Here is a 576,716-nt window from a genome sequence, read left to right as displayed (position 1 = left end):
TGAAATTATTGTGGGGGTCCTCCGTTTGTGGAGGCCCCGGGGCTTTCGCCCCGGTTGCCCTCCCCTAGATCCGGCCCTGCATGTACGTAATGCTTATAAACATCATCTTCTTAATCAATAACAACTGCCGTTATTATGACGGTGTTCCTTCAAATTATCTTTAAAAATCAACGATTGCGCTTTAAGAGGTCTCCAGTAAAATACACTAGGTTTGTTTATGAACAAACAATAAAAACGAAGGGTCGCTTAAAACACTCGAAATCTTTTGAAATTGTTATTGTGATTTGTTATGCAGGCTCGTACTGTACAGTTGGACGTAACGTGAGGGGAGAAGATAAGATGAATGTTAAAGTCTTCTATGTAATCAGGAAAACGTAATTTGTAAATTGGGTGTTCGCTGTTAATGTACGGAAGGGTATAGCAGTCATCCCTACTTTCGCAGAGAAGGAAAACTAAACTGTAATATATATATATATATATATATATTTTTTTTTTTTTGCAAAATTACACATTTGGTGTTAGTATGTGTTTACATTTTGGTCGTGTTTTCCAAAAAATTTTACACAAAATGTAGTTTTATATTTTTTAAGTTTTACATTGATAGCTATAAAAAACACGCCTGTAAATTACCGATTCCTTTAATAATTTTACACTCACACAGTCATAGTAAAATTTAATTAACATAAAGTAAAATAACACGTTGTGTTGTAATAACGTGTGCACAGAAACTTTATCATCACAGTACGACTGTACCACAAGAATCAGTGTACGAACCATAGAACGTGGTCAATGTACATGTTTGTTAGAAATTTAATTTTAAAATAAAATTGTATGTACGCAAAGCATTTCCCTCGTTCGGTATTAAAAACTACCGTCAAGTGTTTTGCCTCGTGGGATACAGCACTGGGCGAGAAATGTATGTGTAAAGTCGCACATACATACATATTACACATTTTGTATGTACACTGAAGTAGTATAAAAACACTTACGTCATTGAAGAAGTGCATAATACTTGTCACAATAAATTTACCACAACAAATGAACTACAAAAATTCAATTTGTTTTACCAATTATGTTGGAACAAACAACGTCCTTAGAACATCACTAGGAGGAGCTGGAACGCCGCAGAATCCATAATCCAGTTGCGTGGCACGCACTCGAGACGGAAAAGAAAGAGGTGAAATATCACAGCAAATACTACATAATGCGGGGAAAATCTTTGGGAAAGTCTCTCAAACGCAGGCGACTGCATATAGGTGAAGAGGTCGGCACTTCAAACTCTGACCAACAAACCTAACCGGACGGAAACAAGTAGCTCGCGTGTAGACGCCATGATGGTCCGTATATTTCTCGTGCCACAACTTATCGTCGACAGCCAAGGATCTAGGGAGCTTAATTGTATCTGTCCGCCGGAAGGCGAATGTAGTACCGGAGGGTGGATCGTACATTCTAGTGTAATAATGGCCAGCAGGGAGGGGAAGCTATATTTCGTAGGAAGTAGTTCGCGGAGGGATACGAGTGAGCCGTCCTGCGGTGCTGCTGAGTACTTGAAAAGATTGGTGAGGGGGGGGGGTAGTAAGGAAATACATGGTGCACTGTAGACTAAAGCAAGACGATACATCAACCGGGCTCTACGGCTGTGTGCAGCAGACAATAACTGGCGTGGGTTTAGCTGAAGGGAAGGCTGAACATGCATGTGATAGGAAATGAAGTGGCACTGTTTTTTGGGGCCCACATACCACTAAAGTAGGCAGAAACCGCAAAGACTACTAAAACCAAATTCAAATTTTAAAACATGAATGTGGTATCATGTTACTAGAACATTACTAAGCCTTATCATTTCAATGGTATATGTAATGCATGTAGTGCCACAAAACTAACCAATTCGTGGCTATTTATTTAGTTCAGATTTGTCAATTTTTTTTTAAATTTTTAAAACAATAATTTTTCCTGGTGAGACCATATGCTCCGCATTCCAGCGGAGGAGTATGTGCCACTAATTAGTTAGTTTTGTGGCACTACATATAGGGTACAATGGGTACAGTTGTGACAGGGTACGATAGTGGCAGTCGTTATAACCGCGAAACTATACGGAATATGGCGAAAAGTATAAGGGAAAAGAGGCGCAGCGTGCAACTCTGAACACGTTCCCTAGGATTGCGTAAGTCAGCGCGCGACATTAACCTAAGCAGGAGCCTACATTGCTTTTCAACAGCCAAAAGTAAGTTTCTTTGTTTGATTTCTTTTAATAATTACTGTTTTTTATATACAGATAGATTACCTCTTATTTTTTCTTGTTATTAGTTGAACATTAGTAGTTTACTGCGAGTGATTACTTTTTTATGTAGATTGTTTGGTTGATTCATGGCGATTTTTTGTTTTCGAAATTGTGCGTTGGGTACGGTTGTGACAAATTTTGTGGGTACGGTTGTGACATATATTTCTTCGTATTTTTCTTTTAGAAGCCCAGAACACGAAGAAAAAGAAAAACGTTTGAAGGCTAAGCAGGTAAAGAAAAATCTAACTGAACTAAAACGAAATAATAAAGGGAAAGGAAAAGGAAAAACCAATTCCAAGAAAAGAAAGACTTCACAATCGTCATCCGATGAAGTAGACTATTTCTGTCTAGTTTGCGTAGGCGCATATTCTGAAAGTAGGGCTTGGGAAAAATGGATCAAGTGCCAAGGAACATGTGGACTCTGGTCCCACGTAGAGTGCGCAGGTAATAGTTACCATTACATTTGTCGCAACTGTGATGATGAATCTGACTAGATCTCAGTTTAGAAACTTTTATTATCTTATTTTATTATTATTTTAAACTATAATTATTTAAATTATACTAGAACGTTTTACAGTCACCTACAGTAAATTTAAGTTTAGTTAACGTTCTGACTGATTCTAAGACTGTTAAAATATTACATAGTTGTTGCAGTGCCTTATTAATAAATTATAAGAACAAAAGTGATGTCAGATTTTAGTTCACTTGCTATGTGAATGTTAGCTTTGTTTAGAAGAAGTTTATGTTTTGTTATGGTACATATTTCTAACAATAAAAGTAACTATAAACCATTTTGCTGTATGTTTATGCCTGTCACTACCGACCCCAACAACTGTCACAACCATCCTTGGGGCGTGGTCGGTTGTGACACTTTCCTTTTTTTAATTTCATCCTATGACTAATACAGCGTATTTAAGGCCAATATATTAGTATTTTTACGTAGACAAATAAACAAATTACAAATCGTGTTACTTTTTTCCCAGCTAACTGATAAATTAACAGAATTATTGGCGAACAAACCAAAATTGTCACAACTGTACCCAATCTCCCCTACCTATGACTTAATGATGACTTAGTATTATTCTAAATATTATGAATTCTTCGGCACTCCAGCTTCTCCTCGGATGTCCTAAGGACATTATTTGTACCCACATAATTGGTAAGTGTAATATAATGTTGTCCTAAGGGGGGGCCCCCCATTTTGTTTGAAGTAATAACCTTACATCGCTTTGGTATAGAAAATTTTGATGTTAATTTTATTGCAGTATTTTGTGCAGTGGGTATATTAAACGCCCACTGTGGTCTATTCGCTTCCGACGGTTAACTGCACCTTCCTAACGTCGGTCTCTACTTCACACGGTTTCCAGAACATCTACCCAGCTACTGGTTTGAAAGGACGCATCAAAACGTATTTGATAATATTAACTGCACTGAAAAATTCTGATCTGATATCTCTTTCAAAGTCGACGATCTAGTCGCTAATTTCTTCCAATAAACAAATGATGTACAAGGTAGCCTACCATTTTTTAATGTTTCACTACAGTTTTGAATAATGTAGTCTAATCTATGTTTTTCGATATATATATATATAAGCAGAACAATAGAAAGATGAATTTTTATTTAATAAATAGAAAAATATAGTTCATAAAACTTTAAGTCGATTTTAATTTTTATAGCTTTTATTCCTGATCAATATAAAGACTCCGATCTACTTAACTAAATTTCATTTGTAACTGATCCCTCAGCCTCTGTCAGCACGCATCCAATGTACTATAAACCCATTATCAATAACAGAGGGACGTCACAGTCGAATATTTTAGCAAATGTTTTCCATCCAAACACTAAAGCATAAAATATTTAAGTTAACATCTCATGTGTGTAGGCTGTGTAATGAGTAACGGGAAAATATACAAATCACTAATTAAGTAGTATCCAAACCAAAATTTTAAAGGAAGTTATACATTTACAGAAGCAGATTCGAATGTGAACTTTTATTTGTATTTCTTTTTTTAAACTGCCTTTTAAGGTTTATTTTAAAAACGGTGCACATTTTTACTAATATTTACGTTTACTCTCACTATTTCCCTATAAAGTATTTTGTTCTCGGTCAGCTTGTGAAAATATTTTTGTTTAGCTAGGATACTGCAATTGCTTCTGGTCATTCCTAGCGAATATTCTGTTGGTTTTCTCCGAGTGTTTCTGGTTATTCCTGAGAAATCAACCTATTAATGCAATTTTTTTCATAATGAGACAACCAATTTTATTCAGAGTTTTGTTTAATTAGAAAATTCCTGTTACCATATCAGCACTTACAATACTTATTTTTTTATGAATTGGACTTCAGAAAAAAATATTCATTACTCAGACTATTACTTTTGCCTTAAAATAAATGAGAAACACTATCATGCAAGACAAATTTCCGCATTCTTGATGTCTAGCGAAGCCTCCTTCTTTTGCGATAGTGAGTAATCATTCCGCATCCCACATAAAAAATTTATATTTACCTCCACGCAACATGAAGCGACATCTGTTGGCAATAATTGAAACTATTTGCGACAAGTTTCTTGTATGAGATCAATGAACCCTCACTGATGAAATATTAAAAATTATATTTAAGTAATTGTTCCAAATTTAAACTCTCAGTTTGCATCTGGTATTTGTCTCAATGGCTAAAATGGATCCTGGTTCGTTGCTTGAAGCTGTATCGAAAAGACACAGGCATAAGTTTTCAGCAAGGAATTTATCTTTAGAAAAAATGCTATACAAGACGATAAAAATGAATGTGTTAAAAAAACACTACGCAAATTAATAAGTTGTGTTTGGTGTAGCAAGTCGTTTACGCGAAGGGAGAGCTTAAATCGACACAGTCGAACTTGTAAAGTCAAGCCAACTTAAAGCAATAGAACAATGCTGAAGCTACTACTCTAAAGAAGAGTGATCTGCATGACAAAAATAATTTTCCTTTTCTTGAATATAATTATGTTCATAGCTCTCCTGATCTCGATAAAGGACTTTAATTGAATTACGTTGATGATTTAAGGAAGACTGAAGACAATGGAAGTATAATTACGATAAAAAGTGAGATTATATTCAAGCCAAATTCAGATAGATCCTCCGTACTTTCTTCAAATTATGGACACTTAAAAGGAAGCTTGTTGATGATGAAGAAGCTTCAACATCAACGATTTCGAATTCTTACAGAAATCTGGGTGAAGACGCTGACTTCTACGATGATGGCAACAGTGACTTTGAAGCTGGTGAAAAGAGGAAAGACTGTGATGAAACATCGAAAATTGACCAGATCGAAGACTGTGATGAAGTCCTGAGACCGAAATGATGGAAACGACGTGAGTAAATAAATTATTAATATCAAGCTTGCGATGATCACTGGGATGATAGTGATCCTAAAAATATTAATAATAAACACTCCAGGAAGATGACGATAGCAGAACAAATTGATGAAACATCATGGGAAGATCCTAACATATTCGTCATTCGCCTGTGACTTGTTTGCATAGATTAGTGGAGGAAACTATTCCCACATCAACGAAGTCGCCTTCATACTAAAAAAAACTGAAGAAAGCTGGCTACATACAAAAATGTCTTGTTTCACCTGAAAGTGTATAAAATTAAAAAATATATTTCTTTTTTGGATTTCAAAAATTATTGTTTTATTCCTAGAAATCATATTTCTGAGACAGTTCTCGTAATACAGCTTCCTTTTTTGATTAGGCTTCCAAGTATACTTTCTTTTTTATTGTGCTTTCAAATATGCTTCCTTTTCTTAAATTTGATTCCAAATGTGCTACCAGTTCGTCGATTGTGCTTCCCATTGTGCTTCCTTTTCGTTGATTGTGCTTCCTATTGTGCTAACGTTTTGTTAATTGTGCTACCCAATGTACCTTCCTTTTATTTATGCTCCCTATTGTGCTTCCTTTTCGTTGATTGTGCTTTCTATTGTGCTTCCTTTTTAGGTTGTGCTTCTAATTGTGCTTCCATTTCTTTTATTTTGCTTCCGATTGTGCTTCCTTTTTTTGAATGTGCTTCCAATTATGCTACCTTTAATAATGTGCTTCCAATTGTGCTTTTAATGTCCTTTCAAATGTGCTTTCTTTTCGTTGGTTGTGCTTATTTCCTTATTTTATCTAACTTTGCTTCCTTTTATTTGATTGTCCTTCCGAATGTTCTACCTTTTAATTGGTTGTGGATCGTTAAGTCTCTACTCAGGACATGATTGGTCTCGTGTTCTGGAGATGCTTTGTATAAGCACCTGACATTGGACTTGGCCTGTTTAAAATGTTCGTTGAATATCGTCGAAAAATAACTCTTGGTTCGGGAACGCTTGGCCTATGCGCATGACTTTGTATATGAGCTGTTTGAAATGTTCACCGAGTATCGAAAAAAAAAATATCTCGTGGTTCCAATTCGCTTGGCCTGTATGAAGACTTGTTTCTTACTATTCGTGGCATTGTCCTTTTGCGGCATATAGTCTGGATTCGAATCAGTAAAAAAAATTTCGGGGAGCACATGTTACTTTGGCAGGCTCGTTTTCTACTAGCCTATCGTTCCTTTTTTTTGTACTTTGAAGCCATTCTAACAAGTACTTTTCATGTAGTGGGTTATGATTTCAAACATGTTTTTGCATATTGGCGTGATGGTCGGGAAGCAACGTCCTGTGTGCCTCGAGTGAGCAGCTGGACTGCCTCCCGCCACTTCTGCTAGCTTGCACCACTCGCGCGCGGGGTCAAGTTCATTATTTGCAGGTGCCGGCAGACGGGTCTCGTCCGGGCTATGTTTCTAGCCTTGAGAATTTTTTAAAAACTTTGTGTTCAACGAGCTTGTATTTAGGTACTTTGACTAGTCGTACGTGAATACTTTTAACTTCACATGTAATGGAATTAATTTTTAACACAAGGCAAAACTGATGATGTTTTTTAGTTATTGTATCCCAGACCTTACACTGTTGAATATAATACTAATCGATTTAATCATTTATGTACTGCCTGGTATCAAAATGAGGGCCAGGATCTTTCGAATCAATCAGTAAATTAATTGTTGATTTTTGATGAATTTTTGAATTTTTTTCCGAATTTCTAGATTAATAATTACGAACTTTCAAGATGGTGACCATTATGTCATCATTGGTTTACGGTAGGTTGTAAGATGAGGAACCTAGAATGATTTTATGATTTTGAACATGATTTATTAAATAAGTGTTATTAACCTAAAATTATCTTCTTTTTTTTTTTTTGCATTGGTCAAGGTTAGAACCAAGCACTGTAATAGGCTAATTTTGACTCTTATCTCTTCTTGGCGAGTGTGAACGCATAGCCACGAGACAGCTGAAGGTCCTGGATAAGAAAGACCTCTCTCCAAGCGTCGGAAAGAACCATTCAGGTTAAGATTATAGTTGCATTGCATCCACGTATTAGAATATCAATGATCCCTGAAACAAATACTCGTATTTCTGCAAACAGTCCGCTGTGATGAAATGTGTAAGACAGGATTCTTATTGATGACTCCAATGACATAATTTATTGTAAAATATCAAACTTGCTTGAATTTAAAAAAACATATTATTTTATTTACATACTTAATAAACAGTGCAAGATTTTTTTTTTTTACTACGGTAAACCCACATCGTAGCTTTTCTCAACAGCATGCGAAAATTTCGTTCGTGTGTTTTTTGCTCCACGATATAACCCTCTAGATAAATTTAGAATTTACATGGCAACACAACGAAATAATAAACAAAAAATGAACATACTGTAATTTAGGCTGTCTGAAAAAGTAAGCTGGTAAACAAGCGGGTAATAACGAAGTGAATCGTGATGCGGACGGGAACGCTGCGGAACACCAGCGCCGCTGGCGGCGGGTTCTCGCGTTACGCCCCTGCACGAAGGGGGGGGGGGGGAGGGGGGAGGGGCGTAGCTCGGTCTGGGGCTGTGTTTACTCTGGCAGGGATAATTACCGAGAGACTCCGGCGTATCAAAAGCCCGCCACGAGGCAGCGGGAGGAGGAAGGCCGGTCCCGCGGGGATATAACCCTGGGCGCATCCCCCATCACAAACACACACTGCGCTCCGCACGCCAAACATTGACTCGGCGAGAGCCGTGGTTAACCTCGCCGGAGCTCCTGGGAGAGCCATCCCCTCCCCGCGCTGACCCCCGCCCGCTACGCCGTCTCCCGTACTTCGTGCACCTCAAACTGTGCCCGCAAGTTAACAGCGTCCACGGTGGACACTCTGCTGTTGCGATCCCAGCATCCATCATCACTGGGTCGGCACAGCCCGAAGACCATTACCAAGATTCAGCTTCAGAGCGTAGAGATCAACACTGCGCTTGAGGCTCAGGTTCCCCATGGAGTCAATGGTCTCAGCAGCGTCGCAGAGACGTCCTGGCCGTAGCTAGCCGCGGCTTCATTCGTGTCGACAGAAGATTTCAAACTGGTTATTTAGATGGAAAACATTAGAAAAAGCTAATGGTTTTTAGACCAACAACTTAAATTCCTTAATAATAACAGTTATTCAATGGGATTCAGATATCAACTAACAAGGACAGCATTATTTGATGTATTTTTTAATTTAGTTTTACAATTGACGTAGAATTTGTGACTGCCAATAAAAAAGTGAAGCCTTGGAGTTATTCTGTTATTTTTCCTACAAAGCCATGTAATGCAATATTTTTATTTGTTAAGTCTTTTATTGCCAATTTAAGTATGAAAAAAATATTTTAGTATACTTGATGACCTCGACCTTTGACATTTACCCTTGACCTTACATTTGACTTTTACCCTGGCCGCTATCGACCTTGAACCAGGGAACCCTGTTGGATTTCACCATTTTGGATATGACATCAAAACCACAACTTGGATTTCGCCATTTTGTATTATGATGTCACAGCCTCTTTCTTGGATGCTGACGTCACAGCCATCATCTAGTTTTCGTTTGCTGAATTCCACCATCTTGGATTCCGAATTAAGTTACTATCTTGGATCCTGATCTCACAAGCCACCATATTTCGCCTGATGGAGGCCGCCATATTGGATTACATAACTTCATCATATTGTTTATTCGGTTTTGGTAGCCATCTTGCATTATATAATGCCCACCACATTTATTTCGTCTGCTGGAGATTGCCATCTTGAATTACGTAATTCACCATATTGCATAGCCAAACAATGAGTCATTCTTTGTCAATACTAAGTATGCAATACATCCAAGTAAAAACCAGTGACTAGCATGTAAAACGAGTTTCTCAGAACCACGAGGCCTTAATTTTGATACTTGGCATTCCTTACAACCAATTCATGTCCAATGCCAGGCCTATAGGCAAAGCGTAATACTAACCATGAGCGCTTCTTTTTTTCGATACTTGTCATAACTATCAAACAAGGCATGACATATGTCAAGCCTACAAGGCAAAATTCTCAGAACTGCCAGACCTACAATATGAGTGTAACCTATTACAAGTATATAGAATAATTAACTAAACAAGTTTTACACTTACTAGAGGACCAAGCACCCCTAAAATATGTTTTACGCTTACTACAAGACCAAGATGTTCTGAACCATTAAATCGTTAGTCCTAACTACTTGACTAAACCCATTCATCTAGGGCAATATTTGGACTCACATGCAACAAAATTGCACACGTTCGTCATCTAGGGAATTTATTTGGACACACATTGAGATACACATTCGTCATCTAGGACATATATTCAACAAAAAAGACACATATTAAGCGAACAGGATGCACATTTAGATGCACACTTAACGAAAAGTGCTCATATTTGAAGCTTCATTGATCACGTGGATAAACATGAAAAAAATAATAATACTGAGTTATTATTTTTATTCGCTCCCCAAATATAGAGAGCTTTATAAATCTTTCAACCAACATATCAATCATTTATTTTCTATGAGTTCCGCTTCACTCAGGACTTTCATTATGGAGAATATCTCATCTATGCAAGAATAGTCTAAAAAAAAAAAAATAATACTATGGATAAATCAAACAACATGTGGGGAAATCTGTTTTTAATAAGTTAATATCTTTGAAACATGTATTATTTGAGATGGAAAATTAATCCTAGCTGATGAATTATTAATAACGCATTTGTTTCAATTTAAAACTCTCATTATGCATCTAGTATTAGTCACAAAATGTAAAAAAAAAAAATTCCGGATCGTTGCCTGCAACGGTATCGAAAGGTCACCGGTTTAGTTATGGCAGCAAGGAGTTTACCTTGAGAACAAATGCCAACATACATGGGAGGACTGAGTGTATTTTGGGTCCTCGCCAACAAAAAAAATTATTTAGTTGCAGTCAGTGCCATAAATTTTAGGCTGAAGATATATCTTGAATAAACATTGGAAGATCAGAACAACCAAGTTGACTAATGATAACGAGGACGAGTATACATCACCATGTCAAAATATTAGACGACAATTATTATCTCGAAGAAGGTGAAAATGCTGACGCTAACAACGCTATCCCAGTTCTCCCCAATGATTCGTAATTGAAAGCTAACGAAGAAAGTAGCATAGTAACATCTTCATGGGAAATGATATAATTTTTACATCAAGTTCTAGTCGCCCCTACGAAATTGAGAACAATATTCGAAAATAGTTTGAATCCAGCTGAATGCATTGTAGACGAAGTTACAATTTTTTTTTCCTTCTATGCAGGTCTGGTAACAGATAAAGAAAACAATCATGAAAAATTTTGAGTAGCATGATATCACATATAAGAGCAGTAGAGGTTAACGTTTTTGTTTATTTGAGGTGTAATATTGTTACTAGTGTGGAAAAAAGGTTTCGTAAGAATAGCCCAATTAATTTTATACAATTTTATTTGCTACTAATATTTACATTACTAATTAAATCACCACACTTGATGTCTGTTCACAAATCACTAAGTATCTGTCCAGTCCACAGTTCGCACTCCTCACTGGAGCCAGGCTCGACAGTGGTTCGCCCCTTACCTCGCGCCTGTCCACTCACAGTCTCACGCCACTCAGTCGCACTCTCTCGGTCCCGTCGCTCCCGTCGCGCCACTCGCCGAACTCACACTTCACTCTCTCGCCTGTTGAAACTCCCGCGGAGGCCGGCGTCGCTGCTTTTATACCCTTGGCAGTCTTTCTGGAACCGACTGAAGTGGTTGTGACTTGTCGCGTCATCCCTGGTTGACCCGAAGCTTGAAGCAACCAAAACAGAGGCTAACTAAAAACTAGTACTACTAACTAGTACTCAATAGAAATTAACAATCCTAGTTTACTTAACCGTGTTATTATCATTTTTTTTTTAAATTACACACACTATTTTACTACCATTCCTTCAAACCTGGAACTTCATTATATATAGTGTCATGAAAGTCGTATTTTTTAATGAGTTGTTTTATTCCTGTTGAAGCTGTGAGTTTGTGAGTTCAATAATGATACATTTTAGTCATTTTTCTCCCTCTGGCATGCCGTTATTTATATTATTTATGAAAATTCATATCTCGTTTGAAACGTTGGTTATTTTCTTTTGCTGTTAAAAAACACATGGGTACACGGATACCACGCTCGTTAGAAGTAAAAATTAGGAAATTTGTAAGTAGTCACAAATATATAAAATGCATTATATAACGTATTGAAAATATAACTTTATTTACTGCAGTCCATGTCATTAATTGAGTCTAAGAAAAAAACATAGATGGGTTTATGATAGCTAAGATACTGTACAAAGCCCTATTAAAAATAGCTGATAAAATTTTCACAATTCTTATTAAATTTCTATGGTTAATAAGGTTTTGATGATTCCAGCATAACGGTAAATGCAGCACGTCGCGTCACTTAGCAAACGCTTGCTTAGAGTGAGGAGTGGCCGCTCAATACTACCCCCCTCCCTCGCTCAGTACTAACCCCCTCCCTCATCTTCGCTGAGTGAACCAACCCCCCCCCCCCCCATATCCGCAATCGAGCACCCTACTCATGAATCTTGCGAATTTCGTTACGCTCTAAGGAGAAATCGTCTCTGCTAACCCTACGGACTGTAAAGAAGTTTCAATTAAAAAATTAAAATCGTGTTATTATTACACATTTTATCACCGCATAACATGACTATAAAATAGATATCCTAATATCTCAAATACGTACAATATTTAAAACGATATATAGATTTTTTCTCCTTTTAACTCTTGCAATTTATAACATAAGTGCCAATTAGTAAATGCGTTTTTGTAAACAGGACTGCCCAGCAAAAACAACCCTCGCTCATCGCTGACTGTGTTTTAACACTGGATAGGCCGTAACGAGGCCTCCACATGAACTCGTGCTTTGTTGTTTTACTCGAAAAGAATATCTGAGACGACTAATGCATATTTTTCTCATTTATCTTGTGTGAAATTAACAGAGAAGCTATGCAAATAGCCTGATTAGCAATTTTGACAATTTTTAATGCAATAAATTAAATAAAATACAAACATTGAAAAGTAAAATTTTAATAATTTTACATCTTTAATAAGAATTCGCTTCTCCATTTATATTATACCCAGAGATATATGCCAAGTTGCAAATGAAATAATTATTATTTTACTAGAAAGTCCTTTAAATATACCACAGCGTTGAAACAAAAACAAATAAAAAGTGAATATTTTTGTATGAATCTGTTAAAAGCACAAACATATTTTTTTTCACCTCGTTAGTAAACATGACTATCGAAATAAAGTTTTCAAGCTCAAAAATGTTTAATTACAGAGTGGTCTGCTTAAAATTGGCCGTCTTTAGATCATATATAAAAATTCAAAAGTATTGTTTCGTTAAAATTTGTATGATGCTATGGCTAAACCACGTTATTCCAAAAAACTCACAACTGAAAAAAACTAAAGTAATAATTTCTATATTCATTTTGCTTAAACTTGACGCAAGAATGAGACTTATCTACACTTTTCACTTTTTTATTAGGTGTTTACTTAAATTGACTGTTATCATTACATCAGTATGTCAAAGCTCGTTATTTTACTTTTTCCTGAATATAGAAACAAATAATGGAATACAAATGCAGTGAGCAGGAGCAAAACTTTGCGATTGGGAAGATAAGAATGAACATTAATGATTAGTCGTGTACGAAATATATGAGACTATGTATACTACTGTAATGGTTCACGAATGTCATAAAGGGGTATTGACGGGTTGACTTAAGTATTAACATAAATATTATAGCATAAAGGCTTTGTCTACTCTCCTTCTGTATCCCAAAGCGCAAGTGATTGTAAGAATGTCACGCTCATGGGCTCGATCCCAACACCTCGGCATGTCTCAAACCTATTAGCACTGAGTCGGTCTCAAGGGTTTTGGAGCAAACACCACGTGTGACGTTAAGATCTTGCCTCAACTTAATTTCAAGTCTAAATTTTTCAAAAATATATAACAAATACTCTAACAAAATATAATTTGGTTGATTTCTTTACCAGTACTTCGTAGGTAATTAACATTTAAATGCGGTATGTTCTGACCATGTCGTATTTTGCGGGGATGTAATTCTTGAGGGATTGCATTTATTATTTTATGATTTCTTATTTTAAAGAAAATTAAAATATTTTTAATTCACCTGGTAGCTGTCTTTGTATAGTTCTTCCTTTTCCTTAATTTGGCTGGTGTAATAAATTTGCAAACATTACCTAAATGTTATGTTAACTGATAAACGTAACACAAAGCTAGAAGCATTTGTGAAAATAATTGCTGCTCCCTTAAGATTTTAGTGTTACGTATAAATACGAGGGTTATTTTTTTTCAACATCCGATCGGCTGTAATAAAAAAACGGGAATGAATTGGGAAATTATTTTAATGTCAAAAGAAACGTACATATTTACTCTATTTTTCCACATAATCACCGTGCAGATTGAGGCATTTGTCGTACCGATGCACCAGCTTCCAATACCCTCTGCATAAAATGATGCCTCCTGCCTATTCAGCCACGTTTTAACAGTGCCCTGCAGTGTGATTACAGTTTCATTTCTCCATGGCATGCCCACTAATCGATACCCTAATCGCTCGTACACGAATTGACACGTCTCGTAGTGTTTACCCCCTTCCACCAACCATGTGGAGCGGCCAACTCACACCTCAGTTGAAGCTTGGTTATGGGAAAGTCAACATGGCTGCAACGATAAACTGTACGGCGAAATGCGAGCTGCGTGGAGTCATCCGTTTCTTACAGGCAGAAGGGCACACTGCAGCAGAAATCCATCGCCGAATGAGTGTTGTGTACGGTGAAAACTTTATGAGCGATGGCGTTGTGCGAGAGTGGTGTCGGAAATTCCGCGAAGGCCGTATTGATGTTCATGATGAAGGTGGCCAAGGAAGGAAGTCGGTAGCAACAGATGAAACAGTTCAGAGAGTTGATGCAGTTGTTCGTAAGAGACGTCGATTCACGATTTCAGAACTGTCTGAACAATTTCCGCTCATTTCAAGGTCAGCCCTATACGCCATTGTTACAGACAATCTCGGATACAGGAAAATCTGTGCCCGATGGGTACCCAAGATGTTGACTGACATCAACAAGGAGCGGCGAATGGCATCAGCCTTGTCGTTTTTGCTGCGTTACGCAGACGATAGTGAACACTTTTTGACTCAAATTGTGACAGGTGATGAAACATGGATTCATTTCGATAATGAAGAAACAAAACTTCAATCACAACAGTGGATGCACACCCATTCTCCAAACAAGCCGAAAAAGTTCAAACGGACATTCAGCACCAAGAAACAGATGGCTACAGTGTTCTGGGATCACCAAGGTGTGCTACTGGTTGATTTCATGGAGCCAGGGACAACAATCAATGCTGCTGCATACTGCGCGACACTTCGACGGCTAAGACAGTCGATATGCAACACGCGGAGAGAAATGCTGACATCTGGTGTTGTCTTGCTTCATGACAACGCCCGACCGCATAGTGCCGCCGTAACACAACAACTCCTTGCAAGATTTCTATGGGAAGTGTTTGATCACCCTCCTTACAGTCCGGATTTGGCACCAAGTGACTATCACCTTTTCCCCACGTTGAAAAAGTGGCTTGGAGGACGACGCTTCAACACCAATGATGAACTGCAGAGCACTGTTAAAACGTGGCTGAATAGGCAGGAGGCATCATTTTATGCAGAGGGTATTGGAAAGCTGGTGCATCGGTACGACAAATGCCTCAATCTGCACGGTGATTATGTGGAAAAATAGAGTAATGATGTACGTTTCTTTTGACATTAAAATAATTTCCCAATTCATTCCCGTTTTTTTATTACAGCCTATCGGAGGTTAAAAAAAAAATAACCCTCGTACTATATTATAATATGTAATTTGAATTCCAGAAGATAGTTATTCAAAAAAAATAAAGTGGATTATTCCGGAGACTACATTAGAGCAACAGCAATAAAACTGTAACAACGAGGCGAGACCTGTCTTTAGACGAAGACGTGGCCGGTAGTTTATTCTTGGCCAATGATTGGCCGCACTGCCGTCCAGCTCGGCTGTCTAGTTAACGTGGGTGGCTGGAGCTCGCGGTAAACAGGGTGGCTTCGCGTCTGGATGCTTAGGCAATCTGAGCTTGCGGCAGTCTCCTGAAATGGGTCCGGCCCAACTAGGTACGTAGGTTGCAGTTGGCTGGTTTTTTTTTTTTTTTTTTTTTGTGGTATATTTTGTATTCCGGTTTTTCCCAATAATGCAACCGTCCCGTCACTGCTTCACCTCACCGTAGTACCTTTCAACCGTCTCTTAAGACTTCATGAGGCGAAATTTTATAAATAAAAACCATAATTCATTTATTTCATAAATCGTACCCAGCCCCCATCTCGGGCTCTCGGACGTCTAGTCCGGAAATGCGCATAGCTTCACCGACCAACTCAAAATGATAGGCTTTTTTTTTCGGGAGTGCAGGACGTTGTACACACATTTCCGTGTATGACGTCTGTGTCGACAACTTTCATTTTACCATACCCTTCTGTAAAGCAACTTTTATAATCTCATTCTAAATTTACCGTTTTAAAACCTCTTTAGCCATGATATTAGATATCACTTCGTATCCATCATACTGTTACTATCGCGGGAGACAAGGCTAGGACGCGCGCCATGTACCTGAGCTGCCTGCCGGCCCTGCATGGCCACTGACGTCACGTGCGCATGCTTTTGTGCTTTTGGGGATTAGAGCGGCCCAGCCTCACCACCCTCCTACCCCCGCGCCCTCCTTCCTCGGTGCTGGGAATTCCGCGGGCTTACTATGACCGCCGCGTGGTGTGGCGTGAATAAGCGCTGCTGTTCTGGATGCTTCGAGCGTCGGGTCGGCCCGGGATGACGCTACACTTCACAACCACTCCAGTCGGTTCCAGAAAGACTGCCAAGGGTATAAAAGCGGTGACGCCCGACTCCATGGGAGTTCCAGCAGGCGAGAGAGTGAAGTGCTAGTTCGCCGAGCGGCGCGAGACTGTGTGTGTGGACAGGTGGGCGGTAAGGGGCGTATCACTGTTGAGCCTAGCTCCAGTGAGGTAAGTCAACTGTGAACTGGACAGATACTTAGAGATTTGTGATCACTAATTAAGTGTGGTGGTTTAATTAGGAATGTAAATATTAGTAGCAAATAAAACTGTATAAAATAATTTGGGCTATTATTATGATCCCTTTTTCGCCACTCATAACAATTCAATTTGTCCGCAAACCACAGAGAAAGTATGGTGTAAATAATAATTATTATTCTCCTATGCAAAAAAAACTTTTTTTATTTTACTTTATTTTATTTTTCTACTCGCGTGTTTTTCATAGAGAGAAAGAACAATACTTTGAGGTATTTCTCCTGCTCACCGCACAACGGCGTCACCAACTTGATGACACTGTTGCAATGCCATTTCGTGTTGGGCAGTCCTAATAGCTTCAAAAGTGTAATGAAAATTTATTTTGACTTTTTGCCCTTTATAAGTAATTTTTTTATATTCAATGGTACCATTGAAAATAAATAATATGTACTTGCGGAATCGCCAAGCCATAAGAGATATTTTGTGCACTTTTGAAGCTAGTAGGACTGCCCGACACGAGATGGCATTGTAATCGCCTCGTCAAGCTGGTGGCGACGTTGAGCGGTCAGCAGGGAAAAGTATTAATACATGCATTGTTCCGTAATTTTTTTTTTGTCTTAGTCAGCTGGTTTCATAAATGGCCCTGGAGCAAACAGACCACGGAACAAGCTGCCCGCTTTCTCCTTGGGAATCTGAGGTCATATTAATTAGCTTGACATTTAATGATCCACATTTAGCTAGTTATTGTATTCTTACAACGGGAACACATCAATCACTAATGTTGCTCGTGTCTTGCTAGTTTGGATGTGCTGTTTTTATTTTTAAACCAAAATTGATTAAAAAGAGCTAAACTATAAGCTGGCTAATAATTACTTCAAAGGTTAAAGACATTTACAAATTTCATCATAAAATAAAACAACCAAAACTTTCTACATATCAATCTAACTAAATATTAAATTAAAATGGCTCATTACATTAATATATCGTTTCAGATGTTATTCTTTCCATTCTAGCGATAATAACTTAACACATTTTGTGGTTGAAGATATCGTCACCTGGAATTCGAAAGAATAACGATTAACACAACAAACACAATCCGATGTCAAACAACATATAAAAATCATTTTTCTCACAATTATGCTGTGAACTTTAAGCCGCTTTGCTTACTTTTTAAGCCGTTGAAATTTTTAAGGACTAAAACGGGAAATTTTCCCTCAAAACGGGAAATTTTACCTTCAAATAGAGATATTTTGTGTCATTTTTGAGGTAATTTAACCCCTAAATGGCCACCGTGACGTCAGAATCCGATAGGCCGTCGACACCACCGCCACCACTTCCCGACTCCTGGCGCCGGAGGAACATTTTCATACTAAACATTTACATGAATACAGCTGTAACTCTGGTCTCGGATTCTTACCCAGTACAAGTACCTCTAATAATTAAATTATTTTTAAACTATTCCCTAAATAACTTTCCTGTATAAACTGCGCTCATTAATAAGTATAATCTAACAACACAAAGTTCAAATATTGAATATTCGGATAATTTTTCCTCGGTTTAAAAAAAAACACGATGGTTGAATGAAACATCAATTAATAAAAAATATGCTCTAATTGTCGTAAGAAATACTCAGTATTATCTTGAAAAACGTACTACATATATCATATATGCGAAAATAATTATAGTTATTGTGACGTCACCATCACAGTCATTACTGCATATCTGTGCAGTTTGTGATTACTTCTTTTATTTATTTTATCTTTGTCGTATTTCTCTCAGCATTTAATTTTTTTTGATCGTTGTTGCTGTGTTATAAGCTAAGTACCTCTATGGAAATGGGATATGAGAATGTATTAAAAAAAAGAAGGAAAGGTTTTGGAAATGCCATGCGTATTTAATTTGTTTTTTTGTGAATAATGCTTGATCAATATAGGACGATTGGATGGATTTTAAGTAAGTGTACAGATATGATTTGTTTTTAATTAGAATGAGAGTTAAATTTATATACTATAATGTAATAGCATACGCATTCTGGACGCAAATGAATTGAAGTTATTAATATTTTTTTTTATCAATAATAAGCACAATATAAATCGTCTCACACCCAGAGGTTGAGCAAGTAGTTTCAAAATTTTCTCCCTGAGCTAGAAAAAAAAACTGGACATTGAAAATTAAAATTATTATTTATTACTATTATTCCAACATACCATGTCACAAACCTAATGACTTTTGATTAAGCCATGTCCAACGTAAATCCAGGACATTAACAAGTTAAAGGTTGTACCGTCTGGCTTATTAATAAACTTACCTTTGATATGGTTGTTGATGATAATAAATGGTAATATTTAATGAAATAAGGCGTCACATTATAATATTTGTCTTGTTACTTCTTGGCGACTGGTTTCCACAGGAATGTTCTGTGTCGTGGCTTGTCGTGAGCCGGGCCCGTGCTCTGACGGCGTGGCTGCGTGGGTCCGTCCCGCAGGAGAGGGTGGCTCAGAGCGGCAGCCCCCAGACCCGGAGCGGCGACGCTCGCTCCAGGGCCCATTGTTTAGGTGCTGCGGGGAAATTGCGCTTTCCCTCCACTTCACGACGACCCCGCGCACTTACCCTAATGACCCCGTGCGCAGCGGGTGTCGCGCGCCTCGACAACCTCCTCCTCCCCCACCATTGTCTAGGGGGGGGGGGGGAACCAACCAGATGCAACATTTAATTTTCAATTACCTCGCGGGCCCGGCAGCTAACTCAATCGCCGGGCGGACCTGGGTCTGGCTCGCGGGCAATGAGCCGTGCGGTGATTGTCCTAGCGCCGGCGGGGAGCCCGGTGATCGCGTCAGGTTCCGCCTGGCAGTCGTCGGGGTGCGCGAGCTGCTGGGAGGGTCGTGTTTGCTTATCTAGTTGAGTGTGCAGGACCCGGCGACTCGTCACGGGCCTCCGTCTGGAAGCCTCGCTTACACTGGACCCCCCGTCGGCCAGCGGGCTGTCGCCAGATCAGGGACACGGCCACGACATTTATATATCTATAGCCCGTCCCACTCTTAGATTGCAGTACACGGCTTGTGGCGCGCGCTGTTGCCAAATCTCTTACACATTACGACTTTCAGTAGATGTGTGTCTTTGTTATTCGGATCGAACAAGAAGCATTTTAAGAAATCATATCGTAATTTATAATATTTTATACTATTACTGATATAAATATGTAATAATGCCACTTTTATGTAAATTTCAAATAAAAACTACGTATTGTAGACGAAAATTTCTTATAGTTTTCTTTTATGTTCTAAAAATCCCATATATACATCACATTTTCATGGGCCCGATAAATGCCGTATTTTTTGTCAAGTCATGTCCAAAATGATAAATAAAATACGGTAATGGAAATTCTCGGTCGAGTAAGTTATGGGAAAAATCCGAACAATTGGGTCTAAATGGGGAAGATTTTTTGAAAAACAGTAAAATCGCAACAACTCCCATAATATGAATAATATCGCATCCGTTTTAACGTATGATAACTCGGAGTACCTAATGCCAAAAAATAAATTTTTGATACGACCAGTAATAATAACTGCATGGGTTCGAAAATATTTTTACCGGACAAAAAAAAACGTAACTGCCTTAGTAGATACCTTATCAAATCTGTTTAAATTGTTTGTATATATCATAATTATTTTCCAAAACTTTGTCTAAAACAATATTTGATAAGATGCTTAGTGTTGACAAGGATAGAAAAATAATTAAAAATGTTGTACCATGATCGCTATTAAATTCCTTCGTATTTATTTCATACATTTTACATATTATGTTCAAGATTCGATTAAAATATATTTATAGCAACCATTACTGCAAGGGGAAGAAAAAACTATGGGTTTAAGGATATAAAAATCCCTTTTTTTTCTAATGTAAAGAAATATAATCATCAAAATCTTCCTGCGCCTTAAGGCAGTGCCGATAATGATTTTTTTTAACTTTAACTTACAACAAGAATCTGTTTAAACACATTTCATTCATAGGAATTCGTACGATAAATGTAACGTTATCTTGATTAAGAAATTAATAACATCACATACCTTTTAATCACTATCGCTACCGCTGACCAATGTTGATACCCCTTCCATAAGAGTAGCACAGAGCTGACCAGAAGAATGGTGTTGGGGCGATGGAGATGACTGGGATGAATTGGACGAGGCTAAACTTATCAAAAATCTTTAATCGTCATCTTGAAGTTCGTCAGCTCTCCACAGCTCTTCTTCCATGATTTTCACAGTTTGTACATAATTTTTCCAGTTTTCTTTTGATACGTGGTCATAACCCTTTGTTATTAAGGACTCCATATCACGTGCCTTGAAAGTTGTGTTATGCAATCTTACGAACGATTTCACTTGGGCCCATACCATTTCAATAGGTTTTAGCTCACAATGATACGGGGGCAAGCGAAGTACAGTTCGACCTACGCATTTGGCTATTTCTTCAAGTTTGTATTTCTTGTACTTGTGCCTTTCTAGTCTTACTATGTGAAGCAATTCCCGCTTAATCATACTGGCATCATAAGGAATGCTTTTCTCCGTGAGCCACTGTCTTATATCCCCCACACGCCAACGTTGCACGGGAATCGGTTCACACATCCTGCTATGGTATGACGCATTATCCAAAACAATAACAGATCCCTCTGGAGTGTTTGGCAAAAGTTGTTCGGCAAACCACTTTTCATACCCATCTGCAGTCATTTCATCATGAGCGTCAGCTGTGTTCTTTTTGCACAAGAAAGTAAGGGCAGCATTTTGAACAAAACCGTCCTCATTACCTGCATGCACTAATGCAAAACGTGCACTTCCTGTAGGAGGTTTAAGGCCTGAACTAAGGCCTTCAATGGCTGCCTGCCGAGCGCTCTTCACTGTTGTATCTTTCCATGCCTTTTCCACACTGAACCCCACATTTACCCAAGATTCATCTGTATAGATAACTGGTTTTCCTAAATCCCTAAATCTTTTTACTTCTCTCAAGTAGGTATGCCACCACCTAATTAATTCGTCACGTTTTATGAATGCTGCCTTGTTTCCTCTTCTTAAATACTCAAACCCAATGTCGTTAAGGAACCTATGCAGAGTGTTACGAGAGAAATCTGTCAGTGATTCGTCACTATTCACTTATGCTAAAATGACATTTAAAGTGGGAGGAATGTTAGCAAACAAAAAAGTGTGAACGATCCGCCGTAGCCCACTCTGCACAATGCCATCGTAAGTTTGTTTTCGGCAATTTTTATGTTTGTCTTTCCTTTTTGATTTTACCTTGCCAGGCGTACTTAGGGTACCATGTCGCTGCAGTTCCGTCCTAATGTTGTATATGTTTCGTTCGGAACAGCCGGTTGCTTTGGAAGCTTCCTTAATTGCATTGCACACACTCATATTTTTTAAAAAAATACTCAAATACATTCAACACAATCTTGCGCTCCCTCCCGCATAGCCTACCGATATAATTTCTTTTCGGTGTTCTATCATCCATATTTTATATGTACGTAATAAAAATAAATGTAGAAAATAAAATCACGTATGTTAATATATAATTTGTCAAAATTATAACTGTAACGAGTCACCGGATACAACGCGTTGCTTCGTCGCGAGACGCGATACTAACTGGCAGTCTGGTTTTCAGAAATGCGTGTGTAAGGAAATACATGGTTGACCAAGGAAGCCATGTATTTGAAATTGCTTGCAGGAGAGAACCCTATTTATCTAAACACACGACCCTGTTTCCTCTTACGACGGCAGCTTGTGAGAAAAACCTCTATTGCAGCGCGCTCTTGTACTGATATGACACATCTTTAACAGCTATTTACACAGAAACTGTAGAAGCAATTGAAATGGAGCTGCTTTTAAAAACTAATTCAATTCATTGTGACCATTTTTCACGCTTTCGTCCCACATCTATCTTTAATAGAAACATATTTTCCGCTGGTCAACTTTTTGATGTGTCAGTTTGTGAGAAAATGCATTTGAATATATTTAAAAAAATATTTAAGTGAAACCTGTAGAGTTTTTGTCTTAACATTTGTTCGGTGGCGTCCTAAGGCATTAAATTATTAATAAAAAAATCTGAATGAAATACCTACACATGTAGGTTTTTTTATGTGAAACATCTCGGAATACTTCAAAACAGTTCGCAGTGAATAAGTTATGTGTTTTAATTTTTTGATAACTTAAAATATTGTTAAGTATTCAAAATAAGCATTGCCTGATGCGTATTTCGATGCTATACAATATGAAAAAAGCTTGGTCCAAAAATTAAAATTTTAATTTCATTTGATATTTGGCAAAAACGCACGGAGAAATAAGGACAGAGCTAGCGGCAATCGGCGTGTGTTAGAGAGAGAGAGAATGCGCCCATTTACTTCCACTTTACAATCTAAGAGTGGGATGCTCTTTAGTAGGATGTTCGGAACCGTAACCGATTTTTAGAACAGGGAATTTCGATGCTAGTCTTACGACGGAACTGAGAGTTCCCGGTACTTTCGGTACTAGGTTTTTTTAAAATTAATTAATGATGCAGCGTTAGTAGTATAGGAATGACGGACCGAGGACAGGGTCCTGGGTGTGGAGCCTGTGGAGACGGTCCGCCATTTTGGATTGTGACGTCACGGCGGCCATCTTGGATGGTTGTGACCTTGACCTTTGACCTTGACCTTGAATTTGACCTTCAAAATGTGTCAAAAATGGGCAAAATTTACCCAAAATTCCTCAAAAATCGTAAAAATTTCCATTTATGTGGAAAAAAATTCCGCCAAAAAATCTCAAAAAATTCCACAATTCAAAAATTAGGATTTCGAAAATCCTCAAAAGCCGTTTTGCCTTAGAAAGAACCCAAATTCCTGAAAGTGGCTTAAGCATCCTTAGAGCTAGCCGCTTTAAGCCGCCAAGGTCATGACCTTGAAAATTAGGATGCCATGGTAGCCATATTGGATGATGACGTCACCGTTGCAATTTTCGTTACGGTCGCCATCTTTAAAATCTTCATTTATTAAATGAATTTTAATGAAAAAATTTTAAAATTTATTAAAAAATTCATTTAATAAAATTTTAATAAAAAATATTAAAAAATCATACATTAACGGCACGGAGCTCGGAGTCCTCGGTTCGAACCCGACGAGTGCAAAAAAAAATTAAAAATGACGACAGGTCCTTCCCCCTAGGTGGCTGCTGGCAGACTGACCCCCACCACTTTTTTCAAAGCATATATAACATCATCTAGTATGACGTCATGACCGTCATCTTGTCTGCGATGCTGGAAGCCATCATCATTGTATCGTCGACTAGAGTGCACCGACGCCATGTTAGTTTAATTCTTACCCGCTAGAGTGCAGTAATCATTTATTACTGTGACACCCGCCATCTTGAAATTTGGACACCATCTTGAAAATCCGTAATTATTTAGCTAGAAATTCGGGAAAAAGTTCAAAATTCATTAAATAAATTTGTAATCTATATACTGATTGAATAGATCGACTAAGGTCCTTGGTTCTATCCCTGACCGATACCAAACAACTTTAATACTTTAAAAAAGTACCACTAAAGTGACAGGTTTGAGAAAATAAAAACGCAGCAAGTTCCTTTAAAAAATACTTTTATTACATACATACTACACTACTACAAGTACAAAAAAAATACACAGACAAATTACTAAAGCCTTGTGGATTTCTCGACGTCTGCATCTGCCACCCACGAATTGAAGCGAGGTGGAAAGCCCCACCACTTGACGTAGGACAGTCCATTTCTTCGTTTTATAATCTTCTCCACCAAGTACGTATCGGGATACAACGTAGGCTGAATCTCTTCGGCATAGAAGCCGCCATGGATAGGTTTGTGGTCCAAATCTTCGAGGTAGTAGGTCCTAGGCTCTGATTCACGAACATGTGTCACACGGAAAAGTTCGGGACTCCAGTTCGCAGTGAAACCTTTCTCGAAGATACCTTTCTGCTTGGAGATTCGCACAATGTCGTCGACGTTAGCTTTACGCTTTCGTGGATCTTTCTTCTTCGTGTTGGGAAAAACTGTTTGAAGCAGGCGATTATCCTTTACGTCCTTTGGCTTCATTTTCGTGGTAGAATGCACCGTGGAATTATACTCGCTTATTAGTTTCGGCAAGATGTCAAGCCACTTGTAATTTCCGTTAGCCGTGAACTGCCGCCACATCTTGGAACGCAAAGTTCTGTTAAACCTTTCGACAACGGAGGCTTTGACGTTACTAAATGTAGAGTAGTGTTTGATGCCATACTTCTTCATCAAAGCCTTGAAGGTCGCATTGTAGAATTCTTTCCCGAGGTCCATTTGCAGGTGCGACGGTACACGTCCATCACGCAAAATATTGTTCATGGCCTTGGCTACGTCAGTTGCAGTCTTTGATTTGACAGGTCTAGCCCAAGCGAACTTGCTATAAACATCGATGACTGTCAACATGTACTTGAAACCTTTATTCAATCGGGAATACGGTATCATCTCAACAAGGTCCGCCTGGAATAAATCATCAATTCCACGAACTATGACTTTGCGACGAAGGTATTTCCGTCTAGCAGGAGCATGAAGTTCGCGAGCGATTCCGGTTAGACTCATTGTATGTAGCCGGCTTCCTTCAGTTCTTCAAGTATGGAGACTATTTCGTTGATGTGCGAATAGTTTCATACACTAAGCGATGCATGTAGAATTCTAAGGCGATCAACTAATTCATTAGGGTCGTCCCAATATACATAGTCAAATGTCTGACCACTTTCTAGCTTTTTTAAACCTTCGCCATGTATTGTTAGTTCACTGAAGAGATTAGCGAGAATGTCGATTTTTTCATGATCTACGTCTTTATATACACCACTATCTGGATCGTTATCGCGAAAATGTGCATTGGTTAGCTCTAGCAGTTTTTTGTACTCTTGTAAGTCGTTGTGAGAATATCCTTTAGGCTCCCTGCGAAACAGCAATTCGTACAGACCCGGAGTCCCGCGCGTTTTGAACTCTGCTACGCGCACGATATTTCCTGGTAGAAAGTCTATTTCTTTAGCACCGAGGAACCATTTATTATGTTTTCTGTACACTCCGTAGGTCGTGTCATTATTCCGGCTCGTAAACGATATCAGGTATGGTCGGACCATTGCATTAACTTGATGTCCCTTTTTCGGTATTTTTTTCTTGTGCATGGACTCTGTACTTGTTAAGTCCTCTTCTTCTCGATCTGGTTCATACTTTCTCTTCTTTACAGTCGGCATTTCATCTTCAACTTCTGTCTTCACAATGAAGGCTGGTTCTTCCTTGTTTTTAAGTTCGTCGAGGCGACTAGTGATTGGTTTAAATATCTCCTCATTTTCCATCTCACGTGCAAGCCTGGTTCGTCTAGCAAGTAAATATTTTTCGCGAACAGACTGTATAGCTCGATGAAGGTCACTGGCCAGGTCCGACATCGTACTGGCTGAAAACTTATTGCAAGACCTCCTTTTATACTTTTCTATTCGTTCGCAGAAACTTCTTTCTTGTGTTTGGCCAAATCTGAATTTGTTGACGATTGAGATAGTGATGCTTTCAGACTACTTTGAAAAGTCCTCAGATCGTCCCGTCTTTGTGCATTCGAAACTTCGATCATGTCGCGAATGTGAGAATCCGAAGCTTCCACGCGCTGGTCTATGGCTACGAGGTACTCAAGTAATTCCTTTTTCACCCCGTCTATTTTTTGAGCCAGTAGCGAAATGTATTTGCGGATAACGTCGTCATGAGACTTGAGAGCAGTACGTAAGTCTCGACTGCTACGACCGAATTTCGAAATGCTATGACTCATGTTTGGTGATAAACTGATCGAAACCTCGTCTGTACCTGCCCTTATATAGAGGCCAGTCTTTGACTATAATTAGGAATCCTTGTTCTTCTTTCCAACACAAGGAGCACATGTCTTTGAATTCCTGGAATGTCATGTCGGTGTTTACGTGATCATCATAAGCGTGGCGTAAATTAAGTTCGTCCATGCGAAACAAAACTATGACATTTGCGTTGTCTCGTAGGAGATGTTTTGGAATACGACTGTACGTCTGACACAGGTAAACGCAGTCTACCTTGGCGTGTCTGCCCATGGAAAAGTACTCTTGTATTATGCCTTGTTTCTCGCACATTACATCGTCGAAAACAAACACGTAATTGGCTTTTGCTTCGCTTGGAGGTACAACATCGGTATTATCGCTAAACGGAAAATACTCCAGACCATCCACAGATCGTAGAACAGTTGCTAGGCGCTGGTACTTTGGCTGTTGCAACGACTTGGAATACAAGTAAACGTTCTCGAACCGAAGACCATTTGGTTCCTCCAGTAAACTCAGTAAAACACACGTTTTACCGCAGTTGGACGGACCCGCCATTATGCAACGTACGGCAGAAGGCAACAGTATGCCATGTCGTGATTCACGCGCACTAAATACATCGTCTTGCGTAATGCGCACGGGCAAACACACGTCTTGCTTGACGACCTGCATTGTACTAAAGTAATTGTATAAAATCAAACACATTTATACTTTCTGGTCAGTTGTGCGTAATGACTCGAAGAGGTAAGAACAAAAAACACATCGGCGCAGGACTCGTGAACTCTCTGATAAACAATCTACCATTCGAGCTACACATTCCTGGCTACAGATTTTGCGGCCCCCGGCACGAAACTAGCGAAAAGGTTAGCTCGTGGTGACGTGGGCATTAATTCTCTCGACGAAAAGTGCAAGCAGCACGATATCGCATATTCATTAAGCAAGGATCTGGAATCCAGGCACCGGGCCGACGAGATATTGGCACAGGAAGCCGAAGATATAAGTAAATCGTCGAACGCGGGACTAGGAGAGAAAATCGCAGCGTGGGGCGTATCTAAGATCATGAAGGCAAAGACGAAATTAGGACTGGGTGCTCGTCGAACCAGCTACATCAAGTCAAAGACTAACTCACGCAAGACCAAGAAGCGCAAGATCGGTGCAGGCGTGCAAAAAGCCAAGCAAAAACTACAGACTCTCGACAAGAAGATTATAGGAGGATTTCTTCCTTTGCTTTTGCCTGCATTGGGTGCTCTCGGAGGCCTTATCGGTGCAACGAGTGGTATAGTGCGGGCAGTAAACACTTCGAAGAATGAGCGCAAGCAGTTAAAAGAAGCACAGCGACACAATGCCAGCATGGAAGCCATTGCCATCGGTAAAAAAAACGGCGCAGGACTGTACTTGCATTCTCACAAGACAGGACGAGGCATGAGAAAGAAACGTGTAAAGAGAAAATCCTAAGTTCCCTACCGAAACGACCGCTCACCAACGTAGATTTAATAAAGTACGCAAGCAAACTGAAAATACCAAATTTCCGTGGCGTGTTTATGCGAGACACTTTGCCCAGCAAGCCAAACAGACGCGAGCGCGCCATAATTAATTTAGACACGTCATCGGGTCGCGGCACGCACTGGGTGGCCTATGTAAAGATGGGGAAAAAAGCTACTTACTACGACAGTTTCGGTAATTTACGCCCTCCACCCGAACTGCGACAGTACCTGGGCCGGGCCACTACGATGTTTTACAATTACGAAACGGAACAGAGGCCTAATCAAACAAATTGCGGACACCTGTGTCTTCGCTTTTTAACAAACAAAAATTAGCTGACAAATAAAAATTGCTACTTAAAGGTTGTGCAGTGATGTTAATTTATTAGTCATGTCGATAACACTTACCCTGACAGGTCACGCATCTGAGCTGCGGGCGGTTCATTTCCCGCCTCTGGATTTAGACGGAGAATGGTGTATCGGACTCGTAGATTTTCAAACGTATAATGCCATACCGAACATTGACGAAGAAAATTGCAAGATCTGCTTCCTGAAAAGTGATGGGACCGCTCATGAAATACGGTTACCTGTTGGCTCTTACGAAATTGACGACATTGCAAATTACATCAGGGATATGTTACCACAGGATGTAGACTTTCAACTGCGTGGAAATCCAAACACTCAAAAAAGCATTCTAACATGCAGTGAAAATGTCGACTTTACGAAACCTGGCACCATAGGTACGATGCTCGGATTCGAATCAAAGGTTTATGATACGGGAAGAACGTACGAATCTACACGCGCAGTAAACATTTTGCCTGTGAATGTCATAAGAATAAACTGTAATTTGGCAAGTGGAACGTATCTCAACGGAAGACTAAGCAACATGCTGCACGAGTTTTCGCCGATGGTCCCGCCAGGATATAAACTGGTCGAAGTACCGCAAAGTATCATTTACGTTCCAGTCGTTGTGAAGTGCGCACACGAAGTCGTCGTCCGAATCGTTGACCAGCGAGGACGATTGGTGAATTTTCAAGACGAAGAAATTACATTACGTCTGCACTTGAAGCGATGGGCATAAAGTTCGTAACACCGAACAGTTATAAAAGAAATCGTATTGGCGTGAACAAGAACAGTTCTCTACCGGACATCGGTGCATTAACACCTGACAACATAAAGTATCTTCTCAGTATTGGACAAGTGCCGAATAAATATGGAAGACGAAATCCTCAACGTGGAAGATCCAGTCATTTTTGATGACAGCATTACGAAAATGGAATTGCACGAGTACCAGCCTTTCCTGCTCGGACCGTACGCACTACCATCGGAAGTACGCATTGCAGTACAGCACCAAGATATTTGTACTTTACCTTCGCAGTCATTTCTACGTATAAGAGGCACGCTTACAAAAGCGGATGGTACACATCCGACAACGACGTCAATATCCTGCAATGGTATTCTTCACCTAATCGAGCGCATTACTTATGTACTCAATGGCGTCGAGGTAGACCAGACGAGAGATGTAGGCATAACATCTGCTATGAAAAATTACCTTTCGCTCACGCCAAATGAACTGTCTGCTGCAAAGATGGCCGGTTGGGCTCTCGAGGATGAATATAAGCTTCCGGTTTATGCCGAAGGGAAGTTCGAAGTTTGTGTTCCTCTGTCCATGCTTCTTGGATTCGCTGAGGACTACAAGCATATAATCATTAATTCGAAACAAGAGCTCGTACTGCTTCTAGCCAACACGCACATTAATGCAATTGTCGCTGCTGCAGAAAACCCTCAAGATGTCTCGCTAACACTACAGTCTATCGAGTGGATGCTGCCCCACATCCAAGTGAGCACCGTTGAACGAGTCAAGATGTTGAAGAACATAGAAAATGGCAAGAATTTCGATGTGCCATTCCGATCCTGGAGCCTGGAAACTTATCCTGGCTTGCCTCATAGTCAGCGTATCAATTGGATAGTAAAGTCCAGCTTCGCTACGGAAAAACCAAGATACATCATCGTCGGGCTTCAGACCGGAAGACAGCTCAATGCAGGAGTAAGTCGCTCCGTATTCGATAACTGTCAAATACGTAATGTAAAAATATTTTTAAACAGCGAAAGTTATCCGTACGTTGACATGAACATGGACTTTGAAAGTGGAAGATTCCTTCTAGCATATCAAATGTATGCCAAGTTTCAGCAAGCTTACTATGGGCGGAGACAGTCACCGATACTGAGTCCCGACAGTTTCAAGAACAAGGCACCGTTAATGGTGTTTGACGTTTCCAAACAGGATGATCGAATAAATTCAAACATCATCGACTGTAGGATCGAGATAACGACTAGCGGAAATATTCCACCAAACACCTATGCTTTTTGTCTGATACTTCACGATCGGCTTGCTTCGTACAATTGTCGAGACAAACTTGTGAAAATTCTGACATAAATACTGTTTCGTTTTCGATAATAATTTAGTTACGACCGAGCATTGCTAGCGACAAGATGTACTGCAACCTGCAAGGTTTCCAGAGTCAAAATGGATTCGTGCTCAAGGAAATTAGCGTCACCTCTGGAGACAAGACTCGAACCCGCAGCTTCCGACCTCCGTATCCGTGGAAACTACTAGACGAAAAAAGTAAACGGTCGAACGAATGGCTATGTAAATATTATCACGGACTAGAGTGGGACGAAGGAAAAATTCCGTACCACCAAGTGAAAAACACTATTGGAGATTTACTAGTTCAAAACGAAATAATCTACGTTGCCGGACCCGAACAGAAGAAATGGCTACGAGAACTGTGCGACGTTGGAGCAGCTGAAATCGTAGATATACAGACCGACTACGGCTGTCCTTCCCTGCGCAAGCTTAGTGCAATATACGACATGCAACCATTTGACAAGTTTGAACGTGTCTCTGCCTGTACAAACTCGCAGCTAATGCAGAAATGGCACACACAATGTTAGTAGGAGCCTGCATATATAAATGGCGTACATACGTACGTGCCTTCAGTTGACGTTCGACCTGCAAGAAGATGTTTACGTTTCATCCTGCTAACGTGTACGTGAGCGCAATACCTAGCTTCAGCAGTGTCGAGTACAGCTACTGGGATTCCGGATATCTACGTACATATACAGAAACCTGTGATGGAGGTGCTCAGCATTGGCGGTTTGCGCACTTTCCTGTGTCCTACGAACCGACTCAGCAGCTGGTAGCTTGTTGCGAACCTGGAAACTGTGCCGTCTATCACATGAGACCACACACAATCCTTCCTGCCAGCATCGCTGAGGTAGTCGCCTCGTCTGCACGTGCAACACCAAACATGGACGTGTTGCAACCTGTTGCGACCTGTGATGCTTCTACGCAGACGTCCAAACGGTGTGTGTCTCGTCGTCGCAGTTCAGGCAGTGAATCTGTCCCAATTAGCACTGAGCCAAAGCCCAGGCGTAGACGTGGTCACAGACGTCATCGACCATGTCTTGTCGGAGTTGTCAACGTCACAGAAGATGACCAGCTGGAAACCTGTGTTCCTGATCCTGTGGCCTGCGAACCAGTTGGAACCGGAGTCAACGAACCAGTTGGAACCGGAGTCAACGAACCAGTTGGGACCGGAGTCGACGTGTCAGTTCGTGCGGCATTAAAGACTTTGCTTGTGAAAATGCTTGATTCCTTAACCTAATATGTATTTGTGTAATTTTTATAAATAAATGTGTAAAACTTGAACTCGTATGCTTTTTATTTCTACAATTTTTAGGTACCTAATAGGAAAAAAAAATAATTTTAAATACAGACATTATTTTGACTCATGAGGTATACCAGTAGACCACGGGTATATAAGCGAGGTTCAGACGACTGGACCCGCAGTTCACCTCTGGTCGCGGTGCAGTACGGACGTGCTCTCTCCATTAAGTTTCGTGAGATTTAGTTATGTCGACCGGTATAGAATGTTTACCGACAGCAGCTGGGACCTCGATGGCAGCAACGATGATGGAGTCGGAGATCCCGATACCGACTGCAGAGGAGACCACGGCGGCGGTGGAGATCCCGATACCTGCTGCAGAGGAGACAACGATACGTGCTGTTCCATCATCAGCTGAAGTTTCACCATCTGCATTCCAGACATCAATTAATGAAGAGCGTACAGCGCATCAATGCAAATATTGTGACGCATCTTTTACTAAACCTACGAATGCGCGCAGACATGAAAGAAGCAGCTGTCAGAATAATGCTCAAAGAATACAATTTCAGTGTATAAAATGTAATAAACTAATTTCACGTCTCGATAGCTTACATCATCATTATAAAAAATGCTATCGAGAAAGTTAAGTGCGAGTATAATTCCACGGTGCATTCTACCACGAAAATGAAGCCAAAGGACGTAAAGGATAATCGCCTGATTCAAACAGTTTTTCCCAACACGAAGAAGAAAGATCCACGAAAGCGTAAAGCTAACGTCGACGACATTGTGCGAATCTCCAAGCAGAAAGGTATCTTCGAGAAAGGTTTCACTGCGAACTGGAGTCCCGAACTTTTCCGTGTGACACATGTTCGTGAATCAGAGCCTAGGACCTACTACCTCGAAGATTTGGACCACAAACCTATCCATGGCGGCTTCTATGCCGAAGAGATTCAGCCTACGTTGTATCCCGATACGTACTTGGTGGAGAAGATTATAAAACGAAGAAATGGACTGTCCTACGTCAAGTGGTGGGGCTTTCCACCTCGCTTCAATTCGTGGGTGGCAGATGTAGACGTCGAGAAATCCACAAGGCTTTAGTAATTTGTCTGTGTATTTTTTTTTGTACTTGTAGTAGTGTAGTATGTATGTAATAAAAGTATTTTTTAAAGGAACTTGCTGCGTTTTTATTTTCTCAAACCTGTCACTTTAGTGGTACTTTTTTAAAGTATTAAAGTTGTTTGGTATCGGTCAGGGATAGAACCAAGGACCTTAGTCGATCTATTCAATCAGTATATAGATTACAAATTTATTTAATGAATTTTGAACTTTTTCCCGAATTTCTAGCTAAATAATTACGGATTTTCAAGATGGTGTCCAAATTTCAAGATGGCGGGTGTCACAGTAATAAATGATTACTGCACTCTAGCGGGTAAGAATTAAACTAACATGGCGTCGGTGCACTCTAGTCGACGATACAATGATGATGGCTTCCAGCATCGCAGACAAGATGGCGGTCATGACGTCATACTAGATGATGTTATATATGCTTTGAAAAAAGTGGTGGGGGTCAGTCTGCCAGCAGCCACCTAGGGGGAAGGACCTGTCGTCATTTTTAATTTTTTTTTGCACTCGTCGGGTTCGAACCGAGGACTCCGAGCTCCGTGTCGTTAATGTATGATTTTTAAATATTTTTTATTAAAATTTTATTAAATGAATTTTTTAATAAATTTTAAAATTTTTTCATTAAAATTCATTTAATAAATGAAGATTTTAAAGATGGCGACCGTAACGAAAATTGCAACGGTGACGTCATCATCCAATATGGCTACCATGGCATCCTAATTTTCAAGGTCATGACCTTGGCGGCTTAAAGCGGCTAGCTCTAAGGATGCTTAAGCCACTTTCAGGAATTTGGGTTCTTTCTAAGGCAAAACGGCTTTTGAGGATTTTCGAAATCCTAATTTTTGAATTGTGGAATTTTTTGAGATTTTTTGGCGGAATTTTTTTCCACATAAATGGAAATTTTTACGATTTTTGAGGAATTTTGGGTAAATTTTGCCCAATTTTGACACATTTTGAAGGTCAAATTCAAGGTCAAAGGTCAAGGTCACAACCATCCAAGATGGCCGCCGTGACGTCACAATCCAAAATGGCGGACCGTCTCCACAGGCTCCACACCCAGGACCCTGTCCTCGGTCCGTCATTCCTATACTACTAGCGTTTGGTGATTGAAGTAGTAATAGTTAATTTTGAAAAATTAGTGACCAAAAGTAAAAACATACACATTTATGATACAATTTTTTTTTGCAAAAATTCTCCACTTAAGTGAACAAATAACTATATTTTCAGCCTTACTCAATCTTTAACTTTAAAAAATAAAAATAAAAGTTTTGACGCAAGGAAAATCACAAAATTATTAACTTAAATCGACATATTTTTATTTCTTTTCGTAACAAACTGAAATGAAAACTGGTGGTTATTTGAAGAGTATTGCCTGGACAACCACAGGATGCGGCACACAGCAGTCCGGACACCAACTGCCGACTGAGGAGCGACACTCACTCCCCTAACCCCCCGCATGATCGCGAATATATTTTAAATTCCAGGTTCTTTTACCGGGTATTTCCAGTACTTTCGGGACATGGATTTTCCTGTTCTGAACCCTAGTGCCAATGCAGCCGAACAGTAGGGATATCACACTGGTTGTTTGATTGGCATGTCAACTGACGGAATGTGTGAAAGTCAAAATGTGGCTTCTTCCTGTACCTAGTTCAAGGTCATATAATAACGGTTCGACCTACGCAAAGTGATAAAACAGTGCAAAATGTAACTGTTGGCTCATACCCTACGGGTTTTTGCTCAAATTTCTAACATGATAATTTAAACACCAGCTCTCACGCTTGGCAAATATCGAAACTTGTATAGTCCAATGTAGAAAGTTATAAAACGATAACATTATTTTAACACTAAAACATTTCAATTAATATGTATTTACAAGGAAAATTCATTTTAATTATTATAACTTACCTCTTAATAAACATAAATTGCCATGGGCTAAGACAGTTTATAAAACCAGTCGATATTTTACGATATTCAGGATTTGTGTCAATGAAAAAATGTTACCAATATAAAGTAAAAAAAACTCCAGCTTAATTGCAGTTAACAATACATTCCACAATAACCAACCAAAATTTTTATTTCAACAAAATATTATTTTATCAGCAAGATTTACACAAAACTTTTCTCTTTTATAATTATTTAGCTATCTAAAGAAATGAATTATTTAAATATTGTTCTTAATTGTTTTGTATATAATTGAGCGTTCCGGAGATTTTAAAAACTGTTCACCACTTTGAAAAATTAGGTTCAGTAAACCATTATGAGAAAAAAAATTCTTTAAACAATCAATTTGTGAAGTAACGAAACAGTTTTCAACGTTTAGGAAGCAGAATTTATTTACACGAAACCGTCTACTGTGGTTAATTACTGCCAGAAAGTGTTAATAACCGGTGATGGTCTACAAATTACATAGCGAACTTTTAATTAGATATCGAAACGGTTCGTTTGCATGCTCGTTAAAAACTAATGGAAACTTTTAGCCGTGGCTTTGAGCGGAGAACTCTTTTATTTTACTTTTTCATTAGCGCGCGCACTGCGCAGTCAGTGCACTGGACTGTTGACGATGGAGGTGTATAAAGGATGTCGCCTTTGTACGTTTTCTTGGTACAGCTTCAGTTTTGCAAAGTTCCACAACAAGGGCTTAAGGGTCAACAGCGGGTCGGTCACCTTAAGAGTTGCTGGTCCCACGACCCGCTGCCCTACACGGAAGGATAATCATTAGGAAACAACATATTCGTAGACTAGCTAGTCTCAATGTATACACTAACCTGGTTCCTTAATTATAATAGAATGATGCATAAAAAATAACTAAAAAAAATTTACCCGGGCAAACTGCGAAAGTAAAAATATCCCTTTCGGCACAGCCTAGGTACAAGCGTAGGTAGATTTCGAAGTACTTATTGATACAGTAAATATTTGGTAAACGTATATAAACTTCTCGAACATTTTAAGAACTTAATGTACATAACATATTATGTTCTTCAATATTACAAAATGATCGATTAAATATTTGCCCATTTTTCATGCAGCGAAAATATTACGAATATTTTTAACTCAATGTTTACAACACAGCTTTAAATAACGTAGTACGAATTTTATATTTTATGCCAACTAAGGTAATTATTTAATTTTTTGACCTTGAAACACTATTTTTTTTATCCCTTGCACTAATAACGTGGTCGTATAAAAATTTTATTTGCACCAAGTTTTAAGATAATATTAAGATGGTTTAAAATAAATACAAACGAAATTGATACTAAACAAGTTTAAATTTTTTATAAAATTTCAACCCAGGTTTTTACGGTAATAATTTGTTTCATCAAAAACTGTTTCAGACAAAATTTTAGATTAAGTTAAGGATTCATAAAATCAATTATAACGTATATGGTTGTATATCTATTTTTAAAAAGTAATGATTGTTTTTTTTACTTTCAAACCTTGTTATTTAGACTCCTTGCAGTAATGGTTGGGTAAACAAAACAAATTTTAAGAATAGGTTTATTTAATATTTAGACAGTTAAACAAAAATTTGAACGGATTCGATAGTGTACCGGGTAGGAACCTTTTTTGTTTATTTTCTCATTCCAACCCCAGGTTTTTTCATCCCCTTGCAATAAAGGTTTGAATTATATAAAATTGTTTCAGACAAAAGTTTAAGATAAAAATTATATGATTTACAAACAATTTGTATGAATTTGATAGTGTGTCTACTAAGATATTAATGAATTTTTTTCTTATTATACCCCTGTTTATTCAACCTCTCATAGTAATGGTAGGTCGTATAAAAATTATTTCTGACAAAAGTTGTAGATAATAATTCAAGGTTTTACAATAAATTATAATTAATTTGATTATGTACATAGTACGGAAATTATGAATTTTTAACAATCTACACTTGCTTCTTCAACCCTGTGCAGCAATCGATCATCTTATCAAAATTGCTCCAGACAAAAGTTTTAGATAAAAACTATAAAATTTACAAACAATTCGAACGGATTTGATTGTGTCCTTACTAAGAGAGTTATAATTGTTTTTTTTTACTTCCAGCCCTTGTAAAATTCAAATGGATTTAATAGTGTAATTAAGCGAGTTGTGAATATTTTTGTCTCTTCAAACCATATTATTTTCCACCCCTTGCAGTAATGGTTTGTCTTGTAAAAATAATTCTGGACGAAAGTTGTGGATAATATATTTAAGGTTTATCTTATCAAAAATTGTTTGAGACAAAAGTTTTAGATTAAAATTATAAATTTACAAAAAAATTCGAATGGATTTTATAGTGTACCTACTAAGAGACATATGATTTATTTTTTTTATTTTTATCTATCGTTTTTTTCAACCCTTTGTAGAAATGGTTCGTCAAATCAAAAACATTTTCAGGCAAAAGTTTTAAATAAAATTATAAGATTAAGACAACAATTTGCTTAAATTCGATGTTGTTCCTATGAAGGGAGTTTTGAATTTTTTGTCCTTCAACCCTTGTTTATTTAACCCCTTGCAGTTATAAGTAGTTGGACTATCAAAAACTTATTCAGACAAAACATATTGGTATTACTCCTACGAATTATAATACGTTCAAAAGGATGTAACATTTTCCATACTATAGTAGTTACAGCGATTTTACTGTTTTCCAAAAAACTTTCCCTACTCACCCCTCTTGTCAGATATTTCCCATCAACGAAATCGACCGAGATTTTCCACTACTAGATTCTATGTATGTTTGGATGTGATTTGTGAAAAATTGCGACACTTATCGTGTCCACAAAATTGTGATGTAAATAGATGGATATATAAATACGGATAACCTTTGAGCTGACGATGGTTTTGGGGTCTATGGACAATTTTACGAATGTCGCACCACAGTAACGGCTACAGTAGGCAGTATTTCTTTGAAATCTGCCTAAACAAACTACCAAGTCCGCTGCCGCACGTGATCTCTAACCAGCTATCTTCTGCAAATAAAAGTAAGCTTTAGATGAGAATTTGTGATACCTTTCTAGTTGAACTTTCCACTAAACATTACATTCCAACTAAGCGTTGTAAGATCCGAATTTACCACGCGTATTTATTTGACTTAAGAAGTATTTTGCCACTGATTATTATGGCTATACATACTAAAGTCGTGTACTGGCTTCAATTTACGGGGTCATAGACTTGCCCTGCTAGTTCTACGTGTGGCCTTCGCTGAACGGACAGCTGCATACGTTCCCGTCGGACAACTGCTCATGTTCGATGACGTGGGCGACTCCACAGTAACAAGTAAAAAGTATTTTGAAAATAATATTTCCAAAAAAAAAAAAAATTAAAAATATGTTTATTGGTTAATTATACAGATTACAATAATAATACTTTTAAATAATTCTGTGATAGTGGTGTGGCTTTGAAACACTGTCTTCTGGCAACTGCATTCTACATACATGAAACAAAGAAACTTGAAAAATGTATTTGTTGGTCTAAATGAACATAATATTTTTAAATCAATAGCTTACAGTAAAAAAAATTATTATTATGTCAGGGGAGTTAAAATTACAATGAACTCTGTGAGAGGACATGCAAGATAGTGTTTTTTTTTTCTTTTTTTCTTTTTCTTTTCAGAAAGTGAGATGATCATTACATAAGAGTTCCATCGACAATTTACAAGATACCAGAAACCAAACTTCAATTCCAGAAACAGAATATTCTGTATTTTATTGAAGTTTTTTTTTTAATAGGAACTTTAATTTGCCCACAGAATAGCTGAAATCTTGGCGAAGTTAAACGTGTCCTTGTAGAGGAACGAAGTTTTAGCGTTTGCTTCATGAATCATTAGACCTACATTTCAAACTTGATGTTCTTCAGCGGTTAGGAATAAAATAAACTTCGCTGGAATGGTTATTCTTGTCCAGATGCAGTTTACAACTGATAATCCAGCTTCCCATCAAACAATCCACTTTTAGTCTAACAAAGCACGAAATGACATATGAATCTCATTCCTGCATACTATTTTCGTCTCAGCGAACCGCAAACTCCAGAGGTTACGAGAACTACTTCTTCTTCGAGGAAGTTCATTGTTTTCTGTGGCTGCTCCTGTGGATTCCTGTTGCACTTTGTTGTTCTCTTATCTGACAAGCACACACATACTAGCAAGTTTGTATGTTTAGAACTTACTATTTGGAATAAACATATTTGCATTTATTTTTGTGTGACTTTATTTTCAACACATTCCTAAAAATGAAAACCTAATTTTTTTCGGTATATGTATAAATACTATGTTAATACTATAAATATATGTAGAATTATCATAAATGTAGGATATAAGGATCATTCTAGTGGCTACAAAGCTTTAGTTTAATCTATCCCACATCAATAAACTGTGTACAATTAACACAGTTACATGTAGTGTTACAAAATATTTTGGTAAATAGCTTCCATAGAATGTGCTTTCTAGAAGAAAAAAAATGGGCACGTGCGTTAAAAGTAAGGAACAAACTGGAAAGATCGAACAAAATATTCAATAATTCACTTGAACGATAAAACTAATCGATAGAGTACACACCATGGGCCTTGGGGGTCCACCCCCACCCCCATAGAATTAAGAAACACCTCACTGAGAGGGGCCGCTTGTGCTTGCAAAAACGTCACTGCGAAAAAGGCTTGATTAACACAAACATCAAAACTATGTTTAATGGAAAACCACCGGTATATTTTAAATGTTTTGCATATTGCATGCACACAGGCCAGAATATGGGCAGTGTACAGCATCACGTGCAAAACTCTCGTGCCACCCCCTACCTTCCCTGCAGATTTGCGCCCCTGGTACACACTGAAGGTTCACAGTTTAACAATCATGTCTTACTGTTGTCTCCCTCTACTTTAACCGTCAATCCCTCCCCCCACTCTCACTTGGCATGCTCTGGTGAGTCATCCCCGACTTGCCCTGCCGGCTGTGAAGAAGTTTCACTTGAAAGAAACACATTTGGGAGCCGGCTCCCGGGCCCGGGGGAGGTAAGCGATACGCGGCCTGGAAGGGTTGTTGCGCAGGGAGCATGTTGAGAGGGTTGGGGGGGCACACACCCCTCGTCGCCCACAATGCGCGCGCCGGGGCTAATCCATTAACCCTGATCCCCGTGTCCGAGCGCTCGTTACTTCCGGTCCAGCGCGACCAACCCTTCAGCAATATGCGCGCGCTGATCAGCATTCACGGCGCCCGGCCGTGATCCGGTTACACGCTGCCTGGGGCCGCGGCCGGCACCTGCCCGCACTCGACTCAGAGCTGTTACAGGGAACTGTCGAGAGCCATGACTTAGAAAACGTAACCTGGGAACACGCAACGCCAGACCACACAACTTAGAACTGTCTGAGCTTATAGTTCTCGGGAAAATACAGTTCCTTGGAACTGTCCTAAGCTAGAACTATCATAACCTAGAAACAGGTAACCTAGCTACACACAACGCCAAACCATACAACTAAGAAACAGCGTAACTTAAACACACAACTAAGAACTAACATAACTTTGAAACACACAACCTATAGCTGTCATAACTAAGAAATGCGTAAGATTTAAACGCATAGTTCCAAACAACGTAACTTAGAATCGCCATAATTTAACAACACCACGCTTAGAACAGTCATGACTTAGAAAATGTTATATTGCGTGTTTCTAAGTGATGACACAACCCGAATCGGGCACTGATGCCACGATAGGTAGCGCCGCAGGCCGGAGGCCTCTAGTGCCGTTGAGTTTTAGAGAGCAGGGGCGTGCGGGGAATTCAACCACTTTTTCCGCTGTCAACTTTCAGGTTATTTCCTCTTGTGTGTGGGAATGCAGTGTCTGCAATCACTTTCTTCCTCCGCATCGGCCTTTTGCATCACCCAAAAACACGGCTTGATCACACCTGACACTTCCATAAAACACGGTCCACGTCAACAAACTCAAGGTCGTATCAGCGAGCTGACTATATGCGATCAATAATGACCCCGTACTACCGACTCTAAGACTAACAGTTAGGGAATTAATATCGTAAGAAGATATACACCTTTTCGTTACGGTGCAAATTTCTGTTCTGCTACCCGTATGATTGTGCGGTTTTAAAGACGTCTCACGTCAGAATAATGATTATTGAAAGGCGTTGTTACGACACACCCGCAGCGACGTGCGGGCCGGCCTCGTTGCGGCGTCAGCGCAAGTACTGGACCGAGGCTGGCCTCCGGGGCCGAGAGGGGGTGGGAACGAGGACTGTGGAGGTCTCAAACACGGCAGGCACGCCCGGTGGGGGAGGGGGTGGGGGTGCCGAGACGGAGCCCGGTGCGCGTCGCTTGAAGCTCATCGCCAACTACGCTCCGCTCGAGGCACGTAGATTGTCTTAAGTGTATTTTATAGATTTAACTGAACGGGTGACGGCGTTGACAGTTGTAATAGTTAGTAGTTAATTGAAGTGGAACCGAAGTTGATGTCGAGACCTTATTTTATAACCCCTTATTCCCTTCAAGCCCCATTAGAGAGAGAAGGTAATAAGGCTTTCCTTAGGAGAGAACTCGTCATAACAGCGTGTTGCGGGGCCGTGGGGCTGGACTCCAGCGGCCAGGCGGTCCTGGAGCGGCGAGACTCGCGCGATTGCGGTGGAAATCTGACCGAGCCACGCGGGAACTATCACGGAGGGGAGGCCAGCGCCGCATTCCCGGCACGTACCTCACTTAGCGAGATTTCCCGCGAGAGAGGGCGTCCGTCGCCTCCTCCAGGGCCGCCGACATTAGCAGATGAGAACCTCTGCACACTCTGCCTCGTCGCGGCCATCGGCGACGTCTTACCCGGCAGTCCGCTCCCCCTCTCAGCCTCCCTTTCCTGCGTGTCAGTGGGGACTGTCGCGGTCCTGAACACCTTCAAGATAGACTACACAGTCATCTATACACTCGGTTCATTGGCTGCTGACTTGCGAGTCATTCCAGTTGGTTTTCCTGTGATTCGATACTTCTTTGGTTAGGGTTTCTCTTTGGCCCACAGTCGTGCAGACAAACAGAGAGCCAATAGCAAAAACAGCTAAATGGTGTGTATATATATATATATATATATATATATATATATATATATATATATAATCAGTAGAGGCAGTAGGTGGCCTGCAGCAGACGTCAAAAATATTTCGAACATGACTTTACAATCGAAAAAAAAGTGTTTGAAAAATTAGATTCAAGATGGTGGGCGTGACACTAGGATTCAAGATGATAACCATGACTAAATTTGCAAAGTTGTAAAATCCAAGTTGGCGACTGTAACGAAAATTGCAACGATGATGTCATGCATGTCCAAAATGGCGAGTGTAACGAAAAGTGCAATTTTGAAGTAATTTTTTTATAACTTTTTCATTTTTTCGAAATTTTTCGGTAAAAAAATTAAGGAATTTAAAATTTACTATCAAGGTCATTGTAATGACCTCAATGGTTTAGTCTTAACCCACTTTTAAGAATTTACGTTTTTTCTAAGGCATTTTTATTTTGAGGCATTTCGAAGTTCTAATTTTGGAATTTTTGGGAAATAATACCGGGAATGTTTCCTCAAAATGGAAATTTTTATCTCAAAATAGGGGAAATTCTAGCAATTGTGAGGAATTTTGTGTAATTTTTAAGGAAATTTCGAGGAAATTAGACACCAAAAATGGCCACCGCGATGTCACAATCTAAGATAACGGTCGGCTCCTTGCTCCTTGTCTTAGAATCTGTGACCGGGAGAATATTTTCATGTGTAGGCTACTCCCGTATTTGACATGATTTTTGTCAAGCAATTTTATTAATTTTTTTCCTCCTTTTTTAAAATTCATTAAAAAGTTAATAGTACATCCCCCCAAGTTTTATCTATAAATTATTAAGTTTTAAAAGATAGTTGTATTATTATAACACACTGAACACCAAATCGTCAAAAAAGACACACACTGGACACACTTTTTTGTCAAAACGGAACACACACTGGTCATGCAATGGACTCACACCAGGCATGCAATGGTCACACACTGGACACACACTGGATACACTTGACACACTTTCGACAAAAAGGACTGCGGTTTGTATAAGATAGGGCCAGAGGTACTATTCTACATAGATGTTTCACGGCCGGGTCCTAGGCTTGCTTGATAATGCGGCACATACTGCAGTCTTGACTACGCACATTTAACGAAAAGGACGTAAATTTACACGAATATTCAATTCGGTAGGATACTATAGACAATTTACGTTAGGCTACAATGCTTCCAACTCTCTTTGGTTCCAATTTTCTTTGGCTCCAACTGTTCCAACGACATTTGGCTACAAGTTACTTGGCTACAAAGCTACAATGTTCGCAGGCTTTCACGGCCATTGTCTGAAGTACCTTGGCTTCTGGGTTGTAGCCGTGTCCTTGGCGAAAATTTCACCGACGTTTCTGTCGACATTACAGTCGCCATCATCAGATATCAATTACCTACTCAGTAGGTAACTACTCCCTGATGATGGCGACTGCAATGTCAACCGAAACGTCGGTGAATTATTCGCCAAGGACACGGCGAAAACCCAGAAGCCAAGCTACTACAAAGGTTCAAGTGTGTGAGGTGACATGGATACATGGCTATGAAGCTACAAGTCAACAAGACTACAGGCCCACAAGGCTAGGAGACTACAAGTCTACAAATGTCCAACTGGCTACAATAGCTCAATTCAAACAGCGAAAGTTAATTTATCTCATGCAAAAAAAAACTTGTTGCAAGTAGTAGTGGCTCTTGTCAAAACATGTAGTCGCAATTTGTGTGGAGTTATTTTTTTTTTAATGTTGTATGCGGGCTGCTCACTTATGATCGTGAGAGGTGGGCTTCGCTATACTTCAAGCGGAAGGGAATTCGTCTCTCATGAAAGTTTTTCTCACATGTCTCAAGAGAAAATAATCGTTTGAGTAATGAAAACTTTTTTTCTGAATTCCACCCTTTAAAAATTTTCTAAACGCTGATTTGGTAACAGGACTTCAGCAATCAAACCAAATTCTGAATACATCTGCGTATCACATATAGAAAAAAATCATGGAGCTATTGTTTTTAAGAAATAACCAGAAGCACTCGGGAAATACTAGCACAAGTCTCACCATGAATAACCGGAAGCACTCGGAGAACATAAACAAAATATTGACAGGAATAAACAGGAGTGCACGGAGAAAACCAACGTTCGTCTTAATAAATAAAACTCATTGAGTCACGTAAAACTATATTTAAAAAAATTACATAACCACTTGTGTCGCTTGTGAACCTCTCCTTTTTTTTCAGCAAGGATAAAGTTCAAGTACCTACAAGGCGGCTCTAGAAGCGCTCTTGGGTAACATTAGCTCGGCACCACGCGTCTTTGTTAAAACACCTTAATTATAACATTTCTCTGTCTTAAACCTACAAGTCAAAAAACGAAGAGAAAAAAATGAAATTGGTGTAGGCAACTGTAAAATATTATTAATGACATGCAAAATGAGACACCTTCAAGAAATCGTTAACCGTTTCTAAATGGTGACTGACCCTTCTGGTGCTCTTTAGTGACACGCAGACTTAGTTCGCAAACACCTTATGGGATAAACAATTTTAGTTGACCGTTGGATTCAACCTTAAACTAAGAGCTACTTACACAAACACAAGCCTTATATTTTCTTAAAACAGTGAAGTAATTATTTTCAAAGAATAAACTAACACTTTGTCCTTATTGATAGCACTTCCGAATTGTTGGTTATATCTTTTAGATATCGTGCGCACAGGATAAAAAACACATTCGCGGTTGGACTGGCAGGCTGGACTTGAAACTACTTTAGCCTAAATATATATATTTCTAGAGCTTTATTGGACCATTGCATCACATTGCGCAAAAGACCAGTAGGTCTGCACAACTATTTGTTGTGGTAGTAATATATTACACAAAATAGTAACCTCACTAATTAGGGATAGGCTTAGAGTACTCAAGAATTCAGAAGCGAAGCATGCTTTGCTTATCACGAACTCTAACTGCAGGCGCCAACAAAATATCCGGACAAAATATCCACGTCACCTACAGCTGTTACCTTTGGCCCTTACGTCAGCGTGTTAGTGTCGATACTAACGTAAGATTTTTAAATTCAAGTGAATAAATTTTTTAAAATTTTTTTTTTTCAAATTCAGTTCACTTTCCCTCCCCCCTCCCCCAGAAAAATTACAGAATGCGTCCCTGTAAAATTAAATTATGTCTTTAAATTAAGGAAGACATACGTATTCGTAAGCAGTGCACTTTGTAAATATAAGTTTAAAAAATGTTATTAGTGTACACGCACGACATGCTAGACCGTGTGTTGCAGGAGCAGTGTACCCCTGGTATGGGGGGTCGTGGGGGCAGGGCAGCAGAGGTCAGTGGAGGGCCCTCTAGCCAAGGAGTCGCGAGTCCCTGGAGACACACGCAGTGTTTGCCCGGCGCACGGGGCGGTGTGCATGCCGCCCAGCAAGTGGCCCTGCTCTGCCACAGCCTGCCTCCTCCTCTCCTCTTCCTGGGGTCGCGCGCACACACACACACACTCGGTGTACGGCACTTGGCAGGGGTCGTTTCCTTCAATGGGACAAGTCGATGAACGGAAATGTGACATAAGATTTGTGAACCCACATGTAGCAAAATAAACCTGTAAATAGTCACGATCGTAAACATCAGAGTGCATGATTAATGTATTGGTGTGAAAAATGAATGAAACTTTACGAAAATGAAAACTACCGTGGAATATATTTGCTAAACTAAAATAGCAATCTCTAGTTAAGAATACCGAAGAAAACTGGCACTTCAATGTTTAAAATATATATTCTCCTTGCAATAAGTAGACTGGCTCGGTAGCACAGCGCTAAAGCGCTCACTTGTTAACCTCAAGAAATGTTGTTCTAATATCATCAATTCAATTTGTTTTTCTTATTTAATTTAATGATATTATAATATAATAATGTTATATTGTAACTTTTAATCAGCTCAATAAGGTAAATATTTGTTTGTAGTAATTATTTACATATTTTATTCAAACCTATACTTAGTGTTTTAATGTTGTTTTAAATGTTGAAGGTTGACATTTCAGTAATTTAATAAAAGTGTACCTTCTAACGTGTGCAGAAATTTATAAGTATTAGCTGGTTAGTGTATTTTAACAAGATGAACAGTATTTTAATACAATTTCTTGTTGGAAAGTTTATTTGCAAGATGAAAAACATGAGAACATATGAATTTGCTCTTTACCAAGATTAGATGTTTACACATGACTTGCTAGTACTTAAAGCTCGCTCGCATTTTTTTTAAGATATGATGTAAGGAAATAAGATTGCTGTAAAATTAGTCGGTTGAAAGGGTAAAAAAAGGGCAGTACATTATCATATACAGGAAAGTATTGAATAATCTATTAAAGTATACCAATAAATGAGAGACAGGCTAGTTTCGCAGATTCAGTATAGTCTTTGTCACATTAAACGTCTCAAATATTACAGTTTTCAAATACAGTGCCACTGGTACCTTTTTGCCATGTGTCACTTGCAAAGTAAAATGTATGGTTCTTGATTGATTGATTGATTGATTGATACACTTGCGATTGGGTTTCCGCCTGGTAGCAAGGAGTTCTCCCCCCTACCACCCCAATTTCTGAAGCCTCTTTCCCAAGTCCTTTCCTCTTCACACATCCAGTATCTTTCCCTCAATCCCATTCCACTCCGGCCTCATCCTCACCATCTTTCCGTTCGTCTCCACTCTCTCTGAATCTTCCACCCATGATCCCTCCTTCCTCTATACACCTGTCTCTCAGCATCCCCCAACCCCTCTCGCCCCTTGTCACCTTAAAAAACTTCACAAATCTTTCTACTTTCCTCCTTCTATGTAGTTTGTCCCAACCTAGCTCCTTCGTCCTCGCAGATGGCCTATGCATCTCACCCTTCCCCCTTCCCTCCTCCTCCACATACCCATCACCCATCTAGCCGCTCTATATGGCACACTTTCCAGTTGCTTAATTTCTATCCCTAGGTATGGGTCCCAAATTGCCGCTGCATATTCAAGCACTGACCTCACCAACATTGAATACGCCTTCTCCTTTACCCTCTGTTCTGTCCCCTTCAGTGTCCTAGAAATCACCGCCAGTCCCCTCACAACCACATGATGTTAACAAATATGTTGACGAAACAACAGTGGCAAAACAATAAATATTGATAATAAATACACTTAATAACTGCCAAACTAGAGACAAGGGGACCAGCAGAGCGGAGGATTTTAATTCCATCAGGTCAGTGATATGGGTAAAGAATGAAGCAATCAAGTAAAAACCCATCACAGCCAGATATTCCTGGATGGTTCCAGGTAGCCATGGTAAACTATTTTGTGAATATCTGGTCCAGGTTACGAATCCATGTGCGTTTCTAGTGATTCACCTCTGTGCCTACTAATTTGGCTAGAGGAAGAATTCTATTGATACAAATCATTGACAACAGCTTTGGCTAGAAGATGAATTATAGTGCTTCACCGCAGTGCCAACTCGGGTGTTAAAGTATGAATTAGGTATATTAATTCACTGCTTGGCTAGAGGATGCAGCATAGTGATACACAGCAGTGCCAACTCAGTGGCTAGCGGTCAAAATATTTGATGATTCACAACTTGTCAAAGCACTTCGCTAGATGACGAAATCTAGTGATTATGTTGTGCAAATACCCTTGACTAGAGAATGAATTAGGTATAGTATTTAACCGCTGTCCCAACTAGCTTAGCTAAAGAATGAAGTAAGTGATAAACCACTGTCCCAACTCTCTTGGCTAGAGAATGTAGTAGGTATAGTGATTAACCACTGTCCCCATTTACTTGGGTTTGTTAGAAAATTAAGTGGGTTTAGTGATTAACTGCAGTCCCAACTCTCTTGGCTAGAGAATGAAGTAGGTATAGTATTTAACCACTGTCCCCATTTACTAGGTTTTGTTAGAATATTAAGTGGGTGTAGTGATTAACTGCAGTCCTAATTCACTTGGCTAGAGAATGAAGTAGGTATAGTGATTAACCACTGTCCCCATTTACTTGGGTTTGTTAGAGAATGAAGTTGGTGTAGTGATTAACTGCAGTCCCAATTTTCTTGAATAGAAAATTTTGTAGGTATTGTATACTACATTGCTTTCCACCTTCTCAAAAATTCAAGCTAAAGGAAGGGTGAGCAAAATAGTAATACCAAATTTAAAAAAATTGTGTTTTTCTCAAAAACTTTCTATCTCTTAACTCAACAATATGAAAGCTCTCCATGGAATCATTAACATTTACTTTCAAGTAAAAGCTGAACTCACAAAAATGCAAATGTGTTATTAAATAACTCAGATAGTTTATCATTAAAACAGGAAATTCTTATGCTTTAACCATATAAAACTATGTAAATATAAATAATCTCATGTATGAATATAAATACATAAAACAAGAATTGATTAAAATTATAATATTTATTAAATAATAAAACACTCAATTGTGAGCCCTTATACCAAACAATAACCTCTTAAGAATTTTTTGTTTATCACCATACGTATTAATGAGCTCATGATACAAGCATATCTTACTATAATGTCTTTCCAACAAACGTTTACTTTATCACAATAAGTATTAAAGAGCTCAAGATATAATAAAATATATAATTCTCCTGTCTTTCAAACAAATAATTACTTTATCAGAAGATATAATAAGATCTCATTCTCGTATCTTTCAAACAAATAATTACTTTAATACAATACATATTTATGAGCTCAATAAATTAGAAATTTTCAATATAATTAATATATTTCCAACAAACTTTTACTTTATCACAATAAATATTAAAAAACTCAAATATAAGAAATTATTACACTCTCTTTCAAACAAATAATTACTTTATCACACTAAATATTCATGAGCTCAAGATATAAAACATTCTCACAATAATTAATTTTGAAAAATTGTTTAAAATGATAACGTTTTGCTTGTGAGCACCTACTACTTGATAATTTCCACTCAGTAAATTTATTCTTTACTATGACTTCACTTTAAAAATGTTGTTTACAAAAACATTCTCGTTATCTAGGATTTTATAACCAACCATAACACAATACAAAATATTGTATTTAACTAACATGTTTATTATTCAACACAATATTATGAATAAATCTTTTTATGATAGCGCAGATTTAAATACTAGTACCAGCAGGCATTTAGCTTTGTTTGACACGATATCTACGTACGGCAGACATTATTTTTGCAAAAAAAATGCGATAATTTCTTTTCATTGTAAAACTCGACAAAACCAAAACAGTTTTGCGAAACCCATATAAACAATTTGGGAGGAAAACTTAGAGTTTAAATCTCCAAACGAAGAATCTCACATGAAATAATATCATGCCCGCATAATTATTCATCAGCTGAAGCTAATTAATATGAAATTGCAGGCACTGCAGCTTGCCATTTAGTTCGAGCACCAACATGACCAGCTGTTGTACACAACAATACAACATTCCCTTCCGACGAAAACTCCAAAATGTCGGTGTAAAATCACGTTTTTGGACAGTACAAAAGTGTTTAAATTTTATAAATATTATAAAATGTTGTCTGAAGAGGTAAATTGGAGAATACCCATACAGCAATATCTCTTACATTCATATCTGCCTGAACAATTTTTTTTTTGGTTCGGTGTTCGGTGATGTCTTTTGTCTTATTCCAGCACTCCCCCTCTTCCCCGCGACATGCCAGCCACTTCAAGATGATGACTTCGGAAGCCACCGACGCCATGACGCAACTTCATGTTCGTCTGGACTTTCCTCCTCCCAGCCGTGCCACGACCCGGACCGCGTGGGGTGGCCCGAGAACGTCTGCACATCTCTGGTTGGATCGAGAGACACCTGTCTGCACATCTCTGGTTGGATCGAGAGACACCTGTCTGCACATCTCTGGTTGGATCGAGAGACACCTGTCTGCACATCTCTGGTTGGATCGAGAGACACCTGTCTGCACATCTCTGGTTGGATCGAGAGACACCTGTCTGCACATCTCCGGTTGGATCGAGAGACACCTGTCTGCACATCTCCGGTTGGATCGAGAGACACCTGTCTGCACATCTCCGGTTGGATCGAGAGACACCTGTCTGCACATCTCCGGTTGGATCGAGAGACACCTGTCTGCACATCTCCGGTTGGATCGAGAGACACCTGTCTGCACATCTCCGGTTGGATCGAGAGACACCTGTCTGCACATCTCCGGTTGGATCGAGAGACACCTGTCTGCACATCTCCGGTTGGATCGAGAGACACCTGTCTGCACATCTCCGGTTGGATCGAGAGACACCTGTCTGCACATCTCCGGTTGGATCGAGAGACACCTGTCTGCACATCTCCGGTTGGATCGAGAGACACCTGTCTGCACATCTCCGGTTGGATCGAGAGACACCTGTCTGCACATCTCCGGTTGGATCGAGAGACACCTGTCTGCACATCTCCGGTTGGATCGAAGAGACACCTGTCTGCACATCTCCGGTTGGATCGAGAGACACCTGTCTGCACATCTCCGGTTGGATCGAGAGACACCTGTCTGCACATCTCCGGTTGTATCGAGAGACACCTGTCTGCACATCTCTGGTTGGATCGAGAGACACCTGTCTGCACATCTCCGGTTGGATCGAGAGACACCTGTCTGCACATCTCCGGTTGGATCGAGAGACACCTGTCTGCACATCTCCGGTTGGATCGAGAGACACCTGTCTGCACATCTCCGGTTGGATCGAGAGACACCTGTCTGCACATCTCCGGTTGGATCGAGAAACACCTGTCTGCACATCTCCGGTTGGATCGAGAGACACCTGTCTGCACATCTCCGGTTGGATCCAGAGACACCTGTCTGCACATCTCCGGTTGGATCGAGAGACACCTGTCTGCACATCTCCGGTTGGATCGAGAGACACCTGTCTGCACATCTCCGGTTGGATCGAGAGACACCTGTCTGCACATCTCCGGTTGGATCGAGAGACACCTGTCTGCACATCTCCGGTTGGATCGAGAGACACCTGTCTGCACATCTCCGGTTGGATCGAGAGACACCTGTCTGCACATCTCCGGTTGGATCGAGAGACACCTGTCTGCACATCTCCGGTTGGATCGAGAGACACCTGTCTGCACATCTCCGGTTGGATCGAGAGACACCTGTCTGCACATCTCCGGTTGGATCGAGAGACACCTGTCTGCACATCTCCGGTTGGATAGAGAGACACCTGTCTGCACATCTCCGGTTGGATCGAGAGACACCTGTCTGCACATCTCCGGTTGGATCGAGAGACACCTGTCTGCACATCTCCGGTTGGATCGAGAGACACCTGTCTGCACATCTCAGGTTGGATCGAGAGACACCTGTCTGCACATCTCCGGTTGGATCGAGAGACACCTGTCTGCACATCTCCGGTTGGATCGAGAGACACCTGTCTGCACATCTCCGGTTGGATCGAGAGACACCTGTCTGCACATCTCCGGTTGGATCGAGAGACACCTGTCTGCACATCTCCGGTTGGATCGAGAGACACCTGTCTGCACATCTCCGGTTGGATCGAGAGACACCTGTCTGCACATCTCCGGTTGGATAGAGAGACACCTGTCTGCACATCTCCGGTTGGATCGAGAGACACCTGTCTGCACATCTCCGGTTGGATCGAGAGACACCTGTCTGCACATCTCCGGTTGGATCGAGAGACACCTGTCTGCACATCTCAGGTTGGATCGAGAGACACCTGTCTGCACATCTCCGGTTGGATCGAGAGACACCTGTCTGCACATCTCCGGTTGGATCGAGAGACACCTGTCTGCACATCTCCAGTTGGATCGAGAGACACCTGTCTGCACATCTCCGGTTGGATCGAGAGACACCTGTCTGCACATCTCCGGTTGGATCGAGAGACACCTGTCTGCACATCTCCGGTTGGATCGAGAGACACCTGTCTGCACATCTCCGGTTGGATCGAGAGACACCTGTCTGCACATCTCCGGTTGGATCGAGAGTCACCTGTCTGCACATCTCCGGTTGGATCGAGAGACACCTGTCTGCACATCTCCGGTTGGATCGAGAGACACCTGTCTGCACATCTCCGGTTGGATCGAGAGACACCTGTCTGCACATCTCCGGTTGGATCGAGAGACACCTGTCTGCACATCTCCGGTTGGATCGAGAGACACCTGTCTGCACATCTCCGGTTGGATCGAGAGACACCTGTCTGCACATCTCCGGTTGGATCGAGAGACACCTGTCTGCACATCTCCGGTTGGATCGAGAGACACCTGTCTGCACATCTCCGGTTGGATCGAGAGACACCTGTCTGCACATCTCCGGTTGGATCGAGAGACACCTGTACAGCTCTGGTTGGATCGAGAGACACCTGTCTGCACATCTCTGGTTGGATCGAGAGACACCTGTCTGCACATCTCCGGTTGGATCGAGAGACACCTGTCTGCACATCTCTGGTTGGATCGAGAGAAACCTGTCTGCACATCTCCGGTTGGATCGAGAGACACCTGTCTGCACATCTCCGGTTGGATCGAGAGACACCTGTCTGCACATCTCTGGTTGGATCGAGAGACACCTGTCTGCACATCTCTGGTTGGATCGAGAGACACCTGTCTGCACATCTCTGGTTGGATCGAGAGACACCTGTCTGCACATCTCTGGTTGGATCGAGAGACACCTGTCTGCACATCTCTGGTTGGATCGAGAGACACCTGTCTGCACATCTCTGGTTGGATCGAGAGACACCTGTCTGCACATCTCCGGTTGGATCGAGAGACACCTGTCTGCACATCTCCGGTTGGATCGAGAGACACCTGTCTGCACATCTCCGGTTGGATCGAGAGACACCTGTCTGCACATCTCCGGTTGGATCGAGAGACACCTGTGTGCACATCTCCGGTTGGATCGAGAGACACCTGTCTGCACATCTCTGGTTGGATCGAGAGACACCTGTCTGCACATCTCTGGTTGGATCGAGAGACACCTGTCTGCACATCTCTGGTTGGATCGAGAGACACCTGTCTGCACATCTCCGGTTGGATCGAGAGACACCTGTCTGCACATCTCCGGTTGGATCGAGAGACACCTGTCTGCACATCTCTGGTTGGATCGAGAGACACCTGTCTGCACATCTCTGGTTGGATCGAGAGACACCTGTCTGCACATCTCTGGTTGGATCGAGAGACACCTGTCAGCGCTGTGGGCAGGGCCCGCCCGCACAGCTGACTGCCCGTCCATCTCTGTGTGGAGCAGGAAGTGTTTGACATCACCTCAGACACACTGCTAGACCAACTGCTTCATCTCGGCAAAGGATGCTGCTCTTCGGTTCGAGTCGGGCCTTGGCCCACAGCCATGCATAGTCGGACCCCTCGCCTCAGCCACCTTCCGCCTGTTCTTGCGGACTTGCTTGATACTGGTTTCCCCTGGTGGCCGACCACCCGCCCAGCGCGGGCGATACACGGGTATCCGCAATTTCTTCGCCCTTCTGGGAGACGCTGGTTGCTGTAGCTGGGCCACCCGTGCTGTGCTGCGGTCTGCCCTTCGCTGGTGCTTGTTTGCGATCGAGCCCAGCCGTCACCCCTGAGGGCCGACCGCCCGCCGTGCACTGGCGATGACCGGGTAGTGACTCGCCCCTGCTTCTCGGCTGTTCCTGGGGCCTCGATGGAGGCCTGTTGTCATCGTACACCCTGAGGATGCTCATGTTACCCTAGCGTCCATTGAAATTTTATTCTTCAGCTCTGAATTTTTTTCTAAATCTTTCGGAAAATTTCGTGTTATATTTTTTTAAGGTAATGAATGACACTCTTGACTCCGGGAGTTGCGTCGTCCCTTGGTTCGTTGGTGGCTAGTTATCGGCTAGCATCGAACAATCCCGTTTCGCTGCGTCATGTTCACCCTTCCCCTTCTTTTTTCCCTACTCCCTCCCCTTTTCAACCATGTAACCCCTCCGTTTTACAGGGAACTATTTTGTGTTCGCGGAGTCATACCTTGTTAGGCCTTATTAAGCTCGCGCACCCTGCGCCTCTTACCTATTATCTGCAGGGCCGGTGCAAGGTAAATTGGCGCCCTAGGCGAAAAACCTTAATGCCCCCCCCCCCCCCACCCCCTTCCCGGGCCGGACACCCCAAAAAAAAATCTCCTTGCCTCAAAATACATCACGTAAGCCTAATATTTTGTCAACAATCAAATGTAAGCAGGCTTGTGTTTTTTTTTTTTTTTTTTACTTATTACAAATCATAGACAGGTCACCGTGGACTTTAAATAATTACTTATATCAATATAAACATTCCAAACTGTTACAAAAATCCATTTTCATCTAGTCCCAATAATCGTTAAACATATTATATCAACTGTTGTGTCGTGCTGCGCCGCCCCCAGCTACTTGGCGCCCTAGGCGATTGCCTAGTTTGTCTATATGGACGCGCCGGCCCTGATTATCTGTTTCATATAGCTAGGAATGAAGAGTGCCAATTCAATTATATAACAAATGTTTTTTTTTTTTTTGGAAATACTAAAACTAAAAGTCGTTAAATATTCGAAAGTATTTGCTGGGAACCTTAATTTTCATGACGATAATGACTATTCAGCAGGTGTTAAAACAAAAGATTATTATGATTTTCAGAATAATGGCAGCAGAAGAGATATATGTATCTTGGGATGGTCTTAATGATTTGGTGGGCAGGGTGATACATTTATTTGTTTCTTTTTGTGTAGGAGCCTATAATATTATGGATGAGATAACCTCCATACTTGAACTCATGCATATTTTTCGACTTGTAATTTTTACATTGGTAGTATTTGAGTGACTTTTATGTAAGATTGAATTCAAGGGGCGGTGGGGGTGGCTGCAATATGCTAACTTTCAGATTAATTTGATGGTGTTGTGGGTTAGTTTGATAATTTATCACTATGAATTATGGATTTAATGTGGGTTTGTAGGTATGCAGTTATTTACACAATATGTTTCGTGAGCAACTAATGTTTTCGCTTGAGTGTCATACTCAGTTTCACACATGCATGTGTAAGTATGTTCTGAATATAAAACGAAGGATTAAATTATTTCAATTATTTCCATCTCTTTCCTCTCATAAATATAACATTTACCATGTCAAGTATTGCCATGCAGAAATTTAGCAGTGTGAGTAGATAATGCCTGTGTGCTGAGTGACACTTGGGTCCGCGATGTTGTGAATTGGTTGAGTCTGTTGTGACCAGCTCATGCTCCCAGACATTCTTGAGCCATGAGTCATGATTCAGGAAGTAGCTCACCACCATATCTCTAATTGTGAAAGTCAATAGTGGTTGTACTTGCTCCTTGCTGTACAGGTTAATCATACTTGCATTCAGGCTGCTAACATATTTTTACCCCATACCCTTTCACACACCACAGACCTACCACAAGTCACGAGTTGTTTTGAACACCTGAACATGAGCCATGTTGATCGCTCAGATTTGAGCGATTTTTTAGTTTGGCATCATCATGCCACTGGCATATATTTCTTTGTTGTTTAATGTTGTTGTGTTAATTTTAAGGTATCTTAATTCCCTTGTTTTTATAAAAACATTTTGTTAGGGAATTTAGTTTCATTTATTTTACCTATAGGTAGTATTTTAGTTTACCACTTTCTTTGCGCTTTAGTTACCTAAGATCGACTAGAGCGCTGGTAGGCGCTAAAAGATTTATATTTTATTATTTTAACTAGTGTGTGAGTTTGTAACTCATTAAATGAGTATTTCGTAATATTATTATTATATTTTATAATTATCTATGTGGGACGCAGATCACTGTTTGAGTATTTATTCTACGTTTGAGACCTTTGATTCGAGTCTTCAACGTGTGACGTGCGACACCAGCGCTCGGGCGCAGCGGTGGCAAGAGAGAGAGACTGGAACGGGGAGTCAAGTCGCGCCGGACGGGCTGTACACATCGGTCTCCGCGCGGTGCGAGCAGAACTGTTGCACTAGGCGTGCCTCTTGTTCGGTTCTCATGAAAATGTGTTAAACTGTTCCGGAGCCGCACGGTGTTTCAGGACTTCACGAGTGCGCGAGAGTTTATGGTGCCAGAGCATCGGCTGTTCACGAGGTGTGTGTGCTGTGTACTGGTGGTGCAGTGGAGGGAGGGCCAAGTTGCCTTCGCCATGGCTCTACTCGCAGGCACGCTAATCAAGGATCGTTAAGTGTGAGGGCGTAAGAAAACGGACCATGCTGCGGTTCGTAAGCACGATCTGCACCACGCAGACAGCCCTGGACTGCAAGTACGTGGATCGCCGTTAAAAAAACGTTGCTCCAGCTTACCCATGCGCTCGCCCTTCGGACCTTTTGTTTGCTCGGTCAGTGACGTCATCTGTGCCCGAACGTCTTCAATGGGAATCGCAGAACTGTCAGCATGGTGCAGGACTGTGTACGAATCTACTTTTTGCGAGAGACTGTTTTCAAATTTATTTTGCTGGCCAGCTTCATGTCTCGTTTTAACTTTGGAGAATTTAAACTGCTGTTTTTTTGACGTCACAACGTCTAATAAATCGATGAACGCCGGCTGCACGCACGAAAAAATGTCCCGTTACGCACATTGTTCCGTTACACTGTGTCCCGTTACGCTCATTGTTCGGTTACGCTGTGTCCCGTTACGCTCATTGTTCCGTTACGCTGTAGGCTAGTGCAGTAATAATAGGTTATGTTAAAATTGACTAAAAAAATTATGGTGATTCATATAATTGATGATAGATATTTTATTACAGTTTATTTACGTATATGAAAACTTGTTCATAATTAGATTTAAACTTTATAGCTAAACGCCAGTTTTTAAAATTAATTACAAGTCATCTACACGTGAACTGTTTCGTCGACTGTTTATAAAGTGAAGTGAAAAGTTAATGTGGTTTTCAATGGTTATTACAACAACAATTTCGGCAATAAAGGTTAATTATTCTTGCATTTTAAAAATCTGATTACAAGTATAATTTCAAGTATTTATTCTTTTATTATTAAAATAAAAATGATTCAGTTTTATTCATAAATGTATGCAATCATTTCATCAATGTTTTGTTATGACGTTGTCACGTTAAACTATCGTCCGTAAACCGACTTTACAGACAACCAATTTTTTTTGTATGTCTGCCCCATAGGACTCTTATTACATAATTAAAAGTCTTTATCATATGCTATTATTAAATTAATACTAATGTGGTTTTTTCGAGTGGTTATTAATCTATGTTCTTTGCTTCAGTATTTGGGGGCCCGTTACTTTTTTTATGGGGAGATCACTCTTGTGATCAGTTTGCACGTTTTATTAGTAAAAAAAATTTAACTTTGTCATAATTTAGCTGTAATTTTTTATTATTATTATTATTCATGCGCCTTTTACATTGCCATGTTTGTGTATTTGTTCGCGCGTCAGCGCCTGGAAAAATAAATTTTATGAACATTTTAAAACATTTGCTGGCTTGGAATTACTTCTCATATCTCACTGCTAATCGCGCAGACTTAAAGTTTGATTACTCTATTAACTTTTGCTCACTCTCGGCATTTGGTCGGAGATGTATCTTTTTTATGGAGGACCGGCCTATTCGGGGAGCAGGGACGGGGGTAGCTAAATGTGTGTAACAGTAGCGAGATATTGTTTACTCTCAAATGCGTAACTCTGCTATGCTCGCGATAGTAGTAGCTATTTGTTTGATTTACCGTTTCTTACCGAACATGGCAACGTGTGAAATATTTTTAGCTATCTAAGGACGAATGCGTGGGCTTAGAGACTCGTGATAATGTTGACTTCGATTTTCTCCAGTTACAGTTAATCCGCCATTTGGTTATTAAAGAAAATGAAAATAAATAAATGGAGATTGGGCAACTAATTTGTCCCTGTTGTAAAATATTGCGCGTATTCTTGAGTTGGGGACATTTCGCCTGAAAAATGAATGAAATTTTGTGTAGAGGTGGATTTATTCAAAGAATCGGCCCCCTTCATGAATGATTCCGTAGAAGTCAATTATTTAGTTGGTAAACCCGCTCTGGAGTAGCGCGCATCGTGTTGGGTAAATGTGACGTGGACAACCTGGGTTGGGAAATAACTAAACAGATTTAAAGGAAAAATGTATGTCCCCGAAGACAAAGACAATGGTTAATTTAAGAGCAGGTTTACAATTTTCAACGAGTCGATGAATCCACAGGTAACTTTATTTTTAGTATTATAATTAGGGAGAGTGCATTGGCTCTGGAACTGAAATAAGAAAAATTAATAAATTTAATTTTAGGCAATGTGTATCCTAACATAAGACGAGAAAGCTCGTTTGTAGTAAAGCCACAACATGTGAGGGAGTTATTCACCTGGGTAGCCAAGGTGGAGAACGTTTAGTGTGCGTGACAAGAATTTGAAATATGCAATAAGCAGGGCAGATCAGGTAATACCCCACAGGATAAAGGGGATGAGGACTGTTGTTTGCACAAAATATTGTGGAAGAAGGGAAAGGATTTTTGGGCGGTGTGGATAAAGAAAGTAGTTTGGAAAAGTTGGAAGGCAAGGAAAGGCATGTGCTGGTTTTTGCTCGTGCGCGGGATAAAATAAATCGTAGGCAAATTGGTTTTGAGTGTGGTGGTTGGGGCATCGATAGAGACATTGCATTTGGACTAAGAGTATTGATTTTCCAGGTGGTTTTTGCAGCAAAGTAGGGCACTCGGGCAGGTCCTTTCACTCTAAGAAATAAATGAATAAATTATGATATGGTAACAAGTACTTTCTGGTAGTGTTGAAGGAATCTAACAATTTATGTATGCAAATTGATTTGACCAAGAAGGCAAAGGCGTTAGTGGACATGTGTGCCACGAAATGTTTTTTTGACCAGAGTTTTCTCAGAAAATTTGTTCAAAATAAACCAAGTCTCCAAAATAGGCTTAAAACTGAAGCTAGGGTCTAAGTAGTGCAACTCGATGATGGGAAAAGCAAGCAGGTGTCACATATGGTTTGACTCCACATTAAGATCCAAAAATTCTCCTGGGATAGAATTTTTTGGGTAGTACCTGATTTGATTCACGACATCATTTTGGGCATAGATTTTCTGGAGGTTACCCAGGCAAGCATAAATTGTAAAAACAGATGCTTACAATTTTTGAGCCCAAGATATGGGTATATTTACAGAAGTACAGGAGAATGAAGAGGGTGGTGTGCAGTGGCATAGAGGGGGTGCGCAACAACTTTAGTGAGGAGAATTTAGGGAAAATACAGGACATTATTGGTGAAAACCGTGACGTTGTCACCACCAAGATAGGGAGGTGTGATTTGGCACTGTATAAAATTGAGATTTCAGATAATGAACCAGTCAGATGTGCTTCATATCAATGTACATCTCCCAAAATGTGTGCATTTCAGGCCATTATTAATGATTTTCTGGAGGCAGATATAAACACGCCATCTAAGACTTCCTAGGCCGCTCCCCCCTACTTAGTGAAAGAGAAACTGAACGAGTATAGACTTGTACTGGACTACCGTCTTCTTAATTCTAAGATGATACTAGATTCCTTCCTGCTGCCCTAGATTGAGATATTTTTCTAGTATTTAAGTGGTGCTAAATACTATACCAACTTTGACTTGAATGCCGCCTTTCACCAGTACACAAAAGTTGCGAGAGGCAATGTTAATAATCAACCCCCACAAGGTCGTTTGGGCGCGCAAATATATAGCTAAAAGCTTGTATGTGTCGCCATGTGTAGTCGAATGAGTAGCAATGTGTAGCCAAATTTGTAGCCAGTTACTAAAAATTCACTGTTCAGAGTCTCTTGTTCTTACAGTAGTTTTAAAGTGTACAAAATATGCCGGACTTCTTCGATTAACAGCTATCAAACAGTCAAATATCTGAATGTAAGCATGTGATAGTGATCTAGTGACCACGTTTTTACATGTTTTGGTGGCCTAAGTGATGTATGTAACCATATAGAGAGTTAAATGTCTGTTAAAATGCACGATGGTTGCCTAATAATACTAAGTTGACATAAGTTGGTGGCTTACTGTCTGCATGTATATGACTGGCGGTGACCTGTTCATGTGTTGGTATATCGTGATCGTATTTTGTTGGAGATGTTTGGAGACGACTGTGAATATATTTGACGAAAGTGCGGCGAGAGTTGAATATGTACATTATGTCGAATTGCCGTAATAATATAGAGTATGGGCTGCATATGATTGTAATATGCCCTTTAGTAATAGTTATAATGCAACAAGAGGCTTATCAGGGAGTCATGTTTGGCTACATCGGGTTTTTCCCGTACAGAATTCCTGGTGGTTCGGAGACTCTCTTCCTATATTCGTGTCATTGGTGTTTGCTTGGGCATAATGCACACCAAGTATCTCATTTAACGCCTAGTGGTTTGGTGCGCTTGATAAATTTGTTAGCATAGTGTTTTGAAAAGAGTAGCGATTATTGTCCTAAAGAATACCTAATTATAGCATCAATAATTAGTCGGGACAGATGCAGTGTTAAGAGTCCTTGATCGTAGTGAGGATTATAGGTATGCTCAATGAAAATGATTTGCAAATATATATGCTAATATTTGCATTTGTATTCTTTCGTAGTATTGAACTATGTAAGAGCCTTGTCATTTTATGGTAGTCATATATTTTAATCATAAAGATATATTTGGTTACAAATACACAAGAGCACGCAGCTGACAGTGTCAGTTGTTCTGCCGGGAGCAGCCACACTATAGCCCAGGAAAAAAAGGTTTCAACCTGTGAAAAATTTGTCCAAAGCTGAATTTTTGCACAGTGGTAGAGTCGACTATGCTCAATAACATACCGAAAGTTTACCGCTGTAGACCTTGTGCGTATCACTGAAAATTTGCAGTTAAGTCCTAGATGACAGCGACTTGCAGCAGTTCATTAAAATGCTTCCCATTTTCGCACTTTTTACCGTAGACTCTCGATAGTTATATGAAAATAATCTTAAAGCACTACTACTCACATTTAAAATGAATAAAGTTCTAAAAGTTAATATTAAAGGTAAGAAAAAAATGTTAAATTAATGAAATAATTTTTTTACATCAGTCAAGGCAATAAAAAGACAGTTCACTTAAAAATAAAGGGTCTTACGCAAATATTTCTTTAACAAAAGTTGTTGTATAGTTCTTAAGCTTTACAGGGACATATCTCTCAAAAGTCTAGCTTAATTTATAGGATCACTAGAGACTCCCGAGCTTATCAATGTCGTCTACGCACTGCGACAGAGCCACAGCCGCAAGCGCTGTGGCCACTCTCACTCCCACGAAATCGAAGATTTTTAATCTTTGTAAAATTTGCTCCTAACTGAAATTTAAAACAGTGGTAACATTCAAGTTTTCTAGCAACATTTGAAATGTTTACCTCCGCAAACCTTGCGCGGAACACCGAAAACGAGAAGTTAAGTCCTAAATAATACTTTATTGACCACTCAACAATAAGGCACTATAATGTAATTACTATAGTATACTTTCAGAATAGCAAACCAAAACTTACACAAAACATTATTCTCAATTATTAAATTTAAAAATCTTTCACTACGTTTGACTAAATATGATATTTATTCAATAATATTAGAAGAGAGGTGTTCTGAAAAAAAGGGCACAAATGAAAATACGTATTACAAAAACACGTAGAGCCCGATGTGCAAACATTAAATAAAAGTAGTTGTAAATATCTTAAACTTTAAATTAGTTTATTTGTTGAGAGCTTGGTACAATGTGTCTGACCGCTAAAGCGATCCGAGCCGCGTAGTGTATACTACTGCGAGGTTGTCGAAGTAGGCTCGGGTCGGGACGAATTTCGCCGTAAAGAAACAAAGGTTTTTAATACATGTAAAATTATCCCAAAGAAAAAACTTTGTACAATTGCAGAATGAACGTATCTTAGTAACATATCAAAAGTTTACCGATGCAAACCTTGTGCGTCACACCAAAAACGAGCAGTTAAGCCCAAAATGTCAATTTTTTGCAACGATCCACAATAATGGATATTGCAAATGCAGTTTATGGAGTAGACTGACAGTATGGAACCCAAAATAATCTATAAACATTGCCCTATCTGAGGATAGTGATAAAAAGTACAAAGTTTAAACATCTTTCTATAAATTAGACAATTTAAATCATTAAAGTTAACGAATTCACTTTCATTCAATTTTAAGGAAATATAAATACATTTTACATAAACTTAAAGAGCCCAAAATGGAAATCGCTTAATGTAAAAGTTGTTGCATATTTATTCATCTTTAAATTGATATATTTTTTAAGTGTCTCATACAATTAGTCTGACCGCTGAAGCGATCCGAGCCGCGTATTGTATACTACTGCGATGTTGTCGAAGTAGGCTCGGATCGGGACGAATTTCGCCGTAAAGAAACAAAGGTTTTTAATACATGGAAAATTATCCCAAAGAAGAAACTTTGTACAGTTGTAGAATGAACGTTTCTTAGTATTATATCAAAAGTTTACCGATGCAAACCTTGTGCGTCACGCCAAAAACGAGCAGTTAAGCCCAAAATGTCAATTTTTTGCAACGATCCACAATAATGGATATTGCAAATGCAGTTTATGGTGTAGACTGACAGTATGGAACCCAAAATAATCTATAAACATTTCCCTATCTGAGGATGGTAATAAAAAGTACACAGTTTTAACATCTTTATATAAAATAGACAATTTAAATCATTAAAGTTGAGAAATTCATTTTCAATTAATTTTACGGAAATGTTAATACATCTTACATAAATATAAAGAGCCCTACGTAAAAATCGCTTTCAATAAACGTTGTTGCATATTTATTCTTCTTTAAATGAGTATATTTGTTAAGGGTCTTATACAATTTGTTTGACCCCTGAAGCTATCCGAGCCGTGTAGTGTGTACTACTGTGAGGTTGCCGAAGTCGGCTTGGGGTCGGGACGAATTTCGCTGTTAAGAAACATGGAAAATTATCCCAAAGAAGAAACTTTGTACAGTTGTAGAATAAACGTTTCTTAGTAACATGTCAAAAGTTTACCGATGATCTCTTGTGATCACACCAATAACGAGCAGTTAAGTCCTAAATGATAATTTCCCAAACGATCTACAAAATTGTGTTTCGTAAATAATTTAATAACTCTATAAATACTTTTTTAAGTGGGCTCCCAGTATACAGCAAACTTGGTTTGTCCTCAAACGACATACTACTACGGTAATAGGAATATGAAATCACTACAGACAAGATTTTGTTCCGTTTACTATGGTGAAACCAGAGCTAACCGAGAAATGACCGAACGTCCCGTAAAGTTGTGATATTTGACGATATTGCGCGAGTAGCACACCCGTACGTGACTACAGAGAATGGATAGTTTCCTTAACCGTTAGGATTTCTGGTACGAACACCCTCTCACAGGTAGGGTCATAAAATACGGTCAAACTCTTGCAAAAACATCCACCACCGCTCTTTGCCACTAGCAATCCAACGACGTCAGCTAGACGCAGCACTCAAATACATTAACTTATTTAAAAAAAATCTGAATATGTAATGCTACCTTTACGTTTTACAACACAACTCGTGTTTTATTTATTTTCTGGAAAAAAAAACCTATTATTATAGGAATTATGTTGTAAAAGTGAAAAAAAAACTCAGAGTACATTTACGATGTATCGTTTTATTCAATTTTTATGTAGTAAACTGATTTTAAAGAAGTAAATATATAATTTTTCATTTTGTCGAAAACAGGCTACATTAAAATTTTGCATTGTTCTGATCGAAAATAAAACGATGTATCAGAAATAAAAAAAATTGTTGCTAAAAAAATAATTTTTAATAATAAAATTTTTGAAACAGAATAAATCCATGCAGATATAAAACCAGAGGTCCTCTAGGGTTTTTCATTTACAAGTTCCAAGCAGAAATCGTTTATTGTTAATTTTATTGTATCAAAAAACATTCATATAAGAAAAAAAATGCATATCTCATTACATGTAACATACACCCTCTCATATGAATTAGCTATGTTTTAAGTAATCCCTAAATAAGACCCAGTTGAATGAGTGTCGCAGTACGCAGTGTGTCGCAATGCCGCGCCGACGCGGCGGTGGCCGTGAGAGATCAGTACGGCCGCAGTACACTGCAACGCTCGGGCCGCTTTAATGAGCCAACTAATTACGTTAGACTCTTTATAAATATACTGTCTTAAAGCTAAAGGTATAACCGAAAACATTTATTTGGACATTTTTCGTATTGGACTCTTCAAATTGGTGTAAATAGTATTTTTATCTGAGTGGCAAAGATAAAAAATAATATGTCATGAATTAATCGCTTAATATCACATCTTTAATATTAAAATTTTATGCTTTTTACAACATTAATGGCTGTATTATAGTCTCAAGATTATTTTGGTAGTTTTATGGACAGTCTAAATTAAAAACTGTACAAATGGGTAGCATTTTAATGGACTGATGTAAGTCGCTGTCATCTAGGACTTAAATGCAAATTTTCGGTGATACGCACAAGGTATACAGCGGTAAACTTTCGGCATGTTATTAAGCATAGTCAAATCTACAACTGTGCAAAAATTCAGCTTTGGACAAATTTTTCACAGGTTTGTGCCTTTTTAAGTCTTGGTTTCCTGGACTACTAGCGAGACTCGCAGGTCCGCACCGGGCCACGGGGGTCAACTCCTCGTGTGACGGTTATTCCCCGGGTTTTAATAACCGAGCATAGGCTCTCAGGGGGGAAGGGGGAGCCCGGCCGGTGCATTAGCGGGATTAAAACACGACCCCCCCCCCCCCCACTTCCCCTCCTTCAGCAGGTAGGGCGCAGCCCCGAGTGATTGCACTTGTTGAAGGCGCGGCCTACACCTCCTCCCCCCCCCCCCCCTCACCCCTCGCTAGAGTCACCAAGGCCACGAGAACAATATCCGCCCGAGCACTAATAGCCGATTCCTCCCAGGCAGCTAGCTACCTTCCCGGACCCCGGTGGGTTCCGAACCACGCGGCTGAAGCAGGGTCCCACGCGGGCCCTTTCATTTTTATCTTCCTTTTTTTTCTAGTTTTATGTCAAATATTATGGACTTAACTGAAAAAAAAATTAAATTATTTATTGGTATCTACATATCTTAAATGGGTAGCCAAAACCATTAGATTTCAATTGAGTTTAATGATTTCACACTGTAAGAACTTACAAAATTTTTATTCCCTTACATAATGACGTAGTGTCGTCGGAATTTGATCGTTAAAATTTATAAAACAAATCCAAGTGTAATTTATGAGGTAAAGATAGACCAACGTTCTTAAGATAAATTAGAAAAACATTGTCGAAATTTATGATTCAGATTGGCTTAAAAATGTACTTATTTTTGAGATCTCCCTTAGAAGGAACCCAGAGCCACAACTCTTTACCTCTGGAAGTTAATTTAATACTTTTATTATTCAGAAATCTTAGATACTGTTAGTGTTAGTTCAATTTAACATTTCGTTCAAATATTTTATGCATAAACTTTATTTCATAGGGAATATTAATTTTAAACAGAAAGTGTGTTAATAAAATGTGTAATAGCCATGAAATAATATTAAACATAATCTAAATACATGAGCCCTGATTGTAGTATAAGAATTGTAAAACAAAATATCTACGGTTTTTGAGGCAATGGTATAAACACAATTTTGTAAACTAGATTGTGCTGTAAATATATTTTAATGAAAACTGTTAGGCATAATCTTTCGGACTCTTGATAGCGGCTCGATCGCTACCTACCATCTTGTGAAGTGCCATATTTATGAAAGTGTGCACAGCAGTAGTAGCAAATACCAAATTCAACCACAAAGTTGTAAAGAAATTAATCTAAAATACGGTTTTAATAGTTTCAGAATGCCTTAATATATATTATTGGATGTATTAATGTTTCCATTTTGTCATGTGTTTATGTTTGCGTTGTCCCATTTTATTGTTGTTATTATTGTGTTTTGTGTATGTTATTGTTATTTTTTGTAATATTTGTTAAGTGCCCACCTGTTAAAGGCTCTGACTGTTGGTAGGCACTCAAATAATTATAATAAAATAAAATAAAAATTTAGTTTAGTTACTACACTTAAGTGCTTCTACAGCTATTTATATATGAGAAGGACCCTCTCAATCTTCCTATTTCAAGATTGTACACATGCAGGTAGTTGTGACTGAAGGCAGGTCTTCAGGGAAGTGTGCAGTAGGAGCACTTGCGCCTCTCTTGCAGACGAGGAGGGCCACCTCACCTTCGCCGGCAGCCAGCAGCCCCTGGGGAGCCAGTGGCTTGCGAGGGAGCGGGGAGCGGGGGGCGGGAACGCGCGTGTTCCAATCACTTCCCGAGGAGACTGCGGTGCCGCGCACTTGACCTTTGTCCCCGGCCCGCTGGAGGTCATGCTCTCCTCCGCAAGGGCGCGGGGGGCGGATGAGGACATCTTGGGCTAGCACTCGGGCACCAGTGTTTGGTCCCTCCGCCACAAGCTCTGTGTTCGTCTCGCACATCGCACGGGCGTTCACAATAACCAGTATTACAACGAGGAAAATAAAAAAAAAATGGGTGCGTGTACTTAGGTACGCGCGTGAGAAGTTATGTATACTTCTTTGGCATCATTAAAAAATAGTTTTTCATTGCATGCAAATAATTCTCTGTGGTAGCGTTATTCTCCATGGTAGCGTTAAACGTTTAACGAAACCTTGTTGGAAGTCGCATTAGAAGTATAACTTCAAAAAACAGAACGGACACTAGGGTCAGTGTGACATCTCCGAACAGACCAAGCTCCGAGGTGGTGCCTACCATCATATCGGAAAAAAAGAGGGAAACGTGCAGGAAAAATGAACTGAAAAGGAATTTACTGTGACTCTTCATGTGCTATCTTTGAGCATCAGATTGTGACACCGGCCGTTGTGAGGCGCTGTTGATAATATCAAGAGAGCACAATCTGTTGGCGGGTGGAACTTCCTGCAGGAGCGCTTCTGCAGCCGTTCAGACCCACGCGTCTCTGCCTGTCCGGTCCAGTTCAGCTTCACACCCCGATTGACAGTCCTTGTTTCGCCAGACCTTCTTTAGCTGGAGACCCCGTCAGTCAACGCAGGAGCCCAACTAAGAGCTGTGCGGCATGACGAGCCCACTCACCCACTGTCTGCGCGTCTGTGCAGTCTGTGCAGTCTGTGTGCTTGGATGGAGCAGCGTTGGAGTGCAATGTTGAGGGAAACAGGAGTGGCCAATGCAAGCCTGTAATATTGTATCAGGGGCTCATGTCTCTCATCCATGATGGGATACTCTTCACAGAGGCAAAAGGAAAGCATAGCCATCGTGAGACACCTGTGATAATGTGTAATCACGTTGAATGTGCATGATGAAGGCTCACTGAGAAATTGTTTGAGTCAAACAACCAAAGTTACAGTTGTAATTGCAGAAAATATTTGCTTCAGGCCAAAAAAAGATAGTCTTGTTTTTGAGAATATCACAGACTTTCACTGTTTTAATAGAAGAAACCCCTTTCAAATATCTTTGATTAGTAAATAATTTTTTTTATATAAATTGATAGAACTAATTTTAAGTTCATTATAGAGTAAACACATAAATACATGTATGCACATATGATACTAAAATAGGTTTTCACAAATTAATATTTTTTGAGATGACCAGGTCGACCACTGAGAAAGATTTAACTCATTTTCTTTGGTAGACCTGTACAGGATGAGTTTAATTTACACCGAAACACTTCGACTGCAAGTTCATAGTAAGTTGAAAACATATATAAAACTTATTGTCTCAAGTGCTCCCAATGGCTGGTATACATCTTTGAAGTTGGGGATGAAAAACATTTTTATTGTAAATAATAGAGACATTATTTAAAATTGAACTTTGAGCTCTGGATAACATTTAGTGGAATGATGTTCTACAAACACCTAAAATGTAGTCACTCTCGCAAAATTCGCAGTGTTTGTAGAACTTAATATAATTAAATCCAGTCTCTCGTATTCAAACTTAAATACTTTCTTTATTATTTACAATGAGAATGGTGTTCAACTCCAACTTTAAAGACGTATACCACGCTTGGGAAACACTTTAGGTTTAACGTAGTGTACATGCTTTCAACTTATTTTGTCGTTATGAACCTTGTGCCGAATTCAGACTCACTCTGTGTGGACTGTACAGTTCGCCTTAAGCGCCAAGCTTTATAAAAGTAGCATCGGAACTGATATAATGATTGATAAAAGCAAGACTCGGTCTGTCTGTGTCTGCGTCTCCCCGCGCGCTAAGACAGATGGCGCTCTGCACTATTCACTGTCAGCTTTGCTAATGCGTATCAGAAACTGCATTTAACCCGACTGAAGCTGGTAATCTACTTAATAGAACTCAGACACTGACTGACAGAAAGCGCACAGATTAAACCGGTGGGTCTAGATGCATTAACTTTTGCGTAGGAGTTCCTTATATAATTTAGATGAGGCCTAAAAAAGGATTTTTGAAAATGCATCTCCTAAAGGGTTTAAATAGGGGATGAAGGTTTGTATGAAAGTTGATCCTTTTTGAAGTTATAAATATATAAATGGTGTTTAGGCTTCTATTTATAAATACACGTCAGTTCTAACAACACTTTGGTAATTCATTAACAATAAGGATATAATACTTTCCCATCGGGCACACAGCTAGTAGGTATACAATTAGTGTTTGAATACGCATGAGCAATGGTGAACAGCGCGTGACGCATAAGACGCTTGTTACGTATTGCGTTATTTATTCTTCGCCAAATGATTTTCAAAATGAGTCCAGCTACTTGACCAATTATGGTCGTGGAGTCAAATATCCCGGGTTTAGATCCGAACGAGGGATGGGAATTTTTTCTTCAGAATTAGATGTGGTATTTTCCTTTCAGTTCCATATTTCAAAAGCCAACGGTAAACAACCGTAGAATCGCCATGTCATTGAAACCTAAGATGCTTCGCGCCAGCCACTACCACGACGCTACCTGTAGAAGTTGAGCGAGAAGGATGCATCGCTATCACCACAAGAAGTCCTGGCCGTGGACGTGGAGAACAGTCAGTACGCGATGAAAGGAGGAAGAATGGCAGCTCCTGACGGCAGCGACGAGTGAGCGGCTCGCAGCTGGAGTCGTGGTCGCCCCAGACGACCCTCGTCGGCGGGAACGAAGCACCTCCGCCGCCCGCCCGCCTCGCCCGGCGCGCGTGCGTGGAGGGGCGGGGATATCGGGGTATCACTCCGCGCCGGGTCTGATTGGACGTGGGTCAACAAACCACCGCATCAAGAGGAATGCCTAATAGCGGCTGGGCCGGCGGGCAAGAGCCGTCCTTGTGGCCGCAGGCGACCGCCTGTGTGCCCGTGTTGTCAGCCGAGATGCGCGTGCTGGTCATTCACGAGCACAGTTTAAAAACTTATAAATACATCACGTAGAAACACACAAGATAGAAATTTAAAAGTTTTGTGGTTAGGCGTTGTGGGTTTATAAGTTACGTGTTTCTAAGTTATGACAGCTCTAAATTCTGTGTTTCTGCGTTATGATCGCTATACTTACTACTGTTCTAACATTTGTGACAATTCTAAGTTAAATGTGTTTGTTGAGAATTCCAGATTTTGACTGTTTTAAGTTGTGTGTTTCTAATTTATGTGTAGATCTCTATTAATAGTAGCTACAATGTAAGAATATGATGATTTATTGTAACATTTGATGTAGTGGGGTGAAACAGCTGAAAATAATACCAAAATATTTCAAATCTGGTAACCAGGATACCAGAGATAACTTTTCTTGTAACGTTATTATTGAATAACGTTTTGATATCGACTTTGCTAAGCCGAGTATTTTTTTAAATAATGTTATTCAAGTGTTTGAAGTAGAGGATTTTGTCGACTCAAACTGATATAGGTATAACGTAAAGATGTCAACAGTCTTGTATTGATATCTGTCTCATAAATTTCACTTCTACAATAGTATAGCATTTGAATGTTAGCTTTATTTAACTAGCATATAAACCCATACTTCAAATAAGTATTTTATAACTAAATTTTCTTTTGCGTAAAATAATGTCATATTCTGTGCAGATTGAGATATAAAATCATAAAGCTGTTGTTTACTGAACGAATAATGTTAAATTCATTTCCTTATGCGTAAAGTAATTTTTGTTAACATTAAATATCTTCAAGGGTCTGATTACCACTTTCAATCACTGACGAGTTTAACATATTTCTGTGTGTTTAGCTGGTATCACTAAATCTTTATCGGAGACATAGTGCACTTACGCAGCTGCTTCTTACTTGTAGGTGTTAAACGCTCACTTTCGTGGCTGAGATTCTACAATCAAAACAAAATAGCGATGACCTGGTTAATTGTTATGTAGGTGTAGTTGAGTCTGAGGAATTGTGATGTCCTCTCTGATTCTTTTCACCAGATAGTCTTCCTGCCTTTTGACAGTCGTATTTGTTCTTGCAAGATATGTGATATCTTGCTGCATGAGCCACTATATAGTGTTTGTGAAAGACCACTTCCATCGTTCGACTGATCCAGATGTCTTATAGCTACAGACCTGCAAAATTCGCGGTTTCGATTGCCTTCAGGATAGACTGCACATTATCCTGTACACTGGTCAAATAACGCAAGATCATTGGTTGTTGACTTGTAAGTCGTCTCAGCTGGTTTGTCTGTGATTCGATCATTCTTTGCTTGAGGGTTTATAATTGGTTGAGATTAGCCAAGATGAACAGTAAGCCAATATCAAAATTATCTAAGAGGTATATGTGTTTGAATTCTAGCCTATCACCGAATGAATCCGCGAATTTTGCAGGTCTCTACTTATAGCACTTGGGAGCTCACCGTTTTCAGCAAAAGTTGCAAGATTCTTTGGCCATTGTTTAATAACCTTCATACTTCGGAATGATTAAATGCTCTTTTTAAAAGCTTCTGGCATAACAAACACAGGTCCCATACACACGGAGCCACCGCTGGGTCAGTCGTGGCAACCACATGCTTCCTATTCACTGACATGATTAGGTAATTACTGTCTTTCTATGAGGTACACGAAAGCAATATATTATTTACACGTTTGCAGTTCCTCACATTACATCTGCCTGAAAAAGAAACATATTTAGTTTTACTGAATGGACTCTTATTTATTTGATCTGTGTTAGTTATTATTACATTTTGAAGTCGCTCTCCCTCCCCCCCAAACCACCAATTTAATTTTAGAGTGACATAGGATTAAAAATAAATAAACCTTAAAAAAGCTAGGATTTATTTACATATAAATCAAATATAACAATAATTGAATTTCCTACTGAAACAGTTATAAAGCCACTCTATTACTTTTCGGAACCCATATAAATTACATTGTTGCCATAACGACTCGCTGTGCAACGCTACACTGTTTTGGAAAATTTTCAACAACTGTTTGTGATGAAATATAAGTCATTTATACAGTTCAAAATGAAGTTTTCTGACAAACAAAAAAGTATATGGTATGTTTTCAGCTACATGTAACGGATTCCAATTTATATAGCAAAATATTTCGAAAAAAAAAAATTCAATATCAAAAATCTTAATAAAGTTACAAATATTTATTTTATTATGAAACTAAACAATGATGTCAAATATACCATTGGAACACGCGTTTTCTTCTGATTTATAATCACAGGCCTACAAAAAATGTCGCTAGCATACTCTAGCAGACGAAAAAAAATATGGTGGCCTCCCACAGATGCAAACAAGATGGCGGACATGACGTCATATTAGATGGCGATATATATTTTGGCATTAGTGGTGGGAGCTCAGTCTGTCGATGGCTTCTGTGGAGGAAGGCTATGTCGTCATTTTTATTTTGTTTTCACAAGGTTCGAACTGAAGAATCCATGTTGTAAGTGCTTTTAAAAATAATATTTTATTAAAATGATATAAATTATTTCTTTTAAATTTCAAATTTTCTCAAATATTTATGATAATAATTACGGCTTTTCAAGATGGCGAATTGTTATTTATTAAAAAATTTATTAATTTTTATAAAAATTAATTTTTCTCTCGATTTCCTAGCATAAAAATACAGGAGTTTCAAGTTGGCAGTTGAGATGTTATAAAACAAGAGGGCGGATATTTTTACATTATTTTTTAATTACCTTTTTATTAATTTTGAAAGTTTTCCCGAATTTATAGCTTTATATTTACGAATTTCTAATTTGGCGACTGTAACGAAAAAGTAACATTCCAGAATATAATATCGCCGATGCGACGTAAGCAAGGATATTTGTAATTTTAATTGAAATATAATATTAATTTTTAAAAAATAAATTATATGTTTTCAAGTTCTTGAATAATAATTTAGGTTTTACAATATGGTGGCCGTATGTTTTATATTAACAATTTAAAATTAATTATTGTTTTTATAAATATTAAATATTTCCCGATTTTCTAGCATAAAAAATAGGGATTTTCAAGTTAGTGGCCGTTCCGAAAATTGCAACGGTTAAGTAACAATTTAAAATGGCGTCATTTCATTCTAAATATCAAGGTCATAACCTCAGCGGCTTAAGGTGGCTTGCGTTTAGGACTCTTAGCTGTTTTTAGGAATTTTCAAGCCGTTGCAATTTTGGATGACTAAAACAGGAAATTTTCCCTCAAAACGGGAATTTACCATCGTAACACGGAATTTTATTATTTTTCGAATCTGTTTCAGATTTTTGGCGGAATTATTTAAAAAATAAAAATATATTTTGGCGGATTTCGGCTAATTTTGAAAGTCAAAGTCAAAGTTCAAGATCAAGGTCATCTAAGATGGCCGCCTTGACTAAAGGGTGGTCGGTCATTGACCCCATCCTCAATCCTCGCCCAGAACCCAGTCCCCGGACTGGCCAATATATACATACTACTTATGTAATATCAAGGCTCATTGATCCATCATGAACATCATATTTGCCCGGATCAGGGGTCGGCAGACCGCGGCTCTTTTCATAGGATGCTACGTCTCTGCAGCTCCCTGCGCTGCCTCAGCACAAAGGAAAAGCCTACTAAATCAAGCGGAACAAACACAAGGCACATCCTCTACCACCATACTCGCCCAGGTGATTTTTTATTTTAATAATTAAAACCTATTTAAAAACGTTAAGTGTATTTGCTTTATCAGTGGAGCTCCACTTATGACTACCATTTTTTTTATACATTTGCGTTTTTTCCTAATTAGCCTTTATTTTTAAGGCTTTATGTTTGAATTTGTTAATTAAAAATTCTGATTCTATCTCCTTCTTTACATTCTTAAAATTCCATTTACATACAGAGAAACACATTTTACGGCTCTCTAAAAAAAAATTGGTTTTCTGTAAAGTGGGTTTACGGACGATAGTTTAACGTGACGTCATAAAAAAACATTGTTTAAATGATTCCATACTTTTATGAAGAAATTTGAATCATTTTTATTTTAATAATAGGCCTAAAAGAATAAATAATTGAAATTATACTAGTAATCAGATTTTTAAAATGCAAGAATAATTAACCTTTATTGCCGAAATTGTTGTTGTAATAAAGAATGAAAACAACATTAACTTTTCACTTCACTTTATAAACAGTCGAAGAAACAGTGCACGTGGAGATGTAAGTTGTGTGCTGCCGCTGTCTTTCTTCTCCTCGGACGCATAGGCCAATCGAGTGGAAGAGAGATAGATGCGGGGCAAGCGTACAATGAGTGTAACGGGACACAGCGTAACGGAACAATGTGCGTAACGGGACACTTTTTCGTGCGTGCAGCCGGCATTCATCGATTTATTAGACGTTGTCACGTCAAAAATTGGAGAATCATTTTAATTAATATTTGGCTCATCTGACTCGAAAGTCTGCCGCCCCCGGTCTGGATTATTCTGTGAAGTATTCAGCGTGATGATGATTCCAGGAAGGCCCCAAATCGTTATAAATCAGGCGGAGTAGATCATGCTACTGTTCGGAAGGGCAGCACTAAAATTAGCAGTCTTTGAAACAGAACATAGCCTGAAACCTCAGACAAGATTCACCCTTTGAATCAAAACTACTTCATTTCGGGTAATCGGGTGTTCGGTTCATTTCTTGACTTTGATTCAGTTCTCGATTGTTGTATCGAGTCTAATAACCAGGAATTGTTTTTGAAATAACCACTTAATCAAGATTTTTCAAGTACACTATAAACACTAAAATAATTAAAATTCTGTGACTCGGTTATATTACATTGCTTACAAAACCAATACTGTAGCCATTTTAACAGTTATTCAGATAAAAATCACTGATTGGCTGTAGTTTCCACAGATTCGTACTAAATGTGTGAGTTCGCGAACCAAAAACCCTGGAATGCGTATGTGGTATAATAGCAGTCACCGAGTAGGGATAGTTATTACCCTAACTAATAAGTCACACGTACCTGTGGTTGCTGCGTGTAGTCGACTCTACGGCATTTGCTACACGGTGTGAACTAAGGATGGCGGTTGTAACGGCGTGAAAACTTTTATTACACGCATGAGGGTCGATACTTTCGCATTTTGTTTTTTTGATGCTCAAGACACTCCGATGGATGCGGGCCTCTTGACTAAACAACCCCCCCCCCCCCCCCTCGGCCATAATGCTTGAACTGCGGCGTGGCTGTTGCAACCACACGTGTGAAGCAGCCCGTGTTCACCAAATGTTTATTTACGCCAAGAACGCATTTCATTCTATTTATATTCATTCAAATTGCCACATAACGTACTTGCAAATCTTGGGCATACCCCTGCACGGATCAAGTAAAATGTCACAGTCGGGGAACGGAAAAATTCGCGCGTTCATTTCGTGATAGGCTAGAATTCAAAAACGTTTACCTCTTGGCTGAAAGTTTTTATGGAGTACTCTGGGCCAATGAGAAACGCTCGACTGAAGAAGTGTCGAACCACAGCCTACCCGATTGAGACAACACAATTCGGCAACCAATGGACAGGTGAAATCTGGCCGAGTATGTAGAGGAGTTTGGAGTCTATTTTACCGAAATGTCCTAGTGACTACCCATAGTTGCATGCCACGCATGTAAATGCATCACAGCCGGCGGCTCGACTACACCACCGCACCTGCTGGTGGGCGGGGCCTCTGATGGAAGATTGATGCTGCAAACAAGAATAAAGGTGTAATGAGATTGCCTTTGGCCGCTGAGGCTCGGGGCGTCTCAGTGCGGGTGAGAATTCATTACGGCGGGGAGTAGTGATGGGTAGAGACCTGAAAAATTCGCGGGTTCATTTCGTGTTATGCTAAAATTCAAATAATTATATCTTAGTGCTGCTTCTGCCATTGGTCCACTGTTAATCTGGAGGACTGAGGGCGAATTAGAGACCCTAACTCATTGAAGTGTCGAATCACAGGCCACCCAGTCGAGACGACTCACAAGTCAGCAGCCAATGAACAGTCGGCATTTTCCCGAGTGTGTAGAGGATATTGGAGTCTATCCTGGAGGTCATTGAACCCGCGAATTTTTCCGGTCTCTAGTGATGGGCAGAACGATTCTTTTTACCGAATGGATTCATTTGAATCAAGGCCATTTAATGATTTGTTCAAAAAATTCGTTCTTTTATTTCTTGTACGGGATGTGGCTCTTATCAAGAATCATAACTCGTTTACTCCCCTGTAGTATTAGCATTGAATATATTTAATGTATATGTATATATAATGTATATATATATTCAATGGTATTAGTTAGATTTTTGCGCCTGGCTGGTTGTCGTAATCTGCTCGGCTCTATAGCTGGAATTCCACACGTCATGATGTATACAAACTGTTACAAAAATATTGACTATATCGTTGCAAATGTTTCCTGCAGTGATGCATAAACAATTCGGGAGTATTTGCATACATTATCGCATTGATGATAATTATTTTACACTCGTGTCCGAGCGCGATTACCCCAGGTGACGTCACGGTGTGCAGCTGCGGTTGTACTTAGGTTTTTTTTGTAGCAGGTTGATCGTGCGATGGTTTACCATTGCTTTCCGAGGAAGACTCGGCCGAAAATACAAATTTGTCCCTCGACCAGGAGCTCGAACCACTGAGTGAAACATGTCAGACATATTTACATTAGATAATGACATATTAGCGAGTGCTTGCAAAATTACATCAATATTCATAAAGTTCGACAGCTGATGACCATTTTAATATTAAAATTTTTTTCTAAAACTAACACAATTAATTATATAAACATTTTTCACATGTTATTTTGATTTCTATGATATTTATCATTTAATAAAGATAAAAGTAAAAACTAAACAATCTGGTTTTGGACCGCACTTAGGTAAAGGCCAGTTCAAGTAATGTGAAATAAATAACATAAAAATGGCAAGTGTGGTGCATGAATTTCTTGTTGTTACTTTCCCGGTTTTTTTTGTTCGCATCTTATTGTTAGTTTTTTATTTCCAAAGTTTATGTTTGTGTATGTGAAAAATAAATTTTAAACTACTACTTAACCGTTGACATTGACAGATGTAGATACTTTCCCTGTGACCCTATTTTATTTTATCAAATATCGTTTGCTCTTGTGTATACGCACGCTTACGCAGCGATTAATGATTACTTTGACTCCCTACGTCATGATTCTTTTCACGAACGAATCCAAGGAACGGATCAGACTGGCCGCGTGGCCATTTCTCGTCTCGTTCTTTCGCCGTGTAGTTCTTCTGACTCGTGTCCAGCTATCAAGGAATCGACTCTCAAAGAACCGATTCCTTGCAACGCGATCGAATCACATGATTTCGTACGCTCAAAGATCTGTTCGTTTTGAACGAATCGTTCACAAACGACACATTGACTAGCGGAAAGCGACACAGGCGGCGTGAGCGACCAACTAGGGTGTTTTTGACCACACGTGTTGTGAACATACTCTGAACACGAAATATGAAGAAAAAAAAAGCAATAGTGGAATACGAATGATTGCAGAATGATCCAGGCCTTATTTCGCTTTTCCCGAATCAAAAAAATATGTGATTCGAACGTCGGCGTATTTTTGGCGGCAAAGAAAAGGCGAAAGTATCGACCGTCATGCCGTTACAACCGCCACACTCAGTTCACACCGTGTAGAAAATGCCGTGGAGCCGACTACACGCAGCAACCACAGGTACGTGTGACTTATTAGTTAGGGCAATAGCTATCCCTACTCGGTGACTGCTATGGTACCACATACGCATTCCAGGGTTGTTGGCTCGCAAACTCACGCATTTAGTACGAATCTGTGGAAACTACAGCGAATCAGTGATATTTATCTAAATAACCGTTAAATTGATTCATTACTGATACGTTAAGAGCAGTTTTACAAGTTTTTCATTTAAATCTCAATGTTTTATGGTATAGTTTTAAAAAATTAATTACTTATAGAGTGTAATTGAAAAACTTGTGGTAAGTAGATGGAAATTGCCTACGAATTCAGTCAGGAAGTCAGGACTCGTGAATTCCTGTGACATGGCAGCTGACCGACGCACAGATTGCAGAGCCTGACGAGCCTGGCTCGCACTCCCCCCGCACACTAGCCTGGCTCAGCCCCTACTACATACACGAGCCTAGCTCGCATTCCCCCTCACACGAGCCTGGCTGCCTTCCCCCATACGACCCTGGCTCTCTCTCTCTCACACGAGCCTGCCTCAACCTCTCCCCTACATGAGGCTGGCTTTCCTGCCCCCCACACGAGCCTGGCTCGCACTCCCCCCGCACACTAGCCTGGCTCAGCCCCTACTACATACACGAGCCTAGCTCGCATTCCCCCTCACACGAGCCTGGCTGCCTTCCCCCATACGACCCTGGCTCTCTCTCTCTCACACGAGCCTGCCTCAACCTCTCCCCCACACGAGCCTGGCTCGCCCTCTCCCACACACGAGCCAATGGCGAGTCAGGCCCTGTCCAGCCACACACGTGCGCACTTCCTTGCTTGGGGAGGGACTCGCGAGCCAGACACGCACGTGTGTGAGTGACTCTAGGCGAATGGCAGCTGAACAGGAGTGAACCTAAGGACCGCTTGTAAATTAAATAAGAAAATAACTAAACCAAAGCTTTGCAGGTAAATCAAATGTAGAAATACTTTACTCTGCCTCAAGTCAAGACCTGCATGCCGTGGGGCCTAAAGGTCCCCACATGCGATCAGTCCAGCTCCAGACTAGGACCGCTCAGTCTCCGTGACTGAGGATCAGGGGTGAGTAAGAGGGGCACTCCCACCACACGGACAGAGGTCGGGCTCGCCACGTCCAGTGATCACAGCGGCGAGGCGAATGTCAGTCCCCCAACAACACTCAGTGACCGTGGCAATGATGCTTCTTTTTTCGTTTTTACACTGTTGCAATTTTTCATCTTATATTTACGAAGAACACAGGTTACAAATTATCCATGATCATTGAAAAATTACGGATATATTTGTAACATTTACAAGTAAGCCTGCTGGAGTTACTTATTGTGAGCACAATCTCCCAAGAATCACATTGCTTTATTTACAAAATCTTCCACACGAGCACACTCTTTTTTCCTCCTACTTACAACAGAGCATCGAACACAGAAGTTTGAAAAAAGTGTAATTTCACAAAGATCCGATTGATCTGAAACTGCGAAGAGCACTTCGTTCGTTCGATGTAGATTCTTCTTTGGAAATTCCGCAAATTTACTCTCATTTCTAACGACGAAGAAATTGACATAGCCCAAAATCTACAAACATGTTATCGTAGTCGCATATCTATGGGCGCGGGCGACATTGGTGTTCAAGATAACGGATAACATTTTTATCAAATAAACTTAAAATATATTTTTAAAATGTGTTTTATAATAGAGGCAGTTCGGGAGAAAAGTAAGTTCAAAGAAAACATGCATCTCTGATTTAGTTTGATGATTGGACGACAGTTCCATTGACACACAATGGTACACGCTGAGACCAATAAAATCAGGGAGAAATATAGTCACGGAAACACTCCATTCCGAAGTAACAAAGTCTCAGCCCTTGATATGAGCCAACAGGAGCACTCAAGGGGTTGGAGTATGTATATTACAGTTCAGTTTCGCCTGAAAAGATAAGAAATCACTCTACTGATTACTAAAACACATTCAAGAGTATATATATGTTTAAAAGTTTTGTACTTCCGTTTTGATTCCATGTGTTTTGTCGATTGTGTAGTGGTACCATTCGAAATATCTCAACACAACTTGAAATTTTTTTATTGAATTTCACAAATAAATTCATAAGAAACTAGTTGCCAAAATATTTTCCTGCAAATTTTCCAAAAGAACGTCGTAGATTGTACAAACAATTCCTGTGCAATCTTGAAACTAATATTTTATCCGAACAAGCAGGTATCGTAGAACTCCAAAGTATGATGAACATGAATTAACAGAGTACCTTTTTCAAGAGTTTTTCTTTACTGTGTTAGAAAATCTGTGTTTTGTAAAACGTGCCAAACATCTTAGCTCTCGGTATATATTTGGTAGGAGAAATTTCATTAATGAAACGGAAATAACATGGAACAGAAATGTGTAACCACGGTGCTGCCATTTGTGGCGGGTAGCACTAACTAAAGTTCGCAAGACAAAGGAAAGCTTAGTTGTATTAACTGTTTAGTGAATTTCAACTAGATATGCAGTATTTTAAGAAAATTCCTTGTCGCTTTCATTAAAGCTATTTACTATAAGGTTCAAATTTTGATTCACGTAAAGAAATGTAGTAGAAAACATAATTTCATTATATTTTACCAAGCACAGCAGAATTTTAAAAAATTCTACTTTAAATTTTGTGTAAGAGTTTCGTATTATACATCAGTCTATTTGCAACATGAGAAAATATGAAATCACTGGCGAGTACTGAAAGACACGCACACGTGGTTTTTAGTGTGCGATATTCAAAATGGCATAGAGGGTTTAGCTAATTTCATTATTAACACGGTGCCATAAGATATGAGATCCACAATAAAGAAAGAGTACATAACTACACATGTTGTGCATAGAGTTGAACATGAACCTTATGCGCTGCCACTAGTGACCCTTTGCGCAGCTGCGGCTGTTGAACTGGAACGCGTGATGTACTAGCGGCAAGGCGGACACCAATGATATTGACTTGTAGTATGATAGACTGTCTTAAGCAGGTTCCAGTAACCTTCTCTGACTGATTGACCTGGCTCCAAGGTTACAGCCAAACTCTTCGTACTATTAGCAGAGACGACAACTATGTAGTATGTAACTTTCTCCTGAATTTGCTTGTGTTGCTAACGACCTACTGAGTTAGATTTAGTTGCTAACTACCTCCTGAGCTAGCTTGTGTACCTAACTACCTCCTGAACTATCTTGTGTTTCTAACTACGTCATGAATAACTTGTGTCGCTCACTATCTCCTCAACAAGCTTGTGTCTCTCACTACCTTCTCAACAAGCTTGTGTCGCTCACTACCTTCTCAACAAGCTTGTGTCACTCACTACCTTCTCAACAAGCTTGTGTCGCTCACTACCTTCTCAAAAAGCTTGTGTCGCTCACTACCTTCTCAACAAGCTTGTGTCGCTCATTACATCCTCAACAAGCTTGTGTTGCTCACTATATCGTTTACAAGCTTGTGTTTCTAACTACCTCCTGAGCTAGTTGGTGTTGCCAATTAAATCCTGAACAGGCTTGTGTTGCTTGAGGCCCTGCCAAACCGTCGAACTTTCGCTTCCAAGACACGGAGAAGGAAGCACAGTTGGGCTCAGCTTGGAGGCGAGCGAACGGGTCTGGTCAGTAGCGAGTTGTTGCAGCGAATGCGAGAATGTGATGGGCAGTGGAGGGTTAACTGGAGGGGTGGGGGGAATACCATGCACGCGTATTACAGCAAGTCACTAGAACTAAACCAACAGCTTACTAATGTCGGTCGATTGCGCGCCGCTGAACTTCATGAATATCCAGATTTAATCCTACGGGGACCCTCCCCAGCCCCAGTTGACACAAGGAACAAGAGGGTAGCAAGAGAAAAGCCACCCCTGGCACGCCATCTCATGCATAGCGGCGGGGGAAGGAGGGTCGAGGGTTTTCATTGCGAACGCGGAAATATGGAATCAATCTGGCGGAGGGGGCTCTCGGTGATCAACATAAGCCGAGTCCGGGCCAAGTGATGAATTGCGGAAAATTACGACTGGCGCGCGACTGCAATTCGTGAACTGGGTGGCGCGGCGGGGTGGATGCGGTGATAATCCTGGTTTTGTGCAGCGCGCTGGTTTGTGGGCAGTCCTGGTAATGTCGAGCCGAAGCCACAGTGAGCGTATTTAAGGCTTTGCGACACGGAAGTCCGCGTGATGTGCCGGCCGTATTACATTAAATATTTATGAACTTTAAGTGATAAATTATTTATTACTAATCGGGTTAGCTTTGAATCTGAAGTTTTATTTTTGATATCATTCTTATTCAATTTTTTTTTTAGCGGGTTAGGATATGTCCTGTTAAAAAAAATTTATAAATATATGAAGGGGACGCTTGGTGTTACTATGTCAAAACCTTTAACAACCAAGTTATTGTGCTATAAATGAAAATTAAATAATAGATTAAAAAACTAAAAAAAACACGCTTTTATAGAAAATCCAACTAAAAAATAGAAAATAATTTTTAATTAATTTAAATTAAGAATAGTGTAAATAAGAAAAAATGTATTTAATTGTAAAAAAAAGCATGGGGTGATTTTTAAGATACTATCAAAATGATCATCCTTCTACTCATATCTGTCAATAAAATATTTATAACTATTGACACCATGCATCGCATCCTTTTTTTACAATAAAATAACTTTTTTCTTATTTACACTATTCTTAATTTAAATTTATTAAAATTTATTTTCTATTTTTAAGTTGGATTTTATATAAAAGCGTGTTTTTTTAGTTTTTTATATTTATTATTAATTTTTCGTTTTTTAAGTTGGATTTTATTAAAAGCGTGTTTTTTTAATTTTTGAAATTATTGTTTATTTTAATTTTTAAGTCGGATTTTCTATAAAAGCGTATTTTTTTAGTTTTTTAAAATATTATTTATTTTTCATTTTGTAGTTAGGTTTTCTTTATTACATCAATTTACTATTAAAGTGAGTTTGAGAAGATATTGGCTGCTTTAAAATATATATTCGTTATAGCGTGTTGAAGACCTATAGTACCTATACAATATTTTCAATATCCTACTATGAAAATGAGCAATTTGGGCGCCTGCTGCCTCCCTTGGATGAGATAGCCGGTTCTCAGGTTCCCTCTCCGAAAATTTCATCTTATTAAAAGTCGCGGTAACTTATCCGAGAAATAGGTGATCGGCGCGCCTGGTAGTTTCCCTTCTTGATCTTGGCGCAAAGACACAAGTTTTAGGAAAACAAAAAATCGCTAATCCTGATTATCCTAGTAAGGATAACGGGTCTAACTGTTTAAAATATTGAATTGTCATCGGTCCTTGATAAGTATGCCAAATTTCTAGTTAATCCGACCTTTTGAAGGGGGTCATAATCATGTTCAACGTTTCCGTTACATACTAACATACATACGTATGAAGTTAATAAAAGCGTGTTAATAAATAATAGTTTAAAAAACTAAAAAACACGCTTTATATAGAAAACCAAACTAAAAAAATAGAAAATAAATTTTAATAAATTTGAATTAAGAATAGTGTAAAATGTTTAATAAATATAAATTAATAATAGTGTATATAAGAAAAAATGTATTTTATTTAAAAAAAAAGCGTGGGGTGCTTTTTAAGATATTATCGAAATGATAATACTTCTACTCATATATGTCAATGAAATAGATATAACTATTGACACCACGTACCCCACGCTTTTTTAAAATCAAATAAATTTTTTATATACACTATTATTAATTTATATTTATTAAAAAAATTTACACTATTCTTAATTAAAATTTATTAAAATTTATTTTATATTTTTTAGTTTGGTTTTCTATATAAAGCGTGTTTATTAGTTTTTTAAACTATTATTTATTTTCTACTTTTTAGTTTGGTTTATTTATAATTTAAAGTGATACTTCTTTATCGACGTATGCAAGAAATTTTATAACAATGTAAAAAAACTTGAAAGTTATTACATCAATTTACAATTAAAGTAGATTTTGAATAGATATTGGCTGCAGTTAAAATAAAATCGATAAATATTATATTTGAAAGATTTGTGCAATGGGAATGCATGACTTGATGTAGGCTTTTGGACATACGCCATTGCTTAGCACATGTATGTCTGCAGAAGAAAACTACAAAAAAACACAAATGACAAAAAACACAAATTAAGCAAAAATTGCTGTTGTCAGGATTTAACGCCACACAATATTCCACAACAGGAATATGGTCAACAAACAAGGAAAAAACAAAGAAAAATGGACTAACAGAACAAAAAAAAACCACAAATGATGACAGCACAAAAATTCCGAACCCAAAAAAATTCAACACAACAGTTGAAACGAGACAAAAAAACACAGCAAAACGAAAAGACGAAACAAACACAATAGTCGATAAATATTGTTTTATCAAAAAAGTGTCTCTAGATGTGGCTCAATTTTTTTTTATTAAATGACTTTGCTATTAAAGTGAATTTGAGTAGATATTGGCTGTTTCTAAAATATATATCCAATATAGCGTTTTGAAGAACTATCGTACACAATAATTTCAATATCCTGCTATGAAAATCTATATATTCGGGAAGTCATTTATGTTTATTCTAATTCAGCATATCTGATGGGTGACCATCCTTTTTTTGCAAATGTCTCACTAAAATGTTTCTCCCATTTGTTCCAGTCCGATTCCACTGTAAGTTTCATTTGCATGCAGTTGTACCAAACTACACTGGAGTATTCTAAGAAATGTTTTAAAATTTATATTTTCTTTTTGTCTTCTTTGATTAGGAAACGTTCACATTCTTTGTTGAAAACTTTAATCCACTGGTAAGCATTTGAGTTTCTGCCCGTGAATTTTTCAATCATGAAATCTTTTGCAAATTTCCATAAATTTTGAGTTTCAGATATAGTTTTTTTTTTTGACGTGACAACGTCTAATAAATCGATGAACGCCGGCTGCACGCACGAAAAAGTGTCCCACTACGGATGTCCCACTACGGATGTGTTCTGTTTGCTCATTGTACGCATGCGTGGCATCTCTCTTCATGCTCATTGTACGCATGCGTGGCATCTCTCTTCATGCTCATTGTACGCATTCGTGGCATCTCTCTTCCACTCGATTGGAACAACCATCGATTTGACTTTTCAATCATATTTTCGTCGTTTGAATTAATAATATTATGTAATTTAACGATCGTCCACCGATTTTAAGCACAATCGGTACGGTTATTTAAAAGTAATGTTGAAAATTCAAATACGTTTTGAACCAACAATGGTTTTTTACAGTTATCTACACATAATAATTCAAATTACACCCGGGATCTTTTGCACAATGTTTTAAAAAATATTGTAACACATGATAAATAAGTTTGGTGTATTTGGGATGCGTATTTGGGATGCGTATTTGTTATAAAATCGTGTTAATATTATACCACTACCATGAACAAAGTTTTTATAAAAATATATATATATATAACATTTGAAACTATATTATCTTTTTATGGCCTCGTGGGCGTGTGGTTAGCGTAACTAATTCATAAACTAAAGGTTGACGGTTCGAAACCCAGAAGCTGCGAATTTTGTTTTGTACTTGTAAAAATAAATATGGTGCACGCAACATTTCAAAAGTAATAAATATATTTGAATTAATGAATGCAAATAAAAGTAAATTTATTAATTCAATTGCACATTTCATTTCACTCCTTTGTAACAATACAAAATAGTGATAATTCAATAAAAATGATTCAATTTTATTCATAAAAGTATGCAGAGGTAGATTTTATCATGCAAAAGATTGAAAAATTAAAAAAAAATTCTTCCTCAAAGAATATAATATTTTTAATGCCTAAATGGTTTGTTTGCAAAAACCTATTACGGCTCAGTCTCAGGCTGAATATGATATTTCCTTTTCTTCTGGATCAATCATTTCATCAATGTTTTGTTATGACGTTGTCACGTTAAACTATCGTCCGTAAACCGACTTTACAGACAACCAATTTTTTTTTATTCAAGAAATTTTTCTAACAGTTTTTCCAATTTTTTATTTGATCCTCTAGCTATAGATTCAGCACTTTTATTTCCTCAATTTCTTCCAGGTAAAAATCCTTAAACTATAAATTTTTCTCTCTATCCAAATATGTTTTGATATATCTTCTGTCAAACTTAGCCATATTTTCCGTGTTTTATGTCTTTTATTTAATGATTTACTGACCTTGGCATAGTTTGGAGTATTTGTAACTGCTTGGTGTAGATTTGCAGGTTGGTATTCGAGTGGAATTTGAAAAATCTGCCCATCAGGTGTAGCTAATGAGGTTATGCATATGGTGTTTGATTTCCCATCTGCTGTTGGTTTCACAGCAAAATCAAACCTCAATTTTTCCATGTTTCGTGAAATATATGAAGAAAATAATGTTTTATAATAATGTTTCACCCTTGGTTAATTGGTAAAATGAAGCAAAGACGTAATTGTGTTTCTCTATTTATCGAAAGAAAAAACATTTAAAGTCCTTATTTCAGGGTATTTTTTCTCATATTTTTACAAATATAGATAATATTCTCTTCAAGAAAGTATATTGTTCACAATAATCATAACCCATTCTCACTTTTCATTTAATTAAATTTCACAATATTTAGTAGGCTTTGTTTATATCGCGCCAAAGACAAACTGAAAGAAAAGAGTTCCCACATTGTAAAGAAAACCATTTTGTTCATGTGCGAACTCTTTCTTGTGAAATTATATAAATTGAAAAAATCTTATGTCGCAAATTTAATAATGGAATAATCTTATCAAATTAGTGTATTGTCATCGGTCCTCGATAAATCTACAAAGTTTGAATGGAATCTAGCAATTTAAAGTGGGTCAAAATCGTACCCAAAGGACTCGGTTACAAACTTACAAACAAACATACAAACAAACAAACATACAGGTGAAGCTAATATAAAACGTGTAAAAAGAGACGGGCAGTATTTTAATAAAATTCCTTGTCGAAAATCAACTCCAGTAGTTTCGAATTTCCTGTTGTGTCGTTCTGCTGATTGCTATCTGCGTTTGATGGTGGCAAGCAACGTAAACTGGTTCAATATAATATCAGTAGCGTGAAAAAAAAAATCTTTTTTGTAATCATATTTTAAATTATATATATTTAATTTAACTAAAAAAAATCCACTCTACAGCTGGAACCCAGAGTTCAGACGTATCCAGGCGTGAAGCGCCGCTGGACGAGGCAGCTCCCTGGCTCCGCCAGCTGCCTCGCCGCCGGGAGGTCGAAGCACGGGGCGTCCCACGGGGTGTCCCACGGGGCGTACAACTGGCGCTGCGGTTCCACGACGATGTCCACGCCGGCCAGCTTCAGCCCCGCCATGATCGCTGCCACTGCCACGACGACGGGGATTGACGTGTATAGCATCAGCACCTCTGGTCTCCAGGACTCGGGCTTTGTCTTGTCCGGGGCTCCCTCGTCGGACACCACCTCCACCTCCTGGGACGCCCGGGTCCTCCACAGCGCCCACAGGAGTCGCGAGTTGGCCGGCACCTCCACCTCCTGGGACGCCCGGGTCCTCCACAGCGCCCACAGGAGTCGCGAGTTGTCCGGCACCTCTACCTCCTGGGACGCCCGGGTCCTCCACAGCGCCCACAGGAGTCGCGAGTTGTCCGGCACCTCTACCTCCTGGGACGCCCGGGTCCTCCACAGCGCCCACAGGAGTCGCGAGTTGGCCGGCACCTCCACCTCCTGGGACGCCCGGGTCCTCCACAGCGCCCACAGGAGTCGCGAGTTGGCCGGCACCTCCACCTCCTGGGACGCCCGGGTCCTCCACAGCGCCCACAGGAGTCGCGAGTTGTCCGGCACCTCCACCTCCTGGGACGCCCGGGTCCTCCACAGCGCCCACAGGAGTCGCGAGTTGGCCGGCACCTCCACCTCCTGGGACGCCCGGGTCCTCCACAGCGCCCACAGGAGTCGCGAGTTGGCCGGCACCTCCACCTCCTGGGACGCCCGGGTCCTCCACAGCGCCCACAGGAGTCGCGAGTTGGCCGGCACCTCCACCTCTTGGGACGCCCGGGTCCTCCACAGCGCCCACAGGAGTCGTGAGTTGGCCGGCACCTCCACCTCCTGGGACGCCCGGGTCCTCCACAGCGCCCACAGGAGTCGCGAGTTGTCCGGCACCTCCACCTCCTGGGACGCCCGGGTCCTCCACAGCGCCCACAGGAGTCGCGAGTTGTCCGGCACCTCCACCTCCTGGGACGCCCGGGTCCTCCACAGCGCCCACAGGAGTCGCGAGTTGTCCGGCACCTCCACCTTCTGGGACGCCCGGGTCCTCCACAGCGCCCACAGGAGTCGCGAGTTGGCCGGCACCTCCACCTCCTGGGACGCCCGGGTCCTCCACAGCGCCCACAGGAGTCGCGAGTTGGCCGGCACCTCCACCTCCTGGGACGCCCGGGTCCTCCACAGCGCCCACAGGAGTCGCGAGTTGGCCGGCACCTCCACCTCCTGGGACGCCCGGGTCCTCCACAGCGCCCACAGGAGTCGCGAGTTGGCCGGCACCTCCACCTCCTGGGACGCCCGGGTCCTCCACAGCGCCCACAGGAGTCGCGAGTTGGCCGGCACCTCCACCTCCTGGGACGCCCGGGTCCTCCACAGCGCCCACAGGAGTCGCGAGTTGGCCGGCACCTGAACCTCCTGGGACGCCCGGGTCCTCCACAGCGCCCACAGGAGTCGCGAGTTGGCCGGCACCTCCACCTCCTGGGACGCCCGGGTCCTCCACAGCGCCCACAGGAGTCGCGAGTTGGCCGGCACCTCCACCTCCTGGGACGCCCGGGTCCACCACAGCGCCCACAGGAGTCGCGAGTTGGCCGGCACCTCCACCTCCTGGGACGCCCGGGTCCTCCACAGCCGCCACAGGAGTCGCGAGTTGGCCGGCACCTCCACCTCCTGGGACGCCCGGGTCCTCCACAGCGCCCACAGGAGTCGCGAGTTGGCCGGCACCTCCACCTCCTGGGACGCCCGGGTCCTCCACAGCGCCCACAGGAGTCGCGAGTTGGCCGGCACCTCTACCTCCTGGGACGCCCGGGTCCTCCACAGCGCCCACAGGAGTCGCGAGTTGTCCGGCACCTCCACCTCCTGGGACGCCCGGGTCCTCCACAGCGCCCACAGGAGTCGCGAGTTGTCCGGCACCTCCACCTCCTGGGACGCCCGGGTCCTCCACAGCGCCCACAGGAGTCGCGAGTTGTCCGGCACCACTACCTCCTGGGACGCCCGGGTCCTCCACAGCGCCCACAGGAGTCGCGAGTTGTCCGGCACCTCCACCTCCTGGGACGCCCGGGTCCTCCACAGCGCCCACAGGAGTCGCGAGTTGTCCGGCACCTCCACCTCCTGGGACGCCCGGGTCCTCCACAGCGCCCACAGGAGTCGCGAGTTGTCCGGCACCTCTACCTCCTGGGACGCCCGGGTCCTCCACAGCGCCCACAGGAGTCGCGAGTTGTCCGGCACCTCCACCTCCTGGGACGCCCGGGTCCTCCACAGCGCCCACAGGAGTCGCGAGTTGTCCGGCACCTCTACCTCCGGGGACGCCCGGGTCCTCCACAGCGCCCACAGGAGTCGCGAGTTGGCCGGCACCTCCACCTCCTGGGACGCCCGGGTCCTCCACAGCGCCCACAGGAGTCGCGAGTTGGCCGGCACCTCCACCTCCTGGGACGCCCGGGTCCTCCACAGCGCCCACAGGAGTCGCGAGTTGGCCGGCACCTCCACCTCCTGGGACGCCCGGGTCCTCCACAGCGCCCACAGGAGTCGCGAGTTGGCCGGCACCTCCACCTCCTGGGACGCCCGGGTCCTCCACAGCGCCCACAGGAGTCGCGAGTTGGCCGGCACCTCCACCTCCTGGGACGCCCGGGTCCTCCACAGCGCCCACAGGAGTCGCGAGTTGGCCGGCACCTCCACCTCCTGGGACGCCCGGGTCCTCCACAGCGCCCACAGGAGTCGCGAGTTGGCCGGCACCTCCACCTCCTGGGACGCCCGGGTCCTCCACGGCGCCCACAGGAGTCGCGAGTTGGCCGGCACCTCCACCTCCTGGGACGCCCGGGTCCTCCACGGCGCCCACAGGAGTCGCGAGTTGGCCGGCACCTCCACCTCCTGGGACGCCCGGGTCCTCCACGGCGCCCACAGGAGTCGCGAGTTGGCCGGCACCTCCACCTCCTGGGACGCCCGGGTCCTCCACGGCGCCCACAGGAGTCGCGAGTTGGCCGGCACCTCCACCTCCTGGGACGCCCGGGTCCTCCACAGCGCCCACAGGAGTCGCGAGTTGGCCGGAACCTCTACCTCCTGGGACGCCCGGGTCCTCCACAGCGCCCACAGGAGTCGCGAGTTGTCCACACTCCTCAGCCCTGCCACACACAGTTGTCGTCTCAGACCACGTCCTGGGACACGTTACTCAAATGACTCGTGCAATTGGGGAATTTTCTTGTACATACGCCACTGCAGTTTAGCGCTTTTTGTCATGGGAAAAATTTATAAATGCAATATACGAATTTAAAATATAAACCTCCTTTTTTCCAGTCTGCCAGTTCCCGAAACGTCGCAACTGTTTTGTCATCGAAAATTATTGTGTTCGTTGGTGTGTCATCGTTGTATTGTCCATAATATCAGGTTTGTCTTCATCTTTGTGTTCGTATATTTGCCGCGTTCTCCAAGTTTGTTGTCTGCCTGCATTTACTTTTATTGTTAAAACTATGGTTCGTCTGTGCTGATTATATTTTTTTATGAGTAAATTCCTTCGACGGAATTAGTTAGCCCGTACCTGTAAGTCCAGGTGAATCAGGCCTGTAGGCCTGCCTAGTATTTACACAGTATTTATAATTGCTGATTGGCCAGACCGTGGCCCCCTCCCCTTTCCACCCTTGCAGCTGGCAAGCCATGACCACGAGCACTTATTGGGTTACGGTCTAAATCCAAAAGCCAAGAAGCTGAACACTCCGACCCGTAAGCTCACGATCAGAATGTTGCTATAAATCAGGATGCGAACAAGTTTGCCACCGTGCTGCTACGGTGATCGGCACAGCGCGTTTCTGAAGGATCACGAGCCAATGGAAACAGCGAGGGGCCACAGGCATTTCAGCCAGCAGACGTCACAGTTACCCGGTTACTGTCAGGCCATCGAACCCACGGGTGTCTCCGGTCTTTAGCTTCAACCAGCGACCCTGAGCAGACCACACTTCTCCTGATACGCCCTGGGCGGCCCTGGCCAGTTACGAACGAGAGAAGAGTCTGAGACCTTTGTACACCGTTAGGCCTGTGTCACACCGCGGGTTTCTGCCGCTGCGACTAGCTTCCGCAGCTTTTATGGGCGAATGTTCTTTCGACCGCTTTTCTTAAGAGTGCGCAATGCAGGTTTCTCAAGGATGCACTACCTATAATAAATTTTAGAAAAAACGAACTTGTAAACAATAGATCTAGAAGAAATCACCGAGTATAAAAGGCCCAACCTCTGCTTAGTGTGAAACCGGCCTTAGTAAACTCAAAGTTTTAGTATAAATTGTAGACATGTCACTGGTTTGCAGTAGTTGCTAACATTTTCATGTTTAAAAAGTATGTTATGTCGTATACGCGAGCGAAAGAAAAGGGAAATTTTCTAAAGTACCAACTTTTCCGAGAGAAAACAAAAATCCGGAAATAGTTATCCTTTATTTATTATAATTACATTCTTTCCAGGTTCTGTAATGCTTTGATTAACGCCAAAGTTAAATTCTTAATTAGCTTTTTTATTGCACGTAAACGTGGACGTTTCGAGATACAAATGTGACATTAGAAAATTTCACAATCGAGTAGAAATTAAAAAATCAATTCGGAAAGATAATAAATGAACATTAGTTGGTTTAAAAAGTACGGTTTCTGGTGTTGAAAGTGGCGACTGTGGGCTACACCAACCACAGCAGCGAGGTACCTGGTTCGCGTTTCTCCGAGGCAGCCTCGTCGTCCAGGACGGGTCGAGGCCCGTGCAGACACCGCGCCTCCACACACACCATCGCTGCACACGTGCACACCACTAACAACTTCACATCTAACAGCTTCATGACTCGGCTCAGAGTTCTGAATGATATAGTTGCCTGGCGTTCTCTCAATAATGCTCTCTGTGTGTCCTGAATGTTAAGGTAGGTCATCCACTAGAAGCGTATTCAAGCGTCTTCACGCTCGCGCGTACTCGAGAGGCAAGGAGCAACTACAAGCTGAGCAGCAACGAGCGTAGAACTCTTCCACTGCAAGCGAATATGCAGTGTACGTGAGTTGGCATTTACAGACAGATGTGTGTTTGTTGTGTTATGTTTTAGTTACAGTATCTAGTTTGGTAACCTTTTTAGTAATAGATGTCGAGGAGTTATACTTGTTCGACAGTACTTACCTTTTGAGGCGTCGGATGACAGCTAGAAAGAAAAGGTCTTGTTGGATGAGTCCAATTTATAAGAAGAGGAAAACAATGGGCGAGTACAACCATTTGCATAAAGATTTGGAAAGAGAACCCGCAAAATTTTCTGACTATTATAGGATGAGCAAAGACACTTTTGATTACATTTTAAATAGTATAGAGAACAGTATTTCAAAGGAATCAAATTTTAGGGAGACGATTTCACCTAGTGAACGTCTGAGTGTAACTTTAAGGTGAGTAGACCTAATATTTCAACTATATTGTGACGTGACTCCGTCAGACGTCCCGCGTACACCTATACACAAAATAATAAATAACCTATAACATTGGGGGGGGGGGTGGTACTGTAGCTCGTTGGTAGGCATGGTACTCGAGACCAAGTCTTCTCCCTATACAGGAAGTGTAGGGTATAATTTATGCACTGAAAAGAGACATGATTAGTTCATTCAAGCACAGATTTTATTTACTAGACCAAATACTAGAAACACAATAAACAAACTCTGAGAAATAAAAAAAAAAAAGTTTAACAAAAGAATTAATAACAAATAAGTTAACAAATAGATTCACGAATAAATAAATACATTAAATACACATTAAAGAGACGTCAGCCGGCAAACAATTATCGCTACGACAACATGGCTGTTCTCTCGTCGTCGCAGCTCCGCTGAGGAATAGTCTACTTCCCAGTTACCACTACATACATGCTTATAACCAGACGTCGATTTTTCCCAAAACAAAAAAATAATAAATAATAGGGATGGAATAATACTACATTATTTCTTAAAAGATTAAGTACAGGATGAAGATCGTCCAGCCCGAAGCTTAGTCTCCCTATCCATCACTGCCAATCACTTACCCTCTGACTTGAGACGGAGAAAAGTTGTTCCAAACCGACGTGGACCCGGCTTCCAGAGAGGTCCCCAGGCAAAAAGCCTCGGCCCCTCCCTGGAAGGAGGTTTTAACTACAAAATTAAGCCACTCAAACAAAAAAAAAACACGAACACCGGGAAAACTTAGCCACGGGGCAACTGGCGGTCCCCCCTTCCCACAAGGAAAAAAGAAAACAAGCGAAGTCGGCTGTTCCTTCTGCGCAGGCGCGAGCGAGTTTCCCCCTCTCCCTCTTGCGCTGCTCGATTGTTTTTTTCAGTCTACGTTTCCAAACTCGGACGCAAGATGGCAACACTAATCAGGACAGAGTCCTCGAAACGAGTACACAAAAGCCTCGCGTGGCAGAACAAACAGAACGACAAACAAGAGACTAGCATAGCGCAGCGGGTTTTTTGGAACAACGTGGTGCAATCCCTCGGCGAGCCCTGGCCAGCGGCCCGCGAGAAAACGCAAACCACGCAGCTTCGCAAAAGCCGCGGTGCCAGTAAACTTCTATCGCAGTAACCTATATTCCAATACCCGCGTGTCGAAATCAACCGGCCGAGCCTGGAAACGCGCACGTACACCAACACGTTAACCTAACGAGAAACAAAAGTAAAATAAATTTAAGAAAAAAAAGTAACGAAATTTTCAGACCGCGACATTACTCCGGTCTACAAGGGCTTGTGCCCCACAAGCCATACAAAAAAAAATTCCTGACAATGAATAAAACCAAGGGGCAAAGAATTACAAGTTAAATGCCTACAGCGCACGAAGGTTGGGTTTTACCACAACAATTAAATTCAAAGTCTAAACTGAAAAAGTTAAACCAATACATAATACAATTTTAGTAAATAGCCCAGGAAACAATTCTTTCCTGTAAGAATCGCTGGTGGCTGGCACATCGTAAAACTACTCGTACGACATACAACTAGGAGAGGCATGAACCGTGGACAGATCAGCCCTAGATGAAGCTGGAGAGAAGAGTCCTTGAAGTGTGATCTGCAGCTCACACCCAGGATCCAGCCTTCAGAGCAGTTCTGCCCTCAGCCCGCCTTCCTCGCAGCATGTCATTGGAGATGTCTCCCCAGTGAAACTGAACAAACATTTCAACACCAGTATCAAAATCTCACCAAAGAACATACACTACACTGTCAAGCCTATTTCAACAAGTTAATTAGGGGGGGAGGGTTTATTTTTAACGTCATATCCAAACATTATGTTAGTACAAGGTTGATAACAAAAAAAAGTTAATTATTCCATTAAGTAAAACTGTGAAGTGACCCTATTGAATAATTAGCAAACAATGTTGTCAAATATTTTACATCTGAATAAAGTGACTGATTAACACAAAAAGATCCACCCTACATTTAATCTTTATCAGTTCCATAAACAGCATAACTAACCAAGGATGAGTCCAGGGGCATGTTATTCTCTAACAACAACAACAACAAAGATGATCACAAATACGTCAATAAAATGAAAACAAACACAGCTAAATTAAAATTATAGCTTGGCCTCCAAGAGAAAAGGAATGCATTATACAAGTCAGGGAAAACAAAGGATAAACATCAGGAAAGGAACCTGTAATGTCCATAGGGTTAGGTCCAAGATCTTCAAAACACGCCTCTGCAGCTACTAGCTACAGAACAGAAAAAAAAATAGCATTGTCACTGGTTGGCCGAGAGTAACTGATTTCTTCGTTCGGCACAAGTCGACGAAAACGAGCCCCATGCTGATCAGTTTCTTCATTCTTTTAAGACAGAAAGTTCACATACACACAGCAACCGATTTGGGAAGGGGCTTCCACAGTATAACTCCTCATGAGTTATAAGCAGCCCACCACACAACAGGGGAGGAAACAGTAGTCCATCTCCCACACAAGTTCCATGGCTGCACAACACCTGGTCCTCAGTCAGGAGGACATACATGGTGAAGGAAAGTTCTTCACATAATTCACGTAACGTAATCGTTGAAGTCTCTGGATGTGGTGAATCGGAGAACTATCTCTTCTTCATGAAAGAAAAAGAGAACGTAAACACTTGTTGCTAACAACACTGCCTCACTTGAGTCTGTGGACAATAAATTATACTGTCTTCAGAGGCACAAGTGCACACCGGTTTGGACAGGGGAGGGAATAGATCAGGAACAAGGTATCCCTACCCAGGTTAAGTCAAAGTCGAGCGTAAACAAATGAATTAAAAAAATTTTAACCCTAGGTTAATAATTGCTTGTACCCCTAGATTCATCCTCGAGTGTTGTTTTTTTTTTTTTTTTTAACAAGAAGTAAGACCTCTGAACTGAACAGTTAATTACAAAAACGTTATAAATCCTAACCACAAGAGTGTTTACAATTATGTGCCCTTAATGGGGTGAACAAAACAAACATAAACAACAGTTCTGTTAATTAATCACACAGGGTGAGGTAAACATGAAATTCCTCACCTGACTCACTATCCAACTTAGATTTTAATCGACAATTCTCAGAAAATTTCTCATGTAAGTTAAAGGTTTTACTTGTGGTCGCAACAACAGTCTGTACAGTAGGTGAAATGTCCTCAGTTTTTCGTAATTTCCACTTGAGTGACAACCATTTCCATAGCAGAAAAATAATCATACACATTATGACACCAAGTATAAATACAGTTATGCTTATCTCCATTGTTAACATGGCATTTTCACTAAAAGCTGATACACAGGGTAAGGTACCAATCCCCACGAGATAAGGGTTTCTTACAACAATTAGTAATAAAGTACCACCAATCACAAATAAAGATATACTATGTAAATGTTTTAACAAAAAGCTTACAACTTCCACCGGGTCTCGCAGCTGTAATTCTTCGGGCCTCGCAAAGGAACGTGAAACGACCAAATTCAAGTGAGGAATAACAGAAGGCCAATCCTCGTCTAAACAATCTTCTAATGAAGGAAAAACTGTGTGTGAAGATGCTGTTAAAGGTAAAATCTTTAATTTTTTTAATTTTGACCAAGCAGCTGGAATCACATGAATCATTTGGAATTTAGCTTTAGAAAGAAAATCACACGGATAAAGTTCATTAATTTTAAGCTCATCATTCATGTACAAGCGACAATCGCAAGGGACCTCAATGTCCACAGCGCCAGGTCGATCCGCAGCAGCTAAAAACAAGGTTTGGTTCTTATTCACTAAACATTGTACTTCTAGTTTACCAACAGGGTTAGTTAGAAAATACCGTTCAGGACCAGCCTGCGTAATCATGAGGTGGGTTCCCGAATGGCATCTGTAAGCACACAGTTCACCAAGTTTCTCTGCAGTCACTCCCTGAAATAAAGCTTTAGGACATAGAGAACTTCCCATGGCATCACCTGAAAATCTGGGAACAAAACATAAACTGTCTTCGAAGGGACGACAATCCAACAAATTTCTACCCTGAATGGTCACCAGTTGCTCATTATTTACTGCTAAAAAGTTGGGCTCGTGCTCTAAGTGGCAAGTGTTATTTTTCCAGCGGAAAGGTACCGCAACAAACTGAAATAGTTTCCAATTGGAATTAACATGAACAATAGGTATCTTAAGTTTGACATACAAGTTCTCCTGATAAATGTGACAGCGACAAATAGGCAAATGAAAATACTTTTGTACTTGGGCAACACTAATAGTTAAACGATTCTAAACAAAGATGGGTATAGGTTAACTATTTGAACAGTCTTAAAAAAAAATATTAAACATACCCACATGGACAAAAACCTCAATACCGAAACTAAATAATTTTACAAATAATCTCATCAATCAAAATTTAAATTATTCTGACGGTCTGACCTCTGGCACCTGGTTCACGAATGACTCCAACCCGAAATCGATGACTAGCAACATGCTTCTAACTTTTTCAAAACAACAAAAGCCAATAGATGCCCAACATCCACCTCCTGTGGACACACATTGTGGGACTCTAACCCAACAACAACAAAAAAAAAAATTCTCAGCGGCAGGATTGGCTCGACCAATCATCCCTGTGGTGCCAATTCCCTGGCAGGTACACTAACTCACTTATGTTTCTCATTACCCCTCCTTCCTAAATTTTAACACAATTCCATTAACTTAACCCAGGGAATTTACCTCCAGGACAACCAAAAATTTCGCTGTAGTGCCTATCTCCTATAGGCCCACTACACAACAGGGGACTCTAACCCCACCAACAAAATTAATTGAAGTGGTACCCTTATCCCATACGGGATAGCCACTTCGGTACTACCATGGGGAACTCCTGCCCCAAACTACTAACAACTCAGGGTTCTCCCGACCCTTAACCAGTAGCCAGCCCATCTCCTATGGGTCTGCGCTACAGTCCCTACTCTCCCAGGGACACCTCAAATTGTCCCAGCTCAGCTCCACTGGCTGGACAATCACAACAACTCTCTCATCTCAAAGACAACACCAATTATACCTTACTGTTCCCCTGGAGTTCATTCCCTTAACATACACAAATAAACCAACCTCACACTTTTCTCAGAGCTAATCCATTCTACTGTGTACCTCCTACAATTTAAAACGGAAAGTTAAAAAAAAAATTAATTATTATTACAACAAAAATAATTATAATGACAAATAAATACTTTAAAATTATTACTCTCAACATTATTAATAACGCACATAAACCAAATCATTAAAAAAAATAACTATGAAAATCTTATCTGTGTCCTTGGAAGACCAGCCGGCCGGTAAACACCGGGCCGGAACGAGCCTTGCCGCGCCGTGCCGAGCCGGGCCGCGCCAGGCCGGCAACCGCTCAAGGTCAGCGCACAGCTGACTGTCGCGCTCGTCACATAGCACGCGATGTCTTGACTAGGCAACGCTCTCGTCGTTGGTAGCAAGCCAGCTCCACGACACATGACTTTCCTCGTCCGCAACAAGCACTGTCTACAACATTACTTAACACAAGTTTTAACATCGTTCCTAAACCTAAAGTCCACACAAACTCTTAACCAAAATTGTATTATGATAATTTTCAACATTAATTAAATAATCATTAAACCGGGATTAGAGTTTACGTAATTAAAATTAATAAACTTTTATTGGTGACCTGATCAAAAAAAAAAAAAGAAACCCATGACTGACTGACTGACTGACTGAGTGACTAACTTAACTAAACCAAAAACTTTTTATTCATAAAATTTAAACAAAACAACAGTAACATTACTAATAAAAATACGTGAAGCACAACGCAACGCGTCCGCCGCGTGCTCCCACACGACACTGCTTCCACTGCTCTGGAATAAAACATGATTAAATTCGAAAGAAAAAGAGAAGATAAAAAAAATAAATAAAGCACAAACAACCCTACAAAAGACTTCTACCCGGCGCCTCCACCACTTGTGATGTGACTCCGCCAGACGTCCCGCGTACACCTATACACAAAATAATAAATAACCTATAACATTGGGGGGGGGGGGGGGTGGTACTGTAGCTCGTTGGTAGGCATGGTACTCGAGACCAAGTCTTCTCCCTATACAGGAAGTGTAGGGTATAATTTATGCACTGAAAAGAGACATGATTAGTTCATTCAAGCACAGATTTTATTTACTAGACCAAATACTAGAAACACAATAAACAAACTCTGAGAAATAAAAAAAAAAGTTTAACAAAAGAATTAATAACAAATAAGTTAACAAATAGATTCACGAATAAAAAAATACATTAAATACACATTAAAGAGACGTCAGCCGGCAAACAATTATCGCTACAACAACATGGCCGTTCTCTCGTCGTCGCAGCTCCGCTGAGGAATAGTCTACTTCCCAGTTACCACTACATACATGCTTATAACCAGACGTCGATTTTTCCCAAAACAAAAAAATAATAAATAATAGGGATGGAATAATACTACATTATTTCTTAAAAGATTAAGTACAGGATGAAGATCGTCCAGCCCGAAGCTTAGTCTCCCTATCCATCACTGCCAATCACTTACCCTCTGACTTGAGACGGAGAAAAGTTGTTCCAAACCGACGTGGACCCGGCTTCCAGAGAGGTCCCCAGGCAAAAAGCCTCGGCCCCTCCCTGGAAGGAGGTTTTAACTACAAAATTAGGCCACTCAAACAAAAAAAAAACACGAACACCGGGAAAACTTAGCCACGGGGCAACTGGCGGTCCCCCCTTCCCACAAGGAAAAAAGAAAACAAGCGAAGTCAGCTGTTCCTTCTGCGCAGGCGCGAGCGAGTTTCCCCCTCTCCCTCTTGCGCTGCTCGATTGTTTTTTTCAGTCTACGTTTCCAAACTCGGACGCAAGATGGCAACACTAATCAGGACAGAGTCCTCGAAACGAGTACACAAAAGCCTCGCGTGGCAGAACAAACAGAACGACAAACAAGAGACTAGCATAGCGCAGCGGGTTTTTTGGAACAACGTGGTGCAATCCCTCGGCGAGCCCTGGCCAGCGGCCCGCGAGAAAACGCAAACCACGCAGCTTCGCAAAAGCCGCGGTGCCAGTAAACTTCTATCGCAGTAACCTATATTCCAATACCCGCGTGTCGAAATCAACCGGCCGAGCCTGGAAACGCGCACGTACACCAACACGTTAACCTAACGAGAAACAAAAGTAAAATAAATTTAAGAAAAAAAAGTAATGAAATCTTCAGACCGCGACAATATTAACACATTATAATATTTTATTGATTTGAATTTGATGTTTTAATTTTAGTAAAATTGTTGTTCAATTATTTTTTTAATAATAATTTGTTTTGTTTTGTATGTCAAACGAAAAAATAATTAACATAAAGTACAGAATCACCAAGAACATCAGAAGTAAATCAAGTGTAACAGGATACAACATTCAATGTTCATTTTATTTCAGATTGTTTTTTGCAAAATATAATATGATATGTACACTCAAGATTTAGTCACAGTTTAATTTGTATAAAATAAGTAGTTACTTTATTTTTTGTGGTTTATACATCAAACAAATCAAGAATAAAAAAATAATAATTTGTGAATTGTAACTTTAGCTACATTGGTGGCAATATTTGATCTTTGAGACATTTACTTAAAATTGGTTATAAAACTTTGCAATGGAGAGTTTACTGGTGTAACATCCCACGACGATTCGGAGGTAGTATCGGAACTGCATCCTGTGTACGCACTATTACTCCAAGATGAATGTCCAGGTGATTGATTCACGGTTGAAGGCAAGGGATCCTTGTAATTGATTGCGACAAAACTGTTGCGTTCTTGTTCGTCGATCAAAACCTGCTGAAGTTTATTCCTTACTTGGAGTTGCCGGCTGGCTGGAATATTTTTCAAATAAGGTAGCAGGCTAACAAGAAACTGATATTCACTATCATTTTTCGATGAAGCAGATGTTTCTAACAATTTCAGCTTGGCTTTCTCAATTTCTAAGAAATGAGTATCACTGACATCTACTGACCTCTTCGTTTTATTCGAGCTGCTCTTTCCTGGAGATCCTCGGTCTCTGTTCTTTCTGTCGATATCCAATCTTGTGGGTTTTCTGTTAGTCGGAGTTGTTAGGGTCGGACCCATTGTTTGAAGAGCAGTTGGCGCTAGGTGTGGTTCGCTGTGATGAACTGCGGAGTTGCTGTTGGAGTTTTCAAGGAATGAATCGTCTTTTTCGCTCTCTAATTCTAGGTCTTCTTCAATTGCATCTTCACTTACAGTTTCAGTTTCAGTATGTTTTACTGGAAGAGGAATGTTCCCCTTGAGCTGCCTAGGTTCCATAACATCACGCAAGAAAAGCATTTGATCAAAAAATGGCCACGAGGATTCAAATTCATCAGGTGCCTCTTGACCTGATTTCAACAATTTTTTGTATTCTCTTCTGAATGCATCTCGAAGTCCCTTCCACCTCCTTTTCAATTCAGCCACTAAAACAAACAAAAATATTCTACTAACCATAGGTTGATATAAAAGTAATGTCATTTAGCTAATTCCAACCATTGGCACTCTTTGCACTATCCGATGTAGGATTCCCTGACATAGTTGTTTTACCTGGCGTGCGTTAATGGTTTGTTTCATTACAGGTACTTCGCAACAGGATCATCTTTCAAGACATTGGGGTACACCTATAGGATGTCTGATGTAACAGTCGGGAGGATTGTTAAGGAAACAAGCAAGGCAATCCTGGACAAACTACAAGCTGCCCACATGACTTTTCCCTCAACAGACCAAGAGATTGAATCAATCAAACAAAGATTTTGGGAAAGATGGAGATTCCCAAACTGTGTAGGCTGTGTTGACGGTAAACATGGACGTATACGAAACCCACGACATTCTGGCAGCATGTTTAGAAATTATAAACAATATTTCTCGATTGTATTGCAAGGTGTTGCCGGACCTGACTATAAGTTTATTGCTGTCGATGTTGGCGGTTATGGCAAAGAAAGTGACGGGGGAATTTTTTCTCATTCAATTCTTTCAGAAAAACTTGAAAAAGGGGGGTTAGGTTCACAATTATTTGTTGCATTGCCAGGAACGAACATAAAGGTTCCCCATGTTATTCTTGGCGATGAAGCATACCCACTCAAAACTTATCTCATGCGACCGTTTCCAGGAGATAATTTGGATCCGGCTAAAAGGCTGTTCAATAGGCGGCTCTCTAAAGCTCGTCAGGTTATTGAATGCACATTTGGCATAATTAGCAGCAAATGGAGACTGCTGCAGAAAAGCATTGAAGTGGAGCCAGACTTTGTTGACACCATAGTTCAATGCATATGCTTGTTGCATAACATTGTCATCGACAAAGAAGGCGAACAACAAGTATCACCTGGACAAGAAGATAGTAATGATGACAACACTACTAGCAGACCTGTTAGATTTACTTATTTGGGTGAAAATAGGGGCTCTAACGCAGCCTATACAGTAAGGGATAAGTTCGTGGCATTTTTTTCTGAAATGGAAACTGTATAGGGCCTAAGTTACCAAGTGTTAATCCACATTGTGAATTAGGAGTATTGTACATTCTGTTACTTGTACTATGAAATAAAGTAAATAATGAAGAAAAATTATTGTTATTTGTTTATTTGGCAATTTCATAAGCTATTAATAACCTTTTAATCCTATTTTAAACGAATTTGCTTAAGAATTTACACTACGGTAAGGGTTTTTTTTACTTTGCTGTAGACATTTTTTTAAATCGTTCTAGCACCAAATTTAAGTGATACCGACAAATTTTTAATGTTTCTTAACGTTTCTAGACCCATTTTAAGTAACATATCTTAATAGTAAAACTGTCAAGTTTGACAATTCTTAAAAGTTAACTCATACCAAATTATTTCATTATTTAATTTATCAAATTAATGTTTACTGAAGTAAATGTTGTTACGAAGTACACAATGACAATTTGTTCATGGTATTACAAGCCAATTCATTACATCTTAATAATGCATTTATAATACAGTAAAATATTTGATACAAAATCATTTATCACACCTTTTGGATCGATAATATTTTTTACATAGCAATATAATTTCTTTTAAAGTACAAATCAAATTTTGAAATGTTATTATACTTCTCATTGTGGCGGTTAGGTTACGTTATAATACTTCCTTTGTTATATTATTGGTATAACATATTTATAATAATGTAGGCTAGGTTTACCAAACCCAAGCTAACTTTCTTTAACCTAACATAGGCAAATTATAGTTATTATAGTTGATGAAGCATACAGTATATTTATATATTACAACAAACTAGTCAACAAACGTACCTTCTTCTCCCAGTTCTTGAGCTACTTTTGCCCACAGGTTTCTTTGGATATCTCTTGAATGATACCGCTTGTCCTTCATATCCCACAACGGTTTAAACAATCTTACTGTGTTTATAAACTTGTCGGTATTGTCTTCCATTTTTGTAATAAAACCACTATTGAACACAACACACACAGCAGACGACTGGCTTTGTCTCTCTAGGCGCACTAGCGTATACGAGCGACAGATCCCATCCAGACGGGACGTGTAGCGCGAGCGTGAGTACGCCTGAAGCTGCGCAGGAGTCGGCGCCTGCAGTGGACGCCGTTTTACGTGACTCATGGTTGTGGGATCTGTCGCGCGAAGCCGCTTGTTTACGCTTGTGTCGCGCGAGCGTGAACACGCTTGAATACGCTTCCAGTGGACGACCAGCCTAACGCTCTGTTGGCGGGAACATGGAGAAATAGCTTGCAAGGAACACGAAACGAGCAATGAACTAGCGTTAAACTTCTTTGCAACCTAACCTAGGGGCCGCTCATTATTACGTAAGGTCCCGATAGGAAGGCCGAGTTATAAAATCTCTACATGACCTTACCTCGTGGTGGAAAAAGGGGTGGAGGGGTAAAAGCCATTCTTACGTAATTTGCCTGCACGGAAAAAGAAATAGTAAAGTGTTTCAAATCCAGTGGTTCATTATGTTACAAAAAGTATTCCTCATTTGTAGTTTTTTGACTGATTAGTATCCTTACTTTATTATTGTTTCAGATCTTACATTTAATCATAATAAACATTTTCCAAAGACTAGATAATTACTTTTTTCATTTATGTCAAGTAATATATATTTTTAGTATAAGTGAACATATTCTAACGACATTTAACTATTTAACGCTTTTTTTAAAGGGAAATCCTAGATAAAAAAATCTTACGCAAGAAAAAGAGGAGAAAAAAAGGGGAGGGGTTGAACAATCTTTTGTGTCCTTACATGGGGGTGTGGTGGTCAAAAATGGCCAAAATAGTCCTAAATTAACGGCCCCTCACACACTGGGTTGTTATTTCATTTACTTGTCATTGCCTTTAGTTAAGGGAGTTATTCCTGTAAATTAATTCCGTTTTCATTCTGACATCTATTGTTGGGTCACAAACACTTCCCCCGGATATTTACTAAATTTTATTTTATATACGTAAAAGGCCACGCAAGTGATCGTGTGATAATTTTAACTTGCGTGACTTTTTACCGCTTTTAGAAAATATCGAGTGAATATCCGTTGAGAGAATTTGAGATGAAGCATGAACTGCACGAGAGCCATCGTGACGAACACAGGACACGTCCTGACACTCGGCGAGCGAGCTCTAGAAGCGCGCGGACGGTAAGGGCGACTCTGGCTTGCCCAGCAGACGCCTCCTCGCCTCTACGCGCCGGGCAACGAGCTGGAGCGCAGTGTTTATCGCCGGAAACGCGCCTCTATAGTTCTGTGGTGGAATATTGGAGACAAAAGCACCCTGCACTTTCCTATACACAGTGGCGGATTTACCAGCAGGCTGAGTAGGCTTGAGCCTAGGGCGGCAGATTTTGAGCGGCAAATTTGGGGACCGATTTTTTTTTTTTTTTTTTTTGCTACTTCATAGAAATCAAAAAGATTTCTGGATGATGGTTTTCTGTTTTCTAATGTTTTACAGATAGAAGTCTGCAACAAATTTTGCCGATGACTTTCCCCTCTCCCTTGTCTTTGTACGTTCCTCTGCCCACACTTTGAATGAGTGAAAAGAGCGAAATTATAGAAAATGTATTTCTCTCTTCCCACTATCAACCCATACATGCTAGTCCTACTACTGGTTGGAGTCTGCGAACTGGATGGTTTGTATATAATGAACAAGATTACTTACGACGATATCATCGATGATTTTGCCAACAAAAAATTGCGCAAAAAGGTATTGTAACGAACTTTTATAACTTCAATGAGTTGATTATTTTTAAATATTTGTAAGCGCAATAAAGATTATTTATTCACGTTTACCAAATGTACATTATTGTGTAAGTAGCATGCATTACCCCGCCTTATTAATCGTACATGATTGAGCTTTGATTAGCTCAAAAATATACCAAAAAATTATTTTACGTGCAATTTCAACGAAATTGTTGGATTGCAAAAATAATCTAGGACATGAAAATTGTAGAGGCAAGGGCGGCCAAAACTTTACAGCCTATACCTTGAAAATTTGTAAATCCGCCACTGCCTATACAATTTACAATACTGTGTGCAGAGTTTTTCATAGCTAAAAACGTCAGTGAAAACATTCGTTCCAGCCTTTTCCACTGTCCGAAACTTACGCGTTAATAGATGGAATGAAACATGTATAGGCAAGTGCAATGGCTCTTAAATACTACTCCTAATCAGACACTTTTCATACATGTACGGTTTGTAAATGGCGCTTTCAGACCCGGAGATCTGTACGCTGTTTGGGAACCTAGCCAGGTGGCAGCCTTAAGGGGGTGCCTTCATTTCAGGTCATGATTTTATATTTACTTTAATCACAGATAAACTCGTAGCCTTTTGAATAGTTTAACTTTAACGAAATATAATAACATAGCATACTTTTTGCATGGTTAGCTGCCAAAATTACATTTTTTTTGTTTTTGGGGGCGTACAAATAAAGAGTCAACTAGAATACTGGACTAAAACATTCTAGGCTTAAAAGCAATTATACTGACAACTTCGTGAAATGATTTTTATGTATATTCCAAAAACTAATTCCAGTTTGCTTAGATGGCAAAACCTCACAAACTTGAGGGTTTTAAAAGGCCAGCAACCGTTTCATGACGTAGCCACTAGTATTTCTGTTAAACCTAAAAAATGGATTAGTCATGTTGTCCAGTTGATTCTTTTTATTTGAACGCCCAAAAAAACCGTTAAAAATCCATGCATGCGATGTAAATATTTCTCGTTTCTTGGAAGTTAAACCATTAAATAAATTTTAATAAATTTGAATTAAAAGTAGTGTAAAATAAAAAAAGTACCTATGTTATTTAAAAAAGCGTGTGGTGCATGGTGTCAATAGTTATAATTATTTTATTGACAGATATGAGTAGAAGCATTATCATTTTGATAATATCTTAAAAAGCACCCCACGCTTTTTTTAAATAACATACTTTTTTATTTTACACTATTTTTAATTCAAATTTATTAAAATTTATTTTCTATTTTTAATTGGATTTTCTATAAAAGCATGTTTTTTTAATTTTTAAAGCTATTATTTATTTTCAACTTTTTAGTTTTATTTATTTATAAAAACGTGTTGTTTAAATTTTTTTAACTGTTATTTGTTATAATCTACTATTAATTCCGTGATAACTATAAGTAACTGTAATTATTTTCCAAATTATTAATGTGTACAGCTGTATTGATAGTCAGTGAAGCGTTCCACATTTACGTAACAGGAATTTTGGGAAGGATAAGGATTGAGAGTGTATAGAATATGTGAGAAAAATTCGGATAGCCCGGACTGGGATTCGAACCCAGAGCCTTCCAATGACATGTCGGCTGCTCTACCATCGGGCGCTCGATGTACGATAAATATGGAACAAAGCGCCCCATGCTTTTTTCACAATATTACTAGTACTTTTCATTCAATATTGTTTTAAGCTTATTTTAAAAATTATTTTTCACTTTTTAGTTTGATGTGCTTTAAAAGCGTATTTATTAGTTTTTTTAAGCTATATTTATTTTTCACTTTTTAGTTTGAATAGAAGGATTGGCGAAGTCCCAGACGAATTACAGTTGGATTTACGGCACCAATCCCAAAATTTGTTGAAAATAAAACAACAAAATATTTTTTTTTTCAGCCGTGGACCGGACCCGCGCCTTAATCCGCTCGGCCAACAAACCAACTGTCAAGGATATATTGCAATAATACTAATACCCCGAGTGCTCGAGCTGGAAAGTAGGTAGACGGTACGCATGCGCCGACTGCACGGTTGTCTCACTTGCTCTCACACAGAGGCTGGGTGGGGAAATTATATAATTCTGTCGATCCTAATCAGGATAATGAGATAAACTTATTAAATTAGTGTATTGTCACCGGTCCTCGATAAGTCTACGACGTTTAGATTGAATCTGTCCGTTTAAAGTGGGTCAAAATCGAGCGCAAAGGAGTCGGTTACAAACATACAAACAAACATAAAGGTGAAGCTAATATAAAGCGTGTAAACGAATCGTGTAAAAACTCCCGCGCCTTCGTCGACGAGGCAAAGTTTTACACGCCGTTGTTTCAATCAACGCCAAATTGGAAAAACATTTTAACCAAGAATTATTTTTAAAAATTTGATTGTCTGTAAAGTCGGTTTACGGACGATAGTTTAACGTGACAACGTCATAACAAAACATTGATGAAATGATTGCATACTTTTATGAATAAAATTGAATCATTTTTATTGAATTATCACTATTTTGTATGGATACAAAGAAGGAGTGAAATGAAATCTACAATTTATTTGATAAATTTACTTTTATTTGCACTCATTAATTCAAATATATTTATTACTTTAATGAAGAGATTATTTTAACTATAACTTTTATACTTGTTTGCTATTTAACTTCTTCCAATCGTGTTATTCTGTTAAGGATAGGACGATGATAGGAAAAGTTAAGAAACGAATGGGAGTGTTTCAAGTTTAATGTGCCTCGAAAAAGTCAAATCGATGGTTGTTCCAATCGAGTGAAAGAGAGATAGATGCAGCGCAAGCGTAAATGCGGGACACCGCGTAACGGGACAATGTGCGTAACAGGACACTGTTTCGTGCGTGCAGCCGGCGTTCATCGATTTATTAGACTGTCACATCAAAAATATAAAATCTATATATGTAGACATTTTACACACGTTAAAGTGTGTTATTTTTTAAAAGAGTTTTGTGCAATTCTGATAGATTCACAAGCTTAGTTAAAATAATCGTAACTCACTCTCACTTTTCATTTAATTAAATGTCACAATATTTAGTAGGCTTTGTTTATATCGCGCCAAAGACCAGCTGAAAGAAAAGAGTTCGCACATGAGTGAAATGGTTTTCTTTACAATGTGCGAACTCTTTTCTTTCAGTTTGTCTTTGGCGCGATATAAATAAAGCCTACTAAATATTGTGAAATTATATAAATTGACAAAAATCTTATTTTTCAAATTTAATAATGGAATAATCTTATCAAATTTGTGTATTGTCATTGGTGTTCGATAAATCTACAAAGTTTGAATGAAATCTGGCCCTTTAAAGTGGGTCAAAATCGCACCCAAAGGAGTCTGTTACAAGCATACAAACAAACATACAGGTGAAGCTAATATAAAGCGTGTAACAAAAAATGTTTCAACCACAAACATTTTTATCATGACAAGTCATTGAAGATAATTATCAAATAAATGCATGTAAAAACAGTGATTGATTTTATGAATATCTTATGTGGAATAAATGGAAACAAATCTTTCGTTTGTTTCCAAAAATTTCAACAACAATATTGTCAAAACATATTGTTTCGACCTATGTGGAGAGAACTGAGTTCGTAAGGGATAGCCCAGTGAAGTATTATTACAGTTTTATTAATACTAATATTTAAATTAATAATAAATAATCGTATATAAAAATGCCCGATCAAAAATCACTGGCACTTAAAAATGTTTATTCTCAAGTCACTGAATGTGTGTCCAGTATCGCAGTTTGCACTGCTCACTGGAGCGAGGCTCGACAGTGGTTCGACCCTTACCACGCGCCTGTCCACTCACACAGTCCCGCGCCACTCGGTCACACTCTCAGGAGGGGGGTCTCTACCCTCTTCGCCGATGTCGCACTGCCCTTCACTCGCGGAACTCGCTCGGAACTCCCATGGAGGCCGGCGTCGCTGCTTTAAGTACTCGTGCGTCGTCCTTCCAGAACCGACGAGAGCAGCTGTGACGAGTCGCGTCAACCCGGGCTGACCCGACGCCCGAACAGTCCAGAAGGACGACGTCCATTATCGCCACTCTGCGCGGCGGCCGCGGGATTCCCAAGACCGCTCAGCGACGGATGACGCCGCCGAGACAGGACGATGCGCCGGGTTGCGGGGGAGAGGGGAGGGGGTTGCGAGGACCCTTGTAACCGGGCCAAGCACGCGTGGCATGTCTTACGTCAGTGGACGGCACGTGACACGGCGCGTGACGCCAGTGGCCGTGCAGGGCCGCCAGCCAGCTCCGAACCTGGCACGTGTCGCGGTCCTGTCTGCGTTCGTAACAATATATAACTATAAAGAATTACAATATCTTAATATATTCATATTTCAAGATGTTTTGGTCTTGCTAAAATATATTGAATTTTGAATTGAAATCATCTTTAGCGGCGTTGAGCGATTTTTGGTAGGGGAAAAACTTATGGGTTCGTATCAACGAAATGCAAGTGACGTGTTGCGCCAGACTGGCGACGCCCAGCGGCCTGTGTACATGCATACGCATATATACACACCAATACATTGTATATACTCGACTGTATCATGTGGGTGTTGGACTCTTTTTGGATGGGTAAAATCTTGTGAGTTCGCGTCACCGACATGCTGTAGTAGCAGTAAGTGAAATTACCGATTTTCTTTTGTTTATTTATGTAGTGAATGTTGATTAATTGTGGATTTAAGTTCATTTTCTTTCAAGGATAAAACTTCAGTTATTCTTATTTTAAAGTTATAAGTTTTGCATTTTATTTTTATTTTCCAAGGAAATTTTAACGTTATTGTATGGTACATATTGCGAGAATTGGTTACTTTTTAGTAGGTAGTTAAGTTGAGGTTATGCTTTTTTCTTTTGTTTATTTATTTAGGTAGCGAATTTCTTCAAATGTCAGGTTATTGATTTATGAGAGGTAATGTTGATTATTTGTGGATTTATGTTCATTTGTTTTAATGATAAAACTTCAATTCTTCTACTTTTAAAGGTACCTATTATTGGTAGGGGCAAAACGTATGGGTTCGCGTCACCTGCATGCTAGTGATACAATACCAAAATCATTTTCTTACGTACATTTGACGTAGAAATGATGTCATATTACACGTTTAAAAACAAAGTTTTCAGTTTTCAGTTCTGTTGACAGTCCCCGTGACTGCCTTTTTTATTTATAAATATTAAATATTTTAAAATCCATAAATCAAAGTTTACATACATTTGACACAATTCAGTTATTATTCCACCACAGCAATCGCAATTGATCTGGTAAGGGTAATATCATAAACAGTATCAAACCAATGCTTCAACTAACTTTTTCAACTTACTTATGATCAGCGAAGAAGTATTGAGTATCGTAAAATATATAAAGAGGTTATCTACGCACGGTCTCCCGAGATAACAAAGACGACTGCCACTTCCTAAACAAAGCATTTATTAAGTTTTGAATTGTTACCAACCTAACGAAACAAATAATTGCCTGATAAACCTTTTACATTAAGACAGTTTAGATCCCATCACTACACATCATAAGACTGTCACGATGGTAGCTCAATCGCTTCATTAAATTTCATGAATGTAAATGATAGTTATTGTCTCCTGTACCGCAAATTTTAAATAATTAGCACAATTTTTTTTCACCTAAAACCCCTAATATAAACTTTGTTAGCCTATTGTTCATCCTGATCAAATCTTTCCTACAAGAGTCCCGCAACGTTTTCCCAGCGCCGTAACTAAGAGCCTGGTGTAATTTCGCCAGCCAAGTATTAGATATAATTTTTCTTCCCGCCTCAGGCCACGAACGCGACTTAAAATAATAATAATAAACTCGATGGATTCCTGTTCTTGCTTTGGTATTTAACTGATGCAAAAAATATATTTAAATTGAATATCACATCTATTTACAATAAAAATGAGAATTTGAGGTAAAAAAACACAAAATTACAAATATAAACATTTGTTAAATAATTTCTACTTTACTACGAGGGAAAAAAAAGAAATTTAAAAACGTTTCACGCTTCCTACAGTCTTCATAGAAGGCTAACATAGTCCTTTACATGCCTTGACATGTGTTATCAGACCATTTCCATATGCCAGTCGATTAACTAGGTACATCCTGTAGGTGGCAAGGCGCATCCAGTTTTTGGTCAGGCTAATACGATCAGTAGTTGGTGGTCAGACACGTTGATTTAATGGCTATACGATCAGATGGTGTTCAGACACATCCAGTTGTTAACTAGGTACATGCAGTAGGTGGCAAGGCACGTCAGATAGGTTCGTCAGACATATCTAGCTGGTTGGTCAGGCACAAACTGTCAGTAGACAAGAGGTCTAATTTTTCGATACTCGGCAAACATTTTAAACAGTTCATGTACAATGTCAGGCGTATAGACCAGGCATCTCCAACCACGAGGTCAATCATGGCCTGAATACAGTCTTGTCGATGTGCGATCAAAGAATTAAAAACTTTGGAAGCACATTTGGAAGCACAATAAACGAAAAGGAAACACATTTGGAAGTACATTCGACAAAAAGGAAGCACATTTGGAAGCACGTTAAAAAATAATCACATTTGGAAGCCCAATCAAAAAAGGAAGGACATTCGAAAAAAAGGAAACATATTTGGAAGAAAATTCAAAAGTGGAAGCACATTTGACAAAAAGGAAGCACATTTAAAAAAAAAAGAAAGAACATTTGGAAGCACATCAAAAAAAGTAAGCACATTTGGAAGCACATTTACTAAAAGGAAGCTACATTATAACTCAGTCTTAGTTATAAATCAAATTATAAGAAGTAACAAAATTGGAAGCACATTTGACAAAAAGGAAGCACATTTGGAAGCACATTTACTAAAAGGAAGCTGTATTATGAGAACTCAGTCTTAGTTATAAATCAGATTATAAGAAATAACAACATTTTTTGAAATCCAAATTATTTATTTATTTTTCACATTTATACAGAAGCAGGTACAAACATGTTATTACTTTATGTAGCCTGCATTTCTCAGGTCTTTGAATATCGTGGCTACTTCGTTGAGGTGCGAATAGTTTCCTACATTAAGCGAAGCAAATAGAACTCTTAACGTGTCGACTAATATGTCAGGATCTTCCCATGGTGTGTAATCTATCTCTTCTGCTGCTGTCATATTTCTTGCATGTTTCTTATTATTTTTATGTTCACTATCATCCCAGTGATCATCGTAAGCTTGATCAGAATAATTTATTTTATCATGTCAGTTCTATCATTTTGGTTACATTCTTCGATCTTGCCTCCTTTAGGTGCTTCATCACAGTCTTTGGTCTTATCCCCAGCTTCAAAGTTACTGTTTCCATCATTGCAGAAGATGGCATCTTCACCTGGATTCCTGTTAGAATTCGAAATCGTTGACATCGAAGCTTCTACATAGTTTACAAGCTTCCTTTTTAAGTGTCCGTCATTTGTCCAAAGTACGAATGATCAACTTGTGATGGGCTTGAATGCATTCTCACTTTTCATAATAATGATACTTCCAATGTTTCTGTCTTCCTTAAACCATCAGCATCCTTCAATTTAACTTCATGTCGAGATCAGGAGAGCTATGAAAATAATCATATTCAAGACAAGGAAAATTATTGTTGTCATGCAGCACATTCTTCGTCAGAATAGTAGCACCATTGTTATTCTGTATCTTGTAAGTGGGCTCGGCTTTACAATTTCTGTATGTTTTTTTTAAGCTTTATCTTCACATAAACGACTTGCTACACCGAACACAACTTATTTTTGCGTAGTGGGTTTTTAACACTGTCATTCTTCTCATGTTGTCTAGCATTCTTTCACAGGAGAAACACTTTGCTGCAGTATCTACAGCAGTCTCATTTTGATACAGCTGCAGGCAATGATCCAGGATCAATGTGAATTCCTGCAACTAATATCAGATGTAAACTGAGTGTTTTCAATTGAAACTATTACTTAATTAGAATAGTTATATTTTGTAAGCGAGAGTTAACTTATACTATACAAAAAACTTGTCGCAAGCAGTTCCTATTCCTGACAACAGATGTCACCACATGTTGTGTTGAGGTAAATATTATTTATTTTCCATGTAAGATGTAGGATGCTCACGCACGATGGCAAGAGAAGGAATTCGCTAGACATCAGGGAGATGGAAGTTCGTCTTGCATGATAGCATTTCTCAGCTGTTTTAAGGCATAGTGTTTGAATGAGTAATTAATATTCTTTTCTTGAAGTCCAGATGATATGTTCCTCAATTATTATTAAGACAAAGTCGTCTGAGTAATGAATCTTTTTTTATAAATTTCACCTGATAAAAAAATTATGTAAGTGATGATTTGGTAAAAGAAATTCACTAACTAAACGAAATTCTGAATAAAATGACTTGTCACGTTGCGAAAAAAAATACATGCAAGGATTGGTCTTTTCAGGAATGAACAGAAGCACTTGGAGAAAACCAACAAAATACTATCAGGAATAATTAGGAGCACATGGAGTAAACAAACAAAATATTGACAGTAATAATCAGGAGCACAATGAGAAAACCTCCAACATATTGACTGCAATAATCAGGAGCACACGGAGAAAACCAACGCGAGTTTTTATAAATCAAGATAAGTGAATTAAAACATTATATTTAAAAAAAATTAAAAAACTTTTGTCAGCTTTTGAAATTCCCCTTTGTTCAGCAAGAATAGAGTTCTATCAGAAGCCAGAATGGAGTATCGAAAAACTAGACATCTTGGTTACTGACTGTATGTGCCTGACCAACAAATGTATTTGTCTGACCAATCTACTAGTTGGGTCTGGCCAACCTGCTAGATGTGTCTGACCAACTTATCTGCTGTGCCAGACCTCCAACTGGGTGTGCCTTGGCCACCGACTGGTCAAGCACAGGCCACTGAATATAACAGCAGAAACAAATATATCTGTATCCAATATAGCGGCCTCCAGTGGAACAGAAAAAAAAACAAGATGGCAGTCTTGATATCCAAAATGGCAGCCTCTTGAAGAAGACAAAAATATGGCGGTCAAGACATTAGAATCAAAATAATGAATGTGACATCAGATCCAAGATGGCGGCCATGTCGTTAGGATTAAATATGGCGGCTGTAACGAAAAGTGCAACATTCGGGGTGTGGCTCGTTAGATTTCAAAATAGCGGAATTCAAGATGATTACTGAGGTAAAAGGTCAAGGTTAAGGACGAGGTTAAGGCCAGAGTAAAATATCAATGGTCAAGGTACCAAAGGTCACATTATATGTCAAGGTCATAGGTCGAAGTCAAGTTCTGTCAAAATGGCCTCCATGACATCACAATCCAAGATGGCTGACATCGGCTCTAGTTCCTGATCCTGGACCTTGGACTATGAGCCCCCAATATATATATATTACTCGTACTAATTTATATAAAAAATACGGTTTTTTTACAAAAGAGCATTAAGTGTTTATTTAAATTAATTAAGTGTTCTGTTACTAAGCAATTAGTCGTCAAGTAGTTAATTAACATTATAAACCTAACACTCTGGATATGAACCTCCCGTCGAAGTTTCTTAGCTAGTATGTAGCTACTGGCCCACCCAATAGAAAGCGTCACATGTCACATGTCAGTTTCCGCTGTAAGAGTCGCACTTGTGTGTCAGCTGCATCGAAGGACCTGGCGGTATGCGCTCCGCGGACAGGAAGCTGGTAGGCGGGGCGTGGGAACCTGCGACGCGCGCGCCGCGACACAGCGACACTCGCGAATGTACCGCGCAGGAAACACGGGGCCTGCTGCTTCCTGCCCCCCTCCCCCCCCCCCCCCCTTCCTGTACACACCACCTTTATAAACCGCGTGGTCGTCGCAAATACACTATAGGACAGCTCCCTACCAATACAGGCGAGTGTGTGGAAAATAACCTAGCGGCAAGAGGTGTGACCACACAATATTTTATACATAAATCGTTAAATTACATATTATATTATCTGGTGTCAAACAACCAATTCACTTATTTTTAATGCACCTAGCTCTAAAATTAATCCACAAAGAAATATTTAAAATTCAACATGGATGATACATATGCACCTTAGGGCAAGGTCTACCATAACCACATGAGTAGGGGCAGGAATTTTTCGCGAAAAAAAATCTGAACGCTTAATAGACTGCAAAAAGGTGTACCCGCGCCAGCGGTTTCTTCCTTGTGATTGGCGGCCGTCTGCGAGAGAAGTCATTGCCATATTTGACCGAGTCACTCAGGCCGCGTTTGCTTGCGCACTGAATTACTGTGATTGGTTACTAAACTATCGACATCAATCGGAAAGAAACTACCCAATCACGAAACACAAATCATGCTACAGTGTTTTAACTTTAAGCTGGTCTCGGAATCTTTTCGCGAAATATGCATGACCCTACGACATGAGTACCAACTTAGATTTTAATCGTAATTAGATCATTTCAAGGAGTTGGACGTGTCACCTCAGCAATGAAGGCCATTGCAGTGACTAGCAGAAAGAAGGAAAAAATCTACCAAGTTTTCTCAAACATCGTGGAACTTGATAGCCGAGGAGGTTGGAGATGCGCCTCTTTAGATGCGTCATTAGCGAAAAGTTAATTGATCGAGAACTTGAAGTTTAATAGCTGGGGTAAAACCTTCCGGCGGACTATTCTTTCCCCATCAACTTCGAAGACAAACAGTAATTCATCATTGCCACGAATGATAAAGGCAAAAAAAAAAAACGAATATTATACCGTAGAAGTTATAAAAAAATAAAACTTGCGATTGTTTACTGAAAGAACGGTTTTTAATTTATTTCTTTTTTCAGCTACTGGCTGTTTGTTTTGATAAATTCATTACGAAGAACAACTTCATCTTCTGAAGACGTTTTATCTATCCATCAAGCAGTTCCGATTTGTGTACCACTCTACGCGGTTGACTTTAATTGCTTTCCATACTTTCTACTCCAGGAAGTCTAATATTCCACAGACAGCTAGGTCAACATGAAAGAATGAGTGATTATATTATGCACTCAAGAACCCAGTATCTCTAGACATTGGGAAGACCAATGACCAATCAAAACACACAGTCGTATTAACGGTGCTTAGTAAACTTATAAATACATTCCACGTCAACCGTTTTCATATTCTTATCTGTTAAGCTGAGAGTTATTATAATTGAAGGAACATTTTATTGTTTTGAGACAACGTGGAGAACAGTAACGATTGGAAAAACAGTTATTTTTATATTAAATTGATTTCAGATATCAATATACTTCAAAGTTGAGAAATACAACTTGTGTATATAGAAAATAATATTTTTTTACATTTTTAAGGTTAATTATTTGGGCATTTGAGTTAATATTGCTAAATTGAAAAAAAATTGTGTTGTTTGACATTTATATTATGAGTTGTCGTAACTATAGACATGGCGATACTGCAGTTGGCAAATATTTTATTGTACACTATCCTACCCCCTGCGCTTTCGCTTTTGCAAATTTCAGCATAGTGCTGGTGCTGTGAAATTGCAAGAAAAGTACGTAATGAACATCCTGAAGTAAAGCAATAAACCCAATAAAAGGTGTTGTGTGTACATCTATAAGGTTTCATTTCTATCAACAACACTCACGATAGGAATGTAAAAAACGGTAATAAATAAGTCCATTATTTAACATCGATCACGTGTCACGATAGCGTATCTGGATTTAAGTTTTTTTGGAGATGTTTCCTCCATCTAATTTAATGATAAACACGTATTTATTTCTCTTTTTTATGAGAATGATGCCTTCTCTCACGTAATTAGCTTAATTGTTGTTTGCAGTTGTGTGTAAGTGTCTTTAGTGGACTCGAGACACGAAAAAAAATAGCTGATTCTCACAAACAAAGTGCAGATGTAAGTTTTGTTTTTCACTTGGCAAGAACGCAGTGGAAACTACACTCATCTTTTTCGGGTGACGCCACTTGGCAGACTGAGTCAGGAGAGTCTTACAACATTTACAAGTACGTGAAGCGCAACAATATGATTCCGGTTATTTTTGGGTCCCTCCTCGTAATCTGGTAACTTTCGGTTGTTTAAATAAATTGGGAAGGCATCGATAGTTCTGAAAAGGGTTTCCCTAGAAGTCTCAAAAGAGTGAGCAAGCAACAATGAAAGCGTAAGGCTGCCCTCAAGACTAAATAGGTTTCTCTGCAAATGTAGTCCATCTAATGTAATTGGTATTGAATTCGATGGTTGTCAAAAGTAGTACCAGTGGGCTGCGTATCCTTCTGTTGCTGTTGTTATGTCAACAGTGTTTGTTAACAACTGTGTTTTTGTCAATGTTCGTAAACAAGCATAATGTGAATCTTTTTAAATGTCAGCTGGAAACCGGCGCTACTTCTGAGAACTGTCTTTTGAGACAAACTTGATGACGCAGACTTCTAAAGGTGTAAAATCTGCATTCCTCCCCCCCAGGTTGTGGTTAAAAGCAGGAAACTAGGCAATATCTCGTGACAGGTAATCATTAAAGTTTCACCCCCCACCACGCGGCCTCGCGGCTCGCTTGTTTTCGTGCGGGCGTGATCCAAGGTCAGCTCGATCGGCTAGCTCCTTGTTTTGCCCGCGCTTCCTGCCCAAACACTGGCACACTCCCCCCAGCGCGCATTGTGGCAAGTGCAGGCGGGCGGGGAGGGGGCGCAGTTGAAAATGAACTCTGTCATCCTGTCAAATTTCCCATGCTAGTCTACTTGTCATCTCTTTCTTGCCGCGCGCCGTAATGAAAGGGTCGCGCCCCGAGCCAGACCCTTGGCCTCTCTCCATTAGCGACAATACCCACCCCTCTTTCCACTACCGCCCCCTCCGATTCGAAAATAGCTGAGATTGCACGTCACAAAAAAAATATAACGCGAGGGAGAAATATATTTTTTTTCTTTTTCGAATCGATCGGAGAGGGTGCCGATGAATGGGGAGGCGAATATTTTTAAAATTTGTTCCTCGTTTCAGGGTGAGTTGCTGCCTGGGGCTGGCGAGTCTTGCCACTCTGCCTCCAGCTTGCTCGCGCCTTTCCCCGCGGCGACGGCAGAGAGAACACGTGGCTCGCGCGGGAAGGGCTTCACTCGAGCGGGGAGGGAGGCCATCTGACAAACCACATTTAACAAATAACGGTTACGTACTTTGAATTCTACAAGCGTGGCAGGGTTCATGAAACATACTTGTATGCTGACACTTGGGTCGTTACCACAACGCCGAAATACCATAACGCCGAATGTCAAAATTGACCACAAAGCCGACAGCTAGAAAACTGCTGTGTACCACAACGCCGAAATAACAACTGAATGAATTTGTGTGTGTTTCTTAAATGTACCTTAACGCCGAAATACCACAATCAAACCTAACCTTACCTAACCTAACCTAACCTAGCGTAATATAACCTAACTTAACCTAGCCTATCCTAGCCTAGCCTAACCTAACCCAGCCTAACCTAACCTAGTCTAACCTAACCTAGTCTAACCTAACCTAGTCTAACCTAACCTAGTCTAACCAAACCTAACCTTTGTGGCAGTCCTGCAATGACATTTTTCGGCGTTAGTGTATTTCAGCGTTGTGGTAATTCGGCGTTGTGATACACAGCAGTTTTCTAGCTGTCGGCGTTTTTCGGCGTTGTGGTCAATTTGGCATTTCGGCGTTGTGGTATTTCGGCGTTGTTGTGCGTCCCCCTGACACTTCACATCTTGCTAGGCTTCCAGGCCATTCACGACTCCTTAGAAGACTTAGCTTTAACCGCCATGTTAGGCGGCCATTGTGTTTTTTGTATGAACTAAAATTTCTTCGGGTGTTTTATTCTGAATAAGCATTATAGCAAAACTATCTGTGTTACACGTCGTTCACGGGATAGATTACAGTTTCGTCGCATAGTGTTCTGATGCACTAAGCTCTCCATATAGCTACATCACTATGCATACGAGGTATGGCTATTAAACAACCGGACTGAAGTCATAACTAGGGACCGGAAAAATTCGCGGGTTCAGTGGCCTGTAGGATGAACTCCATAGTTCTACGTACACTCGGTCAAATGTCATCCACTCATTGGCTGCTGTCTTGTGAGACGTCCCAACGTAGCAGCCTGTGATTCGATAAATCTTTGGTCGGGTGTTTCTCGTTGACCCAGAGTCATCCAGGGGAGTTGTGAGCCAATAGCAGAGGCAGCACTGAGGTATAACTATTTGTATTTTATCCTATTGCGAAATGAATTCGCAAATTTTTCCTGTCTCTAGTCATAACACTTTTTATTCGTCACCAATTACAACAGAAGTTCTATCGCCTTCAATGTATTCCTCTTGGCGATCCCAGCACCGCTCTATACGACGTGTCCATTGTTGAAAGCAGTGCTGGAAGTCCTCTTCTGTCAGCTGGTTGAGAACCTCCGTCGCTTTTGCTTTAATCGCTTCCACACTCTCAAATTTTGTCCCCTTCAGTGCCGACGTGACCTTGGGAAACAGAAAAAAAAGTCACAGGCGAGTACGGTGGATGTTCCAACACGGCGATGCCGTATTTTGCGAGGAACGCTCTCACAGACAAGGCAGAATGGGTTGGTGAAGGATCCAGGACTTGGTCTTCCACAAATCGGGTCTTCGTCTTCTCACGTGCTCACGTAGGGCCGCCAGAACCTCTATGTAGAAATGTTGATTGACCATCTGACCCTCGGGTACCCAGTGAACGTAGACAATGCCACGAATGTCCAAAAAAGATAATCATCATTGCTTTGAATTTGGATTTGCTCATCCTTGCTTTCTTTTTTTTTTTTGCCTTGGCGAGCTTGGTCTCTTCCAAAGCATGGATTGCCTCTTTGTTTCATAATCTTTATTAAAAAACCAAGATTCATCACAAGTAATCACCTTGTCTAACAAATCTGGATCAGTGGCGATGTTGTTTAGGAAGTCAGTACAAATGTTCTGTCTCGATTCCTTTCGCTCGGGAGTGAGGAGTTTCGGCACCATTTTTGCGCAAACATTCCGCATGTTAAATGATTCATGCAATATCTGCCGAACACTTTCTTTGTCGATTCCTGTCATTTCAGCAAGCCCTCGGATGCTCAGACGACGATCAGCGCGGATTAATTTACCAGTTTGTTCGATGTTTTAGTCCGTTTTTGACGTTGAGGGCCGTCCTGGCGCCGATCGTCTTCGGTCGTTTCACGCCCTTCTTTAAACCGTTTAAACCACTCAAAAACTTGAGTGCGGGATAAACGTTCATTCCCGTAGACTTCTTTCAACATCTCATAAGCTTATGTGTCAGTTTTCCCCAGTTTAACAAGAAACTTGAGGTTAACCCGGTGCTCCGTCTGACCACTTGGCATTTTCCCGACGCGTCACTAGTGCGTAGACTAGTTCACTCAACTGCTACAGCCAAACTGAGCGACCTGCTGGCTTGTCTAGCGAGCTCAGGGTGGGGGAAGGACCATCAGACACGGTCATGTTCAAACATGTCGCGGCACGCTCGCAGTTTGCTGGGAGCAGCATCAGTCCGGTTATTTAATAGCCGCACCTCGTACACTGACACAAATGGTATAATCACCATATAGTGGTACGACAAAAAAAAAATTACCGATTTACTTAAAATTTTAAATAGAAAACCCTTTGTTGGGTCCAGCATAACGAAAAATGTAGCTTTGTAGCGCCACTTCACCAAACCATTGAGTTCCTCACTCTTGACGCCTCTCCCTTTCTCCATCATCGAAGGCCCCAGTCTTGAAAGCCCCATATGGAAGTATGGCAGAGAATGTGAAAGTGCACAACATTTACGAAAGTGTTCAAAAGAAGATAAAAATATGCGAAATAATGAAAAAAAAATATGTTAGCGTATGTTAATGAATTATAATGTAGGAGAAAGTTTGGAAACAAATGTACAGTATGCAAAAGTATGTATGAGTATTCGAAAGTATGTGAAAGATTGCTTAGTATTTTTTCTATATAGCTAAATTTCTACATTTGCCCCAATCCAGCAAATTCTTAAATTCCACCAATTTTTTACCTTCACTGTTAGAAATTAAAGCAAATTTACGGATTCTTCTACGAAAACTGCACATCAAATAAACCAATAATTCTTCATGGTGCCAATTAAATGGATCTTTGTAAAAACTAAACAGAATATAACTTCAGACATGAGAGTTAAAAGGTAAGTGCTTTTAATTGTGTGTTGAAAAAATATGGAAAAGTATGTAAGAGTATGCATATGTATGGAAAAAAGAAGCAAAGAAGCAAAAAGTGCAAAAGTAAGCAAAATATGGTTAAAGTATGCTTAGAAGCATGAAAAATATGTTAAATTACGAAGAAGTATGTAAGGTATTCGAGATAAGAATGCGAAAAACTGCACATGTGTGCAAAAGTATCATAAAGAATACAAATGCAGAAATATGCAAATGATAAGCAAACGTACGCAAAGATATGGTAAAGCGTTCAATCGTATGCAAAGTAATTTTAACGTGCGGATAATTATGAGAACGAATGAAAAGGATGCACACGTAAGCGAAATTAAGCATTAGAATAAAAAAGTACGCTTGCGAAAAATGTGGGTAAAAGAAAGAAAATGAACAAAAATATGCAAAATATGTGAAAGTAAGCTCATAAAGGCCTATATAAAAGTATGAGGAAACATGAGCAAATATGTGAAAGTAAGTTATTTTATGTAAAAGTATTATGAAACCGAATTTTTATTCCAATTAAAAACAGTTTTTAAAATATACAATAAAAATATAGAGCACCATTATTTAAAAAAATCCATCTGCAGTACATAGTCATACTAGGATACAAGTTGAAAGTACTGAGATGAGTCATACTGCTTAAAATATGAGCGATGCAAGTGAGTTGAAAACAGGTCAAAGGAAACTATTCGTATGCTGGTTATGCACGATTAGGGTTACCAGACGTCCAGCAAAAGGAGGACATGTCCTCTTTTTTATGTATTTTTTTGCGTCCGGCCGGATTTTCCTTAATGCTTCAAAATATCCGGCTTTTTTTATAAAGTGAGATAATTCCTGCAGTTACACTCTGAGTGAAGCGCGCGGTGCGCGCTAATGTGCTGTCCGCACAGTCACCCCACTAGTAAGTAGTTCTATGACAGTTTGACAGGTAGCAGCACATGCAGAAGCACGTGTTATTAATATGCTGTACATGCGTAGTTTGTTTGATTCTTTATACTGAAACTGTATTAAATGCCAAAACATTGTAAAATATCGTACTCCATTGAAATTAATTCATGGGTTTTTAAAAAAATATATTGTCCTCCTTTTTAGTGAAATGTCCTCCTTTTGCGAGGTGAATGTCCTCCTTTTTTGTTATCAGTGTCTGGTAACCCTATGCACGATGCAATATTAAACTATAACTTTTTTTTTTAGAAAAAAAACATCATACATGGAAAAAAAAATTAATCTATAAAACAATGAAACGCGATAGGATTAAACCACGGGGTGGATGAGGAAAAATAACTTATTATTGGTAATTATTTTTTAAATATTGTTAATTAAAAAAAACTTAACTGTTTGGAGAGTGTTTCTGTACAGTCTTGCTGAATCACAGTTAACATCCACTTGCAACGAACGGTCTGTGCGCGGGAAAAATGATCGATACCACTGCAACCATGCTTACACCTAGATGCGCCATCAATTTAGCATGTTATATTTTGCCGAAACCGAGGCAGCTAAGTGCGGAACCTGTAATGAGCACCGAGAGAAATGTAAGGAGGGAAAGTGTGTGAAGCTCGTGAAGAAAGCTTATGGGCCTCAGGTAGGTGGACCTTAAGTTGCGCGCTTACGCCGGAGTCTGCTGGCGTCGGTAAAGTTTGCCCGGGGAGTTTGGTAAACTAATTAAGGGGGTTGCGCGCCGCGCGGGAGACGGGGTGGAAGCGATTGCCATTGGCGTAAGTTGCAACGTGAACCAGGAGGGGAGGGGGGTCTGGCGAGGGAAGTGCGTTAAGGCGTAGGGCATTAGGGGAAATTACCGAAGGCGCGACCACCTGCGTTCCAGGGGCCTAACTCGGGTAATGGTGGCCGTATTGTACAGTTCCTGTCCCCCCCTCCCCTCGTCGTGCAGGCGACACGGGTCACCCGCCAGCTCCTTGTTTACACGACAAACTCCCAACTGCCGGCTGCACTCGGCGCTCGTTAACTCCGCGAGCCGCCGCGCGCCGCGCCACTGGCGGCTGACGGTCGCACCGCCGCCGCTGCGACCTCTAGCTCCTGCGGCTGGCATCTCTACTGTAGTCTGCCTGACGTTTAATACATGGCAACAATTGTTCCCTCATTCAAACTAATTGGCTTGTCAACTTTGTCTTATTTCACACACCATTGTCAAGTTCAAGTTTCAAAAAATTTTATAATATTTTACATTTTTTTTTTTAATTTTCTAAGACCACTAAATTGTATTAATACCTACAGTTGTAGTCATTCTGACAGAAAAATAATTCAATATTATTGAATTTAAAAAAAATATTTCACAGGATAACTTATTTGCAGCATCAAGTCTCTATTAAAAACAAGACATTCCATAAAATTGTGTGCTATGCTGAGAAAAAGGCCAAAAAATTTTATATCAAAGAGTATAATTTTTTTTGACAAAACCAGCAGAATATAAATTGGCGTCTTTCAATTATGTCTCCTTATAAATGAAAAAAAATTATAATAATATGATGCTCTGGATGAAATACAACAGAACATGTATTTCCAAAATTTTCATCACAAATTTTGCTTTACAAAATAAAATGCTTCAGATACAATTTAAAAATTACAATATTGTTTTTAAAACTGTTGTGACTGTTGGCTTATAACTGGCAAAAGATCACACCGAAACAAGTTCATCGCTAATGGCATAAATCATGCAATGGAGGGAGACGGGGGGGGGGGGGGGGGCAAATGCGCTCTGCAAACTGAAGATGAGACATGTTATAGGCCTACTTGGATAAATGTCTCTATATCTTTGGCTGCTCACTTGATATATGCCACTGATCCGACACTTCTATCGTCGGGGGTTACACATAGACTCACGAAGTGAAACCGCGAGTTGTTTCGACCCTTATACATACTGCAACATCTTCGTTCTCATTGGCCCAGGCAAGTGCGCGCCAGCTGCCCAGCCTGACCACAACCAGTCACGAGAACAGCTGAACTCACGAACTGTATGTGTTGACGGTACAACATAGTCCCTTTCCCGCAGTAAATCAGCACGTCCAGAATAACAACTCTAAACTAACAAACATATTATACCTACAACGCGCAAATTCTTCATTGCCGTCTCTTGTCAGTGTCCACGAAACTTTAAAACCCAATAAATGAAGAATAACTTGCCCATCTTCCTTAGTGTTGTTCAGACATGTATAAAATTTTATTGTTAACGCAAAATTTAGACAAGTGAGGTTCATTTTTATATGGACATCGATAATTAAGAATAAACTCAGAATATAAGAAAGGATATTTACCACTCTGCAGGCCCAAGACTGTAACACCAGAAAAACCATAGAACAAAATATACTAGGCAAATTAATTTTTGACGTGACAAAGAAAAAAAAATAACCTGCACGTTCAACAAGTGTAGTGATTAATTGTTCATAAACATTAGACAATAGATGAAACAGCAGATAGATTCCATCCAGCTGCTGCCAAGCATGTTTCGAACAAAATCAGTATACTGTTTTTTTTTTTTTTAATCTTTGACCAATATGCAAACATTAGATTTAGACTAAGCTTGAAACCTGATCAACACATTGTAAGCCTAGTACAGCTTTTAAAAGTGCACAGTAACGAGTATAGAATGTGTAGTTATGTACTGACAGATGAGGGTCATAGAAGAGACGTCAAGGTGAGTTAGGCACGTCGACCTGCGCGATCTCGCTGGTGTAGATGGGCAGCACGGCGAAGGTGGCGCCCATGGCCAGCCCCAGGACGAACCTCCCGACCAGCAGCACCTGGACGGAGCGCATGGCCGCCACGAGGACCCAGCCGCAGGCGTACACGGCAGCCGCAGAGCCGCACCAGGAGCACGGCCGGGGCGGGGCCCAGCACGCTCGCCAGCAGCAGCATCGAGCCCAGCCACGACTGGTCGGCCGTCCTCAGCACCAGCGAGGTCTGCTGCGCCAGGGAGGTCAGCGCCGGGGACACCCACGTCACGATGCAGCCGCCGCACAGCGTCGCCAGGTTCGCTGCGGTCAACATGCCAGCCCTCCGGTAGGGAACCACGACCTCCCTCACTAGCGCGTTGTTGACCCATGCCATGCCTTCATCAACCCTCTCTCCGGTAGGAGGCTATTTTTGTACCACGACCTCCCTCCCTAGCGTGTTGTTGAACCATGACATGCCTTCATTAACCCTCTCTCCAGTAGGAAGCTATTGTTGTACCACGACCTTCCTCCCTAACGTGTTGTTGAACCATGACATGCCTTCATCAACCCTCTCTCCAGTAGGAGGCTATTGTTGTACCACGACCTCCCTCCCTAGCGTGTTGTTTGAACCATGACATGCCTTCATCAACCCTCTCTCCAGTAGGAGGCTATTGTTGTACCACGACCTTCCTCCCTTACGTGTTGTTGAACCATGACATGCCTTCATCAACCCTCTCTCCAGTAGGAGGCTATTGTTGTACCACGACCTCCCTCCCTAGCGTGTTGTTGAACCATGACATGCCTTCATCAACCCTCTCTCCAGTAGGAGGCTATTGTTGTACCACGACCTTCCTCCCTAGCGTGTTGTTTGAACCATGACATGCCTTCATCAACCCTCTCTCCAGTAGGAGGCTATTGTTGTACCACGACCTTCCTCCCTTGCGTGTTGTTGAACCATGACATGCCTTCATCAACCCTCTCTCCAGTAGGAGGCTATTGTTGTACCACGACCTCCCTCCCTAGCGTGTTGTTGAACCATGACATGCCTTCATCAACCCTCTCTCCAGTAGGAGGCTATTGTTGTACCACGACCTTCCTCCCTTACGTGTTGTTGAACCATGACATGCCTTCATCAACCCTCTCTCCAGTAGGAGGCTATTGTTGTACCACGACCTTCCTCTCTTACGTGTTGTTGAACCATGACATGCCTTCATCAACCCTCTCTCCGATAGGAGGCTATTGTTGTACCACGACCTCCCTCCCTAGCGTGTTGTTGAACCATGACATGCCTTCATCAACCCTATCTCCAGTAGGAGACTATTGTTGTACCACGACCTTCCTCCCTAGCGTGTTGTTGGACAAGGCCTTCACAGGAATATACTGTTATGTCACAGTCATCCATCGGCCAGCCTACCCAAGCTTGGCCGACTTGGGAATTAATTGAAATTATTTTCTTTTAAAATAGTTTTATTTCATTAGAATTGGTTTCTTTTGATTCTGTTTCATGTAATTTCACTTCATTTCATTTATCTCATTACATTTGGATATATTTCATTTTTTTTATTTGTATTGTAATAATTCATTTTGTTGGATACATTATGTTTCAAATCATTTCGTTTTATTTGGTTTTATTTCAAATCCATTTGTTTCTATTCAGATTATTTCGATTGTTTCACTTTGATAAGAAGACCCCTCCAGAATGACATGTGGCGTAATCGCATGTGTCCTATCAGTGAATTCTACCCCTTTCCTCGGTACATGCAGGGCCGGCGCGTCCATATAGGCGAACTAGGCAACCGCCTAGGGCGCTAAGTAGCTGGGGGTGGCGCAGCACGACACATAACAGCTGATATAATATGTTTAACGATTATTGAAACTAGATGAAAATTGATTTATGTAACAGTTTGGAATATTTATATTGATATAAGTAATTATATATAGTCCACGGTGACCTGTTTATGATTTATAATAAGTAAAAAAGTAAAGTTGAGAGTGATTTGGGTGGCTATGAATAGCAATATGCTTGAAAGACGATGAGGGTAGTAATTCTAGCAGGAAGCGGCGCCGGAAAGCAAGGACGGGGGAAACTATGAACTCTTGTTGCTTATTTTACTCATTTACCCTGGTAGGTATCAATTGACTGGGGCATGGTGTAACTTAGAGGATGGGCGCCAAGGAGGGCAATACCTCCAGCCTCCTCACTCCACCACCTCAACGGTTGTGACTTTAAATGTGCTGTCCTTTGTTGCAGCAGCAGGTGTGCCGGCGAGGCACCCCACTACCTTTCTTTTTCTCGTGTTTCTCGTGATAGAGTATCACACATTTCTATCAGAATCTTGAATAACACCCTTCAAACAGTACCTAACTGTATACGTGTTATCATCACTTCCAGGCTGCCAGCTACACAAGACTCAGTCTGTATTTTGAAGTGAATGCGCATCCAGTTTTCTCAGTTGCCGATGAGCTTTGTTCTTCCTAAAAGGTACATTTAGGTGCCACTGGTTGACCTAAGGCAATTTTGACATCCACAATGTTTTTGTTTAGGCTGTTTTCGTATTTTAGTGTGTATTAAGCCAATATGGAAGTAGCTCTGAAGACGTGACATTTCGTACAGTGGAAAAGGTATGATTGGTTTAAATTTTACTCATTATGCATGGTTGGTTAAAACATTTTCAATTTATTGTTGCACTTGAATTTATTAATTTATAACATAAAGGTGTGCCGTTGGTCGTGCTGGTTTTCTCGGGGATCTCCCTATTTCCCCCAACCCTTTCATTCCAGTGCTGCTCCATACTTAATCTCATGTCACATCACACCAACGCTACAGGCCTAAGACCTGCCTCCCTCGTGCTGTTTTACACGTTGGAGGCTCAGATACGAGGCAACAATAAGAACCACCAGACGCGCGCGCCTAGTGTCTTTTCGCCCCTATGCGCAAGGTGCTAAACTGGCACGCAGTGTTGCCATTGTATCGCTGGGAAAGCGGTCATACTATAATTTTATTACTGGAAAAAAAGTATGTACTAAAGTTCACTGTAGGTTTTAATTATTTCGTATCAACCTGAATAAGATATTTTGTGATATAGCTGTGCGAAAGGTAATTTTTAGTCATGTTGGAGGGCTCGGAAATAGCATTTCCAATGCCCATTAAGTGTTTTCAATGTACTTAACAACCCTTCTCTAGAATGTGTTTTATCTTTATATACAGGTATACATTGAAAAAAAGTATAGAAACTCTCCAAATAAACTGATATTCCTAACCAACTGCAACGCAGTTCAAAAGCAAGGGAGGCGGGCCGCTTAGGCACTGACCAAATTCTGTCATTCACTCACATACTTAAATAGACTTAATGTTTTCTAGTGGAATATTTTTAAATAATACATTTATTTAATTTTCATTTTCTGTTACTAAGAGGGAGAGTCGATATAATATTGTGATTTTATACAGTTTTAAACTAACGTTACGGTTGTTGGAACATGAAAAATGGATCATTTTAATTTTGCACGTAATCGTGTTAGTAATTTAAGAGTTCAACCATTGATGTACTGCCACTACCTTTACTGTGATTCTCTGGCAGTTAATATGTTATAATTTTTTTTTTAAATTATGAAGTTGTAAAAAAAATTACTATTTTCCATTGAAGTGTGTAAAAAATATAAAGCTAAATAATAAAACAACACAAGCCTGCTTACTTTTGATTGTTGACAAAATCTTAGGCTTACGTGATATATTTTGAGGCAAGGTAAATTTTTTGGGGTGGTCGGCCCGGGGTAGGGGGTGGGGGGGGCTTAAAGTTTTTTCGCCTAGGGCGCCAATTTACCTTGCACCGGCCCTGGGTAGGGCTACATGCGTGCGACATCACCCGCATGCTACTTGTGTCATCGGCTCCTTGGGGACGCCAATAGGTGTCTTGGACGGTTTTGGCCATCGCCTCGTGATGCAATACAATTGGAAGGTTACAGGACATTTATGCGGGCTTTCAAAAAAGGGTGTATTAATTATAAGGCCCTGGTCGACGAGACTCAGTGAGACCAGCCGAGATGCCCTTGGCGACACCAGCGGGTCTGCGATACTGGCGAGTGCGGGCCATCTGCCGAGAGGAATTAAGGGCCCCGGGTAGGGTTACCAGACACTGATAATAAAAAAGGAGGACATTCACCTCGCAAAAGGAGGACATTTCACTAAAAAGGAGGACAATATATTTTTTTAAAAACCCATGAATTAATTTCAATGGAGTACGATATTTTACAATGTTTTGGCATTTAATACAGTTGCAGTATAAAGAATCAAACAAACTACGCATGTACAGCATATTAATAACACGTGCTTCTGCATGTGCTGCTACCTGCCAAGCTGTCATAGAACTACTTACTAGTGGGGTGACACTCAGAGTGTAACTGCAGGAATTATCTCACTTTATAAAAAAAAGCCGGATATTTTGAAGCATTAAGGAAAATCCGGCCGGACGCAAAAAAATACATAAAAAGGAGGACATGTCCTCCTTTTGCCGGACGTCTGGTAACCCTACAAATCATTAGGTCGGCCTCTCTTCCTATTACCTAGTACACGACTCTTCAAACACAACCCCCCTCTCCCAAATCACTGCAAACATTTAAGAGATTATCATGCTGTATAAATAGGTTAACGCTAACTGATTTTTAACCGCATTTATAGAATTTTTATTATTTATATTAATGAAACATAATTTTAATTCCTTTATATCTTTTTAAAAAAAAATATGACAATTTTTTTTTTTAAATTTAAAAACTTAAAAATGTATGTAAAACTGGAAAATATGCACAAGCTTTTAGACAAGACACACACTTGTAGGCACACACACTACACAAACTCATATAAGACATACACACACACACTTGTAGTTTTAATATATATAAATCCAGTGTTCTGATGTTTTTTTCCAGTGAACTCTTCACCAAGTCAACCGATTTCGATGAAAATTGGCATTTATGTGTAATTTTTTCCAACTTGAGAGATAGGATAGTTTTTATTTCGATTAATGGTCTTAATAATTTATAATTAATAATAAGCTGATTATCAATGTTGATTGGTGTTATTAATCATAAGTTTCATAAGTCTCAAACAGATGGCGCCTTAAATCAGTTTTTTACAGACAACTGCTGTACTGTCTGACATAAATATCTCATAGATGGCGCTACGTTTCAATTCGAATTTTTTTTTTCTCCATCTTTTGCACATTTTCGTTGATTAATGTACTACGTAACCTCGCTTTTTTTGTATTATTTTTGATTTTATTCTCACGTGTTTACAATTATTGATACATATCTTCAGCTGTCAATCTACAGATATAATAATAAAACAAATAATATTAACTAGAGAATCAGAGTTCATCAAATTTTAATTCATGTTAAACAATTTGTAAGTATTGATTAATTGTACCTTTCCTGCAAATTTTATAATCTTAGTTTATAAAAATTACAAAAATATCTATGTATTAAGTGCTTGCTTTTTATTTTCTCATTTTGATTGAATTTTTTATTATTTTCAGTAAAATGCCACAGCAACGCGTGGCCGGGTCTGCTAGTCTGTTATAATTTTCTTTCAGGCAGATTAACCTATACAAATACAAAGTTACCGCGGCCACGACTGTAAACGTGATATGAAGATATCGCATAACGTAAGGTTTCCAAATTTGTAAATTTCGTCCTGCTATCAGGGTAAATTTAAACAATATAAGTTTTGCAATGTAACCGGGGCCCTTGCGATGTCCGCACCCTGGGTTTTTTGTCCTCCCAACTACGGTCGTGGTTTTGGAGTTGGAGATGTTGGTAGGGATACCAGCGAGCTGCGGTTTGCGATAACAGAGAGCAGGGGATTTTCCCGGCGACAAGCGACTGTGGCTTCAGGGAGAAGAGCGAAACTCAAGGTGAGAGTGGTGCCATGGTGTTTGGGACAGTGTTGCGCTCACACGCCCCGACGTGAGGCGTGCGTTGTTCTCATGTTGCAGACCGACACTGATGTAAATATTAGTGAATACATCAGGCTATCTTTTCAAACCCTATTCCCACATTTTGTAACAAAGGTCTGTTAGTTTCTAAATATCCAGTAACCGAAACAAAAATCTTTGTAGAACATTTTAATTTTATATTAAAATTTACTTGCATAGTATTTGATGGTCTATAACCGTGAAAAAGAATCAGATTCACTAGTCTCGAACCATTACTGAGTTTCCCTCTCTCACCTGTGAAGGCGCGGTAATCATAACTATCAACTGGGATTGGGAAATTAAAAAATAATAATAATAAGTTTAAAAACATTTATATGCATTAACACCAAAATTCGTGACTGTATCTGTTGAGCACGCGGTGTCCTCAGAGAAACTGTAGTCCATTTCGCAGCCTTGAGCATGTAGGTAAGATGTTATTGAGATGTGTGATGTTAATAATTAAAATCAAAATTAGAACGACCCTTTAAAAAAATACTTTTTCTTCTAGTTACAATCACGTTTAAAGATAATTTCTTGCCCATATGTTGTTAAAATGTTTGTTTAACTATACCCACTCCATGATTACATTTTTTGAAATATATATATTTTTAAAGAGTTTCTCACAAGCTATTAAAAAAAACTTCTAGCATTTGCTTTTTCACAACAATAATAATGAACTTCACCCTGTCCTTCGTCACGCCCTTCTGTGACAGTCCCCCCACGGGAAAGAACTACTTATTGCTGAGGCCGAAGCCTGGTTCCCTGAAGTTGTCTCGGGCCCACCTGCTAATGTATTACTAACATAGCGACATGTCACATTTAAAAATATTTTATCATGTATTTTACATTTAGTTTCAAAATAAGTGACTTGAAGTTTCAAAATGCTCAAGTATAGTCGCTTTTAATTAGTAATATTGTTGTCAGCCAGATAAAAAATATGTCCAAACTAAAAGGCCAATATTTATGACAAAAATAAATGTAGCCGGCATACGCGTTGGAAGTGAAACATTACACTTCCAGTAATCTACTCGAACAATAAAAAAACTAAATACTGAGAAATACACGTATAAAATTAAAACTAAACAATGAAGTACACAATAACGCAATGAACACTATCATGTGTAGGTGAGGCTCCACAACTTTGCTCTTTTCATTATGCTCTGATTATTAATCGCATTGACTTACTATACTATATGGAAAAAAAGTTACACTTAAATAAAATAAGCATGAGCAACCATACACGCAGCTATGCTTAGGTAGTCGAAGACATAAAAAAACTCAAGTAAATATTTATACAATTTTGTTTACTAGACACGAGATTATGTATTTATTTATGAATGATACATTTTCCTTCAAAAACATAGTTGTTACAAAAATATATAAAAAAAAGTCAAAATCGACTGTTCTAATGCAGAATGTTTTTCACTGAAATTTTATATGCATAATGCCTCTTATATGTCCAAAAATAAAATATTTCAATAACATGTACTTCTACCAATGCAACTATCAGATCCAACAATGATTTTTTTCGCTATTATTATCTTGAAACCATGCGCATTGCAGTGTAAATTATATTAAGTAACATAGTGTGTGCACAAATTTGTTTTCTGATATCTTACTCTTTTCCAAGTACTAAATATATTTCAATGTTAGTGACAAATAACTGCCAACGAATAAGCAATACAAGTATCTATAGTGGGAATTCCTATATAGTAATCCGACCGAAAATAAAAATTCATAAGAGCTTGGACGGATGAGATTCTATATGAATAACACATAATGCTAGATTTTTTTTAGTCAAATTTCTTTCCTTGGTGTAGCACTTGAAGTGGCATGAAAAGTTTTTCCGGAGAGTATTTTCAAGATTGACTGGATCGTGATCAACAACATGCTCCTCAGTTACGTGATGTGTAGGAGCCGGGGGTCCTTAGCGTGCACTGCCTCAGGGACCACATGCACTGTTTCATTTCTTCCTGCACCTGGCGCACAGACTTGCCGTTCGTCTCCGGGACGATGAAGTACACGACGACGATGGCTAAGATGCAGCAGGGGAAGAAGCACCAGTAGACGTACCGGTGGGCATCCCTCGCCAGGGAGTAGAACGGCCAGGACATGATCAGCTTGAGCAGCCAGAAGTACATGCCGACCAGCGCCGCTCCGAGACCCCGCACGTTGGGCGGCATCAGCTCCGCCATGAGGGTCCACAGCAAGGGGCCGAGCCCGACGTTGAAGGCGAGCGAGAAGACCAAAGCGCAGAGGAACGGCACCCACGTGTGCGCCGGCTCGTCGGGCCGGAAGTACACCCCGAGGACCAGCAGCGAGACCGTCACGGCGAGTCCCGTCGTCAGCAGCAGGACCCTGCGGCCCAGACGGTCGGCGAGGAGCAGCCCGAGACACGAGCCCGCCACCGGCACCGCCACCACCACTAGGGTCGTCTCTTTGGACCAGCTGCTGCCCGCCAGCACTAAGTACATCATGGACAGGGACCCCACGAGGTCGTGGCCGCTCAACTCCTGGAAGGCCACCAGGGCCATCGAGATGCCGAGCGCCTTGGCCGCCACGGGACTGCAAGCCAGGTCCCTCCAGGTGCCCACCGGTCGGGCAACCTCGTCGACGGAGGCCTGGAGGCACTGCAGCTCGCCCGCCACGTCGCGATGTCCCCCGCGCAGCCAGCGCAGGGACTCCGTCGCCTCCTGCCGGCGGTTCCTCGCGAGCAGGTGGAGCGGGGACTCGGGCATCCAGAAGAGCACCGCCGTGGAGGCGAGAGGCACCACGAAGCAGCACGCGGCCAGGAGGACGTAGCTGCCCGCGAGATTCAGCAGGTGCACGAAGAGATGGCCGCTTTTCAACATGAGCTGCGAACAGTGCAGTCTGGCTTCAATGTCTCAAGTCCAGTAAGCAGAAATAGCAAGGTTCAACAAAGCTCAGAAATAAATTTAAAAAAAGTAAATGGAAAAGTACTTTCGAAAATGTGGAATAATACTTAGCCGAGTATTGACCAAATATATATGAACATATTTTTTTGGATGGGAAATACAATTAATCATATAATACCAGGCATCAGTCCACCTCTGATATATAATGGGAATATTTAAGTCTAGCTGCCAACCAGGACATCACACGGTTCAAGGTCACTAGCGCCAACTCTCAGAACCAGAGAGATTCGTGAATGGCGAGTCCACTTACACACATGAAGCAGCCCAGTTTCCCGCGGTGGGAGTCTTCCAGGATCTCGACGAGGTAGACGGGCGCGGCGACGTGCATGGCCCCGCTGGCGACGCCGAACAGGAACCTCGCGAGGAACAGCCACGCGCGGTGCGTGTGCAGGGCCAGCACCACCGCGTGGCCCAGGGCGAAGGGCACCACCAGCAGCAGCAGCATCCCTCTGGGGCCGCGCCACTGCAGCAGGCGGCCGGCCACCAGCGCCCCCAGCATCGCGCCCAGGAGCTGCAGCCGATACGCCGACTTCTGCTGCCCGAACGTCGGAGCTGCTGATTCCTCCAGCATGCCCGTCGCGAGGCTGAGCCAGACCCGGCTCGAGCCGCTGCAGAATGACGTCAGCGTGGCTGCAAAGTCAATCACGTGCCATCAGCGGGCATGCCCGGTTCAACATGAGCGACTGCTATTACCAACATATTAACGCTTTTCGAACAAATGCATTGAAAAGAATCACACAAAATATACAATTAATGGCATGATACATTTAACAATGGAAAAAGTCAGAACTGTAACGCCCCTCGTGCCTCAAAATTGAATTATTTTAAATTAATTAAAAAGAGAGCCTTGGAAACTGCTGGGGAAGAAAAATGAGACAATTAAGTTATTGACCAGAGGTGGCACGAGGTGGAGAACAAGATAATTTGGAACTCCCTGACACAAGCAACTGGGGAGTTGGTGGATCTTTTAAGGGAACAAGGTATATCATAAATAAATTAACACTACACAAGTAGCTTGGTCTATAGGTTCCCTGTTTTATTATTAAGGAATTTTGTGTTCGTATTATTCAAAACTGACAATAAAAATCTTAGTAAATAACAAAGTTAAAGGGGGCGCCCCAGGAGTAATTAAAACAGTACATGTTACACCTTAGCAAAAATTATTACATAATTAAAATTTAAAAATTGCACCAAATTTGAATGTCCCAACAATTACATCGCTGATTAGTTTTATTGATTCTACATATTCTTGAGGAAAGCACTGTTCGCTGGTAGGCTATTCATTCGATTAATGTAGTTCGTAGCTAGAAAGTGGGGGGGGGGGGATGTTGATTTCACATTACCACCCGGGTCTTCAAAAAATAACGTCGGGTCGCGGAAACCTCTCTTCTAACGTGACCCGCAGTGGAGGTGCAGGACCACGAGCTGGGAGCAATTTGTCTTTCCAGCACTTCGACCCTGTCTGAAACCCAAATCAAATCCAAAACGAATTAAACTTGCTTCCAGACAGTCCTATACCGTCGGCGCAAAAGGCCAACAAACGGGAATGGGGGGGAAAAGAAAAAAAATTACTCACCAACTAGGGTGTAGAGTTCGGAGCTCACTAGGTGTCTCGCGCCGACATCAGGATGCCGCGGACCGAGAAATCAGGATGCGCGGACGAAACCGAAATTTTTAGAATTAAATAAGAAGAAATAAAAATTTAACTACGCATGACTTTTCTAAAAACTACCTCTGCCTGGCTACTGTACAAACGGGATTACATCCCTTAAGCAAACTGACTACATTCTCGTGCACGCGAAAATCACCGTTCCCGCAAAAAGCCTCTTAGCGCAGAGGACGTAGATGAGACGAGGTCAGTAGCCGAGGTCAGAGGGCTGAGTGCCCCGCAATCGGCCAAAACCCCTAATTAAATCGGGCGGTAAGGCCCCGGGTCAAAGGAGGGGGTAGGTTCGGTTCTAAGCCGAAAATTTCCGAAGGAGTCCGAGGCGGTCGTGGCAACAACACGACATGCGCGCTCTCTACCGGACCGAAACGAAAACAAAGAACAATCGACTTCTCCGGGCCGCGAGAGGAAAGCATAGTGCCTTATGGCACCGCGACGCTGCCTTCTAGCGGCGTAAGGGGGAACTACTTGAGGTGGTGAGCAGACTTGCCACCAGGTGTCATGAGGGTAAGCTCTGCACGCTGGCGACCAGGCCCGCGGTTACTTTTTTTGCCGCTAGATGTCAGGGATGTGTCTGTCGGACCCGGGAGAAGGTTTTTGCATCAGGTCATCGTCCCGTCCGGTCACTGCTCTTAGCTTAATTTCTCAGAACTAAAGTGAGGAGGAGAGAGAGGAAGGGGGGCAGAAATAGCCACTAAGGTGGGAACGCAGCTCCACTGGAGACTGCTTCGTGACGAGACATGCTTTTCTCAGCAGGCCTCTACAAGGTAGCAGCTTGCAGCCCAGGAGCTGCTCAAAGCAGTTTTGGTCATGCAGGGAATTAAAATTACAAACTCGGGGCGTGACTGCAGGCGAGAGAAATTTCAACCGGGCTGACCATGTCCACATTAGACAGCAAAATATCAGATTGGCCCCCTGGGAAGGGGCTTCGGTCCACTGGCACAAAGTTTAAATCGGCGGCGTACACCCGCCTAACAAAAAGTAAATCACCCCCATTAACCACCAGATAAATTAAAAAAAATGGAAACCCCAAAAAATTTTAAAATTATAGAAAAAATTAAAAAAAAAAGTTACGAAATGCCTAATTTCCGGCACATACTCCCCCGCTTGAATGCGGAGCATATAGGGAAGAAAAAAAACAACACTTACACTGCTCAGTAAAACTAGTACCAGGTTCGCCTGTATCCTACTACTTATATTCTAACACCTTTGAGACGCGTCCGCCTCTCAGGCACAACATATCGATAACCCTTAAACAAACTTATTAACTAAGTGGCCACTTAAAACTAATACAACGTAAAGCTAGCATTCTTATTTCTAGTACCATGGATTTTTAAGACCTCGAGGATTTCTGGCATGCCTAATATTAGAGAGTTCCCTATGTTAGGGTAAAGAAATTAAACACATCTACTTTAAGTCAGCATGTGTTTTCTTTAGATGGGAGATGTGCGCTCTGGTCACGAATTCTCCTGAACTGGGGTCAGCTAGGCTAACCGTCACTGGCGTTAAAAATCGCTGTATTTGAAAAGGACCTCTCCAGCGGTACGCCAGCTTGGCGGAAAACTTATCCACTGCCTTGCTGAGTGGGTGTGCCATACAAAGCACAAAATCGCCTACCCTGTAAGGGTTAGGAGATCGGTTTTCGTTGTATTTCTTTTTTCTGCTCTCATGAGCCAGGTTGAGATTTTTACGAGCTCTTCTCCAAATCTCCCTGATGTCTCTCGGATCATCGGGCAATAGGTCATTCAAAGACCAAAGATTTGAAAGAGGGGTATTAGGTCGGTAAGTGAACATGAGTTCGAAAGGAGTACTTTTGTGTCCTTCATGATGTGCATAATTAAAGGCCATTTGCAGCCACACCAAATTCGAATCGAATCCCATTTATCCTGCTCCTGCGCATGGTAAGCTATTAAAGCAGACCGGAGATTGCGGTTGAATCTCTCAGCATGCGAGGGCTGTGGATAATAAGGCGAGGTTGTGACGTGCAGAATGCCATGTGAGAAGCACATGTTCTTAAAAATCCTAGCCGTGAACTGGGTTGCATTATCTGACACTACTATCATTGAATATATATAATGTATAGAAGTCGCGAGCCCAGGTTAAATTTTCTGTCCGGTTTCTTAGAAGAATTGTTGTAGTTCCAAGCTCCGCCGCTGCGATCGCTTTCATCGCTGGGTATCGGCCGTATACGCCCCTGGCGGTATTTGGCAGAACTAGGTTAACCAGCCCAGTCGTGACATCATCCTTCACCCCCCCCCCCCCTCGAAAATCCCAGACCAACGATTCAAATTACCCGGCAGGTCTTATCAACATCGTTAGGCGACCTTGAAGAGGAGCTTCCCTTACCGTCGTTTGAGAATGATGAAATCCCAAAAGAAGCTAGCCACGGAAATCACTGAATGATGGGATTCTGTACCCGAGTGAAGTGAAAATTAGCTATTAAAACTTTGTATTGGGCCAATAGTCAGTGTTACGTTCAAAATATGGTTTTATTTTAAAATTAAAATACTTATTTAAACTATATTTCGCGTTTGTGCAAATTTACTTTTAGATATTGGCAAGGAAAATCAACATACCTTAAACAACCTTCTCTTATTCAACGTTATCTATTAAGTAGTAAAAGGGGTAGATATTATTTTTAAAAATAAAAAAAAAATTATATAACCCACTAAATCAGTATTGGCAAGATATATATAAATTCAATATTAAAATACGCACATTAAAAATTTTTGTAATTAACTTTTTTCGGTAATAAAAATTCAGGATGATTTCGGTTTAATTGGTTTACGTATATTGCTATATTTTCTAAATCACATAGAAAAGGGAAAACAGTGCATCAGTGAAAATTCAAAAATTTAGTTTAAGTAATACTAGCCATACCAAAAGATCAATATGCGAGATAAGAAATTTGGTAACTGCTCTACATTTCAAATAAAAATGCACTGGTTTCATGAATACTGAAATGTATGCGTAATAAGGCATATTATGTTATTATACTAAGCATGACTATAACTAAAAAAATTACAGTAATTTAAAACGATGGCATTCTTAACATACAATAAGTGCGCGAGTCTTAGTTTATTTTTTAATTGGCTTCTTCGTCAGATGGAAAAGAGTTAAAATTTCATCAAGGAAAAATATATTCTCAAAGTCACTAAACCGGGAGATAGAAAATAAGGTAGGTACTTAATTTTAAATAAAAGTTAAAATAGACTTACGCTAAACCAATTAAAAATAAGTCGTAAAAATATTTTTATTTATTAAATATGTTCTATACTTGACAGTTCTTTGTGTATAATTCTTCAAAAATATTTGAAATTTAATACATATTTTCTTAAAATGGTAGAATATCAGCAATACCCGGAAATTACGTGAGCAAAGCCACGGGTTATTAGATACACTTTTATTATAAAATAAAAACAATTATGCATTTGTAGTTCACGAATGTGATATTTTGTTTATTGCTTCACAACATTCATTTGCCAGTCTCAAATTTCATTGTACCACTTGTCAGAAATGTCACCAAAAATGAGAGATAGTTTTTTTGACGAATTTCAATTACGAGGAAACCTTTCGCAAGACTTTTTTCTTCGCAGTAGTCACTGGGACACCATTAATTTAAATCCACTAAGATAATAAAATTGTATGTATAATGATTTGTTTTTGTATATTTATATAACTTTCCAACCAATTTTTAATGATTTTCATGTGAATAAAAACTTGTAAATCAATTTAATTAACTGTGTCATAATACTTCTGATTAGATGGAAATACAAACTTTTCATCAGTAATATACGATGATAAAAATATTTATTATTGTAAAATAATATTCACTGTTCAAATGCAAATTTAAATAGATTATTCATACATGTTTCCTGCTAATTAATGGTTTAAAATAATAATTTTTTAATATAAAATCATTTTTCTCTTGTGTTAAAATGGGTTGCTAAAATGAGGAATTATAAATATGTCACTTACTAAGTCCGTGCACAGATTTACACAAAACAGCAATGTAAATAATCTTTTTTGGTAGTTTCTAATTTTGTGCCCTGGATAACATGAATTTGGTTTAATTCATACCAAAGTGAATTTTTTGAACAACTTAAATTGATGTCATAAACAAATATTTATTTTATATTAAAAATCCACAAACAGTTTTTAAAATATAATATTTATCACGCCAGATGGAATAATAAACAAAAAATAGCTCTTATATGTTGTCTGTGTTTAAAGAATAGTATTATATTTCATGGAAATAATATTTACCTTTCGGTTATTAAAAGAAAATATATTTGTATTCAAAATACTTGCGCATCGTTTTTACGAGCATAAAGGCCGGGATACATTCGCAATAGCACGCAAACAGCACACAGATAGCACACACGCACAGAGATAGCACAGAGCTTGATGCTACATTCACGCACAACACAACACAAAATAATACCGGAAGCATTCAAAAAAGTTTTTTAAATGTAAAACTCCCGTTCACAATTTTGGTCACTGAAGTTGGCATACGTGACGTTTGTTTAGATTCGTGTGTTGTTATTGTGGTACGGTTTTCGTTAAACCCAGAAATATTTTAAATATTTCAAAGTTTACGTACAAAACACAATGAGCATTCAAAAATATATATCACTGTTTATTTCAAATCCGGCTTCTTTAACACATTCAGACACAGACTTCCAAGCATTTAATTTAGCTTCTTCATTTTTGTATCCTGCGGATCCCCTGTCATACAAAATATTTTTACTTTCTATTACAGCTATCAAAAAGCTATCAAATGTGCCTTCCATTTTTATGTTATCGCGTGTTTGAAAACAATAACAAACTACTCAAGTCAAGAGCACCAATACTTTCGTGACAATTGTTCTTTTATAAGCCCACTCGAGTAGTACTTAAACTGTTTGCTGATTGGCTACCACCATGGTCGCGCACAGAAAATAACCTAAAAGTTAAAAGTTAATGAACTTTCTGTGCGCCGATCCTGTGCTATTTTTCTGTGCGCGTGCTATTTGCCAATGTGGCAGCTCATATCTAATAGTGTATGTTGAACTTCTGTGCGTCTGTGCTGTTTGCTTGCTATTGCGAATGTAGCCCGGGCTTAACTTGTGTATCTAACCTCAAAGCAAGGAATATAAAGAGTGGGAACTCAATGCTATAACAAACACTCTTATTTTCTTTGGAGATCCGGGAAATGTGCTTTATTTATAAGCAACTTAACATAGTAAATCGTTAACTTTTCAGATCTATGTTGGCAAAATTGATTTTTTTTGTGGTCATTCGCTACTGGGAATATTCACCATATAACGTTTAAGATTATTTATTTTGAATAACGAAACAACCAAAACATTATGTAAAAATGCTTCATCTTATGTTAAAAAAATTATAAACTGCATAGTCACAAAGTATGACATCATACCATTAGTTTCTGTTACTAATAACAACACGTGCACGCGTTTGAACAGTCATCGCAGCCATAGTTGTTTCATAGCTACCAAAATCATTCAACGTTGTCAAGAATTATTCCAAATTATGTTTTGCCATTTTACTCAATGCGCCACTCCGTTAACACAACATTTTATAAATTCTGAACTACGAATGTCAGTGGGAATGTACACTATACTGTACATTCCAATCTGATACGCTTTAAGAAATTTCTGTAGTTTTCTTATTATTAAAACTTAATTTTTGATGTTGGCATCTTTTAACCGCACTTTTTTTTTTTTTTTTTTTTTTCGGTGGCCGTACTCCTCCAATTCAGTTGCGCCCGCCGATATCTAAGCGCTCGGATTTCAACAAAAGGCACCGCCTCTCGATAGAGTGAAACAGAGATTTACGCGCACGACCTTGAAAAAAGCGACGCTACAGCGCTCTGGCGTGGAAGCTGGTAACTACGAGTACCCTCTTGTGGAAAGAAGAGCTGTCTAGCGGCGGAGCTAACAACTACCTCAGTTTTGGATCCGAAAATTGGAATAATAAATCCTATCCCCTCGCGACTTCTATAAGTTATATATATTCAATGCTACTATAGACTGGACTCCCGACGTCTTGAAGATCTGATTACGTAGCGCAGATACAGTGTTTTCTGCGGTGGCTTTTCGCATGGGGATGAGCCAGACAAATTTTGTGAAGGCGTCAATACACACCAGCAGCATAGTGTTTCCTGTCTTTGAGCGCGGGAAAGATCCGACAAAGTCTATAAACATCTTTTGCATGGGGCGCTCGGCCACATCTGAAGTTAAATAACCGAAACGAGTATTCTGCGCTGGCTTACTCAGCGCACAGATTTTGCATAGTTTCACCTGCTCGGTGATGTCCTTGTGCATGCCGATTCACACGAAATGACGTCGGATAGCCTGAATGGTCTTGTATATACCGAGGTGTGCGCCCACCGGCGAGGTGTGATAATAATGGAAAATCATATTACGCAGATTTTGTGGGAGCACAATTTTGTATGTTTTTGATTGGGGGGTGCGTTTTTGCAACAGCCCCTTAGACATCCTAAAGTATTTTGGCGCCGTTCCTGAACTAAAAAGTTTAATAATACTGGAAATGTGGGGATCAGCTTCCTGCTGGCTCTGTAAATCCTGAAATGCCAACGGAAAGTCTGTCAATAGGGCTTGACATAAGAGTGGTGTTCCTTCGGGCGGAGTCTGAGTTGGGTTTTCGAACATGCGAGACAGTGTGTCCGCTACTATATTCTGTGTGCCACGAATATGTTGGATTTTGAACTTCAAAGAAGAAATTTTCGCAATCCATCGCCCGAGTTTCCCTAATTGTTTCGGGTGTGCCAAAAGCCAGGCTAATGCCTGATTATCTGTCTCCAACAGGAATTCCCTGTGTTCTATAAATTGGCGGAATTTGTCAATGCCAAAAACCACGGCGAGGCATTCTAATTCGTAGATCGAGGAGGCTTTCCTCTCGGCGTGGGTAAGTGTCCGCGATGCAAACGCAATAGGCTGTCTGCAGCCTTCGACTTCCTGTGACAGTACTGCGCCAATAGCCACACTGGACGCGTCAGTCTGTAAAATGAAAGGTTTGGTGAAGTCTGCCATGCGGAGTACAGGCGAGGAAGAAATCGCCTGTTTCAGGAAATTAAAAGCTTTTTCTTGTTCCAGACCCCATATGAAAGGTGTGTTTTTCTTGCGCAAGGTATTTAGTGGTGCTGCGTGCTCAGCGAAGTTAGGAATATATTTTGAGTAAAAATTTGCCATCCCAATAAAACGTGAAATACCCTTAGGGTTTGTGGGAGGCGGAAAATCACGAATGGCTTGTGTACGTGAAGGATCAATGGTGACTCCCTTGCTAGAAACCAGGTGTCCTAGAAAAGACAGTTCTTGGACTGCAAACTTAACCTTTTTTGTGTTGACAGTTAACCCTGCTTTACGAAATCTACTTAGGACTTCCTCTAAATGTTTGATGTGTTCTTCGAATGTTTCTGAATATACGACGACATCGTCTAGGTAGTTGTACACTGTTTTGAATTTTAGATCTCCTAGTATCTGATCCAGGAGTCGACTTAGTACTTGGGCTCCCGTGGCAAGTCCGAACGGTACTACTGTGTATTGGTACAAGTTCCAAGGGACACAGAAGGCTGTGATGGGTTTTGAATCCGCAGTAAGGGGAATTTGGTGGTAGGCAGAATTTAGATCAAACACACTAAAATATTTGGCCTTACTGAACCAATGAAAAGCAGTGTTTAGGTCTGGCAAAGGTATGTTTTGTATGACTATTTTCTCATTAACTTTTCTGTAATCAATTACACATCGTTGTTGATCCTTGCCCTTAGGCACCAGAAAAGCTGGGGAACTGTAGGCGGAGGTCGAGGGTTCGATTACCCCTTTTTCCAAAAGCTCCTGAACATGATTGCGCATCGTCTGCATCTTAGGGCCTAAAAATTGATAAGGGTGAGATCTCACTGGTATTTTATCCGCTAACTCAATTTGGTACTCGACTAATTTTGTGCGACCTAATTTACTAGTCAAGACATCTGGAAAAGTACTGCATAATTTATCAATGGCGGCCCGCTGTTGTGTATTAAGGTGCTCGTGTGAAGTGGTGTTACCCTGATCCAAGATGGCTGCCGTTGGCTCGGCCGGAAATGAAACTATTTGTTCAGGGGTCCCACAAGGAATAGGATTACCCATGTTGAATTTGAAAACGAAATTCTTCGCCTGAAGATTAATGATTAGACCTGTCTTGGCAATGAAATCAGACCCGTAGATTAGGTCTGTAGCAAGTTGATCAGACACCAAAAATGGGAAATTCCATGAATATAAATCAATCTTCACCTTGATCACAACTGCTAACGTAATATTTAATGGCTGCTCTGAAGCTGTGAAACATTGTAACTTAGTGGTCTCAGTCCTTAGAATTAATTTGCTCTGTTTTAACTTGTTAAACAAACGTCCAGAAATTAGGCTGCGCGCTGATCCCGTATCAATTAGTCCCGGTACAGTGTGTTCGCCAATCGTTGTTACTGCATACGGAATTACTGTAGGAATATTGCCAAAAATTTGGTGGCACTTTCTCTTGCCCTTATTTGTAGGATCAACACACGTTTTACATGAGTACGTGTGCGTTGAATTACCATTTCCCTTATTTTTGTTATTTCTCCTGCTATTGTGCTTTCTTTGTTTATGTTTGTGAGCTCGCTTGTTACTTTTATTCCTGGACTCCTTGTTGTTAGGATTCTTGTTTTTGTGTAATGGTGTTTCTTGTGTACGGCCATTACTTGGCGCAAGTTGAACTTCCCACTTATAAGAAAAATTTTTAACACTTGAATTTTTCGGTGGCCCTGAATAAGGTTGTTCAGGCCACCGCGTTATGCGTTTTTTGGAGTGTCGCCATTTTGTTTGTTGTTTTTGTGGTAACACTGGGACAGGGAATGTCCGTCTCTTTTACAGAAAGTACAATGTGCATTTTGTTGATATCTCCCTTGTGGCCTTGAAGAGAAAAATGTATTGCCCTGATGTTTCTGTGCTGCATTCTTATGTTGCGAATTACTGCGCTCCGTTCCCGCGCTGCTACCTTGTTGACTAGCGAATGTGGCTTGTTTATTTCGCTGAAAATCAGCGTATTCTATGTTTGTGGCGTGTACGCAAAGTTTGTCTAGTTCAGCATAATTTTGGGGGCGTGCCTGGAACACTGAGCGCGAGCGCTCCGCTGGGTTCAAACCGTCTAGAATAGTACTCACGACCTCTCTCTCGGAAACCTTTAACCTGAGTACCTGGTTGGCTTCGCGTATGTCAGCCACGTAATTTGGCAAGGCTTCATTACGCTGCTGCAGTCGGTTAAACCACTCCAACCGAATGTTTGTGAGTAGCCTACTCGGTATACAAAAATTTAACACGTCTTCATGAAACTCATCGAAAGTGAGGTCATTCTCAATGGCTGCCATGATCCGCTCACTTAAGGGAGCTTGGGTGTATGGGTAAACAATTTCAAAAATTCGTTTGTCGGGAATCCCTCCCTTTTGTCGTAGCTTTAACAAGACTCGAAGGAAATCAATTAGTTTGTGTGCGTCCAGACCCGACGCCTCTGGCAAATCCCTGAGTAGCCTTTCAACAGGATGGGTGATTTTTCCGTAGAAACTGTAGCCAGTTTCTGGGGCTGTCGTGCTCCTCAATACTGAGTCGTGGGGCTGAGCCGCGGCTCCTGCCGGCTGAGGTGAAGGCTGGTGTGACACCGGGTGCGACTGAGTCTGTTCCCGAGTCGCACCCGAGGGACTGACCTGTGGTGGAGTGAGCTGAGGCGTTATGAGTGGCGGCTGCAAAATACCAGCACTCGGAAGTGGGGTGGTTTGCCATGAAGGAAACTGTGGTTGAAATTGCGCATAAGGGTTAAAATATCCCTGAGCGGTCGGATACGGGAAAAACATGTTTGGTGGGTACGGTTGCGTCATTTGGTGTGCCAAGGTTGGTAATCCCTGTGAAAATGTCACACTAGTGATGGGGTGGGTTGTCACATGACCCGTTGTAATGTTTGTCGCCGCTGTCATCAACTGCACAAGCGGCTCTGAATGAGTGGTAGATACGGGTATCGGTTGATTTGGAAACGACGTTAGTGGCTGAGCGTCAGGGGCTGCGTCTGGTAATCTGCTCGTTTCCGTCTCCTGTCTGTTTACCGTCGCCCGCACTTCTGATTGTCGCGTGTCGGGTTGCTCTACTCCCAGGGGCAAGCTAGGAGCGTCCCCTTCCGGGAAGGCGGGACAATCGATGCCTAAAGCCTTTGCCTCAGCCACATAATGCTGACTGCGTCGTGTGCCTTCCAAAACGGCTGCTCTCGCCGCCAATTTTGTATGGAAACCTGCCGTCTGTTGCAAACATCGTTCTATCTCTTTTATATAAATTCCATGGAGAAGGTCTGCCGAAAGCTGTTTCAGGTTTTGCAAACGTCGGGTAACATGTTTTAGCCTGACTATATGTCGCTCGACATTGGGTAAATTTTCCTCCACATCTAGATAGCTTACGAAAGCCGATATATCATAAAACTTGGCGCAAGCAAGGTTGAATTCTTCAGTTACATCTAAATCCAAATTCGCTACACTAGTGGGCACACCATCATGAAGGGCGGCCCTGAGTCTCTTCCTGAGGACTTGGACATTGCCACTGGAGGGCAAATTGCGTAGCTGTAACTCATAGGTCAGCTCGTCTGACAGCAATAACTCCGGCTTAAACATACTGCTCGGACGTAAATTACTGCTAATTAAAACAAAAATTTAACATACATGTACGATTCAAACGTACACCATAAATACTCCTCCCTTAAAAACTATCTTAATTTTAAATACCTCCTAAGGCTTCCTATATTAATATAACCTACAAACTAGCCCCAATGCGCGGGGAGTAAGCCACACTTTCAAGGTGGGGGGGTATGTGCCCAAACTTATTTGCGTATAAAGTCGCCGTGCTACTCAAACAACTGCGCGAACATCCCCTGTCAGGTTGACCTGCACCACCTGTATATGTCCACAAGGGGATTGACCTGCCGCTCACAAGGTCGTCTGCCACGACGGACAAGGGAGAGGGGTGTGCGGGAGGAAACGGCTGTGTCGTCGCCCTCAGATAACGGGCGTGTCGCTGGCTCAAGCAGGATGATGGGGGGGGGGGGGGGGGGGGGGAACGCCAGCTGAGCCGAGTGATAAGACACGTCTTGCTGCCGGCCTGCTAGCGGACCGCACGCCGCGACTTCTTGCGCCGCGCGCAGACTAAGTCCACACGGGCCTTTAAAACTCAATCATAACTTTAAAATAGAAAAGCAATATAACTACCGGGTGTACCAGCGATCAGTTCACAATGTTATTATTACAAATTTGCTATCACAAAAATTTAATTAATTTTTTTTTCTATATTTATTATTATTATTTTTTTATTTTTTTAGGTATGCCTACTCGATTTAGGTATGCCTATAGACCAAACCATGCTCTGCTACCAATTGTAACGCCCCTCGTGCCTCAAAATTGAATTATTTTAAATTAATTAAAAAGAGAGCCTTGGAAACTGCTGGGGAAGAAAAATGAGACAATTAAGTTATTGACCAGAGGTGGCACGAGGTGGAGAACAAGATAATTTGGAACTCCCTGACACAAGCAACTGGGGAGTTGGTGGATCTTTTAAGGGAACAAGGTATATCATAAATAAATTAACACTACACAAGTAGCTTGGTCTATAGGTTCCCTGTTTTATTATTAAGGAATTTTGTGTTCGTATTATTCAAAACTGACAATAAAAATCTTAGTAAATAACAAAGTTAAAGAGGGCGCCCCAGGAGTAATTAAAACAGTACATGTTACACCTTAGCAAAAATTATTACATAATTAAAATTTAAAAATTGCACCAAATTTGAATGCCCCAACAATTACATCGCTGATTAGTTTTATTGATTCTACATATTCTTGAGGAAAGCACTGTTCGCTGGTAGGCTATTCATTCGATTAATGTAGTTCGTAGCTAGAAAGTGGGGGGGGGGGGGGGGGGGATGTTAATTTCACATTACCACCCGGGTCTTCAAAAAATAACGTAGGGTCGCGGAAACCTCTCTTCTAACGTGACCCGCAGTGGAGGTGCAGGACCACGAGCTGGGAGCAATTTGTCTCTCCAGCACTTCGACCCTGTCTGAAACCCAAATCAAATCCAAAACGAATTAGACTTGCTTCCAGACAGTCCTATACCGTCGGCGCAAAAGGCCAACAAACGGGAATGGGGGGGAAAAGAAAAAAAATTACTCACCAACCAGGGTGTAGAGTTCGGAGCTCACTAGGTGTCTCGCGCCGACATCAGGATGCCGCGGACCGAGAAATCAGGATGCGCGGACGAAACCGGAATTTTTAGAATTAAATAAGAAGAAATAAAAATTTAACTACGCATGACTTTTCTAAAAACTACCTCTGCCTGGCTACTGTACAAACGGGATCACATCCCTTAAGCAAACTGACTACATTCTCGTGCACGCGAAAATCACCGTTCCCGCAAAAAGCCTCTTAGCGCAGAGGACGTAGATGAGACGAGGTCAGTAGCCGAGGTCAGAGGGCTGAGTGCCCCGCAATCGGCCAAAACCCCTAATTAAATCGGGCGGTAAGGCCCCGGGTCAAAGGAGGGGGTAGGTTCGGTTCTAAGCCGAAAATTTCCGAAGGAGTCCGAGGCGGTCGTGGCAACAACACGACATGCGCGCTCTCTACCGGACCGAAACGAAAACAAAGAACAATCGACTTCTCCGGGCCGCGAGAGGAAAGCATAGTGCCTTATGGCACCGCGACGCTGCCTTCTAGCGGCGTAAGGGGGAACTACTTGAAGTGGTGAGCAGACTTGCCACCAGGTGTCATGAGGGTAAGCTCTGCACGCTGGCGACCAGGCCCGCGGTTACTTTTTTTGCCGCTAGATGTCAGGGATGTGTCTGTCGGACCCGGGAGAAGGTTTTTGCATCAGGTCATCGTCCCGTCCGGTCACTGCTCTTAGCTTAATTTCTCAGAACTAAAGTGAGGAGGAGAGAGAGGAAGGGGGGGCAGAAATAGCCACTAAGGTGGGAACGCAGCTCCACTGGAGACTGCTTCGTGACGAGACTTGCTTTTCTCAGCAGGCCTCTACAAGGTAGCAGCTTGCAGCCCAGGAGCTGCTCAAAGCAGTTTTGGTCATGCAGGGAATTAAAATTACAAACTCGGGGCGTGACTGCAGGCGAGAGAAATTTCAACCGGGCTGACCATGTCCACATTAGACAGCAAAATATCAGATTGGCCCCCTGGGAAGGGGCTTCGGTCCACTGGCACAAAGTTTAAATCGGCGGCGTACACCCGCCTAACAAAAAGTAAATCACCCCCATTAACCACCAGATAAATTTAAAAAAATGGAAACCCCAAAAAATTTTAAAATTATAGAAAAAATTAAAAAAAAGTGACGAAATGCCTAATTTCCGGCACAGAACATATGTGGTTAATTGCATTAACAGAAACAAAAAAAAAATAACTATATCAGAATTCGAAAAACGAATATGTTTACACTAACACAGGATAAAATAATTGATTTTACGGTCGCAATGTTTGCCAAGGTTCTCAGCTAGTATGAAAGTTTACCTAAAGACAGTAAAAATTCCCAGTTTTTAAAAAAACCACCAAAGGTAAAACAATTGGGATTTTTAAGTCAGGGTTGTGCTATATAGGGTTAGGCCTACAAGACCACAGAAGGCTCTAAAACAATTCGATAACCAAATCGGTGCTCAAGAATTATTCAAGCGGGTGGTTGGGATGGAACCCACAATCTTGGACACTTTGACCATAATGCCCAATCCTTACAGTTTCCATATGTATGATTGCGGCTTTAAGGACATGTTCACGCACCTCGTGGGTCCGTCCATGGAACTCTAGCACTTCACCAAGCGGTACACCAGAGAAAGGAGAACTGCGCACATCATGGACAGGTTTCTCGAGAGGAAAAAGTTATTTCTGTCTGACACTTTGCCTTTAAAATTAGTTATAGCTTCAGTTTATCAGCCATGGTGGGTGTAGGGACAAGCAAGTGTGGAAGTGGTAAGGTGGGTAGGTACTCAAATATACTAATTAAATCTCCTCCTTATCCTGATAGTTGTAACTATGTTTCCCATGCTGCGAATTCTCACTCCTACAAGATCTATCTGTCGATGGAAAGGAGTATCATGCAACTATATACCCTCTCTTAACCAATACACTCCCCACACCAAGTGCTATGGACTGGAAAATTTTGGTCTTCAGTGGCTAACATTGTGAGGAAGAATTGGCATATAATGTTCTTGTTTGCAGAAGAACAGAATACTCTTGTGCAATGTTCGACTGAGGTCATTATGTTTGCGACCCCTTGCCCTTTGCTGAACGATGGCCGACAGGGGTCACTATATGCCTGATTGAATAAAGGCTATCTGGTGTCCTCTTGAGCAGTGGAGTCTCGTTAGGGTGAAAACACTAAGTGCATAGTAGTCACCGGTGCCTTGGGTAACTGTATCTTTTTGAAATGTGGCCAGGGCTCGGTAGATACAAGCTTGGATAAAGGCTGTCTGGTATCCTCTGGAGCTGTGGATTCCAGTTGGGGTGAAAACATAAGAATGCTTAGTAGAGTCGCCGGTGCCTCGTGTGACGCACGAGAATCCATGGCTCTTTCATCTAGAATCATTCTGGTAAGTCTTTAGGGGACAGGTGGTTAAAGTGTCCTGCTTAAGGCAGGCTCTGGTGGTTAACGGTACAGTGCAGACTGGGAAGAGTCCCGCGAAAGGCTATGACATCGTTTACAGGAATAAGACTCGTTTTGAAATATGTCTGTCTGTAGAGGTGGGATACATCTCAGTCCAATTCATTTAGCTCCTGCAGGTTTAACCCTGTAGTGTTTTGTGGAACAGTGAGTGGGTTCAATGCCCTCGCGTGGAGCGATATAATTTTTCTAGTTTCACACGCAAGTATGGACATGACATAGCACGACATTGGGAACTGCAATTGCCTAGAACTCTACGCTGACGGGGCACTGACATTAAGCTCTTGGATAAAGAGGGCATCAATGACTAGGACCAACCGGGGAAATAAAGGCTGTACTCTTACCTTCGAGTCGTTTGCATGGATCTTAGTCGTAAAAAAATAGCATTAACCTTTTCAATGAGCTATGGCGGAATTTTCGTCACATCTTTAATTTTACTGGCCTTGGTTGTTTGAGGTACAGCATGTCTGTCTAGAAGTCTAGTGGTCGTTTGTTCCAGTTCCACCTCAAACATGGGTGTCTCTAGGAACTGTTTGTAAGCCAACTCCTAATAAACTTCTTGATATGAGATGGCAATGCATGAAGGATGTGGTTGAAAAGGGTCACGTGATCGTTATACTAGCTTTGTCTGCGACTTAGTTCGCATAGAGTAGTTTTAGAGCGACGTGGTGCGAGATCAATGTTGTGAATCCTGCAGAAATGATATAATTTATTAAGTACAATTTTTTAATGTTACTTTAAAAACACATATATTATTATTGTGCTAGTTTCTCCCCAAATTCATTGGGTAAGATTCTGTAACAGATAAACAGACAACCAGGCAGACCAAAACGTAAAACATGCTGTTTTAGATTTTAATCACATTTTATTACCAATCCTACAGATATTTTGAAACTGTATTCTATGCACAGACACAAAAATTCTGGTTTTAATGTAAGGTAAAATATAATTTTTATAGATGAATAATAAAAAAGTCATTATTAATTTATTAAAAATGTGTCAATGCAGGCATAAAACTTTTATAACATAATTTTTGCTCTTCGGAAACTCAAAGTGATTTTCTTATCAATTTGCGAACACATGCCATTACCAAAAAAATCATCCTGAATACAAAAAAAAATAATAATTGAACTATTTAGAGACAAACATATGTAATCGACTGCAAAATGCTCATGGCATGTGTACGACGAGATTTGTCTTCTGCACCTCTCGAGCCAAGCTGGTATAGTGACCATCATTCCACAGTTGTCATTCCTGGGTCGTGGGTTTCTTTCCAACAGCGGGCATACATAGGCGTGACGAGGTGACCCTTCAGGTCTGACAGGTGACACTTGTACAGGTGAGTCCACTTGCGGTGGCCAACATCAAGTGTGCCTACAAACATGTGGCACTGCCATTGACTAAACTGTATCAAGGATTAATGCCGAATCGCAAAGGGCGAGAAAATGACAATAATTTTCATGCAAACACAACCATTGAAACACACAAAACCTGAATGTCAAAATTGCTTTTAAAATCGCCGTTATCTTACATCTGCATTTCACCTTGTTAAAACATAGCTAAAAACAGGCGAACTAATATATAATTATTAACTCATTCGTAAATAACTAGAGGCTATATTAATTGAAATGTAGTTTATACTATTTTACGAGTAATAATAATGTGTTTACATCTAACACTGATATCCTGTTATTATATTGTAACATATTTAATAAGAATTTTTCTGCTTAAAAGAATATACAGATACCAATTCTTTCTTTCCCCTTATTTTTTATTTTCAACTATAATAATAATCTATATATAGAAAAGAAAGTCGTGTTAGTTACACTATTTATAACTCAAGAAAGGCTGAACCGATTTGGCTGAAAATTGGTAGGGAGGTAGCTTAGAACCAGGAGACGGACATAGGATACTTTTTTATCGTGTTCCCGGGGGGGGGGGGAATAAATAATAGTTTTAAAAAACCTAAAAAAAACGCTTTATATAGAAAACCAAACTAAAAAATAGAAAATCAAAAATATATATTGTTCACAATAATCATAACCCCGTCTCACTTTTCATTTAATTAAATTTCACTTTTAATTTAATTAAATGTCACAATATTTAGTAGACTTTGTTCATATCGCGTCAAAGACAAACTGAAAGAAAAGAGTTCGCACATGAGCGAAATGGTTTTCTATACAATGTGCGAACTATTTTCTTTCAGTTTGTCTTTGGCGCGATATAAACAAAACCTAATAATATTGTGAAATTATATAAATTGACGAAAATCTTATTTTGCAAATTTAATCTATATATATATATATATATATATATATATAAAACAAAGACGGGTTAGTTACACCATTTTTCACTCAAGAACGGCTGGACCGATTTTAATGATCTCTGATTTTTTGGATTCATCTCCGCACCGAATAGCAGAATAACTATTAAAATGTTGATAAAATTCACAGAAAAATAAATTATTTTTAAATAAATTAGGTTTGTAACTTCGCCATATTCCGCAATTGACAACTCATGTCACGCAGGTTGGCCATAGACATACAAAGTTACAGACGTACAAACTGTGAGTGTTATTTCTCTATGTCCGCCAAGCAATAGCCGCGAAGCTATTCAAACGAATAAAGAAGAGAGAGTAAGAAAAACTAAATCTTTAAACCTTTTGTCGTCGCCATGTTTGGGGCAATTGTTCTTACCCATTTTGTGATTTATTGTTTACTTTTATCTTTAAAATTAATTAAAATGAATCACCCAATCGCATTAACACTACAGCAACACCACATAAAAAACAGATTGACAGCATCTGGGCCGAATGCACAATGGCGCCTAAACGTGCATTGGAAGCACTTAACCGAACATTAAAAGTTCTACGCAATGACTCGAGATGTTTTGGAGGCGCAATGATTTTACTGTCTGGCGATTTCCGTCAAACAGTGCCAGTAATTCAAAGATCAATTGCTGCCGACGAAATAAACGCTTGCCTCAAATCATCGAATCTATGGTGCTATGTGAAGAAACTTCAGCTGACAACAAACATGAGAGGTGCATTGCTGAATGATACATCTGCTGAAGATTTCTCTGAGCAATTGCTGACTATCGGTAATGACCGTGTTCCTGTCGACGAATCACGCGGATTGATTTCATTTCCTCAGAATTTTCGCGTTTTCGTCTCATCGATAGACGAGCTCATCAACAAAGTGTTCTCGAACTTTATTGCTAAACACAAAAATAAAAAAATGGTTGAGTGAGCTAGCAATTTTGGTGGCTAAGAACAAATTTGTGGATGACTTAAACTTCGTAATTCAGAATCAAATCGTTGGTACTCTGCATTCATTCAAATATATTGATTGTGAAACAAACGAAAACGAAGCCATCAACTATCCAAATGAATTTTTAAACCGCTTGGATGTGCCTGGCTTACCACCGCACAATTAATAACTGTCATCGGTAGTCATCATGCTTCGAAATCTAAACCAACCAAAACTATGCAATGGAACGCGTTTAGTGATAAGAAAACTGATGATCAATCTGATTCACGCCATGATACTCAAAGAAAAATTCAAAGGTGAGGAAGTTCTCATTCCGAAGATTCCGATGATTCCAACCGATATGCCCTTTTAGTTTAAACGATTTCAATTTCCGATTCGTCTTGCATTCGCCATGACTATTAACAAATCACAAGGCCAATCCTTAAGTGTTTGTGGTCTGAATCTAGAAAATGCGTGTTTTTCTCATGGTCTATTTTACGTGGCATGTTCACCTGCCGGCAAACCATCCGCTTTATTTGTTCTTGCGCCTGATAACAAAACGGAAAAATGTCGTATATAACAAGGTGCTTCACTGAAGAGAATCAACCCGAGTGCAACCAATGCAGCAAAATACATAGCTCCAATAAAGCAAATGTCTTGCTGACACGCCATTGAAATACTTGATTTTTGTACTTTTATTGAATTTTGAGTATTCATTTTATAATGTTAATAAAATCCTAAATTAGGTTTAGCTAAAAGTTAACACGACATTCATTGACTGTTAGGCAGTACGAAGTTCGCCGGGTCAGCTAGTAATAATATATGCTGGGACTTTATCACGCTATATAATATATCAAGGGGTTTTCACTTCGATTCTAGGAATTAGACCACCCATTGGCAAAAATTTAGTCACATCTATGTGTGCGAATGATTATTTGGCTTTAAAGCAGGCTTACTGTGGCCTCCATCATTGTATAAGGAATTTAAAACACTCCGAAGTTATAAAGAGTTTGTGATTGGGCAGTAAAAGAGGAAAATGGAGTTGACCACTGGAATTCCTTGAGGAATTCCTGCCTCCTCCACCTATAGAGGCCAGAGCCATGAACTGCAAAGTGTAGAACATAATTTCGTTTTTCCCGTCGCAGGATGATGGATGACAGAGAGTCTAAAACACTCCATGTCCAGGTGGTTACTGCCATCACAGCCTTCACCAGCAGATGCCTCAAGAGGCAACACGGGGCACCTACCTGAGAGAGCTGCCAGGAACTGGGGCAGCGATCTGCTTCTGGACCACGGTCTGACCTCAGGCTCTTCACACTCCATCTGTTCCATCGCCTTCCAACAGAGCAACACACTTTAGATGGTGGACAGGAAGATGAGAAATGATTAACGGTTTATGATAAACTATTCATGGTTACTAACTGAAATTGCATCACGATGAAAAATCAATATCCGACTGTTCGGATTTCATTATAGTCGCCATCTTCAAGAGTCGGAATTACCTAAAGGCGTTACGCTGGTGCGAACAGTAAAATACGTGAAACGAGCAATCCATCTATGAACTGTGTGGTATATTGTATATTTTTATCTTAAGTTTGGGACACGACCTAAAACGTGGTGGGTAGATTTCCCCCTCTCCTCCCGCCACAGACAAGAATGTGGTGATGATTTGGGGATTACCCCATGCCTTTTTTCACCAAACTTAACCGAAGTATTCTTCGAAGAATGAACCAGGGACAGAAGGCGACATAAACCAGAAAAGGTGTAGGGGTGGGGGTAAAAAATATATATTTCATAAAAAAAAGGTTTTTCACTATTACTAGAAATGCATAGCAAGGAATATTTTATAGTAAGAGACACAGCATACCCGAAGTGGACTGATGAACTTTAGTCCAACTGCAATTTAATAAATATGAAAACTAAATTTTAAATTGAACATAATCTCTGTAAGTTAAGTATGTAACATGTTATTTTAAATATTTTTATACATAATGCTTAAGCTCTGCTTTGCATTTTACGTGGATGAAAGTAGAGCCTTGGTAGTTCACCAGGTCCAGTGACATGCGGTGACATAAGACTTCATCCTTAGTTAGCAGAGTGCATTTTCATGGACATTTACTTTCTCTTTCCAATGCCCGATTTCTTCCATTAGCGCTTTTATTTCGGCGTTCTCTGATGCATTATATATATATATATATATATATATATATATATATATATATATATATATATATATATAAAAGTTTTACACACAACTTGAAATTATAATTTTTTTAGATGTATCTATGAGATATTCTGCTGTGGAGTTCCAGCACTTTTGAAGTACAATGTTAAAAACGCCTTGTTTAAATTCTATAAATGTTTTTTTATTGTATCACATTAGATCACCATCTTGGATAAATAATTTAAAACTTTTAAAACCATAGCATTACTAAAGTCTTCAATAATTTGAATATAATTTTTGGCATGCGAATTTTTGAAGAAAAATTAAAAATGAGAATTGTGATAATACGTTTTCTTTTTGTAATTCATCAAAACCTTCACCTAATAATATTCAATTTTTAATTCTTAAGTGACTAAACTGAAAAACATTATCTTGAGTTTCAAATATTTTTGTCAACAAATTTGTTTATATATTTAATATTAAAACCGTGTGCTGTGTTTCAGCAAATAAATTAATTTAATCGAAGGCCTTGTTATTAATAGTGACCAACTGCTACAAATAATAGACGTGAATTATTTTTTTTTAGAATTGCATTTTTGTTTCGGAATGATAACAGCTGAAATAATGCTGTAAACAGACAATATTTATGGTCCTAGAAAAATAAACAAAATAGAAATATATAAAAAAAATATTGACAATAATTATAATTATTTAAAGATTTAAATGTTAACACCTGGCAACAGTGGATGCCATTTACACTGCACTGCATTCTAATCTGTACTGCAACATACTCTGTACTGCAATCTACTCTGTACTGCAATCTACTCTGTACTGCAACCTACTCTGTACTGCAATCTACTCTGTACTTCAAGCTGCACACAGCTTTAGAAGAGGGCATGTTGTTCATTCTGGTGTTACTGACTGACCGAGCAAATACTTGAGTCTGTGAAGGCCGGACTTCATCCAAATTAAGTCCGACCGTGGGATAGGCATTTAGAAGCCAACAGACTCTTTCACGCGATTGCCACAATTCTTTTAATAACAGCGTCAAACAAAAACCATATTGTAGTTTTTGAAAACCTTAGTAATGCTATGGTTTTAAAAGTTTTAAATTAATTCTGTAAGAAGGCGATATAAAAAAACTTTCTACTTTTTTTACTATGTGTTTTTAACTCTACTTCAGAAATGCTACAATTGGTACCTATGTTTGAGTATAATACTTATGTAAAAAAAAATGTGTAACAGCTATTTGTACTGTTGTGTTCAATAACACGTCTTCGTTTGTACCAACACCCGTTTACTTTTTTCTATTCGTCTTCAAAATGTCATTTTTTCCAAATTTTTAAAAAATGGAATGCCACACAAAACGATTAGCCGCGCACTGCCAAATTCCGCACGGGTCGACTAGTTATTTGTTTACTTGATTTCTTTCCCGAACACGACGACCGGAAATAGTTACTATCATAAACAAAACATGGAAACCCGAATGACTTCTCAGTGTTCAAACATGATTATAAAATAAATAAAATATCGTATTTTACTTTTTGTTTAGAAAATACTACTTGTTACGTACACGTGTTCACGTACAACACACGGCCGTGTCCATGACACAGCCACACCCCATTTGTTTTCTTAAACTCCGACCACTGATGTCGATTTGACGCCATATATCGTAACATTTGAGTATAATCACACAATATCGTACGGTAGCATTTATCGTACCGGTGCTACTTTATTTACTACGTGTGTATCCGTTGATAATGTGAAACGAATAAGAGGTTAACAATGTATTGTAACTTTAGCTAGTATTAAATAATGTTGCACGGTTGTCTTTTAATATAGTTGTGTGCGTTAGGAGCCACACAAACATATTTACAATGAAGTTTAACGTAAAGAATATTTAAGGTTAGGAACTTGTACAGTATTTTTTTATATAATTTTATGTTTGCTACGGCAATACACGGGTTTTGAAATCATTGAAGAGACACATTTATTTTAATCTATCTTTAAATTAAAAGTAAAGTTATTAAAGAAATCATTGATGAATTTATGTTGAAATAAAATAAAAAAGAATTGTAGTTTATCATGAATCAAACTGTTCGTATTTCGCTGACACAATAGTGTATTTTACGCACACGCTGATTATTCAGTGGTTGCTTACCTTCGACGTCACCGATTCACACCGAGGCGCTCACGAGTGCCGTAACGGAACGCACTCCGCGTGTTGGTGCGCAGTCAGAGAATTACGGTACGTTTTCCGTTGGAGCGTGGAGAATACCGTTATCAGCCCGCAGTCCCAGGTCTGTAACCCGAGTTGGAAGCACAGTAACGAGCTCACACAGCTGGTGACTGATTAGAGTCGCGCAGGCGCCCACGGCGCGCTGAACTACATAGTTATGGGACGCGCCGTTCGAGCGTACAATCGCACTACAAATACGCTCGGGCGTTATGGGGCCCGCCTACATGCAGTGCAAAGAGAGCTGCAGAGGTTTAACAATTAATTGTTTTTATCGAAACTATTTGACATGCGATTACCGATTTCGGATATAAAAGAGATTAAGGTACCGGGCATGATCCTAAAGTTGTTTAAGATGTCTCAGACATATAGTCGATTAGTAAATGCATGCCGAATAAGCCTAATTAGCGTATTTTCAGAGGCACGCCAAGCTCACAGTTTTCATTACTATTGCGTAAAACCACTTTTGGATAGTGCACCAATCCTTTCTCTTTCGCTGCGTATATAATTTGCACTAGGTCACAACGGAAAATTTTGAGGAAACCCGTGATTTCTACGACGTGTACTGCGCCTAGCATGTACCTAGCATGTGGCGCCGCCACGGCCGCTTGACCTTGGCTGACGTGGCGGGAGGAAGGGGGGTCTCCGCGCTGCCTCTTCTCGTCCTCCTTCAGTTGTGCTTCGCTCGCCCGGACTGAATTAAAGGTGGGTTGTTACAGCAATTTTCGGTATCTGTTCCAACCTGATACTGATACAGTAATGTACCTAGTTACAAGTATCTGATACTTTTGTATCAGAGCAGTAGCGGTCCCAGGAAGTGACAAGGTATCAGCATTCTCGTTACAGGGTACACATCCTCCGTGCCGTCATCACCAGCGTAAAAAGGTATCGGTTTCTCTGATACATTATTTATCACGCCCGGTAATTCTCTACCTCTGTTACTCTCATGCCCACCTGATACAGCCAGTATCAATCCGTTCAACATTCACTACAGTTCGTCCTGGCCGTGTATTAATTATCACCATGTACATTGTTGCGGGCTGTCATGCTTTGTAGTTAGTATCTTTATAGTGAAATAAGGAATGGATAAGTGCAGGAAAAAGACTTCATTTGTGTGGAATTTTTTTACGGAAAATAATGAGTTTGCTAATTGTAATTTGTGTAAACAAAAACTGAGTTATAAATCATCATCGACTAATCTGAAGAAACATTTGAAACGTAAACATTGATATAGTATGCTCACTAATGTACGTATCTGTTTTTTTTTATTTTTTATTTTTGATAAAATCGTAATCTTTTAATGTATGAAAACACTAGTTACTAATTGTTTTCGGGAAAAAAAAGTCCTAATGTTGATTACATCTGTTATTAGTGTCAACTGAGAATTTATTTGCATTTTCATAGATGTTAGGTGCACAAATATAAATATTATATCTTGTATTAATGTACTTTTTAATATTAAAATTTCATTAGTTTTATTATTGAACGAGACTGTGCACGCACTGCGCACTGAGCGTACTTTGATGTGGGACAATAACCAAACGACTCGTAACAATTTCGCTTTGCGCCTCTCCTTCAACGCCTTCCCCTGCGCTTCCTCCCCTACATTATTTCCATTCTTTATCCCTTATTCGTCGTTCCTGCTCCCTCCCCTTTCACAAGCTCCGCCCAAGTGACCGTCATCTGCGATCGGGTTCTGCGCACATTGGACGTGGTGTTATTCCAGGCGAATTCTGAACTGATACTAAAGTACTTGATACTTTTCAAGTGTACTCGTTTGCCGTTCCTGATACAGGCGCGTATCAGTGCCAAAGTAACAGGTTGATACTTTTCGACCCACCTCTAGACTGAATACTCTTACTAGGCCGGGCCTGTGGACACCACACCGGGCCAAGTACACGCGTATTCCACAGTTAGTTGTGTTGAGGCCGAACGGCATGGGAATTCAGCGTGACTGCAGGCGGGGTCATAAGGCAAGGTTACGACAGAATGCACCTCGGAAGAAGAACAAAACCATTAAAGGAAGTAAACGCCAAATCGTTGGGAATAAGTAATATTTCATTATACAAGTGATATATTCAAATCGATTTTATATGGCTTTGTTAGTTACGTATTCATTAATTTTATTTTATATGTGGCCATTAGTATTTTTAATGGTATACATTTATATGCAATTAACACTTTTAACCAAAATATGCATTTAACCATTTTAAGAACGTCAAGTTGAAATAAAGAATTTCACGTAACATTAAAAAAAGTATTTTTTTTTTAACAGCAATGGTGAATAAACGTAAGAATAAGAAGAGCCTTTTTTCGGGGGGGGGGGGGGGGGTTCTTATTTGGTAAGCAGAATTTGGTGCCCAAAGCAATTAGCTACAAACTGTTCGGTGTGTGCAAACATGCATAAATGTTGCAGTATTTGAGACAGTGTAAGTTTAATTTGGACATAGAAGCTTGTCATTATAGTCACAATTAAAACAAATGGTATTTTGCCGGCTGTCCGTGGCTGGCTGTGATGCTTTATAGTGGGAACACCTCTACACATTTGAAAACTTTTATACAGCAAACAAGAATAATAAAAGTTATAAATAGCATTTGTTGCATGTTAATATTGGGCGTACGATTAGTACACACTTCTATGTTTTTTAACGGTGATTCAAACCATAAACGTCGGAGTCTAGCAACATACGTGCGGTTCTAGAAGTTGGAAGCGTATGCTTTCGGAGACGTTCACGTGTCAATCTCACTAAGCTCAGACTCACAGTTGACAAACGGAACTCCGTGAGAGCGGTTCAAAAAAAGTATCATATTTCATTATTGCCGCTGCTACTTGTAAAACCTTGACGAATTCCACAGGTTACTGAGAGACGTGTAATGTGTAGCAGCCGCTAAAATAAGAAAAAAAAAAGACGCTGTGTTTATACTAATATCTCGTGTCACTTAAACCTCTCTCTGCGCTGGCGTGTTACGCATTGCGGAAAAAGTTATCGTCTGTGCACATACCGTTCCACTCGTCTCACGTTACATTCTCATCAAGCACCCGAGCCCGGCAGTCGGACTGCATGCCTGAGTAGATTTTTGTCATTATAGCCCGCAGAATAAAACCATTTGGATATAAATGTTCAATTTTTAGTTTCTTTTGCTTACGAAGAGGCGACGCCGGACGTTTCGGCGTCTAGGACCTTATTCACAATGCGCAGTCCGCAGTTTGACAACTGGCATGACTGTTCCACAGTCAGCAGTCCAGCAGTCGCCAGTGGAGCATTGGGATATCATCGAACTTCATTTCGGACTGCCAGACCACCAGCTGCCAAAATATTTTCACCTATCAGAAAATCTTTCGCGATGATATGGTTTAATCAAATACTCCCTTGATCATATTATGTAATTTTGACTGGCGACTCCGGACTGCTGACTATGAACTACGTGTTGCCTACCGATGCTACGCTAACTGCAATCCTAAATTTTGCTTTGGAATTATACAAAAAACATTTACTACCTAAAACCCTGCAATCAAAATATTTAGCTAATATCTCAAATTTTAAAATTGATTTTTTTATGTTACCTTCTTTAACATCGATATTCATAATAATACAATTTTAAAGGTTTAATAAAACCGGCCCGTTGTCGTATATCATGTTTATTCTATTTACGATATTCATGAACACTGTCGTTTTTACATGTTTTAAGTATAACGTATTCTATACAACTAATATTAAACAATCGAAGGATTATCAGCATTTGTTGTGAAACTTTCCTATAATGTAATAATAACACGTGTACGGCCTATTGACGAAACAATCGTTCGTTAAATTATTGTAATACGTATATATGGGGAAGGGAGGGTAAGATGACGAATGTAAGGTTCATACTTACTTTATAGCCTTTGGGATGTACAAAGATTTTATATTTCTATAGAATATGAAAGTATAATTATAACTCTTGTAAATTTTAATGGTTCAAACAGCATAGTGTAAGAATTAAAAGGCAAAAATGATTTTATAAAATTATGCATATTCGTCATCTTACACGCACAGGTGGGTAAGATGACGAATGTGATTTTAATGCAGAAAACAATATTTATTAAACAAAAGACATTTATATATTAACTAAAAACAGTTCAAATACTCACATAAATGTATATTGAAGTAGGCATGACTTGTAAACTGAAAATAAAATGGTTGGACTTATAACTTTTAGTGTTACATATTCATTCGTGATTTTTTTCTAATAAAAATACAAATCAAATTTAAATATTTGACAACTATAATTATCATAATGAATATGAAAACAAAAATCACATTCCCATGCTCGAACTTTCGCAATATCTCTATCCCAACCAGTACACTGTGCATGAGCCCAGTCTTTACATATAGAACATTGATTCCACAGTTCTTTCTTCCCACTCTCCCCACACAGAATACAGTCACTATCCTTATAAAGTTCTTTTTCATCTTCTGTTTCCATGTAGACAACACTTTCATTGTCTGAGGTCTCCGAGTCATTCTTTTGGCTGGCTAGTTTCTTTGCTTTTGCTGATAATTTGTTCCTTGGAGCTCTCTTGTTTTGTTTTTTCTTTTCAAGACGATCATTTTTCTTCCTTGCAGTTTCTTCTTTACTGGCTTTTATTTCTTCTAATACTCGCTTTACTGGTGAACTGGATATTACCAATGAAGGGAGCTTCCTGCGTTTACGCTTAGTCTTAAGGTCAGCAACAGGGAGAATAGGCAATGAATAGCTGCAGCTTGGTTGGGAGATGGCTTCTGATATGTCTGGAGTATGCAATGTGTCTTCTGTAGCAGGTGTTGCTGGCACTGGTTGGTTAGATGTGGATGTTGATTTTGCTTCAGTAGATTGGGAGGAAAGTTTTTGTTGCTTAGCCACTGGTGAATCCTCTGCTACTACAGCAGCCACTCCTGGTGAATCCTCTGCTACTACAGCAGCCACCCCTGGTGAATCCTCTGGTGCTACACCAGCCACCACTGGTGTGTCCTGTAGTTCTACAGTAGTGCTGATCGATGCGGCTGGTTGATCAGACATGAATATAGACTTGTCTGTATTTTTTGAAGCTCAAAAATCTTCATCTGTAAAGATGTTATCGTTAAAAGGCTCGATCCCTGTTGCTCTGAACCCATTCACAGCCACCCCTACAGAGGCAACTTTGTTGTATGCTGAGCAAAACAACGATGCCACGTCTTTGATGGTTATAATAGTTCCAGGCCGAGAAACCATAAAATTTTCGCATTCCTTCGAATGAGCTGTTTTGAGGGGACCAAAAAATGATACATCTAGAGGCTGCAATCTGTGCGTAGTATGAGCTGGAAACCCCATGACTATGACATGGTGATCTCTCCAAAAGTTGATTGCCTCTAGGGAAATGTGCGAAGTGTGGTTGTCCATTAATAATAGTAATGGGCTGGTACTGCTAGGATTTGTGTGCTTCACAAAGTGTTCTAGATATTTTACAAAAATATCAGAGGTCATCCAGCCACTCTCATGAGCAATTCCAACTGATCCAGGAGGTACTCCATCCAAGAAAAAAAGTTGCATTCTCACTCGAGGGAAAATAAATATCGGGGGAACAAAATTTCCAGCGGCATTCATACAACAAACAGCAGTAACCTTTTGCCCTCTCTCACCTGACGAGAGTTTCACGACTCGGCGACTACCCACTGGTGACAGAACTTTCGGTGTTTTCGTGGGTACTGTAGGAAATCCCGACTTGTCTACATTGTAAATTTGGGAAACCTGGAAACCTTTTTCCAGTCGCAACTCCTTCAAAACAGAAAAAAAAATCCACATTTACCTTATTGAATGCAGTCAGTCTGGTGGTTGATATGGCTTCTGGCTTCCTCAAGGTTATATTTCACTGTTCCATAAACCTACAGATAAAGTCTTTCCCAGCTGCTTTTTTGTTTGTTTGTTGAACCGGTGGTCAATTTCAAGTCCTTCAGCAAAATTAAAGGCAATTCGAGAAAACTCATCTTTTGTCAGTCCGAATGCTCTTTTGTTTATATCAACAACATATTTTTTCAATTGTGCTAGCAGTTCAGGCGAAAACGTATTTTTGAATCTTCCTGCATTCTCAGGAAACCCCTGCAAAAATTAGCGTAATTAAAACCATTAGTTTTAAAAATAAACATAAACCTATATGTAAGTACTACTATTGACAGTGTAATCACTCACCGTTTCTTTGTACTCTTTAATATATCTTCTCAATGTTGGCTCTGGTATACCGAACTGTTTTGCTGCTGAATTCACACTTTTTCCATTTTTTACCAATTCAATGGCTATTTTCATGCTATCTTTCGACCACCATTGTCTGTCTGTCTTTCGTTTGTAGTCACGTACCATTTCACAGCAGTGTACACCTGTAATAGAATAGAAAAAAAAACAATAATTTATGAACAAAAAAAATTATGTAGAGTGGGGCAAGTAGACGAATTCGTCATCTTGCCCCTTTCCCCAATTCTTCATCTTGCCCCACATAGCCATGTTTGATTTTTATAATAAAAAACTTACACAAAAAATATATTTCAACAATAAACACAGGTTGCATGCATATATGTTTGTTAAATATAAAAAAAATTATAGGTGTTAATAATTACTAACCTTGCTAATCTCAATACTTATTTTCTTGCGACGAAATCTTACATCGGCAGCTCACAAAACAAACTTTTCGTTCCTTAGCTCCAAAGGTTTTAGTCAATGGAGTGCTACTACACATTTCACAAAGCGACCAGTATGGCTCACTTTCGCACCTACCACTGTGCTGCTATCTGTTGTCTGGAAGGAGAAACTCGAGATTCGTCATCTTACCCGCTTCGTCATCTTACCCTCCCTTCCCCTAAATTTGAGGCAACATTCCTTTTTAAACTTGCTGTGCTTATTCAAAGGAAACGTGCAATTAAAATGCATCACTAGAAATGAAATTATTTTAGGAATGTGTATCTGATGAAAGACGATCCAAGGATGAATCTTTCGCACATACTGTATGCTGGAGTAGAATGTAACGCCAACCCTAGTTGTTTCATGGTACGGAAAACTTAAAATTTTGTAATGAAAATTTTAAAACTGTAAATGGACCTTTCTTTTCCATCAACAACGATGCATCTTCACAAAAAAAAATTGTATTTGTCAAAAATATTTAGTTAATATTCTTTCTTATAATATCGTCGAATTGCATTCGTATTTCCATTATTTTTTTCACTTATTGTGACATAGTAGGCTATTCAAAAAATATGACATAGTTGCATACAAATATATCGTGTCTCTTTGCGCTGCCTAATGTTTCAAAATGCTCTCGCTGAAAATAATATAATGACTTCATCTAACTTAAGAGCATTATTCAACTTCTAAAAATCGTACTTTATTCATATGAAAATAAACATTATTGTTTATATTTAAAAAAATGTATTTCACTGGGTGCTTCATTCTGTATATTATTTTTGTTTTTATCTTCTGCCAGTCATTTTACAAAACAGATAATGCACGTTAGATATTTTGACCTTGAGTGCTTTGCCCTGTGTCGTGCATCTCTGCGTCCGGCGAGCCGAGCCAGTCGCTCGGAGTGTGTTTATTCGGCTACCGCTATGTCACGTAAGTTAATACTGTGAAATGTTTTGTAATTTATATTCTGAATTATTATTTTATTGTTTCCAAGTAAATCTGTCTATGTGCCGAGTTTGATGTGCACTTAATAATTAGGTACAGGCTGGAAATCTCGAACTATGCTATCTTACACCTCTGTCGTGAGGCACCTCTATCAAGAAGAGTGTGACTGAGTGGTATGTTTTGTGATCGAGTTGTAATTTTTGATGTTTAACATCTTGGCTCTCTGTATAAATGGATTGTCCGCAACCGAAATTGCTTTACAAATTGTTACAGTAAAAAACTATGCCTGTAAGTACCATGAAGAAATTCAGTCAGTGTATGTTGGAGGATCGCGTAAGCAAGTAACTTTGCATACAGCAATATTGAACAACTTTAATTCTGAATAGGAAAAGCTTAAGCAAGTTTTAATATGACAGTGACACACAAGTTCCTTTCCTTTTGATTCGGGCTAAAGCATACGAAATAATTACAATTTATATAGCGTAACCACATATTGTATTTGTCGTTGTAGCAGTTAGAACTATACAGAAATGGACCTGTAGAGTGTCAATTATGTTGTAAACAACAAAACAATACTGCCACATACCTTATGAAACATAAATTTGGGCAGACCATGAACCATAAAAATGAGATATGCCATGACTACTGTTTATGACGTAAATTAGAGGTGTAGTAAACCTGAGTGAGTGATACTTTGGTCTAAATTTGGTAGATTTAAATTTAATTTGAACTTATTGTACTGTAAGGTCCCTCGTTTAAAATCACTGGTTTTCAACCAACTCCACAGTTGTACAATACATGTGAAAAAAAATGAACAATAAGAAATCTAGTTTCATATGCACACACACTTTATATGTATATATGTGTAAATGCATACACATATTTACATATCAAATGTATACATATATACATTTATGATTGCGACCACTACGATGCCCATTCCCTTAGCAGTTTCCATAAAAAATTTATGTTAGCTCGTCTGCTCCCGTGTGGGTAGCATTTCAGCAACCTTTCAAGGGGTTTGGAACTGGGAATAAAGGTTTTCATACCGAAAATATTAGCTAAAACCGTACTAGAACGTGTTCTATTTTTTCTGCTTTACCCACGAGCCAATGTTGTCAAGATAATGGACCCGCGTGTAAGAACATAAACCTGTATATATTTACTGTAAACATTAGGGAACGTAAAAGTGTGCCAAATGAAATATTATGATACTGAAACTACTCTGGAATTTATTTGGTAAACTTAAATAGTAATAGAAAGAAGTAATCTCAATTTTTAAAATACGTAAGAACACTTGCATTGCTCTATTAATAATAAATAATATCCTCCTAAAGTTCCCAGAGTCTTGGTTGTGCGTCGATAGAGTGCGCTATTTTTCAACCTAGGTACTGAAAAATAATTTTATTTATTTTTTGATAAAATATTACTGATTTAAAAATGTGCTTAAAGCAAATACCTACTAATATATTTTAATTGCTTATAGAATTGTCATAATAATATTAAATTCATAGCTCAGTCCTTTGGTTTGATTATTTCATACAAGTATTTTAACAAATATTTAATATTCTACGTTTAATAGGAAATTAATCTCCATATATTATTACTGAACAAACTTAGCACTTCATATAAACCCACACCTGTTAACCTAAACGAAAATGAGAGACGGTTTTACTTCACTTCATATTTAAGTTTACTATGCGATCAACTACTTACTACGTTAAACTGAGCGTGTTTCTTTGTCTTACTTGTTAACGAAAATTGTTAGTATCAATTTCTTAATGTAGTAGAATAAGTTAGTAACCAATCAGTATGTACGTACACATAAAATATGCGAATCGGTACCATTTGAAACTAGTACCATAACAATATAACAATTGATGTTGTGAATTATTTGGATGAGCTGTCCTATAAATGCAAAATTATGAATATATAATAAATAAACTACATTTAAGCAAACACGAGTTCCCTTGTATCCTTTTAATTTTATATTAGTATATTTTGAAACCTTCTAAGGAATATGCATCCTCGTTAATTTTTAAATGACTCTGTGTGTTTTTAAATAATGCACAAAATTTGTTGTATTTTTTTGCAAGTGAAGCGTAGACGATTAAATACCAAAATTCATTCACCTGGTTACATTATTTTTTAAATACACACGTGAAATTTTAATATATTTACAGTAATTGGTTAAATGGACATTACCATGATTCCTAGCCTGATGAGCTTGATTTGTCGGCAACTACATTGGCTGGTTTTCTGTTAGCATTCTAGGTATCGTGTGTATGGAGTAACCAATTATTTGTTCTCTTCTGCTAGATAAACTGTTATGCCTATTTTTATCCCCATGGGTATAATTGAAGGTATAGCATAAATTTGGCATCATGTGGAATGGGCTTAATTTACGTGAAGAATATCATATAGAGATGTTTACGTGAACTAACCTACAACAACAATAACTGGATAGTTAAATTCTGAAGTATAAGAAGTTGAGACGCCAAAGTACGAATATTATGTTCCAGATTCGGTTGTAAACTAAATAGATAAAATGTTTTCTTCAAAGTTCTTTAAAAACCAATTTAAAAAATTGATTTTTCATCAAAAATTATGATTACCTTTTTTACCCATACATATTCCCCTTTCGAACAAAGTTTTTAAAACCTATATAAGTTAAATCTACGCTAAAGTTTAATGACAGGAAAATGTATTAAACTAGGCACGTTTATGGGTTCAAGCAGATTAAGAAAATTTTATCATTCAGTTACCAGTAATTTGTTAGGTCTGCAGGTTTAGGTAATGTTATATCTATCTTAAAAATTGCAAGAATTGAATTTCTGTAATAAACCCTTATTTATGCAGCAGTGTTAAAAATTAAAAAAAAAATGTAGCAAATAGAGCATTATAATTAGAGAAACTATTGGCGTAATACAGGCTAATACTGTGCGTCTTGTACGGGATAGCCTAGCGTGTAGATTATACAAACAAAAGAAGCATTGCAGGGGACACGGAAGCGAGCGGTCGCCAGCTACGCGTACCTGACACCACGGCCTGCTATCATTCTCTCATTCTCTCATTCTCTCCTCCTCCCGTTCTGCGCTCAAGGTCGCGTCAAGAAACAAGGAAGAGGAAAGTGGATGGAGCTGTGTCCCCCCCACTCCCCGACTGACCCTCCTCCCACCGCAGTGTGTTTCTGCTTGGAGGCAAAACTACACCTCTTGAGCTCGAGCGGCGAAAATATCGGCCGCGAGGCGGGCCCCTTGGCTGCGTTCCCGACTGCGCACCACGTGGACACTGTAAACACCCTGAAGACACCGCCAGAACACACGCTAGTGCGAGGTGATACCTGGTGTGGCAGATGTGCAGACGACGGCGCACTCGCTCGGCGATGACGTAATGCGGACGGCGAAAAATATCCACGTTGCGCAGACGCGACTGTCTCCACTGGCCGACGAAGGTCGACTGCTGGCAGTGGTGCCACCTGCTGCGGCGCGTTTCCCCCTAGATGTCGGTTAAAAACCGCCAAGGTTTTCCCTGTACACCCTGTTTAAGAGCTAAAATTATTTTCTGTTGAACATCGTTTTTTTCAATTTTCAATATAGATTATGCGTGTTTAAAGTGCCTTATTTTTCTGCCCAAACAGAGCATAATAATTTTGAAATATAACATGCAGTATCTACAATTTATATGAATTTATTTTTGTATGTGGAAAAGATTTGAACACGAATAATTAATTATTATTCTTGTCTTTTTTTTTCCCTTGGCACTACAGAAAAACATAAACGACTTACTTTGCAATCCAATAAAACTCGCGAGTACACAACAAACTGACGGACACAACCACAACCAGACAACTTACAACGTGAAGACATTGAACGTTAAAAGTAAAAAAAAAACGGAATTCTCTTGACCAGCAAGTTGTTGGTCGTAGTGCGAAATTCAGCCACCAGCGCCACTTGTGTTGCTGTTCTTTTTTCCACTTTGTTTTCAAGGTATACACTTTAATTTCACACCTTCAAAAATTTCTTAAATAATGTACCCGCTAAAAAAATCCCCCTAAAGAATTCCCCTTAAAAAAAACCGTTACATCTTGGTTCCCCTTAAATTTGGGGAGAAAAACCCCAAGTTGGCATCCCTGACTGCTGGAGCTCCCAGTCCCAGCGTGCCACTCAAGGCCGACGTTTCGCTGACCTCCGTGGAGTAGTCGGATGCACACCGGCTCACGGTGCGAGGGGTCCTGGGTTCGAGTCCCGGGTAAGGCATGAGTGTTAATTTTCCTGCAGAGATTTGATTGATAAGATATGATTAAGAAAGCTTCGAATAATGACACATTACACTATGGCCGTGGGCTACAGGCTGTAGGCCACTATCAACTTAAAAAAAAAAATGCTGACTTCGTACGGATCGTGGAATCATGTAGGTGTGCTCTCTAAATTACGAGTTGTGACGTCACTCTGGAATTATTCTGCTGGAGTGGGTATAGGGAAATAAATGTACATGAAACTGTGTTTACACCTTGTTCAAACGGCGATTGCCAACAACTATTTATTTTTATGGCAGCTTGATTTTCATTAAAGTATATTAGAAGATACATTCGATACCTATAATTAGTTTGTCTAATTTACTACTAAATAAGTTATTTATAGATGGGTTCTTTTTCTGTCTCCCAACGGCATAGGTTTCAAATGGATGAAAGCTACGAGAGCTTTCAAGTTTGTCCATTTTTTTTTATTTAGCTCGGAGGTTTTTTTAAATTTAAATAAATTCAAAACTCATGTTTGGCTGAAATAAAGTTGAACATTTGTAGCAATGACTCTAGTGAGTTGTTGCTTGCCACGATCGTGATTAGTGACAATCGTCGAAGAAAACTTTTATAAACAAAATGCTTGTAGTTAACAAAATACTGAGCGGGAAAATAATAAATTCGTGGTTGTAGATAAGGAGAAAACAAATTATTTCGAAGGTTAGTTCAACCTCATCCGATTAAAAGCCATTGCTTGCAAAAAACAAGGTAAAAGGTTAATCATCTGTCCTCCTGCAATATAAAAAAAAAGTTATGTAAAAAATATGTTCCATGGTTTATTAGACATTTCACAAAGCTTTCAATATTTAAATTTTCAAAGTTTTCAAAAATTCATACTTTTCCTTCCGCAGTTTTAATAGCATATCTGCCAGCCCGCTTCACTGAACTTAGCCAACATACTCTAAACTTCTCTACCAGCAACTTATCTCTGTTTAAAGTCATAATTATTTCCTAGAGAAGGTGCTCCGCTAAAAACATTTAATTCCCGAAAATATTTTTTTTTTTTTTTTTGTTCAGAAACACTTGTACTACTGAACACCATTAAGTATTTTTAAGATTCCTTACCTAACATAATAAAAATAAAAATTAAATGAATGAATATTTATTATATAATAAAAAATCAACAATAAAATTTTATAAAAAAACAAACAATAATAAAATTAAACAATTACAAAAAAAACTATGCCGCCAGATTGTGAACTTATTCTTTGTTAAGCAATGATGGAGTTCTAGCACAAGCCATAATGTTTTGTTATTTGTTTTGTATTTTTATAATTTTTTTTAATATCTAGCAATTTTCTATTTTTTAATTTTTTTTTCCCCTGTGATTTGCTGATATTATGTGTTTTCTCCATGTGTTCCTGATTATTCCTACCAATATGTTGATGGTATTCTTCATGTGCTCATTATTCCTTTCAAGAATTATGCTGATGTTCTCCGAGTTCTGGTTATTCCTGAGAAATCGATCTCTGCACAAATTTTTTTTACTTAGTAGTCACGCAATTTTATTCAAAGATACATTTAATTTATGAATTTCTGCTACAAAATTATCACTAAAAATATTTTTATCAGGTGGAATTTAAACAAATAAAAAACACACAACCATTGCTCAGTCAAATAAAATGCCTTGAGACGATTCAGAAGTACTGTCATGCAAGACGAACTTCCTTCTCCTTGGTGTCTAGCGACCGTTAGTGCGCATCCCGCATCCCACATAAAAACAAAATAAATAATTTTCACCTCAACACAACACGTGGCGACATATGTGGTCAAGAACCAGGACTACTTACAAGTCCTTTTGCATGAGATAAATTAACTCTCGCAGCTGAAATGGAGTCAAAAGATGGAGCCATGTAGTCTCTTGCAGTTATGTTTGGTCGTATCAAAAATACATTTTGACAAATGTTTTTGGTATTACTCCTACGATTTATAACACGTTCAAATGGATGCAAATTGTCATATTATGGTAATTACAGTGATTTTTCTGTTGGTTTTTTTTTTTAATCTTCCTCATTTCTACCCCTTTGGTGGAATTTGGCCTGTTAACGAACTCGACCGAGATTTTTTATTAGTATATTTTATGTATCAGATCGGAAGTGATTTGTGATAAATTACTGCAGTTATCGTGTCTATAAAAGTGTGATTATATAAATTTATATATTAAAACTTTTGAGTTGATGATGGTTGTGGGGTCAATGGACCATGAAACGAAAAACCATATAACAATTTTCTGGAAGTCGCACCATTGTAACAGCAACAATAGATAGTCTTTCTTCGAAATCTACTTAAAAATTGGCGATTAAAAGTAATGACCATGAAATTAAATAAACAAATAGAGATTTTAGCGTAAACTAGTTACTAGTATCATTTGAAATTAATATTGAAAAAATGAAGAATAGCCTGTGCCCGATTTAAATACTATTAATTTTTTTCTTATATATTGTCAATTAACTAGTGACAGATGAATAACAATGTTTATAGAACTATGCCAATAAATGAAGAAATTTTGTGTTAAACATAAACGTTGTTGACATGTAAAATTAATTAAATAAGATGATGACAGTAAAATACAGATCATAGTTTTCTCTCCCCATTTAATTTTTTTTTCCATATTATCAATAATCATGGTTTGTCATATCAAATTACATGAAATATGAAAAAAAAACTAAAACGAAAGTATTTTTGAGAGTATTGTTTCAAGTAGGAATCAATAATGTTCAATTATTGCTCTTCATTGTGTCGATGGCATTGTATCCAATCAACAGGAAAGAGCAGAAGAATGTAAGTAACACCACTCTTTCTACTTTATTGTCATTTCTTGTTGTATGAGTCGAAGAGACCTCCCCTTGGTCTCCGGCTTGACGCAGTGGACGCACACGACGGCGACGGAGCAGCAGAAGCAGAAGTCCTGGAAGGACTTGGCGACCATGAAGGACAGCAGCCAGCAGCAGGAGGAGCAGACGGAGGCCCTTGGCGCGGGGCGGCAGGGGCCCGAGGCCGACGCAGGAGCTGAGGAGCGGCGCCCAGGCCAGGGTCAGGCGCGAGAGGGACGCCTCCACCAGCAGGAAGTGTGCCCCGAGCAGCCCCGAGGTGAGGCTCAGAGCAGCAGGACCCTGCGCCCCAGGCGGCCACCATGACCGCCCCCGGGGACGGCGGGCGTGGAACAGCACGGAGCAGGTGCCGCTCAGCTGCTGCAAGGCCACCAGGCCCAGGGAGAGGCCCAGGTGCCCTCCTCCCGGCCGGCCAGGTCAGGACGACCCCCGCGCAGCCAGCGCAGGGACTCCGTCGCCTCCTGCCTCGGACGTAGCTGCCCGCCAGACCCAGCAGGTGCACGAAGAATATGCCGCTGCTGAACAAGAGCTGCGAACGTGACAACCGGCTCTGCACATGTCAACACTGACAGATGATTTATTTCTACGTGACAAACTTCTACTTTGAGTTTATTGAAAGAAGAAAAAAAAAGGCTCTGCTGACTCGGTTAGGTTAAGCGTGTTATTTCAGAACGCATTCCCACTCTCGTCATCTTTGAAATGAAACTTAAAGAGACTAGCATGTAACAGCAAACAATCACTACTAGAGCATACGTTTACCATGAATCAGTAAATTGAGCATTCAATTAGAAAGCATAGTTCCTTTTCAATCGTACTTCAAAAATGGCAATTTACAAGTAATGTCCTTTTACGTAAATGGTATCGTTCCTTGCAATATAATGTCGTGTGGTAACTAGCATTATAGTAACATTAATAAAAACACATTATATTCTACCACTTAAGTATTCATATTGTATACAACACTTAAGTATTTCATGTAGGTGCATGCCAATGCTCACCCTGATATGGGCAGAAGGACACACACGAGCCGAAATAAAGATATCAGAAGAGCCTTATAAGATTAACATACATCAAGAGACAAAATGATTTGTTTATAAAAGTGCCTAAACTCCCCTTATGTCATTAATTGTACCCTTAATGCAGTAAGTAACAACATAGTGTAAGAAAACATGTAAATTATGTAGTCACAACAAAAGGCTTTTTATTCCAATTTTATGTAAAAGGGAATGAACCCATCTACAAACATGTACACTTAGGTTCATCTAGAAGAAGAATTAAGTCTGTGGATGTCAAATGATGATATTGGTACGCACAGTGACTTTAAGAAACTCTGGTGCGTTGGAAGTCATCACATGCTTGAGTTTGCCTTGGTAAAGAGACCCCAGAGAAGCCGGGTAGTTCGGAAGACCCTACAAACAGTAGGTGTGCAGATATATTTATAGAGTAGGTACTCATACAGCCAACACAATGAGGTTTGGATGATATAAATAAGGAATTTACGACTGCCGGTCGAAGTGAAAGGACCACACATCGCCTAGTGCTTCTAGCTGAGCACAGCGACTTCAAGAAACTCTGGTGTGTTGGTAGTCGTCACATGCTTGAGTGAGTTTGTCTTGGCAAAGTGCAAGGATCACACATCATCCTGCCTGCAGGAAGGAGCCCAGGCCTCCACGCACAGAGTCCTCGGAGATCTCGGCGAGGTAGACGGGAGTGGCGACGCACAGTCCGCCCAGGGCGGCCCCTGACAGGAGCCTCGCTGCGTACAGGCACGCAGGGTGGGCGTGCAGGGCCAGCAGCACCGCGTACCCCAGGGCGAAGGGCGCTCCCAGCGGCAGCAGGGACCCCGCCCAGGAGGCCTGGGTGGCCGTCAGCTCCCCCGCTGCCTGCAGCAGGGGCGTGGCGGGCGACGCCCAGGCGAGGCACATGCCTCCGCTGAACGACATCAGCGACGCTGCAACGACACCGTGCGACCACAACTCCTCCTGCTTGATCGTCGCTACCCAAGACATCCGGAGCTCACCCAAATTTCGGGGATCCCATCACTTCAAGCTTTTGTGCAAAACTGTAAATAATCAAAACATCAACGAAGCCCTACCTGCAGCAAATATGTGAGGGTTGGCATTCAGGTGACTAATTCACATCATCCCTAAGAAAGGCAGTCCGAATATGGAAAATGTTACACGATAATATGTTTGATATTCTGACAGGCATGGCGCTATAAGACTTTCCCATAAAATAGGGAAGTACATTTTTTGAGTTTTTTCACTAGTTTGTTTGTTGTGCTAGTATATATTAAAAAAATTGTCTCTTTGGCAATTTCTTGGGAAGAAATTTAAACACACAAAATAAATAAGTTTCATGTGGACATTTCTAACAGTGTAATCAACATGGCGGTTTTCCGAGATAGATCCCCGGGTTTTCCTTTCCAGAATTTTACAACCGCGAAAAGAGTTGGTGATCAGTTGTTTCCTCGGAGCACTGGATGTTTTCTCCCAGCTGCATAATCCATTACTGCTTCATAACAGGGCATCAGTGTATGCCTCAGGGCCTCCTGTTAGGAGTATGCCACTCGGTGGACAATGCCCTGCTCTCGGATCACCACTCTTGAGTTACCCATCTACATCACCATCATAACCATTATCACCATCATCATCTCTAGTCAGCCTCAAGATAGGAGTCACGCGGAGGACGGGCCTGAGAAAGCAGCCAGGTACTGGGGCAGCTTCCTGCTGCTGGACCACGGTCTGACCTAAGCCTCTTTACACATCATCTCTTCCATCGCCCCTGCAACAGAGTGACATAGAGAAAGGCACAACACTGATGAACTCTTTGGAGCGAGATGGTGGGGTGGTAACACACAGGAATCTCTTCCCAAAGGACCCAGGTTAAAATCCGATCTGGCATCTTGATTTCAGTTTCCCATGGTTTCCCATGATGTATCGAAACCACTCTATGTGCATGCTGGGATGGTTACTTGCTAATAACAATGAACGATTCCTTTCCCAAAATTCTGGTTTGTACCAATGTGTAATGATGTATTTGATCGACGTGACTGGCGATTTATGGCGATGTGCTTACATTCGATTGGTGAAAGATTTTGATGAATAGTTTGCTGATTGTGATGATGACCCTAGGCGAAATTTAAAAGATAAATCCATGTAGTTCTTATATTTATTGCAGCAGTCTGATGAGATGGTTAAATGTAAGTCTTGGAATAGGGCAGGCCCGCTTGATGAATACTCAGCTCCCGGTGGAAACCACAGCGGAATGACTCTTCAATTTATAATGCCAATCTTGAAACAAAATTTAAAAAAGATACTGATTAGCACATTCTTGTTTATACCATCGGAACCTCATCGTGTTAGCTGTATGAATGCCTACTCTGTTAATATCTATGCACGCCCACTGTTTGTAGCATCTTTCAAAGTGGCTCAGGAAGATAATGGGAAATCAGTGACGGTTAATGTGTATATTATCTGTCCATGTTTTTTGCTTTACTTAAACAACAGTTGTGCATACCGCAGATAAACACACATTTGATAGCAATAATTCAAAAAAATAAATAAACTAATCAATTTGTGGAGTTCCCTACTTACTGGGTCATGGAAAAAGGTAACCTACTACACATGCTCCATCTCTGGGCGGGCCTGAAATCATGTTTCATTCTCACATCCACGCGAGGAACAGAATCTCGAAAAGAAGCCTTGGAAACAAAAACCGCATTTATGACGCGACTACAATTGCACAACGTGACGTTCCTACCAGATCTGCTCCGTTAAGCCTGGGACTTAGGCGATGTGTGCGTTCACGAAGCTGTTCCCACAACTCGCGCTCTTATCAGGACCTTCCTCAACCTGGGCATAATGCAATCAACTTAACCTCAGTGTATCGCAGACAATGTTCCGTAGCCCGCCACTAGGCGACAGTGTGCTAGAGCTTTGCTAGAGCGTTGCAAGAGCATTGCTAGAGCGTTGCTAGAGCATTGCTAGAGCATTGCTAGAGCGTTGCTAGAGCGTTGCTAGAGAGTTGCTAGAGCATTGCCAGAGCTTTGCTAGAGTGATGCGATGCATGATCACCTAGTCGTGCCGCGAGACCTCTCGATCACGTGATCCATTGACGGTTGGAAAAATTAACGAATTGCCAGATTACATCACAGAGCACAAACATTTTTTTTATATAGAGCTTTATAGTTAAATTTATTTTTTTTAAGTACAAAAAAATTATATTCAAAACGAAATTAAGAATGAGAATTTCGGAAACACATTTTATTGATGCATTTCATCCAGGGATCATTTGATATTATCTACTCTAAAATTTAAAAAAAAGTAATACAAAGTCTCCGTCTTGGTTGCATACATTTTTGAATAATTTTTATATAATTTCATACTAACATTTTTGGCTCTGTTTATAGTACATTATTAATTGTGTGACTTGTTATTAACAGTGATCGACTGCTCAAAATATTTTCTCCTTTGAAATAATAATTGGTGTTAATAATGTATATATTTTTTTTCTTTGAGAATGTATACAACTGTCAAAATGCTGTCAAAAGACAATATTATTTGTTCTTAGAAAAAAATGAACAGTTATTAAAATTATTTTTTTTTAAATTATTATTATTATTATAATTGATGGTACCCAAAATAGGAATCTTTACGTTGACAAGCCGGGTAGAATGAATGTGTTTTAACAGTGGACGCAATTTGGACTGCTCAGTCAGAACTGACAGTTTGGACTGAACTGAAGCCTTCCGCAAACACGAACAGTCTTGTGGTTTCTGTAGCTTTTGAATGTATCACTCCATCGTGGAATACGGCAGAAACATTAGTTTTTGCTATTGCAGTTGCGGTTTTGGTTAGGAAAAAAAAAGGGGGGGGGGTACAAAAGCAACCAAAGAGTAGATGTTTGCCATGACACTCAGCTGATGGACTGACTGTTTGTACTGGCGAGGCGCTGTTGCCACATATGGCAGTTCCGACTGTTAAGTTCCGACTGATAATACCGAACTGACTGACTGACGTACCAACTTCTTGGTATACGAACCAAATTTTATGGTCCCGTAATATGCACCAACGAAACATTGCTTTGGTACTCAAAAATACCAACCTTTTTGTCGTCCACCATGAATTTATAATTATTTATCGCCAAGAATAAATGCAATTTATTTTAATTAATACTTGCAACATCGGTTACAGTTATTGTTAGCTGTTGCACAAGGAATTCCGGGCTTACAGAGGCCGCCGCGCGGAGTGGGGTGAAAAAGCGTCCCCATTCTCGATGTTTCGGGCGTCGCACAGTGGGAGATTTGCCCGAAAACGTGGTCAAAATGCAAATCGCGAACTTAAAATCCCGACCAAACTGGCGATGTGGTAGTAATGTTAAATCATACCTGTATGGTAAAACGGATATGGCAATGAGAAATTCCCACATCCTGAGATTTCACGGCAGTTGACAAGTGAGGGTCGAGTGCGTTGGGCGGACCTAACTGTGTTGAAGATAATTCCATGCTGTACTAAAGTGAATGTCGCGGCCGTAAAAATTGATATTTTTGAGTTCTGAAAAATGGATGCAATTCCTGGAGGTATGGCGTCTATATCGCTGCCTTATGTTGTTATATATAAAGCTTTAATGTTTTTTGTTTTATTTTCTAAAGCGACTTTGTGAACATAATGAAAATTTAGTTTTATCATATTACATCGAGGCTTTTAGTTGGGTATGCCACATTATGCACCTTTATTTCGAAATAGGGCGTTTAGTTTATTGTTTTAGTAATACGAATTTACAATAACTAGCTGCTAATATGTGCTACCCTTTGTGTACGATATTTTTTTCTTCATTGCTGCACTGGTGGCGACTTCCTGAGGCTATGGCGGGTCTAAGCCGACCCATCATTGTCGACAATGTGCATAGCCCGTCCAATACCAGATGCCTTTTTTCTTATTCCTTCATAAGCTTCACTAATTGTCAGTTCATTCTCGACATCGTCATCGATGTCAGTTAAAGTCTGGAGAAGTTTACTAAAATTAGTGGTGGTCTAGCCTTTCAGAAATCTTTGATGAAAACCACATGTAGTGTTTGTATAGTGAGATATTTTATTGATACGGAATTTTTTACTACTGGTAAAAAACAAATCTAAAGTCCTTCGAATTTGTTCCCTAAGAAGGACAATTGTTTTAGATTTTCCAGCTGTAAAATAACCATTAAAAGTATATGATGGGTGGGTACACACAAACCCATAAGGAATTTATTAAGTTTATGTCTTGTGTTGTTTTACAATTTAATGATTGTTATCTAATGAGATGAAGAAACTTCCTAAATTAGTTCACGAGACTGTATGCAATGATGGGATGGAAGAAATGGCAACAATTGAGAAATTTGAGCGAAGTTTAACAGCCTAGGTCTTCGGTGCCAGTGACTGTGATTTGGGGTAGAATCGAAGCATGAATGGAATACAACAGTGAAATGGGAAGCAATCTGAGAAAACTAGCTCTTCTAGGGCCAAGTCAGTTATATTTCCCCCCTTAAGAAATTCCGGGTCGACCATAACCAAGAATCATTCCCGCGAATAAGACATTATTCCTAAGGGTCTACTGTTGCGAACGCAAATGAGAACTGAACAAAGAACTTGTAAACGAATCACAAAAAACAACCCAATGTAATGAACAATTTTTGACATCTTAACTATGGTAGAATTTTGTTGACTTTTTCTTTGGTATTTTCTTTTTTCACTATAACAGAATGGCATAAAAATAGCAATGCATTTTATTACACTATTGTAATTATTTTCAACAAAAAGGTATTGATAATTTGTGAATATTATGTTTTTAATATTCCAAATTGTTTTAAATTTATGTTACTCTATTCATACAGAAAATAATCCAAGAAAGGACTCCATTACTGCAAACAAATTTCCCTCTTTCCCCGACCTGAACTTTTTTACCCGCCCAATGATTTTAATAAGTGCCATTGCATTGCAGTCATGCCAAAATTTTCATTTTAGGATCAGGAGAAGAAGAACTGGCATATACTAGGAGGGAGCTATTCTTGATGCTGAAGGGCTTCTTAACTACAGATACAAGAACTAGTCTGAAACACCTACAGAAAGTGTTGTCCGAGAAACGGGGTTGCATTATAACAATACCTGCGGGTGCAAGGCCTGCTTTGTCCACGTTTTTTTCTAAGCTAAACACTAAATGGAAAGATTCTCAAGAAACATTGACTATTTTCTGAATAATATGCACGTAAAAGTAATTTTTTCTGTTATATTTTATTAAGTAACTTCTAAATGAGCAATTTTCAATATAATTACAAACATTTAATATGCATATTATATACTACAAATTATATGTATTTTTGTTATTTTAGCCTCTAAAAGATGAACGGCCATTAACTAATTGATTTTAACATTAAATTCGTAATCAGCGTCCTCGAAAACCCCTATAATGAAGTTTGTATGACATAACATTGGTTTTTGTATTTTTGACCACGTTTTCGGGCAAATCTCCCACTGTGCGTCGGGTCGGCCCGGGATGGCGCGACGCGTGACCGCCGCTCTCGTTGGTTCGAGAAGGGCGCCTCAGGTATTTCAGCAGCGACGCCGGCCTCCGCGGGAGTTCCGAGAGTGAAGTGCGACATCGGCGAAGAGGGTGAGAGACCCCCTCGAGAGTGGCGCGACGCGGAGCGACAGGACCGAGAGAGTGCGACTGAGTGGCGCGAGACTGTGTGTGTGTACAGGCGCGAGGTAGAGGGCGAACCACTGTCGAGCCTAGCTCCAGTGAGGAGTGCGAACTGCGGAACTTGACAGACATTGAGTGACTTGAGGATTAACATTTTTAAGTGCGAGTGATTGGTGTTAAGACTTTTTTAAAATTAAATCGTTTATTAGTAATGTGAATATAAGTAATCAATAAAAGGGTAATAAAACGTAATTGGTCCGTCCCTTACGAACACCGTTCTCCCCACATGACACTCGTAACGATATCCTTCGGGAATGGGGCGACTTGGTACTGGCCGTGAATCAGAAGCGAGGCCGCGGAGTAGCGCCTCTCGCGATAAGGGGTCGTCCATTAATCACGTGATATTTTTTTAGCAAATTATTAACCCCCCTCCCCCCTAGTGATTTGTGGTGAGGTTTCAGACTTACACCCCCCCCCTCCAATAAATCACGTGTATTGTTTTGGTACAAAATATTTTTAAAAATTTCAGAATATTATCTTTAAATATAGGTATAATCTAATTTAATTCTGGAAAATTAAGCACAGTGATAAAAATGTCCAGACACACATTTAGGTTGCAGGTTTATTCTCACTGGCATAAAAATAACAAAGGAAAGGCTTATATGTGATATACGCATGTATTCGGCGCCAAAATCACAGTCTTACCTTTGAATATATATACTGTATAGAAGTCGCGAGTGGATAGGATTTACTCTACGTTTTTCAGAAGCGTATGAAGAGCAGCTTGGGAACTTCACCACTGCAGTGCGCTGCCGTAACGACCTGTATCGTCTTAGTTGTTATGTACACGTTAGAGCGCAGCTCTGTCGCCCACTGTCATTCCCCGCACCCCCCACCTATCATTCACTGCAGCTGAAGGTCGTTCAACAGGAGGGGGAAGGGGTGTTTGAAGAGTTCGACACTTGTCCGCTAGGGACCACCACAAGTCGATGCCCTAGAGATGGTGGCGATTGCGGCGGTGAATTAACCAACTACCTCAAAACCGTATTAGAAATTTTAACCTGGGCTGGTGACTTCTATACAGTATATATATTCAAAGGTCTTACTGGTGACTGGCAAGCCGAGCCGGGTGGTTCATGTTGCGGCGGGCGGGGATATTGTTGCCTGGCTACGGCGAGTCAAGGTCACGCGTCCCTTTTCGGTTTAGTAGAAATCGCGCGAAAAAATAAATACACGTGATATCTCTCTACACCCCCCCTCCCCCCTTGTGATATTTCGTGATTTTTCCCGACACCCCCCCCCCCCCTTTTCGAGCCTCACGTGATTAATGGACCATCCCTAAGCGACGACCCCTGGGGCGCTGATAGCCGCACCTGGACGGCCCGCGATGGCCGCGAGATCTCTGGATCATGTGAGCCGCGACCACGCACAGCGCCGTCTGGTGTCCGACACCGCGAACTGCGCGCCGGGCCGCTCTATAGTGCCGGGGAAACTGGCAATGGTGCGTTCAGTCAAGGACAAGGTATTACTTCAAGACTAATCAAATTGTGATTTATATCCCACCCTTTTTTTTTTTGACGTGACAAGGTCTAATAAATCGATGTACCCCGGCTGCACGCACGAAAAAGTGTCCTGTTACGCACATTGGCCGTTACGCGGTGTCCCGTTACGCTCATTGTACGCTTGCGCCGCACCTATCTCTCTTCCACTCAATTGGAACAACCATCGATTTGACTTTTTCGAGGCACATTAAACTTGAAACACTCCCATTCGTTTCCCACTTTTCCTATCATCGTCCTATCCTTATCAGAATATCACAGATTGGAAGAAGTTAAATATCAAGCATGTATAAAAGTTATAGTTAAAATAAACTCTTCGTTAAAATAATAAACATATTTGAATTAATGAGTGCAAATAAAAGAACATTTATCAATTAAATTGTAGATTTCATTTCACTCCTTCTTAGTATCCATACAAAATAGTGATAATTCATTAAAAATGATTCAATTTTATTCATTTACGTATGCAATCATTTCATCAATGTTTAGTTATGACGTCACGTTAAACTATCGTCCGCAAACCGACTTTACAGACCACCAATTTTTTACTATTGTACTTAAATTTATCCAGTTAAGTTATGTAACCAACTTGAGAGCGAAGCTTCAGATAAAATTTAAAAATTACATAATTGTGTTTAAAACTGTTGTGACTGTTGGCTTATATCTGGCAAAAGTTCACACCGAAACAAGTTCATCGCTAATGGCATAAATCATGCAATGGAGAGAGAGAGAGATTAAATGGCCTCTGCAAACTGAAGATGAGATATGTTATATGCCTACTCAGACAAATGTCTGCATATCTTTGGCTGCTCAATTGATATATGCCACTGATCCGACACTTCTATCGTCGGGGGTTACACATAGACTCACGAAGTGAAACCGCGAGTGGTTTCGACCCTTATACATACTGCAACATCTTCGTTCTCATTGGCCCAGGCAAGTGCGCGCCAGCTGCCCAGCCTGACCACAACCAGTCACGAGAACAGCTGAACTCACGAACTGTATGTGTTGACGGTACAATACTGTCCCTTTTCCGTAGTAAATCAGCACGTCCAGAATAACAACTCTAAACTAACAAACATGTTATACCCATGTAAAACGCGCAAATTCTCCATTGCCGTCTCTTGTCAGTGTCCACGAAACTTTAAAACCCAATAAATGAAGAATAACTTGCCCGTCTTCCTTAGTGTTGTTCAGGCATGTGTAAAAGTTGATTGTTAACGCATAGTTTAGACAAGTGAGGTTCATTTTTATATGGACACCGATAACTAAGAATAAACTCAGAATATAAGAAAGGAGATTTACCGCTCTGCAGGCCCAAGACTGTAACACCAGATATACCATCGAACATAATATACTAGGCAAGTTAAATTTTTTTTGTGAAACTAACAATTCACCGAGACTTTGTATAAACGTATTTGATCATAACTTTCTTGGTAAAAGTTGGACAGCTACCAAAGGTCTAAAAGGATAATATGTGAATGATAAGCGAGAATGCAACGGGGTGCATACACCGTGTGCACCAGGATTGTTTGAAAACTGCAGTATTGTGGTTCGTTACTTTCTACGAGGTCGGCGAAGTCTTCCTTGGTGCAGTTTTGCCTGTGCTGCTCGAACAACTCTGATTGCATGTGCAAAAGAGAGTCCATTGGTGTGACTCTTGTTACATTGAGTTGGTGGGTGGTATGTACACCTATCCAGCCACACAGTCAGAAATATTTCCGTAATATCGCCTGAAGTACTAACGAAAATAAATCCAATGTCTGCCATTTTTACAGACACTAATTCATAGTTTTAGTGGAGTAATCTGAAATGAATTATTTGTATATTACTTTAGATTGCACGGCTACAATCTACAGCAACAAATTTAAAAAAAATGTCAGGAACTTACCACGATTTTAAAGTCCGTAACTGTTAACATATTTTATTTGAATGCTTGATTAAATACAATGGTGCCGTGCATTTAAATGATGTTTACTAACTGCAAACATATATTTCAGGTCAGAATCCAGCTATGTCATCCTCGTCATTTTCAGTTTGCAACTAAAAAGGCTACTCCCATTCCAGAGGACTCTGTAATCCTGCTACAGTCATGGATTCATTGGTGAATGGTTCCACAACAGCACTCCAGATGAATGCCGGAAAGGTTGCTAGCGATGGACCATGATCGATTATCCTGTATCGTTGAGTTTACATCTTAACAGACTTTGATGTCAGACACCTTCCCCGGACCACATAGTCCAAATGCACAAAATTTTCCAGAAATTTATTTTTAAAAATTGACAGAGAATAAACCATAATGAATTATTTTTCTTTAAATTTTTAAACACGACTTCTATTTATAAATAATACGATACGAACAATCAGTCTTCAATTTGAGGTAATATTCCAGATTCTAAACCGCATGTACTTGTGCAATCTATTGCTAACCAACTTTTATTTATCACTTTGAAACTTGTGTGTACAAAAAAGAAGTGAGTTTAGATAAAGTGTGAAAGCCACAGTAGTTTTTTACCTTGAAAAAATTTGCTGTTATTGTCATAAAAATGTTTTTGTAGAATTTAATTTATTTATTTACACGTCCTACATCACAATTTCTAGACGACGATACGTTAAGCCCAAATAAACCACTAAAACATGTTTTCCCAACACACAGCGCTTAATGATTTTGATTTCGCATTTCCAGGAACATCAATTGAACTACCTTCTGGGCTGAAAGACCTGGGCACTAGACCTCGCCCGACATGATGGTTTCATGTGGAACTTCCCAAACACTGGAGCCCCCAGCATACACTCATCAACACCCCTAGTTGCTAAAACTGGAAAACAGTACACTCATCAACACCCCACTGCGGGGCAACTGTACACTCATAATCACCTAGGGCAAGTGTACCGAATATGAGACCCATTTTTAAAAATATTTATATTTTGTTATTAAAACCACTATTGGTAGATTTATTTATCTTAGATGATATATTATGTAATGCACTTTTACTTCAAAACAGGATTGAGAACTTGTATTAAAACAGAAAGTAATTAAACTAAGAAATAAAAAAAATGCGAAATTTTATGAAAACAAAAACGTGTTCCTAATATGAGACATCCCCTCCATTATGTTCCAAATGCCATATTTGATATCATTTAGTCACTTTTTGCACTTTCGTTTGTTACACATAGGACACACAAAACATGGATCAGCTCCGCAATCTTCATGAGCCCACTCATAGCACTTGAGGCACTGCCGCCATTTCTCGCCATGTTTGTCGTCTGAGAAAAGGCAGCAGCATAACAAACACTCTGCATCATCATCATCACTTTCAGATCCATCACTTTCATTTGAACTGTCATGCAGTGAAATATTTTCGTCACTGGAGCAGTGGCGTAGCGTGCCATCTCGGCGCCTGGGGCGGGAAACCCATTTTGCCGCCCCCATTCTATAGGTGCTTAGTTAAAATTAAATTTCACATGCAATGAGGTACCTTTTATTGAAGTTAAAATAGGATGAGCGGTTTTACAAGCGGATTCTACGGGCCTTATGAGCAGCGAAGTCAGAAATAACTTTGTCAAAATCAATATTAGCAGCCAATTCTTGTTCAATCGACAATATAGTCAAGTTTGATAGTATAGCGGAGTTATGTTCTTATATATTTTTAATGCCTTTTTGGTAATTATATTTAATTTTCGGAGCTCCGAAGTATATGATCAAATTATAATTTTTCGGGGGAATTGTTAAAGTATTTTTTTAGTATTATTATATAGCTATTTTTTATAAGTAGTAATAGGGTATGTATTTTATGATGGATGCACCGATTTGTGATGAAACGATTTTATGATACATATATATATTTATTTATTAAATGTTGTCATATAAATTTTGCGTCTTTTTAACTTGCTGCCTCCTCTCACTGTTCGCAACCTTATTAGTATTTTTTAAGCCTGCTATTAGTTTGGGTTTTAATATTTTTTTTTGGGTTTACCTGCGCTCGCGGTACGGGGCAATATATGAGTTTTACTGTGTCCCGGTTTGCGGAAGTTGTTTGGTTTGCCTTGGGTTAAGGTCAAACTTTACAGTACAATGCGTAGTACTAAATTCAATGAGTGCGAAAGAGAGGCATCGACACGGGCCGACGCGTGAAACAAAAGATTTTGTATGAGTAATTAACATAATAAGGAGTGCCGCTCAACTCGGCTCGCGCGCGCCGGGCGGCGCGGCGTGATGCGATGTTGCCGTTCGTATGTAAACAAACAAACGTTATAAAGAGCTCTGTCAGTGATTTCGCAGTTTTTCTTTTAAATAAATATTAAAAAATAGTTGGTGCGCAAAATTTTAGATAAAAATGGAACACTATAGTGTGTCTGACACATGTAATGAATGAATCATAGATCAGATCTCAACCCGCTTCACCGGCGACCCGCCCCCGCGGGCTGCCGCCCGGGGCGGGCCGCCCCCTCCGCCCCACCCACGCTACGCCACTGCACTGGAGTCCTCAGAATCTACAGCGATGAATGATTTGGTAGTCATCCGTAATTTGTCCGTGTTGCGAGATCTAGTTTGTGTAGGTCTAACATCGTTTCCTTTCTGTTTCCCAAAAATCAATTTCTTATGAGCTTCAGCCTTTTTCTTTCTTGCGACATTTTCATCCAAGCTTGTTTTGTATGGTGATGATGTGATAACATTAGCACTGCCACATCTACTGGATGTTTCTTTTGAAGGAAAATTTGGTAGTGGTGAAATATCCACAGGTCTGATAAAGGGCCTAACTGCATTGCTGCAACATGGCTTATCTGTCTGCATCGAAGTTTCTCTTGGGTGGCTCTGGTCTTCTCTACAAATGGCTGTTTCTGAATTCTCTTGAGCTCCATTTTCTTATTTAGTTTCTTGGCCATTTAATGATCCAGAGAAAGCACCAAATTCATAAATACGAAATATGTTTTAGTTAAATGGAAACAGGCCTGTTTTATTAAAAGAATTAACAGATATTTCCATTGTTGCTGCTCTTTGGTATGCAGCACTGAAAAGTTTAGCCACTGTAAAGTTTGTAACTGACGCGTGCCCGCCCTTCCTATATTAAATATCACGTTACTTTACGTTATAATTAAACCCAAAACGAGTTTTAATAAGTTCAGAAGCAATTCAGGGAAAAAGGCATTTCGGCAATAGGCCTACTCACGTAATATGCGGCGACGAATCTGTGCGACGTCGTAGGTTATAAACAAAGCGACGAACAATAGAATAATTCATTAAAGCAACCAACCATCTTTGCCCTTTATTTTTTACGTCGCTATAACCACACATATTAATGTACTGCAGAATATAATTGTAAATATGGACGAGTTATGTACACAAATGTATATTTTTCTCTTGCCACAGCTAAACATGTACATTGTGACGCCATCTTGTGACCGGCGAACTACCAACTGTATTTATATTTTATAAAAGTATAAATTTAACTAATTAAGTTGTGAAAGCAAGTTTAAATATTTTTAATACATAGGATTATATATATGTATGAACATATAATTATTTATGTCAAGTTTATCTTTTCTTTTTAATTATTAATACTAGTTTATACTTCCACCACCAGGGCAGGGAAATTTCAGCGAGATTCATGCGCGCGCATCTCATCCCTTCCAAAGAGGAGTTAGTTCGCCCCTCCCTTCTTTTTCTTCGTTCCCGCGCATTTCTCCCTATATAAAGGCGAGGTCATCCACCTGAAAGTCAGTTGATCGGCCCGACGGCCAGTGAGGCTGGAATCCGCCCACTGGCCATAGGACGATCATAGGGGGAGCAGCAGAACGACTGGCTATCCGTTTTCTGCTGCTCGCACCCCTCCTTCGCGAGTCAGGCCATCCGAGGACCTATCTCGGCCTAGGGAATTTGTCTCCCTTCCCCCCCCCCCCCCCCTTTCTGGACGATAGGGTGTACCGTGTGTAAATCCAGTGTATATTGTTAAATCCGATGCAGGCGACAAATTGAACTGTTTGGACAATTCAGGTCAATAAAAGTTCCGTGTAAAATACAGACATTTTTCAATGAATAGCTTAGCCCCCTATCCCTCACCCCATTAGCTATTCGCCTTCACCAGCCAACTGCGGATCCTGCCGCAAGACCAGCAGTTGGACCTTCTCCACCCGATACCTGGCTCTCACCCAAGAGAGACATCGGTGAGAGAAGAGAGGAGACGGGACCACAACAAGCAACAAAGACCGTCAAGTTGGCGCCCAACGTGGGGCCAGATCAGCAGTTCAACCTCCACCACCCCTGCTGGCTCTCTGTCAAGAGGGCTGGGTGTGATAGGAGGTGCACCAACACATAACAACATGATTTGGGTTTTGGCGCAGCCAGTCTTCTACTTCTTGAGCATAATATGTCTTGAGAGGTAACATAAAACTTACGTCCAACGGCTGCATCTTATGAGATGTGTGTGGAGGTAAGCAGATTATCGAAACGTGGCTTTCCCTGGCCTTCTCAGCAGGGCCAACATATCTAACTATGTTCTATTACAAAATTTTAAGATATTTTATATAAAATTAAAATTATTAGTTACTGTTCTTACAGCGACAGTATTATTTTAAATCTAAATCACCTAATATGAGACCCTTACTCCTAATATGAGACCCTATCTCAAAATAGGACATGTAAGTGGTCTCATATTAGGCACCTTATAATAGCCGCTACAAAACACAACATCAAGGCTGAAATTATAAACTGCCATTGTTCCTTATTTATACACACGGAAGCTTACTTAACTGCTCATAAGAGAGTATGAATGGATAATTAATATAAACGTACCTCTATGTTGATAATAAAGCTGCAAGATGCCACTCACGAAAACTCAAAATGAAGAATATCGTATAAACTGTTATTCTGGATCTCGCGCGCGTCAGATAAAAGTCTCACTCTATCCGTGGTCGGGAAATGGAGGCTGCTGGTGGTTCCAAGAGCGGCTGATAGGTAGCAGCTCTTACTTGTCAAGATAACCAAGGGTCTCATATTAAGGCCGGGTCTCATGTTAGGATCACCTACCCTACGTTGCTCCTACGGAGCGACTGATTGCAAGCAACTGAACACTCAGAAACACACCACATTGCTACTACAGGGAGACTGTATGCATGGCACTGTAAACTCATCAAAAACCCTCATAGATACATACAAACATTAACCCTACTCGTTGCTACTACGGGGCGACAGTTCACTCATTCAAATTCCACGTTCCTACTACGGGGCGATTGCATGCAAGTCACTGTACACTCATCAACACCTTGCGTTGTTATTATGGAGCGACTGCATGCAATGACCGTACACTCATCAATACCCCAAATTGCAACAAAAGGGCGACTGATTGTAAGTTACTGTACACTCATCAACAAACCACGATGCTACTACAGGGCGACTGTACACTAATCAATACCACACATTGCTAATACAGAGTGGCTGTAAACTCATCAACACCCCACATTGCGGCTACGTGACTTCTGCACACTCATCTACACCACACGTTCCTACAACAGGGCGAATGCACACTCATCAACACCCCAAGTTGCTACTAAGGGGAGAATTATTGCAAAGTACTATATACTCATCAAAACCCCACGTTGCTACTACTAGGCGACTGAGAGCAAGGCACGGTATAATTATCAACCCCCTCCCCCATGTTTCTACTAACGGGCGACGGGATGCAAGGTATTGTACACTTATCAACACCCCTCGTTGCTACTACGGGGCGTAGGAATGCAAGGCATTGTAGCTTATCAACAACCCAATTTGCTTCTACAGGACGACTGTAAAATCATTAAAAACCTCTTTGCTACTAAGGGGCGTATGCAAACTCGCCAACACCCCACGTCGCTAGTAAGAGGGGGGTAGGACTGATAGCAAGATAATATACACTCATTAACACCCAGGGTTTCTGCTACTTGGCGATTGATTTCAAACCACTGTAACTCATCAACAACTACTTTTTTTTTTTTACTGGGCTACTGCATGCAAATCACTGTACACTCATCACCACACACCAGTGCTACTACAGGCGACTGCATGCAAGGCACAGTACACTATTTTTCCCCCTACTTTGTTACTACTGGGTGACGGTACACCAATTAAGACCCCACTTTTTTACTACGTTGCTAATGATTGCAAAGCACCTTAAACTTATCAATACCCCATGTTGCTACTACAGAGCAACTGTATGTAAGGCATTGTACATTTATAAACATCCCACGTTGTTACTATGAGGCAACTGCATGCAAGTTACTGTACATTAATCAACACCGAACTTTGCTACTACAGGGCGACTGCATGCAAAGCAAAGTACACTCATTAAAACCCCACGTTGCTGCTACAATGCAGCTGATTGCAAGGAACTTTACAATTATAAACACTCCACATTGCTACAAAGGAGCAACTATACACTCATGTGTTTCTCGAGGCATTACAGCGTACAGTGGTGCCTGTATACTAGTGTTACACGAGGCACTATAGCATAAAGGGTGCCTTAACAGTTGTACCATACGAAGCATTACTGCTTAGAGGGTGCATGTCACTTGTGTTTAAAGAGGCATTACAGCGTGCAGGGTCATGTACAGTAGTTTTTTACATGGAATTTCAGCCTACAGGGTGGCTGTACACAAGTGTACAGGGTGCCTATACAGTATTGCTTCACGTGGCACTGTATTGCGTAAGGGTGCCTGTACAGTAGTGTTTTAAGAGGCATTTCAGAGAACAGGGCACCTGTACAGTAGTGCTTTATGAGGCATTACAACGCGAAAGTCATGTATAGTAGTTCTTCACATGGCATTACTGGATAGAGGGCGCCTGAAAAGTAGTGCATTATGAGGCATTATAAAGTACAGTGTGCCTATGCAGTAATGCTTTAAGAAGCATTGCAGCGTACAAGTTGCCTGTACAGTAATGTTTTAAAAGGCATTAAAGCGTTTAAGGCAACTGTTCAGTAGTGCTTTACGAGGCATTAAAGCGTATAAGTTTCCTGTACAGTTGTGCTTCACGTGGCATTACAGCGTAAGGGAACATGTAGATTATTTCTATTTGAGGCATAACAGCAAATAGTGTGCCTGTACAGTAGTGCTTCACGAAGAACTAAAGTGTACATAGTCATTTACAGTAGTGCTTCACGTTATACTACAGCATTCAGTGTGCCTGTACAGTAGTGTAGCACCAAGAATTACAGCATACAGGATGCTTTATACTAATGCTTAAACGAGGGATACATCATAAATAGTGTCAGTACTGTGTGTTTCTAGAGGCATTTCAGCGTACAGAATAAATTTAAAGTAGTGTTTAAAAGGCGTTACAGTGTACAAGGAACCTGTACAGTGGTACTATAAAATGCATTTAAGCGTATATGGTTCCTGTACAGTAGTGTTTCACAAGGCGTTAAAGCGTGCAGTGATCCTGTACAGTAGTGCTCACGAGGCTTAAAAGCATACAGGATGCCTGTACAGTAGTGCTCATGAAGCTTTACAGTGTACATAATCATGTAGAGTAGTGCTTAACGAGGCATTACAGCGTACATGGTGCCTGTACAGTAAAGCTTAACGAGGTATTACAGTGAATAAGGTGCCTGTACAGTAGTGTTTCACCAATTACGTAACCAAAACACATCATCTTGGATGGGATAAGAGTTGCGTAAATCGTACAAATAATATTTTCATAAACTGAACTAAATGCACTGCTGTTACCCGAACCTGTTGTTGACATGATTTTGTTCTGAAAAGTATTGCATATTCAGCTATTTTTTATTTCAAATAATTATATTTCAGTTCACTGAAAATATTTCAGTTCACTGAACTATCTTTTAAATGATGATTAGAATAATTTTGTAAAAAATTAATCCTTAGATAAAATGATACTAGATTTTACTTGTTTAAAAAATATATATAATTTAATTGTATGAAAATTATTATACTTATTGTTTTCTAACTCGAGATGGCATTATGCAATCTTTACTTTTTTCTGAATATTTACGTAACTGTAATATTATATTTTGATTACATACGAGAAATAAATACTGGTAATGCAATGTTTACTAGCGCTAAAAACAATTTAGAATGATTTTCATGCCATAGTGAGTATTTATACTAAATTTTATATTAAATCAATTTAATTAACATTTAATCCAATTTATTTGTTTAATTGTTTTTAAAGGACAGAAAAAAATGCAACGTCTACAAGAACACATAATCTTAAGGCTTTGTTTTACATTCCGAGTTGATCATTTCCTTCTTCTGCGTTACTGTTAACATTTGGTTTTCCTGAAAATTTATTCCGATAGTTCTCTTGCGTGTATTTTAATTGCTTTTTTCAAATTTGCAAAATGTCATGCAAGTGCAGGAGCGGACTCTGATGGAGAGATTAAGAGTGATATATCTCACACCCTTTCCTATATAGAAATTATGAATCATTTGTAAAATATCAATGAAGACATCATGTGTTATAAGCCTCGTCACCTATGGCACTGTAGGTCCATATGTCAGTGTTTTAATGTCAATAGTAAAGTTGTTTTATTCGTGTGTTAATTTTTTTTTTTTCAAAATCCCTCCTGAAAATTTTACTCTATCCAACACTGTGCAAGTAATCATAATGATGAATGAGGAACACTTAAGTTGTTTTTTTTTAACAATATTAAACTCTCTTTAGCAAAGTATCTTGGCTTCTGGGATAACTGCTGTATGTACCTGCTCCCTGATATTGGCGACTGCAAAGTCGACCGAAACGTCGGTGAATTATTCGCACAAGGACGCGGCTACAACCCAGAAGCCAAGCTACTTCAGACAATGGCCGTGAAAGCCTGCGAACATTATCATCTCTAGTAAATACCTATCGAGCAAGATTTGGGACGCAACATGAAATGCAACACACGTGATACAAAGACGTAAGGTCGGCGGCCGGAGAATGAAGCAACCAAGATGGCGGTCAGCTCCGCCCAGGTGAGCCAACTCTCGCCGCCTCGCAGGCACGTGACGTCACGCGACAGCCCCGGGCCGGTCACGCATGCCTGGTCGACTCCAGCTAATCGATACCTCATCGGTGTAAAAGGGTATTAGCGGACCGGCAAGGCGATGCAATATGTGTAATGGATACGTGCAGCGAGAGGGTGTCGCCCCTCCACAGCCTGCCCGCTCTGGGGCGCTGAGCAGCCTGCCCTGATTCCTCAGGCGCAGTTCAGCTGAGCTCGGCCTGAGCAAGGGAATCCTCATGGACCCACCTGCCAGGGGTCCCGTAACTCAAGGTCAAGCCGACAACAGTTCACGGTTCTCAATCAAAAAAACAAAATGTCATCTCTAGTAACAGACATTTTTTTTTTCAATTATATAAATCCCCACCCTGCACCAAACTATTAGATACTGCAAATAAAATGTTTTGCTACCCAATCATGAATAACCCAACTACTGATAACAATAAGAAATTAAATTAAATATGCTATACATTTAGGGAGAAAAAAATATTAGGAGACTTAGCAGAAAACAGTTTTTAATCGAGTAATTTAGACCAGCCATAAAGTATTAAAAAAATTACTTTGATGACTTATTAAGTTATGTGATAATATGGCTAATTAATGCAAATAAGGTGCATATAAGATTTCAATCACAATAAAAACTTTTCATGTAGATTTTTTGACAGTGTTTACGTGCATGCATGTTTAATTTTGAATATAGATTAAATATGCTGGTTTTTATTATTCCTGTATTTTGCATTATGAGTTATTTTTTACCTTTACAAAAACACACAAAGCCCTTTTCGTTCGTGAAGCGCACGCGTACTTATCTTAAATTTCTTTATGCCATCTTAAGCTTTTACTATTTTATTTCCTTAAATGCACACAATACATGTAATCAAATATTCCTTTTGTTCACATAAAATGGCCCGCCTAGTCAGGGGCGTACATGCGTTAGTGAGGCCAAACAATAAGCGCTACGCTCGCTGCTGCTTCTGGCGCGGTGTCGCCTCTAAGCACAATGCTCTGAACTGGTGTGTAGTCTTCTCGCAGTTCATTGGACAACTCTACAATTTGAGCAGTAGCCATGACTTTAAATGGCAGATAAATGAAGACATTTGTAATGCAAGGCCCTTTGGTGCTTTCAAGAATCTTTATAGTTCGTTTAATATGTAAATTTTTATTTTCTGAAAACATGCGTTGTAGCCCTTTCCACTCTTCAAAAAAAATTGGTTGTCTGTAAAGTCGGTTTACGGACAATAGTTTAACGTAACAATGTCATAACAAAACATTGATGAAATGATTGCATACTTTTATGAATAAAATTGAATCATTTTTATTGAATTATCACTATTTTGTATGGATACAAAGAAGGAATGAAATGAAATATACAATTTAATTGATAAATTTACTTTTATTTCCACTCATTAATTCAAATATGTTTATTACTTTAAGGAAGAGTTTATTTTAACTATAACTTTAATACATGTTTTCTATTTAACTTCTTCCAATCTGTGTTATTCTGTTAAGGATAGGGCGATGAAAGGAAAAGTAGGAAACGAATGGGAGTGTTTCAAGTTTAATGTGCCTCGAAAAAGTCATATCGATGGTTGTTCCAATCGAGTGGAAGAGAGATAGGTGCGGCGCAAGCGTACAATGAGCGTACCGGGACACAGCGTAAGGGGACAATGTGCGTAACGGGACACTTTCTCGTGCGTGCAGCCGGCGTTCATCGATTTATTAGACGCTGTCACGTCAAAAATATATTTTGAAAACGAAATACGGAGACAGAACTACCCATTATTAAATGGTTTCCGTAAACAGACGTGGTTTCTTCTGGAGCTCTGCGCACCGCGTGTGTGCCCGGGCAGGCAGGGCCTTCATACAGATATCACTTTAAGGTCGGTATTCCCAGACACAAGAATAAGGGCTATGGTGTGGAATATGCTACACCTGTACAAGTGCACGATCCGACACGGCCAGTCCCTTATCTTTATGGCGGTGTCCTATCCGTTGCCGATGTCGCTCAAATTCCGCGCATGCGCAGAGCTCACTTTTTTGTTGAGTTCGTCCAGATGGCGGACCCGCGTCTGCCTTCATTAACTCGTATATAGTCACTTTTGTGATCATCGAGGGACGTACCAAACGTATTGTTGTGCCAAATGAAACTTTATGGTAACGAAACTAATCTGGAACACAATTTGTACACTTTTTTGTCCATGCCATGAAATAATCGCAACGTAAAAATTACTTGATAAAATTAACACCATTTAATTTGTGCGACGATGCTTCTATCTTTTGGATTTTTACGTTTTAAGTATGGTTGCTAAACGTCTGCTAGAATGCGTTGAAAACAGTTTCTAGCATCCGGCAGGGTACCGTGTATTAAAACTGTTGCTGATTTGATTTACAACTGCGATTCGTTTTGGAAATGTTCTGGAATACGGCCCACGGGTAAGGTTACGGTTTTACCCCAACAAGGCAATGATTATTTGCTACCTTTCCCGAACAGCTTGGAATATAGCTCTAAGATGTTTTGTTGAATCGCATCTTTATTTGAAATGTAAAATACAGATATCAAATATCTTGACTGGCGTATTGTTACATTGTTAGTTATTCGTAGTGGAATAATAAAACAATTCTCTCAAAAAATCCCCCCTTCTCCACCCCAAAACACTCTTCCCCAATGCTGGTATATGAAATATGGAAAACGTACAGTAGGCTACATATCTTACTCCGTATGCATGTTGCTCATTCTCAATTCAATTTAATTTATCGCCATGAAACCAAACTTACCAAATTTTTTTTACCCTTATAGTGGGGTAAATTAACAAAATTGTCAAAAAAGATTGTTATTTTTGGTATGTTTATTACTGTAACCCAATATATTGTTATGAGTGGGGAAAACAGAAAAAAACAGATCTGGGAAGAATAGCTCATTTAAATACTTGCAGTTTTATTCATTAGTTAATATTTACACTTTTGATTATTTTACAAAAATTTAAATGTATATTCCAAAATTAATCATTCATTAAGTCCACAATTTTCTGTCCCCACCGGAGCTCGACTCAACAGTAATGGGGCGATAATGTATTTATTTCGTCGGACAGCTATCTTGTTTAGAGTCGTTTTTCGTGGAGAGATTGATTAGTAAACTGCACAATAGGTAATAGGAAACAGAATTTAAAAATGTTAAAAGTTTTTCTAACTCTCATCTCTGACAGTGAATCTAACCAAGGACGAGAATCTATCGAGATAACCGTTATTTTAATGATGATTTTTTGATGATTTTTGGAATTTTTCTCGAATTTATAGCTAAATAACAACGAATTTCCAAGATGGTGTGCAATACGGTGGACACCCTGGCAATAAATGACTACCGCATACTAGCGGGTACAAATTAAATTAACATGGCGGTAGCGTACTCTAGCAGACGAAAAATAATATGGTGGTCTCTAGCAGAAAAATCAATATGGCGGCCTCTAGCATATGAAGACAAGATGGCGGTCGCAAGCAAACGAAAACATAAAGCTGGCCTCCAGCGGACGAAAACAAGATGGCGGACGTGACGTCATACTACCTGGCGATATATATACCTTGGCATTTGTGATGGGAGATCAGTCTGTCGGTGCCTTCCGTGGAAGAAGCATTTGTTGTCATTTTTATTTTGTTCTCACCATGTTCGAACTGAAGACTCCATGATGTAATTGCTCTTTTAAATAATATTTTATTAAAATTTGATTCATTAAATATTTTATAAATTTTAAATTTTTTCCTAATACATATTTCTGATAATAGTTACTAATTTGCATGATGGTGGCCGTGACTTCTTAAAACAAGATGGAGTATTGTTTTTATTAAAAAAATTATTATTAAAAAATTAATATATTCCCTGATTTCCTTGCTTTAAAAAAATACCGAAATTCATGAAGGCTGTCTGTGATTTCATAAACCAATTTGCCGGAATGTTTCTATTTAAATATTTATTAATAACTTTTTATTCATTTTAATATCCGTCCCGAATTTCAATCTTAATATTTAAGGATTTTTTTTTCATGATGGCGGCCGTAATGAAAGTGCAACGTTCCAGAATCCATGATGGCGTGTGTAATATAAGAAAAGAATTGTTCTTATTTTAATAACATTTTAATTAATAATTTTTAAAATTTGTATTAATAAATTACCCATTTACTCTCGCTGGGAATCGAACCAAAATCGATGTCGATTAAGTAACTTAATATTGAAATTAAGCATTTTTGTTGCTTTTTTTTTTTAATTTTTTCGGAAGTTTTTAATCAAATATTTCAGAAATTAAATTTTACTTTCAAGGTCAAGGACAAAGTTACCCGCCAGAGTCTTATTGGAGTCTTGCAGATGCGGACTTTAAGCAATTTTGCGGCATTTTGGTTCTTTCGAAGGCAAAAGTGTTTTATAGTTTTTAGAATTTCAAATATTTGAATTTTTGTGAAATAAAACGTTAAATTCTTCCTCAAAAGTTAATCCATCCCTCGTAATGGGAACATTTTTTTTTTTTTAATTTTTGTAGATTTTTGTTGGAAATATTTTCAAAAAACTGGATATTTTGGCTGTTTTTGACTCGTTTTGGGCACTTTTTTGTGCAAATTTTGAGTCTTTCTAGCAAATTTTAACCAATTTTGGAGTTCAAAATCAAGATCATCCAAGATGGCCGCCGTGACGTCTCAATCTAAGATGGCGTTAACAATATTCAATCCCCACCCAGAAACTAGGGCTCGGACCGGCTATTGTATACTAATGTTGGAACAAACGGATAAACAACCCAACAAAAAAAACAGGCTAAACGCAAACTAAAAATCAAAACCTGTAATATTTAGTTCGAAGCAATGTTAATAGCTGTTTCCAGTATTTTTTTTTAAAATTTCATCCAATTTAGAGACTTTTTACATCGAACAATTGTATTTTCAACTAGTTGTGTCCCCGACTTCCAGTGCGTTTAATTACTTTTGACTTATAAAGCTCCTCTGTATACAACGTTTGAAGCAGTGTGATAGGGAACACAAACAAAGTGCTTGTTTCTTCACTAACACGGGATAGTCACGTAGAGCTGGCCGTACGAGAAGCAACTGACAGTAAGGTCCAAGCCCGTAACACGCAGCGTCTACCTTGTGCTTTCTTTATGGTCACGGCATAACATTAGCTTACCGGGAGTTGTACACGTTCAAAGCTAAATGTGAAATTGTTAGGAATAAGCGGGATTCGGGTATAGGTAAATCACACTCGCCTGCACCATTTCCCGTCACCATTTCCGCCTATATGATTTTACTTTGGAGCGAGTGTAATAAATAGGCAGCCAAATTACAAAGCAAACTCAATAAATTAATTATTATAGCTAAGAATTCAAATATAAAATAAAACCTATAGAAAGCATAGACGGAATTTCGTTAAGTTTTAATATCCAAATCACAAAGCGAAATCAGTAAATCCGTATATCCTAGCAAAGTAAATTCAATGTTAGTTTGTATGCACAAAAATGATTTTCGGTGCTTAATTCTGTCACTGAGGTAAAAAAAAAAAAAAAAATTCAAAGCAGTTATGAGGACTGCCGACTGAAGTGAAAACGTTTTCGCAATTTTTACGAACAAAATATTATCACACAACAAATTTGTTTTATCACGTTAGTAAAATAACTCCTAAATTACTATACAATACGCATTGCATAGTAATTGTAGCTATTAAAAAAAATTATGATGTTCTAAATATTTCGGTTGTATTGCTACAGACTCCGTTTTCTCCGTATTTCAAACTATATATCTATATGAGTATGTTAATAAATTTTATAATCAATTTTTAAAGCACAGTAATCGTATATACTTAAGATTTAAAAGCTCAATATGAACATTAATAGGTACAGATATAGTGTTATCGTTAACACGTCACGTGACCATGTCGATGACGACTTACATGAATTTACTCCCTATCCAAATATTCCCATAGAAGTTTTCACTTCAGTAACTAACGGCTTGCACAGGCATGAACTTCTAGGACTACATAGCGCGCAAGGCCCGGCTTCACGGACACACACACGGCATGCAGAGCTTCAGGAGAGACGACGCGATTTGAAAACTGGTGAGATATCCGCGTGGGACCTGCTTACGAAGAACGTACTGCGAGGGCGGATCAGATTTTTTATTTCTGGATTTAGCTTCTAACGTGTATTTTTAGGAGAGTGAAAAATGTTTAAAACGCGTATTTTCAGAATAATTTTATTTTGGACATAAAACACTCGATACATATCCATGAAAGCACTCAATATACTTGGCGTTACACCTTTATCTTTATTTCTCCGCTATATAACGTTAGTCACCACTCTAATATTAGGTATATTTGCCCTATGCAAGTCGAGGAGACAGTGTGCCCGTACATAACCTTGCGCTTAGAGGCGATACCGTACTAGAAGCAGCAGCGAACGTCGCACTTATCATCCCACCTCACTAAAACAAATACACCCCTGACTTGCTGTCACACAATAAACACCTCATATACAGCGGACCAGTTATATTCCCTAAATAATTTCAAGAAATAAGAATCTGTAGCTTGCGTATTAGTGTTAGTTGATCGTGTATTGTGTAGGAACGGGCCTGAGGCGACGCTACTATAATGTGGCGAGAAAATCGAGCCTGCGACGGGCCAAGTCGAACTCTGGTGCGACTGAGTGTCGCGTTCCTGCAGCAGTCGCGTTCCTCCTCTGTTGTCGCAGGCTAGACTTCATAGCATTGCACACAACTTAGTGTCGGTGGCATTTACTTATCTGTACCTCAGAGCCGAACTAGCCTAGTACACACCTGGCGATTTGGTTTTACTGTAGAATGTGTCTCAAAAGTTAGTTTTCTATGGAATTATAATTTCGTAACACCTGCAAACATTTTGAAGTGACAATGTCTAATAAATCGCATGCACGAAAAAATGCCCCATTACGCACATTGTTCCGTTACGCTGTGTCCCGTTACGCACATTGTTCCGTTACGCTGTGTCCCGTTACGCTCATTGTACGCTTGCGCCGCATCTATCTCTCTTCCACTCGACTGTTTATAAAGTGAGTGAAAAATTAATGTGGTTTTCATTGCTTATTACAACAAAAATAACGGCAATAAAGGTTAATTATTCTTGCATTTTAAAAATCTGATTACTAGTATAATTTTAAGTATTTGTTCTTTTATTATTAAAATAAAAATGATTCAATTTTATTCATAAAGTATGCAATCAATTCATCAATGTTTTTTATGACGTTGTCACGTTAAACTATCGTCCGTAAACCGACTTTACAGACAACCAATTTTTTTTCTAATTCGTTTAGCGAGAGTTGCTTAAGCCGAAAGCTTTAGTAGAGCAAGACAAGCGTGGGGTCCGTTACAGTGTTACGTATCCATGGCAAATGGTTAAAGTACCCTACATGAAAGAAATTATTAACCACAATTTCTTCCTTGTCGGCTACACGCATATTGATGTCAAATTGTTATTACTGAGTTGTTAATTTCATATAGGTATTAAATGTATTAGTTGTAGTGATGGGGTTACAGTTCAAATTAATTTAATTATTTGCCCTTCATAAAGATTTATATTTTTATGAATGTAAAAATTAATATAATTATATTAAATGGTACAGTAATTAAAATTATTATTAAAAAATTTATAATATGCTAATGAAAGAAAATTAAGTTGAATTTCTAGCTTGTAAATAAATTCTTGGTCAAACAGTGGAGGTTGGTGGGAACATAGCTTCATAGGAAGAGCAGTTTTTTTACACTCGTGTAACGCTGTCCAACTGTGATTTAGGCTTGCTTGGTTCTGAGGTACCGAGCGCAGTGGTAAAGTAGGCATGGCCCGGTTTCGCAGTCCTGTCCAGCTGTCCAGCTGTCCGTGGTCCCTGGAAGCCAATCCAGGCTGACGTTGAGCTCCCTCGCTGTGGACAGGGTCCATCCTGCTCTCAGCTCTTCCTGCCGAAGAAACGCCAGGCAAATGTTGATTCGATACAGCCACATTTTACATTCTCGCCAGGTATAAATATATTCAACCATTTTTTAAATCTATAATATGGCTTAAAGTTTATTTTGGGCGTGTCCAGCAACACGTGATAAATAGAATAAGGCAACTCGAATCCACAATGATTTGTAGTCTAACACGTCGGCGAATATAATGGCGAATATTATGGGGCTCTCTAATCGTGTTTTATGAAAAGTGAGTTTGTGCGCATCCATTAGTAAATGCTTGAAACAAAGTATTGCCATCCCGCTAGTCACCATACACCAGGCATATCTATACTTATAACATTGACAAGAGTGGATGAAACACCTAGCAGTAAGACGTGTTGTTAAAACTATTTTTGAGGGGGGAAATGCTTTTATATTTATTTATTTAGGTATATAAGTAGGGAGAGCGTGCCGACTCTGGAACATAGACGAGGGGGGAGCGGGGTAATCCGGGGATTATCCCATTTTTTATGGTTTTTTATAGTTTTTTATGTGCAAATCCAGTTTTTTATGTGCAAATCCAGTTTTTTATGCGCTAATCCAGTGGCTAATTCGCTAATCCAGTGGCTAATCCGCAAATCCGCAAATCCGCAAATCCGCAAATTCGCAAATCCGCAAATTCGTAAATTCGCAAATCTGCTAATCCGGAGATCCGCAAATCCGCAAATTCACAAATCCGCAAATCCGCAAATCGCAAATCCGCAAATCCGCCATTTTATATTTCTAGAAATTTCCACCAACTTCGAATCGTGACGTCATGATTTTGTGTCGTCTGCTGGAGGCCGTTATCTTGATTTTTCCTGGTCGCCATCTTGTTTCGTCTGCTGGAGGCTGCCACCTTGATTTCTTCTGGCCGCCATCTTGTTTCGTCTGCTGGAGGCCGCCATCTTGATTTTTCCTGGTCGCCATCTTGTTTCGGCTGCTGGAGGCCGCCATCTTGTGTGACGTCATATAGTTCTGTTGGTCGCCACCAGGTAGCAGCAGGTATTATTTTATTTTAACTAAAATATTTTCAGTGCCGAGGCTGGGATTCGATCCATGGGACGTGAAAACGTCCAGGATGTCGTGGTTACGAGGCGGACGCCTTGACCACTAGACCACGAGACCAATTGGAATATGGTGGAATAAATAATCTATATATGCTATGTACTGACGGCAAGTTTATGATAAATGGGGGGGAGGGTGTTTTTGCCTTCCTTAATGCATACCTAAGGCGCCACATTTGAAATTAAAAATCATTATACAGCCGCCATCTTTAATTCCAGCACAGACTACCAGATGGCGCCAAATTCAAAAATTAGTTGCCAAAGGCGCCGCCATCTTGGTTCTCAAGTTGGCTGGTAGATGTCGCTAGTATCGCGCGCCAAATTCAAAAATTAGTTGTCAGAGGCGCCGCCATCTTGGTTCTCAAGTTGGCTGGTAGATGTCGCTAGTATCGCGCGGCAAATTCAAAAATTAGTTGCCAGAGGTGCCGCCATCTTGATTCTCAAGTTGGCTACCAGAGTGTGCCACCGTCGCCATCTTTATTTCATATTTCAGCTGCCAGGGCACAGCACCATTCGATAGATCGAATGCTAATCGATATATTTACTTTTATTTCATATTTCAGCTGCCAGGGCGCAGCACCATTCGATAGGTCGAATGCTAATCGATATATTTACTTTTATTTCATATTTCAGCTGCCAGGGCGCAGCACCATTCGATAGGTCGAATGCTAATCGATATATGTACTTTTATTTCATTTTTCAGCTGCCAGGGCGCAGCACCATTCGATAGGTCGAATGCTAATCGATATATTTAGTAACAAGTGTTGCTACCAGAGGGCGCGATATTTAAATTTAAAAAATATTACAACCTTTAAACAATTCTCTGCCATCTTGGATTCAACAGCCCCACCATCTTGGAAGCACATGATACACCCAAGGACTCGTTCCAATACATGCACAGAGTGCACCGAAAAGATTGTTCCCTTACATGCACAGAGTGCACCATATTGAATGATCATGATATGTGTTCCTTTATATGCATCAGAAGCAGGCATAAGAAATATTTTCTTATAGGCATACTTTAGTGTTAGCTTTCCTGTAATGCATTTAATAATAGTGTAAGCTCATTATTATTATTTAGTGATAGTGAATTTATAACTATGATGTGTAGTCTCATTCTCTTCATCTCGACGTGGCGGAAGATTCTCTGGAGTGTAAGCTGAAAAAATAAATAAATAAATAAATAAAAATTGTGTTTGAATTTATAGTGGTATGCTGCTTTCCACATCACCTTAGAGACTATGTCTCAGGAGGTACAGCATTAGATGCGTTAACTCCTTTTTTTTATACATGGCGAGTTTCCCCGAGAGGCCTATTTTCCATGTTTAACAAGGGCGCAAGCATTATGCTTCACCGTCACTCTCTCCGAAGCCGCTGTCCACTCCATCATCTGGCTCCACTTGCTCTTGAGCCTCCATTACAGCTTCAAAGCATGCTATAATACCATTGTAAAGGTATGTTAGAAACTCGTATTCCTCTGGAAATGCAGCGAACAAATTGATCGCGGAGACCTCTAGATGGTGTACTATCGCATCTATATTCATGCCGATGCAAGCATGAAGTGCATATTCAATGCAATCGCGCATTTCCTCAAAAGCAGCCATGTTCATTATGGAATTGTCAGAGACAGAATGAAGACTATAGTTGACCTGGTCTTGACGGAAAGATGACATGCAACAAAGTTTAACCACATTAGCATTTAAAATCAGGATAGACTCAAATTTACTTTAAATTATTAAACAGACTAGCATTTAAAGAAAACTATCAGATTCACTATCTGAACCGTGTAAATAAGATGAGTGCAATCTCTACATGTTAAACATACCGATGGTTTTATCTCCACATGCGCAGTACAGTAGTGCATGAGTTCTGTCCAACATTCTTAATGTTTTATGGCTGAAGGGGGAGGCAATGAATCGAAGTTGGTTGCCATCTACCCAGTTGGCCACTCCGAGCGGAGGAGGAGTTTGGAGTGCTGTTGTTTTCCTACAACTCGACTCGGAGCAGCAATGCTTATTGAGCGTACCAAGGTATGAGGATAGTACAAAAAAAAATAAACTGGAAAATTATAAAATAAAATAAAAAGTTAGAATCTCTTATTATGTGGGGAATTCAGGTTCAGGGATCTAGACGGTAATGTCCCCATGGAAGCGTGCTAATTCCATCATCGGAAATGCTCCGCTTGTCGTCACCTGATGACGCCACCTTAGTCACGCGTTCAGTACAAACAATGTGATTTCGTGAACGAAAATGATATTGAGTCCCCCAAACCCGTGAATTTGTTTGCAAGCAATCCAGATATTGCTCAAAAAGTAGCGAGCTGAGTACACTGGCCTTCACACCCTTGGCTTTAAGCGTAAAAGCACCATCGTCCATCTTGTATGCATAAAGTTTGGGGCGAAGACCAACATACTCAGTAATGATGCGTCCAGCGGCTTCATCCTTCATGACACCAGTCATGCCGTGGTTGACTGATGGAAACCTTTGAGCATTATCTGGAGCATAATTCGAAGTGTCGAATCGAGAAGCCAAATCGGGGAGAATCGAAGAATACACATCGCGACACTCGATGTGGTACAGAAGAGAATCGGTATCTGAGTAAAGCAGGTGCAGAGATGGAAAGGGAAACTTAACCTGCATATAGTTATAGTGGAAATCATAGAGATGCAATTTGGATAAATCTAAGATGGCCACACCAGTGTAAAGGGGTTTGTTGAAGGTTACCGAACCTTTGGCTAACTCAATGAGGACCAGATTCTCATCGACGATCCGCCTTGCCTTAAATGACGGACGACCTATCAACTCTGCCGCACCATATATGGTATCGTACCGCGAAACCACACGTATGTCACGCTCCCTACGCGGCGACTGCAAAGATTTGCCAAAAACGGAATTATTCATTAATTTATAGAAGGATTTCTCAAAGGGGTTCGCTGCCTGAGCACGGCAATTCAGATTATACCGTACGTACGACGCCATCCAGGATTTTTGTTCAAAGCGCAAAACACGATGGACATTGTCAAGAACGGCCCCGTACGTAAGGTAGTGCTGCAGTGTTTTTGCATGTAAAACATAGTTCTTTCGCGGTTCAAGTGTCAATAAGAGCTTTGACATATTGCCGTTCACCGGTACGCCATTCACGGGTGCAAGCGGCAGGTCTGATAGCCGGTCATGACATTCACGCGGAAAGGATAGATCCACCTCTATAAAACATGAGCAGTCACCATCGGTGTCCATGGTGCTAAAGTTCCAGTTTGCATATTCGAGTTCCTGCACCCACTGGAAGTTGCCCACCGGAAGCTTACCAAGCATCGTATGACCATAGAGAGAATTTACATCGAAATAACAGATGTAGGAAGATGGCAGGCTGGAGTCATAATCGCTCATGTAAACATTGTTAGCCTTCGCATAGCGCCGACTAACGTTGGTGATCCCACCCCGAACAGCATTCTCCAAGAAAAGATAGATATCTGGATCGGTGACTAATTCCAGACACACCTCAGACTTGCTCAACAAACCGTCCCACGCAAGTGATGGGGCCGTAATGTAGTGCGCCGGATCTAAGCCATAGGACTGGCAACAAACTGAACGGAAATTCTCGAACACGTCAGCCAACAAACACGTATCCACCTTCAAATACTGCAACGCGTAATCGTTCAAAGTCTTACAGCGGAAAACATTCCACGCAGATCTAGCGTGAGCATAGTCCCCGTCACTCACGTCAGTCCCACTAAGAGCATTATGAAATGCTTCCCTAGGGGGTAGTGAGGTCGTCTGCAGTTCTGCCATACTAGTGACGAAATCGTATGGGAACACCCCTTTCCTACGAGCTAGATCAAACTGTGCGTCTTCTGGAAACTGGACACGAGTGAGGCTCAGCTGAGCAGGCGAGAGATTACCTGCCAGAGTATCCAGAGATGAAGTTAGGAAGTTAAGGGAGTCAATGAATCTTAAACGCACTGTTCGAGTACCTCCTCTCGCATCATTACCGGTAATCGGTATGTACTTTGTTATGCTCTTGTAACTTTCAAGAGACGTGCCTATAACCCTGACCTCCCCGGGGTTCTCCAAAATGGAGGAACCGTCAGGTTGTGCAATATGACGTGAGACTAATGGTCTCATCAAAAAGTGGGCATCATAATTCTGAAGATTGTGGAAAATAGCCACCAGTTGGTTCTTCTGCAGTCTAAATGCAATATTACACTTAGAATGCGCATAGCCACGAATCTCACCGGTCAGGTGGTCATGGTCCAACACTGACTTGTCACCTAGTGTCTTATTACATATATGGCAATGTGTCTGACTCGCCAACCGCGCAGCAACAGCAGGAGTCTGGGCTTTCATGGGAACGGTCTTAGCATAAATCGCGCACACCCACTTAGTCATATCAATCAAGGTAGAGACCATGTCGGCAACACAATTCTCCCCTTCAAAGTGCGCATATCTGGTAAGCGAAGCATCGTACGAACAAACTAATAAAATGCTACATGCATAAGGCACGTGCTCGTTCACCGTCGTGGTGCTGGAGGCATCGGTCTCCGGTAAACAGGTGGACATCGGTTTCAAGTAGGTCTCTGTATCGCAATAAGCGACAAAGCCCATACGTTCCTTCTTGGATACATTTGTGAACTCGAGCCATTTGGTCTCCTCAGTCGGGAATACTGACCGAACGGCCGTGTGTTGGCTGCACAAATCAGTGTGGGAGTTCAACTTGTCCGCAGTATGGAAATACTGAAGACAGCGGTCGCAAACCCACTTTGTATGTTGATCACGCGAGAGTTGAGAAGAAAGCAAGCGGGACAAATTCTTAATAGTCACGAAATGGAGATGAGCGGGAGCACCAGACGCACGAATAGCCAAAATATTCACATGGCGATCACATCGCATAGAGGTAATGCAAATCGGCTGGATACTTGCATCAGTGGGTTTGTTAAAATCCTCGTCAATAATCGTTCCCTGATCACTCACGCAAGAATAAATGTTCACGGAAATATTATTGAGACTCTCAAAGATCTTAACCTGATTCAGTGTCATGGGGAACGTCATACCGGTCGTATCAAAAACCTCGAGAGGATTAGGATACGATCCAGTACGAGTAACCATCCCAGCCGCCGGCGTCACACCTGCCATAACGGCATACAGAAAGCACATCTCACGGTCAGTCTCGATGTTTACACAAGCTTTGCGGTTAGACAAAAATGCAGGCAACTTTGTATGCGCGGCCCCCACCGTGAATGGTCGGTATGCAGAGACATGCATGTCGAGATGTTTTACATGACTCAACATCCATCCAGACCCGCGCAAAGCAAACTCACTTACATGCTCCATAAGCACAGAAACTAATGTGAAACTGAAAATTTCTGCTAGGTCCTCACTTAACAAAACAGGGATACTTTTGGAGGCGAAGTGGAAGCTTTCACTGATGGGCCCCTGCACAGGATCCTCCTTAATAAATACCGCGGCCAATGTAAGATAAATTTTGAATGGGCGGAGAACGCCACCCACTACGTCCAGAAAGGGTTCCCTGCACCTGGAGAGAAATCTATTAATGTTGGGGTCGGGCTGGGGAATATCATTCGCGATTCTGGAATCAACAAGTCGACCCTGGAATGCGGAATCTAAAGCGACGGGCTTCAGGCTAGGCAAAGAGGGAGGTGGCGTGTCTTCGATCTCTAGGTTGGATGAATCATCAGCCGACGATAAAATCACTGACTCAAATGATGATGAAGATGAAATCAATGAATCAATAGATGATTCATCGAGCTCAGACATCGAAGGCTCGCTTTCCTCAAATCTAGCACGCTTATTAGAGTATGGAGAAGACATTATTATAAAAGGAATTTAAAAAAAATAAAGAAGGATACGCTCAACAAGTTAGAACCTGAAAAATAAATAAAAGATGCTTGCTCTAATATACTGAAACCAACAGCTGTATCAGCACTTATTATTTTCCATAATATGTGTAAAAATTTGTATTGAAAAAATAAGTGTAAATATGAAATAATTGTATGTCATGAGAAAACTTCTTGTAATATTTATTTGTGAAGTATTTCAAGTTGTAAATAATGTAGAAATATAAAATGTTTAAGACATGTAAACAATGTGCAAGAAATTAATTATATGTCGGTATATTCTGAGAATGTAGAGAATTATTATTTACATGGAACATACTGTATTGAAAACAAATGTATATCAACTTCATATCACGCTTAATATTGTTTAAAGTTTGACAAAATTTATTTAACTGTTTGCAAGCAAAGAACGAGCTCTGAATGGTTGTTGTTTTTATAAATCGCGCATAGCGTTCAGTAACAGAATGAAAGATGTATTAAAGAAATATTAAATACACGCATCCCGTTGTAAAAATAATTATGAAAACAAGTTGATTCTCAATCATTAATAAATAAGCGAAAACAGGAATAATATTCAAAGTAATATAATCGCAACAAAAAAAATAGAGTTTAGTAATTTTTCCGTGATAATACACAATTTAAGTAATATAAATACATGGATTTAGTTATTGCTTAATTCGACCGTTTTAACGTGTTTATTTATTTAAAATAGTGGACATATTGTTAAATAAGAACTGTAAACACAGTGCGCGAACGTGTTTTAACGAAACGAATGTACTCCATCTCGTGTTGTCAGTCAGAACTGACAGAACACATACCTTATCTGGAGAAGAACGTCTCTCTGCGGAGGAGGTATCGAGGGCTGACGAGGGCTGGCTGCGATCAAATGAGGTTTCCGACCTCTGTGGCAGGTGTATATATATATAAATCTGCGTCGGGCGATGACCTGAATTCTCGCGGAATCGCCTACTCTGTGTGTCGGCTTTAGATGACAGTTATAAACTGAAAATTATTAATTTAAGAAAGTTGAGTAGATTATATTTGGTAAAATCATTTAATAATATGGTGATCATGGAAAACTAGTTAAACTATATGTTTTTTGTTTTAGAAAGTAGATTTTCTACCATTCACTTTTTTCAGAATTAAAATTTAATTAATGTTTTTTTATTATAGCTTACTGAAAACATTTTTCTGCAATCGTTGTAATGCATTACAACGATTGCAGAAACTGTCAACCAAGTCTGTGACAGCATATAGACACCTCTTAGGTGCGACGACAGTTGTCTGGAAAAACAAATTCCTTTCTCTGAAAATAGAGAGCTTCATCCACGGGCTCTCGCACGTCAACCCGCTGGTCGGCCCAGGAAGGCAGGACGTTTCAATGCTAGCTTTTATTTTATATCAGAGGAATACTTAAATCATAACAATAAATCAGAGGTTACACATTAGTTTTATTGTAGTCAACATACATTTCGTGAACGTGCGGGCGCAGAGACTGATGGATAATTTGAATACATTTTTTTTTAAATTATACTAAACCAGAAAATTATATAATTGAAAAGAGTATTATTAAAAAATACAGTAACCTACACGTTCTTTACTTAAGTTGCAAACAGTTTCGGTAATAAAATATGCATTATGCTTTTAACAATTTATTTTAAAACTTTATGCAAAACTGAAATATTACAAGAAAATCACACATAATGTTTGCATACAAACCTGAACATTTACATACAAAGAGTATTAAAGTGACGATAAAAAAAAGATTTGAATGCTAACTTGAACATTTCCTTACACACAAAGAATATTATATTTACGTATTCAGCTGAAACATTTACATACACAAAGTGACAAAAATTCAATTATACTTTGCTTAATAATTCTAGAAGTAATGAGCGCACTGCTACCCGGGCCATCTCGTCAGTTCTTTGTATGGAAGCACTAGACTCTGTTTGAACTCCGACATCTTGACTCACCGGTCCTAAATGACTGAGATCTCTGGTTCGACTCTTGCGAGAGGCAGCAGGCTTTCGCTGTCGTCTGGTGGACTTCGGTGTCGCCTCGGTGATTGGCTCAGCTACAGGTATGATGGATGTTGGCGAATCAGGGCTGATTTGAATGCATTCAGGGATAACCTGAACCGATTGGGTAGCTGTCTGGTTGAATGCGTGTGCGTAGACGTCTTCACTCGTGGCAGGCAGCACTGTATCGTGTCGAAGCATGTTAACAATACATTGTCCATAACCCGAGCAGTTAATTAATTCAAATGGTATGTCTTGAGGTCCTGGGTCGAGTATTTGTTTCGAGTGAAACATGCCGTCACAGCTTTCCGATATGTGTTTTAAATTGTCTTGACTCCACTCGCTGTAATCAACACTGCCTAGACCAGGATTTACACTCACGTATTTCTTGCTTGAATGAAAGTTAGACATCTTGCTTGGCACAGATCCTCACACCGACACAGTTTCAGCTCGACTGTCGACCCAGGAAGCGGCGATCCTATTTAAAAATATATTGCCCATCCGAATGAATAAATTGATTACGAAATTCCATAGAGTAGAGCATCTCGTAGAACAGTCCATTATCTATATCCCCATAGTTGCTTGCTTAGATGCGTCGACACCGAGAATTTGTTTTCTCGTAATAAACGACCTCTCGACAAGGAACACAAATGATTACTGCAAGGCGTGTCGTGAGGTGGGTTCCACATGCATGTAGCGGGATTATGGCGATAGTGTTTAATTCCGGTACACCATTCGGAGAAAGTACTTTCATAGTCTCTGTCACGGGATGTCTTGAGCTCATCAATAGTACAGGGAAACTTTGCCATTGGATGACTAAGATTTATTACACAGTCTTTATGCTGACAGTCGAAAACAGTCAAGAGAGTCACGGACTTGTATGGTCTATCAGCGTGCCACCTCAGTCGGAAATGAGTATTTTCGCGACAAAGTTCGAAATAAACGTATCGAAGACTACTCAATCCAATATCAAATTCATAGAACTCTACATGAAATTCAACACAGTTCAGACTTGCACGTTTGTAAAGATACCTATTTTCGGTATTGTCAAACAAAGTCGAAGGCTTCATTTCTTTAGATCGTGGATCAGGAGGATAATTAAAATATCTTGTCGCTTCATCCCATGTTAAGATGCTCGGTGCCCACAATTCATCTATTACGGCATCTTCTTGGCTTTGAGTTATATCATGGAATCGCGGTGATAACATGACTGACATAGGTATTGTCTTAGCTCTCAAACTTAAGCGAATGGGGTGAATCGATAAAGTTTACACTGAAGGAAACTACATGTCTCGTAGCAAACACTGTTTTCATAAGTTGTGTTGTGAACATAACCATCACACTGCTCCTCCCAATGCACAACTGTCTCTGGGTTCGTGCTGCGTCTCAAATCACACCTTACTGCAGAATAATCTGGTTCTGAGGTTATAGTTTCAGTAGCGGCTGCTGCCTTAAGTTCTTCTAAGGTAGTAGGAAATTTACTGTCGGGTCTCAAGTAGTGCACAACACAATCTACCTGATTGCAGGGCGTCTCAATAAAGTCCGGAGCCTCCAGATCGCAATCGGTGCTCCAGTGATGATTGAAGTTGCAGACTATGAGGTGGAACTCTCCATCTCCGGTAAGGTATGCCACACGACGAAAGCCGGGTGACACGTCTGCGTAGCGTGCCGATGGATCGAACGTCATTTTTCTTGAATATATAGTGAGTCTACGCCCGCACGACCGCGAACTGTATGCTGACTGTCGTACCCCGGGACGATGACCTCAATTTATAGCGCCTCCAGTCCAGACATGTTTACCGTTGCTTCGCTTGTTGTTGATTCCATTTCGAGCGCGTCATCCAACATTCCAGGATCGCTGTGTTCTAGCATCCAAGCCCTAAGCAATGCGACGTTACGGCGAGACGATACAGGTCTTATGCTGTCACGATTTTGAGCATACATTATGTCTAATTTTTTGAAAGCCGGGCAGCCATATTCCTCTTGTGCATCCACTATGTGCATGTGTTTGAGACAGTGTTTACCCAACCATCTTTTCTGTTCGCTTCCAGCAACTATTACAGTTCCACTCAAGTGAGTTGTCAAGATGGTGGAAAGACTGTTGTAGGGAAACAATCCGTGTTCCCATTTTAAACTATGAAAATTTTTAGTGAGCCACGCATTACTTCTCCGGTATTTACGACTAATGTCTCTCCACTCAAACGGCGGTTTGAATGTTCGCGTAATTATGTTCCCCTCAGAGTCAGCAATGCTAAGTTCCTTGGTAATAAAGCCATACTGAGAGAAAAATCCTTGCAGATTAACATACTTCATGGTGGCTGAGACACGACTGAGCCTCTACTATGCTTAACCCAGTATTTTAACAGCTTTGTCTCGTGGATTATAGGAGACAAGTCTGTCGTGCAATATTATTGCAAATGCTTGTGTTAAGATCGGTAGGTTGTCTGAGCTTGTGATCTCCAACTTGCAATCTATGATATTCGAAGGTATTTTCTCAGCTTGACGGCTTACATCAAACATGAATAACGTAGCCAGTTCCTTAAACTGATGAGGGTCAAGCAAAGGTGCATTCTGCTTTCCATAGTAAGACTCTTGAAAATTTGAATACATATCATATGCGATTAAGTAAAATCCATTGTCGAAGTTTATGTCCAAATCCGTGTATGGATAACTTTCTGAATTCAAGAATAGTTTTATATTCTTTATGTTGCAGTGGTCAAACCTCGATTTATCGGCAGCCATTACATTATGTTTAGCCGATTGAAAGCCGACTATTATGTATCGTGGTTTTTCCATCGAGAAGCTTGTCTTTACTGACCAGCTGACATTTTGTGCTTGTGGCATGCTGGGATATGTTTCAACAGACCAAGATCTAAATGCTATATCTATATTTCTGCTTTTCTCCACAAGCTTAAGCAGTCGCGTGCGTTCCGCTGGAGACACTTGGATGTGTGGTACGGCCCAATCGATAGAGTTTATGGTTAAATTAACTGCTTGAGGCTGCGCACTCGCATCTACGATCGAGTTAATGTACGTATTTTCTAAAACTATAATTAACTCTTGTTTGGAGTTTAGAAGTATACGGTGATAATCCTCAGCAAAGCCGAGGAGATGGCTTAGCGGAACACAGATTTCGAAAACACCATCGGCTGTTAGAGGCAAGCTATAGTTTTCCTCGAGACACCATCCCTCCATTTTGCTGATGGCGTATTCATCACGAGTTCGTGAAAGATAATTCTTCACTGTAGATACCACTCCTAGTGATCTGGTCTGATCTATAAGAACGCAGTTCAGTTCAAATCCTATCCGATTGATCATATGTAATACACCATTGTTTATAATCTTTGCATGGTCCGGTTTCCGTCCGTCTGCCTTTACGAGTTTTCCACGTATACGCAAAAAGGATTTTGAGATGTTTGTGTATGCATCATGATTTTGAATCACTATACGGATTTCAGAGTTGGGGGCATAGGGTCCATTTAAGTATGGTTTGTAAATATGCAGTTCAGTTTTTGAAATAGAATCCTCAAATTGTGGTGCTTGCTCGACTTCAAGAACGGTGTTCTCCATGAGGATAAACTCTAAATCCAAGTTTTTTAAGGAATCTCACGTTAACAGATGTTAGCTGCTTGATGTCTCGTCGTCTACTGGATAAGGACACACCTGAACCGCTCCATTTATGCTTAGAAAAATATTTCACTCCCATTGTTTTTTCAAATGCAGTCTTAGAGTTATTTCTTCCTTTCTTAGGTTAACTAAGCGTCCTTCCTGATCGACTATTTGAATGTCGAGCTCCGATATCGATTGAACGGTAACTGGGACATAAATGAGCGTGGTAGGTCGTTCATTTATCTTATATCCCGGAGGTACTATGGGGGAAAATTCATGAATAGTATTGTTTAATTTACCATTCAAGTATGTGTGTCCCACAGCATTGCTTGTAATTCGTATAACATTCACGGGGAATATATTTACAGGATTTGTCGATTCATGCAGCTCACCTGCTTTGTATACTTGAGAAGAAAATCCAAGCATTTCACCTAATGTATTTTTTCCACTAAAATCCACATGTATATTGTTGCTGAACATTATGCACTGTAAGGTGTTGGGGTTGCCTCGTAATAGAAATGTTGAATCTGCAGGTAGGTTCTGTTTTATGTAAGCTTCCATGTCACTTATTTCATATGCACCTGTTGGTAATTTCATTTCATGATGTTCATTGTTTGCGATGTATCGAAAAACTTGATTATTTTCATCAATGTTCGGTATCGAGTTATATGTTGTCAGATCGATCAATGCCATTGTCCACTCTCCATCCAATTGCAAGGGAGGGAAGTAGTAGGTTCTCATAATCGAGCTCTTCCCAGTTAAAATTAATGTTATTGACATTTTGTCTAGTTTACACTGCGTCTCGCGTTGTGTGTGGTCTCTCTATAAACACTCTGTCACATATGTGGCTTATGATAACACTAATGCTTCTTATATATTGATACTAAAAATCTTAAGCATAAGTGACCGCAATTCCATGAATGCAACTTTTGTTGCCTGTCATAATTATAGGTTATGTTGCACTTGTTTAAATATCGTATCAGTTCCACTGGTGGAGGCAAGTCTCCGAAGCTATCGTAATATTCAACGTTAGGACCGGTCTTGACATAAGCAGTCCAATGCGTTCCCGGTCCTTTGGATGAGTCTAGATTCAAAATAGCACTTTCATTACGCAATGGTTTCTTAGGTAGCGAATCGCGCATGTATATTTGTCTAAAGTATGGTATTTTCAATTCTTTTATCGCCTTCATTAACTCGAGGTTTGTAAGAGCTCGCTTTGGTAAGTTTTTGATTATCGCTTCCTGCTCCCGCGATTTTTCTTTCTTCTTCTTCCTCTTCGCTTTCCCCCACCACCCGACTGTGGGTAGGGGCGTAGATAAAGTCCTGAACCGTTTTTTGCTGCACGTGCTATCGCTTGCATACGTGCCTGACTCCGGACATCGGAAACAGTTTTAGCAACGCCCGCAGCTCCACCAATTAAGCTGCCTAATGCAGCGAGTGCTGGAAATATAAATGGTAATAGACCACCCTTCTTCCCCAGGGCTTTCCTGACAGATTTACGGTTTCTCTTCTTTGATGATGATGAAAATCTTAAACCTGCACCAAGCTTACGTTTCACTCTCATAATCTTGTTAACGGTCCACGCGGATACTCTCTGTCCAAATTTAGTTTCGGGAGACTTTCTAATCTTCTCGGCCGTGTCAGCTAATATTTTATCCGCTTTATGTCTTTCAGCCAAGTTATTACTATTCGCATACACAATATCGTGAAGACGACACGCCTCGTCTAGTGCATTCACACCACGATCACCTCTTGCTAGTCTCTCGGCTAGTCTCGTGCCAGGTCCACAGAAATTGTAGCCCGGAAGATGTGCCTCGAATGGTAGCTTATTTATAACAGAATTAACTAAGCCTGAACCTCTCTTCCGTCTCATACAAGACATATCAAGACACTGAGTGGTTTCACTATAAGGATGACTGTTTTATAGTGTTTAGGTTTAGTATTAAGAATAGAGGTTGTTCAACAACAGCTCGCTTTACCAATTTCACTAATTGATGATGATGTGTTTAGTAAAACTGAAGAACATCATGGATCTCTGTTACCAAATACCATACGGTGTATAGTGTCAGGTCCTTCGAATTCTGGCAAAACTTGTCTTATTCTTTCACTTCTAGAACACCCCAATGGGATACGTTTTGAGAATGTGTATTTATATAGCAAGTCCCTAGAACAACCAAAATATCAACGTTTAGCCCATGTGCTGGAAAATGTCGGGGGAGTGAAATTTTTTAAATTTCGAGAAAATGCTGATGTTTTAGACCCCAGTCAAGCCCTCCCCAACTCTGTGCTAATCTTCGATGATGTTGCTTGTGATAAACAAAGCATTGTTCAAAAGTATTATTCTATGGGGCGACACCACAAGATCGACTGTTTCTACTTGGTACAAACTTATACCCAAACCCGAAAGCAATTAGTGCGAGATAATTGTAATCTAATAATTTTGTTTAAAATGGACGATCTTAATCTAAAACATGTGTTTTCCGACCATGTCGGTACAGATATGAGCTTTGAGAGATTTAAAACTCTTTGCGGTCACTGTTGGAACAGTCCTAATGAGCATGGTTTCATTGTGATAGCTAAAGATTTTCCTCTACATAAAGGGCGTTACAGATGTGGTTTTGATCAGTTTATTGTGATAGGTTCATGAATCATGATGTCAAAGTTCGGTGGTGGTGGACTTAAACGATCGCACGACTCATGCATGACGTTTACTCGTGAAGGGGACTGCGACTTAAGCTGGAAACATTTGAAGAGAGTTGGTGATCCTAAACAAGATGGTGATGCTGCTAATAAGAAGTATGTTGACGCAGTAAGCGGGGCTTTTACACATGCTTTGCATTCGATGACTGATGGTATGACACGACAAGTTACAGATATCAACAGATCACTTACTGTAACAAGAGATGTGCAAGTGGGGATTATGGAGTTCTTGCGCAATATGGAGGCTAAAGAACAGCATTTAATTGCTCAATTAAATGAAAGTCTTTCAGCTGTGTCGACAAAGTTGGGTGATATGTGCACCTCGTTGGAGAGCAGGTTAGATTTATTCGCACAAACATTTATAGAGGAACTAAATGATGCACTAAATGCTAACATGGTTGAGATGGTATTGAAAATTAATGCTGGAATTGTACAACAGCTTTCACAAATGAATCGCACTGTTGGTGTTTTGACGATTACTCCTGATGAATATTCTCGCGGTGTGTTGTCTAAGAAACCTTCACCTCCAAAACCAGCACCTGCAAAAACAGCATCTTCAAAACCAGCACCTCCAAAACCAACACCTCCAAAACCAGCACCTCCAAAACCAGCACCTCCAAAACCAGCACCTCCAAAACCATCAAGCTCTAGACATGCCTAGATCACTCACGTATTGATGCTAGTTGTATATAAAAGGGTGATATGCTATCGCTAACTCTGCAGTCATGTCTCTTGAGGCTAGTAAGTTGGAGCGCGTCATAGAAAATGTTCGTGCAAAGTATCTACTTGCCAAACGAGCTCGTTTGGAGAGGGATGCAATTAATGAAGAAATATTCAAGTCTGTTAATTCGCGTTTGGATAAACTTGGACCTACTACATCGCTCGCACAGTCTATCGATACTGTGAAGCAGGATTCTGCGGAAGAAGCTACTGTGAAACAATATTTAGAATCAAGCGACAGTGATGACTCGAACGCTATTCCTTTAAAACATCACGGTGTTCCATATGATGATTCTTTAGGTGGAGTGCAGTCTTATTTGCAGAGCTACAACCTTCGCTCTGGTGATGGAACCTATGGTGTATCTAAACGACATAACCGCTGGTTTTTAGGGGACACGGAAGTATTTTTTCACGATAACAATATGATTCGCGTTAAAGATGAACTAATACAACCTGCTCCTGGTTTATTTGAACTTTTATTTCGCAGAGAGCCGCATACGTACTCGGAATCGGCCCTTAAACAATATGGTAATCTACTAGAGCTTACAAATGCTTATTTTAAAAAGAATGATCCTGCAACAAATCTCTATAAAAGCACGTCACATGCGAAATTTGATATCATTAAGCAACTGTTTCCACATATTGGTTCGCAGCAACGAGGAAGTGGATTGTTACATAAAACATTGGATTTAGGTCGTAAACGAGAGTTCATTTATTGGAATGATCCGAATGAGATAGTAGATCGACTCAGGTTGTTAATGGCCTCGCAGGCTTCTGGCCACACCGGACACAATAACGAAATCCTTTCGATACTTGAAGAGTTACAAGAATCAGGATACATTGCAAAATGAGCGACGCACAGCGTGGGATTGCATACGAGCTTCACCGAGGCAAACGTATTATATTTCCTCGCAGAAGGGTTTTAACATATGGACTCCATGATTTACTACAGATTGATTTGGTAGAAATGATACCATACAGTAAAGTGAACAGTGGTTACAAGTACATCCTGACTGCCATAGATGTGTACAGCAAACGTGCTTATGCAGTTCCAGTTAAACAAAAGACAGGTGTGATGGTTACTGCTGCCATGAGAAGTATTTTGAAAGAAGCAGGAAGTTTTAAAAGTATTCAAAGTGATGCGGGAACAGAATTTTATAACTCAACTTTCAGAGCTCTTATGAAAAGAAAAAATATTAATCATTATTCCACTCACAGTGAGATTAAAGCAAGTGTGGTATAGCGATTTAATAGATCTCTAAAATCGCTGCTTTTTCGCGAGTTTTCAGCTCAAGGAAATTATAAGTGGCTTAAAATTTTACCACAAGTTCTACGTGTCTACAATAACAGATTCCACCGCACCATTGGCATGGCTCCGAATCAAGTGAAGGATGACTCTTTGCTACAAAGTGTTTACAAATATGTAAAGACAATTGACCCTAGAAAACCTAAGGCTCGTGTGGGGGATCATGTACGCGTGTCACGAAACAAGAAAGCTTTTGAAAAGGGGTTTACACCGAATTGGTCTCACGAAGTGTTTAAAGTAACAGCTATGAGGTCCAGCTTTCCGCGTGTGTATAACTTGAGTGATATGGATGGAAATGAAATACAAGGTGTTTTTTATGCTTCAGAAATTCAAATTACAAAATACCCCGATACATACTTGGTAAATAAAATTCATCGAAAGCGTGGTGAAAGATTCCAGGTGTCTTGGAAGGGGTTTCCCGATACCGTGAGGACATGGGTAAAGAGAAAGGATATGGGAGTTTAAGATTACATATACACATTTTATTTTACCTTATTGCTTGTTCTCAATCGAAGCATATTCTATGGAATCGTTTGTGTGGGCTGTTGTTGAGATTCTATTCCTGCAATGTATTTATAATGTGTGGACTACTTCCTGAACACGACCCAGCACTCTGCAGCTTGGGATCAACAAGCTGTGACGTCAGCCCGCGCTGGGCGCCTCATTGGAATGTGTAGCGCGACATCGGGGTTGCATGTCATCTTTCCGTCAAGACCAGGTCAACTATAGTCTTCATTCTGTCTCTGACAATTCCATAATGAACATGGCTGCTTTTGAGGAAATGCGCGATTGCATTGAATATGCGCTTCATGCTTGCATCGGCATGAATATAGATGCGATAGTACACCATCTAGAGGTCTCCGCGATCAATTTGTTCGCTGCATTTCCAGAGGAATACGAGTTTCTAACATACCTTTACAACGGTATTATAGCATGCTTTGAAGCTGTAATGGAGGCTCAAGAGCAAGTGGAGCCAGATGATGGAGTGGACAGCGGCTTGGGAGAGAGTGACGGTGAAGCATAATGCTTGCGCCCTTGTTAAACATGGAAAATAGGCCTCTCGGGGAAACTCGCCATGTATAAAAAAAAGGAGTTAACGCATCTAATGCTGTACCTCCTGAGACATAGTCTCTAAGGTGATGTGGAAAGCAGCATACCACTATAAATTCAAACACAAGTTTTTATTTATTTATTTTTTTTTTCAGCTTACACTCCAGAGAATCTTCCGCCACGTCGAGATGAAGAGAATGAGACTACACATCATAGTTATAAATTCACTATCACTAAATAATAATAATGAGCTTACACTATTATTAAATGCATTACAGGAAAGCTAACACTAAAGTATGCCTATAAGAAAATATTTCTTATGCCTGCTTCTGATGCATATAAAGGAACACATATCATGATCATTCAATATGGTGCACTCTGTGCATGTAAGGGAACAATCTTTTCGGTGCACTCTGTGCATGTATTGGAACGAGTCCTTGGGTGTATCATGTGCTTCCAAGATGGTGGGGCTGTTGAATCCAAGATGGCAGAGAATTGTTTAAAGGTTGTAATATTTTTTAAATTTAAATATCGCGCCCTCTGGTAGCAACACTTGTTACTAAATATATCGATTAGCATTCGACCTATCGAATGGTGCTGTGCCCTGGCAGCTGAAATATGAAATAAAGATGGCGACGGTGGCACACTCTGGTAGCCAACTTGAGAATCAAGATGGCGGCACCTCTGGCAACTAATTTTTGAATTTGCCGCGCGATACTAGCGACATCTACCAGCCAACTTGAGAACCAAGATGGCGGCGCCTCTGACAACTAATTTTTGAATTTGGCGCGCGATACTAGCGACATCTACCAGCCAACTTGAGAACCAAGATGGCGGCGCCTTTGGCAACTAATTTTTGAATTTGGCGCCATCTGGTAGTCTGTGCTGGAATTAAAGATGGCGGCTGTATAATGATTTTTAATTTCAAATGTGGCGCCTTAGGTATGCATTAAGGAAGGCAAAAACACCCTCCCCCCCATTTATCATAAACTTGCCGTCAGTACATAGCATATATAGATTATTTATTCCACCATATTCCAATTGGTCTCGTGGTCTAGTGGTCAAGGCGTCCGCCTCGTAACCACGACATCCTGGACGTTTTCACGTCCCATGGATCGAATCCCAGCCTCGGCACTGAAAATATTTTAGTTAAAATAAAATAATACCTGCTGCTACCTGGTGGCGACCAACAGAACTATATGACGTCACACAAGATGGCGGCCTCCAGCAGCCGAAACAAGATGGCGACCAGGAAAAATCAAGATGGCGGCCTCCAGCAGACGAAACAAGATGGCGACCAGGAAAAATCAAGATGGCGGCCTCCAGCAGACGAAACAAGATGGCGGCCAGAAGAAATCAAGATGGCGGCCTCCAGCAGACGACACAGAATCATGACGTCACGATTCGAAGTTGGTGGAAATTTCTAGAAATACAAAATGGCGGATTTGCGAATTTGCGATTTGCGGATCTGCGGATTTGCGATTTGCGGATCTGTGGATCTGCGGATTTGCGAATTTGCGGATTTGCGAATTTGCGAATTTGCGGATTTGCGGATTTGCGGATCTCCGGATTAGCCACTGGATTAGCGGATTAGCCACTGGATTAGCGCATAAAAAACTGGATTTGCACATAAAAAACTATAAAAAAAGCGTAAAAAACCATAAAAAATGGGATAATCCCCGGATTACCCCGCTCCCCCCTCGTCTATGTTCCAGAGTCGGCACGCTCTCCCTACTTATATATATATTGAAAATCATATATTAAAAACTACAAAATCATTTGTAATTATAAATATGGACATTGATAATAATATTTTTTGCTTAGCAAAGCGAATGGTAATAAAAATGAAAAAAATAGTTGAATTTTTTTTGTAATGGACAAACATTTGCCACGCGGTGGCAAGTGGCTAGTGGAATCCCCAGCGCCTCTTCTCTCAGCGCGCGCCTCCGCAAAGGGTTTTGACGAATGACGGTCGCATGCAAATCTCCGGGTGCCCCCCACCCCTCTCCCCGGGCGCGGTCCATTAGAGCCGGCGACATCAATATGGCGCCCGATAACTCCCCCCCCCTCCCTCTCCTAGGGACCGTGTTGTGGCGCCCGCTGCCGGCGCAGACTAAACGCACTCAGGGAACACGGATATGCTCCCCCGCTATCTGCCGCGCTCAGCGCCATCTGCATGCCATCCACCCCCCTCCTCCCGGGCTAGACCGCCGCCGCTGTGGGATGGCTGTGGAGGTAGAGAAGCGCCACTCTACCTTGCCTACAGGCACGTCGCACATTCGCTAGGCTACCAGCACCAAGGACGTCTGCTGCTAAAGACGACGCGCGGTGGCAAACGGACTTCATTTCAAGTACAACTCAATCTGTACATCAAAACTGCTCTAAAAATCATAATGACATCTTATTTTCGCGTTTCATCGCTAGAAACGACATATATAGACACCCATAATCAACAACAACAAGCTATACTTACAGTGCGAATGTCTTAGACTCTGAATGCATCTGCGCCAGTACACGCCTCACAGGGGCCTGTGTCTTGGCTCGGTGAGTAGGAACATAAGCGAGCTCTGCAGTATTTTCGCTCCACGGTCATGGCCTTTTCCCTGTCACGTCAAGCAAACGGAAAACGAAGATCCACTTCATCGGCTGCAGGCGCCCATTTGAGCTCCATCTTCATAGCTCGTTCGTGCGCTGTGCCAAAAAACCTTTCCTGTTCAACCAAAGGTAGTTACGGTTGGTGAGGCACAGCCAGACTTACTGTAAGCTTCGCGCGGGTGGACATGGCAATATGCAGTTGTTATCATAGGGTACTTTTCATAGGGTATAAACACACGATAAAGCATGGCTATACGGACCACAATTGTGATTTGTCTACGTTTTGTTTGCTTTATTGTATAGTTTAAATTTTACAACCACGTTACATATGTCACATGTTATTCGGCGTAAGATTGCAGCAACATTCAGTGTGGTCTTTTAGGTAGATTTCAAAGAAATACTACTTACCTGTTGTAGCCGTTACCATGGCGAGACTTCCAGAATTTTTTTATATAATACCATTATCCATTCAAAAGTTTATATATATAGTATATACCTATATCACAATTTTGTAGACACGATAGCTGCAACAATTTTTCAAAAATCATTTCAAAACGGATACATAAAATCAGGTAGTGGAAAATCTCGGTCGAGTTCGTTAATGAGCAATATCCGACCAAAGGGGTAGAAATGGGGAAGGATTTTTTAAAAACAGAAAAATCACTGTAACTCCTATAATATGAAAAATATCACATCCGTCCAAACGTATTATAACTCTTGAGGAGAAATAACAAAATATTTTGTGTGAATAAAATTTTGATTCGATCAATCATAACTGCAAGGTGTTGAAAAAATAGGGTTGGTAGACAAAAAATATCATAACTCTCTTAGTAGGCACAACATCGAATTCGAATGAATTGTTTGTTACTATATTATAATTTTTTCTAAAACATTTGTCTGAAACAATTTTGATAAGATGAACTATTACTGCAAGGGGTTGAAAAAAAAGGTAAATAAAAAAATAATATCTTTCTTTTGTAGGAAATCCGTTCAAATTGGTTGTAAATATTATAATTTTTGTCTAAAACTTTTGTCTGGAACAATTTTTTATCAGATGGGTTTAAACAAATAAAGAATATAATTTTAAAAATATTATATATTCCGTACCAAGTACACTATTAAATCAGGGTTTGATTCATTATAGAACCTTAAAATACTATCTACAACTTTCGTCTGAAATAATTTTTATAAGATCAAACATTACTGCACGGGGTGTAATAAACAAGGTTTGGTGGACAAAAAATACCAGAACTCGCTTCGCATGCATACCATCAAATTCGTTCACATTGTTTACAAATCTTATCATTTTTATCTAAAACCTTAGGTTTAAATAAGAAAATAAATAATACTTCACTACTATATACTCTATCTATTTAATATTTATTTTGTTTATTTTTTTAAATATTGTTGAAATCATTAGTCTAAAAAAATTGTATGTACTGCAAAGGTTGAAAAGAGTAAAAAGACAAACAAGTCATTATTTTTTAATAGATATATTCTACCAAATATGTTATAATTTATTTTAAACACCTAAACTTTATCTAAACCCTTTGGCTGATTCAATTTTTGATGAAACGAACTATTACCGTAAAAACAAGGGTTGAAATAAAAAATATATAACTTCCTTAGTATAAAATTCGTAATAAATTTATTTTTAACAATATTAATATAACCATAAACCTTAGTCCAAAAAAATTTAATGCGACCACATATTAGTGCATGGGATGAAAAATTTTGTTGAAAGATCTAAAATAATTGTATAACTACTACCCTAGTAACCATAATATGAAATTTATTAAGACATTCAATGCTGGATGCATTGAGCTAAAATCATTCATAATATTTTCGCTGCATGGAATAAGAGAAAATACTTAATCGATAATTTTTTAATGAAGGATGTTATGTAAATTAAGTTCTTAAAATTTTTCAGGAGTTAATAGAACTTTCCAAATTACTTCCAGAAGTAATAGATAATTAGAAAAATCTACCTGTTACAAATATTTCTACATCTTATAAAAATCCACTTGCGTACATGTGTAATAATGTAGGTTTAACAACTGTTGAAGAATTTTTTAAATATGTCCATTAGTTTTTATATTGAATACATGCAAATAAACAAATAAACTCACACTGTATATTTATAGTACAGTATGTCTATAAATGAATGTCCCAGTTTCAATGATATATTACAACAGTTAACTTTGGACTATTCACAACAAATCATACATCATTGAAGGTAAATTAACAAAGTTTTTCATACAAATGTTCGCTATGTGCACCTTTAGTTATACGGTACACATACAACCTAAAGACCAATTCTTCACGCACTTTGGTTAACAAGTCCGGAGTAATTGAAGCAATAGCCTCTTCAATTCCGTGTCCCAACTCTGGCAAATCATTAGGCAGCGGCGGAACGTAGACACGATCTTTTATGAAGCCCCAAAGGAGAAACATTGCAAGGCGTTATGTCAGGTGAAGGTGGAAGCCAGCGAAAAAGAGCTATGTCGTCTCAACTATTACGACCAATACAACGGTCAGGGACTTCGAAGTTCAACCACTCTCGTACGTTTAACTGAAATTATAGATTCTATTTTAACAAATTACAGAACACAAAACGCTTTACGCTCAGGAGTCGCCATTTTGCGTAGGTGGCGCTACAAGCGATAAAACAACAAAACAGTACTCACGCATGCACTTCTCTAAAACTGCTTGATTTTCTCTTAAATTGTGACTTCGAACCAAAACTCTACAGAATCTTCAGAATACTACCGGTGTAGAAAAGCATAACTTTGTTAAATATAAAGTGTCACATTTTTGGCAGATGTTTAAGCGAAAATTCAAATGCGACAACAGAAAATTCTTATAAAATTAACAAAATAATTATTGATACGTGATAAGTTAGTCTGGTGCTACACAAGTATTTGTTTGTTTTGTTTATTATAACACAATATTATTATTTCAAGGTATGGTTGTTTGCTGAAGAACCTGTGTAATATGATGATGAAGAGACACTTCATCTTAAATAGGTTGTGAAACTTTTTAGACGCGTTACAATATCTTTTCAAACCACTTAAAAACGATTTTTTTTTGTTTCAGAGCATTAAATAAACACAGGTAACAATCTAAGATATTTAAGGTAAGGTATAGGAATGACAATAAAAGATAAAAATTAAATATTTTGCTTACCGGTAAATTTACCTTTAAAATTTAAAGGTTCCTTAAATTTAACCTGCTAAAAAACACGTAAATTGGTATTTCATACAGGTTCTATTAACGTTTGCGATTCAAAGCCATTTATGTTGTCCTATTTTGTTGCTCTTGCTGGCTCAAAGTTAGTTACACTGGTACCCGGGTAAGCTACACCGTCGCGTGTTGTACTTGGTGCGAGTGCAGTTGGTATGTGCGCCCTTCGTGTCTTCACTTAGGTTTTATTTTAACTTGTCTTTAATGTTGGTTTGCAATCCACGATATCATATTTCATGCCATTGGTTTTATATTTAGAAAATGTTTGCAATGATTAAAACATGTTTTTAATTTTTATAATTTGATTTGTAATTACTGTAACCGTTACTTTTAATGTTATAAAATGTTTGCTATTATAAAAACCAATCTTTAAATATTATAATTTGGTTTGTAATGCATGTTACCATTTATTTTACTATTATAAAAAGTTTGCAATGATTAAAAAAATTGGTTGTCTGTAAAGTCGGTTTACGGACGATAGTTTAACGTGACAACGTCATAACAAAACATTGATGAAATGATTGATCCAGAAGAAAAGGAAATATCATATTCGGCCTGAGACTGAGCCGTAATAGGTTTTTGCAACCAAACCATTTAGGCATTAAAAATATTATATTCTTTGAGGAAGAATTTTTTTAATTTTTCTATCTTTTGCATGATAAAATCTACCTCTGCATACTTTTATGAATAAAATTGAATCATTTTTATTGAATTATCACTATTTTGTATGGATAGAAAGGAGTGAAATTAAATGTGCAATTGAATTAATAAATTTACTTTTATTAGCATTCATTAATTCAAATATATTTATCACTTTTGAAATGTAGCGTGCGCCGTATTTATTTTTACAAGTACAAAAAAAAATTTCGCAGTTGCCGGGTTTTAAACCGACAACCTTAAGTTTAAGAGATAGGTACGCTAACCACACGCCCACGAGGCCATACTAAAGTAATGTAGTTTCAGATGTTATATATATATTAATAAAAATTTTGTTCACGGTAGAGGAATAATATGAACACGATTTTATAACAAATACGCATTCCAAATACACCAAACTTATTTATAATGTGTTACAATATTTTTTTATAACTTTGTGCAAAAGATCCCGGGTGTAATTTGAATTATTATGTGTAACTGTAAAACACCATTGTTGGTTCAAAACGTATTTGAATATTCAACATTACTTTTAAATAACCGTACCGATTGTGTTGAAAATCGGTGGACGATCGTTAAGTTACATGATATTAATAATTCGAACGACGAATATATTATTGGAAAGTCAAATCGATGGTTGTTATAATCGAGTGGAAGAGAGATTCCATGCATGCGTACAATGAGCAAACAGGACACATCCATAGTGAGACATCCGTAGTGGGACACTTTTTCGTGCGTGCAGCCGGCGTTCATCGATTTATTAGACGTTGTCACGTCAAAAATATGTTAGTATTATATAATAGCCGGTCCGGGTACTGGTGCCGGTGCGAGGAGCTTGAGCCGGTGTCCGCCATCTTTTATTACAACGTCATGGCGGCCATATGGGATGAGCTTTAACTTTGAACTGGGCTTTTTACCTCGGTGGCCATTTTAGATCCGCCGTTCTGTTTTTCCCCATTTTGAATTATAGAATTTCCTTCGATCTTGGAATCTAAATCCCCACTCCCTAACGTTACAATTTTTATTACGTCCATCGTCTTAAAAATCCATAGTTATTATCCGATTTTAACAAGAAATATTAAAAAAAAAATAATAAAAAAAATTGAATTAGTAAAATTTTAATAAAAACTTACGCCATATTGAATAATAGCGTCACCGTTGCACTTTAAGTACGGCCGAAATCATGAAAATCCATAATTTCCATCACAAAAAATTTGAAAAAATTTAAAATTGATAAAAAAATTAAATAACAAAATTGTAATAAAAATGTAATTATCTCACAACCGATATCTTGATAATCTCTATTTTTATTATAGAAATTCGGGGGAAAATTATAGTTAGTAAAAAATGTAAATAATAAAATTTATGAAAGTTACTGGGTTCAAACCCAGTGAGATCATTTTATTTGAAATGACGGTTGATACTTCCTCTATGATCGGTGGCTTGCATTCGCTGCTAGGTGTCCGTCAGATGACGAACGGCGACTGCGACATCTCCAACATCTGACGCCACATCCGGAAACGTCCGCTCCCTCATCACGCCGCTACTCTTCGTCGACGTGCGCTCCGGCAGGCAGCTCGGCCGGTTCGCCCACTCGTCCACGATGATTCCTCAAACTGCAACTGGAGTCTCTCTGACCACTCGTTAGCAACAAACATAATGGACTCTCCCTCTGTCTGCTCAGAGCTTCTCCGTAGTTCGTCAAGACCAATCCGTCCGTCACACTTCTGGTAATGTCCTCCACACCTTGCCCTGCACCTTCGCTAACTCGCCTCTCAATAGCTACCAGCGGCGATACAACATTAACAATTCGTCTTCTCCCCAGCATTACCAATCACTCGTACATGACGAAAGTGTTTTACCGCTACATCTTCCAGAGTCCATCCTGGCATGGCTACTTCCTCCAACAGCGTGACGTCTGAGGCGGGCTTGGCGGCGACTGCAGGTCAATTCAGTGACGATCCCAAGTAGTCGCAGATTGAAGTGATGGTGTAGACTGTGATCTATGGTGCTGACTGGCTTTCTTATATACCTACACGAAAAGAACCGCCCAGGGATTCGGTTCGTGCTTACGGATCAGCGTTCAGTGATCAGGGTCTCTTCTGGGCGTTTCGACGATGAACTCGGCAACGATTCTTGGTGACCCGTGTTACTGGTCAATAAATTAGGATCCCTGGATCGAGTCCCGAAGTGTGCCTTGGCGTAGAAGGAAGTCGCGTGGTTAGGATGACCCGGTTGATGGGTCACGCGGCACGCTTGAGTCAACTGTGTCTCTTCCAGTCGATTCTATTCGGCTCTCGCCCTAACCGACTGGGTCACGGGTCACGGGTCTTCGTCCTCGGGACACGGGTCACTTCCAGTATAAGATAAATAAAACATGTTTTACTTGTAATTAAACAACAAACGGTACCATGTGTCATGAGCCAAAGCCTGTTGGAACCAATGAATTTTGGAGCCAAAAACAGGAGCCAAAGACTTTTGGAGCCAAAGAATGATGGAAACAAAAATTTTAGGAGCCGATGACATTTGGAGCCAAAACCTTTTTGAGCCAAAGACTTTTGGAGCCGATGACATTTGGATCCAAAGACTGTTGGAGCCAATACTGCTGGAGCCTAAGACTTTTGGAGCCAATGCCATTTGGAGCCAAAGACGGTTGGAGACAAAGACATTTAGAGTAAAGCCAGTTGGACGTAAGTTGATCGCATTCTACTGAGTTGAATGTTCGTGAAAACATACATCATTTTCGTTAAATGTACCAAGTCATGCCTGTATTATCGTATCCTACTGATAAGATCGTATACCTGTGACCAGACCGTATCCCTGCGATGAGATCGTATCCTACTGAGTGGATTTTCGTCAAAATGTGTGTCCTTTTCATTAAATGTGCTTCATTATCGAATGTGCTACCAAATGTGCTTCCTTTTTATCGATTTTTGCTTTCTTTTTTGAATGTGCTTCCTTTTTGATGAATGTGCATCCTAAGGTGCTTTTTATAAAGTTGTTTTGCCTCGTGTATTAATGCATATGGATCGTGTATGACTAACGTAGTATACCAGCAGCCATGGGAATATAAGTGAGATCTAGGCGACAAAGCCTCAGTTCTCCTCTCATAGCTGTGAAGTGCGAATCGGCTCTCTCTTTAGTACGTTACCTGTTAGGTATTTACTGATCAAATTTCGACCTTGATGGATGGTCTACCATCGGTGGAGCAGACCCTGATGACAGCGACAATGGTGGCAACGGAGACGTAGAAGGCAGCGGAGAACTCGATGGCAGCGACGTCGACGGCGACGCAGATCCCGTTGGCATCGTTAACTACGCAGAACTCGATCGAATGTGTACCATCGTCACCGACAACATTAAAGGAGACTTCAAAAAGTGTGGTTCCACCAGCAGAAGAGACTTTAATACCTGCAGTGCTGTCTGGAGAGATAAACCTCAATGAATGACGTTCCGCCGTCAAAGGAGACTTCATTGACTACATCACCAATAGCATCAATGATGTCCACAGAAGGTGCGTCGGCATCTTCCCAGTATCGGTGTCGTTACTGTGACAACATTTTCTCGAACAACAGTAATGTTAGCAGTCACAAGAAGAGGGAATGTGCTAATAATCCGTGGCGTACAAAATTTAACTGTAAGAAATATTGTAAGTACTTTGCAAGAAATGATAATTTAAAAATACATACCATTAGCTGCAAAAAAGTTCTTCTCCCGTCAAATGGTCGAGACTGTCATTGCAGAAGACCCGGGTTGGTGGTACATTATATATTAAGTATGCATCGAGGAATACAGACAATAGATATCCCTGTAACTTCTATTAAAAGACATTTGGGTTTTCTCGAGGTACACGAAGGCTTGACAAAAGATAAAGTGCAAATAACCCATTACGCTTGGCGTTTCGCTGTGATGAGTGTGATGCATGGTTTACTCGTATTGACAATTTGAGATGACACGCAAAAAACTGAAAAGGGAAGTCTGTTCACCTGCTGTGAACCAGCTAGTGTTGCAGTCTGCTCCGCAAGTTAGTGGTGAGACTTGCACGCGCAATGCCTCTAACATAAAACGTAACCGTAACAAGAAGCTTCGCTATGTAGCCATCATGCAACAGAACCTACGAAAGTTCTTGGTGCGTTCAGACCAAATAAATATGGATTCTACCTGGCAAATTCAGTATTCCGTGGAATGCGTAAAGATTTTTGTTTTTACCTGAACACCTCTCTTGCACCAAGAGATGTTTGTACCTTTCTAACTGAAGCTAAGAAGGATAATGTTAATCAACTGGAAGAAATATTTGAACACGATCGGTCAGTGAATTAAAATTTGCTACTGGAATTTACTTACGGTAAACCTCAGCCATTTCAAGACGAGAATTGCAAAAGAGAATTTATGACAATGAATTCTGCTCTTTACCTATCACACGGTGTAGAATAGTCTATAATTATGCCATTGAAAATATCTGTTACGAAGAGGAATAATATCAGGGAAAAGATAGCTGATAAACACTTAGCTACGTTGAACGATTGCAAATGAGAACAATCAGACTGTACTCAATGAAAAAATAACTTTAATTTTTTTTCTTATCTTGTATTTATAGAGTAGAAATAATTAAATGTGTTTTATTTGTAATTCTGTGGTTTTGTTTTTTGAATATTTTTTTTTTGTAATTTTAATTAAATAATAAATGTGTAAAAAAAAATACCGAGAACAGGAATCAATCGAATCAATCATTAATTTAACATGTGATTTTTCGGTGATTTTTGGAATTTTTTCGGAATTACTAGCTTAATAATTACAGATTTTCAGAATGGTGGACAAACTTCAAGATAGCAAGTGCTCTGGCATTAAATAATTATCTACCGCACTTTAATGGATAAAAATTAAACTTATATGGTGCAATTGCCCTGTATCAGTTGGAAACAATATTTTAATACAAGATGGTGGCCTCCAGCAGACGACAGCAAGATGGTAGGAGGTCAGTCTGCCGGTGGCTTCCGTAGAGGAAGGATGTGATGCCATTTTTTATCGGATAACCTCACCATGTTTAAACCTGGTACTTGTTATAAATTTTACAATCAAAATTATATTTTATAATTTTTTATAAGTTGTACCTAAATGTTTTCGTGATTTTCAAGCAGATAAATTATGGATTTTCAATATGGCGTATGTGAAGTCATTCTATATGGCGGGTATGATGTTCGAAAATATTTATAAAATTTATTATAAATTTTAAATTGTTTCCTAATTTTTTAAATGTAAATAACATTTTTTTCTTTCAAAATGGCGGCCATAACATAACATGCAATGGTGACATCATAAAATAATATGATGGTATTTTTATTATAATTTTATTTATTAAAATTTTATATTAATTTAAAAAAATTTCATTTTACTATCGAATAATAATGATAGATTTTTAAGTTGGCGGCCATAACGAAAATTGCAACGTTAGGGAGGGGCGGTTTGATTTTACGATGGTGAAAAGTTTTAAATTACAAAATGGCAGAAAACAAAATGATGGATCAAAGATTGCCGCCGGGGTCAAATGTCAAGGTCAAAGGTCAAGGTTAAGGTCATCCCATATGGCCACCAAGACGTCATAATCTAATTTTGTTAGTAATTGCTGTGCAGGTTTACAGAAATGAAATGCCAAACACTCGTGGCACGATGACAGAAATGACGTGTGAGTGAGGATGCTTTCTTCGCCGTGAGGAGTAGAAGTTTGAGCGCGAGCCAAGAGCGGATGGTAGCACTGATGGTAGTTTGTCAGCTGGTTATTTGGAAAGCAGCCTGAGCCCTTCATCGACTACAGCCATGTAGTAAAATTCATCCATTTCGGCAGCTCGTATTGATGTTTATTGACACTCTACCACTCTACAACATTTTTAGTGTCTTACTCTTGTGGAATCTAAAACAATATATCAACACTGTATAAAAATAGAACGCATTATTTTACTAGCGCATATGCTGTCTAACGATGAGAACTAATTTTATTTTTGTTTGAAAAAATTATTAATTTTTTACTTTAAAAATATTTTAAAATTCTCTTCTCTTTCTATATAGTCGGCAAGCAAGCTAAGAGATAAGGTAGCGCAAGGCAGAAACTAAATATTTCGGAAGAGGAATCGGCAATGCTGTCGCCCCAACACTTGCTTGGCGTGAGTTCTGAAGACCATGAGAGACAGAAAGAAGGAATTCAAACCCAGATCCATTGCCAATACTGTCTTAATTGTCACATTATTCTGCAGTATTTCGAGCACATGTCCCTAATGCCAGCTCTTGTATCTGCATGGAGAGGTTCCTGCGTGCATTAGTTTAAAACTGTTCACAGCTTTCCACTAAGTTTTGTGATCTTTGCTGGACTAACATAGGCAAATTTAAAAAAAACCGCATACTGCATGCTTGAAATCACGCTGTATAGTAGTATATAATGGATGACCTTTCCTTGACCTTTGGTCTTGACCTTCCATGAATAAAAAAAACTGCCAAAAATGACTAAAAATTTGTCAAACATTGCCAAAACTTAGCCAAAATTCACCAAATTTTCGAGTTTCTAGTAATAAATACCACTAAAAATATAAAAATTCTAATATTCTTTTTTTAGAGAAAAACCCGTAAAAAAATCATAAATTTAAAATCCGATTTTTCTCAAAATATAGGTATTTACCTAATATGTATGCTTACATATTTTATATAATTGTATGCCTAGCATATTGATATGCTTTATGCATAGGTATATTTGTGACAAATTTATGCTAAACACATTATTATGCAAGGCATGCTATATATATTAATCTTCTAAATAAAACATCCACGGAGCTGGATTTTCAAGACTCCTCATTGTTTTCTCCGAGTGCTTCTGATTTTTTTCCTTGTCAAGATGGCTGTTAGAGTTTTCCGTGTGCTCCTGAATATTCGTGACAATACTTCTGCCGGTGGTCTCCGTGTGCTTCAGGTTATGTCAGAAAACAATCGCTTAATGCATTTTTTTTCCTAAATGAAAATGCAACTGTATTCAGAGTTTCGTTTTATTGGAGAATTCCTACTACCAAACCAGTACGTACAATGTTTGTTTATCATGTAAAATTCAAACTAAATAAGATACATTACTGAGTCGATTACTATGCCTTGAGACAGATGACAAACACTATCATTCTAGACGAACTTCCTTCTCTTTGATGTCTAGTGAAGTTCTCCTCTTGCGATCGTAAGAGAGCATCCCGCAACCCACACAAAAAAATATATATATATTTACCTCAACATATCACGTGGCGCCATTTGTTTGCAGGAATAGGAACTACTCGCAATAAGTTTCTTGTAGAAGATAAATTTACTCCTGCTGATGAAATATTAAAATTTATATTTAAGTAATTGTTTCATTTTAAAACTCTTAAGTATCGCATCTGGCATTAGTCTCAGAAGCTAAGATGGATCCTGGTTCGTTGCCTACAGATGTATCGAAAGGACAAAAGTGTAAGTTATGCAGCAAGGAATTTATCTTGGAATGAATGCTAGATAACATTAGTAGGACTGTGTTAAAAAAGAACCTACGCAAAATTTTAAGTTGTGTTCGGTGTAGGATATTGTTTACGCAAAGAGAGAGCTCAAAAAGATACAGCTGAACTTGTAAAATCAAGCCCACTTATGTACCAGATAGAGGACAATTATGTAACTACTACTTTAAAGAGGAATCTGTTTCATGACATAAATATTTTCCTTATCTTGAACTTGGTTATGTTCATAGGTCTCCTGATCTTGACAAAGAACTTAAAATAAAGAATGTTTATTATTTAAGGAAGACTGAAGACATAAGACGAATCATTACCTTGAAAAGTGAGAATTCATTCAAGCCTATCTCCCGTAGATCTTTCGTATTTTGGACAAGTGATAAACACTTAAAGGAAGTTTGTACACGATGAAATAGCTTCGACATCAACGATTTAGAATTCCTACAGTAATCTGGGTGAAGATGCTGACTTCTGCGATGATGGCGACAGTGACTCTGAAACTGATGATACCACCAAAGACTGTGTTGAAGCACCTTAATCTGGAGAGATCGAAGACTGTAATGAAGCCCTGAGATCAAAACGATGGAAACTATTCGATAAAATTAGTTATTCTGATAAAGGTTACTATGAGCATTGTTACGATAGTGGACATGAAAATACTTATAACAAAAATTCCAGAAAGATGACAATAACAGAATAGATTGATTATACACCATGTAAAGATCGTAAAATATTCTCGATCGTCTGAAACTACTGATGATATCAATTCGTTGAGGAAACGAATTGCACCTTAATTAAGTACCCTGCACACTCAAAGCACTGAGGAAAGCTGGCTTCATAAAATAATGACATGTTTTAGCTGCAAGTGTATAAAATTAAAAAAATATATTTACCTAGTAGTATATAATAGGGGCTACTGGGACAGGATGCAGGATGTGGATGGTGCGGATTGTGATTGTCTGTCCGCCATCTTGGATTTTGACGTCACGGCGGCCATCTTGGATGAGCGTAACGGGACACCGCGTAACGTGACACTTTTTCGTGCGTGCAGCCGGCGTAACGGGACACAGCGTAACGGGACACAGCGTAACGGGACACAGCGTAACGGGACAAGTAGATCTACAAAAAATACATAAAATTCTGGCTTGTACTAAAACTCTATCTTTGCTCAAAAATGATAAGTTTACAAGCTAGCAGAATCTATTTAAGTATTTTTTGTAGATTTTTTTTTGTTTTAAATTTTTTATTAATTTATTTTTATTTTTAATTTTTTTTTATTTTATGATATCAAAGAAAATGTGTGGTGGTTTTCTCCGTGTGCGCCCGATAATTCTTGTCAATATTATGTCGGTTTTCTCCGTGTGCTCCTAATTATACTTGTCAATATTATGATGGGTTTTCTCCGTGTGCTCCTGATTATTCTTATCAAAATAATGATGGATTTTCTCCGTGTGCTCCCGATAATTCTTGTCAATATTATGATTGTTTTTCTCCGTGTGCTACCGATAATTCTTGTCAATATTATGATGGTTTTTCTCCGTGTGCTCCTGATTATTCTTGTCAATATTATGAAGGTTTTTTCCGTGTGCTCCTGATTATTCTTGTCAATATTATGAAGGTTTTTTCCGTGTGCTTGCGATCATTCCTGTGGTTTCTCCAAGTGCTTCTGGTTATTTCTGAGAAACCGATCTCTCCATGAAGGAGTTTTACTCTTAATGAGACATGTCATTTTATTCAAAGTTACATTTAATTAGTGATTTTCGGCTACTAAATCGTCACTTGCAATATTTTTTAATGAGGTGGAAATAAAAAAAAATATTATTACTCAGTCTAGTAATATACCATGAGACATCTGTGAAGCACTAACGTACAAGACGAATTTCCTTCTCCTTGGTGACTTCCGAAGCCGTGCTTCTTTTGCGGGCGTTAGTGAGCATCCTGCATCCTACATAAAAGAAATAAATTTTATTTATCTGTAAGCAACATGTGGCGATATCTGTTGTTGAAAAGCGGAACTACTTGCAACAAGTACCTTTGCATGAGATAAATTAACTCTCACCACTGAATGGTGCTATTTTAGTCAGTTAGAGACATGAAGTTTCGTAGCCATGCGGCCAATTAGTCAGGCAGTCTCGTAACCATGCGTTCTGTAAGCTTCATAGACCTATAGCCTCGAGATCACGTAACCTTGAGGATTTGCAATCGTATAGTCTCGTAGTCTCGCAGTCAAGATGCATTGGAGCCTCGTAGACTTGAAGCTACGTAAGCAAGTAGCCTTGTAATCTTATAACATAAAGCTGATGGTGCAGTTGGAGCAAAAGAGAAAATTCCGTCGAAGAAAGATACGGTAATTGGAGCCTTGTAGACGAGTAGCTTCGTAGTCAAGAACTCATGCAGACTTGAAGTCCTGTATTCTCTCAGTCACATATACTTGTGTTCTAGAAGCTTCGTAGCTCTGTAGCCTTGCAGTCTCGTAAACTTTAAGATTCGTAGGCGTGTAGTCTCGTAACCTCATGGCTCGTAGTCGTGTAGTCATGATGTCTTGGGACCTCATAGAATTGTAGCTACGTAAGCAAGTAGCCATGTAATCTTATAACATAATGCTGATGGAGCAGTTGGAGCTTTAAACACTCGAAGGTAGTTGGTGGAGTCTTGTAGACTCGTAGAATTGAAGCTTTGTATCCAAGTTTTCTTGTAACCATGTCGTCTTGCATTTATTTGGAGCCGAGTAGACTTGTATCCATGTAGCTTCATAGTCATGTTTTTACGTAGCCATGCGGTATTTTAGCCATGCAGACTCGCCGCAGCCATGTATAAGTCATAACCAGCTAGATCCTTTTAGACTCGTAGCCTTGAGACCTCATAGTCTCTTAGACTCGTAGCATTCTAGCCAAATATCATTGGCGCTGATGAAACAAAAAGCTGTTGGAGCAATTGGAGCCTTTTGGAGCCTTCGATGTATGTAGCTGTATCAAAACAACATCACTGCAGATACTGTAGCAAGGTGTTTACCTTGATAAAGAATGCTGAACGGTATGAGAAGAATGATTGTGTTAAAAACCCACTACGCAAAATGTTAAGCTGTAATCGGTGTATCAGGTTGTTAACACGAATTGACGGATTAAAAATACATGGTAGAACATGTAAAGCCAAGCCTACTTACGTCATAGATCACATCGATGGATTCACTAGACTAAAGAATACAACAATAATTTTTCCTTGACCTGAGCGAGATGGTATTAGATCGATCGATCATGTTGAAGAACATAAATTGAAGGATGCTGATGGCTTCGTGAAGACTGAAACTAATGGAAGTAACAACACCGTGAAAAGTGAGAATACAACCAAGCCGATATTCAGTAGATCCACAATACTTTGTAAAAATGATGGACTCCTAAAAATGAAGCATGAAGATGAAGACACTTCGACGTCAACGCTATCGAATTCATACGGTAATCTGGGTGAAGACGGTGCCTTCTACGGTGATTGCTACAGTGACTCTGAAGCTGATGGCGTGATCGAAGACTGTGCTGAAGCACCTCAAGCATGTAAGAGCGAAGACTGTGATGGTGGATTGAGACCGAAACGATGGAAATGACGTGTTGCAATAAATAAATCTGATCAAGCTTGTGATAATCACTGGCTCGATGACGAAAGTGACCTTGTGGATGACGATAAAACGGTAGACACCGGAGATAATAATATTTATTATAAACCTGCAAGGAAGATGGTGACAGAAGAGATTGATAACACATCGTTGAAACAACCAAACATATTGGATGACCGGCTAAGACTGATGGTGGCATCTGTTCGTAGAGGAAACTACTCGTATATCGAGGAAGTATCGTCCATACTTAAAGAACTTCGGAAAGCTGGCTACATACAATAATAAATTGTTTAACTTTCATGTGTGTACTATTGACAAATAAATAAATTATTATATATTTTAAAGTATGTTTTATTTCTTGTATTCTGATTTCCAACTAAGCGTGTGTGTTTCCGATACTGTATGTGTGATCATTCCGTTTCCTGTGTGTACTGCGTGTATACGTTTCGTTTCCTGTGTGTACTGTGTGTACGTTTCGTTTCCTGTGTGTACTGTGTGTACGTTTCGTTTCCTGTGTGTACTGTGTGTACGTTCCGTTTCCTGTGTGTAATGTGTGTATACATTTCGTTTCCTGTGTGTACTGTGTGTACGTTTCGTTTCCTGTGTGTACTGTGTGTACGTTCCGTTTCCTATGTGTACTGTGTGTACGTTCCGTTTCCTGTGTGTACTGTGTGTATACGTTTCGTTTCCTGTGTGTACGTTCTGTTTCCTGTGTGTACTGTGTGTACGTTCCGTTTCCTGTGTGTACTGTGTGTACGTTCCGTTTCCTGTGTGTACTGTGTGTACGTTCCGTTTCCTGTGTGTAATGTGTGTATACGTTTCGTTTCCTGTGTGTACTGTGTGTACGTTTCGTTTCCTGTGTGTACTGTGTGTACGTTCCGTTTCCTGTGTGTAATGTGTGTATACGTTTCGTTTCCTATTGAATTTATGTAATAAAATTTTTTTAAAAGAACTTGCGGTGTTTTTTTTTTAAACCAACACTTTTTTAGTTTTTTTTTAAATTAAAGATGTTTTGTATCGGCCAGGGATCGAACCAAGGACCTTAGTCGATCCAATCAATCATTATATGGATTACAAATTTATTTAATTAATTTTGGATTTTTTTCTGGCTTTTCTAGCTACATTATTACATGATTTCAAGATGGTGGTCGAATTTCAAGATGGTGGGGGGCACCTCCATAATAAATGATTACTGCACTGTAGCGGGTTAGAATAAAACTATCCAGATGGGAATGTCCTCTATAATACAAGTACACACACAAGATGGCGTACTCCGGCAGGTGGTGGCTCCTGGTAGCATGTACTGAACATAAAATGTCGGATCCATGATGGCCGACAAGGACAAAGTCAAATTTCAAGGACAAAGTCAAATTTCAAGGTCAAGGTCAAATTTCAAGGCCAAGGTCAAATTTCAAGGTCAAAGTCAAATTTCAAGGTCAAGGTCAAAGTCAAATTTCAAGGTCAAGGTCAAAGGTCAAGGTCAAAGTTCAAGGTCAAGGTCAAGGTAAAAGTTCAAGGTCAAGGTCAAAGTTTAATGTTAATATACAAGGTTAAAGGTATGGAGAACAGAACAATATATTAACATGACGTCAGCACACTCTAGCAGACGAAAACAAGATGGTGGACTCCAGCGGACGAAGACAAGATGGCGGACATGATGTCATACCAGCTGATGGTAAATACCTTGTTATTGGTGGAGGTAGGTCAGTCTGTAGGTGGCTTCTGTGGTGGAAGGATCTGATTTTTTTATTTTTTGCCCTCACCGGGTTCGAACCTAGGACGGTAATCGATATAATCAATCGGAGTTCTATTAAGTTAATTTCTTGATGAATTTTGGAATTTTTCCCGATTTTCTAACATAAAAATTATGGATTTCCAAGATGGCGTCTAAATTTCAAGATGGTGACTGAATTTCAAGATGGCAACCATAACGATAGTTGCAACATTAATAGGATCCAATATGGTGGTCGTAATGTAAAGTGTAAGAATGGTATAGTACTCAACCAAGATGGCGGGTGTAACGAAATATGCAACATTTATATAATCCAAGATGGCGACCGTAACGATAACTGCAACAGTGGTTTTTAAGATTTTTATTTAATTCGATTATTTAAATTTTTTAATGATTTTTAAAATTTTTCACGATTTTCTAACATAAAAATTGCAGATTTTCAAGATGGCGTCTAAAGTTCAAGATGGCGACCATAACGAAAATTGCAACGATGACGTCATAATTCAAAATGGCGGACAACACAATGTCGGAATTTTCTAGAAAACAAAATGACGTCATCCAAAATGGTGGATCCAAGATGGCCGCCGTGATCTACTTGTCCCGTTACGCTGTGTCCCGTTACGCTGTGTCCCGTTACGCCGGCTGCACGCACGAAAAAGTGTCACGTTACGCGGTGTCCCGTTACGCTCATCCAAGATGGCCGCCGTGACGTCAAAATCCAAGATGGCGGACAGACAATCACAATCCGCACCATCCACATCCTGCATCCTGTCCCAGTAGCCCCTATTATATACTACTTTACCTATATATTTCTGATTTCTAAAATGATTGTTTTATTTCTCGCAATCGGATTTGCAATTAAGGTTGAGTTTTAATAATACAGCTTCCTTTTTTTAATGTGCTTCCAAATGTGCTTTTTTGTCAAATGTGCTTCCTTTTTGTTGATTTTTTTTCCAAATGTGCTTCCTTTTTGTGAATGTGCTTCTTTTTGACGAATATACATCGACAAGACTGTAGTAAAGCCATGATCTTGCCTCTTGGTTCGAAGACACTGGCCCATATGCCTGACATTGAACGTGGCCTTTTATAAAATATTCACCGAGTAACGACGAAAAATATCTCTTAGTTCAGAGACGCTTGGGCAGTGTGAAGATTTGTTGTTTATTATTATTATTCGTGACGATGTCTTTTTGTGTGGCATACGACCTGGGTTTTACTCTGTGATAGATCACATGCACTACCAAAATTTTTCGTGGTGCAAATGTTACCTTGGTAGGCTCGTTCTCTACTCTCGTTCCGTTTTTCAGACTTTGAAGCGATTCCATCAGGTACTGTTCATGGACTGGGTTATGATTTCAGAGAGGTTTTCACGTGTTGGCGTGAAGGCCGGGAAGCGACGCCCTGAGTCACTCGCGCGAGCACCCGATGCTCCTGCAAGCTTGTGGATCTCTCCCCGCGAGCGTGTGATGGACTGGCCTTGCTCGGCATCGTCCAGCCTCGTGAATGTTTTTAAACACTTAGTAGTCAACGTGGTTGAATTTAGGTACTTTGACTAGTCGTACGTGAATACTTTTAACTTCACATGTAGCTATTGGAAGTCATTTTCTAAGCAAGGCAAAAAATAAAGTAGAAAGTTGGTGTGTGGGTATCGAAAAATTGGTCCTTACCACAAGAGTGACAGGCACTTATGTGTGCTATCTCCTTTCTACTGTTGTTTTATGTGACTCTGATGTTTTTTAAAGTTATTTTGTCCTGAACCTTGGACTGTTTAATATATAATTAATCAATTTAATTAACTCTGTACTGATGGTATCAATATTCAGTCCGTAATCGATCGATCAATCATTAATTTAATAAGCGATTAATTTGATGATTTTTTTAATTTTTCTCGAATTTCTAGGTCAAAAATTACAGATTTTCAAGATGGTGACCAAGACGGCCAACAAGATGGCGGATGTCGTGATAGTAGACTGTCGGTTAAATAATACTGCACTCTATTGGGCAAAATTTAAACTAATATGGTGGTGGCACACTCTAGCAGATCCAAGATGATGGGCTCCAGGAGACGAAAACAAGATGGCCGCCATGATGTTATACTGGCTTATATAATATATTCCATGAAATTAGTGGTGGGAGGCCAGTCTGTCGGTGGCTTCGGTGGAGGAAGGATATATCGACATTTTTAATTGAATACTTCTTTGGCTTCTAAACAAGTACATTTTTATAAATTTTATCATCAAAATTTAATTAACTGGATTTTTATATATATTACCATTTTTCTAAAAAAATTCCAATGAAAATTACGGATTATTAAGATTGCAGACAAATTTCAATATGGCGAAAGATTTTTTTAAAAAAAATTTATTAATTAAATTTTTCTGGGAATTTTAAGATGTTTCCCGACTATTACGGATTTTCAACATTACGTCCGTAACTAAAAGTGCAACGGTGAGCCATAATTTTCAAAATGGTGGCCATGATATGATAAGGTCATGACCTCAGCCGCTGATGGCGGCTTGCCGATGAAGAATTTAAACCGCTTTTAGGAATTTTCGTTTTTTCTAAGGCAAATATATTTTGAGGCAAATCTAATTTCATATTTATGATTTTTTTTACCGTTTTTTTTCTCTCGAAAAATGAATTTTTAGATTTCTTGGCAGAACTTTTTTTTTCCTTAAAAACTGGAAATTTTGGTGTAGCAAGTACTTATTTGTTGAAGCCTAAAGGGGAAGGGGAAACCCCTGTGCTAAAAATACCAATACGACGGTCGTTTGTTTACAAATATATCAGCTGTACTTGTATTTCAGGTGAAAACACTGTAGATTTATGTGAAATTGATAATTTAAACTCATATCTTAATTATTTAAGTTTCTTTCTAACTATATATATATATTAGCCGGTAATATTTTGATCTAATTTTCTTCCGAACAACTTAACTACAGTAGTTAATCAACACAGGCTGATACCAACATAAACAAATGTCCGCCATGTTGGTATGAGAAAATCAGGGACAAATGGGGTACTACCCCATGGTTTACATACTGAGAAGAAAATAATGGACTGTTGCAATAAGTCCTAAACCACCACCCCCCCCCCCCTCCCTTCCGCACACATTCACATAGAGTGTTTAGCGAGTGCGGAGTGAAGATATTCATTCTATTGTTTTATTTAATCACAAATAATTATAAACATTCAAATGGTCAACCCGGTTTGTTGTTGCTGAGGTAGGAAGGAGTACCGCGAGAAAACCCATGCGCGCACACTTGCGTGAAACATCGGGAATCGAACTGGGATCACCTCGGGGGGAGAAGACTAATCTGACTACTGAACTACACAGGACCCCAGCGGGTTGTATGGGGTCTTCAGTGCCAGCACAATGTCTCTTAACTATGTACATTCAGACACATGTGAAATATTCCCTGTTTACAATTTAAATAGTATTGTTCTTTCAGTCATACACCTAATAAACATACGTTGAAAGAAAGTTTGTTTCTAATTTATTTGCTGGCACTCAGACTCTACACATGTATTGTTTTACATTTATGCTCAATAACTACACTAATTTTGAGTGATTGTAAATATTTTCTTGAGTTTCTGTGACAGGTTTCACTTATATTTCCCCCCGCACCCACACCAATCCCCTTTTACTACATAACATTTATCCTGAATTCACATTTAACTAGAATTGCACAAAACATAATTAAAATACCATGACTGCTACCTTCTTGTCGTGTAAGGGATTAAATATTCCAAATTCATTACAAATGTTTGTTTCGAATGTTTTTTTTTAGTGATTTTCATCCATAATTTAAAATGTATTTGGTACTTTTATAAGGTACTGTCTAATGTGTTCCCATGATAATTTAATCAACTAACAAATAATATTCAAGTCATATTTGATAAATTACGAGGAATTAACTATAACAAACATTCTTTTATGCTTATACACACTTATAGACACACGTTCATTGTCGAAAAAATGTTTTAAAGCACTTTCCTACCCAGAAAATTTTATAAAACTAATTTAAACCGAATGATGAGCAAAATGAATTGTTTTATATTAATACTACTTGTTTTTCAAGTAGAATTCCTTTCAACTAATGTTTTAATATTTAATATAATCAAATATGTGTAGTTTTATAACAAATTTCATTACTTTAACCCAATTGGTCGACTTTTATAAATAGTTGATTATTTGTAAAGGTCTTAAGTGTTTTACCAAATACACTAAATAGATACCAATACCAGAAATCGCTGACATTTATCGAGAAAGAGAGGCATAATTTCAAAATACCTCAGGGATTTTTCCTTAAATTGTTGTATTATTTGTATTTTGGTAATTTTTTGTACTTTTTAATTTTTTTCTTTTTATTGCGCATATGGATAATATAGTTATAAAACCGGACCTAGCATAAACAGAAAAGTAGTGATTACGCACCAGCTTGCCTTTGTGCATGTTAAATTTATTAGAAACGATAGTTTGACTGTGTAAATGACATAAATAAATGGAATACATAATTTTAATAATAAATAATATATAGGGGTACCATTTTTATACAAACACACTGACAAATTTTACATCGGCATATTGTGACTTTTTATTGGTAAATCGTAAGCTGATGTTGCAGTCATGCGAAAAAGTCTAGAATGAATATGTACCAAATATCCTTGTTTGATTCCCAGCGGGGCGAAAGCGGGTTCAAAACGTGGTTGACGGTAGTTTGAGCAGGTGAGTTTTCTCAGGCTGCTCCTGTTTCCCTCCCTGTTTTCCACAGATCGGGCGCACTGCAAGTCGAGTCGACTCGGCACATCGCTCTGTTGTAGTTTGTCAGTTTGTTCGCGAGAGGGCGCGTCACGGCGCACTCTGCAACAAGGGCCAGATGTGCCCGGAGACTACGGTGGTTGTGAGGGCGAGAGATGTCGCAGGTACGCCGGAAAAGACTCGCACCACACGCACTCTTCAGCAGAGTCCCGCGGAGCGTGAGATGTTCGACAAGGCTCGAGATTTGAATGCCTCCCCCGCTGGAAGCGCCCCTAGCGCGCAGTATCCGGGCAGCGCCCCTGGTGGCGAAGATTAACAGGAGCACTTAGCAGACCGAAGGGGCGCTGGGCTGGGGGGGCGCAGGCGGGGAGAGGACACAATGCCGACACATGAAAAATGAAAGCTTTTCGCTCGCTCGTTGATGGTCTGGCGGAGCTGCGGGGGTGGGGGCCGGCAGATGCGGGGGTGGCGCTTCATCCGCCACCCCGCCACTCGGGGAGCGGGTGGGGGGAATTATGGGTTTCGCCCACACCGCACAGATCTTTGGGGTCCTTCCAAGCCCGGCATTTCATACTCTGCCGAGGGCCCATCATAAACTTGAACCTCCCTCCCCCTCCTCCGGCGACCCGTCAACGACCACGCATCTTGCGTTTCAGAAAGAGAATTATTTATGTCGCGAATGGAGCGCGCCCGCCCCTGGTTGTTGTAGCCGGCGCACCGAGTCCTGCCTCTGGTTCTACCCGTGTGTCTGTGGACACTGGAGTCCAGTCACTCCTTAGTTACGTACCGAGGAAAGATTGTGTCTGCTTGGCCGCTATGCACGTCACAATTGAAACTTTACAATTTAATAAATGTATGAATAATAAACCTAAATATAGCCTACAATGATTAACTGGAAATGAAACTAAACAATTAAAGTAGTATGTAAATGGCGGTTTGGAGACAAGGTCTCTCGAGAGGAACTGGATTGGGTCGGAGAGCCAACCTCTTGGCTTCTGATATCACGGCGGCCTTTTTTGGTGTCATATTTTCTCAAAATTCCTCAATAATGACTTAAAATTCCTCAAAATTCCTACAAATTTCCCTGTTTGGAGGAAAAATTCAAGTTTTTAGGTAATATTATTTCCCATTTTATTCCTCAAAAAAAGCCAACACTGGAGGAGACTTCAACAGTCGTAGAACCACCAGCAGAAGAGAGCTTAATGACTACAGAGCTGGCTGCGCAGGAAACCTCGATGAACTTCGTTTCGCCCTCAATGGAGACTTCAATGGCTGGTGATTCGTCAACAACTAACGAACATCGGTTCTGTTACTGCGACAAGATTTTCTCAAACAACAGCAATGCTCGATGACGCGAGAAGAGAGAATGTGCCAAGAACCTTTATCGTAAAATGTTTGTTTGTGAGAAATGTCATAAGCAGTTTGCCAAAAAAGATAATATGAAAACGCACATGAAGACATGCAATGGTCCTGCTGCGCGGTGCAACAGCGAATGATTGATGTGCATAAGAGTATACCTGGAAATGGTACAATTGCGGTAACATCGACATCTGGTTCGGGTTCGTCTTCATCACCACGGTATCCTTGCAGCTACTGTCATATGTCGTTCGCATTTTCCCATGTAGCACGAAGACATGAACGGAGTAAATGCAAGAAGAATCCTCGTATAAAGTTTCACTGCGATGAGTGTCATGTTTGGTTTACACGTATTGATAGTTTGGGACGACATGCGAAAAAATGCAACGGTAAAGTCCGTGTGTCTACTGATGAACTACCTGCAGAAATTTCGACTCCTCGGTTTAGGTTGAAGACTCGTGAGCGTACAGGCAAAAAAACAGATGAGAAGCAACCAATTGGTATGACGTCTGGACATGAAACTTAACCTAAGACTGTGATCGGTGCTCTACATGTGAATGATAAGCTTCTACTTGGCGCAGTCTGCATTTCGTGGAACATTGAAAGACTACTATTATCTGAATACGTTTAGTGAGTCAAAAGACATTCTTGACGATATCAGTCAGAACATAATCAATCAGCTTACTGATGACATGGAAACAAACAGACCTTTGAAAATTTAACTTGTGGTTGGACTGTATATATGGAAAGCCATATCCGTTCGATGACAAAGTGAAGAAGTGTGCATTCAAGACTTCGGCTGCAGTTATTTACAGTTCTGACGATGTGAAGCAAACTGTTAAACACGGTATCCAGAAACTCTGTCAAGAAGAGGATGACTATGTCTGTAAAGGTTCTGTTTGGTCTCTGTCTAGTATAAACCGATTGGAGCTAAGAATTAGTCATTTCACGCCTATGCAGGGCTAAATGTTTGTATGATTGCTAGCTTTCGTAAATGTTCCTGTAGTAAGATTGAAGGCTTCCATGAGCTTCATGGGAAAGTGTAAACAGGTGAAGTACATTCACGTGAACCTTCAACTGCGTGTAACACAATCCTTAAAAATACTGAATAAATTATGCTGAATAAAAGGTTTTCAAAGAGGTAATCTAACAATTATAGCCAAGGATGGATGCAAAGGTTGAAGTAGCAAATAATTACATTAACTTAGTTCGTTTAATCATGGGCAAAGGCCTCACGTGGTTATCATACAAATACATCATTCTTTCACATATAATTAATACTTGCTTAAACTGATAGTGCTAGTACACATGCCACGGCAAATTACGTGAACGCATATCCATGTTTTCTTTAGGATTAAATGCTTGATTGAATACATAATATTAACTTGATAAATACTTGATAGAAATTTTACAATTAAGTATTAACGCTTACACACAAGGATAATGAACACTAACATGCCTCATTAGAGAATACAAAAACGTCAAATGAACATGCAGGCGACCGCGGCCTAACCTACACTAGGCGGTATAAGCTTACTGTAAAGCATGATAAGGCATGATATAAAAGGAAAATTCACAAATTAATACATTAAATACATTACGTAAAAAACAAGTCCTAACGAAGACTGTAGACCAGACGGGGAGAAACGTCAAACAAACTATGCATGGTATTAATACAAAAACGATCAAGGAAAACAATAAATGCCAAATAGAATTTAGACGGTGACGGCCGAAATGAGAATTTATAGTGCAGCTATTACCAAGTACCGTTTACATTACTGTAAGGGTCACCACCTTACAACACTTACGTGCATTCTCCCCGCTGTCACACACTCTCTCTAAAGCAAGTATCAGACTACATGCTTAATTCACGACCAGCACCGACTGACTGCTAACGAACAAGAAGAGCCTTCAAGGCATTACACCTAGTTTTAATTAAGCAAGAGGGCGCCACGCGCATGCGCGGACACCTCACGAGGGGAAGACAAAACACAGCACTGGACGCAGAGAGGGGGTGGAAGGTAGGAAGGGAAGGAGCGCCGAAGTCCGCCGCGCGGCGCGAAGTTCAAGTGACGCGCACCGACCACTTCAACTCCCCCACCCTTGACGAACGCAACCGCGAGCCTCGCCAACCAAGTCACAAGGACTCGAGGAACTGCAGGTCCGGTCACAACACTCTTGAAGTAACTCAAATGTCAAGTCAACACAATTCTATGTGTGTATAATAACAAAAGTGTATCTAACTGACGATTTCTTGAAGCGAGTTCAACACATTTCTCTGTGTATACAAATACAAACAATGCTTCTAAATAACAATTTCTTGAAGTGAGTTCAACACATTTCTCTGTGTATACAAATACAAACAATGTTTCTAAATAACAATTTCTTGAAGTGAGTACATGACTGGCATAATTTTCCGTGTAGGACACCTAGCAAGGATTCTCAGTGTATCCACAGAAATAAAGTGTCTTCAGCGTTTCCACTGAAATAAAGACTCTTCAGCGTTTCCACTGAAATAAAGACTCTTCAGCGCTGAAGAGAAAGTTTAGAGTACGGGACGTCCCTAATAAATTCAATATCGGACAGCATCTTCTTCATCCCAGAGTAGCAGGAACAGCATGCCTTCACCCAGCGCGAACCCAGGGCAAGAACGGCGGGCGTCCCCACCGCCTGCCCACGCTCGACGCCTGGCAGGCAGGGCCGTCCGAAGCGGCCGCTGCAGGAGAGTCACGCACGCGTCACGGCCCCTCACGGGCAGGAGACGGCGGCGACTCCATGCCACCGCTCCTCATCGGTGACGTGACGGCGACCAACGTCCCAGCAAGCAAGTGACCTTGCAGACACGACGAACCCGGCGGGCGGCTGCGGTCACGCTATCTCGGGCAGGGCGAGGAGCGTCGGGTGCGCTGCGGCGCGAAGTCCTCTTCTGGGCGTGGCGGGAGCATCGGTGGGAGGAAAGGAAAAAAAAAAAGAGAAGGAAACACGAACACCCAAACAACAACAAAAAAAACTAAGTCCAAAAAAAGGAAAAAAAAAATTATTGATGAAATTTCTTTAATTGACCCACATGGGCCTTTTTATATTTTCTAGAACCAGAAGGGTTACGCAATAGGACCGTGTTGTCTCCCAAAAATCTATCAATCACAAATGGCCCAACAAAAGCAGAAATCAATTTTGAATTAACATTATCAGCCAGTTTTGGCAATTTAAAATTCTTTAAGAGAACCAAGTCATTAACAGCAAAACCATGAGGTCTCCGCGTAGCATTATAAGAGGCGGCTACAGCCTCGCGGGCCTTCTTAAGATTACAACTCACATCGTCAAGCATGGCCTCCAGGGAATCACTGTCAGAGGCGAGTTCCAGAGGCGGCAGTCCCCAGGAGTTAAGCAAGGGATGGGTCAACTCACGGCCCATGAAGGGAATGGAAGGGGGAAACCCTGTCGCCATATGGACAGCAGAATTAAACGCCACGTTGATGAATTCAAGGTCACTGTCCCACAATGACTGGTCATCCCTGTAATAAGCAGTTAGAGTGGCTTTAAGCACCTTGTTTACACGTTCAGACTGATTACCCTGGGGGCAATAGGGACTACTGTAAATGGGTTTAATAGCCCATTCAAAACACATATCCTTAAATAATACAGACCGGAAGTAACGGGCATTATCACAGGTTATCAAGGCAGGAGCACCAAAAAATTTCCACACTTGCTCTCTTAAGGCTTTAACAATACTAGTCGCCTTCATATTTTTTAAGGGGAGTAGTAACACAAATTTGGAAAAGATGTCCAGAACCACTAGAATGCAAATATTTCCCTTTTTGGAGCGTGTAAGGGGGCCAAAAATATCCATATGCAGAACGTGCCATGGAGCAACCGGGGGATCCGCACAATACAGGCCAACCTTGGCACATTGCGGGGGTTTAGAAACCTGGCAGTCAACACAGGACCTCACGTGATGACGCACGTCTGCACGTAGTTCGGGCCATGCCAGATGCGCGCTGATGCGGCGGAATGTTTTTTCGATACCCAAGTGAGCACCCAACAATGAGTCATGAAAGTACTTAAGAACCATCGGACGAAGGGAGGCAGGAACCACTGCCTTCCTCTGCTTGCCAGACTTCCCTGTGTAATAAATTACACCTTGTTCCTCTACGTAGGGCGTAACAGTGCCATGATGCAAATCCCTGCGTATGTGAACGCACAGCGGGTCATCCTTCTGACAATCACGGATACTAAGAAAAGACTCTGGGAAGACCTTGCACACCGCGGCACTAATCGGCTCAGAACAAGATACTGGCAAGGCACTGGTGTCAAACTCCTCAGGGGTAAACATCCGTGACAACGTGTCAGCGACCACATTGTCACTACCCTTAAGATGGTGTAGCTTAAAGTTAAAGCGGGACAGCCGTAACACCCAGCGCCCTAATTTCCCTAGCTGGTTAGGGTGGTTAAATAACCAGCTAAGTGCCTGATTGTCAGTGTACAGGTCAAATTCCTGACAGTCCAGGTACGAGGCGAACTTCTCAACGCCGAACAAGCATGCAAGCGCCTCCTTCTCATACACGCCGAGACGCCTTTCTCCGTCTGTCAACGATCGGCTAGCATAAGCTATGGGGCGTAATCTATCATTTTCGAGGTGACCTAAGACGGCTCCTAGAGCAATACTAGACGCATCGACCTGAAGTGCGAACCTACGCTGAAAATCCGGAAGGATCAAAACGGGAGGAGAAGAGACAAGGGCCTTAAGATTATCAAAGGCTTTCTGTTGCGCGTCACCCCATTCAAAGGCTGTGTATTTCTTGCGCAGCTTATTCAACGGACCACAGACCGCAGCATAGTCCGGTATAAAGCGTGCATAGTAACCTGTCATGCCTAGGAATCTCTGAATTCCCTTGACGTTTTTAGGGGGCGGAAAATTAACTATGGGTAAAACCTTGTCAGGGTCCATAATGAGCTTACCCTTAGAAATAATGTAACCAAGGAACTTAACATGGTCCTGTGCCAAACGAAGTTTGTCAGGATTAACAGTTAACCCAGCCGCTCGAAGACGGTCAAACACCTGAGTTAGATGTTGTTTGTGCTCGTCTAAGCTAGCGCTATAAACAATAATATCATCAATATAGTTAAAGACAAATTTATACTTTAAATCAGAAAGAATATGGTCCAGCACGCGGCTCATGGCCTGACTACCAAATGAAACTCCCATGGGCACCCTATTGAACTGAAATTGTCCCCAAGGGGTAGAAAATGCGGTGTATTTACGGCAATCAGGATGCAGGAGGATTTGATGGAAACTGGCGTTCAAATCGATTACGGAAAAAATGGCTGCCTCTCCTAGGTGTTGTAGAGCGCTCTCTACCGTCGGTAATTCGTAAGAGTCCTGAATGACCTTATCATTTAAAGATTTGAAGTTGTGAACCAAGCGAAATTCTCCAGCCTCCTTTTTAGGAACTAGAAAAGTAGGCGAGCTAAAATCAGAAATAGATGGGGCAATGACCCCAGCTTCCATGAGGCGATCGACAATAATCTTCATTTTTTGTAGTTTAGGGGGTGATACTCTGTGGCCTTTGGCCTTAACAGGCGTGCGATCCTTTAAATAAAACTTGTAGGGCAATACATCACACCTACCTATACGACTGTTTATTACGTCAGGATAACGACTGAAAACGTCCGAAATCAGAGAGTCTCTGAAGGTCATGTCACTCATGTCAGGACAAGACATGACTTCAGGGGCGGCATTCTGCGGAATTAATTTAATTTTTAATGAAGGGCGAAAGCCAAAAACAAGATGCTGATTAGCCACGTCAATCAAACAACGAGTTTTCCCCAGAAAATCCAGACCAAGGATAAGTGAATGACACAAACCAGGAATAATGTAAAAATGCCAGTTCCAGGAAAATCCGGCAATTTTAATGTGAAGCTCAACTGTCATGTTAGCGCGTACTACTTCTCCGTTAGCTACACAAATAATGACGTCAGGGCACGTAGTCACACGGCTCCGCAATGCAGGAAATTTATTACATAAGGAATAAAAAAAATCAGCATTCAACAAAGAACGAGTGGCTCCGGAATCCACTAATGCCGGAACAATATCACTAAACAAATTAACATGAACAAAATTGTGAAATTTATGAAAGGCGGCTTTTCTCTGACGACGATCGCGGCGACCGCTCATACGCCCTGATCGGGGCCCGTTTCCCGGACACTGATCCCTATAGTGCCCTGCGCGGTTGCACCTAAAGCATTTGCGTAAATCACGGCTCACAGCGGGCTGCGTGCACTCAGACACCGCGTGACCGAACTTTCCGCAGTTGGCACACCTAGACCGGCTGGCCTTAAGGCCGGGCGCATTAGTGGGAGGGGAGCGCCTGTCGGTAGCGCGGCCGGCGCCGACAAGGGGCTCGGTTACACTAACCGCACAATCAACGAGCTGCGGCGCGCGCGTAGCACGAGAAGACTGAGAATAAACATTCACAGCAGGCTGAAATTCTACGTTTTTAGGCTTATAAAACCGCGATGTAGATGAAATGGGGAATTCCTCCTTATATTTTCTAACAGCGAGCAAGCGATTCTCCACTTCAGAGCTCCACTTGCGTAAAGCATTCAAAGTTGTGGGAGGACTAAGCATGGCGCTATGTTGAAGCACAAGCGGAGAGACATTCCCTAATATAGTTTGTACTAACTCCGTTTCTGTGAGGTTTAAATTAAGAACGGCCGCATAATTGGCCACGGAATTAATGAACTGAAGAGTGGGCTCGTTAGGCAATTGAAACCTAAATACTAAGTCACGTTTACAGCTCTCAAGCACACGTGGAGGACAGGCAAATTGCAAAACTGAGCTCTTGAACTGAGCAAAAGAAAGATTCTGAGTAATTGCGTCAGTAAGTAATTGCAGAAATGCGGCTCCACAGAGACTTAGCAAGGCCTTTAACAATTCTGCCTCACTAACTAATTTCAGCCCTTCAAGACGTGATGCCGCACTTAAAAAATCCAAAACAGCTCGTGGCTCGCAGCTATCAAGCCGAGGAAGAAGCTTAAGGTTAGAAAAAAATATTTTTGTATTAAACTTTGAGTTCAAGGCAGGGCCAGAAGGGGGTGGGAACTGCCGAGACGGTACCTCATCAGCTGATTCCCAGGAGTTACGAACATGCTGGACGAGTAGGCTCCTCAAAACAGCAACAGTAGAGCCCTCCTCGAAGGAAACGCCCTCCTCGGAGAGGATTTGAACCAGCTCGTCACGGCGTAGACGATACACCCATCCCGTGACCGGTGACCCCATGGTGCATGCAAGACAAAAGAGAAAAACAAACACTTTAATGGTCAGCATAACACAGCAGAGTTGCGCAGTTGAAGGCTTCCATGAGCTTCATGGGAAAGTGTAAACAGGTGAAGTACATTCACGTGAACCTTCAACTGCGTGTAACACAATCCTTAAAAATACTGAATAAATTATGCTGAATAAAAGGTTTTCAAAGAGGTAATCTAACAATTATAGCCAAGGATGGATGCAAAGGTTGAAGTAGCAAATAATTACATTAACTTAGTTCGTTTAATCATGGGCAAAGGCCTCACGTGGTTATCATACAAATACATCATTCTTTCACATATAATTAATACTTGCTTAAACTGATAGTGCTAGTACACATGCCACGGCAAATTACGTGAACGCATATCCATGTTTTCTTTAGGATTAAATGCTTGATTGAATACATAATATTAACTTGATAAATACTTGATAGAAATTTTACAATTAAGTATTAACGCTTACACACAAGGATAATGAACACTAACATGCCTCATTAGAGAATACAAAAACGTCAAATGAACATGCAGGCGACCGCGGCCTAACCTACACTAGGCGGTATAAGCTTACTGTAAAGCATGATAAGGCATGATATAAAAGGAAAATTCACAAATTAATACATTAAATACATTACGTAAAAAACAAGTCCTAACGAAGACTGTAGACCAGACGGGGAGAAACGTCAAACAAACTATGCATGGTATTAATACAAAAACGATCAAGGAAAACAATAAATGCCAAATAGAATTTAGACGGTGACGGCCGAAATGAGAATTTATAGTGCAGCTATTACCAAGTACCGTTTACATTACTGTAAGGGTCACCACCTTACAACACTTACGTGCATTCTCCCCGCTGTCACACACTCTCTCTAAAGCAAGTATCAGACTACATGCTTAATTCACGACCAGCACCGACTGACTGCTAACGAACAAGAAGAGCCTTCAAGGCATTACACCTAGTTTTAATTAAGCAAGAGGGCGCCACGCGCATGCGCGGACACCTCACGAGGGGAAGACAAAACACAGCACTGGACGCAGAGAGGGGGTGGAAGGTAGGAAGGGAAGGAGCGCCGAAGTCCGCCGCGCGGCGCGAAGTTCAAGTGACGCGCACCGACCACTTCAAGATAGAAATTATGTAATAAGTATTACGTTTGTAAAAGAACTTGAGGTGTTTTATTCTTCGAACCTGACACTTTTCTGGTATTTTAATTAAATTTATTTTTAGCTTCGTCCAGAGATCGAACCGAGGACTGGGACTTATCGGATCAATAAGTATATTGATTGCAAATGTTTTTGGTGAGTTTTGGATTATTTCCCGAATTTCTAGCATTAAAATTACTGATTTCCAACATGGCACCCAAATGACAAGATGGTGGGTATCTCCATAATAATAAATTATTGCTGCACTCTAGCGGGTAAAATTAAACTAACATGATGGTGGCACACTCTTAGTAGCTGAAAACAAGATGGCGGCCTCTAGCAGACGAAAACAAGATAACGGGCACAGCGTCATACCAGCTTATGATATATATATATATATATATATATATATATATATATATATATATACCTTGGTATTGGTGGTGTGAGGTCAGTCTGCAGGTGGCTTCCAGGTGGCTTCATGTTGTCATTTTAATGCTAGAAATTCGAGAAATAATCCATAACTCACAAAAAAAAATTTCAATCAACATACTTATTGATCCGATCAGTCCCAGTCCTCGGTTCGATCTCTGGACGAAGCTAAAAATAAATTTAAGAAGGATCTAACGAAATTTTTTTTTGCTCTTACCAGGATCGAACCAAGGACTTCAAAGTGTAGGCACATTTTTAAATAGTATTTTAATAAAATGTGATTATTAAAATTTCTTTATAATTTTTGAATTTTTTCCATATTTCTACCATAAAAAATACTGTTTTCCAAGATGGCAGCCGTAACATAAAGTGCAACGAAGTTTTTAAAGATTTTTTATTAATTTTTAAAAATTTTCCCGATTTTCTAGCATTAAAATTACAGATTTTCAAGATGGTGGACATGACGTCATACTAGGTGACGATGTATATAAACTTTGAAATATGTGGTGGGAGTGTCAGTCTTCCAGCAGCTTTCGTGGAGGAAGGATCGGTCACCATTTTTTACCCTCACCGAGTTCGAACCGAAGATATCAAGCTTCATGTCGTATATGTATGTTTTTAAAAATATTTTTTATTAAAATTTAAATAATTTAATTATTTTATAAATTTTAATTTTTTTTTATTAAAATCGGATAATAAATAAAGATTTTCAAGATGGCGGCCGTAATGGAAATTTCAACGGTGACGTCATAATTCAAAATGGCTGCAATGGCATGCTAATTTTCAAGGTTATGACCATGGCGGCTTAAAGTGGCTAGCTCTTAGGAATTTTAAGTCGCTTTTAGAATTTTGTGTTCTTTATAAGGCAAAAAGAGTTTTTAGGTTTTTGAAATCTTAATTTTTGAATTATTAAATTTTTTGAGATTTCTGGCCAGATTGTTTTTTAAAAAAATGAAAATTTTGGCTAATTTTGGCTAATTTTGGGCAAATTTTGGCAAATTTTGAATTTCAAAGGTCAAGGTCAAGTTTAATGTCAAGGTCATCCAAGATGGCCATCGTGACGTTACAATAGAGATGGTGTGCGGCACAACAGGCCTGAAGCCTGTGCCCGGAACCCCTTTTATATACTACTATTGACCTATTGCTACAGATTTTCACCTTAATTTTTTTATATATGCATATATTTTAATTCGTCACATACAATAAACAACCAAAATTAATCTCAATCGAAACAAATTGATATAGCATTGGAACAAGTCTGTTAGAGAAACGTTAAGATTATTATTTTCAGCTTTAATCTATACTAATATTATAAAGCTGAAGAGTTTGTTTGTTTGTTTGTTTGTTTGTTTGTTTGAACGCACTAATCTCAGGAACCACTGGTCTGATTTTAAAAATTCTTTCAGTGTTGGATAGTGCATTTATCGAGGAAGGATAAAGGCTATATTATATTATCGCCGTTTATTATTATTATTATGCAGTACGTGTACTGCATGTTGTATTTAACCCCCTCCAACGCATTTGATTCTAAATTGGACTTTTAGTAAGGATCCCTAATGTTATTGATAATATAATATAGCCTTTATCCTTCCTCGATAAATGCACGTTCGCATGTATAATGAGCGGCGCAAGAGTGATCTGCCTGTAGACTGCCGTAGCGAAGTACGGGTACATCAGTTGTACGTTGCGTGCACGAGTCGGGAAACCATCGGTGCTATTCATTTTCTCTCCGGTACATTATACAGCATTGTAATAAATTTTCAATGAATTTTTTTTATTTACCATTACTGTAAATGGGAGATGTGGCTTATTTTTTTCCCCCATTAGTATAGCCGTGCGAAGCCGGGTCGGGCAGCTAGTCCTTACTTAATATTATAAATGCGAAAGTAACTCTGTCTGTCTGTCTGTTTGTTACCTTTTCCCGGCTGAACGGCTGGACGGATCGTAATGAAATTTGGCAAGGTGATAGATTATATCCTGGGGATGGACATAGGCTATCTTTTGTCTAAAAAAAATTTTTTTAAACGGGTTGAAAAAAATATATCTTAATTTTATGTAATGTGTGTCATAGATATACAAACTGTTAGTGTCATTCCTATATGTCTGCCGAGCAATAGCTTTCAAGCCATTACGTTACGTTTTGCTATTGTAAGGAACTAAGTAGAGAGTAAGAAAAAAATAAAGATCTTGACAGTTTGTAGTGTCGCCATATTTGTTTCAATTTTCAATACCGTTTTTGTATATTACAATTTAAGATGCAGAAAAAAATGTTTCATACACACATAAATAGTGAGTGTGTGTCATTTCTCTATGTCCAAGAGGTCTTGCCTTGGGGCGAACCCGTCCGCTTAGTTAAATAAACAGCTTTTATAGTTGAATGATTTCATGATTTATTTCATGAAAATCTGCTCTCATAAAAAAGTTAGTTTTATAGACATTCAATAGGTCTGTCTCTCTCGCTCTCTCTCTCTCTCTCTCTCTCTCTCTCTCTCTCTCTCTCTCTGAAGATCAATCTATGAATCGTTACAAATTTATTTCCTTTATTTTTTTAGTTTGATTTGATACAATATGATTTCACTAAAAATCAATTTCTACCCCTTCCTATTTTCATTTCCACATTACGAAGTTTCACTTCTTCCACGTGGAGGGACTCCACGCAATATTTTTGCATGCAATTAAAAACTATTTTTTAATGATGCCAAAGAAGTATAACTTCTCATGCGCGTACCTAAGTACACGCACCCATTTTAAAAATTAATTTCTTCTTATATATTTTCTCCCTACCTAGGGCACTCATAATTCTTTTAAATTTCACGTGTATGTTTTCAATGTCATTCGAGTTGTACATTTTTTTTGTCAAATTGGTCATTATTTTTTTTTTTTTTTTTCATTTTGGAAACATACGTATTTTAAGTATTATGACAAATAAAAAAAATAGTTTCACTAACATTCTAAGGTTTTTATTGTGTGGATAGTTTCAAGTTTAATATTATGTAGGTACATAAATTCTTAAACTTATAAATTTCTTCGAAATTTATTCATAGGTTGGTAGGGCCTAGTAATATTTTCTATTTGTCAATATTGTTATTTTTTTACAGTACCAACTTATTTGCAAGGAGTTTGGTTTAGTGTTTATAATTTATCTGCTGAGCGTCAAGAGTCTTAGGGCTGCCGAGACCGAAGACCAGAAATATTTATGAATTATGTAATATATTGTTGAAAATTTTGAACTTTACTATTTCAGGAAAGTTGATTTTTTTTATTAATTAGAATAGTTACGTGTAATTGCCATAATCCTTTATTTCATATTAAACATTATGTTTGGTTGAGTGTGAGATAATTTTATTTATGTATGTTTTAATTTCATTTAATTTCTTATATATATTCTTACCTACCTATTTATATTAAATTTCAGGCGGATGTTAACATTGTCATTGTTGTATAATTTTTTTTTGTCAAATTAGTTGTTATTTATACTTTTTGTTTCATTTTGGACTATGTTTTTTTTTACTTAATTCAAAGTTTTGTGGTGCGTACAGGGAGTGATATCTCTATTAATTTCTATACTCCTTTGGATAAGCGGAATATTGCCACCACAGTTTTACATATAAACAAATCCTACAAATGTTTTAAACATTATGACAAATAAAAAATAGTTTCAAAAACATCCTTAGTTTTTTTTTGGTGTGTATAGTTTGAAGTTTAATATTATGTATGTACGTAAATTCTTAAACATACAGTTATTTATTAATTTATTTAGATAATTATTCATAGGTAGGTAATAAGCTTTCTATTTGTCAATATTGTTATTATGGTAGATAGGAGTACAGTAAATGCCTACATTCTTATATTTCTTTATATTTCTTTCGATTTGGAGTGTTTCCGAGCCATTCGGGGTCCTCAATATCACCCCCCCCCCCCCCCCCTTCCCGGTGGTTATAGCCCCAAAATTTCGAAAGATTAAAAATTTTTAAAAATCTATCTCTTTCGATTTTAAGTGCTTTCGAGCCATTCAGGGTCCTCGAAACCCCCGCCCCCCTCTGGGAAAAAAGCCCCAAAATTTCGACAATTTCAGGAATTTCAAATATCTATTCTTTCGAGATGGAGTGTTCCAAACCATTCGAGGTCCTGAACATCCACTTTCCGCAAAAGTGAAAGCCCCAAAATTTCGAAATATAAGAATATATATAATTGGATGTTGGCATGTATGACGTATATAAACTCTTACACCGTTTGACCGATCGCCATGAAAGTTGGCACATCGAAGTGTTTTTATCACGGAGAAGGTTTTTATGCTAACCATTTTTTTTTAACTCGCCGCTAGATGGCGCTGTAGCGCATCAACTTCTAAACCTTTCAACCGATCGCCATGGGTAAACAGAAAACCATAGGTCACAGATACACAAACAGTAATTATGTGTCATTTCTTAATGTCCACCACACTGGACATATCGCTATCCATTTTGCTGTAACTCGCGGACAATATATCACCTGGTGTTCAGTCCGGGCAAAGCCGGGTACTGCAGCTAGTTTAGTATAAAGTTCAGTTTTCTTTCACCTTATTATCGGGTTTGATACTCTCTCACGTCGGCCTTCAAGGCTGACCGCCTGCCGCTGTCGCTGTCGTAACGGTTCTCGTTAACGTTGGCGCGACTGCAGTCTGGGAGGATCGAGGTTGAAAGTTATAATCCTCGATGGCTGTGGATGTTCATCTTCGTTGACATTCGTCATTGGTTTCCTTGTTGCTGTGAGCATAGCCTCCCCTGCAGGCCTGCCCTTGTCGATAACAGGTGCGTTCTTGCGGAGGCTGGAATTATACTGAATACATTTAATGTAAAAAAAATTGGTTTTCTGTAAAGTCGGGTTACGGACGATAGTTTAACGTGACGTCATAACAAAACATTGATGAAATGATTGCATACTTTTATGAATAAAATTGAATCATTTTTATTGAATCATCACTATTTTGTATGGATACAAAGAAGGAGTAAAATGAAATCTACAATGTAATTGATAAATTTACTTTTATTTGCACTCATTAATTCAAATATGTTTATTACTTTAACAAAGAGATTATTTTAACTATAACTTTGATACATGTTTGCCATTTAACTTCTTCCAATCTGTGTTATTCTTTTAAGGATAGGACGATGATAGGAAAAGTAGAAAAGGAATGGGAGTGTTTCAAGTTTAATGTGCCTCGAAAAAGTCAAATCGATGGTTGTTCCACTCGAGTGGAAGAGAGATAAATGCGGCGCAAGCGTACAATGAGCGTAACGGGACATAGCGTAACGGGACAGTGCGCGTTAAGGGACACTTTTTCGTGCGTGCAGCCGTTAGACGTTGTCACGTCAAAAATTGATAGTATAAAACCTTCTCCATGAAAAAACACTTCGGTGTGCCAACTTTCATGGCGATCGGTCAAAAGGTGTAGCAGTTTGTCAGTTTCATGCATGCCAACATCCTAACATCAGACACGGATAAACTGAGCGACGCGCAGTTCAGGAACCGGAGTGACCCGCAGTCAGCACATCCCAGCACTCGCCTGGAGAGATACAGGGAAGTCATGGTGAACCGAAGTACGAACAGCCGTACCGGTCCTAGATCCAGGACCCTCTGGAATGCGAGTCCAAGGTCTTAACTACTGCGTCACCTGGCTTCAACGGACTTAACGCATGAGGCCGCGTGACCACTGCACAAGCGTCAGGTGAATGCCCTGTTCTCTGCGAACGGTGGCAGGCACGAGAAAAATAAATGGGTGTAGCTGGGACTGACGGCCCCAGCCAATGATTAAAACTTCCACTGAATAATATGGGAGTTTTAAGGCAAAATCTGATAAAAAGATAATTAACGGTACTCAAAGGCTCTCTTTTTCATGGGTTCTTGGTCAGCCACTGCCCTAAAGCACCTAATTCTGGCATTCCACACGCTCAGCCCATTACTTTCACGCTGACTGGGTTTTAACAGAGAAACAAGTCAGGATCATACCTGGCATTATAGTTACACGGAACACTAGCATCCTGGGCTGCCGATCGTCTTTGAAAGTAAAATTCACGGACAAGTAATCATTTTGTTTTGGAATTTAGCACTTAACTTAATTTAGGATGAACCAATATCATTCGTCGGAAAAAATATTAAGAAAACAGGGGGGGGGGGGGGGGGGAATGGCGTGCGAGATTCCGCAGCGTTAACTCAATGAACGCGCATTCAAGATCTATACTTCTCCGGAATTCACGGTTTCAGGTTCTCTATGGTTATCTTAAACCACTTCATGATTACCCTAAACCACTCAATGGTTCCCCTGCATCACTCCATGGTTCCCTACACCATTCCATGGTTCCCTTAAACCACTTAATGGTTCCCCTATATTACTCCATGGTTCCCCTAAAACACTATAGGTGTGGTTCCCCTACAATACTCCATGGTTCTTTTAAACTACTTCATGGTTACCCTACACCACTCCATGGTTTCCTTAAGCCTTTCTATGGTTCCCGTGAATCCCTCAATGGTTCCCGGAAACCACTCAGTTTTTCCCGGAAACTACAACATGATTTCTCTCAGAAAGAGTGGCTGCTACTTGCCGAGCTTCCTTGAACTGTGCCGTGGCACATCGTCGACCAGAAACAACCACACAAACATCTCACGGGTGCGTGGCCGCCATGCCCCTGCATGGTCGCAGTCCCACGTCAGCTTTCTACCGGCGCTTCAGGCAGCGCTGCTGCTGCCATCTGTGTCATCGGTGAGTGACGTTATCGCACAAATACGATACATCGTGTCGCGTGCAATACAGTGCTACAGTCACAGGGAATTTTGTAACTTATATGTCTTCAAATGTAGGTACACCTGAAAACTCAGATTCTAATAGTGTTAAGATGCTTGGGAATAACTTGTGTGATGTGCAGTTGCGAGGCCTTGTAACAAGCAGAGATGACCGGCTGCTCAGAGGTCTGACCCGGGCACCCGGGGAGACAGGCGCTGAAGACAAGGCAGAGCCCGGCTGCACCTGCCGGCTGCGGGTCGGAGGAAGGCCCGCACGGAGGTCTGGAGGAGCCGCCGAGAACTGCGAGGCAATTACCGCGCGCATGAGGGCGTGCCGCGTGCTGTGTGCACCAGGTGTCTGTGTCTGCGGGCCCGGGAGCTCCTTCACGCCATAGCCACAGTCGCCCGCGTCTTTATTTCAAACCTAACCCTATGCTATATCTGCTCGTTTGGTGTGTTTCATAAGAAAAAGTAAGTAACGTAAAAGAATTAATCATTTGTTGATTTTTTTGAGGCGATTCAAAAAACTTTTTAGCGAAAAAGTGTAACTATAATAGGTAGTTTTTAAGTATATATTAACTTAAATTATTTCTCTCTTGACTCAATGTAATTGGATGAAGATAAATTAATGCTTATGTTTGAGACACGTTAGTGAAAATTTCAACCTTTAACATGGATCTTAATATCATTTGTGCTTAAGATTACGTCTTTGAATGGACCATTATCATTACCTAATACTCTTTACGTAGTTGGCGTCTCGCAACACACTCGACCGCATGCGGTCAAGAAATCTCCAGTTGCGGTGTTGCTTTTCCCTGGCTGCCGTAGCGGGGCGTAACTATGTGGATCGTATCTTTTAGTTAGATCTTGATCGTCAACTTCACATGGTCGCAAAAAAAAAAAGAAGTTAATTAAGTACCGGCGAGTCGGTCAAGTCGCTTATCGCGACGTGAAGTGCGAGCTGTTCGCTACCTTCTTTGGAGGCGTCCAGACGTTCCAGGCAATCGGGCCTGGAATCTCCAGTTGAACTAGCTTGTCGGCGTGGACTACGTGTTGTGACTTGCGAGATAATGGTCTATAGCCGCGAGCATTGCGGCACGAGGTGACGTGTCATTGGAGAGGGAGACCTAAGATGCACATAAAGTTCTGCCATTCCCGATTACACCCGAACACAATTCACCTTCGGCCAATTCGGGATTTGTTTTATTTTTGCGCAGGAAAAATGAATTCAAATATTAAAAGTGGTCGGTTAGGTTAGCTACATTAAAACACTTTAAACACTATGGACGGTTAGTTAGGTTAGTAAAGCTACATTAAAATAAACAGAGAAATATAAATATATATAAATAAACCCGAGGTTGGATGAAGGTGAATTGTTCGGGTGTAATCGGGAATGGCAGAACTTTATGTGTATCTTAGGCTTCCCCACACAAGGACATGGCGGTATATTATATATCACTTGTTTATTTACCCATGTACAGTTCTGCCAACGGCTAGCTTCCAAGAAACACGACATTCCACGCATCTATACATTGCGTGGTCAATCGTATTAACCAGTTTACATTGCAGTTTGCAGTCATACTCAGAAATATTTTTTTGATTGAGAAACATTTTTAATTCAAGGCAACGTGTCCAGGAGCAAATCTAGGATCACCTTCGCCCGGCGCAGAAATTTTGATCCCCCTCCTTTTCAAAAGATAAAAAATAAATGCTGTAAGCGTACCAGGCATAATTAGTTTTTTACATGCTGCAACAACTCACTGAAAACTGAGTAATAAATTATTCAATTGAAAACATGATTATTGATAATGAGTAAAATCAAAATAATGGTGGATATTAATTATTGTTTTTATATTAGCCTCTTAATTCACATTTTTTGTGGTCTGCACTTTGTCGGCCCATCCTGCGTCCTTTCTGACTGGTTACCCCCCTCCCCCTTCCCCCCAGAAACGTCAGCGTGTGTGGAGATAAACAGCACATCATCAGGGGCTTGTAATTGTTTGGAACGCATGGTCTTTAGCGTTCAAGACTCAAAGAAGTTCTTATTTTCCAGCTCAGCTTCACGGAAAAGAACACGTGCCTTTGACTGAGTGGGTTACGATCCACACGGCTTCCAACTGTTTGACCATGTGTCAGCTCATCCACGCGGACTGCTCAACTCAGGTCGGACCACTCGACCGCGGGGGCGTTGAGTGGTCACAGCCATCACTCATAATGCCACCCTTGCTCACACTTACCGCTATTTGGAAACGTGGCGAACGTTGCCGTTTACAGGCGGGGTTTCTCGGTGTGGCTCCTACTGGCCCCCTCCCTCTCCGTCTGACGTCACCTTCCATCCGTCTGTAATGACCTCGATGTTGTCGACACGTCAAGACTCGTTCATTCATTCATTCATTCATTCATTCATTCATTCATTCATTCATTCTTAGCACACTGAACTACCAATCTTTGGAGAGTTTTAAGACATTCAAAAGGTATCCTTTTATTTGGAATGTACGTATGTTAAATCATGTCTCTAAAAGTTTGGCTAGCTTAAATTTATTCTGTATTCTTAGATATACTTGGAGGTTTCAAGTCACTGTCCATTTAATAAAGATTACAAAACACTATTTTCTTCAGTTGGCCATAACCATAAAAGTGTCCAAACCTTCAGTTTTTAATAGCGATTATTTAGATTTATCCATACTAATAATGAAACTGTTCAAGGCAAAAAGTTTATACATTGAATGAAATTATAAAAAAAAAACTATTATTAATAGCTATTTACGTTATTGAGAACTATTTTTTTAAAATTATTAACTGTGTTTTTTTTTGTTTGTTCCAGAATCAATCGAAAACTACTTCACAGATTTTGATGAAAAAGTTTTTATTAGTAAGATCTTTGTTATCTTAACTACAGAATTCCACTCGTAAGGGGGTGAAAAAGAGGTGAATATGGTTATAAGATGATTAATTTCCTATATCTCTGAAACTAATTAAGCATAAGAAAATATTTTGGATACCAATAATTAACATGCGAAAAATACAAACTAATATTGATATTTTTTACAAAATTAAACACTAAGGGTTTAAATGATAAATTTTATATCTCCTAATTTAATTAAGCGTAATAAATTATTTTGGGTACCAATAATAAATGTACGAAAAATACGAACCATATTTTTTTAAAACTATATATTTTTAAATATTATTTTTTAATTATTTTTTTGTATTCGATCCCTAAATGGGGAAAAAGGGTGAAATATGTTAGGATTAATAATTTTATCGCCGAATTTAATTACACGTTATAAATGATTTTGGATGTTAATAATAAACATACGTAAAGTACCAAGAAACTAATTTACCAATTTGCGACAATCATCCTCAAAGGTAATAAAAAAGGGTAAATATTGTTTTAAAATAATAACTTATATCCCCGAAGCTAAACAAGGATAATAAAATATGTTGGGACCAATAACAACCAGACAAATACTACCAACAACAACTTTACCATTGTAGTAGGTATATTCATTCCCTAAAGGGTAAAAAATTGGTTAATAAATTTTTAAGATAAATGATTATTACTCCGAATTTTATTATGCTACCAACCACAATTTCACCATTTTGAGAAATTCAAACCATAAGGTTGGTGAAAAATGAAAAACTAACATTTTGAATTCAATAAGAACTACAGGTAAGATAATAAAAAAAAAACTTTAATCTTCAGTTACGTACTGCATCTATATATATAAAATAGGATGTTGGTATTTATGAAGTTGATAAACTCCGACGACACCGTTTGACCGATCGCCACGAAAGTTGACACATCGAAGTGTTTTTTTTTTCATGTGAGGGTTTTTATACTATTCATTTTTTGTAACTCGTCGCTAGATGGCGCTGCTGTGCATCGTTTTCTTAATCGATCAACAGATCGCCATGGATAAACAGAAAATCACCAACAGCAATTGTGTGTCACATTTCTCTATGTCAACCACACCGTCATATACGCTTCATCTCGCGGACAATTCCCTCAGTTGAGCCCGGGCAACGCGCCGGGTACTGTAGCTGGTATGTGTATATATAATTATTGAAATTCTTCTTTCAAGGGGGGTGAAAATGGGGTGAGTTATGATTTATTTTAATAATTCATTACTCCAAAATTAATTAAGACGTAAATTAAATGGCAAAAATATTAACTAAAACTATAACTTTACTACTTTGCAACATTTCCCCCTTAAGGTATGTAAAATGTTTATGTTTGGTTTAAAAAAAAAAACATATTTCCGAATCTATTAGATCTAAAAGTTAGAAGTTAAGAATGAACCACAGCGGTGTATGTTAGGGCAGACAAAAAAATTATCATTACCAGTCGATTACTTAGTCTTAAAACAACTGAAATACACTTTCAGCTGAACTTCAAACAAAAAAAAAATTTATTAATTATTCTGTCAATTTCTATGCTTTGAGACAGCCAAGAAATGCTATCTGGCAAAACGAACTTCCTTCTCCTTCTTTTGCGATCGTGATAGAGTATCCCGCATCCCACATGAAAAAAATGTCTGTCTAGAGAAAACATCGAATAAAAGATTCATTTCTGAATAGAATACATTGCCTTAAAAAAGCTGAGAAATGCTACTATGCAAAACGAACTTACTTCCCCTCGATGTCTAGCAAAACCCTCCTTCTCTTGCGATCGTGATTGAACATCCCACATCCCACATAATAAATAAATAATATTTACCTCAACAGACGACATCTGTTGGCAAGAATCGGGATTACTTGTAACAAGGTCTTTTGCATAAGATAAATTAGCTCTCGCTGCTGAATGGAGATATTTTAGCCAGTTGGAGCCTTGTAGACTCGAAGCCTCGTATCTTTGTAGTCTTGTAGCCTCATAGCCAGTTGAAGCCTTCTAGACGCGTAGCTTTGTAGCCATGTATCCGTGTAGTCTTGTAGCCAAATGTCGCTGGTGCTGGTGGAGCTTTAGTCTATCGTATTATGTAAAGTAGCTTGGCTTCTGGGTTGTAGCCGTGTCCTTGGCGAATAATTCACCGACGTTTCGGTCGACATTGCAGTCACCATCATCAGGGAGAAATTACCTACTGTAGGCATTCTTGTGGGAACAGAGGAGAGGGGTAAAAGTTTTGGGATTAATATCAAGTTATACTCTTCATATGTTAGAACCAACTATTACTTTGGATAATAAATTAGATATATATCCTCTACATTTGAATTAATATGCGATTGTATAAAATATATTAAAATAATGTAAGGTACTGTATTTGTAATAAGATGAAGTTGTCTAATTATTCTAAGCATAGCTTTAACCCTAGTAAATTATAGTAAAAGATAGTGTTAGTGTAAACGATGGCATAAAGTTAGTTAAAATGAAATAGGTACGTGTTTAAATTTTATTTTGTCTACCTTATCAAATGGAAAGGAGGTAAGTGTGAAACAGAAGTTGTAAAATCAGATACTTAGGTATTATTAAAAAGGCCTACACATTAAAATCTTAAATCTTCTTTGTTATGAATTAAATTTTTTATGCACATGAACATTTATTGTGTCTATTTATTAAGTAAAAATGATTGAAATTAATTACATATATTTCTCATTTCTTTCAATGGTAAAATATCGGCAATTCTCTCACATTTTGCTAGCGAAGCCGCGTGTTATTAACAAGTCTATATGTAATCAAATCTTGCAACTCAAGTATTCCCTTCTTGCAGGCATTGAATTAACATGAAATTTTTCCAACGTATCGAGAACTGATGACAGTACAATAAATAAATATCAGTTTTAGTAGCTTGTATATAAACAATTTAAGTGATTCCAGAGAAAAGGTGTAAAATAAATCCATAAACGCACTAGATCAAATTGGTGACGCTACGCGCTGTCCCTCCATGCCATTTTATACCTGAAGACATTAATAAGAGAAGAGATGACGACTTCCCAAGTGTTCCGGATTGTCGAGAGAGCTGAAGTGATGGGATATAATGTGACGTGGCAAAGCGACTGATGTACGGCAACATGGGTTTTATCACCGAGATCATCTGGTGCCACGGGTTCTACGAGACCAACCGAACGGCGGCATTTCACCAGCTGGTGGCGTCGCACGTGATCAAGCCACCGGCGAATCAGTTCCCGGCGAAACACAGGAATGGTGTCTCTGAAGGCAAGTGTTGACACTGGTCTTGAGCTGGGCACCGACCGAACGTACGGTCGTCTATTTGGGATTCCTTCTCTTCGAAGTCCCATGGGGCAGGCTTACCGAGTGGACTAGACCTTGAGTGGACTAGACAAGCAGGTAATACCACTTCATAACGGTGACGTGTTAGATGAAATGACATAAAGATTATTGTGAACCAATTTCATCTTCACATTCACACAAAAAAAAGTATTATTTTTCATTACTTATAGATGATTGTTTTATTTTAAACATAATAAAATAAAAGTTTAAAAACTAAAAAGAAGCACACATTCATCTCGACATGAGGAAAGCAGAAGTAAAAAGTAAAACAAAAATTGGCGAAAATTAGTATGAATATAACTTTCTGAAATGTTGTTAATTAGTGAAAGTCGTGCGATGAAGCCGACTCTGTGGAAGGGTTGCAGGAAGGCGCCGGGCGACCTGCCCTCCCCCCCGGCCGGCTGGATGGCTGGCTGGCTGGCGTGTTGATCGCCGGCCGACACGACGACTCCTCGGGCAGGGGGGAGGGGTAGCACAACACTTCTCTTTGAGGCGCCGACAACAGGCGCGCAGCGGGTGCGTGCTACAGCGAGCCAAGTCGCCCGTCTGCCGCGCGCCTGCAAGCAGTGGCGGGTTTAGAAGGCACGAGAACCCCCCCCCCCCCCCTAACCACCTCAGAAGGATAAAATATGCACTGGCCGAACAAGATGAACGTCATACATGCAAACAATATCTCCAAAAGGATGAAGATTGTGTGCAATACCTGCAGCGTATGTTCTGGTTTCATGTTTAGTGCTTTCATGATGGAAATGAGCTATATTTCTAATTCCATGAGTGTTTGTCGGAGTAACTTCATAAAGTAGGTATAGTGTCCATATTCCCACACTAGCTGTCCTTTTCCCCAATGGTGTGGGCATATGAACACTGATGCAATGATGATCGTTTATTTTTTAAGTGTCATAAATTTCAGTGGCAAACATTTCTTCGCATACAAGCATACCAGTATATATTTTTTTTAAAGGAGACTGTGTAATTTTATGTGAAGTTTCAGCAAACCACGCGGGAGATATTTGACAGTATGTCCTTACGGTGACCGTCTGCCCCACCTTTACCCTGTGCCTTTATGGCTTGTTTTAACGAAGTCATTAAATAATTAACTTGAGAACAAAGTACTAAAAATAATTAAATAGAAACCAAAATGTAAAATGTACAGATTTCTGTAAGCTAGGTTCAAAAAGTTTAATATTCCCTGAAGATTTTAGTGACTTGATGTAGGCTTTTGGACATACGCCATTGCTTGGCGTATGTCCAAAAGCCTACATCAAGTCATGCACTCCCATTGCACAAATCTTTCAAAGATAATAAGATTTTAGTGTGACAGCCATTTTTTTTATTTTAAATTTAAAGTATAAAGAAAATGGACTCAGGAAAATGATATGATGGTCATACTGGACCCAAGTCCCGGCTGGCCGGGAAGTTGTGATGCAGACACAGGCAGAAGGCATCGCTCGAGCGGCGCCGGGTGCGACAGTGTCTGGGAGGCCCGGAGTGTCTCCGTCAGCGCCCGTGCAGAGCGCGCGGCGACCCCGTCCAGACGCACACACCAGGCCTCTCTCCCTGTCGCCACGGCTCATCCTCCTCGACTCCTGCTCGTCCACTCCCGCTCTTCCCTGCTGCCTGGTTCCTAGACGACCCGCATCACCGAGATTTCATTTGCTACTGGATGTCCATAAAATAATGTCCCAGTTTCAATGGTAGATTATAACTGTTTAATTTGCACTATATAGAACAATTCATACATCAAATTAAAGGTAATCTAACCTATTTCAATATGTGCACCTTCAGTCGTACGGCCCACATCCAACCGAAAGTCAAATTCTTCCCACGCTTTGGTTAACACATCGGAGTAATGGAATCAAATAGCCTCTTGAATTCTGTGTCTCAAATCATTGGCTGGACACGATCTTTTATAAAGATGGCATTGCGTTATGTCAGGTGAACGTGGAGGTCAGCGAAAAAGAGCTCTTGTCATCGCGAGCATTGGTGGGTGGTTTTGCCACATGGGGGGTATGTGAATTAAACTTTAAACGCTTTACGATCAGGTGTCACCATTCTGCGTAGATGGTGCTGTAAGAGAGAAAAAGAACACCGAAGCAGTCCTCGCGCATGCGCTTATATAACAGTGAGGTACTATTTAATTGTGACTTTGAAACGAAACTCTACAACGCTTACAGTTGATACTATTAAAATATATAACTGGAAAATTCTTCTATGGTCAGGGAGACAGCTGAGGCAGTCGACCTCCGTGCAGTCGGACACACGCCGGCTCTCGGCGTGGGGTTCTAGGTTCGAGTCCCGGGTAAGCAGGGACGTAACTGGAGGGGGCAGATGGGTCGCCGCATGGGGGGGGGGGGTGTTGCCACCCGGGGTTACAGGCAGAGTAATCTTTACTATAGATATTGCCTTGAATATCGCATTGTTTGAACAAAAAAAATATGTTGGAGGGCAGATGAAAAGAATTCAGGGTGTCTACCAGATCTAGTAAATTAAATTCCCTGATTTTTCCAGGTTTTCCAGGTCTAAAACTGAATTTTTCCAGGTTTTCTTTAACACAATTACGACATTCCAAGAAACTGAAAAAAAAAACTGCATTATATTACATTGACGGGTTTCAAAGTATTTCAACTTACTTAAATTAGTAAAAAAATTACCTTCTTCCAAACGTGGCCAAAGTGATTCAATTGATGGCAAATAAAATATGCTGCTACAAATATTTCACACACTTCCTTTTGCAAAAAACATTAGTAAAAGGAAGCTCCCATCAATTTCGCAGTGACTCAACTTTTGCGTATATTGCACTTACTTCAGAACGAGCCAAATCCAACATTCGAGCCTTCTTCAACTGCAATGCCTTTATCTCCTCTTCAACTCTTCTTTTTTCTGCCTTCTTCTTGTCTGTAGCTTCCTTTTCTTTTTGTTTTGTTTGCAGGGCTTCCTTACACCTACAACTAGCATTTCTTACATACTGTAACATGGACTTGGTGATATCAACATGCTCTACACCTCTAGAACGTTGAACAAAGTCATACATCTGTCTTTGTGCGATCAGTATTTCTTCCTGCAAGTTTTCAGTCAGCAGATTAGAATTCACTGAAAATCCTCTTTCCAATGATGCATTTCCATGGGAAAGTACCAACACCATTCTCACAAACGTTTGAAGGCCTGTTTTGGAAGCTACTGTATGTGCCTTAAGAATGAGCATCTACAAGTGATCAAGGCGCCCGTCTTCTCGAGAAAAAGACGAGAACAGTGCTGCAGAATCTTGCGAGGAACATACCAAATGATATGATCACTCAATGTTATCAGCTTCTTGTCCTGATAGCCACTTGTTTTGAAGACAACATTCTAAACTGTACTTCACACGCTGTTTCCTCACACCCGAATTTAAAGCCACAGACGGACATAAGCAGGAAATCCCCTTGGTAAGATTGTACTTCAGGGGACTTTTGTCTTGAAGTTTTTTTACCATAACCTTTAGACAAGTCCTATCATTTTTCTGTAACAGGACAGACTTTTCTGGTACTTTCTCTTTCTGATAGCATGGCGTACTGCATAACCCAAATTGATATTGTTAGCAGTCAATAGATTTTCCTGGTTATCTACATCCAATTGAGATACATTGCGTTTCTCCCTAAAGCTCTTCAGTACTTCCGGTTTCAAAAACTTTCCTGCCAAAGCTAATAAAATGTCTACCAGTGAATCATAGAGAAAAAGTGCCATGGGTGCTTCACTTTGGAACATTGTGAGAAACAATTCCAGCTCTGATGCCGAAAAGTGGAAGAATGTCAATTTTACTTTTAAAAGATTATCTTCAAGAGCACTTTTCACTACACTGAAAGAGAGAGATGAAATTGAAACTTCACTAAAAAATTTCTTTAGGTGGGGTAACGTTTTCATGGCATGCTCAGCAACTGCAGTATTCCATCTGATTGCACAAAATTTCTTGGGAAAAAGCTCTGATCCAGTTATTCTAATGTAATCTGCCCTCCTTGCAGGTACGTGCTTAAACAAATAGTAACTGTGCCTCAAAAAACTAACAACGTCCCATTGTGTAGCAGAAATTCCAGGTTTTGAAAGCACCATGGACCGTATGAAGCCCACAGCTACCAATTTCTAGCAACAGTGGCAAATATTCACCAAAAGTGTCTGTGATATGTATTTTCAAAGCTAACAAAAATGTCCAGTTTACGTTGAGGGCATCCATAGATACTTAAAATGAAATGCACCTGTCGGTATAATCTGAACGTGGGAAGCACATGCTGCAGCACGTCACGTCAGCAGGATAACAGACCAGCTTGAACCAGTTTGTATCACGTGATTTGATGCCACTTCCGAATCTGATGGTAAATAAAAGAAAATGGACGTGGGAACTGTTCGTTATTTGCCATTCCAAAATAAAAATGGGAGGGGATACACATGATACCACGTCAATGCAAGCTGATCAATAAACAAAAAACGTATTGCCAACTACAACCTACCAAACAAAAATTCCCTGATTTTTAAAAAAATTCCCTGATTTTTCCCTGATTACAAAATTCCCTGATATTTCCAGGTTTTCCAGGTTTTCCAGGGTCAGTAGACACCCTGAGAATTATTTTTATTGAAAGACACAGTCATGCACAATCGTCTAACATTCACAATTTGTATTTTTTGCGTACTATCCAACTTGCGATGTAGGTATTAAAAAAATGAAATGACTGCAAATAAATATTTTTATTTACCATCTAATTTAAACCACAAAATATTTGTTATCGTGGAATTAAAATGTGGCGGCGATATGAGGTGTTGTCGGAAAAGGTTTTGGTTTGGTTGATTTAAAAAAAAAAAAAAATTGTCTCGAATGTAAACCAGTCCAGTCATGTCCCCGCGGGTCAGAGGTGAGTTGACATTTGTATGGTCTAAAAACGTCAACTAAAATTGTCAAAAGTAAATACAAAGTTGTATGACTGGCATTAAAAACGAGACAAACATAAAAAAAAGTTGACAGGTCACGCGCCTTTTACCACAGCGATCAGTGTTTGATTCACGGCGGAAGTAAAGTCGTGTTTTTCAGGGGGAAAAAAACGTTTCCACGAGCGGTGGGTTTTCTCTGGGTGCTCCTAGCTGGTTCCATCGCCGCTGCACCGTCACCAGCTACTCCTGGCGGAGGATCGGAGCTGAGCGCTGGGCCACGTGTGGAACAAGGGCCAGAAGAAGCACAGAGGGAAAGTGCACCCCTTTAGAAACAACACTGCTCAAACCATATCAAAGTACACATAAAATAATTGAAGCCAGTGTTACATAATAATAATAATAATAATAATAGAAAATATGTACCGGCTTTAATTAATTCTCCAATGAGAACATCTAACAGGCGTAACAGCAAAAGGAATACATTTTATTCGTTCAGTGTTTAAGATGCGGATCACGTCAATAGGTAGATAAAATCCAGTGAATCTTGAATTGTACTTTTGTATCAGGACGTGCCGACGTGCCGACGTGCCAACGTGCTAAGAGTGGTAGAAGGTCGAAAATAAACTATATATATATATATATATATGATGAAAGAAAAAAAGAAGACTCCCCCGCCCCTTCAAACCCTTTGTTAGCACGACCCTGAACAATATAATTGACTATAGCCCGTCCTACTCTTAGATTGCAGTACACGGCTTATGGCGCGCGCTGTTGCCAAATCTCTAACACATTACGAATTTCAGGAGATGCGTGTCTTTGTAATTTGGATAGAACAAGAAGCATTTTAAGAAATCATATCGTAATTTATAATATTTTATACTATTACACATATAAATTTGTAATAATGCCACTTTTATGTAAATTTCAAATAAAAACTACCTATTGTAGACGAAATTTTCTTATAGTTTTCTTTTCTGTTCTAAAAATCCCATATATATACCTATATAATTATATATATATATATATATATATATATATATATATATATATATATATATATATATATATATATATATATCACATTTTCATGGGCCCAATAAATGCCGTATTTTTGGACAAGTCATGTCCAAAATGATAAATAAAATACGGTAATGGAAATTCTCGGTCGAGTAAGTTATGGGAAAAATCCGAACAATTGGTTCGAAATGGGGAAGATTTTTTGAAAAACAGAAAAATCGCAACAACTCCCATAATATGAATAATATCGAATCCGTTTTAACGTATGATAACTCGGATTACCTAATGCCGAAAAATGTTTTCTAAATACATTTTTGATACGACCAGCCATAACTGCATGGGTTCGAAAAAAATTTTCACCGGACAAAAAAACGTAACTGCCTTAGTAGACACATTATCAAATCTGTTTAAATTGTTTGTAATAATATCATAATTATTTTCCAAAACTTTGTCTAAAACAATGTTTGATAAGATGCTTGGTGAGAAGGATAGAAAAATAATTCAAAATTTTGTACCATGATCGCTATTAAATTCCTTCGTATTTATTTCATACATTTTAAATATTATGTTCAAGAATCAATTATAATATTTTTTGTTGACTAAGGAAGCCATGTATTTGAAATTGCTTGTAGGACAGAATCCCACTTATCTAAACACACGGCCCTGTTTCCTCTTACGACGGCAGCGCGCGCTCTTGTACTGATAAGACACATCTTTAACAGCTATTTCCACGGAAACTGTAGAAGCAATTGAGATGGCGCTGCTTTTAAAAACTAATTCAATTCATTGTGAACATTTTTCTCGCTTTCGTCCCCCATCTATCTTTAATAGAAAAATTTTTTTCCGCGGGTCAACTTTTTGATGTGTCAGTTTGTGAGAAAATGCATTTCAATATATTAAAAAAATTATTTAAGTGAAACCTGTACAGTTTTTGTCTTAACATTTGTTCGGTGGCGTCCTAAGGCATTAATTTACTAATAAAAAAAATCTGAATGAAATACACATGTAGGTTTTTTTTTTTGATGTGAAACATATCGGAATACTTCAAAACAGTTCGCAGCGAATAAGTTATGTTTTTTAATTTTTTCGGACACTTAAAATATTGTTAAGTATTCAAAATAAGCATTGCCTGATGCGTATTTTGATTCTATACAATATGAAAAAAGCTTGGTCCAAAAATTAAAATTTTAAATTTCGTTTGATATTTGGCAACAACGCACGAAGAAACAAGGACAGTGCTAACGGCAATCGGCGTGTGTTAGAGAGAGAGAGAATGCGCCCATTTACTTCCACACTGCAATCTAAGAGTGGGATGCTCTATAGCAACGTGCCTCGGCTTAACTCGGGTGGGAAAAACTTTTTAACAGAGAAACAAAACTTTTAAAGAAACATAAAAAAAAACACTTATATTTAAGTTTTGTTGATTTCGAAACAAATACAAAAAAAATATTACAGAAAAGAGCAAGGATAGGTTCTCAAGGCAAATGAGAAAAATTTATCATCTGTTTAATTTTACCGATACTGATTTATTTAATATTGAGAGTATTCAAAATTTTATGAATAATTTCTGAACTGTTTCAAAATATACTGCTTCTCAGCACTCCCTGGCAAAAAATGACCAACACTCAGTTGTCCATAAGAAAAGCATTCACTTCTCGAATCAACATCAACATATGTGTGTGTTTGAACCTAAGATTTGTTGTCGGTGATCGCAAATTAATTTTTAAATCAATTAATTTTGAAACGGTTAGTCAGTTGGGTTGATGGGCAGGGCTGGCGCGTCCATATAGGCGAACTAGGCGACCGCCTAGGGCGCCAAGTAGCTGGGGGCGGCGCAGCACGACACATAACAGCTCATATAATATGTTTAACGGTTATTGAAACTAGATGAAAATGGATTTTTGTAACAGTTCGGAATGTTTATATTGATATAAGTAATTATTTAAAGTCCACGGTGACCTGTTTATGATTTGTAATAAGTAAAAAAAAAAACCACAAGCCTGCTTACATTTGATTGTTGACAAAATATTAGGCTTACGTGATGTATTTTGAGGCAAGGAAAATTTTTTTGGGGTGTCCGGCGGGGGGAGAGGGTGGGTGGGGGCATTAAGGTTTTTCGCCTAGGGCGCCAATTTACCTTGCACCGGCCCTGTTGATGGGAAATAGTATTCGGTTGTAATTATGGGAAAGGTTTAGTCGGTTGGGATCATGGAAAATGGAGGAATCTACGAGTCACTTTATCGGCAGTGTGCTGGCGACCACCCAAGGAAAACATCGGGTCCAAAGTAGCACTATCCCCCTCCCAAACCCTTTTCTGCCATTTCCCACACTACACAAAATCATATATTTAAGTACAACAAATTCCCAACCATAAATGGTTAAAATGTCTTCCTATGGCCCTGCCGACCAATTAGCCTTAGCCAATGCTGGTAGATATCTAATTTGTTTTTTTTATTTTTATCTATTTTTGTCTTTTTCTGTTATATCTTTTGGGATGTACGTTTGTCGATTTAATTCTATCCACGAGTGTAAGTAAAATTCCCTAAATTTTTCTATATAAGAAATGACCAAAACTCATGTATGCAAAATTTTATACCTGGTATTCCAGTCACATGGTGATTTCAAAATATTTGAAATAAGCTGGAATAGATTTCACTTTACCGCATCGCTATCGTGAGATTTTGGAGTCAATAATATAGCAGCAGCAGAGAGTTAGAGGTCACGTATTTCTTTAACTTACTTAAAGACTACAAACAAATTTCAAAATGCCTTTATTTCAGTCTTTAATACAAAAAATGAAATATTTTTTACAGTTACAGGAGTATGTATTTGTTAACCAAATATGCTTTAAGTACAGATAAACCATGTATTATTAATACTAGGTTTTTTCTATGAGCTTATAAGCACAAAGATAGGTTTTTTCTACGAGCTTATAAGCACAAAGATAAAATAAAATAAGTATACATATTTTTTAAATTAACAAATATTTTACACGCCTAAACAGCGGTGATAAACATAAGATAAACAATATATATTTTCCCAATAAGCTGTAACAAAAATTATCAAATTACTTTCTTAAAGAAGTGTAAGTACTAGTCAGTTCAATTATGCTAATTAAGAGTATCTTTGGTTAAATATTAAATAGTTTACTTAAAAAAATTAATCACATAACATATTCTACTCGGAAAAAATGCACTAACATAATTTTATTTTTTAATGAAAAACATTTTTGTTGTTATTAAATCTTGTAGAAAAGATAATTCTAAGACACTTCTTATTTTTCACTTTACATTTATATTTCCTCAAACTCCCACATAAGAACTGGTATACAAGATATACTTTAAATACAATAACAAAGAGGGAAAATGAAATCCAATTAGCAATTCCTAAGACACTTCTTATTTTTCATTTTACATTTATACTTCCTCAAACTCCCACATAAGAACTGGTATACAAGATATACTTTAAATACAATAACAAATGAGGAAAAATGCCATCCAATCAGCAACAAACAGATGCTCCGTACTTCGAGACTCGCACGACGGAAAGTGCCGAGAGGCGCAGCGCGCTCACGAGCTGTTCTTGTCGCCCAGGATGCGCACCAGGTGGTTCGCCTTGCCCTGCTCCGAGCCGCGGAAGTCCAGCAGCAGCTGAAACACGACATCCTCGGCTACCAACTCGGTGCTCCTGCAGAGGTTACACGGCCATCGACGACCTTCACTGACTCTCGTCCCGCATCTGGCCAAACCACCTGCCGGAGTATTGCAGAGGAGCGAGTCGGCACAGTGCTGAAGACATTGCAATCTCAGTCCAACCTCCCTGATTCAAGTCCATCGACCCCTCCCCCGCCATTTCCCCTTTTGAATATTGCAATGAAAACACAACGTCTGATACCTAGAGCTAGAGATACGGAAATTTCGCGAATTCCTATAGTCGCACCGTGTTCATGATTGGACTGCAGTTATTTGGACACGCCCCTCTACGACCGCGAGCCAACGATGCCCAGCAAGGAGAGAAGTAAGCGAATCATCTAGTGTTTTCGCTCATAAATCAACCAATGGGAAAGTAAACATGGGTGGAGCACACCTATGGCCCTGAGGCCAGACGAATCCGCGAAATTTCCGGGTCTCTACCTAGAGCCAATATTATATAGTGGATAGATTGCGATAAAACCGAAATAACAGCGAAATTGAAGTCAATACACTGCGTAACACCGAAATTCAAGGCAAAACACAAAATTCGCCTCAATTGTCTCATTTTGCCTAATAAAATTGACATAAATAATTAATTTCGGTTGTTAATTAAGAAAATCAAAACTTGAATATAATTACGTTTAACAAGATGGTAATAACCAAACCAAACCGAACCCAACCCAACCCAGATATGTTACGCTAATTTTTATTTATTTCCTATACTTTTCTCAAAGTCGGTGCACCTGATGCGCTTCGGGTAGTTTCAGAACAGTTGATACACTTAGTGCGCTGGTGCAGGCAAGGTAACTTAAATTAACTAAAAGTAAAGTTAGTGCACTTTATGCATTATAGGTGGTTTCAGAACAGCTACGGTGCTTTAGTGTGTATGGTATGGGCAAGGTGTGTATGCAAAGATGGCTTCATTCTGCATTCCATGCCACGGGACACTCTACGATGTCACAATGGTCAGAGAGAAAAAACTCATAATATATGTATAGCGAAAATTATGAAAGCACAGTCTTTTTCAAGCAAAAAATTGGCAATTCAGTACTAAACAACAAATAAAAACATGCAAGTTCATGCCAGAGTCTAAAAGAATAAATAAAACTGACTCGTGACACAAAAATAGAATTAAGGAAAGATGTGTTTAAATGCAGGTTAAGCCTATCTTGTAAATATTAGTACACGCAAAAAAAAGCATCGTTTGTAACAACACACGAGCTTAAAACTTCAACACGCAATTAATTTACTATAAATATATATCCCAGGGAAATTTCACTATTATAAAGTCTTATTTGGCACACCAATACGTTTGGTATCCATTACAAAAAGTGACTACGTATGGGTTTATGTAGCTACACGTGAGTCCGCCATCTTTGTGCCACACCTCCTGCCAAACGCCGCACACCGAGGACTAAGATGCCGGCAGCTGGAGCACACGAGCACACGAGCCCAGCTCGGGCCAGGCAGCTGGCGATCGCCGCTAAGCGAGTTAGCAGCGCGGGGCGCGCCGAGAGCCGGGGCCGCTGATGCAATTAGGGCGCCGGGCCCCGCAGGTGCGCGCCAGAAGCTCTCGACGACGGGAAAAGGGGTCACTCGACGGGGTCATCCCCGCAGGCGGTCGATAGCCGAGCGCCGGGCGTGGCCTGCGCCCCGTGGTTCGGAGACCGGCACTGGCTGTCGTGTGCAGTCTAGTTCCGTCAGCTGGGCAAGCTTTTGTCTTCGTGTCGCAGGGCACTGGCAATAACCTTCTTTGCAATTTCCTGAGTCAATACCATGGCCACCAACCCACTTCGCGACGCCTTTAACTCTCTAGGTCTGTACAAAGTGGCGGGAATTTGACCTCTCTCGTGCTGCAAAAAAAAACCCTTTGCGGGTTACCGTGACCCAACATTTGGAGCAGTTTCTAACTGACAGAAATTCAGTTTTAAAGGTGGTCCAGGTGGTGATACTTGGTGTATTGATGTCACTTACCAACTAAGTGCAATTATAATGTATGAGTGGGTGAAAACGAAGTTACTGGAATGAAGTGTGATGCGTCGCCTGTGTTTCACGCCTTGCTAAGCCTTTCCACTCACACGACAACCCTCTGGCTTCCGGTGCCTTTCTGAAACCAAACTGTAAAATGCACAGCTGACCCGGGATGTACAGTGGGGTAGGGCGAGGTAGTCGCCGACTGCTGGGAGAGGACAGGGGTCATGTTCGGGCTCCCAAGGACGCCCACCGGGGACATACTGCGAGCAAACCCTAAATGAAGGAAAGGCGAGTGAAGGCGCAGTGGAAAGTGGGTTGGTTGCAGGGGACTGTTGCCACAAGAGCTCCCACATCTCGGGAGAACCACAGGCTAGTCAACAACACAGATAACACACTTTAGTTTCCGCAACCCCTCCCCCGCACACAAACACACACAAAACACACAAACACAACACAAAAAAACACACACACAACACTATATATATGTGTGTTCGCCATTTTTAAATCCTGGTTGTGTTGAAAACGTCAATAGATTACGTTTTTTTCCCGGTAAATAATTTTTCGCTGATCCCTTCACATATCCAACAAATCCAACAGAAGCTGAAGTCTGCCGAATGTGTGCAATTGTGCGGGGCATGCTATACATACTTTGTCCGAAGTATCATGACAGTAAAACCTAGAAGCACGACCAGGCACAGTATAACCCAAGGCGACCGGGTTATATTCCCACACCAATCACGAGTAGGAAGCTTGGACGACGTAGCCGCGAGGCGGTGGGTTTCCTCGGGGTACTCCGGACCACCGTGTCGCCTACCGTCCGTCTGCAGGCCTACTGATCCCATGACCACAAGACGCTCCTTTATGTTTGGAAGTTTAATGTACTTATTCTAAACTTGCTTTAAAAACTGCCTACACAAACACGAAAATAATATTTAAAATGCTATTATATAATTTTTAGTATTCACAATATTTACAAGCAAATAAGTACATCACATTTTAACAAATAAAAGTCACTCAAATTTACACCACTACCAGAAAACATGTTAAAGTATTGGCACGACATGATTAGATTAAATTTGTAATAGTGTAATATTTGTGTGTAAATGAACTTAAAAGAGAATACAAAAACATTCAATATAGAAAGGACCGTTGTGCCATAGACCACAATGCATCTCATCTCACGGAGTTGGATAGATGTAGGTGCAGACAGGTGCGTACGTTTAGTGCATAATTCCAGCTAAAATAAACCTTAAGGCTTGGCTTCAATCGCAATTTTTGGCTTTTTCGCTTATAACAGAGTTTCATGAATAAATATTTCGAAGATGAGTTAGTAGATGTGATAGCCAGTTGTGTAAACTTATAAATGAGTGGCCACGGTGCAATTAGTCAGGCAATAATTATAATAAATAAATATAATAATAACATATTGTGCCTTGGTGTAAAGATTTTATTGTAAATCTTGATAATGTTGTGTCCGCTTTAGAATATCTTAAAAGTAATAACCCCTGGTATCGTTATTACGTATTATCACAGATGAAAATAATTTACATTTTTTTTTTCAAAAAATTATATTTAGTCATGTACGTGCAAACATTTATTTTTTTCTGGCAATGAAGAAAATAAAAAAAGATTAAGTAGATAATATTTACGGACTGATAATAATATTGAAACAGGAATTCCAACGGTAACTTTCGTGAGTAATTGTGACGCAATAAACGAAACATTAGCAGTTCAAGATTTAAAAAAAAAAGGTTTAAAGCTTACATTACAACACCTGTGTTTTCACACTGCCGCCACCGTCCATTGTTTACCCGCGATAGTGTATCTCTGTTTATTTAATACAACTGTAGCCAACTACGGAGAATTAAAAAGGGGGTTGTCTGTAAAGTCGGTTTACGGACGATAATTTTACGTGATAACGTCATAAGAAAAAAATTGATGAAAAATTGCATACTTTTTTAATTTTCAATTATTATTTACAGTTTTTTGCAAATTTAATTTAAATAATTTGTTTAACTATAATCACAAAGAATTAGTTAAAAAGCCAGCCTTAACCTGTTTGATATTATACAAGATTTTTCTCGCACGGTGGTTGGCCGGTTCTTGCACGCTCGGCTCAAGGCGGAACGCGACAATGAGTCATGCTTTTTTCCCGCGCGTGCAGCTGGCGTTCATCGACTTATAAGACGTTTATCACGTCAATAACGAAACAGAAATTTTTTCCTTTGCCTTAAACCAGTGGCGTAGTCAGAATTTGTGTAGGGGCGGTGCTAAGAAGCATGCCCCCCCCCCCCCCCCCCGTATTAAAGCGGGGGGTGGGAAAATTTGGATTTTAAGGTTTAAAATAGTGCTATTTTAGCAGTTTTCGGTACTTAAATTTAAATATTGTAATGATAAAAACTTTATTAATTTTAATATGAAATTTGTTTGAGTGATGAATAAGAAATTAATTAAAGATTTGGTGATGAGGCGGGGTGTGGGGGGTTGAACCCCTAACTCCCCCCCCCCCGGCTAAGCCCTTGCCTTGAACGAACACGGCACTGATCAGCCTCACGTAGCACGCGGCTGGCGGGCTGCACCGACCTGGTAGCTGACCTCCTGCTCCAGGATCGCCCGGTTCTCGTGGTTGCCGCAGCAGCACGCCAGCAGCGTGGGGAACAGCAGCGCCGACAGCTCCGGCTGGCTGAAGTACGGGAACGGCAGGTTGCACAGCTGCTGCAGCACGGTGGGCATGTAGCCCGACTGGATCATCATCTGCCACAGCCACCGCCACACCGCCACACCGCTCCAGCCTCGTCGACAACCACACAGCATCGCACCCGACGACAAACTTCCACGGCCTTTGTCTGAAGCAGCTTGGCCCCTGTTACCTACTGCTCCCTGATGTCGACCGAAAGGTCGGTGAATTATTCGCCGAGGACGCGGCTACAACCCAGAAGCCAAGCTACTCCAGACAAACCTTTATTTTCTTGTTTCACTAACACCACATAGATTATAGAAATACTACGCCAAGCAATACTGCCAAATTAGCTCGAAATACAGAATGTCCATAAAACAATGTCGCAGTTAAAAAAAATTTAATAGTGGCTACCAACTGTAAGCTTTAAAAAATGTTGGTTCAATCTCACAATTGAAGAGTAACTCTGTGGCATGGGCCTGCCACTGTATTTTTATTTCTTAGTTATTGAACTTATTTTCTGATTATTTTAGTAATGTCAGTTTAATTTAATTACATTTATAATTAAGTTCACTCATTTTATTTGTTAATTATTTTATTTTATTTACTTTTGGTAAATTTGGCTGTTATTATATCAGGTTGGCAAAGATTTTGAAAATACTGGAATGAGCTGGCAATTCGGAGAAACAGACGGTTTTATTTTAGTTTAAGTCTATAGTTAAATTTTTATATAACTTTTAAATGGTCTTGTTATTTATATATAAATATTTTGAGAGTGTAGACACTTTAAGCATATATTCTTATTTATGTTAGTATTTACGTGTGCGAATATAAGCTGTATAAAGTGCGGGTGAGGTTTGGCGAGAAGCGCGGCGAGAGAGAAAGCGAGCGAGAGCGAGAGAGAGAGAGAGAGAGCGAGAGAGAGAGAGAGCGAGAGAGAGAGAGAGCGAGAGAGAGCGAGAGAGAGAGAGAGCGAGAGAGAGAGAGAGTGTGTGTGTGTAGGCATACAATAAATACAGTATGTCCATAAAAGAATGTCCCAGTTTCAGTGGTATATTATAAAAGTATAATTTATAATATTTACAACAAATTATACATCAAATTGAAGGCAAATTAACTTAGTTATTCTTACAAAGGTTAAATATGTGCACATTGAGATATACGGCACACATTCAACATGAAGTCCAATTCTTCCCACACTTCGGTTGACACGTCCAAAGTAATGGAAGCAAAACGTTGTCTCAACACTGGTAAATCAATAGGTAGCGGCGGAACATAGACACGACCTTTTATAATGCCCCAAAGGCAAGAAAAAAAAATTGGTTGTCTGTAAAGTCGGTTTACGGACGATAGTTTAACGTGACAACGTCATAACAAAACATTGATGAAATGATTGCATAATTTTATCAATAAAATTGAATCATTTTTATTGAATTATCATTATTTTATATGGATACAAAGAAGGAGTGAAATGAAATATACAACTTAATTGATAAATTTACTTTTATTTGCACTCATTAATTCAAATATGTTTATTACTTTAACGAAGAGATTATTTTAACTATAACTTTTACACATGTTTGCTATTTAAATTCTTACAACCTGTGTTATTCTGTTAAGGATAGGACGATGATAGGAAAAGTAGGAAACAAATGGGAGTGTTTCAAGTTTAATGTGCCTTGAAAAAGTCAAATCGATGGTTGTTCCAATCGAGTGGAAGAGAGATAGATGCGGCGCAAGCGTACAATGAGCGTAACGGGGCACAGTAACGGGACAATGTGAGTAACGGGACACTTTTTCGTGCGTGCAGCCGGCGTTCATCAATTTATTAGACGTCACGTCAAAAAAAAGCATGGCGTTATGTCAGGTGAAGGTGGAGGCCAGCGAAATAAAGCTCTGTAGTCTCGACCATTACGACCAATCCAACGGTCAGGGACTTCGACGTTCAACCACTCTCGTACAAAGACGTTCAAATGGGGAGGCTCCGTCCTGTTTCCAAATAAAGTTTACAGGTTTACCCTTTGTCTAATTGGGAGAAGAGCCATTCTTTCTCGTTGCAAGCGTGAAAAAAAAATTACTCGCGTTACGCGTTTATCTAAAACAGTTTTAGAGTTCTCTTGAACAGTGACGTCGAACCAACACATTGCAACGCTTACGGTTTTACGACATTGTTTCACGGACATGCAGTATGTTGTGAGAAGCGGGAAGGCGGGAAGGCGGGAAGGCGGGAAGGCGCGTCCGGCAGCCCGCATGCTCGGCGCGGTGGTCGCCGTCAGACCCGCCACCTGCCGCGAGCACAGGTGACCCCGGCCGGCACCCCTCCTCCCCCTCCTCCCGCCGTGCCCCCAACTGACTCGGAGCTACAACACTCCCCCTCTTTTCTGAAACTCATGGCTATCTCAAGAGGTTGGGATCCAGTTCGGGATAACACCTCCCTCCCTTCTGAAACTCATGGCTATGTCAAGAGGTTGGGATCCAGTTCGGGATAACAACTCCCTCCCTTCTGAAACTCATGGCTATGTAAAGAGGTTGGGATCCAGTTCGGGATAACAACTCCCTCCCTTCTGAAACTCATGGCTATGTAAAGAGGTTGGGATCCAGTTCGGGATAACAACTCCCTCCCTTCTGAAACTCATGGCTATGTCAAGAGTTTGGGATCCAGTTCGGTATTTACCCACCCCCCTTTTTCTGAAACAACCCCATGGCGCTCACTACGTAGTGCTCACAAGAACGTAGGCGCTGCTTTGTCAAGTCGAGTCATGGAAGGAGCTGGTGAAATGGGCACAGGCGGAGGGTAACTGGCCAATATACGATTGCATCACCTGGCTTCTGTGATTGGACACTCAGTTCAGAAGGCAATCACTGTCACTGTTTAGTTTAATGATAGTGACTTATTTCGAATTATGAAGTGAATTTTTTTAAAACATAATTAAAAAAACTCCACTTTTCAAGACGTGCAATCTGCCCCCCTGATTTGATTCCTAGGGAATGCTATCAAACTGAGTTGATTTATTCCTGAAATAATATATAAATATGGTTTCGTCCTCACTAGCAACTGCTTCGTCAAATGATGAAGTTATTCAAATTCTTAAATTAAACTCACTGACCCATTTCTTTTTACGTTCACATACTGGGAGAGCCGGCAGAATATTATCATCGTCGGAATCATCACTTGAATCCCACGGCCACTGACCACTGAGTCTTGGATTGTGGTAAAAAGTGAAAATGTATCTTACTGATGGCGGCTACAATGTTGAACGAAAGCTCGTGTACTCCTTCACTTTTGACGCGGCTAAACCACACGCCAAGAAAACATCTGCTATAAAACACAATTCATTTTGTTACTACTACCCATACATTCCAATGTTTTGTAAAAAAAAATGATTGGGCCACCGTCTAAGAATGATATCTGTAAAGTAAACCTATTAACACCAAATAGTATAAACTGCTGCTAAAAACCAAGGTTACTAGAGAGAGGTTGCCTCGATCGCTTGCGCATCGTTCTGCGCATCGCGTCACTTGCAGCCCCGGCTCGGCTTGCCAGCCCGTCCGCTCCTATCAGTTACTTTGTTTACAAGCACATCTGCTCGTAATAACGTGTCAAACTACAGCGTAATGCAGGGAGAGTTATTGTTGTGAGGAGTTTAATTGAGAGTGCGTGTATTATAAAATGTTAGTGTTGCTTATATCATAAGTGCACAGGTGCTTCGTTAATTATAACTAGCAGGCAAAATGTTAAGAACACGAATTTAAAGTGAATTTGTTTTGTTAGGCTAAACGCTGTTAAAAAGTTGTATTTAAACATTACAATGCCAGGTACGCGGTGTACAGTGGCTGTGTGTACAAATAGTTTGGTAAAAACAAAATCTTTACCTGAAACAAATCATATAAAATATCATCGATTCCCACGTGATGATCATCTGTTGAAAGTGTGGGTTCAGAAATGCCGACTTGATGGTGAGTGGAATCCAAAAACCACTTACATATGTTCAGAGCACTTTACATATGATGATTACGAGCCCGACTTGAAAGCTGAGTTGTTAAATACATGCGCTAAAAGACGTCTTAAACCAAATGCTGTACCTTCATTAAAACTTGGAATTACAACACCTGTAGAAACATTGGAAAGTCGGTTGCGCCGAGAAGACCAAGTTAAATTCAGGGAAAACAAAAAAAAAAAAAAATGTTATGTAAATTAATCGTAGATTCAAATGAAAATGTAAGTGAGGAAGAAACATGTTCTTGTAGTCAGTTAAAGCATTCTAAGTCTTGTTCTAACAATGACTCGGTTGAAATGCTTAGGAAGGAAATCCAAATTCTTAAAGAAAATTTGTTTCTTCCTAAAAGAAAGTTAGTTTTAAATTTGGAAGTCATGAAAAAACTCAAAAAAGAAAACGTAATTATTAAAAACAAACAAAAAACCGTTCTTCGTTAGTTCCGTATGCGGAATATTCTTTGAAGTGTTTTTTCAATAAATCTAATTGACTTATTACTTTCGTTGAAAAAAAGAGTAAACTGGACCAATGAGTAAATAGCTCTCGCTTTCACTTTGCGTTATTTCAGTAAGCGATGTTATTTATTTTTAAAACATAAACTTTACTTCCCATTGCCTGGACTTTCAACTCTTCAACGATGGGCATCTTCATTTGACATGAGAAAAGGTATCCTAGTAAAACATGTTTGAACTTTTGAATGTAGCACGTTCTTCTTTGCTAGACTTCGAACGCATTGTTGTTCTTTGACGAAGTAAAAGTGAAGAAAACTCTCGAGTATGATGCAAAAGAGGATGAAACGATTACACGAATAACTGCTCTATTCATGTTAGAAATTTATTTTTAAATCTAACTTCAGTTTATTTATATTGCAATCATTCCCAAAACGTTTTAATGAGCTATGGCTACTTTTATTAAACACTAAGAAATTGATATGCAATTATTTTAAATATTATAATCTTGCTGAGAAATAAATACAAATAAACCATTTTGTTTACTAGTTACATATTAATTGTATTAATTTAAAAAAAATTCATGGATTCATCATTGATATTTTGAAAATTTTTACTGTCACTGAAAAAATATGTTGAAATTAATAATTCATCCTTGTTTTCAGTCACAGCATGTTGTCATTTGAAAAGCAAATCAAAACGATTATGATTAACAGTAATCTACAAAGCATAAATGAAATACTATAAGTATTGCGTATCAGACATGTGAAACGAGCCGAGCTGATAAGAGAAAGCCGTCAGTCAGCAGGTGTAGTATTACGGCTGGGAACGGCGGGGCTGCAGATGACGTCAGAGCGGAGTGTCGTGCTGTCTACATTATTCTTATGGGATCGAGACAACCTCTCTCTACTAACCTTGGCTAAAAACGGCATTTGAAGGCAAAGTGGTATAACACCGCTTCAAACCGATTCGCAAATGTAACGGTTTTGACGGTTTTTAAGTACAGGTAACTGTCGCTCTTTACAGTTGTTTTAACAGCTTAATGTTTGAATTGCAATGGAGCGAGTAGGCACTCGCATCCCAGTGGACTCGGCTTCCGAGTCCCAACCCTGGCGTCCGAAATAACTTCAGAAAAACGATGGGATGGCTCCTCAAAATATTCCTATTCCGTGAAGTGGCAATGTTGTTGACAAAACTATGCGTAGTTCAGCGAGACGGCTTTACAGAAAACCACTGACAAAGAATGTAGGCGTGTGAACTTCTCCCTTACTCCTTCCACCGGAAGGCTTTTTCTGTGAAATTCAATATAACCACTCACTCGGACACATATCTTAAACAAAAAAACATTTGTGCATTACCATGCGCGCTAGAAGTGAAAATTTACAGATAAGGCACAAGGATGTATAGGCCCTATATAAAATGCATGAAAGTATCCTAGTGCATAAGTATGCAAGTGCACATATATACAGGTGTACTATAATGCAAAAAGGAAAAAGGCCATCGAGTGCCCCACTCCTGAGCTCATTCAAGCTCTCTGCCATCGAACGCTCCATTCCTGAACGTTGCACATTTCGTAGCTTTCATGAGCGTTAACACTTTTTTTTAACGCTATGATGACAGGTAGGTATTGAAAGTAACAAACCTTAACCTCTACAAACCTATTACTTTGTTTTCCAACATAAAAATTTCCATAGTACGTTTTCACGAAATAGGTTTGAACGCAAACAGTAGTTGGTGCAAGTAAATGTATTTTCATTTCAGTTCTCCGTCAGCTCACTAACAGCGCTAGCATCTGTGTTTTCTGCAAAAAAAAAAAAAAGCTAAACTATGATACATAAATTAGCTATTCGAGGGGCTGTAGAAAATGCTAGTTAGTACAGTATATATACAATTTATTTGTAAATTACGAATTTTTAAATTTAAATAAACCTAAAAAAATGGTTGTCTGTAAAGTCGGTTTACGGACGATAGTTTATCTTGACGTCATAACAAAACATTGATGAAATGATTGCATATTTTTGACGTGACAACGTCTAATAAATCGATGAACGCCGGCTGCACGCACGAAAAAGTGTCCCACTACGGATATCCCACTACGGATGTGTTCTGTTTGCTCATTGTACGCATGCGTGGCTCTCTTCATGCTCATTGTACGCATGCGTGGCATCTCTCTTCCACTCGATTGGAACAACCATCGATTTGACTTTTCAATCATATTTTCGTCGTTTTAATTATTAATATTATGCAATTTAACGATCGTCCACCGATTTTCAGCACAATCGGTACGGTTATTTAAAAGTAATGTTGAAAATTCAAATACGTTTTGAACCAACAATGGTGTTTTAAAGTTACACATAATAATTCAAATTACACCCGGGATCTTTTGCACAATGTTTTAAAAAATATTGTAACACATGATAAATAAGTTTGGTGTATTTGGGATGCGTATTTGTTATAAAATCGTGTTAATATTATACCCCTACCGTGAAAAAAGTTTTTATAAATACATATACATATATAACATTTCAAACTACTTCATTTTAGTATGGCCTCGTGGGTGTGTGGTTAGCGTACCTATTTCTTAATCTAAAGTTTGTCGGTTCGAAACCCGGCAGTTGCGAATTTTTTTTTATACTTGTAAAAATAAATATGGCGCACGCAACATTTCAAAAGTAATAAATATATTTGAATTAATGAATGCAAATTAAAGTAAATTTATTAATTCAATTGCTTATTTCATTTCACTCCTTTGTATCCATACAAAATAGTTATAATTCAATAAAAATGATTCAATTTTATTCATAAAAGTATGCAGAGGTAGATTTTATCATGTAGTTTGAAATGTTATATATATATATATATATATTATATATATATATATATATATGTATTTATAAAAACTTTGTTCACGGTAGGGGCATAATATTAACACGATTTTATAACAAATACGCATCCCAAATACACCAAACTTATTTATCATGTGTTACAATATTTTTTAAAACATTGTGCAAAAGATCCCGGGTGTAATTTGCATTATTATGTGTAACTGTAAAACACCATTGTTGGTTCAAAACGTATTTGAATTTTCAACATTACTTTTAAATAACCGTACCGATTGTGCTGAAAATCGGTGGACGATCGTTAAATTACATAATATTAATAATTCAAACGACGAAAATATGATTGAAAAGTCAAATCGATGGTTGTTCCAATCGAGTGGAAGAGAGATGCCACGCATGCGTACAATGAGCGAACAGAACACATCCGTAGTGGGACATCCGTAGTGGGACACTTTTTCGTGCGTGCAGCCGGCGTTAATCGATTTATTAGACGTTGTCACGTCAATAATATATTTGCGCCACGGACTCTGCAGCAATGCTAGGAGGAACGGGTTAGCAAAGAGCAATGAAAATATTACATTGAAGTGCATGAAAACAGAATTACGCCACGGACTCGGTCGCAATGCTAGGAGGTTCAGGTTAGCAAACAATATAAAATGAGCGTAACGTGACACAGCAAACGGGACAATGTGCGTAACGGGACACTTTTTCGTGCGTGCAGCCGGCGTTCATCGATTTATTAGACGTTGTCACGTCAAAATTTATTTCACAATACTGTTAAAAACTTCGCAATAATGCGTGCAGAGTGGAAGTGACGTACTCGCAGTCACGAGGCCACACCCCCCCCCCCCCCCTCATCACCCAGTGTCGCCGCAAAGGTCCACAAGCAGAACAAACATGCCGCCACACCACTGTCTTCCTAACTGTTAAACTTCCCGTAACGCTCTGCACGTAACACTTTTTTTTTTCGTTACGCTAATTTTCACTTTTAGTTACGCTTTGATGACGTCATCGCCTCCACTTACCCGTCTGGTTGTAAACAAGTTTCACCGCAAACAATTGCAGCCTCGTAGAGCTCACAGCGTCGTGGAACACGAGTACAGTGTGTCCATAAAAGAATGTCCCAGTTTCGACTATTTACAACAAATCATAATTAAGATTGAAAATAAACTAAACTAGTTTTTTTTCTTACAAATGTCCAATATGTGCACATTTAGTTATACGGCACGCATCCAACCTTAGGTACAATTCTCCTCACAATTTGGTTAACGCGTCCGGAGTAATGAAGCAATAGCCTCTTCAATTCTGGCAAATCATTAGATAGCGGCGGAACGTAAACCCAATCTTTTATAAAGCCCAAAAGGAAAATATTCTCATGGCGTCATGTCAGGTAACGTGGAGGCCAGCGAAGAAAGTCACTGCGACCATCGACGGATGTTTTTGTCACGTGAGCGATCACAACTACACTTTAAAAGAAACGCACGTAGAACTGAAATTACTTATTCACTCACAGAAAATTGCAGAACATAAAACGCTTTACGCTCATGAGTTGCCATTTTGCGTAGGTGACGCTGCAAGCGAGAAAACAACAAAATAGTACTCGCGCAAGCGTTTATATAAAATTGTTTGAGTTACTCTTTGTTGTGACCTTAAACGAAAACTCTACAACGTTTACAGTTGTTACTAATAACAGTTATAATTGGGATATTCTTTTACGGACACACTGTAGTTGTGGAACACGCGGCGCGTTGAACAACTGTGTGTACTCGACCGGCCTCGCTGGCTGGAGGCCCGCCAAGCCACACGCGTGGACGACTAGCGGGTTGCGTCCCCTCGACTGCAGGCGCAATGTGGGCCCTCGGCGATGTCATAGCCCTGAAGTCCCAACTCGGCAGGGTCTCTTCAAGTGAAGCTTCTTCACAGCCCCTACGGCAAGTCGAGGCGAGCGAAGCGCTCGATGGCGTAACAAGGATGGGGAAGGGGTACTAACGAATAAATGGGAGAGTAATATCTGAAGAATTTTCATTATCATGTTTGTTACTGTTATGAACCTCCACTGTGTACACTGTTTAGTCTTATCGTTCAAAAACGATTACTAGGTGTGAAATTTCACATATAAGGAGCGTGAAGGTCACACACCTATTTTTCTAATGGTTATTAAAGTTCGCCACTAAACCTCTCGACGCTAATATCTGTACAATTTGAATGATAGAAAAAGAGGCATGGTCTCTTGGGTACCAGCTCAGAGCTCAAGGCGACGAGACCTTCCAGATGAGTGGGCTCACACTACTTGGTTGTCGACTCACAGGTGGCAAACACCAGAAATGCCGAAGTGCTGGTCCGACCCGCGATGCTTACCACAGATAAGTAAGTTAGTTACTTGCAATCACATTTGCTATGATGTTTTTCCGTATTAAATTAATTACTAAAAAAAAATGTGCGCGTGTAACTCAGTACACGCGATTGAAGTGAAACATTTCTGGCGATTCAAACCTCGACTCGTTAGTATATCGTAAGGGGTAAACGACACAGACACACACACGCACACACAGTGAGAGAGAGAGAGAGAGAGAGAGAGAGAGAGAGAGAGAGAGAGAGAGAGAGAGAGAGAGAGAGAGAGAGAGAGAGAGAGAGAGAGAGAGAGAGAAAGCAAGAAAGAAGACAATCTTCTAAATAAACATGAATCAACACAGCTATTACTCACTCCAAAATAACTGCTCAGGATATCAATAATTACGTCTCTATCAATCATTATTAAAAAAACAATTAATATTAATGACTGTTTAAATACTCACATCATAAAGAAAAACTGTGCGTGTTACTTACCGTTTCTTCAAACAATTCCGCCATTTGGAACATGCCAAATTTCTGAACGAAATAGGGCATTCAAAACAGGTAGCGTTATTTATGCAGACAATGCAGTTACTGTCTCAACAGCGCTCTCTACGCTGCTAATCGAACAAGGAGAAACGCGAGCGCGCTGGTAGCAAATATAAAATTCAAGGCATTCACAGCTGACTACCTATATCTATTTTCTGAAGAAGTGCATACACATTCTCTCTGTATTATTCTTTAGTTTATCTCGCTCACTCGGTTCTATTTTTTTTTTGCGAGGAATGAATCATCGCATAAAGAGGACAACGAATACGAGCCCAGCAATGTATATATCATAGTGATCTCTTTATATCTCTTTGGCCAAGAATCTATTCCCTGTCCTTTTCGCGTCAGAAACGTTTCACAGCAATGTTTCGCGAAAACGTTGCATTGAAATTAGGCCTTGAAATTTTACTCTCATCGCGCTCAAAAGTAGTTTCGCTTCAAAACTCTCGATTGTACTGAGGAAACGTTGAACGCGATGGATCGCATTGGTCAACTTGATTACAGGAGGATGTCTTATACTTAAGCGACTCATGGCTCGCGCCGTAAATCGAGTAGAGGTTTCGAGAGAATACAAGGTCAGTCAAGGTCACGGCGCGGCGATAAACAGCCACGCTTTGTTTTTAAAGAGAGGACGCCAAACATATGGTCCAAGCCTCATGTATCATATGATCTGTAAGTTCTCAACCATTAACTTTTTAACTCTTGAATCGTTACTGCATTGGCCGCCACCATTCTGACAGCTGACAATAAACGTATTTGACTTGATGTAAGTTTTTGGACATACGCCATTGCTAAGAACTTTTTCTGTTGAAGAAAAACTAATAAATAAAATAAATAAATAAAAATAAAAATAAAAATACTCAAAAAAAGATACAAAAAACACACAAAATTAAGCAAACAATTGCTGTTGTCAACAAGGATATGAACACCACAAAATATTCCGAAACAGGAATATGGTCAGCAAACAAAGAAAAAACAAAGAAAAATGTACTAAGAGAACGAAAAAATCCCCACAAATGATGACAACACAAAAAAAGTTCTTAGCAATGGCGTATGTCCAAAAACTTACATCAAGTCATGCACTCCCATTGCACAAATCTTTTAAAGATAACAATAAACGTATTTGCTATGTGGGTAAACAATCTAATTATATTTACTATGGGCTCTCGACCTTTTAGGCATTAACGTAGAACATGCGCTTACGAAAATGTGCAAAAATTCGATCCACTGGTCAGACTGGTGGGCCAAATGTCTCGTGTATAAGATAGCGTGATGCGTCGATCTAGGCGGACGACGGCAAGCCACCGCAGAATCACTCTGGCTGGTCATCCTGTGTGTGGTCACTACTTTGCGATGGCCAGCGCCAGCTAGACCAACCCAACATGAATACATAAAGGGGTGGTTTTTAGTGTTTTTGGACATTATTTTACATAAATTCATAAGAAAGAAAACATTAACTTTTTTTAATAGGCCTTTTCTCATAAAAAATTCCTAATTTAATGGTTTTTATGAACTTAAAGAAAAATTTTCATAACAAGCATTACTGCAAACATTTAACCAGGCGATATACAGTTTTGTATTAATCGTTCGCATGTAGAGTTCGTCTAAAAATTCTTTATTTTTAATATAAAACTTATTAAATCAATAAACATAAGGTTTTCCCAAAAACCACAGATATTTGAGATTTTCTGGTTTTGGGAAAACCTAATTTTTATTAATTTATGAATGATATACTAAAAAAAAGATTTCACGACGAAGGTTAAACACGAACGGATAGTCCAAAACTGTATCCCACTTGGTTTCATGCTTTCAGTATATGCTAGGGCTGACATAAAACATGGACTTTATTTAGTAGAAAAAGCTTTTATAAACAATTATTATTAGCTATATAACGAATTTATATAAAATCACGTGGAAAACACGAAATATTATAACAAAATACTACCCCATTAAACGAGCGAGTCTCAATTATATAAGTTTCCATTACAGAAATTGCTAGTTTCAATGTTATAGTATAACAATTTAGACTATTTAAAAAAATCATATATCAAATTAACGGTAAACTAATTTAGTTTTTTCATAAATGTTAAATATGTGCACCTTTATTTATACGGCATACATCCAACATAAATTCCAATTATTCCAACATTTGGTTAACACGTCCGTAGTAGTGGAATAAATAGCCTCTTCAATTGTGCCTCAACTCTGGCAAATCATTAGGTAGCGGCGGAACGTAGACACGATCTTCTATGAAGCCCGGAAAAAAAAATCGCATGGAGATATGTCAGGTGAAGGTGGAGGCCAGTGAAAATGAGCTCTGTCGTCTCGACCATTACGATCAAACCAACGGTTAGAGACTTCGACGCTCAACCACTCTCATACAAAGAGATTCCAATTGGGAAGGGGCTCCACCCTGTTGCCAAACAAAGTTTACAGGTTCACCCTCGACTAATTGCGGTAAGAGGCATTCTTTCGCGCTGCAAGCGAGAAAACAATAAAACAGCATACGCTCATGTTTTAATCTAAAACTGTTTGAGTTACTGTTTAATTGTGACCTTGAACCAACACTCTACAACGCTTACAGCTGATACTATTAAATTTTACAACTGGCACATTCTTTTAGAATAGTATTGGGCAAGGAACATGAATAACCGATAAGTAGAGACCTGTAAAATTCGCGATATCAAATCCCTTAAGGATAGACTCCATGATCCTCTATGCACTCGTGTAAATTACATCTGCTGATTGGTTACCGACTCGTAACACCTGTTGACTGGAATGATCGTGATTCTTTAATCCTTATGTTAAAGATTTTTTAATTTTCAGAGTCCTTCAGATAAACTGTGCCCCAATCACTGAAGCAAAATAATATCAAAAGTATTTGGACTATATCCTATCGCGAAATTAATCCGCGAATTTTACAGGTCTCTACCGATAAGTCTTTAAATGATAAATTAGCCCTGTGTCATTTGCCAGTGTTTATAGAACATCCCCCTCTTAGATTGCAGTGTGGAAGTAAATGGGCGCATTCTCTCTCTTTCTAACACACGCCGATTGCCGTTAGCGCTGTCCTTGTTTCTTCGTGCGTTGTTGCCAAATATCAAACGAAATTAAAATTTTAATTTTTGGACCAAGCTTTTTTTCATATTGTATAGCATCGAAATACGCATCAGTCAATGCTTATTTTGAATACTTAACAATATTTTAAGTGTCCGAAAAAATTAAAAAACATAACTTATTCACTGCGAACTGTTTTGAAGTATTCCTATATGTTTCACATAAAAAAAAACCTACATGTGTATTTCATTCAGATTTTTTTTATTAATAAATTAATGCCTTAGGACGCCACCGAACAAATTTTTAGACAAAAGTTATACAGGTTTCACTTAAATAAAATATTTTTTTTAATATATTGAAATGCATTTTCTCACAAACTGACACATCAAAAAGTTGACCAGCGGAAAACTTTTTTTCTATTAAAGATAGATGGGGGACGTGGAAATAGGTGTTAAAGATGTGTCTTATCAGTTCAAGAGCGCGCTGAAATAGAGGTTTCTCTCACAAGCTGCCGTCGTAAGAGGAAACAGGGTCGTGTGTTTAGATAAGTGGGGTTCTGTCCTGCAAGCAATTTCAAATACATGGCTTCCTTACTCCTTAGTCAACCATCTATTTCCTTAGACACGCATTTCTGAAAACCAGACTGCCAGTTAGTATCGCGTCTCGCGACGAAGCAACGCGTTGTGTCCGGTGACTCGTTACAGTTATAATTTTGACAAACAAATTATATATTAACATACGTGATTTTATTTTCTAATTTTATTTTTATTACGTACATATAAAATATGGAAGTTAGAACACCGAAAATAAATTATATCGGTAGGCTACGCGGGAGGGAGCGCAAAATTGTGTTGAATGTATTTTGAGTATTTTTCAAAAAATATGAGTGTGTGCAATGCAATTAAGGAAGCTTACCATTCTTCTGGTCAGCTCTGTGCTACTCTTATGGAAGGGGTATCAACATTGGTCAGCGGTAGCGATAGTGATTAAAAGGTATGTGATGTTATTAATTTCTTAATCAAGTTAACGTTACATTTATCGTATACATTCCTATGAATGAAATGTGTGTGAACAGATTCTTGTTGTAAGTTAAAGTTAAAAAAAATTCCTTATCGGCACAGCCTAAAGGCGCAGGAAGATTATGATGGTTATATTTCTTTACATTAGAACAAAAAGGGATTTTTATATCCTTAAACCCATATTTTTTTCTTCCCCTTGCAGTAATGGTTGTTACAAAATATATTTTAATCGAATCTTGAATATAATATGTAAAATGTATCAAATAAATACGGAGGAATTTAATAGCGATGATGGTATTTTGAATTATTTTTCTATCCTTCTCAACACCAAGCATCTTATCAAACATTGTTTTTGACAAAGTTTTGGAAAATAATTATGATATTTACAAACAATTTAAACAGATTTGATAAGGTGTCTACTAAGGCAGTTACGTTTTTTTTGTCCGGTGAAAATATTTTTCGACCCATGCAGTTATGGCTGGTCGTATCAAAAATTTATTTAGAAAATATTTTTTGGCATTAGGTACTCCGAGTTATCATACGTTAAATCGGATGCGATATTATTCATATTATGGGAGTTGTTGCGATTTTTCTGTTTTTCAAAAAATCTTCCCCATTTCGACCCAATTGTTCGGATTTTTCCCATAACTACTCGACCGAGAATTTCATTTACCGTATTTTATTTATAATTTTGGACATGACTTGTCCAAAAATACGGCATTTATCGGGCCTATGAAAATGAGATTATATATATATATATATATATATATGGGATTTTTAGAACATAAAAGAAAACTGTAAGAAATTTTCGTCTACAATAGGTAGTTTTTATTTGAAATTTACATAAAAGTGTCATTATTACAAATTTATGTGTGTAATAGTATAAAATATTATAAATTACGATATGATTTCTTAAAATGCATCTTGTTCGATCCGAATTACAAAGACACACATCTCCTGAAATTCGTAATGTGTTAAAGATTTGGCAACAGCGCGCGCCATAAGCCGTGTACTGCAATCTAAGAGTGGGACGGGCTATAGAAGATGACAGAGGCAGTCCAGCTCCCCAGCAAGCCAAGTCGAGGCGGCCAATCCTGCTGAGGGTGCTTCCAGGCGACCTCCCGGTTAGAACTCATGACCATGTGCGTGGCAGCATGCACCCGCGGAGGAACAAGGCGAAGGTTTGGGCCACAGCATTGCAGATGGCAGGAGGTAACAGTTAAACCAGGGAAGGTGTCAAATAAATTCAGCCCATTAGCCGCTACGGACGCCACATCTGCCAACAAACGATCACTCTCGGCGATGGTGAAGATGGGGGGGGGGGGGGGGATAGACCACCGCAAACATCCGCCAGGCTCTCGACAGGAGGCGGGGTACTCGGTCATGTGCGGATTAACAGCCGATAAGGGCTCGCTCGCGCTATAACCCAGGGTTCGGAATTTTTGGGAAATCCCGGGCCCGATACCTATAGCAAAAGAACCGGGAATTTCAAATCGATTCCCGATCGGTTATTTCGGTATACTTTCGGAACTCGACATCCACAGTGTAAAATTTCGTTTTCACTGCGCGCTGAGGTAACCCCTGGCGAGGCGATCATGCGGGGGGTGAGGGGAGTGAGTGTCGCTCCTCAGTCGGCAGTTGGTGTCCGGACTGCTGTGTGCTGCAGCCTGTGGTTGTCCAGGCAATACTCCTTAAATAACCACCAGTTTTCATTTAATGATAATTCAAGTTACTGATTCTGTGTATGTATGTATGACGTCGATAAACTCCGACAATGTTTGAACGATCGCCATGAAAGTTGACACATCGAAATTTTTTTTTTTCATGAAGAAGATTTAACGCTATCCATTTTTTTTTGTAAATCGCCGCTACATGGCGCTACAGCGCATCAACTTCTAAACCGTTTACCTGATCGCCGTGGGTAAACAGAAAATCATAGATCATAGACATACAAAAAGTAATTGTGTGTCATTTCACTATGTCCACCACACTGTCAAATAGCGCTATCAATTTTGCTTTAAATCGCAGACTATATATCACCCTGTGTTCGGCCTGGGCAACATGGATAATATTTTGACGAGGCCGATATTTTCAGCATTTTTCAGTGATGAAGTAGTGAGCCGTGGCTTAGATTGCCACGTTTTAGCCACGTATATATTTGTTTCATATAATTCAAGTTGTTGGCCTGCACAGTTGTGTCAATTTTCCAACCATAATGATAGGATTAAATTAATTGCCAATATATGATAAAGGACATTTGAATTGTAGCATTCTAACGTTGTTGCGAACTCTATTCAGCTAGGAGCTTGTAAGGAGTCTAAGGCACCCGTTGAAAAATTATGAATTTAACAAACACTCTAATGTAGTACAGACAAAATTTCTTATTAAAAATTCAATTTCTTTTAATATTGTGCAAATACAAATAGTTTCTGATACATGAAATGATAAAAAAAATAGTTGAAAAAAATTATATAAATAAAATGTATTATATATACATACACATATTTTAACTGCATATGTAGCTACTATTAATCGATCATTTTAGCAGCAAAAACTAAAATGATCAAAAAGAAGAATATAATATAAAAATTCAAAAAGGTGCAACTACAAAAAAGGAAATAGGCCAAAAATACTTTCGGGCATACAAACACAAACACACACATAAAAAAACAAAAAAACTAAGAAATTTTTATAAAATTTGAACTACCAAGATACAATAATATTTAAAAAAAAAAAAACAACAAAAATTTGCGAAATACATAAATATCATCAAAAGATTCTCAGACACACATAGATTTCCAAAAAAAGGAAAATTTTTCTCCTTTTTAGTTTAGAGCTAAACTTTCTGATATAAGCATTTTTTTTAGTACTTATAAGCATTGTTATTCCTAAGTCACCTGATGATGAAATCAACATACACATTTATTTAATAATTAAGTAGTGTTACATTTATGTCGCTGTATGTCAAATGTTACTCTGTTGTTACACTTCCATCACTTCCATTTTCTATTTTATACAAATTTCTATGGAGAAGTCTAATATGTATTTGTGCTTCATGATACGCTTGTCCCTTGTCGCTTGTCGCTTGTCGCTTGTCACTTGTCGCTTGTTAATTATCAGTGAGTGATAAGCATAACTATATATATACAGGATTGAGTACCTTCATACAAATCTAACTGCCAATATGGTTGGCATCCTGGTGTATATTGAATCGAATCCACAGTAAAGAAGATTATTGAATCGAATCCACAGTAAAGAAGATTATTGAATGACCAGATACAATTAACCCCAAATGTATTTTTTCATGAGGTTCCTCATTAGAAACCGTTTTTGTCACTTTTTTTTTATCATTATATATATATATATATATATATATATATATATATATAAATAAAAGAAATTTTCACCTACACAAAATTAAAATAAATTGATTTTTTAATGGACATTCTTTGTATATTAAATTAAAATGATTTCTGTATTCATAATTTTTTCAACGGGCGCCTTAGTTACAACTTTTAACTAGTATCTCAGGTTTGTACAAACTGTTATATTGATGTTCGGTGTTTGTAGATACATCTTGTGAATAAAATATGAGCTAATGCGTTTCGATGTTTTTTTATTGTACAGACTGAGATGTGTTGCTATGGATAGGTGTACACGAACATCCCCTGTTTTTGTTTTCGGCACACAGCCTTCACGCTGACCGTCCAAGCGAACGTGTCTCTGTAGGCACGGAATATGCAGGCCACTAACATGTTGCATCACGAAGCATCGCCCACGTTTTACAATGCGTTTATTTGTAACTAAACGTGAGTTTTGTAAAGCTGCATGTTTTCAAAAGAAAAAAAAAACTTTAAGCTAGTGTCTTGACTATCAGAAATTCAGACTGAAATTACGGGTGACAATTCGTAAGTTTTATTAATTTAAACATTCCGAATTTTCTTTCCACTTCCACGGCCATGCAGATTTTCGAGCGCATTTCCCGCAACCTATACTTGGTTTCAGATTAACTTCAAAAAATCACATCTTTGAATACAATCAATGTTTTACTGCTATCATCCACTGGTTGCCATTATCAGCAGCTGCACCACACTAAACGCCTAAGGGTGTTCTAAGAGATGTGCGACTAAGTTGTACAGGATGTACCTGTGTTAGTGAGGCGGGATGATAAGTGCGATGCTCGTTGGTGTTTCTAGCGCGGTATCGCCTCTAAGCGCAAGGCTCTTAACTAGCGCGCAGTCTCCTCGTCGTGCATAGGACAACTACGAAATTTGGACGGTGACCGTAACATAATATGGCGGAGAAATGAAGATAAAGGTGTAATACAAATCCCTTGAGTGCTTTCAAGAATCTGTATCGGTTTTTTATGCCTAAAAATTACTCTGAAAACACGCCTTTTAGCCATTTTTACTCTTATATAAACACAGCTTAAAAACTTAATCCGGAAACAAAACTACTTGGGCCGCAAGATTTTCTTAAATGCTTTTCGAATCGCGTTTATTTTCCTGAATCTCTGCTCGCCGCGTGTGTGTTCCCGGTCGCCGCGCCCAGGCACAGGGAAGGCCGCCCGTATTGTAATTAGAAGCACAGGTGTGGAAGAAAGGCGTGGGGGGTGGGGAGGGGATACCTGTGCTGCAATCAGCCACGTGACTGATGGCACCCATGCCTCAACTGTCCGCTGCGCCACGCAGTCATTTATTAATAACCCTCCCTCTTTTCCCCCTGCCCGCGCACACGTATCTCCGCGGCGTAATTATGTCGAGCTGCGAGGTCGGAGGACCGACAGAAAAAAATACCCGCGCAGTATATTTCATTATTTTTTTTCTCTTACCACCTCCTCCCCCTGGGGAAACGTGTGTTCGAGCCTGATCGTGTAACGCGGACACACACGGCGTCGCTTCTCTCTCTCTCTCTCTCACGGTACACGCCTGCTTCCTGTTGTCGCGGGGAGACAAACCGAAGCCTCGACGCGCGGAATGCATTCGCACGGATGGCTACCTCCACTACCACCAGTCACAGTGCATGCCACATACTCTGAGCTCCTTTCAACCATTGCTGACGGTTTCCTTCTACAAGTCGCGGTGCTACAATATCAACATAACTGTCCTAATGTACCGTCAGTCGCCAATTCTGCGTGGGTGGCGCTTCAAGCGAGAAAACAACAAAACAGCACTCGCGCATTAGCTTATATAAAACTGTTTGAGTTACTCTTTAACTGTGACCTTGAACTGACCCTCTACAACGCTCACAGTTTATACTACATATTATAATTTATAACTGGGACATTCTTTTATGGACAGACTGTACAAGGAGAGGAGGAGGCTGCGTCGCAAAGCTGACCTGCACTTCTGGACAAAAGACGTTTACTAACAGCAATAACAACAAAAAAAAAGTATTTTTGGCCAAATATTTTTACACACCAACTATTAGAATATTCACTGTCATTTTAATTAGCTTATATGAGATCTGTATATAATTTCTTGATCGAAGAGAAAAAAACCTCTTCTTCCTCCCACCATGGGCAGCGACGATCAGAGAACTAAACGACGCGACGTGACTGAAGATGCACTGGGCCGGGGTTTCAGCCGCGACTAGCTACACTGTAACCATCCACAGCGCAGTGGCGGATCCAAGGGGGGGGGGGGGGGGGGGGACACACCAGAGGTAAGTGCCCCCCCCCCCCCCCCTCCCCCGAAAAACCAGTTGTCTGCTACATTAATATTGCCGACAAAAATTATTGTTTCTGAAACCAATAAATTATTTTAATATAATTAATTTCTTGTAGAATCATAAAATCTGGTGGTTGCAGGGGCGTAGCCAGGGGGGGGGGGGGTTTAGGGGTTAACCCCCCCCCCCCCCCCCCCCCGCTTAGCACCAAATCTTTAATTAATTTCTTATTCATCACTCAAACAAATTTAATATTAAAATTAATAAAATTTTTACCAGTACAATATTTAAATTTTAGAACCGGAAACTGCTATTTTACACCTTAAAATCAAAATTTTCCCGGGGGAGGACCCCCGGACCAACCGCTTTAATACTGTGGGAAGGGGGGGGGGGGGGCGGGCATGCTTCGTAACACCCCCCCATACACAAATCCTGGCTACGCCACTGGTTGGTTGGATGTTATGTGTAGTGTGAGTAGATTGAATACAACTTTAGTAATTTTAATACATTTTTTGTCTGGCTAGTGTGAAATACTGTGGATCCGCCACTGGCTCAGCGCGGGGTATCGAGCGCCCGGCTGCGGGGAGGAGCGACCTCGGGAACACACCGGAGTGCGAGGGCGGCTAATGCGCGAGCTGACACGGGCGGCGGGGCCATCGACAGCCTGGCCTCCACCCCCCTCTACCCCCCTACACCCCCAGAGGCCGCCGTGACCGCGAGCGACACGTGTAGCGTGTTGGAGCCGCGGAAATAATAACTGCGCGGGCTCGGCGGCCATGATGCATGTGCGTGTCGCTACACCGCCCCGTGTCAGCCCCGGCGTCCAGCAACTGCGGCAACCCGACACAACTGCCGTCCGAATTAAACGTCCCCCGTCACCCAGAGCATTTGCGAAACAGCGATTCCATGTCCCGAATCAAGCCATCAGAGAAACAAAAATAACCCCTCACTCACAATCTACATTTGTTTTTAAACACCCACGTACTTTTGACTACCTTGTATATGCAGTAAATAATAAAAAAAAATTGGTTTTCTGTAAAGTCGGTTTACGGACGATAGTTTAACGTGACGTCATAACAAAACATTGATGAAATGATTGCATACTTTATGAATAAAATTGAATCATTTTTATTTTAATAATAAAAGAATAAATACTTGAAATTATACCAGTAATCAGATTTTTAAAATGCAAGAATAATAATTAACCTTTATTGCCGAAATTGTAGTTGTAATAAGCAATGAAAACCACATTAACTTTTCGTTTAAATATAATTATGAACAAGTTTTCATATAAATAAACAGTAATCAAATATATAACATAACCTATTATTACTGCACTCGCCGACAGATGCTACTTTTTTTTAATAATAAAAGAATAAATACTTGAAATTGTACTAGTAATCAGATTCATTTTATTACGTACATTTGACGTAGAAATTATTTCATATTACACATTTATAAACAAAGTTTTAAGTTTTCACTTCTGTCGGTGCGGCGCAAGCGTAAAATGAGCGTAACGGGACACAGCGTAACGTAACAATGAGCGTAACGGGACATATAGCAACGAAACAATGTGCGTAACGGGACACTTTTTCGTGCGTGCAGCCGGCGTTCATCGATTTATTAGACGTTGTCACTTCAATAATACGTTTTAACCTCCACTCTTTCCATTTCAACCAAGTTTGTGGTCGGATCATTACGATTCAATTGTGTGAATATTATTGGAACCAGTGTTTGAAAAGTTGCCACGACGACGGGACCTGGGTGTCTTCGGCGACGCCGTCCGGGATCTGCCCCGGGCCGGGTTTCTCGGGGTGCTCCCGTGCCTCACCTTCCGCCGTCTCATCACCCTCGTGGCGATCAGGCGTTACCATGGTCCCACTGTCAGCCGAGGATACATTTTCCTAGCTTTGTACATAAAATTAAAATATCTCTGTGGTTACACTGTCGATAATTTAACCATGTATTATTCTCTATCACAACTTCAACAGGGTAATTTCAAAGACACCCGATTTGTATGAAATAAACTTTAATGCCAGAAGGTTTCTGGTTTAGTTTTGAGTTCACATCCACATTCAACTTATTTCAGAACAATTTATTACCTCGGCTTCCTTCGAGACGGCAGGTGAATGGATACGTGGCCAACAAACAAATAAATGGAATGAATGTGGTGGCTGGAGGTCGTTGACTGACCTCTTGTCTCCACGCGACACTGACTATCCTTCCTAATATCCTTGACAACAGAGTTTACATGCACTATGGAAATAATAAACTATTTCAGTAAGCCACTGCTGCTCAAAGAAAAGAAAGTTAATAACAGGGTCACTGGTGCCCAAAATAATGCCATATAACAAGCAAACAAATGGTTGTGGGCGGTGGTGCTGAAGGGCATGATCGCAAAAAAAAAAAAAAAAAAAAAAAAAAAATTCCCAACACGAGTTTGAATCAGCCACTGAAGGAAACCCTACGTGTGTTTTTACAATTTACTTTTCATACACGTTCAGTGCTTTACATTTGTTTATCTCTATTTTCCCAAGTGAAAAATCTCTGAATGCCTTAAGGCGAATCCAACAAAGTCTCTTACTTTAGTCCTGCATTGTCACAAAAGTTTGCCGTACCAAACGCGTTCTTTACAGTTTCTCAGTACACCTACCTACATACAGCATTATCAGCATCCACCTGTGAAGAACCTACACTACCATTTAAATAAGTAAAAAAAAAAAAAACTGTCGATAAGTACACGGAGCAGTTAGCGTCATTCCATTTAAAACATCCCCATAACGTAGTATTCCAATGAAGTTAAGAAAATTAATGTCACGAGTCCACAAAAGAAAAAAAAAAAACAATCTTTTCTTTTGCGTGAGAAGAATAACATAAATAATGAATCTTCATTCCTGGACCGGAAAGGTATTTTTTTAATACACCTATTTGAAAGGCCTATTACGGTACAGAAAACAGGGCTACAGTGCGCTACAAAACCACAATAATACGAAACGGGTTTATAAGATCACGTGGCCATCCTTAAAAATTCCCAGAGGTATTTTTTGTGGAAAAAGTGCGATTACAGACAGACCTGCTCGACATGCTCCCAGGGTTGGTGCTGCAACTATAAATCGCAGAGGAAAGTGTAGGAGGGTGGTAGAGAGGGGAGAGGGGAGTGGACGGCGGCCCGGCTGGCGCCTAGGGTCGTGTTCGCCGCGATAGCGACAGCGCCGAGCAGACCTGGGGCGACCCCAGAGCCAGCCGCCAGGGCAGGATGTGCCACAGGCCTGTCTGTCTGGAGGACCTCCCCCCACCACCACCCCCCCACCCCCCTGCCGCGAGCAGGCGCCCGACCCGCCGCGTGCGATGCACGTTACACAATATCCCGCCACTGCAAGCACGTGTGTGTGCAGCGAGTTGCCTGTAGCCAGGCAGCCGAAACATCCTCCTCCACTTCAGCCGCACGGTTTGCTAGCGAAATACAGCAGACCTTCGCACCAAGAGCGAACTTGGGCGGACCACGACCTTTGAGAAGTGCCTGGTTGGAAAAAAGGCGACATGTTTCCTTCACGCGTCGCTATGTGGACGTGCCTATTGTGTTCAGTTCACCACACGGGAACATTGCGGCGTGTAAGTCCAGAGAAATGAGTAGAGACCTGCAAAATTCGCGGATTCATTTCGTGATATGCTACAATTCAAATAATTATACCTTAGCGCTGCTTCTACCATTGGTTCACTGTTAATATGGATTAATGAGGGCCAATAAAAGACCCTCGCTCTAAGAAGTGTCGAATCACAGACACTCAGTAGAGACGACTCACAAGTCAGAAGCAAATGAACAGGTTGCATTTTCCCGAGTGTGTAGTGTGTAGTAGAGTCTATCCTGGAGGTGTTTGAACCCGCGAATGTTGCAGGTCTCTGGGAATGAGGTATCTCCCACGGCAATAAAAACCTCCATAAAGAGCGTGCTGAGGCATTATGCACACTGCTGGCGATCTCAGTCAGTAGAAGGTCACAACAAAAACAGTTACTTATAGTTACAAGGAGAGTGCTAAGTCCCCTGGCGAACCGCGTGATTTACTAAGCATGTGTTCCATGAAGTCTCTGGAGGTTGTTACTGCGTGTTGCTGCAGTGGGAGACGCAGTAAAGTGGTCGCCTGGTGGTATGCAACTAGCTGTACACACAAGTACTTGCAGCTGCGTGTTCCGGCCTTGCTGCGGCTAATTTTAACTTCAACATGGACATGGTGTCTCCGGACCTTTCTGATATTTTTAAATGTTTTGGCGTATTTAAGGACGCTATTTTCGAACTTACACTTCTTTAGGCACGTTATGAAAAAATTGCTGAGTGAATGTTTACGATGGGCGCGCACCATGCAACGAAAATTTCACAGGATGAAAAAAGCTACACACAATAAAAAAACTGCATACAAATAAAAATTATATATATTCTTTTAAATATTATAATTTAGTGATTGATAACGAATACTGGTCCATATTTTTAAATACATTTATTTATAGTGAATACAAGTGATAGAAATTGTGTTTATAAATTTTAAGTGTATTTTCCAGCGTAAAGTGAGATTATGTTGCCGTATGTGTAATTTATTTGCTTTATAAATTATAACGTTATTATTTAACAAATAGTTAAAATTAATAAAAAAAATTCAATTATTTTACTGAATTAAATAATTAATTTTATACACGAGTTTATATTAATTATAACAGCATTTTTATTTTTTTTTTAATTTAATTGAATTTATAATTTACCAACCGTAATTATATCAAACCAGTCCTTTAAATTATTTTATTTCTATTAGTTATTTGTAGAGACGGGAAAAATTCGCGGGTTCAATGACCTCCAGGATAGACTCCAATATCCTCTACACACTCGGGCAAATGCCAACTGTTCATTGGCTGCTGACTTGTGAGTCGTCACGACTGGGTGGCCTGTGATTCGACACTTCTATGAGTGAGGGTCTCTAATTGGTACTCAGTCCTCCAGATTAACAGTGAACCAATGACAGAAGCAGCACTAAGGCATAACACGAAATGAACCCGCGAATTGTTCAGGTCTCTAGTTATTAGCATGGATAATTGCAGTTGGTTTATAATGGCACCTGGTTGTCGTGGTTGTTGACGGTGAAGTAGCCCACGACGCGGATGACCTCGTGCAGCAGGGCCATCTCGTCGTCGTGCGCGCAGCAGTACCACAGCAGGTAGCTCGCGATGTGGCGGAACTGCAGCGAGATGCCCTCCGCGCCCAGCACGCTCTGCGACACAGCAGCCTCGCGTCGTCTCCGCCCTTCGCCGCCCTTCCCCGCCCCAGCCGCGCCACAGCAAGGTCAGCTACACTTGATATCACGAGTTCCTGCCCATCTGCCATTCGCTACACCGTACCTCATGTGCATTTTGATGGGCATTCACTGTCTTTCCTAGGCACCATGTTTGCGGGGGACGCACCACAACGCCGAACGTACAATAACGCCGAATGCCAAATTGACTACAACGCCGACAGCTAAAAAACTGCCGTGTACCACAACGCGGAATTACAACGCCGAAATACATTAACGCCGAAAAATGCCATTGCAGGACTGCCACAAAGGTTAGGTTAGGTAAGGTAAGGTTAGCACACAAATTCATTCAGTTGTTTTTTATTTTGCTCCTGTGCCCCCCCCCCCCCCCCCCGCAGCAACATTTTTCGGCGTTACTGTATTTCGGCGTTGTGGTACACAGCAGTTTTATAGCTGTCAGCGTTGCAGTCAATTTGGCATTCGGCGTTATCGTATTCGGCGTTATTGTTCGTTCGGCGTTGTGGTAACGACCCGATGTTTGCTATCAGCGCTGTTCTTGTTTCAGTGTGCTGCATCCAAAGAACACAAAATTTTTAGACTAAACTTTATATTGTAATATATATATTTTTAAATCTACCTAAAGTAATTTATTTTTTAAAGTGAATATTTGGAACAAGAATTTTTTAAATACAATTTCTAGTCGAATTTCATCAAAATCATCATCTGATAACATTCAATTCTTACAGATAAGAGAAACATCAGAGAAAGATGCCATCTTATTTTCAATATTTTTTTTCCATAATTAATTTATATTGTTTAATATTAATATACTTGGCTCGTTTGACCATAGTACAAATTCAATGGAATGCCTTGTCATTTAAAGTGACTAACTTCTACGAATAGTTTCTACTGTGAATAAATAATTTGTGTTTAGAATTAATAGTTTTTTTCCTGTAGAATGTACAAAAATGTAATAACAATCGACCATATTTTATGGCATTAAAAAATAAAAAGTCAAATTAAAAAAATATTAAAAATTATTATTATAATTATAGATGGTATATTAAATAATAATGTTAATGTTAACACGCTTGGTAGCGTCAATATGACAACTGAGTGCTGCAGTCTAAGCTGTGCCCGAGATTCACTGGACTTGCAGTTAGTGCCGGGACAGTAGAGGTCAGTATTCTCTGCGCTCTATGCCCGCGGGCTAGGACATGCCGTGGCCTGCGCTACGACTGCCTGTCAGCTATTGGCTGAAACCTCGGGAACCCGCAATCAGGAGGGCCGACCGGGATTCCAGGGTTGGCTGCTTGCAACCACAACCACTGTCATTTTAACCAAGTGTTTTTTTTTTTATAAAAAAGACCAACAGGATTTTTTCAATAATGTATTTTAAAATACCATATCCTAATTTTTTTTAAATGAAATGTTTAATTCCACTGTAATAACAAAAACGTTTTCTCATTAATGTTTCTTGTGATTTACAGGAACAAAATATTTTATACTAATCAAAATATTATAATTAAAATTATCTAAATACGTAATAAATTATACCCAGCTAAATACTTCTCTCAAGTTAAACATATTAACTAGTTAATTCCTATGCTCAGGGAAATCCCCGACTGAACTGTATATTTTATTTATTTATTATTTATCGTCTTTATTGGTGGCGAAGTTAAGGCGGTACGGCTTCTCTTACACTTAACCACTTTTCTGCAATTACATCAAAGATTTGAATATTAAAAACTAAGCATGATATAGACTAAATATTATGAGAACAAATTAAAATTTTAACTTAATGTTCAAATATTAACTATTACAATGCTGTGGGAAACACCATTCAATTATGGAGAATCCTCTTCCTGTGGTTACGTCCCAGTCAGATAAGCAGATCTACTGGCCTTCTGTTCTTGATGGTATAAATTTTCTGTTTCAACACGAGTGGCAGAAAGCGGGATGTTGTATGACTTTCATTTGAACATGGTGAGAAACAGAATAACTAACGCAGTAAAATTAACCTGGTTTAACAAAAAAAATAGGTCGTTTTACCAAACCTGTTGTTTTTTTCCCAAGCATGCGGGATTTTGACCCGCGCCCTCCGTCGACACGGACTAGGGGCTCAGGAGCGAGTCCTGACAGGCGAGGCGGGACCACACCTGACTGCTCGCCAGACCTCCTTCCCTCTCGGTGCTTCAGGTTCCTTCACGTTCCTTCACGTGTACATTCCGACAGTACCCAAGTCAACGTTTCACACGCAACCCGTCTATAACGACGTTGATGTCTACGACACGTAAAATCTTCATTCATTAGATCCCACCTAGCGATGTTCTGGGCATACAGTTATTAACAGTAAAAATATTATTGTGGATGATTATTGAATGCTAGCTATGCTAGCTATGTTAGCACGAGGTAGCTCCGCAATGGTGTACCCATGAGCTCATGGGAAACTATCTGCAGCACTGCAAGTGACGTGAACTGCATCCAAGTCTTCGCAGTAAGTAAGAGTGCAGACGGCACAGTGGTTCGCATGTTATACGTGCACATTTGCCTCAACTTCTAGAACGCTACAATCGATTGCACGTCTAGTAAACATACATTTCTGTGAACAATATGTGACAGATGTCCCCCACGTCTCTCAATATATTTGTTACTACTACTTATTTACACTTCCAGACATGAGCGAAAATATGTATGATTTCCGGGAAGGGTGGGGGTGATAATGTTCATCATTCCCATTTCACAGTTACGATTTTGCAAGCGCTAGCGGGCCGCCTTAGGAAATGGCGTTTGTGATTCCAGGTGTCCAACCCCCCCCCCCCCCCATGTCTTAAGCCCATGCTTTCGGGTATATTTGCATAATGTTACTTCTACTGATATAGCAGGAGTTTGGAAGTATACTACGGAAATTACGGAAATTACGGAAATTTTAAAGAAATGATGTAAATAGTAAAACTGGCGGAACCTGGTTTAGATGAAGTTAAGACTGGCCTGTTTGTTCCGTCGGTTGATACGTTGGGAAAGGTCAGCCGACAACCAGCAGGAGACCCCTTGTGACGGGGAAGGGGGGGGGGGGTTGTTTCTGGCCGCGGGACCCGCCCAGCCTCAAGGAGCAGAGCGCGAGGGAGCTACACCGAAGGATGACGAACTGTGGGTGCGTCCGACCAAGCACCAACAAAATACTGTTCGTAAGACAGCACAGCTGATTTCGTGTCACAAAGTCAGGAGGTACGAAAATTTCGCTGATTCATTTGGCCGCAAGCTGGAATGCGAACCTTCACACTCAAGCACTGTGTTCGTGATTGAACCGCAGTTATTGGACACACCCTTCCAAGACCGTGAGGCATAGAAGCCCGGCTTAAGAGGGAAGTAAAGTGAATTAGGCAGTGCCGATTAACATTAACAAAACGTTTCGTGCCAATTTAAAAACAAACTTTGGTAGGTCAAACATAATGCTTTTAATTTTAGCCTGATACCAAACGAATTCGAGAAATTTCCGTGTCTCCACACACTGTCAATTAAATCGTTGCGATGTGATTTGATATATTATATCCATGGCTTTACACTGGTTATAGGTTACGAACTGACGTATGGTAGACATCAAAGTCATTGGCTGCTGACGAGAAGTAGGTACGGCGACGCCCAATGCAAGAACTGGGAAAGTTCGCCGGGCCACGGCAAACGTCCGCCACGTCTCTCATTGGGCGCGAGTTCAGATCACCTCACCACCGACGCGTCGCCCCCTAGCCAACAGGAGAAGGCCGATTAAGAGCAGCACTTTATACGTGAGATGGAGAGTGAGAAGGTGTAAGGTTGATGACACGCACACACAACCAGGATGGAGATACCTTTTGGAAGAAGTACACCCCAGTGCCACGACCGAACCTGTAAAGTCGTTGGAATGCGTCGGGTGAGCTCGCGCCGCGCCGAACACGCTAGGAGACTAAACAACAGCCAACATTATTAAGCTAATGAATTGTTATTGCAAAGCGGCAGTTACTACTAGCTACTACACGTCATAAACTGGCTGGAGCAAGACGGCAGCGGGCAGCGACGGGACGAGGCAACTTGCGGGTCTGCCTGTAGCCCGCGCGGCAGCCCGAGTCAGCGGCAGTGCTGTGTACACAGATGAAGCGGCCGCCGGCCCAGTGTACACAGACTCGTATCGAAAGGCAATTGCGGCGAAGGGGGGGGGGAAGAGTTGGGGGGGGGGGGGGGGTGCCTCTGTGGAGGGCAGGGCGATCCCGGGCACAGGAGCTAATTTAGATGGTGAAATCATTCAATTAAACCAGTTCAAATAGCGGTGAGCTCCGAGACAAACACAGTCCGGGGCCCTGTTTGGACAATGCTTGGTCCGCCTCCCCTTGCCCTCAGCCGCTGCCTTACTTCCCGGCCTGGCCTCGGCCCACATTCCCCTCCGACCCCTCTCGGCGCATTTCTCATTCATTGGGCGGGCTCCACGCGACTGATTAGAGTGGAGACGAGGGTCGCCGAGGACCGCAGGGGAGTCAGTGGCGACTTCGGGCGGGTCCCGCCTGTTCCACCTTTCCTTCACGGCAAGCGGCTCCACAGAGCCCTTAAACCAGCTGATTGCTTTTTACATTTCTCTACAACCACTCAAATATGTTATCACCATTCATTAAAATTGAAATTTATAAATAAAATCAACAATGTTTAAAAAGTCTAACATTACTACCAGAATGTAGCATTTCCTTTAAATATGTTTCGCAATATACTGAGGGTTCATACTCATAATTCAAAAACTAAATTTTTTCTCATAGTTCCAACTCGTTCAGGGAAATGGGAAGGAACAAAGACCTACCACTCCCCCTCCCCCTAAAGATTAAAATTGGATGTTGAATGTTTTTCGCAGCCGGTATAGATTGTGGATTGTGCTTAGTTGTGGTGTGCATATACTATGGCATAGCATGCATTATATAACTTTTTTGAGATTCCTTTAAATGCAACGTCACGCTCGCATACCATCGGGGTTTATGCGGCCCGACCTCACCCGCTTACCCAAGCCCCTCTCGCTCCTTCCTCGGCGCTGTCATCTATCCCTTAATGGCTTGGGAATTCTGCGAATTTCTTTGGACCACCGCGCGGAGTGGCGTGAATGAGCGCCGCTGTTCTGGATGCTTCGAGCGTCGTGTCGGCCCGGGTTGACGCGACATGTCACAACAACTCTCGTCCATTTCAGAAAGACGGCAAGTGGGTATAAAAGCCGCGAAGCCGGCCTCCGCGGGAGTTCCAACAGGCGAGAGAGTGAGGTGTGAGTTCGGCGAGCAGAGCGACGCGGAGCGACGGGACCGAGCGAGTGCGACTGAGTGGCGTGAGACTGTGAGTGGACAGGCGCGAGGTGTGGTGCGAACCACTGTTGAGCCTGGCTCCAGTGAGGAGTGTGAAATGTGGACTGGACAGATAGTGATTTGTGAACAGACATTTTAAAGTGCGAGTGAATTTAAACAGATGATTTGATTAGTAATGTCAATATTAGTAGTAAATAAAAATGTATAAAAATTTATTAGGATATCCTTACGAACCCGTTTTCCCCCTTCGTAACACTATGTAGCGGGAACGATCACAAGCAATGGTAATACATAATGAGATTGTCGTCGACTCATGTGTTGTTTCTTCACTGACCCTACGTTTATTTCAATAATAATATAGAAATTGATTAAAAAGTGATTCACTGTTGATATAGTTTAATTGAAACTATTTTTAAATCAAAAATAAAAATCTATATAATGATATTTATTTGGATTAACTGTGTGGTTATTGCCAAAAATGGATCAATACATTTGAGTTCTTATTGTACCTGTTAAATTATGATTATATGTACCTATATGTGGTCTATAATGAGTGGTATTGAAATTACAACCCAGAAATAATTTTTCGATAAAGCCCGCAGGCCCGCAGCCTGGAGTTTCTTGGGTCGGTGGGATTTGGCCGTCGAGGGCGAAGGTTTACACCGACGTTTCTGTCGAAGTTGCAGTCGCCATCATCACAGCAGCAGCCTAATGTACCATCAACAGGGTAGCATATTACCGTGTCATCACCAGGGTAGCATCCCACCGATGATGAAGTAGGATGCTACCCTGCAATGCCCACCGAAACGTCGGCGAAACCTTCGCTTCCCACGCGAACAAATCCAACACCCAAAGAAACTTCAATCAATTTTTGGTATAGCATACCTGTAGTCATCGTCATATCATCGGGGCGTAAGGAAACCAAGCGTGGCTATACTATAGCAGCAGTGTTGAGACGTACCTAGGTGTAGCCGAGACCGTTGCTACCGCTAGCTGGAACCCCCTCCCCACCCTTTCTATCACCCTAAACTTACGCTGTTATAAATTATATTAACTTTACGGATTTTTCTGCGAAGAATACATGATAATTTCAGAAAACTTGATATTCGTATAAACTACAACGTATTTTAAATTCCGAGTTTTTATTTTTCGTTATGAACACGCGCGGAAGAAATCAGTGTGTTATTGTGATCTTAAAAAGTTTCTGAAGTTTGCAAATACTCCAAGATTATTCTCGTGAGTATATATTTAGAGTAAGTAAACTTAGTACTAGCTATTTCACGAAGATAAAGGTAAATTGACGAAGATCCCTGGAAAATTTGTAACCAGCTTTCTTAGTAAACTTTAGACGAAAATGTTTAAATCTCCGAGTAACGCTATTATCAGTCAAAGGAATGTAGTTTCTGCATTACATGAAACTATCACACCATGAGCATTAAAGATAATAGAACAAAACATGTCGGCACAACCTACATGCGCAGGTAGGTTTCCATGTATCTATTTATTTTGGAACATTTTGAAAACTTAACCTACATAACATCCTATATGTTCTCCAATATTTAAAATTGATCGAATGGACATTTTCTCATATTCCATTCAGCGAAAATGTTGGGCGGAGCCACGAGATACAGGCTTAAGAGTTGGCCACGACACGTCCAGTGTAATCATGGGTGTGCAGTAAAAACCATAACGGATTCAAGGGATTCGCCTTTGGTCTGCCTTACAGTCTCCGGAGGTGTTTCCTAGTGTCAAACTCGATGGCTGTCCGCCAAGAACGTAAAATTAGGCAATTAAGAGACTTCACAGGATTTATTATTCAACACTTGTTAATTTTTTTAGTACAACTGTAATTTTATTTATATAAATAGACTTAAAATAACAATGTAACAATTAGAGACGTTTTAAAATTTATACATTTACACGAAAAAAACCGTATCGTTAGAAAAAAAAGGTTCGCAGTAACCCTGGCTTCAGATTCTTGCGCCGGTATATATGGATTGTGTTGGTCCAGTACCCACATTAATAAATCGTTCCTTGATTGGCTTTCCAGCATTAACAAGCATAATAAAACATCTGAAGTCAAATTGATGAAAGTTATATTTTTTTCCCCTATGGTTTAAAATGTATGTTGGAATAAAACGTTAGTGAATTTGTAAAATAATTATTCAATTTCAGTGAGTGCGACAGTATAGGTATTGCAATAGCAGGAGCAATGAGCAATGCGTAGAGACCCGTAAAATTCGCGATTTCAAATCCCTAAAGGATAGACTCCATGATCCTCTAAGCACTCGTGCACATTACATCTGCTGATTGGTTACCGACTCGTAACACCTGTTGACTGGAATGATCGTGATTCGCTAATTCTTCTGTTAAAGGTTTTTTAACATTGGCCCCGAGTCCTTCAGATAAACTGTGGCCCAATCCCTGAAGCAAAATAATGTCAAAAGTATTTGGGCTCAATGAATCCGCGAATTGTACAGGTCTCTAGCAATGAGGTATGTAGGTACCTGGAACATGGGCAGGTCGAGCTGCGCCACGCGCACCAGCAGGCGCACCGTGGCCAGCGCCACGCTGACCGTGTGGGGCGGCAGCGAGGGGGGCGGCGAGACGGCGCCGCGGTCAGGCGCGCCCTGGTGCAGCAGCACGCCGTACAGCATGGAGGCGGCGCCCACCAGCTCCGTCACCTGCAGCGTGGCCGCCAGCTGCGTGGGGTCGTCGGCGCCGCGGCGCGCGTTCCCGCCGCACCTGCGACACGCGCCGCCACACTCTAGCCCCGCTCTGGCCACACTCTAGCCCCGCTCTGGCCACACTCTGGCCAAGCTGCCCACACTCTAGCCCCGCTCTGGCCACACTCTAGCCGCACTGCCCACACTCTAGCCACGCTGCCCACACTCTAGCCACACTGCCCCACACTCTAGCCACACTGCCCCACCCTCTAGCCCCGCTCTAGCCACACTCTAGCCTCACTGCCCCACACTCTAGCCACACTGCCCCACACTCTAGCCACGCTGCCCACACTCTAGCCTCACTGACCACACTCTAGCCACACTGCCCCACACTCTAGCCACACTGCCCCACACTCTAGCCACACTGCCCCACACTCTAGCCACACTGCCCCACACTCTAGCCACGCTGCCCACACTCTAGCCTCACTGACCACACTCTAGCCACACTGCCCCACACTCTAGCCACACTGCCCCACACTCTAGCCACACTGCCCCACACTCTAGCCACACTGCCCCACACTCTAGCCACACTGCCCCACACTCTAGCCACACTGCCCCACACTCCAGTCACACTGCCCACACTCTATCCACACTGCCCACACTCCGGCCACACTGCCCACACTCTAGCCACGCTGCCCACACTCTAGCCACGCTGCCCACACTCTAGCCCCGCTCTAGCCACACTGCCCACACTCTAGCCACACTGCCCACACTCTAGCCTCACTGCCCACACTCTAGCCTCACTGCCCACACTCTAGCCTCACACTGCCCACACTCTAGCCTCACTGACCACACTCTAGCCACACTGCCCCACACTCTAGCCACACTGCCCCACACTCTAGCCACACTGCCCCACACTCTAGCCACACTGCCCGCACTCTAGCCACACTGCCCGCACTCTAGCCACACTGCCCACACTCCTGTCACACTGCCCACACTCTAGCCACACTGCTCCACACTCTAGCCACACTTACCACACTCTAGCCACACTGCCCACACTCCAGTCACACTGCCCACACTCTATCCACACTGCCCACACTCTGGCCACACTGCCTACACTCTGGCCTCACTGCCCACACTCTAGCCACGCTGCCCACACTCTAGCCACGCTGCCCACACTCTAGCCACGCTGCCCACACTCTAGCCACGCTGCCCACACTCTAGCCACGCTGCCCACACTCTAGCCCCGCTCTAGCCACACTGCCCACACTCTAGCCACACTGCCCCACTCTAGCCACACTGCCCACACTCTAGCCACACTGCCCACACTCTAGCCACACTGCCCACACTCTATCCTCACTGCCCACACTCTAGCCTCACTGCCCACACTCTAGCCCCGCTCTAGCCACACTGCCCACACTCTAGCCCCGCTCTAGCCACACTGCCCACACTCTATCCCCGCTCTAGCCACACTGCCCACACTCTAGCCACACTGACCACACTCTAGCCACACTGCCCAAACTCTATCCACACTGCCCACACTCTAGCCACACTGCCCACACTCTAGCCACACTGCCCACACTCCAGTCACACTGCCCACACTCTATCCACACTGCCCACACTCTGGCCTCACTGCCCACACTCTGGAATCACTGCCCACACTCTAGCCACACTGCCGCTCTAGCCACACTGCCCACACTCTAGCCACACTGCCCCACTCTAGCCACACTGCCCACACTCTAGCCACACTGCCCACACTCTAGCCTCACTGCCCACACTCTAGCCCCGCTCTAGCCACACTGCCACCACTCTAGCCCCGCTCTAGCCACACTGCCCACACTCTAGCCACACTGCCCACACTCTAGCCACACTGCCCACACTCTAGCCACACTGCCCCACACTATAGTCACACTGCCCCACCCTCTAGCCACACTGCCCACACTCTAGCCACACTGCCCCACACCCTAGCCACTCTGCCCACACTCTAGCCACTCTGCCCCACACTCTAGCCACACTGCCCACACTCTAGCCACTCTGCCCACACTCTAGCCACACTGCCCACACTCTAGCCCACACTGCCCACACTCTAGCCACACTTCCCACACTCTAGCCACACTGCCCCACTCTAGCCACACTGCCCACACTGCCCTACACTGCTCACACTGACCCACTGCCCATTCTCTCACATTGCCAAAATATCTCACGCTGCCCACACTGCTACATTGCTCACACTGCCACATTGCCCACACTGCCAAATTCCCACACTTCCAACACAGCCACATTTTACACACTGCCAACCATAAACAACCATACAAGCATTGTAAAATCAGGTTTTTTAAAAATTTAGGATTGCCTTCAATAATTGCGTCAGATATGCGAAACAGTTTACATCCAGAATTTTCAAGAACATGTGTTTTTCCCACAGTATTCAACATGCAACCACCGCGCCATACTATCCATAGCTTTCGCACGCGGAGCATTTCAACAGGAACCTCCGATCTGCTATAATAGCATATAATGTGAACTCGCTGGATAAATGGGATACAAACTTATTATGATTACAAATGACTTTTAATCATGCCAGACGAAAAGGTAATAAAACCACACTGTTTGAACTCATGTTCACATACAAAAACCCAACTTTCCACTTTCAAATCTTTGGTCCTTAGATGAGCTAATTACTACCAGATGACCCTCAATACATAAGAAAAGTCTAGAGAAGAGCTAAAAAAAAACCTGTATTAGCCAACGAGGCGAGCAGGGAAAAAATATAATCAGTATAATAAGAGAGGTGTAGAGAATAAGTAGGTATTTCAGCTGTAATTTATCTCTCCTGTTGGTCGCTTACCCTGGCTTCGTCTTTCTGAGGGGGAGTATTTGGGATTATCAGCAACGATTTATTTTTTACCTAAAATTTAATTTTGAATTTTAATTTTGACAGAGAATTTATAGCTTAACATATACTTAGTCATCTTATTGTTTTATCCCATTAAATCATTCCACCAGGTTCCTCGAGAGGTTCGTAGCACCTAAATTGAGTTTTCAAACCCTTCGCGGCACAAGCAACTAGACTCATTTTCTTCCTGTCTCGGGGCATGACCACATCTTGTAACTTTGTCTAACTTCATGCCCCCTAGTGCCTTCCTCAGCATGCTACCAGGGCAACTCCATTCCGAGAACCTGCCTGAGGTGAGCCTGTTTAGGGTTTAAGACCTGCTAGGCATGATCTGGGCTCCGGTCAAGTCCACTTTCCATCAGGATAGCTGATCCACCCTTCCTGTGTTTCAATGAACTTTTTCGAGAACACTGACTGGGCCTTAACCTCAGCAAACGGCGGGTCGAAATCAAGAAGGAGATTTCACTGTTCGGCGAAAGGTCTGTCTTCGCCATCTTGTGGCGAAGACGCAACTACTTTAGTTAGGTGATACGCGATGCCTCTAGTGGCTGCTGCCACACCTCTCTCTCCCTTCTAGACCGACAGAGCGCAGTACAGTCGGGCTTATAAGCACTAGGTTGATGGGTGTCATCTACGACACCCCCCCCCCCCCCCCAAATCACATGGGACTTTTGAGAACTAGCCCCTAGTCTGTTTTTCCCGTGTCCCAACAGAGCGTGCTGCTTTCGGAGCACGAGTTACCTCCGATGGCCCTTAAGTTAGGCTACCAGCCACTTTTTTTTTTTTTACTTTTTGGTGATCGGAGCGATCTCTCTACCACAACCTACAGCCAATCAGAGGCTAGTTCCCCCACTTCATAAGCCTCTTGGTTCCTAGCGAGACTTTTAACTACATGCACCCCAAGGAACAATTGACTGGTTCTTCTGCCGTCACCGTGGTCGGTTCCTTCTCGTGGCGACTGGCCAACTCGCTTAAGGGATGTGATCCCACGGAGTTAGGGAGTGATCCATTTCTTATTTCTTGGTTGACTATCGTGTTATTTTTTTTACAAGGTAATCATTTAGTATGATTCGCGCATTGATCTCACGAGGATTAGTGCATCTCCAGAGCCAAACTGGATTTGACCTGAGCAGATGAAATGGCTGAGCAAGTTGTGTGACACACCAGTTGAAATTGTAGACCTGCAGACTAACTACGGCTGTCTTTCCCTTCGCAAGCTTAGTGAAATGTACAGAGTGAAGCAAGTTCAAACGAGTATGTGTCTGTACGAACTCGCAGTTAATGCGGAAATGGCACTCGCAGTGTGAGGAGCCTGTATATATAAAATGCATGCAACCATTCGTGTCTTCAGTTGACGTTCGACCTGCAAAAAGACGTTTTCGTTTCATCCTGCCAACGTGTACGTGAGTGTAAGACCTAGCTTCAGCAGTGTCGAGTAAAGCTACTGGGATGCCAGATATCTGCGCACGTATATGGAAGCCTGTGATGGAGGCGCTTAGCACTGGTGGTTTTTGCACTTTCCTGTGTCCTACGAACCGACTCAGGAGCTGCTGGATTAGTGGTGGGAGGCCAGTCTGCCGGTGGCTTCCGTGGAGAAAGGATCCGTCGCCATTTTTAATCGAATGACCTCACCGGGTTCAAACTGAAGACCTCATGAAATAAGTGTTCTTTAATTAAAAATTTAATAAAATATGATTATTTAATTATTTTATAAATTTTAAAATGTTCTGTTTTTCTAGCAAAAAATACGGATTTTCATGATGGCAGTAACGATAATTGCAACAGTTACGCTGTAATTCAATATGGCGGCCGTTATTTCCTAAAAGTCGAGGTCATGACCTCGGCGGCTTAGAGCGGCTTAGAGCGGCTTGTCGTCGGGGAACTTTCAAGCCATTGGCATTTTTGAAGACTCAAGCATGAAATTTTTTCCTTTCAAACAACTAAACATTTTGGCGAATTTTGGGCATATTTTGAAGGTCAAGGTCATCAAAGATGGCCGTCTTGACGTCAGAATCCTAGATGGCGGTCACCGACACCATACCCAGAAACCAGGCGTAGGACATACATTTATGTACGACTCAATATAAAATCCAATAGGCCACATTCCAATATAAGAAACAGATTTTAGTTATATTAAATTTAAAAAAAAAAACTCTTTGAGGTCTTTAGTGACTGAGAAGACATCAAGTACCTCCCTATTTATAAGGTATGTATAATTTGCTTGAAATTTTCCTCGCATGGTCCCGCTTTTAAGCGAGTGCGACACACAAGTGTGACTGTTGTCTTAGAAACGGTGCTGCATGTTTTGCTTGCTACTGCATTTTCTCCATGAGCTCTTAGAACACGCTAAGATTTGGGATGGTTACACAATACCAACATTTATGGGATATTTGTTTAAGGTAATGATAAATAATTCACGATTTGAAAAATAATGATTTCACAACACGAAATTCAGCAACATCTTTCCCATTAATAAAGTGGAATCCACTTTTGTTGGCTTTGGTTTAAGCATCAATTACTTGTCAAAAGGTTGAAATTTTGCAAATATTAGTTAGATGCGCGGCATAATATTATCAATGAAGATTACCCACAAAATTTACCGACAAGAGGTAACGACAAAAATTCAGATTTTAAAAAATGCGAATGTAGGAACAATTCAAACCGTTTTTGTTTCGTTTGGTTTCAACGTTATAATTAATGACGGCTCTAGGGTAGAAACAAAAAAGACCAGTGCCGGTTGTGATATACCTACAGCGCGCGCAATGACAGGAATGTCACGTCACAGGAAAAGGGGGTGGTGAAGGGAAGGGAGGGGGAGTCTCCCAGGACCGCTCGCGATACAATCGGTGAAATATTGCGAATTACGAATGACGAGGATTACACGCCGCGTGTTTCAAACAGAATTTAAAGCAGACAAGCGGGCGAGGCTTGCTCATCCCAATGATTAACTAAAAAATGACGCTAATCCTTGGAGCGCGACACAACCGCAACATGCTACAAATGCTCGCACGCACGTGATCGGTTGCCACAGCACAGAGCAGTGTTACAACACACAGAGACAGAGGGATGAAGGCAGCTGTCCGGGCTTAGCAAACACACACGCGACATGGCGTCATGTGGACGCGAGTGAGCCAAACGGCGCATTGAAGAGGTCGTGGCAAGGTCACAGCAGCGAACTTGATAATAATCCACCTGAACTGCGAGGAAAGGCGTGGTTGCTCATTTCAGAAAATACATAGGTATAGAAAACCACGGCGAACGAAAAAGCTACTCTGTCCATCGCCCCTGCAGAAAACATCGAGCAAACATTCGCATGCAAAAACGTGGCTTGCTGCAGGCGCTCGTAGGATAACAGTACAGCAGTAAGATAACCATAACTATGGTAACTAACGTATTATATATCGCAAGCAGCGCAGCAAGCAAACAAATACGGACCAAGCAATGTACGGCCACAGACGGGTTTCGCAGCCGGAGACCGAAAATATTCACGGGTTCATATCGCGAAGGGGCCACAGTCGACAGGTCTCACAAGTTAGTAGCCAATGAGCAGGCGTCATTTACCCGAGTACGTAGAGCACTGTGGTATCTATCCTAGAAGTCATTGAACCCACGAATTTTTCCGGCTGCCTCGTCAATTCGGATGCAGTTAGCCAGTTGTTGAAGTTATGAAACCTCATGTTTGAGTTCATATGGAGTTATTAATTGATAATTCATTGCTAGTACAAGTGAATATGACCTGTGTCAAATTAAAAAAAAATATTTTTAACAGAAGCGCGCATCTGTTGTAGTACCACTTGCAAAAAAAACGTACATAACCGGTTTTTGACAGTTGAGTTAGAAAATCGTCGTCAGTGATGACTCCTTCGCAGAATACAGGGATCAGTCTATATCCATCACTATTAAATGGTGTCAGAGGGATAAACAAGATAAGACTATACCCCGATATTCTGTCCTTGGTTGGAGCTATCTAATCAACAGGGGTTGGCATAATCTATTCTAAGAATAAGGCACACCTTCAATAGTGGATGTTATTAAACCGAGTTCAGTATGTAATTTAAAATTGTGATACCCCAATAGTGCCTCAATTAGCCTCTGCTTTCACACAAATTGTCATTAAATACTCGAACATACCCATAAATAGGCCTCATCAAAAACACTGGCAAGATTAAAATTTAATCAAATAAAATTAAAGCTAGATTGTCACGTCGTAGGGTATGCACAAAATATGTAAAACCGTGAGATGATGGGGCGACGAAAACAGGGGTGGAGGAAACGGGCATACGCCCAAAAGTCCGTCTACATTTGCAATGTCTTACGGACACTGATCGTCGATTGGTCCACGTGACCCTATGACGTCATGTGTGGTGTAGGCGATGGTCCGAATCTTTGTCTTTAGGTAATACATAGGGGCAGGCAATTTTCGCGAATAAATCTGAACGCCTACTAGATTGCAACAAGGTATACCCGCACCAGAGGTTTCTTCCTTGTGATTGGCGGTCGTCTGCGAGAGAAGTCGTTTCTTTTTTTGACCGAGCCACTCAGGGTTCGCTTGCTTCCGCACTGAATTACTGTGATTGGTGTTGTAACAATCGACATGTGCCTGAAAGAAATTCACCCAATCACAAAACACGGGCGATGCTACAGTGGTTTAACTTATAACTAATCTCGGAATCGTTTCGCAAAATCTGCATGGCCCTAATATTCAGAACAACAACAGAACACTCGCGATATTTGAATTTTCAGTTACAGTTTGGAAAAAAAAAAAAACACGCATGGAAACCACAAACAAGAAACAATGTGACAGTTGCAGACCGTGCGACGATGTGACGTCCTATACAGTGGGACCAGGACTAGGACCGCCTGGAGACAGGGAGCGCCACAAGCCCCGGGGAGGGCAGCCTCACGACGGGAACTCATTACCAGGCCCGCAACACGCTCCTAATTTCGCGTAATAAATTACCCCGGCATCCCAGGCGGCGCGTCGCAATTTGCCGCCGTCGGCAGCGAGGCCCTGATTGGCCGCGGCGCTAATGACGGCGGCGGTGCCGGGTGGTCCTGGCAGCTCGCGGGCGCTTCGAGTGCGGGACTGCAGTGGCACCTCTCGGCCGCAGCCACGGCACTCACATTTACAATAAGAGGCCGCAAAAAAAAGTATGTTTCATTTCGCGATAAGCTAGAATTAAAATGCGTAAAACCTTTTTTCTGCTTCAGTGATTGGACCGCAGTTTACCTCCGAGACTGAGCCATCGAATAACCTTCAACGAATCACAAACATCAAGTTAAAAGGTGTCACGAGTCAGTATGAATGAGTAGGGGCATGCAAATACCGCGAAAAGATTCCGAGACTAGCTGAAAGTTAAAGCACTGTAGCATCGTCCGTGTTTCATGATAGGGCGAGTTTCTTTCAGGTACACAACTATTGTTAAAAACACCAATCACAGTAATTCATTGCGTAACCAAATGCGTTCTGAGTGGCTCAGCCAAATAAGGCAACTACTTCTCTCGCAGACGGCCGCCAATCACAAGGAAGAAACCGCTGGTGCGCGTATACCTTGTTGCAGTCTGGTAGGCGTTCAGATTTATTCGCGAAAAATGCCTGCCCCTATGAATGAGCAGGTTTAATTTTCCCGAATATATAGAGTAACGGAGTCCATCCTAAGAGGTATTTAAATCAACAAATTTGCAGTCCTTACTTATAATACCTAGACACTCCATGATTCGTCACTAGTATAAATACACCCATATTTATAACAACATAAAATGAAACATCGCTTTCGGGCGCGGTATGTAATGGATGTTCGGACAGTTCTGCTTTCTACTCAAAACTTATAGCAGTTTGTATGCGTCAACTTCATTCTCTTTTTCCCCGGCCACGTCATAGGCCGGTAAGCAAACAAACCTGCTTGAGCGGAGGCCAGCGTAGAAAATACATTATTTGCCGTGACGAAACACACGTAAGGTCGGGTCGGTGGAGGTTCCATTGTCGCCGCACGCAGCGCCAGCATCGCCGAAAAGTCACGTGGGCGCCTCCCTTTCTCGCCGCTGTTCAAATAGAATACATCAATCCCGGCAGCGACTCCAATAACAGCAACAGCCACTTTTTTCCCCCGTCCTTTCTCTCTTTTTTTTATGGCGTTTCGCCGATACGCCGATACGCCAATACGCGGCCGCCAACTACCGATTGCGCCCGTCGCCCTCATGGAAAATTGACGGGAATCCCCCCCTCTCCACCATCCCCTTAACAATCCAACCCTTCCGCATGGGCTCCCGCCGCTGTCCTATTTGCGTGCGACGGTTTTGATTTGTGCCATTTTGGCCGTCGGGGCTCATTTCGGAATCATGACGGGCGCTCGGCCGGCCTTTGTTTGCCCGCCGCGCCAGGGGGAGGTCGCTCGCCGGTGACGGCATATTTGAACCGCGGGGCCATTGTTGGGGGCGCGACGCCGTCTGCCGGGGGCCAGCTCCTGCGCCACCTGACACATTCCAGTCGCCTTTACAACCAGCGCCGTTCAGTCGCGTCACATGCCTATTCTAGCAGCACAGTTCTCAAATACTCTCATTAAACTTACACGTTTGCGAGACTTTCGGTACTCGCCAGAGATGTGTAACATCTAGCCAAGGTAGTGAGCAAATTAATGTGTTTTAGTGTTGCAAATACCTACATTTATAACACGAAATTCGGGCATGAATTTTAACGTAGAATTTTTTAAGGTAATGCTGAGCGTGATAAATTTACGGAAGTTCTTGTTTTCAACTGCATTCCTCGAGTCGAATCACACGTAGTTTACGCAACCGCCGCTAGAATTCTTCGCCGGAGCATAGAATCATTCGATTTGTAGAACGAAAAATTTACACTAAATAATAAAACGTCTCCGATAAAAGTAAAATTTAATTTTAAAAGATGCTAAGCCCCGGCTTTGGACCTGATTTTCGATAAGAAAGTTTAATAAAATACAGTACATCTTGTTAAAATTCACTACACAGTTGATAATATAACGTTTCCCTTTGGCTGTGTAAACTTTGGTTCGCACCATCGTTCACAGATGGCAGCACCGTGGTTACACATTTCCGTTCCATGCGACCTCAGTTCCATTCAACAAATTTATCCTTCCGAATGCCGTATACCGAGAGCTAAGATGTTATACATCAGCAAGGCTGGTTACCCATCATCACAAGGCTCTTTGTAAATTTACAAACATTATTATTTAATTTTTTTTTTTTTTTTTTTTCAATTTTCGGGCAAGTACCTACTGAGTTTGGTTACACTGAACACGGACTCACGATAGCCAAACAATAGCACCGAAGATACAATAGTACAATACTTCCTGTGAGAGCGAGTTTATATTGGCTGTGAGCACTCGCCTCCCACCAAAGGGGACGCGGGCTCTATTCCCGGTGGGGCACGACCTTGATTTGTGCAATTAGTGAACGTGGCGGACTTCGCTCTGTGTCGGCGAGCTTGCCCTGCCATCTCACTCCACTGATGCTCCATTAGCATCGCACCACCTTCCTTTTATGTGATGTGTCAGCGTTCTGTTGTGACTAAACGTCTTACTGCAACTATCACACTTCATCTCAGTCATCACGAAAAACTCATCAGATAACTGGCCTTAAACATTAAAACTACTGTTCACTTCACAATAACAACTCCAAGAAACACTGACCTTGCAATTCCTACAGAAAGCACATACTATTTTGCGACCGTCTCTTAGCAGTACGAATGTAATGAATGTTCCACACGAGAATAGTATTGTCGAAAACCAGCCAGCACACTAACATTCCCGCCTTTTACTTTTACCATACCCCTTTCTTGGCCTGGGCCTGGTCAGCTACGCTGACTCCCCCACCCCCTGGCAGGTCGGAACTACACGTACTTCCTACGAAGAACCAGTCGTCTGGAGCTACGAAAAAGTACTGTGTGTCCATAAAAGAATGTCCCAGTTTCAATGGAATTTAAAACAGTTAATTTTAGACTATTTACAACAAATAATACATCAAATTGAAGGTTAACTAACGTAGCCTTACTTACAAATGTTTAATATGTGCACCAATGCGGCACACATCGAGCCTAAGTCATAATACAAATATGTTATAGTATTACGTTATTTAATGCACCAACGCATTTTTGTCCAAACTATTTTTTTCCATCCTAGGATCTAAACTTCGTGAACCAAATTACTTAATTTTTTTAAGGTGTCGAATTTACCTCTAACATCGCCTCACTCGTATTTATTATCGTCACGAATACAACCCTGTCCAAGGCGGAGCTTATGCCCACTACGTCCATGCCAGACGCTGACTGCAGTAATTATTTAAAATAAATGTATAGTTGGAACATTATATTTAAATTGATACTAATTAATACCAGAGTAAATTGCAGAATTTCTAGCCATTGTATAATTTACTATCTCGTCTTGATTTTTGAACCCTGAAGATGTATGCTGCAATGCGAAAGTTAAGATAATTAGATAGCTACAAATCTTGCATTAAACTGCGACATGTGCTACGCCTCAAGCGAGAAAAATCGATGTGGCTACGAGGATCCGGGTTCGATACCAAAGGCCACCGCTGACTATCTCATGAGCGCCAAGTCGGCACCGAGGTGTTTCAGAGCCTGCGGAGATCTCGCAGATCCCAGGGTCGTAGGATTCTATTCGGAACTGAGCAACGTTACAACTTTTCCTTACCATTTTTGTAATTCTTAACTGTACCAGTTTATTATGATTCATCATGGCACCCGTCTTGCAGAGCCATATTAGACAACCATTGAAGATTTCTTAGGGTAGGGTAGATGAGGGATGTATAACCGCACCCAAAATTATATATATATATATATAAAATTCCTATCCACAAAAGGCAAGAATTCGAAAGCAAACAGTGCGTACGCTTCTCTCTGATTAGGAATAGCATAAAAGAGCCAATGCACTTTACTACGGTAGTTTCGGTTTATGGTTTTATTTTTAACACTTTTTTTTTGACAACGAGAAAAAGGCGAAACTGGTGTTTTTACAAACGTTTTTAGATAAGATAAATTTGGTAGTATCCTTAATTCGGTCAGTAGATAAATTGTACCTTTTAAAAGGTGGGGTAAAATTAAAACTTATTTTAGTATATTGCTATCCAACATGGTCGACCCCAGGATAATGTTTTGCGCCTGAACAGTTACAAGATGTTATCACTCATATTTAGTTTGTTTTTACGAAATATATGAGAAACAGTCAACTTAAGACAGTAATGGCAACTCCAATCTTTTCAAGGGCGAGCTAATGTCTCTAAAACCAATCGGAGGGCTAAATTGTACGAATTAATATTACACTTCTTGTAAAAAATTTAATGCGGTGTAATTATGTATAACAACCAATAAACAAAAATATATATATATTCTCTTAAAAATTGTATTTACAAAAAAACATAGGTAACCCGGGGGAAGATGCCCGAGGCGGACGTATTTCCGAACAAAAACACAGACAGTAGCTCCAGCCGCGTAGCGCAATAGCGCTGAATGTGTACAAGAAGCCACGAGGAGTCACGGCGTGTAGGACCGTTTTTCATCGTTTCATGGTTAAATATTCGAAGATATTGAAAGGTGAGTACGTATCTTATAATATTTTATTACCATCTCGTAAGACGTAAGAAATTTAATTTATATTTATGCATAAAACTAGTGGTATACACAGATTCAACACTCTTTAACGTTTTTGAAGTGAAGTGTGGCGATTCCCGTTGAGAATATTGGAGTTAAAAAAAATGTCAGTGGCGTGTTACCCCAATACGTGGGGTAAAATGCCACGTCAAGTGGCATCTTCCCCCATGATAATGTATTATAATTCCATGTTGATAACAATATTATTTCGATGCATTAACTACTTTTTAGCAAAGCTGTTAATTCTACACCTTTTCCCAAGCCCCGCAGGTACGAGAGGAAAACGGATCTCGCGTCCTGGTCGGAAGGAAACTTACTTCTTGCTTCTGAAGATGTGAAAAACGGGAAAATGAAAGTATGGGATGCGTCCCAGTTTTATCATACCCTACAGAACATTGAAAAGACGAATTGATGCTGGAAATGTTACTAAAGGAGCACACTGAAACGAAATTAGCTGGATACGACTAGCTAAAACTGTTTTTGAAACGTCATCCTGAAGTAACACTTACGAAGGCACAGGGTATCTCCATCGCATGTGGACTTGGAATGTGCCGTAAAGAAGTTGATCACTATTTTCAAGTGCTTTTGCATGTTTGTGAAGAAAATTACTTTCTAAGTGCCCCAAAGAAGATTTACAACATGGGCGAGTGTGGTCTTCAAATCAACAATAATCCAGGTCGAGTGATAGCTACCAAAGATAGTAGAGATGTTCACCATGTTACATCTGGAGAGAAAGGTGAGACGATCAGCGTAATTGCTTTTTGCAATGCCGAAGGGAACTTCTTGCCCCCATACAGCATTTTTAAAGGAAAAAGAAAGAAGCCTGAATTTGAAGACGGCGTGCCACCTGGCTACACGTCAAAATGAAACAAATGTCTGCTTATGTAAATACTGAGATATTTTTTGACTGGTTAAACACATTTTTTGCCTCGAAAAGAAGCAGGAAAGTGTTCGCTTGTTTTGGATGGTCTTAGTTCCCACTGCTCAGATGTTGATGTACTGGACTTCGCTGCAGACAACGACATAATACTAGTCTGCCTTCCAAACCACACAACCCAGTATTTGCAACCCTTAGACCGGTCGTTTTTCAAACCTTTGAAGAAATTTTAGCAGCAAACTGTAAACACTTGGATACACGACAACCCCGGAAGAAAACTGACACGTCTCCAATTTAGGACATTGTTAAATTCAGCTTGGAGTCTATCCGCAACAATTGGCAGTGGTAGTGCAGGATTTTCTGCTTGTGGAATCTATCCTTACAACCCACAAAACATTCCTGCACACGCTTTCGCTCTATCAAACAATACTTCTGGTAACAACATAAACGCAGCAGCATGTGCTGATAGTGTTGTTACAAGTTAAATTTATTCTACTCTTGCAGAAAATGTCCCGATGCCTATTGCATCGACAGCTGCTTCTTGCTCCTATTCTCCTGAAAACGAGACAACTGATCCTGCAAATGATGTGTCAAAACAGTCGATAAATACAGATAGCAGCATGAGTCCCTTCGAAGAAATATCGCCTGTTCCTGTTGTTAGTATGCCTAAGCCAACTGGTAGTAAGAAGCAAAGAGCAGTGGTGCTGAATTCACCAGCAAGACTATGGGACATGCGGAAATCACCACTTCAAAAGGAAATCAAGATAAAAAAACAAGATGAAACAAAAAATCAAAGAAAAAACGACCAAGCGTGCTCCCCAACGAAAAAGAAAGAGGAAAGTGAGCTCGTCGACTTCGTGTAGGTAGTGACGCAACTTGCCAAGATAGTATGAGTGACAGTGAACTAGATTATATCAATGGTAGTGATGATTTTTGTGCAGTATGTAATGGGTACTTCTATGCTAAAAATAAAGGTCCGAAGTGCGACTGGATCCAATGTGTTGCATGTGGAAAATGGTTGCATGAAGATTGTAGTTCAGACAATTTACTGTGTGATAAGTGTTAGGTATGCCATGATGTTCTTTAACGGAGTTTTGTAACCCAAGCGTTATTTTGTGTAATTCTGTATGTTATATTTACTCTACAAACTAATATAACAACTTTTTTTAAAACACTCATAATATTTTACAAATCACTATTAAATATGGTGGCATTTTCCCCCATATCAAGTGGCATCTTACCCGCACTATTGGGGGAACATGCCATTTCTACGGGCTTTAACATTTCGCTAACTTTTATTTCCATTAATTTTTTTACGAAACTTTTCGTCCATTTCTGATGTACACAAATGTCCAACGAAAATGGTATCATATTGCTACATTTTTTGCCATGTGTAATTCGAAATTTGTGAAGTGAAAACCCCTTTAATGTGGCATCTTCCCCCGGGTTACCTTGTAGAATTTTTGTTCAAGGTCACAATTAAAGAGTAACTCAAAACGTTTTTGATAAGCGCATGCGCGAGTACTGTTTTGTTGTTTTCTCGCTTGCAGCGCCACCTACGCAAAATGGCGACTCCTGAGCGTAAAGCGTTTAGTGCTCTGCAATTTGCTAAGAGATAATCTGTAATTTCAGCACGACGTGCGTTTCGTTCGTACAAGAGTGGTTGAACGTCAAAGTTCCTGACCGTTGGTTTGGTGGTAATGGTGGAGACGACAGAGCTCTTTTTCGCTGGCCTCCACGTTCACCTGACACAACTCCATGCGATGTTTCTCCTTTGGGGTTTTATAAAAGATCGTGTCTACGTTCTACTGCTACCTAATGATTTGCCAGAGTTGAGACACGGAATTGGCTATTGCTAGAGACCTGCAAAATTCGCGGATTCAATGACCTCCAGGATAGACTCTACTACACTCTACACACTCGGGCAAATGCCACCTGTTCATTGGCTGCTGACTTGCGAGTCGTCTCGACCGAGTGTCTGTGATTCGACACTTCTTTGAGTGAGGGTCTATAATTGGCCCTCATTACTCCAGATTAACAGTGAACCAATTGCAGAAGCAGCGCCAAGATATAATTGTTTGAATTGTAGCATATCACGAAACGAATCCGCGAATTTTGCAGGTCTCTAGCTATTGCTTACATCACTCCGGGCGTGTTGACCGAAGTACGGGAAGAATTGTATTTCAGGTCGGATGAGTGCCGTACAGCTGAATGTGCACGTATCGCACATCTTGGAACTGTTGTAAACAGTGTTGCAGGTATAGGGACGCTGGGAGAGTGTTAGAGTGTTGCACGCACCTGGCGGCCAGCACCGTCAGCAGCCCGATGCCGCCCAGCAGGAAGTGGCTGGCCTGCGGGTCCTCATCCACGGGGTCCCTCACGCCGCCGCAGTACAGCGCCATCTTGTCCACGATGCCCACGCTCACCGCGTAGCTGCAACACGCGCGCCCCTGCTTCACGCTCCACCGTCTCAGGCCGAGGCCTGTGCACCCAGGCATCGCATGCCCCGTGTGCTGGGAGGGGATGGGCCAGCCATGGCAGCGATTGAATCCATGACTAATCCTCCCCTCCCCATCTTAAAACTAGATTAAAACTATGTTAAGTTGGTTCCACGTAAAACCTGCATAGACACAGGGAAAACCCTAGGCACAGTCATGCGGGGTTCAGTTTAAGTGCAGGAGAATACAGGATACAGAGAATGGTCAGAATGAAGAGTTGGTCAGAGTAGAAAAAGACTCTACAGTGCAGGGGTTGGGATGATTGGGAACATGTCCGCTTTCATGTTTTGAAAGGGTCTGAATGTACACGAATACACTTCCAAGGGATGGGAGTTTGACTGCAGTCATCTCAACACGAATGAAACATAATAAATGATCTAAGAAATGTATGGTCGTGACCTATACCTCAAGGGCACTCCGCCTATTTGATACAACGCCAGAGTGATACTCCTGACGGTCCTTTGATAAGTAAGTACCTTAATGGAAAAACATGATAACATACACAGCGGTACCCCCGGGTATCGTGATCGAATCAGTATACGAAGTGAATTACCTAATTTGTGGTTCTTATAAACACCCCCCCCCCCCCCTTCCTTTCCCAAATTATTCTCAAGACGAATGCTTGAATCCACAACGACTCATTCACTGCGTCGTTCACTAGGGACGCCCTCTGAGCTCGATACTGGCTCAATGGGAGTCGTTACCACAACGCCGAACGTACAATAACGCCGAATGCCAAATTGACCGCAACGCCGACCGCTAGAAAACTGCTGTGTACCACAACGCCGAAACAACGACGAAAAATGTTGCTGCGGGGAGGGGGTCCACAGGAGCAAAATGAAAAACAACTGAATGAATTTGTGTGCTAACCTTATCTAACCTAACCTTTTTGGCAGTCCTGAGTAGTATATGAATGGCGGAGCTGAAACAGGATTCAGGTTGTGGAGCCTGTGGAGCCGACCGCCATCTTGGATTGTGACGTCACGGCGGCCATTTTTGACTCAAAATTCCTCAAAATTGACTCAAAATTTCCCGTTTTCGAGGGAAAATTTCCCGTTTTCGAGGGAAAAATTCCCGTTTCGAGGAAAAATTAGGATTTCGAAAAACCACAAATGTCTTTTGCCTTAGAAAGAACACAAATTCCTGATATAGGCTTAAGCATCCTTAACTCAAGCCTCAGTTAAGCCTCTTTTAGGATTATGACGTCACCGTTGCTATTTTCGTTACGCCCGCCATCTTGAAAATCCGCAATTTTTATGTTAGAAAATCGGGAAAAAATTTAAAAATCATTAAAAAAATTATTTGATCGAATTAAAAAAAAATATTAAAAACCACTGTTGCAGTTATCGTTACGGTCGCCATCTTGGATTATATTAATGTTGCAATTATCGTTATGGTCGCCATCTTAAAATTTAGACGCCATCTTGAAAATCCGTAATTTTAATGCTAGAAAAGCGGGAAAAAATCCAAAAATCATTAAAATAATTAACTAATCGAATTAAATAATAAAAAATCCTTAAAACCACCGTAGCACTTTTTCGTGACGGCGGCCATCTTTAAATCACCCGCTGGAGGTCACCATCTTGTTTTCGTCCGCTAGAGTGTGCTGATACCATGTTAGTATAAGTATCTAGTCACCATACCTTTGTCCTCAACTGTTGACATTGAACTTTGACCTTGACCTTGGACTTTCACCTTAACCTTGAAATTTGACCTTGACCTTGGAATTTGACCTTGAACTTTGACCTTGATCTTGAACTTTGACCTTGACCTTGAAATTTGACCTTGACCTTGAACTTTGACCTTGAACTTTGACCTTGAAATTTGACCTTGAAATTTGCCCTTGACCTTGAAATTTGACCTTGTCCTTGAAATTTGACTTTGTCCTTGAAATTTGACTTTGTCCTCGTCGTCCATCATGGATCAGTCATTTTATGTTTAGTACATGCTACCAGGAGCTACCGCCTGCTAGTGGTCATTGCCACCATCTTGTTTTCGTCTGATGGAGGACGCCATCTTGTGTGTACTCATCTTACCATCATGATAGTTTTATTCTAACCCGATACAGTGCAGTAATCATTTATTACTGAGGTGCCCACCATCTTGGAAATTCGTAATAACTAACACATAAATTCGGAAAAAATTCCAAAAGTCTCCGAAAAAATCACTCATTAATTTACAAATTGAATCGATGGATTCGTGTCCACGGTTCGATTCTTGACCAGTGACAGTTGTAACTAATTATTAAATAAATTTTAGATTCTGTTTACCATTACCTTTCGCGGAGTTTATTGTCCATTCACTCCTAAATTCACCTAAAAAATCACCCATTCAAGTAATGATTGATTCGATACTTAGTTCGATCTATGGGCGAAGCTAAAAATAAATTTAAATACCAGATAAGTGTAAGGCTCGAGAAATGAAACACTGCAAGTTCTTTTACAAACATAATATTTATTTCATCATTTCTATTCTACTACAGGATCACTTGCGAAAGCCAGCAATCTTATAAACATTTAACCCTGCATAGGCGTGAAATGACTAATTCTTAACTCCAATCGGTTTATACTAGACAGAGACCAACCAGAACCTGTACTAACATAGTTCTCCTCTTCTTGACAGAGTTTCTGGATACCGTTTTTAACAGTTTGCTTCACATCGTCAGAACTGTAAATTACTGCAGCCGATGTCTTGAATGCACATTTCTTCAATTTGTCATCTAACGGATATGGCTTTCCATATATACAGTCCAGCCACAAGTTATATTTTAATGGTCCGTTTGTTGCTACATCATCAGTAAGCTGATTGATTATGTCCTGTCTGATATCATCGAGAAAAGTACAAATGTCCTTCGACTCACCGAACGTATTTAAATAATAGTAGTCTTTCAACGTTCCACGAAATGCTGACTGCGCCAAGTAGAAGCCATTATCATTCACCTGTAGAGCACCGACCACAGTCTTAGGTTTAGTTCCATGTCCAGATACCATAGCAATCGGTTGCTGCGCATCTGTTTTTTTGCCTGTACGCTCACGAGCCTTCAACCTAAACCGAGGAGTTGAAATTTCTGCAGGTACTTCTGCAGTAGGCGCACGGACTTCACCTTTACATTTTTTCACATGTCGTCGCAAATTATCAATTCGAGTAAACCATTCATGACACTCATCACAGCGAAACTTCATGCGAGAAGGATTCTTCATGCATTTGCTCCGTTCATGTCTTCGTGCATCATGGGAAAATGCGAACGACGTATCACAGTAGCTGCAAGGATACCGTGGTGATGAAGACGAACCTTTCAGACCTGATCCAGATGTCGATGTTACTACGATTTTACCATCTCCAGGCATACTCTTATGAACATCAATGCATCGTTGTTGCACCGAAACCTTTACTTTCTGCCGCACAGCAGGACCTTTGCATGCCTTCATGTGCGTTTTCATATTATCTTTTCTAGCAAACTGCTTATGACATTTCTCACAACCAATCATTTTACGATAAAGGTTCTTAGCACATTCGCTCTTCTCGTGGCGTCGAGCATTGCTGTTGTTTGAGAAAATCTTGTCGCAGTAACAGCACCGATGTTCGTTAGTTGTCAAATCAGCATCCATTGAAGTCTCCATCGAGGTCGAATCGTCGTTCGTCGTGGTTTCCTGCACAGCCAGCTCTGTAGTCATTAAGCTCTCTTCTGCTGGTGGTACCACGACTGATGAGGTCTCCTCCAATGTTGTCGTTCTCGTTGCCAACGGGATCTGCACCTTCTTCGTCGTCGCTGACGTCAAGGTTCCCGTAGACGATGGTACAACGTCCATCATGTTCGTCGTTAAAGTCGGTAAAGATGCATCAAGTTCGCAAGATCAAGTAATTACGCGACTTATGCACCAGATGAATCAAATTAGGTGATCCTTGCAACGTCGTCGTCAGTAACAAACTGAGCGACCAGATGTCTAGGACTCGCTTATATACAAGCACCGGATGGAATAGTACGCTAGTCAAATCAAGATCAATTTACTATAATACTAGAGTCAAATCATCATTAAAAATAGAAGCACCATCAAAAAGGCAGCACATTTTGGACGCGCCGTCAATAAAAAGAGAAGCACATTCTACAAAACGAAAGCTCATTTAACGAAAAGGAGGTACATTCGCACTTACATTAAACTCGATAGGATGCGATCGTCAGTGTTAAGCTAGGATATAATGTCTCCATCAATCTATGAATCAACCAGTTTGTAGTTCTATAAGTAATTGGTATCAACAGTCTTTTGACTCCAATATTCATTGGCTCCAATTTTTATTGGCTCCAATATTCATTAACTCCAATATTCATTGACTCCAATATTCATTGTCTCCAATATTCATTGACTCCAATATTTATTGGCTCCAATATTCATTGCCTCCAATTTTCATTGGCTCCAATATTCATTGGCTCCAATTTTCATTGGCTCCAATATTCATTGGCTCCAATATTCATTGGCTCCAATTTTCATTGGCTCCAATATTCATTGTCTCCAATATTTATTGGCTCCAATATTCATTGGCTCCAATTTTCATTGGCTCCAATTTTCATTGGCTCCAATATTCATTAACTCCAATATTCATTGACTCCAATATTCATTGACTCCAATATTCATTGACTCCAATATTCATTGGCTCCAATATTTATTGGCTCCAATATTCATTGGCTCCAATAGTCATTGGCTCCAATAGTCATTGGCTCCAATAGACATTGACTCCAATAGTCATTGGCTCCGACAGTATTTTGACTCCAAAAGTCATTGGCTTCTAAAGTCATAGGCTCCAACTGCTTTTTGTCTCATCAGCGCCAAATATATTTGGCTAGTATGCTACGAGTCTAAGAGACTATGAGCCGCAAGACTACAAGTCTAAAAGGATCTAGCTGGTTACGAGTTATACATGCCTGCGAGGCTACAGAGCTACGAAGCTTCTAGAACTCAAGTTTAAGTGACCGCGAGGATACAGGACTACAAGTCTGCATGAGTACTTGACTACGAAGCTACTCATCTACAAGGCTCCAATTGACGCATCTGTCTTCGTCGGAATTTTCTCTTTTGATCCATCTGCTCCAACACCATTATGTTATAAGAATTGCAAGGCTACTTGATTACGTAGCATCAAGTCTACAAGGCTCCATTGCATCATTACTACGAGAATACAAGCCATGAGGTTACGAGACTATGCGATTGCAAGTCTTAAAGGTTACGTGATCGCGAGGCTATAGGACTACGAAGCTTCCAGAACGCATGGTCACGAGACTGCATGACTAATTGGCCGCGTGGCTACGAAACGTCATGTCTCTAACTGACTACAATAGCAATATTCAGTGGTGAGAGTTAATTTATCTCATGCAAAGGTACTTGGTGCAAGTAGTTCCGCTTTTCAACATCAGATGACGTCACGTGTTGCTTGCAGGTAAATAATATTTCCTTTATGCGGAATGCGGGATGCTCACTATCGATCGCATAAGAAGGATGGCTTCGATAGTCTCCAAGGAAAAGGAAGTTCATCCTTCTTGCTAGTGCTTCTCAGATTTCTCACGGTCCGCCATATTGGAATGCAACGTCACGACGGACATATTGGATGGATGTGACCTTGACCTTTGTCCTAAACCGCAAGATTGATCGCAAGCACACGGATTAACCATCAAAATATTGATAAGAATAATCAGGAGCACACGGAGAAAACCATCATAAAATTGGCAAGAATAATCAGGAGCACACGGAGAAAACCACCAAAATATTGTCAAGAATAATCAGGAGCACACCGAGAAAAACGACACACATATTCTTTGATATCATAAAATTACAGGAAAAAAATATTTAATAAATAACAAATAAATTAATAAAAAATTAAAATGACAAAAAAATACCAAAAATACATAAACAGATTCTGCTAGCTTGTGAACTTCTCATTGTTGAGCAAAGATTTAGTTCTAGTAAAAGCCAGAATTTTATGTATTTTTTGTATTTTTTTGTCATTTTAATTTTTTATTAATTTATTTGTTATTTATTAAATATTTTTTCCTGTAATTTTATGATATCAAAGAATATGTGTGTCGTTTTTCTCGGTGTGCTCCTGATTATTCTTGACAATATTTTGGTGGTTTTCTCCGTGTGCTCCTGATTATTCTTGCCAATTTTATGATGGTTTTCTCCGTGTGCTCCTGATTATTCTTATCAATATTTTGATGGTTAATCCGTGTGCTTGCGATCAATCTTGCGGTTTAGGACAAAGGTCAAGGTCACATCCATCCAATATGTCCGTCGTGACGTTGCATTCCAATATGGCGGACCGTGAGAAATCTGAGAAGCACTAGCAAGAAGGATGAACTTCCTTTTCCTTGGAGACTATCGAAGCCATCCTTCTTATGCGATCGATAGTGAGCATCCCGCATTCCGCATAAAGAAAATATTATTTACCTGCAAGCAACACGTGACGTCATCTGATGTTGAAAAGCGGAACTACTTGCACCATGTACCTTTGCATGAGATAAATTAACTCTCACCACTGAATATTGCTATTGTAGTCAGTTAGAGACATGACGTTTCGTAGCCACGCGGCCAATTAGTCATGCAGTCTCGTGACCATGCGTTCTGGAAGCTTCGTAGTCCTATAGCCTCGCGATCACGTAACCTTTAAGACTTGCAATCGCATAGTCTCGTAACCTCATGGCTTGTATTCTCGTAGTAATGATGCAATGGAGCCTTGTAGACTTGATGCTACGTAATCAAGTAGCCTTGTAATTCTTATAACATAATGCTGTTGGAGCAGATGGATCAAAAGAGAAAATTCCGACGAAGACAGATGCGTCAATTGGAGCCTTGTATATGAGTAGCTTCGTAGTCAAGTACTCATGCAGACTTGTAGTCCTGTATCCTCGCGGTCACTTAAACTTGAGTTCTAGAAGCTTCGTAGCTCTGTAGCCTCGCAGGCATGTATAACTCGTAACCAGCTAGATCCTTTTAGACTTGTAGTCTTGCGGCTCATAGTCTCTTAGACTCGTAGCATACTAGCCAAATATATTTGGCGCTGATGAAACAAAAGGCAGTTGGAGCCTATGACTTTAGAAGCCAATGACTTTTGGAGTCAAAATACTGTCGGAGCCAATGAATATTGAAGCCAATGACTATTGGAGTCAATGTCTATTGGAGCCAATGACTATTGGAGCCAATGACTATTGGAGCCAATGAATATTGGAGCCAATGAATATTGGAGCCAATAAATATTGGAGACAATGAATATTGGAGCCAATGAAAATTGGAGCCAATGAATATTGGAGCCAATGAATATTGGAGCCAATGAAAATTGGAGCCAATGAAAATTGGAGCCAATGAATATTGGAGTCAATGAATATTGGAGCCAATGAATATTGGAGTTAATAAATATTGGAGACAATGAATATTGGAGCCAATGAAAATTGGAGCCAATGAATATTGGAGCCAATGAATATTGGAGCCAATGAAAATTGGAGACAATGAAAATTGGAGCCAATGAATATTGGAGTCAATAAAAATTGGAGCCAATGAATATTGGAGTTAATGAATATTGGAGCCAATGAAAATTGGAGTCAATGAATATTGGAGCCAATAAATATTGGAGTCAATGAATATTGGAGACAATGAATATTGGAGTCAATGAATATTGGAGTTAATGAAAATTGGAGCCAATGAATATTGGAGTCAAAAGACTGTTGATGCCAATTACTTATAGAACTACAAACTGGTTGATTCATAGATTGATGGAGACATTATATCCTAGCTTAACACTGACGATCGCATCCTATCGAGTTTAATGTAAGTGCGAATGTACCTCCTTTTCGTTAAATGAGCTTTCGTTTTGTAGAATTTGCTTCTCTTTTTATTGACGGCGCGTCCAAAATGTGCTGCCTTTTTGATGGTGCTTCTATTTTTAATGATGATTTGACTCTAGTATTATAGTAAATTGATCTTGATTTGACTAGCGTATTATTCCATCCGGTGCTTGTATATAAGCGAGTCCTAGACATCTGGTCGCTCAGTTTGTTACTGACGACGACGTTGCAAGGATCACCTAATTTGATTCATCTGGTGCATAAGTCGCGTAATTACTTGATCTTGCGAACTTGATGGCATCTTTACCGACTTTAACGACGAACATGATGGACGTTGTACCATCGTCTACGGGAACCTTGACGTCAGCGACGACGAAGAAGGTGCAGATCCCGTTGGCAACGAGAACGACAACATTGGAGGAGACCTCATCAGTCGTGGTACCACCAGCAGAAGAGAGCTTAATGACTACAGAGCTGGCTGTGCAGGAAACCACGACGAACGACGATTCGACCTCGATGGAGACTTCAATGGATGCTGATTTGACAACTAACGAACATCGGTGCTGTTACTGCGACAAGATTTTCTCAAACAACAGCAATGCTCGACGCCACGAGAAGAGCGAATGTGCTAAGAACCTTTATCGTAAAATGATTGGTTGTGAGAAATGTCATAAGCAGTTTGCTAGAAAAGATAATATGAAAACGCACATGAAGGCATGCAAAGGTCCTGCTGTGCGGCAGAAAGTAAAGGTTTCGGTGCAACAACGATGCATTGATGTTCATAAGAGTATGCCTGGAGATGGTAAAATCGTAGTAACATCGACATCTGGATCAGGTCTGAAAGGTTCGTCTTCATCACCACGGTATCCTTGCAGCTACTGTGATACGTCGTTCGCATTTTCCCATGATGCACGAAGACATGAACGGAGCAAATGCATGAAGAATCCTTCTCGCATGAAGTTTCGCTGTGATGAGTGTCATGAATGGTTTACTCGAATTGATAATTTGCGACGACATGTGAAAAAATGTAAAGGTGAAGTCCGTGCGCCTACTGCAGAAGTACCTGCAGAAATTTCAACTCCTCGGTTTAGGTTGAAGGCTCGTGAGCGTAAGGCAAAAAAACAGATGTGCAGCAACCGATTGCTATGGTATCTGGACATGGAACTAAACCTAAGACTGTGGTCGGTGCTCTACAGGTGAATGATAATGGCTTCTACTTGGCGCAGTCAGCATTTCGTGGAACGTTGAAAGACTATTATTATTTAAATACGTTCGGTGAGTCGAAGGACATTTGTACTTTTCTCGATGATATCAGACAGGACATAATCAATCAGCTTACTGATGATGTAGCAACAAACGGACCATTAAAATATAACTTGTGGCTGGACTGTATATATGGAAAGCCATATCCGTTAGATGACAAATTGAAGAAATGTGCATTCAAGACATCGGCTGCAGTAATTTACAGTTCTGACGATGTGAAGCAAACTGTTAAAAACGGTATCCAGAAACTCTGTCAAGAAGAGGAGAACTATGTTAGTACGGGTTCTGGTTGGTCTCTGTCTAGTATAAACCGATTGGAGTTAAGAATTAGTCATTTCACGCCTATGCAGGGTTAAATGTTTATAAGATTGCTGGCTTTCGCAAGTGATCCTGTAGTAGAATAGAAATGATGAAATAAATATTATGTTTGTAAAAGAACTTGCAGTGTTTTATTTCTCGAGCCTTACACTTATCTGGTATTTAAATTTATTTTTAGCTTCGACCATAGATCGAACCAAGTATCGAATCAATCATTACTTGAATGGGTGATTTTTTAGGTGAATTTAGGAGTGAATGGACAATAAACTCCGCGAAAGGTAATGGTAAACAGAATCTAAAATTTATTTAATAATTAGTTACAACTGTCACTGGTCAAGAATCGAACCGTGGACACGAATCCATCGATTCAATTTGTAAATTAATGAGTGATTTTTTCGGAGACTTTTGGAATTTTTTCCGAATTTATGTGTTAGTTATTACGAATTTCCAAGATGGTGGTCACCTCAGTAATAAATGATTACTGCACTGTATCGGGTTAGAATAAAACTATCATGATGGTAAGATGAGTACACATAAGATGGCGTCCTCCATCAGACGAAAACAAGATGGTGGCAATGACCACTAGCAGGCGGTAGCTCCTGGTAGCATGTACTAAACATAAAATGACGGATTTATGATGGACGACGAGGACAAAGTCAAATTTCAAGGTCAAGGGCAAATTTCAAGGTCAAGGTCAAATTTCAAGGTCAAGGTCAAATTTCAAGGTCAAGGTCAAATTTCAAGGTCAAAGTTCAAGGTCAAGGTCAAATTTCAAGGTCAAAGTCAAAGTTCAAGATCAAGGTCAAAGTTCAAGGTCAAATTTCAAGGTCAAGGTCAAATTTCAAGGTTAAGGTCAAAGTCCAAGGTCAAGGTCAAAGTTCAATGTCAACAGTTGAGGACAAAGGTATGGTGACTAGATACTTATACTAACATGGTATCAGCACACTCTAGCGGACGAAAACAAGATGGTGACCTCCAGCGGGTGATTTAAAGATGGCGGCCGTCACGAAAAAGTGCAACGGTGGTTTTAAGGATTTTTTATTATTTAATTCGATTAGTTAATTTTTTTAATTATTTTTGGATTTTTTCCCGCTTTTCTAGCATTAAAATTACGGATTTTCAAGATGGCGTCTAAATTTTAAGATGGTGACCATAACGATAATTGCAACATTAATAGGATCCAATATGGTGGTCGTAACGTAAAGTGTAAGAATGACATGGTACTCAACCAAGATGGCGGGTGTAACGAAATATGCAACATTTATATAATCCAAGATGGCGACCGTAACGATAACTGCAACAGTGGTTTTTAATATTTTTTTTAATTCGATCAAATAATTTTTTTAATGATTTTTAATTTTTTTCCCGATTTTCTAACATAAAAATTGCGGATTTTCAAGATGGCGGGCGTAACGAAAATAGCAACGGTGACGTCATAATCCTAAAAGAGGCTTAACTGAGGCTTGAGTTAAGGATGCTTAAGCCTATATCAGGAATTTGTGTTCTTTCTAAGGCAAAAGACATTTGTGGTTTTTCGAAATCCTAATTTTTCCTCGAAACGGGAATTTTTCCCTCGAAAACGGGAAATTTTCCCTCGAAAACGGGAAATTTTGAGTCATTTTGAGTCAATTTTGAGGAATTTTGAGGAATTTTGAGTCAAAAATGGCCGCCGTGACGTCACAATCCAAGATGGCGGTCGGCTCCACAGGCTCCACAACCTGAATCCTGTTTCAGCTCCGCCATTCATATACTACTGTCCTGCAATGACATTTTTCGGCGTTAATGTATTTAGGCGTTGTGGTAATTCGGCGTTGTGGTACACAGCAGTTTTCTAGCTGTCGGCGTTGTAGTCAATTTTGCATTCGGCGTTATAGTTTTCGGCGTTATTGTTTCGGCGTTGTGGTATTTCCGCGTTGTGGTGCGTCCCCGCTCAATGGAACTCACATTCTGCCGCGGCGCAAGTCCGCAGGGATACCTTAGGGGCTTTCAGGTACTAGCACAATTACAGTGCCACAAAATATCTCTTGCGAGATAAGAAAAAATGGACGCGTGGCAGCCACGTGCGATAGAAGAGAAGCCACATACTTCAATGGTAGCTACACTTGATAACAAAGCAAAAAATTCAATAGTTCCCTTGAAAAATAAAACTAAACAATAACGTACACAATGGAGGTTCATAATTAATCTCTAATGCATAATACAATGTTACAGACAATTTATTTATACATTATGCGAAGGTACAGACAATATACAAATAAAAATTACTGAACAATGTAAAATCAATATCATTGAACAATGTAATATAAATATCATTGAAGCGTCCCAGTTTACAAAAAAAAAGAGCGTGCACCCAGAAACAGCTGAACAATGGCGCACATTTACATGAAATCAAATGTAACGATACAAAAAAAAACATTTTCTCAGTAATACTGGGTTCAGAATCTTGCCCGAGCATTTATGCTGTGTGTTGTCTCAGTAGTACAATAGTTAAAGTAATTTGTAAACCGTTACGTGAATAGATTTCCAGCCTACTGACTGAGCACACCAATAAGTTTAAAAAAACCAAAAAAAAAAGTCAAATTAGGGGATATATTCGATTATGTTTCCATGGTTTAAAATTGCTAAGCTTGTCTGAAACATCAGTCAAATTTTTAAACTATGCACCAATTTTAGCAAGAGTGACAAAAAATATTCAGATTTATTTCCAATAACGTACCTACTTCATATAATACCTATGTAAAAATTACCATAGCAATGTTTTGCATAAATAAACAATATTTTCCTTGTACTATTACAAACTATATATTGGCAACTGGTTACCAAGGAAGCTATTGTAAACTACAACAAAAATTGTTCTGTGCATAAAGAAAAATGAGTGTTGTAAGCACCCAGTCACTTTAACGAAAATGTTTTGCGGTAGCTCATACCAAAAATAATGATGGTAACAACACGCGTTTAAACACTTTTCATTTAGAATTAATCATGTACGTAGAAAAAAAAAACTTTAGTAGCACATAGATTGTCTCTGTTGTAAAAAAAAAAAATACACATTTATTTAATGTTCACAATGTCAAACAATGTGAACAAAAATAATTTACTTAAAACTGTTTTGCACCACTCTATAAAGGGTGTACAAATACAGCCAATGTTGTAACAAATAAGAAACTGTTTTGCTTAGCTCCTCGTCGTTAAAACTAAAAGGCAATATTGTACTGACCATGAATTGAATTGAAAGTGAAATTGAAGATAAAATGATTGCGTATGTATTTTAGCGTGTCAGTGAATTTTATACATAAAAAAGTAAACGCAAGATTATTTGTTGACACGAAAATCTACTGAAATGGAGAGAGACATTGCTGGTTACATGAGGCTGTAAACGTGTGGCTTATTACTGTTTTATTTTTTTATATATTCAAAACTAAACAAAAACAAAATAAAAATTGTAAAAACGTATATTCTATTTTACATATGTGAATTTATAAAATCGTTTTTATGTAATAGTAAATTGTAGAAATACCTACTGCTGATCGCAATGATACTGCCGTGTATTACAGTTTTGTTCTGCATGTTCCACGACATTCAAAAGGAAAAATAATTACAGAAAAAAAAAAGTAACAAGCCTTCTTAGGAGTTCTCTATTGCAAATATTTATATTTTCTCCATACAAGGTAAGAGAGGGCCATATGACGATACGTGGATCGAGCTCAAGGACTGCGGGTGACGTCAGGCTACATCGACCGCCAAGTCATGGTGAAAGATTGCGACGTGCTGTTCCCGAGGCTACAGTTCACACCCACACAGATACATCACTGATCACATATCCAGCTGACAGCCCGCGAAAACCCCAGACTTGACCGCACTCACGAAGCAAAGAAGATAAAAGAGTCGCAACTTAATGCACTCGCAACTTAATGCACTCGCAACTAAAGCTCTTACTTTCTATGAAGATCAGCTAACTGTGCGGTATTTATCGGCAACCTAACAACTTAAAAATCTACTTTTCGAAACAAAATGTCAGCTACCTTGATATTTTTTTTTTTGGTCCTTCGTTACTGGGAATATATACCATAAATGTCCCATATTATCTATTTTCCAAAACGGAACAACCAAAACAGTATGTTAAATTACTTTGTATTTTGTTTAAAAACTTAAAAATTGCATAACTGCAAAGTATGATCGTTGAAAATCATGACTTCAGTTTCAATTGAAAAAAAAAAAATACACACGTGCACACGTCTGCACATGTGCTCATGCCAGCCATGCTTATTTTACTGCAACCAAGATTATTGAACAATGTCAAAAAAATTTCCAAAGTATCTATTTTGCAACTATACTCAATAAGCTACTTCGTTAATAAACCATTCCATAAATTCTGAACTTATAAAGTTTGTAAAATTACTTTTTTTAAGTCATTATGTTTAAGAAATTTCTGTTTTGTTTATATTTAAAACTTAATTTTTGAAGTTGGAATTTCTGAATCGCAGAGTGTTTTTAGTGGCCGTATTCCGCACATTTGGTTGCGCCCCTGATCAGACCTCCAGGAGCCCGGCGCAGGCCGGAGGGTGAACGAGGGCGGTGATTGGTCGCGAGGAGGGCGGTGATTGGTCGCGAGGAGGAGGGCGGTGATTGGTCGCGAGGAGGAGGGCGGTGATTGGTCGCGAGGAGGAGGGCGGTGATTGGTCGCGAGGAGGAGGGCGGTGATTGGTCGCGGGAGGAGGGCGGTGATTGGTCGCGAGGAGGGCGGTGATTGGTCGCGAGGAGGAAGCGGTGATTGTTCGCGGGGAGGAGGGCGGTGATTGGTCGCGAGGAGTAGGGCGGTGATTGGTCGCGAGGAGGAGGGCGGTGATTGTTCGCGGGGAGGAGGGCGGTGATTGGTCGCGAGGAGTAGGGCTGTGATTGGTCGCGGGAGGAGGGCGGTGATTGGTCGCGGGAGGAGGGCGGTGATTGGTCGCGAGGAGGAGGGCGGTGATTGCTCGCGAGGAGGAGGGCGGTGATTGGTCGCGAGGAGGAGGGCGGTGATTGGTCGCGAGGAGGAGGGCGGTGATTGGTCGCGAGGAGGAGGGCGGTGATTGGTCGCGAGAGGAGGGCGGTGATTGGTCGCGAGCAGTAGGGCGGTGATTGGTCGCGGGAGGAGGGCGGTGATTGGTCGCGAGGAGGAGGGCGGTGATAGGTCGCGAGGAGGAAGCGGTGATTGGCCACGGGGAGGAAGGCGGAGAGTCAATGGCACCGCACGACGTCACTGCACAGGCGCCTGCGATCCGATAACACCTATGCCCACTAGCTGCGCCACCTTCTAGCTGAAGCGAACACCTCGGAGCCTGTTCCACCCGACAACCCAAGGCAGTCCTGCCTCACTGAGGGACAACTCCTAGTGCCCACTTTACCTAATTGCAGGATCCACGCACAAATCTATGATACGGTTTCCCTGACATATCCTCAACAAATTTTCAAATTTCACCATTTCTAATATCGCCTACCTCTTTTGCAATTTTCTAATTTCCAGTAGTCCCATAGTTGGTCTGGCTCGCTTTCCACTTTCTTTACTTAAAACATAACTTTGCATATGCAATTTCATAGTAGGCCTATATATGACAACGCACTAAACACCATCTAAAAAAATATATACTTTCACAGTCTGGGGGATGGCAGCCTGACGCATGACGTTTTCAACTCAAAATACTGGCTTTACCTGACCAATTACATCCTTCCTGATTTTTCCCAGATTTTCCATAACTTTCTTAACTGTAGAAACTCAGTGCACTTACACTCAACAGGCGACGCTACCAGCACCGAGATAGCAACAAGGACCACAACAATGCACACGTATACTGTATATGTTACGTTACGGGTAATGCTAGAAGAAGAATAAGTGAACCTATGTTCACATGGGTTAACTTAGCATTATCCAAGTTTGTTGAGTAAAGTTCGAATAATAACTGGAAAAAAAAATTGTGTACACATAGGTCTACCAAACTCTGACTGGGTAATGTTAGAAAAACTAAATGATTGATAACTTTAGTTTCATGGATACCTTAACTAACTAACCTAAACTATTAACCTAACGTGTTAAAAAATGACACAATACCTAATATTAGCCAGCCAGCTTCATTTCAACGCTTCAACTAAATTTGAGGTCAGTTTGTGAATTTTAGCCGTGCAGGATAGATCGAAGTTGATAAAAAGTTAGTCCCAGTAGAAGAAGTCGTGTAAATCATCCAGATGTGTTTTGCAACATATGCGGAGAATACACATTAAAAGATGATAGAAAGACTGTTAAGTGACCTTGAAAAATGAGCTCATCATGGATACTGATAACAATCCTGAGCACCGCATCAGGTTTGTAAAACTTGTACAGAATATATAAGCCAATGGACTAGCGGGAAAATAAAAAGTTTGAAATTCGGCATACCGATGCTTTGGAGAGCACCCAAATTTCTGTCTAGTAAATGTTACTGGAATCAAACAAAACAACCATAGCAAGTGGACTTATCCTGATTTAGTCTCTGCAAGATGCCCGGTCCCTCACTCAGAGGAAGTACCGGTCCCAGCATTTCACCAGCTCCCAGAGCTTTCTGAGGACGAGTGTTGTCCCTATAACCACCCTTCTGATACTAATGAAGGTGACAGTGATTATGAGGGGATGTCAACAATTCCTCAACATTTCAACCAGGATGAGTTAAATGACCTCGTCAGAGATCTTAACCTGTCAAAAGACGCTCCTGAATTACTGGCTCCCAGATTGAAGGAAAAATATTTACTGGAACAAGTAACCAAAATTACTTTTTACTGTACAATAGAAAAGTATCTGCTATTATGCTTCTCTCAAGAAGAAAATCTTGTATTTTGACACGATATAGAGGACTCCTGAACATTTTCCAGATGATTGGCGCCTATTTAATGATAGCTCAAAGCGAAGCTTGAAATGTGTTCTTCTACACAATGGCAAAAAATATCGTTCAATTCCAATTGCTCACTCAATGACAATGAAAGAAACATATAGCACCATAGCGTTGGTTTTGGAGAAGATAAGGTATCGTGAACATCAATGGGTGATTTGTGTGAATTTAAAAATGTAAACTTTCTCCTCGGACAGCAAAGTGGCCACACCAAATATCCTTGTTTCTTATGCCTCTGGGATAGCATAGACAAAAAAACACCACTAGGTTAGACAAGAGTGGCCTAAGAGAGAAGACATGGTCGTTGGAGGAAAAAACTTTACTAACGAACCTTCAGTTGAACGAGGGAAAATCATCTTTCCTCTACTGCATATCAAGCTGGGCCTTATGAAGCAGTTTGTAAAGGCTCTTGATATGGAATAATCATGCTTAGCATTTATAAAGGGGGGGGGGGGGGGAATGCCTTGAGTAAGGAAAAAATTAAAGCAGGAATACTTAACGGACCTGAAATAATAAAATTCATTAAGGACCAAGCCTTCGTAAATCCCATGAATGAGGCTGACCGAAAATCCTACTTAACGGACCTGAAATAATAAAATTCATTAAGGACCAAGCCTTCGTAAATCCCATGAATGAAGCTGACCGAAAATCCTGGACTTCATTTGCTGCTGTAGTCGGAAATTTTCTGGACAAACGAAAATCATTTTACCATGTTGAACTGGTAAACGATATGCTCATAAATTTCAAATCCTTTGGGTGCAACATGAGTATTAAGGTGCACTATTTACATAGCCACCTGGACCGTTTTCCTGAAAAGTTAGGAGACGACAGTGAGGAGCAAGGTGAAATATTTCATCAAGATAATCAAATTATCAAGGAGGATGGGATACGCACAATACGGCTGGAGTTTAAAAAGGGACTGTTCCAAGATATGTTCAAGAAGTTCATGAAAAAGAAGCTTCCGAAGTGTTGAGTGACTAGTAGGTTCCATCGATTACTTGGTATTATATTTGTATATAAAATAATATTAGTATAAAATAATAATGATTGTATAATATACTGATATTTGTATAGTATAATATTTGTGTAGTTTAATAATACAAATTTCATTTTTAATTTTTAGATTTGATTCACGGATTTAACCTTAAATAACGTAAAATGTATATTTCACTAAAACATCATAGCTTAGAAAATTGAACTCCTAGGCAAAAACTAAGGCCATATTTTAATTCAGGGCATAACAATCATATGAAATCAGCTACAAATACCCAGGCACTTAAACTATTGTTGGCCTGTGTAATCATCACAATTGGAATAGGTAATTTAGTTGAGATGGATAAATATTCTGTTCCAATGTTTTTTTGTTTTTTTTTTAAACCCAGAATGCTGCACACCCTTATCGCTCAGGCACGCGGCTGGAGGAAGACGGTCTGTGGAGTGGTGTCCCTGTCTTCGCTGATGTCTCAATTATTTCACTTAGCATTAATAATAACATATTTCACATTTGTTACTATATTGCAGTAAAAAAAAGCTACCGAAAAGCGTGTTAGAAACAACAAAAGTTTCATTCAAACAGTTGAAAATATGGGCTATATATAGCTGAATTATATTAAATGCCAAAAGAAAACACGATTATTTATTGTAAATAAACACAAACTTTGTGGGACTGCCTAGTTTCACTTGAGAATATTTGGTTTTAATCGAGGCAATATTTTTTTTAGCTGCGTAAATTCGTAGCAACCAATGAAATACATTTACAATCCAAACAAAGCTTCCACTATACATTACTTACGGTAGCTTACCTCAAGGTATCACAAGTTATTTATTTATTTTATTATTTCTTCATGGAACAGACGAAACTAAGTAACAAAATAATATTGCATTCCGAAGATAACTAAAAAGTCTATTAAAATATGTAAAACAATTTTTTACCATTTGAGTCTTTCATATACCTACCGAAGATGACAATTATTTATAGCTCAATGATAAATGGAGTTTATGAAACTCAGAACGTGTGGGGTCTAGCCGACATCATACTTTATAGGTATGAAATAAATAAACGTTTTTAAAAATCTGTACGTTATAATTAATTATAAATATTAAACTGATAGTTTAAGATTATTATTGGATAAAATTTCAATAAATTGTTGTGGTAGATATGAAATAATATTCTATAGGTTGCCGGCACGGCGGGAAGGCACAGGAGCGGGGTAGCGTACCGGACCGTCGGTGTGGAGAAGAACAGCCTTCAGCCACGCCATGTGTCCATTAGGGAGGGTGCGCTCTCCGCATGACTCACGCCACTGCCGCGGACTGCCTCACAGCCGTCGCCGCTACGCCCCGTAATTCCTCCATACCGACACTTGCTGGCAAACATGGCCCACGATCCATCGAAAATTATACATCTAATTCAATTTTTTTGGCAGAACGGTTTACAATTAAAAAAAAATTACTTGCTGGTTTTTATATTTTGTTTCACTTTCTGAAAAAAAATGTTTGATAACGTCGACAATAGACTTCGAGTATTTGCAGCCAGTCAAAACAATATTGCGCCAAAGTTGCTTGGCTTCTGGGTTCCATCCGTGTCGAAGGCGAATATTTCATCGACGACTCGGTCGAACTTGCAGTCGTCATCTTCAGGGTAGTATCTAGTTACCAATTTAGATTTTTTTTTTCCCAAAAGCTTCAATTTAGTAAGGGTTCATAGCATGTCACACATACCGTTACTACAGGATAACAAACAGACACAAATTCTTTAGAGCATTTTAAACCAGTTTTTTATTTATTCCACTGTCACTGGATATAAGTATTTTCATATCAACGGAGACAAACACCTTAAAGTCTATTTCCGGGTATTATACAATTTACTGGGAAAAATTAGTTTAAAAAACCAAGCGCCTGCAAAGTATACTTATGTAAAGAGAGAAATTACTAAAAAAAGGGACACGAAATTAAAATTAAATAAAACAAAAATAAAAACAATGGTAATCGAAGATGCCTGGTATAAAACACATAAGGAACACCACGTGATATCGTTGCACCCACTGGATAATTCGACACATCATCGGCCCCATTTCCCTATACTGTTGATGGAATAACTTGAAAATTATCTTGCCTTTATATACTCTCGCCCGATAGGAGCGTGTTTCCTGATTGGTTGCAGGCCCTTCCTTTCTTCTGGTTGGCTGGTTGGTCATGTCACTCGGAGCTGCTGGCCAATCAGAGGATGCAGAGCCTGCGATCCTTGTCAACATTGCGCACAGTTGGAAAAGCGGCTAGAAATGAGCTCTGATGAGAAAACAGCCGTCATCACAGCCATGAGGCCGGGCTCACATTCATGAGTCGGAGGCGGTTAGAAGCCCACTGCAATCTGCAAGTCCCGTCGCATGAAGCTACCCTTCGCAAACACGCGACGCACATCGCTACATTCACCTGTTCACACATGCAGTAATCCAGTTCCGACCAGTCTCGCGCACAAGGGACGCGAATGGTACTGAGGTTAGAGTACACACAGAGTAGGTAACAGCGGGGGAACTGGAACACCATGATAAACACCTCTTAACCAACCAGCTGGCTTGCTCTAACCGCAGACCCTTGTCACAACCCCTTCCTTGCTTGTTTGAGATCGTCAGCTTGTGTCTGTTTTCTTCTCTGTCTTCGTTTCCCTTGATCTTTGCCTTAAGTTTCGTTCAGCAATTTATATAATTTTTAAAAGTCCTTAACTAATCATTTTTCTAAATAAAATTACATGTATACAGTATGTCCATGAAAAGTCCCAGTTATAAAATGTATTATAAAAATTCTCATTCCAAAATTTTATTTTTAAAATCGAAGTTTTTACTTATATTTTTTAAAAATTCAATAAAATACAAAGATGTGTCAAACTTTTGTGCTCTTAGCGCATATCTGGAAAAAGATCGCACTGAAACAAGAACAGCGCTAAGCACATATCGTGCATTGGAAGGAGAAAATTAATGCCAATTTAAATGCACACTGCTATCTAAGAATGATACATGCTACAGTCTATGCGCGGATGACTCACTGTCATAGTTTAATGCGACATACACATGCTCCGAAAATACGCATGTTTTCAATTTTTTCCAGTAATATCTACCACCACCGCAACAAGTGCTCAAAAAACAACATATTACACCAGTAAACATATTGGGCATTTCCCAAGTGAATTTTGTAGGACAGCTTACACTACGTACGTCTCTAACGTAGTAAACTTAGAAACCGTTGTAGACATGCTGCTCATTTGGTCGGCGGGTCAAGAATCTTTGCCGTTTCTGATTCAGGAAAGAGTTGGAGGATGATGGGGATGGGTAGTGGGGGTGGGTGGGATGGAGGGAGGGAGAGAGAGAGAGAAAGAAAAGAAAGTGATAATTACCAAGTAGCTACACTCAGGCGTCAAGCCAAGCTCACAAGGCGAATATGTAAAAGAGACGATGGTTCGGAACCAAACCACCACATAACCGAGACTTTGGGCCAACAATCGGTAGCTACTTAGATATATCACGACTCGTTCAGTTTAAAAGAGAAGCTTTGTGCCCCCAATTAGGCATCGTCACACAGGTATAACTGTCATTACGGATTTCGCTTGCGATGATTTAATGGCCCTTGAAATGGACCCTTCATCTCCCGACCGGGCCAAATATTACCCGTTTTGTAAATGAAACATGTTTGTGAAGTCTACACGCACCGCATATCATCCATGGAACATCGAGAGTGGAATGGCAGTGCTCAGCGTGTGAGCACCTGGATGGTGCGGAGGCGGTCCGGAGCGCACCATGACCTTGAAGCACCAGTCTGCAGCCTCCGTGCGACGCCCTACAGCTAGTCACCGTCGTGAAGAGCCTCTCTGGGTGGTGGTTAAGAATACCAGAGGGTATGAAGGCACAGAGAGAACGACTTTCGTATACCACGTGGCTAATAGTCGTGGGTAATTAAAATGAGATAATGAAAATGTGCGCGCAACGAGGCAGAACATCATCAACAGCCATCAACGCCCCTCTAAACATGTGCACAGGCTGTTCCATAGAGCGCACCACACTCTGAGAGAAAACAAATATTCTGCTGACAAAAAAATGTATCATGAAACTTTGAAATCAACTTCGCATTCGTGAATCGATTTCGGTGCGGCGTAAAATCCTCTTCAGTTCGCCAGGCCACTTGTATGGGGTAAAATTATTTTCAATCTCGAATAACTATTCGACTTTCAATGTTAGCTGACATTAACATTAAAATTGAGTACTTATATTATTTCTTAAATCTATAGCAACGAACTACAGTTTCAAGGAAAATGTCAAAAGGTTAGAAGGAGATTCAGAGGAAACCCCGAGGTTGGTGAACTGCTCAGATTATCCACGTGGTCTCTCTTCGCGAAAAACATTTAAGTGCACGCTGAGGATGGAATGGTAGTTATTTTTCCGCATTTACATTTTAAACTGTTTTGGAAGTGAAAAAGGACTAGACTCGTGAGTAGTATATAATAGTATGTCCGAGATCATGGTTCAGGGTGTGGATTGAAGATTGTCGGTCCGCCATCTTGGATTCTGACATCACGGCGGCCATCTTGAATTGTTGTGACCTTGACCTTTGACCTTGACCTTGAATTTGATCCTCAAAAATCGCCAAAATCCGCTAAAATTGGGCAAAATTTGCCCAAAATTCCTCAAAAATCGCCAAAATTTCCATTTCTGTGGAAAAAAGTTCCGCCAAAAAATCTCAAAAAATTCCACAAATTAAAAATTTCTGTTTTTAGTCCTTAAAAATCCCAGCGGCTGAAAATTCCTAAAACTGGCTTAAGCATCCTTAACTCAAGCCTCAGTTAAGCCATTTCTAGGAATAAGGATACCATGACCGCCATCTTGGATTATGTCGTCACCGTTGCAATTTTCGTTACGGACGCCATCTTTAACTTTTTTATTTATTATCCGATTTTAATAAAAAAAATTAAAATTTATTAAAAAAAATTCAAATAATAAAAAATTAATAAAAATATTTAAAAAGCATACTTTTTCGACACGGAGCTCGGAGTCCTCGGTTCGAACCCGACGAGTGCAAAAAAATAAAAATGACGACCGATCCTTCCCTCGTGGTGGGTGCTGGCAGAATGACTCCCACCACTTTTTATCATCATCTAGTATGACGTCATGGCCGCCATCTTGTCTTCGATGCTGGAAGCCATCATCATTGTATCGTTGGCTAGAGTGCGCCGATGACATGTTAGTTTAATTCGTATCCGCTAGAGTGCAGTAATCATTTATTACTGTGACACCCGCCATCTTGTCATTTGGCCGCCATCTTGAAAATCCGTAATTATTTATCTAGAAATTCGGGAAAAGTTCCAAAATTCATTAAATAAATCACTCATTAATTTACATATTGATTCGATCGATTCCAGTCCTCGGTTCGATACCCGATCGTTGCAATAATGTTTAATCTTATGTAAAAATAAATAATTTAAATAAACTATGTTCAACATTCGTAAAGAGACTCTAAATCCTCTACGACCACCATCCTATCAGACATCAAGACCACCATATTGGAAATGTGTAATTTTAATGCTAGAGATCCGGGAAAAAGTTCAGAAATCATTAAATAAATTTCCGATCAATATACTGATTAATTAGATCGACTAAGGTCCTTGGTACAATCTAGGATGATGCAAAAAAAATTAAATATAACATCAATTTAACATAATAGTAACAGGTTCGAGGAATTAAACACCGCAAGTTCTTTTACAAACATAATATTTATTACATAATTTCTATTCTACTACAGGATCACTTACGAAAGCCAGCAATCTTATAATCATTTAGTTCCGCAGCGTGTGAAATGACTAATTCTTAGCTCCAATCGGTTTATACTAGACAGAGTCCAGCCAGAACCTTTACAGACATAGTCCACCTCTTCTTGACAGAGTTTCTGGATACCGTTTTTAACAGTTTGCTTCACATCGTTAGAACTGTAAATTACTGCAGCCGATGTCTTGAATGCACACTTCTTCACTTTGTCATCGAACGGATATGGCTTTCCATATATACAGTCCAACCACAAGTTATATTTCAAAGGTCCGTTTGTTGCTACATCATCAGTAAGCTGATTGATTATCTTCTGTCTGATATCGTCAAGAAAATTACAAATGTCCTTCGACTCACCGAACGTATTTAGATAATAGTAGTCTTTCAACGTTCCACGAAATGCAGACTGCGCCAAGTAGAAGCCATTATCGTTCACTTGTAATGCTCCGAACACAGTCTTAGGTTTAGTTCCATGTTCAGACGTCATAACAATCGGTTGCTGGGCATCTGTTTTAATGGTTTACGCTTTCGTGTCTCCAATCTAAAGCGAGGAGTCGAAATGTCGGCAGGTAGTTCAGCAGTAGGAGCACAGTCTCCGCCTTTACATTTCTTCGCATGATGTCGCAAACTGTCAATTCGAGTAAACCATTTAAGGCACTCATCACATCGAAACTTCATGCGAGAAGGATTCTTCGTGCATTTGCTCCGCTCATGTCTTCGTGCATCATGGGAAAATGCGAACGACGTATCGCAGTAGCTGCAAGGATACCGTGGTGATGAAGACGATTCTTTCAGACCCGATCCAGATACAGGCGTTGCAACAGTAGTACCATTTCCAGGCATTCTCTTATGCACATCGATGCATCGTTGTTGCGACGAAACCTTTACTTTCTGCCGCACAGCAGGACCTTTGCATGCCTTCATGTGCGTTTTCATATTATCTTTTCTGGCAAACTGCTTATGACATTTCTCACAAACAAACATTTTACGATATAGGTTCTTGACACATTCGCTCCTCTCGTGTCGCCGAGCATTGCTGTTGTTTGAGAAAATCTTGTCGCAGTAACAGCACCGATGTTCGCTAGTTGTCAAATCAGCATCCATTGAAGTCTCCATCGAGGTCGTATCGTCGATCGTCGTGGTTTCCTGCACATCCAGCTCAGTAGTCATTAAGCTATCTTCTGCTGGTGGTATCACATCTGTTGAAATCTCCTCCAATGTTGACGTCGTTGTCGTTGCCAACGAGATCTGCTCCACCATTGTCGTCGCTGACGTCGAGGTTCCCGTAGACGATGGTACAACGTCCATCGAGTTCGGCGTTTAAGTCGGTAAAGATGCCATAGAGTTCTCAAGAACAGGTAATTACGCGACTTATGCACCAGATGAAATAATCTAGGTGATCCTTACACCGTCGACGACAGTAACAAACTGAGCGACCTGCTGTCTAGGACTCGCTTATATACATGCACCGGATGGAATAATACGCTAGTCAAATCAAGAATCATTTACAATAATACTAGAGTCAAGACAACATTAAAAATAGAAGGACCATCAACGAAAAGGCAGCACATTTGGAAGCACCGACAACGAAAAGGCAGCACCAACAACGAAAAGGCAGCACCGAAAACGAAAAGGCAGCACATTTGGAAGCACCGACAAAGAGAAGGCAGCACCGCCAACGAAAAGGAAGCACATTTGGAAGCACCGACAAAGAAAAGGCAGCACCGACAACGAAAAGGCAGCACATTTGGAAGCACCGACAACGAAAAGGCAGCACATTTGGAAGCACCGACAAAGAAAAGGCAGCACCGCCAACGAAAAGGAAGCACATTTGGAAGCACCGACAAAGAAAAGGCAGCACCGCCAACGAAAAGGAAGCACATTTGGAAGCACCGACAAAGAAAAGGCAGCACCGCCAACGAAAAGGAAGCACATTTGGAAGCACCAACAAAGAAAAGGCAGCACCGCCAACGAAAAGGAAGCACATTTGGAAGCACCGACAACGAAAAGGCAGCACCGCCAAAGAAAAGACAGCACATTTGGAAGCACCGACAAAGAAAAGGCAGCACATTTGGAAGCACCGACAACGAAAAGGCAGCACATTTGGAAGCACCGACAACGAAAAGGCAGCACATTTGGAAGCACCGACAACGAAAAGGCAGCACATTTGGAAGCACCGACAACGAAAAGGCAGCACCGACAACGAAAAGGCAGCACATTTGGAAGCACCGACAAAGAAAAGGCAGCACCGCCAACGAAAAGGAAGCACATTTGGAAGCACCGACAAAGAAAAGGCAGCACCGACAACGAAAAGGCAGCACATTTGGAAGCACCGACAACGAAAAGGCAGCACATTTGTAAGCACCGACAACGAAAAGGCAGCACATTTGGAAGCACCGACAACGTAAAGGCAGCACATTTGGAAGCACCGACAACGAAAAGGCAGCACATTTGGAAGCACCGACAACGAAAAGGCAGCACATTTGGAAGCACCGACAAGGAAAAGGCAGCACCGACAACGAAAAGGCAGCCTATTTGGAAGCACCGACAAAGAAAAGGCAGCACCGCCAACGAAAAGGAAGCACATTTGGAAGCACCGACAAAGAAAAGGCAGCACCGACAACGAAAAGGCAGCACATTTGGAAGCACCGACAACGAAAAGGCAGCACATTTGGAAGCACCGACAAAGAAAAGGCAGCACCGCCAACGAAAAGGAAGCACATTTGGAAGCACCGACAAAGAAAAGGCAGCACCGCCAACGAAAAGGAAGCACATTTGGAAGCACCAACAAAGAAAAGGCAGCACCGCCAACGAAAAGGAAGCACATTTGGAAGCACCAACAACGAAAAGGCAGCACCGCCAAAGAAAAGACAGCACATTTGGAAGCACCGACAACGAAAAGGAAGTACATTTGGAAGCACCGACAAAGAAAAGGCAGCACCGCCAACGAAAAGGAAGCACATTTGGAAGCACCGACAACGAAAAGACAGCACCATCGACGAAAAGGAAGCACATAAATTTGTCATTGACTCCAATATTCATTGGCTCCAATATTCATTGGCTCCAATATTCATTGACTCCAATATCCATGAGCTCCAATATCTATTGGCTCGATTTGCTCCAAAAGGTTCCATCAGCCTTTTGGCTCCAACAGTCTTTTGGCTCCGATAGTCATTGGCTCCAATAGTCATTGGCTACAATATTCATTGGCTCCAATAATCATTGACTGCAATATTCATTGGTTCCAATATTCATTGGCTCCAATATTCATTGGCTCCAATATTCAATGGCTCCAATATTCATTGACTCCAATATTCATTGGCTCCATCAGTCATTGACAACTACAGTCTTTTGGTCCCAAAAGTCTTTTGGCTCCAAATATATTAGGCTAGAATTCTTCGAGTCTAACAGACTATGAGACCACATGGCTACGAGTCTAAAATGATCTAGCTGGTTACGAGTTATACATGGCTTGCGAGGCTACAGAGCTACGAAGTTTCTTGTACACAGGTTTACATGACTGCGAGGATACAGGACTACAGTCTGCAAGAGTACTTGACTACGAAGCTACTCGTCTACAAGGCTCCAATTGACACACCTGTCTTCGATGGAATTTTCTCTTTTGCTACATCTACACCATCAGCATTATGTTATAAGATTACAAAGCTACGTGCTTACATAGCTTCAAGTCTACGAGGCTCCAATACATCATGACTACGAGACTACGAGCCATGAGGTTACGAGACTATGCGATTGCAAGTCTTCAAGGTTACGTCGTCGCGAGGCTATAGGACTACGAAGCTTCCAGAACGCATGGTTACGAGAATGCATGACTAATTGGCCACATGGCTACCAAACTTTATGTCTCTAACTGACTACAATAGCACTATTCAGTGGTGAGAGTTAATTTATTTCATGCAATGGTACTTGCTGCAAGCAGTTCCGCTTTTCAACATCAGATAACGTCACGTTTTGCTTGCAGGTAAAATAATATTTATTTATTTTATGCGGGATGCGGGTTGTTCACTATCGATCGCATAAGAAGAATGGCATCGATAGTCTTCAAGGAGAAGGAAGTTCGTCCTTCCTGCTAGTGCTTCTCAGATTTATCACGGTCCGCCATCTTGGATTGCTACGTCACGGCTGTCATCTTGGATGGGTAAGACATTGACCTTTGACCGAAACCGCAGGAATGATCGCAAGCACACGGATTAACCATCAAAATATTGATAGGAATAATCAGGAGCACACGGAGAAAACCATCATAATATTGGCAAGAATAATCAGGAGCACACGGAGAAAAACGACACATGTTTTCTTTGATATCATATTATTACAGAAAAAAATATTTAAAAATAAAAATAAATTAATAAAAAAATTTAAAATAAAAACAAAAAATACATAAACAGATTCTGCTAGCTTGTAAACTTATCATTGTTGAGCAAAGATAGAGTTATAGTACAAGTCAGAATTTTATGTATTTTTTGTCAAGTACTCTTGCAGACTGTAGTCCTGTATCCTCGCAGTCATGTAAACCTGTGTACTAGAAACTTCGTAGCTCTGTAGCCTCGCAAGCCATGTATAACTCGTAACCAGCTAGATCATTTTAGACTCGTAGCCATGTGGTCTCATAGTCTCTTAGACTCGAAGAATTCTAGCCTAATATATTTGGAGCCAAAAGACTTTTGGGACCAAAAGACTGTAGTTGTCAATGACTGATGGAGCTAATGAATATTGGAGCCATTGAATATTGGAGCCAATGAATATTGGAGCCAATGAATATTGGAGCCAATGAATATTGGAACCAATGAATATTGCAGTCAATGATTATTGGAGCCAATGAATATTGTAGCCAATGACTATTGGAGCCAATGACTATCGGAGCCAAAAGACTGTTGGAGCCAAAAGGCTGATGGAACCTTTTGGAGCAATTCGAGCCAATTGATATTGGAGCTCATGGATATTGGAGTCAATGAATATTGGAGCCAATGAATATTGGAGCCAATGAATATTGGAGCCAATGAATATTGGAGTCAATGACAAATTTATGTGCTTCCTTTTCGTCGATGGTGCTGCCTTTTCGTTGTCGGTGCTTCCAAATGTGCTTCCTTTTCGTTGGCGGTGCTGCCTTTTCTTTGTCGGTGCTTCCAAATGTGCTTCCTTTTCGTTGGCGGTGCTGCCTTTTCTTTGTCGGTGCTTCCAAATGTGCTTCCTTTTCGTTGGCGGTGCTGCCTTTTCTTTGTCGGTGCTTCCAAATGTGCTGCCTTTTCGTTGTCGGTGCTTCCAAATGTGCTGCCTTTTCGTTGTCGGTGCTGCCTTTTCTTTGTCGGTGCTTCCAAATGTGCTTCCTTTTCGTTGGCGGTGCTGCCTTCTCTTTGTCGGTGCTTCCAAATGTGCTGCCTTTTCGTTGTCGGTGCTTCCAAATGTGCTGCCTTTTCGTTGATGGTCCTTTTTTTTTAATGTTGTCTTGACTCTAGTATTATTGTTAATGATTCTTGATTTGACTAGCGTATTATTCCATCCGGTGCATGTATATAAGCGAGTCCTAGACAGCAGGTCGCTCAGTTTGTTACTGTCGTCGACGGTGTAAGGATCACCTAGATTATTTCATCTGGTGCATAAGTCGCGTAATTACCTGTTCTTGAGAACTCTATGGCATCTTTACCGACTTTAACGCCGAACTCGATGGACGTTGTACCATCGTCTACGGGAACCTTGACGTCAGCGACGACAATGGTGGAGCAGATCTCGTTGGCAACGACGACGACGTCAACATTGGAGGATATTTCAACAGATGTGATACCACCAGCAGAAGATAGCTTAATGACTACTGAGCTGGATGTGCAGGAAACCACGACGATCGACGATACGACCTCGATGGAGACTTCAATGGATGCTGATTTGAAAACTAGCGAACATCGGTGCTGTTACTGCGACAAGATTTTCTCAAACAACAGCAATGCTCGGCGACACGAGAGGAGCGAATGTGTCAAGAACCTATATCGTAAAATGTTTGTTTGTGAGAAATGTCATAAGCAGTTTGCCAGAAAAGATAATATGAAAACGCACATGAAGGCATGCAAAGGTCCTGCTGTGCGGCAGAAAGTAAAGGTTTCGTCGCAACAACGATGCATCGATGTGCATAAGAGAATGCCTGGAAATGGTACTACTGTTGCAACGCCTGTATCTGGATCGGGTCTGAAAGAATCGTCTTCATCACCACGGTATCCTTGCAGCTACTGCGATACGTCGTTCACATTTTCCCATGATGCACGAAGACATGAGCGGAGCAAATGCACGAAGAATCCTTCTCGCATAAAGTTTCGATGTGATGAGTGCCTTAAATGGTTTACTCGAATTGACAGTTTGCGACATCATGCGAAAAAATGTAAAGGTGGAGTCTGTGCTCCTACTGCTGAACTACCTGCCGACATTTCGACTCCTCGCTTTAGATTGGAGACACGAAAGCGTAAACCAAAAAAACAGATGCCCAGCAACCGATTGTTATGACGTCTGAACATGGAACTAAACCTAAGACTGTGTTCGGAGCATTACAAGTGAACGATAATGGCTTCTACTTGGCGCAGTCTGCATTTCGTGGAACGTTGAAAGACTACTATTATCTAAATACGTTCGGTGAGTCGAAGGACATTTGTAATTTTCTTGACGATATCAGACAGAAGATAATCAATCAGCTTACTGATGATGTAGCAACAAACGGACCTTTGAAATATAACTTGTGGTTGGACTGTATATATGGAAAGCCATATCCGTTCGATGACAAAGTGAAGAAGTGTGCATTCAAGACATCGGCTGCAGTAATTTACAGTTCTAACGATGTGAAGCAAACTGTTAAAAACGGTATCCAGAAACTCTGTCAAGAAGAGGTGGACTATGTCTGTAAAGGTTCTGGCTGGACTCTGTCTAGTATAAACCGATTGGAGCTAAGAATTAGTCATTTCACACGCTGCGGAACTAAATGATTATAAGATTGCTGGCTTTCGTAAGTGATCCTGTAGTAGAATAGAAATTATGTAATAAATATTATGTTTGTAAAAGAACTTGCGGTGTTTAATTCCTCGAACCTGTTACTATTATGTTAAATTGATGTTATATTTAATTTTTTTTTGCATCATCCTAGATTGTACCAAGGACCTTAGTCGATCTAATTAATCAGTATATTGATCGGAAATTTATTTAATGATTTCTGAACTTTTTCCCGGATCTCTAGCATTAAAATTACACATTTCCAATATGGTGGTCTTGATGTCTGATAGGATGGTGGTCGTAGAGGATTTAGAGTCTCTTTACGAATGTTGAACATAGTTTATTTAAATTATTTATTTTTACATAAGATTAAACATTATTGCAACGATCGGGTATCGAACCGAGGACTGGAATCGATCGAATCAATATGTAAATTAATGAGTGATTTATTTAATGAATTTTGGAACTTTTCCCGAATTTCTAGATAAATAATTACGGATTTTCAAGATGGCGGCCAAATGACAAGATGGCGGGTGTCACAGTAATAAATGATTACTGCACTCTAGCGGATACGAATTAAACTAACATGTCATCGGCGCACTCTAGCCAACGATACAATGATGATGGCTTCCAGCATCGAAGACAAGATGGCGGCCATGACGTCATACTAGATGATGATAAAAAGTGGTGGGAGTCATTCTGCCAGCACCCACCACGAGGGAAGGATCGGTCGTCATTTTTATTTTTTTGCACTCGTCGGGTTCGAACCGAGGACTCCGAGCTCCGTGTCGAAAAAGTATGCTTTTTAAATATTTTTATTAATTTTTTATTATTTGAATTTTTTTTAATAAATTTTAATTTTTTTTATTAAAATCGGATAGTAAATAAAAAAAAGTTAAAGATGGCGTCCGTAACGAAAATTGCAACGGTGACGACATAATCCAAGATGGCGGTCATGGTATCCTTATTCCTAGAAATGGCTTAACTGAGGCTTGAGTTAAGGATGCTTAAGCCAGTTTTAGGAATTTTCAGCCGCTGGGATTTTTAAGGACTAAAAACGGAAATTTTTAATTTGTGGAATTTTTTGAGATTTTTTGGCGGAACTTTTTTCCACAGAAATGGAAATTTTGGCGATTTTTGAGGAATTTTGGGCAAATTTTGCCCAATTTTAGTGGATTTTGGCGATTTTTGAGGATCAAATTCAAGGTCAAGGTCAAAGGTCAAGGTCACAACAATTCAAGATGGCCGCCGTGATGTCAGAATCCAAGATGGCGGACCGACAATCTTCAATCCACACCCTGAACCCTGATCTCGGACATACTATTATATACTACTCTCGTGTTTTCAGAGTTATTTTTGAACATGAAACGGCCAGTAAGGCACAGTCCAAGGGCCTTGTCTTACAGCTTTTATCTTGATTTCTTCGTCATATAATGTCATGGATACCGCTCAGATTCATAGTTGTCCAATGCACGACGAGAAGACTACGCGCCAGTTCAGAGCCTTGCGCTTAGAGGCGATACCGCGCTTGAAGCACCATCGACCGTCGCACTTATCATCCCGCCTCACTACCCAAATGTATCTCTACAAGGCGGGTCACTTAGAAAGCCATGACGGACAGCAACAGATTTCTAAGCTCATTCCAGAAAACGTTATCACAGTTACAATTCGAGGTTAGCGACTAAACATGAAAAAAATAATTACACACACTCAAATAATGAAACAATAAAAATTAATATTCCGAAACCGCAAACTAGTGAACTGAACGGAGGCTGTTACGAAAATGAAAACTTTATAAATTATTTATCAAAAATATTTCATGGACATGCACCATTGCTGGGTTACACTAATTGTCTGAACAACAAATATGAATACACAATGCACATGAATACGGCAATGGAGTATGTAATTGAAATATTTTCAAATTATTCTTTCCCACAGCAAGAAACATTTTAGCCTGTAAATAATGTATTATGCAAATCTTTATCAAAGGGGAAAAATAATATGTCATATATACTATAAAGTTAAAAAAAAGTGATGAAATGAGTTCCATTATACTGACGAACAACACAACATTTCTAAAAATATACTGACAATGAGTTGGTTCGTGTTGCAGTATAACTGTTGTATGGACAACCGGTAGAGAGAAATGCACCCCTCCTTCGATGCACTCCCTCGCCCTGGAAGCTAGGCTGCGGGAGGGTCGGGGCTGCGCGCGCACGCCACTTATGAATTTTAACAAGTCCCGCCCCCTACCCTCCTCGTGGGGTGGTTGTTCGCGCCGAGCGCCGCCAATCCCGGGCCAGACCCGGGCGCTAGTGGCGATGGCGAGCCAGCACCCGGGCATGACCGCGCGATTCGCCTGCTCAAGAAAACAACACGTGCAAGTGCCAAAGTTTCACTTCATTCTTTCCATGTGTAAACAAACATCTTAGTTCTCGGTGTACGGAATTCGGTAGGAGTAATTTCGTGAATAGAACGGAAGTCGATTGGAACGGAAATACGTTAAAACGGCGCTGCCATTTTTGGAAGTGTCAGAAATCTGAAAAATATGGCGGACCCGCGTATTTCACCCGTATATATTGCTTTCGTGAAAATAGCAGAATTTTCAACGCGCATAGGTATTAAAAAAATAAAACCTTATGATAGTAAAACTATCCTTTAATTCATTACGTCATAATTTATAGTCATGAAAATAATGGCAACTTTAAGAATATGCATTAAATTTGGATGATATTTAGTTAACATTGGAATGTAGAGATAGCACTGTTTTGTAGAAATACAAGAAATTGTTAGCCTACATATATTTGACACCATGAAAATTAAAAGAATTTCTGATCAAATTTTTAATGTTAAATATTAAAACTTGAATCACTCAATAAGATTACGGCTTGTTTGTAGGAAGTATTTACACACAAATTTCTGTCGTTTAAGCAAAAATATATATACATACATAGACTTAGTGTTATTATACGCGTTTTAAAATGTTTCGGGTTAATTTTGCTTTAATATATATATATTGGACTGCAAATTTTAGTTTAAAAAAAAATACTTAAAAGATAGTGCCACGTTCGTAATGCTTCAGAGAACCCAAAAAAAAATAATGTTAAATATATTTGATGCCATGCTTGTTCCAACACCATATTCCTGACTAATAAATAATATGTATTTTAAAAGTTGCAATTATATCTTGATATCATGTTTTGAAAATGTATTCCAGGTTAGTTACATCACCATAAAGTTTACGTTGGCACATTAATACGCTTAGTACATACCCCGATGTTCACGAAATTAAATATATACGGGTGCATGTTGCCACACGTGGGTCTGCCATCTTGACGTATTTATAGGAGTTTCTGTATGCATGTGCACGGCAATTTCCAAGTGTTGCATTTCAGTTGTGTTGTGCGCGCTTATTTCATTGCATTTCTGGCGCGTACTATAACTTCACCCTCAACCGGCCTAAAGAAGTAGGCTGTGATGATTCCAGTCTAGGGGTAAATGTCACAGGTTCAGCGTTGAAGCACTTACATGCGACTGCTTCAGTGCTCGTGTTGTTTGGCCAGCCATGAGAAATAAGGTTAGGTTTATTTAAATTCGAAAAAAAATACAGGTTTTCCCTAAAACGAATACTTTTCATATAATTATCACGCTCAGCATTACTTCAAAAAAATTCTAATTTAAATTACGTGTCCGATTTTCTTATCATTTGGTACATGAGAACACATGAATTTGCTAGTTACCGACGTTAGATGTTTACAGATCACTAGCGAGTACTGAAATACTATAGCTCACATTTTTTTTGACTATACACGCGCCCTTCCATCAAGGCAATCAATAGAGACCGGAAAAATTCGCAGATTCATTCGGCGATAGGCTAGAATACAAATACATATACCTACCTTTATAACGATTTTGCTGTTGGCTTACTGTTCATATGGACGAATCTCAACCAGTTATAAAAAACACCCTCAACCAAAGAAGGATCGAATCACGGACAAACCAGCTGAGACGACTTACAAGTCGGCAGCCAATGAACTTGCGTTATTTGCCCCAGTCTAACAGGGGAATGTGTAGTCTATCCTGAAGGCCATTGAAATCGCGAATTTTTCCGGTCCCTAGCAATCAATGTTCGATTCCTAGCCTTTTTCCGATAGTGAGAAAACTGAATTTGAGTCGGGGAGGGAGAGATGTTGCTGTGAGCAAGTGTTTTTCTCCGCGTCCTCCCGGATCCTGCATCGCTGCACCATCTTACCCCTCATCCGTCAGCCAGGCTTCACGTCTTTAAGACAGCAAGGCAGGTGAGAGATGGATATGTAGAAGCCAATCAAGATAACACAAGGGAGTAGCTACTCGGCATGGCTTGAGGCATGGAACCTGGAGTGATACAGATGGACCACGGAGACCATAATTACGATGGTCGGAGAGCCATGAATGTGAGTCCAGTGTTCTCGCATGGTATCTATTTAACATAATACATGTTTTATACATATATCTTATTAAGTATGTGATTATCTTTTAGTAAACCAGGAGTAGTAACACATGTAGCATTTAATAATAGAAAAACTCATGAGCCTTGCAGTTTTATTGCGAAAAATATTTGTGTTTATAATAAACACCAACTATATTTTAATGAAAGGGGAAGCCGTTAAATTTGACAAGATAATAATGATTTCAAACAGTATTTTTACGAACGAAAATTGTAGTTCATAGTCCTAAACAAATTCAAAAATATCCGCTGGTCCTAAAACAAATGAACGGTGTTTTCTTTAATTATTTTGAAAATAATTAATAGTGATAACACATGCAGCAAAATTAAACTGAAAGAGTATAATAGCAAATTATACCTAAATGGCATTACTAAATGTGTAGTAGTTAGATTTAAAATAAATAATACGACTATCCAAATTTGTTCAGAATATATTTAATTTTTAGTTATATTGTTCAACCGAAGGACTCAAAACGGAGAAAAATGGCTCATAATAAATACATAGTAAAATTTGAACACAAATTAAAATTATTTTCAACACGTATATATCACACTTGGGATAATACAACATAAATTTTATCTAACAATAGCTCATTTTGGAAAAACCGTAATGCAGAACTCGATTTATGTTTTAGCGACTAGTAGTTTGTGACGTTTTTAAAAATACAATAATTTGGTATTTATATTCAAGGGTGCATTTTTTTACGTAGCCACTGACGGTCAAAGCATGCGTGAACTGTTATGGCTGTACGCAGCAATTCACTGGCTACCCGCGCTATCGCGCGCATACCATACCACATTCTCCCTGCAGTGTCCCAACCTTTACTCAGGCCACGCACCTGAGCCTCCAAGCCTGCGAGAACTTCTTCTCAGAAATGGAGAAGGGCGATTGGAGAGGGGGGGGGGGGGGTTACAGACTGCCCGGGACTGGGTAAGAGGGGGCGCAGAATGGGCTGACAAAATTCTGTGATCTACAAAAAGTGTGAAAAACAAGACATATATAAAAATAATCATACTATATCTACTAAGAAAATTAAAACGCAACGGTATATATGTCCATCTTACCTATTTTATATGTATAAATTATCATCATAACTTTTTAATTTGACCTTGAATATGTATAGAGTTCAGGTAATGCTATAGTAAATAAGTAAGTTTAGTTTCTGTACTTTTTAAAATAATTTTTAATATTGTAATTTAAAAAAGTAACCTCATTAAAACTTATTTTTTTTAAAATCTTTTTCTATGGTAATTGAACCTTCAACACTATATTATGTCTTTAAAAACAGTACGTGAAATAAAACGTACACTTAAACACTGGTCGGTAGAAGATGTATAAAATGTTACGAGCAAGTACCTATTTCAGTACTCGCCAGTGATGTATAACGCATAAACTCGGTAACGAGCAAATTCATATGTTTTCATATTAAAAATACATTTATAATACTAAAATTGGACACCGAATTTAACTTAGAATTCTTAAAAATAATGCCGAGCATGATGAATATAGGCTAATTGTGTTTTCAACTACATTTCTGGACGCGAATCACACGTAGTTCCCACACCCGCCGCTAGAAATCGTTGCCGGAGTAGCTACTTCGACTATAGAATCATTCGATTTGCAAACCGAAATTTAAAACTATTTAATAAAAGGGCTCCGATAAAAGCGAAAAGACTCGAAAAAACACTTACCCCATCATGGACCTGATTTTCGACCAGAAAATTTATTAAAATACTGCCCATTTTGTATGAATGAGACAGAGCGGGCATGTAATAGAACATCGACCTTATGTGCATGAGAATGAGACAGAGCGATGGTGGCACTCTCTAGGAACAAACAGCAGAAACAAAGATGACGAAATCCAAGATGGCGGCATCCAGTGGAACAGAAAAATCAAGATGGCAGCCATGACATCATCCAAGATGGCGGCCTCCAGAAGACGAAAACAAGATGGCGGTCATGTCAGAATCAAAAAATGTGACTGAGACATCAGATCCAAGATGTCGGACATGTTATTAGAATTAAACATGACGACCGTGACGAAAATTGCAACGTACGGAGATTGTCGGAAAACAAAATGGCGGATCATAAATGGCCACCGGCGTCAAGGTCATCCAGGATGGCCGCCGTGATGTTTCAATCCAATATGGTGAACTTCAGCACCATGCACCACACTCCGACTGCAGTTCCAGTATCCCCTTTACTATAATACTTAAATCATTACTGGATTATGCTGAATGTCATAAAAATACCTACTGTGTTCGTCCGTGCTGTAATCGTTGTGTCGTCCGGTTTATCTGTTCGGTTTCATGGTATGTCCGTCGCTATGTTGTCCAAAGTGGGTTTCACCCCCCCCCCCCCTCCCCCTCGTATTAACCGGTCTGTCTGCAACTATCTCGTCGTTGTCCGAATACGGTGTTCGTCTGTGCTATCATTTTATCTGAAAGAATTACTTGGAGGGAACCACGTAAAAGTAGGCTTGTTTTCCCGTGTGTTTTATTTGTTGTCCATTCGTGAGGTATTTGTCTGTGACCAGCAGCGCGAAGCAGGCTTCCCCGCCGCACGAGACGTAACGCACCGCACTGCCGCTAATGGGTCGCGCAGGGGCGGGTCCCCGGGGACAGTGGTTACGGCCGTATCCGGGTCAGTGCGGCCGTCATGCCAGATCGCGTGACGTCACGCACAGCTCACGGCCCTGCACGGTGCACAATCGGTTCCAACCACGATCGCGCCGGCTCTTAACTAAACACAGGCCGTGTCCAGCATCGAACCCGCGAAACCCCAGGTCTACCAGAGCTCTTCTTGGTCTTTATGCCATTAACCACGACCGATTACTTAGGTGATGAGTGTTTACGCTCAATTTAAGACAAATGAATTTATGGCAACCGAATTTGGTTTCTACTTACAATCGGTAAATGTACACGTATTTCGTAAATTTTCTTTAAAAATTTTTTTATTTTATTTTGAAAGTTAATCCTGGTGAATACGAGTATAAAGTGAAAATAGTTTTCCAAGTACTTTGATTACTGAAGTGTTCAATCAAATATAACAACAACAAAAAAGCCTTTCAAAATGGCTACGGTTCTTTACGTGTAGGTACGCGAGAAGTACAACATATTTGACTTGCAGTTCGGACAGCCCTCGTGCCAACACGGCCTTAGCCTGGCATTCAGTTGCTGCAGTTGGCAGGATTGTAGCCCAGGGATTTTACAGCATATTTCAACGTCATATTTGACAGAATGAAAACACGGGACACTGAGTTCAGCTGGGCGACGCGGTAATACGTGGTAATGCATGGTCATGTTTCAATTATAGCGGCATCCAAACCACTTGGGCGCCAACTCTTTGAAGTCAATTACTTCGCATCGCCGCAAGTACGCGTCTCTTAGCAAGCATAGGGACACCCATTATAGTTAATGAAGCAAGAGGATCTCCAATTACTAATGTTAATTAAATGTTAAGAAATTTAAGTGGTTTAATATTAAAATTAAAAAAACTCATACAGCGTGAAAACCACGCAATAAAATTATTATAAACTATCTAATGCACCGCAAGCGTTGCCATGCCTCAATCAATTTTATTTTGTAATTTTTTGAAGTAGGTAGACATAAACAAAGAATCTCTCTCTCTCTATATATATATATATATATATATATATATATATATATATATATATAATATCTCTATCTCTATTTTCTCTATGCATATCTCTATATCTCTATCTAATATTCTTCTCCCTCTTTACCTTTCTCTACATATATCTATATCTCCCTCTATCTCTCTATCTTTCTCCTATATGTATCTATAGCCGTCTCTATAGATCTATGTACCTATGTCACTCTATAGCAATGAAAATATTCAAAAACTATGTTTTTACCTATCTTTTTACTTCCCCCATTTGTAACATAGGCAAATAAAAACATGCGCGTACTCGAATGCAACGTTGTGTCAAAATTCCAAAGCAATCGGCGAAGAACTTTCGCGGAGATTTGAACGAACGAACATTTACATATTAGTATAGTTTCTACACAGAAGAGGAACAAAGTCTAAGCACATTTTAAATTTTAAAAATGATTTGATAGATTTCTTTTTGGAATTGTTTATTCTGAATTTTGGTTTGTGGAGGCATAAGGCACATCTCCCCAGGTACTGATACCTTGTTACAATTTGATATTTACTAACATGCTACTTCTGTAACGACCAGAGTGCAGTAACTATGTCTGGCGGGCGACTACAACTGGCCTGATAATCATCCCAGTCCCCGAGTACAAAACTATGCCACGTAAAGCTCCCAAAAAAATAACAATTAATACACAAACTGCATTGCAACCTGTGGAAAAAAAATTTCATCTAAGATGGCGGGGCCTAATTCTTCCTAACGCGCTTTGTGCTGCATACAATTAATAAAGGCTTAATATATTACACAGAGAATGGTTTCTTTCGAAACGAAAGTTTTGGTTCAATGAAAGATAGGTAAATATTGAAATGAGAGGGCACATACAAATAAAACGGAATGGCATACGTAAAATTTGTAGTAAAATCCCCAGATTACTCATATTTTAAGAGATATAAAAAGGAAATAAAACTTTTTTTAAAATCTTCATCTCCGAATTGCAGCGTGCTTTCTGTACCTAATTTACGGTTCGATGAGGCACGGACCTAACCTCAGATATAATCCGAGTCTTCTCTGGTTGGTCTCACGAAGACACCGGGGCTAACAACTGTAAGAACAACTGTAAGAACGTGAGGTAGTCTAGTGTGCTTTATCTACAGCTTGAGCGCCAACTAAATTGTGTCGACTTATAAGATTCCAAAATTATAACAAAAAATAATGTTAAAATTTAAAAAGAGTATAACCCAGTACTAAAATGAATTCTCACTATAAATATGAAACTGTAAAGGCTATTGCAAATCAGTGACACTTGAATGAAACTTTTATTATTGTTCCGTTCGAACAGTTGCAGAAGTTTTATAAGTTTCATTATTAGAGAAATATCTTAGCGCACAAGTCCAAAACTACAAGTGTATACCAAAGAAGTAGTTTTCCACATGTTTACCACATATTATTCATTCCGTTGTAAACCATGGACTACATGGCGTAAAAAAAAAGCTGCCTTATAATTTGACACATTTAGTTATACGGTAATTGCAAACACCTAAGTATTTTAATATACATTGATATGATTTAATACTTTATTTTTTGATTCCATTAAAGTTAAAATAAACATTTCAAAAGTTTTCAAAAGCTGTCAGTATAACATTGCATAGAAATAAAAATAATACAGGCCTATAATACGTTTAGAAAAATATGAACATTTACAACCTTATACAAGTTTTGTTCATTGTTTGAATTTCTATCATTCCAACACCTGCAGCATTTCATGCGTAACTTTCAACCGCAATGAAAAATGGGAGGGGAATAAGAATGAAATCAGTAAAGGTTCCTTTTTTTAATATTGTAACCCCGACAAACAAAACTAAAATGCCGCCATAGACGTCGCGATTCATACGCAGAGCATTTGGAAAGGAAAAGGGGCGAAGGAACCTATTCAAGCGAAAAACCAGCCGTTCCACGAAGAAGGAGAAAAAAAATAAAACGAAGGAAAATGCGGTAATATGGCGTAACTAACATTTTTGAATTGCTTTTTAGTGCTGGAAAAATTCGAACCCATTCCCCAGTTAAACACAATGGAGAGGAAAAAAATATATTGGAACAATCTCATGCCACCCCTTCCCCCCACCCCCCGCACAAACCCTACCCCCCCTTTTTTTTCCAACGACCCTGCCCGCAAACACGGAATACATTCAATCTCGCGGCGGCCCGACACACACACACATACATACACGAGACCCGCGTCGCGCGGAATGACAGATTGCGGGCAATATTCGGGATTTATTCATGCAATCTTTACATTGCCAGCTTGTGGAGGAGGAGAGTGGAGGGGGGGGGGAGGTTGCTGCCTCGTAATGCAATCCTCCAATGTTCGACCCCGGCAGCGCGCATGCGCAGTGCCACATCTCCTCGCGACCTGCGCGCACCAGCCCCCAGAGGCGCTGCTGAGCGGGCGACGAGACAAGCCTTGAACAAGTGCCAGGTGTTTGCACTCTCGCAGCTGTCAGGTGGCAAATACAAGCTTTATAACATTTTTTTCAAGAATAGACCGGTACAAAAAAGGCACTAACTTGTTCGTGTTTTTAATATTAATCCTCATATTTTTTTTTGGCTGAGTATTATTTTGAATATAGACTTACTTAAATTAACTGTTTTTTTTTTTAATATTATCAAGTTAAATTTTAATTTGTGTTGCTCAGACGTTTTAAGCATTAGTAACTTAAAAAGTCTACATAATTTCTTCGCATCGTTGTGTTAGATTAGGTAATTAGTGCTTATTAATTGTTAAATTGTAACTTTGTTTTATTTATTCCATTGTCACAGCGCTTAATTAGTGTATCTGGCGTGGTTAAAACGGTTTTTAAATAAAATTAGAAACTTAAAATACATACGCATATTAAAAAAATATAAAACAAAGATTTTTGAAAGGGCATAAGTAATAAATTCAAAATATCATGAAACGATTCTCAGTGACGCTGACTTGGATTTCAAACAGGAAAAAAATTTCATATATATTTTTTTCATTTTAGAGTTCAAAAGTCTTAGATACAAGCCTTTTTTTAGTAATTATAAGCACATTTATTCGCAAGGCGTCGCTTTAATCTAATCATTCTGGCGTGTTACCGTTTTGCAGCTGTATTTAAAATGTCACTCTATTGTTGCTATTCCATTTTCTACACACCTCTATGGAGCTTCATGATACGTTGGTCACCAAGGTTTGGCGTTAGATAGTGAGTGAGTGAGTGAGTGAGTGAGTGAGTGAGTGAGTGAGTGAGTGAGTGAGTGAGTGATGAGCGTGACCACAGATAGTACGGTACATGCTGCACCCTGCCGGGGAAGTGGGGGAACTGACCCGGTCAACACGCTAGCGCGTGACCGCAGCCATCAGGACACAGATGCCATCTTCATTGCCCCGCGCGGCCGTGTGGGGGACCCGCCATGACGCACGGAGTCAGCCGTTACGTAACAACAAACACACACACATTAACACACCATACACACCAGTTATCTTGCAAGCGTCTATGATGACATTTACACATGTCTGGCTTTGTTTCAGTTGGGTTTCTGCAGTGAAGTGTGCGTTTCGGAATCGTCAAATGTGTGTGCTCTTTCAGTCGTTGTTCGCGGTAGACTGGTAGTCACGTGACTGGACAAAAATCCAGGGGGTGCAAAACTATTTTTTTTATGACGGCGCTGTTCACATATTACAACGTGTCTTCGCGAGTACCCGAAGTGGGAATTGGCCAGATTTTATTTGACGGCCTGTAGGCATAAAACCGTTAGTCAATAAGAAGTTACCAGAGAAGATTAGAAAAAAAAAAATAAGTTTTTGTTAATTATTTTAACGTGTTGGTGAAGTGAAATAAAATTGTGTGCAGTTAAAAAAAAAGGATTTTTAATAATATGTTAGAAGTGTAAAATTTAAAAAAGAGAGTCTAAACAAGCGTGCAGCGAGGAGAAGGTGTCAAAGCCCTGCCACACTGTCAAATATTTGCCTCCAATAATTTGACAACAGAGTTGGACGGAAAATGGCTTCCATTTTTCTTCATCAAAAATATTTGGACATATAACCAAACATATATTTTTAATCATCCCACACTATCAACGTTTATTTTTGGTTGTTCTATCTCCAAATTTAAATTTTTTTCTTCTCAATTTTGAAATTTAAAAATGCATCACTGTGTTGGACAGATTTTTTTTGACGTATTGTGTTCGTGCATTTTCGAATTTTATGAACATGGATAATTTTAAATTACATTAACATTCGTTACACAATCGAATAAATGTTCAGAGAATTTTCAGAAGTTGTACAAAAATAATTTCATTTTTACGCATAAAATGTCTTCGCCATTTTAAAGAATCGTTGAAACGGAAACCTGATGTCATTTCCGTTTTCGCTGGGCACGATTTTGATTGGCCGACCGCATCCAACATCCACCTTATTTCAAAACCCGTCCTATGTGCAAAATATTCGACGGGAACTCGAGTCATCCAACTGATCAAACATGGCTGCGCTGGTGACGTCACAACGCTCCAACTGACTGGAAGGTGTTGGGAGCGGAAATTTGACAGTGTGGCAGGGCCTTCAGGGAGGGATGGGGGGGGGGGGGCAGCTCTTTTCTCCGTCGCGCGTGGCTTACATTAGCGATATTGTCGTCCGGGATTACCATCATTACGGTGTTGGTGTTGTCGCGGGGGAGCGCCCCCGCGGAGGGACTCGACGACTCGAGGGCGGTGATTCACGGCGCCGATAGCGCGCCGCAGGGCCGCCAACCGCCCGCTAATTCCGCCACGCAACTCTTCTTCACATTCGTGAGAGTGCCTTCTTTACTCTTCAACTCACGCTTCTTCACATTCACGAGAGCGCCTTCTTTACACTTCAAACTCACACTTCTTCACATTCGTGAGAGTGCCTTCTTTACTCTTCAACTCACGCTTCTTCACATAAATGAGAGCGCCTTCTTTACACTTCAAACTCACACTTCTTCACATTCATGAGAGTGCCTTCTTTACTCTTCAACTCACGCTTCTTCACATTAATGAGAGCGCCTTCTTTACACTTTAAACTCACACTTCTTCACATTCGTGAGAGTGCCTTCTTTACTCTTCAACTCACGCTTCTTCACATTAATGAGAGCGCCTTCTTTACACTTCAAACTCACACTTCTTCACATTCGTGAGAGTGCCTTCTTTACTCTTCAACTCACGCTTCTTCACATTAATGAGAGCGCCTTCTTTACACTTCAAACTCACACTTCTTCACATTCGTGAGAGTGCCTTCTTTACTCTTCAACTCACACTTCTTCACATTCATGACAGTGCCTTCTTTACTCTTCAACTCACACTTCTTCACATTCATGAGAGTGCCTTCTTTACTCTTCAACTCACACTTCTTCACATTCATTTCCACCGGATGAATATAAGGCTACATACAAATAATTATTATATAAGTGCTTCTATATCTTTCACTTTAGTGATTGCTATTGAATACTGGTCCGTACAATTAAAATATATTTATTTATTGTGAATATCGGTGATAAAGATTGTGTTTATAAACTTTTTCAAGTGTATTTTCAAATGTATTTATATAAGTGAGGTTATGATCCCGAATGTATAAAGATGAAATGTTAATTGTGAGATTCCATTGTCACTGGCAGGGAGTGTTTGTGAGAGGTTTGATAGTCTCCTTGCCGTTATCATAGGAGTGTTTGTGAAGCTATGTTCCCGTATATATAAAAATGTATTTGCATTATAAATTACTACATTATAATTAATAAATGATTAAAATTAACCAATTACAATAAACTTTCAGCATATGTGTTAATTTGTATTATTAAATAAAATATATCTCTATTATTTTACTAAATTAAATAATTAATGTTATACGTACATTGAATAGTATTACTTTAAAAAAAAATTATGTGATGAATTTATAATTTTCCAACTGTATTTATAATATCACTCCAGTCATTTCATTGTTTTATATCTATTAATTATTTTCATGCAAAATCAAAGTTAGTTTCTTTATTACGCCAATTAAGTATAACTTCTAAATCGCGTACATAAGTATACGGACCTTTTGGGGAATTGACCTGCCGTGACAGCGACTGGCGGTATGATTGTCTGAGAATGTCATTCAAAGTAAGCAAATTATTAACTAAGGATTATAGACAACATAAAAGTTTACAGCAACTAATTGCAAGTCTTTAATTTTAAAGGTAACCATGCGACATTTTTTTTAGTCACCTACACTAAGTGCATAAGAAAATTCGTACCCTGTGCTGCCATCTGCAAAAAAACTGAACAAATCACCATCCAGATAGATTAATACAACAAACGTAACTTTTTGTGTCTCATACATAGGTTGCTTGGTTCCATTTACATAAAAGCGGTTCAAATTTGATTTCGGTGGAACCTTTTAGTTTTCATCCATGTCTTCCGCAGCCTCACTCACAGTCTCGTGGGAGCCCAATGTGCAGCAAATTAGGACTTAGCTTGGCACAGTTTTACTTTTTTAGTTATTCATGTTTTTCATGAGCATCAAGGGCATACCTGCCAACTTTGGCCAGTCAAAAAGCGGGAGGTTTTTTAGTGGTGGGGGGGAGGGGTGAATTTTGTTTATTTTGTAAATTTTGAATTTTTTTTAAGAGTAAACCAGCATGATTAGCACAAGCAATGGGCAAATTGTGTTCTAAAATAAAATACTTTAACAAACACTCTGCTTTTGTCACACTATCTTCTTTCCGACTTGTGTCACGAAAAACGTCTAGTTTCTGATTTGATGCCATAGCATTGACGGCATGTTTCTTCGTATTTATATGCTTCACAATGTCGCCCTTTCCGGCATGCGAGACGAAAAAATCACAACACAAAGAACAAAATGCAGCATGTTCACCTTTCCTCGATTGCAAAATACACGGAAATTCGTCACTAAATGTCTTCTTATACACAGCAAGATACTTCACTGTAGGCTTACTTAGCGCCATTTCTATTAAATCCATATTGCGGAGTAGGCCTACAACTAAACAACGCATACAAAATACTCATCACGCAACTGCTTCCACAAAATAATATTTTTATGAATACACCGTTGAATAAATTCGAAGACTACTATAATGCTACCTCTACACTTCGTCTGTGAGCAGACGCGAACAAAGGCGAATTTGTTCGGGGACGAACAAACAATTCACACATAGCCGGCTGACAAACCGAAGCGAATTTGCGCACGAATGTAAACAGTGGTATCATAAACTCAGTAATCCACTCCGTCTTTATTTCAAACCAACACCACCGAAAATACAGTTTACAATGTTAACACACTCCATCTTGGAAAACAAATGAAACCTTTTTCTGGTTGGCTAATAAACACCAATGACGAACGCGTACCAAAACAGCTTCCATAATTATCGTAAATAACTACGTTTCTTTCTTAGATGTACGCTTCACCAAGCGTTTTAGCCGACAATTGTGGGCATTTAGGTTATTAAAATAACTATACGTTATGGTACGAACCGTAGTTACTATACGATTGTACGGAATAATGGTACAAACATTAATTCTATAAATTTATTGCATTAGAAACTTCAAGATAAACAGAACCAAAAATCGGGAGATTTGAATGACAAATCGGGAGGGCGGGAGAAAGGGTATAAAATCGGGAGTCTCCCGCCTAAAGCGGGAGGGTTGGCAGGTCTGCGCTTATCTTTAATCATCTTTAGTTATACATCCACTGGAGCTGCTACAGTTAAACTTCAACCAGTCGGCCCTACCGCTGTGACCGGACGCGTCACGCCGTTCAAAGCCACGTTGGCAGCATGTCAAGATTTGTCTCGCCTCTGCCATCACGCGCGACCTCAAGCGCTGCATCTTTCGTTACATCCGCGTTCCCGTTCTCGTCGCGCCAGACGGCCTGCGCCTCCCCCTCCCCGCCCGGCTAATCTTTTCTCGCTACGACGTCCACATCCGCATGATTTTCTCTCTCCTCTCCCCCACGTCACCCACATTTGGCTGCCTGCTTCCCCCTTGTCGACTTTCGGACCCGCCTGTACCACTTCTGTCTCCCACTTTCAGCATCCGCCGTCAGTTCGTGCCTCAGATGGGCGGCTGTCCCCACATTTCTGACCTGCACGACCAGCTCAAGTAGTTCCAACCACAGATAACGAGAGACATCTTTCTATCATGATAAACTTTCTAAAGGACAGATAGATCTCCATGATTTTATTAGATGTGAGAGTTCACAAATTATACAATTTATTTGTTTTGAAAGCTTAACAATTAATGTTTTTTTATTTTAAATAAGTTTATTTAAATATCCGGTAAAGAAGTGCATAATGTATTGTCTAAAGTAAATAACTCAAAATTAATCCACTAAAGAATTATCAATTGTTTATTTTTGAAATTTTGAAATTTTTGTAACGATTTTAGAAAAAAAATAACTGAACTATCCTCCAGGGAATATTTACCCGGCATATATAGTAATTCCCTAATAATAGTAAGACGGCCCACAAAAACATTGCCCTTGTAATAGGTAATTTAGAAAAAATATAAATTAAAATCGTTCATAATTAATGAGACATACAGCCACCCTCTGTGGTCTCTGAATTATATGCTTAAGTAGTAAATATTTCCCTTTTACAATCTAGAAAATAACATTACAAAATAGTGAAATTTTATATAACTATATTACCTGAGGTATAATGTCAGAAAATAGCCTCATTGGTTATAAGTAAGGCTATCGTGTCTCCACAAACACAACCAAGACCCGTCACCACGTAAATTCGAACCTTGCCCTTAGTCACCCTGACATTTCCAGTAGCACAGATCATGTTCCCCCCGGCCTTTCATGCGCTGGTTCGAGAGCCAAGACGGGAATTAGTGATTTTAAAATCACTTAGTTTCCGTCCGCCACTGAACCTGCCAGCAAGAGACCGGGACATCAATGACCGAGGCAACGGCTCTTCGTCCTGTGAGACCTCTTTCTTTGTCACGACAAACAAGTTGACGTGACGAACAAAACTTTTATTTAAACATGAGCCACTACAAAGATTATGTTGCTGCAAACAACATTTTTTATGTTTGACATGTAGGCTACATTTACAGTAAAAGCGAGCTTAATAAATAAAGCTGCCAAAAAGTGTGGATCCATCAGGATGTCACCATGAGATACGACCTACACATTCGTAGCCTCATCTATAGTTTGCAACACTTGTAAAACAGTCGTACAAAAGAAGCTGCCAAAAGAAAATTAACAATGTGCACGTTTAAAAACAAGAATCTGTTAGTCAATGTGAACTGCTACATGGCTCATTCTGTTCACCCCGTGGTATGTCAGTGTGACGTGTGTGTCACGTCACATTTGGTGGCGTTTGTTTTTGTGTACTGGCGGGGTGTTATTTACCGTTAGACGTGTGGCGGCGCAAGCCGTAACCTCAGATTTGGTGTTTTGGCAGGTGTGGATCTAGGAGAGCGGGCACGTTTCAGATTGTCAGGATCTAGAGCCGCTCGTGAACTTGAGAGGCTCTGATCGGCAATTTTCGGTACTCGGTGTTTGCGTTTGTCATTTGTTTTCCTTTTGGTGGGTTGAGGTTGGTACCTGTGGCGCGCTGGGTTGACGAGTTTTCTCTGGGGAGAGTCTGTATGCTACGAGCCATGGCCTGAGTGGGTTACATTTTTCCTGCCGATGGAGTGGCTGCATAATAAAATCCATGGCAGTAACTTTGTGTGGAAGTTTGGTAAACCTTGGTGGAATATAAGAACTTAAGTTACGGGGGGTTTTGCTCCGTCGGTTACACAATGTTCGAGTGCAGCAGTGTTCTACGCAGTTATTACCAATGAGAAGAAAAATTTTATTTTTAGTAAATTGAGACTTTTAATTTTTTGTCGAGTGAGCCTAGTCACTAATGTCGTGGATGTCAAATGGTGCCGTGTGTCCTGCTGATCCTCCTTCAGCCCGGTTAAGGCTTGTCTGCGAGGAAGTGTAAATGCTTGGTTTTGAGGCCTCTTTATTTGATATCTCCGGAAGCAGATGGCGACAAACTGTAAGTGTTGAAATTTAGTTTTCGTCTAGATTACGTCAGACGGACCTTCTGTGGACCTCCGCTGGGTAGACCCTGTGGGTTACGCTATGCCGGTATTTTCACATTCGAGATAACGTTTGGATATAACTGTAATATTTTTGAAGGAAGTTTTGTTTTGTTTTGGATTACACAGCAGCAAGTAACTACGTCGCTAAGTCTGGAAATGAGTAATTACCTATTTGAGAGGGAAATTGTTAATATTTTGTACCCTTCATGCGAGTTATGCGCACTGGGTATTTTTCTAATGAGATTTTATTGTAATTTTTTTTGCAATTTTTATAACGTTATAAATTTTTATGTAGCTATGTTTATCACGTCAATTTAGAAAGGTGTCTAGTCAGGTGCGAGATAGGGTATTTTGTGAGGCAGAAAATTGGCTGTGAACTATTATAATAATTTATTGTAAATATATTTTCTCTTTACTGCCTGATGATCATGAACTTTCGAATTGGACTGGAAGAGTTTGAGGCAGCAAGTAATTCATTTGCCAAAAACATTGAATTAGTAGATTAACTGAACCGAGCACCTAATTTATTGTGTGAAAGGTGGTAAATATTTTATATTTCTATATATATATATTTTTTTAAGTGCAGTTTTAAGTGATACTGTCATTTAAGTTTTTCTTGTATTTTATATTTATTGTGGTGGTTTTGATGTTAACCAAGTCAGTAAGGGAACAAACAGCATCTAGATCATGTGCGACACCCGTGGTGCACCGGGGTGGTATAGGTATACTTCTTATTTTATTGCGTTATGTACTTCTAGTCAAGAGGGGCGAAACCTGCTATACCCTGTTGTTAATTGTTTAATTTAATATACATATATATTGTTTGGCATGTTCTGCTTATATTTTTTCTATGTTCATATAAAGAACCAAAGAATACATAACTAACTCACTATTTCGCTGACAATTCTTTGTATCTTGCCTTCTGCAAGTTTTTGGTCAAAGGGGGGTACAGGCTGCACCACTCTGCTACAGCGAGAGCAGTGGTGTTAGTTGCGGTTGATCTTGGGTGGTAGTATCGTTGTGACAAATCATTACCATTTATAATGCCTACGGCGTGGGTTCAGAAACTATCAAAACCAGACTTGAAAACAAACTTAATTGCTGCTGGTCTCACAGTTGAAGAGACTGAAGATATTGATACCTTAAGGAAACGGTTTGTTGCGTACTTAAAAGGAAATAAAGGAGAGGTGCAGGAGGGGGCATGCAGTGTGGGGGGGCACTGTGGAAAGTACTGATTTCAAAAGTCGATTAGCATTGTCTACACTGCATAATGTGCCAATGTTGAAATATGTTGAACCTTGCGAATTGTTGAGCTCTATCATTGCTGTAGACAGGGTTAAAAGAAGTCTACTGTTACGGTCAGATATGGACCTCATTCAAGGGTTGTTATGTCGAGTCTCAGAGGTAGCATTGGAGGTTTTCCTGGCTGGTCTAGAAAATGGTGATAGTTGGGTTACTGTGAAGAAGCAGCTCTGGGCGGTGCTTTGTCCCACACGTGAAAAGGAGAATTTAATAAACAATGTTGTTAAACGTTTTCAAAGGCCCAAGGAAAGGATGGTAGAGTTCGTGCAAGATGTTGGAGAGGCGGCTTATGCGTTGGGGATGGAATTTTCCGATAATGAATTTATCTCGTTGGTCTTGGAAAACATGGCCCCTGCCATGAGACAACAATGTGCCTTTTTGACCTTGCCAACTACTAAGATTGAGTTAAATTCCTGGGCTATGCAGGTTGACAATCTTATGTATGCTTGTCAAAAGTATTTTGTGCAAGTGTCTCATGGAAAATCAAGTGACGTTGCTTTGGGTGTCAAGAAAGATTCAGAACCGGCAGGAAATAGTGGGAAAACAGTGGTCTGTTTCAAGTGTGGCAAAGTGGGGCATGTAGCTCCTAAATGTAGGGGTGATAGTGCGATAGGGCGTAAATGTTATAATTGTGGGAAGGATGGAAATTTTGCTAGGGAGTGCAGAAATAATATGGATAAAAGGAGCAGTTTGGAGGCAGCCAATGTTAGTGTGGTGGATGAGCAGCATGTTGCGATTATAAAGCATGGGTTTGGAGGGAAGAAAACAAGCAGCCTTTGGGTTGATGTGAATATTGGTGATATCACTATACAAGCCATGATTGATACGGGGGCAACCAACTGTTTTGTTAGTCAGAAATTTGTGAGCCAGGTTGTCAAGGATATGCCAGAGTTGAAAAATAAAATCATGGTTGAAGAAGGTTTCCGCTTACAGGTAGCAGATGGTGGGTGTGTTCAGGTGAAGGTTAATGTGTTAATACATTTTAAAATAGGAAAGTTTTCATGGAGTAGAAAGTTCTGGTTTCTGCCTGGCCTTCTGAGTGATATGTTGTTGGGGCTAAACTTTCTTGAGGAAATGCGAGCTCTTGTGGATTGCTCAGGGCATAAGTTAATTTTTGGTTTCGACAAAAGGGTTTCAATTCCTCTAGCTAAGAAATTAAAGCATGGGGTGAAAGCATACTCTGGTATTGAGGCAAGCGAGAAAGGATTAAATGTGGAACAGGAAAAGGTATTACAGGAACTCATTGATGAGTTTGGAGATGTTGTTACCAAACGTTTGGGTAAATGTGAACTATTGCCCTATAAAATAAAAGTAAGTGATGAAGAACCCATAAAATGCCACCCATATCAGTGTTCTCCTCCCAACCTTCATGCCTTTAGGGGAATTATAAAGGATCTGGAACAGCAAGGAGTGATAAAGCACACTCTTTCCCCGTATGCTTCGCCAGCTTTCTTGGTGAAAAAGGAGCCCGGAAAATTTAGACTTGTATTAGATTATCGCCAACTGAACCAGAAGGTAGACCATTTCCGATGCCTAATATCGAAACTCTGTTTCAGTATCTGAGTCAAGCTAAATTCTTTACTGTGCTGGATTTAAATTCTGCCTTTCATCAGTGTATACTAGATGAATCCAGCAAGAAGTACACAGGTTTCGTGACTCCTTGGGGACACTACCAGTGGGAGCGCGTACCTTTCGGGGTGAATTTTGGAGGACAATGTTTGTCGCGTATTCTAAGTTCCCTGTTGGAGGGTTTTCAATTCCAATTTGTGGTATCCTTCCTGGATGATATCCTCATTTATTCTGAGTCCTTTGAAGGACACTTGGAACACATCAAATTAGTTTTGGAGAAACTTCGTTGGGCAGGTCTCACAGTGAACCCTGGAAAGATTGTGTGGGCCAGTGACCAAATCAAATTCTTAGGGTTTCTGGTGTGTGAAGGGAAGTTGATTATGGATCCCAAGAAGATCTCCCCAATAGTGAATTTTCCTGAACCCAAAAACGTAAAGGGGGTGATGCGTTTTTTTGGGAATGATGGGTTATTTCTCAAAATTTGTGCCAAATTATGCTGAGCGCTGTGCTCCCTTAAACGCTCTTAAGAAAAACTGCATTTTCTACTGGGGTGAGGAACAACGAGTTGCCTTTGCAGACTTGAAATGGGCCATCTCCCATCCCCCTGTTTTAGCTTTGCCCAATTTCAAAGAGAGATTCACTGTGCAAGTTGATGCCAGTAGTATAGCGGTAGGTGCAGTGCTTCTGCAGGGAGATGAGGGAAATCGGCGTCCGATTGCCTACGCGAGTAGAACCCTGAATGACCACGAACAAGCCTACAGCGTGTATGAAAAGGAAGCTTTGGCCTGTATTTTTGGAGTTGAACGTTTTGCCTGTTATATTGAACATGATGAGTTCGACCTTCTTACTGACAATCAAGCGTTGACTTGGGTTTTCTCCCATCCTAGGCAGTTAGGAAAAATAGGAAGGTGGGTCATGCGATTGACCCGTTTCCATTTTACGACTGTCCATGTCAAAGGAGCAGATAATTACGTGGCGGATGCCCTGTCGCGCATGTATGACCAAAGTGAGTTTGAGGTGCGGGAGAGTGAGCCTACTGAGAATGTCTTACTATTGCATGGTCAGGCTGAATCTGAGGTACAAGGAAATGTAACAACAGAGGCCTGTTTAGTTCTTCAATATATTCCAGAGTTATTCACTAATTTGGGTGAGTGGCAGAGAGATGATCCTGAAGAGATTTTGCTTCATCAAAAATGTGAGGCAGGCACTTGTAAGAATTTTGTCATATATAAACAGATTCTTTATTTTGTCAACAAGCAAGGTAGAAGGTTCGCTTGGGTTCCTAAAGCTGCGAGAGCGATGGTACTACGCTATTTTCATGACACCCCGGTGGGAGGCCATATGGGGGTTAGTAAAACAGAGGCCAAGATTCGTAGGGAATTCTATTGGGTTGGCATGCATGAGGACATTAAAATGTATGTGGCAAAGTGTTCCCACTGTCAGTTGGCTAAGTAGCCCCAGAACTCCAGAATGGGCCCTTATTCTGTACAAATCCCAGAGCGGGTATAACAAAGAGTCTTTATCGACATCTTCGGACCTCTTCCTCGATCGAGCAGTGGAAATAACTGCATCTTATTGTTGGTTGATGGGTTCTCTAGGTTCATCATTCTTTTCCCTCTTAGGGATATGAAAGCCAGTACCGCTAGTGGAAAGTTAGAACGTGAGGTCTGGAAAATATTTGGTAGTCCAGAACTCTTAATCGCAGACAATGCTTCCCACTTTACTTCTAAAACTATGTCGGATATGTGCTTTAATGGGGTTTTAAGCAAGTACACACAGGCCCGTATTACCCTTGCCCAAATCTGGTCGAACGGGTGAACAAGGCTGTCAAAGTAGCTTTGACCATTTTTCATCATCGAAACCAAAGGTTTTGGGACACCGAGTTGCCGCTATTAAATGTTGCCTTGAATTCAGTTCCTCATGGAACTACGGGAAAGTCACCCAGCATGGTTCTATTTGGTAGAGAATTATCTCATCCCTTATTGAGTATATGGGGAATTTCTCCCTCCTGTTTTGAAGCCACCAGAAAAGAGTTGGAGGAAATCTGGTCCAAAGTGGACAAATCTTTGGTGAAGGCTCATCAAACCATGAGTAAACGCTACAACAAAGATCGCATTGAGTGCAATATCAATGTTAGTGATTTGGTGGTTTGTCGCAAGGTTATGTTGAGCAAAAATGTAGATTTTGTTTCAAGCAAGCTTAGTTTGGCGTATGAAGGACCTTTTAGAGTCCAATATTTCCTGACTCCGGTCACTGTAAATCTTGTGGACCTTGAAGATGGCAGAGTTGTGAAGAAAGCTCATCTGTCTGCGGTGAAAAAGTATATTCCATCCTAGGAGGTTGTGTGGATTTAGTTGTTGCTTTAGGCACTAGCATCCTCTGTCTTTTTGAGATCTTTCTTTTGGCTCCTTGATGGAGTTTTGTTGATTTCTTCTGTTTTTGTTCGTGCATCCTTGTTTGTATTGGCGTGGTGAGTTAGCATTGGAGGTAGTTGACAATTTCGAAGCTTTTGTTTCCTTTGGTTTTTCTTTCCCGGGGGGGTGTGTTTTTAGGAAGGGTGGCTGTGACGTGTGTGTCACGTCACATTTGGTGGCGTTTGTTTTTGTGTACTGGCGGGGTGTTATTTACCGTTAGACGTGTGGCGGCACAAGCCGTAACCTCAGATTTGGTGTTTTGGCAGGTGTGGATCTAGGAGCGCGGGCACATTTCAGATTGTCAGGATCTAGAGCCGCTCATGTACTTGTGAGGCTCTGATCGGCAATTTTCGGTACTCGGTGTTTGCGTTTGTCATTTGTTTTCCTTTTGGTGGGTTGAGGTTGGTACCTGTGGCGCGCTGGGTTAACGAGTTTTCTCTGGCGAGAGTCTGTCTGCTACGAGACATGGCCTGAGTGGGTTACAGTCTGGAAATGAGTCATTACCTATTTGAGAGGGAAATTGTTAATATTTTGTACCCTTCATGCGAGTTATGCGCACTGGGTATTTTTCTAATGAGATTTTATTGTAATTTTTTTTGCAATTTTTATAACGTTATAAATTTTTATGTAGCTATGTTTATCATGTCAATTTAGAAATGTGTCTAGTCAGGTGCCCGATAGGGTATTTTGTGAGGCAGAAAATTGGCTGTGAACTATTATAATAATTTATTGTAAATATATTTTCTCTTTACTGCCTGATGATCATGAACTTTCGAATTGGACTGGAAGAGTTTGAGGCAGCAAGTAATTAATTTGCCAAAAACATTGCATTAGTAGATTAACTGAACCGAGCACCTAATTTATTGTGTGAAAGGTGGTAAATATTTTATATTTCTATATATATTTTTTTTAAGTGCAGTTTTAAGTGATATTGTCATTTAAGTATTTTCTTGTATTTTATATTTATTGTGGTGGTTTTGATGTTAACCAAGTCAGTAAGGGAACAAACAGCATCTAGATCATGTGCGACACCCGTGGTGCACCAGGGTGGTATAGGTATACTTCTTATTTTATTGCGTTATGTACTTCTAGTCAAGAGGGGCGAAGCCTGCTATACCCTGTTGTTAATTGTTTAGTTTAATATACATATATATTGTTTGGCTTGTTCTGCTTATATTTTTTCTATGTTCATATAAAGAACCAAAGAATACATAACTAACTCACTATTTCGCTGTCAATTCTTTGTATCCTGTCTTCTGCAAGTTATTGGTCAAAGGTAGGTACATCAGTAGTAGTATAGTAAAGTATTTTCTGGTGCAGGAGTAGGAGTGATGATTGAGGATCGGGTCAATGACCGACCTCCCTGACGTTACGGCGGAAATCTTGTATGACCTTGAAATCGAACATTGACCTTGTTCCCAGCGGCCCATTATGGATCCACCATTTTTCTTTGCTACCATCTTGGATTCTAGACCGCTGCACTTTCTGTTATGGTCACCATCTTGGATTCTAGAATATAAAATATTTTCGTTACGACCACCATCTAGAATCTGATGTTACGTTTTTCGATTATAACATAATGTCCGTCATATTTTTGTCATCTGATGGAGGCCGCCATCTTGGATGAAGTCACAGCTGCCAATTTTTTCTGGTTATCCTGGAGGCCGCCATCTTGGGTACCACCATTTTTGAATTTGTTTGTTCCTTGAGAGCGCCAGAATCACCCTGTCTCATCCACGTAAGATAGATGTTCCAATACCTGCCAAAGTTATTGTGGTACTTTTCGACATATTAAAATATTTTTTTATACCAAATACATTGGAAGCATAATTCAAACCATGACAGCTCGAACCTCTGAGTTGGAAAACATACCACTTTGACCGCACGACCATCGAGACATTTGCCAGACCGAGAATTAAATAAGGTATATAAAAAAAGGAAACATATTCGAACTTGTACTTTTTTAATTTGAAGAAATAATAGCATTGCCTTCTAGAGGACGTTTTCGTTATCTTTATTTTAAATACTTGCTACCAAGAGTGCTAGTTAACACATATTATCACCTGCTAGAGAGCGCTGCCGCCATATTGTTTTCAGTAATCGCTAATGCTAGTGTCACATAGTACACATGCCATATGCTAGAGTTTGTTGCAGCCATTTAGTGTAATTTATACTCGCTAGAGTGCAGTATTATTTATTAACAGTCAACTGTAGTGGTATATACCAGCTTATCTGCCACATTAGCCGCCATCTTGAAAATCCGTAGTAATTTAGCTATAAATTTGGAAAAATTTCCTAAATTCATTTAAAAAAATACTTATTAAAATAATGATTGATTAGATGGATATCCTTCCTCGGTTTGATTCCTTGATCGATGCCAAAAGGTTTTTTTTAGGTAAAAAAGATTTATCAATAAAATAAGATGAAGAATTCTAATAGCAGCTTAGGTTCCTAGTCTACTAGCCTCCAGTAAGCCGATGATAACATATTGGCTGCCATCTTGGTAATTAGTAATAATTAAACTTGAAATTCGGAAAAAAATTCAAAAAATCACTAAAACTATGGCCTATTAATGACAGATTTCCGTCCTTGGTTTGATTTTCGGCCTGTGATAACAGTAAATAAAGCTTAAAATAAATTTTTAATTCTGTTATCCATTATCATTCGAGGAATCTATTACTCATTATCTTTATGGAAAAAAAAAAAAACAAACAAATACAAGATACCTGTCCGACGAAATACAAACGTTATCGCTGTGCCTACCCTGAAAGTCCTAATTTTTCGAGACTTGGAATACCTTACAATAAGGCCATGTACAAACTCATGCGCACACGCCAAGCGTCATAACCATGTGGTATTTTTCGATTATACTCGACGAACACTTAAAAAAAGGCCAAGTCTAATGTCAGGCGTTTAGACCAGACATCTCCAAACCACGAAGTCAATAATGGCTTGAATACAGTCTTGTAAAAAATGAAGCACATTTGGAGCACATTCAGAAAAAGGAAGCAAATTTGGAAGCTTATTCGACAAAAAAGGAAGCAAATTTGTTGACGTAGAAGCTTCTTCATCATCTACAAGTTTCAAGTGCTCATCATTTGTCCAAAGTACGGAGGATCTATTTGAAATGGGTTTGAATGTATTCTCACTTTTCATGGTAATGATAGTTTCACAGTCTTCCTTAAATCATCAACGTTATTCAATTTAAGTTCTATGTTGGGATCAGGAGAGCTATGAACATTATCTCGTTCAAGACAAGGAAAATAATAATCGTCATGCAGCACATTCTTCTTTAGAATAATATCTCAACCGTTGTCCTGTATCTTGTAAGTGGGCTTAGCTTTACAAGTTCTGCGATTTATTTTTAAGCCCTCTGTTCATGTAAACGACTTTGTGGCACCGAACACAACTTATCATTTGAGTAGAGGGTTTTTAACACAGTATTCTTTTCGTGTTGTCTAGCATTCTTTCTCAGGACAAACTTTTGCTACAGTAACTACAGCTGTGCCTTTTTGATACAGCTACAGGCAACGAACCAGGATCCGTTTTAGCTTCTGCAACTAATATCAGATGCAAATTGAGAGTTTTAAATTGGAACATTTAATTAAATAGAATTTTTAATATTTCGTCTGCGAGAGTTAATTTATCCCATACAAGAAACTTGTCACGAGCAGTTCCTATTCCCACCAATACAGACACATGTTGTGTTGAGGTAGCTATGTATTATTTATTTTTCATGTGGGATGCAGGATGCTCACTCACGATCGTAAGAGAAGGAGGGCTTCGCTAGACATCAGGGAGATGATGGCAGTTCGTCTAGTGTGAAAGTGTTTCTAAGCTTTTTAAAGGCATAGTATTTGACTGAGTAATGAATAATTTTGATTGAATTTCACCAGATTATAAAATACTGTAAGTGTTGATTTGGTAACAGGAATTCACTAAGTAAGCGAAACTCTGAATTAATTTGCTTGTCTCATTACGAAAAAAAAATTTACATGCACTGATTGTTTTCTCTGGAATAACCAAAAAACACTCGGAGAAAACCAACATAAGTCTCGCTAGGAATAACCAGAAGCTCTTGGAGAAACCAACAAAATATTGGCAGGACTAATCAGGAGCACAAGGGGAAAACCAAAGCAAGTTTTTCTAAATCAAAATCGGTGAGAAAAAATATATATACAAAACAAATTCTGGCTTGTGAACTTCCCCTTTCTTCAGCAAGACTAAAGTTCTAGCACCCGCCAGAATTTTTTTTTCCTGTGATATAAAGAGAGGTATAGAGATGTAGGGAGACACGAATGAGATATAGATAGAAACATAGATACAAAGAGAGATATGGATGTGTATAGAGAGGTAAAATGCAAGAGAGAGAGAGTTGTGGCGAGCAGTGGCAGTGGCAAATGGCAAGACGGCGTATGAGAGCATGACCGAGCCCGGAGGTTGCGTCACGTCACAGCGCGGGTCCGGAGGGGAGGGGACCCTCCCAATCCTCTTAAATAAAACACAGCAGCGAGCGAAGGGGGAGCCGGCATTATTCGGCTGTCAGCTGATGTTTGCGCAAGGCGCGCGAGGGAGCGCCGGGCACTAATTCAATCAGCCCCGCCTTTAATGCAGGTTCCCGGGGAGATTCCCCAGGCGCCCACTAGCGGCCGCATCATGTGGGAACGCGGCGTTATGGATACAGATGCCGGGGCGCCGCGCAGATTACAGGGCTATCTACTTACCGCCCGCCTCCCGCGATACGTCATTATTAAACAGCTATGACGTCTCCATCGCGCGCGCCAGATGCCATTCCCTCGGCCGCCTCCCCCCGCATGCACCCCGCTCCCTCCCTCTCGTGCCGCGCGGGACTCGAACCCACGAGCCCGCTGTCGAGGCGAGGCTAAGGCCAGAGCAGCAACCGAATACCCTTAATACCACACTTAATACCATTCCTTGGACATACGCCATTGCGGGTTGGCACTGGTTTTCACGGGGAAAACTAACGAATTCAAAATGAAAACATAAACCCACATAAACAAGCTTTGATCAGCTAAGCGAGCCTAAACAGGTATTGGGGACAACACAACGACCACAGAACAGACTAACACAGTAGGTTTCCTACGACAAAACCGTTGCGACGTTTCGGGAACTGGTATCTGTTCCCGTCATCAGGCACAAACGGACCAAATATACCTGTTATTTTTAATAGGCTGTGTCTGGGAATGATACAGAATATTTCACGGTAGGGTCTTACATAATTTTTTTTTTCAATAATAGAAAGTTATTAAAATCTATTTTGTAGGATGAAACATTGAATTTTCTGTTGATAGGAAATATGTAGATGGATTTTTTTTTCAAAATTTTCAATACTGTAGTTTTCATCAAAATCATTTGAGCTATTTTCGAAAAAGAATTAAAACAAATTATGTTCCTCATATTACAAATATTTCACTAGTTTTGGCACATGCGCAAATCTTTGAAATGAACGAAAAAATCACAGTTCATACCATTGACAGGCTATTATTTGCAATACCGGTTTTGACAATACTAATAAATTAATAGACTTACTTTCTTCACACGATTCTGTGAAGTAGGTAATAAATTACAATTAACGACATACTGTTACTTGCCGTTAAAACATTATACATATTAGCTATTTGAAAACAACAGCAAAGTTTCATTGTACTGAAACTGTTATTTTCGATATTTGTTAACAAATTGCTACTGCTACTTTTACATACCTGTTAATAGGTATAAGTATAACCGGTTGCTATTTTACAGCCCATCAATAATAGTAATAAACGTGATTTTAACTATAAATTATTTAAATAAGCGCTCTTATATAAACTCACCAAACAATATTGGACATCATTATTTTTCCCCCGACATAAAAAAAAAAGAGAAAATATTTCAGAATTTCGCTATTAGAACCAACATTCTGGAATCAACACTTAGCTCCTGCAAGATTTAACTAACTGGTGTGTTACAATAACTCACCGCGTTCAACACAGTTCGTCGAGAATTCCTTCTGAGGAAAGTTTTTGTCAACAATGTACAGTTTTATCAAAGGAGTCGCGATTTAGATCTTGTAACCAATCAACCGAGAAAACTTAGCATATGAACTGGACGATGAAAGAATGACGAGAAACATGCCACACACCTAAGCAACTACCCAACTAGCACGCTCACACATAGAGACAAAGTAATTCTGAGTACCTGGTACAAAAAAAAACAGATCAATGATTTCTCACGCATAATGGCTAGGAAAAACATAGCACACCTTGGGATTTCTAGCGTGGATACTAATGGAGGTGCGCACCACTGAAAATCGAAAATACAAACGCTATTTCAAAATATAGTGAAATTATTCGAAACAAGATATCGAATTTATAAATAGTTTTCTTAAAATATTCTCTGCAAATTATAAAAAAATTAAGTAATTCATATCACGCACCTTCATTAATAACAGAGTAGACGCAAAGTTGTTTCTGAACAATTGTTTTTTGTTGGGCTTAGGGTCTTCTTGTCCATGCCGTCACAGACGGTGACACTAAACAATACAATTCAGGGATGTCGGAATGAATCAGGAAAGTACCATCCCAGCATGTGTCTGGAGTGCTTTCGGAAAACATTGAACCAACTCCACCTCCTCGCTTCATAACGAATTAATGCAAACCATTGAACTTAACGACGAGAGATGATATTACCCACGACATTTTTTAAAACCAATTTTTCAAGTATTGTATCGTTGTGTTCAAGTACAGGTACCGTCTTTTTGTCAGCAGTGCGCCTATAAAATGTTACAAATAACGCCCCACTATGAAGAGTGAGAACGCTTTGTGACGAAACTACTCGACGAGCAACAGATATGAGTATAGTATGCTGCATACAATTTAATCCATGTCAATAAGTTGTAACGGATTCAAAATGTCATTTAGTAAACTTCGTAAAAAATTTCAGAAAATATATAAACATTTAAAATTAAAATGTGTTTGGGCTTTAACGTCTCTTCGACAGTGAGGTTTAGAGGGACAATACTACTCACACAACGCAAGGGAAAAGGAATTATCAGTGACGCAAAGAACCAACCAGGATGACCAGACCAGGATTCTAACCACAGTTCTCCCCAACGCAAGTCAAATGACTAACCCCCCCTCCCCCCTGAAATTAAGAAGCCCGTCACTGAGGGAAGCCCGATTGCGCTTGCAAAATCGCGATTGTGAAACGAGTTTGATAAACGTAAACGTTAAAATTATGTTTTATGAAGAAAAAAAACTTTCAGTACATTTTAAAGTTTTCTGCTCAATAAAGGCACAGAGGGCAGTAGGAACGTACCAGCTCCCACCCAGAGATGACTTGTGTCGGTTACAACCCAAGCGCTAAACTCATCATGTATCATCATATGAAGCATGTAGGTTTGCGCCCCTGGCGGTGGACAGTCGCGACAACAGAAGCAGTATTTTGGGAGGGAATGGAACACTGTTCTGCTCGTCTAAGCTAATGACTGGTCAGCATGTCTGCCCGACGGAGCGAGGCGGTCGCAGCGAGGCGGGGCTCGCCGCCCAACTGTCGCCCTCGCGCCGAGGCGCGGCCCTTAACGACAGATTGACGAGATTAAGGGCCCCCGAGGCAGGATCGATCACCGCGGGGCCTGATTGGCCCCCGCCGCGCGACACGTGCTCGCAATGGGATCGCGACCAGATAGCCTCTCGTGCCCCCGTGTCCCCGCACTCGAGCTCCCCTCACACCGCTCACCCACACAGCTGCCTCGGGCCGGCTTAACCTCGAGTGTATCATCAAGTGATACAGCAAATTTAGGTTTATCGTGTATATCTGCTTTATGATATGCTCTATACAGACTCATACACAAATTATTTTAAATACAGTATGCTCACACAAATATGTACAAAAATGTCCCTGACTTTCCATGACTAAAACTACAAATTTTTTAAATAAAATAGTTTACCTACTGTGCGATTTTCTGAAATAAATAAAGACATAAAGTTTCCATCATCCCCTTTAGCTGAACTAGTTCAAACAGAACCGTGCATACGCCATTTTACAATATGTACGACTATGCACTAAAAATGTGTTCTAAGTCTGGGAGACGACCACACCGGAGCATGACATCACTGAAGGAATTCCCATGACTTTCCAGGTTTTAAATCACGTTTCCTGACTTTCCCTGACTAATATAGACTTCCCTGACTTATACAGAATGTGGACATCCTGAAATAGAATAAATAAACGCGATATATATAATTTGGTTGGAGATACAAGAATAATTATAATTAATAATAACATTAAGTACAGGATGGCATGCGAAGAAGAAAATAAAAGGGGACTTTAGACTTGTTGGTTACCCCTGGCATGTTGCAGGATTCGCCAGCATGCAGCTGGAATCATCCGCCCCGCTCCGCGTTCACTGCCTGGCGACAGACAGACCAAGCTACCAGGAGCTACCAGCTGTTCGGAAACCGGCGGAGTAGCGCCCTGTCCACATACCTCCAAAAAAACTGGCTCCAGTCTAGTGTTTGCAACGTGGAACCAAGTCTCAAGCGACTGTATACTAGGGCAGTGACTATGTTTAACGACAGAAATTATAATTCATATTTACTAAACCACCACCATGCGTGGTCAAGCACGGGGCCTACTCCCGCAATGTTTTGGAGGTTGCAATACTGTGCAATACGACTTCAGCTATACCATCTTCCGAAAATGTTCAACTCCATAGCAGCTGTACGCTACCGACTAGTGACCCCGCTAATCAGCAGCATATTCTCCCTGAAGGCCAAACATGCAGTGCGTGTGCATGCCTTAGTAAATATATGTACAAAATGTAACTTGCTAGTCTCCAAAAATAAATAATTCACTCTTCATCATATTTACTAGTGATACACACACATTACTCTATTTTTCCTTAGAAAGCAAGAAGCACTAGTTTGATCAGTGACAGACAGGATAGCCAACCCTACGAATGGACTTCTTTCCTAATAGCGCACGTATATGCCGAGACAAAGTGATTTATTTCTTTAATTTATTTATTTAACGTCCTTGTATGTTGCGAAGTTAATGTGATACCATACACTTACACTTAATCAAATTTCTAAATAAACAACCATTAAATTAGTTATTTCTAAACAGTATAACACAAAGTTGCTATCTTATTTGTTCGTTTACTTCTTATAAACTTCACAAAGGATTTTGATGCGGTCCTCACCACCATTTGGGAAATTTCTTCCGGAAGGTTTAAGAGTATAATAAATTCTAATTAAATTTAAAGATAGTAAAAAAATCTCAATGTTTTGCAAACAAGTTTTTTAATGACTCATTTAGAGTGCTTACATGGCTTACTCTGACATAAATGACTGATACATCAAATTAATATACTACCGAAATGTAAGTATTAAAAATACTACAGAAAATTACGCGATAGCACATGTCTATCTTCTACGGATGACCCACAGTAACCATATTTTTCTTTAAAAATTGGTCCAGAAATAATTAGTTATTTGCAAAGCTGTTTTGAACGACATAGTATTAAACCTAATTATTTTTGTAGGTTTATCTTTTATAACTTCCTAATTTATTATTCAAATTAGGTTAACAAATAGAATTTAGAGTTGCCAGCGCATCCAACGTGCTTTTTATTAATTTGTAAGTTAAATAAGTATATTTTAGGTTACGTTTTGTGCTTTTAGCATTCCCTGGTATTTTTCTTTCGTTAATAAGTTTTGCATGAAATTATTTTAACTGAATGTTTATTACTCCAGTAAGATAGGATTGTTTGTTTATCGGTTTAAGAAAACGTTTTTTGTTTTTGAAGATTTATAAAAGTTATTAATTTTTAACGTTGTTTGTCATTTGTAAATATTGCATTTTTTGTTGATTTTTTTTTTGTGGATCTCATCCGTGCGAATAAGGGGCGGGTCTCTTGTTAAAAATAATCAATGAAAGAGTTGACAATAAAATAGAAAACTTTCTGGAAAAAAACCTTAACTGCTATGTTAATGTTCAAAAAACGACAATAAACCTTATAGAATCGGACCAAAAAATAATTTACATATTATTCCAAAATAAATACAACCCTAACGAAATTAAATTCAGAGTAAATAACCGCACGTTGACAATATAAGAAGAAAAAAACATAATATTATCACCAGTCTCACACACAGTCTCAACCAACTATCAGTTGGTGTGACGTCACAGCAGGCTGATGCTTTAAGTAGCGGAGTGCAAGCACAATGAGACTGCGTTCAGCGCCAAGCGGAGAATTCTGCGTGCGAGAGAGTTCAGTGTTGGAGCTTGTGCGTTATACTGCTACGTTTAAATAAGTGTTCCAGCCATTATTATTTTACATGATGACTGACTGCAAAAGTGATGCATTGAGTTATTTTATACTGGTTTATCTTTCCCATCTCTGTCATTTTAGTGATAGATTATAACTTGTTAAAAATGAGCAATACCAACAAATGAAAAACACAGAAAACAAAGAAGAAAATTTGTATGAATTAACTAACATAGTTCTTCACAAACAAAATTAGTTTTGTAGGAGTAAAAGACCGCTGCAGTAAAAACAAAATAAAATTAAAAAAATCCAATGGAAAAAGTAAAAATCGGGCTTATTCAGGCCTTAATTATTCGTACTCCGCAATTTAAAAGATTTATAATGCATTCCTTCACAAAACTTTCAGGATAAGCAAATGGTGGAAATCACTTCATCTTCACACAACTCGCAAATCCTGCATCCGTTGTAAAGTTTTAAAAAATATTTTAGCCTTTTAATACCAATACCGTCATTACCTTTTTGTAACTTGATGTGACTTCGTGCTCTTACACAATCTTGATGTAAATAATACATTATTTTAAATAATAGTTTAACAAACAAAAAAAAATTGGTTGTCTGTAAAGTTGGTTTACGGACGATAGTTTAACGTGACAACGTAATAACAAAACATTGATGAAATTATTGATCCAGAAGAAAAGGAAATATCATATTCGGCCTGAGACTGAGCCGTAATAGGTTTTTGCAACCAAACCATTTAGGCATTAAAAATATTATATTTTTTGAGGAAGAATTTTTTTTAAATTTTTCTATCTTTTGTATAATAATATCTACCTCTGCATACTTTTATGAATAAAATTTAATCATTTTTAATGAATTATCACTATTTTGTATGGATACAAAGGAGTGAAATGAAATGTACAATTTAATTAATAAATTTACTTTTATTTGCATTCATTATTCAAATATATTTAATACTTTTGAAATAATACGTGCGCCGTATTTATTTTTACAAGTCGAAAAAAAATTTCGGACCTGCCGGGATTCAAACCGACAACCTTACGATTAGAAAATAGCGCCGCTGACCACTCAGCCACGAGGCCATATTTGATAATTGCTAGTTTCAGATGTTATATATATCTTTATAAAAATTTTGTTCACGGTAGGGTAATAATATTATTTCGTTTTAATAACTCGATTTATAACAAATACGCACCCCAAATACACCGAACTTATTTATAAGGTGTTACAATATTTTTTAAAACATTGTGCAATAGATCCCGGTTGTAATTTGATTTATTATGTGTAACTGTAAAACACCATTGTTGATTCAAAACGTATTTGAATATTCAACATTACTTAAAAATAACCGTACCGATTGTGCTGAAAATCGGTGGACGATCGTTAAATTACATAATATTAATAATTCAAACGACGAAAATATGATTGAAAAGTCAAATCGATGGTCGTTCCAATCGAGTGGAAGACAGATGCCACGCATGCGTACAATGAGCATGAAGAGAGATGCCACGCATGCGTAAAATGAGCAAACAGGAACATCCGTAGTGGGACATCCGTAGTGGGACACTTTTTCGTGCGTGCAGCCGGCGTTCATCGATTTATTAGACGTTGTCACGTCAAAAGTGCTTCTTAAAATCAGGAATGGCAACCAGTACAATGCAATGTCGTTAAAGTAGTTGATAAGAGGCTGTTTTCACGAATTGTTTTGACTCGTGAGTTTTAACCGGGTCAAGTTAAAGGACATTATCTCCGACGATTCGGCTGACATTAGTCACCATCATCACGGTAGCAGTTGTCTACTGAGGTAGTACAATTTCCCAAATATTAGCATGGGTAGGGCCTGCTTCCTAATTGGCTGTAACTGTTGGCCAACTAGACACCTTCATTATGCCTAGGTGGTTATAGCCAATTAGGGACAAGCTTCTGTTTCTTAACTAGAGCTGTCGTTCTATCGAGCACTCTGCTGTTGGTGCTCATCTTGGCTCTTGTGTGCTTTCGACGAATGGTGACCAAATTATTTTTAGTTTGTATCCATATTTACTGTTCATGTTTGAAGGATGTTATAATATTTCTATAGATTTTCGCATGTAGTTTGATAATAAATAGGCTATGGTAATATAACTGACCAAACGCAATGCAGCGGCTGTTTCAATTGTGCGTTCTACTACGGCTGAATGTGTTCTTCAATGCTGTTGATATTCACCCACATTTACAATATGAACAAGTAGTTATGTACACTCCAGCGAGGAATACAAAACTTTCATTGATTCTAGGATCCCCAACCTAGTCTTGTTTCTGGGATTTCAGATAGTATAAATCTATGTTCTAGGGGCGACGCAGAGGGGAATTGTACGATAGGCACTAGATTTTAAACACTATATCACACTCACGATAAAAATGCATTTTTCTATTATCGATTTGTTTGTCTAGTTTATCACGCAGTTGTGCATATAAGTTGTTATAAACAACTAGCGAGGGTTAGATTCGGTGTATGAATTCAAGTAATCAACATTAATTCCGGACTATTTTACAAGTTCATGTGTAGAATGATGTGTTCACATTAAAAGTAAACTGTTGGCCGGACAATGTTACGGCATATTAGCATTACTGTAACGCATGAAGCTGTCCGCATAATGTCTCCCGACATATACTTTAATTACAACAAAAAAAAATTACTCAGAGGTAAAATTTTTATACTATTATGAGTGATGAAGTAATTCTGAAGTAGGGTCATTTTTTTTGGACCACTTAAACACCCTTAGCAGAAAACCGCGGGAAAAATTGATATAAATTATTCTTCCCCCTCCCCCCCTAACCGCCCCAAAAAAATTCTAAGTACGTTCCTGAATGTCGTGCCTCCTAAGAAGACAGGCCGCTTGGTCGAGAAGTGCTTGGTGTATCATGTATCCAGGTGTCGCGAGTGCTGGCGGGGCTCTCCAACAAGGTAAGCACATCGAGCGCACGGCTGATGGAAATCCGATACGCGACGTCACTGGAGCGGCCGCCGCGACACCGGGGTCACTGCGCCGCGCACCGCGTCAGCGCCCCGGGTCGCCAGTCCCTCTCGCCGCGAGCGCCAGTTCCCTCGGTCATCTGCTGTGCTTGCTTACACTGATAACTGAATCCATACCACTGTGTACATGAAGTTAGTATTTAGTGGCTTTAAAAACTAAATGTAGATATATATTTTAACTCTTGTGCCGCCAATTAACATTTTTCGGCACAATTGTAAATTTGAATTTTTTTAACTATTATTTTAACAGTAATTTTTTTTAGCTAAACTTAAACTTTTTCCACTCACTGCACACTCCCACTTAATCTTCGTCAGGCTAGTTCCCCAATTCGTTCCCAGCGCCGTATATGATTTTCGCCAACCATCTCACGAGCCAGCATTCAGGCTCGTCTTATCCTCGCTTTGGCGCACGCCCGTCGCCTGCAATTCTCCCTGCAGCCGTGACAAGAACTGCTATGCCCTGCAAGCTATCAGAGCAGCCCGTTTCTAAGACCGCGCCTTACGCGAGCAATTCCAGTCATGTCCAGCACTCAGTTTCCCCAACGTCCCGGCACGTCCCCAGGCTCAGCAGAGCACAGTTCTAACGGCACCTGCAAATATCCACCTCCCCCCCCCCCCTCCAGAGGAATGACCGGTCCTTAACCCCGAGCAGGGACGACCTGTCTCAAGGTCTGGACACGAGCATTCGAATGTACCACCTCTGACCTCTAGCGGCGGTTTTGTGAGTTATTTCACACATTAACTGGCATGAACGAGAGTATGTGTGTAGGTTTAAAGTAACCGTTAGCATGTAGGCTTTGTCATTAAACCTTTTATGTACTAGTATTAAATTCATTAGTATCAAAAAATTTTGTTTTAAATTTAGGTTTCAGGACTCTAAGGAAACGAAATTTTCTCAACACAAACTATACCCTCCGGAAATAAAAGATAAAGTCGTTACTTGGAAAAAAGATCCATTTATGTTGTGAAAATGATTGGATCTACGGAGGAGGGCGGGAGACTTAGAAATAATCTAAGTATACAAACACATAAGCTTGCCCAAGATTCAAAATTGGAACCATGCGGTCTAAGGATAACATATTTACAACGTGCAAATGTAGATTGTTATTGTACTTAACACTTCGCAATAATCGCCATACACATTGAAGCTCTTGTCATGAAAAGCCTTCTACAAAATGTCTGCGGCCTGGGAATGAAGGCGCTCTGCAACACCAGCGATGTACTTTGCGGTGCCATGCAAGTCACTGTTCCGTGTTCCTGACGAGGTGAGTAATGCTCGGTGCAGAACCCGGGTTGTACGGGGTATCCCAGCGGAACTGCTGCAAGAATACTCGAGTGTGTCCAGCGCTGTGCGGTCGAGAGCTCGATCACGAACCAACACGATACCGGGATCCAGCCTGCCTCGATGCTCGTTCTGGGTGGCTCGTTCGAGTGTCACCGCAGAGGCCTGATTTTCGGTGACAAATGTTCATTTTCAACCGATGTAGCGGACGAGACGACTGCATCAGAAGCTTCTAATTCCACTTCTAGATAGCTACTGAACACCTGCTCACAGGGCCGTAATAATGATGTTGCTATCTCCGCCCATTTCTCGCTCACGCGCAACCAGAGTTTTTTTTCTATAACCCTCGTAAAAACAACTGAAGATAACGTTGGCCGAATGCGGCCGTGACATCGGCGAAACAAAAGAATAGCGTACAGCGAATGGTGTGCCTAGACATGACAATTAGTGGCGGAGGAAAAGGCTTTCCACTGTCTCTCCTAAGAGCATCGCCTTGGTCTTATCCATTCATCAAATTAAATTGTTACAAGTCGTGTCCGTACACGCATTATCACGCAATATATTGTTAAGTAGTGGCATGTTAAATTTAGAATTATTAATAAAAATTGAAAATAAATTGTTATTTTTTAAATATAGTTGTGATTATATTCCTAAGATGGTATTGGTCTTATTAGGGAGAAAGATATAACCGAATCCAATTCAGCGAGAGATGCAGTTTTGAAAATATCTCATTTTTTTACACTGAAAAAAAAACTAACCTGTGTTTATGTATATGCTTGGCAAAAAATGGGGGGGGGGGGGAAGTGGCGAACACTCATGTTTTATTTATTATGTCTTACCGTGCATGGTGCATTGATACAAAAGTATCGATGTTGAAGTGTTTACGATTTATTAAAATGTTATTATCTGGTAAAAAAAAAAGTTTATTTTATTTTGCTAAAGCTACAATTGAAACCAAAATCCAACTAAACAGGAAATATAAAATTCTGCATTATTTACAACAACAAAAAATAAGCACATGATTTATAATTTATCAACTCGCTTCCAAATGGAATGTAAAAAACAGAGGAACATATGATTTTATCAACATTAAAAAGGTAAAATAAAAATTAAATATACTTTTTAATATACCACGTTTTTAAAACGAACTAAAAAGTATAAAATAATTTCTCTTAGCCCCATAAAAATTTATAAACCAATACAGATTCCTAACCCCATTACAGAAAATTTGAGATTGTGAATTTTTAATACCAATGAAAATACTTGTACCGTGGTACATATGCATTAGGTAATAACAAGGAATGTAGGGAGTAGCTGTCGTGAAAACTCACACAATAGTTCATTTCATTTGCAGTGCAATAAAATTTTCAGTGACTATTCCATTGCACGCATTGCATTTTTTTAAAAATCGTACAAGTATTTTGATAACTATTTAAATTTCACAATTACAAATTTTCTGGACAATCTATAATGGCGACAGGAATATGTATGAAGTTATAAATCTCTATGAAGCTATGATGAAAACTATTATATACTTTTTATTCGTATTTATAAATGTGGTTTATGAAATTTTTATTTAATTATATTCTGCTTTTTAGTCCATAAATCGATGACTTTTCCACCACGAAGTTATAAAGTGTTTGTGAGTTTCTTACTGGCTGAAGAAAGCGCATAAAACCCTATCTAGTTGTTTCAGCTTGTTATATATATATATATATATATATATATATATATACACTCACCTATATTTTATTTTGGGCAAATTAAAGGCTGAATTTTCTTCTAAAGCAAATTACAAATTATTTATAATTATCTGTATGTATTTCCCCCTTGTTATTTTTTATTTTTTAAAGGTCATATCAAAAAGTAATTAAAAATAATTAAATTCAGAGACATTTTTTTTTTACATTTTGAAAATGTCTTAACGCAGAGAAAAGATTTAGAATTGTATTTTTTTCCAGGCTGTGAAATTTAGGGTTAATAGTGTTAATGAATTTGTAAAGAGCATCAAATAACATTCCTGAGTAATTTATAAATGGTGTTTATTAAGTTATTCCAACCGCAATCCTATTGAAAACTAAAACCTGGAGCAGTCGGTGATGTGGGCACCGCCTGCGCAGTGCTGAGTTATGCATCCCGCAACACTGTACTGTTCAGCACGTAGCCTAACGCCCCGGATCCGGGGACCATTTCTATATAAAATCAAACATTTGTACCAAACAAACAACTAGACAGGCAAGATTTCATTGTCATCCAGTTGTGGTTCAAAATTACAAGTCTCTAGCTCACAGGGAAGTTAGTTAAAAATCGATTGAACATGTTTACCGAACAGAAACAGATAGACAAACGTGGTAACAAAATAGCCTAGATATCGGTGAAAAATAGCATGTGTTACAAAATGCTGGGTATGTGTGAGCCCGGCATAGCGCTGGCTGGCTAGGTTGGCTAGCCTGGAATGCTGGAGTGTGTGGCGGGGAACGGCGGTGCGCCACCAAGCCTGACTCGTGGCATGCAACTGGAGCGACGTCTCGTTGGGACGCCGACAGTCGCCCAGAATGGTATCTACCCCCCCCCCCCCCTTCCCCACGTCTTTCCACACCATCCACAGGTACAACACATCAACCCAGCATGTCCATAAAACAATGTCCCAGTTATACAGTTTGATAGCATCAGCTGTAAAGCTTTGTCGAGTGTTGGTTAAGGTAACAATTAAAGAGTAACTCACAGAGTTTTAAATAACAGAATGTGCGAGAGCTACTTTGTTGTTTTCTCTCGCTTGAAGCGCCAACCTACGCAAAATGGCGACTACTGAGAAAAAATTTCCCCAATTAGCAGAAGGCGAACCTGTAAACTTTATTCAGCAACAGGATGGAGTCCCTCCCCATTGGAATATCTTTGTACGAGAGTGGTTGAACGTCGAAGTCCTTGCCCGTTGGATTGGTCGTAATGGCCGAGACGACAAAGCTCTTTTTCGGTGGCCTTCACGTTCACCTGACATAACTCCATTCTTTGGGGCTTTATAAAAGACAGCAAGTTTGTTACACCACTACCTATTTATTTGTCAGAGTTGAGACACGGAACTAAATAGGCTAATGCTTCCATTATCACGGACGTGTTAACTAAAGCGTGGGAATAATTGGTCATCGGTTGGATGTGTGTCGTATAACTAAAGGTGCACATATTGAACATTTGTAAGAGAAACTAGGTTAGTTTACCTTCAATTTGATGTATGATTTGTTGTTAAATATGCCACTGACACTGGGACGCTGTGTATAAGAACCTGGCCGCAGGTTGCGAGAGGTCGGTGGCGACACTGATGCTGAGCTGCGAGTTGGTGACGCGATGCCTGGAAGTGGAGGCGGACTTGTGTTTTCGGACAGTGACGTGCGGGCTCTAAAGACAATTAAGACATTAATTAGGTTTTAATCGCATTTCTGATTGACACTGGATTAGTTAAAAATTTTAATTTTGAGAGAAGTAAAGTTATAGAATCCAGACGGATCCAGAAAGGAGGGGGAAACCATGAAAATAATTTTTTTTTTAATTTTCTCCTAATTCCTTATTTAGGTTTACTAAACTTATTTCAGTATTATTTAACTGCAGTGTTATAGATGGCAGTACGTTTTTAAGACACACATAAAAAGTACTAAATATTTTAGTTCTAAATAAACTAATATTGTAGTAGAAAATTTAATTTTGCTTTCCCCTGACCATCATTCTGGATTCGCCCTCGCTTGCCTATGCTTCGGAACCCCGTGTGCTCCAGGAGCGCGGGACACATCGATATGACAGTAAGGACCCAGCCGTCACCAAGGGTAGAGCACATCGCCAGTTCGAGTGTGGCCCGCAGGAGGGAGGGAGCGGCAACCCCTCCACGCCAGCCGAGCCGTTGTGACGCATCAAAGCTTCTCTCGCCGGCTAATCACATTCGCAGGAGCCGAGGACAGAGTGGAGTGGTGGGGAGGGGAGGGGACAGGGCGGCGTCCATTAGCAAATTACAGCGCGCTGGGCCCGGGCTGGAAGCGAGCTGCAGCCTCTAGAACGTGGGAGGAGTCCACGCGAGGACCACCCGGCCACACCGCGGGCCGCTGTTCGGCGCCTCCCAGCTCTCAGCTCTCAGCTGCCAGCTGCCAGCACACAGCTCCCAGCTCTCAGTTCTCAGCTCTCAGCTCTCAGCTCCCAGCTCTCAGCTCTCAGCTCTCAGCTGCCAGCTGCCAGCACACAGCTCCCAGCTCTCAGTTCTCAGCTGCCAGCTGCCAGCACACAGCTCTCTCAGCTCTCACAGCTCTCAGCTCTCAGCTGCCAGCTGCCAGCACACAGCTCCCAGCTCCCAGCTCTCAGTTCTCAGCTCTCAGCTCTCAGCTCCCAGCTCTCAGCTCTCAGCTCTCAGCTCTCAGCTGCCAGCTGCCAGCACACAGCTCCCAGCTCTCAGTTCTCAGCTGCCAGCTGCCAGCTCTCAGCTCTCTCAGCTCTCACAGCTCTCAGCTCTCAGCTGCCAGCTGCCAGCACACAGCTCCCAGCTCCCAGCTCTCAGTTCTCAGCTCTCAGCTCTCAGCTCCCAGCTCTCAGCTCTCAGCTGCCAGCTGCCAGCACACAGCTCCCAGCTCTCAGTTCTCAGCTCTCAGCTCCCAGCTCTCAGCTCTCTCAGCTGCCAGCTGCCAGCTCTCAGCTCTCAGCTCTCAGCTCCCAGCTCTCAGCTCCCAGCTCTCTCAGCTGCCAGTTCTCAGCTCTCAGCTCTCAGCTCCCAGCTCCCAGCTCTCAGCTCTCAGCTCTCAGCTGCCAGTTCTCAGCTCTCAGCTCTCAGCTCTCAGCTCCCAGCTCCCAGCTCCCAGCTCTCAGCTCTCAGCTGCCAGCTCTCAGCTCTCAGCTCCCAGCTCACAGCTCCCAGCTCCCAGCTCTCAGCTCCCAGCTCACGGCTCCCAGCTCCCAGCTCCCAGCTCCCAGCTCCCAGCTCTCAGCTCTCAGCTCTCAGCTCCCAGCTCCCAGCTCTCAGCTCTCAGCTCTCAGCTCCCAGCTCCCAGCTCCCAGCTCTCAGCTCTCAGCTGCCAGCTGCCAGCTCTCAGCTCTCAGCTCCCAGCTCACAGCTCCCAGCTCCCAGCTCTCAGCTCCCAGCTCACGGCTCCCAGCTCTCAGCTCTCAGCACTAAGTTCCCAGCTCTCAGCTCCCAGCTCTCAGCTCTCAGCTCTCAGCTCTCAGCTCTCAGCTTTCAGCTCCCAGATCTTAGCTCCGTGGAGACGAGAAACAAGTTATACTTACACACTCTTTAAGGCTCTCTATTGTTTTTTTAAAGGGACGTTACTGGATATTTTTTATCACGGAAGCTCTTTTATATTTGTGGTCTGGTGGCCACAACAAAAAATAAATAAAAATATAATAAATAAAAATAACGGAAAGTTATTTGCGACCTGTGAAACACCGCGCAAGTGACAGAACAACCAATGAAAGAAAGCTGTCGTGTTGATTTGAAAAAAATATATATATTTAATTTTTTTAATTAACTTTAAATAACAGGAAAAAATCAAAATTAAATAATTAAAATAACGTGTGAAAACCAAACTTATGTAACCCAAAAAAAATTATAAACAATTTGAGGCTTATGTTTCGCAAACGTTAAGTTTTAAAGTGAAACTTTTAGGGGAATGGCTTTGCTTTGGCATGTGTTCCCAATTTAAACTGTTTTACCTATCACACTTTTTTTCTCCTAAGAACCTCTTTAAATATCAAAACCAAAAATTCGAATAGCTATGGCAGGAAAATCGAAGCCTAGGAAATGCGTCTACACGTAATAATTTATAAAAGGGTTGTGCAACTTCTGTTAGACTATTCTATAGCGAAACGAAAACGAAACTGTCGGTTTAGAATTTTTCAAGAAAACTAAACGTAAACGAAAACGAAAACTCTTCCTTAAACTTCTTAACAATTTTTTTACAGAGTTATGAAAAACGTTGTACTTTTGAAAAAATTAAATCAAAATAGGGATAAAAACACTTCCTAAACATAATGGAATTTAACGCAAAACACTCAATAATTATAACTACTTAATAAATTGAACTTAACTATTTTTAGAAAAGTATTAAATAAGTAGCTAATTAACAGAATTTCATTACAACGGCAAAAAAATTATTCAATTAAATAATCGAGAAAGATTGTAATGAACTGTACACAATTATTTTGCACGAGCTTGGCTTTAGGGTAATTAAACAAAAGATTTAACATGCTAGTTTGTATTACATAAACCATCGCAGAATCACACTGCCTCTACATCGGTCACGCCATGGCGATGGCTGTGGACTCAAACCAGCCTCCGCACCGGTCAACCAACCATGATCCATAATATAGAGGTATGGAATTTGATACTAACATCATGTAAAATTAAAATAATATGGGCTGTACCACCTTTCTGTCTGTGTCTGATTCGCAGATGAAGAAAAGGCGCCTTGTTGCAGCAATGCAAGTGTCGATGTAAACACGCACCAAGGTGTTGCCAATATCTACAGTGAAAACATCAATACAACATTTATGACTGAATATTATTAAGAAATTAAATCATTCATGATTTATTTTTTTAAAAATTAGTACCAACTCAATTACGGATTATTCTAATCATTTACTTCCGTATTGCCATTTTGGAAATTCTATCATCTCTGATTGGTACACAACCTCTAAAAAGTAAGAAGAATTGAACGTTTAGGACAGTGACGAATATAGTTTTGGTTTCTACTTATTACATTTTGAAAAATACGAAATATGTGATTGATATAAGGTGCTATGCAATAAGGCTGTATCTTATGTCAAAATAACCGTATTTTTTTTTTGCGATTACCGTACAACGTACACAATTACCGCAAGTGTTGGCAACATTGATTAGTGTGTAGGTGATGTGTGAGTTGTGATGAATAAAAAATAAAATAGGTTAACTGTATTTTAAAAAAACGTGAGATAGTCTTTTAGTACTCGCCACTGATGTGTAAACATGTAACCTTCATAACGAGCACATTTATGTGTTCTGATGTTGTTCATACCGCAAATAAACTGTTTTCCAAAAGAATTTTACTAAAATACTATCCATCATGTTAAAATTTACTAAACAGTTAATACTTTAAAGCTTCCGCACACGTTATGAGTTATACTTCTATGGCATTACCAAAATATCAACCAGAAACGTTTTAAAATACACATTGCAACACTAAGTCAATGTTTGGTTATTTGTTTATGCTTAAATAGTTACTAAAACCAACCTTGAGGTAAACAAGCGCGCTGTGCTACCGAGCCAGTTTACATATTGCAAGGAGGATGCGTAGTATAATCATTGTAATGCCAGTTTCTTAGGTATTTTAATACTTGAGTTCACTTTTTACCATGACAATTATAGTTTACCAAATATATACACCGGTGTAGTTTCACTAACATAAAGTTTCATTTGGCACACCGATACGTTTGGTATGCACCCTAATGTTTACGAAAGTGACTATACACGGGTTTATGTTGATACACGTGAGTCCGTCATCTTTGTGTCACATTTCCGTTCTTCAAATTACGTTCATTTTTTTCCCCACGAAATTACTCCTACCAAATGCCGTATACTGAGAGCTAAGATGTTCACACAGTTTAAAAAAGGGGGTTGTCTGTAAAGTCGGTTTACAGACGATAATTTTATGTGATAACGTCATAAGAAAACATTGATTAAAAATTGCATACTTTTTAATTTTCAATTATTATTTACAGTTATTGCAAATTTAATTTAAATAATTTGCTTAAATATAATCACGAGCAATTAGTTAAAAAGCCCGCCTTAACCTGTTTGATATTATAGAAGATTATCTCGCACGGTGGTTGGCCGGTTCTTGCACGTTCGGCTCAGGCGGAACGTGACAATGAGTCATGCTTCTTCGTTCATCGATTTATAAGACGCTATGACGTCAAAAAGCCACGAACAGACAGAAAAGAAAACGCGCGGCACGGGTGTTGCCAAGCGCGCGGACAGGTCTGGCATCCGCGCCGGCGGGAAGTGGCTCGCTGCAGGGGCTGCGGGCTTCAATCCTCCACAGACGTCGCTACAAGCTTTCAATATATATACTGTATAGAAGTCACGAGTGGATAGGATTTACTCTACGTTTTTCAGAAGCGTATGATGAGCAGCTTGGGAACTTCACCGCTGCAGTGCGCTGCCGTAACGCCCTGTGTCGTTATAGTTGTTATTTACACGTTAGAGCGCAGCACTGTCGCCCGGTGTCATTCCCCGTACCCCCCACCTATCATTCACTGCAGCTCAAGGTCGTTCAACATGAGGGGGAAGGGGTGTTTGAAGAGTTCGGCACTTGTCCGCTAGGGACCACCACAAGTCGATGCCCTAGAGATGGTGGCGATTGCGGCGGTGAATTAACCAACTACCTCAAACCGTATTAGAAATGTTAACCTGGGCTGGCGACTTCTATACAGTATATATATTCAAAGCTACAAGTCTGCCCGGCCTCGCAGTCGGGTTTCTCTAGCGCTCAAACTAACTGACACACGAGGAACAAACAGAGCGGCGGGATGTCGCGCGGGAGTTACAGCATGCACGGACTATTCGGCTTCGCAAAAATGGAAACAACTGAAGATGTTAGAACACGGGATAAAAACTAAACATATATATACCAAGATGTCCCGGGTCCGTCAATGCGCTTCAATAAAACTACAAGAAGAAAAGTTAAGAGTTGTCTGAAGTGTTTTCTAGGGACTTAGTGTACGGAAAACAACCAAGATAACTTGAGTTTCAACAAAAAGTTAAAAGTATAAAAAAAAGTTCAATATATTCTTCCACTAGAAGTAAGACGATAGAATAAGCAGCTACATCAGAAAAAAATTAACTTAAGAAAACAGTAATGGAGTTACAGACCTCCACACACATTTAAAACCTTGTTTCGCAATATATATTTTGTCTTGGTCATACTAGGTATATCTGTCATTATTCTGTTTCTAGGGTTTACTGACAATTTCAACATCGTACCTTAATATGAATAGTCACATAATTTGTATTTCAAGTTTCACGATATTTAACACTTTATTATTTACAGCTAATAGTAATGTTTTTAAAACACGACTAAACACCGACACATATTTATAGTAGGCCTAACTATATCACCGGGATTGGACATAAACTTTATAAGACTGTGTCAACCTTGCTCGATACAAATGAGTGCTCTTCGCGGCACACAAACACACCCGTTTGTTTGACATTTGTAAGTAGGGAGTTGCCAAATGTTTGCAGTTGTACTGCGGTCTGTCAGCGGAAGCCGTTGTGCATAGCGGTGACTGGAGCGGCGCGAAGAAGCTCGCCTGCACCGCTGGTCCGACAGCGCGAGTGACGCCCTAAGGACCCTCGCTGCCTCACACTCGACCACCGCCACGCTACAGGCACCCGGGAGTAACCACACTCCTACAGATTACAGTCCATTCACGGTCTTTCCGACAAACAATCAATAACAAATAAACTAAGTGTTCTGATGATCTCAGATAACTGCATCTCCGCACAAACTACGCCTGTTTCCGACTCCGAGATCAGTGTTTCGTTATAAACAATGTAAACACAAGCGGGGAAGGGGGGGGGGGGGAAATGAGGTTTTTGCTGTATATTCCAACAATATTTTGAAGGTTTTGCTAATATTATAAGAATGCTATTGTTGATTCATGTTCAAAATGAGCTAACTCAGTATTGTCAATGTTCGACGAACCTTGGATTCTTTAAACAAAGTAGCAGGTTCTTGCGCGTCGGTGAGTTCAGCAAGGTTTACATATGAGATATTTGGACGCCCGGGCCTCACGCGCGGACCACTCTGCTCGAGTGGACGCGAGAACTCCCACCTCGTCAAGGGTACCTCTCCCCAGGCGCATGCGCCGTGTCCTCCCCTCTCCACGGTGCTTTGTGAGGCTCAAACATTTGCAATCTGCATACAGTTGGCACGCTATCTCAACAAATACCTGTTTTGTTCCTGCTTCCATAGTATGAAAAAAATACATTCGTGATGCAAAAGAGCAAAAATGAAACCCTACCAGAGACCACCAGTGTTTGATAGATTGGTCAATTCTCATTTTTGCAAACTATTTGATACGACTGACGCTAGTCATAAAACTGCTTTCGGCGTAAATATAAAAATGAGGCCCCCTTTTAACTACACTACTAATTATGTCAATTTGGGTTGGTAAACGTTTTGATTTTCGGGAAGAGAGGTCTAATAATACAAACATTATATTTTTTTTTAAATTTTAATTAATAGATACCTAGTGTTCAAAACCAAATATATTATTTTCCTAAATATAACTTTCTCTTGGCGGGTAAATCGGATAGATGCCACGATTTACGTACATAACTGCGATGTACGGGCACCGCAAAGTGAAAAACACACACATCACAGTAACAAGTGAATTGTTCGAAGGAGCGCATGCAGTGCAGTTCGCTCAGACGGCCTGATCGTGTACCCTGGTCGCTCCGTGTCCGGAACAGGACGAGGCGACAACGTCCCGGCAGCTACTGCAAGGTCCATTAGGGACGAATTTACGGAAAATGCTTCCCCGCTAGAGCGAAGATGAAAAAAATCTCCCCAGGAATTACTACAAAAAAAAAACCAGCTTCCCTTCACCCGCGATTTGAACCCCGCCTCCCCCTTGCCAATCCTCGACGAGACCCGGCCGCCATTTCTCCCGCCATCCCCCTTCGCAACGGCTCCTTTTATTTAAAAAAAAATAAAAAATCACTCGGACGGAAGAGAGCTTTCTCCCGGCGCGCGAGCGAAATAAAATTACAAGTTCTTGCTTCTCATTTTAAAATCAAAACTTGGCCCGGGATGGAATTACTTTTCCGTTGAAGCGGCCGCCCGCTGAGGAAGAGGAGACAGAGGGAGAAGGGATAAAGAAGGGGGAAGAAGGAAACGCGGAAAGCCGCCTCCTTCCGCAAATACTCCGTCGCGTAGAGACCGGGAAGGGGGGGGGGGGGACATCCAGGAGGTAATTTGTATCGCATTCCGTCTCCGGCGCGGGCGAACACGGGAAAAATTGGAATGGAATCCCCGACCAAACAGACGCGGGAGAAGCCATCGGCGCGACAACTGGGACGACTGCCGGCCTGGGCGGGGGAGTGTTTGCACTGGCGATAGCTACCCACGTCACCAACACGTCAGCGACATTCCAACACCGCCTCTCAGTCACTGACTTGCTGTAACTTCCGCAATGCCACGGAACATACTGTAGCGACGGAATGAGGTGTTTCCGATCCAACCCCAATTCTTTCCACCGGGTTGCTGCAATGCTCATGCTCTGCAAGACATACTAATTGTTCCCTTAGCGGGATAAGGAATGTCCTAGAAGTTGCGCTGGCTAGAAAAAACCATTTAAATTAAGTCAATTTCGTCAGAAGCGAGCTTGAGATTTGCGCAAAATTTAGTATACCTAACATATGGATCGGAAAAATTTAAAAAAAAAAAATAATAACATATTTTTTAGATACTTAAATGGTGCTTTATTGTATAATTGTATAAAATAATAATATAATGATTTTTTGTATTACCTTATTGTTAGAGACCTGTAAAATTCGCGGATTCATTTCGCGATAGGATAGAGTACAAATAATTTTGATATTATTTTGCTTCAGTGATTGGGCCACAGTTTATCTGAAGGACTCTGAAAATTAAAAAATCTTTAACATAAGGATTAAATAATCACGATCATTCCAGTCAACAGGTGTTACGAGTCGGTAACCAATCAGCAGATGTAATTTACACGAGTGCATAGAGGATCATGGAGTCTATCCTTTAGGGATTTGAAATCGCGAATTTTACAGGTCTCTACTTATTGTGTCCAAATATGGCTGTTACTGCTTGTCAGTGTTCTTGGTCGAGTTCGGGTGGGGTGGGTGGAAACTGCAGTCACAGTGGTAATTGGGCTCAACTGGGCCTGCAGTGTACCGGGACGGTAGGGAATCTGAACCCGGAGCACGACAGAAATCGCTCACCTCGGGCGATCTCGGAGAGGGAGGGTGAACTCGGTTGCAGCCGAGTGAAGCACACGGTGTCACGTAGGCCGGCAGTGATTTGAGGGGGTCTTTATGCAGAGAGGCGGGAGAAAAATAAGGCTACTTGCTGGGCCCACAAAGGATCATCAAAATATCCATTCCGGCGCTGAGAACATGTCTGAGGACCAGCGTGTAAAATGAGAAGAATAAATTAAAATTAATACTCGAAAATTACTGTAACATTAAAGTTTACAAATCAAAATTAAGGATTGAAATATCTCTGCCAAAAACCTCTTAATTTGAGGCACAGGGTCACGAGAAACATCATCCACCAACACCCCCAATCAACACCACCAGCTTTTTGTTTAATATCTTTATTGCACTGTAGCCATTCGCGTGCACATTTCGCTTCATGAAAACATCAGCAAACTGAATTTAAATTATTTTAATAAAAAAACATCAGTCACTGTTGTAATATTTAAAGTACATTTGCTTTGACGTTAATGGGATACATTTGAGAGCATTCAACCGAACCTCCTATAAAAATATCTGAACCTCTGCAGCAAGAAATATGTACCTACCTATGTTTTTGATGTTTTTACGTGAAACATAACCTAAATGTTATAGGGATGTATATATAACCTGTAAATTGCAGACGATGTTTTAATTTATTAAAAATATATAATTCTAGCCAAAAAAACTATTTCCTATCTTGTAGCATATATACGACCTTTTTTTCCTTCAAAATCTGTCATGATAGAATTAAAGCATGAACAGTAAAGACAATACAGTTAATATTTTAGGTATTTTACTAGAATTACTTAGATATATTTACACTGTATAACCTCCAACGCCATATAAAACTTTTTTTCGCAAATATTTTTAGAGTATTCCAATCCTCAATGCCACTAATTACCTTCTGTTTTCCACAAACTACACAACACTACCCTAGTCGTAAGTCCCTGAAATCTTAAAAAAAAGTGTTCGTACACTGAATACTAACACAGCGGTGTTACAGGAATGGAATGCATTACACGCAATAAATCAACACAAGCATAACTACGCGGTCGTTGTCACACCTGAACCATGCAAAGCAAGGCGTATCAGGCAACGCCCGTGACAGCCGGCAGTCTGGCCAACACAACCGGGGAGATGAGCAAAAGCTGAGCAGGGATCGGCTCTTGGATCCGCCGCCCTCGGCGGGCGAAAAGGACTTACTTTCCATCCGTAAGCCTATCATTCGAGAGTTCTCGAGAGTCTCAGCCAGCCGAAACGAATAAAGCTGCGTGGGGGAGGGAGCGGGGGAGAGAGCTCCGCCTACCTAAATATTGAAGAAGCGGAAATAAAAAAAGGAGAAGAAGGGCGGAGGAGAGAGAGATGTTAGCCAAATACCGCGCTCGGGGAGTGTGGATGGCCTGGGAAGGGTAATCGGCGCAGGAGGCGGGGGCGCATCTCGCAAGTTTCCCAAGGAAAACATCCCCGGGACCGCGGGGCGGGATCACGAACGTTAATTGGAAATTAGCCTGAGCAAGCACGCGGGAGACGGGGCTCTTCTTGAGAATTAGAACCGAAGGAAATCTAGGGCGGGGCGGGCCGGAGTAAACCCACTCTCAAGAAAACCCCATTTCGGCTGCGGGGAGATGACGCGCTGTTGACAGGCTGCTACCACTGCTACCACTGCTACCACGGCGCTCGCCTCGGCTCTCTGCGTGCGAGCCTCCCTCGTCTCCCCAACGGGGATTTCTTAAGATAGTACGATGTGTAAAATATCTATCTGTACATAAAGGAAACCCATAGATTTTTGTAATTAATATTTCATAATTGAAAAATAATAAAAATAAATAAAACATGCTGTTTTGTCAATATTATTACAATCTATAGAAAGTCTGTATTAGTTTATTTTTAAATAAGAGAACAAGTGAACAAAAGAGACACGTGAGATTTTCTTTGGACTGTAAAATTGTGCGACAACCTGATCACAATTTCAATGCTACCTTAACTTAAAAAAAAAACTAAGTAGCATTTGACTACAACTGTGTACAAAATTAACTAGCATATGAGTTTTCTTGAACATAATTCCGAATTAAGATATCAGATTTTTAAAAACCCACAGCGGGAATCAAGCATAGGTAAAATCCAACTGTCTAAACAAACACGCACCTACAAGCTCACACAAATTTGCTACATTAAAACATACGGTCTGGTACAAGACATTTCCGGGATTCATAAATGTGGAATTTCTAAAGTTCAATTGATATTATCGCTACAAAAATGAAACACTAGAATTACGATCAATTATCAAGGTTAAGTCATGTGATACTAGTAGGCACGAAAATATTTCAGTGACTGCACCTAGCTTATGTAACTCGCTCGCCAGGAAGAAAATAGGTTTTAAGTGGAATTTCATATCAATATTTCCCTTAAGCTAACCACACACACGTAGTCATCACACCACTTTGATCGGTGGTGAGGACATCTGAGATGCCACAAGGACTGGGTTCGTCTCTCGGCCTGATCAGGAATTCTTAAAACGAGTATACGAATCCTTCCCTTCACACTCAAAGTGGGACACCAAAAGATCTGGCGGTCGTGTCTGGCCGTAGCCGTGACGTCACGCGAGTTTGTCGCCGTCAGTCGCGGCTCACGTCTTTCTTCCATCAGTTTTATACATTTCTTGCCTATTTCGAAGCCTTGGCGAACACAACCTAGTTGTGTGTATGTGTGTATGTGTGTATGTGTGTGTATGTGTGTGTGTGTGTGTGTGTGTTTGTAGTTATATATAAACAGGTCTTTTTCATGCTACAATTTGTTTTAAATTAATTGCGATAAAATATATTAGACTTCTATCCATTCGTATTTATTTTATTGACTAATCTTATTTCTACGAATAATAACTGCATGCTAATTGATTTGTCTTACACTTTACGACGTAATCATACAACTTATTGATTTGGCTTATAAAAATTAAATCTGAAAATAATATTAAAGACCAAATTAGGAGAAAAGGTATTGATGTATTTATTTTAAAAGCAAAATTGTATTATGACGACCAATTAAAATTAAAGTGTCAGCTCAGCGGAGAAAGCGACATTTATTTCGCCCTGTATTGGTATATCGTTGGGTTATATCTAGGTGTGGTCAATAATGAGGTTATCAGAGACGGCTAACAAAAGACACTAGTTAACAAATTGTCGAAGTTCCTCAAAAGCCAATTCAGCTATGTAAATAGTAGAGCATAGAGAATCATTCCAAAAATGTCTCGCAGTAATATCGCGAAACCACAGGAAATGGAGATCAGGATGATTGGACAGATGTGTGGATGTTTCAGCTCGGCGTATCTTTGCTGCGTGCTTCACGGGCATAAAGCTACGCCCAACACGATGCAACAGGTAAATATTCTACCAAAAGACCAATTCTCCCTCCAAGCCAGATCAGAACGTAGACATTATTATGACTGTACTCTGTAAAAACCAGGTGAATATGTTTATTAATTTTGTGGTTAGAAACAGTTTCTAGTTAGCAAGATTTACTGATTGGTGAGTCTGCAATTTTAAATAAAGAAAAGAAAATAAAAACCTCTTAATCTTTGTGTGAAAATATCTTTTAAAATTTATCATTCGACGAAACTTCAATGAATTTTTGTGAAAGCTACGCAAATTTAATATCTTTATATATATATATTTCTTGTGTGCGTGTGTATGTCACTGAACTCCTCCTAGACGGCTGGACCGATTTTGATGAAATTTTGTGTGTGAGTTCACGGGGATTCGAGGATGGTTTAGATTCACAATTGGATATTTTATCTCGATTCTGAGTTAAGAAAAAATTAAAAAAACACGCTTTAAAAGCAAAAAAACTAAGCATTGTTGATAATTAGCCTCCATGGCAACGGGCTTTTGCATTGTTGTTGCCTTCTGCGTAACCATGGGAAAGGTTTTTGGTAACGGCAGTGGCGTGCCCAAGAGGAGGGGTATGTATAATGAGAAGATACAAAATGTCCAGCGTAGAAATACTTACCGCCATATCCATATCTCACAAAAAGTACATTTGGGCAGGACAATGTCTGTCGGGTCCGCTAGAAAGATATATAGAGATATATATGTAGAAAGATATATAGAGAGATAGAGATATAAATAGAAAGATAGAGAGAGATAAAGAGAATTAGAGAGATAAAGAGAGATGCTTAGTATACGTTTAAAAAATTACATTATTAATAAATTAAAAAATTGATTGAGGCATTGCAACGCATGCCGGGCATTATCTAGTATAAGTATAATACTGGAGGTAGTAAACCTGGCATACGAAGGTGGGGAATAGGCCTAGCTTAAAAGTAAGATAGATATATATAAAGATAGCTTAAAAGTCACAAAATATGCGGAAAATGAATTCTGATTTAAATGTAAAAAAATATTAGTATTAAATATCCAGCAAGCGTTTAGAAATTTATTTATTGTGGAGTATTTGCATGGATTATCGGTGCATGTATTCAACATTTACAACCCAAAAATCTTTAACTCGTACGAAAAGTGTTAGTAAAATATCTCCATCGTTTAGACGTATAAACAACACGCTTATACGTTTCTTGCTCTAAACTGTTATCAACTATCACTAACTGTTATGTGATGCTATGTTCATACAATTAAACAAGTTTCTGTTAAAAACCCTTTCTCTTCAATAGACAGAATGCCTGCAAATTATTTTTTACGATGCTACATCTGCCCTGGCAAAATGAGTATTGCGCGGTTAAAAATAATGATAAAATATGAATCAAAGCGTCTTTACAAAACATACAACAGACTGTAAACACTGTAAAAAAAATGTTTGTACTTTTACAAGGAAACCCCTAGAAAACTCAGTTGCCAACGGTATCACTTGCAAAACTGCAATTTTACAAAATATGTCGTCAGCAACAGAGTTTCCAAGGTTTGGTTTGGTTTTCAAAATTAATTTATTCAGGAAATACAATTCACGCAGCCGCTGGCATCGCCGGTGCGATGATTTGTTAGACAATTACAACAGTTCCAGAAAACAGTCTTTCCGCGTACAGGCTGCGAATAAAGTTTATATCTGACACCTGACCCTTTTGTACAAACCCGACACTACAACGAGTGCATACATACACACGGAGGAAAGCCCGCATTTCGGTGAGTTTTCGATGATTTTCCCTTGTAGGAGCAGGAGAAATGTTTGCGGCGTGCATGCACCTGCGAATGAAGAGCACGGGCAGGCCCCAGGTAGACGAGGAGAGGCGGGGAGGGGAGGGCAGGCCGCTGTTTGCGCTGCCATCAGCCCCGGCAGCGCTGGAGAGCTCGGCAAACCCGCCGGCCGTCGGATCAACAGCCGCGCCGACACACGCAGCCTCCACCCCCTCCCCCCGCGCGCCCACGCACCGCCAGCCCACAGGCGCGTCCTTCACCGCGCCACGGGGAAACTTACCTATATAGTATTTCAGATGGGCCGAGGTTTGGACATTTTTCAAGTCCTTTTTTTTTCTTTCCTTTTGTCGGAGCCGTTTCATCACACAGTTTAAAAATGTCGCTCTGCAAATCGAATGTTTCGACAGTCGACGTTAACTGCTCAGGCAGCGGATGCGGGCAGAGGGTGCGGAAACGACTTGTTGAAAACAGAAATCGCCTATATTTAATCACGCTCGACATTATTTTAGAGAATTGCAGGGGGAAAAGACGTGTCCGAGACCCCGAGTTCAAACATTTATAAGTGTATTTGCAACATGAGAACACGTGAATTTGATCGTTACCGAAGGTAGATGTTACACATTTCTGGCGAGTACTGAAAGACTCGTTCGCATACTTTTCTTTGTTGGGTAACGGCTCTCGCCAGAAACCAGAGCACTCGATGTGAATAAGGCCCAATGAGGACTTTAAAATACTCCCCCCCCCCCCTTTTTTTTTTTATAATTATGGCTATCATATAGGGTGGGTCTATAATTCGTTCGGGGGTTTTGAAAATGTATCGTGAGGGAGCAGTGTTAAATAAATGCCGTTTGAAGCAGCTGAAGCAAAAATCTGCAATATTTCTATTTTGTAGAAAAGATGGCATAAATTGCCGTTCTTATTTGTCTCAGAAAATTATTTATGAAATGGCGCCCATTCAAAAGGATACGCATTGTCTAGCGTGATTTTCGAAACAAAAAAACAATCAGTCACCCAGACTCAACGAAATTACCGCAAAAATTTCAATAAGCAACTGCTAGTGACTCAGCGTTAAAAGACTGGCATTAACGTTTCCTAGAAACCGGTGGCGTCCATGATCTCAAAAGAAGTGGCCGACTAGATGTTAGTGATGAATATGTTGAAACGAATCCGTGATACATTGAGACAAAGTCCTACAAAATTCCACACGCAAAGCTCTGCAAGAACCAGCTATTCCATGTGTTATGGTACACAGAGTTTTGAGTAAGAAATTGATGTTATGTGCATACAAGGTTCAGTTAGTTCGACAATTGAAGTCTGTTGAACACATAGCGCGTCAACACTTTGCAACAAAAAATGCTGTACCGCATCGAATTTAATGAATAGTTCTTGAAAAAATCATTATCACAGATTAGGCAACATTAGATATATCGGGCAAAGTCCACAGGCATATGGGGCACTCAAAACCCACATGTGGCTAAGAGCCCATAAGAGATATTCCGAAAGTGAATGTGTGGTGTGAAGTTATGCATGACTCGGTTACTGAACCATTTTTTTTTCAATGGCAGATAGTGAACGTGAATAATTATCTAGACATGCTGCAGTCGTATGCTGTATCAAACATTCAGGAGTTTCAGACTAACATCATTCTGTGACATGATGATGCCCCACCCCACTGATGCAGGTACCTAGACAACACATTTCAAGGAAGATTGGTGGTAGAGATGGTCCCATACCTCCGTCTCCATGTTCGCTTGACATCACACCTCTGGATTTTATCGTGTGGGGTAATGTCAAGAGCAATGTGTTCCAAAGACTAATTAATTGACTTGATGCCCTGAAGTACCGTATCAGGAATGAGATATAGAATATTCCAGAAGACATTCACAAAGAACATGACAAGAGCTAGAATATAGAAAGGAAGGTCACAAAGCTACCAAAGGGGCTCACACAGAGGTCTACTAAAGTGGTAAAAAAACATCCAGAATTTTCTTCGATCTACCGAAGACCACATGTTGCTAACACCATTAGTTTTCAAGCAACAGTTTTTCTAAACCCCTACCGGCATTTAGAGACAACATGTATATGCTACACAGACTAATAGTATGTGATAGCAGTCCCATACAAGAAAAGGCAGGAATCTTATTCTATAAATCTACATCTTCTTGGATTGAGGCCCGCCAAACCTTCGGAAACAAGGTCACCAAAGGACCCGATCGAAGTTGTCGTCTAAGATGTGAAAGTTATAGTCAATTAAATTTTTTGAGAAAATAACACCAACTTGATAAGGGTGTTGAAATAAGAGGGATGGGTATGATAATGGGAACAGCAAATCACGATATAAGTTAACACATGTTCTGACATTAGGGTATTCAAACACTGGGGCTGTTCCTTGCAGTATGCCAGTGCTGCCAACTTCACTCCTTTCAAAAACCACTTCTTATTATTGAATTTAATCTTAGGGCCAGACAAATGCCGATTAGTTAACACTACATTTTACAACCATTTTTATGACATATATTATGTTTTGTGTATTTGTCAATAAATATGTGACACGTGATGAATAATAAAAAATAAATCTTTCTCTTATCATTTAAAGTAAACACTATTAAAAAATTTTGAATGAAGGAAAGTGTGTAAAACACACAAGTCTAAAAAATATTTTTGAGTATTTGCGTGGGGATAACATGGCTTTCGAACACTTACTCCACAAATATGCACGTAAAGACGGCTAAAAAAAAGGACATTCGTCAAGCGGACCGCCTGCTACCGAGGTTCCATTCCGGGCGGCGTCAGTCGCAAACGGGAAACGTGACGGACGTTGTCAGTTGTCAACGTTTCGTGAATTTTCCCGTTGTGACCCCCCCCCCCCCCCGCCTTCCCGCCGACACCACTCTGTCACCACTACCTTTTCACCGTTTTACCTTTCCTGCATCTCCAACGATCTCTGAGGCGGCGAGATGTTATCTTCCGATTCATTTGAATCATGGATGTGGCATATTGTGAACACAGTACCAATAGTAACATAGCGTCGCTATCTTCTGCAGACTATTGGCCAATCAGATGATGTAGGCTAAACAAAGGTACACTTAAGCGGTTCTTTGCATTTGATATTCAAGCCGACCTACACTTTTGTTAAAATCGCTGTATGTCAGTTCTTAATATAACTAATATTTGTTTTTAACATACTAGTCACGAACTATTACGCTTTTTCTACACTAAAACTCTGACAAAAATAAAATCTTTTATTACGGAAACAACGAATTAGCACTTCATGACAAATTAGTTCGACAGTTAAACTATCAACTAAAACATTTAATGTTGGACTAATGATTTGTTTCTGCCGAGATTGCATGTGAGGTTTTCTCTCCAATGACTATTCCAAGAGTTGGCCGTATGTTAGGTAAGAGCGTCGAAACTATCACGTTTGTACCAAAACAACAGTCCAACAGATATTGCTGAATATCGTACATATAACAGTAAATACATTCGGCTTCTCACGAACTAAAGAGTGCAAAAATACTGAAACATTTTCTGGGGAATAAAATTAAAGATTGGAACTATTGTACCTGTATATATTTATTGTGATATTAAGACTACTAATAACAACTGCCGAAACAGCAGAATGATTTTTTGTTACAGAGTCCTTAGAAAACTTCCGGTCTAATTGTTTTTCTGAAATGGTCTCATAGATATCTTAGTTACCGAGATAAAAAGTCTATTAACTTGGCAGTCCAAGCCAAATACTAAATACAGGCATAATTAATAAAACATATTGCCTCTCAGAAAAAAAGGTTTGCCAACTATTGTTTTAACCATTTTCAATCCACCTTTTACGTATTTCTCTAAATAAATAGTATTTTTTGATGCGAAAAGAATTTACAATGCCTTACTTCGGTTATGAAAGTCTAAGATAAGCCAGAAAATGCATTTAACCACTTTTAACAGCTTTATGTCACCCTCAAGTCAAGTTTCAACATTGTTAGAAATTACAGCACGTTACACGAAGAATGCTCTGCAAATAAACGAAGAATTGTTCGTATTTAATAGAAAGTATGCCATATTTCAACTTACGAGTTGTGTTTATTGGTATAAACAGGGCAAACACACAGTGGGAGAAATAAGTGTGGTTTTTGCATGAGTCTTAACCAGTTTATTTTATTTCTTTTATAAAACAATATTATTCTCGTGGGTTTATGTTCAAAGTGAGTGTCTTTGTACCCGTAAATTTAAGAAGATAACGATGGATAATTTATAACCAGCGTTTTTCGTATATTTAATGTGAAATTTTTTTAAAGTGAAAGTACATGTTATCATTAATTTTCTGGCAACATTGCGAGCAGCAGTTTTATTTAAAAAAAAAAAAAAATCAGCGGGATTTCTAGTTGCGTGATTAAATAATAACTAGATTTTTTCCTAAAAAAAAAATCATTTTAATACTGGGGAGAATGGTAGGATCGGAATCCAAGGATCCAAAGGAAGGAAGCATGATTAAAGGGAAACCTTTTTTAAAAATAGAAACCTACGTTTCAAGGGGGATTCAGCGGTTTGGCCTTTGATGTTTGCTGGAAACACATTCTACCCCGTTTCATCACCTATGAAAAGTAACGTAAAAAAATTCCCACGAACAAAAAAAATACAACCTCATTTGTTTAAGAGGTGCTGCATATTCACCGCCACCGGGTGCTCAGAGGACGCCAACAGAGTCCCAGGGCCAATGCCAATTCCCGGGGAAGGAACGTTCACAAAGGAGAGCGACAGAAATACACGACGTCGTTTTAGGTACTCTTTTTTTTGGGTCGTTACCACAACGCCGAAATAGCACAACGCCGAACGTACAATGATGCCGAATACCATAACGCCGAATGCCAAATTGACCGCAACGCCGACAGCTATAAAACTGCCGTGTACCACAACGCCAAAATACAGTAACGCCGAAAAATGTTGCTACGGGGAGGGGGGGCCACAGGAGCAAAATTAAAAACAACTGAATGAATTTGTGTACCTAACCTAACCTAGCCTAACCTAACCTAACCTAACCTAACCTTACCTAACTTAACCTTTGTGGCAGTGCTGCAATGACATTTTTCGGCGTTAATGTATTTCGGCGTTGTGGCATTTCGGTGTTGTGGTGCGTCCCCCTTTTTTTTTGTAATATTAATGCACGTATTATTGTTTACTGGTTATAGAAACATTGGTGCAGCACCACGTGCAGAGTGAGGGCGCGTCATTCACCCTCGAGTGTCGCTCGTCCCTCCCTTTTCTGCCGCGCAGATACGAGCGAGCCGTGGAAACAAAGCTCTCAACAGCAAGTCGGCCTCTGCTGTTGGGTCGTTGCCGTTTGCAAATAATTACACTTGCATCAATACCAAAACACTTTCCGAAACTGCTCTAAGCACGCGCGCGCTCCTGAGATAACCTACTGAGACAAAGTATTTAGTATTTAACCTTATTTTAATACGTTAATGAGGAAGTTATGTGAGAAGTATTCAAAAGGCAAAAAATATTCAGAAAATGTTTTCGATGAAAAATTAATGAAATGGTGTATCTGCATTATCACCTATTTGCAAAACTAAAACAGGCACTTCTGTAATGTAAGATATTAAAAAAAAAAAAAAACAATTTAATGCTTGTAAGAGTATATCTCGGTTAAAATGTTATAATTTAACAGAACAAGAACAAAAATAAAATTAATACATTTTACATTTGCTCATATTATTTTCCTTCTTGGGTTGAGGACCGGGTGTCGCGCATACTGCAGAAGGCAATGGCGAGCCACTGCAGAACAATCTCGTCTGCCCTAATCATTTTGAGGCCAACAGCCAGCGGACTGACCAGATACCAACCCCCCCCCCCCCCCCCCAAGCCAGCCAGAATGGATAACCCATCATTACTAGTTTAGAAGTAAACGGCAGAAATAATTGCAAATTCGCAAACAATAACATCTGAAGGAATGCCCGTCGCTGTAATTAAATCTACAAGTTATTATAATTAAATTAATATTAATTGTATATTATTAAACTGTCATAAATTTAAATTATTACAACGCTTGTTCCTTTTTTTTACAATTCAGTTAATAAGTACCGATGGAAAATGCATGATTCAAGTATATATACTACCACTTAACACTAAAACTGTGAAATTAGCTGTAAATATGTAGCAAACATTCCACAGCCAAAAATATTCAGACAAATAATATTGTTACGAACATGAGCAAGGCCGCGACACGTGCAGGTGCACAGCTGGCTGACATCAAGTGGCCGCGCAACATGTGACGTTCCGCGCGCACCTGGGTCGCCACTTCCCCTCCCTCCATCACTCAGCTCCCCGCGCGGCGCTGTTAGTTCGACATCCGAAACCTGACAGCCGCGGAGTTACGCGAGTCACCGACACGTGTTTCGTGAGATTTCTGCCGTCGGGTCGGTGCGGAATGACGCGACTGGCCCCAGCCGCACTCGTTATTTCTGGAAAGCGCCTGGGCTGATATATAAGACGAGGACGCCGGCCTCAGAGTCAGAGTTCAGGTGGGAGCTTTCCCACGGCGGAGTTTCCGGGGCGATAGTGCCGCGGGTGCGGCAGAGTGGCGAAGTCCTTGGACGAAGGTTCCAGGGCAGGGAGTGAGTGGAGTCGGGAGTTTTCCCGCGGCGGAGTTTCCGGGCGATAGAACGGCGAAGTTCCTGGACGAAGGTTCCAGGGCGAAGAGTTCAGTTCCGGGCGATAGTGTCGCGGGCGCGGCGGAGTTCCGAGCGAAGTTCCCAGCGAGGCGTCGAGTGGGATCTCGGCGAAGGGAGCTGCGACGGCGGTGGCGGAGTGCGGCGACGGAGTCCCGCGGCGGAGGTCCGCGAGGGGTGCTGCGGCGAGAGTTGCGCCAGAGGTGCGGCCCAGCGAGGTGTGCGGTGCGTGAAAACGAGTGACTGAGGAAGCAACATTTTTTTAAAGTGCAATTGATTATTTGCCATTTTAGAAGATTAATTGTGACATAAGTAGTGGCCATCAATAAAACTGTGTAGAGTAATAAAGTCTTTAATTGGACTATCCTTTACGAACCCGGTAAATCGTAACAATATGTACGATTAAGATGCTTACAACACAGGAAAAGCTTTCATTGGTTCGCAAATAAAATTTCGCTGAACTATACCAGTGTTTCAAATTTTAAAGTAATCTCGACGTTTGGAATGCCATGTGAGTAAAGAGTTTTGACCGCAAATTACATAATGAAATTGTTGAAGCACAACAAAAGGTTTACGTGGAATAAAACGCGGAAGTGGTTCGCAACAGCTCCCAACAGAAAGCCGGTAGTATGTAGTTCTTAGTGCATGAGAAACTGCAAGCTGGAGTTCTGGTTCAAGACTCAGAGTGGCTGTCAACGTGCCCGTTTAGGAGGACAGCATTCACCTCAGCAACTACGGGGTTTGGACTGCTGGGACCTTGCCTGCCTTCAGATCTGAGAGGAGCAGAACATTCTCAGAATGGTATGACGAAGCTCTTCATGAGACCCCCTGTGACCAGACAACCTCTGGCTCAAGTTATTTAAATTTTAAATGATTCATGCAACGGGGAATTCCGATTTAAGACAATTTCTTGGACATACGCCATAGCAATTTTGCAGCGAGGTCGAGCATATGGCCTACTTATAAACCGCCATTCCAGTGTCCGATGTAAGTGGGTTTGTACATGTTGACGGGAACAGATGCCAGTTCCCGAAACGTCGCAACTGTTTTGTCATAGGAAACTTACTGTGTTCGTCGGTGTTGTCCATATTATCATTGTGTTCGTATATTTGCTGCGTTGTCCAGGTGATGTTGTATGTCTGCATTTACTATTATTGTTAAAACTGTCTTGTCGTTGTTAATCCACTGTGTTCGTTCTGTGCTGTTATTATTTTTTTCATGACTATAAATTCCTTCAACGGAATTCTTCTTTAAGTTTGAATGTGATCGTCTGGGCTGCAATCGCTGTGTTGTCCATAATACCGGTTTAGGCTCATCGTTGGGTTTATCCATTTGGCATCAGCAGGTTTAGGCTGGTTTTCTGTGGGTTTATGTTTTGTGTTTTATTTCTTATTTTGTATTCATGATTTTTTCCCATGACAACAGTGCAAAACTGCTCTCACTCAATACTCCTCCCTGGCCTGCTGATGATACAGGCCGCATGGACACTCCTCACACCTGACCAATGGTGGCGTGTAATCCCCGAGCCCTCGCACAACGAGGAAGAAAGCCAGAGTTTCAGAGTGACGTTATACAGTAATAAGGACAAAATAACGGAAGCAGTGTAACATAGGGCATGCAGGTCTAATGTATTTATTATGGGACTATGGCTTGGTGGCTTACTCAGTTTTGGCTTATAATTCGTGAGTAAATCGACCATGTTCGAGCGTTTACGCCGCTTCAAGCCTGTGATCAAGAACTCGTCGGCCATCTTGGATGACGCCACGCCTGCCATCTTGGAATCCACTATTTTGAAAATTTGTAATTATTGAGCTAGATATTCGGAAAGAATTACAAAATTCATAAAAATTACACTTATTATTTTAGTAATTGATTAAATGGATTTCCGTCTTTGGTTATATCCTCGATCAATACAAAAAATATTTTAGACAAAAAAATTATTATTTATTAAAATATAGCAAAAAATGATAAAAGAGTCAGTCATTCATCATATACCAGCCTATAACTGATTCGTTCGATTCCTTACTGGGTTCAATCCTTGGAAAATTCCTAATATTTGGGAACGCCAATTCTAAGCAATATTGCTACACCTCTTCCCCGCAGTCATTATCACAGTGCTCACTGCCATTGTCGTCTGTTATTCTTCTGCTGAGACTGCCGAGACCTGTACTGCCGTGCTAAGACAGAAGAAGTGACATCTTCAACTGTACTCATAATTAGAAATTAAGGTTTAACATTTAACATTGTTCATTCCGTTGATCCCTCATTTTTTTGAAGTGTTGGATTCATTGTTATTGTTTTATATTAGGAGAGTGCATTATACGTGAAATTATTAATTTATAATTAATAAATGAAGCCATCCCATATTTCATTTTAAATTATATATTCAAGATAAGGCAAAAAAAAAAGAAGTTGTATTTGCCTTATTATAAAAGTTGTAGTTGCACCATGCTCGTGAATAAAAAGTAGTAAATGCCGTGGATACCACTTTTAAAAAAAATGACGATTTGTCACTTACGGCGAAATAACTTAAATAAACTACATAAGAAGGACCATAAATGCCAATATATTAGAAAGGTTTTTCTTAAGCATTTCCCGTACATACGCGACCACTAAGTGAACTCCCTGGTAACAACTGGGACAGTGCACCGGGGACCTCGGGCCGCGACTGTACCGCGGCGGGCCCGGGCGTACGTGAGCATGTTAAGGCCCGTGTTGACAAATAAGGCCGCGCGTCGTGTGTGCGCAGCGCTCCCGAGACAGATTACTTTGCGTGGCGCGGTAGCTGGCTCCTCCCAGACAGAGTCTCGCTGCGGAAGATGACCTTGTTTGCGCTGGCCCCCGCGGGGAGAGGGGATTACACACAGGGCCGTGGTCGTCACACGACCAAATAGCCCCCCTCCTCTCCCCCGGCAAACACAACATACGGCCCGCCTCCACGCTCCCCCTCTTACACTTCCACACATATAAGCCTTTCCTCTTAGCACCGGGAAGCGATACCTGCGGCCGCGGTACAGCCGGCGCAAGGCGGACTGCCTCGCTGGGGACCGACCTCTCGCTCGACTCATCACGAGCAGAGAAACTAAAAACACGCATTTCATTTCTAAGATCTACCATTGTTATTTCAATTCGAAACTGCCATTTACTCCAGAATCGCAAGAATGCCGCATACAGCAAAATCACACAATAACTCGCAACGTACAGTCTGTGTAACGTAAGTATCGAATCTGACAGTTAATGAAGGCCTGCGCATCATTCTGCCACTCTTCATGTGTTGCTTCGCAAGTGACAGTCGAGAAATGGGTAACACTGGCGCTACTATTGACGACTGTCAAAAATTTATACTTGCTTCATGACTTAAGGCTTTAATGAAGAACCAGGCCCAGTGCCAGCTGCGACAAACTGCTACCTTGAGAGTCAGGGAAGGAGATGCCCTCGTGGACAGCCAGGTGACTGCTGCCGGACACCGGGGACCAGTGGCCACGCACTGACCGCTCCAAGGGCGAGGCCCCCCGTGCGCGGGCGAGCTGCCCCGGTCTACCCCCGGGGCAGCGGCCCTCAAGTCAAGCCCGGTCCGCTTACATACACACTCGTCAATTACGTCACTCAACTGAAGTGTCGAACAGCTACATTCTAATATTGTTTGAATTACATCGGAGCAGGTGAAGTTATTATTGCAGATTCTTCAACATGTAAGTATTGCACATGTGCTTAGAGTCGGGTAAGGTATCAGGAAGGACTCTTGGAAACTGAAGTGAATACAGAGGTAGAGCTCGGGCGAGGCTGCGCGACACGGGATTTTTTTTCGTGATCAACAAGTACCGTGCCTACAAACACGTGACACATTCGTTTGGCCAGTCAGCATCAACGATGTTCGTCGGAAACAAAGTCATAAACATAGCTAAAACAACATAACTAAACAGGAACATTAAAACTTTCAAACGCCTTAGTTCATGTAATTTTCGCATTTTACCACCAGAAAAAAACTGCAAACAACCCTCATCAATAAATCAAGCAGTCAAACAGAAAAATACGAGCGTGTTTCAAACGTGTGAGTGGAGTCCAGGCGCGACAACAGTGAAACTTATTGCTTACCAGTTATAGATAGTAATACATTATTAGAATATTTTTATTGAACAAAAGATAATAATTGAGAATAGTAAGTATGCAGGTATGATCTCAAATGAAAAATGCCTTTTTCCGCATCCTGTACTCTCGCATCCGTAAACTGGCATTTATTGGCGGTTTTTTTCCCCACGTTGCCTTTGATAATACCTCTTATCTTCTTCTGCCTTTTTATTGTTTTTAGGCATGACGTTAAAGTCACGATCTCTAACTGCATAAAATTAAAGAAAAAAAAACACTCGAAACGCACATTTATTACACTTATAATGTCTATCTCACACGCCTATTAAGCCCTTTTGTCATTTCAAAACACAGTTCACATACCAAAAATAAATAACACTTATAAAACTAACCTCTTAAGTCTATATATCCTTTTTTAACGTTTTCAAACATACTATTCGCATGAAAACGAATCGTACTTATAACGATAATTACACAAATCAAACTTTTAGACCCAAATAAATAAATTGTAGATACTTAAAAATAAAATAAATGTCGTAGCGTAAATCGTTAGCCGTTACGAAAACTGAGGAGTAGACAGACACATCAGCGTTACAAGAATTTCTTAGCATCACTGCTGCGTCATTTCTACCTCTCCCATACCGTCTCCCCTTCCGGCCGTTACAACTAGCATATAACATGCTACACTACGTAACTAACTCACCCCCCCCCCCCCTTTTTTTTTACATCTTCCCACTCGACTGCTAGTGCATGCGTTGGAGTGGCGTCGCCGCTGACGCACTCTCCTCCTTTACCGGTTCCCCCACCACGTACCTCACTGTTCCCCTCATGCAATCGGAATTTTCGTAACACTCGAAAATTGTAGCCTCCTCAGCAAATAAGTTTCACTGCAAAAAAAATCCGTTTGCGCACGAGCGAGGAATGGGCGGAGATAGCAACACCATTGTTACGGCCCTGTGAGCAGGTGTTCAATAGGTATCGATCAGTGGATTTAGAATACTGTGTTACGCAGTTAACTCATTGACTACATGAGTTGAAAATGAACGTTTTCATAGAAAATGTGGCCTGCTGTGATACACTATGTAAACTCAAACGGGCCGTCCAGAACAAGCGACAGGACATGCTAACTACTGGCATAGTGTTGCTTCACGAAGCGCCAGACGCACCCAGGAATTCCAGCAGCAGTTATGTTGAGGTGTTTCATATCACACCTCCTCCAAGCCAGATATGTGTGGCGATGATTTCGAAAAGAAAAGTACACTTGTAATTTTCAACTGTATGTAATAAAATTTCCAAAATTACGAGCCGTCATCGGTCACCAAACGGGATTATTATATTTTTCGAATTAACCTCGTCTCGTACCTCAATTCCTCAAATTTGGGAGAGGATCCATAAACACCTGTGAAAGGAAGAAATCAACCCGCTGTTTTGCCTGCACAGTGACGTATAGCTAGGCCGGGGGCATAGCAGTCCAAGCGCGTCACTACATCTATATCCACGCTGCTCCTTGGACGGATAGCAAACGTCTCTCGCTCAGCTACCGCGCACCACGCACCACGCACCGGGCACCACGCACCGGGCACCACGCACCGGGCAGCGTGGCGCTACAAGGACCTCGACGCCCGCTCACCTGATGACGTCCTGCAGGCGACACGACACCTCGTCCTTGCAGCCGTGCTCGCCCTCGCCAGCATGCTCCAGCACCTGCGCCAGCAGCCTCATCAGCGCTCCTGCGGACACATTCGCACTCATCACACGGCGTCCACTGGGTTCATCCACATTATCATCACCGTCGCTGTCTGCTGTCCTCGTCCCAACGTGTTCATCTGTGTCCATTACCTCACTCCTTCCTAAATAAACATTATGCAAGTTCTAACTAAACAAAAACAATGGCAAGACGTTCAGAAAATAGACACATTTATCTTAGATTTATAATTGTTCCTATTATTTGAATTGTAATTTATTCATCCTTGTTTAAGTATAATGTTATATAACAAAGGTCAGCATATGACCACCCTAAATTAACCAGTAATTACCTAGTTATGTGATCTTCATCATGCTATACGGTCTTTTCGAGCAAAATATTTACTTTCATGAAAAGCTACGTATACTTTCACGTGAGATGGAAAATGATGAGATATCTTAACCACTGACATGTCGCCTTGAAGACAAAAGACAGATGAACAGCCAATCACTGAATCGTGGTTGTAGGAATAAGTGTTGTAGCCAAAAGGAAGGGGTTTGTACCGGGGAAGTACCCAGATATGTAATACTTGTTATGTATGTATTTATATTGGCATTGTTTCGTTAGTCGTTGTTTGCGGGACGGGCCAGAGGTCGCGCCGTCTCGGCGGCTTGGCAATGTGTATTTACAGCCGTCAGAGGAATAAACAGTATGGATTCTGTTCAAATTATTTTATTTAAATGCAAAGAGTAACATTCTTTGTATAATTAGAAAACTATTTAACGAGTTTTCAACCCAGCTACCTGCAACAGTTGCCAAGATAATCTTCTAGTGTTTGTGTTTGTGCAAATAACAATCGTCGTCATAGCAGGCAACGACTGTGACTCTTTACAGGTTCCAGAGTCCGCTACACTCGTGGAGCTCCCAGCGGCGCAGTCCGCGCGGCGTTACACCGTCTCGAACACATGTTACACCCTCTCGAACACTACATGTTACACCCTCTCGAACACTACATGTTACACCCTCTCGAACACTACACGTTACACTCTCTCGAACACTACATGTTGCACACCGTCTCGAATACTACATGTTACACCGTCTCGAACACTACATGTTACACCCTCTCGAACACTACATGTTACACCCTCTCGAACACTACACGTTACACTCCGTCTCGAACACTACACGTTACACCATCTCGAACACTACACGTTACACCCTCTCGAACACTACACGTTACACCCTCTCGAACACTACACGTTACACCCTCTCGAACACTACACGTTACACCCTCTCGAACACTACACGTTACACCCTCTCGAACACTACACGTTACACCCTCTCGAACACTACATGTTACACCCTCTCGAACACTACATGTTACACCCTCTCGAACACTACATGTTACACTCTCTCGAAAACTACATGTTACACTCTCTCGAACACTACACGTTACACCCTCTCGAACACTACACGTTACACCCTCTCGAACACTACACGTTACACTCTCTCGAACACTACACGTTACACCCTCTCGAACACTACACGTTACACCCTCTCGAACACTACACGTTACACCCTCTCGAACACTACACGTTACACCCTCTCGAACACTACACGTTACACCCTCTCGAACACTACATGTTACACCCTCTCGAACACTACATGTTACACCCTCTCGAACACTACATGTTACACCCTCTCGAACACTACATGTTACACCCTCTCGAACACTACACGTTACACCCTCTCGAACACTACATGTTACACCCTCTCGAACACTACATGTTACACTCTCTCGAACACTACATGTTACACCCTCTCGAACACTACACGTTACACCCTCTCGAACACTACACGTTACACCCTCTCGAACACTACATGTTACACCCTCTCGAACACTACATGTTACACCCTCTCGAACACTACATGTTACACCCCGTCTCGAACACTACACGTTACACCCTCTCGAACACTACACGTTACACCCTCTCGAACACTACATGTTACACCCTCTCGAACACTACATGTTACACCGTCTCGAACACTACATGTTACACCCTCTCGAACACTACATGCTATACCCTCTCGAACACTACATGTTACACCCTCTCGAACACTTCATGTTACACCCTCTCGAACGCAACATGTTACACCCTCTTGAACACTACATGTTACACCCTCTCGAACACTACGTGTTACACACCGTCTCGAACACTACACGTTACGCTCTCTCGAACACTACATGTTACACACCGTCTTGAATACTACATGTTACACACCGTCTCGAATACTACATATTACACACCCTCTCGAATACTACATGTTACACCCTCTCTAACACTACATGTTACACCCTCTCGAACACTACATGTTACACCCTCTCGAACACTACATGTTACACACCGTCTCCAACACTACACGTTACACTCTCTCGAACACTACATGTTACACACCGTCTCGAATACTACATGTTACACACTGTCTCGAATACTACATGTTACACACCGTCTCGAACACTAAATGTTACACACCGTCTCGAACACTACATGTTACACCCTCTCGAACACTACATGTTACACCCTCTCGAACACTACATGTTACACCCTCTCGAATACTACATGTTACACACCGTCTCGAACACTACACGTTACACTCTCTCGAACACTACATGTTACACTCTCTCGAACACTACATGTTACACACCGTCTCGAATACTACATGTTACACACCGTATCGAATACTACATGTTACACACCGTCTTAAATACTACATGTTACACACCCTCTCGAACACTACATGTTACACCCTCTCGAACACTACATGTTACACCCTCTCGAACACTACATGTTACACCCTCTCGAACACTACATATTACACACCGTCTCGAACACTACACGTTACACTCTCTCGAACACTACATGTCACACACCGTCTCGAATACTACATGTTACACACCGTCTCGAATACTACATGTTACACACCCTCTCGAATACTACATGTTACACACCCTCTCGAATACTACATGTTACACCCTCTCGCACACTACCTGTTACATCTTCTCGAATACTACTAATATACTGGTATCATCCCAAAGTGAATTTCCCAAGTTGTGCCCACCCCTAATCAAACCAAATAATGAGTGCGAAAATATCAAGCAATACAGCGAAAGGAAAGATAGTGAAAGTGTTAAATTAATTCAAGCAGTTGATAGTCACGTGGTTTTGGCCCAAATTGCACAAGCATCTCGAAAATGTCCTATCACACTCTCAATGTTCCTTGTTAAAAGTTTGACAAAAATACTATTTTATAACTCAGCCTTCTGCTTTAAAGAAACTTTTGAGTGACACATAACCATTTTTTTTTTCAACATAGCATAAATTTAGCAATAGACTACGATTAAGTGAAAGTGGCTTAAATGCGTTTTAGCGAGTGAAGTAGTCAATCAATTTCCGGTTTTTTTTATGTTTCATGTGTAATACTTTATGTTCCAACATTACATCACCTACTCACACAGTTAGAAAATACAGGAAATTCCGCTGTAAGAAGTGTAAAATCAGTTAGATACAAATAAATGTTTGCCGAAGCGTTCGTTTTTTTAATAATGACGGGATGAAATGAGTATCATGCTTTGGAACATAATACGCGTGGCAATTATGTGATGGAACCTCGGCAATAATTTTCGGTTTCAACCTGCCTGGCATGGTTAGTGGGAAAGCCTTCATTTCAAAGACGAGAGAGCCACACCTGAAGTTCCCCGAAGTTCATGCTCGCTTTTTTTCCCCGTTCTATCTCATTTCACAGTATCTTTAATGTAGCTATCATAACCAAATCAACCGTCCACAATGTTTTAAAGTATTTATAATGTAGCTAACCTAACCTAATTGACCATTAGTTACAATGAACCAAAAAAAAAACCGAAGATGCACGATCAGACGTTTGGCTCTCTCGTCTGTGAAAAGAAGGCTTCCCTGGTTAGTGACGCAACCTACAGCCCCTACTGACTCGGACGAGCTGCTTGGCTGACGACACAGTCCACATCACGTGTGTCGCCACGGCGCCGGACCACCGCCTCCTTGTGCCGTATACTCCTTCGCAGTTTTCAGGGGAGTGGGGGGGGGGGGGGGGGAATTATTAATCGCTCCGCGGAGAGGGTGTTAGTCTAGCTATTTGGCTTTTCTTGGATGAGGGGGTGACGGGGTGTGACACCAGACACCGTCAGGGCTCGGGGCTGTAATGCGGTGCTAAGTGGTGGCTGGTTGTGAAGATGAGGGGGTGCATTATAGCATACACGCTGGAGCCGCCTCGGGCCACGGCCGTTCACAGTACGGGCCCACCCTGAGGGTGTTTCCTCCCTCCACATACGCATGTGCCTGGTTGATTTTGCAGTCCCGTCTCTGAAATCGCCCTTGGTCAGATGCCACACCTCGGCAGAGCTTCGTGCACTCACCTGCGACGAGGTCGACGGGCAGCGACGCAGACGACCTGGAGCTGGCGGCGGCCGACAGCAGGCTGCCCTTGTCGGGGATCAGCTCCTGCGACAAGCCAACACCGCCCTCCTCACTGACTCGCCACTTCACCTCACCAGAAGCTGAACAAGAGGTCATGCATTTGGATTGTAGTCCATCGCAAAACGAATCCACGAATATCCTCGGTCTCCAGCGCCGCCTTACCTGAGCACACACATGGTTGGTAGAGCTTAAGAAGAAACCACGCGATTAAAAAACTGCTTTAGAATTAAGTCTGTTTACGAACAGCATTTAAGGTAACACTGAGAGAAAATGAGTAGTATTTCGCATTATTTAAGGGTGAAAATGTTTAAACGCGCGTTTTCAACATAATTCTAGGCATGGAAAACCCAGTACAGAACCTTGCAAGTACTCAATGTTTTATGCACAACATGAAGACTGCGCGCCATGCTAAAAGCTCCAGTGAGGTGCACTAACACAAATACAGTCCTGACCAGGCGGTACGACACCGGCCAAGGAGGGCTGGAGTGATAACGAGAGTGGACGGGCGAGCTCAGACTGCGCACCTTGCTAGAAGCTCCAGAAGGCGTCACTAACACAAATACATCTCTAACCAGGCGGTACGACACCAGGACAAGAATGCTGGCACGTCTGACATTTAAGTCCGGTATTCATGTGAAAATTTTTAACATCTTTAACGAGGACCTGATGTCTATTATGTCGACAGCAGCGGAGATTGCGATGGCGGAGAGCCCAACAACTGCAGAGATTTTGGTGGAAGGACCCGGGGACCCTGATGTCAGCGACATCGATGACGCAGATCCTAATGACAACGTCGAGGTTAGCTCCAGATGTCCTGATGGTATCAGAGCCTACAGATCCAGAGAGATTAATGTTGGTTGTACCTGTTGCCTTGTCTTCAATGCATACATACCGACAGCAGAAGAGACATCGATATTAGCAATTTTACATCAGCCTGAGTGAATAAAACAATTTGTGAGAAATTTCCAGCTCTTGCATCAGCCATCATTAGCTCAGCTTCTTCGTCATCCCATACAAATGTTCTGTCATCATCAAGTGTGAAATCTCCAGCTCATGCGACAGTCCGGACATCATTGGATTGAGACTCCAGCAGTGTACATTGGAAGTACCGTACTTTCCGAGCCTATGATGACCCAGAATCTACCGACGATTCATCTGTGTAGGTACTGTGACAAAAGTTTTAAATATCGACAAAATGCAGGAAGATATGAAAACCATGGCTGCCGAAGGAACTATAATCGTGGGACATTTATATGTGACAAATGTCGCGTTTATTTTACACAGAAAAGTAATTTGACTAGACACTGTAGAAGCAGCGTTCATTACTGAAATCATCTGCTATTACATTTTTAGTGGGTAAGTAAAAGAACAGTAATAAAAGAGTTTGTAAAAGAACAGTAATCATATAAACAACATTGGACAACACAGCGACAGAGGAAATCAACGATGATACTAATAGATAATCTCGACAACACAATATACAGTAAGACCGGGTGGTCAAAGGCGTATGTTTTCCAACCAACCCAGAGGTCCGAGCTGTCGTGGTTCGAATTACCTAGCTTCCAATGTATTTTATAAAAAATAATAATTTTAATTAGTCGATAAGAGTCATAACAGCACTGGAACGCAATCGAACATCGACCTTATGTGCACAAAGTCGCAACATAGGAACAAACAGCGGAAACAAAGATGGCGGAAATTTTGCTACGTAATAGTTAAAATGGCGGACATTGCGTCATAATTTCAACATGGCGGAATGTTCTACCGTAGCAAAAGGGTCTATCTTATGTGAGTGGGGCAATCGATTTCAATATGGCGAAATCCAAAATTGTGGAAAAAGTCAAATTATTCCAAGATGGTGGACATCACCACCACCACCACCACCACCACTACCAAACCAAGAAACCAGTAGCAGTGAGCTCCTTTTATATACTACTCTCGTCACTGTCTTCAAGGAGAGGTGTTACTATAAGCAGCAGTTAGAACAGCTTCAGAAGAACCCATTTCATAGTCTCACAGGTTTCATGTTGAATTTTAGATGTAGAATGGAAACAATATTATTTTATTTTTCCATTTATCTCACGCGTTGTGCATGCAAGTGTAACAGCATGAATGATCAATTCCTAGAACGGAGAGTGGCAGAGTAGCACAGGAGTCTTCATCCCCACGCACGGAAAAGATACGCTGTTTATAGTGCCGAGTCTCGTATTACACAGTCAGATTTTATGGCGGACACCGGACGAATCCAATTCCCCGACCTTTCTTTACCCCTCCAACCCACCACGCGATCCTAAGAACGTGGACTACTGTTTTCCTTAGGACCCACAACCGCCCCCAGTTGATCGAACGGACAATTTAATCCTTGTCCCTTCAAAGGAAAAAAAGGGCGCATCTCCCGGACGAAGCCACATGCGGTCAATGGTCGTTGGTCGTTGGTCGTTGGTCGTTGGTCCTTGGTCCTTGGTCCTTGGTCCTTGGTCCTTGGTCCTTGGTCCTTGGTCCTTGGTCCTGTAGGCCGCCGCATTGTTGCTTTCATTCCATAACTTCGTATTTTTCACATAACTTTAAAATTTTTTTTTCATAATGTAGGAACGGTGAAATGGTTTGAAAAAAAAAACATATCAATTGAATCATTGCTTATTTAATGGCTTTAAGAAATTTAAAGGCCAATTTATAGTACAGTCCTAGTATTAGCAAAGAAGATTAAATCATGTAGTAAACAGTTTTGAATCTATCTTTGTAAAACTATTCATTTTAGGATATCATTTATTATTAAATCAAAATTTTGTTTTATTAAATTCTTACTTTGTTTTTTTTATATTGGAAATAACCAATTTTTATTGATTTATAAACGATTACATACAAACAGTTGATTCAAAACTGTATACTATACGATTACATGCTGCCAATACAAGCTAGAACTTAAAATATAAACTTGAAACTTAGTTGTTAAACTTTTTAATTTAAGATGAAATCATTTATAGATTCAGGGGACCAATCTCTTAAATACCGCCGTGAATGTAAGGATTTTTTTAACCTCAAATAACCCAAAGAGTTGTTGGCAGTTGCAGAACTACGCCGGGTTAGTCTTCCGAGCGCTGTTTTCCGCGGACAGGGCGAGCTTGCACATACAGGAAGAAGAATTGTATTTCTGAAAAACTTAAAAATGCTGAACGTATTTTTAACATTGCAATACGATTGTTTTGCGTTCATGTTCGAAGTCAGTGAATTAAATACCCGTAATTTGACGACGACATCCGTAAATTTACTAATGTCCCTCCCTGGATAATTTTCATCTACGATGGCGTCCAAATTTCAAGATGGCGGATACCGTGAGAGGTAACTGTCTGTTAATATGTTAATAAATAATACTGCACTCTAGTGGCTAAGAACTAAACTAATATAATGACAAAATACTCTAGCAGATGACATATGTACTACATGACACTAGTGCTCCTAGTAACAAGTATTGAAAACAAGATGGCGGCGATGTAAATTAACATTATCGAAAACATGGAAATCAATACCTATATTTGGCCAAAGAAATTAACGTACATTATTGCTTCCTTGTAAAAACTCTTGAAGTGCGTCTATGATTGCATCACAAACTTCCTGAACAATGTTAGATATATACTGTTTCGATACACAAAAAATATACTGCATACTTGTAAACGAGACACCATTTGCTGGGAATATTATTGTTTTAGCAAATATTTCTTTAACTGTTATCACCTCTCACATTTAAATAACACGGTTTTCTATCCTAAAACTTAAAAAAATTTAAGAACTCGAAATCCACAAGCATCATACGTGTAAAAATCTTTGGAGTACATTCGATGGTTTCGTAAGCCATATCCCGGAAAAATACAATTCTTTGATCCACCAATGTGGTTTACATCTCTGCTTTCCTCCTTTAAAAAAACATGATAATGATACGAGTATAATGTGAGGAGAACTACTTGGTTCATAAGGGATAGCCCAATTAATTAGTATAGTTTCGTTTATTACTAATATATACTACTATAACTAATACTACTGATTGACTGAAGTAAAATTTCATCACATAGGTATATTACTACGGTCAAAATCCGCGGTCGAAATTTGTATCTTCGGGTATGTAAACATATTAAGTAATGCGCTGAGAACATTTTACAGCATAAGCATTTCATTTTCTATCATGAACCAATACTATTACTAATATACTAATTAATGCACTCAAGGTCTCTGTCCACAACAATAAGTCTTACTCTGATAATTGAAACATTAAAAAATTCCACAGAAGCTTGGCTCGACAGTGGCTCGCTCTTCTGTCCGCCTCTGTCCGCTTCCTTCGCACACTCACCCATACCGCGCCGCAGTACAGTCCCCAACTATCGCTCGTCGCACCCGACTGGCTCGCCAGGCCTTCACTCGCAGGTATCGCCTCCCGATAGGTCCGGTTCGTTCAGCAAGTGCCACTTGCTGATCTCACGGGTACCGCCAGTATCACTCAACGAGAGGGAGACTCTCTCCGCAGGTCCGATCTTCGCTCTTCGCTCGGAACTCGCTCGAAACTCCCACGGAGGCCAGCGTCGTCGCTTATATACCCGTGACGTCCTTCTCGAAGGGACGAGAGCGGCTGTGACGTGTCGCGTCATCCCGGGAAAACCCGACGCCCGAAACACCCAGAACAGCGATGCTTATTCATGCCACTCCTCCCGGCGGCATATGTAAGCCCAGTATTCCCAGGCGCTTAAGGTGGCAATAGCCCGAGGCATGACGGTGTGCGAGTAGCGGAAGGGGGGGGGGGGGGACAGCGAAAAAGAGCTCTGTCGCCTCGACCATTACGACCAATTCAACGGTCAGGGACATCGACATTCAACCACTCTCGTACAAAGAGATTCCAATGGGGAGGAGCTATATTATGTTGCCAAATAAAGTTTACAGGTTCACCCTGTGCTAATTGGGGAAAGAGCCATTCTTCCTCGTTGCAATCGAGAAAACAACAAAGCAGTATTCGCGCATGCGCTTATATAAAACATTTTGAGTTACTCTTTTTGACTTTGAACCAACCTCTACAACGTTTACAGTTGATGCTATTAAACATTATAAGTGGGACATGCTTTTATGAACATATTGTTTAACACAGCAGCAATTTTACAGAGTCCAATTACCATGGTTGGTACCATCAATTCATTTTTAAAGATAAATTTACATCAGGGAACTACAAAGGCACGGAAGAAATCGATAACTGAGCACTAGAGGGCGAAAATAGAAATAAATGTGCTGCATAATCCTCTCGATATACCACTGTTCTTCTTGCAGCAAGAAAAGTACTCAAACGACACCAATCCAACGCCCAATCAAACTGCAAAGGTTGTCACACACTTACTTAGCAAATTTCCCTGATATTTCGCTCTTTACCCTGTTTCATCCATCGATCTGGTAAGATAACAGATAGGCGAGTACATTATAGTACACATAATTATAAAAACACATATCAACCGAAACGATGCATCATTGATTGTGATAAGCTGGAAAAGACTATATATATGTATATATGTATATATGTATATATGTATATATGTATATATATGTATATATAAAAATATAAATATATATATATATATATGATTGTGCTTCGCATTAATGCACAGTTGTTTGTATCCTTTACATTAAAATTCGGATTGTTAGGACCATGCATACCCGCCGCATTCAAGAGACAGAAATGTGCTGTGCAGTGTTAGCATCGCCTGGAGGAGCGACATGGAGACAGCTCCAGCCGTGGGTTGTATCCCCTCTCCGCGGCGCAGCGGGACGATTGGCCTTCATTCAGTCGCGACAGAGTGATTTGATTGTTCGCCAGAAGGCCGCCTCTTCCAGCTCAGCACACGCGCGCACGACCACCCCCTCCCCAGCCCTCCCAGACCAACTGCTTTGCATCATTTGGCCGGCGCGCACTTTAGCTTTCGATCGCAATTTTCTGGAAGGGAAGAAAGGAATAATGGATTCCTGCGGGCGTGGGAGGACTGAAGGAAGAGAGAAAGGGTGAGTGGTCGAAAGGGAGGGAGCAGTAGAAAGTGGAAAAAAAAAAGACCCGGAGGACCGTGAACGGGGGGGAAGGTACGGTTGCGAACGGTAAAGACAAATGATTAGGGGCGAGAACAGACATGGAAGAGGACTGATGCATGCGAAATACGGTCGGAGAGAATGGGGGAAAGACATTCCGTGGCCGCGTATTCGCCGTCTAGTAAAGGTAAAGGGAGAGCAGAGGGTAGCTATCACCTTCACTGGAAAGGCAGTGAACTGTAAATCCAAGCTGTCTCAAAATAACTGGTAGATCAATTTCGGGACTTTTTCAAAACCATTCAATAAATTTTCTAACATCTTTTTTTTTTATATCTGGGGATTTTTTTACATAATAATAAGAAAAATTTAAGATAGTACAGAATACATCTACAATTCGTAGGAGCGTGACGATATTAATATTTTAAAGCTAATATCTTTTCAGCGATAATTTATACGTGGTTTTCGAGAACATTCCATTTAATTTTAAGACTATAAATTGCAGTGAAGCGTCAAAATAAACAAAATAACAGTGCTGTAAATTTAAGTTTTAACGGCTTCCAGCACCTTTACTATTAATTTCGTGACTTTATCGTGACTTGTGTGACCAGACTTTTAGTTTCGTTACTTTTTCGTGAATTTCGTGACCTACGGACACCCCGACATGAGATACGGCGAGCGAGGGTTCGGGAGACAGCGCCGATTGGCTCCACCGCTCGCAGACGTGAGCCCCGCCCAGGATTAATCCACGCCACGACCCTTCATTGGCAACTATAATACAAATTAAAAAACTACACATCAAAATACAAGAACATTATGTCTCTACCTCGACGCCAAAAGAGTCTAAATTTGGCAATTTTTGCTTTATTGCAGAATATGACTTAAAGGTTAGTTTTTTATCAAACAAAAATCCCTACTCATCACTAGCCATAATCCCTACTTATATTTATATAGTAAATGCAAACGTGTGATTATCTGTTTTTCCTTCTTTCACGCAACAACGGAGCAACGGATCGACATGATGTTTTTTTGCATAGAGGCATAGAGATAGTTTATGGGCCGGAAAGTTACATAGGCTACATTTTATCCAGGAAAAAATGCACGGTTCCTGTGGATAGATCTGGAGCGTAGTTGTGTAATTACCTTTTCATGTCAAAATTGTTGAACCAAGTGCAATACAAATAGTGATTGTTTCTCTATGTCCGCCACACGGTCATTAGTAAGGTCTGGCAACTTCTTATCCTCCTTCTTCTTGGCAAGACCCGTCCGCTTAGTGAAGCTCGCGGCGGCTAGCGAACTAAGACGCTAATAACAGTTCAGTTTTCAATTTCCTCAATAGTTGGCATTAGTTTGAATTTGAAACGCGCTATCTTCTCGTGAGTCAGTTACGTCTTGCCTAGAGGTTTCCCGCCTTCCCACTGGAGCGTCCCGGTTTTGCGTAACCTTGATGCACCGAGATTGTGCAACGGTACCAAGTTGTGCATCACAAGAGCTGGAGAGAAACATATTCTCACCGGAGTAGCTAAAGGAGAGAGCGAGTTAATTACCCGCATTCCAATAATTCCCAATAACTGGCCATTACAATTTAATAGGCTGCAACACCTGCTAAAGTTAGCATTTGCGATGACAATAAGTCCCAGGGCCAAACATTGAAAGTTGCAGGAATTCATTTAGGCACTCCATGCTTCTTGCATGGTCAGCTCTATCTTGGTTGTTCAAGAGTATCTAGTGCACAAAACTTATACATACTGCCGGGAAATAATAAATCATATAACGGTGTCTAAGAAATATATTATATTAAATTAAGGAAGAGAAAGCATATAAATTCCGTGATTCTACCATGTCAATAAAGCGCAAAAATGCTGTACAAAAAACTGTCACTATCTTTTTTATAGAATTCGTTTTCCTTTTTGATTTATTCCCCTCTGGGTCCAAACCGGAAGTCCACGCAGACGAAGTTGCGGGCAAAAGCATTTTATAAAATCAGACAGGTATTGAATATATACAAAAAGATTTTTAAAAAGGCCTACGAATAACCAATTAAAAAAAATACCACTCTTAAACAGTTTTATTGTGAATTAAATTACGCACTTGACCATTTAGTGAGTATATTTCTTTAGTGTAAATATTTATAATTAGTCACATACTTTTCTTTCAATGGTAAGATATCAGCAATACCCTGAAATTGCGCATTTAAGCGAGAGTTATATGAACCTTTGTCCAAAGTTTTAGTTCAGCCAGACCAACGTTTTCATTTACGTAGGTACCTGTGGCTGTTGGAAAACGTCCCCAGTTTGGAAGAAGTTAACCAAAAGTTCCAAAAAATACACAGTAGACTATTACCATTGAATATAAAGCCATAACAAAAAAATTGTGCACTTTTAAGTTAGTAGGACTGCCCAACACGAAATGGCAGTGTAATCGCCCTATCAAGCAGTGGCGCCGTTGTGCTGTGGGCTGGGGAATTACCTTTAAATATAGCTCTTTCTCAGTCCAAACAACACGCGAATAGAAAAATAAAATAAAAGTGTATTCTTAAGCCCAGGAGACATATAATTGCTATTTATCAGCATACTTTCGTTGTGAAAATATGACATTATGACGACGGATAGTAAGTGATATTTGACAGCAGGACTAGATTGTGTAAAAATTGAATGAGCCCATTAAAGCTGGTTGACAGAAGGGTATGCTGAAGTGGAAGTTGTCGGTACAGGCGCCATACGCGGAAATGTGCGTACAACGGCCTGCACTTGTGTTCCTGCACGTATTTAGACTTCCAGCTCTGCATGGCCGCGCCCATCCGTGAAAGCCTCAGTAATGGTTGGTTTGGGCGGTGAAGCCATGAGCATCTTCAGACGGCAGGCCGCGGCCCGAGATAGGCCGGGTCCGATTTAAGGAGTGAATAATTTCAGATTTATATTTATAACGTCTCACCGATACTGTTGAACGGTACCACAGTGAGTTGAAACGTCGACGACATGCATTAGTGCTAACAACATTAAATACCAAATAAAAATACCAAGAAAACCCACCGGCCAACGGCACATTTACAATTACGAAAAAAAAAAATTGTTTTAATTAGGCCGGGAGTATCCCAGTTGGGCCAGAACCTTTTCAGGAGCCAGAGGTAGTGAATTTAAGTTCAGAATTCATAAGAATCCAGACGCGAAGCCATCCTGTTTATCGCGAGCTCCGGCCGCCCAAACCGACAAGACAGCCGAGCTGGACGGCAATACGGCGGATCACAATCAGCCAATCATTACTTAAAAATAATCAGCCGACGAACGATCAGCCATGCCTTCGTCAAAAGATAATGTCGCTCTAATTTAGCCTCCAGAATAACCATCTTACTAATTTCTTGTTAAATTTTAATTTTCTGGACTACACATTACAAATCACATATAACATTTAATGTAACGCTAAAATGTTAAGTATACGGCAATTATTCTCACCAAGGATTATAGTCGATACTGAGTTACTTTCGTCACTTAACACAATAAAGGCATAGTTGTATGAATCTTGATTATACCAGACAAATTTGGGAAAAGGAACAACTTTTTATACTGAGAGCTACCAAGTGATGTTAAATTCTTCAGATACGTTTTTCTAAATAAAATAAAAATGTAATTCTAATAATATAACATTCCAGCAAAATACAACACAATCAGAAAATAGACTGCATTCCAATATTAATGTCTCACGAATTACCTATATAAATATAAATTAATACTTCACAAAATAATTTGTTTGTTGCAGGACTTTAAGACATTTTTGAAAACCATAGACTTGAATCTAAGTTAAATCTGGATCTTTACGTCACACGTGCGCTCCAAAACTCTTAGGTATCGACTCAGTGCTCCTATGTTCAAGAGATGCCGAGGTTCTGGGATCGAGTCACGACACTGCCTCGTGAGCGAGGCCACCTATACACTAACATAATGTAAATACATTATTTAAAAACTTCATATATTTATATTGATACATGCGTGCTAGGCAAGGCCACGGCGTATACAGAAAACTATCGGAAAGTATGAACAAGTACGATAGAGCATGAATTATAGAAAATTATGGGGACGTATACTAAAAGTTATCTAAAAGTATTAAATATATATTTTTTTTAATTTTAAAACTTTAAAACTTTCATAAATATAAAGTTATATGAGTGTGTAGTGCGCGGTAGTGTGTAATGTGAGGTAGTGAGTAGTGTGAGGTAGTGAGTAGTGTGAGGTAGTGAGTAGTGTGAGGTAGTGAGTAGTGTGAGGTAGTGAGTAGTGTGAGGTATTAGGTAATGTGAGGTACTGTGTAGCGTGAGGTAGTGAGAAGCCTGAGGTAGTGAGTAGTGTGCAGTAGTGTGTAGTGTGTGTAGTGTGAGTAGTGTGTGTAGTGTGAGGTAGTGAGTAGTGTGAGGTAGTGAGTAGTGTGAGGTAGTGAGTAGTGTGAGGTAGTGAGTAGTGTGAGGTAGTGAGTAGTGTGAGGTAGTGAGTAGTGTGAGGTAGTGAGTAGTGTGAGGTAGTGAGTAGTGTGAGGTAGTGAGTAGTGTGAGGTAGTGAGTAGTGTGAGGTAGTGAGTAGTGTGTGTAGTGAGTAGTGTGTAGTGTGATTAGTGTGTGTGAGGTAGTGAAACATCTGATATAGTAAGAAGTCTGAGGTAGTAAGTAGTGTGAGGTAGCGTGTAGTGTGAGGTAGCGTGTAGTGTGAGGTAGCGTGTAGTGTGAGGTAGTGTGTAGTGTGAGTTAGTGTGTTGTGTAAGTTAGTGTGTTGTGTGAGGTAGTGTGTAGTGTGAGTTAGTGTGTTGTGAGGTAGTGTGTTGTGTGAGGTAGTGTGTAGTGTGTTCAAGTTATCGGTAGTGTGTAGTGTGAGTAGTGTGTAGTGTGAGTAGTGTGTGAGGTAGTGAAACATCTGAGATCGTGAGAAGTCTGAGGTAGCGTGTAGTGTGAGGTAGTGTGTAGTGTGAGGTAGTGTTTAATGTAAGGTAGTGTGTAGTGTGCGCAAGTTAGCGGTAGTGTGTAGTGTGAGGTAGTGAGTAATGTTTGGTAGTGTGTAGTGTGCGCAAATGTGCGGTAGTGTGGGTTCCACCAGCTCACTGAACTCAAACCCAACTAGCCTGGAAGCAGTTAGTAGGCAAGCTGCCTGTCGGGGGCTTGTCCGCTGAAAGTTTACGGCTTGCGTTTATTATCTGGCAAAAGTTTTGTGAGGGGAAAAAAAGAACAATATTTGTTTTGTAGCTTGACTAAAAGTCTAAAATAATGTTCAAACAAGCGCAACCCTTTTGGTTTCAATTTTCAATCTATAAATAAAAAGTGCATGCGCAACTGTTTGCCAGACGAAACCACCCCAGTAGCAGTACAGGGCACGCCACAACGAACAGCAGTGAGCGAGGCGGACAGCGGTACCACGGCGCGCACAGACGGCGTAGTTCCGCCATTGGCCGCCGTCACTGCGTGGCGCCACCGTCCGGCGAAGGGGTCAGAAGGAGCGCAGGGGAGCCAACCCCTCGCGCTGCAATCACAACGCTACGGGCGCGAAAAGAATACAATTATTTATAACCAATCACGTTCGACACATCTGTAACGTTAGGGCGACGAAATTTGCGGACGCGACTGACTTTCCAACTAGAAAAATTTTTATATTTCCATCGCGTCGCGGGCGCAAAGTTACTGAAGTGAACAGCCGAATTTTGCTTTTATAATTATAGTTCTCAAATCAGCAATGGCAATACAATTATTATTCGTGTATTTTTTCAGTTTTTGTACACTAAATTAGTCTGCAAAATCTTTTAACGCGTTTGTACAGCCGTTATTTTTCCAAACAAATTTAAATTTTGACTAAACGAATTTTTTTTTCAAACATGTCCACGAAAACAAAGTTGTAAACATTGATGGCTGTCTTATATGCATTGCGAATGTGCTGGCGCGCGCGGTTAGAAACAGCACGTTTACAACAAAGCGATATTTTGATCTAGCCATTGTGATTGCAGCCACAGAGATGGCGGGAGGTGAAATCAGGAACCATGCCTCTCATAACTCGATGAGCAATTATGTAAACATATATTTCTGGCAGTCGCATAAAGTGTAAGCCTTAAAAAATAACCAGTATTCTTGCGCGGATAGAGTTGATTCACTTTAACTAAAGTTCTTGAAAGTCCACTTAACTGTGCATCCTTCCGCCTATGTGAACTGGACACTGACGCAGGCCCACAGACCTGTATCCATCCGCCGGTACTGTGAAACTATTGTAGTCTGTCTCACGCTTAGATCCCAGTACAGAGCAAATGACGCCCTCTGTTAAAGATTGGTACTATCTAGCTTATTAACATTAGCTATCGATTATTATAATTTTTGGTATACCTACATAAAATTTACCCCAATTTGATTTTTCTAAGAACATAAAAGTGACTATTGATAGTTTTATTACAGTTGCATAGATACATTATTTATCATTTTATTTGTAGCAATCGGCCATCAATAATTACATGACATTCCATTAATTATTTCCTATGGTCAAACATGGCAAAAATTTTAATATTAAAAATTATTAAAAGTTGTGTCGAAAAAAAACGTGCAATCAAGATGGCGTATTTCTGTTGCATTTCTTACAAGCTATAGTTGAATATTATCAGACGATGCTCTTGAAATAGGTAGGTGACCCAAAGGTGACCATATCTAAGGTTCCAATAATTTTATTATTTTATTATTAATAATTAATAATTTCCTCATTACATAATTATGATCTTTTGTTCATTCCCTACAATAACAAATATTAAAGCCGCGTATTAGTCCTCACAGCTGAAAAAAATTCAAAATATAAGAACCAGCAAATGGGCCATCTTTGGAACCCGGGTACCTAAGGTGGCCCTTACTTTTTGCAGACATTTAAAATTAAAAGTATAGAAATACCACTACAAAATACCAAATAAATTGTTATCTATTCTTGTCCAGTATGATCGATGGATATAAAATGTATTAATCAATATTGAAAAAATAAATAATCATGAACAATAATATCAAAACTCATTTTCTAGTTATGACACGGATGGTAGACATTATAAATAAGTGATAAGTATCTAAATAGCTCCTATTCAGTGCGAATCTTGACACAACATCTACGAGCAATACCTTCACAAGCTTCGTACACGTACTGCAAACAGAGATATCAAAGTCTCATGTCTTCAACTCTGCTAGTTTCTCATAGGTAGCAGTACCAGGAACCTTCAGACTGCTTTTTCTTCTGAAAAGATGTATTGGGCGCTTCGTGTGTTATGTTTCTGGGCGAATAACATAAGGTTATCTCATGTGCTTCTGCAGCAATAACTATGCCTGTATAGAGATCCTTAAAAATTAAAGAACACAGGTCTAGGAGTCTTGTATTTTGAATAGTGCTTAACCCATCTGACAAAAGTATGGGAATTCATCGTGCCTTTTAGAGTCTTGAAAACCCGATTTTTTGTAGGTAAATTTTCGTTCCATCTGGTTTCAAACGATTTTCGCTGTACTGGATGACAGGAGGCACAACATAATCGAATTAATTTACATAGGCTAATATTGTACCCAAATTTCGCGACTTCATTAGCTACATTATGTACAAATCTAGCCCCCCCCCCCTTCCCCCCCCCCCCCCAACTAAAACAGTTCGTGCTTTATGAAGTAAAAGTCTTTTTCGCTTCTCAACTAACCTACAAATCAAATTTTGTGACTTCCTTTTAGATACTGTTAAGTTCCTTTGCAAAAAAAAAAAAAAGCTAAACCATTTTTTTCTCAATTGATGCTGAGTTGGGATTATATTGATGTTTTATCCACTAAGCTGGCCAAAATTGAACACAGATATTTTTAAGACATTAGGAGTGAGCAGCATTTCTACATCAGATAGTCTGAGTATCCGCTTGCACAGTGCTAGCTCCTGGTCAACATAACGAACGTCTGACGACTGCCTGACGAGAGATGATCCCGCAGGGTCCTCCTGGGAAGCTGTGTGTGATGGCAGCGCATTTACCGACACTGTCCATATATATTACTTAATGGGATACCACCGAATTATAACATAAACATGATTGAAAATTGACAAACTGTTGTAAACCAATACTGAAATAATCATTTATTAACATGACCGTACCTTGTAACTTCAAAACATATATACACATACATACATATATATACATATATATGTATATATATTGATTTAGAGATATGACGAGTTTAACTAACTCACTAAATACGATTATGATTCATATTTACACTGTACGGCTCTCTGTAATGATATTATTCCAATAATTTAACAAAATTCAAACAAGGTTCCGAAGGTGGCTCACTAGGGACTCTTTAGGAATATAAGACACGAGAACGTTAACAGTATTTTGGTATCATAGAGAAAAAAAAAATAAAACTTACACGTGTTATATGTTTACATGTAAAAAAAATTAAGAGATCTTTCAGAAAATATATAACATGAATAAATGTGTTACGAATAACTAGTTTTATTTAATGTTCAAGCTCGCTTTGAAAATAACAAGCGTGGCTTGCCTGAACAACGCAACTCTAATGGCTCACAACATGGCGGCCGTTGAACCGAGAAACTTGATTACTCGTTTCTCTGCGTAGATCGCGACACCACCACGTGGCGATTAGAGGCAGTACAAATATGACAAATTATCTGCGGGCCAACTGCAGAACCCGGGCCATCTCTGGGTCACCTAACTCAAAAACCCATATCGGCCATTTATTTACCAGAATTGTTTGAATGTAAGGGAGAAACTTAACAGAAGGAAACATACACTTAGAAAATGTCCTGAATGTATTGCATAACTTGTAGGTTTGGAATTAAGTATACTCGCAATATACTTGTGATTTCGTCCTGCTCTCGGAGTAAACTCATGCCCCGGAGATTATGCGGCCCCCCACCCCTTTTGACCCAACCTCTCAACGGCCCTGCATAGTAATTGCTTAATTTATTTTTTAAATACGCTTTGGAGAAGAAATCACTTTTTGAAACATTGTGAAATAAGCCTGTATTTCAAACACAACTAGAAAGAAACCCGTGACCCTTAGAGGACAGGAACAAGTGACTGCCGCATACATGCGGCGAGGAGCACTACCGGGCTCTCCATGTCACTTCTCCCGACTCACGGCGATGGCTGGCCCGGGGTCTATCTGGGACTGCGCCGCGACTGTGTCGGCGCGCGTTGCAGCCGCCATCTTCAGGGTGCGCCGGGCCTTCTGTAATGACATCACGACGGCTGTCCGAACTGGAAGTGAAGCAAGTCAAACCATCTACGTACTTCTCGCATACTTTCAACTGACGAAACATCTCTATTTTGAAAAGGTATTTTTTTTAACCTATTTCAAGTCAAAACACTCATCAAATAATTTTAACGGTTTATTAGGAAGTTTCAACAAATAACCCTAAATGTTCATATAACAATCGTAGAAACTTAATTTGTGAGTTTGTAATCGAGTGTAAAAACGTACTACTTTCTTTGCTACGCTTAGAATGATGCAGTAATAGTCGAGTAAAGGCCAAAATGATCAAGTCCGAACTTCTCTAGTACACAAGGGCGGGGACGCAAGTACATGAGCGTGTTCTTGAACTGCGTGACGGCCTCCAAGTCCAGAAGACTGCAGACTGTTGGCAATGGCTGTCCTCTGGCTGCGCTGCGCACGCGCGCCCCTGCACGGGGTGGGGGGAGGGGAGGGAAGGGGAGGGTAGTGAAGGGAGAAGGGGGTGGGGAGAACCACCTGCCATGTCTTGTGGAGCCGCCCACCGCCGCCCCGCTTCAAAATATCATCGAGTTATTTATGAGAGGATACAGGGGGGAGGGTCCGCTGCTTTCACCGCAGATGCATTAGTCGCAGAGCGGAGTGGCGGAGTGGCGGAGTGGCGGCGGACAGATGGCTGGAGGGGGCGGAATGTCGCCCACATCAAATGCAAAGATTTCATCGACAAAAAACTACGCTGCAGTTCCAGGCAGAGCCCAATAATCATAAGCCACTCTAACACGAACAAAAACCAGTCATACAATTCTGTCATTGAAAAAGATTATTTGCATGGTGTTTTTTTTTTTTTTTTACAATTAGCTGGCTAGTTTCCAGACTTCCCTACGGGACCTCGAAATCATATATAATGTGCCTTATAATTTGGAGGTCGATTAATAGAGATCAAATACGTCAGCCCTAAAAGTGGCAGTGATTTCAGTAAACATATAATAATTTTTTTTTAAATACTAGTTCATACCTGTTAATTATGCAACATACTAAAAAAAATATAACTGCATTTTTTTTTAAATAGTTATATAATGCATTTACAACTAATGTAACTTATACTATGACAGTTTTAACTCCAGATATGATGTGATTACTAAACTCAGTGCATTCTTACAACACGATATATTGCATTATTATTTATTCATTTTGTAAATACTGTTACGAACGCGATAGAACAGACCGCGATGCCAGGTCTCGGAGCTGGCTGGCGGCCCTGCACGGCCACTGGCGTCACGCGCCGTCCACTGAAGTAAGACATGCCACGCGCGCCTGGCCCGGTTACAAGGGTCGTCGCAACCGCCCCCCCCCCCCCCCCCCCCCCCCAACAAACCCGCAACGAAGTAAAAAAAAAAATAAACATTTGTGTTACAATTTTTTACTGCAAAAAGTATATACTAACATGAACAAATCACTTTATTCTCAGCCTTACTCGCAATCTTTAATTTGGTGGTTGGGGGGGGGGGGGGAGACATCTCCTCTCACCCCGCGCAGCGATCGCTTCGCCAGAGGACAGTGGCAAGTGAAAGTAATCTTAGTGTGGTCACGGCGGGGCGCGGCCCTTTCACGCAGCGCATTCCTCGGCGGATTAGCGGCCTGGCCTCACTACCCGCACTACCCTCTTCCTCACACTACCTCCTTCCGCGGCGCTTTGTCGTCGGCCTTGAGTCGTCCGTCCGGCCGGAGGCCGCCGCGCGGAGTGGCGTAACTAGGACTCCACTGTTCTGGGAGCTTCGTGAGTCGGGTCGACCCTGATGACGCGACACGCCAGAAGGGAAGCGGGAGGGGGAAGCGGAGTACAGAGTGAAGTGGACAGGGCGAGCGATAACGGCGGACGGCGAGCGACGTGCTTCACGAGTGGAGGCTGGTGTGTCGGGGACTGTGTATGCCGGGACAGGGTTGCGAGGTAAGAGACGAGCGGTAGGGAGAGCCACTGTCTAGCCGAGCTACAGTGGGGAGAGCGAAATGCCGACTGCATGAAGGAGCAATTTATTTGTGGCCAGACATTTTAAGCGTTGTGATTCAATTAATAGTGAAAATATTAATATTAATGAAACTGTATTTAACTAATTGGGCTATCCTATCTGAACCAGTTTTCCCACTCGTAATAATATATTAGGTTTGCAAACAGACATGCTGCTTAGGTTCCACAGCAAGCCTTATCGCAACATAAAAACTATATTTCAATGTTCGGTCAGTATTAATTCTTTAATGTAAGTGTTCAGAATCCAAAGAGGTTTTGAATCCAAGTAGGTTAATTCTTTCTATCATAATATCTTAATTGATATGTCAAAGTTGAGTCCAACTGAATTAGGGTATAGTTTGATTAAATCTGGGTCTCTTTGAGTGAATCAGGATATTGTCTGGGAAACTTTTCAATTAATCATAATTCCTTATTTATGTATTAAGATAAAATTTAACTGTATTTGTACAAGAACAGTTTGATATTCCACAATTATTTTAAACACAAATGAGTGAAAGCACTTATCCAAAAAAAAATGAACGCACATTGTTCCCTGTAGCTTTGACTAACAGTAGCACTTATAAAAATGTTCCTAACAAGTGCCATTAAAGCTACATACTTTTGCTACAAGTGTCATAACAAAACATTTCTCTACTATTCCAAGTTTTTTTACTGTAATGCTCTAGCATATTATACATATTTTAAATTAACTCTTGAAATGAATTTAAAAAAAAAATAACACTCATTTAAGTTAGATAACTTAAGTTATTCATAGTTAAGCTACCAAGATTTCACTTTTATTATCCAATAAAAGAAGCACTGGTACAAACAATTCAAAGCAATATGGAGCTCTAGGTAACTTAAATTGTACTGCCCTATAGTAAAAAAATATAAGCTGCCTATGAGTAGGGGAGAGTAGGGTATAACGGGGTACTTAGTATAAATCGCTTTAATTTATTGTTTTAATATTGCTGTATCTGTCTGAAAACATCAGCATGCGTAGATTAGAATGTGAGTTTAATTCTGCAACTAGTACCGTGTCTTCTGAAATATTATTCTTGCAGAGATATTTATTTATTTGAATGTATGCACACTACCCTGTTTTACCCAACTGGTTGGGTAAAACGGGGTACAGAAAGCAGATTTTTAAAATGATTTTACATGTGCATTATAAAAAATTCTGAACAACATGTAGTATGACAAATAAATACAAATGTCAGTAAAAATATGAGAATTTAAAAAAAAAAAAAATTATAAGCCTTCACCTTACATTTTCCTCTGTATTTGCAGTAAAACTTCACAAAAACATTGGTTTGCGGAAAATCACAAACATTGTTTGAACAACAATAACACAACACTGTTAATTTTGAGGAAGTGGTTAGTCTAAAAGCATAATCTAACTATGTATAATACAAACTTGCATATGCGGTGAACCCAAATATCTGACAAAACATATGATTGTTTAATTAGCCTAATATGGCATAGTAGGCCCATCAGAACACAAAATAAGGCCAGAGTCTTTATTCCAAACTGGCAGAAATCACATTCAAATGGCCTACAGTCATCTGTGTCTACACCAGCACATCCTGCCCCTTCATGGCTCCAAGAATGACACTTTAATCATTGCACCCAACTTTCGGCTGATTTTGAAGTGGAGAACTGTTCAGCGCAATAAATGCAAGGAACGTCATCATCATCAGACACACGCAAAGTTACTGTTGGTATGGATTTGTTGCTGTCTTCTTTATTCTTATGTGTTTTAGAACTGTTTTGAGATTTAGACACACCAGCATTTTTCTTTTTTAAAGATTTTGGTGAAGCTGACTGAATAATAATTAGTTCGTTCTTATATGGCGAGTCGGTCAGCACAGCTGCCTTGCCACGTCGTCGTCCTCTTCCTTCTGCAGGATTCTTTTTGACATGGGAAATCGGCATCACTGTAGTCGGTGGGATTGTGAAGCTACTGTTTGATGAAGCATTTCGATTGTTTTTATCAGATAGGCCTAAACGAGATTCAGTTGGTGAAGATACCAAACCAGATGTCCCAGGAATATTACCAACACTGACATTTCCATGGGACTCTGAAGGCATTGTGTAAGCTCGATTAGTTGTTGCAGCAGTCACTGGAATATCACCTACACTGTCATTTCCACTCGGTTTTGAAGGCCTGGAGTTAGCTCGGTCAGTTGTTGCAGCAGTCAGTGGAATATTACCGACAGTGTCATTTCCACTCGGTTCTGAAGGCCTGGAGTTAGCTCGGTCAGTTGTTGCCGCTGGCTAAAACATCCAATCTGGGAAGATACTTGCATCAAGGGGAAATATTCCAGTTCTTCTGAAACCATTTACCGCAGTTTCTATAGAAGCGGCCTTCATAAATGCAGCGCCATAGAGTTTCCCGATCTGGTTAATTGTAATGGGACGTCCAGGATGTAAACGAACCCATTTCCTTGCTTCATCACTATAATACTGCATCAATGGGGACATGAAGGAAACATCTAAGGGCTGCAACCTATGGGTGCAGTTGGGGGGAAACACAATAGGACGACATGGTTTTTTCGAGCATGGTTTTTATTTTTAAAAATAGAAAAAAAGCTAAAGTCAAATTACAATTTAATTACATGGGCCTACAACATTTTTACGTTTCCAATTTTTTTCCTCACCGATACAAGACTTTTGGTTGACTGTATAAATGTACTGTAGGTAACTCTGTATAACATTTAGTATGCATAACAAAACTGTTTTTAATTTTAAAAGTCATTTGCACAATTGATCGAAAAGATGATTAAAACAGGAAACTGGTTGGACAGAACGAGGTACTACCCCGTTTTACCCATTACCTGTGTACCCTGTTTTACCCTACATGCAGGTTCTCAAGCAAAAAGACAACAGAAAATCTTAACACCCGTCAATTACATCGGTTACTATGGCACAACATAGCAAATATAATACTTTACTTGAATACAACTTACCATAAAATATATCTGCAACCACTGATTAAATATTGTATAGCCAATACACGCTAAACATTTTAGTGAAACATCATAAATTTGTAATTTCCATTATTACGCACGAAAGAATACTGTGCGACACTTCATACTACCTCACTCTAGTGACGACGTATAGAGGAGTAACTTACCAAACGTACACACAGATAGCACCACGTGTACGGAAAATAACAGTGGTACCCCGTTCTACCCAACTACCCTGTTTTACCCAACTCTCCCCTATTTGAAAATGCATGTGTATGAATATGATTAAATGTAATCATATTTCAGAAGAAAAAGTCAGGTTTTTATTTCCAAGTGAATAGATCAAGAGAAGTTAAGATATAATGTGTATTTAATATACTTACTTGGTTGTTGAGCTGCCCAGAATATAGTCGGAATATCTTGACGCAGTCAGGCTCGTCTGAGTTGTCATGTAAGTGGTCTAGGCCAGGGCAGTCACCCAGGGTGTGTCCAGGTGTTGTTCCCGTGTTGGCAAAGGGGACACTCAAGAGCATGGGCGTAGATCCCGGGGGGGCCAGGGGGGCCCGGGCCCCCCCTGGAATTAATGGGCCCCTCCTTGGGGGGGCCCACTTCGTGATTTTAAAGTTAATGGTGTACACAACATATATATCAAATTATTATTTACAACGACGACAGACACTTTGACATGCTTTACATTCCTACCTTCAAGTTCCGTAGTTATTTTCCCCTACCCCTTCTGCGAAAGCCATGGTATGGAGTTTTCGAGTGAGAACTTTGAAACCCTTAATTCCTAGAAACCGTTCATTCCAAAGGACGAAGCTAGGGTAGGGTTCCGTTAGCATTTCCTCCCCATTGTTACCCACACTACCTTGTCCTCTGAAACGACAGTATTATAGGTTTCAGGTAGTCTGTTTTTAAAGTGGTTTTGCTCTCGTGTGCGCCAGTCTTCTGCTTTCTTGGCAAACATCAACATGGATAATTTCGTGACGCGGAAGAAACGGAAAACAGAATCTGATTCTCACATGGTAAGCTTGATTGTTTTATAAGTAGTGACTATTATTTAGGTAATATATTTTATTTAAGTGATTATGTAACATTATTTTTTCCAGTAAATAAACAACTTAATACTTTAACAGTAATTATAGCAGAATTTAGTTTATTTACGAACTGAAACTTATATACCATTTTCTGGAATTTTTTTAGCTCATCTCCATTCTGTAAGGCTAGCTGCTCTGTACGTTACATGTGAATATACAGGGAATATTTTTTTTTCCTCGTCAATATGGAATTTAAAATCACTCCCCTTTTATTATGAAACGATAATTTTCACAATTCATGGCCGATAATAACTTTATAACATTTGTTATTTGATAACTGCAACACTGCTCGAGTAAACAGAAGTAAGATTGAGAAAGAAGTATTTAAACGTTACACATCCATATTTAAGTTAATAAGGAAGCAAACGTGTCTCTTTAATAACTAATCAAGCAGTATATTTTAACTAAATAATATTCACTGCCAAAATACTGATTATACTAAAAATAAGCCGAGAAATGTATGTGGTTCAATTAGCTGTAGGATAAATTTCATAGTTCTATCTCCGAGATTTTTCATTTGTGTCATTAAGTTTTTTTTCTTTTTTACCTGGTTGATGCCTTTACTAAATAAAATAGTCTCTAAGGGTTTTAATATGATTCGATCGTTCATTTGATGTTGATCCGTTTATTAGCTTTGGAGCTTTGGGTTTTTAGGGCGCATCAAAAACTGTGAACAAAGAATTTAACGAACAGCATTTGAATCGCAGTAATTATGTGATGTGGCATAAAAAACCCGACAAAGTGCGAGTCGAACTCGCGCACGAAGGGTTCCGTACCATAACTCGCGCACGAAGGGTTCCGTACCATTATCTATAAAAACGGCAAAAAAAAAAAAATCATGTCTGTTGTATGGGATTGGGAGCCCCACTTAAATATTTATTTCATTCTGTTTTAGAATTTCTTGTTATAGAGGCAACAGAAATACATCATTTGTGAAATTTTATTCTGTTTTCACGTTTGTTGTATGGGAGCCCCCTTAAATATTTGTTTTATTTTAATTTAATAATTTATTTTAAAGTGAATATATAACTAAATATTCAGTGAATATTTCAAGCGTCTACCTGTTGCCGTTTTCAATATCGAGCAAAAAAGAACAAAATAATCACGTTGGTTGCTCCTTAAATATTTATTTTACTATGTTTTTAGTATTTGTGTCTAACTATCACGGTTCATGAGAAACAGCCTGGTGGCAGACGGACAGACAGACAGACGGACAGCGTTATATTCACGTATATTATTTTAATAGATTTTTTCATGGATATTTTATGTATTTAGGTTAGCAAATTATTCAAACATGTTTGAGAGATCATTTATTATAGTCATTAATTAATAATTACTAAAACATATGTTGCTCTGCTTTATTGTTAATATCACTTACGTAAAAATAAAGTGTATAACATACGAGCTTATCATCCAGAGAAGACTTGTTTCAGTTGACCTCTAGCGCAAAATTCTTAAACCGCAGAATTCACGGGCCCCCCCTGGAAATCCTACAGATTTGCGCCCATGCTCAAGAGAGGCCTCCCATACACAGTACAGGTGGATGGCCTAGTAATAGTGTTCTGTCATGAGGTGGACCGCTACCACACAGACAGCACGAGAGAGATCGTGAAATATCGGGCCACTGGTCACTAGTGGGTCCAGGTCGCAACAGGATGATAGCATGAGCTATTGTTCGGTCTGTAGATCATGTTCATTGTGCTTTCACTGGGATGAATAACAATGGGTGGTGGATTTGTGCCATATTTTGCTAGTGCGTCTGTGGCTAGGCCTGTTAAAAACCACTGGGCTACCGTCCCTCGTAAAAAGGCAGAGTGATGTAAAACCTATTAGAGTTGCCAGCTTTGTGGCATGCATCACAGTAAATCACCAGTACACACACTCGTCATTAAAAATACATTAACTATGACGTTAAGTCAGTACGTAACTTACTCAGAAAAATTTTAGTGTTTTAAACATTACTAGTTTTTTTAACTATGCAACAAATTCTTTTAGAGAAAAATACTAAGCTAGCTCTAATCTACATATAATATAAAAATCTTTTGCCACATGGGACATTAATATAAATATTATCCTATTAACATTGAATAGTAATTAACTCGTATATGTATAAAACAACTGCAGTTGTCCTTCACACTGGATATTATTATTCACCATTGAATTAAATGCAACTAAATGTCTAATGTAAATCCATAAGTATTCAAAAAAAAATCCCTTTTGGGCACAGCCTACAGGCATAGGTATATTTCGTTCGAAGTACATATTTATTCTGGAAATGTTTTTAAAACTTCTATAAAATCCTGGAAAATTTTAAGAACTTAATGCACTTAACATTCTATGTGTTCGCCAATATTAAAAAATTATCAATTAAACATTTTCTCACATTCCATGCGACAAAAATATTTTGAAGGATTAAACTCAATGTATACAGCATTGAATGTCTTAACGAATTTCATATTATGCCTACTAAGGTAGTTATGCCAGTATTTTTTACCTTTAAAAAATATTTTTCATCCCTTGCACTATGTGGTCATATAAAAAATTTTTTGGACAAAGGTTTAAGGTAATATTAAAATGGTTAAAAATAAATTCCAACGAATCTGATACTAAAGAAGTTTTAATTTTTTTTTTAAATTTCAATCCCTGTTTTTATAATAATAGTGTGTTTCATCAAAAATTGTTTCAGCTAAAGATTTCAAATAAATTTTAGGAGTTATACAATAAATTATAACGGATTTGATAGTATGTGTGTGTTTGTTGACTATGGTTTTGGTTTGGGGTCTATGGACCATGAATCAAAACGAATTATAAAAAGAAAATTTCCAGAAATTGCACCATGGTAACAGCTACAATAGATAGTAATACTCTGAAATCTACCTAAAAAAGCTGCTGCTGTTTTTGACTATATTTTGTGATGTTTGTCCCAACTCTCTCTCATTATGTACAATGTCAATTTAATGGTGCAGCACTGCCACAGAAGGATTTTTCACTTGTTATATAAAAGCCACAACTGATAAAATTCATTAATAAGAAAGGATTCTGTTTACAGGTTCAATCAAAAAGCTTTAAAGTTCACAAATATTTTACTGGAATTTATTTTTATGTAAACATAATCGTAACACTGATAACAGATTAGTAAAAAATTCATACTGATGGGAAAAAAGAAAAATTATTCCAAGTACTTAGCACAAATTCATAGGTATTGAAACAATACAAAAGTAAAGTGCACTCTATAGTCCAGCTAAGTGCTAAACCAGTCCGGCTAACCAGCTTGTCCAAGAATCCTGTTTTTTCAGATATTTATTACAAAAACCAGTGAGTATGTTTTACATCATTTTATGTGTAAACAATGCATTAAAATATTCAAATTAATAGCTTAATTTTACAATAATGCTCTGTATGATAAACACGTAAGAAATAAAAGTATATGTTTCACAGATAATTCTTAAAAAAAAAAAAAAAATTATTTAACTTGGCATCAACCTTAATACAGTTACTGTTTTTTCTTGTAAAACAACTAAGCCAAAAGTCTACTTTAGCTAGCCTTAGTAGCCATCCTAAGTTCCCAGAGACTGTTCCAAACATGACTGACATCTTACACTCAAAAGCAGTATATTTGGAAAGGCATAAAAATAAAAATAAAAAATTTTCACTGCAAATAAAACACAAACAGCTGTTTGTGAGTTTCACAGCACTGGGTTTCCCTACTCTCATCACTAAAGAATAATGAAGTGTCTCTTTTTATGGCAAGTCTTGATGTTTGTATGCTAAAAAAAATTGCAAATTAATAGATTCAACCTCAATATACCAGATATGTTTAAAATTATTTTTAGGTTGAAGTACTTATTGTTATTACTTTACTGTGTTTCATGGAAAACAATCTAGAGTTGCTTACTATAGTAAATATTAAGTGTGTAAAATTGTAGTGATATTTGTTAGGTATATAGTAACATTGCTGTAGTTTCACTTATGAATTTTTCTTTCCATTCACAAGTTAATATATTTGAATTTATTACACGAAATTAATTTTGAACTACAAGACATTTCTTAAATAGAGTTTTATTTCATGTAAATGGACAAATATAAGTGATTCAAGAAAAAAAATTGCTAGCAGATATACTACCTGCAATATGTAGATACAAGATTATATGTTTTTATACGTAGTTCAAGTTCTGAAAATCATTTTTTTTGTAACTGGAATGAATTTCAAATTAAATATTAAAATATACTTGAATATAAGTTTGTTTTAAATTGCAGATCCATAATTAGTAATGAAAAAAGTACTTGCATAGAGGACATGATCACATAAGATTTAAATTAATGTTTCCAATCCATTTTGTCTAAACATTTGTGTATGAACTACATGATAAAATATTATTGTTATTTTAACTGTGTATATTTAAAGATAACTTTTTTTTTAAATTATGTGGTGTTTGAACTTGTATATCAATGTTATATTCATGGTGAACAGACTTGCATTTCAGTGATTTTGGTTTCATCGCAATTCAAAATCCTGCACAACATTCTCACGAACAACAGGATAAACATCAAAGGAAAATAATTATTCTCTAAAACAAAATAGCTAAAAGCTTGAACAGTAAAAGATAGTAGTCTTTGCAAATGTATTTCCAGTCTCAAATATGTTTAAAAATGTTTCTTCGAAAGAGAATATTGATAAAAAAAAATTTTATAGAGCAGAAAATGTTTTGTCAAGTTTGGTGTCCTTAATTTTAACATATGAAAGTTTGTAACCCTAATACAGTTAATAAAAGACAAAAAAATAAAATTGTATGCACATATATATACATACACACATATAATTAATGCAACTAAACATAATTGCCTACTTTGTTAAATGAATATGTTATCTTCTTATCTTTCCAAGTCTAGCACTGATATGTGATACTGCAAAAGCCATATTCAGAGTATGAATATCCTGAAAACACAAACTCCAACAGCAGCCAACAACATGCTCACGGAAAGCGGGCGCAAGTGCCCAGAGATGCAGCGAACTCACCGTGAGCCTGCGCAGCAGCAAGTCCATCACAATGGTCAGCTTGTTGCTCATCACCACGTAGCGACAGTTGGCCGGGTTGTTGCGACAGGCGGAGCTGTAGGTCGTGCATGCGGTCACGAAGCACCTGGGTGAAGAACACACGACTCACCAGTGAGCGTACCACACTTCGCAACACCTCCTGCGCAATGCAGTGCGAGGCTGTTCAGAAAATTACTGAACACTAGACAAGCCAACCTAACCAGTCTTAAGTATGGCACACAAGGAAAGCATAAGTTTCATCTTTCAGCTCAAATCATTTGATTATTTAATTCCATGGACTCCATTGTGGAGATAATGCGATTGCAGTGCTGGTACACTGAATCTTTGTGAGGTGTAGCTGATGGTGAATACCTTACATCAAATAAGTACCAATTAAAAAATATGTTCTGTTAAGGAAAATATTTTATACCATGTTAAATCATGTCCTTTGATAGAATGAAACTTTAGCAACGTAAATTAATATAAAATTTTTAAAAAAATAGTGAGGTGCAATTTAAACCCAGGAAATAAGAAACTAAACTTACTTTTGAGGAATGTATGATGACACATTCTGAGGCACATCCAAGTCCAAACTCAGAATGTTTGTCACAGCAGTGAAGCCATTCAGAGCCTTGAATGTAGCTTGATCCAAAGCATTCTGGGGAAGAGAACAGACAAAAATAAGTCTACAAATCAATTAATAAAGTTTTTACGATTGGACTCTATACCCCTGAAACAATTTAAGTGTGTTTATTTTTTTAAATAAGAAAATATAATGCTTATTTTAATGCTTTTTACTAGAGTCTGCCAATTTTTGGGCTGAGTCAAGTCGAGCCGAGTTCAGTATATATATCACCGACAAGGGGACCGCCAAGTATGGTACAAACGGATTTTAATGGGTCCTATATATGTTGTGGAGGGAGGCCCCCATAGTACTAAGCTAAAAATATTTTGTCCAATGCGCCTTAGTTATGAAATAATAAAAAAAAAAAAAATGAGCAGGAAGCGAACCCTGACCGGCCGGCTGCTAGGCAAGAGCCTTACCAACTAGGCTAGGCTGGCTCACCTGGCACGACGAAAAATGTACCAGTCTAAAACATTTGTATAAAACTTTAACAGCCATTTTCGTGAAAACTAAGGTGCATTGGACAAAACCCTTTTAGCTTAGTACTCTGGGGGCCTCCCTCCACAACATATATAAGACCTATTAAAATCTGTTTGTACCATACTTGTTGGTCCCCTTGTGAGTTAAATCCATTCGAATCCAGACTTTATTTTTCATTCGAGTCGAGCTGATGTTGTTGCAGGTTTCTTGTGTGTAGAGAATTTAAATTGATTATACAATAATAATAAGGGTCAAAATAAAGACAAGTGTATGCAGGAACTTATTAGTACAGATTTTATTTTGTTACATGTTTAAAGTAGTTTATTACTGATACTATGTGGGATAAATTAATGAAAAGATTTATCTAAGTTTAAAATAATGTTTTTGCCTTACTTAGAATATATTAAATATGTTGGTAATTCTGCAGAAGAATGGCTTTGCTTTGGCTTCTAGTAAAAGAATATATATATATATATATATATATATATATATATATATATATATATATATATATATATATATATATATATATATATATATATATAATGTTATATGTACATAATGGGTAATTTTATTACATACAGATAAGGTTACTATTATTAGTAAAAAATTATCACTTAAAATTAATATTGTGATGAGTTACTTAAAAAATAAAACTGAATTAAAGAACAAAATAGTTATCAAGTTTATTAAATTTGGAGATTAGTCTATAATTAATAACATTTTTTTCCTATGGGATGTACACAATAAAGACACTAATAAAATATTTAATTGGGGAACTCTTATTATCAAGAAAAATTTTACAATTTATGTTAAGGGCTCTGCCTACCCGGGCACACATACGGTGTGCAAAGCTTCAGGAAAAACAACGCGATTTCGAAACTACTCAAGATATCCCAGTGGGGTATGCTTACGAAAGGGATTTAAGAGTTCGCTGAGGGCCGAAAAGTACTTTTGATTTTGGATTAAGTTTTTAAACTGTATTTTTAGAAGAGTTAAAATGGCTAAAATGCATTTTTTTTTTTCAGAATAAATTTTAGGCGTAAAACAACCGGTACAGATCTGTGAAAGCACTAAGGGACTTGCATTACACCTTTATCTTCATTTCTCTGCAATATAATGTTACGGTCTCCGCTCAAATTTTGCAGTTATCCTGTGACGACGAGAAGACTGCGCACCAATTCAGACCCTTGCGCTTAGAGGCTATACCGCGCTAGAAGCACTAGCGAGCGTCGCGCTTATCATCTTGCCTCACTAACACCCTGACGAGGCGGGCCCCTTAAGCTCTAACAATTACAAACAATAAGTGAATCTAAATATGCTCTTAGTTCAGAAAGAGAAGTTCAAAAAGGTTGTGGAGAATAGTTTTAATTTTTTAGTAGTAAGTTTGATTATTTTATTTTGTATACTTTCAGTTTTTCACTATCAGAAGTGTTGATGTCATTTCAAATTACTGAACAGTATTCTAATTTAATTCTAACTAATGCTAAATAAAGTGTAAGAATTGAATCTGAATTTGTATTTATTTAAGGCTGGGGTTCTATGGGAACTAGAGATAAATTAATCTACATGTAACGTGGATAATTGTCGCACCTATATTTCAGTGCGTCAAATTTCGGATAAAACACACTCTTGCGTAAACATCACATAGTGTTTTTTGGTCCCGCTATTAGATTCAGAGCGCTTTGTGTGGGTATTTTTCCCGCATAAAAAATGTATTTTAAGTAGAATTCTAATATTTATTCGGACATTACCACTTACTTATTTAATTAACGGATATACGAAGTTGTCTGATGTATAAATTTTATTTTAAAGACTTTTTAAACGTTCTAAACTTTATCTGTTCGGTTGCGTCTAAGTGGTGTACCACTTATAAAAATGTAGCCAGCGCTAGTTGGCATCATTCTGTTTGGTTATGTTGCTTCCCGTATAGAGCGCGCACTTGTAGTCGAATATCAATATCTCACCGATTGCATGCAACGCGCGCTCTCTGTTGAGTGCCGAGTTAACTACATTTAATGGCCCGCACACACTCATGGTGTGTACTCGCATTCAGATCGCAGATTTTGTTTTTCTATTTAAAGTTGAAAAAAGGTTTTTGTTGCATGACTTATTAATTTAAATTGTTTGGTGTGCTCTTTTATACTTCACTTTTTAAATAAACGTACTTTCCATGAATGGGTTTCGTTTTCATGAATAACTTTACCTAACAAAAAATATTTTTCTCTCGCATAAACGTCGCACCCCTACTTTTCAAACTTGATTTTAGTATAAAATGTGCAACGATTATCATGCGATAAAACACAGTACTCTACATTGAGATAAATCGGAAAAACACAGGTTTATAAGATTTTTAGATGACTGAGTTTTGTTCACTGTATTATATAAAGACTTGTAGTAATGTTAATGTTAACTAAATACTCCACCTTTATTTTTGCTACATGTATGTGTGATTTTAATAGCAAGTTTATTTGAATCGCAAACACTGAAGTCACCAAGTATGAATAAATCATCCTGACAGTTTGCAAGTTGGTCTTCCAATACTGTACATCAAAATAAGAAATATATTTTTTAGGAGTTGTTTGTGGGGACAAATAGATATAACCAGGAGTTTGAAAATTGGTTGACAATGTTTTATTTTAATCCAAACAGCTTATATTCCAGGGTAGTCATAGTTATAAATTGGCTGAAATCATGTAAATTTGTGTTTATTAACTGCTATCAAAACACCACCATCTCTTTCATTCATTATATGTAAAGCATTTCTATCATTTCTATAGATGAGATACTGGTCCATGAAAAAGTGTGAATTGATACTAGACAATTGCACCAATTTTCAGTGAGACAGATTATATCATAGAGGCAGTTGATAGATACTAGATACTTACAGATATAAAGGTGCAAAAACAAGATGTATCACTTTTGGTTTTGCTATGTTCATGCAGAACATTGATACTACATACTAGATACTATAGAAAAAAGTACATAGGAGACACAATATTTTCTTCTCAAATTAGTTTGCTGTGTCACAAATCTCTGGTGTACTATTGGTGTTACATTTCCAAATATTGTCATTCATAGGGTTTTGATATATAAATAGCAGGGTATACATTTTCTGTGTATTGTAATTAAGTAAAATTGCAGGAAAAATAAACTGTAAAAACATTAATGTGAAGTGTCACAGTAAAGTGTGTGCATAATATTGGTAAGTAATTTTATGTCAAGTATGTATCAAGTAACAAAAATACTGTCAAGTCTCGTCTGGTCGAGTACAATGAACTTGACTTTCAAGCCAAGTTGAGCTGAAGCTACTCGTTCAACTTGGCTTGAGTGTTCGAGTCTCGGCCCATCTATAATTTATACAGAGTAGTTACACACAGGGGAGCATACAAGAACTGAGTCATACAAAACTAAAGATATCAAATTGCAAATCCACAATTGAATGAATATAAACTTCTATCACAAGTTAAAAAAATAAGCTAACACAATTTGTTGACAAGCTGTTGCTATCTTGAATCTAACAATACAGTAAGTCCTCTATTTACGTCGTACCAATTTACGTCGTTTCGGATTAACGTCGCTAATGTTTGAGTACTCATGTTTCAATTTAAGTTGTCGCAGATTCACAATAACGTCGTTTACAATGACCGCAAATCTTAATTTTAACCAAAACACCGTATATAATTTGTTTATAATTCTTTGTTTCCTTCGGTAGTTAATTTATGCTATGTAGCGTAAGCTACACGTTCACCGCCTTATCTTATCATACATCATGAGGGACGCTTCCTGCTCTTACGTACAGTATGAACTATATATCTGTTTTTATATTTCAATCAATAAAGGTAATAAAGCAGCTGGTTAAATAACCATTCTATAAAGCTGAGAAGTACTAGTTGGACTTGTTTCCCACGCTGTCGGTTGTCATTTGCTGATAAAATTTCCCGTTGTCACGTCTGTATGCCAGCGCTTCCGGCCGGTGGCATGAAACATGGCTCATTTTGCGTCGTTTCTATTTACGTCGCGGTTTTCAGGAACGTAACCCCGACGTAAACCGAGGACTTACTGTATTTATACTTCTAATGCCCAATTGCCTGGTTAGAGCAAACAGTAAAAATTTAAATCTTAAAAATCACACTGTACTACAATGTTCACGATACTATAATCGAAAGTTTCTCAGGGACGGACAGGTAATAAAAGTGGTACCTGTTTGCTGAGAATCCTGTTGATCTCTCCCAGCGCCCGTTCCAACGCTGTTATGGCGTTGTTCGGCCACTGGCCTTTCCCCTGAGAGCTATGCAGCTTCTCCACATCTCTGACACACTTCTGGATCCTCCCTCTGTTCGGAGACTCCGTCTCAGGTGGTGCTTCCAGCTTGGACTCAAACTCCTGACCCCTAGCAGCAACCAAAAAGCACCCACAACTCAAACACACCCTTTCAGGGAAAACAGATGTCTGTGGAAGTACTTATACGTAGTTTGTTCACATCTCATTATACTTTTTGGAAGCCCTGTTTAAAGACGTGTTTTGTGCAAGGTCTGTTTAGAAGCTGTGGTCACTCACTGGACAAGGAACATCAATAATCTGCAGTTTTACAGCACAATGGCACTAAGAATGTAACAAAAAATTTTGTTGGTAAAATCATTAGTGTTTTTATTAGAAGCAGAGTAGATTCATTAGATTTTTTTTTCATGCAAAATAACTCGAAGGTCATATTGTAATGTAAATTTTGCCTCCAATTGCAGCTATTCTTAAATAAAAACAAACAGTTCTAAGTAAAAAGAAACATATAAATATGAAACTGATGCAGTGCATTTTCATCCAAGACTTCATACTAGCTAACAAGAATACTAAAACCTAGGACCTAATAACTATGTTAAGATTGTCCACAAACCTGAGGATTTGACAAAAACAATTACAATTTTAATGATTGTTTATCTGTCATAAATACCTGCACAGTAATAACAACTGAGCATGAACTGTACATACCTCGCTGCCATCCTCAAGCGCAACTTTTTGCACCGTTTCTTCAAAGCCTTCTGCCGCTCTTTGTCAAGTGCAATTTTCGGGTCGATTTTATCAGCTGGGGCATCGACAATGAACTTTATATTGTATGAGATCAAATCCTCTTTTGAGGGCATGATGCCTTCATTGTGACGAGCAACAGCATCCTGATGCTTCGGGCCTCTGAGGTGGCTGAGTAGATAGACTTCAGAGCCAATCTGCAGTCACATGTTACAACAGCGCGTCAGCTACAATTCAGGACTTGAATAAGACTATGTGAACAAGTCTTGGATAATGTAGGGAAAAATGCAAAGTAAAAATTAGAGTTGCATTGATATCACTTTTTCCATTATTAACTCCATAACTAAGCTTGTGTGAATATTCAGTAAACAAAAAAAAAAATTAAGTTGCTTCCTTTCTAATTAGCTCTCATGGTACATATATGCTAAATGAATATTCTTTAGGAGGTTATCTGGTGATTTGCACTGTCAGGAAACAGTTCAAACAGATAGCTCAAAGCTATGAGAAATCTGTAAGTATTTTTGGACACTAAGTTAAAGTGCTAGCTTTTTACAGTCATTAATTAACATTGCTCTGCATAAATTGAAATATAAAAGAGTGCCATGACTCTTGAGTGACCTTGGTAACCACCAACAGTGTTGCCTGTGGCACTGCGCTAGCTCATCTGCATGCAGCAGGGGTTCCACAGCAGTATAGAGTATAGACAAACACTTCTGAGTTATTGTAGTAATATCTGAAAAATTAAATGCAGTATTATCACGTTTCCACTAGAGAAAATATCTGAAAAACATACACAATTTTACAGTGTGAAAATTTAGTGCATGATTATTATTGAAGTGAAACTTCTTTGCTGAGAGGGTAACAATTTTCGAGCGTTACGAAAATTCCATTTGCATGAGGGGAAATAGCTAGTGATGTGATAGGGGAACTGGGAAAGGAAGGGAATAGTTAGGTATGTGGTGGGGAACCGATAGAGGAGACGGCAGGGAAAGTTAGAAATGACGCAGCACACTTGCACTCTTGCACTTTTGCTCTCTTGCTCTTTTGCGCACTTTCATGTACGCGGTTGTTTCTTGAGGGTGGACGTCAAGCTATCCCCACTCCGGGCCATTGGCGCAGTCGGTGATCGCTGGAGCAGCCTTGAGCGGGCTCCACGTGGCGGTGTGCGGCTCAGGTTGAACCCCGCCATGCTGCAGGGATAGGCGGGTCGCGGCGGTAGGGACCAGTCTGTGCCTGACGCCACCCCGACTTTAGGGAGTGTTTGGGCAGAGGGCAACACAACGGGGTTTGAGGTTATTGTTGTGTACCATGCTACGGGTCATATTCAAAAGAAAATATTGTTCTTTATTGTATGTATTATTAATTTATTACTTGTGGGAATCAGTATTGTTAAACAGTGTTACGTGAATATTGTTTTAGCCGTGTAACCAAATATGTATTTCTACTGGTATAATGCTCTTCACGCTTTAGTTTGACATGGATAATTATCTGTCACAAATTATTATTTGATTAACTAAATCATACACTGTATTATCATTATGAGCCCACAAGTGTGTAAATATGTTAAGTCCAACTAAGAGGCATGAATATTTCTCTATCGGAGTGTAGCTGTGGTTGACTGTGTCTCAACAAAGTAGCATTAAACTTAGTTCTATTCGTATGACATGTTGTCAATTTCACTTGCCAGATACCTACCTCAGACTACACACGTCCATTTGGACAATTAGTTAAGGTGCATGAACTTCCTAATTATCGGCAAGCTTTATAAGTTAAAGAATTATTTTAAAAAGTTTGTTTTAAAAGAATAATAAAAAAAATTAGTACTTTTTTTAATTCAAAATATCTACAATTTATTTATTTATTTATTTATTTATTTATTTATTTATTGTTGTTAATAGCAGAGAGGCTAACATAATCACAACGTCTCAGGAGGTGCCACTATGGTGTAACAAGTGCTTGTTTTAACCTTTTTTTTTGTCATTGCGGGGCCCCCAAGCTTATTTATATCTGTTGTGTGTAAATGTTGTAAACTCTAAATACTCAGCCGTGATATCAAGTTAATGTTAAGAATGTTCGTTAAGTATGTACAAAAATATATTAAGAAAAATAAATATGGGACTACACCGAAGTATGCACTCTTTCATATAAAACACACACACAAACACACACAAAAACAAAAACACACACAAAACACACACACATCACTACAGTCTGGAGATATACTAAAGATTTAGAGTTTTAGAACAAAGACTATAGATGAAAGGTTAATTCAAAAGTATATACACCTATCCCTCACTTATCACAACTAATTCGATCCTAAAATTGTTACATGTTATTCGAAATCGCGTATTCAGAAGCATTAGTTTCCGTAAATAGCAAGGCTAATATATTTAATGTGTTCCAAAATTGTGTATGAAATTATACTTTACATAATATAAATGCGTTGAATAACACTCAACTATAAATATGTCTCACCATTTATCTTTATATGCCTCCCATCACACATTGCATGACCAATATGACACCGCATAATGGAAGATACATGGTTATGTACTTTATTGTCAGTCGGATGGCTGACTTGTCCGCCTGGGCGTGACCTTCAACTTACGTCGCTTACCTTTCCAAACCATCCTTTACTGACAGTGAAACTAATATTCTGTCCGAATAGTTAAATTTTAATTTTTAAAAAATTAAAGTGCTTATTCCCGTACCACCACCTGGTTCACATTAATTCTGTCAGGCCAATGATTCATTTTTCCATTGCAACATTAATTTAACAACCTTTTCCACTTGAATCATCTGTTCATTTCTGCTCCGGTATCTAATGTAAACTATATTCCCGCTAGTACAACCAACAGCATCAGACATATACATATAAACATTTAGTATGAGTCCTTATTTCATACGATTGTGCGCACAGTTGACTTGCTTAAAACTAAAATGCGACCAACATAAGCGTGGCCTTCATGATAATCTGCGCGCCGTAATACTTCTAGTTTTGTCTCAAATACTTGAACACGATGCATTATGAGTGATCAAGCATGTACAGTTACCGGCAGCTGAATGGGAAGACGTTGCTTTGTTTGAATGAATTCCCTGCCACTGGCTAGACTGAGTTCACGGCCCGGTTTGTGGCCAGGCAACAAAGGTACGACACGCGCGGACGTAAAAACATTTGGTCCTTTACACTCCATAGCCGCAATTTAACTTACCATAGCTGGTGTTTGTACAACAGCCGATAGCGTAGACAGACCTGTGTGCGCATCTCTTCCCCTCTTGTTTGGCTAACTGTATCCCACGACAATCTGTTGTTTACAGAAGTTGAAACAGTCTCCGTGGCGTCGTGCTCGACTTTTTCTTTTGCCTGCCGAGATTTTGTGTTAACTGAAATTTACAGACGTGCTATTCAAGACTGGGGAAGTAAAATTCACATCGCGCTAAATGAATCCGCGCAATCTGAAGACTTTCTGAGTGAGGGATAGGTGTACCACAAAATACCACTCTCACACAGCCAGCTGGGATTGAAAATAAATTTGTTTTTTAAGTTCCCAAAAACCTTTAAATAAACACTTATTTAATTGATGAAACCTTTAACAAACATTTGACGATAAGTTTAATATAATGAGAAAAAAAACCAGAAATCATAGAAGCAAAATAATTGATGTTCCGACCCTGTTAAGGAACTTCCCAGCATGTGCTTGGAGAGGGTTCGATGAGCCTAGTCCAGTGTGTCGGGAGTGCCCCACCACTCACCAACACGTTGCACAGCTCGCACAGCTTCTTGGTCTCGTAGGGGACGAGGCGGGGAGCCTCGTCGTCACTGCTGCAGCGGCAGATGCTGGACTCGAGAGCCCGGTGCCGGATGTGCTCTATGTTCTCCTCGTGGCGGCGGGCCGAGTCCTCTTGCTTCTGCTGGATCTTCTTCTGCAGCTCCTCCAGGTTGGCTATTTTCGCTGCGTTCAGCGCCGACAGTCTCGTCTCTCGGTCCCTGCACCAGCCACATCGCATTCACACACTGTACGCAAGGCCTCTACAATATCTCTGAAAGTTTAGCAGCCAGACATAAAAATCTAGGAGCCAATGATAAAATAACTATATACTTTTAGATAAACATATTAAGTTTTACATAAAGTTTTAAACGATGTAATGCATCAGTCGGCCAGTGCTATGCTATACTGTACTGCGCCCACCACGCTCATCTGTTTCAGGTTGCAGTATTGTCTAGTTGTAAATATTCGACGGTGCCAAGCAATTGGGGCACAGGGGTACTGCATTCACAGTGAGAGAGTTTGCCATTGGCATACTGACGACCGATCTAAACAAAGTACTTTATTTGTCTATGAGCTTAAATATATGCACAGTAGATTAAATACCATTCCGGTTTCTTGGACCCAGTAATTTCTGTAAAGCAGGATTTTGTAACAACAAAATATTCTGATGTTTAAGTATATAGTTATATCTTGGTATCTTGGCAAAAGTTGGTTGCCAGCAAGGAAACGTTAGGCATCGTGCCAACATGACACCCAGGATTTGTACAGACGTGCTGTGCCCTATATCCTATCCCTCATGTAAACACTTGGTGGGGCCACAGTGGTAAGATCTCTCACCTTTCTCCAAGGCAATCTGGGTCAGATAACCTGTGGGATCAAAAATAAAATTCCTGCAAGTGGGAAACATTGTAGACTGTCCGTGAGCCAATGAATTTTCTTGGGGTACTTTCATTCCCCCCGCCAATCCATTCTGATGCTGCTCCATTTAAACACTTCACCCCTCATCGTCTCGATTTAAAAGTCAGCGCGAGACAAACTCCAGTTCATTCATGCAATCTACGCGGAACATGCAGAAGAGGCATGGGTCCGTAAATGCTTCTGTTCAACACCACATCCATTTTAATGTCAATGAGATACACTAGATCCCTAAGTTGGCAATTGTGGGCATCGTACACTTCAGACCATACATTCCTAGTGGGAGTGCATGTAAGCATTATCTGTAATTGTGGATTTGTTGTGTGTACTGAGGTACTGTACAGTTCACAAGTGCTTGCACCATCATACTATTTGATACAGACCCATACTAGTGGTAAAATTAAGTAAGACCAGTGCCTTAGATTTATTAAATATTGAGCGCAAGGGCGTACTCATCTCGTCCTACTCACACAATGAAATGAAAAGGATGCAAGTGTGATTTCATCACTGTAAGATATATCCTCGAACCCTCTAAAACAGAAGTTTTAAAATCAGATAATCAATACTAAAAATTAAAAAGGCATAAGCATAACCACTTAAGAAAATATCATTCTATGTAGTAAAAATGTTTGGAATTAATCACATACTTTTCTTTCAACAATATGATTTTACTAGTACTATGAAACTGCGCGAGCGAAGTTGTGGGTTATTAACTAATCTTCAACATAAATGATTCTTCAATAGAAACTGAAATAACGATACAAAAATAACACGGAATTGGGAAGTCAAAAAAACTAGATAACACAGAAATGCCAAGCAAAACACGAAATGCAATGAAATTCACGTGAATGTAAAATTGAGATCATAAATTTTAGTTTCAGTATTTATTTAGAAAATTCAAACTACCATGTACTATAAACCAAAATCTATCAAGTTCCTATTAAATGGCTTTTTCTAAGTAGTATCTACTTGAATAAAAGAATGTAAAAAATGTTTTAGCTTAAAAACTTAATAGTTCCACCACAAGAAAATGTATTATTAAATTGGGCTTTGAATGTTTCATATTAACTGTTGTATTCATATTATTAGAATTCATACAATAGGACAGTGAAATAAATTAAATTAAATTTTGAATGTCAGCAGCAGAAAGAAATTGAAATCCAGCACTCCATTTAATATTTTTTTCTATTGGTTACTGCTATAAAATCTTAGGTAACATGGGGTCTTCTCTGATACATAAATTGTGATGTATGCAAAATTTGAGTAATTTTGAATGGTTATACACAACGTTAGTGGCATGTTTAACATTCATAAAAATAAAAATGATATCAACAAAATCTTAACTTTGCCATTAACGAAACTGATCAAATTATAAAAGCATTGCACAAGATGCTGACTCTACTAGTGGGGCATGATTGGTTGGTCACTAGCGCCGAGGGAAGCGCTCCTACTTGGCTTTCTCCCTGGCCAAAGTCTGCCGCTCCATCTCCTTCTCCTGCTGCTTGCGGCCCACTCGCTCCTCTCGCTTGCGGCGCTCCTCTTGCAGCTTCTCCAGCCGTTCCTGGAGCACACCAAGTCCCCACCATCACACTCCTCCCGCTGCAAGCCTCGACTAGCGAGCTCCGAGCACCGACACCCAGGATGGGAGTTGTGTTCGTCCAGTTCTGCAGCAGCAATATAACTTCAACCTGTGTTAGTTGCGATCAAGCAATCCTTTTGGATCAACTATAGAAATCAGTTTTTAAATAACGATTCCAATGACTTTTTCCAGTTAAGTAAATTGTTGATAGTTACTAAAAAAAATTTCCTACCCTCAAATAAAAATAAACATAACTTACATTTCTGTCATTTTCCTCCAGCGTTTCTAGTATCCTAACAAATTTTGTAAAGCAAACTTATTCATATTACAAAATGGCTCCTCTATGTGACGATACAGAAGGACCTGAAATTTGAAAAATTTAACTAAAATAAAAAATTTAAATACAAGAGAAATTCCAAGCAAAAAAAAAGAGCACGTGTAACTCAGTACATGTGATAGAAATGAAACTTCTTTGGCAATTCAAACCTCAACTCGTAAGTGCTCTCTTTATATATATTTGGCATCATAAACATTTCAAAACAATGCTTCACGAAAAGTTGCATTAAAATTTTGCCTTGAAATTTTACTCTTATCAGACTTAACATATTTACACGCTCTTGGGCTCATAATTATAATATGGTGTGTGGTTTAGTTAATCAAATAATAATTCGTGACAAATAATTACCCTTTCAAACTAAAACATGATAAACATTATACGTACCAGCAAAAAAAATATTTAGTTACACAGTTAAAACAATACTCATACAACACTGTTTAACAATCCTGGTTAACACAAGTAATTAAAGTAATATGTACTTAGAGAACACCATTTTCTTGCGAATATGGCCCATGGGACGATGCTTAACAATAAGCTCAAACCCCATTGTGTTGCCCTTTGTCCAAATACTTCCTCAAGTCTGGGTGGCATCAGGCGTAGGTGGGTCCCTACCACCACGACCTGGCTGTATCTGCAGCATGGCAGAGTTCAACCTGAGCCGCACACCACCACAGCTCGCTTAAGGTAATGAGGGCCCTACGAGTTTAATGCACCATTCGCACCCTATTCTCCGCCCTTTTAACGCCACAATTCGTTTAACAACAATGTTTCATGAAAACGTTATATAAAAATCTAGTCTTGGAATTTTACTCCCATCGCACCCAAAAGGTTTCACTTCAAAAAGACTGAGTAGCCAGCAGCAGTGTGCAGGAAATGTGGTGGACACAATGACTCCTGCTAATAAAAATCAACTAGAATTCTTCCAATACTACCGCCTTTCCCTGTAATGCAAACCCAATACTGTTCCGATATCTATAACAATAACCTGATACTGCAACACAGTTACTGTTTATTTAAGAACATTTTCATAACTTACTTGACCTGCAGACAACCTGAATAAACATATATTTGTGGTTTTCATTGCGAATTAGGATAACAGTAACTACAGTGAAGCTATACACACACCTGCCTCTCTGCCTCCAGCACCCTACGTCGCTCTTCTGCTGCTGCTTCTTTCGCTGCTTTCTCCTCCTGCTTGCGCTGTCGTTCCTCCTGAATCCCCTGCAGCCTCTCTTCTTGTTCCTGCCACAGTCCACAGTGCACCTTCTGCAGTCCACCACCCACAGCCACCAGTTCATGGTTCCTGGTCCACAATACACTGACTATAGTCTACCACCTATAGTCACCAGTCCACAACCCACAGTCACCAATTCATAGTCTATGGTTCACAGTACACTGTCCATGGTCTGTAGTCTACCACCCATGGTCACTAATCCACAATCTATGGTCACCAGTCCACAGTCTACCATACATGGTCATCAGTCCATTTTCTGCACTCCATAACCCACAGTCACAAGTTCATGGTTACTGGTCCACAATACACTATCCACTGACTATAGTCTACCACCTATGGTCACCTAGTCCACAGTAGACTATCCACTGGCTATAGCATACCCATCAGTATACAGTCCATGGGTTTGCAGTCAATAATCTACCCCCCCCCATGGCCACCAGTCCACAGTCTGAAGTCCATAACCCAAAGTTTCAAGCTCACAGTTCCTGGTCCACAGTACAAAATAGTCTATAGTCTGCCAGTCCACTTTTCACGGTCTATAGTCTACCACCCACGGTCATCAGTACACAGTCTACGGTCCATGGTCCACAATAACTTATCCACAGTCCACACATCATTACACATCAACCACTTTCCCATACAACCCTGGTCACAATATGGCGAGAAAAAAGAACAATCTCTCCCATATTTGGGTTGGAATAGCACTAGAAAAGTTAAAAATTCATTTAATAATTTTAGAAAAACTAAAACAAAATCTACATCCCCAAAATAATTAGGTATCACTGCTACAAGGGGGGAAAAAACTTAGTATTTCTGCTAAAAAGGTGCCAGTAATTATTAAGTAAAAAAAATTAAGGAGGAAAACAAAAATATAGCTTGTTATGTATTATAGTCATGAACAACACTGCTTCAAAAACATCTTCAACAAACTTATCATCATATAAATTTTTTAGTCATGATGCATATGTACAAGCTACAAAGAAAACAAATATTTTTACAAGTTCATTTCCAATTAAAACTTACTAGTAAATATTTGAAAACTGTTCTGCACATTAATAATTATTTTTGATTTTACAGTGCACTTTTCAATACCACACACACACACAGTAATTATTGTAAATAGTAGATATAGGTAGATTAACTCAAATTCCAGTTCTTTACTGATTATGTCATATTCAAATTTAATAAACTGAAATAACATTATTCTTCTACGTTTAGCTCTTAAAATCAAGCCAAGCGAGTAGTTGAACAAGTGTTTATTTGAGGTGTAGTAAAATTAAGAGTATTAGAATGGATTATGCTATTATGCTACAATACTAAGGGCAGAAAAAATAGTGTATGCAACACTTACTAATACAGATCACATTATCCCGTCAATATGCAAAATTATTTAGGCATATGAGATTAAATATTTAATTTTCACAAACCTTTTGAATTTTAATGTTTGTAATATTTTCACTATTAAAATAGGTAACTACCTAGTCTTTCTTTTGATGCCATTCAATGGACATGTTTAAAAATTGTGCATAAACTATAGAATATTTAGAACAAATAATGCAAACAACAGGAAGAAATATTAATTTTGTATAATTTCCCATTTTTCTCCTGCCATTTCCTGATTAATAATGATTTCCCCCAATTTAAAAATAACACTTAGACTTTTCCAGCCTCACGTCAAATATTTAAAAAAAAAAGTGGTATGCAAAATAATTAAGATCGTCTTTTTATAAACAAAGGCTTTGGTCGTGTGGACTGTGTACAGTTCGCAACTTCTGCTCCCGAATTGCAGTCGACCAGTAACCAGGCATTCTTGTTCCCGGAAGCAGTACTCGAGTCACTGCAGCTAAACCGTTTCCACAGGTGGTGCGCCCGCAACTTCTGCATCTGGCTGCTGCACTGTGCACACCTGCTCAGGAGGCAGTGCAAAGGTGCAGGCAGAGTGGGTGGCAGAATTATGAATTTGAACACCGGGTTTTGTAATGTTACATTTTGATATAGGTAATGCACAACAAGATATGCTATTCATCAATAATTAAGTAAAATTTATAGTATTCAAGAGGAAATGACATGCATAAGCCATTTAAATGTACAAACAAAGCAAACAAAAAATGCAAATTTAAGTAAATTTTTAACTTTGTATTCCTGATTTTTAAAAATTAAACCATACATATTTTAACTGTATAGTAATTATTTTGTAGATAAAATTTAATCATACCCAAAAATTATATATTAAACACATTTAAAAAAATTAGTCCTCAATATTTGGGTGGCAATATTTATATTGATTGTACTTTTTAGTACAACCATATTATTCTCTAAACACATCATGTACCTATGGGTGCAGAGGTTGTACAAAAATACAAGAATAAAGCTCTAGTTACAACCTCTACTTGGCGTAAGTACTTAACGAACACAGTTTTCTTTGGTGCCTTCATGGAAATACTTTATAACATAACCTATACGAGATCAAATGTACCTTGGTACATAATATTGTGTTCAAAATATGTTTAAAGAATTGAATAAATTTTTGCTTACCATAATAAATACTAGGAAACATTTTGGATGGTAACAAATGCTTTACAAGGTAACAAAAGCTGAGGTAAAGAAGAAAAAAATTAAGAATGTTTTAAATGAAAAAAAAATATATAAATAATAAACTGTCAAACTTACCAGCATGCAATTTCAATTACAATAAATATACATATGACATATCTTAAACATGCCAACTCAATATTTTGAAGTTAAAATTAATTTCTGGCTATTACTTCAATTTTTTTTTTGTTTGAAAAAGGGCAAAACTATCAATGATTTGTGTGCATAGCTATGCATGTTTAATCAATGAAACAGAGAAAGAGCAAGAGAGATTTTCATGAATACTGCTATCCCATGTAAATACGCATGCTACGCTACAGTAATAATGGCATTCCAGTAATTTTAATTTTTATGCATATGTATTTTAATATGTTACATTTAGGTTGTGAATCCAGTTTAAATATCATTTATGCTGAACTTCAATACCATCACTTGGTGCCAAAGTAGGAAAAAAATTTACACTTGAAAATATTCATATATTTTCTTTTAGAAGTTTGTTTGCTGTGTTAAAAATCTACAATGTAATGCATACCATTCATTACAAAATGGTGTCGAATCCCATTGTCTTTTAACGTTAACAGCAATATACGGGTTTTTGAGGCAGTGTAATTATGTAGTGTAAAATGCATAAGTTGCAATAAAATGAAAATATGAGGTTTCACTGTAAAGTGTTTGCAAAAAAGTAGTAAGTAAATTTATGATTGTTGCAAAAGTCAAATTTGTATCAAGTTTTAGTAAAATACTTTTAATTACTGTTATTTAATTAGGTTAAGACAGTTTGTATGGCTAGGTTGGCATTATCTGGATTAAGATAGTTTGTGTTGTGTGGTTGGCACTATGTATGTGTTGAGCTGCAGCCATGTTTTATGAGGAGAAACTACAATGTTTGAAAGTTGTGTCTTTAATAAATCAAGACATATACAGAACAAGCTAATTACTGTCCCTTCGGAGAAAAAAAAATTCTGTTGAAAATCTGTTATTGAATCTAGCAATGGTTAGAATCCACTTTTTACTTTTTCTCAAATTCAATTCTAGAACTTGATTATTAACAGTGTGTATCAAATCTGAATATAGATATCAAGAATAAGGGAATAAAATAATACAAGAAAAATTCACAAAAACACAGAAATTTCAATTTTAAAGATTAATTCAAGGCACAGTTCTTATTCTAATTAAAAAAACGTATTGTTTCGTGTTTAGGACAGAAACAATTTTTTGTGTCAATAATGGTAATTAAAGTGCCAAAGAAACATTCTCAAAGCATTGTAGCTGGTGGAAGACACAAACATTTCTTTGATAGTTTCTGTGGTGATAAGCAATGTAGTCCATGTCAAGCACTAGTGATTGAATTTCTGAATTTTCCTTCCTACAATAACATCACCACCATCACCATATCACCACCACCGTTTGACCGATGACCATGAAAGTTGGCACATCGGAGAGTTTTTTTTTTTCATAGTGAAAGTTTTTATGCTAACAATTTATTTTTAACTCTCCACTAGATGGCACTGCAGCACACCAACTTGTACCTACATGTTCAACCAATAGCCAGGGATAAATTAATTTTTATAAAAGAAAATCATAGGTGATAGACATACAAACAGAGTGTGTCATTTCTCCATGTCTACCACAAGGTAAATATAGTAAGGTCGGGCAACTTACTATCCTTCTCCTTGGCAAGACCCGTCCGCTTAGTGGAGCTCACGGCGGCTAGCGAACTAACGGCACTAATGACAGTTTAGTTTTGAACGTTGTCAATTAATGGCCCGGGCAACGCCAGGTACTGCAGCTAGTAGCTTCTAAAAATGGTATTTTGACACATTTCTCAACTCGTTTAAAATTCATTATAAAAACTGTGGAGTAGCTTGGCAGTTGTTTTGTTCTCTCTGAAGTTTTGAGGGGGGGTCTGGACTCACCTGGCACAGAGCCATGAAGTCGTGCCTTTTGTTCTGCGCCTCGAGCTCGTTGATGAACGCTATCTCCTTGAGCTTCTCCTCCTCGTCGTGGGCCTTGCGCACGATGCCTTTCAGGTGCATCCTGCGGTTCACCTCCGCCCTCTTCAGCTTCATCTCCAGGCGCGCGCGCTTCTCCTCGATCGACTGTGCCTGCAGCGCCTTCACCTCCTCCACCTGCGACCACACCGCCCTTCCTGCAGTCACTGCACACCACAGACTGTGCTTCTAAGCTTTCAGTCCAGTTCCATTCTCAAAACAGAAGATTTTGTTTGTAAAAAGGGTTAAAAAAAATATATCAATGATTTGTGTGCAACTTTACTCTGAACAAGTCGTACATGTTCAATCAATGAAAAGAAAGGCAAAGCAAGAGAGATTTTCACGCATACTGCTACTGCGTGTAAATACGCGTGCTATGCTACGTATATGAACGTCATTCATTCCAGTATCTTTAATTTTACGCATACGTATGTTAATATGTAACATTTAGGTTGTTCTGAATACAGTTTAAATCACATTTGTGCTGAACTTCAATACCATCGATTGGTGATGTTTGATGTAGTAGGAAAAAAAATTTACGTTTGCAAACATTTAAATATTTTATTTTAGAAGTACGTTTGCTGTTTTACAAATCTACAATGTAAATCATGTTGTTAATTACAAAATTAAAAGCTCTTTCATTACAAAATAAAAACTGTTTTTTAATACTTACCTCACCAAAATAGTGGTAAAAAAATATATGCTGCATTTTTACAATAAATAATTTCTAATGAACTAGTCAAAAAACATGCATTCAGAACAGTAAAAATAAATTAGCGAGCATTTTTGGTTTAAAAGTGATTCAATAAGAGATGCACAGTAAAACCAATCACGTAAACGTTTTTTTTTTGATCCATGCACTTTGGTAGAATTTTTTGTTTGGAAGTGATTCCTTGAATGTCAAATATTAAAAGATAACTTTTTTGACGTGACAACGTCTAATAAATCGATGAACGCTGGCTGCACGCACAAAATTGTCCCACTACGGATGTCCCACTACGGATGTCCCACACGCATGTGTGGCATCTCTCTGGTATGTTGCGGTACAGAGAACTCGGCAGGGGTTCGAGGTTATTGTTGTGCACCGCGCCACGGGAGTATATTCGCAAGGAAATGGCGTTCTTACAAGTACGTATTATTTTAATTACTAGTGTAAATCAGTATATTTAAACAGTGTTGTATGAGTATTGTTTTAGCTGTGTAACTAAATATTTATTGCTGGTATGATACTTTTCACGCTTTAGTTTGACATTGGTAATTATTTGTCATTAATTATTATTTGATCAACTAAATCACACACCGTATTAAAGTTATGAGCCCACGAGCGTGTAAATATTTCGAGTCCAACAGAGAATATGCTAATTAAAAGAAATTCAAACAAATATTGTGCGTGGAATATTATTAATATATAACATCTGAAACAATTGTATAAATATGGCCTCGTGGCTGTGTGGTTAGCGACGCTGACTACCAATCAATAGGTTGACGGATCAAATCCCGGCGGCTGAAAATTTTTTATACTTGTAAAAATAAATACGGTGCGCACGACACTTCCAAAGTAATAAATATATTTGAATTAATGAATGCAAATAAAAGTAAATTTATTAATTCAATTGTAGATTTCATTTCACTCCTTCTTTGTATCCATACAAAATAGTGATAATTCAATAAAAATGATTCAATTTTATTCATAAAAGTATGCAGAGGTATATTTTATCATACAAAAGATAGAAAATTTTTAAAAAGAATATAATATTTTTAATGCCTAAATGGTTTGGTTGCAAAAACCTATTACGGCTCAGTCTCAGGCCGAATATGATATTTCATTTTCTTCTGGATCAATCATTTCATCAATGTTTTGTTATGACGTCACGTTAAATTATCGTCCGTAAACCGACTTTACAGACAACAAATTTTTTTTTGTGATTGTTTTTTTAAGTTTGGGTTAAATGCTACTTAATTCCATGATATAACTTCCATTTCAGTGTTATGCAGTGATTTGGCATGCTTTTCGGTGTTATTTCGGTTTTATCACAATGCACCATATAACCTTGTCCCTACCACTCACACAACAGAGACGAATGCTGCACTGCACTATCGCGGCTAGTCATTAACTTGAGGAATGCTGAGAGGCAAACTGTCATCACATGTTAGCACAGTATGTATGTTCTGACACAATGTCACCTCCATAGTTTATAGCTGTGGGATGGCAAATATTATGGGAATTCTGGCATTTTACTATGAGTTTTTGGGGTAACCTATGTTTCTTTTGGTAATTTGTTTTTATACCTTGATAAATGCCCAATACACATTTACTTGTACATTCACTGCACTTAAATTATGTGCACAACAAGGGTTTGACTATTATAAGTACTAAGTTTATCATTATACAACACACAGCAGAGATTAAGAGTTGATTAATAAAGTAGTGTGTAGCCAGCCAATCTTGACAATAAGCAAAATTCCCTTATAATTGTCAATTATGAGCCCTTATTGGTGATTGTCATCAGATATCAAATAACATTCAAGGTAGGTAGTGTTATTTGTTAGGTAATATTATTCATGGAAATATTACGTATTTATAATCACTATAAACTTAAACATCATTAAATTTGTTTATATTCTTTGGATTAAAATTTTTGTCACGTAAGATTGACTACAATTATGTATAGGCAATGCACTATAATTACCCAAATACTGAGCACTTTTTTCCACCAAAGAACACAGCCATAAGTGTGGTGAAGATCAAAGTGAGAACTGCATCTGCAGTTAGTTTAGTTTGGTGTCCCACACCAGCAGGAGCAGGTGGAATAACTATGCAGTAACTGTGGGAAGGCCGCAGTTTTAAAATTACACAAGGAATAGATGAATTAAAGCCCAAAAGCAGTAACTACACGTTTTAAAATTTAATGAAAATATTACCCCCAGCATAAAATTAGTTTGGAATTTTTAAATTTATAAAACTCATAATTTTATATTGTATTATCTGCTATGATAGAGTTATCTTGATGCGCTATAACATGAACGCCAGGGTGATGGTAGAAATAACTTGAACTCTATCATTGCGACGCTGTTGCAGCTGTAGATTATGCTTCCATTTGTTTCTTTTGCCCTAAAAGCCATTGAGGTATGTAAAGTTATATGTTAGATTTATCTATATTTCTTTTTTCAACATTCTGTTGGTTCACAAAACAGCATTTTTTTTGTTGACAACATGCATTTCTCCTGAGGCTGTTGGGTAAACATGATAAAGTATATGCTAGTGATGAATGTACACATTTCTTGGAATGATGTTCATTCACTTTCTTGCCAACAGAGAGCACTAACAGTAATTTTGTCGACATTCTGCCTGCTGAGCAGGAATAATGTTGTGACTAGGAGAGTGAGAGATAGACCGTAGTGGTGAAAATATGGCACTGCAACAAAAAGAGGTGCTGGTATTTTGCAGCCAAATTAAGTTATAAATTAATGCAATGAGTTAGGATCAGATCTTTCAACTTTGAAAAGTGAAGAAAGCAATTTGGAAGGGAAAGTTATGACAAAAGTGTACAAACCGTAAGTTCATATGTAAAAAAAATTAAACCTCGTACTATGTGTGACATCAAGGCAGTGCTAAACATTTAACTCATTGTTTTGATATAAGTAATGCTGGTATCGAAGGTAATGTCACCTCAGAATCCACAGAGATTGAATTTTTTGAGTTGTCTCTCACCAAAAAATTTGTAAATACAGTTGTTTCTGAAACAAACCGTTTCTATTTACACACTGAACTCAGCCCACACTCGTGGCTTGAAAATGGCTTGACACCAGCAACAACTAAATATAAGTTTTTATTGCTGTAAAAATATTGATGATGAGAAAAAACATCTTTCAACAGCAAAATATTGGTCAACAGATTCAATAATGCATGCTTCAATATTTTCCCAAATAATGTCACGAGACAGGTATATGTTGTCATTGAGCATGCTCCATTTCTCTTATAATGAACAGCCATCAGAAATCGACAAACTTCAGCAGTACATTAAAACCAAACACCATCATTCTGCCATAATTTTTTTTGTTTTGCATGATGTTGAGACTGGTTACATTCAAGATTTTATCTTTTAATGCGGAGCTCGAATGAATGCAGCCGATCCAGAGCACTATGACATATCATATGTTGTAAATGAACCATGTCACCATATCTGAACAAAGACCACTCTCTCTTTGTTGACAATCGTTACACAAGTTAAATGTTATTTGGTATTTTTAAAGAAAATAAAACAAATGCATGTGGCACTGTACAGAAAAATATAAAGGGAATGTCAGATGTCAAAAAAATGTACCTAAACACATAGACACATTGACAGCACTCAAAATGGTATGACAGGTGTCATGTCTACAGGCTTACAACAATGCATGATGACAGTATGGCAGAAACTGGAGAAAATCATCACAAGACAGGCAATCAAGTTGTAAATCCCTTTTGCATGAATGAGTATAATGTGACAATGGGAGTGGTCGATAAAACTGACAAGTTACTCGGTTCATTAGCGTGTGTAAAAAAAAAAAAAAACATTTAGTCAACATGATTATCCTGAATGCACATGCTTTGTGTATACTTGAACTGAAAAAATACATCAAGTGAGCCACGAGCCACGGAGCAGCAGTGTAACCTCCAGTTCCGACACACCACTGCGCCTCAATCAGAGACTTTTCCTTTCTCCTGTTCCAGCAACCGAGAAGAGGAGACATCCCACCAGGCACTACCATGTCTGCAGCAACAACAAAAGAAAAGAAAAATGACAAGAATCTTGCTACATGTGTGATTTGTGTGGAGTTGCACTTTGTGTTGTGCCATGTTTCAGTGATTATTACACACTGAAAAACTATTTTCTGCAAAAAAAATAAAATAAAATATTGTGAAGTGTAAACAAATAAAGAAGTGAATATGAAAAAATAAAACTAAAACTAAGCAACTAACTAATTTAATTTTTAACACACTTTTATTAGCCTTCACTATGTAATCAATTCTTGTAAGTTGATTTTAAACTACTTCTAATGGTCGTATCCATTTTAAACTTTGCTAGTACTACATATATGTAATCCGGGTGATTATACAATAATTTCATGACTATGACCCAAAGAGAACACCACTAATATCGAGCTATGCGCAACAACCATGCTTTTTATTTTGTATATCGATTGAGTCCGGGGCGTGGTGTAAAATTTTCCATATGTCGACTGCACCCCTCAGGGGGAAGGGAGAAGGGGGACCAGAGCCACAAAATTTTAAAAATTTCAAAAATCGATTCTCTCTCGATTTGGAGTGTTTCCGAACTATTCGGGGTCCTCAGCCTCCCCCCCCCCCCCCCACCCTTCCCAAAAAAAACCAATCCCTTTTAGGGGAGAGGTCATTTGCTCCCGATTTTTGAAAGACTGGACAATTAAAGTGAATTAATTTTTAAGTGCTTTCCAGGCCTTCAGAAACCATAGGATCTCCTCGGAAAGAGAGGATTAGGGGGAGGGGGCCAAATTCAAAACAAAATTTTCGGGAATTTGAATATTTATTTTGTAATGTATTTCAAGGAATTAATAAAAAAAATTAATTCTATATGAACTAAAAAGTGAAAATAAATAATGTTTTAAAAAACTAATAAAACACTGTTTTTGGTTGTGCGAACTTTTAAAAAGTAAGAAAAATAATCTTTAAATTGAAGTCATTTGTTCAACAGCGACAGAATGAATAAACACTCTGTACAACGTACCGTATTTACTCGAATAATCGTCGCCATAGCTTAATCGTCGCACCTATTGTTTGAGGAAATGAATTTGGTATTTAAGATTCTCCTCATAATCGTCGCACCCTTATTTATTGACGGCGACTGAGGCGCGAGGCGCGAGGCGCGAATGGAACAGCCGTAAACACAAAGGAACAGCCTGCTTTCGTGTGGCGTGTGGCGTGATCGGAACAGCCGTAAACACAATGGAACAGCCTGCTTTCGTGTGGCGTGTGGCGCGATCGGAACAGCCGTAAACACAATGGAACAGCCTGCTTTCATGTGGCGTGTGGCGCTTATCATTGGTCCAACCTTGAGTGGCATGTCCTAATTGGCCATGTGGGAGGAAGGAATGTGTGTGGAAGATAAGATGCTGTGATGCCATGGTTTTATCTTGTTTGCATTGGAGTGGAAAGTACTGGTAATTGCAGAATTTGAGAAAATTCATTTTGTAAAAATATGGGTAAATACAATTCGTATACTGCCGCTTTCAAGTTGCGCGTAATCGCATTTGCAGAAGAACACGGAAATCAGGCCACGGAAAGAGAATTTTCAGTAAGTGAAAAACTTGTTCGTGACTGGCGAAAACCAACAGACAACTTGAATAACACGTGACGACAGCGGCGACTAAGATGACATTGACGTCCCGGCAAATGAATTTGATGCATCAGAATCTAGTTCAGACAATGAATAGATAAACTTTGGTGAGTGTTGAGACTGAATGTGTTTTAAAAATGTATTTTGTTAATTGATTTTTTCGCAATTTTGTGTTTATACTATATTTTATTTTGCCAAACTTCTTGTAACCAAAAGTTGTTTTGTTTATTTTGCGCATATTGTAAATAAATTTTACGTATAGGTACCATGTACGTAGATATTAACTTGGTAAATATGTAGTCGCGGTAAATGCGAAAAAAAATGCTAAAAATCCGAAAATACTTTTATTCTATGCTATTTCACTTCCTCTTTTCAAATCAACCGGCGGAGATATGAAATTCCAAATACTTTAGGAGATATCAAATTTTTTAATTTTCATCACAATACATGTGTATTCATGCGGCAATTACCATTGTTTCTGGTTTACGAGTATCTATTATGTTTCTTATTGGACAATTTTGTCACGTGACAGTTCCGTGATTGGCCAGTATTCAAATGAACCAATACGTGATTATTTATTTATTTATTAATGTTCCGTCGGAGGTATCGCGACGTAGGTGAACGACTACATCATTTCCTTCTAATGGCAAAGGAAATGTACCCGCCTCCAACTTAGGTGGGTTTTTAACGTTTCTAATTTTAAAGTCTTATTTTTTATTTGGATATTGTTGCGCAAGTAAAAAGTAACAAAAAATTTTTACGTGAGTTGTTAATGTTCATCATTTGTCCGGGTTTGTTAGGTCAGGTCAGTTACATTATAAATACTTTAAAACTAAAGAACCATTGAAATTAAATCATATTATTTTTAATGTACGCTTAGTTTGAACGTATTCATAATGTAACTGATCTGACCTAATCGACCATTTTAGTTCCTACTGTTCATCCTTTGTCCCGGTTTGTTTGGTCAGGTAAGTTACATTATAAAAATTTAAAACTAAACAGCCATTAAAATTAAATGACATTATTTTTTATGTTCGCTTAGTTTGAAAGTATTAATAATGTAACTGACCTGACCTAATCAACCATTTTATTTATTACGCATTCACGAACACACGGCAAAATAACAAAAATGGCGACGCTAAAATGGTTGTACAGGTGTTGTATTGCAAAATTAAAAAATTCAATATCTCCTAAAGTATTTGGAATTTCTTATCTCCGCTGGTTGATTTGAAAAGAGGAAGTGAAAGAGCATAGAATAAAAGTATTTTCGGATTTTTAGCATTTTTTTTCCGCATATACCGCTACTCTACATATTTACCATTAACTTCTTTAATTTAGCATTTTCAAGCGATTTACTAAAAAATTTTACTTCAAAAATTTTTTTTTTAATTTTTCCTCACATATTGGTCGCACCTCACTTTTTCCCCATAAAATTTGGTAAAATTGCTGCGACGATTATGCGAGTAAATACGGTAATTTCGTTTTTTAATAAGCTTAAAATAAGAATCAAATAATAAACAAAAAAAATTAATTTTAATGAAGAAAAATAGCGTGATCTCAGTTGTCTTAAGATTTTCCACCACTAATTGCTATTGTTTGAAACAGTGTCAGCCCGAAGGGAATCGGCGTGCCAGCCAAGCAAACAGCGGCTACAGGGTGAAGGGGTTGCAGACCTTGTTGAGGAGGTCGCGCAGGCGGCTGGTCTTCTCCTGCAGCAGGCGGTCGCGCTTCTCCTGGGCCTTGGCCTGCTTCACGTTGAGGCGACGCACCGTCTCCAGCAGGGTGCGGCGACGCGACGGCGACGACAGCTTCTGGTGCAGCTCGAGGGCCCGGCCGGGGTGCCGGGCCTCCAGCTCCTTCAGCTGGGCCAGCGTGTCCATCTGCTCGCCCCACGACATGCCTGCCGACCCGCCACACCATCCTCATCTCTCAATCTCATCTAGCAATAAAAGTTTGTTTCCACATTTCATTCGCTTTGACTTTTTTTCAACCACTCCTACAGTTTATATGTTCACCCTTTTAACTTTAATTCCAAGGGGGTCACTATTGGAATTCAGACTGGTTTAGGGTAATATTCCAAGATGAACGGGTAAGGTAGCGAATGAGCACTGCCTTGTCGGGACACCTCACTCGTGGCCATATTCCGGAACGTGTCCCGACCGAATCTCAGCAAGGGGGAAGGATCGGCAGCCGTTTTAATGAACGGAGATTGCACCATCTTGACGATAAAACACTCGCGAAACCCGCAGATGAGACCATGGTTGACCAAGCTAATTTAAATACTACACTTTTCTTGAAGAAAGTTAAAGAGGTACTGTAGGTGAAACAGTCCCTAAATCACCGGGACTATATCACTTATTTTAGTCGTCCGGCCTCCATCAACAGTCATTACGAACTGCTCGCGGCAGAGTTGCAGGGGCAGATGATTGTCGAGATGACGGCAGAACAGCGACTTCTCCTTGAAGATGGGAGGTCCAAGCTAGGTGCCGAGGGACAATGGGAAGGGAAAACAGCCTTCTAACTGGCCGGGCAAGAATGCGATCAAAAAATTTTTTTTTAAACTCCGACTGTGTCATACAGCTGGTCTACAATCAGGGGCAACTGGGTTGGGCATGTGGTGCGCTCAGACATAGGCCGAGGAAGGGGGTGCACAAAGGTGCAGCCACTAAGCATAGTTCCAATGGAGAAGTGGACCGAAAGGTGTCGCTCTCTGGCGAGCAGGATGAGAATTATTATGGCTTTAGTTAGGGAGTTCGCCAGGGGATGGCATTTGAGTTAGGAGCGAGGTGTTTAGAGCAGTGCGGCCTCAGGGCACAGGGCGTGGGGTTCACAACCGGTCATTGCTCGTGGTCTCATTTCTCGGAAACTCAGCGCAAACATAGGAGGACTAGGGGGAGGGGCCGGATGCTGCAGTCGTGGGAACGGAGCTAACCGACCCCCTGGGGCATGTTCAGGAGGCTGAAATTTCGATCCGGGTGTCTGACAAAACTCACCGATCTCAGCTTGTGGCTCAAGGTGCAGGTGTGCCAGGGAGAGCTGATTCGAGCTAGCGCTTTTGTATGTTGGTCGTGCCTGTGGCACAGCAGGGATTCGTAATTTCAATCTTGTGCGTGCAGGGAGGCGGGAAAATAGAAACAGGGGCCTTACACTGCATAGGACTATAGTCTCAGCCAGGAAAGACGATTGTAAGCCAACAAGAAAACATTTAACAAGGAGGGTACAGTAGGAGAAAACAAATTAAATTCACACTGAAAATCTAGTAAGAGTTACATACATTTATGTAAACCAACAGGAAAAACGTTTGCCGAGGAAATTCCTAATTTGCGGCATATTGTTGTACAATGCTAATATGCATATCCCAATTTCACTACATTGATGAGCCTGATCTAACAACCTGAGTTTATTTCCATAGGAAAACTGCTAAGTTTCAGAACACGGGATCATATTGTAATTCAGTTTGATTTGAAAAGTTGGAAAACACGCAAACAATAAGCAGTTAGCAACCACTGTAAAACAAAATCACTAAAAATTTGAATGCATATAACTTTTATAGTCGCATTTAAGATGAAGTATTTACAACCATTATTGTAAAATACCATGTACAAGTAGGTGTATTTGTAAAGAACAACTATAAAATATTCATAAAAAAATGGTAAAAGTAAATTGTTCACCAATTTTTAATATTCAAAATTGTTATTTCTAATCAAGAATATATTGTTTTTGAAATCAAATTTAATTGAAATAAAAAAAAATGATATTCACATATGCTAGTGATCAGTAATATATTATCTAATACATGTGTTTTTGAAACAATTCAAACCAAAATTTGATCAATAAAAGCCTTAAACTAATAAAAATAGTTGCAAAATAGCTTTATTAAAAAAAAACAGAAAAATTGAATTTTCAAAAAAAAAAAAGGTAAAATTATCAATAAAGGATTATAGCATACATTATCACATACTTAATCACATACAGCAAATGTTAATTCCCCAAATATGTACATATCTGTATTGCTCCATCCATGTATATGATATTTTTACAAAAGCATGTAAGAGTTTAACCTACCTTCTAAGGCATTCTCGTAGCGCTCCTCCAGTATCATGTCAATAGAGTCGTCGTCCATGACTGGCCGCGGCCTCCTCTGCATGTCTCCATCCTCGTCCCCTCCTGCCGTTATCTCCCCGTCTGTTTCCGTTTCATCCGTCTCCGTGTCCATCTGGCCACCAACACAACACCACCGCGTCTTCATTTAGCAGCTCACGCTAGTTTCACTCTTGACAGGTCAAAAACTTACACTGTAAGTGGCTGCGTCCACAGATTCATCACACACGTTTACTGATCACTCTGGAGGTACACAAGTGCTAAATCAGACCGTGTTCCAACCGGCCCTTTCTGTACTTTCAAAATGTCATGTGACGTGATTTTGCCAACAAAATCTGTCATTATTTTCATTGTTCGTGTCAACTTCTAAGATTAGAAATTACTAAATCATAGCCAAGTAATGATAAATTATGACATTTACAAAAAGATTAATAAAAAATAGTGGTTAAACTGTTTTCTTCATGTATTGTTATATATTTGTTGTATCAGATGATCCAAAACCTGTATCGGAAATGAAGGTATCAGATCAGCCCTAGACTAATAATCACCCATCTATTTTATTTAGATCTAAAAATTTAACAAAATTTTAACAGCGCAAATTAACAGTGACTAATATTGCAATTCTTGGACAACAGCTGGTTGATGGTTATGTGAATATATCAAGTCTTTCCTAGCAATCATCTTGCTGACATTATTTAATTTTCCTTTCAGCAATCTTTCAGAGACCATGATTTTAACTTTAGGTAATGAAACCTTGTTCTAGAGGTCAGACAAAAAATTCATCCTTTTTCCCTCCATTTCATATTAACTTTTAACACCTTAAATTCCATAATGTGGAATCTTTTAAATGATGGAATCCTGGAGGAATTCTACAAGTTAGTAAACTAAAAAAATTGGTTGTCTGTAAAGTCGGTTTACGGACGATAGTTTAACGTGATGTCATAACAAAACATTGATGAAATGATTGCACACATTTATGAATAAAATTGAATCTTTTTATTGAATTATCACTATTTTGTATGGATACAAAGGAGTGAAATGTAATCTACAATTTAATTGATAAATTTACTTTTATTTGCACTCATTAATTCAAATATGTTTATTACTTTAACAAAGAGATTATTTTAACTATAACTTTTATACATGTTTGCTATTTAACTTCTTCCAATCTGTGTTATTCTGTTAAGGATAGGACGATGATAGGAAAAGTAGGAAACGAATGGGAGTGTTTCAAGTTTAATGTGCCTCGAAAAAGTCAAATCGATGGTTGTTCCAATTGAGTGGAAGATGCGAGATAGATGTGTAACGGGACCATGTGCGTAACGGGACAATGTGTATTACGGTACACTTTTTCGTGCGTGCAGCCGGCGTTCATCGATTTATTAGACGTTGTCACGTCAGAAAAGGGAAACAGACAGACAGACAGCAGAGGAGAACCGCCGCGAGCTCACCTCCATCTCGGCGGTCTGCAAGTCGTGGATCTCCTTGCGCAGCATGGCCACCTGCGCGCACAGCTCGTTGTTCACGCGCAGCTCGTCCTCGTTCAGCAAGCCCTTCTCCTCCAGGATGTCGTCCAGCTTGTCCGCCTCCTCCACCCCGCTCTCGTCAGCCTCCAGTCCCTTCAGGCTGGCCAACCACACCGTCTGTCATACTCCACTGCTAGACCCCCACAGCGCTACTCTCGCAGTTTCTGCTGACACACTGCAGCTCAGTGCACGTGACAAGTGAAACTGCCTTGGCAATTTAAAACCTCAACTTGCAGTATATTGCAAAGGGTAAAAATACAGAGAGAGAAAAAGAGAAAAGGAAGAAAAATTAAAAGAAATAATTAAAGTATTAATAGGATTTAAGTATTAAGAAGATCAAAATGAAAACATTAAAGCCAAAACATCAGTTAAAATTTTGATTTTATTTCCTTGAAATTTACACTAATGTTGATATTATGGATTTATGGTAACCAACCGTTCACACATTGTTTACAATATTTTTAACATAGCTAACCTAACCTAACCTAACCTAACTAAGCATTTACACATATCTAGTATCTACCTATAGTATTTTAAATGTCACCCAACCTAACAAAATCATTAAACTGTTAATCATTGATAAGAATAACTTTAAATATTGAAATGCCATTTTAAATGATGATTAGAAACAAGTACAGTAGAGTCTCGCTAATCCGGACACGAGGTATGCTCTGTTCAATATTCGTAAGGAAACAAATATACACTATTTCAAAGTGTTAGCATTCGAGGTCGAATAGAATAAGAATAGTTTATTATTTGTAATTGAAACTTTTAATATTCGCACAGGCCTAATATTTACTGATTAAAGTAATGTTTGATTATACATTATAGTACCCACAGGTAATCAGGTTTATAAAATAAGTTTAATTTTAATGAATCTCTGGTCATTTCCCCCTAAACTGTGAGGAAGTTGTATAATTATAATCTTTATCCACTGAGAAACCAACCAATAACCAATAAGGTTCAGCAAATGCTGCAGATATAATTCCGAAGATATGACAATTTATTTATTAACTATGTCTCATTTATTTTTATTAGTTCAGATGTGATTTTAGCTTGCCAAGCAAGTTTGCATGTATGACAAAATGGTGTCTCGTTTAATAATCTTGGTTGGCAAAGTCTTACATTATGCCAAGCCATCTTCTTAGGGTGAAAATGTTTAATCTGGACAACAGAAGCAATGTGATCCTATGTAAAACATCCTGTAATATGGTTTCGAATCCTGGCTAGTGGCTAGTCTCCGAAAGAACGATACTTGAACTAGCGCTAGAGGTTTATGTGACTTGGGTTCAAAACCTGTAAATCTATGAGAGCAAAACACATCAGACAAGACATATTGGAGGTGGAAGAAAGAGAGGAAGCAAAGTACATATGTTGGTCCAAGCAACATGATAAAGGGATAATGAAAATTTTTATTATAAATATTCAGAGGCAGAGGAAAGCTGAACAGTGAAGTTATAGATTGTGATGAAAAATAAGTAAATACAAAATTATTAATTATTTGAGGGAGAAGGGGGGGGGGGAGGGGGAAACAAGTGTAAGAAATATTGCTACATGTTGTAGACTAGTGGGCAACTTAATAAAGTTTATCTTTCTGAGATTAATAGACTTAACAAGGCAGTTATGAACCAACACATGATGATTAATGTCACACATTGAAAACTAAATAAAGGTCCCAAGTACATAGAATACAGAGGCCTTCAAATTTAATTTACTTTACAATCTTGCTGTAAATTCAAGTAATGAATATGATTCAAGTAATTTTTTTTTTTGTTGAGAACCATAAACCTATCTTATTTCTGTTAAGTAAAGCATTTTTCTAAAAGTTAACTTACTGCTGGTAATAAAATAGCTTATGGCTTATGCTATAAAAAAAAAGTAAATTAAAAGATACCTTTCAAGATCATTCAGTTTTTCCTCCAATGAAACACTTTCAGGAACATCCTTGAAATCATCTTCGCTTTCCTTCAATTTCTCAGATGTCTCCACGTGCAGTTTGTCACTTTCTGCCTCTATTATTAGTGGACCAGGGACCGGCTCCTTGTTTTCATCACGGCTGCCAACCAGTTCACAGATCTTGTTTTCTTTGTTCTCGTCGTTCAGAATCTTCTCCTTGGACTTCTTGGGCCTGAGGTTGGTCCCGCCCGGCCTCCCGGTCTGACCGGTCATCTTGCTCTCCTTGAGGTCGCTCTTCTGCTTGGCGGTGTTGGTGGACTTCTTCTCGCGCGCGTGCGCCGGCGGTCGCAGCTCCACCTCGCGCAGGTTCAGCGCCGGCAGCGACACGGTGGCGCTCGGCCGGTGGAACCTCAGCTGGGCGCTCGACAGCGGGCGCGCCGCCCGGCCCTTCACGCTGCCGCAGCTGCCGGACAGGCTGCCCTCCGAGGACTTCCCCTTGTTCGCGGGAGACATCCGCGACCTGGACCGCCCCTTCACCGTCTCCCAGCCTTGGGAGTCGTCTGCAAACAGTGGCAATACAGGTCATCCACCAAACTGACTCTACTAACTCCAAATATTATAAATAGATCAATAAAATTCGTAAAATTATAATTATAATTGTTCATGACTGCTATCATTATACAATACGTCCATAAAAGAATGTCCCAGTTATAAAATTTAATAGTAGTTTGTTGGTTCAAGATCACAACTTAAAGAGTAACTCAAACAGTTTTTTAGATAAGCGCATGCGCGAATACTGATTTGTTGTTTTCTCGATTGCAACAAGAAAGAATGGCTCTTTCCCCAATTAGTGGAGGGCAACAAGATGGAGCTCCTCCCCATTGGAATCTCTTTGCACGAGAGTGGTTGAACGTCAAAGTCCCTGACCGCTGGATTGGTCATAATGGTCGAGACGGCAGAGCTCTTTTTCGCTGGCCTCCACATTCACCTAACATAAAGCCATGTGATTAGATCCTTTGGGGCTTTATAAAAGATTGTGTCTACGTTCCGCTACTACCTAATGATTTGCCAGAGTTGAAACACAGAATTAAAGAGGTTATTGCTTCATTACATCGGAAGTGTTAACCAAAGTGTGGGAAGAATTTAACTTTAGGTTGCATGTGTGTCGTATAACTAACCGTGCACATATTGAACATTTGTAATTATAACTGATTTCCCACCAAAAAAAATCAGCCAAAAATGGGTTAAAAAAAAAAGCTATTCAAATTTCATAGAAGCACAAACCAAACATTTACTAAAAACACACTAATACATTGAAGGATGTCGTGAATTCTAAATTACAAAAAATAAATAGGTAGCAGGTACTAGTATACATAATCTTACACTATGATCTTGTTCATTTGAATGCTTAATTAGCAGAACATATTGTACGAAGTGAACTAATGCTTTGTTGCCCTAAAAATGTACAAAACAGATTTTTATTTTTAATTTGTTTAATTTCAAATATTTGTATGGCATGTAAATCAAAATAAATTTTTCTTTAGAAACAATTAATTAACTAATGCTTATGTATTTGTATGTTTTTTTTTTATCATTTTCACTTTAATGAGGGTGAAGAAATATTTATAAATTATTGCTATAAACTTTCTAGAAAAATTATAAAATTTTACCAACTACAAACAAAAAAAACTTACTAAGCTGAATAATATAATGAACAGGCCAAGCCACATCTAAATCAACTATGTGATACTACAGTCTATTAGTCAAACATTTAAAAGGAGTTGTTGCATTTATTGTTTCTCATAAAAAAATGTAAGTATTAAAACTACTAGAGATGGAACTAGATTAAAAAACTCTAGGCAAGTCGAGCGAGTAGCAACAGCTCGACTCTGCTCAAAAATCAAATTCGTAGTACTCGACCGGACGAGACTCAATATGTACTTCACATACGCAACTATAATGACTTCACGTATTACTAAATTACAAATACTTCACAGTGAAACTACGTATTTACATTCTTTCTATTTATTTTTCCTGCAATTTACGTAGTTTTCTTAAAGTATGGTATATTTTAAATAACTACAATACCTAGAACACTTATATCCCACTATTTTAGTCTCAAAACACTACAAATCAATGCCACTTAGGAATGAAAAGCCAATGGTACACCATAGATCTGTAACACAGCAAACAAACTTCGAAAATAAAATACTTAGTTATTTGTACCAAGGTGATAAGAAGTTAGGAAGTGGATGTGTGTAATCTTTAGAATGTTAACAAATGATCAAAATGATAATGACCCTATACCTATGTGTAAAAAAACATTGTTGGCTACTACAATGTAATTAAATGCAGAATGCTATATTTTTGTTTGCTTTTGACTGGAAACGATGTGCCTGTGCAAGTTTATCTTCTTTGACTTGATTCGACTCGACCCAAAAATCTGCTCTCATCCATCTCTAAAAAAAAACACACTACTCATCTCTCTTCAACAGGAACACAGTGTTATTGTTATTATTAATAAAAAAAAACCTCAATGCAAATAATTTTGAGTAATCATTTGACTACTAGAGGTCGTCTCATGCTATTTTATTGTTTGTAAAATTGATTTGGTCAAACTGCAGTTTGATTCAATCTGTGTTTTCTTCAAATGGTTTGATACAAGACATAGTTGGATGATCTCTTGAAGTTAGGTCTCATTCTATCAAACCTATAATATCAAAATTATCATTAGAGTGCAGTAAAAATGTAAACTAAAACAAGATCACTGCTTAGTAGAGATTATCTGCAATTATTTTCTCTCCATTAAAAAAACTGATGATTTTTAATAACCATGATGCTTATGTTTCTTTTACATGAGAACAGAACCTGAGAAAAATGCAATGAAAGAGAAAGTTCAGTTTTGCACGAGCAAAACATGCACATGATTTGTTACTAATGTCATGACATCAGAGATCTTGTTGATATGTAGGTCTAGCCAAAAAATCTAGTCGTTTGACCTGTGATCAGTTTTGTTTTATAATTTCGGAGGTGGGCTATCTAGACAATGAAAATGTGCAAGTTACAGTAAAACCTTTTTGTTGCGACCCCATTTATTGCGACCAACTCTCTATTACAACCCGATTTCGGGGAACCGTGAAAAAAATTGCCGAAAATCCGAAGAAAATCGGACAGAAAATAAGTTTCTTGTGGTGAGTAGCGTGTTACTGCATTTCTCTTGCCGAGTGCTGCACTGCCGTATCAGAGCATATCTAAAAATAGATACCACTTCCTGTCGACTGCTGTCAGCGCTTAACAACCCCCATTCCACGTCCCTTTGCCGGCAGGGTGCAGATAAAGGTTTTTGTGGCAACGTGTTTACGTTTAGCTTTTTGCGAGTGTCTAGTGTGGTACGCAGTTAAGGCAAAGCTACCTGATGGATTTCCCTTGATTTTGATTACTATCGGTTGACAATGTTTGCTTAGTTTTTGAAGTCCGATTTGGTATATTTTCTGGCTTGAATTTGTGAACTATTGTTGATGACTTATGCAGGGTTTTTTTTTCCGCTGTGTATTAAAATTAGCAGATTTTAATGACCTTTCATTTAGTTTTTTTTTTTTTTAATTTTTTTCTGATTTTCACATTTTGGTCAAAATGTCCAATTTTTTGACGGTTCCCAAGAATGTATTCGTAAAATCACTGCTTCGTTAAATCCGGGGTTCGTGACATCGGGGTTCTAGTGTATTTAACTACGGCAAGCAGAAAACGTACATGTAAACTAACCAGTAAAAATAAACTGTCTTTTGACATATTCGTGACATCGGGGTTCTAGTGTATTTAACTACGGCAAGCAGAAAACGTACATGTAAACTAACCAGTAAAAATAAACTGTCTTTTGACATATTTTCTTTAGAGGTAGCCTGTAGGGCGACGGACTTGTCATGAAGGTTGAAGTGGGTTTAAAGCAAAGCCATCTAGCATTGTGAGTGACAGCATCCTGCCATTTGTACGGCTGGTTTCTTAGCGAGTAGCGGTTTGGGAAGGAGGGGGAGGGGGGGTTGAAATCAAATGAAAATTTTGGAAAACATCTATTACGACCCCCCCTCTATTACGACCCTATTCCTGGGAACCGTGAGGGGTCGTTTCAGAGAGGTTTGACTCTATATGTTTTACGGCCATTGTGAAAAATTTTAACAGTGCCCAAAAATAACACTTAAGTAGCGAGAGTTTTAATGAATGAAGTTCACTGCACTGAAAAAGAGGCTACAATTCTATTGTTTAAAGAATTTCAAGTGACTGGCTCTAGCAGTTCAAAAATTAGTCACGCATGAAGCAAGTTACAATGAAGTATGCACGGACAGCGTTGAAAATTCAGACATGAAATGCAAAAACGATGCCGGTCATAAAGTGACGTGACGGTGTTACAGGCCACATTGACTTAAGTCATTAGCTAGTGGCTCATAGGTTCTCCACATCACGATGATAAGTGCTGATATCATGGCAGAGCTGTATTGGCAAGATTTTATTGAATTTTGGAAGAAATAAAAAAGCTACCACTTACCCCCAACAAAAAGTGCAAACTAATTCAAAAAGCTTTTTGATTTTGAAGATTATAAATTACACCATTCCAGAGTTTGGGTTCCAAACACTTCCAACAAATGCAATTTCGTTAAATGTGTATTATTTGTACATGTACCAATCAACCTGGTGATTCACAAGCAAGCAGCACACCCAACAGAGGCAGAGCCGTGACTGACCGTCGTCGTTGCTGGTCCCGGTCCGCGGCAACACCTCCACGGACACCGCCGTCTTGGCGACCTCCGAGCCCTTCACCTTGTCGGCCCAGCTGCGCTGCGACGAGGCGGAGCTGTTCAGCGACGAGTTGGAGCTGTTCCGGCGGTCCAGCTTGGGAGCAGCGACCGCCGAGGGCTTGTCTCTGGCCGCCGGCGTGGACCCCGACCCCGCTTGCGGTCGCTGCTGCGCACACACACACGTGCCAACGCTCCGTGCACACTTGGTGTCTGTCAATACCACTGCCCTCGAGTCACCTTGCCCAGGGCTCAGCTAGCACCAGTGTTCATAAAAAAAAAAAACAGAAATTTAAAATTCTTAGCTTACATGGAATACAGTGAAATTCCATAAACACTGGCATCAGCCACATTTGCCAACTAGGGGGCCACATGGTCGAGTGGTCAGACCACTTGCAAACCCACCAAGGCAATCTGGGTTGGATTCTTGGTTCTGGCTAAATCTTATTTTTCACAAGTGGGGAATGTGGCATGCGATGCCAGGAGCCAGTGGGTTTTCTCAGGGTACTCCTGTTTTCTCCACTCATCATCCCCTTTTATCATCTCTAACTACCAGAATGCTGACGAGATGTTAAAGCCTAATGATAATTCATTCAACCTTGCCAACTAATATAAAACCAATAAAGAAATAGTATTTTCACACAAAAGTTTTGTGACAAAACAAATTTAACACAAACAGCAAGAGAGCAGAAAGAAACATAAATAAACATTTACAACCTGCACACATATAGAACCAAAAATAAATAAAACTGAAGCTGTCACTAAACATGTTGGGATAAAAATCTACACACATTATACAGTACACAAATGGGATCTAGACACAAGACTAAACCATTCCAAGGACACAAAAAAAAAATCAAGAGCACTACAATACCAAAATCAAGATGGTTACTATATGAATACCAAGTACAGTCAACACTTGGCTATCGACTTTGTGTCTTATCGGCTGCACCTATAGAACTATATAATAAGATCATCTGCTTTCCAGAAAAACCCAGAAGAAGAAAATGAAGAAATAAAAATTAAAAGTGATTGAACATAGTGTGCAAAACTGATTGAAAATACTCCCCAGCACAATGCACTTCTTTGTTCTACACCTGTTCTTCTCATATACTTGCTAGCTTATCCCTTCATCCCCACACGAAAGGCTAACGGACTTGAAGGTAAAGACATAAGACACGACCACAGCTCGATGTTTAAAGTTATTTTTTACACTTAAGAAGGTCTTACTTGTTGTATGGTATGATTTTATTCCCGAGATGTCTATCAAATTACAGAAATTTGGATTTCTATAAAACATTCTTTAACTACTGTAAGAAGCTCCAAAAATGAACTTCCCACGTGCATCGCTAAATTTTTCTATCACTCGGTGATGAAAACAAGATGTTTAGTACTCCAATTAATAATAAAATTTTACTCCAAAGACATGCCATTACCATAACTATTTTATAATTTGATAAAATAAATTCTTATTTTCTTGCAAAGTGCCAAAGAAAATAGACAGCGTCTCGGCAGCTTGGTAAAACTCGGTGCAATACATTATTTATGCTTTCTTTGGGCATAATAAGAGGTTTTATTTGCATCTGTATGGTATTGTTTTATTTGGGAGACATTTATTCAATGTATAACATTTCCATTAGAAGACAATGAAAATGGATTAAGTACATTTTGCATTGCTCTGTGTTTATGATTTGGTTTTTACAAGACAAACATGTCCTTTCTTTGTATCATTTGGTTAAAAATACATGTGACTAATAAAATAAAAAATATACACATTAACAATAAAAAAACATTAAGTTGCTTGTAACAAGCTACCAAAAATAGACTTTACATTAAAAGTTCAACAAGAGACTGTGTTTATACTTCTTTTATTGACAAAATAGGTTGTATATGCCCTTCAAGTACATATCAATTTATTCAGACGATAGAAAATATATTACAAAAGTGCTGGTTCAAATGCTTTATTAGACCTATGTATCACATGTACAACTGATTATCCATGATTTCAGATAATCCATGGCATCGCTCCCCTTGATTAGCGTGGATCTGGAGTATGCTATAACTAGCTATCACCACTAAAATAACAAAATCTTAATGCTGTTGTAAGATATTTAAACTTCCTTGTCGATTTTAGTTTTATTACTTTACTGTTACTTTTCTAATAATGATATATGTAAGTGCACGTGGGTAGCCAAACCTACATAACCTAATATTTATGTTTCCGAACTATCAGATTTAACTGATGGATGGATCATATGCTGCATTAATAATCATAAAAGATAAAATTGCTTCATACGAAGGATACTTCTCTTTTCATGAATGTAATGTTAGTACATAATGAACTTGAAAATTTTTTCAATTACAACTTATTTGCTGTAAATCTGTAGGCTCTTTGTTTTATACAAATTTAAAGCTATCAAATACAATAACTTAGAACACACAAGATCCTAGTATCAAGCTCCGACGGATTCAAAGCCACAACCAACCACTACATGCAGTTGTCACAAATGAGCGGGACATACAGCCAACTGGGATGGTACAGCCGACACACAAAACACGTGCTGTTGTTTTTAAAACACCAAACAAAAACACATAATATACCTGGGTAAAATGAGTGTTGGCACAGCGACCTAATCCCAACCCAGTGCTGGGTACAGATGCAACTCCGGTGTTGCTAGGCACACGATTCTGTTGGGATCACAAATCAATATTTATTGTACTGGTTCTGTACGTGTCTATTATTTAAATACCACATTTACTCAATTTTAAGATGCACATTTTATGCCTTTTTGCACTATGAAATTGGGTTGCGCCCTTCATATTATGAGTTTGTTCAATTCTAAGGTGCAGTTTTGTAGTGGCTTTTAAATTGAAGTGTACTTAAACTCATGCATATTATTTGAGAGAAATTAAAGAATGAAAGAGGAGACCTTCCAAGGAAACTGTTTGCAGCTGACATGGACCCACCTGCCGAGGTGTGAGGATCGGCCTCTGCACCCTGGGAGGAGCGACGGCGGGCTCGGCCCCCGGCCGGCGCACCAGCGGGGTCCTGGAGACCGGCCTGACCTCGGTGCGGCTGCGCACGAGCCTCGGACTGGCAGCGACGGGACGTGGCGCGGACCCCGACAGCCGGGACACGGCAGAGTACGCGGGCCGGGCCGTGGCGGGCCGGGCAGGCACGGGGGCCACGCGGGCCTGGGTACGGGGAGGGGGCACGGGGCGGGGGGCGGCGGCCACGGGCGAGGGCTCCGGCTGTGGCATCGGGATGAACTTCAGACCCTCGGAGTCCTCGATGCACTGCTCCAGGTCGGTCTGCGACGCCTGGTGCACCATCGGCAGCCCTGCTTCTCCGGTTGGCTGCTCTCTGCACTCTACCACACCGACCACTTCCACGTTCAACACCAGGTTGACATCCACGCTGGTGCTCGCATCCGTACGACTTGCTTCGACGGTCCCGTCATCTCCCGATGTCTCTTTACGATTGTGGGCACCAGGCACTGCTTCCAGAACATCGCTCAGATCTTTACCGGCATCTGATTCCACTTTAATGGCCACACTGTCTGCGCTCATCTCAGATCCTTCCACACCACAACCATCGTGGGGAACCGCTTCCTCGAGTGACTCGCACACTGTTCTTGTATCGGGCAGCGTTCCTGAGTCAGGCGCCGGCGGAGAATCGACATTCTCGGTGGAAACAGCACCCACTGTGTTTTCTTCAGCGCCCTTCCTCACAATGACACTGTCCGTCTCAGAAACTTTGCTTTTAGGTTTATTTTCAACTACTTCACTGTGACTAGCTTTCAAACCTTCATTTGAAGTCTCTTCTGTGCTGCCAGGTACTTCCTTGTCTTTGGATTGGGCAGCTGGATTTTTTAAACGAACACTCAGGACCTGCTAGAATAAATACAAAATGCCTTCTTAGCCATACATTTGAGAACATTATATGAATGAATATCGCTTTTTTATATACCTATATACACACACACACAAAAACACTAATACACACACGTGTTTCATAATAGCATATTGTGCACATATGCATAGTATTTATATAATACAACATTCTCTTGTAACAGATAACATTGTATTTCAATTCTATTTATAAAATGTATCAAACCGTATTAACTGTAGTTGTCTTTAACCTGACTTCATATAACTGGAAGACAAAAACATCTATAATAATTTAAATTAAATGAACTATGAATCATGTTTAGAACTGGCAATTAACTGTCTTATTTTGAAAACAAGATCAATTTACAAAACAAATGTATAAGGGGAAAAATAAACATCAAAATTGATTCTGTGGTCATATGCCCAATAATTACTAGGTATATATATATTTTAGTTCCCCTTAGTTAACAAGTTTAAATAAGTAAGAATTTACAACAAAATAAAATTAAAAATATTATTTCAAACATTTAATTTTTAGTAGTGCTGTCAAAAAAAAATTTGCTGGTTTTAAGATTTTGATTAATACCTGTATTCACCTGTTCGAATTCAATACAGATGGAGATGCCTTTGGCTAGTATCTTTCCTGTGCATTGCCTTTCTCAACTTTATCTAATGTTTCCACAGCCATGACTATGTACCTCAGCCATTCAGCAAAACAGTTCTTCGTTTTGTACATGCACACACAATTTGCTTCCTCTGTGAGCCCATGGTCTCGCAAGTGGCGAAAAAAATAAACTGTTCCCCACCGCTACATGCGCTCTTACGCCATTCTTGTACTGGCTAACAGCATGTTCCCTACGTCAAATGACATCAACTGTTTTGAAGCTTGTTTACTACTGAAAGTACCGGTTGTCCATAAAAGAATATCCCAGATTCAAAAGTATATTATAACAGTTTAATTTACTAATTTAGACTATTTACAACAAATAATAAAAAAAAATTGAAGGTAAACTAATTTAGTTGTTCTTACAAATGTTCAATATATGCACCTTTATAAGTCACACATACAACCTAAAGTCCAATTCTTCCCACACTTTGGTTAACACGTCCGGAGTACCGGAAGCAATAGCCTCTTCAATTCTGTAAATCAACTCTGGCAAATCATTAGGTACCGGTAGAACGTAGACACAATCTTTTATAAAGCCCCAAAGGAAAAAATCGCACAGCGTTATGTCAGGTGAACGTGGAGGCCAGTGATAAAGAGCTATGTCGTCTCCACCATTAGGACCAATCCAACGGTCAGGGACTTCGTTCAACCACTCTCATACAAACAAAATGCATGTCGAACTGAAATTAGAGATTTACTCTCAGCAAATTGCAGAACACAAAACGCTTTACGCTCACGAGTCACCATTTTGCATAGGTGGTGCTGCAAGCAAGAAAACAACAAAGCAGTACTCGCGCATGCACTTATCTAAAACTGTTTAAGTTACTTTTTAATTGTATCTTGAACCAAAACCCTACAAAACTTACAATTGATACTATTAAAATTTATAACTAGGACATTCTTTTATGAACATACTGCATTATGTTCAGTGCACATTTTATTGTCCATGGACGAGTACAATCTCAGCTTCCTGAAATAACATAGACCAACCCGATATATTTAACTAACATATATTCATTATTTTTGACATAGTAAACTTAGTTTAAGCTTAATTACAATTCAGTTGTTTTCACCCAACACAACAGTTCTAAACTACTTACTGTCCACATACAGAAATAATTCTAGTGAGAATATTTATAACTAAATTTTTTGTTGTTGTTTTAAATTAAAAATGTCTGGTACTGCTACAAACAAGCAGGAGGGTGTCGCAGCTACACACTTGCCTTGCCGGGCGATGACTTCCTGACCTCCCAGGCCAGGGAGTGGGGTCGCTGCGGAGGGGGCGTGTGCTCGTACTCCCACTTCAGCCGGAACCACTCGATCAGGCTGTGGAAGTCCCTGGTGTAGTTCTCCAGCACAAGGATCACCTCCTGGCGAGCAGAACACAGTCGCAGTTCCCAACACGTATTCACCCATACAGTCTCTCGACATTTTTCACGTGACACAAACACATAAACAACCAAAACCACACTACATTTGAGTATTCAGTTTTAAAAAATATAGCCAACAAGTCATTTAAAATTTAATGAAACATATCTCTTAATGTTTGCTTATTACTAACCTGCCTGTAGCAAGGGTTGGAAAAAAAAAAAATTTAAAGAAAAACAAACAACCTGTTTTTTTTTTTAATCTGAACCAGTTTTTTTTTTGTTTATTTGTTTAACCAGGTTTTTTAATACGCTAGTTATTTTGGTTCTCAGCATGCTCAAATGAAAGCCATACATCATGCTTTCTGCCTCTCATGTTGAACCAGAAAAGTTACAACATCAAAGAACTGAAGTCCAGCAAACCTGCACATCCGACTGGGACTTAACCATAGAAAGGGTATATTCCCACAGGAGGAGGATTCTCCATAGAATGGGTGTTTCTCAATGAGTGCGGAATTTACAGTACAGTCGAGGATTTCCCACAGAATAGGAATTAACTATTTAATATTTAGAGGAGAATTTAGCTGGGTATGATTTACAACTTATTCAGATTATTAAATGATAGGATCTTGATTAGTATAAAAATGATCTTCCAGTAAATCACAAGAAACATTAATGACCAAACTTTTGTTTTTATTAGAGTGGAATTAGACCTTTCATAAAAAAAATTATGACACTATTTAAAAATACATTATTTAAAAAACCATTTGCTTTTTTTATAAAAAACCATTTGGTTTTTTTCTATAAAAAACCACTTGGTTTAAATCATGGTTAAAACCATGTTTTAAACTAGTGTGGTTTAAATCAGCCACCTCTGCTGCCAATCCTCTATAAACTTTATTAATTTCATAAAAATACATATTTTTACAATTTTTTAAATGCTACTTTTAGACAGTTTGGTTAAAACAATATATGTATAACACACTATGACAAGCACAAAAGGTCTGCAATGGGACCCTGTCCTTATACAGAATCAAGTGGGAATACTGTGTTGTTTTAGTATCAACATTACTAGAAAAATATTTGTTGTTTCAATCAATACATGAAATGATATAGCCAACAAAACGGTTAGTCAAGGTAGAGAGTAGGCCACGTAATTTTACAGTTTGTAATATTAAAATAAAATAAAATACAGTTTCAAGTAATGCGCAAAAATTCTGAAGAAAACTACATTTACAATAAAGAATACATCTAAGGAAAAAAACTAAAGTAGCCACAAAGTAGACCCTCAGGTCTATAACTTTGAATGTACTAAACAATTAGAAGCTTCACAATCAGAAAATAGAGTATTCAAGAAATTCTACACAAATATTACAATTATGATGATTAAGCACCAACTTCTTGCAACTAAGGGTAGAAGAAAAAACATGCAGCTACGTGAATCTTAAAGTAATTAAGATCCTTTATGTACAGAAAACTCCACAAGTAAATGGTTTGAGTCTCATCAAAAAGAATATATATTACATTTACAAAATATTGAAATATTATACTAGCTTTACTGTCCCTAATTGTTGAGTACAGAACAGAGTGAGACAAGCAATTATAGGAGACAGTAGCTACCTTGACTGTAAATAAAAATTATGCTAATAGTGAGATTTTTGAGGCTACGGATTGCTGTGTTACCAGATGTGCGAAGCCAATGGCGATCTAGGCATTTCAAATGAGGATACGAGCAGAAAAAAATAAAATATTATACAAGCACACAATTTTAACATTGCCTACTGAAACAGACTGTAGAAAAATTAATTTAAATTACTGTAAAGTATTGTCCAGGCACAACACACTTCAACGTACTTACGATACATCCACAATAACCCTGAAAACACAGAAATTAAAAACCACAGGTACAGACTTAGCAGGAATAAGAACAGAAATGGGTAGGCTGGCTTTTAAGAAAGCAGCGAGGCTTAAACTGCACATGCAAACCATAAGCCAGAAAACCAGCTGGGGTGGGGCGACACACAGCAAGACAAAACAACAAAGTACCAAGAATTACAAGCCTCAGCACAAAAATTAACATTATTCATTTGGAATTTTCCAATAAAGTTAATAAGCTCCTGCTAAAAAGTAAAAATTTATCATTCTGTTGGGAGTGGTTTCAGATTAATATAGCTTGCTTGAAGATATAAAGCTTACATTTCTGCAAAAACTCTTTTTACAGAAAATAATGTAAGTTGCTAGACTTCAAACAGAAAAAAATGTGAATCATATGACACAAAAATGATTGGCCAACACAAATCGGGGAACTATAAAATTTTTAATGCTTTACTTACACTGCATGCATTACGTACTTACCTTACACTCAGATACACTTTCATCTGCTTCGCAAGTTTTATAGATTTCATCCATTGCTCTTTGTAAATTTCCAAACAAGAAGGCCCAGTGTCTAGCTTGTAGTTCTGAAACAACAGACACCATATTACTCTTAACAAATGTTTTTTATTTAATCATAGTTAGAGCTGAAACGAGATTGTTTCGACCACCTCAGAATGGCAGTGGAACGGCCCGTAAAACTGTTCTGTTTCTTCCTGCTCTACTTGCCCACCTCAGCAACGTGGATTGTACAAGACTAGTACTTCTCGCAGTCACGAGTCCGCTACTGTGTTTTCTGCCAACAAATATTCTATCAGCTTGTTGGAGATGCAAGCAATCTCGAGGAGAGTGGAAAGTTGCAGCGAGCTTGTAATTACAGGACTGTACTGTACTATTAAAGATGAATATTGGTACACAGTACAATTCCACCCAGTGTAATCTATTTGGCACTACCGATATTTAAATCTTTAAATGTGTGTAAAATGTGCAAACATTTTTTCTTGGTATTGTGAAGCAGAGTACATACCCACCCGGTGTACTCTATTTGGTGATACAGGTATTTAAATCGTAAAAAGGGAAAAATGAAAAACTAAAAAAAATATATATATATTTTTTCTTGGTATCATGAAATAAAGTATAGTCACACCTGGTCTACTCTATTTTGCAATACCAGTATTTAATTAAGTTAAAATTGTGAAATAAATTGTGATACTGGTATTTAGTTGGTAAAAGAATCCCCAATTTCAAGAAATGTACTATTGGTAATGTAATATAGAACAGAGTTTGGGGTTACGGGAATTATATTCTAGTAAACGATACCAGAAAACAATAATTATAAGAAAAGATACAAGCGAAAATAGGGATTAAAATGTTCCCCCGCCCAAAACTCCCAGACTCCCAAGCTTGCCCCTACAGAAAATAGGGGTGGTAACGACGTAAGTGAAGCCATCTTGGTGACCTCATGAAAAAATAGTACGGTATCACTCAAAAGAATGGTCTCGCATGATACAACCAACACATGCTCACAATCCAGGCTTTGTCGTCCCATCACAACCCTACCTGACTTCTTGTCCCGACCGGTGGACGCCGAGCGCACTCGGGAGCCAGGCTTCAGGACGTCGCTGGCTCGCTTGCTGGCTTTCTGCAGCTCCGCGTCTCCGGGCGCATCCCCATACGAGCGCGGGGACGTGGGGGGCTTGCGGGCCAGCAGTTTTGCTCCTGCAGGGACAATGTTTGAAGTTCAAGGAAATATCATTATTTCCAGAATAAGTTTGTACCAAATTCAACAGAACATAAAGTTTAATATAACTTTTTTCATTGCGTATCTCTTACTGAATCACTTTAGAATTGCAAATGCTCGCCAATTTATTTTTATTGTTCTTAATGTAACTGTTTACAAATTATTTTAATTGTAAATATGCAGCATGTGTCAAAATGTGTTTGTTTTACAAAAAATAAATAAAAAAAGATAAACAATAAAACGAAAATTTCTGTTTCATAAATGTAAACTTCACTAAAAATATGGACATCAAATCTTGCCTCTAAATATAGGTATAAGAAAAATAAAGCTAACTTTACTTAAAATATGTATATATAATTTAACTTTCCAACAAAAAAATGTGTTCGGTACTTTTTCTCTCTTTACACTTGCTTTTTATTTTATTTTGATATTACTGACCGGCTAAACTTGCTGCACAGCCAGGAAATTTCAGAAAATTGAAGATTAGACTAAACTAAACTATACTATGCATTCATCTCACACAATGATTAAAGTGGTACTAATATTTAACATACACTTAACCTCCTAATGTAAGATTTTATTTTAAAATGTTAAAAGATTTTCAAGCATCTATAGAAAGTCTCATAAATAGACTTTTGGTTTTTGCTAAAAAATTTTAATTTTTGAGAAATGTGGACTTGCTTTTTGAAATCACGAACTGGATACTGATAATACAGTTTCATGGGCAACTCAATTTGAAACTTAGATCCTAGAGAGAACTGCTTGAACGCTCACCTGAATCACACCCCGTTGTGTCCACCGGCACATTGAAAGCAATCAAGTTTCTGGCCTCTCTGCCCTCTTCCTGAACCAAAAGACGGAGTTCTTCCATGTCCTTGAGAACAACTGTAGGCACACACACACACACACAAACTTCTTTACCCATCCTTAAACTGTGCTCACACGTCGCTCCCAATGGACCGATATAACTATTTTAAGATTCTTTATAGTGGATTCCGGACATACTGCATAATACATGTTAAAGCCCTCTTTAGACTAGGAGCACCCAGTAATGCTAAACACTTACATTGAATGCCTCCTTTATTTATAAAAAGTCACATTAACACAAAATTACTGTTATATCACTTTATTTTATAGAATTTCAGTCACATAGAAAAAGAAATAAGCAGAAGACTAACAGAAAATTCAATTATTTTCTTTAATAAAAAAGATTAGCTCAGATGTTGTAACTGTCTTAAAATAAAGAACCCCAGTGAACATTAGTGAATGTTACGACATTATTACCTTTTAAAGAAAAGCATCTAGGGGCAATATTAATACACAATTTTGAGTTGAAGGTGCCACTGAAGCTGTACAAAAATTTTATTTTATGTAGGTATTGTTTGTGAATTTCTGCTGTTTTTGAACACGAATAATGACAGTGGCAGCATTTCTCCATTATCTCATATTTCAGCAAGGCCTATTTTAGGTATAATTTTTTGTGAGGTTTTCAGGATGATTTTAAACCTGTAGAGCTTTCAATAAATATATAGGCCCTACCAAAAATCCCATAGTTTTACAATATTTTATTATTAAAGATGTAAAACAATTTGTAGTGTAAAATATTTTTGAAAAGATTAACATATTATTACTAATTATTTAATGCAAGGAAAGTGGTAGGCCTATTAAATACTAATTTCACCAAATATTTAAATTTTAAAACATTAAAGATGATAACAAAGGTAAATTTTACAATGCTAAGAATTTTTTTTGGAGTTTTTTATTTCTGATGTGCACCACCAGAGTGAGCAAAGCAGGTACACTTGCCCACCTGCAGTATTGTGTCACTTGAATAAACAAGTTTCAGAAACACTGAGAGTTGAATCGGGATCAACTGATGTCAGTCAAGCTACAGTTGTGATATTCCAAATTAAGAAAAGTCAAAAAATCAAGTTTAGAATAAATACATTTTTGTAGTTGCCTAAAAAAAACTCACAGGCCATCAAGAATGATTGCCTGGATTAAAAAAATGTCAGTATGAAATAAATATTTAATGGCTGACAAGTGTGTCATGCTAAAAGGTTCAGGAAAGAGTGAAGATGGTGTAACCCTGTGCGACAGTGATGCTGGAAACGCTACATGCGCCGAGAGCGGGACTGGGGTTGCAGGACTACTTTAGTGGAAGTGGTGCGTGGCAGGAAGTGACTCGTCCAACACAAGGCTCAAGTATACCAAACTAAAACAGTTTTTTTTAAATTTAAATTTTTAACATGCCCACCATCAGTTGGGGAGTTTTAAGGTGGGCACAAGATACAAACAGGTACAAAGGACAATCGTAATCCCTACAGGCACCCATGTAGGCACGAAGTGCAGGTAGGCCCCACCTGCAAGGACAGAACTCAAACAGACGGGCATTACCAGCAGATAGCCAATTGATAGTTACACTTGTGACTGGGCTTACGAGGCACTGCATACCTGCAAGGACTACAGCACACAAGAAAAACACAATAAAACAATACAATTCAAAACAAGACAACACAAGAACAGGTAAATATTATCTTTGAAAGATTTGTGCAATGGGAGTGCATGACTTGATGTAAGTTTTTGGACATACGCCATTGCTAAGAACATTTTCTGCTGAAGAAAACTATTGTGTTTGTTTTATCTTTTCGTTTTGTAGTGTTTTTGTTTCGTTTCAACCGTTGTGCTGAATTTTTTTGGGTTCAATATTTCTGTGTCGTCATCATTTGTGGGTTTTTTATCGTTCCCTTAGTACATTTTTCTTTGTTTTTCTTTGTTTGTTGACCATATTCCTGTTACAGAATATTTTGTGGTGTTTATATCCTTGTTGACAACAGCAATTTTTTGCTTAATTTTGTGTTTTTTTTGTCTTTTTTTGGGTATTTTTATTTATTTCTTTATTTTTTTGTTTTTCTTCAACATAAAAAGTTCTTAGCAATGGCGTATGTCCAAAAACTTACATCAAGTCAACAGGTAAATAGATACAAATATCAAAAGATAACAATAAATAAAATAAAATCCCACAAAAGATAAAATTAACAAGACCATAAACCATTTTTTTTAAAGACATTTTGGTTAATTCATTGTTACGAACGCAGACAGGACCTTGACACGTGCCAGGTTCGGAGCTGGCTGGTGGCCGTGCCAGGCCACTGGTGTCACGCGCTGTGTCACGTGCCGTCCACTGACGTAAGGCATGCCACGCGTGCCTTACTGGATTACAAGGGTCGTCGCTACACACTCCCCCCTCTGTTCCCTGTGCATCGTCCTCCCTCGGCACTGTTATCTATCGTCAAGCGGTCTTGGAAATTCCGTGGGCCGCCACGCGAAGTGTGAACAAGTGATGCTATTCTCGATGTTTCGGGCATCAGGTAGGCCCGGGATGACGCGATTCGTCACAGCCGCTTTCATCTGTCTGGAAAGACGACCCACCAGTACTTAAGCAGCGACGCTGGCCTCTGCAGCAGTTCCCAGAGTGAAGGGAAGTGTGAAGAGGGCGAGAGACCCCCTCAAGAGTGGCGCGACACGGAGTGACGAGCTCAAAAGTGTGCGACTGAGTGACGCGAGACTGTGAGTGAGAACAGGAACGAGGTGTAAGGGGCGAATCACTGTCAAGCCTAGCTCCAGTGAGGAGTGCGAACTGCGGAACTTGACAGGCATTGAGTGCTTGAGAATAAATTTTTTTTTAAGTGCCAGTGATTTGTGATTGGATATTTTTATGTAAAATTATTTATTACTAATGTAAATAGTAGTAATTAATAAAACTATAGATAAACTTAATCGGGCTATCCCTTAAAAAAACCTAGTTCTCCCCACATAGGTTGTAACAATATAATACAAAATTGATGTAGGTTATAAAAATTTAAAGAAGAAAAAAAATCAGCAAGTTTACATTATAAGTTACTAAGCGGATATCATATTATACAAAATTGTGGTAAGAAATAAAAATAGTTATATATTTCCAACTAAACAAATCCTTATTGTAATGCAATGGAAATGGAAATGTTTGCAACCACGAGAAAAACATCCAGATGACCAAACTTTTGAATACACTAAAATCTAAAATTACACAATGTATATACCACATTTTCTGTGTGTGTGAGTATGCATGTGCATGTATGTGTATGTGTGTGTATGTGTACACACTTACACACACACACACACACACACCATACAGTACCATTGGAATAAATTTATTTAATAAACTACCTACTTATAGTAGCAGTGAGTTACAACCATTTTAAAGAATACATTTGTAACTACTTTGCTTGTTATTAGACCTTTTGGATCAAGTTCACTACATGATAACATACTTACTACTGGTTGGAAAGAAGTAAGGGAAATGTGTGATATCATGGAAGGGGCTTATGATATCAAACTTTAATGGAGAAATGAAGAGAAATATAGTATGAAATATAGGTAACAGCGAAAGACAGAAGAGAACAATGAAAATAAATATTAATGATAGTGTGAGTTTTGGAGCATTCGTAGTTTGGGTAGGAGTGCAGTACATAATAAGTGAAATGGAATATCTTTACAAAGTAAATAAATAAGTACGTACACAATTAGTATTAAGTAGGTAGTAAGAAATTGATTGAATATGTGTGGCAATGAGTGTAGTAGTCAACCAGAGAAGAGCACTGTCTTGTTTATGTATATTAAATTAATATTATTTTTTTATGTTTGTGACATGCCCACGGATAGTTTGAATCTTTGCATATGGGCACGACATGCAAACATATAATACACATGCACACATACAGATTATATAAATACAAAATACAAAAGAAAACAAATACACAAAAAAATGGAGGCACAACAAGTGGCCAGGCACTGCAGGTAGAACTACTACAGTAGAAAAGAATGTGTGGCTGTGATTGGAGTTGAGACCAGAAAAATGACGGTTCAGGTTTCACGATACAGAATGAATTAAATGGAGGAATGGCAAATTTTTTCTCACTGTCAAATTAAAATATACAAGAAAAATATTAAAAATTAACTATTCTTGCCAAAAAACCAGGAAAGGTAACTGGTCTTTTATGGCTTTTGAATGTTTTTGATTTGTAATTGTTTTTTATGTGCATTTTGTTTAATGAGTAAGGAGAGAGGTGTGTTGTGTGTGTTTCATTTGCAATGTTAGATGAAAAATTTTCTTTGATTAGGTGAATCATAAATAAATGTACAAAAAGGCTCATTTTCCTATAGTTTAGTTTTGCAATAGTTCAAATGATAAAAATAAGGCGAAAGTTTTGGTGAGGGTAGGTCAGCTAATAAAAAAGAATTATGTACATTTACATTGTGTTGTGATATGGTAGGGATATTGATGAAGTCATCAACAAGGCTGTTTTGAAGCAATTAGGACCTGTAAATTCTTACAGTACAAGCGCGGTAATGGGTGTTTTCGACAGAGAAGATTCACGCACTTGTTTTGCACAAGGTATTGTTGAGAAAATTTAATTATAGTGTACAGAATGTTTTTTTGGTAGGTATCGTGTTTTATATAGAATAGGTAGGGCTGAAGTATACTTTATGATACCTGAGAAGTTTAAATCACAGTAATATACATTACAAATGTACAAATATGGTATGGCAAAATATACAAAACCGGGACAGTAGTATAGAATATGATACAGTAAATATACAATGAACTGCATCATGTTTTGTACTAGAATAGGTAAAGCTATAGTATAGAATACAATACCCTAAAGTTAGATTAATAAAAAAATTAATTTTGTGCAAAAAAGCATGTGAATGCTCCACACCAAAACCCCCACATTCCTACACTTGTAGAGGTGGTAATGACATCAGCACTGCCATGTTCATACTGTCATCAATATTGTTATGGTATTGGGATCTAGACCAGTCCTGACCTTTTTATCATTAGGATGAATATTTTGATACAACGTCAAAGTTTTGATTATTGGATTCAAACCTTTATTTGCTACATTGTCTAGCCTGCATTTCCTTTTGTTATTTTAGTATGTAATGTGGAATATTGTTATATCGTATTTTCTGACTGAACTATTGTGACATGTTGGATTTTTATTTTATTTTATTAATCTTGGCCAGAAACTAATTGATGTCATACATGTCAAATGGGCCAATAAAGCAATTAAACTTAATATAGCCACACCTTCAACATGTACGAAATAACAGGGCTTTGGAGTTGATTTAAAAATCACAGTTAATCACAGAGCAAAACATTTAAATATTAAGTGACTGGGTACATTATAGCAACATATAAAACAGAGGCCTATGAAAGTACGATAATGCCAATGATTACAACAGTTTTATTTTCAGCAGAGTGAAAACTAACAAGCAAGAATGTTGCGACTGGAATATGGCTAAAATCGCAAGTGAGGTAATATTAAAATGTATTGTTATTAATAAGTATTTTCGCAGCATACGCATTTATAATTATTTAATTTTTAAATTTAACTGTTAAGACTTAATGTCTAATTATCAATTACAACCACTACGATTTAAAGTATTGTAGGTGATGACTACCTGCAGTTTAAATTATTATAGAAATAACAATCAATTATTAATTTGGATAAAGCACGTAGGAACAAATGACAGCTTCATGTAAACATAACCAAAACAGGTAATTTATTTACGTACTACTGAAACAGAATTCATAAAATCTTTTTTTTTAAACCTTGCAGTTTACTTACGCATTTTAACACTTACTTTAAACATAAAAGTTGCCCACACAATCAGAAAAATCTGTAAAAATCATTTTAGAAAAAAAAACATATATTTACATAGCACATGACAGCTGTACCTGCAACTAAGAGTCATTTTTGTTCGATTAAGCCACTTTCCTAATTCTCGTCAATTTTCTTTACGTTTACGTTCGGTTTAACGGAAACAATGTAGCAAAGAGCGTTTTAAAATATTAAAACAGCCACAAGTGTGAGAAATATCAAGTTATTTTCTCGATGTACGAAAAGGTGCAGTGTAAATTTGCACAAATAAATAGCTTGTTTAAAATTTTCCGCAATCAATCTAAAAAATATATATAAATAATTATAACAAATACTACAATGATATGTTAATCAAATCAGATAAGATAGGGATAGGTTTAACCCTGTCAAATTGCTCTTAACGGCCATAAGTTTTGTTTTGATCACTATAATGGACCCTACTCTAGAATAAAGTTCTGGAACGAGCCCAGAGTAATTTTTTTATCATTCAATGTTATTGTTTATAAAATGAACTAATAAAGTCATTCCCAAAGACAGAGAGTTGGTTATTCCATTTGGTCATATTTTATTTTTGTTAAGTCCAGCAAAGTTATTGCGGTAAGTTTTAGTTTTCCGTGATTCTTGAAACAAATTAAGGATTTATGGAACATCACTTTTTATGTCAGTGTTCTTTCATGAGGGAAAAATTTACGTATATGAAAATACTTAAGTGTGTTTGTTTGGTGTTCGAGAGCTTGGGTTATGTAATGTTAACTTAAGTTTTTGGTTGAAATATTCATGATGAAATAGTTAATATAGTATGTTGTGTAACCAATATGAAAGGGTTACGTACGAAATAGCTAGGCCATAATATCTATAATTTAGAAAATTGGTTTGCGTACTCAAATCATACACAGATGCATTTGGTAAATATGGAGAGTAGCGGTATATGCGAAAAAATAATGCTAAAAATCCGAAAATACTTTTATTCTATGCTCTTTCACTTCCTCTTTTCAAATCAACTGGCGGAGGTAAGAAATTCCAAATACTTTAGGAGATATAGAATTTTTTAATTTTGCAATACAACACCTGTACAACTATTCGACAGCTGCCATTTTTGTTATTTTGCAGTGTGTTCGTGAATGCGTAATATATAAAATGGTCGATTAGGTCATGTCAGTTACATTATTAATACTTTCGATAAATATGTAGTTGAGCGGGATTTGCGAAAAAAAATGTTAAAAATCCGAAAGTACCTTTATTAATATTTTCTTCAACGTCCTCTTTTCATTAAAAGCGGCGGAGGTAAGAAATTCCAAATACTTTAGGAGATATCAAATTTTTAAATATCATCATATGTAGTTGAGCGGTATTTGCGAAAAAAAAATGTTAAAAATCTGAAAATACCTTTATTATATGCTCTTCAACTTCCTCTTTTCATTAAAAGCGGTGGAGATAAGAAATTCCAAATACTTTAGGAGATATCGAATTTTTAAATTTCATCATAATACCAGTGCATTCATGTGGCATGGTCCATTGTTTCTTGTTTACGAATATCTATTTTTTTTTTATAATGAAGTCACGTGATTGTTCGTGATAGGCCAGAATTCAAATGAACCAATACTTACGTCATTATTTACCTGACCTAATCGACCATTTTCATTAGTAAGGCATTCACAAACACATGGCAATAAAAAAAATTGCGTCGGTCGAACGATTACACAGGTCTTGTATAGCAAAATAAGAATGGCAATATCTCCTAAAGTATTTGGAATTTCTTATCTCCGCCACTTTTAATGATAAGAGGAAGTTGAAGAGCATATAGTAAAGGTATTTTCGGATTTTTAACATTTTTTTTCGCAAATCCCGCTCAACTACATATTTACCATACTTTCAAACTAAGCGGACATAAAAAATAATGTGAATTAATTTTAATGGCTGTTTAGTTTTAAAATATTTATAATGTAACTGACCTGACCAAACAAACCGGGACAAAGGATGAACAGTAGGAACTAAAATGGTCGATTAGGTCAGGTCAGTTACATTATGAATACTTTCAAACTAAGCGTACATTAAAAATAATATGATTTAATTTCAATGGTTCTTTAGTTTGAAAGTATTTATAATGTAACTGACCTGACCTAACAAACCCGGACAAATGATGAACCTTAACAACTCAAGTAAAATTTTGTTGTTACTTATTACTTGCGCAACAATATCCAAATTAAAAATAAGACTTTAAAATTAGAAACGTTAAAAACCCACCTAAGTTGGAGGCGGGTACATTTCCTTTGCCATTATAAGGAAATGATGTAGTCGTTCACCTACGTCATGATACCTCCGACGGAACATGAATAAATAAATAAATAATCACGTATTGGTTCATTTGAATACTGGCCAATCACGGAACTGTCACGTGACAAAATAGTCCAATAAGAAACATAATAGATACTCGTAAACAGGAAACAATTGTCATTACCGCATGAATACATAGGTATTGTGATGAAAATTAAAAAATTCAATATCTCCGAAAGTATTTGGAATTTCTTATCTCCGCCGGTTGATTTGAAAAGAGGAAGTGAAAGAGCATAGAATAAAAGTATTTTCGGATTTTTAGAATTTTTTTTTGCATATACCGCGACTCTACATATTTACCATGCATTTTTGTTATTTTTGTTTAGAATACTACCCAATCTTAAGAAGCCTCCCATCCACACTCCTCTCAAACCCCCTAGAACCTCGTTTAAAACCACATCATAAATGCCTTCACATCCCTAACCTCCAGCATCCACCCATCCAAATCATTTAATTCCCTCCTTGTGCTCTTAAAAAATTATTGTTGTGTCCTCTCCATCCTTCAAAACCTAAACATCGTTAACTTAACTTCTTTTAACAGCCTTACCAGCCTGTCTGTTTAACTTTTCTCCCTGAAGCCTGCCCCACCCTAAGACCCTAATCATCATCACACTAATATTTTCTCCTTCATATCCCCGTCACCAGTCGGGCTGCCCTCCGCTACACTTTATCTAATTCCTTCACCTCTGACCCTACGACCAGACCCAATGTGGCAACAGCATATTTCAGGATCAGCCTAGCATGCCCAGAGGACATGGGACACTAAATTGAATTTGTTTTGTTTATTTAGGTACTTTATTCTATTAGCTCACTTAATAAACACAAAAAAAAATTATTTTTTTTAGATATGTTTGCCTTGCCATTAGCAAGGCCAGAGCAGGGATGTGGTTGCAGTGCCGTTGGTCTTGCCACACCTCTGTCACATGTGCTGCGTTGTGTCCAGGCGACATGCCGGAGCGGTGGCTGGGCTGTGTGGTGTCGGTCGATTGTGGTCCTGTCGAAGGCATCTACCAGGGCCAGATCGCGAAGGTCGATGGGAAGGCCCAGACAATAACACTGAAGAAGGTGTTCCAAAATGGAGTGCCATCTTCATTGCCAGAAGTGACTCTGCAGTAAGTGCAATTTATCTTTAGGGTTTTTATTTTTGTTTAATGCCTAATGTTTGTAGAAAAGTATGATCGCTTCTTTATTGAGATGTTGTGGAAACTCAAAGAAACAACCAAAAATATTGAAATGATATGTACAGTTTCAACTATCATCCCTGATAAGAGTGGTACAGAAGATACAATTCTAAAAGAATATGTTATTTAAAACAAACACAGCGGAATTGAATTTAGAAGTTATTTTGCTTTGTTTTTCTTTGACTCACTTGATGATCTATAAATGTTAATATATGCTACTATGAGGGATGTTTGGAAAATAAGTTTCCTCAATTTTATACCATAAAGAAGCCTTATTTTTTATATATTTATTTTATTTTTACATTTGTAACATGCCCACTTACAGCCGGAGGCTTTTGCAGTGGGCACGACACATACACATAGACAAGATACACATACAGAGAAACAGGTGACAAGCGACAAATGGGAAGTGACCAGTGACAAGTGAAATGTGTGGATAGTGGTCATTGCAAAATCTGTGGACATTCTCCCCCACCCCGACGGCACCTAGAGCAAGCAGGCACAGGTGCGAGCACAAATGGCCGACACACGAAGATGAGGCCACAACTCTGCAGCGACCCAAATCAAGACAGTACATACACAAACACAAGAACAAACCATACAAATTGCTCTAGTAGTTGCAATATTAATAAGAGATACACAGTTGTATATGATTATTAAGTATGTAAAACAATTATTAATGATAAAATCAACAAAAAATTATTTTGAATTTGTTTGAATTAGAGATAATTCTATAAAGACAATAGGTAGTTACAATTATGGACTGTACACAGAGCTGTTGTTAAACGGCTATTAGACTGGGGCACTCCAAGGCCAGTAGTGTCTAAAATATATTAAATTTGATTATATTACTGTAACAGTTATAAACAAATAGATCATCTAAATAAGCTGTCTTTTTTACAAAGTAAAGTTAAAGAAGGTTGGGTAAATGTTGTACAGTTAAAAATTTTAAGAATTTTATTTTGGATGTCATTTTTATTAGGTACTATCAGTGGTGTTAAATTTATTCCAGATAACAGAGCAATATTCTAATTTTGTTCTAATTAGCACACAACAAAGGGAAAGGACGGAATCAATGTTAATATCATGAAAGGTGGTGTAATTAATTAGAGCCAGTGCTCTATGGGAGCTAGAGATTAGATAGTCAACATGGTGATGAAAGTATAGTTTAGAATCTAATATGACACCAAGCATCGTTAATACCGTATATACTCGTGTATAGCGCGCCCTTTTTTCCCTTCAAGTAAAGGAAAAAAATAAGGATGCGCGCTATACACGGGGGAAAAAAAGTAAGGGGGTGTGGCGGGGAGGAGGAGAGGAAGTCGTTAACTGCCGGGTGACGTTTCTGGCCAGCCCCCACACATATATACAAGCAACAAGGCCTCACTTTCACACACAATCACACACACTCACGCACACACGCACACAACCTGGTCTCTCGCGCACACACGCTCACAGCGCACGCACACACACACACACACACACACACACACACACACACACGTGCGCGAGCAAGCTCGCACGTCTCTTGTTTATTTTTAGACCTCCCCCTCTACAGAAAGCCAGCGCAGCTAGTAAAATAAAAGAGAGAGAGAGAGAGAGAATGTTGACACCGGTCCCCCCTCCCACTTCCTTCGCTTCCTCGTCCCAGCTGCTACTGGTGAGTCATCTAATCCTCAGCGTCTCCGTTCCTGCCTCCCTCCCTCCCTCCCTCCCTCCCTCCCTCCCTCCCTCCCTCCCTCCCTCCTTCCTGACCACGTACGATACAGCGCTTCATTATCTTCCGTCTACACAGCAGAGTTTAAGTATTTTCCTGACGCATCACCACACATCAATTTAAATTATCATTTGTTTCATAAGTATTTACTTAACAGGTACCACAAAACGTTAGTAATATTTATTTATGGGAAAAAAAATGTTTTTTCTTTGGAATTTGTTGCATAATCGTGGTGCGCACTATACACGAGGGCGCGCTATACACGAGTAAATACGGTAGTTGTAGTTTTAGAGATTGGATTAATGTCTAATTCATAGTTGTAAATGATATGTTTATATTTCCTTGTGAAGGTTATGAATTTAGTTTTTTATTACTAAGGGTATCCAAGTGTTGTTTGCACCATAAGTTAATTTAATTTTTAGTAACACTCCTCATGTGTGGTTATTATTCTTTAAATTTTTAAATCAACAAAAAGAACCCCTATGGTGTGGGACAAAACCTGAGGTATGTCGTAAATAAAAGTGTTAAATAGAAAGGGTGACAATGTTCCTCCCTGAGGGACACCTGAACTGGCTTTACGCAAAGAAGAATTGATATTGTTAATTGAAGCAAAGAAGGATCTGTTATTTAAGTAGCTAGTAAACCAGGAAACTTAATCCTCATTTATATCTAAGGTAGATAATTTAGTTAGTAGGATGGAGTGATTAACAGAATTATAAGCTTTGGCAAGATCAAAATAGCATGAATCAGCCTGCCCTCTATTATTACATTATAAATTGGATTAATGAAAGTGATTAAGTTGGTGGAAGTAGTCATTCCATGTTGATTGTCAGATAGTTTGTTGTTTACTTGAAAATGTATAAGTTTAAAAATATTTTTTTCAAGATAATTGGAGATATTTAATTTAGAACCATTTTTATGGACGGGAGTCACTTTGGCTATTTTCCATTGATCATGAAAAAAAATTTGGGAATTTAATTTGGAATTAAATGTTTTATAAGAGGTACTAGTAAATTATAACATCATTTTATAATGAAATTGGATATGCCATCTGGATCGGTTGACTTAGATGATTTGAGAGCCTTAATACCCCAAAGAACAATACTTTCAGAAACAGGAAATATTGATATTGTATCAGTGTTAATATTGGTTGGGGTACATGGAGGCGGCGACTAGTTCGTACGTATTCACTTGAAAAATACTCAGCGAAGCATTAGATAATACCTCGGGATCATTAATAACATCATTCATTATTTTTTAAAGACATATCTTCATAATAACCAATTTTCATGATTTTTTCATAATGCCAGATGTTTTTTGGATTTCTTTTTACCAATATTTTTGTTTATCGTTCGAGTCCATTGAATTTTATCATGTTCGATCACATCTTTTACTTTTTTTCTGAAGTAGGAAAATTGAGTATAGTATTGACTGTTGTTTTTTTCTTTTATAGAGTTTATGGAAATTTTTCTCTCTTCTTCTTCTTCTTCTTCCCAATTTTAATGTTTGCTTTAATTCATAAGAAAACCAATAAAGATTTTTGAGGCTTTCTTTTTTGGAAGAAGTAATAAAAAGTTTGATTTTTTCACATAAACAGGTATTAAGTTGTTCAACAAGAATATTGATGTCAAAAGTAGGCCTACTGTAAAACTCAGAAAACTCATGATTATTTAGCGAAATGTATAAACCAAGAAAGTCACCATTTCTGTAATTGTGAAATACAGATGATAATTTATTGTAGCCATTGACATAATCTATTAAGATATTGATGTTCAGAGCAGGATGGTATATGTCTTTTTTAATAAGAATATCAGTTGCCGGGGAAACTGTACATTGCGGTAAATTAGTGAAACATAAGTCGAGCAGATTAATGTGAGTTAGGGTATTATTAGTCTGTCTTCGACTCACACTGTAAATAAAGTTAAGCAGATACTGACTCTTATTTCTGATATACAAGTTTAGTATACAAGAGGTTGTATTATTTTACCAGTCATCCAAAGTCATCAAGGCAGGAACCAATTTGTTCTTCTAAGATTTCAAGGCAAGAAAGGTAAAGATTAGGCAATGTATCATGGGGTAGGTAAACATTGCCAAGAGTCAAGAATTTTGTTGGAGTTAATTTGATTTTTACCCACACGTCTTCAATATCTGGATAGTCTAACTTAGTTGTTGGTTGGACTGAAATAAATTTACTTTTGTTAGAAGCAATTAATACACAGTAGAATTCATCATAACAAAATATAATCATTTGGCTATTTTTCCACGTAGTCGCCACTTACAGGGATGCATTTGTCGTACTCTGAAATGTATTTCAAGAAGTTCTTCACCGCTGTTAAGCCTCTTCTGAAATACTTGTCCCACATACCCAGTCATAGTACCATACAGCACGTTCTTCCGTTTGTGACTGCATATCCAGCACACTTCTTTCTGCCACACTGGTTTGCATTGCTGTTTATATCTATTCTTCGGCATTCTGTGCATGCACCATTTCTCTGCTCTCACTCCTGCCGTCGCTAATTAAGTAAAGATTGTCTTTTGTTGTGCCATTGTTTTTTCTCACTTCAATGTACAGCTTATCTGTGTTGAGGGGGGGGGGGGGGGATGACAACCCTTATTTTCTGAACGTCCTTAGTGTTTTAATCATAGCATATTAGTGTAAATTGAATAAATAATTTAAACTATCTACTAAGTTTTTCCATGATCGCTTGGATTTGAATTAAATTTAACTATGTGTTATTTTTTAAATTTTAATCCTAACCTTTAGCAGGAGAGATATGTTATGTAATGTTATGCAGTGTTGATTCATAAAATGTAAGATATAATAACTACAGTTTTAACTCACATTCTAGATTGTTGTGGTCATCTCGTAAATATCTCGCCACTTGAACTACCGATGATCGCTACAAAGCTGTAGCCTGTAACTCCGTACGTGTGCTGCAGTGCGAGCAACATAACCAGCCTGGACATCATCCACACAGCGGAGGACGCGGCCGAGTGCAAAGGCCAGACGGCGAGCGTGGTGGCGATCACGAAGCCGGCGGTGAAGCGGCCGGGCCGCTCCATCAGCGAGAGCCACGCCCCGAGCAAGGGCCAGCAGAGGGAGTCCCCGCGCAAGGGGGGTGACCTGGAGGCGGGCAGCAGAGCAGCAGGTATTCAATAGTTCGTTATAAATCTCGAGTCTCCGTGAGTTCTTCACATATAGCTTGAAATCTTGACACAACGTTGCATTCAAATACGTGTGTCATTTTATATACCTATTTCACACATGTGACACGTAAAAAGATAGATAAAATGCATATAAATGAATGTTTGTGTGTTCATCTTCTGTTTTGTAAAGGTAAAGATATAAATAGGACAATATAGACATATAGAGATAGATATATATATAGGGAGTTATACAGATATATAGAGTTATATGGAGAGCTATGGATATGTATAGAGATAGAGTGCTACATATATATATATATATGGATAGCGTTACATGCGCTACATGACAGGTGGTGGACATAGAGAAATGATACACAATTATTGTTTGTATGACTATGACCTATGATTTTCTGTTTACCCATGGTGATTGGTTGAATGGTTTGAAAGTTGATGTGCTGCAGCGCCATCTAGCGGCGAGTTAAAAAAAATGGATATTATAAAAACCTTCTTCATGAAAAAATACTTCTATGTGCTAACTTTCCTAGCGATCAGTCAAACGGTTTCAGAGTTTATCGTAATCATACATACCAACATCCAATATATATATATATATATAGAGAGAGAGAGAGAGAGAAAGAGATTTTTTTTTTTTGCATTTATAGAGAAATATAGTGAGATTTATGGAGGGACATACATGGAGAGAGATGCTTTTTATGTACCTACTTCAAACATATTATAAAAAAAATTGAAAGAGGCATAGCAACGCATGCTGTCATTAGCTGGTATTGAATAATTTGGTTAATTAATCGTTATCAGTACACACAGCTAGTGGGACTTGTTCACAAAACATTAAATTAAAGAGTGTAAATGTATGAAGGCATGAATATTTATTGAGAAGTTTCAATTTGTTTTCGGCAACATAGTTCATACATGCTTTTTACATGTAACAAATAATATGTGATTGTAAATCAAACTTATAATTTTATTGGTTTAAGAAAATGCAGTACCAGGTTTTGTATTTTCTTGTGATTTACATTTATACAGTTCCATGCTTATTTCTCTCTCTTCCATCTCACTGTATTTTCCATCATTTTTTGTGGACTCAATGAAGTGTTAAAAAAATGTTTTCCTGTTTGTTTTAATTCTAATAAATAAATATTCCTATTCATAAATAATTAAATATTAAATTAAAAATTTAATTCAGCTAAAAGAAATAGATTTCGCAGTAGCCTTGTTGGAACCTTGGCTATAGCGTATAAGTAGTAGTTTGCAGCCCTTGCTAGCCTTTATAGTCATCAGCTTAATACTTGAGTGTCCACTCTCTTACTGTGCTGACTACAACCAATATTCAGTAGTATTGTCGCGAAACATGAAGTATGCCGTCAGTAAAGTCTAACTGAACAATATAAAAAAGCAATTTCTGTGGGATATTAATTATTTTACATATTCATGAATGTACACGTTGTATACTTGAATGCTTCACTAATTTAATATTTAAAACAGAACATGTTTATTTAATGTATTCATTCATAACACTGAGCAGAAAAAGTGTTTCTTTACTTTATCAAAACAATGTCGTAATGATTATGTTCTCTTTTTCAGTTTCTGAAGCTATGAGGACACCAAGCAAGAAAGATAGAAATCGACAGAAATTGAATGAAAGAGATGAAGCGTGCTTCGGAACACCTATAGACAATATTCCACATCAAGATTTTGATTTTGAAAAGAATCTCGCATTATTCAATAAACAAGTAAGCAATAAATAATTTTATGTTTTTCTGGTGCTCTTGATATTTTTGTTGTACAGTATGTCAAATATCTGTGAGCCTGAAAGCTGCAAGAAAACACAGTGTTTCACGTTATGCATTACATGGTACTAAATTGAATTTGTTACACCCTTTCTCTGCCAACTCAACCAGGTGTAGTCCATAAATCGACAGTTGTACGCTGCTCTCTTGTGGCGCCTGTGCTCACAGATATGAAGCCAGTGTTGCTGATTTAAACCACAATGGTTTAAAACATGGTTTTGTTTATACTAAGTGGTTTTTATAAAAACAATTATTTTTTTAGGTAATGAATTTTAAAAAGAATGTCTTAATTTTTTTTATGAAAAGTCTAAATCCACTCTAATAAAAACAAAAGTTTGGTCATTAATGTTTCTTGTGATTTACAGGAACCAAAATTATATACTAATCAAGATCTTATAGTATAAATTATCTGAATAAATTGTAACTCATACCCAGTTAAATACTCCTCTAAAATTAACCCTATATTCCTGTTCTGTGGAAAATCTCCAGCTGTACCATTAATACCTTATTCTGTGGTAAATACCCATTCTGTGGAGAAATACCCTTTCTGTGGATAAGTCCCAATCGGATGTGCAGGTTTGCTGAACTTCAGTTCTTTGATGTTATGTATATCTTTTCTGGTTCAACATGAGTGGCAGAAAGCGGAATGTTGTAGGACTTTCATTTGAACATAGTGATAACCAAAATAACTTAACGTAATAAAAAAAAAGGTTTAAACCTAATAGAAACCAAGTTGTTTGGTTTTTTGTTTAGACCTGGTTTTTTTTCCAACCCTGTCTGTTTAGTACGCAGTGAGTTATGTAGTTTAATAACTTTTTTCCCCAGGCCGTGTACGACGAGATAAATGCCTCTCAGAGGCCGGATGTGGTGCGCCACACAGATGCTTCACGGAGGCAGCAGAAGTTTCGACATGATGAGAACGTTATTTCCAGTATCCCAGCTGCCTGTAGACAGGTCATCGTTCCAGAGCCTGACGTCAAAGAATATGTTACTGGTAAGTATCTATAATTGGTCCGGGAGCAGTCATGCTTAAAATATTTTGCAAACAGGTAATTTTTCGTACCAGTGCCAATATCTACCGTATTGGTCCGAAAATAGGCCGACCTCGAAAATAGGCCGACCCCTTCTACAGCACACTCAAAATCAGGGAAAAATAAATTTTAACTAACTAAAATGATTATCAGCAACATATTGCCACAGTAACACTTCTACTAAGTTAGTATTTATTGAACTGACAAAATGTGTTATTCTTACTTACGAAAATATATAAATATATATAAGCGTGTTTCCGTTTATCTTCACATTCTTTTGTAGTGGTGCCGACATTTTATACGGCAATGGCTACATTTTCTAAGTTCATAGAAATTGTGACGTAAAAACATTTACCGGTACGTTTAATTTTGACGTAAAAAACCCAAAATAGTTTTATGTAAAACGTGTATGAATCAACCATAAAACAGCCAATATTGCAAATAGGTAGAGCCACGATTATATGGTAATGCGCGATAAAACGAAATAACACCGAAAACCGCTTGAAAACACGAAATAAAACGAAATTGTGTGAAATCCGCGATATGTCACGAAAGTTCGTCTATCCTGATTATTTACGTTTTTTTTTTTTCCATTCTGTAAGGACAATTCACTACCTTCAGCACAATCAAATATTTCTTACAGTAACTAGCAGCCATATATATTATATGCGACGGTGATTCATTATAGATTTTAAAATGAAGTCTCGGAATTAACGTAATATTTTCTTTAAACGGTAATCTTGTGTACCATAATAATTTAAGATGTTGATAACTATGATACAATGGCCGCCGTTCACTTTCTGTAAATACAAAAATAACAAACGTCCAAAATATGTTTTTCTAAGGTTGCGTTTTTAATCATTAAAATATTACACACTAAAGCGCATTGCTTTTACTGTTAATTTAAAATAAAGTACGTAGGCTACGAAAATAAAATTAACCCTGCTTAACGTAACGATTGTAAATAATAAATAGTACATGTTTATGTCGGTATTAATTTTCACGTACGTATGTTGGTATTCGGTATCCGTTTGTATTCTCATCTATTCTCCAGTGTTTTGATCTTTCCAGCACGGCAAGTTTTTGCGTATTGAGAGGTTAAATTCTTCCTATGTGATTAAATTTTTTTTTGATAATGCCTAAAACTAAGGTTTCTGCCAATGACCGATCGAAAGAATTTTCCAGTGAAGGATTTTATATCAGTGATAAAATTTTAATGTGCAAATTCTGTAACTGCAGGCTAGACTAGGAGAGACGCGATACGCTTGTGAAACATGTCGCGAGTGAGAAACATAAGCGTTCGAGGCAAAACTCATCTGTTAAACGACATCCTTGTCTAAGAGTCTTTAATGCCATTAATTTTCGGTTCAACCCAAGAAATGTGAGTAGGGTTAGCATAGAAGATGCAAACCTACAGAAGTCTCTGCATAACTTGCCTTCTGTTTCCCATCTTCCCATTGATACATTCATACATGGCTATGTTGCTTTCAAAAAAATAATTGAGGATGAACTTACATTGACAGAAACAAGCCAAATTGATGTTGCAAAGGTACTTTGCTCCCTTAAAGGGGACTAAAGTGAATTTGCTCAAGCCAGTTTAAGGGCAATCTGGTTCCCAACATCAAATGTTGATGCAAAACGTTCATTTTCCAGGTACTCACTGGTAGTTAGTGACAGAAGACAACGTCTCACTCCAGAAAATGCAGAAAATTTAACTATGATAGCATTTCAATAAAACCGTCTTAATAGTAACTTTGGAAGTGCTTAATTGTGTAATTTTGTAGTGTATGTGATTGTAATTAAGTCGTGAAATTTTTGTAGTTATTTAAAAGTTTGAATTTATGAATTTGCAAATGAACTTAATTATCTATGAATTTGCAAATGAACTTAATTATCTATGAATTTGCAAATGAACTTAATTGTAATTAGATCATGAGGTTTTAGTGTTTATTAATATTTGTTTTAATAAATTTTCATGTCGTACAGAAAAGCAAGAAAATTTTGCCGTGGGTATTTTGAGCAAAAAAAATAAAACCATATAACACCGAAATCTTTATTTCTTTACACCAAAATTTGTCTTAAAATAACACCACAAAATCTTCACTCTACAAATAGGTTTTATTGTTCTTGTTACTGTTGGTATGTACGTACCGGTATTTGTTTATTTGTGTTGCAAGCGCAACTACAAGTTGCCAACACTGGTGCCATTTGGATTTTCCTTTGTTAGAAGAGTAAATAAAGCATTCTACGGTAAATAATCTTACGGCAAAATTGCTGTTTTTACTAATTGTTTACTGTAAATACCACATTTTACAAGTAAATAAAATTACCGCAGCCTGTTGAATACAGTTCAAAAATAACCAGACCGAGCTTTTAAAAGCTGTGTGCTACAAGTGACCACATCTGTGTACTTAACTTAAAATATGATAATACGTTATTGGGCTTAAGTGTGTTTACTAAATTTCTAAGTTGGAAAAATTACTACCGTATTGGTCCGAATATAAGGCGACCATTTTTACATAAACGAGAGATGCAAAAATTGGAAGTCGCCTTATTTTCGCACCCAAGACGTCAGAACCGCAAACATTAGTTCCAAGCTGAAAGCTACAGTAGAAACATTGTTTAACAAAACGTTCACGATTTTTTATATTAACTAAAACTTTGTTACCTCACACGGTAAAAACAATAAATCCACCTAATATTGCAGTAATTTACAATTGTTTGAAGTTGAAAATTAAAATATTTGTTCTTGAGTAAAAACGTGAATGTTGAAGCATCTCAAAATGGCAACCTTTTATTTCACAATTCATATTTGTACTTTGTGTACAATCGCGTGTTAACATTTACGGTAATTTATCTTCAGATTTTTAACTGAAATATTTGTACTAAAATATCACAGTTATTTTCAGAACGATTGTTTACGTTTACAAACATTTCGGATGTAATGTATGGAAATTCACGGCTGCCAACTGTCTTTCCACAATATTTCTTTGTTGTAAAACGAACATTGCCGAACACGCTCGAAGACGCCATATTAACAGGAATTTGGTACGTTGCTTCAAAAGCTATTTTAATAATCCACTCTTTATTTATGTAAAAACCTTTCATAATTATAATAGATTATTCTTTCAAATTCATAGAACAGACTCTCTCTGTCAGAGAGTAATATGGACAAATATACGCGGTCACGTAACCGAAGTTATTCATGGCCGTATGCTTCATCATGTCAGCTAGCCACTTGTTTTGTTCCGGCAAGATGCATTATTTGTTTGCTTTTTTTACGTTAAACACACTACTAAATAGTAATACACCTTGTTCTGTGGTAATACGTAGCTTAAGTCAAACGGAAAGTTAAATGCTGTATTTTAAGAGTGATTAATAGCCATTGTAAAAATTTTAAATTCGTAGATACAGTAAACTGTGAAAAATCAACAATCACACATGGGTGGAACGGCGGGGAACGAGCTCTAGACAAATAAACAGCTCTGAAGATGACAATTATGCAGCTTCATTAGAGTAAACACGAAAAAATTTCTAGTGTAATATTTAAAAGTGTAAATATTTTCTAATTGTTTTCTTTTGACTTTTAGGGTAGGCCATTCAAACTTATTTTAAATAAGTAAAGTGATAAATATAAATTAATTGTTATACATAAATGCAAAAACGATTTATCAACACAAAATGTATGTCTAATGAATTTTCACATTAATTTCTACCAAAAATTATTTTTACATTTGTTTGGCCTCCTGAAACTGCAGGTCGCCTTATATTCGGGGTCGCCTTATATTCGGGCCAATACGGTAATTCCACATAAGTACGGTGTAATTTTAGGTCAATGAATTGTATAGCTGATAACATTTTTATGCCATCCCATAAGTGATTCTCCTTGAAATGTACGTATTTAATTACCTATACTATTTTGGCTAGTGCCCCATTATAGGCCGACTCTAGATTTCAAGGTTGACAAAACTGGCAAAAAAGGTCGGCCTATTTTCGGACCAATACGCAATACGGTATGTCAAAACAGTAATATACTAAAAAAAAACCTCATTATTAGGGACAAGATTTTATGGTTTTATTTTTAGGTCACTTTCGTTATTAAAACAGGTGAATTCAGAGTTTTTGTTTTTATACATTATTATTATTATTCATAAAAATAGGTATTACTTAACAAATATGACAATAAAATTTTTCTTAATACTTATTTCACCAAGTTAGTCTCATTTTGACTGACGCGTAATGCATTTGTACAGTAAAATAATTTGTAAATAGCAGTCTAGAACATAACTACTCAGAAAAATTAAAATACCGTATTCACTCGCATATTGGTTGCCATCGCATATAGGTCGCACCCATAATTTGAGGTCTTGAATTTGGTATTTAAGATTCCCCCCATACAGGTCGCACCGGTAATTCATTACACATACACATTGCACCACAGTAAAAAAAATTTTTAAAAAGGGCCGCAAATTGATGGAAATTTACCGTCAATAGCGCGTCGTGCGCGGAGAAAGGTCATTGTACTCGATCAGCTGTTGTTACGGCGCGGTGTAGCCGCCGGCTGGCTCTCTCTGTTCTTTGAGTTGCGCATGCGCAGTATAACTCACTCAACGCTCTGCCCAGACTCGTGACCTTCCATCAGCAGCCAGCCAATAAATGCGAGCTTAGCGGAAAAAAATATAAGCTCCACCTCCCATGTACTAGTTTTGTCCGGTTCTAATACCAGTTTATTGGTATACGCACCAGTTTTCTCACTGCCGTGACATGTTCAAGTTTACGTTCATCTTGATGTCTTGATACCAATAATTAATTAATTACGATCCCCAGAAATAAATTGTTAGTTTAAAAAATACGCGTCAACTGTACAATACTTCCGAAATTAGAAAATACGTATAAAACAGTTACCAAGACTCCGCTCATTTTATCTTGTGAAGTTTGTCTCGTACCAGTATTTCGGCTAAGTTGTGACATAAATACAGTATCAGAACTTCACAATCGGCCACGTTTATACATTCGTGAGTTTAGGTTTTTTCCTCGTGCATTTTAGATTGTCTCCTGCTATAATTACTCGGACTTTTACACGCCTAGGCTTAAATTATTACATGTTTGCAAACAAAAGCAACTTTTCATGTTATAAAATATGTATATTTTGCGATTTAAAATGTTCATTGCCGACTATAAACGTTATGTTTTTCACAATGTTTTTAGGCTTACTAGCTAATCTTATCTACTCTTAAAGTACCCACAGTATTTTCTGGTTGTTTATGGTTGTTACGTGATGTAAATAGCGGGATGGATTCGATTTTTAAGATATAATTCGCGTGAAAGTATTGTATTGGAATAAATGGGAACTAAACGGGACCTGAAGAATATAGTGCAAATAACGGGAAAACGTAAATAACGGTAACGTAAATAAGGGGTTTCACTGTATGTGTACATTGTAAATAAATTTGCCTATACCTATATAAACTTCTTTTTCGCATTTTAAAGCAAAATATTGCCAAAAAAATTCCTCAAATATTTTAAAAAATTTTTCTTCACATATAGGTCGCACTTCATTTTTTTCCCATCAAATCTGGTAAAATTGCCGCGACCTATGTGCGAGTAAATACGGTAAATCAGTAAATGTTTGGGTGTTTCTAAAATTTTCCAACATGAGTAATATGTAATTACTAATAAGACATGCAAGATGAAATAACATAAAATAATTTTTTTTAAATTTCATTTAGTTAGTAAATTTTTTTTACAAAATTCATGTTAAATAATTTCATTCAATGAATTGACCATAGCAAAAGATAAAATTTTTGTGGTTTGTTAAATTACAGATAGGTTTTCTGCTTTCAGTCCATTTTATTGCTAAATGGTGTATTAACTTGCATTTTGGTGTTCTATGTTCCATTGACACGCTTTGCGGTGTTATTTCTGCTTTATTGCAATGCACCATATACTTGTCCCAAGCACACGTGTCGCGGGTTGAAATTTTGCAGGGTTGTTGAAATCAAATTTAGGGACTTTACTGACGGGACTCTGGGCTGGCTGCTCTGTTCACTCGTCAGCGCAAGTGGCGTGACCATGTAATTGGGGCACGGGGCCGGCGCGGCGCGCTGCGGGCTTGCAGAATTTTGTTTGTTTGTTTGGCCGCGCGCTGGCGCAGCCACGGGCCGCAGTTACTGGGGCGCGCTGTCGTAACAAGCCGCGCGGTGTGGCCTGCACATTGGGGTAGAGGGGGGGTAGTCTTCCCAGATGTTCTAGTTAGTTGTTTAGTAAATTTGACTTCAATAACGAGCTTTTGTTATGGTAGGCGCGGCAGGGCGCGCGAATTTAAGCGCAAGTGAGTGATGACTCGGGGCTCACTCAGGCGGAGGCTATGCGTCTCACCTGTGGTCACGAGTTGTTAGTTCGTTCGTGATGTAGGAATTCAGGCTCACTCAGGCGGAGGCTATGCGTCTCACCTGTGGTCACGAGTTGTTAGTTCGTTCGTGATGTAGGAATTCAAGCTTTCGGGCGGAAGCTATGGTCGACGCCAGAGGCCACGAGTCGTTTAATTTAAGTTAGGTCATAATGTAGTCGTCAAGCTTTCGGGCGGAGGCTATGGCCCTCGTCAGGGGTCACGCGTCATAGTTTTTAAAATGTAATGTTCGTTCGGGATTTCAAGGGCAGGAGAGGCCCCTACGTTATTTTTTTAAAGTAATCGATCAAGAAAGGCTTTTCGGAAAATGTGAGTATGGACTTATCTTTGTTTTAATTTTAAGTATTAATTATGATTTGAGGTATTCGGAAGGACTAGGGAAGTGTTTAGTGAAGTTCTCTCATTCTCTCTCTTGTAAGGTCGTTCAATCGTTAAGGAAGTAAAGAGATTATTGTTTTAAATTGTAATCCCGCTATTTAAATGTTCTTTAAAATGATGTTGAGTATTTGACTTTAAGAATAAAATAATTTTAATTAAGTATTATGTTATTTTGCAAAATCTCCTTAGTTCAGCTCTCACCAGACATCCTGTACGGGATGACGAACCTATGATCCTAGGTACAGTAAAGTATTTTATGAAGTTAAGACTAGTTGATGCCAAGCGAGTTGTTTCTATGTAAAGAGCTACGATTCTCGCCCCCCCCCCTCTGAAGGTGGATCGTGACAGAAATGGCGGTGGCACCGGCTAGGTGCACGTGACAGAAATGGTAGAGTTCGCCGGATAGGTTCTATTTCTGGAGAGAGAGAGAGGTAGATTTTTATGTTTATTATTAAGTTAGTTTCAGCTTCTGATAGCAGGTTATTAAGAGTTTACTTGAGGAGAGGATTACGGAATTTTAGTCTATAGTGGAGGAAGTCTTTGAGATTTTTTTTTTGACGTAACAGATGTTTATTTGAGGATACTTGTAAGGATAAAGTTTATAGTGATAAGTTGTTTTAAGTCGTTGAATTTATTGTAGATTTATATCGGGGATTATTACGTGAGGAGAATACGTTATAAGTTAAATGCTTATTAGAGATAATGCAAGTGGTTTAATTTAATTGAAGTTCATTTTAAGATTGTAGGTTAAGAGAATTATAATTTAAAATAAAGTTTTTTGTCGTAAATAGGAATTATTTTCAAGAGAAGTTTGTTTTGTTTTCGTGCGCGTAGGAGACGAGACGTACGAATTAAATCAGTCGAGGGAAGGATAAACGTTAGAAAGGAATTAAAGAGAAAACGAGAGTTTATGTAAAAGAGAGTTATAGAATTTATAGTGATGTTTTGTTTTAATTAGAAAAATGTTGAGAGTTGTTTCAGAACGACACGTCAGTGGACGTGGCAGAATGAACACGTGACGGGGAGGTGCTGAGACCTAGCGGAGAACGGAGGAACCGCAAGCGAGGGTTGGCGCACCTGATGGAATTCGGTGACGTCACGAGCACGTACAGAGACGTGGACGGCCGTGACCTTGTTTTGATCAGCTGTACGGTAACTTAGCGATAAGAAAATAGACTATTGGTTAAATAAATTTAAATTTAAGTGTGTTTTAGAAGAAGAGGAACTTTCAGTATGTAAGTAATTTAATTTAAGAAGTGTATGATGTATAGGCTAGAAGTGTTTCGTTGTAAGTTGTTTATGTTTTTGTTAGTTAAATTCTACCTCGGTTTTAAAAATATTTTTTTGGGATTTGTAAACATTATTAAGGAGGTACACTATAAAATCGATAAGCATTGAGAAAACTGGGAAGGCTAGATTTTGTGTGTAGAGGGAATTTACTCCAAAAGAACAGAGAGACAAAATTAATGTTTTCATTAGGGCGAGGGACCCTAAGGTGAGGCGTTGTGTCCCTGGGAAGAAAGGGAATTGTAGCGCAGACCATAGGAGATGGGCTGACTACGGAATTAAGGGTCAGGAGAATCCTGAGAGTTGTGAGTAGTTTGGGGCAGGAGTTCCCCATGGTAGTACCGAAGTGGCTATCCTGTATGGGATAGGGTACCATTTCAATGAAGTTTGTTGGTGGGGTTAGAGCCCCCTGTGTAGTGGGCGTATAGCAGATAGGCACTACAGTGAATTTGGTTATTTTGTGAGGTAAATTCCCTGGAGGTTAAGTAAGATTGGATTCAGTTAGGAAGGAGGGAAATGAGAAACATTGCTGTAGAGAGTTAGTGTACTTGCCTAATGTGAAATTGAATTTTAATAAATTAATTAATGAGAAAGTTTTTTCTGGTCAAATAATAATGGAAGGGAATTAATTAATTTTTTTGAGTAAGGTGTTTTAAGTAATGAAATAAAATAAGGTGAAGTAATTTGAATAATTGGGGAGGAATTTCTTTAAGAGTTTAGATAATTGTTTTTGAATTTATTGAGATATTCAGCCAGTGGAGTTTGAGTATGAGAGATACAGTGAGATTTCAAGGAAATTGGTTGTTTATTAATTAGGACGAATGAGATTTTATGATTTAGAGTCAGTAAGCATAGTTAAATTTACGACATAATATTTGTTGACAGTTTACAGTTATTAAGGAGAAAACAGAGTAATCTATTTATTTTTATTTTAATGGTTTGAAGATAAGATTATGAATTTTTTTTGGAAGTTTCTTTGGCATGTTGGAATAATTTTTTTTGATTTTTAGAATTTACAGAGAAAATTTAATTGATTTACATTAGTTTGGAAGTATGGAGGTTTAGTGTTCGATTAGCCCTAACTTGATGGTCGGATCCCAAAAGAATGCCGTAAAACCGATAGCCAATTGAGAGGAATGCGGTAGGCGCTTGTGTAGAGAGGGGTTGTGGGAAAACTCCTTGGGACTGATGGCAGATCAGGGGCCCTAAATAGTGTGTGATGCTGTAAAACCAGTGCAGAGAAAGCCTGGTATGCTTAAATTTTTGGGCACAGGTTATGTAAACCTGGGGTTCCATGGGATTTAGTCATGTTAGCTGCTGTGAGACATTAAGATTTCCAGGCTCCATAGTAAATTCAATGTAAATTTTTGTTTTCTTAAAATAATAAATTTGTTTTTAATTTTTTTGAGATATTTGATTTGTAACAGTGAATACAGACCCCGAGGAATAAGAGTTGTCATGCTGTGAGAGGAGAAGGTGGTAGGCCTAAAAGGGTACAGGCACCACAGAGGTTATGTGCATTGCATAATTTAAATATAAGGAAACTTGAGAATTTGAAATTTTGTTGTTGGGTTGGACACCCATAAGAAGAGTATAGGCAGAATTTTTATTGTTATGAGATGTCTAATTTAATTGAAAAGAAGAAAGTTTAAAGATGCAAGGTAACATTATTATTGTAATAATTGAAAGAGATTAAGAGGTAGAGAGAAATAGGCAGTTTTTGTTTGTAAGTACTAAAGTTTACATATAGAAATTTAGTAACTAAGAATGAATAATAAGTTAAGTCTAGTGTAAAAGTTTTTTTTAAGTTTGTTAAGTTAAGAGTCACAAGTAAATTTTTTTTTAGAGAGAATGTCTTTGATAGGAAGTATTAGAAACTTATGGGAATTTTAGGGTAACATAAATAATGTAGGTAATGAATAATAAATAGATGGTAGGTCTTAAGTTAGGATTAACATTTGAAGCAGAATTTAATTAAGAAGAAGGAAAATAAATAGGCCTAATGAAAAGAACAAAAAAGGATTTTATGGTAAAGCATTTTTTTTAAGTAATAAACAATGAATAATAATGTTGTTTCAGGGTAATGTGTACTAATAATACAATTTTTTTTTTAGGACCAAAGAACAGGAATTATGTAATTTAAATTAACATGTATTTTTGAAACTGTTACAGATTCCTTAAGATGAGCTGAGCAGCAGTCCAGTTTACAAGATGACAAGAGTTCGAGAGACAAGATACAAGATCACTGAAACAAGAGCCAAGACTGAAGATTCAAGAGAAGAGAAAGCTGGCAGCCATGGACTTACAAGTGGAGATTAATAAGGTCATGTAAAGTTTTATTTTTTTTTATGGAAGACAGTAACTGGAGTTTTTTTTGTTATAAACATTATTTACAGAACTTTTTAGGTTATAGTAATGTAATGGAACTAGTGAGTTGTGGTAGCTGTCAAAAAGAACTAATACCTTAAGTTTAATTTTTAAAGTTAATTTTCTTAATTTACAGAGGGATTAGTAGTTTTTTTTTAAAACCTTATTTAGGTTGGAATTTAAATACAATAGCTTATTATAAATGTGTACGAACAGTTCAAGTTCACAGTACTGATAGGTAGGTCAGATGATCTTATTGATTTTGATGATTTGTTGTTTTGAGTTGATTTTTAAGTGTTGTGAATTAGACAATGAAATAGTTCTGAAAACTTAAATTATTTCAAGCTAAGAAATAGTAAAGTTAATTGTAACTCAAAGGACACCAGAATTTAATTTTTTTTTGAATTAGTAATGTTTGAAAATTTTATACTTTACAAGAAAGGTTATAAACAAACAGATCGGATGGAACAAGGATGCAGTAAATCACAATTTCATTTAGAATTATTGATTAGCTTTTGAGGTTATGAAGTAAAAGTAATTATAGTTTAAAAGTTTGAATAAAAAAAAATGTTTTTTTTTTAATTTGTTTGAAATAGAAAGTTTAAAAGTTAATTAGTCATGATCTAGGTGGGTGATGGGGTGGGAATTGGCCACTCTTTTTCCCTATAACCTCCCTAACATGGCCTTCTATTACAACTAACAGAAATAAAGAAGAAGAAAAATGAAGAATTATTAGTTAGAATGTTTCTTTCATGAAGATACCTGATGAACTTTTACTGTTTGGAAGAATAGAAGCAAGGTTAGTCAGATATTTTTACTCAGAAGAAGAAGAAGATAAAGCAGTTTTATGACTCGACAAGCCAGAGATTGGTGTTTCCCCTCTGCGCTCCTATTGACTACGTTGTTTACTCTCATGGGATAGCTGGTTCGGCACCATGGAGAGAGATTGGTGGGCATTGTGGTTGCCCCCAGAAGAAAAGAAGAGTAGAAGAGGTTATGGGTGGGTCATGTGAACTGACCTTCAACCCAGTTACTTCGTGGGGACTATTTGCTGTATAGAGAAGATCAAGACTCAAGAGTTAGGGAAAATCATTGGAGGTCATGTTTCCCTTCCTTAAGTTTTTCCTATCAAATTATTTGCCTGATTAGATTATGCTAAGGGTGGGATACTTTATGTTAGCAGTTGAATTAATTAATGTTATTTTTTTGTGTGTTTGCATCCTTGCCCATCGATTGCAGTTTAGTAGTTAGTTTTGTATTTGTCAGGCGTGATGGTAATGCCTGTTGATGATGTTTCAGAATTGTAATCTGTTCGTGATGAGGATGGCACAACTCCGAAGCAGATGTGGGGAGAAGTTGTGAGCTGCCCTGGAAGCCAGTCCAGTAGCTGTTGGAGTTGAGTGGTGTTTGCTGATGGCCAGCCCAGGGAGCTACTCTTCTCGACAACACTGACTTCGAGGAGTTGCACCAACCTTCACGAGATAAGAGTTTAATTAATTGAAACACTGTAAGGACACTTAATTTTTTTTGAAGAACGAAAGAAGTATGGTAATAAACGGAAACTGAAAAAAAAAATAATAATAATTATCAAGAATTTGCACATTGTTTAACGAATACTGAGAAACTAAGAACAGTAATTTAATTTGTAAAGAGAGCTTCACTAACAGAACAATTTTTTTAGAATTGAGAACTCGAGCCTCTGAAGGTTCCTGTGAGAACAAACCAGATAAAAGTTTTACATTTAATTTTATGAATACTTGTTGTTTTAAAATAAATCTTATGCAGAATCTAGATGTATGTTCAGACAGCAAGGAACTAAGAAAATTATTATTTTTGTGAAATGAGGAATTTATAGTTATGGTTTAATGGAAAAAGACAATTTGTAATTTTGAGGTAGCTCGATGGGGCTCGAGCTCTGTGAGGGGAGGGTTATGTCGCGGGTTGAAATTTTGCAGGGTTGTTGAAATCAAATTTAGGGACTTTACTGACGGGACTCTGGGCTGGCTGCTCTGTTCACTCGTCAGCGCAAGTGGCGTGACCATGTAATTGGGGCACGGGGCCGGCGCGGCGCGCTGCGGGCTTGCAGAATTTTGTTTGTTTGTTTGGCCGCGCGCTGGCGCAGCCACGGGCCGCAGTTACTGGGGCGCGCTGTCGTAACAAGCCGCGCGGTGTGGCCTGCACATTGGGGTAGAGGGGGGGTAGTCTTCCCAGATGTTCTAGTTAGTTGTTTAGTAAATTTGACTTCAATAACGAGCTTTTGTTATGGTAGGCGCGGCAGGGCGCGCGAATTTAAGCGCAAGTGAGTGATGACTCGGGGCTCACTCAGGCGGAGGCTATGCGTCTCACCTGTGGTCACGAGTTGTTAGTTCGTTCGTGATGTAGGAATTCAGGCTCACTCAGGCGGAGGCTATGCGTCTCACCTGTGGTCACGAGTTGTTAGTTCGTTCGTGATGTAGGAATTCAAGCTTTCGGGCGGAAGCTATGGTCGACGCCAGAGGCCACGAGTCGTTTAATTTAAGTTAGGTCATAATGTAGTCGTCAAGCTTTCGGGCGGAGGCTATGGCCCTCGTCAGGGGTCACGCGTCATAGTTTTTAAAATGTAATGTTCGTTCGGGATTTCAAGGGCAGGAGAGGCCCCTACGTTATTTTTTTAAAGTAATCGATCAAGAAAGGCTTTTCGGAAAATGTGAGTATGGACTTATCTTTGTTTTAATTTTAAGTATTAATTATGATTTGAGGTATTCGGAAGGACTAGGGAAGTGTTTAGTGAAGTTCTCTCATTCTCTCTCTTGTAAGGTCGTTCAATCGTTAAGGAAGTAAAGAGATTATTGTTTTAAATTGTAATCCCGCTATTTAAATGTTCTTTAAAATGATGTTGAGTATTTGACTTTAAGAATAAAATAATTTTAATTAAGTATTATGTTATTTTGCAAAATCTCCTTAGTTCAGCTCTCACCAGACATCCTGTACGGGATGACGAACCTATGATCCTAGGTACAGTAAAGTATTTTATGAAGTTAAGACTAGTTGATGCCAAGCGAGTTGTTTCTATGTAAAGAGCTACGATTCTCGCCCCCCCCCCCTCTGAAGGTGGATCGTGACAGAAATGGCGGTGGCACCGGCTAGGTGCACGTGACACACGTATTTGGAACGAAACCTTTATCAATCAACTAATTGGACAAAAATTTTAATTACAGGTATTGAAAATATTTTTTGATATTCCTTTGTGGTGTTTCCACCACATTATTTTTTTTCCCTAATTATATTTTTAAGATGATCATAATTTTTTTGTATTGATTTTTTGGCTGAAGAATAGCTTAAGGTGCTTTTGCATCTAATTTAATTATTTTAAATTACTACTATTTATTCCTGGTTGTCCGATCGGCTCTGGCCGAAGGCCACCACTTCCAGAAAGTTTTAGTTGTCTCTAAAACCTGAGTCAAGTGTAAGCTTGTAAATTGTAATATATAAAATGTTGGCAATAATTTGTATTAAAGTTTTTGACGTGACAACGTCTAATAAATCGATGAACGCCGGCTGCACGCACTAAAAAGTGTCCCATTACGCTGTGTCCCATTACGCTCATTGTACGCTTGCGCTGAATCTCTCTCTCTTCCACTCGATTGGAATAACCATCGATTTGACTTTTTCGATGCACATTAAACTTGAAACCCTCCTATTCGTTTCCTACTTTTCCTATCATCGTCCTATCCTTAACAGAATAACACAGATTAAAAGAAGTTAAATAGCAAACATGTATACGTAAAAGTTATAGTTAAAATAATCTCTTCGTTAAAGTAATAAACTTATTTGAATTAATGAGTTCAAATAAAAGTAAATTTATCAATTAAATTGTAGATTTTATTTCACTCCTTCTTTGTATAAAAGTTATAGTTAAAATAATATCTTCGTTAAAGTAATAAACTTATTTGAATTAATGAGTTCAAATAAAAGTAAATTTATCAAATAATTGTAGATTTTATTTCACTCCGTCTTTGTATAAAAGTTATAGTTAAAATAATATCTTCGTTAAAGTAATAAACTTATTTGAATTAATGAGTTCAAATAAAAGTAAATTTATCAATTAAATTGTAGATTTCATTTCACTCCTTTGTATCCATACAAAATAGTGATAATTCAATAAAAATGATTCAATTTTATTGATAAAAGTATGCAATCATTTCATCAATGTTTTGTTATGACGTTATCACGTTAAACTATCGTCTGTAAACCGACTTTACAGACAATCAATTTTTTAGTAACTTTTTATTTGTAATTTTGTGCTTAAAATTTTTGGACTATTACAAGAAATTAATGGGGCTCAGAACTTCGAGTTAGCCGATGGCCGTTAGAGGGCTTGATGTGAGCGGTGGTTGACCGCAGCAGGATAGGCAGTGATGGCGGCGCCAGCGAGCTGGACGGACGCGGTGCACTCTTGTGCGTGCTTCGCGCACTGGGTTTATAATAGTGGTGCATGAAATAAAATACTTTTACGTGACGTTATGTCTAAATAATTCCATGAATGACCAAGTTAAACATGCAAGTTAAACTATTGCGTGGATATCTGCACGCAAATGCTTCGCCACTGGAAACAGCCTTGCGACCGAACACATATGCAGCTATGTGAGAGAGCCGCTCAGGTAACAGGCAGGACCGAGGACGACAAGTAAGTGGCCACGGACTTACATGTTTTTGAATGGTTGTTTGGATCCCGGGGTTGGTAGCAACGGCGATAAAATAAATAGATTGAACAAGTAGTGGTGTGCTAATTTTTTTTTATAATTTTTATTTTTTTTTCTTTCAAAAAAACTCACAGTTGAAGTCCGTAGACATAATGCAAAGGTTGGAAGACATAGAACAAGTGTATTGCGTGCATTGATAGCGCGGTGATAAAGTTGCAGTTAGTGACGTCACAGCCCTTTTGAACTGATGAATTTAGACTTTGCCCAGCACAGAACTGTTAATAGGTTTTTTTTTAAGAGAAAGTAATGTTTGTAATTTTGCTTAGCATAGCAGTGTTAGTAGCAAGACGTCTTGCGGTAGTAAAGTAAGGAGCTCCCAGATTTTTGAGATTTTTCCTTAATATTGTTTTTATATGCATATTTATAGATATTGTATTTCATCATAGTATTCTTTTAGTTTGAAGTGGAAGTGAAGCCAAGTTGTAATAGAATTTACGTGAATGTAGCAGTTAATATTTGATATGTTACGAGCCTTGTAAACATAGCCTTTATTTACTTTTATATATATTTTTTATATATAATTTTTATGAAAATTTAAATATATATATAATTTTTTTTAAAGTACATTTTTTAAGTAATTTTAAGTGGTATATGTTTTAAGTCTGAAGTTTTGCACAATTTAAATAGTATTTCGTATCAGCAATGTTGTGCGAAATAGATACAAACCCGGTCCGGGTGTGGGAGTTGTCTCCTTTTACTCTGGAGCGGAGAAAAAGGGACAGCCTATCACATTTTTATTATGTTCACAGTGTTGATTCCAAAACCATTGGATTATGAATTCTTAGATTCCATTGTAATCGGCTAGTCAATGAAATCTGAATGGGCTTTCCTGGTGGGTGATCGTTTTGTCGTAGGACACACAGAGCGTTGAGTGTACGGGAGGCTTGTTATTGACGCAGATGACGGGCTGGTGATCCCCAGCGTGATGCCGGAGCTGAGACGCCACATCATGCTCGTGGCGGAGCGCTACGGGCTCAGCGCTGAGCGGCAGACCGAGCTCATGGGCCGAGCCGCGACGGAGATGGCGCTGCAGCTGCTGGGAGGTGGCCACAGGCAAGTCTACAGTCAGAGGTCTCTAATCTGGTCCCAATCCAGCTGCTCCCATTCAGATTTTATCAAGTGGATTCTCGCTGTTGACCTTGGTCATAAGTAGAGACAAGATTTCATGGTTTTACTTCTAGTTCAATTTGGTTTTTAAAACAGAAAATTTCGGCGTTATTGTTTTTATTAGTGGTGCACCGATGCGGATACCGATGAATCGTAATCGGCGATTATGGGTACTTTGCCGATTAATCGTAATCGGCGATTATCTTAACGATTACTTTGCCGATTATCTACGTCCCGGCATAATTAAGTAGGTTTTTACCGTGTAATATTTTGTTACACATTTTAGGACGAAATACGGTAATATTTGTATATATTACAAAATTTATCTAATTTCGTCATATCATGAGTACAGATATTTAGTTAAGTTTAATAAATCTCATTGCCTCGAAAATAAAAAATACATTTTTCCTACACGTGTATATTTACGTTTCGTCTTTTTTTCTGTTATTTGTTTAGTGGCCTTGTACATTACCTATAGCCAGAGACGTAAAATAGATGGCACGCAATCAAAATACCACAAGCAGTTGCAGTGGGTTCTATGACAATCGATTTTTTCCGAGTCGTAGTAACGGTTCAAAATCGTGGTCCCGATACCTTCTAGAGTTTATCACTGCGTTTTACAAACTCGTTATGGGAGTCTTTGGTAACATTATCCGTTGTGTTATTTGTATGTGACGTGAAAATTGAAAAAGTATTTATAATTTTATATATTCAGTCAACATAAATAAAATCACATGTGCTAGAATTGGTTTTGAGTCATTTTTATATAATTATAGTGAGATGGCGAGTAGGGATCAAAAAAGTGAAGTGTGAAAACATTTTTTCTCTAACCTCAAGTGAACTAAATAAAGCAACATGTTTACATTGTTAAACGATAATTTCTCGATGGAACCTTATGTGATAGTCGATAATAATGCTAGTTTTCCGCAACAAAAACTTACCCATTGTAAATTACAATAAATATTATTAGACTGTAGTTAAAGTTTTTACAATAACAAATATAGATGGACGTTAATTTAATTTACAATTTGCAATAACTTAATAGTGTATTTTATATTTTATACTGTAATTATAACTGTATTCTCAATTTTACCTAATCTTGATATTAAATTTGCATGGGAAAAATTTTTGTGTGCATTATTACACTTAAAAAAAATTTGTTCACTATAATCGGTAACTGAATCGGTATCTGCCAATTATTGCTCTCACAATCGGTAATCGGTAAAGTCATATCGGTGCACCACTAGTTTTTATGATAATAAAATCTGTAATCTAATACTTACTCCATCAAAATAGTGGTAAAATTTGTACGTTGCATTTTTACAATAATTAAATTGTAATGAAATGGTCTAAAGCATATACATTCAGAACATTAACAATAAATTATTGATCATTTGTGGTTTCAAAGTGGTTCAATAAGGGATGCACAATAAAACAAATTAATTTTTCGGATCCATGCACTTTGGTACAATTTTAGGTCCGGAAATACCACATTTTTTGAATTTCAAACATTAAAAGATTATTTTTTTATTATTATTTGAATTAAGTTTTGGTTAAAAACTACTTAATTCTTGGGTGCTATAATATGGTGTATTAAGTTGCATTTCAGTGTTATGCTGTGTTTTGACATGGCTTTTCAGGGTTATTTCAGTTTTATCACAATTCGCCATATAATCTTATTCCTAGTCATCAGGTTGCATTACTGTGCTGCCAGTGTTTGTAGTTCACTCAGAGTTTACTTTTACTGTTGGTTTTCATTTTAGTACAGTACTGTTCTCTAGATTACATTTCACTCTTCACTGGTTTATTTAGGTAATGATATTTTGAAGAACAGATGAATCATGGACGCAACGTGACATCAGAAATATTATTAAACATTAATGCTCATCTGTATTATTATTTGTATTATTTCTTTCTATGTAACAGCTGTTACATTTTCTTTTGAATACCATTATACTGTTTATTAATTTTTCTTTAGTATTCCCGTTTAATAATCCTGAAAATCACAAATGCAGCATGGTGGTGTTCCTAAACATGACTGACATGTAGTATTATAAATTTTACAAAATATGTAAAGCACATGTCATTTTTCATTTCACCAATATCTTACACATGATAAAACTGTATAAAGTATTTGTATATCTTTAATTAAGGTAGATGTACCAGTAGTCGTCATGCTAAGAAGAGTTTTATAAAAAAAAAAATTGTGTACATAACCTTGTAGGTGTATTACTGCCCCTACATGTTTGTTTTTAACCTCAAACTTTACTCTACAATGCTATCCAACACTCTTCGATAAACACAAATTATTTTTGTAGATTTATAATTTTGAAAAAAGTGTGATTTCGAGCCAGTAGTCGTCATGCAAATTTTCGTGTTTGCCAGTGTTCGTCACATGTTTGTGCCAGTAGTCGTCATGTGCGATTTCGGCTGCATTAGTTTTAATTCATGGATCCAGAATGATAGTATTGTACTATTTGGGCTTCAAATTTTATTTGGTACTATATTTTAAACATCAAAATGGCATTTCATAAAGATCGTTCAGTAATATAATGAATAATCCTCATTAAATTTTGAATTTACTTACAGCACTCACGGAACAAAGAGGGACAGCACATAGAGCTGTAGCAAACCGAATGTATTCGTTACTGAGTAATGGGTGTGCCGTCTAGTAACGAGAAACGAAACGTTACACACGGCTGCATTCTGTTACTCGCATTTCTCGTATATTTTACGCATGCGCGCGCATATTCAATGAATTTACGATACAAAGAACAATGTTTGTTTATTAATAAAGTATAATTTGGAAATTCCTCGTCTAAGTTTTTTTACTGTTTATTAAAGGTATTATGTGTGTAGACAAAGTTTGAGATTGGAACAGAAACAACGTAACAAAGTATTTTTTTACAAATTAGAAATATGTATGTTTTTGTTTTTCACTATCGCGTATTTTCACGTTTTTTTTGTTCTTATCTTAAAAGAGATATAATAAAGCAGCTCTAATGAGATTTAATTGTTTCTTGGTTAACAAAAACTGTTTAATTATCAAATATTGTTAATTGTTTATATTCTATTTATTATTATTTACGCGACGTCATACTGTACGCGTACGCAATACGACTTAATTCGTTGCTGCAACATAACATAGCATGTTATGCGATATCACAAGTAAAATATAAAAATGAATCAGGGCCCGCCCATCTTCCTACCCAAGGGCGATTTGCCGTTGTGTTTATCGAACAATGTGTTCCTTGGCACACTATTTTTTTCCGCTGCTCATTTTATACTCGTACCATTCGCTACATCTTTAAGAGCAGCTTCCATGGCTGACTCTTCATACAACAGTATTTTCCGTTTTGGCATTTTGCCCTGTAATTAAAGAACGAGACACATTACAATGTTTAGTTTACTTATTAATGTCAAAATATATATCGAATGACCCCTAAATTAATGTAAACAACAATGCCTACACAATTTTTGCAATCAATAAAGTAAAGTAATTTCCGACCCAGAAGTCGTCATACACATGCATCGGAAGTCGTCATAGGTGACGACTACTGGATCTGATCATAATAACGTACTTTGTCTATTAACAACAAAGAACCAATATTATTTAAGAACTTTAGGGTGTAACTTAGCACAACTTTAAATAAAATATTAAATGTACCAGTGCTCGTCAGGTATGACGAACACTAGCAATACAAGGTTTTTATTGATCCAGTTTTCGTCACCCTAACTAAATCATACAAAGAAAATGAATTTTTTTAAATAAACACTTTCACCTCTTCAAGAACATTTAACTAACACATTCAGCACAAAACATCACGAATAAACATGAAAAATTACAGAATTAGAAGTAAAAATGTGCACTAACGTCCTTAGTGTTTTAGTATAGGAATTCCCCTATTTATCTTCACTGCTCTACGAACTTTTGATGCACGGACTTTTTTTGATTGAAAATAGTGTTTGTTCCGAAAACTATTGTGGTAATTTCAGCTAGAACGTCGACCAAATTTTTGTCAATATTTAAGTTGGCGATATATTGAGCTACTTCTCTATTATTTACATTTGAAGTTGCTAGTGACGACCATTGGACCAGTGACGAGTACCGGTGCACTTACCTTAAATGTAAGAAAAACAATGAATCATCTGTTTATTGATTTAATGATTTGAAGCACTATTAAATTAAGTCATTCACCATGTTTACAATTACCTGATAATATATTGTTTTCATAGTTTGATCAACAATAGGGTTTTTTATACTACATACTGGATTGAGTGTCTGAGAAAAAGCTTTATTGCCAATTTGACCATTTTATGTGTGGTGAAAATGAGTTTCGATAAGTATTTATAGCTAAGCGTATTCATTTGTGCATGATTGATTGATGAGACGGGAAGGAGCATCCTGAAACGTTGAAGGTGAAGGAGTGTGTGCGGGGCAGGCTGAACCCTCGCAACTCGCACCAGTGGCCGACGGTGGTGGCGCTGTGCGGGCCGCACCGCCAGGGCGCCACGGGACTGAACTGCGCCCGCCAGCTGGCCAGCCACGGCGTGCGCACGCTCGTGTTCCTCCTCGACACGGCCTGCGCCACACAGCAGCTCAAGCAGGAGCTGGAGTTGTACCGCCTCACCGGCAACAAGCTGATCTCCAAGATCGCCGGTGAGACTGCGTGTTCGCGTCAGTCGCGCTGGGTCACGAACTGTAGCATCTGTTGCTAACCATTCTGCCAAGTGGTCACTAGAAGTCTCACTGCAGAGCATAGTAGCGCTTTCAGCATACAGTCAAACCTCATAATTAAAAACCTGAAGGGACCATAATTTTAGCACTTTGTAATAAAGAGGGTTTGCATTAACCAAACTATTGGGATATCATGACAAAAATAATTGATTGAACTGTAAATGCCTATATTTACAACCATAAAGAAAATTATATACACTGTTGGTAGTATAAGCTGGCTTCACTACATGCTTAACAATTTGTAAACACTGAAGAAAACAAACACAATGCAAAACTTACAGAATAAATCATAATACTAACTTCAATTTCAGTTTTCATTCTCTCTCCATTGTCTACTTCTTCGATAATTTTAACTTTAACTTGCAATGTAAGGTCATTGTGTTTATGTTTCGCAGTCATATTACAAAACAACTCATACTCAAAATTGAGGTTAAGACACATGTGCGTGAGCAATGGAAAATATCAGAACTTTTTTTCCATAGATTGTTTAAACTTCTACCTATGTACACTTCCGACAACTAATATTAATATGTAACGTATAGAGTACTTTCCTTTTTCGTTTTCCGTTTACAACATGCATCTTTTCTAGTTTAGTTACTAACATCGCCACTAGAGTTGAACTTTTCATCTTGTTTTTCGACCATTTTGCGCTATAGGATACATACATATATCTTTGGAGAAACGTTTGTTTACATGACGGTTATGAAGACTTCGGCGGTGAAATTCGTATTAACCGTTTATTTATACACGTTAACAGCTACTTGAGGGATCAAAACAACTTCGTAATTCATATTAACCGTATTTTGTATTAAAAGTACTGAATAACATAGGAAAGCATACTTTATTTTCTGGGACTGTGAAAGTACTTTGCATAAACAGGAATTTCGTACTAAGCGGATTCGTATTAATGAGGTTTGACTGTATACCTTAGTACATGACCCGATGTAGAAAACACTGTCAGCTCTTTAGTAATGAAAATTAATATATATACAGTAGAACCCTGTTATAACGAATCTGAAGGGAGTCATTTATATGTTCACTATAGAGGGGAAACTTTATATCTGGGAAAACTTTTATATTGGCAATACATACTCAAAAGTAAAATCTTAACTACACATAGGCCTAAGCCAAGAAAAGAACGAATGAAAATACTCAAAGCAACAGTTTTATGAGCAAATGCATATATTATTTTTAATGAACTACACATGTACAAACTTTCTATTACCTAATGGTTCTTGGACATCGACGTATTATCCTTTTTTCAGGCATTTAATACTCTGTGACGTTTTCGCAGCTTGAGAAAGAAGATTGTTCAGCTTGTTTAATATTGTACTTAATGTGGATGTTGCAATTCCCAGTTCCTTTGCTATTAACACGTGCGGGACAGTGGGATTGGAGTCTACCTTTTCAATAATGTCCAGTTTATCTCGCACAGATAATGCCTTACGTTTTTTTCCGCGTTTTCACATTTTTTTATGTACGTATTTCTTATTGAAGCACATTTGCAGCTTAATAACACGAAATTCTTTTTACCGTCAAAAGTAAATAAACAAAAAATAACGAGTCTGGCACATCAAAGATCACTACGTATCATTTAGTATCGCAGTTGCTAAAGCTGGAACGAAATTTTCTTACTTTCTATGGAAAAATTTAGTCCACAGAGTTCCCTCTAGTGGTAGTCTTGCGAACTTTACTCAATCAAAATGTCCGAAACGTGAACGATAAAAATGAGACGTAAAAATATTGAATTTGCTGCTATAATGTACATACGTATTTGTGTGGTGGTAATTTATGTTTAATTTTGATAACATATTAAATGTACACGCATTCGCCCATTCTTTAACTATGCAGGGAAAACTATTTTTTATTTTCATCTAACTGATCACTAGGCATGGTCGGGCAGAGAAATTTGACTTCGGGCGGGCTCGGGCGGGTAATTGTCCAAAATTTTCGGGCTCGGGCAATCTCGGTCGGGCATCAAAATCAGTTAATGAAATAAATTTTGAACATAAAATAGTCGTACTTAAGTTTGCATTGACAAACCTGAACTGTTTTTATTTATTTACTATACCGCACTGATATGAAAGTTAAACATTAAACTAAAAAATAGAGTGCATATTAATCTTGGAAATAAAGTGCTTATTAACTAAATTGTGTTTGGGTAGCTGCTTGAAGGTTCATTGTCACTGCTGATTGACCTACACTTCCACTGGTATCCATTTTGGTAAAATAATGACATGAATTAAATAGAAACATTCACAACCACTTTCTGCAAATGCCACGCAACTACAATGTGTGTAATTAAAGTCAGCTTATAATCCTTCTCGCGCACAGCAAGCAGCTCCACCGGCCTTGAACACTACTTTGTGACTATTGAGCAGTGAGCATCCGCCGTGCGTGCGCGCGCGTGTGTGTGAGAGAGAGAGAGAGAGAGAGAGAGGCGGGCGACCAGCTGCATCGTTAGTCAGCCAGCGAGAGTAACGGTAAATGCTGACCTTGACCACTTCCGCTTGCTGCAGGGCTCGCTCTCATATCTGTCTCCCCCTCCCACAAACACACTTGCTGACCGGGCACCTTCTTTATCTTATCTCTCACGCACACTCACTTCACCGGCTGGTGCCGGGACGGCGGTGGCGTGGCATGTTCCTGCAGCTGCCGCGCGTTCCAAAAAAAGAAGCTTTGTTTACTTGCGCCGTGCGGTATTGCCGTTTTCCAAGGTGCCCAATATTTTCGGGCACTGAAATACCCGCCCGGAATTTCGGGTATACTTGATACCCGAAACACTGCCCGAAATTTCGGGTACCCGACCATCCCTACTGATCACCATTTATGGCTACACGTAGCCCACCGAGGCCACTCGAATACGACTTGTTTATAATATGAACAGTGGACAATCGAGTAGCGTATTGCGGAAAAAAACTTTAATGTGATCCAGAATAGACGTTTTGTGAAAAAACTTGTAATTATATGAAAATATTTTAGATAAATGTGCATTATGTCGGCAAAATTTGTTCGTGGTACACGGTAAAACGTATCAACATTGACAAAAGTTGTGCGCTATATCCAATAAATTAATACCTCACATCATTTTGCCGGGACTGAGACGGAAATTCACAATAAACGGGAATTCATTATAGGCGGGTTCACTATAAACGGGTTCTACTGTATATATATATTAGTGATGGGTCGAATCCTATTTTCACGAATCCGAATCTAGGTTTCAAGAGTCAAGAATGAAATTAAATTAAATTAAAATTATAACAAACATAAAGTGCTTCTTCATAGCACTTGTTTGTTCCTGAGGTTGTTAGCTGCATTTTAAGTTGGTAATTCGTAATGATTTTGTAGTATTTTAAATGTCTCTAACTTATACCAACTAACCTGTTTAGCAGTATCACATTATATTTATGCCTAACTTACTATTTGATAAAATGAAAAACTACTTCAAGTATCACAATGCCACAGTGCAGTATGATTTGAAAACATGTCAGGAAATTAAGAAAAAAATTTTTTCAATGTTTTTCCCCCTCTAAACAAACTAAAAACAGTTTTGGGTTTCAGGAACTATTTTAAAAAATTTACATAATATCATCTCCATGTTAATTGTAAATAAACGAGAATATAGGTTAATATGTTAATAGTGTATTATTTTTAATTTTTTTTTTGGAAGTTTACTGGGAAACCACTTTTTTGTCCATTTGAAAAACATAATTTTTGAGTTTTGTTAAATAATGAAATAAATATTCGTAAAACCAGGTGTAAATATAATATGCATTGAAGGTTTTTTTTCTTTTTTTTTCACTAAATAATCAAAGATATGAAGACACAAGACGTACAAACACAGCATAAAGATCAATTTATCATGTTTGTGGTGTTCTTAAATAAAATCAATGGGCTTTAGTGTAAAAATTACATTCAAAATGCATGTATCAAAATACTTTGTTACCGTATTGGTCCGAATATAAGGCGACCATTTTTACATAAATGAGAGATGCGAAAATTGGAAGTCGCCTTATTTTTGCACCCAAGACGTCTGCACCACAAATATTAGTTCCAAGCTGAAAGCTACAGTAGAAACATTGTTAAACAAAATGTTCACGATTTTTTATATTAACTAAAACTTCATTACCTCACACGGGGAAAACGATTAATCTACCCAATATTGCAGTAATTCACAATTGTTTAAAGTTGAAAATAAAAATATTTGTTCTTAATTAAAAATGTGATGTTGAAGCATCTCAAAATGGCAACCTTTTATTACACAATTCATATTTGTACTTTGTGTACAATCACGTGTTAACATTTACGGTAATTTATTTTCAGATTTTTAACGGAAATACAGTAGAATCTCGTTATAGCGAGCACGGTAATAGCGAGAACACGGCTATAATGAGGTATTTTTGAGGAATTTACGGCGTGATCGCTTGAAGCGCGCTTTTGTTATTTGTCTGCTTTATCTCCACCCCTTTCGCTCGCCACTAGACATCTTGCCGTTGACGCCTGTCACATTCTTCAGCCTTGCAGTCGCCACGTAAGTGCGTGGCTTTAAAAATAGAATCCCGTCCTTTCTTTCTTTTATCAAACTTCCGTCTGCACTAGAACTGTAGCAAACCGTATGTATTCGGTACTGAGTAAGGGTGCGCCATCTAGTAACGAGTAACGAAACGTTACACACGAATGCATCTCGTTACTCGCGTAATGAATTTACGTTACAAAGAACGAGGTTTGTTTATTAAGTAAAGTATAATTTGGAAATTCGTCGTCCAAGTTTATGTATGTTTTTGTTTTTATAATCGCGTATTTTCACGTTTTTTTTTGTTATCTTAAAAGAGATAATATTAAAAAGCCGCTCTAATGAGATTTAATTGTTTCTTGGTTAACAAAAACTATTAATTATCAAATATTGTTAATTGTTTATATTCTATTTTATTATTTACGCGACGTCATACTGTACGCGTATGCAATACGACTGGATTCGTTGCTGCAACATAACATTGCATGTTATGCGATATCAGAAGTAACGAGTAACGTAACGATAGTAAAGAATACATACGGGTACACATTTTTTCGTTACTTTTACACCTCTAGTAGGCACTACCGTATTTATTTCCGAATCGCTAGGACAGTTTTCTTGTAACTTTTGTTTCGGTCAGTTGTTGGGGTATCTGTCCGGGAAAGGGGTGGTGATGGTTTGAGTTTAATCACTAATTTATTTTCTAAAAAAGTTGACAGGTTTCTTTAAATGAAAAAAGTATAGTTTTCCAGCGACTATTTCGTTTGAGGCGTACGTGCGTTGCCGCACTCCTGCTTTTTTGTAAGGAATTAAATCGTCGCACTACACTAGCACCAGCTGTTAACTACATCCCGAACCAACATGGCCGCCAGCAGTCAGCCCGCGTCGACAATAGATAGCAGGACAATGCTGCGTCGGCCGCGGGCTGAGATGCTATACTTACGTGGCGTGGTAGGGTATTCCATTCTGGTTATTTTGACGCAATCGGTGATCGCATCCGTACTTATGGGGTATCGTTTTAAAGAGAATTCACACATCTACTCACAGAAATTAAGATTTCGTTAATATAACCTGTTATTTTCCAATTATACAGGTTTAAACACAATATTTATGCTATTTTCGGTTAATTTTTATTTTTTGGGGCCCAAAATTTGTCCAATTCGGTTATAACGAGGACACGGTTATAGCGAGGATCAAACCCGGAACCGTGACACCTCGCTATAACGGGACTCTAGTGTATTTGTATTAAAATATCACAGCTATTTTCAGAATGATTGTTTACATTTACAAACAGAAAATGTTAAGAACATTTCGGATGTAATGTTTGGAGATTCACGGCTGCCAACTGTCTTTCCACAATATTTCTTTGTTGTAAAACGAAAATTGCCGAACATGCACAAAGACACCATATTTACAGGCATTTGGTACGTTGCTTCAAAAGCTATTTTAATAATTTAACAGTAATTCACTCTTTATTTATGTAAAAACCTTTCAAACAACATAATTATCATAGATTGTTCTTTAAAATTCATAGGACAGAGACTCTCTGTCAGAGAGTAATATGGACAAATATTCGCGGTCACGTCACCGAAGTTATTCATGGCTGTATGCTTCACCATGGCAGCTAGCCACTTGTTTTGTTCTGGGAAGCTGCATTCTTTGTTTGCTTTGTTAAGTTTAACACACTGCTAAATAGTAATACGTAGCTTAAGTGAAACGGATAGTTAAATGCGGTATTTTAAGAGTGATTAATAGCCATTGTAAAAATTTTAAATTCATAGATACAGTAATTGTTTTCTTTTGACTTTTAGGGTAGGACATTCAAACTTTTTTTAAATAAGTAATGTGATAAATATAAATTAATTGTTATACATAAATGCAAAAAGGATTTATCAACACAAAATGTATGTCTAATGAATTTTCACATTAATTTCTACCAAAATTATTTTTACATTTGTTTGGCCTCCTGAAACTGCAGGTCGCCTTATATTCGGGGTCGCCTTATATTCGGGCCAATACGGTATTAAGATTTGTTTCCTGTGTTAAAGATCTATGACCCGCGTGACGTTTTCAGAAATGGCCTCAATCATCTCGCACAAACAGCTGTGTTCTGCACCAAATTTTGTTTTTCAAAAAAAAAAAAAAAAAAAAGTTGATAAATTTTGGGAAAAATTTAAAAACAGAATTTTGTCATTTTCTGCTAATTTCACGCTGCACCATATTTTTGGGTCCCAAAATATGGCAACCTATACATTTATATTTGTTTCATGAACTAAGATTTTCAGATGTGTGATGATGATATGTATTAATTAGGGGTGTGCGGGATCCCGACGCTTCGGGAAAAAAGTCGGGAAAATAGGCTTCCCGAAATGCCGGGCGGGAATTTTATTACTCCCGAATTTTTCGGGAAATTGTTTAAAAATTTACAAATGTTTCCTAATCATGTGAAAATGTTTTCTATTAATTCAAACTGTTTTTACAACAATATTTATTATGGATTCGTACATTTTTGAAGGGTTTCCGTACTATTTAAACGCAAAACATCTTTTAAACTTATGCCGATCGTAGCGACAGCTGTGGTGTGCAGTGAATTATGATAATCGTTTACACATATCTAATTGGAATATAAAAAACGTACATGGAGTACCTTAAATATTGTATGCGTTCATAAATATATTTCTTCAAGGGTACAAATTTTCAAGATACGTGAATAGTCAGTTATATAACGTTATTGCCGTCACCATCGAATACTTAACCTAAAACCACTGTGTGTCCATAGACACAAACAAAACACATGCGCAATCCAACCTTTTCGCCAAAGATATAAGAAATACTAGACTTGCGTTACATAACGAAGCGTAACCGTTCTCATTACTTGATAGCAGTGGCGATGTAGAGAACTGTATTGGCACTTTGAAAAATATGAAATCACGTAGTTTTACACCACTGCTCACGAGTATCTAAACATCTATGATTTTGCTTTGGGAGAAAAAAATAGTTGTTTACTGTTTAGTTTGGCGGGCTTTTTCGGCTGACGTTACGTTATTACGGCTTGGGCAAAGTATCTGTTCCTATTTTCGATGCCGTTGTATATTAAAACAAACTAGCAGCCTAAAAATAATGGATGTCGCAACCGATCAGCTTGTTACTTGTAAACCTAAAAGTGTTTGGAAGTATTTTGAACGTCTGACAGACAGTAAATCCCTGGCAAAGTGTCTCGTGTGGAAAAATTTTTGAGATGCGAGCATGGTAGCACGTCTGGCTATAAAAAAAAAAATTTGAGGATGCTAAAAAATATGAAGTCGCCGCTGAAAAAAGGGCAAGTAAAGCAGACAAAAGAAATAGCAGCAAAAAAAAAACAACTAACTTTGCAAGAAACGTTTAAATGGCCATCTTCTCATATTATAATTAAAAATTTGCCTTTTTATTTTATTTTCCCGATCCCGTCCCGTTTCCCGCGGGAATAATTTATTTTTCCCGAAAATTTCCCGCAGTACAAAAACCTATTCCCGCACACCCCTAGTATTAATACATATATATTAAAATTAAAAGAATAAAATTTGATGAACTGTATTATAATAAGTATGAATATAAGCAGAAATAAGCCGAGTTAACTTTTGCCAGTGTTGAATTTTTTTAATTTACTATTTTTGCTCAAATATTTTTCTTATAATCGTTTTTCTTGAATCACAAATATTTTTCCTCGAATTCGGAATCCTTTGAATACTGGAGATTTGGTGGGATTGGAGGATTCAACCGGCCCATCCTAAAATATAAATATTTGCACAGTTTTTATGAGACGTGGCCACTTGGTCTTGAGCATAGAAGTAACTCAAACTTGCTTTTCCACATTAAATGTAGGTACAAAATTTTGGGGTGGCACTTATGAAGAAATGTGAATTTAGAGAAGCTGTAATAAAAAAAAATATTTGTTTTGTTCTCTGTCAGCTAAGAATATTGTACTGGAGAGCTGTTACAGATGAAAAGGGAGGATGTAGAGAATGAGAATTTTTTCACCCACTGGCCATATTAGAAAAATGAAGAAAAGAGCCCTGCTTGGAACATGTCAACCAGCAGCTTTATAAACAGCTTTTATGTTCTGTAGCAAAGAAAAAGAGACCACATACAGTAAAGCGTGTTAGAACACAACCACAGCGTATGTTGCTAGTGGATACAAAGGTATAAATCAGGCTCAAGCGAAAGTGCTTCCCAGTTAATTTAAAATTCTAATCTCCGACATCCGACAGTTTTTCCTGGTATTGACTACACACAATACAACTTGTTTGGCACCTGTCCCAGCTGAAAAAAATATTCATACCATAAGTTTTATAATTTGATGACTTGTTAAATGAAACAAACGACATAGAAAAATTCAGAACTGTTTGAATTACATATTTGTATTGCACTTGTCTGAAAATAACGCTTTCCATCCTTTTTCATACAATTTTAGCATAAGTACCACTCAATGTGCCACGAACTCCTTGCAACAGCGACACAAATATGTTTGCATAAGAAAACCAGTTTCATTTACAGGAGAATAAATATGCATTAGACTCCAGATTATCCGGGTGAGGATTATCCGGTTTGCAGGTTAATGTGACATATTTTACTTCCCTAAACGATAAACAATTTTTTAAATTTTTTATTTCCATACACGCACAATGGCAATGACACTTGTATAACATTAAATTCGATGAATTAATAATGTGACGAAACATCAAACAATATTTTGCTCTTTCTTCAATAGCTATTCACTTCCTTCATTATATATTTATTTCCAGTGATGCCCAAGTTTTCAGCCAACCTTTTGTATTCTGCCAGAAGCTTTCTGGGCTAGTTTACCTCTCACATTCTAGGATGTGCTAGTCACAAATCATGGGGTAGAAACGCATCTAGTAAATAACGGTGTCAGAAATTACGTTAACAGGTTAAATAATCTTTCTAATAATAACAAATGTTAAGTTTATGCTTTTTAAAATCTTATTACAACTGAAATATATCTCGTATATGAAAAACATTACTGCGTATTTTGTAACTCCGAAATGTTGGTAGCATCTACTTAGGAATGTTATGCCCAAGCCTTTTTATGTAAACAATGCAGTAAATGAATTATTAAATTTAATTTTATATGGCTTAATCTCAAGATGTTATTGAATATTTATTTAAATGTATGGCTAATGTATTTAGATATAAGTATATTAGTACTGTATACTAATTTTAACGGGAGTAGAGTCTTGATTAAAATGGTAGTCAGCAAGAACACTAACCTAATTGAAAAACAAATTATTTTGATTAAAATACTCTCTTATAGAAAAAAATGCATTTGACTAGCACTTTTTTGATTAGTGCTCTGTTTACTGGAACAAATTAGGGTGTTACTTCGAGTTGGTTCCTGTTACAGTGTTTGTCTAGATAGTTGGATAAAAAAATATAAGGGTGGTGTTTTATATATACACACACACACACACACACACATGTATGTATATATATAGACGCACACACACTTTGCTTTAACAGTCTTTTTCGATTATCCATGGATCCCTTACCAGTCATTACCCCAGATAATTGGTAGACTGCCGTATTCAAGTAGAGTTCATGATAATGGTGGAGACGATGTGAACGACCCGAGGGCTAGTTGCACTTCAAAGTTAATCTGTTTCGCTGGAGTGGGTCGCACTCTGGAGCTGGGTGCGTTGTCGCGCAGACCTGCCGCTGGGCTCGGTGGACCTGATAGTCCTGGCGCTGGCGGACGACGGCGGCGGCGGGCCGGGCCACGCCCTGTACCACCGGGCCGCCTCGTGGGCCAACGACAGCCGGGCCCCGGTGCTCGCCCTGGACCCCCCGCCGGCCGGCACCCCGGGAGTGGACACCAAGCTGTCGCTGCTGTCCTTCCTGCCCCTGGCCCACGCCCCCCACAACGGCCGCCTCTACCTCTGCAACCTGGCGTGCCCGCAGCAGGTGTTCGAGGCGACCGGGGTCAAGTACGCCTCCCCCTTCGGCCCCAAGTTCGTGATCCCGCTGCACCTCAACACCTGAGCTCGCCTGCAGCCGGTCACACCTGTCTCGCTGTACTGAGTAGTTGCAACCACACCAATTACAGCAGTCATTCTGCTTTAAGTTCTTGCACAGTTTTGATTTATTTGTGTGTTTTAACTCTCTTATATATTTTAATTCAGTCTTAGGTTATACGAAGATCCGATCTAACTTGAGGTACTACCGTACTTTTAATGTAGTTTCATTTTTTTTATCAGTGGTACAGTACCACTTAAGTCACGTATTACAATTGTTAAACATTGTAAATCAATCAAACGATAAACTTTGAAAAGAGTTTTTAAAAAAAAAAAATAGGGACCCATCGTACAAAGTTCTTGGGTTGTGTGGACGCTTGCGATTTCTTGTCGCTGCAACTTAAAATTTCTTTCTGCAGTAGTGTTTAGTGTAGTGTGCAGTGTAACTGATAAACCTCTGATTCTTTAATAGTACTGAAATGGATTTTTATGAAACCACATTCTTCGTCCTTCTTTTGCTCCATGTAGAAGCAAAACTACATAAAGACTGCTATTGAGTGCATCTGATATCAAGCGTAAAGATAATGAAAGGTCAATTTTACAAGGTATTCAAATATTTTTGAGATATCGTTGTGAATTCTTCTGGTGTTACCAAAAGAGTAAAAAATTTTAATTAAAAATATTTAAAATAAAAATATTTTATAAATTAAAAAATTAAGTTACAAAAACATAATCAATTATGTCTTATTACTATCAGTTATCACACCTAAATAGCTATCCCAGCAGCAAAACTATGACTGAACAATTGCTAATGTACAAAGTTGCATGCATGTCCATTTGACTTCTTGACTCATTCACTCTAGTGACAATTTTTTCACAATGAAAATGGGTCTGATTGCATCTGATCTTTTTAATTGCAGCAATTATATAGTCACACATTCATGCATTCACATTAAAAACTAGTGCTTCATTGTAGCACAAGTGGATGCCCAGCCGTCGGGCTTAAATTTGTGTGTATGTATTTGTTTTGTACATTAATATAATTTATTTTTTATCTAGTAGCTATTGTAATTTTTCGTGTATTTTCAATGTAATCAAATGTAGTCGCTTGTGCCTAGTAAATTGTTGTGGCTAAGAAAATTTTAATTTTGTGGGAATTTTATTGTTACAAAAATGTTAAAAAAATATGTTTTAAAATTGGAATGTATAGTTAGTAACAAGATAAAAATAAAATTTTCATATAGAGTACTTAAATAATGATGTGAAATTAAATAAACTGTAATTTTTATTATATTTTACTACAAAAACACATAATCTTGCGAGAAATTAAATTGTTTGATTGTCAATGTTTACATGCTTTTTGTCATATGTGTATATAATAAGAAGGTACATTTTAGTGAATAATAGTGTGTATAGCATTATATTTTAGCATTGCTGGGTAAAAAAATTACTGTAGTAGTGGTGGTGTACAATTTATGCTTCAACTAGTCTTATAGCTTTTGCCAAATTAGCAATATTTACATAAACCATTTTGTTAGTTACTTAATGTTTCTCTTCATTGTATACTTAATTCAGCTTAAGTATTTTTTTAGATTAAAAAAACAAATATTCTGCAGTGTTTTTGCAGCTGTTTAGTATTTCTGAAGGTCAGTCTTTGCAAGTAGCTGTAGTGCTTGCTCTGTGATGTGACTGGATTTTATGAACATATTTGTGTGATATATTATAGTTTTTTGAAACTAAAAATATATTTATTCATAGTGTTTACATATTTATTTAATATTCCATATTAACTCTTATTAACTGTGGATATGTAAGTGATTAATGTGTTGTAATTTTGTAGTAGTTAAACCTAAATGTTTGTACATTTGTTAAAACTACCGTGAGAAGGGTCATTGTATGGGTCGCACCCTTGATTTTGGGCAAAAAAATTAACATTTTCACCGTAAGGGTCGCCACTGTGTATGGGTCGCAGCACCAGAGTTCCGTGGATACAAGTGAAGTGTTCCTTATCTCAGCTTATTGGTGCATAAGAAATACAACATCGGCGTTGACCCTCAGCTCTTCTTTGTCTGTTTACTAACAGACTAACAGACCAACAAGTTTTAGTAACAGGTAACAAGATAAAAGAGAAGACTGCTATTTTTTATACCCTTATTTTCCTTTCCTCCATTTTTTTTTAACGTGGAGCGAGAAGAGGCGAACAGCTACTTTTGTCAGTCATGGTTTACCTAGTTTACCGCGAGGCTAGAGGAGTGTAAAAGCTGCTCTTATAAACACCAGTGATGGCTGCAGTTTTTTCATGGTATGTTCAGTAGAAAGCGTGGGAAATCTCATTCAAAAACAATAATGATTGATTGGACACAATTACGTCATGAACATCTGTCAAGATAAGACACGTTAATTGTGTGGGTGCCAGTTCGTCCATATGGCCTCACGCACACGCGCACACCTCTTGCTCCCATTCCCGCTGGTGGTTTATTTTTAGATTTTCCCTTCCTCTCCTCTACCTCACAGGACAGCAGACGCATCACTTGACTGCACTGCAACCAGTCGGAAGGCAGACACGTCACACGTGCAATAACTGCGCTGTACACGTAACTTCACGCGACTGCTGAGATATCTTGATTAAACAATTTATATTTACTCGTGGAGTTATATTTATTAACAACCAACATAGGTTAGTTATTTACTTACATATTCAACCACACAATATAATATTATTTTTTAGCCAAAAATGCGCATATGGGTAGCATTACATTTCTTATACTAAAAATTAGCTTAAAATATACGACCCATACTAGGGTAATCACGGTACATATTTACAGCAGTGAGTCACAGCAATGGAGTTCTTAATAATTTAGTTCTGTGTATCATAAGTTTGAAGAAGTGAATCCTGATACTGGGTGGAAAATGGGGATAATTAAGAGTATAATGTATGTTGTATTAATTTTATATTAGAATAATATATGAATTTACCTGTAATGAAGAAGTATTGTAAGAATAAATAATAAATACATAAACTAAATGCCTTACAAAGTCAACCTGAATGAACTGATTTTATGTTTTTTACTTGCCAATGATTGGGATGATTTTTTTTTCCATTATATGTTTTTGTTGTAATCTTATCAAATTCATAAAGAGCCAAAAAAAATATTATTGCCATACGGGAAATTCTATTTTTAACACAGGCCTATCTTAGGGTCTAATTAACAGTTATAATATGACTTAGTGCCGTGACCATGTGGCAGATTATCAAATGAATGCATTGACAGGACCGAACAGCTAGATGCTTGTGTACTAACTGGCCTGTCAAGAGTGTTGTTGGGAGGTTACAGTCAGTATTGAATGTTATCTACTGAAGGTCGGTGGCCAGTAGGATGTGGCTGGAACTTGAATTCCATCCGCTCGCATGTGCACTGAATACATCCACACCACTTCTCTCCAGTTGCCTTTATATTCCTTTCTACTCCATCTAGTTGCTTATATATTCCTGTCTACTCCATCCACTTGCCTTTACATTCCTGTCCACTCCCTCCAGTTGTCTTTGCATTCCTGTCTATTCCCTCCAGTTGCCTTTACATTTCTGTCTACTTCCTCTGATGCTATCCATTCTATGCTGCAGGTATTGCCCGCCCTACATTTCACAACCCCTAAAACCTTTCATGACAATACTGTTGATCTCTTTCTGCGGTTTCCCTAGAAGAAAATTTTTTACTTTTTGGAATAGTGAGAAAATCTTGGTAAATTATGACCATGCATAGTCAATTAAAATGCCACGAAATATTCTAGAGTAGAATTTTAACTGCCAATAAAAGTACCAAATGTAAATCAGTGTGGGGCTTTAAAAATATCTATTCTTTTAAATGAAAATTTCTGTTGTAATGAGATTTCACTGAACTGATTTTAAACACTGAACTGGTGTTGATACTTAAACCATATTTCGTACTACAAGCACCAACCAAATATTCCCTCATTATTTAGTCGACTAGTATCCGTATCAAGTAAAACTTTATGCACTTGGCTGTTGTATTGCAGATTATATTCATTTCCTAGCTAAATTTGTTTGAAGTTGACATAATTTCCACCGCCTAAAATAATTTCCTAGTTTTTTTAACTCGGGATCACGCATGACTTACATGATTCTCGCCACCCCCTCCACCTACCAACAGCTGCGAGGGAAAGTTGCTCTAATGAGCGCTCTGTCCGTGCAATTCTCCTTTATGCTGGTACTGCCAGTGCACTGCATGTTGCTGCTGTTGCTAGGCCAACCATCAGCAGTTTGCTCCCTCTCATATTCTCTTTCTACAAAACAAAAGAACTTCCGCTGAAGGCTGTAGCACTCGTGCTAAAGGCCCTACCACACTGTCAAATTTTTGCTTCCAAGAGCTTTGTTGAGCAATGATAGAGTTCTATTACAAGCCACAATTTTTTGTAATTTTATTTTTATTATTTTTATAGTTATTTTGTATTTCTATTTCATTTTATAAGATTTTTCTGATATTAAGGAAAACGAGTACTATCATGGACGAACTTCTTTCTCCTTGGCGTCTAGCGAAGCCTTCCTTCTCTTGCGATTGTTAGTGAGCATCCCACATCCCACATAAAAGAAATAAATAATTTTTACCTCAACACAACACGTGGCAACAACTGTTGGCAAGAATTGAGACTACTTGCTACATGTTCTTTTGCATGAGATAAATTAACTGTCGCCGCTGAACGGTGCCAAAGACAAAAGTCATGTAGCCTCATAGACTAAGTAGTCTCGTAAACTTGTATCTATATAATCTCGTAGCCAAGTAGCCAGTTGAAGCCTTGTAGTCTTGTAGTCCTGTAGTCTCATAGCTTCGTAGCCCCCTAGTCTTGTAGCCAAAAAGCAGATAGGCCTAAGACTATTTGGAGCCAAATACTTTTGATGCCATTGACTGTTGGAGCCAATGTCCGTTGGGGTCAAAGACCATTGGAGCCAAATGATAGTTGGAGGCATTATATCCTGTTGTAAAATATACGATCGCATCCTACTGAGTTGAATGTGCTTGAAAATGTGCTTCCATTTACGTGAATTTGCGTTCAAATGTGCATTATTTTCGTTAAATGCTTGACCTGTGTATACATTACGTTTTCGGTGTGATCATTACGTGTTCAGTGTGTACATTGCGTGTTCATTACACGTTCAGTTTGTGCATTACGTGGTCATTGCATGACCATTCCGTGTACATTGCGTGACCATTACATGTATTTCTTGTGCATTGTGTGTTTATTACCTGTTCAGTGTGTACATTGCCTGTTCATTAGGTGTTCGGTGTGTACATTGTGTGTCCATTCCGTGTGCATTGCATATCAATTGCACGTTAGAGCACTTGGAGCTGATGGAGCTGTTGGAGCTGTTGCACAATTGGAGCATTTGTAGCAAATGAAGCATTTGGAGCAAATGGTGCTTGGAGCCTATCGCATATTGGCGAGATAATATTCCTGTGACAAGATTGTATCACACCACGTTGAATTTTCGTCCATATGTGCTTCCTTTTTGATGACCAATGAGAATCAATGTCTGTACTGAGGACATGATTGGTTTCATGGTTTGCAGACGAGTGATATATTGGTGTGACATTGAACCTGATCTGTTTAAAATGTTGGTCTCATATTGTTGTATATTACCTCTTGGTTCGGAGACGCTTGGTCTATGTGCACAGAGTATCAACGAAAAATATATTTTGGCTACTGACTGGATGTGTTTGACCACCTACTGGATGCACCTTAATGTCAATTACGTGCCGGGCCACGGACTGAATGTGCCCTGTTGCTGACTGGACATTTCGGCCACAAACTAAATGCACCTGGACGCAGATTACGTGCCTGACTACGGAATAGAAAGGCTTAACTAGCAACTGGATACGTCTTGTCACCTACTGGATGTGCTTTTTTGGCCACTGAATATACGTGTCTGGCCTCAGACTGGAGGTGTCTAGCCAACAACTACTGGATATGCTTGGCCACTAACTGATCTTGTTGGTCTGACCTCTATCTGGAAGTGCCTAACCAACATACTGAATATGGCTCAACACTAAATCATGCCAACTACTGGACACGTCTTGCCACCGAATGGATGTGCCTGGCCACCTATTACGTGTCCGGCTACTGAATAGACATGCCTGGTTAATCAACTGATATGTATAACTGACTTCAAAACACATGAGAAGGCATGCAAAGGACTCGCTTCGCCTTATAAGAAGACTATAAATCGAGAAATGCTAGTGATCTGTTTGTTTTTGTTCTTGTTGTAGTGTAGAATTTTTGTAACAAAATTTATTTTGTAAAAGAACTGGTTTTTTATTTCTCGAACCTGTCACTTTTGTAGTATTTTTAATAAAATTACTTTTTTTTTTATTGTCTTATGATAGAACAGAAGATGGATATTGTTCAAATCAATAATTATTTAATAATTTTTTTTTTATGAATTTTGGAACTTTTCCTGAATTTCTAAGTAAAAAATAATTACCAAAATGGTGGTCATAGCAGCTTACTGTAGGCTGGTTTGTGAGGAACTTTAGCCTCTTTCAGGACTTAAACCATATTTTATTGAAATGAATATTTTTACATAAAATTAATTATTTTTTTTTGCATTGAACTGATCAAATCAATTTGTAAATAAATAAATAAATATATATATATATATATTTAATTTTTCCCAAATTTATAGCTAAATAATTACACTGACGCCACTCCCGCTGCCTGATTAAGTTTTGAGTGAATTTTAAGTTGAAAATGATCTCAGGGGGAAAAACGGGGATTCGACCTCGTGGCTGCAGGCATGAGTGCATCGCAGGTTTAAAACTACCTGGGCGGTTCTGGCCATCCAGGACGCCTTGAAAATAAACTGAAAACCGACTGGAAAGATACTGCACTTTATTAAGACTGTTACACTTGCTTGTCCAATGCCTGGCCGCGTCTGTTGTCAGACCGTCACTTCACGATAGGCTCGATACCTTGACGTTGCACGCGAACAGGATAGGTTGCAAACTCGTGTCTAATGATTTATCCTGTTACCGTGGTTAAACTGAATGCTGCGGAAAACTAACGCGGAACTGATATACTGCAACTGTTTATGTGGTGAATGACGGTAAACATAGTGACGCCACTCCCGCTGCCTGTTTTAGTTTTTTAATTAAATATTAACGTTGTAAAAGATCTCAGGGGTTTTAACGGGGGTTCGGCCTCGTGGCTGCAGGCAGGAGCGCATCTCGGTTCGGAAATTACCTGGGCTGTTCAGGCCACCCAGGACGCTTTGTAAATGAATGGTAAACGAGTTACAGGACACTGCACTTTATTCAGTATTGATACACTCATTCGTCCCGATACTGGCCGCGTCCGTTGTCGGTCCGCTGTGACACGCGTATCCCTGTACGTAACGGCGCGCGCTACCAAGATAGATTGCAAAGTTATATCGATAAGCTGAAACAGTGGATTCTCGTCCCTATGAAAGGTTTAGCTGATAGTCACGAAACTGGTGTTGCCACAACTTAGGCAGGCCTGTAAATACGTATAAAAGTTCCTGTGTTCAGGATTGTTTGCAGTCTAGCCTGCTACGAAATATTAATGTCTCTGAAATTACGTGGACACGCCAGCTGGAGACGTACACGTAAAAGTCCCTTGGAAATGAAAGTTATTTAGATAAAACACACGTTACAAATTACACATTTAGGATGATGATAATTAAAAGGCAAAAGTTAGTCAGTGTTATTCTCAACACTTATTACGGAGGATCTACGACGATGACGATTAATTGGCTAATGAGCCGAAAATTGCGTACCACTACTACGCGGTCCTTAAACTGGACATGGAATTACGTATGAAAATAAAGTTCCCTGATGGGAAGAATTTAATAAGTTAAGAGTCGCACGAAATATCGTGCGACTGGGTTGGGGTCGGCGCCGAGCAGATTAAAAGATTTACAAAACTTACACTATTGCTGAAATGTTGAAGAGATGCTAGAGCTGATGGCCCGACGTTCGCGGAGCGCCCGAACCCTGCGAGCTCCCAACGTGAAACGCGTAGGGATGTTGGAAAAATATCGATATATCGAAATACCGATATTTTTCATACGATATATTAATATATATCGTTGATATTTTATCAAAGATATATATCAATATCGATATTTTTCTGCGATATTTTCATAAATAAATTTAAAAAATAAATAAATGTCGTTAACTGCATTTACCGTTTGGAAGTTTTTCAAGAAGATAGACTCTAAAAGTGTATCTTGTAATTTGTGTGGGAAAACCTACAAAACGAGTGGAAACACAACAAACCTAGCAACACATTTTAAAAATAAGCACCAGCACGCATTCGTTCAACTGCACAAGAAAAGTAACGATACCAAAACCAAAAAAGTTGGTTGTCTGTAAAGTCGGTTTATGGACGATATTTTAACGTGACAATATCATAACAAAACATTGATGAAATGATTACATACTTTTATGAATAAAATTGAATCATTTTTATTGAATTATCACTATTTTGTATGGATTCAAAGGAGTGAAATAAAATCTACAATTTAATTGATAAATTTACTTTATTTGCACTCATTAATTCAAATATGTTTATTACTTTAACGAAGAGATTATTTTAACTATAACTTTTATACATGTTTGCTATTTAACTTCTTCCAATCTGTGTTGTTAAGGATAGGAAAACTAGGAAACGAATGGGAGTGTTTCAAGAATGATGTGAAGGATAATGGCTTACTCAACACCAAGATGCAGTCAAAAATAATATATTTGCGCCATGGACTCTGCAGCAATGCTAGGAGGAACGGGTTAGCAAAGAGCAATGAAAATGTCACATTGTAATGCATGAAAACAGAATTACGCCACGGACTCGGTCTCAATGCTAGGAGATTCAGGTTAGCAAAGAGCAATATAAAATGAGCATAACGGGACACAGCAAAACGGGACAATGTGCGTAACGGGACATTTTTTCGTGCGTGCAGCCGGCGTTAATCGATTTATTAAACGTCACGTCAAAAATTTAGACACACAAAAATTCGCAATTAACTGATATTCATATGAATAAATTTTTAAGTTCAAGATTCCATCTAAATCCACATTTATATCTATAATTTGTACCAAAAAATATTGGGTTTGTTAATTTTTTATCTCTAATATGAGATTGAATTTATTTTGGTTAGTTTAAAGTTATTGATACTTTCGTCTTGTAGGATTGTTATCACATCTGTGAACACAATTAGAAACTATTTTTTCACTATATGTCTGTGATTGCACAAGGCAAAAGATTTCCATGACTATTACATTTAAAAACGTATACAAAGTTATATTCTTCAACCTTATATAGCAAAATGCAATAAATCATGTCGTCTAATTTCTTTTTGCGGTTGTAAGCTTAAAATTAAAAATTTTAATTATTTTCGAAATACTCGATATATCGAAATATCGATATATTTTTGCGATATATCAAAATATTACTTCGATATTACTAAAAATATCGATATAATATATATCGATATTTTTTCCCGATATCAACATGCCTAGAAACGCGGGAAAACCGACCCGGCCAGTTTTGGACTTAAAGACAAGGTACACAATATATGCTTATAAGACAAGTTACACAATATATGCTTATAAGAAAATTAGACATAATTTCCCTTACATGAATCCTCTTTTAAATTGTTATTAATTTAGTTGTTTTAATTTGACAGAATAATTACGTATTTTATTCGGCGCATTGCCACACCCGGCCGGGCGCTGACGTCGCTTTGGTGTTCGTCGCGGCGCACTTTCACACACTCGGCGGACATCACGCTCGGGCGTGTTCGGCGCACTTAAAAGTGTTGTTGTGACATAACGACCTGTGCGAACCAGAGGGAGCACCGGCGGTCGGCGTCAATAGAATAACAGTAATATAATGACGTCCCTCGGCTTCTGGTCTCTATTTCCCTGTTTGCTTGTAATGTCCGTTATGCCCGTGCTGCTCTCGTCGGAGAGGTGTGGGTCCAGGCCGACGTGGCCGGGACCTGGAAATGCGGGACCTGGAGGGATGGTGAGGTAGAGTGAAAGGACCACTTGCTGTTAATCGGTTCACGAGTTCTTTTATTGCGTTCAGAGAGCTTGCCGCGGCCTGGCGGATCCGTCGCGGGTTGCGCGCCTCTCCCACGATGACCCGGACTCCCGGTGACCGTCTCGTACGGCCCACTCGTCCCGATGCGTACTGGCTTTTATCCACGTAACAAAGTTCCTGATAGACAACTGTGTTGTAATGGCACGTGACGCGTGCGCGGTCCCTACGTACTGACTCGTTACGTGCGCGATGGTTCGGCAAAGGGTAACTACGCCCCACACTAAGACACGTGATGCGTGCGTGGTTCTTACGTACTGACTCGTAACGTCTGCGGAAGTCCTGCGACGTGTAACGAAGCTTAAGCGTCCCGTAATGCGTGATGCGCGTCGTAACTTACGTACTCGCAATTCAGGCACCCACTCGCGTGGGCGGCTCGTCATGGGCAGCACGGCTGCTGCGAAAGATGCTCGTCCTACGGCTGAGTCGCCGGACCGTGAGCTCGACACCCGTCTCGCGATCAGCGCGGAGCGGAGCGCACGTCCGCCGCTGCTCGAGTCCTGAGTTCAACTACTGCTCTCCCCCGCTCGTCCGCGGACCGTCGCGCGCGGGCTGCGGGGGAGTGGAGGGGAAATCGGCCGGCGTGGGAGAGCGCCACCCCTCGCGACGCGGATGAGCGCCAGGCCGCGCTTACATACAGACACTGCGATACGTTTACAAGAATTACACGATAGTTGCCGATAGTTAATACATACATAACAGTTACACTATTTACACCCTTAAACAAAGTCACTGTCATTTAGAAAGAAACATATATACACGGAAATATTTACATAAAAACACTGGCGTGCTAGGGCGCACGCGGGTGCGTCCCTAGCCGATGCACACACTGGGGTTCACTGGGGGGGAAAACAGCCCCCCTCAGGCCCGCGTCGGTGGCCAGGTACGGCCTCTGTATCTGGGAGGGTACGACGACTGTCGTCATATGCCCCCCCTCTCCCGAGGCCGTCCTGGCCCCCGACGCCGACCTAGACCGGCAGCCGCGTCCGCGTCCGGCCACGTGTCTGGTCGTCGGAGTCTGTCACGTCAGTTCGTCTGGGTCGGGCAAACTGGGGCAGGAGCCGCATCACGCTGCAGCGTAACCCCCCGTCGGCCGTCTGTCTCACGTCTCGGGGCTTGTGATGACTCCCCCACTCGTAATCCCGGAGGTAGTGGGGGGCCGTCTTCTCACGCGTGGACCGGCGCAACGCCGGTCCCCTCCCCGCGTGAGCGGTCATCATCGGCTCCCCGGAAGGCAAGTCCAGGACCACCTGCTGGGCCCTGTCGACATCGCCCTCCCCACTGAGGAGCCGGACCGTTACCCCGTCTGTCACGTCCTTGCTCACGTCCGTCCCCGTCACCCGCCGTTCCCAGGGGTGGACGTATCTCCGTCCACGTCTCTGGATAGGCTCCGGCAACGTCACCACTGGTTCACTCAGGTCGACCAGGTCGCCCTGTGCAGTGTTGTCATGCGTCACGTCCTCGATGAGTGGTCCGTCAGTGTCATTGGCGTAGGCGCTGACGTCATCAGGCGGGAGCACGCGGTCCACGAAGCGCTCCAGCTCTGCCATGCTTGCGCCACGCGGACCCCTTCCGCCCCTTTTGACGGGCGTCCTTTCCCCGCCCCCTCCTGACAGTCGCCAACCGCCGTCCCCCCCTTGCTGTCCCCCCCTAGGAGGCTGAGTCGGAGTCGTCGTGTGGGTCCGTTCATGTGTCGTGCCCCAGGTGTTGACGTCACCGTCAACGTTCCTGCCAACCCCCCGCTGTGACCTGGGGTGGGCTTGTCCCCGTCGACGTCCCTGATCTAGCTCCGGTGGCGTCACCACAGGGTCACCGAGGTCGACCAGTACACCTACTGCGACATTGTCATCGGTCCTGTCCCGTGTGTCGTCGTTCCCGTCAACATTCCTGCCAACCCCCCGCTGTGACCTGGGGTGGGCGTGTCCCCGTCGACGTCCCTGATCCGGCTCCGGTGGCGTCACCACGGGGTCACCGAGGTCGACCAGTACACCTACTGCGACGTTGTCATCGGTCCCGTCCCGTGTGTCGTCGTTCCCGTCAACGTTCCTGCCAACCCCCCGCTGTGACCTGGGGTGGGCGTGTCCCCGTCGACGTCCCTGACCCGGCTCCGGCGGTGCCACCACAGGGGCACCAAGGTCGGCCAGCACACCCTCGGTGACGTCATCCTCGGCCCTGTCACCGTCCACTGGGAAGCCGTCGTCGTGGTCGTACTCGTCATGCGGGTCGCCTATCAGTCGAATGTCGTCCCTGTGTACCTTAGTCGTCCGTCCGTCGGCGCGACGCACGAGGTACGAGGTGGTCCCCAGTCTGTCTACGATCTCCTGAGGTCCTGCCCACTTAGGGGCCAGACTGGCGCAAAAACCCCTCTCGCCAGCCGACAGGTGATGACACTTAACAAACACCTGCTGACCAGGCTCCAAACGTTCAGGGGGTCGGTGCGTCTGCGGCGTGCGTCTAGTCAGGTAGTCAGCTTGGCGACGTCGGGCGTCTTCGCGCAGATCGTGCGCGGTTACGTCGTGTGAGTCGGGGGGTGAACGCGCCTCCCCGGGCAGGGCGAGGTTTCTGCCCTGCACCATTTCAGCGGGGGAATGGCCCGTGACCGCGTTCGTCCGACGGCGCAGGCAAAACAGCAGCGTCGGCAGGTGCAGGTCCCACTTGGTGTGGTCCTCGTCCAACCGGATGCGCAGCTGAGTTTTAATGTCCTGATTCCGCCTTTCGGTCGGATTCGCACGCGGATGGTAGGTGGGCGTCGTGTGATGCTCCACCCCCCACCCCGCGCAGGACATTCGCCAGCTTCTCCCCGTGAACTGCACCCCGTTATCCGTCAGCAGGACCGCGGGGTACCCGTATCGCGGGAAGAACTCGCGCTCGAGCAGGGCAATCACGGTGCCGGCCTTCACGTTTGGTACTGCGAACGCCTCCGCCCAGCGGGAGAAGACGTCTGTGACCACAACAATGAATCGCCTACCACGGGACGTGCGAGGGTACGGCCCCATAATATCCACTGCCACAGTGTGGAAGGGATCCCGGGGCCGCCGTGGAACCTGCTGCTCCCTGCCGTCGGGTCGCCTGGACTTCCGCTCCTGGCAACGCAGGCAGGCCTGCATGTAGCGTCTCACTTCTGCCGCGTCGCCAGGCCAGTGGAACGTCCGACTGACCTCCCGCAGCGTCTGTTCCGCACCCGGGTGTCCCGCCAGGGGGTGGTCATGCAGGTAGCTCAGGACCCAGCGCCTCGCCTCGGGTGACACGTGGGTCCGCCACCCGCTCATCCTGTGAGCCCCCCTGGTCTGGAGCACCCCGTTCAGACTTCGGCAGCCCGGTACCACCCCCTCCCCGCACTCTGTCAGTCGAGTCTGGGTGTCGGGGTCCCAGGGCTGCGCTGCATGGACCCACGCGAGCTGGTCAGTCATTGTCTCAGGTCGTGCGTCGGGTGCAGGAGCAGTGGAGCTTGTTAGCGCGTACAACGCGCACGGTCGAGGCACCGAGTCCTCTACCCCGCGCCCACGCTCAGGGAGGAGCACTTCCTCCCAGCCCTGATCGTCGTGGAACTCGTTCTCAGGATCCGGATTCCGGGACAACTCGTCGGCCAGCTGATTTTCACGTCCAGGAATGTGTTCGACCGTGAACGAGAATTCCTGGATCAGCATGGCCCACCGAGTGAACTTAGACTTCCGGCCCTGAGCGGAGTCTAACCAGCGGAGGCACTGGCTGTCGGTTCTCAGCGTGAATGAGCGCCCCTCGACGTGGTGACGGTACCTCTGCAGTGCCCAGACCACCGCCAGGCACTCCTGCTCATTCACGTGATACCTCCACTCAGCCTGCCCAAACTTAGCACTGGCGTACTCGATCACGCGTCTCACGCCCTGGTCATCCACCTGATACAGCACCGCCCCCATCCCCTCCTGACTCGCATCTGTCTGGATGAAGATGGGGCGGCTGGGCACCAGGCGTGAGAGCGTGTGACAGTTCCTGAACCGGTGCTTTACCTGTCGCAAGGCCTCGTCTGCGGCGGGGGTCCACCGGAACTTAGTCTTCGGCGACAGTAGGTCCGTCATCGGGACCGTCACCGTGGCGAAGTCGGGGACGAAGGACCGCAGCCAGTTGAGCAGCCCCAGCAGCTTCTGGAGCTGCTTCCTGGTCTTCGGTGCCCCCTTTCCCTCAATCAGCTCCAACTGCTCAGGTCGGGGGCGGCACCCCTCCGCCGTCACTATGTGTCCCAGGAACTCGATTTCTGTGGCCCTAATGTGGCATTTCTTTGGGGCACACGTCAGTCCGTGTCTGGCCATTCGTTCTAGCACCAGTGCCAGATGGTGCGCGTGCTCCTCCCACGTCCTGGACCATATGATAACGTCGTCCAGATAGGCACTGGTGAACTCACCAATGTACCCATCCAGAACACGTACCATCAGTGCCTGGAACGTGGCAGGGGCGTCCATGAGACCAAACGGCATGGCGCAGAACTGGTAACGTCGGCCGTCTGGAGCTGTAAATGCCGTCTTGGGGCGGTCCTGTGGGCATACCGGCACCTGCCAGTAGCCCGATTTCAAGTCAAGTGTCATGAAGATAGTAGCGTCCCCCAGTCCTGCCAGAGCGTCTGTGATGTTAATCTGTGGGGGCGGGGCGGGAATGGTCAGTTTGTTTATTGCCTTGAAGTTTACGCAAAAGCGTAGACTTCCGTCTGTCTTAGTGGCCAGCACCCCCGCGAGTTGTACGGGGAGGTGCTGGGTTCAATCACCCCGTCACGTAACATCTCGTCAATTTGAGTCTGTATGGCCCCCCGTTCCCGGATGCCAAATCCGTATACCTTCTCAAAGGGGGGGGGGGGGTGCGGTACCATCGGTATCCGGTGCTCAGTCACGTTCGTCCGTCGTAGCCGGTCCGCGGCCGCAAATACCTGTGCCTGGGAGGCGAGGACATTGTTGATGACGTCGACGTACTCCTCGGGGACACCGTGCTGAAGATCCTCTAGGCGGATGACTGACTGAGGGGGACTGGGGGGACCTGGTGCACGCCGTACACCGTCCAGCGCCCCCGGGTGCCGAAGTGCATCCGGCCGGCTCGTACTTCCACGGTGGCATCGACCTCGTGCAGCCACGGGACCCCCAGGATCAGCCCCTCGCGGAGCTCGGGGACCACCCAGGCCTCGATGTGGCTAACGTGACCAACGATGCTCAATGTTACCTGAGTGATGCCCCCTGCTGCGACGACGGCGTCCCTGGTGGCCAGCTGCACCAGCTCCCTCCGCGGTGTCACTGCCTCCGCTCCCACCAGGTGGGCCGCGATGTAGGTACGGCTGGCGGCGGTGTCCACCAAGGCCAGCATCTCCCGCCCGTTAGCTCGGACAGGAACTCGCAGCAGCTCCGGCTCCTCGGGGCCGACCTGCCCCAGCTGTGCAGTCGTCTGTCCCCCACCGCCCCCGGCTGCCTGGCCGTCCGGGTGTGGGGAACTCGCGGCGAGGTCCGCGGCTCGCTCTGGCGTCGACGTGTTGACGTTCCGGTGGTCCACCTCGTCGACAACAGGTCGACGAGGCGGCTGGTCCGGCCCCGGAAAAACCTCCGTCGGGGTCGCTGTGATCTTGGCGGCATCCAGTTGCCCCCGCACGGGGACTGCTGGCGGGATGCCTGCGCTGATGCTATGGTGGCCCACCTCGCCGACGGCATGTCGACGAAGCGGCTGGTCCGGCCCCGGAGTCCTGGCGGCATCTAGTTGCCCCCGCACGGGGACTGCTGGTGGAATGCCCGCGCTGCCGCTCCGGTTGCCCACCTCGTCGACGGCGTGTCGACGAGGAGGCTGGTCCGGCCCTGGTATAACCGGCCTCAGGGCCGCGGTGGTTGTGCCGGCCTTCGGCTGTCCATGGGGTTGCCCCGGCACGGGGACAGCTGGCGAGGAGCGGGTCTGTTGCCCCTCGCTCTCTTGCGGCGTACTCGGCGTTGGTGTGGTAGGCTCCGGTGGTGGTCGACGAGTCCTGTCGGTTACTGGGTCTGCCGGTGACTGGCGAACCAGGGAGCGGCACCCAGTTGTCCCTCCGCCGCGGTCCTGCGTTTCCCGCTTGCGACGTGCTGCCTTCGCGCGCCTCCTTCCACGCGGCTCTGGTGGGGCAGAGGCGATGCCAATGGTACGCCTCCGGGCAAAATCGGCATCGCGGCGGACGTTCATCCCTCTCTCTCGTAGCTGTCCGCTCGTGGCGTCCCCCTCCTGCCGTAGCTGATTCTGGACGATCCCTGGTGCCACCCCGGTCTGTTGTCTTGCGCGGTCCCGCGCCGCCGGCGTAGCTCACCACGGCCAAGTCACTGTCCGTGACCTCTGTGACGGTCACCCCCCGCGGCCCCGAGCGGGCACGGGGGGTTCTCACGCCCCTGAGCGCCGTCCTCCACTGCGACATGTCACTTTCGATCACGCAGGCGAGGGCCACGAACTCCTCCGTGTCACGACCAGCCGCCGTTCTCATGAAGGGACGGAACTCTGGTAGCAATTGTTCGACAATAGTTGGCAACGCCGCACTCACGTCCTCACTCATTCCCAATCGGCGGAACATGCGTAACTTCTCGTAAATGAACTGCTCCGCACTCTCGTCCTCCTCCTGGTTTCGGCAGTAAAATGTCCGCAAACACATTGCCCGCGCCTGATCGTTATCAAACCTGGTCCTGACTTGGCGTACAAAATGTCCCCACTCGGTATCGAAACTCCCAGCCATTGACCACCAGTTCCTTGCCTCGCCGCGGAGCTGTCCCGCCACTCGCGACGCCCACTCCGCCCGTCGCACTTCGTACAGTTTTAAGAGGTGTTCACACTCCCGCAAAAACTCCCGCGGGTCCTCGTTGTCTCTCCCCGCAAACACTGGCAACTCGAACTGCGTGTTCACGTATCGCACTACTGGCCCCTCCATGTCCGCGGGCCTGCCCCCCTGTTTCCCGTTTACAGTCCTTGTCCGTGCTGTCCGTGCTCTTCGCGCCTTCGGCCGCGCCGCCGGACCCGCACACTTCGTCTTTTACGTCCATTTTCGCGGAGCCTCCTTCCTCATGCAAGTCTGTTTCGAAACTTATTAGATCGTCTCTCCCTTGTCCCGCCTGTTTCCACGCCATTCTGTCCTCTCGGAGCTACTGACGCGCGGATCGTGAACACAATCTCTCCCAGTAATACAATACGATCCTACCCGGCGCGTTATCTTCAGTCCGGGATACCGCTGCGCCGCCGTCTTGTATTTCTGTCGCCCTCACGACGCGTTATCTCTCGCCGAAACGTCTCGTATTCGCGCCGTTCCCCCGCCGCGATATCTCCCGCCGAACATCTCCGGTTCGCGACGTTCCCGCGCCGCGTTATCTCCCGCCGGCGCGCCGGCGCGCCGTCTCGAATTCGCGCCGCTCCCACGCCGCGCGGCCGCACCTGCTTCCGTCCTGTCCTGCACCTGCGCGCTTGCGTGCGCTTGCGTGTGCTTGCGTGCGCTTGCGTATGCTTACGGCCACACTAGTTGGGCGCCAAATGACGTCCCTCGGCTTCTGGTCCCTATTTCCCTGTTTGCTTGTAATGTCCGTTATGCCCGTGCTGCTCTCGTCGGAGAGGTGTGGGATCAGGCCGACGTGGCCGGGACCTGGAAATGCGGGACCTGGAGGGATGGTGAGGTAGAGTGACAGGTAGAATGAAAGGACCACTCGCTGTTAATCGGTTCACGAGCTCTTTTATTGCATTCAGAGAGCTTGCCGCGGCCTGGCGGATCCGTCGCGGGTTGCGCGCCTCTCCCACGATGACCCGGACTCCCGGTGACCGTCTCGTACGGCCCACTCGTCCCGACGCGTACTGGCTTTTATCCACGTAACAAAGTTCCTGATAGACAACTGTGTTGTAATGGCACGTGACGCGTGCGCGGTCCCTACGTACTGACTCGTAACGTCGGCGATGGTTCGGCAAAGGGTAACTACGCCCCACACTAAGACACGTGATGCGTGCGCGGTTCTTACGTACTGACTCGTAACGTCTGCGGAAGTCCTGCGACGCGTAACGAAGCTTACGCGTCCCGTAATGCGTGATGCGCGTCGTAACTTACGTACTCGCAACTCAGGCACCCACTCGCGTGGGCGGCTCGTCGTGGGCAGCACGGCTGCTGCGAAAGATGCTCGTCCTACGGCTGAGTCGCCGGACCGTGAGCTCGACACCCGTCTCGCGATCAGCGCGGAGCGGAGCGCACGTCCGCCGCTGCTCGAGTCCTGAGTTCAACTACTGCTCTCCCCCGCTCGTCCGCGGACCGTCGCGCGCGGGCTGCGGGGGAGTGGAGGGGAAATCGGCCGGCGTGGGAGAGCGCCACCCCTCGCGACGCGGATGAGCGCCAGGCCGCGCTTACATACAGACACTGCGATACGTTTACAAGAATTACACGATAGTTGCCGATAGTTAATACATACATAACAGTTACACTATTTACACCCTTAAACAAAGTCACTGTCATTTAGAAAGAAACATATATACACGGAAATATTTACATAAAAACACTGGCGTGCTAGGGCGCACGCGGGTGCGTCCCTAGCCGATGCACACACTGGGGTTCACTGGGGTTCACTGGGGGGGAAAACAGCCCCCCTCAGGCCCGCGTCGGTGGCCAGGTACGGCCTCTGTATCTGGGAGGGTACGACGACTGTCGTCAATATAATCAAAGTTCCTACGGGTGATTGCATTCTAACCTACTACAAATTCGAATGCTTCGAAATGTGCGTAAGCCTGGCTAGATGAAAACATATGAGAGGGACAGTCACTTCTTACAGATTAACAAAGTTATAATTTGGTTAGATTGCAAATACGTATGTGACAGTTAAAATCAGCTAGATTGAAGACACGTATGTTAAAGAGTTAGTACATGTAACTCGAGGCTGGCCAGAAGCCCTTAACAAACACCAATTCACTGGCGTCGAAGCCTGGAAACTGCGTATGAACCAAGTCTGCCATCCTAATGCTTAAGACGTCAAAAATTACGTAGAATATTAAAATATCCCTGTTGGAATTAAAATGAATTATGCTAAGAACCGCACATAAAGACGTAAGACTGAGTGGTGTCGGGCTCAGAGCTAAATGAAAAAATATTTGATAAACTTACAACTATTGCGATGAACTGGACTTGGCGTGAAAACTGTAGGCTCTGCGTTCGTGGAGCGACCGACCCCTGAGAGCTCTCGATGGCAAATGGCGCTAGGGCCGCGTGACCTCGCGCCAAGACACGTGTAGCGCGGGAAAACAGCTCCAATCAGTTTTTGGACTTAAATGATATATTTGACATTACTTGATTATTTTAAAAATTCACATAATTTTCATATTATTACAGTATCTTTTAATTGTTATTAATTTGGTTGTTTTAAAAAGAAGAATTAATGATAAAATTATTATTATACATTAGCGCATTGCCACACCCGGTCGGGTGCTGTAGTCGACTTGGTGTTCGTCGCGGCGCACTTTCACCCATTCGGCGGACATCACGCTCGGGCGTGTTCGATGCACTTAAGAGTAAGTTTTGTTGGGACGTAACGGCCTGTGCGATCCATAGGGAGCACCGGCGGTTGGCGTCAACACCATGGAGACAGTAGTAATAAATAAATGAATACTGCACACTAGCAGGAAAAAAATTAAATTAACATGGTGGCAGTGCACTCTAACCAGAGATAAGTAAATGGACCAGATGGAACATAAACACATCGTTTAGGTGAGAGGTTTGAAGTCAGGTGGGTTAAAGTGAGGAGGAAGGTCCGCCATATGGCTTAGTGAATAATATTGTTGATTTCGCTATTTGATTACATTGCGAGTAGTTGAAAGTTTGTTAATTTATGTATAGTTAATTTGGTTTTTGAGTTTTGTTGGTGAATCTGTTGTAATTTCTCAAAAGTTTGGTTGTTTTAGAAGTAGAATGAGTGATTTTGAACCAGTGTGACAATCTATAAAGCATGATATATTAATATATTATGGCATCATGTGTTGCGTATGGTTGTGTGAAAAATGAAAATTGAAGGCTCCCCACGGTACGCGCACGTCTGCTCCGGGCCGCGAGCTGATCAGAACTGCCTGAGGGGTTGGCGTGCGGAGGGGAGAACAATTCCGCCGCGTGCCAAGCTACGAGCGACAAAGAACTTTACCGTTATTTGGTTTAAACTTTAATATTTGATCTCTAAACATACATGGCCCTTTCTTAATTAATTATTCATGCGTGAAAAACTTTAATAACTATTTATTAGCACTTTAATTACTAATATTGAAAGTTAATATTTGAAAGAAAAAAAATGTGCCAAGTTAAAGACTGTTACTAAACGCTAAAACCCACTGATTTTTCGTGTGTTTTTGGATTTGTTCCAGGTATTGTTCCGGCACTTTGTGGATTTCTTAATTTGAGGCTTTGTACCAAGACGAAAGTAAAATGTGTTCGTTAAACACATTTTCCTTAAGGGAGTTGGACTTATGACTTACGACGCACATTCCGAGATGCAATTGATTAATTCGGTTAGACTTGATCAATGTACTGTTTGATTAATTGGTGTACTGTCGCGCAGGTGGTAATTACACTACACAATTTATGGCCCTGGGAGTACTTGCATTACGCAGCTCGTTTGATCTGGGTGAAAACTTGGCGAGGGGTGCGTTCCGCCAGCAGGAGCCAGTATTGCAGGCTGAGGCCGAGCTAATGGCCTTCGGTTGTTACGACATCAAATGCCAACCCCCCCCCCCCTGAAGAAGCCAGGCCTTGCACGTGATCAGGCTCTGCGGTGGTTTGCACCCCTAGCATGTCGTTGACTCCCCGTCATGGCACCTGGGGTAGCCACGGCTGGTGGGGCCGGCACTCTGAACCTGGTGGCTGCGGCTGGTGGGGCCTGTGCTCTGGACCTGGTGGCTGCGGCTGGTGGGTTGGCCTTGGACGCCGCCCCAGTGCTGAGGGTCAGCTAGACCGGGAGGCGGCATGAAGGCGTGATGAGGTGGTGGTGTGCAGTGTTGTGGTTGTGTGGTGGTGTGGTGTGGTGGTCTAGTTTTCACAGCATGTCCAGGTGGTTGGGGCTTTGGGCGGTCGCAGTTGGTAGTGCGTGTCCACCGGTGGTCAGGCTTCCTGCGTCGTGCCCTCGAAGTTTCGGTGGCCGCAGTGGCCCCCCTAGGCCCTCCCGAGGTCGTACTCGGCCAGGTACCCCGGTGGCCGCCTATCCCTGACGGGTCTCGTCGCTCGGTATGTGGGTGGTTCGTCGGGCACTCCTGGTGGGTCGTGAGGCGTCAGAGTTGTGGTCGTGGTGGTGTTGTTGTGGTCTTTCGTCGGGGTTGTACGGCAGTTGCTCGCGTCGTGGTTGTTGGAAAGCCCACTAGAGTAAGGTTACCTCCTTTGTTCGGGTATACTCGGGTATCTCCTGCCTCATCGTCGGGTTCCTCCACGACGGGTGTTGTGCCCTCGGGTAGGGTTGCCGCCTCCTCCTCCGGTGCGTGGGCGATTACTGACCAAGCTGCATAGAGTTGTAGTTGTTGTCCGGCGGCACCGAGTACCACGTCATCGGGTTCTTCGACGACGGCGGTGGTGTCTCCCAATAGGCCCTCCGAGGAGCTCTGTGAGACGTCGGTGATGGTCACCCATCTGTGGCGGGTCACCTGTCCCGGTTGGCGTAATGTTGTCTCGTGCGTGGGGTCTTGTGCATCTCTTGGTGTTTCCAGGTCGTCTAGAGTCTCTTCTGGTGTCCTGGGTCGGATGTCGTGGTAATGCTCTCCGGTAGCTGGTTCGGGCTCGTCTGCTACTGTTTGTTCGTCGTCGTGCATGTCATCGTGTTCGGGTTTTTCCGGAATCAGCTCGCCTGGTGTCGTGGCCAGTTGTAGATCATCGCGGTGGATCTTCCGGATGCGCCGCCCCCCAAGTCTGACCAAATATGCTGTCCTGCCCACGTGTCTCTGGATTTTGTAAGGCCTGCTCCAGCGCGGTGCCAATCCGGCGCAGTAGTTGCGGGGGGGCTTCCGACAGTGGGTGGACCTGGGTGTAGACTTGGCCTCCTGCTCGGACTAGGGGTGGCTCCCGCGTGGTCTTGGGGGTGATTTTCTGCGAGTTGGTCGTTTGTCATCATCATGCATCTTCATAGATGTCTGTCCTGTGCTGGTCGCGTTCCTACCGCCCCTTCTCCATCGTGCGGTGTCCCGTGGGTGGCCCATTCGCCTGGGAGGTGCAGGTTACTTCCTTGCACCATCACGGAAGGCATGTGGCCGGTGGCTGCGTTCAAAGACGGTGGGTGCAGAACAGGGCGTCGGCGGGGTGTTGGTCCCACTTCGAGTGGTTGTCAGTCAGTCGGAGTCGGAGTTGGATCTTCAAGTCCTGGTTCCTGCGCTCGGTGGGGTTGGCTCTGGGGTGGTAAACCGGGGTGGTGTGGTGCTGGATATGCATCTGCGCGCACCAGTCCTGCCATTGCTTACCGATGAACTGGCTGCCATTATCGGTCAAAGCCGAGTGTGGGTAGCCCCACCAAGGCAGGAACTCCTGCGTCATGAGGTGGATGATGGTGGATGTCCTGGCATTGCTACACAGATATGCCTCTGTCCACCTTGTGAACATATCTGTCACGACGAGTATGAACCTCTTCCCTCTGGGCTACCAGGGGTAGGGCCCCATCAGGTCGAATGCGATGGTCTGGAAGGCATGGGTTGGTTGTCGTGGGTGCTGTTGCTGCTCCCCGTCGCATCGGCGCGCCTTGTGGACCTGGCAGACCTCGCACTCCTGGACATAATCCCTCACATCTCGCGCCACGCCGGGCCAATGGAAGTGCTGGGTGACAGTGTCTCGTGTTTGGTCTGTACCGGGGTGTCCTGCCAGGTCGTGGTCGTGGTAGAACCACAGGACGGCCTCGTGTGCCTCGGGGGGCATGTTGGTCTTCCACGACCCAGCCTCTCCCAGCGCTCGGTGCATGATCCGGCCGTCCTGGTCTCTCCACATCGGGTGTTGTTCGTCTCCGGCTTGTTGTCATCGTCGGGTCATTTCGGTTGATTGTCGTTGAGCGGTCATGACCCGTTGGTCGACATCAGTTGCGGTGTCAGGTGGTGGGTCGGTTTGGTTGGCATCGGTCGTGATCCATGAACAGGTGTTCAGTGGCGAGAGGTGTTCGGTGCTGGGACCAAGCGGCTGGATGTCCTCCCAATCCTCCACGTCGATGACCTCGTGTTGGTCGCTCGATTGCCGCGACAGGGCGTCTGGCAGCTGGTTTTCTCACCCTGGCATGTGCTCCACCACGAAGTCGAAGTACTGGAGGAGTAATGCCTACCGTATGAGTTTCCCTTTTCTGCTCTGCATTGTCTGGAGCCAGGTGAGGCAGCGATTATCGGTACAGAGAGTAAAACTCTG

The 576,716-nt window shown here is 39.8% G+C and overlaps 3 protein-coding genes across 13 annotated transcripts; 1 reads left to right on the top strand and 2 right to left on the bottom strand.

Annotated features, from left to right (window-relative positions):
- Nucleotides 1–130,884: 130,884 nt before the first annotated feature.
- On the bottom strand, nucleotides 130,885–167,686 carry LOC134541515 (facilitated trehalose transporter Tret1-2 homolog). Of its 5 annotated transcripts, none has more exons than XM_063385023.1 (4): nucleotides 167,374–167,686; nucleotides 153,395–153,482; nucleotides 132,773–133,152; nucleotides 130,885–132,441 (listed from the first exon to the last, which is right to left on the bottom strand). In XM_063385023.1, exons 2-4 carry the CDS (start codon nucleotides 153,477–153,479, stop codon nucleotides 131,482–131,484), a joined length of 1,425 nt encoding a protein of 474 aa, XP_063241093.1. In that variant the 5' UTR covers nucleotides 153,480–153,482; nucleotides 167,374–167,686; the 3' UTR covers nucleotides 130,885–131,481. The 5 variants fall into 5 exon arrangements, with proteins under 5 accessions (XP_063241093.1, XP_063241091.1, XP_063241095.1 ...); XM_063385021.1 differs by having other exon boundaries at nucleotides 167,505–167,685; XM_063385025.1 differs by lacking the exon at nucleotides 167,374–167,686 and adding an exon at nucleotides 157,130–157,685.
- Nucleotides 167,687–273,776: 106,090 nt separating this feature from the next.
- Nucleotides 273,777–510,581, bottom strand: LOC134541511 (S phase cyclin A-associated protein in the endoplasmic reticulum). 7 transcript variants are annotated; one of them, XM_063385011.1, is made up of 27 exons: nucleotides 510,481–510,581; nucleotides 504,565–504,675; nucleotides 503,610–503,768; nucleotides 502,533–502,636; nucleotides 500,034–500,180; nucleotides 497,220–498,143; nucleotides 496,854–496,940; nucleotides 494,202–494,421; nucleotides 489,464–490,025; nucleotides 487,495–487,669; nucleotides 486,008–486,158; nucleotides 483,616–483,842; nucleotides 475,512–475,724; nucleotides 470,895–471,011; nucleotides 469,305–469,414; nucleotides 466,922–467,156; nucleotides 463,133–463,365; nucleotides 462,350–462,539; nucleotides 457,587–457,699; nucleotides 457,024–457,147; nucleotides 430,622–430,706; nucleotides 426,118–426,217; nucleotides 328,240–328,374; nucleotides 312,367–312,604; nucleotides 304,377–304,529; nucleotides 279,274–279,444; nucleotides 273,777–274,674 (listed from the first exon to the last, which is right to left on the bottom strand). In XM_063385011.1, exons 2-27 carry the CDS (start codon nucleotides 504,659–504,661, stop codon nucleotides 274,594–274,596), a joined length of 5,151 nt encoding a protein of 1,716 aa, XP_063241081.1. In that variant the 5' UTR covers nucleotides 504,662–504,675; nucleotides 510,481–510,581; the 3' UTR covers nucleotides 273,777–274,593. The 7 variants fall into 7 exon arrangements, 6 of the variants coding, with proteins under 6 accessions (XP_063241081.1, XP_063241085.1, XP_063241082.1 ...); XM_063385015.1 differs by having other exon boundaries at nucleotides 494,202–494,418; XM_063385012.1 differs by lacking the exon at nucleotides 510,481–510,581 and adding an exon at nucleotides 510,298–510,421.
- A 397-nt stretch (nucleotides 510,582–510,978) lies between these two features.
- On the top strand, nucleotides 510,979–559,583 carry LOC134541685 (enhancer of mRNA-decapping protein 3). The gene is made up of 8 exons (XM_063385301.1): nucleotides 510,979–511,094; nucleotides 513,775–513,943; nucleotides 518,670–518,878; nucleotides 520,479–520,627; nucleotides 521,510–521,678; nucleotides 537,798–537,951; nucleotides 542,448–542,665; nucleotides 552,961–559,583. Exons 2-8 carry the CDS (start codon nucleotides 513,780–513,782, stop codon nucleotides 553,290–553,292), a joined length of 1,395 nt encoding a protein of 464 aa, XP_063241371.1. The 5' UTR covers nucleotides 510,979–511,094; nucleotides 513,775–513,779; the 3' UTR covers nucleotides 553,293–559,583.
- Nucleotides 559,584–576,716: the final 17,133 nt, after the last annotated feature.

This window comes from Bacillus rossius, assembly GCF_032445375.1.
Source record: "Bacillus rossius redtenbacheri isolate Brsri chromosome 4 unlocalized genomic scaffold, Brsri_v3 Brsri_v3_scf4_1, whole genome shotgun sequence".
In the NCBI taxonomy this organism is placed as follows: Eukaryota; Metazoa; Arthropoda; class Insecta; order Phasmatodea; family Bacillidae; genus Bacillus; species Bacillus rossius.
The sequence above is the reverse complement of the archived record's forward strand: the minus strand, read 5'-3'. Positions and strand labels throughout refer to the sequence as shown.

Coding starts and splice junctions, on each gene's coding strand:
- LOC134541515 (XM_063385023.1), bottom strand. CDS start 153,479: ATGGAACAGATGGAGTGTGAAGAGCCTGAGGTCAGACCGTGGTCCAGA. Junction 133,153..153,394: donor GTTCCTGGCAGCTCTCTCAG/GTAGGTGCCCCG, acceptor TTGACTTTGCAG/CCACGCTGACGTCATTCTGC. Junction 132,442..132,772: donor AACTGGGCTGCTTCATGTGT/GTAAGTGGACTC, acceptor CACTGTTCGCAG/CTCATGTTGAAAAGCGGCCA.
- LOC134541511 (XM_063385011.1), bottom strand. CDS start 504,661: ATGGAAGAACTCCGTCTTTTGGTTCAGGAAGAGGGCAGAGAGGCCAGA. Junction 457,700..462,349: donor ACAGGATTCTCAGCAAACAG/GTACCACTTTTA, acceptor TCTCTTCCCCAG/AATGCTTTGGATCAAGCTAC. Junction 274,675..279,273: donor AGCAGGAGGTCAGCTACCAG/GTCGGTGCAGCC, acceptor GTCGTGTTTCAG/CTGCTGCTGGACTTCCGCGG.
- LOC134541685 (XM_063385301.1), top strand. CDS start 513,780: ATGCCGGAGCGGTGGCTGGGCTGTGTGGTGTCGGTCGATTGTGGTCCT. Junction 513,944..518,669: donor TTGCCAGAAGTGACTCTGCA/GTAAGTGCAATT, acceptor CGTGTGCTGCAG/TGCGAGCAACATAACCAGCC. Junction 537,952..542,447: donor CTGCTGGGAGGTGGCCACAG/GCAAGTCTACAG, acceptor TGTGCGGGGCAG/GCTGAACCCTCGCAACTCGC.